This window comes from Cydia splendana, chromosome 21 (assembly GCF_910591565.1).
Source record: "Cydia splendana chromosome 21, ilCydSple1.2, whole genome shotgun sequence".
NCBI classification, from domain to species: domain Eukaryota; kingdom Metazoa; phylum Arthropoda; class Insecta; order Lepidoptera; family Tortricidae; genus Cydia; species Cydia splendana.
Genome location: NC_085980.1, coordinates 13387491 through 13964206, shown reverse-complemented (window position 1 = coordinate 13964206; position 576716 = coordinate 13387491). Strand labels below are relative to the sequence as shown.

The window sequence follows — 576716 nt, the reverse complement described above, 5'->3', positions numbered from 1 at the left end:
GGCGGGAAATGTAGGTAGCGAAAAAAAAAATCTAATCGATCCTAAACCTGCCGCGATGATGATCCTTATTAAAGTTCATTTTTATATGGAGTAGCTGCCAAATGTAACATTATCAATCAATCAATTAATCAATCATTTATTTCAGGCATAAAAGCCCATATAATTTGTTAGTAATACAATATAAATTAATCTTAATATGCTAATGTTAGTAAGTACAAAATAAAAAATAGAATAAATTAAAGTAGAAATAATAATACTAAAATATCTTATTTAATAAAGCAAAGACTGCCACATTCCAAACCACTTCCAAACACTACCGCTGTACGTGCATCAGCATCCAGTTGTGTTGGAACGGGCAGTCTAGCCTCTCGGCCAGCACACGTAGCAAGCTGTTGGAGCTACCGCGCAACCGCCGCATCAGTGAGGCAGTACCCTTCCGCATTATGGCGTGAAAGCAATCGGTTCGAGCCTCCGCGAACATACCTGATGCACTGCAGAAGCGCGGCAGACCCAACAGTATCCGGAAAGCATTATTATACTGTACTCTCAAGGTATTGAGAGTACTCTGCGTGTATCTTACCCACAGGCTGCACGTGTAGAAGCTCTGGCAGTAGGCCTTAAACAAACATGACTTCTTTTGTACACCGTGCAAACCTGCGGGCAAGCATATTACAACGCACAGCCATGGAGCGTCTCTCCCTTTCCATGTCCATGCCATCTGAGAGGTCCGCAGTCACCCAGTGGCCCAAGAATTTGAACTCTGACACGTGTTTGAGTTCACTGCCGTACAAGTAGACGGGCGGTACTGTCCCGACAGAACCACCACGCGGCTTAAAAACAAGGAGTTCACTCTTGTTTATGTTGTATTTGAGCCCATGTGCAACTGCGTACCTCTCACATATCCCAAGCAGCTTTCTAAGTGCACTAATCGATGGACTCAGCAACACCATGTCATCAGCATAACTGATGTTATTGACGCTTACGCCGTCGATTGAACATCCGACCTTGGCATTGCTGAGTTCACCGATCAATCCGTTCACATATAGGTTGAATAGCTTTGACGACGTTAACCCCCCCTGTCGAACACCGCAATTCAACCTATATGCGTCAGATAACTTGCCTACCCACCTAACATAGTTTGTTTGGTTGTCATACCAATACTTAAAAAGATGTATTATTTCAGACGGCAGATCTGTCTCACAATACAACTTGTTCCACAACACGTCATACGAGACCATATCGAAAGCCTTCGTTAAATCTAAGAAACACGCATAGACCGGCGTTTTTCTATCCGTGTAGTACCGAACGACACGCTTGAGGCACAACACCGCGGTTTCCGTCGATAGCCCAGGTTTGAAGCCGAACTGAGCATCGTGGAGCTTCAGGTGCTTAGTTAAAAAACCATCAAGCAAGCCGTCCAGTACTTTGGCAACAATGGTGGCTAACGATATAGGTCTGTAGTTACTTCTGTCAGACAGATCTCCCGTCTTATTCTTTATAAGTGGGACGACTATTGTGCGCATGAGGTCCCCAGGCAGATATGCATGTCTCAGGCAAATGTTGAACAGCAGCGCTAATACCCTTGGCAGATGGATCCCCGCATGTTGAAGGTGCTCGATGCTCAAGCCGTCATGCCCCGGTGATTTACCTCTGGTCATATTCTTAATCACTGTCGCAACATCTATTGCAGTGAAAAGGTGAAGGTGAAGACATTGACTACCAGGAGCGGCATGAGCATCGCGCACCCCCCCAGACGGCAGCACCGCTGGTTCGACCTTAAAGTGTTCAACAAACATTTCTGCTATTGCCTTCGACTCACTCACGCCACCGACGCTAATGGGAAGACTTGATTTGGGACTCAGCTTAGCCGTCTCCTTCCAAAAACCCTTGAAGTTTTTTGAATTATAATATAAGTAATAAAAATACGGTAAAAACGTATTTATTCAATTATTTCTTAAATAAATCCGTTGTGTTGTGTGCCGAGTTTAGTGCAAGGAAAAGTTGCGATATTTTTATAGCTTTTCTGTTTGAGTTTGTATTGTATTTTATTTTATTGTATTAATTGATAGCCAATAATGGTAACACTTTAAAATTTCGCATTTTGTACACATATAAAATGAAATTATATCGCGGTAGACCCGTTTGTTTAATAAAATATGACCCAGTAAAAGTGAAATCAATTTCGGGAATAACAGTGTTAGTTACAAAGACGTTTACTTTTCTTTACGAAAGCTAAAATATATAAAATCGATTGGTGATCGTGTCCGAGCATGCTCGGTCGTAATGCGGACAAATCGCGCTATCATTCACGTCAGAGAGGGTGATAAAGCGGCTCCATTGTCCACACGGAAATATCTGTCTTGTCTAGTCGTGTTGTCTACACATATTGTTTCTTGAAGAATTCGTGAGAAACTAATCAAATTATTTTATGAACATTTTTTATTGTATTTTTTGAAGCTCAGGGCTTGAATCGAACCAGCGCCCTCCGTATTCGCGGCAGGTGCCTCAACCACTCGGCCACACGAATCAAGGAGGCATGGGCCGAATTTTCTCGAGTATGTGCAATCTTTTAACGACCGGTCTGGCCTAGTGTGTAGTGACCCTGCCTGTGAAGCCGATGGTCCTGGGTTCGAATCCCAGTAAGGGCATTTATTTGTGTGATGACACAGATATTTGTTTCTGAGTCATGGTTGTTTTCTATGTATTTAAGTATTTACATATTATATATATCGTTGTCTGAGTACCCTCAACACAAGCCTTCTTGAGCTTACTGGGGGACTTGGTCAATCTGTGTAAGAATGTCCTATAATATTTATTTATTTATCTTAAGGGGCCCACAGGTTACCAGTTCGCCGGACGATATCAGCCTGTCAGTTGTTCGGAACTGTCACCTTATGCATTTAACTGACAAGCTGATGATATCGTCCGGCGAACTGGTAATCTGTGGGCCCCTTTAGAGGCTTATGTCTTCTCTTTTGCATACTTTAATTATTATCTTTAAGCGTAGATAAACGTTATTCTAGGTCAACGCTATCAAACTATAGTTAGTTTGCTTAAAAATGCCGTAAAATCATCATTGTCCGTCGGCCTAGCGATGCTTGCAACCAATCAAATCTCTCCTAAAGAAAGTATGCCTTTAACTGGATATTGTGGACTTTATTTTTTAATTAGCAACGATTTGATTGGTTACGGGCGTGGCTAGGTCGCCGAACAATGATGATTTTACTGCATTCTTAACGCGAACGAACTATAATTTGCATTCAAAATAAGCGCCAGAAAAATCTGTTGGTTTTGTCACAGAGAAAAATATTATTTTTACTAAAAATGAGTTCGATGTGTTCAGATAAATTGCATCATCATTCATGTCAACGAGCAGGAAATAAAGCGACTCTCGAATCTCTCGTTTATACTTCTTACAAAAATATATCTGTTTTCTTCAAATGACAGATGTTGGGAAAACTGAGGCGTTTCTTTTTGTCAACTGTCAATTTCAGAATCTCGCCAAAGAAATGCAATAGATGATGCTATATAAACTATGGAGGGAATAGTATGGCACGCTCATTTGTTTCTTGCGTATTAAATGTTTTAGTAGATTTAGTTGTCCGACTATTTAGCACAAAGTACGTAAGTTATCATTTAATGGAATACTTACTACCTAGGTACTTTAACATAGGTATTTATATTTATTTTATTACTCGTATCTTATTTAATAGGGTATCAAATCATGTTAGAAATTTCATGATGGTATATCTATGTTGTGATATTTGTGAGACATCTTTTTTCAAAAACATGTTCTGGAAAAAATTCCTTAACCTTAGTAATTATTAGAACAAAAGAAACAAAAGTTTCAGAGTAAAATAAAAGTATAATGTAGACTAGTTGAGCTCATTGAAATTATTCACGTTAAATTAAAAGTTTCACAATTATGAGACTTTTTCAAAAAGTATGGCATCTATCCGTGTTTTACCCTGGCCTACCCATTGTCAGTATATTTATACAGACGGAATCTCGGACAGTCTCGTAATATACTAGGAACTCTGTTCCAGTCCAATAAAGGTTTTAAAACTCCCATAAATGGACAGCTAACTGTCTAAATTGTTGGTCCAAAGTTCCGCAGGAAACTATGTTGTAGCTAACGGGCTGAAAACTGAGCTAGCTCACTGTTACGGAACTTTCAAATGGCGGTTTTGTGGACTATATTACGGAAATAGATAACAGTACTAACGTATGGAAACTTTAACTTCTAAAGGGGCCCACTGATTACCAGTCCGCCGGACATATCAGCCTGTCCGTTAATCGCAAAAGGCTACACACTAACAGTTCTTGTGTTTTGGCCTGACGGCTAACACGAACCGATAGTGTGTGGCCGCTTGACGATTCCGGTCAGCGGCGACAGATATCGGCCGGACAGTCCGTGGGCTGAATAAGAACTGTTAAATGAGTGGCCTGTTGCGATTCACTGAGAGACTGATATCGTCCAGCGGACTCACTTATGTGGGTGGACGTTATTGGCCTAGGACGGCAGGCCGCCCGATAAGGCCAGAGACTGCTGACATTAAATTAAATAGAGTCCTACGGGAAATTTTCAAGCCAAGTGGCTACGCCACCAAGTGACTATCGATAGTATATAGAGCCAAAACTGGCACTTTTCTGATAGCGCTTTGGGTACGATATCACGGATGTATCCTCACTTTTCCAGCTACTTTGAAGCTCAAAAGGCTTTTTTTATAGCTGACTTTGGTTTCCCACTGCTGCGCAAAAAGTAGAGAAAACGAGGGAAGGTCGTTTTCTCTACTTTTAAGGTTTTTTTGGTCTTCGTCGTTTGTGGGATTATGTTGTGCTAAAACTTTTCCTTACTACGCCTGTTTTTGCACACAACTTTTTCCCAAATTGGCAATCAGTAAAAAAACAATAAATGTAACGTAGACGTTCATTCCGAATCATCAATTGAGCTCAATAAAATTACTTTTGATTTGCGAATCAACGTGAATGATGACAGTTTTGGAGTTAATTAGGATTTTCAATAACTGTAAAACAAACAAATTGTTCTTTTGTTGTTTATTATTGTTCTGTTATAATCGGATTTTCCAATAACGAAATAACGAGGTATTCTGCTCGCGATTTTTATTCGCGCTCGATATTTAGGAAGATACAATAAAACCTATAGGTTTTATTGTATCTTCCTAAATATCATAGCATCATTGTTTGTATTAGTCCTTCAAAATAACTTAGTCCTAAAATGACTAAGTAAAAGTGATATTGTTTTCCTTCCTAAATAATGACTGAAATTTATTCATTTATCGCCCAAGTCCCAATATACCCAAATGTTAAAAAGTACCTATGTTTCTTCAAATACAGAATTTTCCATGGGACTTCTTTTTAAAATTTAAGAAGAATCTATTCATAATACCTATCAAGTTTATCTAAAATTTAAGTGCAATTTTATAACTTTTGTCGTATTTAAAATTAATTTTTAACAATCTCATCGAACTAAAGATGGTAATATAGGAAGGATATTTTTTTTTATTATTTATCGTATGGCGAATATTATTGCTTATTGATGTTACATGTGCCGATTCTTAAAAATATTTAAAACACGTACCTGTATTCATTTTTCAGGTAAGGATTTCGCATCATTTAACACAAAAGTAAAAAATAATGAATCAAAAGCAAATGTAGTGTTTCAATATAAGCTATAAACGTCAAAATGCCTTTGAAAGTGTTCAATTTAAATAACTATCCAACTATTTCCAAAACATCATTACTCATTTTATTTTTTTATTTAAAATTGAACCGTATGCTGTTAAGAATAAAGTTTGAATTTAAATATCCAAGAGGGTGCAAAATTTGTTACTGCGATCAATGAGGAGTATTTTTGTTAAATGAAAACTAATTTTATTGCATTATTTTTCCAGGAAATAAATGTAGGTTTTTTTATAGGTAAATAAAAATAAACCTAGAAGTGTAACATGCTTTCAGTACTTATACGCTGTATCTTTAGGTATTTAAATAAAAGTAATTATTTGTTTACTTACGTTAACGTTTTCGGGTAGTTAAAACAATTATTGGTTAACCAACCAAATTCAAAACCACCTGGATCTGTCACTGAACGACCTGACTCCCCGAAATATTATACAGGTTGATTCATGAGACGTGAGCAGGACTAATCCTGCACACTCAGTAACTGATAATTGATCGATCACCGTCGTATTTAGGTGAAACAACCACACTTTTTCCTATTTTTAACTTTTTGGTGAAGGCAAATTTAACTCTCTACAATCATGGTCACCCTACAAAACTTAATGAATAAACATAAAACCTCTTTAACCGTAATGAAATGAAATGAAATGAAATGAAATGAAATGAAATGAAATGAAATGAAATGAAATTGTTTTATTCCAGAAAACTTCCATAGAATTACAATAAAATTAAATTAAAATTAAACTATTCGACTGTACAATAAAATTAAAATATTCACGTCTATAAATAATACCTAAATACAAATTAAAACTTAATATTAACTAGCCCAAGGGGCGTATCGCCCCGACCCTATGGTGACCGGTTTGTGGTAGGTCCTCCAGCGCTCATGAAGCGGGCTACCGTCCCACTCCCTCACTGCGGACAGCAGCGTATTGGCGGATGCATTTATCGCCTTTCTGGCGGCGGCGCTCTTCGCTCTCAGCAGCGCGCCCCAGCCCGGCGCGCGCCCCTTCGCGAACATGGCGCTCGCGCTGCACCAGCGCGGCAGCCGGAACAACGCCCGCCATGCGTTATTATACTGTACGCGCATGTCTCCCACTGCTGCACAGGTGTAATCTGACCACAACTCCACTGTGTAGACACAAGTACAAAAACTTAGGAACAGCTGCCGTTTCACGTCGTCGCTGCATTTGGCGAATCTTCTGGCTAGCATGTTCGCTCGTACTGCAATAGCTCGTCTTTGCCTTTCAATGTCCCTGTGGTCTTTCAAACTAGACAGCAGGATGTGGCCTAGGTATTTAACCTCGTAGACTCTCCGCAGTTGAACTCCATCAAGTAATAGTGGCGGTACGCTCAAGGGCATATTTGCCGCTTCCATGACCATAAACTCTGACTTGTCCGGATTATACTTCATGTTGTGCTGGCTGGCGTATTTTCCGCATTCCGCAAGTAAGTCTCGCATAGCGGCTACTGATGGAGCAAGCAGGACCATATCATCGGCATACGCTAGGTGGTTGGCCATTATGCCGTTGATGGAGCAGCCGACCCCGGTTTTAGTCAAGGCCTGTGAGAGCCCATCCATGAAGACACTGAAGAGTGCTGGTGACATGCTGCCCCCCTGCCTCACCCCGCAGTTTAGCCCAGTGGCGGCGGACAGAGTTGACTTCCATCGTACCATGTTCTTTTGTTGGGAGTACCACTTTTCCAGTATCTTAATAACTGGTGGGAGCGTATTTCGCTCTTCTAATTTCTTCCAGAGGAGTTGGTGGTCAACTCTGTCAAATGCCTTACTCAGGTCAAGGAAGCAGGCGTAGACAGGGGTTTTCCTAGATTTGTAGTAGCCTACTATCTGCTTAAATGCGTAGATGGCCGAGGTTGTTGATACGCTACTCTTAAATCCAAACTGGTTATCGGCAGTGTCCAGATATGGGGCAGCGAGCTGGTGCAGCACTCTCTCCAACAGTCTCGCTATTATGTTTGCCAAAGCGATAGGGCGGTAATTATTAGCACTCGATACATTTTTTCTTTTGTCCTTACAAATAGGTACTATAACAGTATGACAGCATTTTGATTACGAATAAAATAAACTGTCAAACTTGAGTGAGATACGAGTTTTCAAAAGTAACCAGGCCCCAATTTCACCACGGTGACAGGTGCGACAATTGTAAAATCACTGTTGCTGACGTCACAGGCATCCATGGGCTACGGTTACCACTTACCATCGGGCGGGCCGTATTCCTGTTTGCCACCATCATTGTATTATTTAAAAAAACTATATTATATCGGAAAAAAACAGATATTTCTTTTGTGAAGTTTCTGACAATTGTCAAGATTTAGAAGAATTGTAGGTAATTCTTGAACTTAATGAGTTATATGTCGGAATTTCGTGACAATTGTAGTGTTTCTTGTGACAATTGTCATAAACTTAGCAAGAGAAATATCTGTTTTTTCCGATAGAATAAAGTTTTTTTTTAATAAAACAATGATGGTGGCAAACAGGAATACGGCCCGCCCGATGGTAAGCGGTAACCGTAGCCCATGGATGCCTGTGACGTCAGCAACAGTGATTTTACAATTGTCGCACCTGTCACCGTGGTGAAATTGGAGCCAGACCGTGATGACAGTGGTGACATTCAATTTGACACAGAATATTGGTAGTTTAGTATTATAATTTTAGGGTGACCATGCATGTCGTAAATAAATCAATAACTTTTTCTTCAACACGACTAGAAAAGAAAATTAACGTTTACCTCACTAATACTGATACGAAACAGTTGCTTATAATTTACGAAATGCGCAGTGTTAGTCCTGCTCACGTCTCCTGAATCACCCAGTATAGGTATATAAATAAAAATACAAGAGTTGACGTGATGGAAATATTTTTGCTCTTGACGGTTAAGTCTCAGTAAAGCTATTGGTAGAGTGGCAAGTTGATAATTATATTTTATTCCCGAAACCAGTTAATTTTTTCATGAACCGTCATGCATTAGCCAATTTCAGAAAAAAATGTGTGCAATTACTTGGCGTTGTAGCTATGAGTAGAATTTTTGTTAATCAAATGGGCAACAGCCAAAACCAATAGCCTCGTTGACTGGTCTACAGCCATGTTATGGGCGTTCAGGGAAAATTGTAAGTGTACCTAGTGGAATTAATCGGAAATTCCTTTGACGGAGTTGAAAGACTTTGTTTATATTTTAATGTTCGGAAATATTTTAATAATGAAGCCATTCTGGGGTAAAGGAAAGGCTTAAGGCGTATTTGTAAAAACTTGTGCCTGGAAAAGTACCTATAAACAGTCGGTTTTCAGCTTTTGTGCCATTTTTAACCGACTTCAAAAGTGGTTAGGAATTCGTCGGAATCTTAGTTATATTTAGTATGGAAAATTTAGGTTGTCCATCGCAGTCCAACGCTGCAACGCAGCGAGCGTGATGGGCACCTTTGCGTCAGGGGCAGCCCGGGACGGGCTTCAGTAGGCAATTTTTTTATACTTTTTTGTTGTTTTGTTTAAGTTTAGTTTTATGTTTAGTTTATGTATTATTTTAATTATGAAATAAATATGTTTTTAATTAGTATGGAACAACTAGTATGGAAGTTCGAATCTATTTTAAGATACGGTTTTTATATTGTATCACAATTCACAAGTGCATAAGTAAAATCTTTCACATAGAAGTGGAATGAATAGTTATTTATGTAGTCTGACTTTACTCCTTAATTTAGTGATTTGCTTAAGTATAAGTAGATAATTAATTTATGTAGGGTGATATTGCAGTAATAAACAACAAAAGTTTATCAGGACCAACAATTACTACTATTTCTAATTTGGTTTTTTAGGGTTCCCTACCTCAAAAGGAAAAAAACGGAACCCTTATAGGATCACTCGTGCGTCTGTCTGTCCGTCTGTCACGGCCTATTTTCACGGAAACTACTGGTTATTAGTGACCCAAAGACGGACATGTAATGTAAACAAATGAATTTTAGACATGGGGGCCACATTTGGGGGGGTAAGAAAGTTAAAAAATAAAGTTTTTCAAACTATATCGTGTTATATATCAAATGAAAGAGCTCATTTTGAGAATTTCAAATATATATGTGACGTCCCACGGTCAAAGGTACCTTATGGCGGGTATGGAGTTATGCATACCCCAGTAATCTACAATAAATAACCTATCGATAACACAAAAGATCAACCTTCTATGTTGCGTAGTTACAGAGATATGATTTTTTGAAAATAATGTTGTGAAATGAGCAACTTTACGATAGAGAAGTTTTAAGTTTAGCCGCCTAAAAAACTATGTTCCTGAAGTAAGTTACATAGTTGACTACAAATAATAATGCCTTATATATCTGAGATTAAAAAAATATTGCGACTTGTTCTGTAATGCAAATAGAAACTTTTGATATCGACTGATTTATGTGTATACTAACCAATCTCTTGAAAATAAAGTTTTATTTCATTTTCACGATTGATTGCAATGAGCTCTCAAGATTTAAATTTTATCTATTAGAAAACGACACTGACAGACAGTTTAAGCAAAAAACAATACCGATTTAGAGGTGAAAATGTATTTTCTGACTTTTTCATATAAAATCACAAAATTGAATATTTTTACTTTTAATGTGACACACAATCAATTTTTCTGAGCACATATGAAAGAAATTCTGTCATTCAAATGAAATAAATCCTAAAACCCCAACTAAATACTATATTTAACCCCTTATGCCACTTTAAAATTACATAACAATAACAGTATTTGCTCCATACATTTACGAAAAGGTACCTTATGGAAATAAATCTAATAATACATCACTACAAAATATCAATCATATTATAGTTTATCTTTTATGAATAGAAAATATTAATTTACATTAAACTGCCCCCAATTTAATTAGTTCTTCGTCATAATAATCTTAAAAAAGACCAATAATTTGTATGTAATGAAAAGGTACCTTGTGGTCAAGTTACATGATGAGGCATGATGATGATGGAACAGTTAGGATAAACTAATAATATTTTGGGGTTAAGATGGTATAAATCGTCTATTTCTTATCAATAATATATTTCGGTTGCTATTGAAGATAAGCGGCATTGAGGTTCAATGACCTCAGATATTCCATAAGGTAATGCGTCGGGTATTGGCATTTTTCAGCAAACCAATGGCTGATTTACTGCATGCGAGAGTAACTTTGGTATAATAGCAGTCTACTTGGATTTGTGATGTCGGTCTATGTACGGTTATAATATTTGCGAGGCGCCCCAACCAGAACTGAAATTATCAAATTAGTTTTGCAGAATGCTAATACAGTTCTCTACCAAACTTCTTTTCCCGTATTGACTAGTTTTTTTGGGAATTTTCAATCTTTTTTCCATAAGGTACCTTTTCTACTAAACTCTGAGACGACATTACTAGGCTTATAACTAACTTATAACAAAAATAAAAACAGGTAAACAAACGTTACGCATTAAGGTTTCAGATCACACAATAAAAAAAAATTGAGCATTTTTTCACCTCTTTACAAAACATTTAATATCTCCGAAACTAGAAACCCTCATAAGGTACCTTTTCCCGTGGAACGTCACATATATATATATATATATAATTTTAAAATAAATAGGTTAGAAGATATTTAAGGAATCAGCCAAAAAATTACTATACCCTCCCTTTATCTCTGATGCTACGGGGTCTAAAATTTTGAAAAAAATACACAAATCAGTTCTTTACCTATAGATGACAGGAAAATCTATTAGAAATGTTCAGTCAAGCGTGAGTCGCACTTGGCCGGTTTTTATGTGTTTACGCTCCATCTAAATAAAATTATTTTCCTAAAAAACAAACTTATTACTTTCTATTACTAATGCGTCCGCAAAAAAACTAACAAAAATAATTTCTAACTTTCAGAAAAAGCAACACAAAGCAAAAACATTGTAACAAAACGAAAAGTACAGTCGGCAAGGAAAGTTGGGAAAAGTTTTTCCGAGTTGTTAGACACTTTAGTGAGGTATGCATTCCAGATAACGGGGCTCAAGTTGACACGCACCAAAGGCATATAAATAATAAATATTATGGGACATTCTAACATAAGTCAATCTAGCCCCACATCAGTAAGCTCAATTAGGCGTGTGTTGTGGGTACTACTTAGAAGACGATATAATACATATAATAAAATTTACAGATGTAGATATTACAGTGGAACCTCGTTAGCACTAATCTCAAGGGAAACGCAAAAAAAATCGTGTTAACGAGTTTTCGTCTTACAGAGGGTATCGACATTGAGAGGTTCTTTAAGGGTTTTATACGTCGTAAAGAGGTTTCAAGTTACAGAGGTAAAATGAATGAAAAATTCGTAGTAGAGAGGTGGACTATTTTTATTGTTGTAGTTTTTTTTTCATTGTTGAAGTTTGAAGAACATTTGATTTTGTGTGAAATAAAATACGAAATCGAGTTAAGTTACGAAAATACAATGTTGTCTTAACTCAGAGGAAGATTTTGTAAGACACACTGTAAAATTGTGCTTAATATACTGTACAGAACTCTATGTACCTATCCACCAAATTGTATCTAATTCAGACGAAAAATAATTACAACAAAATAAATGTTGGCCCATTAATGAATTAAGCACCTCTTTGTTCAAACTCGGTTAAAATACGACTGTTGTTTAAGAACAATATAATACAAGATATACTCAGAAGCCTGTAACACACTCTGGAAACTTCGCAAACTCAAATAATCCAATTGAAATATAATATCTCCACAACACGAATAAAGTTGCAACTCACACTTGAGGCGGAAGTTGGTTTAAGTAAATAAGGAAGTATGGAACTTTTATGTTAAGTATAATATAAACAAGTACAAAAGATCACTAGAAGAATATTACTGTTATTTTATCATACAAGTACCCTATTGTGCTTATTGTGTCTTTTTTGTTCGTTGTTGTATGTTTTTTGCGAAAATAAATGACCTATTTTTTTAATATAAGAGGGGTCGTAATGCCAGGAAATTAGAAGGACGAAAAGATATGGCGCGCCGCGCGAAAGTTGCGATGGAAGATTTGGCGATCGCGCGGGTTTTATTTAACTTATTATCTCAATTTATCATTAAAAAAAAATAAGTACTTATGTTTTGCTCATCAGATCGCTAGCACACGGCTGTATCACTAGATGTTTTATACCTAAATATACCTCTGTGGTATGCAGGATAAAGACATACAACGGAAAATAAATGAAAGTACATAAGACACTTTTTCGTAATTTGAAAACACACTGCGACAAATATGAGTAAAATACGAGTATATAATATATATGTACAAGTAATATTACAGTGAAGCCCGAAAGCTTTAAAGTTAATTAAATGGTACATTTGTGGACGACTGTACTGCAAATATTGACGTTGGTACTTACTTGACTACTACGTGCACAAATACCTTACATACAAACCCGTTTCATAGAGAAACAATGAGAAAATTTCAGAGCATGAGAAATGAAAAATAAAACGTGGTATTCTCTCAAACAGTTTAATTCACATTCAAATTTTATAAGTTACGTTAACAGCTCAACCAATTTAAGTAAAATAATCTTATTTCACAACTTTCAACAAGTTGCAAAGTGAGATAAAACTTAAAATTGGGGAATTATCAAAAGCAATAATAAACTAGAAGTTCGATATTACCATACATAGACTATCTACTGTAGACTACGCAATATACAATGTGCCTTCCACTATAAGGTTAAATGCATGGTTCGATTCTACTAGCTAAACTGACCTTTTATTATGGGACCAACCCCGGAATCGCGAAAAAAATATTAACTGTTTCACACATTTTGGCTGATCGGGCATATTTTATAATAAAATACAAAATAAGGGTCAATTTAATATACGTCAGAGTAGATTTTATTTGGTAAAAACAAAGAAAGAAATAAACAAACATAATAAAACTTAAAAATCTAAAGATAAAAAATTTGGCCTAGATCGCCGTCAACGGGCAAGGTGCCCAGAAGGCTGGCTGTATTTCCTCGCTGTATGGCGATACTAATACGCTGGGCGAAATAGTGGCCAGCTCTCTGGTCACCAGAAGCCTCTATTAGGCGCGCCGACAAGTCTTTGTACAGTCGACGCGCACTTGGCCCCCACGGCCCCAATGTTTCGACACCAAACGCCGCAAATATGTAGCTGCTTCCCAGAGCGGCATATTTGCGGCGCTTGCGGCTCTCGGCTGAGGAAGCAGCAGCGCCAGCAGAATCTTTGGTGCTTGGAACATGGGACGGTGCCAGGGTATCAACGCAAGTAGCGTCCCAAACTAGCGGCCGACCCATGCTCCAAGGCACCAGTGTCAATCCGTCGGGCCTATTGCCATCATCCCTGGCCAGACCGCTGGGCTCGAGGACTGCAGGTACTTTGGCACTAACAAGAGCCCGACGGATGACATCATTTATACTGGCATGGCGGGGGATCCTGCCAGCGCTTCGAACACATGAGAGGCCATGGTGGCCAAGAATGTCCACCGTGGTGCCACATTGACAGCGATGAGGCTGATTGGTAGATGCCCCTACACGTAAGCTAGCTGCTAGGCGGAAGGTAGTGTTGTCTAGAAAAGTCCCAATGTTTGGAGAGGGTAGCGCCTGCAGCCACAGCCCTGACTCCCACTCTGCAGTCGCAAGGAGACGAGCTCGGTCTGTCGAACTAGGTGACGTATCTAAAAGGTTTTTCCGTACTAGTTGACAGATCGGCTCGTCCCACTGCCTCTGCGAGCAGGGATTTTCAGGCAGGTCTGTGTTGGGACAGGTTATAGACCAGACGTTCTTGGCCTCGGAGCAGTGTGCGGCCTCCATAGATCCAATATAAGGATCTAGTATTTTCCCTATAAGGCTTTGAGCACCATGCACCGAGGACAAGAACGCAGGTAAAGATACACAAGAAATTTTGCGGATGCCCAGGCCGCCAAACCTAATGGGCAGGCTAGCCTGGGTCCAAGACCTTTCGTCAAAAGAGATGTTAAAGATGGATGTGAGTGTTTCAACTACTAATGTGTCTAATTTTGAAACCAAATTGGGGTGTTTCCAAAGATGGGTTCCGCGAAGAATATACGTGAATTTTGGAACGAAAAGACAATGCTTAACGATCGAATAGGCTGAATGTAGATTAATTTTGGCCAGCTAATAAGTGATTTACATACAAAATCAATGTCGATGTTTTCTATGGGAGAGCCATTTTTGTGCGATTTGGGGTTTAGTGCCATTATAAAAGTAGCTCAGTTTTGCGAGTACAATTCGAACTCTCTATTTAAAGCCTGTATGTAAGAAAAGCGGCACGCTTTAAAAAATAAGAAGACTTGCACTTTATCACATTTATTTACACATAATATCTAGGAGTAAATCTGGTAAGTACTAGTTTTCGTTGCTGTAACTTGTATACCTAAGTACAAAGAAAATACAGCAAGCAGAAATTTTGTATGTAAAACTTCTACTCGCTCTAATTTCCTTGTATTACAATTTCTAGCAACGAAACACAAACCTTATTGAGCTTACTGTGTGACGATGTCGATCTGTGTAAAATTGTCCTACTTATACTCATCTTCCTCGCGTTGTCTCGGCACTTTGCCACGGCTCATGGGAGCCTGGGGTCCGCTTGACAACTAATCCTAAGAATTGACGTAGGCACTAATTTTTACGGACGCGACTGCCATCTGAGCTTCCAACCCAGAGAGGACACTAGACCTTATTGGGATTAGCCCGGTTTCCTCACGATGTTTTCCTTCACCAAAAAGCGACTGGTAATCAACTACCTACTTATACTGTAGTATTTATTTATTTCTTGTTTTCGATTTATATGCTAAGATTGGCAAGTGATCCGTGTCCCGATCAAATTGCATCACGTCCACACCCTTTGTGGATGTAAGGGGCGAATCGAAACTTTTCCTTTGATACTTAATCCAAGTCTCACAGAAAGAACTTTGGAAGTTATATTGATCACTTGAGTGTTGGGAAATGGAGCTCACACTTGGGTAATTTAGGGTCAAATTTAGGTGGTATCTAAAAAACATTAATGATTGCAAACAAACGTAACGTAACGTATCTGACAATAATAACCAGTATCCTGAGTGTCATTAGCTTGAAATCGAATATAAATATAATGCAGAGAAAAAAATACTCCAAACTAATTTTACGGTTTAAACTCACGTATTTTTAGTCACCCGCGCGACATGTTTCGGAGAGACTAGGTCTCCTTTCTCAAGCATTAACAGTGCGAGCAGCGTTCACGACGGCCGTGCAGAAAGTCATAAAAAAATTCCCAAGAATTTCTCCAGCGATCAGTCCAAAACCTTCCCGCAATCTTGACCTGGTGGTTGATTCTAAGTTAATGATTTGTAATGGTTTTGAACTGATTACGATTCGGCCTGGACGACAGTCTTGGTGATTGGCGCGCACGACTTAACTCATATCACATGCCCCAATCAGCGTGAGCGATTACCAAAGTCGTATCGAAATAAGATAAAAACCTTAACAAGTAATTAAATCTGAATCTTGACCAACGGCTCGATTCGGGAAATGAATTAGAGACTCACTAGATATGAAATAGTAAAGATATGTGACGTTCCAAGGAAAAAGGTACCTTATGGCGGCCGACGCTTACGTCGCATATCGCCGCAATAATATTGGAGCGGCGTTAATAATAGCGTAAGCGCCAACCGCCATAAGGTACCTTTACCCGTGGGACGTCACATATCTTTAATCGAATCGCTCCGCAAATCACAGATCTTCAGATACTCTGCACACTTACTTCGGTTCTTTTCACAACTCTATAACCTTTTTGTCCCAGCCGCCATCGGTTCTGAGATTATTGACCTAGGCTAACGTCCAGCGTCGCCTATTTTAAGTGTGAAATTAATGAACGTACAGTCCCTAACCTACCTGCAATAATATGTTACTCTTCGAAGGCCCCAAAAATATTTGACACACTCTTCATCATCATCATCAAAATTTAAGAGCATGGCTCTTGTCGGTGGAGTATGCGCCAGTTTTCGCGGTCCTCGGCCAGGTTTTTTAGGTCCCTGTAAGACACTACATTTGTTTTTGCTTTTAGTTTTTGTGTATAGCTTGCTCGTGGTTTTCCTCTTCCTCTCCTAGCTTCAATCTTGCCTTCTAATATAGTTTTAAAGAAAGTGTCGTGTCTTATCAAGTGACCTATCATTTTGCCTCGTCTATTCTCTATGGTCCTCAGTAGGGTTCTCTTCTCTCCAACAATTTGCAGCACTTCCTCGTTCGTTTTTTTCTCCGTCCAACTTATGACACACTCTTATGGCTCTACAAATAATAGAATAGAAAAAGTTTATTAGGTGTCAAAATAAGATCTTACGATCGCTAGTAACCTAAATAGTGTCGGATTTGCAGTGTTGGCCGCCCTAGGCCCCAGGCCCTGTAGCAACTACTAGCCGCCCCTTTCTCAGCACCCATTTGTAGACTGCCGCCCCTAAGATGTTGTCGCTCTAGGCCCGGGCCTACTGGGCCTTAGGGCTAATCCGCCACTGAACCTAAATAAGGTTACTGCCACACATTCGCAAAGTTGACTTTCCCCAAATATTCTCCACAAAATGTCACACATAGTATTCTTCCTGCAAGTAGGTAACATGCTGAACCTACATTCGCTACCTTATTCCTCAAAAGAATACTTATCATAAGCGGACCGCGCACAGAAGACACGGAGGGAATTTACATTTTTATTCCTTACGAATATATCTTGGTAACGTGGGATACTTTTCGACTCATTCCATACTGACTTGGCTTTTTAAAAGCTGATGTTAATGTTGTAAGGTTGTTTAATTATGTACTACATGTTGTTTTAATTATACCTATTGCAATAAAACAAATATAATTCACTGAGCACGTATAATTTGAAAACTATTTAATTAAAAAATCAATTCCCGGTAACACCCTGTATAAAAAAATATTATTCACAAAATTTACTAAAAACACAATTTTGATCGTTTTAAACTAATTGTCTGCGTCCCGCATAGTTGGTAAACATGAAAGGTAAAAAAAGGAATACGGCTGAGAATTTAGCTGGAAAGGAAGAAAATGTATTAATGTGGCGAATTTTATGGACGATGATGGTTGACAAGTTGGCGAATGATACCTAAATTTTGAACCGCTTGTTTATACCGCCCGTCCAACGAGGCTTTTTGAATTTTGACGATTTGTAAGAAGAAGAAGAAGAAGAAGTATGCGGATCACAGATATTAACAAATGGCGAAACAAAAATATGGCACAAAAATACAAAACAAATAATTAGGTGGTTATAAAAATTAGAATTGGAAAACTAACGCTAAAATTTTCAAGTATTTCGGTCTTGAAGTACAGGGGGAAAAAGGTAAATGAGGCAAATGTGGAGGCACACGCAAGGGTGCCGGCATCCGGTCGGAAATTTACTTGTACAGCACAGACGGCGCACAAGGTGGTGTCTTCAAGCAGGCCGACGAGGTAAGCCACTCGCTTCCTGGCGAGCGCGTATGGCAGCAGACCGGACGATAACGATGAGGCTTCTTCACTCCACCAGTGCTCAGTGCCGACCTACGCACGGCTTTGGTGGCCAGCAGTTTACGAGGAGCCACTCCTCTCCGGACGCCGACTCACGCACGGCTTAGGTGGCCAGCTGTCTACGAGGAGCCTTTCCTCTCGTCGCGCACTTTCGACACTTCGTATTAATTATCAAACTGGTTAAACGTTAACCGTTGAAAATCTAGTTTAAAAAACAGCCCGGATCACCAACGACTTTTTGACACGAAATCCACAAACCATCTGCCAAAAAACAAATCCAATCGTTTCTTTCTCGAACATTCTATCAAAATTTGAATTCAAAATAATCGCAAATATGCATTTTATTTTTTTACAAACGGCCAGTAGCGTTTCGCTACACTATATACTCCACAACAATACATCTGAAATCTCGTTAATTATTGCATAATTAATAATTACAAAGTTTGATTGTGCACTAGTTAATTCTATTTCCATTTCATTTTGGATAATAATGAAATATATTCCATTTCAAACTTATTATTCAAATTACCCATAATTAGCCCAACTTATTACTTGATATTGATATTGTGGTTGGCAAAAAAGGTTAGGTAAGCACCGGGATCACTCGGGCTGACATTAAATTAGTACTTACGTGCCAGCCGGCGTATTATGGAAGGCTTTATCCATCTTTATCCACGTGATAAAATAACTGTCACTTTTTAACACCGTGGGATAGAAAGTGACGGACACTGTTTTATCACGCTGTCACGTAGACAAGAACGACCATCATATCCGTACAGGAGAGGTATGGAAGTTAGGATGGACGTAAGTGGCTGACTTTATTCTTCAATAAGTTGTTGCATGAAGAAACCATTCCCGACGAATGGTGCGACATATGAATATGAATATGACGCCTGAGAGATGAGACTGTTATAACACAAAACCAGTTCGGGTTTATGCCGGGGAGAGGTACAACCACGGACCTAGAGAGTAAACCGGATAGTGTACATTAGCCAAAAAGTGTGTCCACATGAAAAGTCAAGGTGGGCCGTTGCATCTCTTTCTAATTAGGGTGACCATAAGTCATATGTATGTGGGATATTAGGATAACATTGAATATATAGTTTGGCCAGGATCTTTTCTTATTCGTGCATAGTTATATTAGTTATAAAGAATCATACTGTCTTTTCGGTGTACTAGTATTATGGCCTAAAAAGGGATGAATATAGTTTTTTTTTCTCTTCTGTACAACGCTTCACACAACCTTAGGTACTTAATTTAGTTGTTCTAAAAACTGTTATTAATAAGCGTAGTAGCTGGATCACGAACATGGTCGATCCTCAGGAAGGTGGTCCGCCGTAACGTCTGTCAAGAATACAGGTATGAGTGAGAGAGATAGAGAGACAGATATGCTAACAGAACCAGAGGCTCTACCGCGAACGCACTTTCGTACGTAAGTGTGACAGAGGGGCGACACGTCGAACGCGGCTCGGGGTAGGCTGTCAGAACACCCCCACTGTCCTGAGAGCTTTTTACAGTCTTTGCCGCGTTAAGTCCCAGGCCCTTCATAGCAAGCACTAGCCGCCCCTTTCTCAGCACCCATCATATAGACTGCCGCTTAAAATATCTGGCCGCCCTATGCCCGGGCCTACTCGGCTTTAGGGCAAATCCGCCACTGCCACAGGGTCGCGTGGGACCGCTACGCCCGTTTGCTATAGTTTTTAACTAGAACGCTTGTCACTGGAGCATAGACACCGAAGTTTGCATCGTTTGACGAGCATCTTTCTCTGTCTTTGTAATTACTCCTTTATAGGAGTAAAAGAGAAAGATCCCCGCAATTTGCGAACCTCGGTGTTCACGGTGGTAGGCCATCTGTGCGAAAAGAGAAGAGTCGTGAAATGTAAAGAAACTAGTGATGTGCCGTTCCCAGTAAATTTTCCAAAGAGGGTAAATTCCCAGTAACGTTTCTGGTATCGTCCCAAAAGTCAGTAAATTACCATCAAGTTCTATTTTTATTTTATTATCAATGTGTTTTTTTATTATTATAACAATGTATAAATGTGTCTGTAATGTTTAAGGACTTTGGATTTCAATTTTGACAATTATTTATTTTGTATTGGCTCTCATTTCACCAATTTAAACATGCCGAAATAAATACATACCTATTTATATAAACTTACTTTTAAGTACGTAATAAGAATTGTGTAACACTGATTCTCATCGTGCCTACATCATGGTCACCCTAATGAGTTTGACAATGTTGACTTGTAAATCGCAAAATGTAATAATTGTGGCTTTCTTGTGAAACAATATTCCACAATTAGAAATTCTTTCACTCCTACAACCTTTAACGCAACATTTATTCACCATTTTTAAGAAATTTTTCATTCACGTGTTTTGATAACATGTCATCACACGTTAGGGATATCAATTAATATTCAAAGTTATTACAATGTCTACCATATCAAAATTAATGTTTTTTTTTGTTGTGCACATGCTTGGTTAAATCAGTTAATAATATTGACATCATAATTATTTACAAATTTCTTAAAAGATATCAGAACCTTACTCTAAATATAGCACTTAAATAATATAAGAAGGTATTTAATTTCAGTAGTATATTGATATAAATACTACCACAATGGTATATTTTTAACATTGGCAACATGTGCGAGTGAGACACCGCGACCCACCTTTGCTATCTCAAGTGGACCGTTTTCTCTAGTCTGGTAAGAACGTCTTTCTGGCTCGGTGATAAGGTTAAATTTAGTATGGCAAAAAAAGTGACAGTTCACTCCATCTTATAACTTCATGGGTACAACAGACGCCATTTTTGCACTTCGCCATCTGTGCGAAAAATACCGACATGCCAAAAAGAACCTGCATGTTGCATGAACCTGAACCTGTTTGTTGACCTCGAAAAAGCACACGACCGAGTACCCGGAGAGGTTTTGTGGTGGGCTCTGAAAGAGGTATGGTCAATGTACAACCGATTTTGTACACGCGTCCGGTTAGCTGCTGGCACCACCGACAGGTTCAGTGTCACGGTAGGCTTGCACCAGGGATCGGCTTTAACTCCTTACCTCTTCCTGTTTGTGCCGGGGGGAGATGGACTGATACCTAACTGCTAACTAGTACCTAACTACGGCCCTTTTCAGACCGCATGACGGCGACAATATATTTTAAGGGACCGATTGGTGATTGGTGTCGACAAATAATAATGCAAAACAGTCATAAAACCAGCATGCCTTTCAATCTTCTTAATGGTAGTATTTTTTTTATTTTCCGCCGTCATGATTCGCATTTCAACACCAAAATCCGTAAAGACTGACGTCGCCAAAAGAGATCATTTAAATACATTCGCTAACGTGTTTTTTTGCATCGCACTTGAAAAACTAGTAATTATCGGGTTCTATGTGACAAGGGCCTAATGAAACCGCTCAAGACGTGTAACTTGGTTAGAGCTTCGACTGCGACGGACAGATCGATCGGCCCAGTACACGAAACTTAGTTAGGCTGTCATGTTACAGGCAGGTACAGTCGGCTAGTTAGGCCAGTCAAATTAGATTTTTTCCAGGTATTAATTCCCAGCAAGCTGGAAATCATCTTAATACCTTCATTTGGTTCTAAATTAGTGTAATCCGCGTTTGCTCCATTCCAGGAGTTGTGGAAAGTTTTTTTGCTCTTTTTCAGTTTTTTGGTTGTAGTCCAAAAACGATACGTCAGACGGAAAATTTGCTCTAATCATGATAAAAATTGTCATAATTCCTCAAAACGCTTTTTTTTTATTTAATTTGACTGGCGTATAGTGAAGTGGTCCGGAATTTGTTTCTTATAAATTCGTTATCTTTAAGTGGACTAACAGGCCATTGCGCTAGGCTAAGGAAAACGGGAGGTATAACAATGAATTCACCTCTTCTTTGCTGATTTTAAAAACATCAAAAGCGCAAAACTTAATTATTTTACATTATTTTTTCAACGCGTTTAAATTAAAGTTTTTTTCCTGTATTACACATAGTTACTTAAAACAATTTAACTGTTAAACTAAGAGCAACTAAATTGATTGTAGTAAATATTGGAGTAAAAAAAAAACAGTTTAGACGACAACGGTTTCACACACTTGAATTTTTAGTCGCTATTGGCGACATGTTTCGGGCCCTTCGGGCCCTTCGGGGGTCCTTCCTCAGGCTCGAGTGCTCGCGGCAACTGCAACTCTTGCACTGATCGCGCCGCCAGCCTCGTCGCTCGTTGCGCGCGCTTTATAGTATGAATTATCTCAGGTGATTTTTTCGGGCTCGGGCCCTAATCTGTTAAACAAAAGGTATTGTTTGCTTTTTGCAGTGGTTACACTGCTTACTGCTAATAGCCCCGACATAAGTAACGGGAACAAGCCCGTTTAAAAACCAAACTTACCATTCTAATTATATGGTTCAAATTCATGAAACAGCCCATTCGGAGATAGCACGTTTTGTTATCTCCAAAACCAAGACCACCCTGATTGTTCTCTGAATGAACTGTCACATGAACTTGAACCTTAATACTATCACGATAGATGCGTGGTTACTTCGGCACGTGCTGAAGACCGCTCTTGAGAGAAACAAAGGCTTTTGTTTAACGGATTAGGGCCTGAGCCCGAAAAAATCACCTGAGATAATTCATACTATACCGTTGTCGTCTAAACAGTTTAAGAGCGCTCTTACAAGAAAAGTCGAAATAATGCAAAATTGATGATACTAGTCGACGAAATTCAGGACTTTGCGCTCATTATTAGAAACAATGAGTACTTGTTCCAGTAAAAGCGTCTTCTTATCTTTATAAATATCGTTGTAAATATTAGAAAAAGGACTTATTAAATTAGTAATGATTTTTTTTCTGATGGTCGTTTCCGAAAAACCCCGTGAAGCACTGAATGGCGAGCTCTTATTTGGAAATGTTGAGAATTTTACTCTGCTAAACCTGACTATTTTGTATTACTAATACCCTGTACTTTAGGCATATCAAACTATATTTTTCCTACATACCTTTGAGAAAGAGAAAATCAAAGTAAAACGAACTCGATTTTCTCTCCGAAACAAGTGTCAATTCCTACGAAAATCTACTTAATATCGAAGTCATTTTCATACTCAAGCAATCTGCAACGTTTGCTTATACTGTTGGTATACATTAGTGTTTATGAAATTCTACTATAATTTTTTGGCAATTTTTTGAAAACTACTCTATATTACCGATGACGCGCGCTGCGCCAGCTCAGTGCCGCGGCAGAGTTTGTAGAGGCAGGACGTGTGTCGGTCGGCTCCGCACATTTTCAACGGCGACGACGAGGTTTTTTATCATTGTGTGCGGCGGGCGCCGTGTAAAACGCTATACTGTGTGCGTGTAAACCGCAACGAGAGACTTTGATCCTAGCACTGTTTTTATAGTATTATAATTTATAATGGTACAGTTTAATAAACTACCGGACAGGATTAAAAATATTTGAAACGACCTGACATTCTATATGTATTTATTTGACTCAAGATAGTACTCAGGGTCTGATGATGGAGCCGGAAGGTGGTCACCGGTACCAATCAACCATGCAACTAAACCACTTCGTGTTTAGGCTCGTTTTATTCACCTCAACAAGATCTTTGACACAAGATAGTACTCAGGGTCTGATGATGGAGCCGGAAGGTGGTCACCGGTACCAATCAACCATGCAACTAAACCACTTCGTGTTTGGGCTCGTTTGATTCGGCTCAACAAGATCTTTGACTTAAGATAGTACTCAGGGTCTGATGATGGAGCCGGAAGGTGGTCACCGGTACCAATCAACCATGCAACTAAACCACTTCGTGTTTGGGCTCGTTTGATTCGTCTCAACAAGATCTTTGGCACAAGATAATACTCAGGGTCTGATGATGGAGCCGGAAGGTGGTCACCGGTACCAATCAACCATGCAACTAAACCACTTCGTGTTTAGGCTCGTTTGATTCGTCTCAACAAGATCTTTGACACAAGATAGTACTCAGGGTCTGATGATGGAGCCGGCAGGTGGTCACCGGTACCAATCAACCATGCCACTAAACCACTTCGTGTTTAGGCTCGTTTTATTCGTTTCTATAAGATCTTTAAGATAAGATAAGATAAGATAAAGTTTATTAAGCTCAAAAGGTTACATTCATACATAATTTCATAAGTTGTGTTACATAGGTATATCTGTCTAAGATCTTTCGTTGGTACTTAAATTAGGTATAGACCTGTGCTATAAGTACCAGCTACCTTCCATTTGTCTCTATGTACTTTACATGTATATTGTACAGGCGAGTTTTATTGGCACTGGACTGTGGCCACGGGTACCAGTCTACCATGTAACTGAACCACTTCGTGTTTGGGCTCGTTTGATTTGTCGCAACAAGATCTTTGACACAAGGTAGTACTGAGGGTATGATGATGGATCCGGAAGGTGGTCACCCGTACCAATCAACCATGCAACTACACCACTTCGTGTTTGGCTTCGTTCGATTCGTCGCAACAAGATCTTTGACACAAGTTAGTACTCAGAGTCTGATGATGGAGCTGGACTGTGGCCACGGGTACCAGTCTACCATGTAACTGAACCACTTCGTGTTTGGGCTCGTTTGATTCGTCGCAATAAGATGTTTGACACAAGATACTACTCAGGGTCTGATGATGGAGCTGATAGACAGGTACCCGTCGCCACCTTCGCGCTCCATCATCAGACCCTGAGTACTACCTTGTGTCAGATCTTGAGATGAATAAAACGTGCCTAAACACGAAGTGGTTTAGTTGCATGGTTGATTGGTACCGGTGACCACCTTCCGGCTCCAACATCAGACCCTGAGTACTATCTTGTGTCAAAGATCTTGTTGAAACGAATAAAACGAGCCTAAACACGAAGTGGTTTAGTTGCATGGTTGATTGGTACCGGTGACCACCTTCCAGCTCCATCATCAGACTCTGAGTATCACCTAGTGTCAAAGATCTTGTTGAGACGAATCAAACGATCCTAAACACGATGTGGTTTAGTTGCATGGTTGATTGGTAATGGTACCTTCCAGCTCCATCATCAGACCCTGAGTACTGTCTTGTGTCAAAGATCTTGTTGAGACGAATCAAACGAGCCCAAACACGAAGTTGTTTAGTTACATGATAGACTGGTACCCGTGGCCACCTTCCAGCTCCATCATCAGACCCTGTGTATCTTCAGTGTCAAAGATCTTGTTGAGACGAATCAAACGAGCCTAATCATGTTACTACATGGTTGATTGGTATCCGTGACCACCTTAATCATCATCAGATCCTCAGTACCAGTTCGTTTTTAAACCCTCGTTGATACAAACTTTACAACCTATAGGTACCAAATGCAATGACGAAACATGTAAATAAGCGAGTAGGTACCTATAATTTCTTTCGAGTAATATACCGTCATAAGTACGAGTATGGGGCTATTCATAAATTACGTCGTTTCAAATGGGAGGAATGGGGGGGGGGGGTCTGGACATCGGATGATGGTAACATGACGTAGGAGGAAACAGATTCATCCGAAGCTTGATTTTTGGATGATTTGAGGGGTGGGGGGGGTCAAAAATCGTCAAAAATAGATGACGTAATTTATGAACAGCCCCTATGTACATTTGCACTGCATTTAGTATTTTCGTACTTACCAAATAACAGTTTTAGTACTTTAAAAGTTAAGTACAGTTAGTGTTGTTATGGTTGATTTCAATATGCTTCGCGAAGGATCAAGAATGTTTAATCCATCATTGTAGTGCGAGTGTGGTAGAAGGGATCGGCATACTGAGCTCGCACGGCCTGCCGCAGCGCGTAAAATACCTAAACTCGCTCAACGCCGAAATGTAATAGCGCTCTTAAAATATAGTTGGTCAAGCAGATCATGTCAGTAGAAAAAGGCGGCAAATTTGAAAAATGTAGGCGCGAAGGGATATCGTCTCATAGAAAATTTGAATTTCGCGCCTTTTTCTACTGACAAGATTTGCTTGACCATCTATACGTCTCACGAAAGTTTAATATCGAAAAAAGACAGTCTTGTTATTATAAGCTGTATAAAACAAAGCGTAGCACCAAAACAAAAATTCTAAACTAACAAAATAGGCTTAAACAAACCGCAGCTTTTTTCCGAAAATGCGTAGCCGAGGCTTAAAAACAAAATAAAGCTCACTTAGAAGCTTACCCAACTTCATCAAATGAAATGAATTTTTAAACATCCAAATTGAACACAACTTTGTACGGGCTTATGAGTTTCTTTTATTACTTAGGGGACAATGTACTTACTATGAATTTTGTATTTTAACCTTTTGAACGCCATTTTAACAACTTATCCAAATTTGGCAGACTATATGTGACGTTCCACGGCAAAAGGTACCTTATGGCGGCTGGCGCTTACGTCGCATAGCGCTGTAATAATATTGAAGCGGCGTTAATAATAGCGTAAGCGCCAACCGCTATAAGGTACCTTTTGCCGTGGGACGTCACATATAATAGTATAGGTACATAGATTTACCCCCTTATTCATAAAACTTTACGGGCCTGATTTAGTTAAATTATGTTTTATCCCTTTCTTACAAATACATAAGTCAAAAACACAGATAAAGACAAACGATTATTAGCTAATTGAGGTTTGTATCGCGTTTATGAATAAGGGGGTTAGTGTATATTATTGTATGAAAAGATGGAGCGCAAGGATTTTGTCTCATTTGTTTGAAATTTAAAGCAGGCCACTGACGAGCCTTCCAAATGGATGCCGTTACAATGGATTCATCCAAATGGACGGCATCCTAATATTAAACATTGTATGTTTTTGACATTCACGGACCGATTTTGGATTGCAGCCACGCTATTTGGACTGTTGGAAGGCTCGTCAGTGGCCACCTTTACTTTTAAAACAGACGCCGTAACCATGCAATCGCAGAGAGTTTTAGTCGAGATAGTCATTAGGTATTAAATAGATTTGAATACACGGAGTCGTTTTTATAATTCGAGGGACTTAAATTATTTAATAAAATGGTAAATAATTAGTCATTTGTAGACAACAAATTCTTCTTCTCTCAGTATATTTCTGTATTAGATAAAATTTGTTTAGAGAAAATTCTATGATCGCTGGGGAACAGGATGGTATTGAGCACCATCAACAACAGACGGGGAAAAATGATTGGACATTTGTTACGGCACGACAACTTCTTTAAAACCATCATAGAAGGCAAGATAAAAGGAAAGAGAGGCAGGGGCAGACCAAGACGTAGCTATGTAGACCAAATAAAAGAAAAAGCTGGTGTCGTGTCGTATCAAGAGGTCAAGGCTATGGCTTATGAGAGGGAGAAACGGAAAATACTCCACCAACAAGAGGATACCTCTTAAATTGAAGAAGAAAAAATCCATATAATGAAATCAGACTCGACAGATCGATCAAATGCATAAAGTAATTTACATCAAACTTAGACTAAACGCATTTGTTAACAAGAACATCTTCAAATAAGCATGTAGATTAGACTTTCAGTGACAGAGAGACACAAACAGTGTTAACAATTAGGTGATGCATCGTCAAGCAGTCTAAACTAAATATCAATTTGCCTTTCAGAAACAAATGCACCTAGGTTAGCTTAAAATAACTTTACTGAAGTAAACTGAGAGAACTTATTTACATTACATTTTCTCTTTGACTATGTGTAGGACTAAGAGAGAATTTAGATAAGGTCATGGTATAATAATATACTCCGCCTGGTACTCCATTCCCGTCTTTTCTAGGTCACCTAACTGACACGGGCCTACGTCATCATGCGACAGCGCTATATGATAATATGCGATAGCGCTATATATAGCGGCCATGTTGTTGTGACGTAGGCACGTGTCACTCTGGGAATGGAAGACCATGTTTTATTAGACTATGGATAAGGTAATTCGCCAGTAACCGGCCACCTTAAACTAAAAATGAATTCTATTCACCTATAAACAGAATTCATTTTAGTATAAGGTTTCAATAACTGCCCAGCCTTCCACCACTGTCCACTAAATACTTTATATAATAATTATATTTTCACTTAGTAACTAACTAACAATGTAATAGAACTAATGGTAACATTCCATTTCTAACCGCAGCTGCACTACCGGTACTGAACGCGTCGCTGTCATTGTCAATTTCCATTGTAAAATTGACAGTAATGCAGCTGCGGTTAGAAATGGAATGTTACCCTAACACTGCTGCAGGCGCTTTCCGTGTAAATTTCAAATCATTCGATAGCGTGACGTGGCATACGCGTATGCGTTAATTGTTTATTGTATGAGATTTTGAGTTTCCAACACGTTCCGCTTGGCGCGCTGTTCAAAATGCCGTACAAAAATAGACATATCGCAAACGCGACCGCTATCGAATGAAATTTACACTAGGGGTTCAGAGCGGCTACCGCGAAAACCGAAATTCACAAATTGCGGGGATCTTTCTCTTTTACTCCAATGAAGGCGAAATTAGAGTGACAGAGAAAAATGCCTGCAAATTGCGAACTTCGATTTTCGCGGTTATAGCCCTGAATCTAACCTTAACCGATCGACGAGGCACAAGCGAGCTATTAGGGTAAATTCACCATCATCGGACCGTCGCAGCCGTCTGTAGCAACCGATTAGGAATTGGCTATGGGAATAAATTATTGATTCCGGACATGCCTCGCCGGGTCTTTACCTTGATTGAGCTGTTCAGGGGATTTATTGAGATTGAGTACAGTTTGCAGTAATAGGTGAGGGCGATGTGGTCGAAATCATTTTTACACAGAGAGAGAAAGAGAGAGGTGGGGGGGAACGAGGGAGGGATGAGCATGTGCAGATCAAGATTCTTACAAAACAATACCACAATGCTTAGAAAAAACGAAAACGTGGAAAAACTCACCGTCTCCATCGAGACTTGAACTCGCGACTCTCGATCACTAGCCCATCGCTCTGCCGACTGAGCTACAGAGACTAAGGGTCTCCCCTGATATATCGACGCGCATTCGGCAAAAGCCGATAGGAAAAAGCTTTATGTCCACGCAATAAGAGCGAAAAAGCCGTCGACGCGTCGGCAGGCGCCGGCCGATGCGAGCCGAGCCGAACGACGACTTTTTCGCTCTTATTGCGTGGACATAAAGCTTTTTCCTATCGGCTTTTGCCGAATGCGCGTCGATATATCAGGGGAGACCCTTACCCGGTGACAATTCCACAATATCCTTCATAAGCGCCTTAGGGAGGCGCCTAGCGACATCTATCGTAAGAGCGTCTTCTTAAACTTGAGTTCCAATACAACTTGGTATAAAATAGCAAAATTATTTAATACTTACCTAGGTTATTACAAACCATGACTATTTTGCTGTTAATCCATTCCAGTTCATCTAAAATGAATCTACAGTTATTAAAATAGGTACATCATTACCTTGAAACAATGTCACAGTAATACATTTCAAACGGTACTGGAGATGGGACGGATAAAGATAAAATTTTAAGACTTTAAGATTCGAACTTTAAGACACGTCAAAAATTGCAAAAGATACGATATGGATCGGATATGTCAAAAGTGACGTTTTTGTTTGATGAAACGTCACTTTTGACACTGTCATATCCGATCCAGTATATATATGTCGTATACAGTATACCTACATCAAAATATTTCGAGTCGTACCTGACCTGAATTTGCACCCAATTAAAAGAAAATAAACTGACGAGTCTAAAGAAATGGCGAATAAACTAGACGTAGACGGAAAACGTGGCTTCCTCTAGCATTAAACTACAGCAAGTTACGGAGGAAAAACTTTCTTAGCAAGGATGAAAAATAAAGAATATTTTACTACTGGAATTTAAAAAAGAATCTCAGAACATAAGGTTGTATTAAAAATATGCATCGTAATACGTAGCTGGGCATTTTCACTTAAAAGTGTACCATTTACTTTTTTTCGAAATACCCTCAACTTTTGGGTTATTCCTACTCAGAATCACGAGGACTATCGAATTAAAAAGAAAAAAAAAATGTCCCAAAAAAATGACAGTTTTGTAACGCACTAAACTGACACCCAAAATTTGTATGAAATACTGGGGACACTTTTTTTCTTTGTATCATTCAATAGTACTCGTGATTCTGTGTCTAAATAACCCAAAAGTTGATGATTTTTCGAAAAATAGTAAATAGTACCATTTTTTTCTGAAAACCCCCAGCTGCCTCTTTATTTTTTTTAGAAATTATTTCCCCTATTTGGCAATTTTTGGTTTTCATTCGGTGAACTCGAAGCTCTTCTCTATCGAACCAAACGTATCTATTTATCAAGAAATTTTCAACTAAAAACATCAGTGACTCTTTTTAATATAGGGTGGAAAAAAATCAAGGGCCCTGGAGGGGAAGTGCTTAAAAACCTTTAGTTAGCTTATTTTACTTAAAGGATATTTTTTTTATTTTTACAAAGAAACATGCAATTATTGCATTCAAAGATTTTTTTTAAATTCGCTTAGTCTCGCCTGGGAATCGAACCGAGTAAAAAATAAAACAAAAACACTCGCTATTTTATTCCACTAGTCGATACAGCTCATGTTAATGTTAAATTTCTCCAAGAAATATTAGGTCGTACACTCGCCTATAGTACGAAATATCCATAAAATCTATTTTAAATCGGTCCTATTCCCGGGCGAGACAAGCTAATTTGAAAAAAAATCTTTGAATGCAGTTTTGTTTCTTAAAAAAATAAAAGAACGTTTCCTTTAAGTAAGTAAAATGCTAACTTAAGGTTTTAAGGTAGGCACCTACTTTCTCTCCAGAACCAAGTTTTTTTTCCACACTGTATGTACATATTTAATATGTCTGTGTCTCAAGGAACATCATAATTCATCAATAATTACGTAAATAGATATCGCAAGACAAAAAGAAGCGCTTCCCTCAAAAGTGTCCCGGTCCTAATAAGCTCCCGGCATTTAAATAATTCATAAGGGACCATTGCGGCTCCGTACATTCTCTATTTACATTTTTATTCCTCAAGTGGGTAGGCTGCATAATGTTATGTCGGTTGCGTTATGGCGACGTGTTTTCTAATAGGTACGCTTCCTTCTTGTAGCTGTATACCTATTTTTACAGTACATATGGTGCTCTATTACGATACCCGGTGCTATAATAAGTACATTACAGCTTGGCAAAAAAGAGTAGAAATTAAAAAGTGGCAACACTCTAGTGTCGTCCCTTTCAAACCAATTTATGTAAGAAAATGGGACGACACTACAGTGTTGCCACTTTTTAATTTCTACTCTTACGTCGAAAATTTAAAGGGCTATATTATGTCATAAATGTAGTGTCAAATGTTGTACGATACACGTGCGAATAAGTAATTGTATCGTAAATAACTATTATCTACCCTCTTTAATGCGTTTAAAAAGCTCAAATATAGGCAAGAATAAAGATAAACTGTTGTTGCAACAAATGTCTTATTGTCTGTGAAAATGTTATTATTACATGATACTCGTATGTGTGTAGGTAAATATTGTAAAACTACATTTGCAACTCTCTTTGTGAGTACATACTCATAAAAGCAATATTTTTGCATATACCCCATATACTCCAAACACCTGCACCTCCATTTATAAAACATGCAAGTTATTTATATCCACTCTCATCCACTTTTTGCTGCATATTGTTCCCGCAGATCTAAAACTTTATTCAGAATTTCTAGAAATAGGCCACCCGGGTACTTTTGAAATAGTCTGAAATAGGACAGCTGAAACAGACCTCGAGAAACTTTGAGATACTTTTAGCCGGGTGGGCTTATACGGGGTTATACCTATTTTTAACGCGGAATCAGTGAAGTTTCGTTTAAATCATTTAATATCTTTTAATATCATAATTTAAGTATTTTTTGTAGTATATAGTGGCTACTTACTTACTCCCAAGCCAGATAAATTATTCTCATTATTTATTCAGCATTTATTAACAAATCTGTTTACAATATTAATAACAAACTTAGAATAAAAAGTAACCTAAAATTAAAACTACCTACAAAACTAAAACTAATACCTAAAAAAATATAGAACTACCTACAAAACTAAAACTAAACCTAAAAAAAAAACCTAAAAATCTATATCTAGAGAGGGCCCCTGGGGCATAGTGCCAAGAATGCTGGCAGCATTTCCTCGCTGGATCGCAACGCTTATGCGTTGAGCGAGGAAGCTGCCAGCTCTTTTGTCCCCAGAGACCTCAACAAGCCGTTTCGACAAATCTGTAAAAAGACTCTGAGCTCCTTTATTTATTCTTACATAATTAATTATATTGCGTGCGGAGAAAGTATTACGAAGATAAATAAATAAATATTATAGGGACATTCTTACACATATTGCCTAAGTCCCACGGTAAGCTCAAGAAGGCTTTTGTTGTGGGTACTCAGACAACGATATATATAATATACAAATACTTAAATACATAGTATACATCAATGACTCAGGAACAAATATCTGTGCTCATCACATAAATAAATGCCCTTACCGAGATTCGAACCCAGGACCATCGGATTCACAGGCAGGGTCGCTACCCACTACGCCAGACCGGTCATCAAAAGAAGATATTATGATATTATATTAAGATATTATGTAAATACGTAGTTTACTGAAGAATCCATTATATTATAGCATCGATCATTGAAATTATTAACCGAGTAAAATCTGTTGGGAAGCCCCCACATTGTTAATTTAGGCCTGAAATAACGTTTCAGCTTAACGCTCCACTGACGTTGTAATTTCAAATTCCGTCTGAATTTTGCTCCTAAACGGAATAGTTTATAATTAGGCTATTATCTGCCGTGGTACTCATACTAGTTACTACTTACATGTTATTACTATTTTAATATTATTATAGGCCGGAAGCTTGAACATGTCATGCTCGCTTAAAAGTCTTTACTTACGGTGGCGTCGTTGATCGGGTCGCCACTTTCCCGAATGAAGGTTGAGGGAGGCGATGGCTGAGATACGCGTCATACTCGTGAACGGGTGCTGTTTGTGGAGACTGGTCTGTTTAAGCTAACACAAGCTATTATACTTAGTAACTTTATTTTTATTAACTAATTACAGTGAGACGCCTCATTCTGCTCTCGTATGTTTCTTTTCTCTTAATGAATGTATTAATTATACAGGATATTGACTCTTGGAGACCCTATACATCTCTAAGGATAACTTGATAAACTATATAATCTTATAGTTCTGACACCTAGAGACATTTACACCTCTAAATATTATAGATTTTTTTTTTGTGTTTTGTATCTGTATTTTTTATGTAATTCGACATTAAGAGACCATATACATCTCTTAGTAATTGTAATACGTTAGATTGAATTGTTAGTTTTATTTTATAAAATTGTTGATGTTATTATTTTTGCTTATATGTAAATTCAATGATGACGTGTAAAAGTGCCCTTGTGGCCTATTTGCTGAATAAATGTTGATGTTTGATGATGATGTTTGATGTTTACTGCTTTAAATTCTCTTTAATTTTACAAGGACAGCAAGTTTAATTAAACTATAACAAGAAAAAAATATACTTAATATAAATGAAGAGGGTTGATTAATGGTGGAGTTCTAGGCTAGGGCTGCGGTAGGGCAGCCCCGTCGTCAAACCCTAGGTATTTTGAAGTGAAAACTTCTTTAGCGGCGCTGTGCACTTTTTGAGGTGGGGAAAAAATGATAAACTCGAGACAGCGTAAGGCGTAACGCGTAAGGCGTCTCTCCTCTCTTTCTACCGCGCGGCGAAAATGTACCTATGTCTGAGCCTTCTGTTTCATTTAGGCGGCGCAGTGCGCTTGCGTGATGTGTCACGGACAATGTCATTGTTTTTTTATTTAACCCTTTACCGCATAGGAAGCCATATAAGGCGGATATGATATTCAACTCTATTGACAGCTCTTAAAGTTCATATTTAAACAAATATATTTTGTTACATGCAGTAAGGGTTTAAATGCCATCTAGTGAGATTCCCTCAAACTGGTATTAATATACCTAACTGTAGTACTAGTAGTACTTACAGTGATGTGCTTAGGGGTTTCAAGTAATGCGACGATACAACGCTAGATGGCGTTAACATCAATTACACATAGTGCTGCAGACATTTTGCACTATATGTTATTAATATTTTGAGTTACAATGTCGTTGAGTTTTCACTTCTGCCAGCACTCCCGGAGTGCAACCCGTTGTTTTGTTTTGTGGATTTAAATCTGTGCCGTATTCCGTGGATGCACATGCTTGTGGCTCTGATTATAGAAATTGTGATTTTTGATCTAAGACAGCCCATTACGACACTTAGGGTTCTGTTCCAGCGGTCAGCAATAGCTTCACCGAGGTGTTTAATGAAGGCGGACATTTGAGGAGCGAAGACTTAATTAGGTACATCAGTGGTGGGCAAAGTACGGCCCGCGGGCCATCTGCGGCCCGCGAATGGATTTCATCCGGCCCGCCGTCGGTCCTATGAAATAATTAGTATGTGGCATTGGCCTATGATTATCAATTTATCACAAATCAAAATAAATTTTGGATACAATTCTGGCCCTCCACTTAAATTTTCTTAACTTTCTGGCCCCCCACGAAGAAAGTTTGCCCACCACTGAGGTACAGTCAGCATCAAAATACATAACGGATCAGACTATACGTGTCAAAAGTATCTACCATATCAACCAATGGCTTAATAAGGAAATAAATTGTCATACAAAGTTTTCTGAAATCGGTCTTGTTTAATTTAAATTCTTGTTTAAATTTTATTTTGATATAATTTAATTTGATATAATTTAATTTGATTTCATTTACATTTTATATTATAGTCCTACTAACCTTAGTTATAAGTACAACATAAATTATGTAACTAACAATATAATGTGGATCATGGTTATCTGAATAAATAACTTTATTATTATTATTATTTGTATGTCTTTGCCATATCTCGGGACCATGGGGTCCCGGACCTTTGGGAGGCTTACGTGGGGCCAGAGCGCAGAGGCCCTTTAAGACACTTTAATCTAAAAGTAAGGGATACCCGTGGCGGATACCATCCCCGAACGCACAATGTGATACATCCGGAGATGGTCCCCGCCAGGTGCAAAGACTTTTGCAGTGCAGCACTTTTGTGCTGCGATGGGAACTAAGGTCATGGGCTATAGATTTGAAAGTTGGATGGACTGGATAATGGGCTATGGGAGAGACTAGCGGACACCTGCCGTGACAATCAGTCTCAAAATTGTATAAGACAGGTGGTGACTCGCCAACTCATTGAGTGGGCCCCGCAATGGCCGCACGCACAGTGCGACAACAGGGCAACACTTTGGAGTGGCTATGAGGTTGTCGAGAGGTGAGTCTGCGGTAGCCAGATCCCGGTAATCCGTTCAGCGGGCCGCCGGCGTTATGACATTTTACACTTCCAACCTGGAGCATAGGTCCCGCTCTTGCGACTCCACTCTGGCCGGCCAATCAAGGCAAGCACAGAGGCGAGGGCCAGATGAAAGTGCCCTCTGGAATAGGGGTCCGCGGTGTCGCCACTCACCGTCAGCTCGCCACAAGCTGCCCCCGCGGGGTTATTATTATTATTATTAATGGCTGTACACACTCGTCGTGACACCCCGAGACAGGCCGAGAACGAGTGTGTACATACTGCTCCCTTCTCGTCTCGCGGTTCTCCGATTGGATCGGAGCGATGCCGAGACTCTCGGGGAGAGGCTCTCGATGAGTGTGTACATACTGGTCCCTTCTAGTCTCGCGGTTCTCCGATTGGATCGCAGCGTCGAGCGGTGCCGAGACTCTCGGGGAGAGACTCTCGATGAGTATGTACAGGCCGCATTAGAGATAATGACAAATCTTTTGATTTGTTTCTGTAGCAACTCAGTGAAGAACCTTTGCAGCTACAACGCTGCCACCATGCTATGTGACTTGGTTTAGACATACCTACAGCCCAATTCGAACTTTAAGATATATTGACCAAACCTTAATTTATATTATTACTATCTGTACATATTATTGTTAATGTTATTTTCTGTTTGACAATGTATAATCATTACTGAATAAAGGAATATGAATATGAATATGAATATTGAATACCTACTTACGTCAAATATACGGATATGTCAGTATCAAAAGTGACGTTTCTTCAAACAAAAACTTCACTTTTCACACTGTCATATCTTATCCATATCGTTTCTAGACGCAATATTTGACGTATCCTAAAGTTCTAATCGGGCCGCTACTGACTGACATTAATCACCAAGGAGGAGTTTTGGCCGAAGGGTGTCAAGTTCCGGCGGTTCCGCGGCCGGCTCCCTGACACTGCGGGGTTGCGAACTGCATCGCAGCCATAATTGTGTTTTTAGTTTTAAGATATATTTTTCACCTCAGCAGCTCGAACAAGGGTACTTTGCTTCTTAAAAATAGTGAGCAAAATGCGATTTTGCTCACTGAGTGAGACAAAATTACATTCAAGTGACCTTTATAGTCAAATGTCATTTCAACATGCGGGGTCTAATACAAGTTCGATATACTTGGGTTCTATTATCTCTGTCCCTCTAGGTATGTTCTCACTGCTTAGGGTGAAAAATTTTGTGTACTACACGAGATCAAACTTATTTACATCTCGTGCGCTTTTGAATCCCTTACTACGCTCAAGATTCTAAATTAGATTCACTCGCTACGCTCGTGAATCTATTATAGAATCTTTCGCTTGCACGGGACTCAAAATAAGCACTCGAAGAAATATCAAACTTTGATCTCTTGTTGTACAAATAACTATTGTAATAATATGTATGCTAGTTTTAAGGTATTTATCTATGGGCCAATAGTTGCCTGAAAATAAATGTTTTCATTCATTCATTCATTCATTAAAGTTTCCTGAAAATTTGGTTTAGGTACTAACCTTAGAGCATTTAGTAACTGGAGATGTCATCGCTGTCATTTTCTTTACGAAACAGTCTACCGATTTTTGCGGGGGAGGGGACGTCAAATGTATTGCTATTTCTACACGATTTGTACGTAACGTATAAATAACCATGTCAGTCCATACAAAAGTTTGCACAATTGTGCAAGTTTTTCGGCAGAGGGGTAAGCTCTTAAAGGCAACTCCAGTTATTAAATGCTCTAAGGTACTAAGATTCTCCAGTCTACTGAACCATCCTTAAAGAGACTGCATTAATGCATTTCGTGCACCGCCTGCACCAGATCATATTTAATACATTTCGTATTGCATTTTCGTGCATATGTAGACTTTTCACTCTGACCTGAGGTGCGGAATATTCATCGCTGGATTTGAGCGCGGCAGAAGTGGATGGTTTGAATGAGAGTATACTCCACGTAAAAAGAAATGCGTACATAGTTTAGGAGTATTCCACAAAAAGGTTAATTTTGCGAGGAAGGGTGACGCGTATAGCAGCTACCTATCTAATTGCCTGCAGAAACATAGATGGATGGTAAAGTATCGTCAGATGAGATTATCTCACTAAAGGGGCCCACAGATTATCAGTTCGCCGGACGATATCAGCCTGTCAGTTTTTCGCAGCTGTCAAATATTGCGTTTGACTGACAGACTGATATCGTACGGCGAACTGGTAATCAGTGGGCCCCTTAATAAATACTGTCAGCGGGATTTGAAATAAAAATATAAATGTTACAATTAGGTCTCAAAACAGTTTTAGAGTCAGTATTGATTTCAGAATCGTCAAATTCGTAAGCATGTGTACTGATACAGGACAGAAATCCAACACCATGCATAACAACCATGAGTGACATTCGAAACCTTATTAAAGTTTACTATTTATAAATCGTACTCGGAACTGATTTACCAATATATTTTTCATGAAGCAGATACGCCTGCACGCCATACTACAAATTTTGAAATAGGAAAAATGGAAATATCGGCCCTATCGCTTTAAGCCAACTGAGATTGGGTAAAGCTTAAGCGTGAGTCTTTGCTGTTATGCGCGTTGGGACTGTAAATACAGTCAATCGAGAAAAAAAACATTTAACCCTTCAAAAGCCAAGAACACATAAAGGTGTCATAAGAAGGCATGCCTGTGGCGCCAAGAACGCTTAAGTGCTATGGCGTTCGTTGTCGAAGTATAAATAACCTTCAACGTTTTCAGTACGTTTTATATTTGCTAGCTAATGTCAGAGATATTGGCGTGTGCATGACGTTCTTGAGTTTGACAAATGGTGTTAACCTTTTAACCGCCGTAGTGTGATATATTAGATATATAATAAGACATCCAGCTCATTTCACCGCAGTCTGATAAATAAGACAAAACTCCGTGTAACTTCGTACCGGCGGCGAAACGAGCACGATAAGCAATACTAAGCGGTTAAAAGGTTTAAATAAATAAAATGAGAGAGGGTAGATCGGAACAGCTACTGTGCGGACGTCATTTTAAGTTGCTCCGCGATTTAATTAAAAACCTGTCGTAAAAAGTGAAGATTGTGTGTAGTAGTGATCATAACTAAAGAACGTATAGTTGCTACGTGAAGTGGTGTTAATTTACATCTGTAAAACTATGTATTTACCATAATAATCACATACATACTACTAGTGAACTTAACGGTAGACGTATTGTGTTTACAAACCGGTTAGCGCTGCAGCCGCTGCCTTTATTTTCTCGCTAGACGATAGTGTTATTGTGTACCGTCAGTGCAGCGCCTCCAGCGCTTAATTATCATGGAGAATTCTAGCAATATGGACATCGACGGCGCCGATAACTACGTGTGTGCAGGCTGTGAACTGGCTATAACGGACAATTTATATTTAAGTTGTAGCTCATGCCAACGTAAATATGACCTACACTGCCTCAACATGTCGGTGGAGCGCTTCCAGGCGTTGCAGCAATGCACCAAGGATAGCTGGACGTGCCCCGAGTGCCGAAGACTAGTGCCAAAAACGGACTATGATAACTCCCCTGCGCGGGCGATGTACCATGCATCTCATTCAAGCGACGCTTGCGAGACCAATAATGTTACGCATCGTAAAAAACCTAGCAGGCCGACCTCTTCGCAGGTCGTATTACCTACCCCGGAAGTTCACACAGTGGAAACTATTACAGACACCCCTTTAAATATAACACAGCAAATTCAAGAAGGTTTTAAGCTGACAATGGAGACCTATGTTATGTCGGCGCTAACTGATTTTTCTAATAAGTTTTTTATTCGGCTCGACAAACTCACAGCTACAATGGAATCAATCTCTTCGCGTTTGACTTCGTTCGATGAACGCATCACGTCCTTGGAAACGCGCTTCAGTGACAATATCGACACAAATCAAAACAATGAGTTAGTGATCGAAGTGGAAAAACTGAAGTGTCAAATAAATGAGCGCGATCAGGAGTTACTCATCAATGACCTTGAGATCACAGGGATTCCTGAGACAACAAATGAGAATAAACTACACCTGATAACACTTATAGGTCAAAAGGTCGGAGTGGCTGTATCGGAGCATGACGTGATGAGTGTAACCCGGGTCGGTGTTCGTCGTGCGGTCCCAGCTCAGACAATACAAAGTGGAGCGAACTCCCCAGACGAGTCCAGCAGCCTGTGCGAGGCGACCCCCCACGTGAGGGGCGCGCAGGTACCAGGAGCGGCAGCCCCCCCCCCTGAAAGCGGCAGTACTTCGAGCGTTACTATGACGTCGCGGCCTCTGGTCGTGCGGTTCGTGCGGCGTGATCAGCGGGACCAGCTGCTCCGAGCAGCTCGCGTCCGACGTGTCATCGATACGACGGGCCTCGGCTTCACCGGTAAACCGAGTCGAGTCTACATTAACGAGCGTCTCACAGCTGCAAACCGGCAACTGTTTTATAAAACTCGAATGGAAGCCCGGCGCCTGCAGTGGCGAGCCCCCTGGACGACTCGTGGTAACATCTTTGTTCGACGCGATGCTGAACATTCCGCGATAAAAATCAGGTCTGAAGCCGACATAGGTAGGGTTTTTAGGAACGAATAAGTTTGCACCTTATGTATTACTTAATGCTTTATTAATGCACTTCGTATTCTTTTGTATAGTTGTAATGCTCATGTGTGTAAATTATAATTTATTTGTTAGGCTTCTCAATGAGTTCATTAAAAAAAACACTGTTTCTAAGTTACTACTCATTGTAACGATGATAAACACATGTCAACAAGAATATTGTCAAATGTTACCTAAACGATCTGCCGCGATGTGTGTTTATATTGTTAACGCTCGTCAACTTGTTTTTAGTATTAATTTTCGACCTTGTGACTATGAATTAGTACGCACTAGGCTTGTAAACATGTCTACGTATAAAAAACCGATAATACTCCTATCTATACCTACTTACCTGCTTATATATAACGAAATAAATATATATTTGTATACACTGCATGCTATTTATTATTTTATACTTTTGAATAATTACCAAAATAATAACTTTCAGAGGCAAATTTCAGCCCGGCAACATTTTTTATCGCCCAATAGTTTATACTTCCCCAGATTAGCATCTATTGAACGCCGCCATATGACGATCCTCAAACAGCTGCTTATAAATAGTTTGTTTTGCCAGCTAGTGTTCTCGCATGTTATTAAATATGTCATTAAAAATAAAAACTTAAAATTGGGTTTATTGAATGCCGGCTCGCTAGGAACACGCCATAATGAGTTTTTAGTAGCCCTTAACCGTCACCCTGTGGACATCTTAGCTATAAATGAGACATGGTTACGTATTGGTGAGGAACTGCGTGCCCCGGCTCCGCCCGGTTTCCGTCTGCGTCACTCGCCGCGACCGGCCGGTCAGCGCTCACGCGGCGGTGGTGTTGGATTTTATATAAGTGAACATATACGCCCGCGCGTACTTACGACGCCGTCGTCGGCTCCCTGCGTTGAGCAAATGTGGCTTGGCCTTAATCTTAATGGCAGCAAGATTGCTATAGGGACCGCGTATCGGCCCCCATGGCAGAGTGTTGATGTTTTTCTTGATGCACTAACTGAGTCAATATGTTCACTATCAACATATGAACATGTCGTATTGCTAGGCGATTTCAACATTAATACCTTACGCGCTCATGATCCGAACACAATCAAGTTATCAGATTTCTTACGCACACTACAACTATCACAATTTGTTAATGGACCTACCCATTTTACTGATCACTCAGAAACGCAGATAGATCTAATATGTTCAAATACAAAAATAGGACATGTAGCGGTCAACTATATTCCTGACCTCAGTCACCATGCGTTTATCACCTGTGAGCTTAACATTAGAAAAAATAAGCCGGTTCCAAGGTGGTTAGTGTACAGACCGCTTAAGGATATTGATATGCAAAGGTTTAACGCTGACCTTGAATCTATAAACTGGGAATGCATGGTGTGTGACAACATCGGCGATACCCTTTTCCATTTCAATATGTCCATTTTACAGCTTTTTGAACTCCACGCGCCTTTTAAAAAAATTCTAATAAAAAAGAGACTTCAGCCTTGGATCACTCCTACAGTCAGGGAGATGATGTGGCTCCGTGATGTAGCGCACGCAAGATTTCGCCGTACTGGGCTTGACTCTCATAAAAAATACTACAAGGATTTAAAAAACATAGTTAACACAGCCATTTTTACCGAAAAATCAGCCTTTTATCAAACATATATTACAAGTAATCAAAATAATCCCAAAGTTCTGTGGCAAAATATCAAAAGTAACATCGCCGATTTTAAAAAACGTAATGAATTGCCTCCTAACTTTAATAATCCAGATCAGATTAACAGCCACTTTCTTAATTTACCTACGAGAAGAGGTGTCACCCTAACCAGTTTAATGTATTATGAGTTCCATAGATTTGGTTCTGCGAAGTTCATGTTAAAACCAGTAGATGAAAGCACCGTTTTGAGGATCATTAAATCCTTTACAAGCAATGCAGTAGGCACTGACAACATCACGCTGGATATGGTTGAACTTACCTTGCCTAGAACCCTATTTATCATCACAAGCATCATCAACCAATCCATCTGTACTGGTGTTTTCCCAGATGACTGGAAATCGGCGATAGTTAGGCCTATACCCAAAACACCTCAACCTACTAACTTAAAGGACCTCAGGCCTATTAGCATTCTGTGTTTCGTGTCGAAAATTCTAGAAAAAGTGGTATGTCGGCAATTAACAGATTTTTTAGAAGCAAATAACATATTACCAAATAAGCAGTCTGGATTTCGGAAAGGGCGCAGCACAGCCACGGCACTCCTGGACGTGATCGATGACATACTAACAGCGCAGGATAAAGGAGAGGCATCTATCCTAGTCCTCCTAGACTTTTCCCGTGCCTTCGACACTATAAATATTTCGCTATTGCTGTCTAAACTTGCTTACTATGGTTTCGACGTCGGAACCGTAAAATGGTTTGATAGCTATCTCTCTGGTCGTTCGCAGAAAATTGGGCTTCGTAATTATTCTGGACTAACAGACTACTCTTTAAATGAATCTGTAAACTGCGGAGTCCCTCAGGGGTCGATCCTGGGTCCCGTTTTGTTTATTTTGTACGTGGCAGACATTGCGAGTTGTATAAAGAACTGTCACTATCACATGTATGCAGATGACCTACAAATTTATAAAACGTTCCATCCCCGGGAGACACAAACTGCTGTGGAGCTGTTGAATCAGGATCTTGATCGTATCGACATTTGGTCTGGACAGTGTGACTTAGTCCTTAACCCCAACAAGTCAAAGTTTCTAGTGCTTGGCACTAAAGGCCAAGTTGACAAAGTCACCAGCTTTGATATTAATGTTATGCTCGGGAGGGAACGCCTCGAACGAGTCTCTGCAGCACGTAACCTTGGCCTACTCTTAGACGAGGGCTTGCGTTTTGAACAAAATGTACTCGATGTCGCTAAAAACTGCTACTATAGATTGAAAGTACTATACCAGGTTCGTCAATATCTCAGTGTCGACCTTAGAATAAAACTATGCGACACTTTAATATTATCCAAACTCAACTATGTCGATACTGTGATTAATGGTTGCTTACTGGCTCGTTCGAAGGCACTCCTTCAACGCATCCAGAATGCTTGTGCCCGTTTCTGTTTCCCCATCCCTCCACGTACTCATGTCACCCCTTATCTTAACAGTGGTAAGATTTTGAAAATGGAAGCACGTCGATCGTTGCATTTTGCGACCCTACTTTTCGGTGTAGTAAAATTTCAGCAGCCCCAATACCTTTTTAACAAGTTGTCGTTCTCCTCCCGCCCAATGAGAGATGCCATTCGACTTCTCTGTCCGAGGCACGGCGGTTGTGCAGCGTTTCGTGGCAGTTTTCGCTATTCTGCCACGAAATGCTGGAACAACATACCCCCTCCAATACGTAACTCAAAAACATTACACACTTTTAAACTTAAATTTAAACAATATCTTTTCAGCTTGCAACTGCCGTGTTCTTAGCGTTCCATGCATCTTAGTTAAATCATTTCATAGGTATATTTTACTTACTTCCGGCGTGATATTGTGCATAATGTATATTTTTTGTTGGTTAAAACCGTCGATCGTTGCCTTTTCTATAAACCGATTTACAACTACCAACTCACAAATTTTATATTATTTTAATTCTTTATTTATTCGAGTTCCCTTTTTTATGTATATATGATCCACTATATTTAATATTATACTAAATACATGCCTTGCCTGACTTCTTTTATATATATTTACATATTCCCAACCCACTCACTTCCATATCAAATTTCAATTTTTTTTTTCTTTTCCTTTTTCTTCATGTATAAGTTTCTAATTTGTGTTAAATATTAAGTACCGAATCACATTTTGACACTGCCTTTACTGTTCTGAGCTATCTTCTTGCCCTGGGCTCCACGGAAGACCAGCGCTATAGCATATATATTATGTTAGAGCATATGCTGAGTGGTGTCCATTTGTAGCCTCTATAGCAGCATCAATACTACGATTATTATTGCATGTTAGTTAAGCTAATAATAGTTTAAACTGTTTAGTGTATAAGATCCTCTTTTTTTTTTTTTAAATTTATATGTGTGGTGCTGTATGTAGATGGTTTTTGCAATAAACGTTTTTCTATTCTATTCTTCTATTCTATAAATTCAAAGTAGAGCAACCTATCCTATAGTGCGGTGTGAAAGCTATCACCTGAACACCGAAGGCGGAGCTCAGCGCTGTATGGATGTATAAATATAATATAATATATGTACGTGACTAAGTTAATGCAGATTCATATCTGAAGGCAGACTGTTTTTATTAATTGTACAGACCTTTATATTTTACGGCCAAGAGGCCTAGTCAATAGTGACCCTGGCCACGAACCAGGAGGTCTCGCCCAAGTAGCACAGATTAGCTGTATAGCAGCCGCATAATGAAGTACGAATACGCTTGAAGCTGGAATATAAAAGCTGCATAAGAGCTGTATAAGCGTCTTTTCAGCTTTTATAACTCTTAAATGGGCACAAATTAAGCAGCCTTAAGTTCACATAGCTACTTAAGAGCGTTGTAGCAGCAATTTAACGGAATTATAAGGGGTAACAGCAGTTATAAGAGGTGTATATTGACAGGGTAAGAGACCACCAGTTACCCTTTATTCAGCTAATATGTCACATGTGCGCCCTAATACCGGGAAAGATTGACGTTGGGCTGAATAAAAGATAATTTATAACATATTTTTACACCTCTGCCTTAAAAATCAGCTATTATATTTAGTATAGTGACGACGAACGCAGAGGTGAACATATTTATATTGAAGCAACAACGTTAAGCGCAACGACACCATAAGTCATTTTGTTGAAGTGTTTAGTTAAATGGTTGTACATGATCTTTTATATATTAATGCGAGAAAGATGTTTGGGAATGCAATTTTATTGACATTATATATATATGTCGCAGTCGGATCGTATAATCCGCCGTATTACATTACGGCTAGCCGTTTTCAAAAACAGGGGCGTTTTGAAATGCGGCGGTTTAACGATTAGCCGGATTGAATGCGGCTGAATTAGAATCCGCCGGAATGTATTCGGCGCCATACGTTCTTCAACACGGCTAGCCGTAATGTAATACAGCGAGTCATTAGCCGCCGCTTTGACAGTTTTTAGTTCCCATTTTTAACACCCGTGGCGCTGCCTGACAAACGCTGGGGTGTCCATCAAATCTGGAGTTCGTCGGACTGTTTCTTTTCAAAAAACATTTCTTTCGCAACTTAACTAGACGGAGCCCCGCTTCGCGGGGCTCCTATTTCTGAGCGGTTTGCCCTTCGGGCATCTGAAGCTACCTAACGAACCTAACCTACCTACCTATTGATTTAGTGAGACGTCCGTGAAAACATTACACTTTGGGGAAAAAAGCGTAGGTAGGTAAGTAGGTTAGATTCGTTAGGTAGCTTCAGATGCCCGAAGGGCAAACCGCCCAGAAATAGGAGCCCCGCTTGCGGGGCTCCGTCTATTTAAGTTGTGAAGGAAATGTTTTGGAAAAGAAACACATGTAGTGCGGTGGGACCATGGTAAAAATAAATTAAATTGCAAACATTGTCAAACTCCGGTTACGTAGGCGACCGAAAGAACTGGTCACTCTACAATCTAAAATAGTAGTACGATGCGGCTAAACGTTGGCCGCCTTATTGAAGAACGTATCGCAATGACAATCCGGCTAATCGTCGAACCGCCGCATTTCAAAACGCCCCTGTTTTTGATAACGGCTAGCCGTAATGTAATACGGCGGATTATACGATCTGACTACGACATATACATTATCTAAGAAAATTTCAGTGCGCCACGAAAATAATCAGTATTTATTTAAATTAATGATATAAATAAGCTATGTGTAAAAACTATTTCAGTGGTTTGGACAGAATTATGAGATAAAAAGTTAATAATACGTGATAGGAAGTACTAAATTAATGACTTAGGTTAAGAACTCAGGCACAAAACCTTATTGTTACCCTTAAAAGTTGGAAAAGCAATTTCAATTTTATAGGTTATATACAATAAAATGGCGGTCAATGTTAAAAAGCAACGTGAACCGTCAAAATTCTTATATGCAGCATACGACTGTTATATATCTGATAAAGATACTTAAGTGAACCACTATAAAGTCCAAGTCGTTATTTCGATACACTAGTGAACCTCTAAACAGTTATAAGGCATCTTGTGAACGTTTTAACAGCCGCTATGCAGACAGTCCCAATGGTAGTATAATAGGCTGCTTATCGGTAAACATGTTCAGCGCTCAGCCGTATTATGCGCCACATGTGTTCGATTATACGTCTATTGGTTTCATAATAGTTCACTCGTTCTCCCTTATAATAAGTCAGCGCAATAAAAGCTGCTTTAGCGGTAAACATGTTCAACGATAAGCTGTATTATGCGCCCCATGTGTTCCATTATACGTCTATTGGCTTCATAATAGTTCGTTCGTGCTCCTCAAAAAGTCAGAATAATAAAAGCTGCTTAGCGGTAAACATGTTCAGCGATAAGCTGTATTATGCGCCACGTGTGTTCCATTATACGTCTATTGGCTTCATAATAGTTCATTCGTGCTTCCTTAAAAAGTCAGCGTAATAAAAGCTGCTTAGCGGTAAACACGTTCAGCGATAAGCTGTATTATGCGCCACATGTGTTCCATTATACGTCTATTGGCTTCATATTAGTTCACTCGTGCTCCCTTAAAAGTCAGTGTAATAAAAGCTGCTTAGCGGTAAACATGTTAAGCGACAAGCTGTATTATGTGCCACATGTGTTCCATTATACGTCTATTAGCTTCATAATAGTTCACTTGTGCTCCCTTAATAAGTCAACGTAATAAAAGTCCACAATTACCTCCTTATACAGCACATGGCGTAATTTTATCCACTAAACAGACCTTATAACGGTTAAAGCATTTGATAACCCTTAAAGCTGTATAGGGTCGTAGCAAATATACCTTTATATCACTCTTTGCGTATTAATGGTAGTTTTCAGAGCCGTAATGCAGCTTTTAATCAGCCCTAAGCTATATAAATATCACTGAGATCTATTATACAGCTGTAGGACCACGAGTGTGCTCTTATAAGTGTCTTAATACGCACAGAGCGTTAGATAGAACTAAAAGTGAGTAGTTATAGAGCTATCTGTGCTACTTGGGCGGGTTCGAATCATGTTAAGGGCACTTGTTTATTTATCACAAATACTACAGCGACAAAGTTAAGGGTCTCTACACTCTCTACTACGGTAGATAAGTACTTTTTCTACCCTGATTTTCAAATTTTAACATTGATAAGGGGGTTTATTTATTACTAATCCCAATAATCCCAAACTAATCCCAATAAGGCCTAGTTTACCCTCTGGGTTGGAAGGTCAGATGGCCAGATCAGTCCAGGTCAGAGGGTCAGATGGTCGCTTTCATAAAAACTAGTGCCTACGCCAATTCTTGGGATTAGTTGCCAAGCGGACCCCAGTCTCCCATGAGCCGTGGCAAAATGCCGGGACAACGCGAGGAAGATGATGATGACGAAGGGGGTTTATTTATCGGATATAACACTTATAGTTGAATCATCGAGAGCGTGGAATTGCATATGTAGTAGTATTGTTTGTTTACAGGCATTCTATATTTGAATTTTCTATTTTCTTGTACTATCAGCATACAACCACTACAAATGCAATTCCATCTTCTCGATAATTCAACTATACTAGCGTAATCCACAGAATAAATAATAGTACTACCGTACAGAAAGGATACTTCCTACAGAACCGAAGTTTGACAGCGGTTCAGGATCGAATCATGCTGTCCCTTTCTAATGTATGGCACTATCCCTTTCAGCTATTTAGGGTTGTCAAAATTTAAGCCATTATCTTATCTGTGGTCGTGCACGCAAAGGGACGTCAAGATGTGTCAACCCTAATAATTGCTCGGAGCAATGCTGAGCCGAACGGAGCCGAGTTTGCCCGAAGGGAGGAGTTTCGCACCCCTGGTAAAACTTAAAGATGTACTGTAAACTTGTCACTAAGGCTAACCTAAAATTCAAGTAAACGGCCGCACTCGCCTTTACGAGGTTATAAATTAAGTAGATGCACTGTTAATACAAAGTGCTCTTAGCTCAAGTCACCTGTGCGCTGCTCATCTAGAACAACAGTTAAAGACCTATACAGAAGTTCCATTGGAACCATGTGTCTACTTTAAACAAGCATACAGCTTGCCATAAGGCCACCATACCATAAGGTAAGCGGTGGGGCAAGCATTGGCTATTGGCTTATCGGTGATACTTGGTAATTCGGTGACAATGCGTTGTCATCTTACGCTGAGCTTACAATGCTGAAATGTAAACAATTAAATCGCTGCCAACCCGATTGCAAGCATCAAAACTAACAGCTGCCAACGATTTTATAGCTCGCATTTCCTCATGGTGAGAACTGTGTAAGATTATAACGGAGTATCACCGAATTACCAAGTATCACCGATAAGCCAAGGTGTGCCCTATAGTTATATATAATACAGCGTGTAAATCCGAAACAGGCCATAAATTAAACCAGGGTATAGAATTTATCCGTGTAATCATTAATTAAGAAGTTTTTTCTTTCCTGAGGTTTGAACAGTTATTTGTAAGCTGTTGGTATCTAGAACAAAAGTATTACAGGCCGGGCGGCAGGTGTTTAAGAGGTAAAATGAAATAAATGTAGAAGAATTCTGCCAAAAGAAATTTTATTATCGTTTAAAGCGAGCTTTCTGTTTTTTGGAACTTTTTCAGTTTGAAAGTTTTACCTCTAAACGTGGAAATAAATGTTCAGTACCTACTGAGGTAATTTGGAACCGTTTTGTATTTTGGTTGCCAATGTGTGTAATAAATAGTCATAATTAAAAACTAAACTTAAATTAAAATAAGACTTAATAAATCTAAAATAAAACTAAAATCAATCTAAAAAAAGATCCCTGCGGCATAGTACCGAAAACGCTGGCAGCATTTCCTCGCTGGGTTGTTAAACTAATACACTGAGCGAGGAAGCTCTGCCAGCTTTGCGGTCTCCTGTGGCGTCTCTGAGTCTCTTCGACAGGTCTTTGAAGAGACTCAGAGCGTTAGGGCCCAAGAAACAAGGGTGTCGACGCCGAATGGAATATTCAATGAATGTATGTATAAATTATGACTAAATACATGAATGATCTTTAATAACAAAACATCCGTGAGACACAGACATATTAAATATATTAAGAACGGGTCACTCACGTATTTAAGTTGAAAAACGCTCGACATGTTTCAGTCCGTACCGAGGAGTGTCATCAGGAGCTTGCGTTTACGGCGACGTACCGGCGCAGACTCCGCGGCATAGTATAATAATATACTCCACCTGGTACTCTATTCCGAGATTCGCGTATGACCTAACTGACACGGGCCTACGTCATCATGCTGTTTACAGGTTCTCAAACTTTAAAATGTGGGAGAATTTTAACCAACGGTGAAAATTATTTTAACGGCATTAATTTTAAGTTATTCATGTAGAAACATAGTAAAATAAAACAAATCTAATGTATTAAATTAAACTTTATTTATCTATACAAGACAAACGTTTAAAAAACTAATTCACATTTACACATTAATTACCAAGCTTACGACGTGAAAAGTTTGGAAAACACTGCGACTGCTGACACTGAGCGAGAAGGAAATAACAATTAACACGCGTTCGACAAGGATGACGGTCAGGGCATGAAGTTATCTAGATCCGAATTGTCAAATGTGACAGCGCTATCCTGTGTTGCCAGTAATGTAAACAGAATTACCCGAACTTCTGAAATTTCTTTCGTGAATCGGAAGATATTGCTAACGAATAATTAAAAATGACGTGTTATTGTAAAATTTAAGATAAAATACATTATAAATGAAAATTATAAAATTATAAAGAAATATTTTAACTTATTAACCATAGCTATAATGTACCCATGTAACATGTTATGTTGAAATAAAGTGGCAATGTTATTGTGACGTAGGCCCGTGTCACTCTGGGAATAGAAGACCATGTTTTATTAGACCATGCTCCGCGGCACCCTGCTACCTCCTCCCGCCTCCTGCACGCTCCTCGCTCCGCGCTGCGCGGCCTCCTGATGACACTCCTCGGTACGGAGTGAAACATGTCGAGCGTTTTTCGACTTAAAATACGTGAGTGACCCGTTCTTAATATATTTAATACATGAATGATCTATTGAGATAATTATTTTCAATTGTTTCTTCATAATTATTTCAAATCTTCTTCTTCTTTCCCTGTTCCCTTTATTTGGGGTCGGGCCTCCTCACTCTTCTGCGCCAAGCTACTCTGTTTTGGGTTGTCTCTTTTGACATCTGTAATCGTGTAATCGTCTACCACCAGTTTTGACGTTGACATAACGCTCACGTCTACGTAATTTACTTTCGTTACATCTCGCTTGCACTAATATGCCAGTGCGAGCGAGATGCATAGAAAGTAAGTTACGTAGACGTGAGCGAAAGTGTCAATGTCAAAACTGGTGGTAGCCGTACTGGGATTGCTTGAGGTCTTTTTCTACGTTTGACCACCAGGTCAGCGGACGGTGGCCTGGGCCTCTCTTAAGTTCATCATCATTATTTTAAATTAAACATTGAATCTTCAAACCTGATAACAGAAACATCTGATATTAAATTTCAAAAGCCAGTGCCTGGTTTTATTTGACATTTCCAGCGTTTTCAGCCAATTTCGCCGACACACGTCGGGCGGCGACGTGAGAAACGTCACGATGTACGAGTATCGAAAATTCTGTGGTGGCAACGGGAAATAGATTTAAAAAGAATTGTTTGGTCTACATTCAGGGAATTTCGATTTTGAGGTTTTGTACCAGCAGTGTTATTGAGTAAAAAGCCGTGAGTTCAGGTCCTTCTCCGAACGCAGCTTGCTGAGGACGGCCGTGCGGATATCATTGTTTTTAAATTGTTATTTTTAGTTAGTTACCAAAAATTTTACCAATTAGTTCGATCTAAAATAAAACTATACCTACTCTCTTTTAAAAGCAATTTTCATAAAGTAGATTTTGTGCCATAATACTTACAAATTAATAGTGCTTTTAAGTCCTATGTTCCTTATTTTTTAAGTTGTTTAATCACGTTTGGAGTCGATGAAGTTAGTAGAAAAATGTGTCAAGATTGCTATTCATATTTTTTGGAAACTGTTATAATCTAACAAAGCGCTACGATTTTTCAAAAACTCTGCTGGCTGAACCCAGACTAACTTAAAGCTTAAATACCAAGCACGTGTCGGATTTTATTTGACATTTCCAGCGGACAAGCCCAGTCCACGACACACGTCGGGTAGCGACGTGGAAATTGCCACTATTTTAGTCCAAGAATATTATGCCGTTGTAAATATAGTCTAGTTTCCGAGTGAATGTTTTCATGACATTTGCCGTTGATAAAACGTATAAAACTTAAATAATTTTTTTTTGGATATTTTTACGCGAATTGACTAAGCCCCGCGGTAAGCTCATGAAGGCTTGTGTTGTGGGTACCTAGACAACGATATATATAATATATAAATACTTATATACATAGAAAACAACCATGACTCAGGAACAAATATCTGTGTCATCACACAAATAAATACCCTTACCGGGATGCGAACCCGGGACCATCGGCTTCATAGGCAGGGTCACTACCCACAAGGTTAGACCGGTCGTCAAATGAAAACTACAATTTTACGGTAGCTTTTGAAAATGCAACGCTGGATATTAAATTTTAAATACCAAGCCTGTGTCGGATTTTATTTGATATTATTTCCAGCGGTTAGATATTATCCCACTCCACGACACATGTCGGGTGGCGACGTAGAAATTGGCACTATTCAGTCCGAGCACGGAAAATTTGGAACTTCTGAGGCAGCTAGTTGTGTTACTGTCTTTATATTTTATCATAATTAATAATTAGGGTGCATCCATCAATACAGCAGTCAACTTTTGTGGCGCAACACGTCTGTGCAACATGGTAACATTACTGCAGACATCGTAAATTTTATAGCATTTTCGTGCAGCGGAGTGGTGTTAACGAAATTGGTATAAGCAATTTCAACCCTAATGATTAATTATCGTTAATTACGGTAATATTAAGCTTAATTTACCATTTCAGTTGGAGTTATCTATACCAATTCCGTTAACACCACTCCGCTGCACAAAAAATTTACGATGTCTCAACATTAGAGAACATACCTAGTTACTTAAATACTCTTGCACAGTTAAACGTACCTACTTGTTAGATACCTATACATTTCTGGAGCCCGATTCCGATTTAACTGCTTGTTATGGTTTTGATATTATTTTGATACAATCTGGAAGATCAAGCATGTCATTGTGCCAGACGGCAGACAACCACAGTTTCTGCAACATGACCTTGGTTAGAAAACAGTGGTTTAAAGCCATGTATCAAGTGGTTGAAACCAAAGTTTGCATGACCTTTAAACGCCCTTGGTAGACAGGCGTGCTCTGCCAACTATTAGTTTTGGGCTTGTTGTAAACCATGTAGACAGCCGCGCTTCTACGTCGCTTCTACCAAGGTCACGTTGCAGAAACTGTGGTTGTCTACCGTCTGGCACAGGCTTTAGTTTTGGGCTTGTTGTAAACCATGTAGACAGCCGCGCTTCTACCTCGCTTCTACCAAGGTCACGTTGCAGAAACTGTGGTTGTCTACCGTCTGGCACAGGCTTTAGTTTTGGGCTTGTTGTAAACCATGTAGACAGCCGCGATTCAACCTCGCTTCTACCAAGGTCATGTTGCAGAAACTGTGGTTGTCTGCCGTCTGGCATATGCTTCACTTACACTGATTCGTGTCAAAAATCTGAGATACGCGCCAATCACCAAGAGTCCAAGACGATCAATCAAGGTCGTATCAAAACCACAATATATTGTTAAACCTGAATCTAGCTATCACGTCCTCACCACAATGCATGTCCATACTCTAGGAACGCTAGGTCCTTTCTACTCGGCAGCGCATATTCTCCGTATTCAGGACAAACCACGGAATACCTGTCGCCTTTATTCGAAGCGTATTCCGCAGAATTCTGCTTCGAGTACAATTTGGTACAGCTGGTGGCACAAGGTTTGCAAATACTGACAACGTGCCGTCAAATTTCGAGGCATTTAAAGGTACCTAACGTTCCGATTTAAGATGACGTTACGATTCAGACTGCACCAGCATTACTGCTACTGTATTCCAGCGCGACATTACTGCCGCAAATGTCAAAATCGACGTTGCTTAGTGTTTTTAATAACGCTCATTTCGAGGCTTAAATACTCGAATCCTTAAGACTCTCGAGGCTAAACGCCTCAAAGGCGTCAAAGACGATTTCTTACATCCATATGCGTAAAATAAATAAACACAATTGTCAAATATAGTCGAGTGTTCAAGCTGTCTTAGGGCTCGAGTCTTTAAGCCTAAAAATAAGCGTTATTCACAACACTGACGTTGCTGCCTTGAATTTTAACATTTGCGGCAGCAATGCGGTCGGCAGTAATGTCGCGCTGCAATACTGCAGCAGTAATTCTGATGTATTCTAAATACGAACGATACCTAATACTATCTATTCCCTGCTGCTAAGACGGCTCAATATTTGAGGAACTCTTATAAAGTACGCGAGCGGTAAACTTTAGCAATGTTGGCACAGTATCTGCATACTTCATCAACTTTCTACTGCTATTCGCAAATTCCTACTTCTATATTGACCTACTTATATGTACTTGTGTTATTATATGATTGCGCATTTTATTTAGGTACCTACATACATATTGAGATATCTGGTTTAAAAGAACCGATGATATTGGTATACCTATATGACCGCAATCTAAATCTAGACTACTATAAAACGATTCTGAAAGATTTTTTTTAATTTAGTCAGAATTAGAAGACAGTTAATTTATGTTTTTTTTTTCGAGCAGCATTGTAACTATTTCGTACATCGTGACCACTTGTCACAGACATTTCTTGTCAGTAAATGCGACGTTTTGACTTTAAACAAAGTAACTACACATTGCTTTCCTGGAATATTTTATGAGGAAATACAAAAGTCGTAGATTTTTTATAAAACCTATGAAAGTGTGTATTCTAATAAAGTATAGTCTGACAAAAAAAGAGTAGAAATTAAAAAGTGGCAACACTTTAGTGTCGTCCCGTTTTCTTATATAAGAGTGGATTGCAAAAATTTTGTACATAGTTAAGCACCTGTAATTAGTCTAAAGTTAATTGATTCCATTGTGTTACCAAACAGTTAAGCCATTTCTATTTAAGTTAGATGCATAAAAGTGTGTGTTTAATCGAGAAGTTGAAACGAAATAAATTTTAAAGTGGACTGTATGGTTTTACATTAAATTAAGACGAAAATTTTCTTTTGCTATTAAATATTTAAGTAAATCGAATTCACGAGAAATAACAACTTAGAACAGTGCACAATCACATATGTACCTTATGTTAATGATGGTGAGGGTTCGTGCGGGTTCAGGCTCGCTCCCCGAGGATTCCACGGTGGCGGCGAAACGTGCGAGCTCGACTTATCGTTACCTTAACCCAGAATACCTCCCTGCAAGGCCTGTCACTCTCCACACGCACAATGTAATTGGCACTTCTCTAAATTACTTCGAAAGTACAAATTCTGACCGAAAGTTGGCTTTACAATAATTATTCCACAATTTTAACTCGGAGCAACGTACTTTTAGTAGACTGATTAGAAGGTTAATGGCTGCCGGAAACGGCTAGTGTTGTATGTAACTAACCCTACCGGAAGTTATAGGCTAATAGAGATGTCACCTAAAACCGATATTCAAACGAAAGTTGAACATTCCGCTCACCTAAATATGCAATATTTACGCTGTAAATAACATTAGAATCCGACAAAATACTTAAAACTAACATACTATGCTAAGTGGTGATACTAGTTTAGGTGATTAGTTTAAAAATGGTAGAGGGCACAGCTTCACGACTGGGCGTTTATATTGTCCAGTGGCTGTGCGGATGGTGGCGACACGGCAAATCCCGTCGTTACCGGGATGCAGTTGTACAATGCGGCCTAAGGCCCAATTGAGTGGACTACATTGCTCGTTAGCAATGACGACAAGAGCCCCTACTTTTACGTCAGGTTGTTTATTAAACCATTTATGACGTTGTTGTAAGGTGTGTAAGTATTCTAAGTGCCACTTACGCCAAAAATCCTGATGGATTTTTTGCAGTAATTTCCACCTTTGGAGCGGACCTATTTTAACATCAGTTAGATTGCTTTCTGGCAATATCGTGAGTGGCTCCAATGTGAGGAAATGACCAGGGGTCAACACCGATAGATCATTAGGGTCCGAACTGACTGGGGACAGAGGCCTCGAGTTCAGCATAGATTCAAGTTGAGTCAATACCGTGTAAAATTCCTCATATGTCAGACGTTGTAAGCCTATTACACGCGACAGATGAGTTTTCACCGATTTTACTCCAGCTTCGGCTAAGCCAGAAAAATGTGGGCTACCAGGCGGGTTGAACACAAATTCTATTTGTTCCCTTTGGGAAGCTTCATCCATTAAATCCTTAAGCAGGTTGCAGGCACCTATAAAATTTCTGCCTTGGTCCGATATAATTCTTGAGCAGCGACCGCGTCGCGAGATAAACCGGCGCAGAGCTGCCAAGTAAGCCTCTGATGTGAGCTCAGAGACGAGTTCAAAATGAACTGCCTTAGTGGCAGTACACACAAACACACAAATGTATGCCTTGTAAGATTTGCTGCCTCTTGCCCTACCTAACGAAATAGTGAAAGGTCCAGCATAATCTACTGCGGTAGACGAAAAGGGTTTCAACTGGCTTATACGAAATAACGGTAGATCTCCCATGAGAGGCGGTGGCGCCATTTGCGGGCGCACCCGAAAGCATCGGAGGCATGACAACAGAATGAATCGCGCGCTTGAGCGAAAGAATCCAAAAATCCTGAGCAATGAGGTTGTGCAGGGTTTGTAACCCCGGATGGGAAAACCTGCGATGATATTCCTCGATCACCAATGCCGTGAGCCGATGTTCACGAGGCAACAACATGGGGTGCTTCCTTTCATAGTCGAGCGTGTGGTTATGGGTTAACCGTCCGCCCACCCTCAACAAACCCTCTTCGTCAATGAACGGGTTCAGTTTCCGAAGAGGCTTGTGAAGTGAGTTAGTTGAACCCTTTTTGATGAGACGAATTTCAGTCGAAAAGACATGGTCCTGGACATGCCTTACGAGAAATCGTATCACCGAGTTGGTTTCACAAGTCGACAAGGTCTGTGTCGAGGCTCTCGCTGCGGGATTCTTCAAATTATGGAGATAACGAAAACAGTATGCTAATATATTAACGATACGACGAAATGATGAATATTTCAACAAAAGTTGTTCGACAAAATCCGAATTTATGGCACTAAACAGTGTCAAAACCTTTTCCTCTTCGAATGCGGCTCCGTCACTTTGAGTGAGGTGCCTTGGCCAATCCTTTTCAGGACGCGACAACCATGCAGGTCCCGCCCACCATGACTTACACTGCACTAAATCAGTGGGAAATAAACCACGGGATCCGTGATCCGCTGGGTTATCACCAGTGGAGACATGGTGCCAACAATCGGGAGCAATTTGCTCTTGAATCGCTGCAGTCCTGTTAGCAACAAATGTTTTCCAACGAGACGGACATGATCGAATCCATGTCAGGACCACAGTTGAGTCTGACCAGGCATATGTTTTTGCATCATAATGGAAGTCCTTCAACGCATGACGAACTGACGCTACGAGATCCGCCAACAACACTGCCGCCAACAGCTCCAATCGAGGAATGGACAGCCGACGGAGGGGGGAGACTTTACTTTTTGCACAACAGAGACGAACGATAATTTCTTCGTCATCATTAACCATGCGACAAAAAACTATTGCGCAATATCCTCGCTCCGAGGCATCACAAAAGCCATGAATTTGAATGTCATGGGACAAAACCATTCGACGAGGTATGGAGAGTGAACTCAAACACGACAACTGAGATTTTAATTTGAGCCACTCCTCAGCGATAGGTGCGGGAACATCCTCATCCCAGTGGAGCCCGGAAGACCACAAAAGCTGCATCAAATATTTCGCCAGGAAGACCACTGGCGAAAGGAATCCTAAAGGATCAAAGATCCGAGCGATCTCTGAAAGAATAGACCGTTTAGTGCAACGACACTCTACGTTAGAAGTTTTAAACGAAAATGTGTCAGATTTAGGTTGCCACAGCAACCCTAGAATCTTTAGGGATACGTCATGAACGTCCTCGAAATTTCGAAAATGTTCCGAGTATAAATCGGAATCCGACAAATCTGCAAGGAAACCCTGATCGTTGGACGTCCATTTCCTTAAATGCAAACGAGCAGAAGCCAAGATTTTCAATAGCTCGTCACGAATGAGTATCGCATTTTCTACCGAATCTGCGCCCGACACGATGTCATCGACATAAGTGTCCCTGTTGAGAACTGCAGCACCCAGAGGAGCGGTATCGATAAACTCTTGCGCCAGCTTCGAAATACACCACAATGCTTGGTAGGGCGCGCATGACACGCCGTAAGTGACTGTAAGCAGGCGAAAGTCCTTAACAGGCTCAGAGGGAGATGGCCGCCAAAGTATGCGTTGATAATCGCAATCGTGTTTATCAACCAGAAACTGGCGGTACATTTGTTTAATGTCCCCAGTGAAAACGACAGCGTGCCATCGAAACCGAATTAATAAATCGAAAATATTCTTTTGCAATTTTGGGCCTGGCAGAAGAGTGTCATTCAGAGACTTTCCGTGACTATCCTTGGCGCTTCCGTCGTACACAGTCCTCAAAGGGGTAGAAACCGAATCAGGGCGTAGAATTCCGTGGTGGGGTATGTAGTAAAAGGGGCCTTCACACGACAAAGGGGCCCTGACCTCCTCCATATGACCGCTATCCAAATAGTCATTCATAAAGTTGACATACGCTGTCCGAAAATCAGAGTTAATATTAAACTTCTTTTCCAAATGTAGAAGTCGCTTAAGTGCGATTTCCCGAGAATTAGAAAACCGGGGGCGATCCTGAAGGCTATCGAAAGTTAATGGGACCACCATTCTTCCTTCAGGACTCCGACAATATTTCGCACCCATAAGGTTTTCACACGATAAGTCATCTTTTGCCAAAGTACCAGAGTTCGGGCGAACGACATTTTCTATTTCCCAAAACTTCTTGATACTGTTGTCCAAAGACACCGACGAAACGAGAAGACACTCCTTGGAATTTCTCAAAGAGCTGTCATAAAAACGACACGATAAATTAATTTTAGGTGATACAGTATTAGGACTTACGACATTTTTTATGTCCCAAGACTGGTCCCTATTCTCCCGTATAGAGAGCGACGAAACGAGATAACAATCCTTGCCTATTTCAGAAGGATTATTGCGAGAACGACAACGAGAATGCTCCATATCAATACCACAGTCACCCATCACTAGCCAACCAAAGATAGAGTTGACCCCCGCAGGTTGACCCTCCTCACCCTTCACTAATCCAGGTAGAAGGGATGAGACCATCAGACCCACATTGATCAAAATATCAATAGGTCCTGGTTGATAATATTGAGGATCGGCTAGGTCCAGCTCCTTTAGATGAGGCCATGCCGAGGTATCCAGGTGATCATATGGCATATCGGAACAAATATTTGATAGCACGAAGGCTTCGAACGAAAACTTATTATTTCCTTTTGAAGGAAGTAATTCACACACAACAGACCCACGTGGTGCTGTTGATATGCTTTCAATTCCATTGACAGATCGGTTACACTTAGCTATCGATAACCCAAGTTGGTCTGCACAGCGCTTGGTTATGAAGTTACATGCCGAAGCACAATCAAAAAGAATCCGAACAGGCACCAACTGTCCCGTGCAATCCCTCATGCGAGCAACGGCAGTAGAAAAAACTACTGGAGTGTCATTAGTATACACCGATAATGTTGTCAACGGCGAAGTGGACTTTGACCCTTGACCACCTTCATTGACCTTTTCAAAGTGAAGCAACGAGTTGTGACGATTACTACATTTATCACAGCGAACCGTTGACTTACAATGCTTCATACTATGGGATGGCTTTAGGCACACAATACAAAGTTTATTCTCTTTCACCTTGGAAAATCTGTCATTTGGATTTAAATCTAAAAACCTGGGACATTTTTCCAGCTCATGGCCAGCAACCGCACACACTGGACAATTTAAAACAGGTGCTGAGGGTACAATAAGTGAAGATTTATTTTTACTTTTATTACCACTTGGCATTGCCCTAGCGTCCGCCACCTCCAAGGCACGGATCTGTTTATCGACAAATTCTTGCAAAATTTCAAATTGAGGGATCTCATTTGAGTTAAACTCAAGTAGGAAGGCTTCCCGTGTTGACTTATCTAATTTTCCCCATAATAAATGAAAGAGCATAAAGTTTTTGTCTGGTAAACCAAATCTGTCTAATACTTGCAATGTTTCTTTAAATACACGATTTACTTTTTCTAATTCAACTGCAGATTTTGATTTTACCTGATCACAATTTAACATTTTTTCATAGTAACCGAAAGCTATTTGTCGTTTCCTGTCATAAAAATCATTCAGCGCATTGTAAGCGTCAGTGTAACTTTCGTCCGAAATTGGGTAGTTCCTTATTAAATCGAATGCTTTACCTTGACATGATGTCAACAGGTAATGCAACTTTTCAATATTCGAAATGTTTCGTTTATGAATTAATGAATCAAACAATTCTTTAAATGATAACCAATTATGTAATTGACCGTCAAACGGTTTTATAACGATTTTAGGTAACTTGGCCGAATTGTTTTCACTTTTGAATAGTTTCTGATCACTTTCATAACATGTTTTTATGGCAGGGACAAGTTTCCGTAACCTACTTAAAACTGACTTTACCTTTTGTTCGAAATCGACAGTAACCGAAAACTCCGCATCCATGTCTTTCGTTTTAAGCATAATTGCCTTTTGAGCGCGATGAAAATCGTTAATTATAGGAGTTAAATCCCCTTCAACATAACCTTCCAAATTCACAGAATCACAGAGCAGTTCTAACCGCATGACCGCGTAACTGCGCTCCACCATGTCCATGTCCACATCTCTATTGTTTGTATCACTGTCCGAAACCATTTTTCACGCAATAACCACTGTTTTTATCGAAAATACACGAAACGAAAACTACGAAAAGCAAAAACAATATTATTGTCGCGAATGTTGACAGTTGACACAAGTGACAGTGACAGTTAACCGAATTGTTGCCACAGGCACGAAACATAGACTACGATATGACCGAATGGAATGAGCGGGATGATCTGTTACAATGTTGCCAACTAAAATCCACTAATTTCTACTACTAAAACCACACTTCCTGTCAGCCATTAACCGAACTGAGAAAATAAAAGTTTACCCACAAGTTTATTACGAAAATATTACGACACGACAAATATGATATTTTAATGCAAAAATAGGTAACCTTTCAATGAATCCGGCCGAAGGAACAATGTTTAATCGAGAAGTTGAAACGAAATAAATTTTAAAGTGGACTGTATGGTTTTACATTAAATTAAGACGAAAATTTTCTTTTGCTATTAAATATTTAAGTAAATCGAATTCACGAGAAATAACAACTTAGAACAGTGCACAATCACATACCTTATGTTAATGATGGTGAGGGTTCGTGCGGGTTCAGGCTCGCTCCCCGAGGATTCCACGGTGGCGGCGAAACGTGCGAGCTCGACTTATCGTTACCTTAACCCAGAATACCTCCCTGCAAGGCCTGTCACTCTCCACACGCACAATGTAATTGGCACTTCTCTAAATTACTTCGAAAGTACAAATTCTGACCGAAAGTTGGCTTTACAATAATTATTCCACAATTTTAACTCGGAGCAACGTACTTTTAGTAGACTGATTAGAAGGTTTAATGGCTGCCGGAAACGGCTAGTGTTGTATGTAACTAACCCTACCGGAAGTTATAGGCTAATAGAGATGTCACCTAAAACCGATATTTAAACGAAAGTTGAACAGTGTGTTAGCGTATGCTATAGACTTATATGTGTACGAATTAAGTACAATAAATACAATACAATACAATTTACATAATTAATTTTCGTAACACAAATGAGTCAATTAAGTTAAGACTAAACACAGCTTCTTAACTGCACTTAATTACGTACAATTTTTTTGCAATTCACTCATAATTTGATTTGAATGCGACGACACTGCACTACAGTATTGCCACTTTTTAATTTCTACTCTTTTTTGTCAGAATACCTTACTAAAATAAAACAACTAAACATTGCAACTATCACTCTACCCTACTGACTCGCCCAACTCCCAACCGTCCCATAGAGAGCCCCGAAAACAAAAGAAGGTCGTACATTAGTCGACCAAGAGGGTACTTCGAACGTACATTTAGATACCTAAATGACATCATTTAGTTATTATTTGTGCGTACATTTCGCTCGTAAGCCCGTACATAGGTATTAAGTAGAGATGCACCGGATATTCGGTTACTATCCGGCCGGATACCGGATAGAAACATTGCATGATTTTGGAGTAAACAAAATTGGAATAAGAAACAGTCACGGTCATAATCGTACTCGTTTATTATTTTAACACGATTTAAACATTCGAACGTTCACTACGAGACAGGTCAAAACCTGCACAATGCGCACCTGAAAAACCGAAATGTAGGTAGAGTTCCGCCGGCCGAATATTCGGCGGCCGGATACCGATTATTCGGCCAATGGTCAGGCCGAATATCTGGTACCTATCCGGTATCCGGCCAAACAACTATCCGTTGCATCTCTAGTATTAAGGCGAGCGAGACGCACGGGCGATTGATAATAAAATGACATCATTTTGATGTAAAAATGTGAGTTTGTATCGACCTCGAAGAATGTACCACATGATTTATGTGGTCAAGTGCTTGTCCGGACAATTCTGTTGGCACCAATTCTTTGCGCGAAATGGATGGCGGTGTTTTTACACGCTTTTACTTAGCTTGTTCGTATGTTTATTTATTATTTATTTGTTTATGTGTTTGACAAAGGGATAAGGCGGTTAAGTATTGTAGGTACTATTTGATAGATGGCGCTATAAAACGGATATTATGGGACTTGTTCTGAAATAAATATTATTCATTCATTCATTATGCGTGCATTCTAGTAATGATTAGAGTCAGATTGAATGCTGATTTTTTGCCGACACCATAACCGAAAGTTGGCGCTAGTGAGCACCTGATAAGATCGGCTCTGCGTTTATTATTTGTTTATAAATATTAAATACGTTTAGAACGACAAAAACATCAGTGAAATAGATAATACTAGTGACAATTCTGCTATAAACAATGGATGCAAGGCGAATACAAGTGAAATAGTGATTTAATCTTAAAATACAGAAGCGAACGGACATAAGATCAAAGTGAATAAACCAAAACATTAACGAACAAAGTGAAGCTTTTCATGGACTGGCAATTTTTTACCTCATTACGAGTGGCAAATTAAGTGAAATATAACATAATTATACAGAAAATATCGCCAAAATACAATTAAAGACGTAAAAACAAGATACCCCCAAACTCTTTTTCTAAATTGAGAACAGCGCCATCTAGCGCCGAGCAGCCAAACAGTCTAAAATAAAGCGAAGATTGCTACAAAATCTTGTTGGTCGCTACCCACCGCAAGAGGGCGCAAAACATAAAAAATGGAATCGAAGCTAGAACAGATCATGCTGTCTCTACAAAAAATCCAGACAGACTTAGATAACCAAAATGAAACTATTAAAAAAAGCGGCGACAATGTAACACAAAAAATACAACAGTCCCTGGACGAGAAGTTCAACCTCCTAGAAGAAAAACACGAAAACTTAAAAGATCGGGTAGAGTACAACGAGAAAAGGTTATATTTTCTAGAGAAGCACGCGAGACAGCGCAATCTAGTATTTTTCGGCATAACAGACACCGAAAAATCATACTTTGAATTGGAAAATACCTTTCTAACTTTCATCGAACTTGATTGTAGAGACATACAATGTCTCAAAAGGATAGGAAAAAAATCAGAAAAAGCCCGCCCTATTATTGCAACTTTCACGACACTCAGAAAAAAAAATTGAAATACTGAAACAAAAGAAAAAATTAGACAACTCAGGTTACTACATTCAAGAGGACTATCCTCCCCAAATATTAAAAATAAGAAAAGAGTTGCAAAAACAAGCAAAATGCGAACAGGAAAAGGGCAATAGAACAATTATTAAGTACGACAAACTAATAATATTGAATAAGGAATCCCCTACACCTTCCAACACCAAGAAAAAAAGGAACCTGTCGCTGTCGCCTCAAAACGAAGCCGGCCAGCGTAACGACTCCTCCTCACACATACAATCGAATAAGAAAAATAAGTTTTCAACCGAGCCGTTGCGAAGGGACCCAGGCAACAGAAACAGCAACACACCAAATGTAACAAATAAAGATAAAAACCCAACCCTATTGAACTTCGTCACTACTACAAATAGAACACCTTCAGGCAACAACACAACTCAAACTAAATAGCAATTAGCGCCTCCTCCTCGACGACAGCAATATAATACATGTGTAAAATATGATAGTAGTAAAAATCTCCCAATACGGGTGGTCGCCGAGGGAGAATCAGACCAAAACCCTCCAGCAATACAAAACTCTACACCAAACTCTACACCAAATATGAGAAATAAAAATAAAAAACCATATCTGAATATCTGCACACTTAATGTAAGATCTATAGTGTGCACCACGAGACAAACTCAACTATTACATGCATTAGAAAATATAAATTGTGATATCCTGGGCCTTTGCGAGACCAGATATAGAACCACTGAAATATTCGAAAAGGATGAACACATTTTTATGTACAGCGGAAGCGAAAGTGGCCACAGTGGCGTTGGTTTTATGCTGAAAAGTCATATGAAGCAATATATAGAAGAGTTTATACCAATTTCAGACCGAGTAGCCAGACTCGATATAAATATTCAAAACACAAAAATACACATTATTCAAGTCTACGCCCCGACAGAAAAATCGAAAGAGGATGCGACACAACTTTTCTACGACAACTTAAATACAGCTTTATTTAAAACAGGAGCCAATACGATCATCATGGGTGACTTTAACGCAAAGGTAGGCACGGCCAAAACCGAAGATAGATGTATAATGGGCAAGTGGGGCTACGACTCTAAAAGGAGCAAAAAAGGAGAAAGATTAATAATTTTTTGTATAGAAAAACGCTTCCACATTATGAACTCGTACTTTAAGAAAAAGAAAAAACAAAAAAATCGGGCAAGTGCGAGTCGGACTCGCGCACGAAGGGTTCCGTACCATATAAAAAAAAAAAAACAAAAAAAAAAAGCAAAAAAAAAAACGGTCACCCATCCAAGTACTGACCACTCCCGACGTTGCTTAACTTTGGTCAAAGATCAAGTTTGTTGTATGGGAGCCCCATTTAAATCTTTATTTTATTCTGTTTTTAGTATTTGTTGTTATAGCGGCAACAGAAATACATCATCTGTGAAAATTTCAACTGTCTAGCTATCACGGTTCGTGAGATACAGCCTGGTGACAGACGGACGGACGGACGGACGGACGGACGGACGGACGGACGGACGGACGGACGGACGGACATCGAAGTCTTAGTAATAGGGTCCCGTTTTACCCTTTGGGTACGGAATCCTAAAAATGGACATGGTGTTCACCTAATAACAAAACATATAATGAAATCGACTATTTTTTAACTAATAATAAAAACAGAGTAAGGGATATTAACGTCATAAGCACCTCCCACCCCACCGATCACCGCATGATACGCGCAAAGTACTTAATTGATACCCAAACTAAATCAAGGAAGTCGTTTAAGGGTAGAATAAGTACCTTGACTCCACTGGAAAAACAAAATCTCATTAATAAATTTACCGAAATATCTACATCTCTTATCATAACAAACGATGTCCAAAAATCATACTGCAATATAACAAACTCCATAAAAATGGCAGAGTCATTCATAAAGAAAGATTGCACGCAGCCTTTAAACAGAGTGAGTATTTGCCCCTATATTGCTGACCTCATGGAACGACGGACTTACTTAAGGGAAAAGAAAAATAAAACAAAAAATCAGAAAAAGGAACTGTCGAAGCTCTACAGAAAAATAAAGAGAAAGCTGAAAAAACAAGAATACAAGAATAAAATGAAAATCATTGAAGAAGAACTAGTGACACGTAGCTCTGTGAAGAAAGGACAAAAACGTTTAAGTGATGACCGAAAGTGGATTCCATCTTTAATCTCAAAAACAGGAGAAACTGTATCACAAAGGAATGACTTAGTAGAGACTGCTACAGTATTTTACGAAGACCTCTATCGACACAGAAATCACCACACCCCTGAGACTATCACAACAAGACGACCCGAATATGAGTCTTTAGATGTTCCATTATTAATTGAAAGCGAAATAAGTCAAGCCATAAAATCGCTCAAGGCTTCAAAGAGCCCAGGAAGCGATGAAATTACTAATGACATCCTAAAAAGTCTAATAGAGCCTCTAACTCCGATAATAACAAATCTTTTTAACCACATCATAATAAGCGAGTGCGAGAAAATACCATCAGAATGGGAAACTTCAATCATTACACTGTTGTATAAAAAAGGAAATCCCAAAGATATTGGAAACTACAGGCCGATTAGTTTACTACAGACAACATAATTATAAGTTATTTACACAAGTTTTCCAAAAAAGGATTATGCCTATGTTAAATGACAATCAACCGAAAGAACAAGCGGGTTTTCGCTCAGGATTTTCAACTACTGACCATATATTTACCGTAACACAGATCATAGAAAAGTTCCAGGAATACGGGAGAGAGCTTTATTTAGCTTTCGTGGACTATTCGAAAGCTTTTGACTCTATTTCACACGCAGCTCTTTGGAAAACTCTACAACAACAGGGAGTACCATCTAAATACATAAATATATTAGAAGAGATATATAGAAGAGGGCGAGCTAAAATAAAACTAGAGAGAGAAGGAAGGTCCTTCAAAATACAACGTGGAGTGAGACAAGGTGACCCGATATCCCCAAACTTATTTACCGCTCTCCTCGAAAATATATTTCGAAATTTAGATTGGGAAAAAATTGGCATAAATATCAACGGCGAACTGCTTAACCATTTGCGATTCGCCGATGATATCGTACTCGTTAGCGACAATCACAGTCATTTAGAATACATGCTAATAACGTTAGACAAAGAGAGTCGAAAATGCGGTTTACAAATGAATATGGACAAAACCTGCATAATTACAAATAGTCAGAAAATAGACACAAATATTATGGGGAAAAGGATAGAGTACGTCGAAGAGTATGTTTATTTGGGACGGAAAATAACGTTTAAAGAACAAACTAAAGGAGAAGTAGAGCGTCGAATTAAAATCGCATGGAAAAGATACTGGTCGCTAAAAGACATCTTCAAATCTAACCTACCCATTACCCTAAAGAAGAAAGCTTTCGACACGGTCGTCTCTCCCACACTTCTCTACGGCTGTCAAAGCTGGACTATAAATAAAGAAATAATACACAAATTACAAGTATTTCAACGGGCAGCAGAACGGAGTATGTTAGGACTAAAAATACGAGACAAGGTTAGAAATACAGAAATAAGAAAAAAGACCAAGCTGGTAGACGTAGCTGACTTAGCCTGCAGGCTAAAATGGCGCTGGGCAGGTCACGTCGCCCGCGCACACGATGGACGCTGGAGCGAGCGCGTACTACACTGGTGGTTCGTGACAAACGATTCACGCCGCAGAGCCCGCAAGGGCCACCCGCGCCGACGCTGGAGAGACGACATTGAAGAGTTCACCGGCGGCACCTGGACTAGACTCGCGCAAAATAGAAAATCGTGGTCATGCATGGAGGAGGCCTTTACCCAAAATTGGGTCCCCAAAAACTGTAATTAAATTTATTTTAGATTTTAATGGAATTTGTACTTAATTGTGATCATTTATTTTAATTACTTTATAATTTTATTGTTCTTGCCTAAATTTTATGTTTTTGTGGGAATAAATGGCTTTATTATTATTATTATTTGTATGTCTGTTCCATATCTCGGGACCATGGGGTCCCGGACCTTTGGGAGGCGTACGTGGGGCCGAAGCCAACAGCGCAGAGGCCCTTTAAGACACTTTAATCTAAAAGCAAGGGATACACGTGGCGGATACCATCCCCGAACGCACAATGTGATACATCCGGAGATGGTCCCCGCCAGGTGCAAAGACTATTGCAGTGCAGCACTTTTGTGCTGCGATGGAAACTAAGGTCATATTAAGATAATATTTACCTAATAACTATTCGTAAGTGCTTGTTCCTAGGCCTACATGAATAAAGTATTATTTTGACTTTTGACTTTGACTTTATTATGGTATATTATGGACTGGTTGAAAGCTTGGCAGCTCCTATACAAAATCAACACTATTATCTTATTATTATTATTATTATAACCGAAAGTTGGGCTTTGACTCAGTTTCAGCCAAAACTAAAATCCAAACTTATGAACGTGCTAAACTCGTTGAAAAAAAATTCGGCGGTGTTTTTGACGTGATAACGTCTTATAAATCGATGAACACCGGTGGCATGCACGAAAAAGTGTCACGTTGTGGACAGATCTCCATGGTAACGTTGTGGACAATTCTCCATGGTAACGTTACGTAATGTAATGGTAATGTTTTCTTATGACGTTATCACGCAAAATAATCGTCCTTAAACCAATTTTACAGACAACCATTTTTTTTGACATACATAATTTTAATTATGTATGTGGTATGAAAAACCAGCCAAGTTTTACATACCACATACATGTCTATTTCAATTAAGAAAACTAATAAGAAATTTTATAACATTTTATTATCTCTTAAAGTCCTAAAAATACTGCATAAGAAAAAAATGGGTAAGTACAGATGATGTTACGCACGGTGGCCATTTTTTTTTAACATAGGTAAGTAAATATCTGAAAAGGGTTAAACTAACTAAGCTTAATAAGCTACATAGGTATACTTATGTAAAAAATGTTTTAACAATAATCAATTTAATATGCAACTAAGTAAAAACATGTAACTTTAATATATTCCAATTTCCTAACGCGTTAGCAAATAGTAACTTAAGCAAATGTATGCAGAAAGTTTGAGCAGGATGGGACAAGTTTCATCAAGTTACCTGCGCATTTAATTACTTGATTAAACGCTGTCTAATAATAGACGAGCTTGCATCAGGCGAAACTTAAACAATTATTCTCTAAACGCCATAAAACACCAAAAGATAGTATTTAGTTTTACTCCACGATTAATACCAGCTGATAGCGTCTGTACGGAAAGAGAAGAGTCGTGAAATGTATTGGGCCCAATACATTTCACGACTCTTGTCCACAGACTCTAAAGTAAGGTACCTACACTTTAATTTTACAATCACTTGACACCTGCACTTTTCACCTGCACTTGCTACTTCGCAAAGTGTAAATAAGCCTTTTTAGGCACTAAGTTTGACCGCTTGTGTGTGTGCTGTGTTATAAGTCAAAGTCAAAAGTCAAAATAATACTTTATTCATGTAGGCCTAGGAACAAGCACTTACGAATAGTTATTAGGTACATATTATCTTAATCTAATTATCAGAGCAATTTATTGATGTTAATATTATTCCATAATAACATTGGATTATTATAAAGATCAAATTTAACACTAAGAATTTCACAAAATCATGGTGTAACATTAAAAAAAATGTATAAAAAATTCTAGTCTAGAAATTCTAGAATAAAATCTAAATTTAAAAAAAAACATAACAATAAAGTACATACATCGGAATATCCAACAATAACTTCTTACCAACCGCCCCAGTTATAGAACTAATATTGTTAAGTTATTTTATGGCCCCCACGCAAACCAATCTGCCTGAAACTCCCCATTTTAAAAACAGAACACTGCTTAAACATTTAAAACAAAGGAACGTCTAAGCCCCACCCTAATAAATGGTTCATTAAAAATATAAATGCGGATCAGGACACAGAACCCGACTTATCGTGCAATAAATCTGTCCGAAATCTTGAGACAATTCGCCGAGATCTCGGAGCAATATTTGGCCGAGATTTTCGGCTATTTTTAGGGTGTTGTGGTGGTCTCTTTCTGAAAGATATCGTGTTAATTAAAATTAAAATATCCCATAAATTATTTCGTAAACGGCTGTTTAGGAGGGCTTGAGGCGGGGTTAGTCTTGCAGACATGAGGATTGATGGATTATGTTATTTGTGACGTTCCACGGGAAAAGGTACCTTATGAGGGTTTCTAGTTTCGGAGATATTAAATGTTTTGTAAAGAGGTGAAAAAATGCTCAATTTTTTTTTATTTTGTGATCTGAAACCTTAATGCCTAACGTTTGTTTACCTGTTTTTATTTTCGTTATAAGTTAGTTATAAGCCTAGTAATGTCGTCTCAGAGTTTAGTAGAAAAGGTACCTTATGGAAAAAAGATTGAAAATTCCCAAAAAAACTAGTCAATACGGGAAAAGAAGTTTGGTAGAGAACTGTATTAGCATTCTGCAAAACTAATTTGATAATTTCAGTTCTGGTTGGGGCGCCTCGCAAATATTATAACCGTACATAGACCGACATCACAAATCCAAGTAGACTGCTATTATACCAAAGTTACTCTCGTCAAGTCTTTCTTAACTAGAATAATCTTCATTTGGTTTGGTCGCATGCAGTAAATCAGCCATTGGTTTGCTGAAAAATGCCAATACCCGACGCATTACCTTATGGAATATCTGAGGTCATTGAACCTCAATGCCGCTTATCTTCAATAGCAACCGAAATATATTATTGATAAGAAATAGACGATTTATACCATCTTAACCCCAAAATATTATTAGTTTATCCTAACTGTTCCATCATCATCATGCCTCATCATGTAACTTGACCACAAGGTACCTTTTCATTACATACAAATTATTGGTCTTTTTTAAGATTATTATGACGAAGAACTAATTAAATTGGGGGCAGTTTAATGTAAATTAATATTTTCTATTCATAAAAGATAAACTATAATATGATTGATATTTTGTAGTGATGTATTATTAGATTTATTTCCATAAGGTACCTTTTCGTAAATGTATGGAGCAAATACTGTTATTGTTATGTAAGTTTAAAGTGGCATAAGGGGTTAAATATAGTATTTAGTTGGGGTTTTAGGATTTATTTCATTTGAATGACAGAATTTCTTTCATATGTGCTCAGAAAAATTGATTGTGTGTCACATTAAAAGTAAAAATATTCAATTTTGTGATTTTATATGAAAAAGTCAGAAAATACATTTTCACCTCTAAATCGGTATTGTTTTTTGCTTAAACTGTCTGTCAGTGTCGTTTTCTAATAGATAAAATTTAAATCTTGAGAGCTCATTGCAATCAATCGTGAAAATGAAATAAAACTTTATTTTCAAGAGATTGGTTAGTATACACATAAATCAGTCGATATCAAAAGTTTCTATTTGCATTACAGAACAAGTCGCAATATTTTTTTAATCTCAGATATATAAGGCATTATTATTTGTAGTCAACTATGTAACTTACTTCAGGAACATAGTTTTTTAGGCGGCTAAACTTAAAACTTCTCTATCGTAAAGTTGCTCATTTCACAACATTATTTTCAAAAAATCATATCTCTGTAACTACGCAACCTAGAAGGTTGATCTTTTGTGTTATCGATAGCTTATTTATTGTAGATTACTGGGGTATGCATAACTCCATACCCGCCATAAGGTACCTTTGACCGTGGGACGTCACATTTTAGCTTCTTGTTATGTAGGTAATAAGGGTTCTGACCAAATTTTTAATCATCTTATTGCATTTACACCAGTACATATGGTGCTACTTTACCACACTAGTGCGATATTAGCACATTACGTGACCATGTCGAAAATTTAAAGGACCTTAAGTACTGTAAAACGTTGTACGATACATGTGCGAATAGGTAATTCGCAACAAGTGGCGATAAGTTAAAACACGACCAAAGGAGTTCCTATTTTAGTACTTGTATATATCATAATGTACTATTAATCATAAAATAATTCAGCCTGGCGTTAAATGGGGGATTTTCTATTATCTAATTTTGGATCGTTGTGGAATTTACCTTATGAAATGCAGAAAAAAATAAAATTGATTGTGACGGTAACGGAAGGATAACTTAGGCTGTGTTTTCACCAAAAATGTGGGAGGATGCGTAGCAAGGGATGTGTTTGTAAAGAACCAATAGAAAATTATACCACCCAATAGACTAGAGCTGCGCTGAGAGAGGATAGATAAATGATGACTGTGATCCTATTGGTTTTTGACAAACACATCGGACGCTACGCATTCTCGCATCTATCTGGTGTAAACGCAGCCTTAACCGGTGCATTCGCAAATGAGTTCGAAGAACATAGGTACCGGTACCACCCAAAGTACAAGCGAGTATTTCATCCTGTTGTCTCCTCTCCCACAACGCCCCCATCCCTAACCGTCTTCAGAATTAATTTTCTGTGTCGCCGCCTACCTTAATTGCTCGCTTTGCACTCGCGTCTCGCGGTTCTTTCACATGTGACGTCATCAGTTTACGTACGTTACGTATTAGTGTTGGTTAGGACTCGTGTCCTTTGAGTCCTCTGCTTCAAGACTCGACTCAGTTTTTAAGACTCTTAGAATCAATTCTAAACTCGAGTTCTTTTCAACTTGATAGAGACCCGAGTCTTTTGTGGAGACTTAAGTCCTTTTCAGAGAACTCTCGATCTTTTTTACAAACATTTTCGAAATGCATCTTCTTTATGTACAATTCGTGGATTAGGTACACAAATCATACCATAATACCTAATTTCTTTACTGTTATTTAGGTAAAAACCTATAAAATTGTTGACGGAGTCTTTATTTGAAGGCTCGAGCCCTTTTAAGTTCCTCTTATAAAAGACGACAAAGGACTCGACTCAGGACTTAAAAGACTCAGAAGTTTTTGAAGCGCAGAGTCTCGTAATAATGAGCTGAGTTCTTCAAATTCAGACTCAAGGGACTCGAGTTCCTACCAACACTATTATGTATAGAAACAGTCCGACGAACTCCAGATTTGATGGACACCCCAGCGTTTTTCATAGTTTGTTGTTGTTATGTCAGGCAGCGCCACGAGTGTTAAAAGTGGGAACTAAAAACTGTCAAAGCGGCGGCTAATGACTCGCTGTATTACATTACGGCTAGCCGTGTTGAAGAACGTATGGCGCCGAATACATTCCGGCGGATTCTCATTCAGCCGCATTCAATCCGGCTAATCGTTGAACCGCCGCATTTCAAAACGCCTCTGTTTTTGAAAACGGCTAGCCGTAATGTAATACGGCGGATTATACGATCCGACTGCGACATATACAGTTACACACTATGGGTGTAATCAGGCCATGAAGTTTCAGCTGACGCACATCTGTGACCACAGCTGGTGCAACCCAGCTGAAACGTAGGATTTAAGGTAAAAAAACCGGTCGAGTGCGAGTCGTGCTCGCATTCCAAGGGTTCCGTAATTATTAACTATGTATTGTTTTATGTGGAACGTGATTGAAATGTCTTTAAAAAACCCGTAGGGGTCGGATCAAAAACTAAGTAATTAAGTCCGACTCACGCTTGATTGCGATATTAGGATTCTTAGAAACCTCTAATATTAAGCAGATTAATGTTTTAATTAATATTTAAGGGCTTAGGAAAATGCGAAATGAAACCATCGGATGTAAGACATAGACAAGAAAAGATTTATTTTTAAATAGAGATGTGACACATACATGTCAAAACTGTGTTGCTATAGTTTGCGTTTAACTATCTATTCTAACATCCTCCCTTTAAGCGCAAACCCATGGCACTGGAACATTTTTGAATTTTCACTTGTGAAGTGGATTTGGTCAGGATATCAGCCACCATGTCCTCAGTTCCAAGATAGATGACTTCTATTTCCTTTTTAGCTACTTTCTCTCGGACAAAGTGGTACCTGATGTCTATATGTTTGCTGCGGGCACAATAGGATTCTGTACCTGCAAATTTAATGGCACTTTGATTATCACAATATATAACAGTCGATGATGTTCCGACATCATGATGTAATTCGGACTCCAAGTGTCGGAGCCACATTGCTTCTTGTATGGCAGCAGCAAGCGACATAAATTCTGCTTCCATGGTTGAAAGCGCAATGGTGTTTTGACGTTTAGAACGCCATGATATTGCTGCACCCTGAAACAAAAAAGTGTAGCCGGAGCAAGATCTTCGGCTGTTAATGTCTGAAGCCCAGTCAGAGTCACAGTAACCAGTTGTTCTTTTTTCTTCAGTATTTTGGCTATATATTAATTTCATTTCCTTAGTACCTTTAATGTATCGCAGCACTCTTTTCAAAGCTAGCCAGTGCTGCTGTTCGGGCTTGTTATTAAAGCTACTTAATTTGTTTACTATAAAACATATATCCGGCCTGGTCCCTTGGGATAAATACAACAGGCTTCCAATTGCTTCTTGGTAAGGTATGTTTGTAAGTATATTTTTTTCATCTTCTGTGCTGATCAATTTAATGCTAGGGTCACATGGTGAATGCACCGGATTACAATCTGTCATCTTGAATCTTTGCAGAATTTTCTCTATGTAAGCGGTCTGATCAATATAAATTTCACTTCTAGACGAGTTTTGTTCAATTCTCCAACCGACAAAATGATGTATGTAACCAAGTTCCTTCATATCAAATTTACTTTTTAATTGTTTTTTTATTTCATTTTTCATTTCATTGTTATAAAAAATCAATATGTCATCAACATAAATGAGTACAATTAAAATATTTCCTTCAATTGTTTTGTAAAATATACAAGGGTCCACTGATGAACTTTTCAGTCCCAATTCCTTTAACACAGATGTAAGCTTCAAGTTCCATTGTCGACTCGCCTGCTTCAGACCATAAATTGATTTATTCAACTTGCATACTTCTTCTCCATGTTCATAAGATGGTGGTTGATACATGTATATTTCTGTATCTATATCCCCTTGTAAGAAGGCCGTAACTGCATCCATTTGTTCAATGAATAAATTGTACTTGACTGCCAATGCTAATAAATATCTGATTGAAGTATGACGAACAACCGGAGCAAATATTTCATTATATTCCATTCCTTTTCTCTGAATGAAACCTTTAATGACCAGTCTTGCTTTGTATCGTACAATCTCACCCTTGGCATCAGTCTTTATTTTAAAGACCCATTTACACGGAATGGCTCTTTTGCCTTCTGGTAAGGGTACTAACGTCCATGTATTATTTTGCAGGAGTGACTCATATTCATTACTCATGGCATTTTTCCATTCTTTTGCATTTGGGCCTGAAAGAGCTTCCTTCAGTGTTTCTGGCTCTTTTGCAAAAAAAGCTACTGCTTGGTTTGAACCACTCGTGCTTTCTCGACATAAGTAGGTAACAGGCTTATTATTTCTTGGCCTTAGCATCATTTTACGAGATAATTCATCACTTAGTGTTTCATCTGGTATGTACTCCTCATCGGCATTATCAGTAAAGTAAGTATCCTCATCTTCAGATAATTCTTTTTTAAGGCTCCCATTTAGAGTTGTATCGGCTGAATTTTGAGGCTCAGATGTGTCAGAAGGTTCACTAGAAGTATCAGCTGTTTGAGACAAGTCTTCGGTCTCCTCTTCCTGCAGTTCTGATAATGGTACAATAACACTATTATTTTGAACTGTGTGCTCAAGAAAAACAGCATCCCTGCTTTTGTATATTCTTCTCTGCTTTAAATCATAAAATCTGTATCCCTTAGTGTATTCACAGTATCCGACGAATAACATTTTGACCGCCTTAGGGTCCCATTTTTGTCTTTTTTCTTTAGGCACATGAACCATGGCTTGACAACCAAATATTCTTAAATTATCAATATTAGGCTTCTTACCAGACCACATTTCATATGGTGTCTTGTAGTCCAGAGCTTTGGTTGGTGACCGATTAATTATGTAAGCAGCTGTAGATACTGCCTCGGCCCAAAATGCTTTTTCTAACCTGGAATTCAGAATCAAACATTTAGCTTTTTGCACCAGATTTTGGTGCATCCTTTCGGCCATCCCATTCTGTTCACTGCAGTAAGGATTAGTTGTTTGATGTTGTATGCCGAATTTATTCAAAAATAATTTAAATTCCTTATTAATGTATTCTGTTCCATTGTCAGAACGGATCATTTTTATTTTCTTTCCAGTCTCATTTTCCACTAGATTCTTAAAATCCTTAAAGCTCTGTAAAGTTTCAGACTTGTTTTTCATAAAATAAACATAAACTTTCCTACTATAATCATCAATAAAATTGACATAATATTTGGAACCCCCTATAGAGCTAGTTTCCATCGGTCCACAAACATCTGTGTGAATTAGTTGCAAAGGTTCGGTAGCCCTGGTTCCAATATTTTTAAATGGTTGTCGTTTCATTTTACCTGCCATACAGGTTGTACAGACTTGGCTGCCTTTTTTTGATAATTTAACACCCTCTGTACAATCAACTATTTTTTGTAAATCTGTGAAGTTCAGATGAGCCATTCGAAGATGCCAAATATTTATATCTTGTTCTTCAACGGTTGATAAAAATGCCGGTGCTACAGAAATTTCTTTTAAAAGATACATGTTATTGCACTTATAAGCTGTCATGATCAGTCTTTTATTTTGATAAACTATACAGGCATTTTTTTCAAAATGAAGCACACAGCCATTATTTGTCATCTCACTTACAGAAAGTAAGTTAGTAGCCAGAGTAGGTACATATAACACATTTCTAACCTGAATTGTCTGAGGTTTGCCTTCGGAGTCTTTTATTTGTAAGTTCACGTTGCCACATCCTTCCACTTTTAAAGTCTCCTTATCTGCCACCTTAATGCTACTTACTGTTGACGAAGTAACATTGTACATCCAGTTTCTGTCCCTACACATGTGGTAAGAACAGCCAGAATCGATATACCAGCGGTTCTCATCCAAATTGTCTGCAACAGAAAAAGCGGCAAAATAACCATTATTTTGGGTATTTGTTTTATTTTTCTTCTGGAAGTGACAGTTACTACTAAAATGGCCATATTTATTGCAATTATAGCATCTTGGCCCCTTCTTTTGTTGATTTCCATGTGAACTTTTCTGAGACTTAGGTATATTTTTAGTTTTATTATGGTTTACATATAACGCTGCAGAATCTGAAGTTTTCACCTCCTGGAGCAGCTTTGTTTTTACAAAATCAGCTGTAATGGACACACCTGAGCTCTCAATAGCCATGATCATCGGTTTGTAGACATCAGGAAGACCGGCGAGCAGCAAAGTACCAAGCCACTCATCTTCGACTACAAATTTAATATTTCTAAGCTTATGAGCTGTTGTCATTACTTTATTTACGTACTCTTCAATACCGGAGCTGTCCTCCAACTTGGCTGAAATCAGATCTCGTAATAAACCTACTTTTCTACTGAGCCCGGAGTCGTCAAACACTTGTCCTAATTTTGTCCATACCTGTTTCGCCGTGGTCGCCTCCTGTACATGGACGTAGTTAATAGGATCAATCAGAAGTATTATCTTCGACTTTGCTTTTGTATCCTTCTTGACGTTTGCCACATAACCGGCACTTGGTTCGATAGTCTCCCACAAGTCCTCATGTTCCAAGTAATTTTGGACCGCAAATTTCCATGTCGGGTAATTTTCTCTGCCAATTAACTTCTCAATTGTGCCCATTGATATTTGCGCAGACATGATTCAATGATAATTTAGGCTGAAATTGCTGAAAAGATAAAAACTTGCCACACAGCGCATGGGCACTTTGAGGTTAAGTTAACCTTTTTTGACAACTGAGCCGCGAAACTTATCGGTAAAACACTAATTTTAATTATTTGAGGTAAAAATAGCCCATAACCTCTTAGAAACCTCTAATATTAAGCAGATTAATGTTTTAATTAATATTTAAGGGCTTAGGAAAATGCGAAATGAAACCATCGGATGTAAGACATAGACAAGAAAAGATTTATTTTTAAATAGAGATGTGACACATACATGTCAAAACTGTGTTGCTATAGTTTGCGTTTAACTATCTATTCTAACAAGGATGTTCTGTCATCTTATAGGTATAGCACGTCTGGTCTCATAGGAAATATCTTAAGGGCTTTGCCCACAAACTGTGAGATCGCGGGCTTTGAGGACGCCAAAAATGCTTTTAAAATTGCTTGCCCAGGCAAACAATTTCCAGACAACCCAAATTCACAAAGGAGTTGGGATAATGTTTACTGTGATTTAACTTACAATACTCTCCTAAACAACTGTACAGGTCCAGACCGCGCGAGGCTTTTGGCGGTCGGAGCCCGGGAAGCCGGTTACTGGCTACATGCCCATCCTTCGCCTAATACTGGTACTTTCTTGGATCCGCCCTCCCTTAGACTGGCGACTGGTTTGCGACTCGGGGTTTCGGTGTGTACGCCACACATATGCTCTTGTGGCACGGACGTGGACCGACTGGGACACCACGGATTATCTTGTCAAAAAAGTGCAGGCCGTTTTTCGAGACATGCGTCGCTTAATGACATAGTCCGTCGGTCTCTTGCCACCATCAATGTGCCTGCTCTTCTTGAGCCGACTGGCATTATCAGAGATGATGGCAAGAGGCCCGATGGAGTGTCCTTAGTTCCTTGGAGCTTGGGACGGAAGTTGGTGTGGGATGCTACCTGCGTAGACACACTGGCACCGTCCCACCTCCAACGGACTACTGTAAAAGCGGGCGGAGCGGCGGAAAGTGCCGAAATTCTAAAACGTAACAAATATAAGAGCCTCGGTAGAGAGTACCATTTTGTACCATTTGGTGTTGAAACTCTAGGTCCATGGGGTCCCAGCGTGCATAAGTTGTTCGCAGAAATCGCGAAGCGTCTGGTTGACGTAACTGGTGACCGAAGAGCTGGCGGCTACCTCGCACAACGTATCAGCATTGCGATACAGCGAGGAAATGCCGCCAGCATCCTTGGTACAATGCCTCAAGGGCCTATTTTAGATTTAAGCTAGTTATTAATTTCGTTTAGTAGTACCACTGTATATATATTGTATGTAAATAAATGTTTTAAATCCATAGGTAAAGAACTATTTTGTGTATTTATTTTTTAATTTTAGACCCATTAGTTTCGGAGATAAAGGAGGGGAGGGGGGAATGGTCGGACAGACAGACGCACGAGTGATAATATAAGGGTTTCGTTTTTAGGGTTCCGTACCCAAAGGGTAAAACGGGACCCTATTACTAAGACTTCGCTGTCCGTCCGTCCGTCCGTCCGTCCGTCCGTCCGTCCGTCCGTCCGTCTGTCACCAGGCTGTATCTCACGAACCGTGATAGCTAGACAGTTGAAATTTTCACAGATGATGTATTTCTGTTGCCGCTATAACAACAAATACTAAAAACAGAATAAAATAAAGATTTAAATGGGGCTCCCATACAACAAACGTGATTTTTGACCAAAGTTAAGCAACGTCGGGAGTGGTCAGTACTTGGATGGGTGACCGTTTTTTTTGCTTTTTTTTTTGTTTATTTTTTTTTTTTTTTTTTTTTTTTTTTGCATTATGGTACGGAACCCTTCGTGCGCGAGTCAGACTCGCACTTGCCCGGTTTTTTTCCTTTTGAGGTACGAAACCCTAATTATGAAATTATATCGTGGTAGATCCACTGTTCGCACTGTTAGTGCTTGAAAAAGGAGGCCTAGGCTCTCCGAAACATATCGCGCGAGTGACTAAAAACAAGTGAGTCTAAACCGTATAATAATTATTCAATGCCATTCATAGTCTGTTTTATTTTTCTAAAATTAGTAGTTTTTATTGGTTTTAAAGACCTCCTTGTTTTAAGGGTTCCGTACCTCAAAAAGAAAAAACGGAACCCTTATAGGATCACTCGTGCGTCTGTCTGTCTGTCTGTCCGACCATTTCCCCCCTTTGTCTCCGAAACTACTTGGTCTAAAAATTATAAAAAATAAAAAAACAAAATAGTTCTTTACCTATAAATGTCAGGAAAACCTATTAGAAGTATGCAGTCAAGCGTGAGTTTGACTTCATTACTTCGTTTTTGATCCGACGCCTACGGGTTTTTTAAAGACATTTCATTCACGTTCCACATAAAAAAAATACACTGTTAAAAATTTGGTACCTAATGTACGGAATCCTTGGAACTCGAGTCCGATTCGCACTTGACCGGTTTTTTTTAATCAAAACTAAGCCACTCAAATAATAGTTATACCTAAACCAAGATATTTAACTTAGTTTTGGACCATGGGTTGGACGTTTTAGACTATAGTTGGGTAGTTTTAATGTACAGAGTTGGGCGAAAATTAGTTTGAAAATGGAAACGTTCTTAATCAAATCTACTTGATTGAGAATTCAATCATCATCTTTATCAATCTAGTTTCCGCATGATTTTCATGCCATTTGCCTTTGTAAAAATGTGTAACAATTCAATATTAAAACTACAATTTTGCGTTTAAATTGACTACCTATCAAATTCTCAGTACCGGTATCATCATCTTCCTCGCGTTGTCCCGGCATTTTGCCACGGCTCATGGGAGCCTGGGGTCCGCTTGCCAACTAATCTCGAGAATTGTCGTAGGCACTAGTTTTTTACGAAAGCGGTTGCCATCTGACCTTCCAACCCAGAGGGTAAACTAGGCCTTATTGGGATTAGTCCGGTTTTCCTCACGATGTTTTCCTTCACCGAAAAGCAACTGGTAAATATCACATGATATATTGGTCTATAAGTTCCGATAAACTCATTGGTTTGAGCCCGCGACCGGGGTTTGAACCCGCGACCTCCAGATTTAAAGTCGCACGCTTTTACCGCTAGGCCACCAGCGCTCTCAGTACCGGTATAACCATTATAAAACATTTTACACATAGCTTTAATAGGACGGACTAGTTTTTAGGGTTCCGTACCTGAAGGGTAAAAACGGGACCCTATTACTAACTGCGCTTTCCTTTAATTCCTTTAATAATTACTCCGTCGTCCGTCCGTCCGTCTGTCTGTCACCAGGCTGTAACTCATGAACCGTGATAGCTACTTAGACAGTTGAAATTTGAAGTATTTCTGTTGCCGCTATAACAACAACTAAAAACAAAATAAAATAAATATTTGAGTGTCTAATACAACAAACGTGATTTTTTTGCCGGTTTGTGCGTAATGGTACGGAATCCTTTGTGCGCGAGTCCGAACCGCACTTGGTCGGTTTTTCGATCCAATTAGGCAGGCGTGCGGTTTTTCAGTCGTTGGGTTAGTTATACCAGTTGGAAAACTAAGGGCCAATAGTTAGAGGTGAAGTTTCAGTCGAATAAGGTTGACCTAAATATTTTTGCTAAGGTTTGTAAAAAACATTTTTAACGGAGAGCATGAGCCCTTATGGGCGACGAATATAGTGAATTCAAATTTATAATTTATTTTATTTATGTATTTAAGAAACAAACAGTATTTTATAGTTATATATAACACTGGAACTTTTTCTTAAAACTAGACTTACAGTTTCCGTAATGAAAATATTTTAACATCATGCTTATTAAAGTTATAAATTCTACATAGTAAAACAGAGCTATTTGGGCGCGCAACAACAAAACACAAAAACCAAAAAAAATCATGAAAATAAAAATATAAACATAAACATAAACATGATTTATTCAAAAAACACGTTTTTCATGGTTACAACATATAAGAGTATTATAACAACCTTATGGTATTGTTACCAATTGTTTACAAACTGAAATCCTGAAAAGGTTTTGTTATTAATTAATAAATAATTTATAAAACACACTATCGTCTTTTGAGCGTCGGCGTCTAGTAGCGGATGGTGCTGGGCATAAAATACGGCGTTGCGTGAACAAGAGATTTCATTTGGCAGGATTGGTCCTTAGGACCCAAGGGTGGATTTAAGAAGTGGAGCCACCAAGATTTTAGATGTACATTTTTAGGGGGGGGGGCTCTCAACTTGATCTTGATATTTATATCATTTAAGCTACTTTGCCAAGCCAAGGCCAAGTTTGGTATCGTTCTCGTATAAATCGTGGATGCCGAATTCATTTCTGATATCATAATGACACCATTCCGAAGTAAAAACACATAAAATATGAAAAAAATACTTTTTCTTTAATTCCTCTTCACGCTTAAACCGCTAAACCAATTTAGTTAAAATTTGGTACAGACATAGTTGGAGTTCCAGGGAATAACATAGCCTACTTTAAATCTCAAAAGTAATCCTAAGGGAGGCAACAGGGAACCCTCGCGCAGGCAGCTTTCTCGCACAAAGGATTTCCATCGCTATACAGCGCGGGAATGCTGCCTGCGCGATGGGCACCTTGCCGAGGGGCCTAGGATTAGAAGGTAGGTTTTAGGGATTTTTATTTTTTGTTAGGTTTAGTTTTAGTTATTTTATCTTATAAGGTACTTAAGTATTAAGTTTATCATCAACATTTTGTAATTGTAAACCGATTACAACTATTGTACAATCAAAAAAAAATCCTTTAAGGGTGTGAAAAGGGAGGTGGAAATTTTGTATGGGGATTCAATAACCGCTGAACCGATTTAGATAAAATTTGGTATAGAGATATTTTGAGTCCCGGGGAAGAACATTGGATAGTTTGTATTAAAAAAAAAACTCTTAAAAGTGAAAAGGAAGGTGTAAAATTGTATGGGGAATCAATAACGGCTAAACCGATTTAGACGAAATCTATGTCTACATCATTGATTTACTTGAAAATGATACCGATTTAGACGAAATCTATGTCTACGAGTACATCATTGATTTACTTGAAAATGATACTAAACTTGACATAGAACCTAAACTTAAACAATTATTAACATCAGACGTCGCCGACGCTCCCCACCTGCATTAAAAATCTGGGTGGCTCCACTTCTTAAATCCATCCTTGGGTCCTAAAGACCAATCCTGCCAAAGGAAATCTCTTGTTCATGCAACGCCGTGGTTGCCCTTTTTATGCTCTGAGCACACTCAACTATTGTCAGCGCTATAGAAAATGGCGTTGCTGCGCAGTTGCGCCGACGGTGCGTCGAGCAGCCATAGAGTTGGCTAGACACCGACGCTCGGAAGACGCTAGTGTGGGCTCTAAGGGTAACATTCCATTTCTGACCGCAGCTCCACTACTAGTGCGAACGCGTCGGTGTTATTGTCAATTTCAATAGTAAAATGAATGATAGTGCTGCTGTCGTTGGAAATGGACTGCCACCTTAGGATGACTCACGCTAGACCGGGCCGGGGCCAGAGCTTCCGGGACTTCATATTCTATGGAAAGCACCACGTGATCACCGATCAGCCGTCATAGGAAATGACATGTCGGACGGGACGCCTCGGCCCGGGTCAGGCCCGTTCTAAAGTATATTAGTAGAGCATGAATAATAATGACGGTATTAAAAAACCTAAAGGGGCCGGGGCCCACTGATTAACAGTCCGCCGGACGGTATCGGCCTGTCAATTAGAACAACATTTTGACAGTTCCGAACAACTGACAGGCCGATACCGTCCGGCGGACTGTTAATCAGTGGGCTCCTAGTCCACCGGACGGTATCGGCCTGTCAGTTAGAACAAAATTTTGAGAGTTCCAAATGACTGACAGGCTGATACCGTCCGGCGGACTGTTAATAATCAGTGGGCCCTTTTAAACCCGAACTTGGCAAATCCACAGATTAGGGATTAATCTCAGCTAGCCTACCTTTTTCCGCTCCGGCGGGTGGAAAGTAATGAAACAGCAGAATTCTAATCTCCCACACATCCCAGGATAACGGAAATAAAGGATGGAATAAGATGTATGTTGCTGGTGAAACTGGGAATTTGGGATTTTGTTGATCTGACTAGTATGACAAAAATTACATAGTGGATAAAAATAATTACTTACACATATATTTTATTTGTTGCACGTTGGTGGCAAATGTGACCTCATATTAACTATTACGTTTACCTACAACCCTAGAGTTTATATATCATGAATGCACGTAGCCGATCCCTTAAAAGCGTACAGGAATATATATTTGTAAATAAATATTCCTACACAAAATGCCCAAACAACGATTCGAATCCTGGACCTCCTGCTTCGTAGGCAGAGTCACTATATACCGACTACAGTTCGTTCGCGTTAAGAATGCAGGAAAATCATCATTGTCCGCCGCCACCCAACGCCCGTAACCAAACAAATCGTTCCTGATTAGAAAGTCAAATTCACAGTGACCAGTTGAAGGCATACTTTCTAATAAGTAACGATTTGATTGGTTACGAGTATAGCTACGCTGGCAGACAATGATGATTTTACTTCATTTTACTGCATTTTTAACGCGAAGGAACTATGAGGCCGTCAAGAAATAGAAGTTAAGTACCTAAGCTTAGAAAAAGATTAACTAGCATTAGAAAAAAGGTGAGGTGTATTCGGGTAATTCCGAATGTCGAAAACTGTCGGATAATTCCGAAAAGAGACTTTTATTATGATGGAGCTTTGGGTGATTTTTATCTGAATTTCGGAATTATCCGAATTTCGGAATTACCCGAGTAAACCTGCTTAAACAATCTTGACGTGTCTTTTAATTGAAAAACGCTCTTTAAAAATCAGTAACCATTACTTATGAAAGCAAAAGAATGTAAATAATCGTATATGATTAATAATTGTTACTTATTTTTCAAAAGTGTCTTTCAATAAAAAGACACGTCAAGATTGTTTACCTTTTTTCTAATGCTAAAAAAACGAACTATTAAAATAGCAAATTTTCATGTTTATCAGTGACATTTTCTTACTCATACACCTACATAGTCTATCAAACCACCACATACTTACCAATACTGTCAATCAAACTTTACATCCTAGATAATAAAGTCGAATTTTACCCACTGCATACTTTCCTTTGATATTGGTTTATAGAATCGTTGGAAAAATGCCAATGTCAACCATTCATCATTCGGATTTGTTAATATAAGGGGCGGTATACCTACGCTCATAAATATGACGGTATACACTTCACCACCTTATATCAATAAAGTATAAATTTGCATAACATTTAATGATTTCAAAGTTCTATAGATAATGATCCTGTGATTCGATTTTTGGCATTTAATCTTTTGATATTTTACTTTTATGGTTGGCATGAGGAAATTGCAGGACGGTAATGATGTCTTTAGATCCTAATGGGTTCCATTTATTTTATTTCTGTGAAAGAGGAGCAAAGCTTTGATTTTTTTAAACGTAATGATTCAGAAAGAGTTTGAAATAAATTAAAAACTTTATGTAATTTTTTTAAATTAGTCAGTTTTAAAAGGTTCTTTTATTTATTCAGTTTCAGTTAGTTTGTTAGTTAAGTAGTTCAGTTATTTTGTTAATCTTATTGAATAGATAACACGTGTCTAAGGCAATTTTTTGAAATATATAAGATCATTAATGCAGCGAGTGCAGCGAGTGTCGGAGGTGCGCGATCTCGGAGTCCGCTTAGCTGCCGATTTGTCATTTCGTGATCACGTTATTGGTGTCTGCAAAAAAGCATTTCGTAACCTCGGTTTCTTGATGCGTCAAGCAAAGGACTTCACGAACAGCAGCGATACGAGCAGTATATGTGGCCCTCGTAAGGAGTCACCTCGAATGGAACGCGGTAATCTGGAGTCCACACGAAGCTAAATACAAAACCATGATGGAACGCATACAAAATAAATATGTTAGGCTCCTTTACTTAAAACTATATGGCGTATATCCTGGATATCCCTTGCTGTATCCCACACTCTTCGTGCTGGGTATGGTAGGGTATAACAAGCTAGAGGTGAGGCAGGAATTTGCCCTTGCTTCATATGTAGTGAGGGTGCTAAGAGGCGAGTTGTGTAACCCCGGGGTCCTGCACGCCCTGGCGCTGTACGTGCCCGACCGGCACGTGTGGTGCCGTCGCCGGCCGCCGCTGCTGGCCTCAGCTGCTGGCCGTACCCGTTGCTCGCACAAAACTGCTCAAGGAAGCTCCCCTAACGAGAGCTATTCGCAATGTCAATAAAGTTGCGTCGGGGTTAGACATATTTACGTGCTCCCTGAATGACTTCACAAAGGCCACTATGTTAATATTAAGTTAAGTTTACATTGGTATTGTCAATAACTCTGATTATTGGCTTGTCGCTTATCTATCGCATTAGGTAAAACCTGTAATGATCGATTTAATTACTAAAAAAAAACAACTATTGTTTTTTAGTCTAAATCAGCGGTCGGCAACCTTTTAGCAGCCAAGGGCCACATAGCAGTTAACGAAGTGGACGCGGGCCGCACTTTGTTAATATTTAGGACTTTATCAGACATTGTCATTTGTCAATATTACATACAAAATAGCCAGGGAGGCTCGCGGGGCGCAAGTGAGAGGTTCGCGGGCCGCTGGTTACCGACCGCTGGTCTAAATGATACGCAGCACATTCATTAGAAAGGTATAATATTTTATTAACATGTAATACATTGAAATATAAAAATTAACTTTAATCTGCTCGGGGCAAGAGAATCAGTATGAGTATTCTCTACAAGTGTTACTCTTGTCCCGGTGTTTCTCTTACCCCATCTACTCTCAAATACGATGAAATTCCGTTGGGATATAAAAGCTGTGTAATCTGTGGAAATTTTAAAACATTACATCAGGCAGCGGCACACAGCGGCACTTGACTTAGACAAGGCCCCGCAATCAGACATGCAAATTATTATTTTACATAATTGCTGACAGTTTCTTTAAAAAATGCTGTCAATTTTCATCTCTACGCTTTGTGTTTTAATATAGGGTTACTTTTTTCTAGAAAATTCTTCTAGGGGTTATACAGGCTGTCCCAAGACTATGGGACATCAAGGGAAAATACGTTAAATATCGTAGATAGGATATTTTAATGAAAGAAGACATTATTTTAATTTGAAAAACAATTTAAACTGCATTCATAGATTTTTAAATAATTACATGGTTGAACCGGAAATCGAACCCGCTACACGAGAAAAAAAAATACCCTGTAGCTTTATCATACCGATCGAAAGGCTGGATTATTTTTTTCTAAATAACATAGTGTCAGAAATAAAAGGAAGACCATGAATTTTAACATTTTTAAGTCAAAATTAATCAATTTAATTTATCAAATGCTCAAAATGAGTCCCATTCCGTTGAATACAAAGTCGCACTCTTAATTATTTCGCCAAATTTCACATCTAATGTTAAAATTCATGGTCTTCCTTTTATTTCTGACACTATGTTATTTAGCAAAAAATAATCCTTTTGATGAAGCCTCATGTAGCGGGTTCGATTCCCGGTTCACCCATGTAAATATTTAATAATCTATAAATGCAGTTAAAATTGTTTTAAATTAAAATTATGTTCTCTTTCAGCAAAATATACTATCTACGATATTTAAGGTACTTTCCCTTGATGTTCTTTAGTCTTGGGACGCCCTGTATATTATGTTTATTATTTTGTATATTAAAAATTCTGCTTTCTTAGGTGGTAATTTCATAATCATAACATTCTTTGTTTAATTTTCATTGTATGTATGTACTATCCATGTACCTAAAAACAGTATACATATATAACACTTTTACATTAAGTGAATGTGAATGTGTTGGTCAGTTGGTAGGGCGATGGACTTTTATCCCAAATCAGCAAGTTTGAATCTCGTCCGAGGCAGCACCTTTTTTTTATAAATTTCTCATTAGGTACATTAAAAAAAGAAACTATTTTCATAATATGATTCTAAGTTGTGTCACGTTCGCAAGCGTTTAGTTACATCAAAGGATAAATTAACGAAAATACACTTACAGGTAAATAAAGTTACCTTCAACGACATTACAGACTTAACTAACTTAAGGCACAAACAATCGTGAGTGGGGGACTAAGGCGGCTCGAACACGAGCGAATTTTAGTCGAGCCTAACCGCGTAGCCAACATGCCAATCGCTTACGTAGCGATCAAAACCACAGAATAAATAATAGTACTACCGTACAGAAAGGAAACTTCCTACAAAACCGAAGTTTGACAGCGGTTCAGGGTCGAATCATGCTGTCTCTTTCCAATATATGGCACTATCCCTTTCGGCTAGTTAGGGTTGTCAAAATTCAAGCCATTATCTTATCTGTGGTCGTGCACGCAAAGGGACGTCAAGTTGTGTCAACCCTAATAATTGCTCGGAGCAATGCTGAGCCGAGCGGAGCCGAGTTTGGCCGAAGTCAGGAGTTTCGCACCCCTGTCGAAACGCAACTGTCTCTGTCACTCTAATCCAGGGGGCGCCATAAGCCTTCAGTAAGAAATGAACTTGGAAATATTCCGCCGTGACCCCGGTGGCCGAATGGCTCAGGCTCCTGCCGCGATAGCAGAGGACGCTGGTTCGATTCCAGCCTGGAACACTGGGGCCTTAGTCATTTTATCTTAGTATATGACATTTATTTCAATTTATAATTTGTATAGTAGTATTTATACTTGAAATAAAAACAAATTAAAATATCTTCTGAAAATAATTTAATTTGTTCTAATACGTACAGTAATAAGACCACACATTAAACAACAACTAGCTTAGACAACATGAAAAACTTAAATATAACTAACTACATTTTTTAATACCTGATAAATGTAATTAAATAAATAAATATCTTGGGACATCTTACACTGATCAACCTAGCCCCAAACTAAGCAAAGCTTTGTACTACGGCTGCTAGTCGACGATATACGACATATTTATATAGATAAATACATACTTATATACACAGAAAACATCCATGACTCAGGAACAAATATTTGTGTTCATCACACATTAAATGCCCTTACCGGGATTCGAACCCAGGACCATCGGCTTCACAGGCAGGGTCACTATTAGTGTCACTACCCACTAGGCCAGACCAGACCGGGCCACTAGGTCGTCAATGATTTTATCTACGATTTTAATTTTTACCGTCAACGATTCAGTCGCTAAATCGTCCGTGTTCGCTAGCCCTAACCAAAGTTGCTTAGCAACCTCATTAAGTTAACTCGATCAAATAAGTTCGTTACGTTTACACTGCTTGATTGCAATTTGTTGCGAGATTAAAGACCCGTTTACACTGTGTTAGTTACACTTGCGTTTAATGAATTTACAGGTATTAATTTTAAGTAAATAAATTACCTACATTTAGCGTGAATTAAGTTGTATGTATTTGACTAACATATTAAATTCAGAAGCATGGCATTAAATATTATCTTGCTTGCAAATTAAGCGCGGTTGTTTTACATAAATATGCTTAGAGGATGTAACCAAACGGAGTAGGCATTAACAGGCGTTCCCCTCTGTCGTAAATAGGCGGCCAATCATACACATTGTATGGACTGACGGTTATCTGACATGGCTATTTTTACGTTACCTTCGTGTACATTTGACGTGCCCCTCCCCCGCAAAAATTGGCAGACTATGTTGTATCGAAAATTACAGACACGGCGTTTGTTTATATCCTCTAAGTAAATATGCGATAAACGCAGCGTTGAATACGTTGAACGGAATGTAGGAAAATTACATTTTACATTAGATAATCTATTGACCGGCGGTATTGATAAGCGGTGGTAGCCGAGTGGATATGACGTCCGACTTTCAATCCGGAGGTCGCGGGTTCAAATCCTGGCTCGTACCAATGAGTTTTTCGGAACTTATGTACGAAATATCATTTGATATTTACCACTAGCTTTTCGGTGAAGGAAAACATCGTGAGGAAACCTGCATACATCTGCGAAGAAATTCAAAGGTGTATGTGAAGTCCCCAATCCGCATTGGGCTAGCGTGGGGACTATAGCCCAAGCCCTCTCGCGCATGAGAGGAGGCCTGTGCCCAGCAGTGGGACGTATATAGGCTGAAATGATGATGATGAATCTATTGACCGTATATTGTTTTACGCGGTAAACGTCATTTTCCATACATTCAGTTGATGCATGCGCTCAACGCTGCGTTTGTCGCATACTCGTAAAACAACCGCGCGCGTTATTTTAACCCGACTGGATAGTACAGTACGATTACCATCAGTTTGTCACTGACATAAACGCCGTCGAGAACGTAATTTACTTTCTATACATCCCGTTTGCACTAATATGCGAGTGCGAGCGAGATGTATAGAAAGTAAATTACGTTCTCGACGGCGTTTATGTCAGTGACAAACTGATGGTAACCGTAGAGGTAGTCGACTTTAATGTTTACATTTTTCATCTTACCTATTACAAAGGAGTAATGCGCAAAAGTGTAAACATATCTTTATATATGCAGGGGGTCAGTTATCTCTGCTGACTTCGACCACTTTAAAAATAAGGGTTTAAAAAAATAAGGTTCAAGTTTGTTCAATCTCACAGTTTACTCATAACTTTTCTGCTTTATTCATAACATTAAACATATTTTTTTTAAATAAATAGACCTAGGTAATTTTAAGTCTCAAACGACTTTTTATCTTTTCAATTACGCCACCTGGTGTCGAAACTTGGATACCTTGAGAAGTTTATTTCAAATTTTGTAACTTTTCCTGTTACTAAGCTGTGACAGTGACTTGGGGCTAGGAGAATAGCGTACAATAATATATTTGTTATCACTCCTTCATATCTAAAAATTGCTGTGAGCATCAGTACCCGTACCATAAGTCACTGACAGTGTCACAACTGACATATACGCTAACGTCTACGTAATTTACTTTCCATACAGAATGTGTCGGGATGACAGATGTTACAAAAAGTCACATGGCTATTTTTATTCATTTATTTTCACGTCTCTCCCAGGCCCATCGGGCGACGCGAAACTCAGCCTTCGGCCTTCGCCATGGTATAATAATATGTATACTGGTACTCTCTTCCGACCCCGTGACTGACACAATCCTACGTCATCATGCGACAGCGCTATATAATAGTATGCAATAGCGCTATACAAAGTGGCAATGTTATTGTGACGTAGGCTTGTGTCACTCTGGGAAGAGAAGACCATGTTTTATTAGACTATGGCCTTCGCAATAGCTGTCCACACTAACGTTTCACGTTAGCCATGGAACTAAAAATCAGAACCAATAGTGTAAATTTCATTCTATAGCGTGACGTGACGTACGCGTTTGCGTTAAGTCTCTTTTGTATGGGATTTTGAACAGCGCGCTAAGCGGGACGTTTTGGAAACTCAAAATACCATACAAAATTAGATAGACTTAACGCAGACGCCGTACCAGAGAATAAGTAATAGTATTATCATACGGAACGGCCACGCACCGCCCCGCCCCGACTCGCATTACCTCGCCCCGCGACTGGCCGCGACATGAATCTGGCGGACTTCTGGCGTCCTCTCAGTAAAGCGACTTACCCACACATACACAATGACGCGTGTACGACGTGCCGCGCACACATATATACGCAAATGATTATTGATATATGGCGTGTCCGCCCTGTGGCCGTACGTCTAGTCACGTTATCGAATGAAATTTAGGTACACTAGGGATACAGACGTTTTTCCCTAGATAGGTACCAAAAATCTTTTCCGCTTTCCGCTCCTCTACTGGCCCCAAATCCTCAACAGGCTCGTCTCCTCGGCAGGTTCTATCTCGCGATTTACATTTTTATGAGTTCAGTACCTGTCCGTGGCGGAGGCGATACTTGTCACCGATACGGATATCAAGTAAGTACCGAGCGGTCGAATTAATGGGAGATTCCACATTTAAAATTTTCTATAAGCTGCAAAAGTAGATACCCACTTTAGGAATTAATTATAGTCGTGTACTAAAACGAGTAAATGTAGGTATACACCGTGGGCTGGTAAAACTAGACAGATTTTAAAGATATTCTTGACCGCATTTTGTAGCCTACTTTGGTGGCCCCCTGCTTGGCAAAGGCCTCCCCTCGTTTTTTCCACTCGACCCTATCATCGGCATTTTCCCACCATTTGGAGATGGAGTAGAATGCGTCCAAGTCGTCCCGCCATCTCCTTTTCGGGCTGCCTGAACCCCAGCCTGCACCGTCTAATTGTGTTCCGAGGGATGCATGCGGAAGACATGTCCAGCCCATTCTTGACCACATTTAGAGACTAAAATGTCATATAAAGTTTTCTGAAATCGGTCTTGTTTTAGAGATAATGACAATTCTTGTGAAAATTTGTTTCTGTAATAACTTTGTGATAACACCTTTTTGGCTGCGACGCTGCCACTATAATAATAATTTATTTATTTATTTAGATAACTAGGATCCATAATGGGTTAGGTACATAGTGACTTAAAATCTATTGTTAATATTTAAAAAACTAAATAAATAAAATTAAAATGTAAATGCACAATACATAAAATCAATTAAATTAAAATTCACAATAAATAAAATCAATTAAATTAAAATTCACAAAAATAAAATCAAATATTAAAATAAAATTTACACAGTTAACTATTATCCATGATCATTAACTTATTAATGTGTACGAGCATGGGAGAATCAGGCTTCTCTACAAACACCCTTAGGATGCCGTTGGAGCTGCTCCGCATCCTACTGACTAGGGAGGCAGTTCTTTTGCGTACGATGGCGTGAAACCCGTCTGTGCGTGCCTCCGCAAACATTTTAGAAGCGCTACAGAAGCGAGGCAGCTTCAACAACGCCCTAAAGCCGTTATTATATTGAACTCTCAGGGCACTGAGCGACTTCTGAGTGCAGTTGAACCACAGGCTGCTCGTATAGAAGCTCTGACAGAACGCTTTAAATAGCGTTATCTTGACTTGATCCGAGCAACGAGCAAACCTGCGGGCCAACATGTTACTCCTCACCGCCAGTGCCCTGCGTTCTCTTTCAATATCTAAATGATCTTTAAGGTCGTCGGTTAGATAATGTCCTAGATATTTGAAACTATAGACTCTATGCAATGGTGCACCGTTGAGAGTAATGACTGGCACATTAAGAGGCGGCATTTCCGGTCTTTTACCGGCGGCCTTAAAGATCATGTATTCACTTTTTTTTACGTTGTATTGTAATCCGTGCCTGCTCGCATAGGCCTCGCAAATATTTAGGAGCCTTCTCAGTGCCTTCACCGATGGGCTCAACAACACCATGTCGTCTGCGTAGCTGATGTTGTTTACACAGACACCGTCCACGTGACACCCCACATGCGTGTTGCTGAGCTCCGATATAAGCCCGTCCACATACAAGTTTAAGAGCTTTGGCGAAGACAACCCTCCCTGTCTTACGCCACACTCTAAACCGTACGAGTCTGAACGTGCACCAGCCCATCGTACACAATTGCGCTGATTAGCGTACCAATACTGAAATATGCTGGTCAATTCCGTGGGTATGTTCCTATCCCTCATCTTCTGCCATAAGACGTCGTAGGAAACTAAGTCAAAGGCTTTAGAGAGGTCCAGGAAACATGCGTAGACGGTAGTGCTACGTTCAGTGTAATACCGGATGGCATGCTTAAGGCTCAAAATGGCAGTTTCAGTCGAGAGGCCAGGTCTAAATCCAAATTGTCCGTCCTGAAATTGTAAGTATTGGTCAAGTTGAGCGTTGAGCATGCCATCCAATACTTTGGCGAGTACATTTGCGAGAGAGATTGGTCTATAGTTGGTTTTGTCAGCGATGTCTCCAGTCTTGTTTTTCACTATGGGTACAACAATGGTATTCATTAACTCATCTGGTATGAGACTTGGTTTACGTTTACTTAGAGTTTTAGACATACCTACTGACAGACATTAAAGTTTTAAAATAAAACTCGCAATTCTTGTAAATAAAATAATACTTTACTTATTAGTTGTAATGTTTCTTGTTTCGCCAAGAAGTACCTACCTAAATGGATATAGCATGTCGTGTGCAGATTACGCAATGTTTTTTAGGGAAAAAATATTATTTTTGCCAAATTTGACCAAAACTCATTATAACATTTATGACCTCAGGAATGCGTTGTTAAAATCTGTCGGGTTTTACCTGCCCTCGGTGTACCTATATAATATAATATACTAACACTCATGTAGTTAAATTAAGGTAAAGTGTTTTCACAAATAAATTATCTTAACTTACCTTATCTAATCTCGCATGACACGGCAGCCATAACGTCTTCCGTTAATTAACACGCCCTCGGCGACTCTTAAACCGGTAACATGAGTTTTAAGACGCTTTCTTGCTCCTTAAGGATACTTGGGGACATAATTGCTACCTGAGATATAATGTTTAATGTTTTGAGGGAAGTACGAGGAAAGGAAAACCGAGGAAAAGGTGGATGGACTATGTGAGAGATGATATGAAACGAACGCAAGTGAACGATGAGATGACGGGTGACAGAGAGGTGTGGAAGAGAAAGACATGCTGCGCCGACCCCAAGTGAATGGGAAAAGGGCAAGAGAATGATGATGAGTTTATTTAATTTGATGTGTCTGGTTTTTAAGAGGCACACGAAGTGTGTATGTACTCCTAACTATATCAAAACCGGCCAAGTGCGAGTCGGACTCGCCCATGAAGGGTTCCGTAGCAGCAAGTAACATAATAAAATTGCGGTTTACGATTTATGTCGTATTAAAAAAAAACTACTTACTAGATCTCGTTCAAACCAATTTTCGGTGGAAGTTTGCATGGTAATGTACTTACATCATTATATTTTTAGTTTTATCATTCTCTTATTTTAGAAGTTACAGGGAGGACACATATTTTACCACTTTGGAAGTGTCTCTAGCGCAAACTATTCAGTTTAGAAAAAAATGATATTAAAAACCTCAATATCATTTTTGAAAACCTATCCAGATACCCCACGCGTATGGGTTTGATGACAAAAAAATTTTTGAGTTTCAGTTCTAAGTATGGGGAACCCCCAAATATTTTTGTTTTTTTTTTCTATTTTTGTGTGAAAATCTTAATGCGGTTCACAGAATACATCTACTTACCAAGTTTCAATAGTATAGTTCTTATAGTTAGACGGACGGACGGACGGACGGACGGACTGACGGACGGACTGACGGACGGACTGACGGACTGACGGACTGACAGACAGACAGGCAGACAGACAGACAGACAGACAAACAGACAGACAGACAGACAGACAGACAGACAGACAGACAGACAGACAGACAGACAGACAGACAGACAGACAGACAGACAGACAGACAGACAGACAGACAGACAGACAGACAGACAGACAGACAGACAGACAGACAGACAGACAGACAGACAGACAGACAGACAGACAGACAGACAGACAGACAGACAGACAGACAGACAGACAGACAGACAGACAGACAGACAGACAGACAGACAGACAGACAGACAGACAGACAGACAGACAGACAGACAGACAGACAGACAGACAGACAGACAGACAGACAGACAGACAGACAGACAGACAGACAGACAGACAGACAGACAGACAGACAGACAGACAGACAGACAGACAGACAGACAGACAGACAGACAGACAGACAGACAGACAGACAGACAGACAGACAGACAGACAGACAGACAGACAGACAGACAGACAGACAGACAGACAGACAGACAGACAGACAGACAGACAGACAGACAGACAGACAGACAGACAGACAGACAGACATGACGAATCCATAAGGGTTCCGTTTTTTGCCATTTGGCTACGGAACCCTAAAAAGGGCGCTCCTATGAAAATAAACAACCAGTCACAAATAAAGCCAATAATCTAGGTACTTATGTTAAAAATAATATTCGAACCTTAAATACAAACTCGATAAGATTTTAGTTAGCTAGTTGTACGATCGGGTCAGTGACATCTAGCGTGAGATTTGGTAAACCTTTTTGTATACAGTTACTATACGGATGTGAACGAACTGTTCGTTAAACGCCGCTCCCATACAATCTAATTAGAATTAGGTACGCTCTCATTTAAAGCATAATTCTGAAATAACACGAAATTTGACATGCACAATCAAGATACATATATTATCTATGCCTCGTATTAGTTTTCGTATTTTAAATTGTACTAAATTGTTGTTTCACGTACAAAACTTACACTCGATCTATTTTCTTTGTGGTGTTTTTATGAAACTCGCTTCCAGCTCATGTCATAAACTCACACTCGTATTTTAATGACTAACATTATAGGTATAAACTACAATTCATGTAATCATTACGTATCAAAGACATATGTAACTTCGTATAAGATGAATAAAGTGTAAGGAAAAAACGTGCCTCGGAAATCAAGAAAAAGTCATTCTCGGATAGATGGCGCACACACCGTTAGCCTATGCTCGGCTAGATGGCGTGACGACACCGTTTCATATTTAACAATTTTAACACATACATATCAGTGAATGAACATGTGTCAAAATTATATAAAAATGATAATTTCATTTATCCATATAATGTACATTTTTTTGATAATTTTATACGTTTTCATTTAGAGTTTTAGTCGTGTGTCGATAGATGGCAGTAAATTTACTGTGACTACAAAATTTACTATGACAGGACCCCTCTATACTATCTATTCTCTTTGTTACGTATTAACTAGGAACCATCTTCGCACCAATTTATTCCACTTAAAAATATTTCAATAAATATACAGTACTACTAAGACTCAATAAGTAAATTAAGTTAAGTATTTTCACAAATAAATTATCTTACCATATCTTATTTCTGTATCTTATCTAATCTTTGGTTTTTTTAGTCTCGCGTAACACGACATAACGTCTTTTCTTATACCTACCCGCGGCGCGTCATATCTCTTGTCCCTTTCTAATATCCCGGCTTTATGCGTCCTCTAAGGGCAATATATTGCTAGTTGCAAACTCCTAGTTTACCGCACTAACAGAGTTATTTGCATAAATCGTCGAACTAACGCGGGTTCGGATTATAGTCTACGTACCTACTATAGTTACAGATTATATGAAACAGAGCAGATACACGACATACATAAATGCATTAGCAGGCAAATTCGAGTTTTAGTTATTCATTCATTCTTAAGCTTAGAATAAATTTAAAAGTGGAAAAATTACTATGAGACTTGAACTCACGGCCTCTGGATCGATACTCCAGCGCTCTGCCATCTGAGCCACCAAGACCTCATCCATAGCCAGCAAATCTTTCCACCATATTATGGGTCAAGGGGACCCTAGCGACATCTACCGTAAGAGTAACGTTATTCATTCTTTTTAGATTATGGCTTCAGTCAAGTGGGACTACTTCGCCAGTATCAAGGTATTGGGAGCTAAATACGACGACTAAAATTATACGGCTAGTACAAGACTGTACGGTGATTTTATTAGCTCTTGTAAAGCGATAGAGGGCTTTACAAGAAACACGTGGACTACCGGCCGTTGACTCCACAATGGTGGTTAAAGGCGTTTCAAGATTAATTATCCATTCACTGCACACTACCACATTAGTTTACTGTATAATAAGCTACCGATATCACGCTTTAAACAATATTAATGAGCAAATAACAAAGGAATTAATCACGACGCGTGACTATCAAGATGACGCTCAAACCAGAAGTATTTTACTCGTAGTGATTCGATCTGTTTCCAATATGATATACCTACTGAACTGTCAATGTCAAAAGTGACAAAACGAAAATGTCATTTAGATATTATTGTACCCCAATATTAGATAAGATTGGATTTCGGAAGATAAAATTAATAACCATTACTTTTGAGGTTAGAAAAATTCTAACCTTAAAAAAACGGGGTACAGGCCTGAACCCGGACCGTTCTAGCATGAGTCATCCTTTGTTCTGTGCTTCTTTCCGTGTAATTATAGACATTAGCGTTTAAGCCGGCCATACTCAACCTTTTTGAAGAGGGCCACAAGGACGGTTTTGCTTTGTAAGCATTGTAGGTGATCGGATGGCAAGAATCTACTACTTATAATATATATATCACCTAAAAGCTGCTATAATCGCTCTAATTCCTATAATCGACTAAACCGCAAGCATTAAATCTAGGGCCCCTAAAATTCTCCCTTAAGCTCCACAAAGTTACACGCACTTACCTAAATGGGGCACCAGTGATAATCCCAAGTTTTCCCGTGACACGGCCTGACGTTAGTTTGGTGATTTATATAATTACCATGCGTTATGTAGGCGACCCTAGTGTGCCGCTTGATTCTGAGGGTCTTAGGGCGGTTTTAGACTAGTGTTTTAGGCGAGCGAATGCGTACGCGCGTGTAAGGTCGACATAGACTAAGGTGGTGGTACTGGTGCTCGACGCGGTTCCAGTACATGTCATCTTGAAACTTAAGTCATTGTCAATAGAGGCGGGCGTGGCTCACTCCGCGGTTTCGTCGCTTTGCTACAGGTAGCTAAAAGTATCCGTTCCACACCAATTTTGGTGGCTAGCTATAAGCCGCGCGTGGCGCTGTCGCCACCAAGCGGCCATATCTGTCCTGATAGTAACAGACGCGTTTTATTAGAGAGTGAGTCTTCTGTACCTAGTACTATTATTTATTCTGTGATAGAGGTGACAGCAGGATGTCATCTATTGGGCATTAGCATGTCGAGCACTAGTACCACCGAATGTAAGGGAAAAGTACTTAACGCGCGCGTAAGTTCGTAAAAACCAAATGTAGGGAAATGTAACGCGCGTGTAAGCTGGTACGAAACGACCGTATACGCGCAGAAAAATACGCTAGTCTGAAACCGCACTTAAGCAGCAGCTAGCGCTAAAGACGTTCCACTGTTCCAGATAGGACAGTTCTTTTTAGAGTTTCATACCCAAAGGGTAAAAACGGGACCCTATTAATAAGACTCCACTGTCCATCTGTCTGTCTGTCTGTACCAGGCTGTATCTCACGAACCGTGATAGCTAGGCAGTTGAAATGTTCACAAATAATGTATTTACGTTGCCGCTATAACAAAAAATACTAAAAACGGAATAAAATAAATACTTAAGTGGAGCTCCAATACAACAACATGTTTTTTTACAAGCTTTTATTTACTTTCACCTGACCGTTGTCTGTCTGTTTGTCGGTCTGTCTGTAATCAAATCTTGCAAGTTAAATTTGATCCACTTCCCGGTTTCCGATTGAGCTGAAATTTTGCATACATACGTAAGTCGGGTGACAATGCAATATTATAGTGTCATCGAGCTGATCTGATGATGGAGACCAGAGGTGGCCATAGGAACTCTGTGATAAAACGACGAAACCTAATTGTGTTTGGGGTTTTTAGAATTGTCTCGATGATTATTCGTTGCCTGTGGAAAGAAAAGTACAGTCAGCGATAAAAGCTTGTACCAAAAATGAAATTTTTGTTAATAACTTATTTTATATTGGAAATGGGGCGTTAGGCACTGAAAGGGTTAAATTATCATTATTTAGTATTGGCCCTATGTCGTAGCAGCATTCTCCATTCCAACCTATTTTGTGCTTTCGCTTTCCCGTGACACGACCTGACTTGTATTGTATTGTATTTTATTGTATTATATTGTAGTTCGGGTGATTTTTCCTCACCTCGACGACTTGCGCTTATTTTGCGTGATAAGGGCCGGGCTAGTCCTGCCAGCCCAGCTCCTCGAGGAATCCTATCAAACCCGACCCGACTTTAGTTTGGTGATTTATATAATTACCGGGCGGCGTAATGTAGGGGATAGTGTGCCTTGATTCCGAGGGTCTTTAGGAGAAGCTAGCCCTAAATGCTCCTCTGTTCCAGAAAGTACAGTTCTTTTTTGGTTTTTATCTACCTACTAAAAAAGGAAGGGTTCCCATTTCAGTTGGGATTGTTTTTATCTCTTTAGCGATGACGCCTGTTGTTTACCTCTTTTTGATTTGCTGTTTTTCGTGTATTCTATTTGTATTGATGTGTGCAATAAACAGTGTTTGTATTGTATTGTATAGGTACCTTTATATTCAAGAAAAATAAGACCCACCATTTTCAGTCCATTATTACTACCAGGCGTATTCTACTTTTTAATTATAAGGATATGAATGTCAGTGTCAAAAGTGACGTTTTGGTTGAAGAAATGTCTCTTTTGACACTGACATATCCGATCCATGTCGTTCATTCATTCATTCTTTTAAAATTATGGCTTCAGCCCATTGGGGCTATTTCGCCAGTGTCAAGGTCGTAGTAGCAGGGTAAAACGATTGAAATTGTACGGTTAGTACAAGACAGTGTACGGTGATTTAGCTCTTGTAAAGCGATAGCGGACTTTACAAGAAACACGTGGACAACCAGCCGTAGACTCCAAAATGATGGTTAAACGTGCTTCAAGATAAATTCTCCATTCACTGCACACTACCACATTAGTTTACTGTATAATAGGCTATCGATATTACACTTTAAACAATATTAATGAGCAAAAAACGAATCAATTAATCTCGCCGCGTGCCATCAAGATGGCGCTCGAACCGGAAGTCGATCCATGTCGTATCTTTAGCAATTATTTGATGTCAAGTTCGAATTTGGCAGGTTTAAATAGTAGGTAGTAAAAGTTTACCCTTAAGTACTTAGAGCGTCACAGGGTAGAGTTGAGTAACTCTTGCTCTGTTTGATAATAATTTAAAACCTTAAACTTCTCTGAATAATTCTATTATAAAGTTTATCCGGGGCTATTGCGGCAGAAAAAAAGGCTTTTCTACAGATTTCTGTGAAAGGCCATGTGATATTTTAACGCGTATTTTTGTAAAACTTAATTGATACATACATTCGTAGAAAAATATTTGTAACTTAAAATAACTATTTTCTAGGAAAAGAAAATAGAAAAAATAAATTGCTTCAATAGCTTTATTTTACTAATTTAATACCTATTCAAGTTGATTCTGGACGAATCTCCGATTTCCATTTTTTATAGATTAAATTACTTGTACCTCGCGTAATTAAGTCTGGCCTTGAGTTACGAGTTTTAAAACAAACTTACTAAAAAATGTTTTTAGAAAGAAGTTTGTAATTATAAAATCTTTGGTCATTTAGTCACATTATGTTAAGTTTTTGTTTCTATAAAAAAATATCCACCAAGTTAATATCCTGCAGGTAGCAGGATATTAAAACGGGACTTAAGCAAAAACTACTAAATGCTTCTTAACGCTAAATAATAAAAATTAATTACCTATATTAAAGATATTCTTTAAGAAAGTATCTTCTTTATCAAGATATTTCTTTATTTTCTCCAGCTTGAAATTTATATCAAATCATTTCTAGAGAAAAATATTTTGTTTTTTTTCATAAAATATTGCAATGAATTTTATATCATTTTAAACTTTCGCGTTTGAAAACATAATAACTGAATCTATTCTGATTTATTTGTATTCATTGTTAATAGTGTGGCATTAAAGGCATTTTATTTTTGAGTGATTCTCAAAATAATGGCATCTTAACCTGTCATCGAGTTTTTGAATTGAATGTATCTTTATTTTCTCTTTTTCATATGAAACAAAAATGTATCTAGATAAACTAAAACAATGTTATAAAATTTTTTCATTAACATTTTTTTTTATGTCGATGCCACTTTCTTGAGAATCACTCTTTTATTTATGGGTAATTCTTATTCTTATGCATTTTTTGTATAACACGTAAGAATAGCATGTATTTTTGTGAAAATAAGTAAACTCTATATCAATATACTTAGCAATTTACCTCTAGTTTTAGGTCAACCTAAATGTATTGTCCTAAGAGTATTAGAAACATATAAAAAAATTATTACAAGTGCGAAATATCACGGACCGTGTAGTGTGACTTCCCCAGATTTTGTGATATTTGATTTTTTTTTGAAAAAATATGAAGTGATTTTGCAATAATTTATATCAAATATAAAACACTAATCCTTGTTCTACAACACTGTTTAAAAATTGTATGGATTTATAACGATTTTATATAATTTTAAACAACATACATTTTGTGATTAGTTTTCGCGTCACCACCGCGCGTGGTAATATAAACATGCGGTACTCGGTAGAAAATTATCTTTACTACAGGCAGCCTTATTAAAGTTTTTTTTGGACAGCAACACTGTGTTGTTGTTAGGTTTACAAATGGCTGAACGGAGAAGTTTTGTCGAAAATTATTTATTTGTGTTCATTTGAAAAAACGGTCAACCTTAACGCGTCAACGCCGTGTTAGGGTTTTAAAAGTTAGTTGCAGTTTCACGTTATTGTTTGTAACATAAGATATACCTTGCAGATTAAGCTAATTACTTAACATTTGCAAAATGGAAAGGAAATGTTTATGTAATATCGAACATGTTCCAAATTATCACGATCGTGGCCTCAAAAATCTGTCACTGCCACGGACTTTTGAGTCCACGTTCGTGACATATAGACACGTGGTCGTGGCATTCTTAATTCGTTTGATTAATTTAGAGGCACATGCACTTTTCAGAAATGCATTTTTATTAGCTACAGATCATTTGCTATTATTGCCCGACTGCCAAAGCAAAAAAAAATGTTTTCGCTTGTATGTATGTATGATGTGTATCGAATTCTTTGTCAAGCTCTACGTTTTATAGTTTGACGGATTTCAACGTCTGAGCTGTCATTAGGTTTGTCGTAGTCATAGGAGTGACTTAGGCTATGTTAAAATAACTATATAAATCAAAATAGCCGAGTTGGCCACCAAAATGCCGAAATGTCACGACTAAGGGATACTTTGTCACAACCGTCTTTATGTACTCATTTTATTTACCTTTCCTGACGGTATTAAGCTTGACCATATGAATCAAAAAATTGCTTTTTGTATGTACTTTTGATATATGTAATAATATGTGAAAAATAAAAACGTTTATGAAAAATAATTTTTTTTGGTCACAATTTTAGAATCACCCTTATGTGTTTCAAAACAGCAAAAACTAAATTGTAATTTACTTGAATTGAAGAATATTTATTTCTTCCCACCGTTGGAAAAACCACGCTTACATTTTTAATTAAACAAAATTATCCCTCCAACAACTGAGGTTAAGGGTCCTTTAAGTTCCCAATCGGGAGTCGAGGGCTATGGACCTACCGCAAAACACGAAAATCGAAATTTCGTTATATGCCTCTCTATCGCTCTAATACCCAAGAGTGATAGAGAGGCGGAAACCGAAATTTCGATTGTTGAGTTTCGCGGTAGGCCCTTTGAAATTACTCGTGTGTATAATTAATTATTATTAAAAACTGCCTTACCTTAAACTTTACTGGATAATTAATTACAAAGGGGGGAGGTACGTGTAATATGATGGGCTTAAATGGGAACATTGCTGTATACTTGTATAGGACAGGATAACGTTTTGCTAATTTAAATTACTGAACCGTGAAGATGTATTATTTTAAAAACCACATGTTGTTTATCTCCGCTTGTGTTTCTGTTTTCTTTTGTATTTTTTCTTTTATGTATTTGTATTGTATTATATTATAGTATAGTTTTAACTATACATTATTGAATTATAAAACTCCCGTGGGACTCAAACATACTGAACTAATCATAGACGGGTTACTCACTTTTATTTTAAAGTAGTAGGTAAGAATCAACGCTCGATATGTTTAATATAATTTCATTATAATGTTTTAATGTGACATTTGGATAAGTGCATTATTTTGGTTTTATTAATTTACTAGAGAAATGGAAGCATCTAAGGCCTTTCCCAGAACCAATAAGAGGTAGTAGTAACTAGCTCGCAACAGTGTGCGTTTGTTAGCTCGTAACTTGAACTAACAAACGCGCGCTATTGCGACCTAGTTTCTAGTTAATAGATTCCAAAAAATCGACGATGTCACAACTCTCCTCTGTCACAACTCAACTCGGTCTCCCTTAGAGATAATCGAAAAAATTAATAACTTATTAATTATTACACCACCAACAAGAATATCTTTGCATTACTTTATCGCAATAGGTCCCTCATATTGAAAATAAAAAAAAATGGTGTAAAATGGCACATCATAAAATATCTTTTCTTTTCTGGGGAAATTCAAATAAAAGGTTGCGACCCCTGCTTAAGGCGCTATTGTAAATAACGTGAAAACCGTCTTTATCAGCTCCAAACAATTGGTTTAAATCTAAAACTAGGGCATTTGATGATATCTGTATCCTGACAAACGACTCTAAAGCCTAAAGTAAGACATATCACCGCCTAAGGCCTATCTGTAGATTTATGCCTTAACTTTAAAGCGAGCAAAGTTCTAGACTTCAGTAAATCTTCAAAAAGCCAGGCGTTGTAGACATTTTGGCACTTGGTAAACTTTGCACAAAGACTGACATTCAGAAGTGAAATTTTGTTATTGTTTAAAAGGTAAATTAATTAGATGTTAATTAGGTTTATACGGCAATAAGATATACCTACATTTTAAGGGCTTTGTTTTAGTCAGGTACAATAGACAGGTACTTCATGAATTTCATGAACTTGTACTTCAAACCAAGTTACAGAATTAATATGGTCAGCTCCTGGGAATAATTCAGATTACCTATATTAATAGATTATAGGTACTGATGCTAGGATAAACCAATTAGGAGGGAATTAATTACTATTGTGGTCAAAACCGTAGGCACACGTAATTCGATTTACCACCGTAGATTATGACATGTTATCTTCATACATTTGTGTAGGTATTTACGTAATACCTACAAACCTAATAAATACCTAATAATAATTTAGTCGCACAATAATTACTAATTTAGGGAGTTAGTTTAGGTAAGTACTTAGATTTATTTTTTTAAAATGTATGATAAAACCACCTATCTGGACCAATCTGTAAGTGATATCAAAAAACTTACAAAAACTATTATTCCATATCGGTTGAAAAACGACGGTATTCTCATTTAAGCCCCTGCTACACGGCAGCCGACAAGCCCCCAAACCGCGTGGCCTTGGTCTGTCCCGGACCGTGTAGACAGTTGTTACCAACAAAATTTCGTTTGACCTCCGGACGCCCTTGGCATGCGAGCGCGCGCCAGCGACCGCGGTCTGAGCGGTCGGTCCGGAACCGTGTAGCCGCCCGACGCCGACCGCACTAGGACATTTCGCTTGAAGGACGCGCCGTGTGCGCTCGTGTGGTTAATAGCCATGCCATGGGTACTCAGTAGCATTTCTAATAATTCATCAAATACTTTCCTCTTCATTCTCAGAAAGTTATGTATGTCCCCGTAGCGTAGTCCAGCGAATTCATTAAGTTGAAATGACTCAACAAATGCCGTTTTTTGAGCCAGCGTTTCATTCATATACCCTTTTCTTTTTTTACAAACTTTTTATTAACTTGCAATATAAGTAATATAAGTATATAAGTAATAATAAGTAATCGTAAGTATGTAAATATGTTTGTACGGGTCAAATCTTGCAAGTTAAATTAGACCCACTTTCTAGTTTCCGATGGAGCTGAAAATTTGCATACATATATAAGTCGGGTGATAATGCATTATTATGGTACCATAGAGCTGATCTGATGATGGAGACAGGAGGTGGCCATAGGAACCCTGTGATAGAACAACGCGACCTAATTGTGTTTGGGGTTTTTAGAATTGTCTCGACGAGTATTAGTTGCCTCTGGAAATAAAAGTACAGTCAGCGATAAAAGCTTGTACCAAAAAATATTTTTTTGCCAAAAACTTATTTTTTTGTCATTGCACTAGTATGAGTAGGTAGGTTATGAAATTTGGCGCCGCGGCCAATAAGTTTTACCGCCCCAGAAGTGAAGGAAGAAAAACAAAATACAATCCGCCAGGGGTGGCATACGCCGCCCTTAGGGCCATACGCCACTGAGTAGGTACTAATGCCACGCCAACTTTCTGAAAGGTTAGGGGCCATTTTGTGCGCTTGCAATACGTGTTGTCCGTCCGCGAGTTCTGAACACACTGTGGTTTGCCACCGTCTAGCCAGACAACTCAGACGGACCCACACACCAAGGACAGACCAAGGTCAGACGGTTAGTAGGCTTGTCTGCTGCCATGTAGCAGGGGCTTTATCAAACATTCAAAAAATAAACTTACAACCGAATTGAGATCCTCTCTATATGCCCAAAGTTAGAGATTATACAACAACCCCTAATGTACATTTCATTCCATAGCGTGACGTGACGTACGCGTTAGCGTTAAGTAACGTTTTGTATGGGATTTTAAACAGCGCTTGGCGCGCTGTTTAAAATCCCATACAAAAATTGACATAACGCAAACGCGAACGCACGTCACGCTTTCGAATGAAATGTACAAGGGGTTCTGTAATGACGCCATTTGGAGTCTAGGGCGTAAAGCGGAAATAAAAATAGGTCGAGTATCGGAGGAATTGCATCCATTAAATCATCGGAGCGGCGCATCAGCATACAGGGTGCAAAAATTTCTAGAGATTGAGCTGAAAGGATATAGGTGCCTACTTAGTTTTATCTAAGTGATCAGCAATCGAGTTATTATAATCGTAAAGCTGGATTCAAAAGTAAAAGAAGAAGTAGGTATCATTAAAATGATTCCATTTTAATGATTTTTATATCAGTGACAACCCTACAAATTTATTTAGGTACATTTTAAGTTGACACAAATGTCATGTCATTCATCGGATCTATAAGCATAAAGCATAGAGATTTTTGCACTAACGTTTAACATTGCATAACATTTATTTCAGTACAAGTACTACGTAAGGTTAATGGTATAAGTAATCATACAAAAATAACTTATATCTAAAATTAATAAATAAATAGATGAATTTATGATGGACACTTTCAAAAATATGATTGACTTATGATTATTCTAAAATATAGTGACATTTCTAATAATAATATTGCATGCACTTGCACTAGGTAACTAAGATCATTGTACGTCGCAAGGCATATTACAGAGAACAAAATTGTTTATGACACCTGTTTCATTACCTGCAATTCTAAAAAAAACTACAAAGCTAAATAAAATATTTTAATCTTAAAGCCCTCGAGTTGTACCGGGTGCAAAGGTGCTCCCTAACGCTATTATATGTCCCACCTCCCTTATAAAAGCTATTGGGTCAGACCCCCAACACCCCGTTATCTCGAAGGCGAGTGGTAATATATAGTTCGTTTTTTTTTGGCATTAGAAAAAAGGTAAACAATCTTGACGTGTCTTTTTATTAAAAAATACTTTTGAAAAATAAGTCACGGCAAATACCGTGTGGTACTATACAGCATACAATCTATGTTTTAATTATTTTCTCATATTACAGGCCACACCCGGTATATAACAATTATGAATCATATACCATTATTTACATTCTTTTGCTTTCATAAGTAATAGTTACTGATTTTTAAAAAGCGTTTTTCAATTAACCCTTAAACAGGCCTGACGCATTTTTTACTTTTGATTACCTACTGATTCGGGTAGGTAATAGCTTAAAATGAAAAGTAATTTCTTGATTTTTTTTTATTACCCCTAATTCAATAAAAAAAAACCCGGTGGTTTTTATATGCCCACTGCTCGTGACCAATGGTACTACGTGGTCCTTATATGGCCACTGCCTTGTTAGCCATACAGAGTAGTTTTAAGGGCAAGTCATTTGCACATCACATTTACACTTGCGTCACAAATTGCACTAACTGCCAGCACTTTCTTGGCTCGCATGGATGTCGTGGCTCGTAAGATTGACCGTTGAATAAATATTTAATTTAAAAACCAAAGGAAAATATATTACTTGTGTACTATGAGGGTTCATTCATAGTAATGAATCTTACCCTTAAATATCATGTAAACTCCCTGCAGGGCAGAGGCCACTTATAAACCACTCGAACGTGCCCCAGACGGGCAGAGGTTTCATACGAACCACAAACTTTTAGATCGAATATTTTATCAGAAAACAATAACTAAGTTAAGTTATGACTTACTACACATACATTATCTAATAATCTACCATAAAAATACAAAACAAAATACTTACAGTACTTTTTTGGGCGTAGCGAACTTACACAGCGGGAGAAACGTACAAAAACTGCCATTTGTTGTCGATTTGAACTTGACAACTAAATTTTCAAAGAAATTTGTTTTGACACCTGTCATTTTTTTACGTTCCGATATCACCCACTTAATAGACTTTACGGCAATGACATTTTGCGGTCGTTGTATTTACTCAGCTCGCAAAAAAAATCATTTGCTATGTGGTACTTATAGATACACAACCTGTTTAAGGGTTAAAAAGCACACCAAGATAGCGTAGTCTTTTTGTAATGCTAAAAAAATAACGAACTATAGTACATAATAATAATTAACAAACTGTATCTCCAAAACGGTTAGAAATATTAACGTGATTAATAAGTGATAAATAAAGTACGTAGCCTAAGCCAGCGGTCGGCAACCTGCGGCCCGCGGGCCGCATGCGGCTCGCGAAACTGTCACTTGCGGCCCGAGAGGCGCCTTGGCTATTTTGTATGTAATAGTGACAAACGACAATGTCTCATAAAGTCATAAATATTAACAAAGTACGGCCCGCGTCACCTCCGTTTACTACTATTGGCGTTTGGCTGCTAAAAGGTTGCCAACCGCTGGCCTAAGCAATTCCCCGTTTGCATAAAAGTCCCTCATTCTGTTCCACCCGATACATACAGTGGCTAAAAAATTGCATTCCCGTTGCCAGGGAGGTTTTGGGATTATACGGAGCAACTTTTACTATGGAACCTCAAAATCGCGAAAAAAAACTTACCCTCCCATAGGAAATGGACCAGCCAAAATAATACCTAGCAGTCAAATTTTTTTTGGGACCAACGTCTCATAGTAAAAGTTGCTCAGTATAAAGCCAAAAGGCTACAAATATAATGACCACCAAAAAATACTTTGGTACCCTAAATAAAAAAAAACATGCGTACCAATAAAAATTACTGAACACCAATAAAATAAGGCCTAAAAATACAAAAGTACCACCATTTTAATTACGACTGCACTTCAAATTGTATTCAAATACCAAATATATTGAATGATCACCAAAAATCATTAATGATCACCAAATCTTGAAGACCAAATTAATGCGATATTTTCACCTAAATAAACCACTGTGATTACCAAAAAATGCATACATATTACCAAGAAAAGTAAGTCAAACTACTATCAGTTAAGTGGGTTAGGTTAGCACTGCGACCCTTACAGAAACGAAATGGTACTAGAAAAGTAGGTTAGGTTAGGTTTGAACTGCGACCTTTACAGAAACGAAATGCTACTATAAAAGTGGGTTAGGTTAGGTTAGAACTGCGATCCTCACAGAACCGAAATGCTACTAAAAAAGCTGGCTAGGTTAAGTTTCAACTGTTACCCATACAGATACGAAATGCTACTAGAAAAGTGGGTTAGGTTAGGTTTTAACTGCGACCCATACAGAAAAGAAATGCTACTAGAAAAGTGGGTTAGGTTAGGTTTGAACTGCGACCCTTACAGAAAAGAAATGCTACTATAAAAGTGGGTTAGGTTAGGTTTGAACTGCGACCCTTACATAAAAAAATGCTACCAGAAAAGTGGGTTAGGGTAGGTTTGAACTGCGACCCATACAGAAACGAAATGCTACTAGAAAAGTGGGTTAGGTTAGGTTTGAACTGCGAACCTTGCAGAAAAGAAATGCTACTAGAAAAGTGGGTTAGGTTAGGTTAGGTTTGAACTGCGACCCTTACAGAAACGAAATGCTACTAGAAAAGTGGGTTAGGTTAGGTTAGAACTGCGACTGTTACAGAAATAAAATGCTACTAGAAAAAGGTGACGAAGGTGATTAATTAATTTAATAGGATATCGATAATTATATTAAATATTTGCACATTTTAAATTAAGATGTGGTTACAATTTTGGTGGTCATTTACTATTTTTGGGTTTACAATGATTATTTTGGAGTCATTTGCTTTAATAGGATAGCAAGATGTAAAAATTTGGTTATCATTTCACATTAAAAAGGGGTTTGAAATTTGGTAATCATTTACTATTTTTGGGTTAATAATGATTAGTTTGGTGTCATTTCCTTTAAAAGGATAGTAAAATGTAATAAAATTGGTAATCATTTCACATTAAAATGGTGTTATAATTTTGGTGATCATTCATTATTTTAGGGTGGTAAAATATATTTTTTTGGTATTAAAGTTTACTAAATCTGGTGATCAGTTAAATAGCAGCCATCCCAAAATCTCCCTGGCAACGGGAATGCAGTTATTTTTTAGCCACCCTATATGTAAAAATGAAGTTTTTATATATATATATACACTTTTATTTACTTTGCTAGTTTTACCTGCAATCTCAATTTTTCGAATCACTGATGACTGATGCTGGATTGGACATATCAATCCATTTCCTGATTAAAACGCGCTAAGTAATTATTGGGCCTAAAATATTGGTTACATTTACATCCACCGAGTGGTTTTATGTGAAAATACTCATCATTGGCCTTCGAGTCTATTACAGACTATAGAAGCAGTGTCAGTGTCAGGTAGGGTTACAACGTTTTTCGTGGCTGTGTAAGCCAATATGGGAGCGGCAGACACGACCACAGGGCTGGCAGGTGTAATGTGCCCGTGGCGAACAGGTGTCGGGCCAATTTTGGGGTCCAACTCTTAGCCGTCTTAAAAAGGGGGGCATAAATATGTATTACTGGTAGGTAACGCTCCGTTTTCCTAGTAGTTTCTGGGCCCACTTAATATTCGCTCGCGACCCACAGAGGGGTCCCGACCCATATTTTGGGAAATGTTTTTTTTAATTAGCCCGTTATAGTGTCCCACTGCTGGGCAAAGGCCTCTCCCCTTGATGTCCACAACTCCCATTGTAGTGCTTTTTCCGGCCGGTTACTGATGAAGGCATCTAAGTCGTCCCGCCATCTCCGTCTGGGCCTGCCACGTCCGCGCTTCTTTTGCGGCATCCACTTGGTGGCTATACTAGCCCACCTGGATGCATGAGGCAAAATGCTGCTATAATATATTTATTTTTAGAATATGCAACCATTGTAGTAATATTAGGTCAAGGACCAGATAAATACGAGCAGTTATTCCTGCTGTAGCACATAACTCTCTTAATATAAATGTGGCTAATGGATTCTAATGGAGTTGGACAAACGCCAATCTCTTCTGATTAGCTTCGCTTTATAAACTAAAACAATAAAAATGGGTCATTTTGCATGCGAGTCAAATATAAAGTGATCTGTTTTGATTGTTTTTGAGTGTATGAAAACATTGATGAGTAAGACATATAAATAATCACTTGACGATTTTATTGGGTCCTTTATTTAGACATCAAACGTTAGAAGAGTGACTATGGCTGTGTTTTACAGGCGTGAATAATGTTGACCCTGTCCCATTTTAGAATTAGCTTTTAAGAGGATATATTAGTGGTCATTTTACCATACATTCTCGACATAATTCCTCTCTTTGGATAGATAAATATTTTTTATTTGAGTTCTATATTACCGGTGTCTGAACGTTTAGCTTTTTTGATATTCTGGTTTGGTGACTGTACACTTACTAGGGGTACTATCTATCTTACTTTGAGTATAATGTAACTGTAAAAAGTAAAAACCGGGCAAGTGCGAGTCGGACTCGCGCACGAAGGGTTCCGTACCATAATGCAAAAAAAAAAAAACAAAAAAAAAAGCAAAAAAAAAAAAACGGTCACCCATCCAAATACTGACCACTCCCGACGTTGCTTAACTTTGGTCAAAAATGACGTTTGTTGTATGGGAGCCCCATTTAAATCTTTATTTTATTCTGTTTTTAGTATTTGTTGTTATAGCGGCAACAGAAATACATCATCTGTGAAAATTTCAACTGTCTAGCTATCACGGTTCGTGAGATACAGCCTGGTGACAGACGGACGGACGGACGGACGGACGGACGGACGGACAGCGAAGTCTTAGTAATAGGCTCCCGTTTGACCCTTTGGGTACGGAACCCTAAAAACGTACTCTTTTGTTCAATACAGATATCAAATGACTCCACCAATGACCTCATGAACTCCAGACCATTAACCTTTCCCACATTCTATAAAATACCCTTTAAAAGTTCAAAAGACCCTTTAAAGTTCACGTAGGGTGACCAGGCGTCCCAAATTTATCGAGACGTCTCAACCTTCAGCTAAATTTGGCTAGTAAGTAATTTAGGATAACCGAAACGGGAGGTCTATACACCGTGGGCTCGAGTGACCAGACAGATTTTAAAGGTCTATTCTTAGCCTCATTTACAGACTGAAATGTCATACTAAGTTTTCTGAAATAGGTCTTTTTTTAGTAGGTAGGGATAGTAGCAATTGTTGTAATATTTCTGTAATAACTCCGTGAAAAACGCTTGTTTGGCTGCGACGTAGAAAAACTTAACTGCACGTTGATTTTTCCCAAACTTACAAAATTACCCAAAGGTTGTCTGGAAGAGATCGCTCTTCAGCGATAAGACCGACTGTTGTCTACCTTTATCCTCAAATTATTGTTTTCTGTAAGCTGTTTCTGTATTTTACTGAGGTGTACCAATAAAGAGTATTCTATACATTTAAGAGGCCAATAGGGAATATTACGCGAAACTCTGCGTAGGGGGCGCCACTACCACTATCCATCACAATCAGGGGGGGGGGGTCTACCGCGAAACAAGATAATCGAAATTTCGTTACCTAACCTAAGCGATAAAGGGGCAGATAACTAAATTTCGATTTTCGCGTTTACCGGTAGGCCCTTTGTTTACAAACCGCCTTGATGCATCAATGTCATATTTTATTGTGTGTGAAAACTTGTCAAAAAACAGTTTAAGGCACAGTATGTATAGGTTACTCTATGAATTTACTAGAGTCGGTAGTGCTGCACTCGGGCGGCAGAATATTGCAGTAATACTCCCTATTTGAACGTACATTTAGACTGATAACTAAATAACATGTAGATATCATTTTTATGTCAAAATGAAAGTTTGAATTCGCTTGGCCTCTTGATCTAATTGAAAAAGCGCTTCTAATCGACCAGGTGAAATCGAACCTTGACATACGGTAGAAAGATTTCAGGCCAATCCGAGTTTTAGTTATTCGATCTGATACTGATCTGTCAGTGATCGGTATCAGATCGAATAACTAAAACTCGAATTGGCCTATTGGTCCCAGTCCACAATTTTAAATGTGACAGTCCCGTAAAATAAAATGTGACCTGCTAACCCTACCCGCCCTTTCGAGGCTTCAGTGAAGATTAAAGGTACAGTCCGCATGCAAATCTCCTGATGTATGGCCCTCGTCTGCTACATAAAGAACCTATCCGGGTTGACAAGTGATAAATGGTCTATAGACCTAGTTTGGGCGGGCGGAGGGAGATGCGTGTAACTGAGCGTTTTCGGCCTGATTTGAACTCTGCCCGATTCGAACTTTAAGATACGTCAATTAATAGATCTAGAAACGATATGGATTAGATGTGTCAGTGTCAAAAGTGACGTTTTTGTTTGAAGAAACGTCACATTTGACACTGACATATCGAATCCATATCGTTTCTAGATCTATTAACTGGCGTATCTTAAAGTTCGAATCGGGCCTTGTCAAAAATTTGCTATAGATACGATATGGATAGGATATATGTCAGTGCCAAAAGTGTTTGTTAGATAAAAAAACATGATCTTACGTAATAAATAAAACAAAAATAATGAATTAGGTGTAAGTTAATAAAAAAAAACACAAAAGATAACACATATAATCTTCATTTAATGCATAGGTATCAGTTACATTGACAATTTCCAGAAACGAAAATTAAAAATACTTTCAAATTATTATCTCATATAATTGTATGTTAGGATATATTCATTTTATTATAACTAGCGACGATTAAATAATATTAAGTTCAATGTAAATATTACTTTTACAAATATTTTTTATCTATTTTATCTTATATTAGTGTAAATTAAATAATATAACTTTACTAAGTATACATAAAAATTGATGACATCCGTACGGCAAACAACACAATTCAGGGAAATAATGATGTCTGTAATACTGTTTATTTATTAAGTTAATTATAACAAAAAATACTAAACTATTATTTAATTAACATTTGCTCTAATTTTAGTATTAAATTATCCTGAAGCTATTTTTTTTTGTGTAAGTGTAACTATAAAAAAAATAAAAAAGTAGGTAATTAAAATGGACTTTATATTTTAGTTTATACATTTTAACAATAGCGTGTATATTTAATAAAAATATATTTTATTCAAAAGCGATATTGCTGCTTTTCCTAATCTAAAGCGTCATTTGTCCCCTTTTTTTTTAATAATATTAAGTTTCTTTTAATTATAACCTACACTTTTAAGAATATTACATTCTATACAATTATGCACTTAAAAACTTGTGCTATGTTTAAAATGACTGTTATTTTCGACAAAACTTCGACACAATTAAGCGCACGGAAAACAAACATTAATGAATATAACAAAATGCTTTCAGAAAGCAATCAAATATTGAAATACACATTCAAATTGAGTACGCATTAAAATATCGTGAAATGGATTTAAAATTATGAATTTTAAAATAAATAAGCTCGTTATTTCCTGTAATGTTAGAGCAAATACAAAGTACAGTCAGCTGCAGAGAGAGGTGTATAGAAATATGTTTGCAGGGGGGTCACCTCTCTCTGCAGCTGACTGTACATTAAAACCACCCAACTATACTCCAATGTTAATGTTAATTATACGATGTAATAATGTTTTGAAAAAATGTGTCCCGCCGAGTTTGTTGCCGGTCCCATATTGGGATACCCTCCTCCAATTGAGGGGGGATTTAAATCTTCTCGAGGTAGAGGTGTAGGGTTGGAGCCGGTATAGCTTTATTTGACGTTCATAAGCGCATTGTAATATGCCTAGGTACTTGAATAAACTATTTTTTATTTTATTTTTTATTTCAATATTACTGCAACAATGATCCGCAAGTTCAACACGTACCTAATTTTTTTTTTGTTTTATCGTACATATTTCTTCTATTTATATTCATATACCTAATAACTACACATCGGTAACTCGTGGCATTTAGGTAGCACTTAAAAGATTAGTGATGAGTACACATCGGTAACTCGTGGCATTAAGGTAGCAGGCACAGACTAGTGATGTGATAATGTTCTTCCTATACGAGTCGAGAAAAAGAAACCACTAAAAAAAGGAAATTAATTAAACTAATCTTTTAAGTACTACCTAAATGCCACGAGTTACCGATGTATAGTTCAATGATTCACGGTCAGTTTCACTAGACTTATATCGACCGGGATATGGACCGTGATTACCTTTTGTATTGTTATATAGGTACCTAATATATTGCCTTAGAACTAGGACATTAAAATAATAGTCAGAACTGAACTAAGATATTTCAGTTAATTATGGACCATAGTTGGGAGATTTTAGACCACGTGTGTGAGGTTAACGGTGCCTAAATAATATCACCTTTTAAAAATAATTTATTATTATTAATTAGTTTTTTCTTCTTTAAAATAAAAAAACACCTGTATGACCACCTAAATTAAGTACATATGCATGTCATTTATACGTAGTAATAAGTTTTTATTATAATATTTGTTTACATATAGGAAACTATAAGTCTATTACTAGAAGAATGTTACTCTATATACTTATCTGTTTTATAAGACTGTTTGTTTCTTAATAAATTAAAAAAAAAAAAAAAATTCATTTAATGATTTATTGATAATTTGATTATATTTATATTTATTCCGTATAACGATTAAAAGTGCTTTCTCAGAATTATATGTATACGAGCTTCAATTTTTTAGGTAATATTTATATATTAATAATAAAAAATACAATAATGTGTGTGTCCCTGTCTACCTTATAATACATATAAAGTGAGTGTTAAGAAAATTATTTACATATATTATTATTACTTATGATTTTGATTACGTTAAATAAGTTTTATTGTGCATAATATGTCATTTCAATCCTCTAGCATTTATTTGAAAATAGTATTTTCAATTATACTTAATATCAATGACTATTAATTATAATATACTCGTAGGTTTCATATATCTATGTATAAACCTAAATCGTTTTACAATAAGTGATCATAGTAAGTGCCTTTTTCGGTACGGTATAACGGGGTGACTTTCAAATGCAGGAGCGACTTTAAAATTCTAGTTTTTAAGCCATAATATATTTTTATGCGATTTTTTTACAGTAGGTGAATATATATAGTAGTATATATAGTAATCTAACTAGTTACAGGAACATTTTCAGTAAATAATGAATAATGGTAATTCTATGGCCGTTTTAAATATATCAAAGTAACCCCAAATTTTCCAAAGTCACCCCGTTCTACGGTAATTATGGTCTTTACCCATTGTTACTTAACTATGTACGAATTTACCTCCCTACTGAGAATTTAAACTACGTTAAAAACTCAGGAACCCAATTCTGATTTAACAATTTGTCACGGTTTTGATATAATTTTCGTACGACCTTGAAAAACTCTCACGCTTATTGGTACGCGTAATGATCGTATTTGAGATGCGCACCAATCACCAAACAATCTTCAACAGTTCCAAAATAACAACGACCTTCTGTGAAGCTGATACTTAAACAGTTTAAATACCTACCTAAATCTACTGTACGGCCTCACTGATTTTATTTTAAAGAAAAAAAAATCTTTTTTCTCAGTGTGCTTGAAATTCTGCTATTTCATTTCCAATTTCAAACGTCTGAATCTATTCTTCGTATAGAACTTGACATCCTCGTATGATTAGAGCCTTGTCGATCCAAACGCTCTTGAGCATCCAAATCCAACGCATCTTTCTTACAATAACTACAAAAAGCACAGGCCAAAGTATTCTTAAAAGCACTCCTAAACTCCTTATTAAAATACGCATAAATAAGAGGATTAAGCACCGAATTGAAATAACCCGTCCAGAACATTATAGGATTGATAACCTCCGGATATTTGCAAGTGTCGCATAAAGATGTTGAAACGTAGAATAGAAAAAATGGCAGCCAGCATATAATGAACGCTCCCATGATGATTCCTAAAGTCCTTGCTGCTTTGTATTCCCTCTTCATATTCAAGATATTTTTGTCTTTAATGTCTCTTGAATGTCTTTGCATTAGTCTTGTATGTCCAGCAATAGCTTTCTCCTGTCTGTTGGCTTCTCGAAAGATAGCAACATAAGTAAAGATCATGATGGTACAAGGGATCCAGAAGGAGACAGAGCTGGAGATGACAGCGTAAGGCTTGTTGACGACCCAGTCGCAGGTGTTGGTGTTGTTTTCTCTGGATTGGGCGTGTTCGGCGGTGGTGTAGTAGCCAGTGAAGATGGGGGCGTAGGAGATGGTGACCGGGCTGAGCCAGGTCGCTGCTAACATGATGAAAGCCATCTGGAAGTAATGGTTTTACTAGATGTAGACTAATGATAAAACTAAAAGGTACCGTAAAACTACCCCACTGTATAGTTCAAAAGCTTCCAGATATGGTTGAAAATTAATTGGAAATATCTTCGTTCAGAGGCGTAATTTTTATTTTAATGCTGCGACTTTCTAACAGTGACGGAGCGTCCATAGAACTCGATTCTCATCGGCTTGTCTGATATTCAGGCTCTTTGACCATTCTCTTTAAACTTATGAAGAAAAGGAAGGGCAACTTAGCTACGGCTTGCCTACGAACAATCTATACGCGCCGCCACTGCTTTCAAAGGCTATTTTTTTAAAGAAATAGAATAAAAAAAACTCAAAAAAGACCAAAAAGATGATTGGTATTGATGTATTGATCGTAATTAATTAATCATTGAACTTGAAGGCTATAGTTGTTGTATGTGATGGTTTTACGGTAGGTGAAGAGATTTTTATTATTATTCTATAATGAAGATGGTGGAATATGGGCGATTGTGCACTACAATGAATTTTACTGTCCGGCAGTCCGAGTTTTTACGGTCCGACATGGCACGCCATTAAATATATATAGTAGCTTGTGCACTACACGTAATTTTACCGTCCGACATTTTACTTTTCCCCATTCCGGACCGTTTTTTTCCGGTCCGAGATGATAGCTATGAAAAACGTGTTTATTCTTGTGCACTGCGTCTGGAATTAGTATTATTCATGACTTGGCCGGGCGGGGGCGGGCTAGGGGGGGTGTGTGTTTCATGCCACTGCGCCGCACCTGCAAGTAAAAAGACGGACAAGTGCACAAGCCAATCATCCGTTTTTTTCATGCCACTGCGCCGCACCTGCGAGTAAAAAGAAGGACAAGTGCACAAGCCAATCATCCGTTTTTTTCATGCCATATCGGACCATGAAAACTCAGACTGCCGGACAGTAAAATTCATTGTAGTGCACAATCGCCCTATGAATTGTATTAGGTACCTACTTAGATTGTCATTCCATTTTGACTTTTTCATAGGTACACCTGGTAACAATTTCACCACGGTGACAGGTGCGACAATTGTAAATCATCACGTTTGCTGACGTCACAGGCATCCATGGGCTACGGTTACCGCTTACCATCGGGCGGGCCGTATTCCTGTTTGCCACCATCATTGTTTTATTAAAAAAAACTTTATTATATCGGAAAAAAACAGATATTTCTCTTGCTAAGTTTATGACAATTGTCACAAGAAACACTACAATTGTCACGAAATTCCGACATATACCTCATTACCTGTCAATTCTTCTAAATCTTGACAATTGTCAGAAACTTCGCAAAAGAAATATCTGTTTTTTCCGATATAATAAAGCTTTTTTAAATAATACAATGATGGTGGCAAACAGGAATACGGCCCGCCCGATGGTAAGTGGTAACCGTAGCCCATGGATGCCTGTGACGTCAGCAACAGTGATTTTACAATTGTCGCACCTGTCACCGTGGTGAAATTGGGGCCTGGTAACAATTTTATGTATTTGCCGTCCATTATAGAGCTTCATTATTCGCTCACTGTTACATACCTTTCAGATGAATCATTTAGCGTAATACCAGAGCCCGATCCAAATTGTAACAGCTTGTTTAGTTTTTGAACTGGATAAGATCAAAAGCATGACAAGTTGTCAAATTTGAATGGGGCTCTTGGTTTATTGAACACCGGTTACCACACATTGGCATTTATTATGCATAATAACTTTTTGTTATTAATAAAATATATGTGTGTGTAAGAAAAATATATCATTTTTTTATTGAAAGTATCTTCAAGAAATACTATAAAAATTGTACTTAGTCATGTTTTTTTAATACACATGTACATATTATATTTTCCTCGTATTCAAAATGAAAATATGACTGTTTAACTCTAGTGAAAGGTACCATTTCATCCCTTGGTTAACAATCTACTATTACATAATGTAAAAAATCGCCTATGTGTGATAACTGTAACTCTACGTAGACTTTTCAGGATGATGACATTATGTAAATCAAACAACAACATATTATATACGAAAGAAATCGTCATTTATTTTGCAAAAAGCATTTGATTACACGCACGTTATTAGGTAACATACCTAATGGCTATACCACTCCTTTCATCTGTTTATTAAACAAGTGAAATAACATTGTTTTATTTCCCTCCAGCAATTACAAATACAATATTTAAAATCAATAATTTAACATCTGCAACTAAGGGAATATGTACAACTAATAAATATTTAAATTCATCTTTGGATGATTAATATTATAAATATTCATTAGAGAGTCAATACATTTCAAATATATGATAAATATTACTTTGTATGTGTTTGCTCCTAAGTAATAATACTATTACAAAACTGATAAACTATTTATCGACTTTTAACATTCTAGGCTATCACAGTCCAAAATAGGATGTAACAGAAATACTTAATGAATATATGAATAACCATTAAAACTAAATAAATAAAGCATCACGCTGCAGTCGTAACTTAAACACACAGTTATATTAAATTGGTTAGAAAAAGTACAGTTTAAATAAAAGGAAAACGTTTGAAAAAATCGCTTACTTCTCCAGTACTACATGCAGTTTACGCACAAGTTGCGAGGGTTTTCATACTGAGGGCGCCACGGAGTGCACTGAGTGTGGGGCCACAGATGTTAAGGCGTCCCTCGCAAGTTTCCTCGAATTTTGTGCGCGGACTACTTGTATATGTATCTATTAAAAGGAATATTGCAATACACAATGATAAAATGAATATATTTTTTACGAACTATCGATGTGAAACATTAATGTTTTATTTAATGTTGATACCCATATAATTTATGCTATTATTGTATTTAAATTTATAATATTGCTGTGTTGTTAACATTTATCTATATCGTTAACCAGGCTAAAGGATTCAACTAATTTGTATGAAAATCGTCTAATATTAAAAATGATAAGTAACTATGGTAATGCCATTTGACAGATATTTACACATTAATTTCACATTTATGCATTGACTACAAAATACTCCAAGCTAACACATATTATATAATCGTTTGAGTACATCAAGCTAGAAGACAAAGATAGAAATTATCAAGAAATATTGGACGGATATCAACCAAATTTTAATGTCAAACTAAATATTATTTGCAAGATGTTAAAACATTACTCATATAGTTATGAATATTATCGGAAACTTTAAGGTCATAAGTGTCATAACACAGCTTTAATAATAAATCAAAACGTCATTTAAAGTTACATGAAATATGAGAATGTTAAAATTTGTTAGTCATTTTGTAGAAAATAAATACCCAGTTCCGTAACAAAAATACGATTTCAGAGATATGATTTTTTGTTAGAACATAGTACATCTAAAGAAGTCACAACCATTTATTATTACTTTTTTTTACATTTACAGCCCATATGCGACATTTTTAATTTACTATAATGCGAGAACCAGTGACGGTTGGAAATTCTTAAAATGACATACCAAAAAGTTACAAGGTTTACTACTAAATAGTTCCTACCTACCTATTATTTTAGGAAATTTCCTATAAATATTTCCAATGATACTTCATTTTCTAAAATACACATTACGTTTGGGCGCAGCACTACAATTGATGCTAAAATTTTGGCTATTAATAAATTTATTAAAAATTCGTTATGTACCTAATTTTAATTTCAGAATTCTATATTAGTTATTTAATTATGTAAGTTTTGAGCCTTAATTACTTATTCAAAAGGAAGACACATTGAATTTACATTAGCGTTTTTTAAGAGGGCAAATAAATGCGTTAAGTTCGAATCAAACCAATGTCTGTTAATATTTTTTTGCAGAAAAGTGTTTCTTAACTGTATTATTAAAAATGTATTTAAAATTAGAAGAAAAGGCATTGTATAAAAAAAAGCAAGATTAAATAATTTGTTTTACAGACTTTGGTCATTTTTAATATTACAATAGATGTTTCACTAAAACTTTATTTTAATAATAACTCTCACCCAAACCTTTGTTTTTCTGCCTTTGACATTTTGTTTTGTAAATTATTTAAATATTCAAAAAGAAAATAAGATAAATTTTATTTAATGAAAATGAAGTTAAAAGGGAAGCCAAGATACAGAATATTTGCTATAAGTATAAGTAAGTTAGTCATTTTATTATTTAAAACCCTACTAACTTTAAAACAGATTTATTTCGACACAACACTGACACACCAAATCTAACGGATTTGTTAAAAAGTTAATTGTAGCACATCGATAATTATTTTAAAAATCGTTTTTTTTTCTATTGAAGCGTTATTTGTCCCCATATCTTTACCGTATCTTCCTATTAAAGTTAAAATAAAATAATTTTAAAAACTAACGACTGTGTAACTATATTATTAATACTAATATCTACACCATTACTCCTATATCCTAAAATCTTACTTCTATTATTCACATTTCTGTTTTTACTATTTAAAATACTTAATAGTATCTTTAGATTTAAAGAAAACATAAAAAAATTGATGCTTAAGCAATAAAATTTAACAAAAGAAATCGACACAATGTTTATTGCAAAAAAAAAAACCTTTAGTAAAAATTGATAAGTACAAAAACAGAACTATTCAACAATATAAACTCAACTGAATTATTCAGTAGTTTTAATTACTACCATATAGTCTACCTAATATTATACCTAATTAACACAAATCAAAACTGACTAGTTTGGTTTCTTAACACAAAATTTGGTTAACTTTCTAAAACTGTAATAAAGTGATAATTTTAAATTGTATCCAAAAATTATTCCCTTTGTTTTGACGTTCTTCAAATTCAATGCCATAATCTACGGTTTAAAATACTTCTTTCCTTTTACTTTTTTAATTTTTAGTTTTTTACTATTATATTTTTAAATATAATTTCAATTTGCTATTTTCTAAGTGTCATATTTATACAAAACTTTATATTCCTATAATTACATCGGTTCTAAATGTAACATTTAATTTAAATATTTATGTTGGTTTAATCTTAATTTATATTTACATGTTTACTTTGGCTTTCAATCAAATGAATTAGGCCCCTAAAATATATATCAGCCTATTTCAGCATCCACACTTTAAATATATTTGTTTACATAAATATTAAAGTTAAAAATAAGTTAAACTTGCTGTACAGATCAGGTCACACAGAGTCATGTCTCTTTTTATTGGTTATTACACAACTCGTTAATTAAGATGTCCACTTCAGAATGAACAATGACCATTAATTAATTACATTTAAGTTCCAGTCAGTAATTACGCGATCTGAAATTCCACTTCTGATATTGTTAGACCTGATTAATTTAAAGCATTGTTAGTTACAAATTAAATTAAACAATATAGAAAGGACAAGTAGAACCATAACATACATACAGTTTACAAAATATGCTACAATTTCTTTTACTATTTCCCTACTTATCCTTACTAAAACACTTTAAAGTTCTATACACATTTTCACTGAACTATTAGTCACGACTAATCTAAGTACACTGGCCATTCGTTGACTACTAGGGTTACACACTTGACTCGTTAGAGTTTCTGGGTTTTCAAAGTGATGCCAGGTCGGATGCCCGTCTTGAAGCGGCAGGGACCCTAAGGTTTGCAGAACCACGCCGGTCTAACCTCTCCATGGCATCCAGATCCGATGCGTTCCTTTTACAAAAACTGCAGAACGCACACGCTAAAGTATTCTTAAAAGCATTTCTAAAGTCTCTGTTGAAATACGCGTAAATGATTGGATTTAGCGCTGAATTAAAATAACCAGTCCAGAACATGATAACAGTCAGCACTTCTGGATATGTGCAGGTTGTACATAATGCTGTAGTTATGTAGAATAAGAAGAATGGGAGCCAGCAGAGAATGAATGCTCCCATTATGATCCCTAATGTTCTCGCTGCTTTATGCTCTCTCTTCATCTTTAGTATATTCCTATCTTTGGTTGGTGTGTTTGCATTTATGTGCAAAGCACCATTTTTATCTCCGACTTCTCTTGAATGTCTGTGCATAAGCATAGCGTTGCCAGCTCTTGCATGCAGCGCCTTCTCCTGTCTGTTCGCTTCTTTGAATATTGCTAGATACGTGAAGATCATGATCGTGCAAGGTATCCAGAAGGATATCGAACTAGAGATCACGGCGTATGGCTTATTGACTACCCAGTCACATTTATGGGCGTTCTGTGGAAGTTCTCGTTCGTCTAAGTGTTTTTTCGTTGTGTACCACCCCATAAAGATTGGGGCGTAGGATATTGTGACTGGACTTAGCCATGTAGCTGCTAACATGACGAATGCCATCTGAAAGCAAAAAGTGTTTTGAACTTTCTTGTTCTTTTTCTATACCCTTTACAGTATCCAGCTTCATTTTTCTTACTCCGCATGCATTACTTGATGATACCACAAATAAAATATTTCATGCACTATTTTTACCGCAAAGCAAACAAGTCATTTTTTTTTACCATGCACCATTATAAACACCCCGCATGCCTTCAATAAAGCAACTAACCGCAACCAAATCAAAGAAACAAAATATATATTAACGCCTATGAACATGTTCAATAGGTACCGATTTTAATATAATAACATAATATTTTGGTTCCAACAGAACTCATTTTACTTTATTTCGTTAAATTTTTATACGAAGATAAACTCAACCCAGAGGGATAGAGTCGAGAATATAATTTTCAACTAACACAGTTCTAGACCAAGTAAATCATATTAACTAAGATACAATTTGTGGCCAGAAAGCGGCGGAGCAAAGCACAAATCATTATTGCTGTCTAAGTAATGGCGTTGGAATTAGACCAGTAAATTTCGTACAAATTGGGTCAACGGCGTACTTGTCCTTTTGCCAAGTGCATTCGCTTTCAAATTACTTTGGTAAAGGATAGTACAGTGTGAAAATTCTCACTACTATTTTAAAACCTACAACTACAGTAATATCTTTCAACTTTAGCTCTAATCACCCAACTGTGGTTTTCATGTTCTCAAATATTACACTTTTAGCCTAGATTAAATTTACATTTAAGGCAAAATAATGTCCTAATATTCAAAAAAGTTGTTTAGAACTCAATGTGAAAGATTTTATCATGCAAATTCTATAAACAGATTAAATAATGATGATGAACGTTACTGCAAACCAAAACAACACTAACAAACTAATAATCAACCAAATAATTACCTTTTTAGTCATCTTGATTGGATATTTCAGAGGCTTTACAATGGCGTAGTATCTATCGACCGATATGCAACAGAGATGCAATATCGAGGTGGATGTGAAGTAGACGTCCGAAGAGTTCCATAAATCGCAGATGACGGAACCGAACCGCCATTCATCGTAGAATTGTACGCTGAAGTTGAATGGCATGACCACCATGGCTACGAGGATGTCAGCGAAGGCCAGTGACACTACGAAGTAGTTTGTGATGACGCGTAGTTTTCTGTAAAGAAAATAATTTCAGAAAATCTGCCTTCTTCAGTGACATAATTAAACAAACAAATATAATTTTAGTTAAAAATATAAGATTTTAAATTGAAGACTTTAATGAGAGATGAAGATAAATTACTAGGAGAGAACGCACGTGTTCTTTTTTAAATAATTACGGTGGTGAATTTAAAACTCGCAAGCATAAATAAAATGCATTTAAAACTAAAGATAATAGTAATGTTAGCGGTAACATTGGTGGTTATATAAATAGTCGTAGCGATAATAATGAAACAGAATGCTAGCAATAGTATAATTGATAATAAAAGTGACATTGGTAGTCACTTTTATTATCAAATTAAGGTGAAAAACTAATGATAGTAATCAGTGACACTCATTGAAATCATAATGATATTGTTAAAGATGACTCCAGTTTGAAAGATACCGTACCTATGTCTCATAACAGAGACGATGACAAGCATGTTGCCAAGCACCGCCATGATGACGATGAGCAACAGCACGCTGACGCGGAGCTTGAAGAACACGCCGGAATCGCCGCCGGCGTCGGTGACATTGTTGGCGCTAGCATTGGCGCTAACGTTTTGGAAGATTTCATTTGCCATCAGTCGTCTGAAAACGGTACTGTAGTTAGGAAGGGCGTTCGAAATTAAATAATTGTTATTGACTTGTTTTGTTGTTTGTTATTGACGGCGATTTTCCTCGCACTAATAAATAAGGAAGAGCAAATACTGACTTTTAAATCGTTTTAAATTTCGGCTACTTGCAGTTTAATTAATAAAATTGTAAGTAATGAATTAAGTTTCACTATGAATAAATGCATCAGGTAGATTTTCAATCTTGATTTAATCGTTCTTTTTTGTCAATTTTTACTTTGTGACGTTTTGAAATATTAATTGTCACTGAATATTTTTTTTTGCTTTTGGCTTTTACTTGAATTGTAAAATAATCGATATCAGATCATACCAAATACATCTGTAGCATGAGTAACATACATCCTCGATTGTCAATGAAACTTCGATTTGTCAAAATAAAGTTTTAAACTAACATGGGATGGGAACCCTTTTTATAGGCCTGTGGGCGGCTGGAGGTTATATTAATTATAGGTGATATTTATCCACCACTTAAATATTCTAGTATCTTTTATATCGCTTTTTAACATCCACACATCAGCTCCCTCTTACGAATAATACAATAAGAGAGCGCACCTTAACAATATCCCGGAGTCGAATACATGCCCCCATTATTTACGTTTATTACCCACCTTTTATATCGCTCGTTTTATTTTCGCTCCCAAAATTTCATCCAAAACTGCGTTGGAACTCCTTTTTTGCATCGTTACTTGCTCTTAAACAATCCTTTTCAATTCACGTACCATCTTCAGTTGCCTTTTTTTCTTCACTGTCTCACTTCTAATGTTCTCATAAAACTTCTTAACATACATGTTTACGTATTCCAGTTATATATTTCTGTTGAATCTTATTGAGTCGCAGCGCTTGGCTATGTTCCTCCATTTTCAAGGCATTTTCTGTAACAAGGAAAAATTCTAAATAAGGACAAAACGTCGTGATAAATATGCATTTGCAATTTTGGAAGTAATATACATACGGCACTGACTGCGGTAATAGCCTCAGTGGCAAATGGAAATGAGATTATTGTCGATTGACGAGAAAATGTTTCTAAAAAAACGTTTTCTTTCATAACGACGCGTCATTATGTAACTTTTAAGATTTTAAATCAAGGTCTTAATTGCTAAATTTTAAATTAAACTTACACAATAGCGAAGGCGGTTTAAGAATCACTAAAGCGTTTTTCATTGCTGTTGGATCTTAACCATTAGTACTAAATGTTTGTTTTTTGTTAGACTAAGTATAAGTAAACACTTTCTGTACCAGTGCACAAAAAAGCTACTTAAGTCTGCTTCCATCCAACTAAAGAACTTTACAAAAATACAAAGAAAAATTTATTTAAACTATCTTTTTCGTTTATTTAAGCATAACTACAGCTAAAAACAATATTTTGTCGACAAATTAATGAAGAATTATAATATATAATAATATTGAGGTTATATTTAATTACACAAACAGGTCTACCGCGATATACTAATACTAATTTCGCGATACTAATTTTGGGTAGTTTAGTGGTGTTTTATTAATATCTCCGTTGACATTTGCTGGAATGTCAGTCTTTCCGTGGCCATAGCTGGTGTAACTCAGCTGAAACGTCGGAATTTAAGGTAAAAACAATGAAATTATATCGCGGTAGACACGTTTGTATAATTAAATATGTGTACGAAACACGAGAGTTTAAAGTGTAATATTGACATTTTCGTGAGCTTTGTGGAGCTAATATCCAGGAGCCTGATTTGAATTAAACAATTTGTTACTGTTTTATTATATTTTGATATTATAAACTTAAAAAATGATGCATGTGAAATGAAGTAAAAGTCGTGCGTGAGATACGCGCCAGTTATCAAGACAATCGTCCAGTACCACTACCACCAGTTTTGTCATTGACATATTCACTCATATCTAAGTAACTTACTTTCTATGCATCTCGCTCGTACTCGCATATTAGTGCTAGCGAGATGTATAGAAAGTAATTTACGTAGACGCGAGCTAATATCTCAATGTCAAAGCTGGTGGTAGCCGTACAGGTCGTATCGAAATCCATTCAAAACCGTAAAAGTTTGTTAAATCCGAACTAGACTCAAGTTAATAGTAAGTACGTATAATTATAAAAAGCCGCACAATTTAAAACAATCAGCTTAATTGACAGCCGTTTGAATGAGAATGAAAAATACCAGAACTTAATAACGGTACAAATAAACTCGGTAATGAACATTCTGACGTAGAAACATTCCAATTAGGAGACATTTTGACGGCGCCATTTCAATTTCAGAATCGCGAAAAACGCAAAATGTCGAGTGTTCATTTGAATTTTTCTTTTGGCATCTGGATAAAATTACTATTCTAAAATTTTTATTAAGATTTTATTCTTGTAACGGAGCTCTGAATTGAGCCGTTTGTGCTTGAAATCGTAAATTTTCTTTTATTAATAACTTTCAAAGGTGTGTCTGATTAAAACAATTCACTTTTTAAATAAAGATTATCACAGTTTTTATTAAAGGAATAACAATACATTTGTGATATTAAAAACGAACTTACATATAAAATAAAACTAAATACTAAAACCCAAATAAAACTAAAATGAAAGACAGGCCTATTCGGATTTCGAGATAATCACAAGATCTTGAGACGATTTAGAGATCAACTAGATCTACATTAGATATCGACTAGATGTGACTTGGATATCTAAGTCATATCTTGTCGAAATCGTTCAAGAGGACCTCCAGAATCGCGGAAACGTCAAATTTGACATATCTATCTTACAAATATCTTTAAATTATCCGTATCGTAACTTGTTGAAGTCTAGTACAAATCTAATTCATTTTCCGAATCGAGCCGAGAGAGATCCTTTGGCATGGTGCAGATGATGCTGGCAGCATTTTCCCGCTGTAATGCTAATACGTTGCGCGAGAAAGCTGCCAGCTCTTCGGTCGCCAGTGAAGTCGACTAGTCTTTTGGATAGCTCTTTAAAAAGCTGTAGAGCATTGGGACCTCACGGGCCAAGGGTCCAACCCCAAAGGACATGAAAGTAGGCCAAGACCCCTGTATTTGTGAATCTTGAGCTTTTCGGCCGCTTTAGCCGAGATTATAAAGATTATAATTTTCTAATTTAAATTTTGAAATCGGATTTCCGTTTATGACTGTTGTAACTTTGCTACAAATAATTGTAAATTTTATCTTGAAAACTCAGAGAATTTTTTTTGACTATAATATGCACATAAAAAGATACCTACCTACCTACTTTATTGTTTACAATAAGAGTAGGTACCTAAATCTTTAAAACATTTATTTACATACAATATATATATAGTGGTACTACTAAACGAAATTAATAACTAGCTTAAATCTAAAATAGGCCCTTGAGGCATTGTACCAAGGATGCTGGCGGCATTTCCTCGCTGTATCGCAATGCTGATACGTTGTGCGAGGTAGCCGCCAGCTCTTCGGTCACCAGTTACGTCAACCAGACGCTTCGCGATTTCTGCGAACAACTTATGCGCGCTGGGACCCCATGGACCTAGAGTTTCAACACCAAATGGTACAAAATGGTACTCTCTACCGAGGCTCTTATATTTGTTACGTTTTAGAATTTCGGCGCTTTCCGCCGCTCCGCCCGCTTTTACAGTAGTCCGTTGGAGGTGGGACGGTGCCAGTGTGTCTACGCAGGTAGCATCCCACACCAACATCCGTCCCAAGCTCCAAGGAACTAAGGACACTCCATCGGGCCTCTTGCCATCATCTCTGATAATGCCAGTCGGCTCAAGAAGAGCAGGCACATTGATGGTGGCAAGAGACCGACGGACTATGTCATTAAGCGACGCATGTCTCGAAAAACGGCCTGCACTTTTTTGACAAGATAAACCGTGGTGTCCCAGTCGGTCCACGTCCGTGCCACAAGAGCATATGTGTGGCGTACACACCGAAACCCCGAGTCGCAAACCAGTCGCCAGTCTAAGGGAGGCCGGATCCAAGAAAGTACCAGTATTGGGCGAAGGATGGGCATGTAGCCAGTAACCGGCTTCCCGGGCTCCGACCGCCAAAAGCCTCGCGCGGTCTGGACCTGTACAGTTGTTTAGGAGAGTATTGTAAGTTTGTCTAAATTCATCTAAATCTTCGTGTCGTGTCTAGGTCTGTCTATAATTCTCCCATTATTAATTTATTTAAAAATCGACACTTTATATGTATGTATTTAGTTTAGTATAACTTAATGAAGTGATATTAATCAACGGCCCATTGACCGGAACTAGCGCACTTAATTAACGCAAATTGATTAGTATACAATCTGTTATAATTAATAATTACTAAGCAACTGAAATGAATTGTAATCCTTATCGTATAATTATTTTTGAACTTTTACATTAAATTATTTATTTAGGCGACAAAATAAAACTCTACTTAATTAAAAAATTTGAAATGTACTATAAATGTAATGTGTTGTTGTAGGTACTAAAAACTTCAAAAATTAAACACAATAGGTATTTATTTTTAAAGTTTTTTTAACTCTTTATCGTTTCGATAAAGTGCGTTAAAACATAATTAAACTTAGATTATAAACTTATAATAAAAAAATGTTTATTTGGGATTAGTTGTCAAGCGGACCCTATGCTCCCCCATGAGTTGTGGCAAAATGCCGGGATAACGCGACGAAGAAGAACAAGAAATAAAAAAATTGTCCAAAGTCATGATCGATTGGTAGCGTGCCCAAAAGGCTGGCCACATTGCCCCTCTGGATTCTGGATAGCAATACTGATCAGCTTAGCGGAACATTGGCCAGCCCTCTGATCCCCTGAAGACTCACATGTTTAAGTCCGAATTTACAAATCATTTAAATGACAAAACACGCCAAAAAATATATATGCGAATCATTTTATTACGAACTGGAAATAATCTGATACACAATGAAAGGATTGGTTAAAACATCCAGGCTTTGGAAATAAATATCTCGTTAGAGAAAGTAAATAAATTTGTTAACATGCTCAGCTTTTATTTCGTATATCAGGATATATAATGATCAAATGTAACAAGATACAAGGGCGTTAGAAACCCTTTATTCGCCGCTCGGGGTGGCCAAATGAAAGAAAGAAAAAATATTTATTAATCTAACACCATTTGTCAGGATTCTTTCTGAAATATTTCAAATATCTAATGGGCAGATTTTTATTTTATCAATTTGGAATAAATACGAAATCCCAATTTGTGACAAAAATATATGTAATTTTTCCTTGACTATGAAATTACCAGTTTTCGTAACTCAGTGAAAGATATTTTAGGGAATACGGCGTCAAAATTTCGACAAAACTTCTATCTAAAAAACTAATCGAAATTTTGACGAAATAAAATGGACTAGAAAAAAAACGGTACAAATACAAAAATTGAATTTTTTTCTTCTGTGGCTATACTTGTCATTTTAAGCTTTAATTTTTTTATAGTAATAATACCCTTTTTATAATCAAATACCGCGGTGACAGAAATGGATGGACGTGGATGGGACAGAAAGGTTCTCGAGTGGCGACCACGCACTGGAAGACGCAGCGTGGGAAGGCTCCAGCCTAGATGGACTGACGATCTGGTTAGAGTCGCGGGAAACCGTTGGTTGAGGGTAGCTAATGACCGTTCATTGTGGAGATCCTTGGGGGAGGCATGATGATGATGATGACCGTGGTGACAAAAATATCAGCGTGCTTAGAATAACACGGCTTTTGAAATACTCTCCTGGTAACCCTTTTCCCCCCTTGCGTGTGGAAATGAAATTTGCACGACGCTTGTTTTTACGCGACCGAAGGAACGAGATTTATTTCCATTATAAAAAGGGAGGCTGAATTTAAATTTGTGACCCCGTATTTTAAACATGCAACGTGTTGGACAAATTCAGGAAAGGTGTAAGGCATAAACACATTGTGTGAAGGTAATTTTGACACACGGCTCGATTCGGGAAATGAATTAGAGACTCACTAGATATGAAATAGTAAAGATATGTGACGTTCCACTGCAAAAGTTATCTTATGGTGGCTGGCGCCGCGATTCTGGCGCAGTCATTTTGTATTAGGTAAATTTGACTCATTTTTTTATTAATTACAATTAAAATTTGGAAATGTGCAAACAATTGAAAGTCCTTAAGAGAATTACAATGATGCTAGGGTGTTAAACTAGGCTTGTGTTTTTTCAGACCAATACAACCATCAAACATTCAAGAAAAGAGCTTTTGCCCTGCAAACCCTCTGATGTTGCAGCTGCCTCGCCCAGTGGCGTTTGCCTGCTATATATTATCATCAAGAAAAAACAAATATTACAATCATGCTACAAATACAAGAAGTAGACTTTTGCTTTGAACTTTATCTTCAAACATAAAATTATAAGTATTGCGAGAAACATAAAAGTAGCGTGCATTAACTCATAATTATATAAACGCGTGTAACTCGTGTTAAATTAATTAACCGTGTAAAAAAATGTGCTTGAAATTGTTAAAGCACACGCTTTATTTAGGGTGCTGTTAAACAATTTCGTGTTCCGGTAAAATTACGCTTTCAAGGTAAAGGTAAAAATAAAAGTATGCACTTCATAATTATTTTGTGTAAGATTTTTTTTTATCTTTGTGCTTCTATCGTCGGTTACAATCTATTAGATTTTGTGTTGAAGTGAACCTACAGATCTCATGTGCATCAAGTACCGGAAAGTTTCCAAACAGTTTGAAAGTTACAGGAAAACGGAAATTACAGGAAGATTATTTAGAAAGTAGAGAAAATCAACTTTTAGTTATTATTGAATTACTAGCTTTTGCCCGCGACTTCGTCTGCGTGGAATCAGTAACAGCAGCTAGTGTAAGCAAAGCGTCTGAAGAAAGTGTAATAGCACTCATTCAATTTGAGCATAAGTTTCAATCAGTGATCAGGCAATTCATTAACTCTCTCAATCCCCCCCCCCCTTTTCACTCTCTTTAGGGATGATTCCCGACATAAAAACTATCCTATGTCCTTCCCCGGGACTCAAGATATCTCTATGCCAAATTTCAACTAAATCGGATCAGCGGTTTAAGCGTGAAGAGGTAACAGACAGACAGACAGACAGACACACTTTCGCATTTATAATACATGGATATACAGAAGAATTTGAATAAGAAAACCTTATTTTGCCTTATATTGTAAACTGTAACAATACTTTAGAATAAAAGTGTTGGTACAGTTTACAATATAAGTATTATTATGTAGGTATAAGTATATATGGGTACCTACTCTTTTATTACCGTTCTACGGCAGGTGTCGATGCGATGTTGAATATCTCAGTGACGTCAATTTTAACACCTTGCTTTCGAAATTGAACCCTCGCTCGTATAAAATAAGATTGCATTTCATATTTTGCACCTTTGGTTAAAGCTAGTACTAGGATTGTCCAATATTATGCATCCATTTTCGCCGTATTACAGTGGAGTAAGGTTCAAAATTATAAATATATTGACGTTGGCTGTATCTTTTCTCTTGATAGTTGTAAAACACTAATCCATTAGTGTATAGCAGCTGATATTTTTGTGTAAACAAATGTGTCTGAATATTATGAAATATTGCAGCGTTTTCCCGGTATTAATGTAAAACAATAAAATACTTGAGGCCTTATTCTATGTTTGGATTGTTTCTTTTTGAATTATGAATTTCTGAATAAGGTCAATGTGGCTAATTCCGTGATAGGGACTATTCCGTCCACTAGCGTTTTTAATATATTTAATAGGAAGCAATTTAATAGAAACATGGATACAAACGATCTAACTCAGCACTAGTAAAGGAAATAACAAATGGTTTCCTATCATAGAACTAAAGTTAGGTAAAGTAATGCAAGAAGAGACTAGGTACCTAGTACATACTTGCCAAAAAACTGAGATAACAAATAATCAAAAAAGAAATTACATGTTATCAAATGTTAACTAATAACGAAAGAATTGGGCTTTGATGTCGATTCTTGTGTTTATATAAATGAACACTAGAAAATCTATATTGCTCTCGACCACACCTAAATTCACCGTGTATTGATTTTGTCAGTTCCAGTATCTAGATGTACATAATTAATCACTACACCTTATAGAACAAAGTCCTCCGCCGCGTCTGTCTGTTTGTATGTTTGTTCGCGATAAACTCAAAAACTACTGAACGGATTTTTATGTGGTTTTCACATATCAATAAAGTGATTTTTGAGGAAGGTGTATAATTTGTAACCTGTGCTAAGCCGGGGTGGGTCGCTAGTACAACATATTATTAAATATGTGTGTGTGTGTGTGTGTGTGTGTGTGTGTGTGTGTGTGTGTGTGTGTGTGTGTGTGTGTGTGTGTGTGTGTGTGTGTATTTTTATGTGTGCGCCATTTAGCCCACAAAGAGCTATGCTCAGCAATGAGCAACAGGGAGCGAAAAATTATGATAATGATTATAATAATACTTAGTCTTGTTCTGCTCTAAAGCTAGCATTTGAATCATTGTTTGATTTAATTATGTCTCTCTACATGTTCATATTTTAAACATACAAATACATTACTATTTTAGGTAGGTACTACTTTTATTTTTATTAGTAATAATCCTCGCACAACAATTTGTAGTCTTTTTATACATTAGCGTTTCCATCACCACCATACTAGCGTCAGATGAGATTGAGATGGCCACCTTATTGGATAGGATGGAACGCATAAGCGGGGAACTAGGGCTCTCTATAGATCCAAGACAAAGATAATGGTCGTAAATCACACAGGCAAGCTTGAGCTCACCGGAACACTAGACTTGGAGGTAGCTGACAACTTCACATACCTGGGCTCAAGCATTAGTAATAATGGCTCTTGCGAAGCTGAGGTGCGACGTCGAATCGGGATGACAGAAGGAGCTATGGCGCAGCTTCAAAAGATATGGAAGGACAGGAGCAAGACCAACCTTGTACGCACTTTGGTGTTCTCCATATTCTTATATGGCGCAGAGACGTGGACCTTAAAGAAAGCCGACCGTGACCGCATTGATGCTTTTGAGATGTGGTGCTGGCGCATAGGATGCTGGGGATTCCCTGGACAGCACATCGCACCAACGTATCGATTCTTCAGGAGCTCAAGATCCAGACGAGGCTTTCTACCACCCGCCTACGAAGGATTCTGGAGTACTTCGGACACATAGCCAGGAAAAGCAGCGATAATCTCGAAAAATTAGTCGTGTAAAATAATCCTTGAGGCAAGTAGACCTCAAGGATTATTTTACAAGCCTGGTCTAGGCTCCCTGACTAGGTTTCGAATTATGAGTATGCAAAAAAAATACTATGTCGCTTCCATCTGCTCTATTCAGAAACCTATCTACGTGCGCCGGACGTATTCTAATGCGCAATTTCCTCTTTATTTCGTCCAATCAGAACTTTTGAATGAAACCGAGGATAAATAGGGCGTAATAAGTGCATTGCGATTCAGTTCACTGTGAGTTTAAAAGTGTATTCGAAGTTGGGGAAGTTTTTTATTCGGTTTTCCTGTTAATTTAAAACTTCGTCGATCTTGGGCTTCAAGTAGTTGTTGAGGATGCATAAACAATAAAATTAGAGAAAACGAGAGTGAGAGAAAGATAGAAAGAGAAAAATAGACAAATTCTGTTGTTGATTTATATATTTTTTGGAATACGTAGGTATGTATGTATGACGATACAAAAGATATAACCAGTTTGATGAAGTAAATAAAGATAATGAAACCAAAAAGGTATTTTGATAAAAAAAATATTTACAATGGGTAAAAAATAACTATTCATTTACTTACTGATACTACGTCTATTCTTATACTATAGATTGAGTGTAAGATCATGACAAATATAAATTAAACTGAAAAAAATACGAAGAAAACCCTAAGATACTCACTACATCTACCACTCAGTAAGTATTACAATCCTATGTTCTCTGTCATTATACCAAATTTCTCTCATAAATAGATATTGAATTGATACTCGTACAATGAGATTAAGACATTAATAATCTTTCTAATTTATCCGTTCATTAACCCCAGTCAATTACCAACTCATAACAAAAAGGTCATATGATACGAGATATTCAAACCAAGATTATGACATTTTGTTTATATTAGCAGAACTAATATATAGCAAAAGAGTATTGTAATTGAGTTATGACGTTTTCTTCACTATAATCAATAGAACCAGCTAATAGAAGAACGGTAGTTATGATCTGGTTACTAATATGATAATCTCAAATTAAATTATCAAAGGCAAATGGCATGATAAAATTCACACCTTAAAAGGTGAAAATTGGTTTAATAAAAAAAAATATAATTATATGAAAACTTGTCTAATTTTCATTAATTTCATTTGAATATTCGTTGGTCTATTTGGAGAGTCTCAGCCGTATTCGAACAATGAGATACGTCAAATACTAGATTTCGAAACGATATGAATTGGATATGTCAGTGTCAAACAAGTGTCAAAATTGACGTTTCTTCAATCAAAAACGTCACTTTTGACACTTGTTTGTTTATATTAGCAGAACTAATATATAGCAAAAGAGTATTGTAATTGAGTTATGACGTTTTCTTCACTATAATCAATAGAACCAGCTAATAGTAGAACGGTAGTTATGATCTGGTTACTAATATGATAATCTCAAATTAAATTATCAAAGGCAAATGGCATGATAAAATTCACACCTTAAAAGGTGAAAATTGGTTTAATAAAAAAAATATAATTATATGAAAACTTGTCTAATTTTCATTAATTTCATTTGAATATTCGTTGGTCTATTTGGAGAGTCTCAGCCGTATTCGAACAATGAGATGCGTCAAATACTAGATATCGAAACGATATGGATTGGATATGTCAGTGTGAAACAAGTGTCAAAAGTGACGTTTTTGATTGAAGAAACATATCTCATTGTTCGAATACGGCTGTCTGTTGTGGAATGTATTGCGCCCCATACATTCCACGACTCTTCTCTTTCCGCACAGACTTTACCATAGTAGTATACTTTTACCATAGTAGTAATTAGCCGAGGCATCTGACAAGCAAAATTTTGAACAAAATAATATTATCAGATTAATTGAGTCCGAAGGTAAACTAAAAACCAAATCTTCCGTTTAGAGCAGTGCATCCTTCTAATTAGATAGAATTCATATTCTATCTAATTAGATTGATTAATCTGCCTAACTCTAATGAGTTAGGCATATTCTGCAGGAAATTTCTTGGATTTACTCCCCCTTTTAAGTATCATCTCACATTGTAACGATATTCAGTTATAACAATATCGTCTTTCGTTTCTCGTTACTCGTACATTACGAAGAACATCATTGTAACCTAATTCCTTGTACTCGCTAACAAGCGAAGTTCTCATTACTTGCGGTTTCCTGCATTAGCGACTGTCAAAGGTGCTCGATGAGCTTTTAGCTTGAAAGCCTTTTGAGAGCTTTTTGCATAGACATGGTGAAGATGAATTAAAACAGGTAATTGTGGGGATCATGCTAATGCATTTTATTGTGTAGATCATGGTTATTTAGAAAACTAGAATACTATTGTAATATATACGCCTTAAATACGTAGTATGTAAACATACTTTAGTTTTAGAATATAAATAAAAGGAGCTAAAAAGAAACCACTCAATTAGAACTATTGTATAACAAGGATTTCCCCAGGGAGACATATTAGGTCCATTAATATTTTTGTTCTATAATAATAGCTCAAATTACAATCCTTTAGTTCAAATAGGAATACGCCTGTTATTCACTGTTACATATCATATTCTACGTATCAAAATACGCCGCCGACTATTAATTAATGGAACATGTTGTACGGCAATAAGTCATAATTTAGCCAATTTGTTAGGCGTAACGCGATAGATGTACAAATTGGTCCACTAGTATATTATTGTGTAGTGTTTACTAAACACATTCTATATGTGTATATAAATAGTGCCTATTGATGCAATCAGGCATGATAATTAACCGAGCGTTAGCGAATGTTTCTGTTTTAGCTTGGGCAAAAATGCTTTTGTATGTCCGAATATTCTCCTCTGCAGGTCGCATTTTTCAATTTTGGGAGCAGGTTCGGTAGTTGGATATTTTATCTGTCTTTTCGTTTTTTGGAAGATGTTCAAAGTGGTGGAAATTTGAATAAAATACTTATATGCCAGTATGGCACTTAAGACCATAACCATTTTAGTAATACCACTGTATATATCTTAGTTTGTAAATAAATGATTTTGTTATCTAACTATTAAAAAAAAACCATAGTAAAAGTAGATAACTAAAGACTTATGGCGTCAATCATAAACGCATTACTGGCCTGAATTAGCTATGAATCGTTTGTCTTTATCTGTCTATGGACTTATGTATTTGTAAGAAAGGGATAAAACATAATTTAACTAATTCAGTACAGATATGATGGTCGTTCTTATCTACGTGACAGCGTGATAAAACGGTGTCCGCCACTTTCTATCCCGCGGTGTTAAAAAGTGACAGTTATTTTATCACGTGGATAAAACCATCCATAATACGCCGGCAGGTTTGTAAAGTTTTATTAATAAGGTGGTTACAATACTAAGGTCACGCTAGCTTGGTTTCCACATATTCCTGGTTTACCATGAACAATATCCCTAACAGCCAACATGTTTACAACCCCTTGGCTTCTCATATCCCATTTAACTATTTCTTTATGAGACTCAAGGGAATGGAGTGCGGTAAATACCTTCCACGAGATATCTTTATAGGCGTCCGTTGGCTCGTTGGGTGGATGACTATCGAAAAATCGCGAGCACTTCTGGATGAGACTAGCCGCCCGATTTGAACTTTAAGATACGTCAATGAATAGATCTAGAAACGATAATGGATTAGATGTGTCAGTGTCAAAAGTGACGTTTTTGTTTGAAGAAACATCACATTTGACACTGACATCTAATCCATATAATTTCTAGATCTATTAACTGACATAATATATCTTAAAGTTCGAATCGTCCAGTGGACCGGGATAAGTGGCGTACACGAAGAGAGGCCTATGCTCAGCAGTGGGCGACTGGAGGCTAAAATGATGATGATGATGATCTGTATAGTCATGGTTTTAAACGGACAATGTTTAAATTTTATTTTATATACTGTAATAAATGTCATATACTAAAAAAAGTGAACAAGCCATCCAATGGCGGTGGTTTGGTCACTGGAACGATTGGTTACTTTTTAATTAGTATATTATGACATCGAATTCAGTTTATAATTTAATTATATAGGTGTATGTAGTGGTGTGGTGTGACTACTTAAAAAACATAAACCAAAATATGTTTGATGCTTGGTTCTATATATTACTAGGTAGTTATATATCTCTGTGTAAGGGTGTTCATTTTTAAACTGTATTTAAGTGTGTACACCTTTATGTAGAAATACAAACATTTTATTACATAATGTATTAGGTGTACCTAATACACTATGTAATAAAATGTTTGTAAATCTATTCAACAATATTCCTTAATAAAAGCGACCATGGAATGGTTTTACCACCTCTTGTTGGGAAAATAGGTATCCCATTATCTATATTTATGTGACGCAAGGGAATGGAGTGTAGTAAATTTTAATATATTGTTTTCTGTGAGATTTTATCATCATGGTGTGGATAATAGTACTTTATGTGACCATTACATAATGAAATGCATTAAATTACGAGTGTGGATTTCAAAAACGGTTACATACACTGCTTTATCTACACACATGTTATAAGCTCCCTATGATGTGTTCAGGAGCCGCAAGTTACAACCGCCGTTACGGCATTTGAACATATTGTTTGCATGACATTTCATTTCTAATAAAATCTCATCTTTTTTAGTATTTTAGTATGGGATTTTGATCAGCGCGCCGAACGGGACGTTTTGGAAACTCAAAATCCCATACAAAATGACACTTAACGCAAACGCTATTGAATGAAATTAAATTTACACTAGGGTTTAAGTATTAATACCTACTAGAAATGAGTACACACTGTCTAAACCAGCGGTCGGCAACCTTTTTTTTCGTAGTTTTAGTAGCGTAGTTAACGATGAGTAAGGTGACGCGGGCCGCACTTTGTTAATATTTATGACTTTATCAGACATTGTCGTTTCTCAATATTACATAGCCAGAGAGGCTCGCAGGCCGCAAGTGACAGTTTCACGAGCCGCATGCGGCCCGCGGGCCGTAAGTTGCCGACCGCCGGTCTAAACTATCGATGGTAAAAGAAGTAGAGACGAAAGTTCAGTTGCACCAACCATAATTATTTAATTGACGGACTGTTTATCAGCAGTAAACTATTGAATGTCCTATAGGGACCGCTAATGCATGGCCACTACATAGTAATTGGCCTTTCCTATCAAATCAGAAAGAAACAAGCGAAAAGAATTCTTATTGTTAAGAGTGGCCAATTACTACGTAGTGGCCATTACCTAATAGCAATTATTAGTTACAGTACTTTTCATCTTTGTGTGTGTTTTCCAATTTTTTCATACTTAATATCAGAAATAAAGATAATATTCTATTATGTGTAATATAACTGATAAGTATGATTAGTACTGCAAATGAGAATATAGCCTACATTACATAATATACGCTTGTATGAAGTCACCGCCAGTAAATTTCGTGTCTCGCTGTCCATAATTAGATTCCATGCGATTGGTCCAGCTAGTGATGTGCAGTGGGAATGAAATATAGAAATGGGACCTACGACGGTATCATGGTCGCATTTTTATCACCTGTCATATCATGCACTTTCGCACTTACATAGTTGTTAGAACGTGACAGGCAAGACGAAAAATGATAAAAAACCGAACATATTAGCCCTGCTGTATTCTTTATGAGAGGGAACAGTTAAGATCTTTTCTTGAAATTATTCACCACTCTCCGTTTCTGCAGAAACTTTCTGCCTCATACAGCTAAACTGTAGAATGAACTGTCGAATTTCCGGACCGATGCAATAGGTACAACCTTCAAGTTGCACCCTTCAAGAAAAGCGTACTCTCATCTTGAAGGCCAGCAATGTACTTGCAACCCCTCTGGTGTTGCATGTGTCCATGGGCAACAGTAATTGCTTACCATCAGGTGGATTCGTCAGCTTGTTTATCACCTGTATACTAATGTCTGTGAGCTGTAGACCTCGCGATAACTTTAAAAACATAAAAAAAAATACTTATTTCGTTGAACCATTATCACAGCGAACTCACAATATATTTAATTGTCAACTCTTTGGTCCTTTAGCCCAATTTCCGTCATTTTGAACATTTTTCAAAAAACGAAACGATAGAAATTTTTTATCTAACTACCGAACCTGCTCACAAAATTTCACTAGAATCGGTTAACAAATAAGATATATACAGTGGTATTACTAAAATAAATTAATAACTGGCTTTAATCTAAAATAGACCCTTGAGGCATTGTTCCAAGGATGCTGGTGGCATTTCCTCGCTGTATCGCAATGCTGATACGTTGTGCGAGGTAGCCGCCAGCCCTTCGGTCACCAGTTCTTTACGTCAACCAGACGCTTCGCGATTTCCGCGAACAACTTACGCGCTGGAACCCCATGAACCTAGAGTTTCAACTCCAAATGGTACAAAATGCGACCTGCAGAGGAGAACATCTTGACATACGAAAGCATTTACTTACGCCCAAGCTGAAACGGAGACCTTCGGTAACGCCCGATCAATAAAAAAATATCGGGCAAGTGCGAGTCGGACTCGCGCACGAAGGGTTCCGTACCATATAAAAAAAAAAAAGCAAAAAAAAAAACGGTCACCCATCCAAGTACTGACCACTCCCGACGTTGCTTAACTTTGGTCAAAAATCACGTTTGTTGTATGGGAGCCCCATTTAAATCTTTATTTTATTCTGTTTTTAGTATTTGTTGTTATAGCGGCAACAGAAATACATCATCTGTGAAAATTTCAACTGTCTAGCTATCACGGTTCGTGAGATACAGCCTGGTGACAGACGGACGGACGGACGGACGGACGGACGGACGGACGGACGGACAGCGAAGTCTTAGTAATAGGGTCCCGTTTTACCCTTTGGGTACGGAACCCTAAAAAACTTTGTTATGGGAACTGTCTTGGCCGGGCGCATCCCTACCGTGGCACCTCGGTTTCTGGACGTGGCAATCTAGTCGCATTGTTAGCTATACGTAGTACGTAGTACGTAGCACGTGGCGCTTGATAACATTATATCACTGTGCATTGAATATTTGTATTGTATATTCAATGACTGGCTACAGCTCAAAAGGCTCCCTCTCGAGGCAGTCCATTAGCTCATAAAGTATCGTAAATTTGGCCCACATGAATAGCATCCGCACTTTTGTCAGTATATTCCATTTTTAACCGATTTCAATTTCATAAAAGGAGGAGAAATGTTACATTATAGGCTCCCAATAATATATAATTTTGAATATCGCAATAATAGCCACTAAAACCAGTAAAACATCCTCAATTGCAGCACCCCAAAAACAATAAATTACGCAATAAAATGTTATCCCTCGCAGAACTAACCAAATCCGGATCGTATAACAAACCCCCATCAAACCAAGTGCGACCTTAATAAAAATATTATATTCTATCCACGGTCCGTTTTGCTCGACCTTACTCTCAAGGACTGAGCTAGTGATGGGATATGTACGGGATTTTAGATTCAAGGGAATATTGAAATTGTTATTTTACATTATCAACATGCGCGCTGTACAGTTGTGTCGCTTGCGTCATTTTTGAGTGCTAGTCAAACTTCTGTAGTTATTCTAGTTTGTTGAGCCAACTGTATTGCCGAGTTACGCCCATTTTGGTTTCCCATTTCGATTTTGTCTGAATCGATATTTTCTATTTTGTTCAATATTAATAGGTACCTATACTTCTCGTAGTCAATAAAATGCGTATAATTTTAATATTGGTTGGAATAAGGTCAATGTGGTTAATTCTGTCATAAAGGCTATTCCGTCCACTAGCGTTTTTCTCGAACAACGAACATAATTTATAATTTCATCGACAAAGCAGCGATTGCTTTTAGTTTCAGCAATCAAAAGCAGATGGGTTTTTTTCCTGCGATTGAAAATCAACGAAATGTACGCTCATAGATGGAATTAGCTACATTGACCTTACCCAATTTTTGCCATTTCCAATAACCTAAGTATTCTACAGTTCTAATAATTTTCGGGATCACAAATATGAAAATAAACATCATAGAAATACCAAATTTAGCTTATTAGAAAGAGAATGCACTATTTTTACCTACCATTATATTTAAATGTAATTTTGGTTGAATGTTCACATCTGACGTTTTTCCCACCTAGATTGTAACATACAGTTGTAAAAATTCCCGGAATCACGGGACTACCCAGAATCCCGCGTTACGTCACTAGCCGGAATCTCAATGTGAGGGAAGCTCGGCAAACAATTTATGGGTTGATTTCTGCCCTACTCTTCCCATTCCTTTCTGAGTGGAGGCGAGTCTACGCTCGCCCTTGGTGCATAACTTCGTCTTAAGGTGCAGTTGGTAAATATATCGAATAACGTGAGGTTCCATTTCCAACCATAGCGTGCAGCGTCGGGACGTTACTGTCAATTGGGATTGTCATTCATTTTACTATGCAAATTGACAGTAACACCAACGAGTCGCCACGGCAGTGCAGCTGTCGTTGGAAACGGAACGTCACCTTTAAACTCGAATTGACCTGTACGATCTATTGTGATGAGATATACTTACGTTTAATTATTGGAGCAATAAAGAATATTTACTTACTAACTTACGCCGAGGCCACACTAACGGGGAGCGCCGCGATAATGGACACTTTTCATACCTACCGTCACACTGGGATTATTGCGTTTCCCGTTAATGTGGCCCAGGCATTACAATTACCACTTTTCACTGCTTTTGTTTGTAAATAGATTGTACATAGTTGGTAAGGATTAATTGTCGCAGGGATGATGACCGATGAGGCCAGCGAGTACTGTTCTGGAGACCTCGACTGGGAAGCCGGAGGGATGGAAAATCACGAGCCAGATGGTCGGACGACATTTAGAAAGACGGCAGGGCCGACCTGGCATAGAACCGCCGTATACAAAACAACATGGAAATCCATTAAATAATTTTTTTCAATAATTAATTGATTGCTTATAATGGTTTTTAAATTGTGTATTGCTTGACATTTGTATAGTTATAATCAATTGTTATTTTCCCACTTGACGATCATAATATAAATTCGTATAGATTAAGTGTAAAATAATTTATATTGTAATTTCATATTATGTAATAAATAAATCTAAATCTAAATCTGAATCTGAATCTAAATCTAAATCTAAATCATGAAAGAGGCATATTATGTTCAGCAGTGGACGCAAATATGCTGAGAAGCAGAAGAAAAAGAAGGATTTGGAGTTCTCGATACATTGGCACCAGTAAACTCGACTCGAACGCTCGACCAATGAGATTAAAGAATGCGCAGCCAATGGGAGTAGAGCTTTGCGAGAATGGTGATGAACCATTGTAACGGTCGCTTGTCACACCGATTCTAGTTTTATTATCGTTGTTTTTGCGTCATTGAATTGAATTGTTTATAATTTTTTGTGTGATTAAAAGGTTCAGAAATAGCTATCGGGTGCGGAGAGCGGCGGGCCGCAGTCTGCGCCAACGCAAGCTTCTGATGATACTTCTCGGTACAGGGTGAAATATGTCGAGCGTTTTTCGACTTAAAACACGTGAGTGACCCGTTTTAATATATATTTAAAATGTTTGTGTCTCACGGAAGTTTTGAAGAAGATGTTCTAACTTACAAATCTTGCCAAAAGCACTGGAAACCAACCTGCAAATAAGATAAAATAATGATACATTTTAGAAACAACAGCAACATTTATTCCAAAAGCTAAAATACAAATAGCAGAAAATACCATGCAATCAAAAGCGAACATGTTAGGTAATATCATGTTAGAACTTTTCATTTAATAATACGGTAAAACGGGGTGAGTAGGTTTCGCGGGGAGAGGTGGGTATGAATGGGGAGAGAAGGTTTGAGAGGGGGTCAGAAGGGATTTTAAGGCTACTGCTACAAAAATAATTACTGTATTCCAATTTAAAATGGAGCTATAGTAATACGCATAATAAAAAAAAATCGATCCAACAATCTTCCAAAATCACCTTTGTATGAAAACCCCTCTCACCCCAAATACGAGGCACTACGGGGTGAGGTGGGTTTTCCTCTTTATCGTCAAAGTTATTAAAATGGAACTACCCAAAATAAAATGAAAACTAAAATACAAACTTATTATATACACCATTCAGTTTTCATATGTAAAAATAAAATGTTATCGAGGTTTGAATTTCAGTTTTGACCCTACTCACCCCATTTTACGGTAATGCTTTGTGATTGCCATTCGATAAAGAATATAGAAGCATATATGCTTCCATGGAATGAGCGTCTGAGCGTATTACTTTCCCATTCCTTTTATGCTTGTGAGATAAGCTGTGGGAGTAAAGAAACGCAACAGAGTAACAACCCCATTTTTAAGGTATAGCAGGCAAACGAGCGGATTAAGTAATAGCAGGCGTGGCTCACTCCGCGATTTCGTCGCTTTGGTACTGGTAGCTAAAAGTACATCCGTTCGGCCCCAATTTTGGGATTTGCCATAAGCCGCGCGTGGCGCTGTCGCCACCTAGCGGCCATATCTGTGCTGATCGTAACAGACGCGTTTTGTTAGAGAGTGAGTCTTCTGTACCTAGTCACTATTATTTTATTCTGTGGTAATAGGTAGTAATTAGTAATTACTGTCCATGATATTGACTATAATTAAAAAAAAAAACTATAAGTAACTGGAAAATTTTGGTGACAGGTTAATTAGGTCATGTGTACCGTAAACTCGGGTTATTTTGACCTAATGGAGGGTAACTTTGACCCACATGAAAACCTCATTTATAGGTGAACCAGGATCTATTGAGGGTGCGCCATGTTACGGAAATTTGATGGTACTAATTTCTAGCAATGGCAACAATTTTAATAATAGACAACATCTACCCTCTATGATAGTTGTCAATATTGACAATGTAAACATTGCTTTGTCTAGTTTCGTGTGAATTATTATTAGACTGCAATAATCATGCCGAAAGTTTTAGATTTTACAGAGAAAAAGTTGTAAATAGTGTATATAGTTATTTATTGGAAAAATAACGTGCGGGAGAGAAATTTCTTCCATTAGAAAACATAACGAAATTACCACCTGAACAAATGTCATTATAGTCAGGTCGTCACGATTTGGTTGATGTCTTGTAATAATTTGATTTGTGTATTAGGTGTATCGCATGCATCGGTATCACGGATTGCTAGCGAAGGGCGTAAGGGCGGAATTAAACGACCAAACCTAAAAAAAAGAAAACAAAAAAAGAAAATAGATTTGGATGATTTTGATTTATGTGTCATAGTACGTCGTAAAATTCACGAATTTTATAGCGTAAAAACCGAAGAAATATCCAAACATCAAACTTCGCACTTATTAAAGTTGTCGGAATAAAACAAAAATCATCTGCCAATTTCCATTATCCCCACTATACAAATTGTTGCTATATAAAATTCAAAACGAGCGCCCTCTTGACAATACTCCCAAAGTTCTGGTTTACCTATAAAAGGGTATAATAAAAACATAAAAATGTCAAAGGTTAGCTAAAACCAACCTCATGGCATATTTCCATAATTATAGTACAATAATATAACCTGGACTGAGTAAATCTCAATGGCCAAAGTTACCTTCCAGGGCTAAAGTAACCCGACTTTACGGTAGGTACTTTTTTTTTAGTACCTAATGAATGTTTGATACCCTTTTGAAATATGTTACAGCACGGTTGTATGTAGAGATGGGTAACTACCCGGGTAAATACCCGAGAGCGGGTATTTACCCGGTAAATACCCGATATTTACCTACCCGCGGGTAAATACGCGGGTATTTTCGTTTTTCTTCTAAATTTGATGTGTTTAATGGTAATGTGAGTATAAATAAGATTAATTTAAGTATGTTTTTATAATGTTACATAAAATGTATGTTCAAACTAATTACGAAAAGGTTGCTATGAGGTGAAGTTCGATTTTAACATATCAGTCCAATTATAAAAATCGTGTAAAATCATTCCCTGGCTTCCAGAAATATTTTAAAATGCTTTTAATATACATTAGAAAGATGAAAATAAAGAATACTTATGAATGATAATAAAAAAAATTGTGCAGTATCCCAACTTGTGAAGCTAATAAGTCAAATACAGTTAGTTTTAGGACAAAAATGTATAACCTTTTTTGTAGAAAATTATGTCTACTTTAGTTTGTACATACAACACTTTTCGATATTAATGACAGATTCCAAGAAATATGAAAAAGTTCACTTTTGCCCCCCTCCCCCCAACCACACCCCCCGCCGACCGAAGTTGGAATGTGTATTATCAACGTATAAGTACGATAATTTACTCAAGTCTAAAAAACATACTCTTATGACGGCCTTTTTTAAATATTTATCAAAATTGTACTAAAAATTCCTTAGTTACAACTGCAACCGCAACTAAACCATTTCATTTTAAATGACACACAATAATTACAGCCATTAACTCGGTTTATATCTCCACTTTAACACAAATCGACATGTGCAACAAGAAATGAATCTACCCGTCCATTTGGGTAGATACGGGTAAATACCGGGTAGGTGGGTATTTACCGGGTATTTACCTGGGTGGGTAAATAGGGTAAATACCCGCGACCCATCTCTAGTTGTATGAAGCCATAGACTAGGACTAGACCGAGTTTAGAGCAATTATTTCATGCAACCGATGATGCCGAAAATGCGGGGGTGCGCGGGACGAGGTGAGCGAAATCCCGTGCCGTGATTGGTCCGTTCAAATACACGGACGTCACACAAAGACACTTTCGACTCGAACATGGAGTAAAATTACCGTATGCGTGGCAGAGGGGGTAGCGCGACTATGCTTAGTCTGGAGGATGTTTTGTCTGTGTATGAAGCATACTCTGTTACGTTTCTTTGCTCATGTGATAAAACCTAGAATTTTACTCACTATTTTATACGCTCCGGAATTTCCAGCTAGTATTAAAAAGGAAAAGTTTTATTTACGTGCTAGAATATACGGAAAACGTAATGCTTTCTACATTTTACCTATGCTTGTTTTTAGCCTTTTGGCGTATGATTTTGCAGCATAAATCTATAGTTATTTGTACAACAAGAGATCAAAGTTTGATATTTCTTCGAGTGCTTATTTTGATCCCGTGCAAGCGAAAGATTCTATAATAGATAATCGAATTTAGAATCTTGAGCGTAGTAAGGGATTCAAAAGCGCACGAGATGTAAATAACTTTGATCTCGTGTAGTACACAAAAATTTTCACCCTAAGCAGTGAGAACCTAGAGGGACAGAGATAATAGAACCCAAGTATATCGAACTTGTATTAGACCCCGCATGTTGAAATGACATTTGACTATAAAGGTCACTTGAATGTCATTTTGTCTCACTTAGTGAGCAAAATGCGATTTTGCTAACTGAGTGAGACAAAATGACTCAGTGAGCAAAGTCGCATTTTGCTCACTGTTTTTAAGAAGCAAAGTACCCTTGTTCGAGCTGCTGAGGTGAAAATACCTTTAAACGAGCAATTCTTGTTTATTTAAATATGTATATTATGGATCTCGGAAACGGCTCTAAGTATTTCGATGGAATTTGCTATATGGGGATTTTCGAGGGCAATAAATCGATCTAGCTAGGTCTTTGGTATAAGGGTAGTTTGAGTCCCGGGGAAGGACGTAGGATAATTTTTATCCCAGAACTCACCCTTTACGGGGATGAAAACGGGGGTGGAAATTTGTATGGCCAATCAATAACCGCTGAAACGATTGAAATGAAATTTGGTATGGTGATTGAGTTATGTGGAAGATATACAATAGTTTTTATCCCCGAAATCATCCCTTAACGGTGTAAAAACTGGGGTGGAATACGACACTTCTTTTTCTAAAGAAAGCATCACGTGATAACCGGTCACCTGTCATAGAAAAGGAAGAGTCGGTAGCCTCGGCCCGGACCCGGGCCAGTGGGGAGACACTCCTCCCTTCGGGCAAACTCGGCTCCTTTCGGCTCAGCATTGCTCCGAGCCATTTAAGGTTGGCACCACTTGACGAACTTTAATGTGCACGGCCACAGAAAAGATAATGACTCGAATTTTGACAACCCTAATAGCCGAAAGGGATAGTGCCGTACATTAGAATGGGACAGGATGATTCGACCCTGAATAGCTGTCAAACTTCGGTTTTGTAGGATTGTATTTGTATTTGTAGGTTGTCCTTTCTGTACGGTACCTATTACTATTATTTATTCTTTGCCCGGGCCATTCTATCGTGAGTCGGCCTTATTCAATTGAACTCGTTAAGCAACGAGAATATTTGGCCCACTGCGCTATTGTTATGAGAAAAACTCGCTCGATCGTCGCGGTTCTATTATACGGCAATCGCTTTGTTTTCGTGTCCCTCGGTAATAAATGGACTATCTCATAACGGAAGTTGGAGGATGTATGACCTTGGATCTTTATACCACAGAATAAATAATAGTACTACCGTACGTCAAAATTCAAGCAGTCATCTTATCTTTGGTCGTGCATGCAAAGGGACGTCAAGTTGTGTCAACCCTAATAATTGCTCGGAGCAATGCTGAGCCGAACGGAGCCGAGTTTGCCCGAAGGGAGGAGTTTCGCATCCCTGATAACACGGAGTTATGGATATCATGTGGATGCCCCTGTGAAATAAATTGGATACACATACTAGCTAAAGATCGTTAGATTCGTTAGCATTGCGACCAGGAAATCTGATGTCGCGAGAATATCAGCAGAGGGAAATAGTCTACTTTATTTTTATACAGAATGAGTTTGTAAAATCTGACCAAACTCTGAGAGGTCAATTATGTAAGTCATACTGAACAACTTTTACTATGAGGCCAACACTGAAATAGCGAGAAAAAAAAACAGCTGTGCTATAGAAAACATTGACTCTGATTTAGGTACCGAAATGTATGAAACAGCTGATTTTTTTCGCGATTTCGGGCTCCATACATAGTAAGAGTTGTTCAGTGTGACCTACATATTCACCCCTCAGAGTTTGGTCACAGATAACAAAATCACCCTGTATACTGTGTCCTTACTTTCTGCTCGTTACCTCCAAATCCTTATATTAATTAATCTATCCCATTTACAAAAGTAATTTTTGCCGAATTAAAAAAGTTTTAATACAGCAATTAATGAACTCCCCTTTCAACGCTTTGGTAATGGATTAAAAAGTTAAGAGAGGCCCAATTTGAAGGCCGCTCTGTGAGATTTCACGCAAATTGTCCTTCGGGGCCTTTTTACTTAACTTTTCAGTTACAAAAATTGGTTTTTTATATCCTTTTTTCTTCTGAATTATGAGGTCCTTGGAATTAAATGAGCGGAAAGAAATTGTATAGAGTTAGAGCTGTGCTTTGTGTAAATAATGACGTTTTTTGTTGAAAAATACAGGTAGCTACACCTTTTTTGAAATGTGTAATGAACTTAAAGACTTTCTCGAAAAAAAATAACATGAATTTATAGAAAGGCGGATGCAGATTTTTTGACATCCGCGGATGCGAATGCGGATGTCAAGATTAGGTACTTAAAAAAAACCTCAAATATTACAGTTTAGTAAGTTTTGTTTAAAAAAAACTAAAAGTTTAGTATTTGAGCAAAATATAGGTGCGTTATAAACTTATATTTAATAAACAGTAACTTTTGGCCGACTTTTCTGGATCGAGACGATTTCGTTATACTTATGTAGGTAATTATGAAATTACCTAGCAATTACGCCGCCGCTGAGACGTTCCTGTATCGACATGTTCGACATCCGCATCCGCATTAAGCTGCGTATCGATTTTATGCGGATGCAGATGCGGATTTTGAAAATAATGCGTAAGTTCCGCCGTTGCGGATGCGGATGCGGATATTCGCAACATCCCTGGTTTGGTGTACTATCGTATCTTTAGCAAATTTTTGACGTATCTTTAATTTCGAATCACGCGGTCTGTAGGTATGTGTTGGGAATTGGGAATAACATCCTATTAAGCGTGACATACGTGAGGGTGAAATGGATTTTTTGGAATAATTTCCTTATTAAATCGAACTCGTTTATTGCTTCCTATGCGGTAATGAAGTATTTTTGAAAGCTCGTGAAGGGTGAAATCGTTTCCTCATACATGTCCTTACATGTTCCTTCTTATTATGAAGGCTATTAATAAAATTAGGGTTCCGTGGCCAAATTGGCAAAAACGGAACCCCTATAGTGTCGTCATGTCCGGTTGTCTATCCGTATGTCACAGCGATTTTCTTATTTTAACATTACATCACCTACACTTTTTTTTTGTATTTTTTTAAAATTAGTCTACCCTGATTTTTTTTATAATCACGAGCTCTTTCGATCCTAATGGGAATAAACAGGTCTCAAATCTTTTTGTATGTAAACTTTTACGCTCTCTAATTTTTGTGTATTACCTACAATTTTTACCAACGAAACTTAGTACCAGACCACAGAATAAATAATAGTACTATGTAGGTACAGAAGGTTCACTCTCTAACAAAACGCGTCTATTACGAGAGATACAAGCTATTTTGATAGCCCACGCAAGCAAGTGTTATTTATACGTCATATTTTCATAGAAGTTTGACGTTTAAAATAACACTTGCATTGCGTGGGCCATCACAATCTCTGCTGGCTTTTCTAGGTCTAACTCTAGCGACGCGACGCGACGAATTCGCGGAGTGAGCCACTCCTGACCAGATAAGATAGGTAGGTATATGTTATTTGAATGTTTATGTCTTTCATCTTATTAAAAATGTCATTTTAAACTGAGAGCGTAATTTCGATTGTATGGCGGCGGCTGGATTCGTGTGACTAAGTAAAAGCTTTCCCTTAAAGTCTCCAAAATATCCGTTGATTGCACAATAGGTATCTCCAAATCAGATAGCTCTAAGGTACAAGAAACGGTCAAGTGCGACTCGGATTATATTCCTAAGGTTCCAACACCTTCCTGCCTCGCACGGGTATTGAACAAATCTATAAAAGAAACGCTACAAACAACAACATTAAACTTAGAGGTAATACAATCAACGGTCTAATCGCTAAAGAGCGATCCATTCGAGATAACCTTTGGGTAAATACCTATTAACGTTTCTTGATATTAATATGGAAAAAATCACATAATGTTTTTGAAAAACAGACCATAATTACAGGTAGACGGACTGACAGCGGAATCTTCGCAAAGGGTTTCAATCTTTCCAGGCGGGAACAGTGGCTCAACGCAAACAATGGCTCAGTCGCCCAAATATCGCTATACACTGTAGAACCCTTATGTGTTAGAGTAACCATTGCTCGACTTGCTCGTCCATTTGAATTTGTTCGATTACTGAATGTTTCTGTTGTATTAGCAGCAAAGCAAAATAGCCTCTCTCATGTCGGAATTATGTAGGTTGAGTGAGCCACTGTACCCGGCTATTTTTTTTCCGAGTCAATGTTCCCTTCTTGAGCTTACGGAACCCTAAAAACCTGCAGAATACCCCCTCAATTCTATATTCCGACTGTGTCGTGACTTTATCGATAATCAGGTCCAAGCCATCATGCTCAGTTGATTGTATAGGCCTCAATGCTTATTCTGGTAGAGAAATAGGTCGGGAGGAGCGTTTCAACCTTTGCACTAACTGTAGTGAGTAAAATCGTGAAAATGTGTCTTACCTTAACGTAGAATGTAAGGATTTTATATGTTCAAGTATATACTGTCAAGTATTTCTGGTCAAGTGTATTGGGATCGACTTTTTGTTTTATTTTCTGTTGGATTTGGATAAAATTCCCTCGTCATGGGCGGGATAAATACGAAATCAAAAATTGTTCTGAAAAACTGTATGTAATTCTCTGTTGAGTTACAAAAATACCATCCGGTTTTTAGCACATGAATTATCGAAATCTGATGGAAAAAACCGACAACCAAATAAAAATGAACCAACAGAACTGCGGACTATGTAGTTAAAATCAATTGACGCAAATCCATTTAAACCTTTGTTATCGACGTCAAAAAGAGAAGGTTCTCAAATTCATTGCGATATTTTTTAAACTACCTATGTGCCTCGATTCCTCAAAGTCCTCCGGACTGATTTATATAAATAAAATATTGATATTGATAAAGTCTTGGGTTATTTCGACTCATAAAGAGGACTATTGATTAAAACAAAGAAAAAAAGGGCCCTTAATTTTTCATACAAATTTTGGGTGTCAGTTTTATGATGGTCCATATGTATGGGAAAATTCGTAACAAAACGGACAATATTTTTTAACAATTTTTCAAATTAAAAAAGAAGTAAATGGTACATTGTTGTCTCTAAACGCCCTTATACAATTTTGCACACTGCTTCTGATTCTGAAATGTCAGATAAGATTACAAACAGCGATTCCCTCTGATTGTGAACATAATGTTCCAGCATGGCGGCCGGAAGCGGATGTTCCTTACGCTATCGCCATTTTGTCGTCACGTGCGAACGTGTGCATACGTGATGCTAATGGTTGAAGAGTATTTACATTATTTAATCGTGTCTGTTTGTTTCAAACTTGGATAGCAAGAAAATTACATTCTATTCTTAGTATTAGATTTGTGTAGTCTTAGCAACACAGCTAAAAAAAAATTCACAGATTTCGTGCCTCACACGACTATCGAGCACATTGGAAATGAATCTACGGAATTCGAAAAAATATTGTCGCTGAGCGACGAGAAAGTCTGGATAAGGAAAAAGTTACAAAATAAAACTACAACGTTGAATGATAATTATTTTATTCTTAGACTAACACAAGTATCCTGGACATAACGCATGTGAACAAACAAATTTCTCCCTCTCCCTCTCCCTCTCCCTCTCCCTCTCCCTCTCCCTCTCCCTCTCCCTCTCCCTCTCCCTCTCCCTCTCCCTCTCCCTCTCCCTCTCCCTCTCCCTCTCCCTCTCCCTCTCCCTCTCCCTCTCCCTCTCCCTCTCCCTCTCCCTCTCCCTCTCCCTCTCCCTCTCCCTCTCCCTCTCCCTCTCCCTCTCCCTCTCCCTCTCCCTCTCCCTCTCCCTCTCCCTCTCCCTCTCCCTCTCCCTCTCCCTCTCCCTCTCCCTCTCCCTCTCCCTCTCCCTCTCCCTCTCCCTCTCCCTCTCCCTCTCCCTCTCCCTCTCCCTCTCCCTCTCCCTCTCCCTCTCCCTCTCCCTCTCCCTCTCCCTCTCCCTCTCCCTCTCCCTCTCCCTCTCCCTCTCCCTCTCCCTCTCCCTCTCCCTCTCCCTCTCCCTCTCCCTCTCCCTCTCCCTCTCCCTCTCCCTCTCCCTCTCCCTCTCCCTCTCCCTCTCCCTCTCCCTCTCCCTCTCCCTCTCCCTCTCCCTCTCCCTCTCCCTCTCCCTCTCCCTCTCCCTCTCCCTCTCCCTCTCCCTCTCCCTCTCCCTCTCCCTCTCCCTCTCCCTCTCCCTCTCCCTCTCCCTCTCCCTCTCCCTCTCCCTCTCCCTCTCCCTCTCCCTCTCCCTCTCCCTCTCCCTCTCCCTCTCCCTCTCCCTCTCCCTCTCCCTCTCCCTCTCCCTCTCCCTCTCCCTCTCCCTCTCCCTCTCCCTCTCCCTCTCCCTCTCCCTCTACCTCTACCTCTATTTCTATTTCCACCACCACAAGAATGCATAGATTGTCGAATAGTGCGTTATCTACGCCCGTCTCAAACAGGATAGATAGAGTTAGACCAAAAAAAATCTGCAGCGATTTTGAAAACCCACGCAGTGCAAGTGTTATTCTGCCGTCATAATCCCGATAATTCACAACAAACACCGATAACGAACTCTGCGAAACATGAAGTCATAAATGTCCTGTGAAAAATGTCGTTCTGACTTTTTGACTATTTTAAGGTTAGGCTACAGGGCAAACCCTTAACCCGATCGTCTTTGTTTTAGGCTCAAATTGTAGCTGACTAAATTGTCCAGAGCCGTTTTTCTCATATTTTTGATATCATTCTTTGTTTCCAAATTATCGAGCACCAAAATCAAAAATTCGGAAAAAATTGAATTTTATTTTCACTATTTCGACCATAACTTTTTTTGTTTTTGACTTTCTCGAATAATTATTTTTGCACCTTACAGCTCTCGTGATTATGCGTCTTTTGAGCCTATTTTTTAATATCATATCTTCACAACTTTCCGAGATATAAGGGGATCGCACTTTTTCGTGAAATCGGACCGTATACTGGAGCGAACGAAAAGACATTTCCAATGTCAAAATTGCCTATGTGTGTCCCACGGCTGAGCAAAGGCCTCTCTCCCTCTCTAGTTTAAAATACTGGAAAATTTTTGGTTGTATTTTTTGAGAATGGATGTCTCCCGGTGACGGTCCCGGTGGACGGTAGAGGCAGGCGCGGATCCACCGTTGTGGGCACGGTGGGCATGCCCACAACCCTAATAGGGTGCCCTATTGATTCCCCGAGTAGAATTACGCCGATTTTTGTTTCGCAGACGCTTTGGCAGAGGAACATTTGGCTGAATTTCATTAGGTATAAGTTGATCGATACGCAGATTTACTTTTCGTAGAATGATAGTTTGGTGAACGTCAAAATTGCCCGAGTAAATTAACCATTGCACCATTGGCCGAAAGACGGTACCAAGGTACTTAGTTAAATAGCACTCCTGGCTCTCATAAGTATTTATATCAGCTGACAACTCAAATTATTAGTGATACAGAATATACAACAATTTTTTAAATTGTTACGTTATGGAGTCTTAAATTTAAACATTCAGAAATTTTTGTACAATTTCTTAAAATAATTCCAGCTTTTAATTGACTGTCATAGGAGTTTTAGAGCGCAGGTCTATATGGGTATGAAAAGGGCCAGGGCAAAGACCTTACAAAAAATCGCATGCCATTTTTGGTGAAATTCCGACTACTTTTTAAGTATAGGGGCAAGTGCTCTACATGTGGACATTTTCCAGATTTTGGCCTTTTGTTCATAAATCATAAACTATTGACAATGTCAAAAACTTATTTATTTCTTTTGAACAATAATTAAATAGTCTATAATTGCAGACTAGTTTTATCACGTTAGCTAAATAGGAACCAGAGATATAAAATAAATGTTAAAATTGATATTTGTGTCCATAGGTACGATACGACTACTGTTTGTACGGTCTGCCAAGAAAGTGGTCTACCACTTTTCGACTCTATCAATCAGATGCTATAGAGTCGAAAAGTGGTAAACCGCTTTCTTGGCTGACTGTACCTATGGACTGTATGATATTAGGCAGGTTTTGCACCTATGGACAATATTCTTGGTACAACTTTTCAGCAATTATTTTGGACTTGATATTGTCTCCAGGGTCTACAAAGACCTCGGAATCATTGATTGGTACGCAAAGCTTTAGACGAATAAAGCTTGATTTTTCGTTAGTCAGGGTTCTGCCTCCTTTTTATTAACCATACTATTTAGTTATCAATTAAACATCTGGCGAAATGCGAAAACTGTAGAAAACTGTTGAAGCTTATTTTGTGATTATTTACACACTTGTATCATTTACCGAATTCACAAAAAACATTTATATTACGAGGATAAAAATTTAGTTACCTATTAATAAAATAACACTTTTATTATATACAACTACAAGTTATTAACATATTTTTTTTTCAGAGCCAAAAAAATCTCCGTACATTTATAAATATGGTGTATAACTAATTGTTAGTAATATAAGAAAATGATTTTTTTTAAGTTCACGATGGTAATTGGTAGTCTATCGTTAGTAGTTCTTTAAATACCGGCAGTGTCCACAGGTAAAACCGTCCACACTACTTATACTTATATGTAGTGTCATCGAGTGGCACTTGACAAAAACTTTAATTTTTTTTATAAAACCTTACTCGACTGAAGGTTGCTTGATGAAAAGATTAATCTACCAAATGAAATTCTTCTAATAATTGGTCTGCTAATTTACACAGAAGCGAACTGAATGATATGTGAATCAAGAGTCTACCAAAAGTTAGTCGATCAAAAGTTACATTTACGAATAATTGACTCTGCGAAACCATTTTCGGCGAAACGTTGTAAGCGAATCGACAATCTGCTAAAAATTGGTTGGTGGCAATTAGGGTAGGTACCCCAGCTGAATACAGAGCCCTAATTATTTACTAACAGGGGCAATTATTTCTAGCTTAATGCCAGCTTTTAATTTACAGCCGAAGGAGTTTTTTAGCGTAGTTATCTATCTAAGTGTGTATAGACTGAAATAAATCGCTTGCGATCCCTCTGCGAATTTATTGGTCGGGGAATCATCAGGTCCCCTGAACCCCCACTTAACCGATTTTGGAGTGGCTGTGACCACAACCTTTTTTGAGGGCTGGATCCGCGCCTGGGTAGAGGGATGTGGACGCGGCAGGCCCGAACGGAGTCGGCAGGTTGACCTGGACAGCTTCCTGAACAACTTGCCGGATGAAATACCAAATCGGGAGTCGAGTAAAATTAAGGGGAGAGGCCTTTGGCCTGCAGTGGGACACTCAAATAGGCTAGAAAAAAAATTGTTGAGAGATTTTAATCCACTTGGATAATGTCTTTGTAGTTTAAATGTTGTCTTTAAGGAAATGTTGATGTTTGAACTATTGGTAGTCTCTGTCTTAAATAAGACATAATTTTTACAAGAGGTCTAAACTATACTACCTACTGTAAAAGTTAAAAGTTAAATTTTGAAGACATGCCGTATTCGAGTCAAGATAGCCTTAAAATTACCTTATTCGATCAAAGGGACCATCCATTCAATTCGAATGCGTGCAGTGATTCCCAAAGTTGAAGAATTCTAGTCGTTCTGACGTTCTGGCGCTGGCTTTATGTAATCAACGGAGCATTATTTGCGGAGCGTGAAGCATCAAAATGGGGAGAAGGGTGTTGTGTCAGTTGTGTGACGAACGGGAGCAGGCTGTCACACCGTCGGTACGGATTTGATAATAGTTTATGTGACTGCTACATAATGAAAGGCATTTCAATACGAGCGTGGTACAGCTGAATGAATCACTTTATGAGTTATAATCTAACGGCCAAAACGCTGCAACTAGGAAATAATTGTGGCAAAATGATGTAACTATGGAGTTACAGCGTTTTGCTAAGAACTTCTGTAGGTTATTCTTTGTTGGATCTTATTGGCAAAACACTTTATGGCTAATATTTAAATAGATACACTAATTTATAACATTTTCATTAGTCGGCTATATAAAATGCACTCTTAGGTATATACATATTGTGTAAATTTCAATCTTATAAGTTTATAACAAATAGGTGTTTCAAAGGCCGGAATGATTAAACCTTTAAATGCGTTTTTCTCAGAACTGCGTTTTTTGACTTGCAGCGTTCTACCATTTGACGGCAGCGCGATGAACAGGCACCGTTGGAGGCAGATCATAAAAACCAGGTGTGGAGCATCCACATCCACCGATGACCACGATCCTCAGTCATGAGAGAGGAATTAAACAAGGCTTTATAATTGAATAAAAAAAAACAAATACAGCTTCTGTCACACTGGAGCGCGGTTTGTGACCAATACGTTCAAAACTAACCTTCAACAGTAATTAACGTTGCACGCTGCGTTCAATGCGGTGAAATTGTAGCCAGCTATTGTAATGACATTTCCAACTAATTGTTGTATCTGTTCTCATATCAACACAGTTTGCGCGTTCAATTTATACTTCAGTTAATTGTTAATTGTTTGAAACTGTTAACGGCCACGCGTGTACTATGCTCATGTTTGCTTTATTTAGCGCTAACGCATTCGTGTGGGGGGCTGATTTCATACTTGATGTTTGTGAAGTTTATACAATTTTCATAAAGGTAGTTAGAGATGGGATTGGATTATATATCACTCTATTTACAATGGCTTCTGAGGATGTACCACCTTGTGGAATATTTTAAATTTGGAAGACTTCTTAAAGAACTGTAGGTAAGTTTTGCAATTGTTATCAACTGTTATCAAATCAAATGTTATCAAATGTTAGTCAACTGTGGATTGTGGAATTTTTCAACGTTTTCTAATAATTTGTTACACCAAGTATTGCAAAAGTTACAGTATGTTATATATTTATGATCTACTCACAACGCCCTTTCATTTGGTACCCCAAATAGTATGTTTAAAAGAAAATAAAAAAAAGTTTGTACTGCCGACTTTATGACGTCACAGCAACTACCCCCACCACTTTCGCGCTTGTCATCTCATATATTTGTGTTCAGGGAACACAAGGGAGGGAGGGAGGGAGGGGGTTTGTGTGAATGCATCGATACTATATTCAATTATTCACCCATATCCGAGACGACATGAGCGAAAATCGATTTCTAAAAGACTTTTCTTTCGCTACCGCTTTACTAATAAAAAGCCATCCAAATCTAATATATCTGTAAAACTCAATCAAGGGAAGATTGTTTTATTCTGGCACTACACCAAATAAAATACATACTTAGAACTTACGGACAGTCTGATATACCTACGTGACGAAACTTTTATCTAGTAGAAGATACCGAAAAAAACTGATACCAAATCTAGAATCTTAGTAATAGTTACAAACTAAATAAAATCACAAAGTAGACTTCGATACTTATTGTCCCATCGGTAAAAGTATTAACCAATAAACATCTGACGAGAAAACATTCCTAAACTTACCATCCGACATCCCATACCAAATTAATACCGGGCTAATAAACTTGCTTACGAGGAAAACTTCATCCAATAACATATAGGAAAATATATTATTAAGACACAAACAAATAGTAGGAAACAGTCACAGTATAAAGACGAAACAGTATAATACTTAGTTTCTGGATTCACAAAGTATTTAGATGCAAATACTATTCGTGGTGAAAATGTGGCCTTGGTGCCTGGCTAAAAGCATTCATGATTCATTCATTATTCGGCGTATAAACAATATTCGCGATAAATTTAAAAACTTCAAGTTTGTTTATGAATCCATATTAATTTCACATCACATTACTCGCACTGATAATAATGTGCAATCAATATAAGGTTAAGTTTATTGAAGTTCGAGTAGTTTTTTTGGTATTTGACATTAAAAGGACCGCCCTAAATTGATTTGGCGTCATTCCATGGAACAAGAAATATTTGTAATTGTATTCAATATGAGGTGGAAGGAGGTGACCCAGACTGCCCAGCACCGCCAGTCACTAGAAAAACGAAGGTCCTTTATTAAAATGATGATGTCACGAGTGAAATTCTGAAGATAGATTACTCTTTGCGTATCTACTCTGTTTTATTTCGGCCGGTTCTATAGACCATTGGCCCATAAAATAAGTTGTATCTCAGTAGTTTTGACTAGCCATACGTTTTATTGGCAATTTGATGTGTATAAATACTATGATAAACTTCCTGCGATAGCTTTTTGGTGCTGCCGAGTTTTGGTAAAAGCTAATAATATGATTTAATACAAATATATTCTTTAACCGAATCTGAAAAAATTTCAAAAATCTAAAAGTTTGAGGGCCGTATTGTACTCGTAGGGCATACGTTATAATTTTCGCACATTGAGGTAATCTGCTTCCCACTGAAAAATTCTGTTCCAATAGTTCTTATGAATGAAAACCATAATATCTATCTATCTAATGGTTTACCCTTGAATTGCCGACAGACATTTCATCGAATGTTATTTCGAAGACAACGTTTCAAGTATTTTCATTTCATCGACATGTCATTGCGTCGAAGAATTGATACTAGTAAATTTAAATCTGGGACTTTTAATTGGCACTCGAGTTATTTCGTATGTAGTTTATATCGTGGTATTTCTTTACGGGTTTTCTTATTTCATTTTGGATTGCATTTAATAAAATTTATTACGCATAAAATTATTTCAATTTGTAATATTTGACTTTGTTAGCCGTTCGTTTCTGTGTGGGGTCGCAGTTCTTACCTAACCTAAACCTACTTTGAAAGCCGTTCGTTTCTGTGTGGGGTCGCAGTTCTAACCTAACTTAAACTTACTTTGAAAGCCGTTCGTTTCTGTCTGGGGTCGCAGTTCTAACCTAACCTAAACCTACTTTGATAGCCGTTCGTTTCTGTGTGGGGTCGCAGTTCTAACCTAACCTAAACCTACTTTGAAAGCCGTTCGTTTTTGTGTGGGGTCGCAGTTCTAACCTAACCTAAATCTACTTTGAAAGCCATTCGTTTCTGTGTGGGGTCGCAGTTCTAACCTAACCTAAACCTACTTTGAAAGCCGTTCGTTTCAGTGTGGGGTCGCAGTTCTAACCTAACCTAAACCTACTTTGAAAGCCGTTCGTTTCTGTGTGGGGTCTCAGTTCTAACCTAACCTAAACCTACTTTGAAAGCCGTTCGTTTCTGTGTGGGGTCTCAGTTCTAACCTAACCTAAACCTACTTTGAAAGCCGTTCGTTTTTGTGTGGGGTCGCAGTTCTAACCTAACCTAAACCTACTTTGAAAGCCGTTCATTTCTGTGTGGGGTCGCAGTTCTAACCTAACCTAAACAGACTTTGATAGCCTTTCGTTTCTGTGTGGGGTCGCAGTTCTAACCTAACCGAAACCTAAAATTCTTACAACAGAAAAATGTATAAATGAGTAGTACGACATATAAAAATGTATTAAAGTAATACGTCGAACAAATGAATTGCAATGTTTAGTAGTTGTGCCAATTAAAATAATTTGAAACGAATCAGCGATCAAGTAATATTCGTTGAACAGTATTTCTACGCAGTAAGAAAAATTGAAATAAATAGTATATGAAACAAAATAACGCCAAACAATACTACTAGTACTAACGTTTCGATGAATCGTTGTCGATGAAATAATATTCGATGAAAAGTTTGTCGGCAAAACAAGGGTACACCCTATCTAATACCTTTAAACGAACAATTCTTGTTTATATATATATATATATATATATATATATATATATATATTTCGATATATATATATGCGATGTATGGAGTGAGCACTCTATTCTTACTATATGGACCGACCAAATCAAAGCCAGTGTCGGCCACAGTAAGCAAATGCTCACGGAACGCGCAGCTCTACGGGAGGAATGGCGACGTGTCGTTAAACGAGTCGCTCTAAAGTCTACATAATGGCCACGACCACTCTGTCAAGAGTGTAACGAAGAAGAAGCTAACTTACGCTGGTCTGTGCCACGCTTATACGCTAAACCTATTGGAATAACAGTAACCTACATTTTGTGATGAATTGCGGGTTGACGGGCCGAGATTGAGGTACCTACACTATATATGTTTCATTGATGAAAACGCCGAGATGCATGCCTGTCATCAAAAGAGCTCATATGAAGAATATCATATGATATGATATTAAAGAATGTCATGTTATATATTGAACTTAGATTTGTAACTTATATTAGTATCTAAAAATAGTTTAAATACCTAAATGAAGTAAAATAGCCTATAAACAGTATGTAAAAAGAGGAGCCTATTTCTGCCAACAAACTGTTATACAGTTTAGCGGAGGTTGTACCTATCATGTAAGAATATGCTGTTCCGTGAATAAATGGTTTTTTTTTTATATGTCATGTGATTTAGGCAACATCTGAATGCCAGTCGCCGTTCAGGGCACAAATGAGTTTCTCTGAACTTTTGAACTTTTTTTTAACACTTCAGGGCCAAGAACCCGACTGTCGGGTACTCTGTTCGTAGCGACTACGCGCTACATACGGCAAACACGTGGCGTGACGAGCGTAACCCGTAGCACTTAGTGGCAATGAATGTGTTAACGGCCTCTATAGCCTAGGCTGTAGTAACCCTCGGCCAAATTCGAACAATCCTTATAAGATGTCACACTGATACGATACCGATATGTCAGTGTCAAAAGTGACGTTTTTGGCTGAAGAAATGTCACTTTTGAGCTTTTGACACTGGTGTACCAGATCAGACCATGGTATCGGTGTGACATCTTAAAAGCATTGTTACGTCTTAATGAAGCAAAGGACCATGGGCAACTTTGTATGGAGCCTGGACCCAACACCAACAGGAATGAAAGTAAGGTCATTAGATAGGTATTTCTATGTACCTACTTCATTTTATTCTATGGGCACCAAGCGGAATTCCATTGCAGAACTGAGATATTGGTAATTTAGCCAAAACGTCGTCACCCTTATTACCTAGGCAATAGAGTCCAAGTAAGTAAATTAATTGCTGCAGGGTAGATGTTCGCGCACCGCCGGGCGAGTACACCGAATGATTTGCCGCGCTCGCCCGGCGGTGGACTCTATGGCCTAGGTAATAAGGGTGACAACATTTTGACTAAAATACCAATATCTCAGTTCTACAATGGAATTCCGATTGGTGCCCATAGAACGAAATGAAGTACAGAGAAATACCTACATATCTAATAACCTAACTCTCAACAGTCTCAACTATGTTGGTTTTGGGGCCATTTTGACGCATAGTCTTTCTGAAGTTTTGGAAAATTACAAGTGATGAAAGTACAAAAAAAAAACATTTCATAACTGTTTGCGAGTTCGGAACGAAGAGGCTTGATATTGATATTATAGGGAACATTACGCGAAACTGTGCGTAGGAGGCGCCACTACCACTATCCGTCACAATCTGGGGGTCTACCGCGAAACAAGAAAATCGAAATTTCGTTATCTAACCTCTCAATCACTCTTGCATATTCGAGCGATAAAGAGGCAGATAGCTAAATGTCGATTTTCGCGTTTCCCGGTCGGCCCTTGTTAACAAACCGCCTTGATGCATCAATGTCATATTTTATTGTCTGTGAAAACTTGTCAAAAAACAGTTTAAGGCACAGTATGTATAAGTTACTATATGGTTTACTAGAGGAGCTAGTGCTGCACCCTGGCGGCAGAACATTGCAGTAATACCCCCTATTGACTTGAAATTTGCCCCAGAGAACTCACAAGCAGTTATAAGTCCACTTTTCTACAATTTACTGGTACAATGGATATAAAGAAACTTGCCAAAGATTTAGTTGGCATCATGTTTTATAGCAGTGGGAGCATTTTTGCGATACCGGATAGAGATGAGATGTGAGAGAGTTGTTACTTATTCAAGCGTATGGCATAACATTGTGGGTAATATTATAACTAAAATATCTGGGAGAGGCTTTGCTCGGAAAACATATAAAAACTCAAAAATACGCATTTTCCCAGAGATAAAACCTAGCTAGATCGGTTTTTCGGCCCCAAAAATCCCCATATACCAAATTTAATTGAAATCGTTAGAGCCGTTTCCGAGATCCCCGAAATATATATATAAATAAATATACAAGAATTGCTCGTTTAAAAGTATTAGATGGAATAACTTTTTTATAATAATTAGTCATTGTTGTGTTGTAATTTAACGTAGAAATTTAATTTCATATGAATTCTATGAATAAATGACTTTTGGGGATATTGTGATATTTGTGATTGTGTGTGTGTGTGATTATATTGTCAAGCAACCTTTCAAATATCGATATTAAAATGTAGGTATTATAATATACCGCCCCGGCTTCGCACGGGTTACACAAAACCTGAACAAATTATACACCTAAACCTTCCTCAAGAATCCGTTCAGAAGGTTTCGAGTTTATCGCGAACATACATACACACAAACAGACAAACGCGGCGGGGGACTTTGTTTTATAAGGTGTAGTAATTATTATCATTGATGTCATCCATGTGAGGAAAGAAGGCTATATGAACTCTCTCAATTTATCTCGTCTTAAACTCACTGACTTTCCCTAGGATAAGTGTTAAAGTTAGATTTTCTCTGCTGTTTGCGTCGTAAAATATTTTCTTCGTGACATTTATATTTTCGGTATAGAAAATACCAAGTTGTTCGGCGTATAAACAATATTCGCGACAAGTTTGCCTGTGACGTCTGAAGGTGATGTAACATTAGTGAAATCTCTTTGTATTGTAAGTAAATAACTAAATATATCCTTTAAAGTAGGTAAGCACATATATCGTCTCCCTATAACGCATTTGATAACTAAGAATGATTTTGACAACAATACATATATTTATTTAATTCAATTTTAATATTTTAGAATAAATTTTAGTGTAATTTTCAAAGTTGAGAACGAGTGGCGAAGAAAGGTGTTTAAAAAATTGTTTTTACTTTTAAACTATTTTCACGCAAATAGTTTTATTGTCAATTTAATGAAAATCTATTTATTTTTCAAAGTTGGGCATCGAGTTAGGGTTCCCTACTGTAGATAAATTTGCCAACTTCGATTATTCAATGAATGAATCATAAAACATTAAGAGCTTGTTCATATATTTTTATGCCCTTAACTATACAAAAAATTATCACATGTGCAAACACTAATACCTAGCATTTTATCACGTCCCTAACCGTTTTATTATAGACCCCTACCCTAATAACCCGGCAAAGATAGCCACCCCTAAAATAAACCCCCGAATACCTGCCCCAGATATAAAGCGGCCGAAACTTTTTTAATTTGGACCTCTGCCAGTGTCCATCGATTGGGTGGCCTTGAGGCTTTTGAGGTTAATGTTTTGGAGCGGCGTTTATTACAATAGTTACGTTAGTTTTTTTTACTAGCCTAATTTAGGCTGCGTTTCCACTAAGGCGGAAGAGGAGACGCGCGGGAGTCATCCTTATAATCTAGCGGAGCAAAGAAGAGAACGGAGGAGCTTGATTACAACTATTATAATTGGCGGCCCTTTTCGAACTTTAAGATACGTCAGTTAATAGATTTAGAAACGATATGGATTAGATGTGTCAGTGTCAAAAGTGACGTTTTTGTTTGAAGAATATCTTTACGTCTATATCTGACGTATCTTTACGTTCGAATCGGGCAGTGGTTGTAATGAAGCAGAGCGGAGATTCAACCAGTACCATTGGTTGTAATCAAGCGGAGCGGAATGCTCATGGTTGATTCCCCAAATCTCCGCTCCGCTCCGCCTCAGTGGACAGGCAGCCTAATTGAGCCGTAACGACATTCTTATAATTTTATTGTTGTATTTTTCTTTGTATTAATGTATTTATGTGTGACATCCATATTGTATACCCATGTACTTAATAGTAACACTGACAATGTATGATTTGATTAAAACAAATAAATGAATATGAATATGAATATGCGCTATAAAGTTAACAGGACTATTCGTCCGTGATACCTTTCCCTAATTGCCGAGGCCTAAAGTTATCAAAAAGCCATTATTTTGTAGTTTTGGCACGAGAGATATAAACGGATGAAAGTTGCGAAAAACTCTTTTGTGGGCTACATTTCATAGTGTACACTGGTGGCCACTGAAATGTATACAACTTAAATGTTTAATTATTGTATTTTTTGGAAATGTTTAAATTATGTATTTATTAATTATTTAATTATACATATGTAATACAATTACCAAAAAAACTTAAATGTTAACAAACTACATTGTTTCATTTAAAATAACTTTCTTAAAATTCTTCTTAATATCATCTACTAAATAATTTATGCGATTTTCAGCGGCATAATTTTATTATACTCCATAATCTCATCACTCTGTCAAGACGATTAGGTAGGTTATTTAATAACTATCAAATAGAGATAATGTATAATTATTACTAAAGTTTAAACAGAGTTAAAATTTATGTTTAATCACTGAATCAAATGTACTCTTCTTCAATCAGTTAAACGCATTACGTTTGCAAAAAAATAACTTGACAAATGGCTTTAGGTATTTGATTTGTAAAAACGAACCATTAACGCAATGAACATAATATTTAACGTACGAGTATTTGTATGTTACTTTCTTACAAACAATTATTCAAAAATGCAAAACTTTACAACTTTGACGTAATACGATATTATAGAGTAATAGCAAAGACATATGTAACTTCGTATAAGACGAATAAAGTCTAAGGAAAAAACGTGCCTCGGAATTCAAGTGAAAGTCATTCTCGAATAGATGGCGCACACACCTTTAGCCTATCCTCGGCTAGATGGCGTGACGACACCGTTTCATATTTAACAATTTTAACACATAGATATCAGTGAATGAACATGTATCAAAATGATATAAAAATAATAAAATCATTTATCCATATATATACATTTTTTGATAACTTTATACGTTTTCATTTTGAGTTTTAGTCGTGTGTGTGTGTGTGTAGATGGCAGTAAATTTACAGTGACTACAAAATTTACAATGACAGGACCCCTCTATACTATCTATTCTTTTTGGTAATAGATACGTACTAGGCCATTCCGCAGACTGTGACTACCTAATGTTGCTAAACTACCATAATGATTTTACCCCCAATCATCAAAAATCATGATGTAGACGCTAAAAAAACCCAGTTAAAAAAACCAACTTAATAAAAAGCACACAATATTTTTGTAAACCCCACCCCTATCCTTGTCCAGTTTCTATCCCGTCGTAAAGCAAATTTCTATCGAAAAGTAAAAACTAATACCTAATGATAAGAAAATTAATAACTATCCGGGTAATTTGGTACTTAGTTTTTGAAGTTTTCAGACGAGGTAAGGTATGAACTAGTATAGAATAGATAATATTATTATTATATTTATTTGCCATCCACTGTACAAACATTATCTGCCTAGAGAAGGGTTTACAAAAGCCACTGCCATTTCAGTGGCATGATTGCTTGTGGCCGGTTTCCATTTTTAAACGACTTTTTAATGGGAAACCCAATTTAGGCAGGTCATTTTGGAATGAATAACTTTTATTAATATATAACACTGTTCAAGTATTCATAGATATTTAAATGTACCTATTTATTTTGCGCAGTTAGGCGTGCCGTTTCTAAACTGAAGGTCGATGGAATACAAACTCCATGTATCAAAAGTCTCCGTCAAAAAGCCTTAAATAGGTGGCGCCACAATACCTAGAATATTTGATAAAAAAATTCCAATCATTCACAGCGCACTTCACTCCGTCAATAACGCCTACGTGCTCAGAAACTCTAGCGCTACTCTGGAGAGATTTGGAACTATTATTTATATTAGATGACAGCTGGACACTTTTGCAACAGTTCTGCCATAAGAGATTGTCGTCCTTCCTCTACCGTCCATAGGCCCCGTGCATGAACTATAGGGGGCAGCATAGGAGCCGTCAGATTTTTAGCGCGAGGCGTAAATGTGTCGTTTACGCTTCCGATGTAGCCCACATGGCAGAACCTACTATGCACAAGGAAACGTACCGACGAGAACGGTAGATGGTTGCATTTTCTTTGGCAATGTACATGTGCACATACACCTATACATGACATATACCTACCAATGAGTTTAGTTGTGGAATTAAATATACCTCATGACTACCTACTGTAACTACAATCATAAAATCTCTCTTAGGAACTCAGTTTTTATGAAGCCAGCTTCTGCAGCTGACTGTACATAAATCCGTCGTGACCTCTGTTGACCTGCAGCGATCCGTCATCGAGATTATAACGACCCGTATCACGGAAAAAGTTCCAGTGATACGCTCAGAAAGATATATGGTGAGCCAGATGTATTTCATTGTTAAATGCTCAGCTGTTAGGAATGTTAGCATAGCTTTGGAAAATCGGTTAATGATTTTATTTCATAAATACTTATGATGAAGAAGTATAATATTGTAATAGCATTTTTTTTTAACTTTAGATTACATTCGGATGAAGCGCTGGTGGCCTAGCGGTAAGAGCGTGCGATTTGTAATCCGGTGGTCGCGGGTTCAAATCACCTGGCTCGTACCAAGTACCAATTAGTTTTTCGGAATTTATGTTGGAAATATCATTAAATTTGATGTTATATTTACCAGTCGCTTTTCGGTGAAGGAAAACATCGTAAGGAAGTCGGACTAATCCCAATAAGGCCTAGTTTACCTTATAGGTTGGAAGCTCAGATAGCAGTCGCTTTCGTAAAAACTAGGCCTATTCTTAATATTTATTGTAACAAATAAATTAGAGATACCATATTAGTTTAGTTGCCATTAGTTGCCAAGCGGACCCCAGGCTGCCATGAGTCGTGGCAAAATGCCGGGACAACGCGAGGAAGATAAGATGATGAGGTTACATTCGGATGACAATTGCAGTAGCATTAATAACAGTAAATGATAATTGTTAACTCACGATAGACCGGTCCGGGCCAGGGCCGAGGCGTCCGACATGTCATTTTCTAATGACGGCTAATCGGTGACCAGGTGCTTTCGATAGAAAACGAAGCGCCGGAAGCTCCGGCCCGGCCCCGGCTCGGTCTAGCGTGAGTCATCCTTTATGTAGCGCGACATTTTTGACAATTTGACATTTCTGTCAGTAATGCAGTCAGCAGGAAACTTGGGCTGCAATTCTGCAATTGTTACTGTCTTAATTTAATAATATTCTTCTTGGTCCTCGCCTTATCCCGTTACGCGGGATCAGCTTTCTTGATGTTGACGCGCCATCTATTCCGCTGTTTAGCATCGTCGACAGACAGGCCACTTTCTTTCAAGTCCTTCTGGACTTTGGTCATCCACGTAGTCTGGGGTCTGCCCCTCACCCCTCTCTCTTTTGTGTACTCATGGAAAGGCACTTTTTAACAATATTGTCATCGTGTCTACGCAGCATGTGCCCAAACCATCTCAATCTAGTCTTTATTTAATAATGAATTTATTTGTTAAATCAAGTATTTATTTAATCATTTTAACCGTGAAAAGCGGTGGTGGCCGAGTGGATATGACGTCCGACTTTCAATCCGGAGGTCGCGGGTTCAAATCCTGGCTCGTACCAATGAGTTTTTCGGAACTTATGTACGAAATATCATTTGATGTTTACCACTAACTTTTCGGTGAAGGAAAACATCGTGAGGAAACCTGCATACATCTGCGAAGAAATTCAAAGGTGTATGTGAAGTCCCCAATCCGCATTGGGCTAGCGTGGGGACTATAGCCCAAGCCCTCTCGCGCATGAGAGGAGGCCTGTGCCCAGCAGTGGGACGTATATATAGGCTGAAATGATGATGATGAATGATGAACCGTGAAAAAGGAGAGTACCTAACGTACCTAAATTATTAAATCAGTTTTAGGTTTTAAGAATAAGGGAAATACCTACGTATCTTACCTAGTGTTAAATCTAAAAGTCAACAACGCTGAACAATGCCAGACCACATTTACTTTACCATTGAGAAAACGCCAACTCAAATAATAAGATCCATTGCAATGTTACTTTTTAAAAATGTTTCCTCTGCAAAATCTCTTAGAACCAAATGACACAAATACACTTCCTATTACAAGCGATTATACTTCTTAAAGCTATACGCATATGTTACAGAATGGCGGTAACTTTATTGGGGACTTAGGACTTTTTAGGTTTAGCACAAAAGTATCAGGTCTGATATAAATTGCAACACCTCACGATAGCGGTGACACAGAAAACATGCTTCAGAGAACTTTGACGTTAGACTAAATAAAAATACCTACGTTCTGACCTACTGTAACTGTATTGTAAGAATAAATAATAGGAGAAGACCCTTATCGGGATAAGTTCGCATATGTACTTACCTAAATTATCAATGTACAGACGCCATCAGATATGTCGGAGCAGCCAAGGTGTTCACAAATATATGAGCACGCTTCTGTTGTCAAGGCGTTTAACGCGTTCAGATATTTTTGAGCACCTTGGCCGCTCCGATATAATTCATGGCGACTGTACCTACCTCTTGTGAATATGTTGCAATATTATGTTCTACAACAGCCCTTGAAGTAGGTAATACATAGTGTTCTGTAGTGAAAATTGATTAGTCCACGAATTTAGTCGCCGCCCAGTCGGAGTTACGCTCTGATTTTAAAACGACATGCTGAAATTATAATATATGAACATCAAGTAACTTGTCACAGAAATGGACAGATACAGCGGCGATATTAACGCGGTTGACTGATACGAACGAAGTAGTATGACAAATACGAACGTTTCCTAGAAAATACGATGGAAAACGAATGCACTACATTTTTAATACTAGTTATAAAAGACGAGTTTCTGCTCCTCTTGTTCTCTGCGACAGGACACGGTCTATAATTTAAAACGTGTCGCAATGTCCAGTGCGGCAATGCGGGATCGTTTTTGAGCACAATACCACAGTGTAAAAAGTAACAGTGGCCCGACGCCTTTGATGTTTGCGTAAATGGGCATTTTAACTTAACTGTGCACCTTTAACAGCCGGTTAGCAATCGGTACAACACTGACGGTCAATGTCAAATCCCATACATTTTGTCAGGAAAATGTAACGGTCAGACGTTACTGAAACACGACTTAAGTCGCGCTTTAAAGTACAAGTTAAATGAAAATGCCCAATAATACTATTTGGGATAAAATCTATGGAAACCATCATCTGCCTAATTATTAGAAACCTACTATTTCGTAATTTTAGTCACGGTAAGTAACTCTATTACTCAACATAAATTCTCTAGACAATCAAAATTCTCGACGAAACTTCAAATTTGCCATTCGAATACCCAGACGGCATAATAAATATTAACTAAACCCCCGCCTAAACAATTAATAATCCGTGTTGACAGGGAAACGTCCCCTTAGGGAAAACAGCGTTTTCGGACAACTCTATGTAATTTTAATAACCTCCTTTCTCCAAAACATGTCATTGAAAAATCGACTTTATTGTGTGTGTTTAAAATTGTAACTTGAATCGCTCAATATAAATAGGATATTGTCAGCTTAAAGCATTTGAAATTACGTCCGTAATTTCACATCTGAACATTATTAAATTTATTGTTTATGTAAAAATAATGGGCTTTAAAATGAAATTTCGTTTAAGAAATTCACGTTGACGTACTAACAGGGTATGTCATTTTAGAATAGAACCTTAAAAGCCCATCAACGTGCACACTAGCGCCACTGCTAAATAATCGTGATTAAATGATCGTGGTAAATTTAACGATAGGTATTTAAAAAAGGGGGCCGCTACGTACTGTATTTTGTATTTAAGTACCTTTTGAATACATCAAACTACTTAGTTTTTATGTTGCACGATTCGTCAATCTATGCGTCCAAAGTTAAAACGGACGTTTTTTGTTTTGAGTTCATACAAAGTCCAAAAAACTTTTCTTGTCAAAAGATTGTTTCTTGTATTTTTTCCTAATCAGAACACGATACCGAATATGTCGGATCCCCATACACTATTTTTAGGGTTCCGTACCCAAAGGGTAAAACGGGACCCTATTACTAAGACTCCGCTGTCTGTCCGTCCGTCCGTCCTTCCGTCCGTCTGTCACCAGGCTCCAATTTCACCACGGTGACAGGTGCGACAATTGTAAAACATCACTGTTGCTGACGTCACAGGCATCCATGGGCTACGGTTACCGCTTACCATCGGGCGGGCCGTATTCCTGTTTGCCACCATCATTGTTTTATTAAAAAAAACTTTATTATATCGGAAAAAACAGATACTTCTCTTGCTAAGTTTATGACAATTGTCACAAGAAACACTACAATTGTCACGAAATTCCGACATATAACTCATTACCTGTAAAGAATTACCTACAATTCTTCTAAATCTTGACAATTGTCAGAAACTTCGCAAAAGAAATATCTGTTTTTTTCCGCTATAATAAAGTTTTTTTAAATAATACAATGATGGTGGCAAACAGGAATACGGCCCGCCCGATGGTAAGTGGTAACCGTAGCCCATGGATGCCTGTGACGTCAGCAACAGTGATTTTACAATTGTCGCACCTGTCACCGTGGTGAAATTGGGGCCAGGCTGTATCTCACGAACCGTGATAGCTAATAGACAGTTGAAATTTTCACAGATGATGTGTTTCTGTTGCCGCTATAACAACAAATACTAAAAACAGAATAAAATAAAGATTTAAGTGGCGCTTCCATACAACAAACGTGATTTTCGACCGAAGTTAAGCAACGTCGGGCGGGGTCAGTACTTGGATGGGTGACCGTTTTTTTTTTTTTGCCGTTTTTTGCATTATGGTACGGACCCCTTCGTGCGCGAGTCCGACTCGCACTTGCCCGGTTTTTGTTACCCCTTGTGGGTAGGTATAAATAGAGTATAGAGCCCTTTATAGTGACCACCGAATTTCAAGTGTTTTGCATTATTGATGATAAAATGCGATTTTCCCCACTTTGTAAAGAATGAACAGATCTTTTCTGAGCTGGTGTGGTTGAAAAAATCTTGTATCTCCTCAAACAGAACTTATTATAAAAGTCACCTAGCCAGAGACACATAATTATACGCTCCATTTCTTGAACTAAATATGGCATATCGATTGACACACATGTGTGGAATCTCACGGGTTCTACGTCAGCATTTTTTCTTTTTGCATGAATGTCTTTTACTGCTCATTAACATTCAATGTCCTTTTAGTATTCATTAAGTAGGTAAGTTAGTAGGTATACTCGTACTTATGGCATAACGCCAGAGAATACATTTTCCCTCTAGAAAAGTTTTTTTTAGGGTTCCGTACCCAAAGGGTAATAACGGGACCCTATTACTAAGACTCCGCTGTCCGTCTGTCCGTCCGTCCGTCTGGCCGTCTGTCCGTCCGCCTGTCACCAGGCTGTAACTCATGAACCGTGATAGCTAGACAGTTGAAATTTTCACAGATGATGTATTTCTGTTGCCGCTATAAAAACAAAATAAAATTAATATTTAAGTGGAGCTCCCATACAACAAATTGATTTTTTGCCGTTTTTTGCGTAATGGTACGGAACCCTTCGTGCGCGAGTCCGACTCGCACTTGGCCGGTTTTCAGTTGATTCTAGTCTTATTTTGCTTTACCTACCTATATTTTTAAATAATAAATTTTTAAGATAGGTATCTTTACTTACGGACGTAGTCAAACAATGCTTTTAAGAGATTACTGCGGTACGATAACGATCTGTCAGTGTCAAAAGTGACATTTCTTCAACCAAAAACGTCACTTTTAACACTGACAGATCGTTATCCTACCGCAGTGATCTCTTAGAAGTATTGTTCGAATTGGGAATAATCTGACATAATTGGGTATTTTCATTTTTAACTTTTACCTACTTTAAAGCGCGACTTAAGTCGTGTTTCAGTAACGTCTCGTCACATTCCTGACAAAATGTATGGTGTTTGACATTGACCGTCAGTTTTGTGACGATTGCTAACCGGCCATTAATGGTACACACATAACAGGAGTGAAAATGACCATATAGGGTAATTCGCCAATAACTGGCCGCCCTAAACTAAAAATGTATTATATTCACCTTTAAATTGAATTCATTTTAGTATAAGGTGGCCAGTTATTGAAACCTTATACTAAAATTAATTCTGTTTATAGGTGAATAGAATTAATTTTTAGTTTAGGGCGGCCAGTTACTAAAACCTGGCCCAGTTTCTGGCGAATTACCCTATGTTAAAATGTATGAGCATGTTATATAATTTTGCGCGGTTCGTTGTGCACCATATTAATTAAATTATTACTGCAGTGAACCAAAAGCCATATTTTAATGGTTTCATGGAAAACAACGAGCTGCGGTATCTTTTAAAACGCTTAATTAACGTTAATCCGATGTTTAACGTAATTAAAATATGCACGGTCAGGATTCATTCTCCAATGTGCAGTCGGCGTATCAAAATGATGCTGAAAATAGTATTAAAAGTATTAAAATGGCTATTATAAAAAAAATTGTCTGTTTCATACATTTTGGCTGGTCCATTTTCTATGGGAAGGTATTTTTTTTGCGATTACAGAGTTGGTCCCATAGTAAAAGTTGCTCAGTATAATCTCAAAACCTCCCTGGCAACGTGAAGGCAGTTATTTTTTAGCCACCGTGTATATTCATATCTTAATAAGTACTATTGAATTTTCGTTTCCGAATGCAGCCGCAGAACGTTAGGGGTTAACACGATTTGAACTCGTGAATGGAAAAAGGACTTTTCAGCTCAGCAGCTCGAACAAGGGTACTTTGCTTCTTAAAAGCAGTGAGCAAAATGCGATTTTGCTCACTGAGTCATTTTGTCTCACTCAGTGAGCAAAATGCGATTTTGCTCACTGAGTGTGTCTCAGTCAGTGAGCAAAATGCGATTTTGCTCACTGAGTGAGACAAAATTACATTCAAGTTACCTTTATAGTCAAATGTCATTTCAACATGCGGGGTCTAATACAAGTTCGATATACTGGGGTTCTATTATCTCTGTCCCTCTAGGTATGTTCTCACTGCTTAGGGTGAAAAATTTTGTGTACTACACGAGATCAAAGTTATTTACATCTCGTGCGCTTTTGAATCCCTTACTACGCTCAATATTCTAAATTAGATTCACTCGCTACGCTCGTGAATCTATTATAGAATCTTTCGCTTGCACGGGACTCAAAATAAGCACTCGAAGAAATATCAAACTTTGATCTCTTGTTGTACAAATAACTATTTATTACTAATAGCGATGTGTGAAAATTGGGTTAATAAACTTCAAAACTGAGTTGCTAACACGTCATTGTTTTAAATCAATTTTGTGAACACATTTTTATAGGACAGATCGTAAATATTGTTTTTTCGATGAAATAAGACCTTCCACGTAATAATTGGAAATGTGACCTGTAGCTACAATATTATTGTCAAAAATATACCCGCGTATCTTTATTCATTTTGTTATCTAAATGTGACATTTTCAACCAAAAGGGTACTTATTGTCGGTTGTCAATAAGGGGCTATTTCCATATTAGCTTCAATTTGAAATCAACCTTATCGACAACCGACAATATGGTACCTTTTGGTTGAAAACGTCACAAGTGATCAAACCATATTCAAGGTAATGCAGTCAGCAGCAGAAGTTGCTAGGCGGGCGAGGTGTTCAAAATGATATTGACGGGACTTTATTGTTCAGAGAATAAGAGCTTGTCAAGGTAATTTTGAACATCTCGCCCGCTTAGCAACTTCTGCTGCTTACTGTACCGTGTACCGTAAATTAAATAAAATCGTGTAAAATATGCTTTGCTCGTAGGTAAATACGAATTCAATAACTACTTTCAAATAAAATTGCACTCAAACGTAAAATTTCAAATAAATGTAAATAATATTAAACCTTCTATAGAGGGTGGAAAAATAAGTCGGGCCCTGGAGGGAAACTACCTTAAATCCTTAAGTTGGCTCGTTTTACTTAAAGGAGACATTCCTTTATTTTTAAAAAGAAATAAAACTGCATTCAAAGATTATTCTTTTTTTCTTAAATTTTTCTTGTCTAAAAATATTCTTGAGTACTAAATATTCGATTTTATGGATATTTTGTACGACAGACGAGTGTAAGACCTAATGTTTCTTGGAGAATTGTTATCATTAACATTAACCGTAATGACTAGTAGAAAAAAATTGCGAGTGTGTATTTTTTGAAAGTTTTACTCGGTTCGATTCCCGGTCGAGACACGCGAATTAAAAAAAATCTTTGAATGCAGTTTTGTTTCTTTTTAAATATAAAGGAATGTCTCCTTTAAGTAAAATGAGCTAACTTAAGGATTTAAGGTAGTTTCCCTCCAGGGCCCGAAATATCTTTCCACGCTCTATACCTTACAGATGAATAATCAATTACAAGGCACTTTCATGACAAATTCAGTACGGTTACCATCAGTTTGTCACTGACATAAACGCCGTCGAGAACGTAATTTACTTTCTATACGTCCCGTTTGCACTAATATGCGAGTGCGAGCGAGATGTATAGAAAGTAAATTACGTTCTCGACGGCGTTTATGTCAGTGACAAACTGATGGTAACCGTACTTTTGTGTAAAAATGTTAACTTATATTTCGATACCGACTTTAAATATTCCCAGTAAAAGTAAAAATATTGTAACATCGTCGGAAAGTCTGCAAAAGACTTTGAAGTTACCAATTAATTTATCACAAATATTACTCTTTCCAGTGAGATTTTTATAAAAAAAATTACCTTTATTTTATAAAAGGAATGTTAACTTTTGCAGCGCGCTTTTTGAAACTTTTTCACTCGGTAGGTATTGGGCCGAGATGATTGAAAAATAAAGACAGTCTATCTACTAATAAATATAAATCCGTCCGGGAAATAGGCGTGATTGTATGTATGTATCTACTAAATAGGTACGGGCGCTTATCTTTGTTGTAAATCGCGTCGTATTTGTGCCTAGGAGAGGTTACGAGAACATTTTCTGTTCTCAAAACATACTATAAAAATGTATACTTAGTCATGTTTTTAAAAAAGACACATGCATTTTACTTTCTTACTAGTATTCGAAATGAAAAGTAAAGTGTTTAACTCGGGTGAAAGGCATCATTTCAGCCTCACACTATTGGCTAGCTCGGCAGATATGAGTGCCTTTCATCCCTTGGTTAACAATCTACTATAATCTATATGGGTGCCAAGTTCTAGTTCGCTTGGGATGTAATTAAAGTTCAGGATTTGATTTAACTTAAAATGGTTCGTGTAATATAACACACGGCCGCTGCGCCAGTTCTTTTCTTTTGAACTTTGGTTGACACGCTGCTGCGATTCACACGTCGACTTCACTGTTCATAAAGCGTTTTCGGGGATCTGATGGTTCGCAAATAACCTAACATAATAATAAGTAAGCTTAAAAAAATAGACTTCTGCGATTGCCAGTCTTTATAATATCCTTGTCTTTGCTATCGGGGAAGGCAGCGGCAGCGGTATAAAATCTGAATAAATTAGAGTAAAAAGAATCAATGTGTGGGGGCGCTGTTTTTGCGAAAGTTAGGAATCGTGAAGTAGGGCATTGGGGATCTAAAAAATTCTTCGTCGAATAGCTTTTAGAACAAACTTTGTTACTTGGCTATTTGTAGTTTTTCGCTGGTTAAGTTTTACCTACTTGTCTGGCGCGATGACCCAAAATGACTGCACAATGCGAACATTAAGACAGGTACTTACGTCAAAAAAAAAATCATTTATTCAGATGAAATAAACCCTATTATACAGATTTTTTTCTTCTGCCAAACTGCAGGGCAGTTTGTTGCCCTACAACAATATATATCGAAACGATATGGATTATGGTGTCAAAAGTGACGTTTTTGTTTGAAGAAACGTCACATTTGACACTGAAATATCTAGCTGGCCGGCTATTATGAATCTTTTGTACCATCCTCGATGTCATAAAGATATATTATATACAGGAGAAATGTCGCTAAAATTTGTATGGTAGTCTACAATGGACTCCCGGAGGACATAAAGGTGCTCGAGGGAAATATTTTTAAGCGTCGTCTGACGAACTGGCTTCTAGACCAGTGCTACTATAGCGTAAAGGAGGGGTCCCTTTGTTTCCCATAAAGTTTTAAGTCGTAATGTATTGTTTGTCATATAATCGTTAGTCATAAAACTGAAACCGTTACCTTTTCAGGATTTTCGTAAGGTTATTCTGTAGATAGGTTAGGGGTCATCCATTAATTACGTCACACGTTAGGGGGAGGGAGGGGGTCAAGAAAATGTGACATGTTGTGACATGGGGGAGGGGGGAGTCACAAACATTGTGATGTCACTTTAACTTCATCAGTAACCGAAAATTAATTTATATTTTTTTATTCGCTGTACAGTTAAATAATGAGATTTTGGATGTAACTTTCGTTGTGTTATAAATTTACTAATATTTATATTACAAAAATATTTTTTTATTAAAAAAATAATGCCGAGTTAATATTGTTGATTTCGTTGAAAACAAAATTGCCTAAAATGTGACGTCACACCAGGGAGGGAGGGGTTTGCAAAATGTGACCAAGTGTGACAAGGAGGGGGGGAGGGGTTAAAAAGCCTAGAAATTCGTGTGACGTAATTAATGGATGATCCCTTAGGTTAGGTTTGTTTTATGGCAATCCTGAAAAGTTACGCGTTTCTGAGAAAAACCAATTATGACTAACGAAAATTCGGACAACTAATACATTATGACTTAAAACTATTTGGGAAACAATAGAGACCCCGCGTAAAGGAGTATCTCGACCGCGGTTTAGTTTTAGGTTAATAATTGATTTAGAACTGAATGTATTGCTATTTATTGAGATATCTTGATATGTAGAAAAATGATATTTTAATTATTAATTTATGTTAAGAGTCGTTGTTATGTTATTTATTTTTATTACCGTAGACCGGGGTGACTTTGGAAAATTTGGGGTTACTTTGATAGATTTAAAACGGCCATAGAATTACCATTATTCATTATTTACTGAAAATGTTCCTGTAACTAGTTAGATTACTATATATTAATATTCACCTACTGTAAAAAATCTCGCATAAATATATATTATGGCTTAAAAACTAGAATTTTAAAGTCGCCCCTGCATTTGAAAGTCACCCCGGTCAATGGTATTAGATTTAAGACTGATTTGATTTGCACGCTGGCATGCAGGTAAGATACACAGTACACCTAAGAATAATATTATGTAACATCCCATTACTGTATCTAAGCAAATAAAAATAATTATGAATTAAAGTTCGAATCGGGCAGTGGACTAGCGCCCCCTACGCAGAGTTTCGCGCAATATTCCCTATTAGAAAAGAAAGTGTCAGCGTACCAACGCCCACACTGTTTACTGTACATCGGTGGACTTTATGCCTTTCGTAATAAGGTCCATTGATGAACAGTGAGGAGTGTTGCTGTTTGTACAAGTAAAGGCCAAAAGAAATGTGCTGAGAAAAGGGGAGGTACGGGTTAAATGGGCCGGAAAGGCAAAGGCGTAAAATGTAAAGGGGAGTGTGTGGTTTGCTTCAGGTGCGGGATTGTTTTTAGGGTTCGTTACCCAAAGGGTAGAAACGGGACCCTATTACTAAGACTCCACCGTCCATCTGTCTGTCACCAGGCCGTATCTCATGAACCGTCTTATGATAGACCGTTGAATTTTTTCCGAATTTTGAATTTGAACCTTATTCTATAAGTAAATTGGAACGAATTTCGTTTGTTTTAAAAAGCAATGAAACAAAATAAAATGTACTTTATTTGGTTCATGAAAGGTTCAAATTAGATTGCACGATTATGTTGGTAAGTACATTGAAATCTGTAGCACACCCTGTAGCCATTTATTCAATTCAATCTAGTGTAAGCCTAATTCAAACTCGCGCGTTCCAATCTAAAAACTCACTCGAACATGCAAAACTGAATCAACTGGATTGATCCCCGTGTTTAATTTAAAAACGTCGTATGTTCTTAACACATTCTACATTATATACACTTTTTTGATGGCTACAACCTGCACTGCATAACGTATTCAAATGACGTAAGTACTTTAAAAATGTTTAATGGTTAATACATTTTCGATCTAGATCTGTGAGCCATTACATATGCACTGAATGGATTTGTACAGGTATTGATCTGCGGCGCGATTCGGGTAATGAATTAGAGATTCACTAAATACCTATGAAATAGCAAAGATATGTGCCGTTCCATGGCAAAAGGTACTATTGCCCCGGCTGAATATTGGAGCGGCGTTAATAATAGCGTAAGCGCCAGCCGCCATAAGGTACCTTTTGTCGTGGAACGTCACATATCTTTACTATTTCATATCTAGTGAATCTCTAATTCATTTCCCGAATTGCGCCGCTGGTATGTGTAGCGCGTTAGAACGAGACTTTTGGATACTACCTGAGTAACCTTTTCTCCCATTTTCTAACTAATATTGATAGCTACGAAATGGAATAAAATACCTCTTATAAGCTGTTATTAATTAAATGATCGCGAATATACCCCGTACCTGTCGCATAAAAAATCTGCTGTTCCATAGAAAAAATTGACATAATTATGATTCATAGGAGATTTTCTTCTTGCGTTTTCGGGATTGGCTGTGAAAGTTGTTCAGTATGATTTACATATTAAATTTATCATCCGTTAGAGTATGATCAGACATAACACTAGATCAGACAAAGCGATGCAACATAAAACAGTCAGGAATAATTTTTAGCTTTGTAGGATTTTTATTATTGCATGTAGGTACCTATATTCGTTTTTAAGGTCTATTATAGGCCCATAGGTGGCTGCTAAAAAATATAATTTAATTTACTTTAATATAAAACGAAATCAGACCATTACAAAATCTGACACATGATATTTTAACAACAAAACTTCCGCGACACACATATTATTAAATATATTAAACCGGGTCACTCACATATTAAATACATATATTAAGAACGGGTCACTCACATATTTTAAGTCGTTATATATTTAATATGTCTGTGTCTCACAGAAGTTTTGTAAATAAAATTGCTAATAACTACGGGTCACTCACGTTTATAAAGTCGATGATTGGTCGACATGTTTCGCTCCACCAATCATCTGCAGTCTGGTGTTCTGAGTCGGACCACCAACGCGTGCGCTCTATGAAAATGTTCTTCGTTATGGAGATCGTCGAGACATGTCGACCAATCATCGACTTTATAAACGTGAGTGACCCGGTTTAATATATTTAACTCTTGATATTTGACTTCAGCCTTTTAGTAGCAGCAGAATGCTAGCTTACTTTTGCTCTTAAGCCTTTTCGCTTTTGCGACGTTGTAAAGGTGTCATGACGTGACGCAATGCAGTGATCTGAGCCACGCGATTCCATTTGATCCGCTTTATTAACTGTTGGTTTTGTCTTCTGTAAACTTACCTGGGTCTACCTAACAACGAAGTAAGTACCTACTTAAATAATAATCACACCTAAACGAAGATATTAGAGTCAATTTTGGACCTTAGTTTAGCTTTTGGACTACCTATAGTTGGATAGTTTTGGTTCTAAAACTAGTGCCTCTTTGAGCTGAAAAAACTTCCAAACCGCTACGACTCCGCCATTTTGTAAAAAATCCCAAAAGAGAATCGTCAAAAAATGTACTTTAGTAAATCATCATCATCATCATCATCCTCTCCTAGCCGTTTTCGGCTACAGCGACTGCTTTGCTACAGCTGAGAGCGTCGCTGGTGCGCTCTCAGGTGACTGACGTAGCCAATCTTTGCAGCAAATGTGCGATGTGTATGTACTTTAGTAAATAGCTCCTCCATAACCCGTTGATTAGGGAAACCCTACCCATTACGGAAAATACATTGAAAGTGAAACTTTGTTAGTCTATACAGAAGGTTCAAAATGCGAAAAAGGTAACCATAAACATGTGCGCTTCATAAGTTAAATAGATTCCAACCGGGAAGCCCTTATTTTATTCATTACCTTATTTTCCAAATATGTCGGCAATCTGAAACAAAAACAAATACATTATCATAAATCCCATAAAATCACCTTTATCACCAAACATTTAAGGTCCAAATTGCCCTACAATAATAATAAAATGGCTAAAGTTACCTTTAACCAAGCCGTTTTGCATGAAACCCACGTAAAAGCTATTTGCAGTGAATCTCGAATGGATTTTGCGCCATAAATGTGCTTACGGTTCTGATAGATAGTACGTCGTAAATACAGTTCTAAATTGAAATAGAATTTTGGGACTATAAGTCCAAAAGCTCCCAAATATGGTTCAAAAATTACTCAAACATCTTCGTTCGGGTGTGACTATTACCTACAAACAAGCTATTGTCACAGTTCCTACATAAGCGTTGCATGAAAATGTCAGCCCTATTTGCATTGGTTTTAACCCTTAAACAGGCCTGACGCATTTTTTACTTTTGATTACTGATTCGGGTAGGTAATAGCTTAAAATGAAAAGTAATTTCTTGATCTTTTTTTATTACCCCTAATTCAATAAAAAAAATCCGGTGGTTTTTATATGCCCACTGCTCGTGACCAATGGTGCTACGTGGTCCTTATATGGCCACCGCCTTGTTAGCCATACAGAGTAGTTTTAAGGGCAAGTCATGTGCACATCACATTTACACTTGCGTCACAAAATGCACTAACTGCCAGCACTTTCTTGGCTCGCATGGATGTCGTTGCTCGTAAGATTGACCGTTGAATAAATATTTAATTTAAAAACCAAAGGAAAATATATTACTTTTGTACTATGAGGGTTCATTCATAGTAATGAATCTTACCCTTAAATGTCATGTAACGTGCCCCAGACGGGCAGAGGGTTCATACGAACCACAAACTTTTAGATCGAATATTTTATCAGAAAACAATAACTAAGGTAAGTTATGACTTACTACACATACATTATCTAATAATCTACCATAAAAATACAAAAAAAAATACTTACAGTACTTTCTTACGGCGTAGCGAACGTATACAGCGGGAGAAACGTACAAAAACTGCCATTTGTTGTCGATTTGAACTTGACAACTAAATTTTCAAAGAAATTTGTTTTGACACCTGTAATTTTTTTACGTTCCGATATAACTCACTTAATAGACTTTACGGCAATGACAGTTTGCGGTCGTTGTATTTACTCAGCTCGCCAAAAAAAAATCTTTTGCTATGTGGTACTTATAGATACACAACCTGTTTAAGGGTTAAATGTAGGTAGTTAAAAAAAAAATGTTACTTATAAAACGGGTCAATCACGATTTTGTCGGAAATTGCTTCACGTGTAAATATAACGAGGAAATTTTACTTAAGCCATATGCGTTGGTTACCTGACACAGACTGTAGCAGCGAAGCAAAATATATCCATCTTAAAATATCGGGAGTGACCCGTGTAAAAAAAACGTATCAAATTATTGCATTTTTATACATTATGACATACCTATTAAGGTACTGTAAATAATAAAATATTCTATAAATAGTAGTCAGTAATTTACAAAGCGTATAATTATTTTTCCACACAATAAAAAGTTGTTTTATCCATGACAGCTTTTCTATCGCAATTTTAGTAAAGGCATTTAGATTGTAAAAACCTATCGAGTTTTGCATTTTCATTTTAAACTAACTGTATCCGATTCAATTTCAATCTACCAAGTTTTGAAACGTTTGGTAAAAAAACCGGACAAGTGCGAGTCGGAGTCGCCCACCGACGGTTCCGTACTTTTTCGTATTTGTTGTTATAGCGGCATCACATCATATCACGGTTCATGAGATACAGCCTGATGACAGAGAGACGGATAGACAGACGGACAGACAGACGGACAGACAGACGGACAGACAGACGGACAGACAGACGGACGGACAGACGGACAGACAGACGGACAGACAGACGGACAGACAGACGGACAGGCAGATGGACAGACAGACAGTGGAGTCTTAGTAATGGGGTCCCGTTTTTACCCTTTGGGTACGGAACCCTAAAAACGATACACGAAATTCCTAAATGTCCAATATATTTGAATGCAATCGGCGAAAACTATAAACAAACCTTACTAAATGGATGTAAAATAAAAGGATCACGCAAAACAATGAAAAAAAAGAAAGAATCACGCTCACAAAGCTGCTAAATTTTTTGCCGAATATTTTTTTCATCTGATTTCGATAAAAATCGCGAGATAGATATAGTTCTGTATTCTGTACAATATAAGAGCAATTTTATTGATAACACTTTAAAACTCTCGCGTTTTGCACACATAATTACCACCATTAACGGGTCTAACGCGATAAAATTAAATTATTTTAACTTTTATACGATGTTTCAGCCAGGCCGCACTTGAGTTAGACCAAGAAAAGTCTGCAGCGATTTTGATAACCCACTCAGTGCAAGTGTTATTTTAAACGTCAAGCTTCTATGAAATTATGACGTATAAAAAATAACACTTGCACCGCGTGGACTATCAAAATCGCTGCAGACTTTTCTTGGTATGACTCTAGCTGTGGTCACGGAAGACTGACGTCCCAGCAAAATGTCAATGGAGATATTTTATGGCAATTAATTGATTTAATTGATGATACAGGGGAAGAAGCTGCTGTGTCGAAGGTTCAGATTGCTATGATGATTGCCAAACTGCGACAGCAGACGGCACCAGAAGAAGAAGAAAAAATCTTCCCTTAAGTTACGAAAAAGTATGACATTTTCGTAACTCATGCACTGGAAAATCACACATAGGTAACTTTCTTTTTTTGAGGCAAGTTGTGATTTCGTTTTTATTCAGCTTAAAATGAAAAACTCTTTAAAACCAGTCAAATTAATCAAAATCTAAAACAAAATATCTTAGCTTACACCAACATTATTAGTACCGGAGAGTCTACCGCCAACATAGAAAAATCTAAAACCAGCATCTGCCTCTCTGTCGGCTAATGCAAGAGCGACAGAGAGGCAGATAATATTTTTTTTAGGGTTCCATACCCAAAGGGTAAAAACGGGACCCTACCCTATTACTAAGACTCCACTGTCCGTCTGCCCGTCTGTCACCAGGCTGTATCTCATGAACCGTGATAGCTAGACAGTTGAAATTTTCACAGTTGATGTATTTCTGTTGCCACTATAACAACAAATACTAAAAAGTGCGGAATCCTCGGTGTGCGAGTCCAACTCGCACTTGTCCGGTTTTTCGATATTAACGGTAGGCCCATGTACCACAATAATTCATATTTTAAAAGAACCAATCAATTTCGTGAAAGGTTTTTGTGTTAATTATTTATGAGCTTATACGTAGTACCTATAACCTCGTAACTCATAAAATATAATCATTAATCATGTATAGGTCATCACATCAATCAAAATTACAACACATAAATTACTTCACACTTTTTATATCTTCATAATAACTTGAAGTTCAATTCAGTTCAAATATACTTTATTCATATAGGCCTAGCAACAAACACTTATGAATAGTAAGTAAGTATTATGTAATACTATATAGCATATATGTATATATTAGCTAATTTTCAGAGCATTTTATTGATGTTAATATTATATTGGAGTAATATTGGATTATAATACAGATCAAATTTAATACTAAGAATTTCACAAATAGATCGTCAAACATAAATAATTGTATAAAAATACTAGTCTAGAATGTTTCTAGAATAAAATCTAAATGTAAAAAAAATATAACAAATGAAGTACATACATGGGAAATAAATAATTAATCCCACGTTGTTTTATCATTCATGTATAGTACCTAGACCAAGGCAAATCAGATCACAGGGCAAATTTGGATCAGAGTAAAAAATCTATTAATACTAATTTAAATTATTTTTAATATATAATTTATTACTGGCGTAGCAGGCCAAGAGAAGAGACGTAAGTGCAATTTTAGTGTGCTTATATCAATGCAATATTTAAGATAAGATTTATTTCATTGAAGAATATCCAAAAATTATCATAAAATAATCATACTACGCTTAAATAGTAGTAGTAGTTGAAATATTAACGGATTTTTCGACGTGATTCGATTCGCCCTGTGATCCGATTTACCTCGGTCTAATTAAAATCGTAAAATTTAAAATAACTTCTTGTGATTATTAAAATATGAAATATCCTAACAACATAGTACTAAATACGAAATGCTATTATTAACACATTTTAGATTTATACTATATTTAGTAATAGATAAGCAGACATCGTAAATTTTATGGCATTTTCGGTGCAGCGGAGTAGTGTTAACGGAATTGGTATAAACAATTTCAACCCTAATGATTAATTAGGGTTAATTACGTTAATATTAACCTTAATTTACCATTTCAGTTGGAATTATCTATACTTACCAATTCCGTTAACACCACTCTGCTGCACCAAAAATGCTATAAAATGTACGATGTCTGTAGATAAGATATTTATATTACACAAACAGTCCGAACACTTTCTATGTACATAATAAAACGTATACGTTTGTCAACATAATACTGAGTTTCCCACGCTATGTAAACAGAAATTACAATCAAAGAATAAAACAGTCTTTTAACTTCAATCTTCTTGTCAAATCAAATGCATCACTCGTTACAAAATTAATAAAAGTTGTATAATGTTAAATATTTACAGTTAACGTTCAGTTGTTTAAATTAATAATCAACTATATTAACGCATCTTGCAAATCTCAAGACAAAGGGGAAGCCGATGTGAAGAATTCTTAAGTAAGAATACCATTTGCAAAGCTACCTATAATAAAACAAATATTTTTAATTGTTTTATCTTCATATTAAAACACGGAACTAAATTTACAACAAAGAACACAATAGCATTATTCTGGTATTAGAATTTGAATGAGAGGCTTATCAATTTATATTTAGCATTTTATGACCCAATATTGCAACAGTTTTAGTAGATGTACGTATTCGTATAAATTTAAGCTATTATTTTATCGTCATTAATAAATATGATTTTGATTTATTTCATATGGTTTAGATTAAAAACTAGAAAGTTTTCCTTCTGAAATAATTCTAAAAGTAGTTTTACTAGGTTTTATTTATTTATTTAAACTTTATTGCACGATAAAAAATGTACAAATGGCGGACTTAATGCCTTCAGGCATTCTCTACCAGTCAACCATTGGGTCAAACAGAAAACTTGTACTTACTACAGGATTGTAGGCAACGAGGTAGGTTGCTCAGTCACAGTACTGGCAATGTTTACATTTATGTACTGTGAAGAATATCTGGTTTAGCTGGCACTACCAGTGTCGAAACTAGCGTGAGGACGGAAATTTAGGGCAATTATATGATGATAGATGAATTTGTGTAGATACCATAATGTAACGTCAATATAGGTATAACGTAAACTAAAAGGGCGCAAGTACAGCCGAGTGCACAAACAATTTTACAAGCCAACGTCCAAAAAATATACACCTGCTAGCGACCCGCCCCGGCTTCGCACGGGTTAACAAATTAATTAATTTAATGCCGGGTCACTCACATAATTAGAGTCGCCCGATGTGAGTGACCCGTTATTAAATATAAATAATAATGTTCGAGTCTTTCGAAAGTTTTATATCAAAAACAACTACCTGATGTTTTTTTTTATATTTGAAATATTTAAACTTTTCTCATTAATTACTTTATTGATAGGTGAAAACCGCATGAAAATCCGTTTCAGTCGTTTTTGAGTTTATCGCAGACAAACACACAAATAGTCGCGACGGGGGACTTTGTTTTATAAGGTGTAGTGATACATATTTACACGCCTCTAGACAATAAGGTCGTGTAAATATAGTTTTAGAACGTTGGCTTATAAAGGTGTTTATGAACTACAATACAATATTTGTCTAATAGGAAGGAATTGAATTTTAAATAATTAATAACTATGGTCGATGTCATTTTAATGAAAAATCAGACAAATTAAATAATTTAATGCCGGGTCACTCACATAATTTGAGTCGCCCGATGTGAGTGACTCGTTATTAAATAAAAATAATATGTTCGAGTCTCCACTTTATATCAAATTAAATCAAACAAGTAACTAATGTTGTTTGATTATGAAACTTTTATAAGGTGTCAATCTAAAATTAAATCATCGAAAATTACATTTAACATGTTTATTTCTATAAGATTTTTACAATTAAGTTATCGGAACATAACAGAAGAATGTTATTAGATAAAATTGAAGAATCACTTACTACTTTTTGTATTTGGAAAATAGTAAACTAAACCCGTTTAGGAAATCGGATCCAGTTTATATACCCGGGCTATAATAAATCGGATATTGTGTTAGATAATAAATACTTTCGTAACTATTATAATATAATGGCTCTTTAAGATTTAATCGAAACCGTATTTATGGTAACTTTTCAACTACAACATGGAGTGTATAAAAAAATGTTTGGATGTCAACTGCACCTGCATTACTGTCGTTTATGGAGGGTAGAGGAAGGACGACAATCTCTTATGGCAGAACTTGCAAAAGTGTCCAGCTGTCAGCTCTAAATAATAGTTCCAAATCTCTCTAGAGTAGCGCTAAAGTAGATAAAAACGTAGGCGTTATTGACGGAGTGAAGTGCGCTGTCAATGATTTGAATTTTTTTATCAAATATTCTAGTTATTAAGATTGAGGCGCCATCACCCATTTAAGGTTTTTTGACGGACACCTTTAGATATATGGAGATTGTATTACTCGCTGTTGCTGGCGCTGTATCTGTCTATTTCTTTGATAAAATGATTGACTGACATGATTATGACGTTCATATCGTCACTCATTTTATCAAGGAATCGCAAGATACCAGTGCAGCGGCGGCAACAACGACACCGCAAGAGTAATGCAGGCTGCAGTTGACATTCGAATGTTACCTTAAATACAACAGGCTCGCTGTCAATATGCCGTTACATTTAACACTAAACCAAAACCTTCCTCAAGAATCTATTGATAGGTGAAAACCGCATGAAAATCCATTCAGTAGTTTTAAGTTTATCACGAGCATACATACACACAAACAGACAGACGCGGCGGTGGACTTTGTTTTATAAGGTGTAGTGATGATCGTAATTTTTTGTATGTACTTCGATATAAATAAACAACACAAAACCACTGACTACCTGTTCCCGGTTAAAATAGATAGCTAAAATCGTACTCAATGTATGTCCGGCAAAGCCACGCATGAAACAAAAGCATTGCATTGTTTTTCCACTACCGATATTTTGGCTTGTCCGAGCGGTGCTGTAAAAACGTACATAATTGAATAAAAGTCGAACTCGATGCTTATATTGCCTACATGCCTCGACAACTATTATTTTTAACCGTAGGTTAAGCTGCAATTTTATCCTATCGAGACCCAGTTTTTTCATCATCATCATTCAATTTAAGAGCTGGCTCTTGTCGGTGCAGCGTGATGAAGTTATCTCCACCTTGGTCGGTCCGAAGCCAGCCCTTTAGTGTCCTGGCGGCTTAGCACGGTCGCGTTTTTATCCCTTGCCACCATGCCTGTCACGTTCTAACAAGTACGTAAGTGCGAAAGGGACGCGCATAGTGATAGACGATAAAAATGGAACCGTGCTGCGCCCACTGGTACGATACGGCCCCTACATGCTCCTTTACTTGGCTCATATAACTTTTCCTTGGTCTTCCTCTCCCTCCCTCCCATCCCATCCCATCGCATCCCATCCCATTTTTTAAAAGTATGCAATAATATATAGGCCAAATAGAACGTACAGTCACCATCAGATATATCGAAGCGGCCAAGGTGCTCAAAAATATCTGAACACGCACTCTAACGCCTTAACAACAGAGGCGTGTTCAGATATTTGTGAGTACATTGGCTGCTCCGATGTATCTGATGGCGACTGTATACTGACATCAGAATGATATTTAAATCATGTTATTTAGTTGTCGTGCGTCTCGCCCGCGTCAATACATGTACGGACGAGTACGAGCTAAATGCACCATAACTGTCATTCTGATATCGTGATATCAGTTACCTACATTCGAATTAGCTAATACTCTTTACCTTTTATAAAAAAAATTGCGCCACTCTTAACCTTAACCTTAAAAAAGCTCGCTAAAAAGGGTTACTTTTTAAACTTTTAAGTAAACGATAACTTCTCCACTCAAGTTAAGGTTTTATACTAGCAAATAGCTATTAACCTTAAAAAGTTCCCAAGTTTTAACAAGTTTTCAAGCAATTTAAGAATAATGAAATGTTTAAGAGCCTTGGACATCGGCTTAGCGGGGCTTTAATAATGTAAAGAAAGGGTTACATTTAAAGCGTGTTTATTTAACTTTGTTAACTACATACTAATATAAATATGTGTTAAGTTAATATAAATACGTAAGCTCCTTGGTTGGATGACATTCTAAAAAAAAACCGGGCAAGTGCGAGTCGGACTCGCGCACGAAGGGTTCCGTACCATAATGCAAAATAAAAAACAAAAAAAAAGCAAAAAAAAAACGGTCACCCATCCAAATACTGACCACTCCCGACGTTGCTTAACTTTGGTCAAAAATCACGTTTGTTGTATGGGAGCCCCATTTAAATCTTTATTTTATTCTGTTTTTAGTATTTGTTGTTATAGCGGCAACAGAAATACATCATCTGTGAACATTTCAACTGTCTAGCTATCACGGTTCGTGAGATACAGCCTGGTGACAGACGGACGGACGGACGGACGGACGGACGGACGGACGGACGGACAGCGAAGTCTTAGTAATAGGGTCCCGTTTTACCCTTTGGGTACGGAACCCTAAAAACGCGGGAAACTTTTATATGAGAATAGCCCAGGACCGGGAAAATAAGTAAGTAAAATAAGTCAGTAAAACACTGTTCGTAGCAAAAGACACAAAGCTCTTTATTTTTTATAACTAAAAGACTACTAAAAGAGAGCTGTAGTAACTAAGTAGACTTATTTTCCTTTCCGAGCATTTTTCTTTTCATTGTAGGAAAAAATAGATAGGATATATTCTGATTATATTACGGCTGGATGGACGGTTTGGTACTTCGAACTGCCGACATAATACAGATAAAATTGTTGTGTAGCATGTATTATGTCTAAGTACTTAGGATATTCTATTTTAAAATTTTAAATACTATTTACTCGAATACACAGCTCACAGCTGTTTATACACGCTAATAAGCGGATTTAATAAATAAATAAAAAGCGGATTTAATAAATAAAATAATTATATTAAAAACGGGTCACTCACGTTTTTTAAGGCAAAATTAGCTCGATATATTACTTGTACCTGCCGTGTATTTTGTTTCGCGCATGTGTTATATGTGAGTGTGTAAATCGACCTTATTTCGTAAGTTTTTAATAAGTTTAATATTTCTCACGGAAGTTTTATAATTAAAATTAATTTTTGGAAATAAATATACGAGTCACTGTAATATAACAGTAGGTATAACACTTTAAACTCTCGCGTTTTGTACACATACATATTTAATACACAAACGGGTCTACCACTCTACCGCGATATAGTTTCATTGTTTTTACCTTAACGTCGGAATTTAAGGTAAAAACAATGAAATTATATCGCGGTAGACCCGTTTATGTAATTAAATATACCTAACAGTAAGTAGGTATTTTGCAATACAAAACATAGCATGGAAGAAAAATGCTAGCGAACCGAGGACAAAACATGTTAACAACATGTCAGTTACCCCAAAAATCCGTACTTCTAGTTCCTTGTCAAAGCTAAAATGACAATGTGTTAGAATGCGCACTGACATGTAATGTGTCACGGTTTTAACGACCCTGTCCGACCGTCGTCGGGAAACAATCTCCGGCGGGTGAAAAATGTCAGCTCTGTGAACTGCCGAATATGTAAGAAGATTTCTTTGAGAATATATTATTATACATATATATTTTATCTCTTCAAGTGGCATTGAACATGAGTGGTCGATAATAGTATCGACCACTCAAATTTGAATTAAATATTCCGTATAAATAAAGACAGACAGAATATAAATAATAATTATAATTTAAGTAATTATAGAATATTTTTCTTTATAAAGACTCCGTCAAAATATACTTTTTTCCTCATAGATTCCCTTATTTTAAATCACCAAAAAAGAAATCCGACTCTTGACTTCGAGCATTGCGTACTAATATTATTGAAAACTCAAGAATTTTACATTATGATTACATTGATTACATTGACGACCGGTCTGGCCTAGTGGATAGTGACCCTGTCTGCTAAGCCGATGGTCCTGGGTTTGAATCCCAGTAAGGGCATTTATTTGTGTGATGAACACTAATATTTGTTCCTGAGTCATGGTTGTTTTCTATGTATATAAGTATGTATTTATCTATACAAGTATGTATATCGTCGCCTAGTACCCATAGTACAAGCTTTGCTTAGTTTGGGGCTAGGTTTGATCTGTGTAAGATGTCCCCTAATATTTATTTATTGATTATACAATCCCAAATTCATCTTAACCTATCCTATCCTTGATATCATGAATCTTCAGAATACTTTGTAACAATAAACATGCCAATCCCACTTATAAATAGGCATCAAACGGCATTGTTTTGACGGTTCCACTCATCCACTGTCAGAAAGGCACACAATTACCCAAATAGCTTCGATGATTGACAAATGATAGCCAATCCCGGAAAATGCGGGCAGCTACCCTTTTGTTTCGGAATTGTGAGGTTTCATTTATTTTTATTTACTCCATTTTTACAAGTACTTATCGGCGTACAAAGGAAGGTCCAATACAAAATGTAACCATTGTGTCTTGTCGACGAACTTTAATGAGCTTACTGGACAAAGGTGGAAAATTTTAAGTTGAAGCGAAATATAAAATAAATTATTGACAGAGCGCTAAATGAAATTTATGAAATTCATGGATGATATTATAATTTCTAGGCAGATGTGAACTCTAAAGTCTGTGGCGGCTAGTAGGTACTTACTGTAATGAGATACGATACAGTGTATTATATAAGAAACTGTAGTGAAACTTAAACATATTATTTAAATAAATTGAGTCACTCACATCGCCTTATAACTTGTGAGTGACCCGATTTAATATATTCAGATTAAGTTTTGCTTTGTTTTGGTTGCTGTAGAAATCTTTAATTAGTGAAACCATTTTGATAGTCATAACATAAGTACGTCATGTTGGGAAAATTGCAAACAAAAAAAATCTAGGTTTCTGTCTTGTGTCTTTTCGGGTCAAAAGAATAAATAAACTGGACATTCGAGGACACAATCAATTTTGTATTGACAGACGGCTTTCTTAATCAAATTTTCAATACTTTCAAAGGAATCTATTTTTTTAACACACTGCCTATATTCGAATTTAAATTCATGAAGCTTTTTCAAATTTCAAAACCATTTTCATATTAAATTTTCCTTAAGTATGATGTAAGACTGCACTGAAATAGAAGGAAGAGTGCACAAACTATAGCGAAAATCGATCTACCAACACGCAACATGCAATATCAACTGCCAAGCCATTTTGTACTCTATCAGGATTATATAAAGTCTAATTTGCAAGTGTAGTACATTCAGAGCACTTGTGTTTCAATGTCAAGAAATGGCGAAGTGAAATTATTCATTTGAGAAAATTATAGTATGTTGCCAAGTGTCATTTGAATAGGGCTGTTTTAAATAGATTTAGTTAGATTATTTCACAGTGGTCATAAACTCAAATTAACGGAAATGCACTGACAAACATGACCAAACATGGTTTTGTGCTCGCAATTGTTTTAATTCAACTTACAGGCCAATACAAACGTACACTGACATTAATGATATTTGAATCATGTTATTTAGCTATCGTGCTTTCCGACAAGTACAAGCGACATCAGCGTTAACTGAATGATATCAGTATGTCATTCTGATATCAGTGTACAATCACGAGCTTTAATTTGAGACCCACCTAAGGTTGAATATCGTGTAGCAAATTGACGCTATTTAGAGCTAATATTTTAACGCAGTGTCATAATTCATTGACATAATGTTTACCATCGACATTTACTTACGTTTAAGTTTATAGGGGCAACCACTCAATTACGTCAATTTGTGAAATAATATTTTTGAAAATTTCACTTTAAACTGATTATAAAACCGGAGTGATAACTTTTTGCAAAGAGGTTATCATTTCAAGGGTCAATTCGATATGACTTTTAAATGTCTTAATTTGACATTTCAACACTATCGAACTGAAGTTTCAACCTTATTGCGTTATGAATGTTTTAACAACATTTAATGGTAATGGGTCCCAAATTAAAGCTCGTGACTGTACGTTCGAATTGTCCTGAAAAAGCAATAAAAGAGACATATAGGCCAATTCGAATGCGCACTGACATCGAGACGTTATTAGAATAACATTGGAAAATTTGAATCATATCATAATACCGGTGCGGACAAGTTTGAGCGAAATGAACGCGCGAATGACAGACAACTGATATGATTCCAATATCATTATAATATCGGTTTGATGTCAGTGCACGTTTGAATTGGCCTGATATATTCATATTGACATCACAAACGAGATTCTCATTCGAACTAACAAAAGCCAGATTTTGACGTTTAACTGTAGTGATATTTCATGGAGTATAGAGCAAAAGGAGCAAAATCTCTTATGGTAGAACAGTTGTAAATGTGTCCAGCATTCAGCTGTAAATAATAGTTTCAAATCTCTCCAGAGTAGCGCTAGAGTAGCTAAGGACGTAGGCGTTATTGACGGAGTGAAGTGTGCTGCCAATGATTAGAAATTTATTATCAAATATTGTAGGTACTCGTAGCGCCACCCATTTAAGGTTTTTCGACGGACACTTTTTGATACATGGAGATTGGTTTCCTTACCTCCACCTTCCATATGATATTTAAATACCTGTATAGAACCGTGCATATCCAGGTTAAAAAGGGAGATTTGCAAACTCAAAATTGACTCCTTTAATTAACCAGTTCCTATCCTTATCTCTACCTACACATGTCATCATGTGTGACAGAGATGGGTGTTATCGAGTCGAGTTAAGAGCTCTCAAACGAGAGCTCTTCTGCAGAGATTGGTTCGGGATGAAGAGCGCTTCGGCAAAGGGTGTTCCCACTTAGGATGGTATTACTTACATACCTAGGTCTTATACGGCGGGATAGAATTGTGATTTAACTCACGTGAACTTATTTATTAAAACTTTATTGCACGAAGATGTAAAATTACGTATAAATGGCGGACTATCCATAAAGGTCAAGTAATTTAATTTCAGTACCATTGTCACAGTGACAATAGCATGAGGTCCCTAGCGACTTTTATATTGATTGTCATTATAACACAAGGTACGAAAAAGTACTTAAATTAAATTCTTTGACTGTACCTAAGACGTCCAGAACCTTGCCTTATCAAACATTACAGAAACTTTTGATTTTAGCGAACTCGGTGCAGTCGCTTTGACAGAAACGGCTTTGGACAAAGAAGCATGGCGGTCTTTGGTGTCGGAATCGTCGCGCCACATCAGTATATTATAAGTAATCATTTTAAGTAGTAGATCACTGAGCTTATTTCAGAAGTCACCCTGTATTTGATGAAGGATTTAGTGAGACGTCTGAGAAATATTACTACAGTCTGAAGGTCTCTTGATACCTACATTTGTTCTTTTTCAAAGTAAAGATGTCTCAAGAGGTGTGTTCTTACAAAGAAACGAATTAGATAACTGGCTGGATTGCGTTGTAGCTAGAAACTTCAGTGAGGTTAAGAAATACTTAATAAAATATTTTGTATTGGGTCACTCATGTCGTTATTTGCTCAACATGTTTCGATTCGTTACAAGAATATACGACAGGAAATATCCCGTTATAATTTTTATAGTGTAATGATCTACCTGCGTTTGATATTAATTTATTCTCTTAAATATATAAAAATCAGCGCCCGTATTGAGCGTTGAACTTTCTATGTTAGCGGATAAAACTTTTGCACGAAGACAAATTGCATTTCCCAGCTGTTTAAGTAGATGATAACTTATTTTTGTACTGAAACATAGTCTTAAATATAGTACTTAATAATAAATTTTATAGTTGCCCAATATTACACTAGATGTCGCTGTTTTATAAGGTCAATTTGGATTCCAAAATAAATGAGTATGAAGTTGTCAAGTGTTGTGTTTCAATACCAATAGTAGTAAGTGTAGTTCACTAGTGAGTAAACATAAGGTTCCTACAAAATACGTGTCAAAATTCTAACCACATCCACACGTCCCGCAGCATAACCATCTCTTGACACGAATTTCCCTCAAACCGTCCCATTTCGTTTTCGCCAAAACTCATTACATGTTACTCCGCGTCTTTAGCATTCCTCATGTGACGTCTGTGACTCATGAAAAGTCTTAACCGCCAAGATATTTCAATCAACTTATACCCTTTTTGCAATTGTTTTTAAAAAGGCATATGAGACGGTATTTTTCTATGGAGTTACGTGATTTTGAAGGGACTTCAAATGGAGGTGTGGTGTCAAATGCTTACCAAGCAAGAGCGAGTTACAGGCTTGGTTTAGTAGGTATACAAAGTGTTAAGCCTTCGAATTCTTATTTCAAATAATATTTACAAAGAAAGTATTTACAAATAAATCCATCAATAATGCACAAGTTCAAAACTCATAGACATAGACATATAGACATCACCAAATTCGAAATCATGACTATAGTTTGAGAAACAGAAATGATGACTAAATTCTTCTCTCGTTTCTAAAATACTTATTTCTAATATCGTAACGAGTCTTTCACTGAACTTAGATCCAATATTGTTACACATTTTTATCCTTTATAACATCGTTATCGTCAACTGAAGCAACAACAAAACGTAGTTTATTCTAACTCTAACCTATCACGTGAGTGACCCGACACAAACATTATCTATGCATGGGTGACCCGATAGAAAATATATCTATGCGTGAGTGACTCGTGTTAACAATTAAATATTTAAACGCAGGTCTTAACCATGCGTAGGTCACATTATAATGGTTTTCTCCTCTTTAGTCATTGAGAATACGTCGCTTGACGTGACAAATTATTCCCAGGACAGCATTTTATAATAAATTTAATGCCCGTAATGTTTTCGGTCAAATTATGCAAGCTTTATGTGTAATCATGGTAAAAGTTAAGTGATTTCAGTGGGGTTTCACATTAAACCTTTGTTTATGTTGGCTTTAAAAGTTTGGGAGTAGTTCGGCAGGGATTTTAGTTGGGTCGGTAATGTATTTATTTAGAAGCGCTGGTGGCCTAGCGGTAAGAGCGTGCGACTTTCAATCCGGAGGTCGCGGGTTCAAACCTCGGCTCGTATCCATGAGTTTTTCGGAACAATGTACGAAATATCATTTGATAATTCCCAGTTGCTTTTCGGTGAAAGAAAACATCGTGACGAAACCGGACTAATTCCAATAAAGCCTATTCCAATCTGGGTTGGAAGGTCAGATGGCAGTCGCATTCGTCAAAACTAGTGCCTACGTCAATTCTTGGGATTAGTTGTCAAGCGGACTCCAGGCTCCCATGTAGGGTTTGCAATCCGGATCCGAAATGTATGAAATTATCCGGATCTGGATCCGGATCCGCGGATATTCCCATACATTTCGGATCCGTCGTGCAAACTCTACTCCCATGGGCTGAGTCGAGCGTTTTTCGACAGAAAATACGTGAGTGACCCGTTCTTAATAATGAGACCTAAACTAGACTAGACTTATTTAATTATATGAGATCTAATTTTTTTTTCACAACCACACATCGTTAAAATGTAAATAGAATACGAAACACCAACAAAATGACAATATTATCCCCTGTGGTATAGATGTAGATTAAAATCCTTTGAAGATACCTACCTACACGGTTACTGAAGACGCGTAATAATGTTTGTAACAGATATAGACGAGTGTATAATAAGGATACCTGATCTCCAAACATTTAGTTCCAACTCAAGTAAGAGAGTGCTGTTTACCCAAAAGATTTATTTATTTCTTCATTTAATCTTTATTGCACAAAAGAAAATACAATCGTCCAAAAGGCGGACTTAATGCTATGAGGCATTCTCTACCAAAGCAGAGAATTTGTAGGCGGTGCAACATTAAAATAGCAATACATACAGTATGTACACTAACGAAAAACATTTACTCAAACCCATTAATGTGTAGGTCACACTGAGCAACTTTTACTATGGCACAGACCCCGAAATCACGAAAAAGAATTTGGTTGTTTCATACATTTTGCTGGTCTAGCATTGAAATTTATGGGAGAGTCAATTTTTTTTCGTTATTTCGGGGTTGGTGCCATAGTAAATGTGAGGGGGCAGGTAGAGGAGCCTCACAGGGATGATGGGAATGAAAAGGCAGGATCCAGGACGACGATGGGTATTTATTAATTTTAATAAAAAGGCACCTGTAACAATACAGGTTACGTGTTAACAGATAGGTATGTATAAAAACACTTTCGTAATTCAGAAGGTTAGAAATCAAATAACTTACAATATGTGCCTTGGTGATGATGTAGATATATATCTGGAAGGTGTGCAGGGCCACAAAACGAGCACTATATTGAACTGCACGCACTTATGAATTATTACGTTTACTAATAAAAATCACACTTAAACGGTCGTGTTTAGAAACTTGGGAAGTACAGTCTGTTAGATTAAATGATGTTTATCGATCAGAGTATGTGATCGAACTGAAAATAAAAATCATTGAATGGAATTTGGAATAGGATTTGAATTTCAAAAGGGAATTTAGAATTTGTATGGTGCCAGAAATAGTATGAAGGTCGATAGTGTAACGCTTCGTTACACGCACCGTTACACTACCGGGGTCGCCCTGGAAGGGAAAATCCTGGGGCTTATGGCCAAAGGATTTTTCCGTAATGTAAATATAATGTAATGAATATGGGTATGAGTGATAAATTTAGAAGGTGGGGATGTTATATACAATGTTTATCATACAAGAGAGGCGATTTAAACATGCATACCAAAGGTCATTCATACATCATCTTATAAAATTTTAGTTAATTGTTTAACCAAAATAAGTTTCAATAGAGTACTCCTTTAAGTAGAGGACGTACTCATTAAATCGCTCTCCATTGGTATTAAGGCTTATTAATCAGTAACCACCCGCTGAATATTAAAGAATCTAAATATAATATCTACAATAATGTGTACCTACAAAGAGTACGATTGTTGAAATTTATTCAACAAAATAATGCCGTATGGAATGTAGGATTACTACAAAATATCATAAGATAATTCCTTAATGGAATTAATAAATGTACTGTACGGTACGTATGTACCTAAGTACGTAAATATGAACGTTATGGAAAGGGAAGGAATATATAAATAAGTATTGTTCTAACTCTGGTAGAGTTAGCTTTGAATAACGTTATATGAACGTAATATAACGTTATATAAATTAAATAGTATAAATGAACGTATAAATTCGTACTAAGTAGGTATTTACGAAATGTAATGAGTCCGAAATGTATAATGGGGATGAGATATAATTATAAATGTATAACATTATATACAATATTTTACAAGTTAGGAGCTTAGGAGAAAAGTAGCTAAGTTTGAGCCAAATAAGAATCTAATTAAGGAAAAACAGTATATTGTTTATTTTAGAATTTTGGGGAGAGGTTTAAGGTCTCTAATATGCCATCGTCCGAGCATTTTGCCGGACATGTCTTGTAGGACATATACTAAGGGTGATATTTTTTTTAGGATAGAACATTTAATAAACTTGGGTGCAAGTTTAGCAGAATAGTGTTTAGGAGAATTACTAATTGCGTAATTTCGTTTCCAGACGATGTCATTTTCGTTGAATTCGAAATGTTGGTGATGTTTATTATACGATGAAGAATTGGTTTGGTGTGCTCTCCAAAGACGGGCTTGTACTTCGGAGAAGACAGGCTGGAGAAGACCAAGATTATCAGCGTATTCGTCTCTGGGCGCGAATATAATATCATCTGTGAGATCAGATTTATCGTATGCTGATCCACATGTGACTAATTCGCGACCAAATACAAGGAAAGAAGGAGTATAATTTGTTGTTTCATTTACGGAAGTATTAATAGCAAATTGTATCTTATGTAGGTTGATATCCCAATTCCTGTGGTCATCCTGTATGAATGAGGATATTGCTGTAAGGTTCAAAACGGCTGCGCCATGTTAAGGTACTTGGGACGCGACAATCAAACACCAGTTTCTGATCAAGACTCAAGTTCATTTATTGTACGCTTACCCACAACATGCATAAATATAAAGTACCTACAGTAACAACTTTATTATATCTCTCCACGGGATTTGGTTGGGCGCATTTAATTGCGCAATAGTGTATTTTTGGGATATGATAGGAGTGGAATAAATCCGTTGTCTCTTGACTAACGAATTGAGGACCATGGTCAAGAATTATGGTCTGTGGGATTCCGTACACTAGGAAAACTAGGTTTTCTAGAATATGAACGATTACTGATGAAGTAGCTCGTTTAATCGCAAAGAGGAGGCAATATTTTGAAAAACAGCAAGTAACGACAAAGATGAATCTGTTGTGTTTTAGTGTAGTAGGCAAGGGGCCGATCAAATCTATTGAAATGCATTGAAAGGGTCGAGAGCATTGCTTAGGTTTACCCATTAGGCCAAGTTTTAGTTGGGTTTGGTGTTTGCAAGCTAAGCAAGGCTCGCATTTGGCAATAAAATTTGAAATATCTTTGTACATTCCTGGCCAAAAATATTTCAATTTAACTTTATTGTATGTTTTAAATGTTCCGAAATGAGCGCAAGTTGGGGTGGAATGGTTTTCTGTGATAATGGGTATTCTGTACTCTAGTGGGATAACTTCTTTCCAATTATACTCAGATTGGAGTAACGAAGGGGTTTTTGAGTATCGGTATAATTTATTATTATGTATTATGTAATCTGGAGTGGTGTTGGGGTTAGAACTGCATTTAGCGTAGATATTATTATACCAGTCGTCATTGGTATTAGAACTATTGTAGTTAATAACGTCTACTGAAGGTAAGCGTGATAAAGCGTCAGGGATTAGATGATCTTTACCATGTTTATGTTTAATTTCGAAGTTAAATGTAGATAGACGAATACTCCAGCGGGCTAGACGTCCGGTTGGATTATCTAGGTGGAGAAACCATTGTAATGCGGAATGGTCTGTGTAGATTGTGAACTTTAAGCCGTTGTCAAGATAGCAACGCCAATGTTCTAGGGCTAGTAAGACACTTAAGAGTTCTCTTTCTGTAATTGAGTAATTTCTTTGGGGACCAGTTAGGGATTTGCTCATATAAGCAATGGGTTTCTCAACGCCATCAAATTCTTGGGTCAGCATGGCACCGATGCCGAAGCTGGATGCATCACAGTGGACTGCGAAGGGTTTTGAGAAGTCTGGGCAAGCAAGAACAGGGGTAGAGACTAGAGCTTCTTTAATGGATTTGAAGGCATTGTCTTCTAGTGATGTCCATTTAAATGGTGGTGCTTTTTTGGAAGTGGAGGTAAGTTTAGTTAGTGGTACAACCTTTGTGCTGAAATCGGGGATAAAGCGTCTATACCAACTTGCTGTACCTAGGAACTTTTTAACTTCTCGAGGAGTTGTGGGAGGTGGGATGTTAAGTATTGCCTTAACCTTGTCAGGATCTGTTTGAAAGCCGTGTTCATTAACTATGTAACCAAGATATTTAAGTTCTTTTTTGAAAAATGAACACTTGGGGAAGTTTATAGTAATGTTGGCTTGTACTAGCCTTTGGTAAACTTTATTAAGTAAAGTGATGTGTTCATCGAAAGTATTACTTATGATGATAATATCATCTAAGTAGGTAAATACTGAGTTATCAAGGTTTTCAGAAGGGAATAACGCATCCATAAAGCGTTGTTGGGTAGCAGGGGCATTAGTCAATCCAAAAGGCATTACGCGAAACATGTACATGCCTTTTGAGGGTACGTGGAAACTAGTTTTAGGTCTATCAGAGGGGCGTAGGGGTATTTCCCAAAATGCTTTTGCTATGTCTATCGATGATAGATATTTAGCATTTTTTAGATTGTCTAAAATGTCAGAAATGAGTGGGAGTTTGTAGGCATCTTTGCGCGTAATCGAATTTAGTTTACGGCTGTCGATGCAAAAACGCCACGTTCCATCTTTTTTAGGAGTTATTATGACAGGGTTTAGCCATGGGCTTTCACAGGGTTCGATAACATTAAGCTTTAGCATTTCATCAACTTCTTTGCATAAAGCTTTTTGTTTCTCTGGAGAAAGCCTATAGCATCGCTGTTTGATTGGTGGATGGTCACCGGTATCTATGTGATGTTCAATGAGGTGGGTTCGTCCTAAGGGTTTGGTTTCTGTTGAAATATTTTTAAATTTTTCAATAATAGTATCTGAAATTAACTGTTGAGTTTCAGAAAGGTTGTCATAATTAGTGATGTGTTGGTCACAGGTGGAAATAACTAGGGTATCTATATGTTTATCAGAATATGACGTTATGTCAGGTAATATGTGGGGAGCTATATTGAATTTTCTCCAAAAATTTGTGCCTAGAATCAAGGGTTGCTTTACAGTAGGGATGACATGAGCGGTAATAATAGCCACAATATTTTTGTACGAAATTGGTAGTTGAATTGTACCAATAGAGTATATAGGGTAGCCGTCGGCTACAGAGCCTACGACTTTATGGTCGTAATTTATGGTAAAATTGTGGGATAAGAGAATTTTATGGGAATTATTTCCGAAAATAGTTAAAGCACTGCCACTGTCTAAGAGGCCACATAAAGTTAAATTATTTGTCTGGATGTTGACATAAGGTCGTTCATCGTATGGATCTTGAGTGAAAAGTGCTGATGTAGTATTGTATGATGACATAAATAATTTAATGGTATCTAACCATTGGTTCCATTCTGTAGCAGTAGTTTTATTTAAGTTACTTTTCTCCTTTATGCGTTTTTTGGAAATTTATGGCAAACTATACATTTTGCAAAAGTGACATTTTGTTTGCCACAGCGGAAGCATACTATATTTTTACTTGTACAAATATCTAAAGAGTGATCGTTTGTTCTGCAACGCGGACAGGAGTAACGTAACGTAGAAGGTGGTGTTGTTACAGTATGGACCGGTTTATTAAATGGGAATGGTGGTATATACGGTTGGGAAGGGGGGGTATGGTTAGAATCTTGTTGAATGTTGGTATAGTTGCTAGAGCTATAAGTAGAGGTAGTATTACAGCTTTCGTACCATTTGCACGATTGGAATAATGTGTCTATAGACGTAACATCTGTAGGAACTAATCTGGAACTGTAATAAGGGCTCATGTTTCTACGGAGGATATCTATTTTTTGTTTTTCAGAAAGGGGTTCATGTAATTTGGAAAAGAGGGCTTCCATGGCTGAAAAATACATTATTATTCGTTCATGTTGTTTTTGTTTACGGGAATGTATATTTTGTAGTAAGTTGTGGTCATGGTCATGCAATTCGAAATCTTTTAAGAAGTGGGTTTTAAATGTTTTCCAATCTGTAAGGGTTGTTTTCTTTGACCTATACCAATCTAAAGGAGTGCCTGATAAAAAATCGTATATATATTTGTGTAAGCGTTTGTCGTCAATGTTACGCGCAATTGCAAACTCTTCGATGTTTCGAATAAAATCATAAGGGCAACTATCGCCTTTATAGTTGAATTTTTTAAAATCGCTTGGTTTTGCTTCAGAGAGGTTGGTTAATTTTCGAGCAAGTAGGTCTAAATTTGTGGAATCATCTATCAAAGAGGTTGCTGACGCGTAAGTTGACGTTGTTGTTGACGGTTGTGACATGTTAAATTTTGTTTGACATTTTGACAATAATTCGCATATTTTCGAATAGTTGTCAATAATTTCTGGAGATAATTCAGTGGTAATATAGAGACGTTCTATTCTGTTATATAAATGAAATAAGAAAACCGCTATTCTATCGTGCTTCGCTTGGTTGGTGGTCGCAAGCTGTAGCTGAGAAGAAACTATTGTGAGGCATCTGCTAATTTCGGTGATATCCTGTTCAAGATCATATGGGCTGGAGAGATTCGAACACGGGTCCGCGAATAAATTTGGAGTGAGGAGCTGTCTTAAATCATCAGCCTGCGCGGTGGCTGGGAACTGAACGTTCCTGAGTTTGAGCTCATAGATGAGTTCAGGTTTATTTAATAGTGCTGGATTCATTGTTTATTAAAGTGGATACCTATCACGAAGAGAATAATTGATGTTATCAATATAAATAAAATATGTAGTTATTAAATTTTATTTTTTATTGAATCGAAAGGAGAAGTTTATTGTGATATTAGGCTTAGTTGTGTATATTTATTTAATCGGGTGAAGGATAAGCTATCGGATTATCTCCAACAGTACTGCCGTAAGTCAGGATTGGCTCGCACTTCAGTGACTCCAAGGAGTTTTAAAAACACTTAGGATTGAAACCAATTTGTGAGATTTCAGTGGAAATCTTGGATTGTGTAATTGTATGTGATAGATGTTTTGTGTAATCACTATGTTAAGAGCGCTATTACATTTCGGCGTTGAGCGAGTTTAGGTATTTTACGCGCTGCGGCAGGCCGTGCGAGCTCTGTATTACGATCCCTTCTGCCACACTCGCACTACAATGATGGATTAAACATTCTTGATCCTTCGCGAAGCATATTGAAATCAACCATAACAACACTAACTGTACTTAACTTTTAAAGTCCTAAAACTGTTATTTGGTAGGTACGAAAATACTAAATGCAGTGCAAATGTACATAGGGGCTGTTCATAAATTACGTCATCTATTTTTGACGATTTTTGACCCCCCCACCCCTCAAATCATCCAAAAATCATGCTTCGGATGACTCTGTTTCCTCCTACGTCGTGCTACCATCATCCGATGTATCAACGAGGGTTTAAAAACGAACTGGTACTGAGGATCTGATGATAATGATGATGATTAAGGTGGTCACGGATACCAATCAACCATGTAGTAACATGATTAGGCTCGTTTGATTCGTCTCAACAAGATCTTTGACACTGAAGATACACAGGGTCTGATGATGGAGCTGGAAGGTGGCCACGGGTACCAGTGTATCATGTAACTAAACCACTTCGTGTTTGGGCTCGTTTGATTCTTCTCAACAAGATCTTTGACACTGGAGATACACAGGGTCTGATGATGGAGCTGGAAGGTGGCCACGGGTACCAGTCTATCATGTAACTAAACCACTTCGTGTTTGGGCTCGTTTGATTCGTCTCAACAAGATCTTTGACACAAGACAGTACTCAGGGTCTGATGATGGAGCTGGAAGGTGGTCACCATTACCAATCAACGATGCAACTAAACCACATCGTGTTTAGGCTCGTTTGATTAGTCTCAACAAGATCTTTGACACTAGGTGATACTCAGAGTTTGATGATGGAGCTGGAAGGTGGTCACCAGTACCAATCAACCATGCAACTAAACCACTTCGTGTTTAGGCTCGTTTGATTCGTCTCAACAAGATCTTTGACACTTGGTGATAAACCAAACACGAAGCCCAAACACGAAGCCCAAACACGAAGTGGTTCAGTTACGTGATAGACTGGTACCCGTCGCCACCTTCGAGCTCCATCATCAGACCCTGAGTAGTATCTTGTGTCAAAGATCTTGTCGCGACGAATCAAACGAGCCCAAACACGAAGTGGTTCAGTTACATGGTAGACTGGTACCCGTGGCCACCTTCCAGCTCCATCATCAGATCCTGAGTACTACCTTGTGTCCAAGGTCTTGTTGAGACGAATCAAACGAGCCCAAACATGAAGTGGTTCAGTTACATGATAGACAGGTACCCGTCGCCACCTTCGAGCTCCATCATCAGACCCTGAGTACTACCTTGTGTCAAAGATCTTGTTGAGATGAATAAAACGTGCCTAAACACGAAGTGGTTTAGTTGCATGGTTGATTGGTGCCGGTGACCACCTTCCGGCTCTATCTTCAGACCTTGAGTACTATCTTGTGTCAAAGATCTTGTTGAGACGAATCAAACGAGCCCAAACACGAAGTGGTTTAGTTGCATGGTTGATTGGTACCGGTGACCACCTTCCGGCTCCATCATCAGACCTTGAGTACTATCTTGTGTCAAAGATCTTGTTGAGACTAATCAAACGAGCCCAAACACGAAGTGGTTTAGTTGCATGGTTGATTGGTACCGGTGACCACCTTCCGGCTCCATCATCAGACCTTGAGTACTATCTTGTGTCAAAGATCTTGTTGAGACGAATCAAACGAGCCCAAACACGAAGTGGTTTAGTTGCATGGTTGATTGGTACCGGTGACCACCTTCCGGCTCCATCATCAGACCCTGAGTACTATCTTGTGTCAAAGATCTTGTTGAGACGAATCAAACGAGCCTAAACACGAAGTGGTTTAGTTGCATGGTTGATTGGTACTGGTGACCACCTTCCGGCTCCATCATCAGACCCTGAGTACTATCTTGAGTCAAATAAATACATAAAGAATGTCAGGTCGTTTCAAATATTTTTAATCCTGTCCGGTAGTTTATTAAACTGTACCATTATAAATTATAATACTATAAAAACAGTGCTAGGATCAAAGTTTCTCGTTGCGGTTTACACGCACACAGTATAGCGTTTTACACGGCGCCCGCCGCACACAATGATAAAAAACCTCGTCGTCGCCGTTGAAAATGTGCGGAGCCGACCGACACACGTCCTGCCTCTACAAGCTCTGCCGCGGCACTGAGCTGGCGCAGCGCGCGTCATCGGTAATATAGAGTAGTTTTCAAAAAATTGTCAAAAAATTATAGTAGAATTTCATAAACACTAATCTATACCAACAGTATAAGCAAACGTTGCAGATTGCTTGAGTATGAAAATGACTTCGATATTAAGTAGATTTTCGTAGGAATTGACACTTGTTTCGGAGAGAAAATTGAGTTCGTTTTACTTTGATTTTCTCTTTCTCAAAGGTATGTAGGAAAAATATCGTTTGATATGCCTAAAGTACAGGGTATTAGTAATACAAAATAGCCAGGTTTAGCAGAGTAAACTTCTCAACATTTCCAAATCAGAGCTCGCCATTCAGTGCTTCACAGGGTTTTTCGGAAACGACCATCAGAAAAAAAATCATTACTAATTTAATAAGTCCTTTTTCTAATATTTACAACGATATTTAAAAAGATAAGAAGACGCTTTTACTGGAACAAGTACTCATTGTTTCTAATAATGAGCACAAAGTCCTGAATTTCGTCGACTAGTATCATCAATTTTGCATTATTTCGACTTTTCTTGTAAGAGCGCTCTTAAGAGTTTTGTTACGTGGCGCGACAAAAAGCGTTGGACGCTGGCATAATAGGGATTAGAAAATAGATATAGATAAATTGGTATAAGATGATGAATGATGATAGATGCGTGATTATGTATATGTAATTGGTTATTTAAGGGGGGAATTTTGGTTAAACGGTTGAGGATTAGATAAAAGGTTGGTTGTAAAATAGAAAATTAAATAAAATGATGTTAGGCCGAGAGATATTGCGAAAATTTGAGTTGGGTCGACTATAACCTTTTAGAATTTTGAAAAGATCTTAAAGCTAGCAATTACAAACAATATAAAAAAAAAATTGGTAGAAAAAGGAAAAATGTAGAACTGGAACAGCTGGTTGCGGTTGTTGGGTAGGAGCAGGTGCTGGCACGGAGGAACTGGAACGGGCTGCTCAGCGTCGTAGGCGGGTGGGTGTCTTGTCAGGTCCGGGTTTGAGCACGTTGGTGGCGCCAGTGTGAGGGGGCAGGTAGAGGAGCCTCACAGGGATGATGGGAATGAAAAGGCAGGATCCAGGACGACGATGGGTATTTATTAATTTTAATAAAAAGGCACCTGTAACAATACAGGTTACGTGTTAACAGATAGGTATGTATAAAAACACTTTCGTAATTCAGAAGGTTAGAAATCAAATAACTTACAATATGTGCCTTGGTGATGATGTAGATATATATCTGGAAGGTGTGCAGGGCCACAAAACGAGCACTATATTGAACTGCACGCACTTATGAATTATTACGTTTACTAATAAAAATCACACTTAAACGGTCGTGTTTAGAAACTTGGGAAGTACAGTCTGTTAGATTAAATGATGTTTATCGATCAGAGTATGTGATCGAACTGAAAATAAAAATCATTGAATGGAATTTGGAATAGGATTTGAATTTCAAAAGGGAATTTAGAATTTGTATGGTGCCAGAAATAGTATGAAGGTCGATAGTGTAACGCTTCGTTACACGCACCGTTACAGTAAAAGTTGCTTAGTGTGACCCATTCATTAACGGGCTTGATTTAATGTTTTTCGTTAATTTACATAGTATATAAATAGTAAATAAGATTCGAGGATTCGGGGGCAAATAAAATCAAACGAAGAAGTATATCTGTGGTTAATACAGGTATATCAAATAGCGTATAAATATTCCTAGAATGTTAATATCCAGAGAGAAAACGTCACGTAAACGTCACCTTTCGTCATAAATCCAGCAAACATTCCTGGACCCTATTTAGTAAACTTATTCTTCGTCTCTTATTTCTCAGAAGCACGCATTTTTTCCAGTGCCTTATAAAATAAAATACCTAATTATAATAATTTCTACAAATTCTAGATTGCATGCGCACTAAGCTGTCGAGTCTGAACTAAAGTCATGTTCACTGTTTTTTTTATATTGAACACCAATTAATCATAAACAAATTTTCAGTTTTTGTTTTTATTACATATGTTACGGGTAACTTAATGTTAGAAGGTTGATTAAACTTAAGTCCGGGTATAACTAGTATTACTATTTGAATTTTCGGACTTTACCCAAAAGGCTTGGGTAATACAAGATATACCCGGGTAAATTTAAGTTTAATCAACTTTCTAACATTACCCGTAACATATACTCGATTCTTGAAAGGTCATACAGATTGTTAAAAATTGTACAATTTCTACATCATTTTCTTTAAATCGAATTTCAATTCAGGCAAGCCTATCAGAGGCATTCTTAATTATTAACTAGTCTCTGGCCAAAGGGAATGAAATTGCATAGACGATGGCTTTAAAAGCCAATTGAATTGAGAAGTCGCGTCGAGTGTAGATTGGTTTGAAATTGAAACTTGTTTACTTGTATGTCTAAGGATTGATTGCTTGAACATGTGACATGAATACATAAGGTGTATTCGGGTAATACCGAATGTCGGATAATTCCGAAATTCAGATGAAAATCACCCTTAATTCCATCATAATAAAAGTCTCTTTTCGGAATTATCCGACAGTTTTCGACATTCGGAATTACCCGAGTAAACCTTACATACAATTACATACATACATAACACATGTTGAAGACGAAAGATCAGAGGGATAGCGGTCGCCCACCAGAAAGATGGGTAAGACGAATGTGGATCCCATTTTCCTCTCTGGATATTAACATAATTGAAAATATTTTGATACAATTTGAAGTATTTTGACCATATTTAGCTATGCCCTTTGGTTGATTTTTTTCACGATTTTTTTATTATTATAAGAGTTATTATAGAACCAAAAAAAATATCATTTTTTTAAAATGCTAGTAGCATGATCTTTTCTAATAATTACAAATTCTAAAAAACTAAACTAAGGGGCATTGTCATGATTGATATACATCAAAATGTGTTAAAATATTATCAATGTACATAGCGCTGACTAGACGCCTTAGCTCAAAAAACGCTAGTGTGGGGTGGACCTTAATGTGACTACCTTCAAAACATTACACAGGAACATTACAGTCTGGCTGATCTTACGATCGGCCGCCGACAGATGTAAGAATAAAATTAAGAAGGCCCAGCCATACAAATGTAAAATCCAGAATTTGCTACTGAAATTTGAACCTTTAGTGCAAGGAATAGACTGCCGTATTCGAACTTCAAGATATTCACAAGAGATGACACGTACTAGACCCATTCTAGATACGTTATAGTTTAGATATCAACTAGTTCTCTTTTGCAGCGCAATTCGGGCAACCAATGTCACTTTTACGTTAGATAGCGTAAGATATCTATTAGATGTGAATTGGATCTCTAAGTCATATCCTGAGGAAATCGTCCAACAGTATTTCCAGAATCGCGCAAATGTCATATTTGACAGGTTAAATCTTAAACATATTGTTGTCGTATCTTGGTGATGTCTAAAAGATATCTAATAGATGTCTATTTCAAAATCCGAATCGGGCCCAGAGTTGATTTTGGTTTTGTTTGAAAATTGAACGAAACAAAACAAATGCGACTCTGTTCCAATTGAATATGATTTAAATTTCATCGACCTGAATAAGTGCTATAGGGTACCTTTATAAGTACCTTGGGCCATAGGAGGATAAATGCTTCACATCTCCCTACTTATCAAGTCTCCCAGTACCCTCTTTAATTAAACATAGAAACATTTAATTATACCTAAACAGTAACCGAAGGGAGCTAAAACAATGATAAACAAAAACCGTCCTTATAAACAACTAGTTACGGTTTAAAATTGAATGATAATTGGGCCAAGCTGATTGCTGTGAAACCACGATCATATGTTAGGTACTTGCAACTAATGGGCCATTGTTTTATGTTACATACATACAATTAGTATGTATTTACATGTGGCACATACTTGTTAGGTATTGCCATTGTTCAGCGCTGGTGGCCTAGCGGTAAGGGCGCGTGACTTTCAATCCGGGGGTCGCGGGTTCAAACCCCGGCTCGTACCAATGAGTTTTTCGGAACTAATGTACGAAACATCATTTGATATTTACCAGTCGCTTTTCGGTGAAGGAAAATATCGTGAGGAAACCGGACTGATCTCAATTAAGGCCTAGTTTACCCTCTGGGGTGGAAGATTCAGAGGGCAGTCGCTTTCGTGAAAACTAGTGCCTATTCTTGGGATTTGTTGTCAAGCGGACCCCAGGCTCCCATGAGCCGTGGCAAAATGCCGGGACAAAGCGAGGAAGATTATGATATTGCCATTGCTTATAATATTGTCGTTGGTTACTGAGATATAGTCACTAATGAAATACAACTATGCTAACGCAATATATCGTAAAAAAAAACCGGCCAAGTGCGAGTCGGACTCGCACACGAAGGGTCCCGTACCATTATCTATAAAAACGGTCACCCATCCAAGTACTGACCCCGCCCGACGTTGCTTAACTTCGGTCAAAAATCACGTTTGTTGTATGGGAGCCCCACTTAAATCTTTATTTTATTCTATTATTAGTATTTGTTATTATAGCTTATTATAGCGGCAACAGAAATACATCATCCATGAAAATTTCAACTGTCTAGCTATCACGGTTCGTGAGATACAGCCTGGTGACAGACGGACGGACGGAGTCTTAGTAATAGGGTCCCGTTTTACCCTTTGGGTACGGAACCCTAAAAACATATTAAAATAATTAAGAAGAACACAAATTAAGTCAAAATCAAAAATTTTTTGGGCGTATAGGGGCGGCGCTTAAGGGAAAGATGTTATGTTTGTTCCGGGTCATACTTGATGCAGAAGCGTGATAGGCACCTTTGCGTCTGGATATGCGCGGGCGAGTTGTTAGACTAGGATATTTTGTGACTTTATTCAGTAAAACTTGGCTTATTTTAATTTATTTTATCATTAGTATCATCTTTTAAAGTCAATTTGAAAGCCACACCTATCTACATTCTTAACGACTGTGTGTATCACTGCACCTACCTACATATGGTACGAGTCCCGCCCATATTTGGACAGAGATTAGACAAACAAATGGGGCACAGCTATTATGGCGCGGTTGCGTAATTAATGTGTGATTAGAGGTAAGATTATTTCATGGTAGATGGAACTGACGAGCTTGAGTTACCGCGCGTAGGCCCACTTGCACCCACTAAACTGGGGTTAATTGGTTAAACCTGGAGTTGCCATGGTTACCAGTACAATTTGACACTAGGTTAATGGTTTAACCGCTTAAACCCGGGTTAGTGGGATGGTGCAAGTAGGCCTTAAGAGGTAAGGGAGGGAGGGAGGTTAGAGGTTGTTTTGTATGGGGATAGATTCTCCATACAAACGTAGTCCTCATTTTCCTCTCTGGATCATGGCTATGACCGGCCGTTTGATTTTATCGAATTTTTATTTATTATAAAAGTTAGGAGCAATTAAAAAAAATTATGAAATCTTTTATCGCCCCTTATTTTTACAATAATGTGGAAACGCTGGTGGCCTAGCGGTAAGATCGTACGACTTTCAATCCGGAGGTCGCGGGTTCGCGGGCTCGTACCAATGAGTTTTTCAGAACTTATGTACGGAAATATCATTTGATAGGTATTTACTAGTCGCTTTTCGGTGAAGGAAAACATCGTAAGGAAACCGGACGAATCCCAACAATGCCTAGTTTCCCCTCTGGGTTGGAAGGTCAGATGGCAGTCGCTTTCGCAATAACTATAAGTTATTATAGTGCCTACGCCAATTCTTGGGATTAGTTGCCAAGCGGACCCCAGACTCCCATGAGCCGTGGCAAAATGCCGGGACAACGCGAGGAAGATGGATGAATGTTAATCATCTTCATTCTACAGAGACAAATTCTGTGGCAAAAGCCAGTTTATTATAATGACTGTATGATTTATACGATTGCTTTTAATTTCGGGCCTATTTACGTCTATTGTCAGAAATTAAAAGCTCTTCAGACGTTTCACAATTCTGGCGGCATCTTCATTTCGTTTGCCTCGGAATCCAAAGATGCCTCGGCGGAGATTATTAAATGTGCAGAGACGAGGCTTGAATAAAAATGGGGATCGGGAATGTATATTTATATGACGATATGTGTAGGGACGTATAAACGGGGACCTTAGAAAAATTCACGGTATCTTGGAGGGTAAGGAAAACACTATTTACAGTAAATCTGGTGCTACATTACGACACCAGGTGCTATAATAAGTACATTACGTAAATACGTCGGAAATTCAAAGGGATTATGTAAGTATGTAGGTACTTAATGTAAAATGTTGTACGATACACGTGCGAATACTAATAGGTAATTCGCAATTGGTGTCGATTCGGTCGTGTTTTAAAATTCGCCGCTCGTTGCTCCTATTTTTCGGCACTTGTATCGTAAATAAATACTAAATGCCTAGGTGTTAATAAGATGCTTAAGACGACAAAGCAACACCAGAAGAGTTAAGGCCAGGAGCATCTATTTGGACATTTACGGCAGTAATGTCACGCTGCAATATTGTCCAGTGATGAAATGTCAAATTTAATTGACTGAGCGTTAGCAAAGGTCTCCGTTTCAGCTTGGGCAAAATGCTTTCTTATATCCAGATGTTCTTTGCAGGTCGAATTTCTGAGCCGATTCTCTAGAAATGTTGTAAGCAGGTTTGATAGTTAGGTGGATATTTTTGTCCTTTTGTTTTTTGGAAAATGTTTCAAAATGGCGGAAATTGGCATTAAATAAGGACTTACCCCCTTATTCATAAATGCGCTACAAACCTCAATTAGCTAATAATCGTTTGTCCTTATCTATCATTTTGACTTATGTATTTGTAAGAAAGGAACAAAACATAATTTAACTAAATCAGTAAGGGGGTTAAGCGCCAGTACGGTTTATGGCGTCCACTTGCTTAATACTCTTACAAAACCTCTTAATATTATATCCTAACATAACCAGTACTGAAATACGACTTTTACTGAAATAATTTGTTACTTAAGTAGTTTCCAGCTGTCAATGCCAAATTGGACATGTTGCTAGGCAGAGTGATGGCAGGTGGACCAAAATGTTGACGGATTGGTTCGCTTTCGGATGAAAGAAGCGTCTGGCGTCCGCTGGCTTGTTGGGTGGATGACATTCGGAAAATCGCAGGGCACTTTTGGATGAGACTAGCCCAAGACTGGGATAAGTGGCGTACACGAAGAGAGGGCTATGCTCAGCAGTGGGCTGAAGGCTAGAATGATGATGATGAATGCCAAATTGCCATCTTTAATTAAATAAAACGACCCTCGAAGCATAAAGCAAAAACCCAAAGGGAATTTCTAAACGTCCAGTCCCTTTGCAAAGTTCTGGGTGAATGGCATACCTTCGGCCGAGACAAAAGGGCCCAAAATGGCGACCTGCCATTTGACAGATCGTTTTCCGGCGTAATTAAAACGTATGAAAAGGGGACATTCCACTTTTATGGCAGTGTTAGGGGAGTGCGGCTGCCCTAAGCAGAAAACAAGTAACTCGAAAATTTTCAAAAACGGTTTTTTTGGATTTTCGGAATCTACAATTTCAGGCGCATCTTTCACCAAAAAAATAATTGTAAAATAATGTGTAGTTTTCAAAATATTCATGTTTTTAAAATCCGAGTATCTTTTTTTGACCCTGAATTCTACGCTAAATTCAAGTATATGTCCCATTTCTACGCTAAAGACAAGTAACTAAACAGAGATACTTGTAATTCATATAGATGACCGAGATACTTGAGTTTAGCGTAGATGTTCGTAAGTGCGATTTAGTTTATTACAATGGTAAAACAAGTATCTCCCAACACAATCTGCGATTTAGCTTAGAAATTAGTTACATACTTATACAAAAGGTACCTTGTTTAAAAACATACATAGAAAACAAATTTTCTTAGCAATATTCCTGTCAAAGGTGAAAAGTCTGTGAAATTTAAGTTTAAAGAAAAAGTGTTGTTAAAACAATTAAAATTATCTGTATTGTCTACACTGTAGACTCTACAGTAATGAAAACAGAACACTAGAATACGCCAAAGAAAGAGAAAATCATAATTATGCCGTATCCGTGCCAAAGGTTTTGGAAAAAATTAGAAACAAACAACAACTGACTGTATTCAATTGACCAAAAGGGAAATATTTAATCCAGGCTAATGCCAAAATTTGAATTTTTATAAAGACACTTATTATGTGGTAAAGTGAATCATCTGAGGTCAATCTCGAGAAGTCTATTAGTAGAGTTCGACCAAGAAAAGTCTGCAGAGATGTTGAAAGCACACCAGTGCCAGTGTTATTTATATGTCATAATTTCATAGAAGTTTGACGTTTAAAATAACACCTGCACTGGTGTGCTCTCAACATCTACTCGTATGCAGACTTTTCTTGGTCTAACTCTACTAATAGACTTCTCGAGATTGAGCTTGTGCTGTCAAAATCTCTGCAGACTTTTCTTGGTTTAACTCTAGCCACTAAAGCGATCCACCAATTACATATACTTACCATATTAATACGTGTATATCAGCAAAATTTCAGATCGATATGGTTTTATAAGAAATAGGTAAAACTGACTTGAAGGATTTAATTCGATTTTTACTTTGTTACAAGTAAAGTTAAATAGTAAATAAAGTAACTATGTACCTAAGTATGTATTTATCTATACACGTATGTATATATCGTCGCCTAGTACTCATAGTACAAACTTTGCTTAATTTGGGGCTAGGTCAACCAGTGTAAGATTGTCCCCAAATATAGATTTTTATGAACTCACCAGCTCTCACCATTCCATGCACCTGCCTCATTCCTATCAAACACGTCTGTCAAATAGGACTATAAAAAAATGCAAGTCGGACTCGCCCACCGAGCGTTCCTTACAAATTTAGTTATTGATTTTATTTATTTTTTACAAATTTATAGTTTTCAGATTATTTCCTGTACTTATAATGTAATACAATATTACTTGCCAAATTTCATAGTTCTAGGGCAACGGGACTTCTCGTTGACCTAGCTACCTACTGCCCACCTACTTAGGTACCCTTTAAATTTTGAATCCCTTGAGAATGTCGAAATATACTTACGTATTTTGGCATAAACCACCGTATCTTTTTTTTTACGTTAATGTAGATGTTTGATTTTTTCTACATCTTTAAGGGAATGTAGACCTGAGTATATGGTTTTAATTTCAACTCGATACCTCCACGCGTTTCCGAGATAAAGGATCTTGACAGACAAATGGACGGAGGACGGACGGACAACAAAGTGATCCTATAAGGGTTCCGTTTTTTCCTTATGAGGTATGGAACCCTAAAAAAGAAAAGTTCGGAAGCAGGATCCTGTAGGTACCACCCATCCACGAAGACAGAGGGTTTGTTGAAGGAATGGGTCATCGTATCACAAAATAATCTTTGAAAATAAATAAAATCGATGAAATAAGTACCAATAACCATGTGTCAGAAGGTACGAGGATGGCATCATCAATCACTAATTAAAAATAAGTCTATTTTCCAATAGAAAAGAACTTTAAAATATATAAAAAAATATTTTTTTTTTTTCAAGCGTTTTATTATCAAACAGGGATTTTGAAGTCGATAAACCTGAAAGAAATAAAAATCAGTTTTCGGTAGCCTATGTCATTAGCTTTCATTTGGTACCATTTCCTTCAGAATTGCATGAAAATTGGAAAAGTTATTGAGCGGAGAGCCAAATATGTTTAATATTTAAGAAGCTAAAGTGCTTGCTATTTCCAAGCTAAACACGAGATACTTGAATTTGTGTAGAATGGTTCTGAGATTTTCGGGCAGTAAACTACACAGAAAACATTTTATGCCCGTACAAAGTTTAATATACAAGAATAACAAAAAATAAAGTCTGTATAAGCTTAATTTTATCGCCTTTAACATAATGGTATAAACAGATGTTACATTTTAGACCAAATACCTAACAAAACTGACAAATTACGTTTTTTTGCTCTCCTCAAAAATTTGTCAAAACTGGGTTACTTGTTTTCTGCTTAGGGCAGCCGAGTGTGACTTTTGTGAGGTGTTGGTGTATTAAAGTGTGAAGTCAAAAGTAAAGCATTAGAAAGTTACATGAACGCCTATGGTTAAAGCCAAGCTAAGTTTAGTAATAATTTCTTTTCACCACACCAGCTCGTAAAGGCTCTCTTGATACTTCAAAAACGGACGACAAAGTTGCATTTTATCCACAAAAATGGCAAAGTAATTAGATGCAATTTTCAGTTGTTTCCTCATTTTTACACGACTGCCCAAAAAAAAGAGTGTACCTATTGTTTTCAGGGTTCATGTTTGTATGTGAGTTTCTTTATTCCACCATAACTTCTGAATGACTTATAGCTTTTCAGTTCGCTTTCAAATTCAGCAGTCATGTTTTTAATTTTTTAATTAATTTATTTTATGGCTGGTGAAATTGACTTTTAAGCGATGATTTGGAAGGACAAATATATTTCAAGTTTTGATTTAATTTGTAATGTATTACAGTTATTCGTTTTTGCTTCGCGTTTTGGTGTGGTGCAATTTCTTGTATTTCACTCGGGTGCAAAGTTTGTTTAACCCTCGTGCCTTCCTTCGCAACGCTTAAGATTTCATTTTCTAATCACTCGCTACAAAAACGCACAGTAAAAGAAATAACTATTATCGAATGTTTGCAGCTGGCTGTTTCAGATCCCTTTCCTCTCACTCTGCATGTACAGATATTCGGCTATTTTATTCTCAACATCGATTGTTTTATCGAAATCGTTGCAAAATAATCCGAGATAATAAAAATAACAGTCCATTCATCGCCACCGAAAGCCGATACGTTAATCACATTAATAATAAAAGCGGTGTTAATAAATAACATGACATTTAACAGTGGACGAGGTTTTTCTCGTCTATTTGGGGGTTGGCGGTAAGCCAAGCGCGCGGTGTCGCGAATATGCAATACTTAAATATTATAATACAAACGTAAGTAGGTACATTATGTTTATAAATATATTAGTTAATTGACAATGAGGCAGAAATAACACACAGTGATGCTTACGCTTAAATATCCTAATGGTAGATTGTAGATTGATTGTAAATATCCTAATGGGATGATGTACTTAGTCCGCCAATAGTCCGAGGCTGAAATTATGAAATGACAGAAATTTGTAAATTCGTAAGAAAACATTCGGACCTATTTACAAAGTTAGTAGACCAGCCCCGACGCTTCGAAACAAGGTTTAAGCATGATTTAGCATTGCCGTCAACCTCTAAACTAAAACTTCATAGTACAAGTCCAAACGTCATGGCAGTTAAAATATATAATCACCTTAAAAACGACATCAAAGCTCAAACAAATTACAAAAAATTTAATAAAATGTTGAAAGACTTTCTAATAAATAAATGTTATTACGACCTAAAGGACTTCTTCGATGATAATGTTACAGACACCTTCTAAATAATTTATTATAATTAAAACAATGACATTTACAAATACTTACCTAAATTATAACTAAAATTAATTTTATGATATGCTATTGTACATTAATTAATTTATTTTAATACATTTATTACAGATCTGAACCTGATTTTGAGAAAATGTAATACATACAATACAATTTTGTTAAGTACATACAATACAATAAAATAAACATTTATTAAATATTGAACCATTAAACAAATAAATATAAATATTGTATAAAAACTTATAAACTAAAAGTATCTAACTATTCTAAATTAATAAAAATAAAACATCCTTAAACCTAAACTACAATCAAAAATCACCCCTCGGCAAGGTCCCGTAGACGCTGGCAGCATTACCACGCTGAATTGCAATGCTTATGCGCTGTGCGAGGAAGCTGCCAACCCTACGGTCCCCAGTCACATCCACCAGCCTCTTTGATATCGCTCCGAAAAATTTCAGGGCACTGGGACCCCATGGGCCGAGTGTTTCCACACCAAAAGGGGTAAAGCTATATTCTTGGCCGATGCGGCTGTACTTAGCCCTTTTTCTTCGCTCAGCCGCATCCGCAGCTGCACCCGGTGAGACGGAGGTGCCATGAAGATGGGACGGGGCCAGTGTATCGACGCATGTAGCGTCCCACACCAACACCCGCCCCATCTCCCATGGAATCAATGACATGCCGTACAATGACATACAATAAAATTATAATAGTTATAAGTAAGTTATGCTGTGCCCTTACAGGGTCCATGTGAGACATTGTACATATATTATATTATATTTGACATCTATACTGTACCATGGTTGCAATAAAGAATTATGAATTATGAATTATGCTTTTCACAAGAGTTATATAATCTACTTTTTATTTCGAATTCGCACCTTTGACATGCTTTAATGTAACATTATTTTTACACTAGAAACTTTGTATTTAAATCCCTCCGTGTTTTGATTTAAAACCTAAAGTGAACAGTACATACTAAAACCGACTTAGTTATACTCACACTATACTAATTGTCCAGCTCACAACAATTTGTCCATGTGTCATATCCAGTCCCAACAATAACCAGCATAACTGGACCTTCGTACCCAAACAAACTACAACTAACCAGAGTTCATACTACACTGGTTTGGTAGCTTAGTTCAGTTTATCTACCTACTATCGACTCCGGAAGTTCCAATTTATATCCCGTATCTCGTAACGTCATCGGCGTGACAGATTACTCGCTTATTTATATTTAGGTTTGGTTGCTTACGAGCTATTCGCAAATTATCTGATATTATTTGCAAATAAATTAAAAAAGAAGAACAATCTTGATATGACAAAAGGGCATGATTAATAAATATCAAATGGGGCATGGGGTCCCAGTGCGCACAAATTATTCGCAGAAATCGCGAAGCGTCTGGTTGACGTAACTGGGGACCGAAGAGCTGGTGGCTACCTCGCACAACGTACTCGTATCAGTATTGCGATACAGCGAGAAAATGCCTCCAGCATCCAAGAATTGTACCAAGGTCCAATGCCTCAGGGGCCTACGAGTATTTTAGATTTAAGCTAGTTATTATTACATACATGTAAATTAAAAAAAAAAAAAACAATTGATGGTGTAGATCGCTAGTAGCCTAGACGTGGTAACAGCGTGCAACTTTCAAAATTTCAGAACTTATGATGTACCCACGATATATCAATCGATATTTACCTGTAGCTTTTCGGTGATGGAACATCGTAAGGAGACTGAACTAATTCCAATAAGGCCTAGTTCCCCCCTGGGTTTGAAGCTCAGATGGCAGGTTCCGTAGAAACTATTGTAATTCTTGGAATAAGTTGCCAAGCGAACCCCAGGCCATGAGCCGTGGTAAAAAGCCGGGGCAACGGCAGGAAGATCAGAAACGACAAAGCATTCAAATGGGGTTGGCAACTGTCAAAGGTTTGCATAGATGGCGCCATCATAGCTTGCCCCTTTTTCTATGAGATTTGGCTTAAAGGGCTGGCATCCAGGGTATTAAAAAAACTAAAATTTGACACAATTCTAGGGATTGACAGGGCAAGCTATGATGGCGCCATCTGCTTAAAACTTCCACCGGCCAACCCCATTGCATTTAATTAACATAATTATTATTATACATCAACAAGCGCTGGTATTGGTACAAGCCTAGCGGTATTGAGCGTGAGCCTTTCAATCCGGAGGTCGCGGGTTCAAAGCCCGGCTCGTACGGTTACATATCAGAATACCGAAAATCGAGTTACCTAATGTTGAATCACCTATGCTCGTTTCACCTATTTTTTTAAATACCTAATGATCAATTAACCTAAACTCGTAACACCTAATGAACAAATGAACTAATGCACGTTTCACCTACAATTGGTTTACCTAAGCTCAGAATACCTATGGTCGATTTACCTAAAGTTGAAACACCTAATGCTCGAAATTACTAAAACCGATTTACCTAATACACGAAATACCTAAAGCTAATATACCTAATACACAAAACACCTAAAGCTGATATACCTATTGCACGAATTACCTAAAGTCGGTATACCTAATGATCTAATTACCTAAAGTTAATATACCTAATGGACGAAATACCTAAATTCCATACACCTAATGCACGAAATACCTGAAGTCGATGCACTTAATGAACGAAATACCTAAAATCAAAATCAGAAATATAATTATTGTTTAGTAGAATATTATTAGGACATACAACATTTGGTATACATTTTTTAGCCAAACCATTCAAATGGTTTACTACTTTTTACTATAATATAAGGTCTATTCATTTGACAGAGTCGAGATAGGTGCGACGACGAGCAAAGCGAGGAGGAGCGTGTTAGGTTAACTGCGACCAAATAGTGCCAAAACCGACTTTTATTTCATCGTCATCATGTTAACTTACAAAAATAATTATTCCTTTAAATAGGTATTCCGTGCATTAGGTATATCGACATTAGGTAATTCGTTCAGGAGGTATATCAACTTTAGGTATTTTGTTCGATAGGTTTAACAATTTTAGGTATTTCGTCCATTAGGTAAATCAACTTTAGGTACATCGTCCATTAGGTATATCAGCTATAGGTGCTTCGTGCATTAGGTATAATAAGCTTTAGGTGAAACGCGCATTAGGTAAAACATGCATTAGGTATATCGTGTACCTATTACACGATATACCTAATGCATGTTTTACCTATATGTTTCGTCCATTAGGTTATGTGAGCTTAGGTATTATAAACTTAGGTCACTCAATGTTTAGGTAAAATGATCGATAGGTAATTTAAAAATAGGTGAATCAAGCATAGGTGATTCAACATTAGGTAAATCAGTTTTCGGTATTCTGATATGTAACCGCTCGTACCAATGAGTTTTTCGGAACATAAATGTACGAAATATCATTTGATATTTACCAGTTGCTTTTCGGTGAAGGAAAACATCGTGAGGAAACCGGACTAATCCCAATAAGGCCTAGTTTTCCCTCTGTGTTGGAAGGTCAGATGGCAGTCGCTTTTGTAAAAACTAGTGCCTACATCAATTCTTGGGATTAGTTGTCAAGCGGACCCCAGGTTCCGGGCCGGAGCCGGAGCGGACCCAAATGCCGGGATAACGCGAGGAAGAAGATTATTATACGACAACATTATTGGCGAGAGCTCGCACAGGACCGAGAAAAGTGGCGCTGTCTTGAGTTGGAGGCCAAGTCTCATTTTGGATCGCTGAGCCAACGGCGTAAGTAATATATCGATAACTGATACATATATAACTAATACATGCCGACATACCTAATGGTTATCACATAACATTGATATTCATTAAGCTTCTCGTGGCATCACTAAAGCGTCTCGTGTATATCTTAATCGTATAATCATGGTAATGTACTGTATAATAATCACGAATGAATGAATACTTAAGGTTGCCGCGCACTTGTTAACCTTACATATTATTTTAAATAAGCGCGCGCACTTGTTAAATAAGTTTGAAACTAGTTGAATCCCACCATTTATTTTTGTTTTTTTTTATAATACCAAGATGTATTTTAAGTATATGAGTGAACATATAGTTAAGTATGTTTATATTCCTTCAATTGAATTAACAACGAGAAGCTTTTAGCACTCGACATCTCTATATCTTTTTGGTCATGAAACGTAATTAATGTCATAACTTAAACATACCACCGGCTTCATGGCCATCACTGTCAGTGAGGTATACTTACATAACTTCGGTGTCAACTGACAAAACAACTTTATTTTATAATAATAAAGTGACCACAATAAGTGCCACAGGAATGTCGACACAGTGCTTATAAGTATGCATTACAGTTTGAAGCATAAAATAAAAAACCGGGCAAGTGCGAGTCGGACTCGCGCACGAAGGGTTCCGTACCATAATGCAAAAAGCAAACGAAAAAAAAAAGCAAAAAAAAACGGTCACCCATCCAAGTACTGACCACTCCCGACGTTGCTTAACTTTGGTCAAAAATCACGTTTGTTGTATGGGAGCCCCATTTAAAGCTTTATTTTATTCTGTTTTTAGTATTTGTTGTTATAGCGGCAACAGAAAAACATCTTCTGTGAAAATTTCAACTGTCTAGCTATCACGGTTCGTGAGATACAGCCTGGTGACAGACAGACGGACGGACGGACGGACGGACGGACGGACAGCGAAGTCTTAGTAATAGGGTCCCGTTTTACCCTTTGGGTACGGAACCCTAAAAAACTGAATAACGCGTATAGTGAGACATAAAATAGTAGAAATTAAATAAATTGGAACTAAAAAAAATACTAAATTGTTGCAATGTTGGCATTTTAGGTCAAAAATTTGTCAATTACATAGGAAGTGGAACCCTCAATAATTTTCTACAATTTCTTGTCGCACTATAATGAGCCAACGATGATCGTGCTCGTGCTACGTGAGCGTTAACCTTTAAGAAACCATTAGAATACCATATCTCATTGTTTTATTAATTATGGATGGTCAGTTAGTGTCATCAATACTACTAACACGGATTAATTGTCAGACGCATTTTATTTATTGCAAAGCAATGTAAATATTGTTGGTTTTGATTTATGTATAAGTATTATTATATTAATTACAGCAGTAGGTATATCATGAATTGATATATTAATGAACAGGTATACAATCATTTTAATAAATAGGGCTTACTTACTCACTACTTACTCCTCTGGTTCAGTGACCCAAAATGAGACTTGGCCTCCGACACAAGACAGCTCGGCTCTTTTTATTTTTCTTTCTTTTTAATTAGGTATTATAAATTGTATCTTGAAAACGGGTCAGAAAAGACCTAAAGGTAATGTCAAAAATATTTGTGTACAGTTTAATGGTAAAGACACCATTACATATTAATCGTTAGAACAAAATTTTGACAGTTCCGAACAACTGACAGGCAGACTGTTAATCAGTGGGCCCCTTAAATAACACGCGGGCACACGAACGTCTTCAGCAGCGGAGTTAAGACAGTCCCCGTGGTCGAAATCGGCTGGGAGAGTATATACCTAAATAAAATAAAATTTAATTTTGACCCAATAATTGTAAAATTTTATTTCTAACGTAAAAATGTCGCTTGTATTAATGTTTTGCGTAGGTAGCCATTATCTCTGCCGGACATGACAAACTGTAATCGCGCTTGTAAAAATATGCGAGTAGTTATTTTCAGCCTAAATTTACTGTCAGATTATTGACCTACGTTTTCCTGCCACCGAAAATCATACATTTTTTGATAAACAGATCTGCCCTGCTAGGCCAAGTAGCGGCATCTCAAATAAAAAAATTATGCAAACATATACCTTACATTCTTTATCTGAAAATTCAATTTTCAATGTCATTTGTTTTTGAGTAGCCGCTATTCGGCTTAGGAGGGCAGAGATAACCATTATTAATTTTTATCTGATAGTTAAAAATAGTTGAATATGGGTACCATCGCGCACACTGTTAACTACCGTAGACCGGGGTGACTATGGAAAATTTGGGGTGACTTTGATAGATTTAAAACGGCCATAGAATTACCATTATTCATTATTTACTGAAAATGTTCCTGTAACTAGTTAGATTACTATATATTCATATTCACCTACCGTAAAAAATCTCGCATAAATATATATTATGGCTTAAAAACTAGAATTTTAAAGTCGCCCCTGCATTTGAAAGTCACCCCGGTCAATGGTATTCAAACGGCCAACGGTGGACGTTATTACAAAAGGCATAAGTTCCACCGATGGACAGTTAAGACTAAGGGCCCGATTCGGATTTTGAAATAGACATCGATTAGATATCTTTTAGACATCACCAAGATACGATAACGATATGTTTAAGATCTAACCTGTCAAATCTTACATTTGCGCGATTCTGGAGATACCATTGAACGATTTCCACAGGATATGCTGACTTAGAGATCCAATTCACATCTAATAGATATCTTACTTTATCTAACGTAAAAGTGACATTGGTTGCCCGAATTGCGCTGCAAAAGAGAACTAGTTGATATCTAAACTATAACGTATCTAGAATGGATCTAGTACGTGTCGTCTCTTGTGAATATCTTGAAGTTCGAATACGGCAGTAAGAGTGTTGCTGTTTGTACGTCGTTACGTGAATCCTCAACGTGACTAGATACTCCGGTGTCGTTAAGATAGAAAAATCTTACGGTAGATGTTGCTATGGGGCCCTAAGGCGTGTAAACAAAAGGAAAAAATTCGCACGCTTGCAGTAAGCTTTGGTATAGGCCACCAAACGAAGGAAAAAACATGGGAAATAATATGTGTATAAGCTTATTTTGGCATAGTTGTAGGGAATGGTGTATTAAACAACATACTAAAAGTACTGGAGGGTGGGGGAGAAGCTAATGGGTAGGGCGGGGCGTTTTCGTTTGGTGTACTAGTAGCTCAGTTACATAATTATGTCAACTTTGGTCGGCGATTATTTTTTCCAGAGTTATAATTTAAATTATTTGCCTTTGAATAATATATTCCAATCAAATAACTTTTTGTTCGTGAGTAACTGCCGTATTCGAACTTCAAGATTAGGGAATGCAAATCGGTTATTTTTTGTATGGAAATAACCGCGGTTTCGATTAATAACCGATAATTTCCATACAAAAAATAACCGAAAATAACCGATTTGCATTCCCTATTCAAGATATTCACAAGAGAGGACACGTACTAGATCCATTCTAGATACGTTACAGTTTAGATATCAACTAGTTCTCTTTTGCAGCGTAATTCGGGCAACCAATGTCACTTTTACGTTAGATAGAGTAAGATATCTATTAGATGTGAATTGGATCTCTAAGTCATATCCTGTGGAAATCGTTCAAGATTATCTCCGGAATCGCGCATATGTCAAATTTGACAGGTTAGATCTTAAACATATCGTTATCGTATCTTGGTGACGTCTAAAAGATATCTAATAGATGTCTATTTCAAAATCCGAATCGGGCCCTAAATCTCTAAAATGCAGGCATAGTAGCATCATTAGGGCATGAGAGCGTCACGCGAAGGGCGTCGGAAATTGCTCTGACCTTTGCGGCCAGGAATCATAAAGTAGACGGTATATATACTTAGGTATAAGTAGGTGTTTGTTTACTAACAGTAGTTACAATACATATTTTACACAATATTTAACCGATCATGGCCCCTGTGCGGAAAACTCCGAAATTATAGAAGTTATTAAAAATAATAAAAATATTTTCTAGGAAACACTAAACTTTATATTATTTTAGGATCGAAAGAACTTTTGATTGAGAGTTTAAAACGACATGAAATTGACCAAAAATTCTGATAAAAATATGCTTTAAAATTGCTGGTTAAATTGAACTGGAGTACACAGCCACTATGAGTTTTTTAATATCCCTAGTGGTCAAAAGGTAAATAAAAGCGTAAACCAATTTCGGATGTATTGTGATGTTTATTAAAAAACGTGTTTACACTTTGAGGTGAAAACTCCATTGTTCTACATATACCTACGTCCTCTCTCTACGTAATCATAAATAAACAATTTCACTCTGACGTTTTATGATAGGTTGACTCAAATCATCATTACCTACTCAATTATTTTTAACCGACTTCAATACCAAGAAGGAGGAGGTTGTGGCAATTTTTATATACCATCACGCTCCGCGATTGTTGAGCCTTTTAGGGTCCTAGGTAAACTGGTTGTTCGATACTTGCGCTATGGAATGTCCAATTTAGCTTGATTCCTAAATGGCATAACAATCGCGGAGTGTGACTGTATCTAGGGTCACCGATTATTTATTCCGAGCCTCATTGACCGATTTGAGTTATACTTTTTTTTGTACTCTGTAAAGCCGCCTGATTGCCTGAATTGAAGCAAATTTAAAAACGAGTTTCAAAGGTGCCACTCTTAAACACCGCTTACCAACTGGTTTACCGCTTTACCAACTACGCTATTGCAACTGTTGGTTGTAAAGTATTGTAATGATTAACAACTGTAATGTCTTGCATTTGTCTTGCAGCTAATGCAAGACATTACAGTTCGCATGGACACACAAGTTTTCTCCCCAGTGGTTAAAAACAGCTTGTGGGCATGTAGGTAGTGATTTTAATCATACACTTATTAATTATACAAAATAAAGGAGTACCCTTTCATGCGGATAAGGGTTAAAATAAGAAAATTAATCTTTATAGACCCTAATCTTTGGGTATGTCCACTGCAGGAAAGACCTGGCCCCAATTTCACCACGGCTACAATTGTCAGTGACATATGTCGAGCGACAATTGTCAAGCGACAGGTGACATATTACAATTTAATAAAATATTTTCTATAGAAATACTTACAAACATGACAGCCATTTTGCTACAATTGTATGTATTACAATTATGTTGTGAAACAAGAAATATTTTTTCTAGTCGACATATTTGTAGAATTGTCAGTGAATCTTGACAGGAAATGAGTTATATGTCGGAATTTCGTGACAATTGTGGTGTTTCTTGTGACAATTGTCATAAACTTAGCAAGAGAAATATCTGTTTTTTTCCGATATAATAAAGTTTTTTTTAATAATACAATGATGGTGGCAAACAGGAATACGGCCCGCCCAATGGTAAGCGGCAACCGTAGCCCATGGATGCCTGTGACGTCAGCAACAGTGATGTTTTACAATTGTCGCACCTGTCACCGTGGTGAAATTGGGGCCTGAAAATGGTTTTGAGTTTGACCCTACTATCTCGCGCAAGTATTTTCACAACGGTCAACGGGTAATGTGCGCCCGCATCCAACAGTTTATCTGTGATTGCGATCTTGAAAATTACTTGGCTGGCCTTCCCACGCTGTGCCTTCCGGCCTCCGGACCCAGCAGCTAATGATATCCAGTCCTTTTTACTATCACCTCTTTAAGTTTTTACCGCTAGAATAATAACTTTTTTTGACGTGATAACGTCTTATAAGTCGATGAACACCGGTAGCAAGCACGAAAAAGTGTCACGTTGTGGACAGATCTCCATGGTAACGTTACGTAATGTAATGGTACAATGTTTTCTTATGACGTTATCAAAAATTATCGTTCGTAAACCGAGTTCACAGACAACCATATTTTTTTAAATTCTGACTGCAGCGGTGGCAGCATGGTTTTATTTTTATCACCTGTCACTTTCGCCAGTGGGGAGACTTTCCTGACTTCGGGCAAACTCGGCTTCGTTCGGCTCAGCATTTGCTCCGAGCTACTAGCGTTGGCACCACTTGACGTCCTTTTGCGTGCACGACCACAGATAAGATACACTCGAATTTTGACAACCCTAAATAGCCGAAAGGGATAGTGCCATACATTAGAAAGGGATATTATGATTCGACCCTGAATCGCTGTCAAACTTCTGTTTTGTAGGAAGTGTCCTTTCTGTACGGTAGTATTATTATTTATTCTGTGCTTGTGCACGTGACTGGCATGGTGACAGCTGGTAAAAATGCGACCGTGCTAAGGCCGAGGTTTTTGTCGAGCGATCATTTCTTTCACGATTGGAATGGCTTCACTGATTAATAAAAACCACATACACTGTAAAGGTTAATGAATTCAGTAATGTAGCTTTAACAAAATGGAGGCTGAATATATGAATTAACAGTGTTTGATATTCAACTCATTTGATTTATGTTTTGATATTGATTTTGTTACATTTGAATGGTGTATATTTGTACGTTTCATTAAATTTGATTGATTATGTATAATGATAGTGCTCGTTTTTGTATATGTAATGTTTGTTGTAAATAAAGCGTTTGTATGTTTGCTTTATCTTTGGCAATCAGTATGAGTATAATTTTATTATCAATGTAAATGGTTGGTGTTGTCGTGTTTTCTTTAGGGGGGTATTGAGTCGTGTAAAATTATCGCCTTAGTTATTTAACTTATTTATTTGAAATGAATGAAATGAAATGAAATGAAATGAAATATTTATTTCTTTAATTCCTTAAAGAGTATGCAAATAAAGATCTCTATCTATCTTACAATGTCTTACTTTTTAGAACAATTTCGTATTACAATAATTATCGTATTAGTTTTTAAACATAACACTGCTATTTATTTATATATGTAAGTACATATTTCTATTATTGATTTCTAAAAAACATAGGTATAGTCACAGAATAAATACCTGTCTCTTTGTTAACTCGCTTGTCTGTAAATACTCTAATCATCATTAACTGAGGCAAAACAATTTACACAATCACGACCGAACAGAATTGCCCATTAAACGACTCAGTTGAACATACTATGTTTATTTTAGCGGCGGTTTTATAGAACTGGCAGCATTATTGTTGTCTATGAGGCGACTATGTAAACGAACCAGTATAAGTAACTTGATAATTTCTTTCACCGCCATCTCTCTCGCTACTACCTAGGCGAACAGCACGCGAACGCGAAGCGAAGCGATGCGGCGCGGGGTGAATCAATCCTTCGATACCTATAGAAGTGTCCTACGTGGGCGATCTACACTCGGGTGCAAAGAAATCGGACCACCCCAGCATTTTTAACATTTTTTCAATTTCTGTAAAAACTGTAAGGGCTACTGTGACATATTATATACCTAATGAAAGGTTGGCTTTTCCTCTATAAATTGATGTGCCATTGACAGGTTTGCTGCTAATATTTTCAGGCTTTCAGGGCTAAGAACTTAGTCACCCTAAAAATGCGTACTGGAGTGAAACTTATGCATAATGGGAAAACTGCAATTCTAAGGAAATCAAGGAGAACTTAAAACAATTTTCAGCATTTCAATACCGTGTATTGCTTCCTCTAGCCCTACGACATGCGGTTTTTCATTGATCTTATAATTTTTTTTACCGTGTCTTGAGGGATGCCCGCCCATTCTTCTTCGATCGCAGTCTTTAGCTCCAGTAAGGTTTCAGGGGCGGGATTTCTGGCCCGGATTCTTCTTTTCAACTCGTCCCAAATGTGCTCGATCGGGTTTAGGTCAGGACTGCGGGCTGGCCACTCCATGACTCTGATGCCGACCTTCTCCAGGTACTCCTTAGTGATCCGGGCTGCTGTATGCGGCCGAGCGTTATCTTGCATGAGGATGAACTCATCGCCGATATAACCCGCAAATGGGACCACATGATCAGCCAGGATTTCCTCCACGTACCGACGTGCAGTCAAACCGCCTGAATTCGGTCTGGTACCTGGCCCTGTGATGAACACAATGTCCGTCTTCGCTTCCAAAGAAATACCAGCCCAGACCATGATTGATCCCCCACCATAAGCAACACGTTCTGCTGAAGCTGAACGGCATTCAGTCGACGATTTCGTAGCGAGGTAATAACGATGAAACGGTCATCTCTCTCAGAAGTGATGCGAGTTCTGCCAGTTCCGGGTCTTTTGGAGAGCGTCTCATCTACGCGGAATCTCTGGAAGACACGTTGAACCGATGACTTCGATAGGTTGAGTTGTCGAGCCACTGCACGTTGACTAAGCCCCCCCTGCTATTGCAGGGCCCAGGTCCAGGGTTGCCCTATTGGGCAACTGCTTGGCCGGCTTCAGTCGGAGTAGTATCCATTTTTTTCCAGTTTTCAGTTCCATTTTTTCCAGGTTCAGGCGATGAGAGTAGTGTTCAGGAAGACGTACCAATCACGAATGATGCATAAACAATGATAATGACTGGTTTTATACCTAATGATAAGTGGTCAATTAGTGCATGCGCTAATGAGGCAGTTGGAGGGGGGTGATTTTCAGGCCCATATTTTGCACTATATTCATCCCCACCCCTGAATATTGATGTCATTTGATAGGGCAGAACATTATCTACCACGTGGTATTTAAATTATCACGATCGAGCTTACAGTTTTTAAACAAATTGAAAAAATGTTAAAAATGCTGGGGTGGTCCGATTTCTTTGCACCCGAATGTAGTTGCGAACGCGAACGCCTTGGGGCCGCCGCGGCGCACCGCGTCGCGTTCGCGAGTTGTTCGCTTACCTAAGACGCAGCGCTATTCCGTACGGGATTTGTACTCGTATAGGAGATGCAAGCACGGACTCGCCCTTAGAGTTGGTCAAAGACGCCCAGTCTATCAAAGATTACATATATACTGGAGAAATTGGGACGGGTACTGCTGTATTCGGGTAGCCTACGAACCAGGGCGTTAGTCGCGTAATCTAAAAACGCCGGTTCGAGTCCGGTGTCCACCACACACACATGGTGTAAGTTATACATATTAAATTGTACTTTTTACAGAATTGTCACTGTCTAACAAAATCGATGTTTTGGCAGTTATATGTAGATACTCAAACGATAGTATGATGTGTCAGCACAGTGCCAACAGTTAGATAAATAAAGCCGGTCAAACAAGTTTGTCAGTAGCAAAAGGCGCGAAATTCAAATTTTCTATGGGATGATAACCTTTCGCGCCTACATTTTTTGAATTTGCAGCTTTTATCTACTGACGGAAATTGCTTAACAGACTATATGTTCTCTACGGGAGTCTGATATAAACATGTTATGGTTTTATTTTGATACCTTGAAGAACGCTCGCTCTGATGGGTGCCATACGAAATGAAGTGAAAGTCGAGCGTGAGATGAGGAACAATCACCAAGATGATTGTGCAGTCGTATCAAAACCATTTGAAAAATAACAAATTCTTCAATCCGAATCTGGCTGGTCATATAGTAAGTAGGGCCCAGGACTGTCTCATTTCAAACATAGAATCATACTCAAGTCTATGTCTATGTCTTACGCTAGTACTAACACTCAAAAGAAGTATAGTTTTATTTGTTTTTATTGACCGACAAGTTGTGTTTGCCAGACTATACTGTATGTAAACTAACGAAAAACATTTACCTACTCACACTGAGCAACTTTTACTATGGCACCGACTCCGAAATCGCGAAAAAAAATTTGGTTGTTTCATACATTTTGCTGGTCTAGCATTGAAATTTTCTATGGGAGAGTCAATTTTTTTTTCGCGATTTCGGGGTTGGTGCCATAGTAAAAGTTGCTCAGTGTGACCCATTCATGAATGGGCTTGACTAAATGTTTTTCGTTAATTTACATACTGTATAATATTTGTTGTGAAAACGTACGACTCTTTTGCATTCACGCAGAAATGAGAATGCATGGCCTGATAATACTATTATTTTGGCATGGTTCCACGTCGCGTCGTATTGCGAGGGGACATACTATTTTTGGAACCTCGGCATCGCGAAGAGATATTGTGCAAGGCCGAAGATTCAAGGTTGGGATTCTGTGCTGTTTCTTACAGTTCAATATTCTCTTGAAAAATATTAAATATTACAGGAAATTTTAATATGTTAGTTTAGAAAAGGCTAGTTTCATATATAATATTGAATTGTTTCACATCAGTCATAAAGTATTTTTTACTGAAAAAAAAGGCGCACGAAGAGTTCCGTGCCATTACGCAAAAAACGGCAAAAAAATCACGTTTCTTGTATGGGAGCCTCACTTAAATATTTATTATATTCTGTGTATAGTATTTGTTGTCTTGGCGGCAACAGAAATACATCATCTGTGAAGATTTCAACTGCCTAGCTATCACGGTTCATGAGATACAGCCTGGTGACAGACAGGTAGAGAGACAGACGGACAGCGGAGTCTTAGTTATAGGGTCCAGTTTTTTTCCCTTTTGGGTTCGGAACCCTAAAAACAACATTAAATATGAGAGGACAGTAAATTAGACTTTATTACGATTGGTTCGGTTTTCTCGTGATGATTTCCTTCGTTTAAAAAGCGATTGGTAAAATATCAACTAAGTATGAACAACTAATAAAACCAGCACCAGACGGTGCTAATAAACTATCTTCAGAATTTACGAACTAAACTGGTTAATTCAAAGTAGTAGTCATAAATCAATCTGTTTACTAATAATGGGTTGAATGTAGATGTTTCTGGAAGCAGTTAAAGTCAGCGACTTTTGGCTGTACTGGAGAGCAATAAAAAACGGGCAGTTTGTGAAGAACCTCAATGTAAAGTGACCCGTTCTACCTAAGAGATAGTGATATGACCTCGGTCCTCAGTTTGGTTTGCGGCTAGCATTGGAAAATACAGCAATAAAATTATAATAATCTAATATCGTTACCTTTCGGAAACCATTGGACTGCTAATGGTCCAAAACATAGTACAGTCAGCAACAATATTATAACGTATAGAATAAAGTGCCAGGTTGTAATAAGTTTCAAATACGTTTGACACTTTGTTCTTAAGACTAAAAATCTAAATAGCGATGTAAATCTACACCGTAGATCTACATCGCTGATTCTACAGTTCGCTTTAATAGTACATTGTGCAACGTGGGGGGTAAGTGAAATATTGTACGCGACTCTATATATTCACGACAGCCAACAGCATCACACTTGCGATGACAAAACTAAATTTTAAGCGAAATCATTCTAAAATACGATGACATTTCAAACATTCGTCAGCTATATTGAGATTTTTTGGCAGTGTAGGCATCGATGGCACAGACATTCAGCCAGCAGCCTTAATAAAATTTCAAACGGCTATTAAATGAATCAAATTAAATATTTTTAAGCATATACAAAAAAATATAAACGTCAGTATTTTCAAAGTATAACTCATTTATACCTACTTGGTTCGTATAGCTTAGCTTTTTTAGTCATAACTCCCTCGGGAACTCACTTGCTTTTCAGTACACCTGCATAAAATAAGATCTATCTCGCTCCTCGCCCAATATATTATTGTAAAACACTCAAAGTAAAGTGTGTAAAGTATTTACGCACTACAGATACAGATCTTTATTGGTAAAATAAGTACATTTGCAAGTCATTCAGTTCTTATATTTAAAAATATTATTAACAATCATAAATTAAAATACCTATAATGTTACAAATCAATGATTATTTCGCATAGACTCTACGAATTCGTCAATTGAGTAGTAAGCTTTTTCTATGAGTAGTTCGGAATCTTCTTAAGCAAGCTTGACTGCTTAAGAAGATTCCGAATCGAAAACGCATCTTAAGCGGAAAAGTGTATTATGTAAACTGCAGAAACTTGTGTAAAATGGCATATTATATGTGAGAAATAGTATTAAACGTGATCGTATTAAGCGAGTTTTGAATGGGGTCGTTAATAGTAAAATAAATTGGTATTTTTGCCGCGTAGCGCATCGGCTACCTATGATGCTGACTGTACCCAATAGATAGTCAAACTAGACACATGATTCGCTCGAAATGTGTCAAGTTTAAATGGTAAGTTTAAGCAAATGGCTTCGTGGCGATACACAACAGATTATTATTAATAGTTATGGCGGAAAAACATCAGCTGATATCTTTGAATTGTATTTGGAGAATATCTTTTAACACACACGTATTTAAGTATCTACACGTAGGTATTTAAAGATAGTTTGTGATTAATAAATATATTTATTTCATATCCTCTTTATTGACAAAGTACCTACTTAAAAAATATAATTCACTTAATGTACCTATACGAATGGTGTTAGAAATATTTAGAATGAAACTTATACATTTACTTAGGATATTCACGGGGCAGAGCAATGTCGAGAAAAGGTCCTTCAAAGAAATTATCGCATTTTATGTTGAGTAGGTAATTAAAGTGTGTTCAACCTACCACATTTTAACTACGAAACAACATACCAAATACCAACACAATTACGAAAGAGAGACTGAAACGATTTAACTACACATATCTTCATGTTACGTGAAAATAATGTCCGTACTTTTTAAGTAACATTTGTAACATGTCACATGAACTGACATTCAAATTTAGAACAATTAAGAACATGCGAGAGCAACGTACCTACAACCCAAAGGACGGACACAAAGGGGAGAGCTTGTATAGTTCGTACTCTCTAAATAAGTTATCGCCATTGGACAATATGGCAGACAATTCTTTGCAATGTCCGAGTAAATAAGATAAAATTGTATGTCTTTGTCTTAAATTCATAAGGTGTTTTTACGAACCAATACGGGACTGACCAGCGAAGTCAAAATTTGCTATTTAAAGGTGACAATAATGTCGCTTTTAAAAATATTATTTCAGTTTTATACTTAGATACATTTAGGTTTAGTGATTACGTTTAGTTTTTAATTAGTTTTATGTCTAGTTTAATGTTAATTGTTATTTCCATTTTGTTTTTGTCGATTTATATTTTTTTTAATTTAAGTATCTCCTTCTCCTTTTCATTACTCTCATAATCGTATTCTGTTAAAAATATGGCATTTAACATTGTATGGATTAAAGGGCTTTATAACTAATTTTCTTATTTACAGCAATTTTGTTGGAAAATGTCTGACATGTACGAATTAGCCAAGTTCACCCTACAGCCATTATTCTCGCACACATGTAAGCATAATGCTTAAGCGCGAGCAAAATTAGCCCATTAAAATTCGCCTCATGTGTATAATGTCGGTAATATGTTAGTAAATAATGAGGACTACGTCATATGTATGTATACAGACTTCGCCTTATTGCAGAGAAAAAAGGTGTAAAGTTGTTTAAATATTTTTGATGTTGGCTATTTAGTAGGTAATAAAATCGTTTTTGTGAATACAAAGGTGGTAATTATAGCTATGAGTGTTTATGGAAAACAATAATGTATTGATTTTAAACAAAACTTATTTTGTTTTATATTCTTACAATATTAAATAATACAATCCAGTGGCAGCACTAGGGTCCGATTTTTTTAATCTCGAGCGCTCGATTTCGTCACTCAAAAGTCTGTGGAAAACGGCGAATTGATATTTTTGAAATACGAGCAATTGAAATTGGGAATCTAGAATTGACCTCTCGATTTCAATTCTATTAGTAGAATTTAAATGCCTGGTAGTGGAGATATATTGAAGAGAGCCACACGAAATCAAGCTCAAAAATTGGCCAATTTTCAAATTTCGTGCATTGAAAGGTTGGCCTTTTTTACGTCCAGGGTCACTTTGAAACTCCCTCTCAATTTTGTAAATGTAAAAAACAAAAGAAAAACTGAGGAAATGAAGGTTCTAAAAAAACAACGGGTTGCACTCCGGGAGTGCCGGCAGAAGTGAAAACTCAACGACATTGTAACTCAAAATATTAATAAGTGCCATATAGTGCAGAATAGTCGGACTTACCATAAATAAATCAAAAACGAACATAATGACAAACAGAGAAGAAAGGCCCATAGTAGTAGATAATGAAAATATTGAATATGTACAGAACAATACCTATCTAGGACAAATTATATCATTCAGAGACCAGACGACTTTAGAAATAGAAAGAAGAGTATCAAGTGCTTGGAAAAGATTCTGGTCGCTTAAGGAGATACTTAAAAGTAATCACTTTCCAATGTCAGCTAAGAAAAAAGTTTTCAACTTGTGTATCCTCCCATGTAAAACCTATGGCTGCCAAACTTGGGCACTGACTCAGAAACATCTCCAAAAGCTTAGAACCTGCCAAAGAGGAATAGAAAGAAGTATGATGAACATCACATTAAAAGATCGTAAAAGAGCAGATGAAATAAGAGCAAAAACGAAAGTAGAAGACGTAATCAAGAAAGTAAGAAAGTTAAAATGGCAATGGACAGGCCATATGACACGGGATAGTAAGGAAAAATGGACCAAAATAATTACAGACTGGCAACCACGAGACGGTAACAGAAAAAGAGGTAGACCAATTAAAAGATGGATGGATGACATCAAGTCGATAGGGGGCCTGGACCAGGAAAGCCAGTGATAGAAAGGAATGGAAGCAGCTGGGAGAGGCCTATGTGTCAGAAAACACGCTGAACACTAATCCGGTCAATATGATGTGTTAGTTTTTAAGTACATTTGTTTATATATATAATGTAACACTGTTTTAGTTTTGGCAATAAAGGCTATTATGATTATTATGATAGTGCAAAATGTCTGCAGCACTATGTATAATTGAGGTTAACGCCATCTAGCGTTGTATCGTCGCATTAGTTGAAACCCCTAAGCACACTGTGGGTACTACTGGTGCTACCGTTATATTAATACCAGTTTGAGGGAAACTCACTAGATGGCATTTAAATCAAAAAACAATGACATTGTCCGTCACACATAACATAAGTCACGCAAGCGCCCTGCGCCGCCTACATGAAACAGCAGGCTCAGGCATACATTTTCGCCGTGCGGTAGAAAGAGAGGAGAGACGCCTTACGCGTTACGCCTTACGCTGTCTCGAGTTTATCATTTTTTCCCCACCTCAAAAAGTGCACAACGCCGCGGCGCGCCGCTAAAGAAGTTTTCACTTCAAAAATCCAACGCAGCGTTTTGTATTATCGTATCGTACCTACCCTTTTACTTGGAATCTTGGAAGAATCTCAATACCTGAATAGAGATGGACAGTAGACTTTACCTGAAAAGAGACAAATTACGTGTTATTAAAATATATGTATCAATTAAAGATTTTAAAAAAATCAAACATAGGGGCATAGCTGTGGTTGATAATACAATAAACTGTGTCAACATTATATTTTAATAATGTTAATATCCAGAGAGGAAAATGAGGACTACGTTTGTATGAAAAGGTGATTTGTATGAAGAGGCGCGGTCGTAGTGTACCTGTTCTCTTAACCATGAATAAGAATAGGTAATCAACCTACTCAATGATGCTATTCTGAGCCCATTCAGTCATCGATTCATTGACACGTAGCCATTTATACCTACAGTACTGTAACTGCCGTTTACGATGCTATTAGACATGCGCACAAGATATTTATAGTGCAATTAGACTATAACAAGGACGCTAAGTATATTAAGAATGGGTCACTCACGTATTTTAAGTCGAAAAACGCTCGACATGTTTCACTCCGTACCGAGGAGTGTCAAAAGGAGCCGAAGGATAGGGAGCCTTTAAACAGTCCGGGCGTATATAATGATTCCTTGCTCCTGTGGGATGTCCTTAGTAATAGGGTCCCGTTTTTACACTTTGGGTACGGAAGCCAAAAAAATATCAATTCGGCGTTTACCACATATTTTCTGGTGACGAAATCGAGCGCTCGTAATTAAAAAATCGCCCCCCGAGCCGATTGTTCGTAAAAAAAAACTAATAAGGAACAAAGCTTTCCAACTTAACTGGTTCGTCAGTTCCATTTGTGACATTAAAAGGTCACCATGACACAAACAATTTATAAGCATAAACGCCAAATGTATTTTTAATCGACCGTACATAAAAGCAGTTGTTATGACACCATAATTATTGGTACTATTATCGGAATGGGCCGATCGAAACATTTGTTATAGAATCCCTCATATATCTTTTTGTATGGGCCATTAAAATTATTTATGTGGGGAATATCAGATGGTAGTTTGGAGATGGACTTTTATTTTAATGGTGTGCTAGACTGGGTGTTTGATAGTTTTTCTAAACATAAAGGGGCTCACTGATTAACGGTCCGCCGGACGGTATCGGCCTGTCAGTTGTTCGGAACTGTCAAAATTTTGTTCTAACTGACAGGCCGATACCGTCCGGCGGACTGTTAATCAGTGGGCCCCTTAAGACAGTCATAGGTGCCTAACTTAAAAAATTGGTTTACAATTAACGCTAAAATTATTGATAGGAATTCTGGCCATTCTGGGTCATACACATATATTATTGTATGCTCAACTCTTTGGAGTCTTTCCTGTAGACATCGCAAAGTTAAGAGAGTAAAAAGGCATTTTTGGATTGCACTTTACAGGTGGGATACATTTTTAGGGTTCCGTACCCAAAGGGGACCCTATTACTAATGAATGAATGAATGAATGAAATTAATTTATTCCAGAATGTGAATCCATATGTGATTAAAACATTTAAAACTAATTACATAATAAAATATTATGATTAAATTAAATTAAATTAAAGACTCAAAGACTAAGACTCAGCTGTCCGTTCTATCGTCCGTCTGTCTGTCTGTCACCAGGCTGTATATCACAGGTGATGTATTTCTGTTGCCGCTAAAACAACAAATACTAAAAACAGAATATAACAAATATTTAAGTGGGGGTCCCATACAACAAACGTGACTTTTTTTGCCGTTTATTGCGTAATGGTACGGAACCCTTCGTGCGCGAGTCGGACTCGCACTTGGCCGGTTTCCATAGGCTACGGTGACTGCTTACGAACAGGCGGGCCGAATGCTTGTTTGCCACCGACGTGGTTTCTTTATCACTATGTTGCTGTTACTTTGCAAACTCGGTACATTTTCCACGTGTATTTCCGCATCTACAATGTTCGTTCAGATAACATTGAGTCGCGGGACAGACCTCCATTGTTGTCAGAGATGAACTACTCTAGTTTATTAACTTGTGTGAATGTTGCCATAAATAGGGTATTTGACTACTAGTTAAATCAGTTCCTTCTTTCGAACTGTCAAAACGATTTTACTACTATGGAATTTATATGAAACACTAGCATGTGACGTCATAATCAAATTACCTACTCTTTATAGTTTTATACGGGTTTTAACATAGAAATTGTGTCTAAAAATGACTGCTGTCTACGTTTCTCTATTAATTATCTGATGCTTTATTTCATGCATGGTGTAAAATAATTTATTTTAATTATAGTCAAATATCCTATATATATAATATACTGATTTAATATTTACATTGTATTTTATTAGTAGCCTCCGCCTTCTTTTTCTGTCTTTTTCCAGGTCTATTTTTGGAATGGATCTGATCCACACGTTTTAAGGGTTCCTTAGCCAAAGGGTAAAAACGGGACCCTATTACTAAGAATCCACTGTCCGGTGTGTCACAAGAGCCTCTACCATCAGATTTAACATTGACATAACGCTCACGTCTACGTAATTTACTTTCTGTACATCTCGCTTCCACTATTGCTCGCATATGCGAGTACGAGCGAGATGCATAGAAAGTAAGTTACTTAAACGTGAGCGTTATGTCAATGTCAAAACTGGTGGTAGCCGTACAGGCTGTATCTCATGAACCGTGATAGAACCATAGACAGGTGAAGTTTTCACAGATGATGTATTTCTGTTGCAACTATAACAACAAATACTAAAAACAAAATAAAATAATTATTTAAGTGGGGCTCCCATACAACAAACGTAATTTTATTGCCGTTTTTTGCATAATGGTTCGTAACCCTTCGTGCGCAAGTCCGACTCGCACTGGCCGGTTTTTTATATAAACCAACAATAACATAAGAACCCCATATTTTTTTCAAATAATTTTTTTTTATGACGCTGGAGCCAAACTAGCAGACGTATCGGCTGATGGTAATTAAGTTACCTTTATCCTAGTACGTTACCGGCATTTAAGATAGAAGTACGCTCTTTTTTTGAAGAATAATGTACATTACAATGTACATATCCGTGCAACCTAATTTGACCCTTCCATAAACCAAAAAAAGTAGCATTTCTTTTATTTCATTTGTTTTATAGAATAAGGTTCAAATAAAAAAATAAAAAAAACTTTATAGGGTGGGTCTTAGGAGGTTAAAGGATCGGTCTGGAAATACGGCGCGGATGTATTTCTTGATGGAGTTACAAAACTCCTATCTTCCAGGGCTTACACCAATTGAACAAGCAATTGGACTCAATGAACACCGTACAAAAAACCTCCTCCTCCTCCCTCCTTCCTCCTTCCTCTTTCCTCCTTCCTTCTTTCCTTCATTTTCCTTTTGAAAAGACCCTCCTCAATTGTAGTCTGTCAATACCCTACGTCACCAAACTGTTTTATAAATAACCAAACTGTATTTAATTTTGGGTACGGTCCTAAATGTCGTATCCTTTAAAAACACTCTGTTATATTTAGAAAGCAGAAGCGACATTAGAACTTTTCCAATTGGTTTTAATTTAATCTAATTTTGATATATTTCGCAACGCAGCTCAACCTACATGTCATGAAGCTAGCGAGTGAAGTCAAAATGAGATCAAATGGAAATCAAATTTTAAATTTCGAATCCCTTTGTACGTCTCAAAAATAGCTTGTTGTTTTAGGCCCGTCGAACGTTTCTCAGCTCATTCCCACCGATAAAAGCCATTGAAGAAGTCATTTAAATATTTACCTTATTCCCGCGCAATAAATTCCAAATTCAAACTGATTTTCCGATGGTCATAACGGCGTTTTTTGAGTGAGGCAGAGCTGTCAATCTCTCTTAATGAGTTGTTTCATAGAAAACAAGCGTCTACAGAGCAACGCTTCCAAATTGAAGAGACGTGAATGTGAATGAATGTCATGTCATTCTTAATTTTTTTGGACTATTTACGTACATTTTTAGAAACGCTTTTATGCTGAAACGCTCATCAACACTAATTTAGAATTTTTCTATCAGTTTTTATATTATGGAAGAAACTATATCAACGGATTATATCGTCTATAATGAATTTAAAATACGAGTACATGCCGATGTTTTGAACCCTTAACAGTATTTCTATTATTCTTTCATCATCAGTCGTTCCCTCAATGTTGTGGATCGTGACACCATGTCCTAATGTTGCTGACCAGTCTCTTCCATAGGCTTCTGTCACCCGCCATATGTACGGCTTATTCTTATACATTAATTTCTACCAATACCTAAAAGTTATTTTTTCTCTGTAATCAAAAGCAAGTTTTTTTTTAAAGCGACTCTGGAATCTACCTTAGAAATTACACTTACCTAAAGAAATGCTAAAATAACAGAATTACCTACGCACATCCAAGAAAATACCAAGCTTTAATACTAGGAAACCTAGCTGCTTTTAAAACACTAGAGTCTAGGTATGCAAGATGTGGAAGCACTTAAATTAAATATTATAAGACCTACGAGTTATGGCTGGATGCTTAAACCATGTAGATTATATAACACGCAGATACAACACGTTTTTGTATTTACACTATTTACAGAACATTATAAGCATAAGTTTAATAACTAATAAGATATATACCCCCTTATTCATAAAACTTTACGGGCCTGATTTAGTTAAATTATGTTTTAGCCCTTTCTTACAAATACTTATGTCAAAATTCATGGCTAATTCAAGCCAGTAACGCGTTTATGAATAACGCCAATATTATAGAGACCATCATTTTCTTCATAATCTTCCTCGCGTATGTCCCGGCTTCTAAAATTACTTCTAAGCGACGAAGCTCGACCGTGCGATAAACTTGAGGAAATTTGGTGTATCTCCTGTATTATGTAATCTGCATGCAGGGTTATATTGCGAATATTTTTACATAGTACACGCTAACCGTCCATTCTGAGGCGAGTCACGCGCTAAACTACACCCCCGACCCATATTTTAGAGTTAACGGCCCTTGGGAGCTATAACAATTGCTTCCTGTACACAAGCGAACCGAAGAATAATTGTATATTTCATAGTTTTTAACAGAGATTGGATTTTAGGGGGCAAAATACGGGTAAATAAATGATGTTATTTCTACATCGATAAACCGCAAAAGACCTCAAAATTTCCACAAGATTTCGACCGCTTTTGACAGCTTTTGTTAGAAAGGGACTTCCACTTGTATTACAAGTTACAAGCTTTTGATATGCAAGGCACTGGGGCCCGTTTCTCAAAAGCTTGTAATTTGTAGTACAAGCGGATGTCACTTTTTGACAGCTTTTGTTAGAAAGGGACTTCCACTTGTATTACAAGTTACAAGCTTTTGATAAGCAGGGCACTGGGGCCCGTTTCTCAAAAGCTTGTAATTTGTAGTACAAGCGGATGTCACTTTTTGACAGCTTTTGTTAGAAAGGGACTTCCACTTGTACGAGTATTATCAGTTACAAGCTTTTAAGAAACGGGTCCCTGTCAGTAACTACAAGTGACGTATAGGTAAGTATATCTTGGATTTTTTGTACAAAATAGCTGGTCAACTGTACAAAATGTACACTAGGGGTTCTGTAAGCATGACGAATACAAAGCCCTTATGGGTCAAACAGATCACTGTGTTATGTCTTTCCTGTAGACATACACAAGAGTTAAGGGCTATAAAGGTTAATTTTCTTATTTAACCCTTATCCAGGTGAAAAGGTCCTCCTTTTATTTAGAGAACTATGATAAAATCATTGCTTACATGCCCACAAGCTGGTAACTATTGCCCACAGGAGAGAAAAATGTACTGTTCGCGATAACACACTAGTTTTCTCTCCTGTGGGCAATAGTTAACAGCTTGTGGGCATGTAAGCAATGATTTTATCATAGTTCTCTAAATAAAAGGAGGACCTTTTCACCTGGATAAGGGTTAAATAAGAAAATTAACCTTTATAGCCCTTAACTCTTGTGTATGTCTACAGGAAAGACATAACACAGTGATCTGTTTCACCCTTAAATGTTTGGAAGGGAAACACACTTAATAACAAGGCCTCAGCTAATCTTTGGGTAATTTGTTGTTTGTTATTAGAAGATTAACTTGAGAAGGAAAAACGTTTTCGTTGTTATTTCCTGCTCTTAATATTATTTTTTTATATTGACCCAAATTCGACATTATGCTTATTTTAGAATATTTTACGATATGCAGATAGCCGCAACATATCGGTACTCTGTATTTCTCTAAGATTTCCACTTTACACGCTGAGCCTAGTGTGGGAATCACTGTAACTACTGCCTCTCTTGGAATGCTTATTTCTTGAAATAAATATATTTTGATTTTTTTAAATATGGAGATATGTTGCGTCCAAGTCCCGGAAAAGAACAAGAGTTTTCCGTCACAAGTTTTCGTCACGACGCTTTCTTAACTTCGTTCCAACCAAGTGTTCTACGACACGCATCACACACACAAATCACAGAAATTATTATTCTGCGCAGACTAATTCACTGGTGGAAAGTAGGTATGTACTTATATTCTTCATTCATAATAATAAATATGTAAAATAATGTCAGGACACATCTGACGAAAGTTTAATTAAATCATGATAACTTTGCCCATCAGTGTGCAAAGTTATGTCCAGTTAGCGCTGCGCCCGAAAGCAATTCAATCACTCTCTTGATGATAACAGAATCGATACCAATTTCCGAGTTAAGCCACTATGGCTAATACGCGGCCAGCAAATATTTACCGAGCCACCGTTTCATACATTATGATATGGATACATTGTTTAGGGTTCCGTACCCAAAGGGTAAAAACGGGACCCTATTACTAAGAGTCCACTGTCCGTCTGTCCGTTTGTTTGTCACCTGGCTGTATCTCATGAACCGTGATAGCTAGACAGTTGATATTTTCACAGAAGATGTATTTCTGTTGCCGCTATAACAACAAATACTAAAAAGTACGGAACCCTCGTTGGGCGAGTCCGAATCACACTTGTCCGGTTTTTTATAATAATGGAAAAAATGGAAAAATTTACGCTTTGAGCAGGACTTGAACCCGCAACCTCTGCATCCGTGCCTTAACCAATTGAGTTACGGAAGTCTAGGTACCATTTCCATTTTCCATTAATTAAAAAAAAATGTAGTATCTGCTTGTTAAAAAATTGGTTTGAAATATGGATGTCTATCGGCATTGCAAACTACAGTCAAACCTGGGCAATAGACCTTAGCTAAGGGGCCTTAGACAATCGTACATCGTCAAACGCCAAACGAAAAGAAAAAAATTAAAAGACATTTATTTACAATACAAATACTAAAATAAATTAATAACTAGCTTAAACCTAAAATAGGCCCTTGAGGCATTGTCCCAAAAATGGCGGCATTTCCTCGTTGTATCGCAATGCTGATACGTTGTGCGAGGAAGCCGCCAGCTTTTCGGTCACTAGTTACGTCAAGCAGACGCTTCGCGATTTCTGTAAAAAAAATTGCGCGCTGGGACCCCATGGACCTAAAGTGCACTAGCCCGTAATTTAGCAGCGTAAAAATTAGCTTTAGATTAACTTAGCAATTAATGAATGTCTATAGGAAAACCATACGAGATGGACAGACCAGATCAAGTCCGCAACTAAGTGCTCGGTTTACGAATGTACCCGGAAAGCTGCAGTCCGCGACGAATGGCGCCGTATTAGCAAGATCATCACTCATCGAGATTCACAATGATGACCACGACCACTCTGGCAAGAGTGTATCGACTAAGAAGAAGAATAGGAAAACCACGAAACAATTAAGCATACTGTAAAATCTGTATGACCCAAATCGCCCATCACTGATCGCCGCCGCTCTGGCAAGCACTTAAATTCTGGCTGTCTCTATACCGAAAAATACCGTAATACTGCAAAATAAACAGCCCGTTGGCAAATAATGACAGCTATACTCTCTAGAGGAAAAGGTTTACTTTGTACGTAAAATGTCGGCTTGAAACTTTAAACGGCTTTGAAAGCGTATAAATTGTTGTTTTAGAAACAACTTACACTGGAGTTTCTATTTTACTGGCTTTCGGTACAATAAATAAAGAGTTCCGTGTGGACGCATTAGGCATAGTCTGAGGCGGGAGCGGATTAGTAGGTAATCTTGTACCGAGACTCAAGAGAAGGATCTCTTTACAAAAGACAAGTCTACCGTGAGCATTGATTAATCGAAAAACATTATTTGCCTCTCTGCAAGAGCGATAGAGGCAGGTAGTAATGATTTTTGATTTTTAGATGTTGACAAAAGGCCATCTGTTTGTAAAGGTTTAATTTTTAGCAGTATATTTATGTCATAGCATTTCAAACGATTCGACTTCCGTAAGTAAATCTGATCTAAGTTACCGCATACCTAACATTAATTGATGTTTTCTTGTAACAGGTAGGTAGCTAGTGAGTAATTTTATTATACAAAATTGAACCGTATTACTTTAAGATAAAGTTTAAAAGGTGGGAAATATGTTCCCTCTGCCTTCTAAAGGCAAGTCAAACCCTCGTGAGACTCGAAAGTATTATTATTAAGTCGAATAAACGTTCGACATGTTTCGATCCGTTTTGAGGATCGTCGACTGGGAGCACCAACTGCATCGTTAATACCAGGGACCGGAACCGGTTACCTTAACCGGGGTTTTTCATAGGGTTATTTTAGAAGTGGTTATAAAAACCCCTACCATAACGGTAACCGTCTGATAAGGTAACACTTTGATTCGGTAACCGTATCAGATCGAGTTAACCTCGGTTACCGGTAACCGAAATAAAAACCCAGTCGATTCAGTTACCTCATAATAAGGTTTTGAACCAGTTCAAACGATTGTAATCTTTACGCACACTTAAATTGAACTTATTATTGAATAACCGTGGTTGGCATGGGCGGTCTATTGAGTCTCCAGCACAAACATGTTTCTTTGTCGGTAACTTCGCTTATTGTCAATTCAAACAATATTGTACTTTGACTCCTTAAGCTAAAATTGAAAACATTATTGGGCGATTACAGTATTATTTTGGAGCGACAGCCGCAGCGCGGCCATTCCTTTGTTTATCTTTATACTTTTATACCTGTGTGTTCCTATTGTTTTTGTTCATTTCGGAGCAATTTTAGTTTGGAATTTTTAGAAAAGGGCTTCCTGCAAGTAAACACCATCCTATCCTAGCAATATCTGTTATTGTTTAGTAATATTTTTAATGCTACTTAGATATTATTTTTCTATTTTCGTGTTCAAACTTGGTATGTACCTACAGATTAAAGACTGATTTAAGGAAAAAATTTAACCTAACTAGTAATTTTACTGGTAGTTATAGTTTATCTTTAGATAGAGTGATTAAAAAAATCACGTTGTGATAAAGATACATGCGTTAGCGGATTGTGGTAGTGTGGTAGATATTTAACCATTGTTGACAAATGACATAATACCTAGTTATTATCAGCTTATTTTATAATAAGCAATTACTTTTAAACGTTTTCAGATGCGGTAAGTTGTGTCAGCTAAAAGTCGTAATTTACCTTGTTTTGCTTAATGCAGCGAGCAGAAAATATATATATTATCTATAGCAGTGATAACCTTATTTTAATACTTCAAATCTTTCATTAATACCAGAATTCATTATATTTATTAAGTATCTGTAACATTGGAAATTTAAGGTGAAATAATTTTGATTAAATTAAATAGATACGTACTTAGTAAGCAGTGTTGGGTATTCAAGAATAAAATCATTATTTGAATAAGAATTCCTAAGAATAAAATCATGTTGATTTATTCCCGTCAAAATTATTGAAATAAAAAATTTAATAAGAATAATCTCATTCTTAATCAAGTAAATGTAATCATGATTTTATATTCTTAATAATATTCCTGGATTAAAATGTAGTCTGGGTGCCGTATAGGTAGAAGTAAATAATAATAGTTGTCTAATTTATACCTAATTTTATTCAATAAAATCTTAAGAATATAATTTACTGCCGCATTGTCTTTGTATTGGTCGATACCCGTATTGATATTTAATCTGATAACTAAATCATCAGGTACAATTCAGCTGATCTGCTCGGATGGTGGATAGCGAAACACTTCAATGGCTCACTGTGCCTAATTTAATGTAAAAAAATAAAATACCGGCCAAGTGAGAGTTGGACTCGCGCAGGAAGGGTTCTGTACCATTACGCAAAAAACAGCAAATAAATCATGTTTGTTGTATGGGAGCCCAACTTATATATTTATAATATTCTGTTTTTAGTATTTGTTGTAATAGGGGCAACAGCAATACATAATCTGTGAAAATGTCAACTGCCTAGCTATCACGCTTCATGAGATACAGCTTAGTGACAGGCAGACGGACAGCCGAGTCTTAGTAATAGGATCCCGTTTTTACCCTTTGGGTAAGGAACCCTAAAAAATATGTTTTTAAAGGTATGATAAGGAATAGCTCGATATGGTGTATTCCTATTTCTCTCCGCCGGGCATAGATGGGAATAGGCACTTAATTTAAATCATTCCCATATGTCCCCACCTCATGTATCGCGGCGGTCACGTTGGGCAGGAACAAATGGGGAAAGTATTCATGATCTTTTGTTTTCGAATTATGTTTAGTATGTAGTTTCAGTGTCCGAGTTACTACCGAGACTCATTGTGTTTTTAAAAGTTCAGCTGATATTTAAAATTTGTACTCATTATTAGACGGAAATGAATAGGTATTATTATCGTTTGACACACCGCCTACCGCACGTGTTTAGCAAATGCTGACAAAAAATTCACCACGCTACGACTTAATCTTATTGTTATTGCCAATGAGTAATAAATGACGGTCTCAAGTGGAAACACAGCAAATAATACAATACAATTCATGCTGCGATCTGCGACATACTGCAAATCTAGTGATAAGCGTAGGACTATTTTCTTACCTGCTGTAATTTGCTATCTCATTCACTTTCCGTAGGTGTGAAAGAGATAGCATACGTAAGACCTCAAGGCTGATAAGAATAATAAACAAAATACATACTTAATTGGCAAAGGAATATACATTGAACCATCATAATTATAATTTCGCAGTTTACTTTATATGTAGTTTCATTATCAAATTATCATCGCCATTTCGAAGGCTCCAAAAAAATGTACATATCTATCACAATATAATCTTTTACGCTAAAAAAAATTCAAATCAATCCGACCGTTGAAAAGAGGGGTGAAATTCATTTTACTAACTTTATACATTGTACTACAAAAGTTAATTAATTGAGTATAACATTCTAATTTAATAAGACGTTATTTAGAATAATCCTACATTAGGAATAAATATTCCGTTTTTTATTTTTCATTTAAATAAAAGTGACATGATTTATTACCTTTCATTTTATTCTAAAATAACGAGTGCAAGAATTATTCTAATTCAAATCTATTGGATTAAGAATAAAATATCTGTGTTTATTCTTCTTCGTATTCAAGTAAATTTTAGCCCAACTTAGTATGCTTTCTACATTCCAACAAAACTTTCTTCTACAATTCACGGGATTTTTTTTAAACCCGAAAGAGTAAAAGGAAATAGGTAGTAGTAGGTAGTAATGTATGTAGTATTTTTTTAGACTCCGCTGTCCGTCTGTCTGTCACCAGGCTGTATCTCATGAACCGTGATAGCTAGGCAGTTGAAATTTTCATAGATTATGTATTTCTGTTGCTGCTGTTACAACAAATACTAAAAACAGAATATAATAAATATATTAAATAAAAAAAAATATATTAAAAAAATAAAATAAACAAAATAAATAAAATAAATAAAAGAAACAAAATAAACAAAATAAACAAAATAAGGGGTCATCCATTAATTACGTCACACGTTTAGGGGGAGGGAGGGGGTCAAGAAAATGTGACATGGGGGAGGGGGGAGACACAAACTTTGTGACGTCACTTTAACTTCATCAGTAACCAAATTTTTTTTTTAATTATTTTACGAGGGTCGCACTGAAATATTCGGGAATGGGACACTTAGAAATAACATAATAGAAACAGGCATATAATTTATAAAAATGTAACTCTTTATAAAACTTTTAAGGTATATTCCATTTGGTTGTCATTTGTATTTAAGAATTACTGGCAATTTGAAAATTGTATGTCGAACATTATTTGAATTTTTGGCCAAGTGATTTTTCGGATCATATTTTTAAACGGTTTTCAATATGCCCTCAGCGAACAAATAAAAGTTACAATGGGCTTCTGTTATTTTTTTATGAACTAGAGTTCATCGTACGCTCGTTTGCAGTTAAAATTAAATATGAAAGTCACTTTCATTTTATCCCATGGGTGATCTTAAAGAAGCATGTCATTCCAAAGCGACGTCAAAAATTAAAATCGCATTTGTGCTGTTAATTAAAAAGACTGCCAAAAAAGTTGCATATCGGCAGATTTCGACATTCCTAAATATTCATATGACAACAGTAAAAAAATCTTTTATATATATATATATATGTAAAAAAACTTCAATTCCGTTGGCTACTCCACGAATTTCATACAAAACCACTAAGGCCCCAAAATCGCCATACAAAAAGGACTTTGGGATTATGAGCCGTGTGCATTACAGAATGATTACTTTCAAAAGAAAATTTATATGCGTGGTCAGTTTGAGTTTAAGTATGTATTAAAATAAAGATTGACCGTCTAGATGCGACAGTTTTCTCTATTCCCGACATTTTCAGTGCAACCCTCGTATTCGCTGTAAGTACATTTAAATAACAAGTTTTTAAAACGATGATCGTTTTTATTCTTTTAATTTTCTTTCCTAAGCAGTTTTGGGTTATAAAATTACTAATATTTATATCGTCAAAAATATTTTGATAAAATATTAATAATACTTAGGTACTTACTTAATTCGATTTGGCGATTTCGTAGAACAAAATGAACAAAATGAACAAAATGAACAAAATGAACAAAATGAACAAGATGAACAAGATGAACAAGATGAACAAGATGAACAAGATGAACAAGATGAACAAAATGAACAAAATGAACAAAATGAACAAAATGAACAAAATGAACAAAATGAACAAAATGAACAAAATGAACAAAATGAACAAAATGAACAAAATGAACAAAATGAACAAAATGAACAAAATGAACAAAATGAACAAAATGAACAAAATGAACAAAATGAACAAAATGAACAAAATGAACAAAATGAACAAAATGAACAAAATGAACAAAATGAACAAAATGAACAAAATGAACAAAATGAACAAAATGAACAAAATGAACAAAATGAACAAAATGAACAAAATGAACAAAATGAACAAAATGAACAAAATGAACAAAATGAACAAAATGAACAAAATGAACAAAATGAACAAAATGAACAAAATGAACAAAATGAACAAAATGAACAAAATGAACAAAATGAACAAAATGAACAAAACGAACAAAACGAACAAAACGAACAAAACGAACAAAACGAACAAAACGAACAAAACGAACAAAACGAACAAAACGAACAAAACGAACAAAACGAACAAAACGAACAAAACGAACAAAACGAACAAAACGAACAAAACGAACAAAATGAACAAAATGAACAAAATGAACAAAATGAACAAAATGAACAAAATGAACAAAATGAACAAAATGAACAAAATGAACAAAATGAACAAAATGAACAAAATGAACAAAATGAACAAAATGAACAAAATATACAAAATATACAAAATATACAAAATATACAAAATAAACAAAATAAACAAAATAAACAAAAGAAACAAAATAAACAAAAGAAACAAAATAAACAAAAGAAACAAAATAAACAAAATAAACAAAATAAACAAAATAAACAATATAAACAAAATAAACAAAATAAACAAAATATACAAAATAAACAAAATAAACAAAATAAACAAAATAAACAAAATAAACAAAATAAACAAAATAAACAAAATAAACAAAATAAACAAAATAAACAAAATAAACAAAATAAACAAAATAAACAAAATAAACAAAATAAACAAAATAAACAAAATAAACAAAATAAACAAAATAAACAAAATAAACAAAATAAACAAAATAAACAAAATAAATAATGTAAATAACATTAATAAAATGAATATTATTAATCAAATAAACTACATTAATAAAATGAATATTATTGATAAAATAAATAACATTAATAAAATAAATAATATTAATAAAATAAATGAATTATAGTAAATAAATAAAAAAGTAAAAAAAAACTAAATTAAGAAAATTAACAAAGTTAACAATTAATAAATTAACTATTTTTTTTTTATTTTACTGACGGCACATCACTAAATACGGATGTAGCAAACCTATAAGCAACCGATAATAAAGGTTACCATAACTGAATAAAAACCTGTTAAAAACCCCTAACAAAAACCCTATCGCGATGGGGTTTTGAGATTAACTCGGTTAAAGGTTAGGGTTACCGTTTCAATAAGCTTACCATTACAATCAGGTAACAGCATGATAGGGTTACCGAATGATACGGTAACCGAATCGATTGGGTTACCGAATGGATAGGATTAAGCGTAAAGAGGGGTTTTCCGGTCCTTGGTTAATACTGATCGATCGCGCGACGTTTTTGGCATGGTATGGTACAAAAAATTCTATCAATATTCCGAGCTTAAGCTAATCGCAAACGCCTTTGGCTGATACCATCAAAAACATTTTGATTCAGTTTACGAACCCAAAGTTGTATCCACTCGTATGTATAAAGGTTTTGTTAACAATTATTATAATCAAGGTAAAAGGCCACCTATGCGATGGTCTGACCAAATCAAATCTGCCGTGGAAGGACCCCTGAACGCATTTGCCAGAATGACTTCCAACCGCGGAAAATGGCGATAAATCGTACGGTAAGCAACATATGTGCCTGATGTCAGCAGTTGACCACGACACTCTGCAAAGAGTATAACGAGAAAAGACGAAGAATGCCTTTGTTCAACTAAAATGTAGAAATATTAGCTCGCAGCCTGTACCAACTATAAATCCCAAAAAATATGAAGCATTAGGTACCATAAAGGGTCAAAATTATGTTCAAAGTATTTATTCTTTCTCAATCATCTTATTTTTCGCAATATTTCATTGTCTCAGCTTAAGTATACAAATTTAATTTATTTAATGTTTGTTTCATTCCTAGTAGAGTAAGTAGGTATAAACATATTTACCCAAAGTTTTCCTTAAGAATGATTACTTACTTGGCTTTTTAGGAAGACGGATTTGAGGCTTTGAGGCAGTGTTATCTTCTGGCATAGACTAATAACACATAGACGGCTCATCCCATTGACATGTGCGTAACCAAAATGCTGCTTATTTTTGTATTTGACATCTACCGTCAAGTAGCTGGTTTATCAGTACCGCTACTTGACACTAGATATCGCGAGTGTCGTGACAAACGAAAAGTCTAATCCTCAACAATTTTCAACTAATATTATAACCAGAACTTTATTTTCAACTCTTTGTGCTAATATTAGTTGTAAATTGTTAAGCAATACACTTTTCGTTTGTTACGACACTCGTGACATCGAGTGTCAAGTAGCGGTACTTATAAATCAGTTAACGCTAGATGTTGACTACGAAAATAAGCAGCATTTTGATTACGTACATGTCAACTAAGTGTCATGTCCTCGAAAGGGTGGGTGAAGATCGGGCAGCCAAAAGGACCTCAAAGGGTCGACCAACTGAAGGCCGTCCTGTTGGTCATCCTAAATATCGTTGGGCAGATAGAGTGGAGGCAGATCTCCATGAGCTCAGCCTTGGTGAAAGCTGGCGTGATACCGCTCTGGACCGAGCAAAGTGGCGTGCTCTTGTTAGTAGATGAGCCGTCTATGTATTAGTAGTCTATGCTTTTGGGGAAATTTGCGTATATTTTTCTTGGTTTCCACTCTAATGCCTCCTGTTCGCGATTTGCACAGAGTTTTAATGGTGAATAATGTTGTTATTAAACTTTTTCGTTTAACGTTCGAGACATTCAAGTGTTGACCACGTGCAACAGAGCGTAAGCTGAATAATGGATTAGATTAGACTATTGAAAGCTATAATATTCTTTTAAAAATGATGATTTTGCCTATGTCATAAGCGTGATTAGTGATAGCTGGACTTTACAAATAACCACGATGGATTGGGTGTTGACCAGCAAATAACGCGTTTCAAGACTAAGGGCTCATTTAGACGGTGCGAGAACTCGCATGCGAGTTTCATTACATTGCTTTATTTGATCGGTCGGCTAAGTTGTTGTAACCTCAATGGTCCAAAAATGTAACTAAAATCGCATGCTAATTCGCGCGCCGTCTAAATGAGCCCTAATGCTTCATTAGATGCTCACTTCCACGCTAGTTCTCTGCATAGATAATTAATTAGCTATCAATGTTACACTTGAAACATAGTTAGAGAATTTGAAATAGAGGCGGATTGTCAAAGCAAATTATGTAGCCACAGTAAATTTACAGCCATCTCTCGACAGAAGATTAAAACTGTTAGAACGTCATTTGACTTTGATCATTATTCTTTCACTGATATGTGTTAATTTGTTAAATATTAATATTAACGCCGTCTACTCGACACTAGGCCAAAGGTATGGTGCACTTTTCGAGCGATGGCCCCATAACCTTCAGCCTACTCTCGAGTAGATGGCGTTAATATAAATATTTAACAAATTAACACATATCAGTGAAAGAATAATGATCAAAGTCAAATTACGTTCTATCAGTTTTAATTTTCTGTCAGAAGATGGCGGTAAATGTACTGTGGCTACATAATTTACCATGACAGTACTGTAACTCTCTATAAGTACACTTTATTCTCTTTGACTTGAAACAACCATAATGAGCAAAAACAAAAAACATTCTCGAGATGACTTCTTGATTCTGAAGTATGTACAAGAAAAATTGTTGCAATAGTAATTGCAGTCAACAACAGAATGTCACATTTTATCAAAATAAAATACCCACCGAGCTTGCGTATTTTACTCCACAAGCTTCCAAACCTAACCAAGCGGCTTAGCACGGTCGCGTTTTTATCCCTTGTCACCATGCCTGTCCCGTTCTAACAAGTATGTAAGTGCGAAAGGGACGCGCATAGTGACAGTCGATAAAAATGGAACCGTGCTGAGCCCGCAGGATATCTACGATCCACTTTTACCCTATAAATTAACCTATTTCAGCGCCGGATACCGAAATGTGTCGCACAATATTTGTTTCTGGCCCGTATCTACTTTATTTCAATGTGTTAAGAGCTATTTTTGCTTGTGTTTATTTGGGAGAGTATTGAGTCATCCCCATAATTTAGTTTATTTATATGCGTGTTTACGTTTGTTTGTTTTTCTTTAAATAACGGAGATTCTTGTGTGTCGAGAATTTATTATGATTCTTTATGATTCTTTTGATTTCAGATAATTAGATAGGATAGGTACTAATTATATTTTTAAGTGGAATTAATTTGACTGCTTTACCCGACCCTGCCATTTGGTTCGCACTTATTTATTAGTGCATGTTAGATGCCTGGGGCCCATTTCTCGAACGGTATTAGTCTAATATTGTTAGTGTATTGTCATGGTAACCCTTACGATTTGACAATTCGTGGACTAATAATATTAGTCTAATATCGTTCGAGAAATGGGCCCCTGGTTACACAAATGACTCGACTCAAGACTATCTTATCTTTATGAATGCCTAGCCAAGCCTGCATTATTCAGATAAGTAGATACCATATTTTTGAGTAGGTATATGTATATTAATTTAAAAGGAATAATATTGGTAATAATTAAAAATCGCGTAGGTAGCTTTTGGGAAGGAGACAACCTTGTTTTGCTCCAAAAATATACATTTGGTTAAATATTTTTTTTTACATGAACAAGCAGACCTTAAAATGAAGTTTAGGTGTTTTGTTTTAACTAATACAACTATTAAATAGATATAAGATGGAAACCCTTTATCAAATTCTTGAAACTGAATTGGCCTCGTTACTTGGAGATTCCGCTATTCGCTGCAAACGTTCTGCAACAATTTTATTATTTATTTCATTGCCTCAAGCAATAGCAAGCGATTGCTAGTGATTTACTTGCAACTTAGTGACATGTAAAACGATTTTTTGATTAGGTAAGTGAAAACTTCGCATGTAACTCTAAAAATACAAGTTATACTTGGTCAAGCAGATCTTGTCAGTAGAAAAAGGCGGCAAATTTGAAAAATGTAGGCGCGAAGTGATAACGTCCCATAGAAAATTTGAATTTCGCGCCTTTTTTTACTGACAAGATTTGCTTGACCATCTATATGTTCCGAATTTCATTAAAATATACCTTACTAGCTTTTGCCCGCGACTTCGTCTGCGTGGAGTTAGTAATTTGGGTAGCTTATTTTTTATCCAATGTGCTTTTTATCGATTCCCCATACAAACTTCCACCCCCCTTTTCACCCCCTTAAAAAGTGATTTCTGTGATAAAAACTACCCTATGTCATTCCTCGGGACTCAAACTATCTCCATACCAAATTTCAATTAAATCGGTTCATCGGTTTAAGCGCGAAGAGGTAACAGACAGACAGGACAGACAGACAGACAGACAGACACACTTTCGCATTTATAATATTAGTATGGATAAGCACCTATATAGTTTTTGGATAATGAAACTATAAGGCTTCCGCTTTTGCCATTTTAGCTACGGAACCCTATAGGTAAAGCGATTATCATATCTGCGGAAAATTACAATTTAAACCTAAAACCCTATTCATAATCAATGCTAATTTGAAACGTAAGTTTATAATTAGAGATCTTTACGCGTTCACGGTTGGCCAATTAGCTAAGTAGGGGATTGAAGCCTATTATGCCATTAATAACTGAGTATGGGATTAAACTTCTGTCTTTAGGGATCCGTAAGCCTATTATCAAAAACGGAAACCATCGTATGTTTTGCTTGGAAGCCCAGAGGGCTTGCCGGAAAATCGAAGAACGAAATTTCTTTATCTGTGTATCACACTTGAGTATGCGAGCGATAGACGGCGCTGCACCGTGGACATGTATTGTGGCCGGGCCCTAAATACGGGCCAATTCGAGTTTAAGTTGTGCGATCTGATCCCGATACGATATTGATCTGTCAGTGTCATGAGTGACATTCCTTTAACCAAAAACATTGATCCAAAAATCTCGTAGCCAGGATTATTCCTAGTGCCAGGTTGGCACAAGATAATTTTTTGTTAAATTATTTATAAAAGGGTGGCGTAAAGATTTTTGTTTCTGTATCACAATGAAGGTATTTTTAATTAACGAGGCATGACATTCACGGTTGGCTCGCTGACTAAAGTAGGCAACGTAACCGCCTATTATAGCCTGTATAGCTGCGTGGGCGGTTGGATTCCAGCCTAATAACTGGAGGGTAGGTCATAGGTCGACTGAATGCCTAGCCAAGCCTGAATTATGCAGCTAAGTAGGTACCGTAGACCGGGGTGACTTTGGAAAATTTGGGGTTACTTTGATAGATTTAAAACGGCCATAGAATTACCATTATTCATTATTTACTGAAAATGTTCTTGTAACTAGTTAGATTACCATATATTCGTATTCACCTACTGTAAAAAATATCGCATAAATATATATTATGGCTTAAAAACTAGAATTTTAAAGTCGCCCCTGCATTTGAAAGTCACCCCGGTCAATGGTACCATATTTTTGAGTAGGTATATGCATACCTACAATTAGGTCTATTATTTCCCATAAAGTTTTAAGTCATAATCTATTGTTTGTCCGCATTTTAGTCATGATTTGGTTTTTCTCAGAAACGCGTAACATTTCAGGATTGCCATAAAACAAACCGAACCTAACCTAACCTATCTATAGTATAACCTTACGAAAACCCTGAAAGGTTAACGGTTTCAGAATTATGACTAATGATTATCTGACAATCATTACATTATGACTTTCAATAATTATGTCAAACAATGACATCCGGTATACAATTATACGATTTAAGGAATATTGCTAATAATTAATTACGTAGGTACCTACCTACTCGTAGCTTTTGGGAATGAGGCAACCTTGTTTTGCTCCAAAAATAATTGGTTAAGTACTTACCTATATATTTTTTTTACATGATCAAACAGACCTTAAAGTGGAGTTTAGGTATTTTGGTTCTTGTGTTTTAAGTAATAAAACTATTAAAAAGATATACGAGTAAAGTATCTGCACCAAAGAGGTATTCTAAAACTAGCCTGCTTTAGAAATTTATAAGTCATATAAGTGTGAATGGGTTCAAATTTTGCGTTCATGTTCAATATTAGGTGTAGACAAATCTGCAAGTACATATCAAATATTAAAAAAATAAATAACGATGAGCCTTATTTGGCGCAGATACCTTACATAAAGGTGTCTTAATCGAAAAATAATGTACAAATTGGCATAGGTCTCACTTTAACTCTCAAGTATTTTATTTAAATAGGTATTTCCAGGAAATTCTTTAGCAAATTCAACAATTACTTTGTACCTAAATTAAACAGGAAACAGCTAATTGTAGTCCCCTAACCTGGCTAAGTAGGAAGTAGCAATAAAGGTTTATTAGTTAAATAACGTTAAACCATTAACATTGTCAAGGTGATAATTCTATTGTTGAAAAATCAACGTCCAAATGTTTATTTACTGATCACGTTAATGTATCATTTACAAGGTTTTATTAATCTAGCAATGTTTGTATATATGTCGTAGTCAGATCGTATAATCCGCCGTATTACATTACGGCTAGCCCTTTTCAAAAACAGGGGCGTTTTGAAATGCGGCGGTTCGACGATTAGCCGGATTGTCATTGCGATACGTTCTTCAATAAGGCGGCCAACGTTTAGCCGCATCGTACTACTATTTTAGATTGTAGAGTGACCAGTTCTTTCGGTCGCCTACGTAACCGGAGTTTGACAATGTTTGCAATTTAATTTATTTTTACCATGGTCCCAGCGCACTACATGTGTTTCTTTTCCAAAACATTTCCTTCACAACTTAAATAGACGGATGGTAGGTTAGGTTCGTTAGGTCGCTTCAGATGCCCGCGAAGGGCAAACCGCTCAGAAATAGGAGCCCCGCGAAGCGGGGCTCCGTCTAGTTAAGTTGCGATGGAAATGTTTTTTGAAAAGAAACAGTCCGATGAACTCCAGATTAAATTTGATGGACACCCCAGCGTTTGTCAGGCAGCGCCACGGGTGTTAAAAATGGGAACTAAAAACTGTTAAAGCGGCGGCGAATGACTCGCTCTATTACATTACGGCTAGCTGTGTTGAAGAACGTATGGCGCCGAATACATCCGGCTAATCGTTAAACCGCCGCATTTCAAAACGACCCTGTTTTTGAAAACGGCTAGCCGTAATGTAATACGGCGGATTATACGATCCGACTGCGACATATACATCGTCGGATGAGAATACGTTTGTGCCATAGGTCATTTACATTGGTTTGCCGGAGATAAAAAAAAACCGGACAAGTGCGAGTCGGACTCGCCCACAGAGGGTCTCATACTTTTTAGTAAGTATTTGTTGTTATAGCGGCAACAGAAATACATCATCTGTGAAAATTTCAACTGTCTAGCTATCACGGTTCATGAGCTACATCCTGGTGGCAGATAGACGGACAGACAGATGGACAGTGGAGTCTAGATAGAGGTGTGCAAGATTTGTCTTTGACGTGTGTCATTGTCTATGTATTTGTGTCGTCATTACAGATTGGATTTTGTATGTAGTGAGTGAGAAGTGCGAATGTGTGCACGTTTCCCCCCGCTAAAAATAACAGATCGATTTGTAGGTACTGTGTTCGGTATTAAAACCTTCTTTGATTTAGTTAATGATTTCCTACATTTAAACAATGACATATAAAAATACTATGACTTTTCGATTTAGATTTGTACCAAAAACACGTATTTTATATAAAATAATAAAGAACCAGCTAGAAATATGTGTTTAGAGTCAGACCAAGAAAAGTCTGCAGCAATTTTGATAGCCCAAGCAGCGCAAGTGTTATTTATACGTCATAATTTCATAGAAGTTTGACGTTTAAAATGACACTTGCTCTGCGTGGGCTATCAAAATCACTGCAGACTTTTCTCGATCTGACTCTAATTAAATATTAAACTTAGAATAAATTTAAAAGTGGAAAAATTACTGTCTTGGGTGAGACTTGAACTCACGGCCTCTGGACGTTTCTGCTTGTTAAAAAAATAAAAAAAATCTAATTAAATATCTTACATAATCCACTTTATCTTTTGGTCCTTCGAACCGGATATAATAAAGATAGATAAAATATCGCGTGGGCTCCTCCCTTCCAACGTATCGGAAGCCGGTGTTGCTTGAAGCTGTGGATAGTTGGATAGGCAATATGACTATATATTTGGGTTCTTCTTGACCCTAAAAAGTACTCATAATAAACCGAACTATATTAAGTTGTGTAGTAATAATCTGACTCAATGAATGAGTACTAAAATTAAAATAAATACTAAACGCTTCTTTGGCACGGCACCAATAGCGTAAGTCTTGTCACTGTCAAACTGACATTTACGTGTGTGACAGTTGTGACTGCTGTTACCAAAATAACAAAAAAATATGTTGAGAAGGTCACGAAAATGTTTATACTTAAAAATAGTTTTTTTAGCATAAATATAGCTTGATGTCTAATAGCATATTTTCAGCCTGGACTTGTATATAATAATATATACCCTGGTGGCGGGTGCAGCCTCTGCTTGATATGCCACGTTCAAAAGTACTAGCGTGAATCATTCTCAAAGCCTCCTAAATGTCAAGATCACTGTCCCTACTACGAGTAAGACTCTCAAAAATGTCAACAAATAATTTTAATGGATCAACATTACGATATATGGATGGTAAGGAATACAATCTCCATGTCTCAAAAATTATCCATCACAAACCTTAAATAGGTGGCGCCCTGGCGCCACAATACTTAGAATATTTTATAAAAAATGACAAATCATAAACAGCGCACTTCACTCCGTCAATAACGCCTACATTCTTAGGTACTCTAGCGCTACTCTGGATAGATTTGGAACTATTATTTATGGACAATTTTGCAACAAATCTGTCATAGAAATTGTCATCTTTCCTATACCGTCGATAAATGAACATCAACAACAGCTAATTAGCATGACATTATATCCAAGATTTAATTAAATACATAAACGATCTCAACGGATCCAATTTCCTTGTTGTTTGACAGCCCTTTTAGTATTCATAGTTCTATTATTTCTGGCGCGAGTTGCTTGTTTGCCTCTAATTAGTGTTAAGGGGAAGTTGTTTCAATCGGTTTTGTTTAATAATTTAGTCAATCGATTATTTTTTTATTTTTCATAAAACAGTACCTAATGATAAAATCACACGTTTTACTGGTATTTATTTTATCCTTTATTTCACAAAAAAATACAATCGTACAAAAGGCGGATTTAAAGCTTATAAAATTATTTTTCTTATTTTCGCCGTATTATTAACAAGGCTCTCAGAGCTCCTGAGAACGCATTGGCGTATTCGTTCATCTGTTTTTTGTAGGTATAGGTAGGTACATACTTTGTTGTTTAATCCTCTTTTATGTTACAATTGTGTAGTTCTTTTTTGGAGTAGCCAGTTGCTTGCCTTATCGCTATTGCCTATTCAATCATGAATTTTCCTCTTAAAAGCTAACCCAATTTTATGAATAAATTGCACATATAGCTTGCAGTGTCAAAAGAGGACTTAATCAGATTACATTAATCAATTAACGAAATAGAGACACAGAGAGATGCGATAAGTATCCTATAATCATCGATAATACCAGGATCTCGACTTCCCCTTAAGCATATCGATCCCATTATTATTTAAGGCGGAGACATAGTATAACAAGCTAATTTGCCTCAGAAAATCGTTCAACCCCGCTTTAATCTTAAGGGTGTATTCTGAGTTTGCTTTTCGAAGGGACGCGAAACTATTTTGGTTTAGCCTAGTTTCGGTAGTTTATTAGTGTAAGGTAAAATAAAGGATGCTTGAGTAAAGTAGATGTAATTAGTGACTTGGGAAAATTAGTGAGATGAAGGTATACCTACTCGTGGTTTCTAGGAACATTGAGGGAAAAATCAAATGAAAGTTTTTATTTCGAACTCGTCGAAATTGTAAACATTATGGTTATTCTTATATTAAATAAAATATAATTATGTAATTTACATAAGTTGAGAGATTAATTACTTGAAATTTAGAAAAAAATTGTTTTACTTTTATGGATTTTCTTAAGTCTTTAGTTTACTTGTACTTGTAACAACTTTTAAAAATTATGAAGTAGTTAGACTCCCTATTTTTCATACAAAATAAATATTATCTTCAATGGACGCCATCGCCACGCCATATCATTGTGATTGACGTTGCTTGTCACGCCTTAAACATAACAAAATTCGCAATACGTCTTAGAATTAATAAACTTTAAAGTATTAAAAATCAAACCACAAGTTATTTTTGAGTGATTCTCAAGAAAGTGGCATCGACAGGTTAAAGTTAATGAACATTTTTGTTTTATATTTTTTTTACTTTTAAGAATGAAAAATATGTTTTAATACTTCAATTACCCCAAATTTTCAAAAGGAAACGGAAAATGAAGAAGTTATTTTCAAGACTTACAATAAACTATACATTGAACATAGGTTAAAGTTAAATAGGTTACAGTGAAAAATACATTCATTTTTATTTTTTCCCTTGAACGCATAATAATACGAATGTCTCACTTTTAGCATAGATGAATAAACTTTCATACAATATTAGTAGAAACTATTCCCCGATTCTGGCCCCACCTCTCAGTGGTCACCGATCCTAACCCCAGGGCCGATCCACCGCCCCCACTGAACCTAAAAAAAAAAAAAAAAAAAAAAAAAAAAAAAAAAAAAAAAAAAAAAAAAATAGCCCCCCATTTGAATTGATTGCGCTAGGTCTCAGCAGTGCCCGGCGCCTCCTTCAGGTACTTACGAAATACGCTAATTAAACAATACACCTTGCTCACCACGGTAACAATAGGCTTATCGACCCTTTTCTATTGTTCGATCTCGACTCGGGCGCGTTATTGTGTTACCGAGCATACTACCTGGATGGACCCTTCACCCACCGACGTCTTCATTCATGCCTTCTTTATGTGTGTATTATACTGTAGGTATTAGCGATAGGTATTTGCAATAGGTATTAGCGATAGGTATTTGCAATAGGTATTACCGATAGGTATTTGCAAAAGGTACTTATTTGCGATTCATTATCTTATTATCTTACAACCTCTTGGAGCTATTTCGATTTATAAGGAATACAGTTCTAACCTAACCTAACCTAATTAGAATTTACACAAGACGTCGGTAGCCTAAACTAACCTAAACCTTCTTTTACCAAACCTAACTTGACCAAACCTAACTAAAATCAACCTAACTTCTCATTTCAAACTAACCTGCTTTCACCTGCTTTCACCTAGTCTTCATTCAAGTTATGTTTTAACCTAAATACCTAAACTTCTTACCTATCCAAACTAAAGCATCCTACATATCGTATACATACTTACCTATATTGTGCATATTGTATTGTGTTATTTTATTTAGTTTTACCTATTTCTAACTCATTATTTTTGTCTGCGATAAATGCAATTCAACCTAATGTAGCCTTTTTTATTCTTAAACTATTCTATCTTCTTAAACTTAGTATAGTAGTAGAAAGTAAACTCGTAGCTACTTGTTTCTTTGTATTATTAAAATAATAACTAGGCGTGTGAGGCATTTCTTGTGCACTTGTTTTCATTGTTATAACAGCTTAATTGCTTTATTGATAGACGTCTATTATATTTTATGCTGACAATGGATTATTATGTGGATATAATTTGGGTTTGAGTACAGGGAGCGTCTGTTTAGATGAACTTGTTGAGACATGTTACTTTGTATGATTTTAAAAAAATAACGAGACGTGTCAACTGGTTTCAACATGATTTAGTCTAATACGTCGGCATTTCTTGTGTGTCGGTATTCATTGTTATAACAGCATAATTGCTTTATTGGTAGACATCTATTATATTTTATACTGACAATGGATTTATTGTTTCCTATTATGCTTTTGAATTTGGGTTTTAGTAAAGAGAGCGTCTGTATTAGATGAACCTGTTGAGACATGATTTGAACGATACTGTATCCTGCTCACTATCACAGTATAAAAGCCGAAGAGAAATGGCTTTGAGTAAGTATTACTGTCGTGGCAGTCCTCTGTATCAGAGCTCCTTGTATCTACTGCAGTATATAGAAATATAGTGTTAATTCAACAGTGAAGTGTTTAAGTGTTTATAGAAAGACCCAACAATGGATGTAAGTATGTCTTTTATTACCGTAACTTACTTTGTTTTGTTTTCACTTGTGTTCTTTGTGTTTTAATTATCAAGATTGTAGACAGTGTGTAAATTATTGTTTTATATTGTTTCAGTTCACTGAAAATACTTTCAAGAACTATTACTACCCGGATGATAATAAAGACGAATCAAGCGATGAAGAGGGTACGCTTGGTCTCAAAGTTAAACAAGCCATCGCAAAGAAACGTTCAGGAAACAATATCGATAGCTTCTTTGAACGACCTAAAAAGCAGTCTAAAGTTGTGAAACGGTCTTCAAATGTGAGCAAAAGTTCACCAGACGGTGTTGCAAACTTGTCATCCGGACAAGACGACGGGGCCTATGCATCACATTTGATTAAAATCGAGATATATGATATGCATAAAATCAAAAACGTCCCACCCATGGAACACTGGAAGCATGCGGACTTCAGATTGAAATATTTTGCGTTGGAAGACGATTTGGAGCTACAAAATACGCGAAATATTATTTATAACATAACAAAGCAATTAGCTTCTAAGGACAGTAGTGTGAAATATTTTATAGATAATAAGAAACAGTGATAGTTATAATTATTAATGATAGTAGTAGCTTAATGATTGTGTTAACGTATTTCTCATTTTTTACCTCTCCTTAAGTACATTTTCCATGTAACAGATTTCTTTGTGTCGTCTCGTTTTTTAAGTAACAAAGAATGTTAAGAAATATTTTGTAAATAATACAATTAAAAAAAAAATGTGTGGTTTAAAAGGTCTTTGTATTATATGAAAAAATAAAAAATCTTATTTAAGTACACGTATTATTTTATTTCACAAAAAATGTTTTAAACATATTCCTTAATATAAGGTCATTACATACAGAATTATCAGAAAACAAACTTAGCATATCTGTCATAGTTTTTCCATGATATTTAAAATACAAATAAACCAGACAATATTCACCACAAACTGAAGTAAAATGGTTTTGAAGAGGTTTATTGTTATAAAACCACTGTCTGGTGTTTCTTTTTAAAAATAAGTTATGGTAACCTGAAGGCTTCCGTCCGAAGGAATCAAAATATTCTCCTATACCAGTAACATCAATGTGTATGGCAACCCAGTGGGAGCCTGGTTTCGTGTCAGGGTCCAAATTACTAACAATAAAAACAGGTAGATCGACCCAAATAGGTATTTTGTTAGCAGCAAAAACATTTGATTCAAAAAGTGGGTTTAATTTCTTCATACAAAATTGAATCTCATTAGTATCCATAATTACTTAATTAATAACAATTTATGTCTTGATGATGATGCAAACAATGACTACAACAAAATAACGTAAACGAAAGAAAACATTGTATTTATATAATTATGTTTTTCAACTATTATAATCTACAGATACATCACGGTTTTTGTTTATTTCAATAATGTTGTCAAATTCTGCATACACGATACAATTAATGGTGCTAGTTAGAGCCGAATCAAAGCGTACTTCTATCCGAACACTTCCATGTCTAACAAGATTCCAGTGTGAAGTTGAACTAGCAGATAAATCAGGGGTTAAATCAAAACATAACAAACAATATCCTCCACCATAATCTGTTCTACTTATTCCATTACCTTCGTTGTGAAAATGAATACCAGTTCCAGAAAATAAGGTGTGATATGCCGCCGCTATTAAACCAGAACTAAATGACGGTTGTAATGTTTTAGAAGGAATTTCATGACCATCTACAAACAAGCTAAATGAATTCATATTATAATTTTGAAAATTAAATGGATTCAAAGCTAAATTTCCATTAAAACCTGAATTTGATACAAATCCAATAATACAGCGTTTAGGAATTTGTCCGAGAAATATATTATCCAATGTTTTACCCTGGACCCCTGTTGGTATTGTGAGAACCTTAACTTCTGCTCTCGTAATGGGGTACTTCGCAGTCGTTGTTGCCAATACTTTTTGATGGGCTAACAAAACGCTAGGATTGATTTTTGTTCTTCTAACAATGAGACTAGCATCTGTTATTTGTACTTTAAGTTTTTTATCTTGATGACAAATTAAATTAAATGATTCTTTTGATCGGACTAACTTAATACGCAATTCAACACCATTTATCAAGAATTTCTCTTGGTTAAATATATCGCCATGCAAATGTCCAATCATTTCCACTTCCTTACTCTCTTTGATAAATTCTAGTCTTTTCTGAAATCCTTTGTTGTTGGCGTCAACGGTATCCATAAAACCTGGGGTATCCTCATACCATGACCCACAAGTAAGATGGGTTTTTTTGGCTGCCGGTCCATAGTTGAGAAGATTTTCCATATAAGCACGGTAAGCATATGTATTGTTTGGGGGTGATATGAGTTTTTGATTTAAATATACATCAAGTTGGTTGAAAAGGGAATGTAGCCAGTTATTGGTGGGTCCAACTCCGGCATCTGCTTTTAATTTTGTCCCATCTTGATTCAATACTTTAGCAGTAATATGTAACATTGTGTGTGATAGATCAATGTAGTCATCTCCTGATCCAGGTACTTGAAATTCAATGGGGCCATCATCACTTAAAGATGAAATTGGTTTGTAATGAATCCAATGTCCGCTTTCAATACTTGTTTGAGTTGATGGAAGGGCAAATATATCTAATTCAGATTTTGCACATTCACATGAATGACTGTGTAGAAATGACATTATTTAACTTGAAAATATATCGTTATTTTTATTATTATTTCTACTTCCTCTTCGTCGCGATGCTTTTCGAGTAATGAGCGGTTCTCTTCTTTTATTCGACATTTTATACCCAGATCCTGACATGAGAGAATCAATTTTTTCATCAGCCTTTCTTTTTAGGTTAGCGCTCGCTTCCTTAAATCGTGATCGAATGGAACTATCCATAGGACGAGAATTTACCATATCAGTTAACAAACCAACCCCTGCCCCTAAGGTTTCTTTTCCAATGGTTTTTAAACCGCTAGATAACAAAGGGAGCACTGATCTAAATAGTCCACCCAAAAAACTGCCTATACCATGTCCTCGTTGATATGGAACTCCCTTATAGACAATACCTATCCCAGAGCCGGCTTGGTGTGAATAATAATGTTCGTAAGGACAAGAGACTGACGATCTGTTGTAAATCATTTTACTCGTTGAAAGTGTAGCTTCACGCAAGAAGATCCAAATTGAAATGGTACTCTGACACCAGTCGTTGTTCTTATATCTATTTCAATGGTATCGAACTCTCTTCGTAAAACTGGTACATAATGAGCGGGTGAGAAGATGTGAGTTTTATAAGCTCCATAAATGAACTTAGTTGGATCTAAAGGTATTATTCTGAGTAATGAAGTAATAACATCTCCGACTACTTGTGGGTGTATTATATCAGTATAAACAAATATTTGAGATGGTAAACCTAAATATAAATTTGCAGGGCTTTTTCCTAATGTATTTTGTTTTAAATTTGTTTTCGGTTTAAAACCCAATTGCAGACTTAGTATCGGAGTTGTAATGATAGATGTTATTTCTTTATTTGTTGTTGCTATTCCAACCAGTTTTGTTAATCCATCATATCGAAATTTTACGTTATTTTTTAACTGTGGGTTTTCATTAAACGCTTGAAGAAAATGATCTATATTATCATATGTAGTGGCTGGTATATGAGTTTTTATATCTACTATTTTTGTAGTTTTATCGGTGGGTGATAACACCTTTTTCTTTAAATAAATGATGTTTTCGTGCTCTTGAACATTATACATGGAACAAGGATATTGAAATTCCACCAACCCAACTACCCATTCTCCATCCAATTTAATGGTCTTTGGTAATTTAGTTAAGAAATGTGCAGTCGTGTTATCCGTGTAGTAATCTGATGAACTATTACTTAACAAAGTTAGATAAAAACTATTTTCACTCATATTTTCTTTAAGTTTGATTCAGGTATCCAAGAATTAAATTTATTAGGATAACCTTGCCACTTAACTAGTATTTCCTTTCTGCCAGCAACTCGACGCGAGCGTATTATTTTATCAATTTTATACTCGTTGGAGGGGAGGTAAGTTACCTTTTGTAATTCTTTAGAATAAAATGTACCAATGATGGGTTCACCTTCTAAATCCTTTATTGTATAAACAACTCGTGGCGATCTGTTAATAATCGAATCAATAATAAATATTTCATCACTCCAATTACTTTCATAACCTTTTTGAAACACATGCTTATATTTAGTGATTCTAACATGATCACCTACATTTAGTTTTTTAGTTTCTAATGAAATTTGCCTATCTTTTTTGCGATCATATAAATTACACCAAACAGTCATAATATTATTAGAGCTAACATCAACTGGGCGCATTTTAATGCTAGAATGATAGCTATGGTTGTAAGAATGTAGAAGATCTTGTAATATATTTGTGTAGTTATATGTATTCTTATGAGTGAAGTAACGCCACATTTTCATTTTAAGTGTTCTTTGAAACCTTTCTACTATACTTGCTTTAATGTCGGGGTTATTAGTGGTATAATAATTAATATTTTTGCTCTTAAAGTAATCTCTAACCGCCTTTGAAACAAATTCTGTACCTTTATCAGATTGGATGTGACGGGGAACAGAGTTGGCTTCAGTAAATATGCTTTCAAAACATTGTTTAACAGTTGCTGAATCCTTCTTCTTCATGGCTCTTGCAAAAGCATATTTACTGAACACATCAATAACACAAAGAATATATTTGTACCCATCATTATATTGACTATAAGTACTCATATCACTTAAATCAGCTTGCCAAAGTTCATTAAAGTTCGAGAGAATGTATTTATTTCTAGTAAATCGTCTATGAATAGGTTTATGCAGCGTGTGCGTATCTTGAGATTGTAACCATTTTTTCACTTCCTCTTTGTTCATTTGACCTTTCATTTCCTTTGATAAATTATTTAAACTGCTATAGCCAGCTGGATTAGAGACGTCATAATAGATTCTGTTAATATCTAATAAGGAGTCCATCTTTCCCACTCTATTTTCTTTCCGGATCGCTTTTGCTCCCGTGTAGCAAGAGGCGTAGAAGTGTTATTATCTTTATCTGTTGAGGCTCTCGTCTTCACAGATGTGGAGGGGGTAAAGGGTTCAATCAAAGGAGTACCATTAATAAATGCTAAATTTGTAGGATTACCTATGCATGACCTAGGAACTTCGATATCTTTTAAAAGTAAAGCAAACACTTCCCATCCAATTGGCTTAGGACGTTTAAGACATCTAACGGTGTCGCTTACCAAATCAGTAATATTACTATTTTGAATGGTTTGGTTATTTATAACAACTTCACCAGTCTGTTTCCACCAAATTTTCGGTTTACTTGAAACAATGTAATCTAACAACGTTCGAGCTTTTTTTTCATAAGATTTGGGTAATATGTTTATAATTTTTGACGGACTAATTGGCATTAGTTCTTGATTTATTTCGCCAGGTGGTGTATTAAACGATGACGGTGTGGCTGCTTCAGTTACATTATCTGTAACTGACTCATTATTTTCAATCTCCTCCTTTTTGTTCACTTTTGTTTTTATAATATCATTACTTTCGTTGATGACTTGATCTACCCCCTCCATCACGATGGGTATTCTAAACGGTTTTCGATCTGTTTCAATAAAATGTAGAAATCTTTGTAATGCTTGAGAATATAACGTCCACTTTTCGCGATCATTCATTTTACTTTTAAGGATTTTTTGCATCTCTCCATCTAGCCGAGATGAGGAATTTTCGGGTGGACTCTCATTCCGTTTCAGCCTTTCAATAAAATCTGATTCAACTAATAACATTTTTTTTGTGTTTTCCATTTTGTTTATGATAAAGAGTTCACTAAAGCACTTAAAACTGCACCTAAAATAATAGGTAGAAATGCACCTCCTTTTTGAACTATAACAGTTTTTCTTATTTTATGTTTCCCTTTCGAAACTAATTTTCTTAAAATATCTTTATATTTTTTTAGTTTCGTCTTTTCTTTTTTTTCTAATGGAATTTTCCCATTTAGGACGTTATAAATGCACTCACAAATAATGTTGATCTCTTCATCGTCACAAGATTTAAGTAATGCAGTACGATATTTGGGTTTAAGCAACTGCAATGCTTCAAGTAAATGTTTATATGTGTTTACTCTTGCATGCATCATGTAGAACTGACTAAAATATGGTGATTTTTATCATATTTAAACCCCTTTTTAGGTACATACACTGTGCAATGCCCATCAAACGGAAATATTTTTGTTTTAAAACGGCATATGTCATTTGTATTTTGTTTCAGGTCAATCATGAGGTAACCATGAGCCTCCTTTGTAGCATCTTTGTAGGCTTCGTCCACAAACTTTGAGTTTTCTGGGTAAACTTGTCGTGACAGGTAGCGTATTTGAGTTTTATCCCTGGGATTTTTAAAAAATACAATGTAGCTTGTATTCAATGAAATATCACGTTGACCTCTACCTTGATGAAATACGTTTTGTGTAATATAAAAAACACTTAAGTTTCTATGATGACTACCTTTCGTAAAAATGTCAACGATTCGTCCATCTGATTCTCTCATCAAATCATCTATAATAAGAAGTTTAGGTTTCTTCCCATCAAAAATTGAAAAATCTGGTATTCCTTGACTATAATTTACATTTTCCAGATTGTAGAGAGGTTGCATTTCATCATAACACCAAATAATTTCATCAAATTCAACATTACATATCTGTTTGGAGTTATTCAAAAAGTTTGTAACAAATTGCGTTTTACCACACCCACTAGGACCTGCGACAATGGTGGTGAAAGGATGATAAAAGTGAATCATTATTAAATATCGTAATCTATGTGTATGTGTGTATGTGTGTGGGTGAGTGTTGATATGTTAACGGATGGACTTTAAATGGTAATATTCAGAAAGATGATTACTATTTAAACAACTCAGATATAGTAGACAAAAAAACAAAACAAAATGATTACGTAAATTTTTTTTTATTATTTATGATCACACTTTTAACATTATTTTTTTTGTTTCATATTTACAAAAATACCTTAAAAAATACAATAAAATAAAATTCATACATTTTTTTACATGTTTACAAGTAATACCTTAAAAAATATACAATGTACAAACAATAATTTGGAATTCGAATGTTCTGTGTGATTATATTACAACTTTGAAACTTTTTCATTATTGCGGTATTTTATAATGACCCCACGCTAGAGTGTCAGAAGAGTTTTCTAATAAGTACCGTTTTGTATCTTCATGCGATAATGATATTTTATTTATTTTTTGAGTGAATATTATATGTTTTATAGACTTAAATCTTAGCATTTGAGCGCGTTGCAAATTTTTATTAAATAAACACGTTTTGTAATTGTCAAGAGTAAATTTTTTTGTAACACATTTATTGACTCCTTTGGCTTTTGATAAAACACCGTATTTTTCGGTTTTCTCATCATTCTCGTCATATTTTTCAACATCTAAGGTATACATTTTAGATCTCAGACCTACAAACTCTTTTAAAATTCTACCATTATTTTCATCTTTGAAAAACCCTAATCGCTTTTTATTTATTAACGGCAAATCATATTTATTGTTAGGAGGATAGTCAGATGTATCAAAATATAAATTAAGATCTGATTTTATATCTGCGTAATAATTTTCCGTGAAAATTTGATATACTAAGCTATCAGTATCTGTATAAAGAAGCTTAAGATTGTCTGGATATTTGGTTTTCATGTAGCTGTAGTGAAAGTCATACATCAAAGTTTTCGATATATCTAATACGCAAAATCCCAGATAAATCGGTTTATTATAAAATATTTTAGTTTTATTCAATTGAACGGCCACTAAATTCTCAGAGAATATGGATAAACTATGGAACTCAGGTTTCGCTATCAAAGATTGAACCCCCTGCGTTTTTCCTCGATTTTCCCAGTGATTTAATAATTTGACATTTACGCGTTTTGCAACATTTTCCATGGTTTTACCGAACACTGAATTATTCATTAGTTTAAAGAAATCTTTTTCAAAATCGGATGATGCCTGTGATCGCATGTGGGTGTTCAAATCTATGTAACTTTTTAACCACATAGACTGCTGAAATTTAAGAATGCGATGGATTTTACTCAATTTCAAACCATTCTTCAAACACTGTTTTAGATTTCTATAATGAATGACATAATTCGTTTTTTTATTTAAATTAGGAATTAATTTTTTTTCTTTGGAATTACCCAAACAAACGTTTTCAGGACAAAATGGCAAATCTGAATGAGAGTCATGCAACTCGTTAGGGTATTCGAGATCAACTTCTAAAATTAAACCATGATCAGCGTCATCAGATATATTAAAGTCAGTATCTGTATTTACCCATTCAAATTTACCGGTAGGAAGACATTGAGACATAGCCCACCCGTAAAGGTTATTTGCATCAAAGTACATAAGAAATGACGATGGGATATTTTGATTATAATCTTCCAAAAAAATATTATTAGCCTTCGCGTATCTATTACTACATTGTGATATGCCACCTCGAATATTTTTTGATATAAAAGCTATTTTATCGATATCAGTTAGGAGTTCTAGTTTTATTTTTGTAGTTCTTAACATTGCATCCCAACTTAATCCCGGAGCAGTATAATAATGAGCGGGGTCTAATCCATACGTCTTAAGACAAAGGTTTCTAAAATTTTCAAATATATCAGTTAGTAATAGAACATCAGTTTTTAAATATAAATCAGAATAATCACCCATATTTTTGCATTGAAAATGAGACCAAACATCTTTTGCGTGATTATAATCCTCTTCTGAGATGTGACTATCAGACAAGGAACTAAAGAAATCATCTTTAGAGGGAAGAGCTGTTAAGTTTAAAGAATCGTATGATGACATGTGTTCATAGGGATAGACACCCTTTCGTAATAAGCGTTTAAAATCCTCCTCGCATGAAAAATTCAATTTTAATTCATGAAATTGTTCAGGCAACAAGTTTTTTGCCAATTTGTCAAGACTACTGGACATAAATTTAAGTGAATCGACAAATCTCAATTTAATTGTGCGATTATTTATTTGTAAGCTCTTAGAAAATGAAATGTATTTCTCTTTGTTCTCTGGAATCAGTTCAATGTCGCCTTCTGCCAAACCAAGCCCATGCACTATAAAATGACTATCATAGTTACACAAATTATGGAAAAATACAGGTACAAAATTAGGTGCCCTGTATTTTTCAGAACAAAATGTATGTGCCACTCCTTCATAAAGACCAGTATGGTAATTATAGGAAATGACTGAATCCTCGTTTAATTTTTTATCACAAATATAACATGTACTACTCTGAGCAATATGCACATTATTTGCATTAGATAAAGGCAATGGAGTTTTTACAAAAGTATTTCTCCTACAAATGGCCTTTAAGTCTTGTTCCATATACTTCATAAATTCCTGGGTGCAATTTTTGCCTTTATATGTTCTGTACACTGACAATTTATCATTATAAGAACATTTAATGTAGTATCCAAAACTATATACCTCATGTTTTTGTACATTTGTTGTTGAGGATGTAGTAGGATTAATTGTACCTGTTTGAATCGGGTTTAGAAAGGCCTCGAAATCAGCATAAATAACAAAAGGTACCCTTAATTTACGTTCATAATTATCGAAAGTAAGTATATTGGAGGAAACGTTTTCATTGAACCAGTTTTTCTTTTTATCCTGTTCTGAAGGTAAATGTGTACAAACATGGAAACAATCGTTTCTTTGATGATTCATTAAATTGTTGCGAGTTGTAAAGTTCGACAAACAACCATCACAAATATGTGCAGCATGCTGTGTATTTGATAATTGTTTAGATACTAACCTAGATACATTTTTGATATAGCAATAATGCCCCTTACTGTCTTTGGATATGTACAATAAATTCAAGTGGGTAGCTTTTTTGCACTTTGTTAAGTGTAATGGGCCTACTACGTCATGTTTTTTACTTTTCGAATTGTATTCAAGACCAAAAACGTTTATACTTATATCATTCATTTTTTCAAATTTCTGAATATCTCCAACCTTAAGTGGGAAAGTTAAATTTCTAAAATTTAATTTATTTTTATGCGCTATATACGATTTCGCAGTGTTTGAACGATGACTTGTAGGTGGATACAAGCCTGACAATACAGCCCATCTAAAACATTCATGATCATTATTTTTTACATTAATAACTGCTTTTCTGTTCTGAATATCACGTGGTAATTCGATATAGGAAGAACCACGCAATGGATTAAATTTGTTTACATTGACATCTAGATAGTTAAATTTTACTAAACTCCATCCACTGTCTTTTTTCTCAAAGTTAAATAATTTTGTTAATATATCTTTAACAACTGACTCGAAAATATCATCTTTGTCGCTGCTAACATCAACTACATTGTTACATAATTGGAAATCAAATGTATTATTTACTTGTTTGCTCTCTTGACTAAAATCCGCATTCAAAATAAAGTTTACTTTTAAAGCATGGTGATCAGTGAGGGAACGATCCAATAATGCAAAGATTTTCTCTTTATTTCCTAGTAAAATGGATTCGGGAGTAAATGGTTGGTGAACATTTTCATTTAATAGTATTCTGTAAGTGGCCACCCTATTCTTAAAAGCATTTTCAATTAACTGAACATTAACCCATTCAATGTCAGCCCTTAAAACATTATTTTTGTGAAGATTACTATTTAAATGATTTTTAAAATATCTTTTAGAAACAAACTTATTACACACAGAACATTCAATTTCATGATTATTATTTGTACTCACAATGACATCGGGAACTGGTTCGGATGATGTTGATGCTACAGGTTCAGCAGCTGCTGAACGGTTTTTCTTCACCAAGAATTCTTCGGTCTCCAAAACTGCAGCTGTCCTTTTTACTCCCCGTCCTATTTGAGAAGATCTATAACAATACATAATAAACATAAATATCTTAATGTCAGATAAAATAAAAATAATTACTAAAACGGTTGGTTGTATATACTAACGTAAGTCTTTTCGACACTGCTGACAATAGGCCCGCATCATCAAAACTCCATCAATCACATCTGATGACTGAGTATTCCCCTTGGAATTTTTGATATGCCCATCACATGGTGTATAATACGGTATAATATCAGAATCTTCCAGTAACGAGTGAGGTAATTTGTTTGATATATACCACATTCTTATATTTCTATGAAAATATGCTAAAATAAATTCTTTACTTAATTCCTCAATCTTATCACGAGGCAAAGTGAGACCAATATGATAGTAAGTAAACACCATTATGGAAAAGGATATCACAGTACAAGCACGGCACCAAAACACTGAATGATATGAACTCGAGATACCCCGCTTATATAACCAGCACTCTCCCACCCCACGTTTATCCTAACAATAAGTTCTGGTCACAACAAGTTAGGAGGAACCCATCCTTTGTTAAACAGGTACTGGTTAAGAGTTATAAACATGTATGAACAGGAATACTTTTACTTACGCCTCTCGATGTAGTTGGCTCACAAGACGGGCAGCCTCGCATAGATCTTCATTTTCTTCTATTTCTTCACAGAGTCTGATAAGTTCAAGATCGTAGACATCACAACTCAAAGAGTCCATTATGAAATGAGAAATCATACAGTGCTTTCTTTCATTTAAATAGTTGACTACAGGTATAAGATTTCTAAGAGTGGGGACTGTAATCTTTACAAATGAGAAGTATTAAATTAAAACTTGTTGTAATGTGATACAATAAAAATAATCTGTTACATGGAAAATGTACTTAAGGAGAGGTAAAAAATGAGAAATACGTTAACACAATCATTAAGCTACTACTATCATTAATAATTATAACTATCACTGTTTCTTATTATCTATAAAATATTTCACACTACTGTCCTTAGAAGCTAATTGCTTTGTTATGTTATAAATAATATTTCGCGTATTTTGTAGCTCCAAATCGTCTTCCAACGCAAAATATTTCAATCTGAAGTCCGCATGCTTCCAGTGTTCCATGGGTGGGACGTTTTTGATTTTATGCATATCATATATCTCGATTTTAATCAAATGTGATGCATAGGCCCCGTCGTCTTGTCCGGATGACAAGTTTGCAACACCGTCTGGTGAACTTTTGCTCACATTTGAAGACCGTTTCACAACTTTAGACTGCTTTTTAGGTCGTTCAAAGAAGCTATCGATATTGTTTCCTGAACGTTTCTTTGCGATGGCTTGTTTAACTTTGAGACCAAGCGTACCCTCTTCATCGCTTGATTCGTCTTTATTATCATCCGGGTAGTAATAGTTCTTGAAAGTATTTTCAGTGAACTGAAACAATATAAAACAATAATTTACACACTGTCTACAATCTTGATAATTAAAACACAAAGAACACAAGTGAAAACAAAACAAAGTAAGTTACGGTAATAAAAGACATACTTACATCCATTGTTGGGTCTTTCTATAAACACTTAAACACTTCACTGTTGAATTAACACTATATTTCTATATACTGCAGTAGATACAAGGAGCTCTGATACAGAGGACTGCCACGACAGTAATACTTACTCAAAGCCATTTCTCTTCGGCTTTTATACTGTGATAGTGAGCAGGATACAGTATCGTTCAAATCATGTCTCAACAGGTTCATCTAATACAGACGCTCTCTTTACTAAAACCCAAATTCAAAAGCATAATAGGAAACAATAAATCCATTGTCAGTATAAAATATAATATATGTCTACCAATAAAGCAATTATGCTGTTATAACAATGAATACCGACACACAAGAAATGCCGACGTATTAGACTAAATCATGTTGAAACCAGTTGACACGTCTCGTTATTTTTTTAAAATCATACAAAGTAACATGTCTCAACAAGTTCATCTAAACAGACGCTCCCTGTACTCAAACCCAAATTATATCCACATAATAATCCATTGTCAGCATAAAATATAATAGACGTCTATCAATAAAGCAATTAAGCTGTTATAACAATGAAAACAAGTGCACAAGAAATGCCTCACACGCCTAGTTATTATTTTAATAATACAAAGAAACAAGTAGCTACGAGTTTACTTTCTACTACTATACTAAGTTTAAGAAGATAGAATAGTTTAAGAATAAAAAAGGCTACATTAGGTTGAATTGCATTTATCGCAGACAAAAATAATGAGTTAGAAATAGGTAAAACTAAATAAAATAACACAATACAATATGCACAATATAGGTAAGTATGTATACGATATGTAGGATGCTTTAGTTTGGATAGGTAAGAAGTTTAGGTATTTAGGTTAAAACATAACTTGAATGAAGACTAGGTGAAAGCAGGTGAAAGCAGGTTAGTTTGAAATGAGAAGTTAGGTTGATTTTAGTTAGGTTTGGTCAAGTTAGGTTTGGTAAAAGAAGGTTTAGGTTAGTTTAGGCTACCGACGTCTTGTGTAAATTCTAATTAGGTTAGGTTAGGTTAGAACTGTATTCCTTATAAATCGAAATAGCTCCAAGAGGTTGTAAGATAATAAGATAATGAATCGCAAATAAGTACCTTTTGCAAATACCTATCGGTAATACCTATTGCAAATACCTATCGCTAATACCTACAGTATAATACACACATAAAGAAGGCATGAATGAAGACGTCGGTGGGTGAAGGGTCCATCCAGGTAGTATGCTCGGTAACACAATAACGCGCCCGAGTCGAGATCGAACAATAGAAAAGGGTCGATAAGCCTATTGTTACCGTGGTGAGCAAGGTGTATTGTTTAATTAGCGTATTTCGTAAGTACCTGAAGGAGGCGCCGGGCACTGCTGAGACCTAGCGCAATCAATTCAAATGGGGGGCTATTTGTTTTTTTTTTTTTTTTTTAGGTTCAGCGGGGGCGGTGGATCGGCCCTGGGGTTAGGATCGGTGACCACTGAGAGGTGGGGCCAGAATCGGGGAATAGTTTCTACTAATATTAAAATGATATTATTACATTAGGCCAAATACCAAATTCTTAAAATAATCCAGACAAGTTAAAGTTAACATTCCGTTACAAAACCCCAGATGTCTGCCTTTAACCACTTGTCTCTACGAAACTACGACACATGGGTCATGATGGTACCCTACGGCGGTTAGCTTGATACTTACCTAATATTTTGCCATAGTTATGATCTAAATAAACTTTTTTGTGTATGAGTCAGATGCAATACCGCGCATGTACAGGTTGGTACAGGTTAACAGTGAAAATATCCTTGGACAAACTTCGTGCGTGAATATTGTTGTAAAAAAAAATAAATATATATATATATATATATATATATATAAGACCTGTGCAAAGTACATTTTAAAAGGTATTGTTTATGTTATTATATAGCATGATATTTTATTTACATATATTGATGCTTATAAAATCTAAAGAACTAAAACTGGAAGAGCGATGCTTTTGGACAAGACAGGTTATAGTGAAAAGTGCTACTCTTTATTTTTTATAAATATAAGTATAAAATTTAAATAAAAATAATGACTTGGCCTCGATAAACATTGTTTTAGTTTATCTAGATACATTTTTGTTTCATATGAAAAAGAGCAAATAAAGATACATTCATTCAAAAACTCGATGACAGGTTAAGATGCCACTATTTTGAGAATCACTCTTTTAAAAGTCGCTGAACAAATGTTGGTCAGTATGAGGAGTACAGCCTACAGTTTAATATTTTGCTCGTATTACAGGCCACACGCTGTAAACCACCTTCAAGAAAAAAACCTTTTCACATCACCTAATCGGAAAATGGATTTTTCTTCCCTGCTAGGAGGGATCAAAGTGGCACTTTTCTGTTCAACGACTTTTCATTGCCAGTATAAAATATTAATATAATTAACTATGAACATCGTATGTACAGCCTGGCAAAAAAGAGTAGAATTTAAAAAGTGGCAACACTGTAGTGTCAACACTAAGATTTATTTATTTTCCTCATAGTTGATGTGAAAAGCAGTATGTGTCACACGGTATCAAAATTATTTCGTCTTGGGCGTTAACACTTGAATCCCTCATTACGCTCTGGATTCTACTTTAGAATCCCTCACTACGTTCGGGATTCTATTGTAGAATCCATCGCTTCATTCAGGATTCAATGTACGCCCTTGACGGAAATATATCATTTTGATCCCTTGTAACACAAACTACTATATTACTGCCATCTTAAGGATCAGCAACCCACTCCACTTGCAACCCGTCTGGTGTTGCAGGGCAGGTGTCCTTGAGCGATGTTAATTGCCTAATACTATCGGGCGATCTGCTCCTTTGCCTCGTAGCTATATAAAAAAAAGGATAAGTGAGTACTCGGAAATCTTAATATGGTTTATTAAAGTTATAACTAACTTACTCAATTGACACTTAAAAAATTCACGGCAATATCGTAAGGCGGCCGAAACATCCCGAGGCGAACCCAATTATTCCTAATATTATAACGTCACCCCGAATTAATATCAATTTAACCCCCGCCCTCTAGCTAAATTAAAATAGGGCCCCTAAATTGGGAAATTCACCGAATTTCCCGAAATTAATATCAAGAAATAAGTCGATAAAATAAGAAGCGCGAAATTAATCTTTGCAAATTATTTTCTAAATCAAATATTTGTCTTGTAACGATTTTGCTGGATAGCTACGATAATGAAATTTTCCTCTAATCCATTTTCGAATTTCTATAATTAGTTTTTTTAGCATTAGAAAAAATTTAAACAATCTTGACATGTCTTTTTATTGAATAATACTTTTGAAAAATAAGTCACGGCAAATTTGTAACAATTATGAATCATATACGATTATTTACATTCTTTTGCTTTCATAAGTAATAGTTACTGATTTTTAAAAAGCGTTTTTTAATTAAAAGACACGTCAAGATCGCGTAGTCTTTTTCTAATGATAAAAAAAACGTACTAAGTATAAGAACTCACGGGAAAAGTAATATAAATGTATTTCGTTTGTCTACCCACGTCCTGTATAATACGGCTCGAAGAATATTTTGATAGTAAAATTCATGATTTCCCTCTAGAGCGGAAAATATCGCGGGTTTTTGATGACTGTCACATTTCTCATTGACAGGTGACAGTCAGCAATGTGAATTATTCAGAAAACGCGAGAAAATCGGCTCGATTCGGGAATATTTAATATCTAGTGAATCTCTAATTCATACAGATTCACTAGATATGAAATAGTAAAGATATGTGACCTTCCACGGCATAAGGTACCATTGCCCCGGCTGAATATTGGAGCGGCGTTAATAATAGCGTAAGCGCCAGCCGCCATAAGGTACCTTTTTCCGTGGAACGTCACATATCTTTACTATTTCATATCTAGTGAATCTCTAATTCATTTCCCGAATCGCGCCGTATGTGGCTTTCCATATGGATACGTCCTTATTGCACTTGAACCATAAGGACCCTTCTGTGATGGATAGCCACATACCTACTGACTTAACGGGAAGTAAGCAGCAGAAGTTGGTAAGCGGGCGAGGTGTTCAAAATGATCTTGACGCGACGTTATTGTTAAAAGAATAAGAGCGTGTCAAGGTCATTTTGAACATCTCGCCCGCTTAGCAACTTCTGCTGCTGACTGTACCTACATCCAATATTTTAATAACAAAACTTCCGTGAGATACTGAATATTAAATATATTATTATATCTACTAATATACTTATGATAAATAGCGACTTCCAATAGCTGCGTAGTTTTCGATAATAGCCCATAAATGCCAAGCCGATCTTCAAAAATTTATTATCTTAATCTGAAGAGTAAACAAACCAAGAGACGTATTATTATTCTAAAACAGGTTATGAATTTGAGAAATTTTTGTTCATTCATGTTTTTGCTGATGTCATTATGACTTGTTAAAGTCAAAAATGACGTCTGGTTAAACTGGTTAAAGGAATGTCACTTCTAGACTCTGATTTGTGTTGTCCATAATATTCGTTTGTTTTAGGTTCCCAGCCTATTCGTCCACAAAAATCAAAATTTAACCGAACATTTATCTTCTCACAAGTCAAAAGTCTACACCTCGACATTGGCAGAATTAACCTTGCTAAAATTAGCGAGGAGTAAAAGCCATGTAGGGGAAAAAATATCCACAACAAACAGATAAAATTCAATACCCTTAATTACAATCAGAATACGCTTTAAGCTAGTTTATATTTTTACAAACCGTCAGGTTATGAAAGGTCTTAATTTTATAGGCCATTATTATTCACATCGCATAACAATAGTTAATATCTACTAGACCAATTCCGTACACGGCGGGAAGATATTGATACCTAACTCGAGATATTTTATTGAAGAAATTTGAACTTAAAATAAAATTTCATAAAGTTCAAATTTCTTAAATTTTTTCTCGCCATTTATCAACTTCTTCCCGCCGTGTACGGAATTATATTTTGATCTTTTAAAGTAAATTGTTATAGTGGATCATAAGACTAAGCTAAATCAGGATTAAGCTGAAACAATGTTTTATATTAAAAAGCTAATATTATGTCGATTGAAGTTTATGATTGACCTATTTTAAAACATTTCTGGCTCATTTTTATATTCTAATGGATTTATTATAGATTGGGAAGCATCGATCGTTATAAAATAATTTATATTGTCAACTTTCGTCTCTATTTTCAAGCACTTTGAATTTAGATGGTAATTTGACCCTACGAATGTCAGTTTCGTAGGATCACTATTGGTAGACCTTCTAAGATAAAATAGGCACATGCTTATACCCACACGCTCATTATTCCACGCCGCAAGGATGACTCATGCTGGAACGGTCCAGGCCGGGGGTCGACACTTATGGTTTAAGACATTTATTCTCATAAGAATATTCTTATGAGAATAAATGTCCTTGTAATAAGTATATTCCTTTATTTTTTAAAAGAAACAAAACTGCATTTAAAGATTTTTCTTTTTTTCTTCAATTTGGCTGGTCTTAAAAAAAACTTGAGTACTAAATATTAGATTTATGGATATTTTATACGACAGACGAGTGTAATGTTCCTTGGAGAAATGTTATCATTAACATTAACTGTATCGACTAGTAGAATAAAATTGCGAGTGTTTATTTTTTGGAATTTTTAGTTGGTTCGAGTCCCGGGCGAGGCAAGCGAGTTTTAGAAAATCTTTGAAGGCAGTTTTGTTTCTTTTTAAAAATAAAGGAATGTCTCCTTTGAGTAAAATGAGCCAGCTTAAGGATTTAAGGTAGTTTCCCTCCAGACTTATCTTTCCACACTGTATACATTATTCACTTAAAATGAGAATATAAATAAATTCGCATAGTTTTATGGGATATAGGATTAAGGTTGCTATTCGTAAGCGCACCCGCGACACTTCGTTCTCTAAAATAAATGATCGGTTATTACGTAGTGCTTTCTATAGAAAACAAAATGCCGGACGACTGGGCCTGGACCGGATCATTTAAGCCCTATTTAGACTATGCGAGAACTCGCATGCGAGTTTCATTACATTGCGGTTTTTGATCGGTCGGTTGAATTGGACGTAACCAACAGTCTGCAATGAAACTAAAATCGCATGCGGGTTCGCTCGCCGTCTTAATCAGCCCTTTTACCCTCAGGATAGCTAAACTTCAGTAGGATTGGACGAAAAAATTACTCACAAAAACAACCAAACCTAAACTTAACTTAATACGGTACTTAGTTACCCGTTTTCACACTAACGTCTCTTCTCGCATTTCTCTTTAAACCTCATTCGAGGCCTCCGTCTTAAACACAATATTTACATGCGAGAAATATCTCAGTGGCGTTCAAACTGAGCCCTGGGGACCCTTCAGCGGCGGTACTATGATAACTCACTAAGGATATTTTAATTATTATCAGTATTATCACGCAAGATACCTATTTTAGTAACATCATAGAGAAATATAAGTAAGGAAAGACTGGTAACTCTATACATCAGTGTTCTTACCAAAACGCGAGTTATTTCATAGTCGTAGTGGATTTATCAGTTCCGCTACTTATCACCAGATATCACAAGTGTAGCTACTGACGAAAATTGTATGGTTAAAACAATTTACAACTAATATGACAAGCAGAAGGAGTTGAAAATAGAGTTCCGGTTAATCCGGTTATGATATTAGCTGAAAATTGTATGACTTTTCTTTCGTTGTAACATCTAGTGTCCACTAGTAGTACAGATTTCAAAAACATGCCAAAACAAATGTGGCACGTGCATCCGTGAGTCGAACGAAACACCCCCTACCTACAGAAAGCGCGCTCTCTGTGACGTCACAAGTGTCACAACACACACAGCTAGCAGGCCCCAATTTCACCACGGTGACAGGTGCGACAATTGTAAAATCACTGTTGCTGACGTCACAGGCATCCATGGGCTACGGTTACCACTTACCATCGGGCGGGCCGTATTCCTGTTTGCCACCATCATTGTATTATTTAAAAAAACTTTATTATATCGGAAAAAAACAGATATTTCTTTTGCGAAGTTTCTGACAATTGTCAAGATTTAGAAGAATTGTAGGTAATTCTTGACAGGTAATGAGGTATATGTCGGAATTTCGTGACAATTGTAGTGTTTCTTGTGACAATTGTCATAAACTTAGCAAGAGAAATATCTGTTTATTTCCGATATAATAAAGTTTTTTTTAATAAAACAATGATGGTGGCAAACAGGAATACGGCCCGCCCGATGCTAAGCGGTAACCGTAGCCCATGGATGCCTGTGACGTCAGCAACAGTGATGTTTTACAATTGTCGCACCTGTCACCGTGGTGAAATTGGAGCCAGATTGCAGCATTCGCCAAAAGGTATGTTTAAATAAATTTTTGGCAAACATTTCATTTTTGGTACAAGCTTTTATCTCTGACTGTACTTTTCTTTCGAAAGGCAACAAATACTCATCGAGACAATTCTAAAAACCCCAAATACAATTAGGTTGCATTGTTTTATCACAGAGTTCCTATGGCCACGTCCTGTCTCCATCATCAGATCAGCTCGATGGCACCATAATATTGCATTGTCACATTTAAGGAAATGGATAAAATTTAAATTGCAAGATTTGACCCGTACAAACATAGTTACAATATAGGTACCTACCTACAATGCAAGATAATAAAAAGCTTATAAAATAATTTTTTATTTGGTAATGATGATGAATGATGATGATGATTTAAAATGTCAAAAATCTGTAAGTAAAGAAATAACACAAACATACTCGTAAACGTAAACTCTTAGTAGTGCTATGCTACAGCTAGACCGGTGCATCTGACCTGGTTCTGGAGTGTTGGCCTTCCAGCCGCGGACACTTGAAAAAAAAACGTTGTAACGTATGAAGAGATGTTTCTTGTTTCTTTGTGAATTTAATGTTGCTTGTGTTGTGTGAAACTCATTTACAGCCCATCTTAGCTTCTTATCTTCAAGTTATGGCAATGTTAGAACTTTGCCATAACTTGAACACAAAAGTGTGGGATGCCATTTTAATTGTCAAATTGTGATAAGGGACTAGTGATTTGTAATTTTTTGCATTATTTTTAATTGTTTGTTTGTACCTGATTGTTATTTGCAGTGATCGTACATTTTCCAGCATTTTTGGTGCAGCAGAGTGGTGTTAACGGAATTGGTATAGATAATTTCAACTTCAATGGTAAATTAGGGTTAATATTAACGTAATTAACGCTAATTAATCATTAGGGTTGAAATTATTTATACCAATTCTTATTTGTAATAGTTTCATGGCGCATTGGATCTGTCTGTACGGTCGTGTAAAATAATTTCAAGTAGCGGAATGTATCAGTACTGCTAGTCGACAATAGATGTCGCAACGAACGTAAACTAATAATATTTTTTTTTATAGAACAATGTTTTGTTAAACTAATGTAGAAAACAAAAGTTGTTATGGTGGAGATTTCTGGGATGAATTTAAGTTCTTATTAGGGTTCCGTACCCAAAGGGTAAAAACGGGATCCTATTACTAAGACTCCTCTGTCCGTCTGTCTGTCACCAGGCTGTATCTCATGAACCGCGATAGCTAGACAGTTGAAATTTTCACAGATGATGTAGTATTACTGTTGCCGCTATTACAACAATTACTAAAAACAGAATAAAATAAGTATTTAAGTGGGGCTCCCATACAAGAAACGTGATTTTTTTGCCGTTTTTTTGCGTAATGGAACGGCAAAAAAACGAAACGGAACGTACGGAACCCTTCGTGGGCGAGTCCGATTCGCACTTGGCCGGTTTTTTAACATTTTATTTTACATAGAGATAACTATTAAGTGAGTATTAAGATTTTCTTTATCTTGTTAATCCCTCAATTCTGTTCTGTTCGTAAATTGAATGCATCATTGAGCAGCGATTGTACAGCGTATTGTGCATTCAGTACGTAAGTGTGCTTTATTCTTTGTGCATTGTTAGATTAGTTACCGTTGATGTAAAATTATATATTTACATAATAATTTTAATTAATTTAAACGCACACAATATAGGTCACATAGGCTGTATTAGGAGACAATTTCAAGTCAATATAAAATACGGGTTTTAAGGTTCTGAAAAAAAAATTAAAAAAACTCCTAGAAATTGACATTTAACACGGATCAAGCCAAGTATGAGCAGTTTATAATATTTATTTGTTTTACAAGGGGACAAAGTTGTTGTTTAAAACCGCTCGTGCTAATATTGATACCCGAGCAAGTGAAAGATTCACAAGAAGCAAAATTGAACCACGAGCGTAGCGAGTGGTTCGGAAAATGGAATCTTGAGCGTTGCGAGGGTTTCATAGCACGAGGCTTAAACAAAATTTGCCCCCGAGTGAAACACAAAAATTTTCACCACACCAACCCGAAGAAAATATTAACTGTTATCATTCAAAACCACCATTTAAAAGTCAATTCTACCAGCAAACATGAAAAAAACTCAAATTTTGCATTTGATTACACATGCTGTGAATAAAATGCAACTTTGCTATCAGTTTTTGAACAATCAAGAGCCTTTACCAGTTGGTGTGGTGAAAATAATATAATTATGATGTAGTTTTATTTCATAGTCTAAGTACGCTTTTAATTTTCGAGAGACCCTATTCAGGCATCTTTTCTAAGAAGATTTTAAATGGACCAAACATCTAAAGGAGTTCTGCATCTATTTTCTGTTCTTTCATTTCAAGATTCCATCCAATTATAGTCGAGTGCCGACTCTATCAAATTTATTGGCTCACTTAATAAGAGAAATGTACTAAGAACACTTATGAACAACAATGGACCTTAAAGTCATGGGCATAAGATTCATAACTAACCAGTTAACCTCGCGATGGCAGTTAGAGTTCATAAATAACTTTACAAGCTAACGTTTCAAAAATATGTTTACACGCCTCTAAAGGGGCCCACTGATTAACAGTCCGCCGGACGGTATCGGCCTGTCAGTTATTCGGAACTGTCAAATTTTGTTCTAACTGACAGGCCGATACCGTCCGGCGGACTGTTAATCAGTGGGCCACTTAAGACACTGACAATATGGTCGTGTTAATATATTTTTGGAACGTTGGCTTGTGGAGATGTTTGTGAAGTCCGTAACAGTCAGAGTTGCATAAGCACTTACGACCTATCTCTATTACTTCAATAGAGGGCCTACCGCGAACAACATTCGACCTGTTGCCTCCTTGTCACACTTACGTACGAATTTACAAGTGCGACAGAGAGGCAAGACTTCGAACGTGGTTCGCGGTCCTCAGTTCCTTTCATAGGAACGGGCTTTAAAATGAATAGACCGGGAGTCATTGATTTCCAAGTTGAGTGGGACAAAACCGGTCAAGTGCTAGTTGGATTCGCGCACGAAGGGTTCCGTACCATTACGCAAAAAAACGGCAAAAAATTTGTCTTCGACGTGTGTCATTTTCTATGTATGTCGTCATTATAGATTGCATTTTATATGTAGTGAGTGTGAAGTGCGACTGTGTGCACGTTTCGCCCCGCAAAAAATGGCAAAACGATTTCTACGGTAAGATATCGCTTGGGCCCTTCCGACGTGTCGGAAGCCGGTGTTGCTCGAAGCAAAATGTTTCATTACGGCGAGTATGTATATGGTATCTATTTATGTAGGTATACAGCACAGACCTGCAGGCAAAATGATGTGGTTTGCATCCAATTAAAATCGAACAGACAACCGTAATTGCTTTGAGGTCACTTTCGAATCGATTTCTTCGGTTTCATTTCATATGCGTAGCTCAGAACCCCTATATTAGGGCGCGTGTACATGGTGCCGCCTCCGCGGCGACACCGGAGGCGGGCTTTACGCGTCTCGTGTGTACATAGCACGGAGGTGCGGCGGCGGTGCGGTGTCGGCGCGGAGGCGGTACCGTGTACACGAGCCCGTGCGGCGGCAGTGCGGTCTCGGCGCGGAGGCGGCACCGTGATCACGCGCCCTTGTAGTGTAAATTTCGTTCCATAGCGTGACGAGCGTTCCCGTTTGCGTTGTCTATTTTTGTATGGGATTTTGACAGCGCCAACGACGTTTTGGAAACTCAAAATCCCATACATAATGACACTGAACGCAAACGCGTATGTAACCTCGCGCTATATAATGTAGGTACTGAAGTTGACGTTCGAATGTTAGCTGCAACTGTATTACTGTTGCGGCTGTCCAAAAGTGACGTATTTTCTAACAAAAACGTCACTTTTGACACTTACAGCTTCTTCCTCGCGTTATCCCGGCATTTTGCCACGGCTGGGAGCCTGGGGTCCGCTTGACAACTAATACCAAGAATTGACGTAGGCACTAGTTTTTACGAAAGCGACTGCCATCTGACCTTCGAACCCAGAGGGGAAACTAGGCCTTAATAGGATTAGTCCGGTTTCCTCACGATGTTTTCCTTCACCGAAAAGCGACTGGGAAATATCAAATGATATTTCGTACATAAGTTCCGAAAAACTCATTGGTACGAGCCGGGATTTGAACCCGCGACCTCCGGATTGAAAGTCACACGCTCTTACCGCTAGGCCTAGCGCTTTTTTGACACTTACATATCCGATCCTGATATCTTAATTTAGCAAATTTTTGATTTACCAGTTGGAATCAGGCCGTGTTTTCTAATTCCGAATTCGCATTACTACTGCAGCTTTTAAATACTCATGCATTCATGCTGTTTGTCATCTAAGTACTATCTAACAACCACATGCAATCCAGCAATTGGTACTAATCATTACCGTAACTACATTTAAAATCCCATTCGAATATATACCTTAACCTCTTACTACACGGTTCATAATCGAACGAGATTTTAAATGCAGATACGACTTATCGAAATCCGCTTATCGCTACAGAGCTGCCGTTCAGTCATTCTGACTGACGCTGCGAGTACAACCAATCTTCGTGATTCGATCTGCCAAATCGATTTTGAACCGTATTACTATTTGTCGAAGGTCGAATTTTGAATGGTCTGATATTTCCTATACCATGATAGATTTGCGATCATTTCGGGCCACAGGGCAGTTCAGTATCTATGCCCATAGTAATATGATCGATTTTCGCATGTTCTCATACCATGACATCCTATTGCGCTAATGGTCTGTAGGTACTTTATTTTCGATATTAGAAAGCAGTAAGTAATGAGAGAGACGAATGAGATAAGTCCTTTTGTGTGTGAGCAGGACAGAATAGGTCAAAAGCGTGCAGTGGGATGAATGCACAATCTGGATCTAGGTCGGATGACAAAAGAGACGGCAATATAGGATGTCCTAGTTGTTTGACGGGTTCGAATTAGTTTTTGAGTACTGGATATCACAGACTGTGCAATTGTCATTTTAATATCAAAATCGCTGCAGAGTTATCTTGGTCAAACTTTAACTTGTTTGAACTGGCTCAAATATCAGCTTGCTTGTCATTTACTCAAAGGTTAACTGGAAGAGATCCCTCGGTGGCCTATCGGTAAGAGATAAGTGACTGTACAGTCGACGTCAAAAATATGTTTACACTTTTGCACCTTATTCCTTTGTAATAAGGCGAAAAATATAAACATATCTTTGACGTCGACTGTACCAACATTAATTAAATACTTAAATACTAAAATTACTTAATACCCACATCACTGAAGTGGAAACATCAAAATATCTGTATTGAAAATTCAGTACATTCATAAACTGATTTTTAATTTAAATTCCAAACGATATAGGACGATCGTTAATTTAAAATAATGTGCAATTACATTGGCAGTAATGGACGTAAAGGAAGATAATTATATTTTCTATTAGTCCTTGTGCAGGGAAAACTAGGTAACAGAAAAAGGTGTATTTTTTAGAATAACACATTAGCTAAGGATATACTTGTAGTCAAAGACATATGTAACTTCGTATAAGATGAATAAAGTCTAAGGAAAAAACGTGCCTCGGAAATCAAGAAAAAGTCATTCTCGGATAGATGGCGCACACACCTTTGGCCTATGCTCGGCTAGATGGCGTGACACCGTTTCATATTTAACAATTTTAACACATATACACATCTATCAGTGAATGAACATGGGTCAAAATGATATAAAAATAATAGAATCATTTATCCATATATATACATTTTATTGATAATTGTATACGTTTTCATTTTGAGTTTTAGTCGTGTGTCGATAGATGGCAGTAAATTTACTGTGACTACAAAATTTACTATGACAGGACCCCTCTATACTATCTATTCTCTCTGCTTGTAGTGCAAGAAAAAGTCGAAGACACAAGGCGCGATAGGTCACCCATGCGTTGGTTAGACCTAGTCAAATATGCATTCAATGAACCACTCCATGAATTTACAAGAAGGGCTACAGTACGGGAAGCATGGCGACGGATTGTGAAGCTTGCCACCGGCCCTGATATGACGACCACGACCACTGTGACAAGAGTGTGACGACAAAGAAGAAGAAGGATATACGACGAACTCATCTAAAGGGGTCGTCTAAAGCCAAAATGACAATCATTGACTGAAAACTCTAATTGAAACTTAAATAATGTATGGAAATAGTGGCGTGTCTGCACATCTGTCATCATGAAGCATTGTTTCTTTTAGTTTGGCGTTTTTCGATGTACTTATTGTCATCTTGGCTAGACCTCCAGATAATCTGACGAAATCATCTGCCAAAGATGTTTATTGACAGATTTCTGATGACGGACGCATAATGTACTTTATTTATTTATTTATTTAAACTTTATTGCACAAAGTATATACAAAAATGTACAAATGGCGGACTTAATGCCAAATCTTTAATCCCTAGCTTGGCATTTTCATTTTAACTTGTACTTTAAACCGCGACCACAGAATAAATAATAGTACTAGGTACAGAAGACTCACTCTCTAACAAAACGCGTCTGTTACGATCAGCCCCCGTAGCACGGTCGCGTTTTTATCGCTTGTCACCATGCCTGTCATGTTCTAACAAGTATGTAAGTGCGAAAGGGACGCGCATAGTGATAGGCGATAAAAATGGAACCGTGCTGAGCCCGCAGGACAGATAATGGCCGCTAGGTGACGACAGCGCCACGCGCTGCCTGTAGCAAAGCGACGAAATCGCGGAGTGAGCCACGCCTGCCGCGACTTAATTCGTGTTTCATTAAAGTCTAACCGTCACATTCCTGACAAGATGTATAGGGTTGGACAATGACCGTCAGTTTTGTGACGATTGTCACGATTGCTAACCGGCCGTTAATGGTACACAGTTAAGTGAAAATGCCCAGCTATTAAAAAATTAAATCTTGTGTGTAATGTATTGTTTATATATTTGTTTTTTTTGTTTGTGTTGCGTGTTTGTATTGTATTTTAAAGTGCTCCGTACAATACATTGTTCCCTGAGCAGTTATTTCGTTGAATTTAAACTGGTTATTATTGTTTATTGTTACTTCTTTTTTTTCACAAAATCTTATTAAATTGTAAATCATTTAGCTATTATCAGGATACAGTTATTTTATAATACAACTTATAGTTTTGGTGGCCTAGCGGTAAGAGCCTGCGACTTTCAATCCGGAGGTCGCGGGTTCAATTCAAACCCCGGCTCGTACCAATGAGTTTTTCGGAACTTATGTACGAAATATCATTTGATATTTACCAGTCGCTTTTCGGTGAAGGAAAACATTGTGAGGAAACCGGACTAATCCCTATTAAGGCCTAGTTTCCCCTCTGGGTTGGAAGGTCAGATGGCAGTCGCTTTCGTAAAAACTAGTGCCTACGTCAAATCATGGGATTTAGTTGTCAAGCGGACCCCAGGCTCCCATGAGCCGTGGCAAAAATACCGGGATAACGCGAGGAAGAAGATACTTATGTAATATTTTAAACTTTCGCGTTTTAAACACATATTAACTCACATTTATAGACGGGTCTAAAGCGAATTTTATTCAATTATCTTGATTTACCGACGTTTCGACACAGGTTTCACTGGTCGTGGTCGCGGCTGACTGATGTCCCAGCAAAATCTCAAAACAGAGATTTGTGCAACTACCCGGCGAAAAGTGTATGGAAAAGTTTGGGGTACACATCACTTTTTCAAACCACCCACTACATATAATGTTTATTATTAAGATACTTATAGTTTTTCTTAGAACGTCTTTACTAGTTTTTTGTTTTTAATGAATTGCTGTGCACTGTCTGTTGCGTTCAATAATTGATTTCAATCTAGTTTTAATCGTGGTGCAATGTGGACGTGTATAAAAATGGATAAAGTAATAGTATTACTTTTGGTTCTGATTAACGGTAATTCTTTACTAACTAAAATTTTATTCTATAAAAAAATATGAGGAGCAAAGCCAATTAAATAGTAGTTTATACAATCGTGATATAATGTAGAGCTTTTCAATCGAGTACCGTGTTAAGGCGACGAAGCTTGATTAGTGGCCTTATTGGGTACGAGATTGAAAAGCTCGATTATATCACTATTATTGTATACAATACTTTTTCTACGAGTAAAAAAAATAGTAATTTAAACTATTTACGGACCGAACCTACTGTAAAACATTGTACGATGTCATACACGTGCGAATAGGTAATTCACAACTCGAATCGGTTTCATTTGCCACTCGCATTCGCCAAAATTCGCCACTTGTTGTGAATTTCCTATTTTCCGCACTTGTATCGTAAATTACTATAATAATGTCTGAGTATCGCAGAAACTTCGTAAGTAAAACCGAAATAAAATAATTGTATCTGTTGTTTCAGCCAATTCTACAGTGAGCAGAAATCTCTTAAGCAGGCGAAATGCAGATCCCACAAAACAGATAAATTCAGGAGAAAACGACCGGATGCGTAATATCACGGGGCTTCAGTTTGGTTCTGCTGTATGCAGTGTGGAAAAAATTAATGGGCCCTGGAGGGAAAGTACCTTAGAAATTTAAGTTAACTCATTTTACTTAAAGGAAATATTCATTGATTTTTAAATGAAAGAAAACTGCATACAAAGATTTTTTTAAATTCGTTTGTCGTGCCGACGAACCGACTAAAAATTCCAAAAAATAAACACTCGCTATTTTATTCTACTAGTCGATACAGTTAATGTTAATGATAACATTTCTCCAAAACAACATTAGGTCTTACACTAGTCTGTCGTACAAAATATCCATTTAATCGAATATTTAGTAGTCAAGAATATAAGCAAAATTGAAAAAAAAAAAAATGAAAAATGTTTGAATGCACTTTCGTTTATTTAAAAAAATAAAAGAATGTTTCCTTAAAGTAAAATGAGCCGACTTAAGGTTTTAAGGGTTCCCTCCAGAGCCGATAAATTTTTGCCACCCTGTATACTTGTTTGTTGGTATTCGCTTGCGCTGTAGAATCCATATTTATGCCAATTTCTGTATTAACTTTATTGTAATCCGGTAACGTTGCTAGATAACTATAAATACCGCAAACGAATGCCAACCAACAAGTATACCATACAATAGCAAAGAGAATATATTGTATAGAGAGTTACTGTCAAAGTAAATTATGTAGCCACGGCAAAGAGGATTTGAAGAAGAGAGTTACTGTCATGGTAAATTATGTAGCTACAGTTCATTTACTGCCATCTTTCGACAGAAGATTAAACCTGTTTGAACGCCATTTGACTTTGATCCTTATTCTTTAACTGATATGTCTTAACTTTTTAAATATTAATATTCACGCCATCTACTCGAGCATAGGCTGAAGGTTGTGGCGCCATCGCTCGAAAACATGGAACCATACCTTTGGCCTATAGTCGAGTAGATGGCGTGAATATTAATATTTAATACGTTAACACATATCACTTAAAGAATAAGGATCAAAGTCAAATGGCGTTCTAACAGTTTTATGTTCTGTCGAAAGATGGCAGTAAGTTTACAGTGGCTACATAATTTACTTTGACAATCCGTCTCTATAGACTTTATTCTCTTTGGCCACGGTAAATTTACTGCCCTCTCTCGACGGAAGATTAAAACTGTTAGAATGCCATTTGATTTTGATCTTTATTCTTTCACTGATAGTGTTAATTTGTTGAATATTAAAATTAGCGCCATCTACTCGATACTAGGCCAAATATGGTGCAATCTTTTCGAGCGATGGCGACATTACCCTTGGCCTACTGTCGAGTAAATGGCGTTAATTTCATTATTTAACAAAATAACACATATCAGTATTAAATTGCACAACGGGACTTAATCGCGTATTTAAGTTTTAAGATTTACCTCCGACGTTTCGAGGACGGCATTGTCTCCGTGGTCTCGGAGGAATCTTAAAATTTAAATACGTTGTGCAATTTAATAATGTTTAATGATCGTCAAAGTTTAAATCAGTGTTTAACATATATCAGTGAAAGAATAAGGATCAAAGTCATTGGCATCATTAAGGCATTCTAACAGTTTTAAACATCTGTCGAAAGATGTCAGTAAATATATTGTAGCTACATAATTTACCATGTAACTCTCTATACACTATATGTGACGTCCCACGGTCAAAGGTACCTTATGGCGGGTATGGAGTTATGCATACCCTAGTAATCTACAATAAATAACCTATCGATAACACAAAAGATCAACCTTCTAGGTTGCGTAGTTACAGAGATATGATTTTTTGAAAATAATGTTGTGAAATGAGCAACTTTACGATAGAGAAGTTTTAAGTTTAGCCGCCTAAAAAACTATGTTCCTGAAGTAAGTTACATAGTTGACTACAAATAATAATGCCTTATATATCTGAGATTAAAAAAATATTGCGACTTGTTCTGTAATGCAAATAGAAACTTTTGATATCGACTGATTTATGTGTATACTAACTAATCTCTTGAAAATAAAGTTTTATTTCATTTTCACGATTGATTGCAATGAGCTCTCAAGATTTAAATTTTATCTATTAGAAAACGACACTGACAGACAGTTTAAGCAAAAAACAATACCGATTTAGAGGTGAAAATGTATTTTCTGACTTTTTCATATAAAATCACAAAATTGAATATTTTTACTTTTAATGTGACACACAATCAATTTTTCTGAGCACATATGAAAGAAATTCTGTCATTCAAATGAAATAAATCCTAAAACCCCAAATAAATACTATATTTAACCCCTTATGCCACTTTAAACTTACATAACAATAACAGTATTTGCTCCATACATTTACGAAAAGGTACCTTATGGAAATAAATCTAATAATACATCACTACAAAATATCAATCATATTATGGTTTATCTTTTATGAATAGAAAATATTAATTTACATTAAACTGCCCCCAATTTAATTAGTTCTTCGTCATAATAATCTTAAAAAAGACCAATAATTTGTATGTAATGAAAAGGTACCTTGTGGTCAAGTTACATGATGAGGCATGATGATGATGGAACAGTTAGGATAAACTAATAATATTTTGGGGTTAAGATGGTATAAACCGTCTATTTCTTATCAATAATATATTTCGGTTGCTATTGAAGATAAGCGGCATTGAGGTTCAATGACCTCAGATATTCCATAAGGTAATGGCATGGCGTCGGGTATTGGCATTTTTCAGCAAACCAATGGCTGATTTACTGCATGCGACCAAACCAAATGAAGATTATTCTAGTTAAGAAAGACTTGACGAGAGTAACTTTGGTATAATAGCAGTCTACTTGGATTTGTGATGTCGGTCTATGTACGGTTATAATATTTGCGAGGCGCCCCAACCAGAACTGAAATTATCAAATTAGTTTTGCAGAATGCTAATACAGTTCTCTACCAAACTTCTTTTCCCGTATTGACTAGTTTTTTTGGGAATTTTCAATCTTTTTTCCATAAGGTACCTTTTCTACTAAACTCTGAGACGACATTACTAGGCTTATAACTAACTTATAACAAAAATAAAAACAGGTAAACAAACGTTACGCATTAAGGTTTCAGATCACACAATAAAAAAAAATTGAGCCTTATTTCACCTCTTTACAAAACATTTAATATCTCCGAAACTAGAAACCCTCATAAGGTACCTTTTCTCGTGGAACGTCACATATTCTCTTTGACGATAGTGTGGCTACCATCAGTTTGGCACTGACATAAACGATATGGAGAACGTAACTTAATTTCTATGCATCTCGCTCGTACTCACATATTAGTAAAAAAAAAAAGTGCAAGAGAGATGTTTAGAAAGTAATTTACGTAGACATTAACATATATGAGTGAATTGCAAAAAAATTGTACATAGTTAAGCACCTGTAATTAGTCTAAAGTTAATTGATTCCATTGTGTTACCACAGTTAAGCCATTTCTATTTAAGTTAGATGCATGAATGTGTGTTGGCTATGCTATAGACTTATATGTGTACGAATTAAGTACAATACAATTTACATAACATAGTTAATTTTCGTAACACAAATGAATCAATCAAGTTAAGACTGATCAACAGCTTCTTAACTGCGCTTAATTACGTACAATTTTTTTGCATTTCACACATATGTCAGTTTTGACACTGTCAGTGACTGGTACGGGTACTGAAGCAATGCAATCGAGTACGGATTCACTGCACGAGTTGCATACAAATATACCAAGTAATAGTAACACAGAGAAACAAGCATTGAGACAAACTGAAAACTATTTTGAAAAAAAGGCGACGACGTTTAGAACTACTATTGAGGTAATAAGGGCTTATACTCGGTATCTTTAGGTATTTAAATAAAAGTAAACAAAATCTACCCTCAAATGGCTCCTTAAGCCCGTTGCGGGTAGATGAAAACATTACATGATCAAATAATGTAGGTACACAGGTCGTTCAGTGACTGATCCAGGCGGTTTTGTACTTGGTCGGTTAACCCATGGTCTAATAAAACATGGTCTTCTATTCCCAGAGTGACACAGGCCTACGTCACAATAACATGGCCGCTATATATAGCGCTATCGCATATTATCATATAGCGCTGTCGCATGATGACGTAGGCTTGTGTCAGTTAGGTGACCTACACCGAAAAAAATAATTTTCTACAATACTACCAGAACGTATAGTAATTAAAAATATAGTTATACCTACTAAAATCCGGTAGTAATAACAAAAAATGTTGTATCGTGTAAAACTTGTTTTTTAAACATCACTGTTTAATTCTAGTTAAATGCAATTTAGTACTGCTTACAATTTCGTTGTATATGTAAAGATGCAAGTGTTGTAAATATTAAACGTTTGTCTCGTTTAATATATGCATCGTAACACTAACTATTGATATGTAAAAATAAAGATACGAGTGTACACGTTACAAGTTATTATGTTGTGGTTACTATAATGCATTGTAGTCTGAACGAATCAAACAGTTGTGCCAACACCACGGTGTATGCGCGGGTGGCGGGGGGCGGAGAAAGGAATTGCGCAAGTCACAGAACGGCAGCCATTACGCCAGCGTCTTACGTTCCGGCCGGTCGATGTTTTATTTACGTAGATCCTGTCCATAATTTTATTGTAAACTAGTACAAGTGTATAGTATAAGTGCGTGTTGTTTGCGTGTTGCTGACACAGTGAAATGTGCGGGCTCCGATTAAGGAAAAGTCCTATACGTGTCTCGCCTGCATTACTCCGCCGGGGCCGACGAGGTGGTGGAGTACGTCCGCCGGAAGACTGGCTACACGCTGAGGGTGCACCAGCTACAGTCGCGTCACTATGTGCACTGCAGTTCATTTGTAGTGCGCGTGCCGCGGCCTCTGCAGGACACCATCGCAAGCGCGGACTTCTGGCCGAAGGGTGTGGTGTTTCGGCGGTTCCGGGGCAACCTGCCGAATCCTACGCCGAGTCAGATGACGCTACGGAGCCACGCTGTTACGTCGTCGCCCAAATCCAATGTTTAATTTGTATGTCATTTTTGTGTCTATTGTTTTCTTTGTGGAGACAAAATGTTTTTTTCTTTTGTAGTGTCACAGTGCCTTGGTTTTACTGTAATGCTGTGTTACTTATTTGATCAATAAAATAAAAAAAATAAGTGTGCTTAAAAACTTGTCTGTATTTACTAGAAGAGCAGTGTACTGGTTATATATTGTTCACGTAACCAGAACCCACTGTGCTGAAGGGACTTCTAAACGGGCCATATGTTCACTGCAATATGTGGCCGGCAACTATTAGTGTCCCTCTCTAACATGTGAGTAAGAGGACACCAATAGTTGCCGGCCACATATTGCAGTGAACATATGGCTCGCTTAGAAGCCCCATTAGCACAGTGGGTTCTGGTAACGTGAACAATATAAAACCAGTACACCGCACAAATCGTTCAGTTACATATACTGAATACCTTGTTATAACAACAGGACAGGAACGTATATGTTACTGTATTATTTAGTAACCATTAACAGACCGGCTAGTTGGGTTTACTAAAAGTCTTATACCCACTACTATACACTTCATAGAATTAACAAATTTAATTTAACAAGAATGGTCTGGTTATGTTTACAAAGTGTCCTGTCGTCACATATACAACAAGACAATATAGTACAGCTAACCAGATTCTGGTTACCAGTACCAGGTTTTTTTTTCAGTGTAGAAAAGACGGGAATAGAGTACCAGGCGGAGTATATTATTATACCATGGGTTAACCAGTCTCTAACTAGTCTCCATAGGCTACGGTGGCCGAAATCGAGAAAACAACTGTCTATAAATTGAATTTAGCGCGGAGCAAGTACCAGGGCCTCATGAGTTACGAGGTGGTGTTGTTGACCAGCCCGCCGGGGCGCGTACCAGTATGAAGATATCGCGGCTGCTCGCATATCTTAGCATTTGGTTTGGTTTGTTTGTATGATTCTACTAGTTTAAAGTATTATTTTAGTTGACGCGTAGAAAAAATATTGTATACAATAGTGATATAATCAAGCTTTTCAATCTCATACCTTACCTAGGCAACTCAGCAAGCTTCGTTGTCTAAACACGGTACTCGACTGAAAAGCTCTCTATTATATCACGATTGTATAAAATACTATTAACTAGGTACCCGAAAATTTACAAATTGTTTGTTTACTTTTATTTAAATACCTAAAGATACAGACTATAGGTACAATCATCAACACTACATAAGGCATAAGGTCCACCTATGTACACTTAAAAGTGTGGGCGATTGTACATGGTGCTAAATATTATAGTACATTGTGCAACATGGGGCGTAACATAATATCATACCATGGGGCGTAAGTTAAAATTTGTAAACAAGAGTATAGTTAAATCGCGATGGCTTGGCGGAGCGATTTATAGACTCGAGTTTGCAATATTATTACGCCCGAGGTACACACAATGTTCTTCATCACACTTGCGATACAAAAAATAAGTATAAAGACGAAAAACTGTTAATTATGGCACTAGAAATTTCATAAATCCCTAGGGAAAACGCTTTTTCTATAACTCCCGCTGAACCTGCGTGCAATTCCACATTTACTGAGCGAGTGTGATGAAAATTATATTTTATCGACTCTTTCATTTACAATATAGATTATACATTAGTACATTACATGTAAGCGCTGGTGGCCTAGCGGTAAGAGCGTGCGACTTGCAAGTTCCGAAAAACTCATTGGTACGAGCCGGGGTTTGAACCCGCGACCTCTGGATTAAAAGTCGCACGCTCTTACCGCTAGGCTACCAGGGCTTTCAGGACTGCCAACAATCTAAGGCTGGTTTTAGTGTCACGCGGACCGTCCGTTCGGATCGCTCCGCACCGCCAAATTGTATGAGAAAGCTGTCCGCGCGGACGGTCGTCAGCTTTACTCTACATAATGTATAATACTCCCTGAACTTAATACATATTGGTCCGGTGCGGAGCGATCCGCACGGACGGTCCGCGTGACACTAAAACCAGCCTATATGGTGAAAATGGAAATGTTCCGACGACCGACCTGTCTGGCCTAGTGGGTAGTGACCCTGCCTGTGAAGCCGATGGTCCTGGGTTCGAATCCCGGTAAGGGCATTTATTTGTGTGATGAGCACAGATATTTGTCCCTAAGTTATGGATGTTTTCTATGTATTTAAGTATTTGTATATTATATTTATCGTTAATTACACAAACGGGTCTACCGCGATATAATTTCATTGTTTTTACCTTTAATTCCGACGTTTCAGCTGAGTTGCACCAGCTGTGGTCACGGAAAGACTGACGTCCCAACAAATGTCAACGGAGATATTTACTTATTTATTTATTTGTGTGTAATTAAATATGTGTACAAAACGCGAGAGTTTAAAGTGTTATATTTATCGTTGTCTGAGTACCCACAACACAAGCCTTCTTGAGCTTACCGTGGGACTTAGTCAATTTGTGTAAGAATGTCCTTATAATATTTATTTATTTTATTTATGTTGCCCCAATCTCCACTACAGCTGCTCTCATTTTACAGGACACTCTGAGAGGGCTTTTGAAAAAGCAACTTCCTTTTGCCCACCCCGCTCCAGACCAAATAGGCCAGCTGGACAGAGATATAATGCTGCCAGTAACCGAACCGTTGTGGAAATTTGAAGACTACGACGATGCGGAGTCTATAGATCCAAAAATCAAAGAGGATTCCAAAACTTGCGAAGCGCAGAAGATTAATTGCGACAGAGATACGTAAGTTCTTGCGCACGAAAGGTTCCGTACCATTACGCAAAAACGGCAAATAAACGTTTGTTGTATGGGAGCCCCACTTAAATATGTATTTTATTCTGGTTTTAGTATATCATGTTAAAGCGGCAACAGAAATACATCACCTGTGAAAATTTCTACTGTCTAGCTATCACGGTTCATGAGATACTGCCTGGTGACAGACAGACATACAGAGAGACAGACAGTAATAGGGTCCCGTTTTTATTACCCTTTGGGTACTGAACCCTAAAAAGTAAACTTACATTGGACGGCCGGTCTGGCCTGGTCGGTAGTTATCCTATGAAGTTGATGGTTCTGGGTTCGAATCCCACCCTAACTAAAAAAAAATCTATAAACTCTCGTTAACAATCTTGGCAATACCCTGATTGCATAATGTTTATATGAATATACTCTGTATCTTTAGGTATTTAAATAAAAGTAAACAAAATCTTCTACCCTCAAATGGCTCCTTAGGCCAGTTGAGCGTAGATGAAAACTTACACTATCAAATAATGTAGGTTAAAGTCAGGTCGTTCAGTGACTGATCCAGGCGGTTTTCTAATTGGTCGGTTAGCAAATAAATGTTATAACTACCCGAAAAATTACAAATTGTTTGTTTACTTTTATTTAAATACCTAAAGATATAGACTATACATACTTATAGAAGTTGCTCGTTAGTCTCGCCAAGGAAAGCAACAAATAATATATATATGCACGTGCACACCGAAAGAGAAAGAGACAAGCTCATGTTCAACAACGAAGAATGGTGTGAAAAATTAATCAATTAACACATTCGTAGGTACTGAAATAAATATGGAATTATTTTTTGTGCTCCTTATGTATAGATGCACAATGTTGCCACATTAAGAAATTGGTTTCCTACCCATACTTTCTTGGATAAAAAATTAAAGTATCGGTTACCTATTGGTTCCTATCATTCATACAGTTATATAATAGGTATAATTTTAAATTTCAGGGATTATAATCAGCCAATATGCGTAATAGACTTGACTATGCCTGAAAAAGAGGGCGCCTTCAGGCAAAAAGGCTTCCATAGTTTTTGTGAAGTGACATACAGGAATTGTCTAAAAAGATACGAGTCAACCGGCAAATATTATGCTGAGCATTATTCTGAAGGTAAAATCTAAAATCCCATCTTCTTGCCATCCAGTCCATCATGGATGACTAACGTTAGACCGGGCCGTGTCCGTGCCTGAGCTTCCGGCTCTTACTTAATTATGACATGACAGGCGATCACGTGATGCTTTCCATAGAAAACGATGCGCCGGAAGCTTAGGCCCGGACTCGGCCCGGTCTAACGTGAGTCATCCCTAAATCGAGTCGAGCCCCAATAGAGGGTTCTATTTGGGTGTGGGGTGTGGGTGGGTGTTGGGTGAGGCCTCTATTTGGGTACACACAACAGACCTACAGGGCTCGTACCATAATCTTCAACAGACTCTGGTCCTGGGCAGTTTAAGTAATCTTCTCCCAGTTGAACAAACACGTGTTTCTTCTTCTCTTCTCCATAAAATAAATAAATAAATATTGGGGACATTCTTACACAGATAGACCATCATCATTCAACAAACTCATGTTTCTTCTTCTTCAACCTAGCGTGTTCCCGGCCTAGTGCCAGGGCCCGCCTTCCTGCTCGATCTTCTCCACTTTGCCGGGTCTTCGGCATCCTTAGGCGTGAGATTGTTCTCTCCCATGTCCGTTATCACAACTTCCAGCCAGCGCTTCTTAGGCCTGCCGTGATCTAAGACCTTGGATCTAGGGATGTTGAGGCATCTATTTCTAATTGAAAAAAACAACAATACGCATGCAGGTTCTACCAGGAGTCAGGAGGAGACTGCATTGAACATTATTTGTTCCTATCTAACACTAATGTCAAAAAGAAGTACCTACTTAGTGCGGCAGGTATAGCAACCTTATGAGCTACAGAACCATGGCCCAAAGAATATGGAATTTCCTAGATTCAACGCGCATTAGTAATGAACTTAAAAGGGCTGCCCACACTAGATCACTGCTTGGTCGACGTGCCACTCAAAAAGGCCCACCCATCTCATCTTCCTTGCGTTGTCCCGGCATTTTACCACAGCTCATGGGAGCCTGAGGTCCGCTTGACAACTAATCCCAAGAATTGACGTAGATACTAGTTTTAACGAAAGCGACTGCCATCTGACTTTCCAACCCAGAAGGGGAAATTAGGCCTTATTGGGAATAGTCCGGTTTCCTCACGATGTTTTCGTTCACCGAAAAGCAACTGGTAAATATCAAATGATATTTCGTACATAAGTTCCGAAAAACTCATTGGTACGAGCCGGGGTTTGAACCCGCGACCACCGGATTGAATGTCGCACGCTCTTACCGCTAGGCCACCAGCGCTTTTTTTTTCTCAAAAAGGCCCACTAACTCAACAATAGAACCTCCTCTCTCCATCTCGTCCCCAATATACCCAACTCATGTTCCACGTAATGACGCCAAAGAAATGTAGGGCGACCATGTTTCCGTTTGCCGCGCACTTCCTGAGGCCACGTTGGATGGTTTAGGCGGAGTATGTCACTTTCTTAGGAGGTCATTTTCTTGTTAGGTCACGGTCTGAGGACGTCACTTTCTGAGGTCGTCACATTCGGAGTTCGTCACTTTCTGAGAACGCCACTTTCTGAGGACGTCACATTCGGTGTTCGTCACTTCGGAGTACTTCACTTTTTTAGCATGCACGTGCAACGTGCGCCTGCACGAACAATGGATACCAGCAATCAGATTAGCTGTACGGCATGAGGCCACTTTTATGTAGGTATGACATACAGGATGTTTTTTTCAGTGGCCATTGAGGGGAAATACGAATCTATAAACGATAACGGGAACCTGTCTTTGACGTCCGGATTCAGACTGCAAAAGCAATACTGCAAATGAACTCAGACTGACGTCCTCAGAACGTGACCTAACTCGAAAGTGACCTCCTAAGAAAGTGACATACTCCGCCTAAACCCTTTGGATGTGGGTGTCAGGTTTCTTGAGGATTTTCCCAATCCAATTCAATTCCCGCGTTCAAATCTCCTTATTATAAGGCGGAATCCCACCAATGTGCGGCGATGCTTGTGCCGCAACTATGCTGCACACTGGTGAAATCCCCATAGATACATGCCCGATAAGTGAGCTAATGTTTGTGATCCAGTTGAGTCAAAAGATACACATGCAATCTTAACTTAACCCTTCAAGTGGCGCCAGCGAAAACGCGAAAAGTAGTCTAGTGGCGCCGCGGATTTGCGCAAAAGCAGTCACGTGGCGGGGCCCCGATGGGTGGTCAGCGCAAATTAAGGGAATTTTACAAAATCTCGATTTAAGCTTTTTTGTGTTTGAAAGTATATTAAATCACAGTATATCGTTATAATCAGCGTTAAATACGCTTACGTTAAATTTCCTTGTTAAAAATGACAACCACCATAAAACAAATTGATGATTGGAGGTAATTGCTATATTATTAAAGTAAGACTTTAATTTTTAAGATTAAATCATTAAAAGGGACTTCGAGAAATAAATTGTATATTAAACTTAATATACAATTTATTTTACGAAACAATCTCTTAAAAATCACGACTGAACTCGGACAAGGCGGTCGCTCCCGAATGAATGGTCCTGACCAACAAATTCTATACCAACTATTTTTGTGTTTCTTATGGTATGCTATCCTTGTCTAAATCGCTATCTAATTTTGGGCGCTAGAAGAGCGTAACTATACTTAAATGCGTTCAATTTTACCTCTAAATACGGCGACTCCTCATTAGCCAGTCACTGGTGGCCGACAGTTTACTGGTTTTCGCATCGACCCGTGAGTGGTGGCCGCCAGTTTACTGCTTTTCGATCCGACCATTAACGGGTTGACCGCCACTTGAAGGGTTAATATACAAAAAAGGAGTTAATGCCACCTTCTATTTCATAAGTTGTTTTTTTTTCAGACTACTTGGAGTTTTATCACAATGGCTGGTGTCAACGATGTAAAACATTCCAGTTAGAAAAGTGCTAGGATCGGCCAAATAAATAATAAGAAGTAAATAATAATAATACATATCTGGGGACATCTTACACAAATCAACCTAGCCCCAAACTAAGCAAAGCTTGTACTATGGCTGTTAGGCGACGATATACGAGTACATACTTATATAGATAAATACATAATAATATACATAGAATCGTAGTCATGGCAAAATCGATGGAGGAACTCAGCATGCTGCTCGATGACCTCAACCGAGTTTCACAACGGGTGGGCTTGAAAATGAACATGGACAAGACGAAACTTATGTCAAATGCCAATGTTGTGCCCATCCCAGTCTCTGTTGGGAACTCGGTACTCGAAGTTGTTGACTCGTACATCTACCTAGGACAAGTAGTCCAATTAGGTAGGTCCAACTTCGAGAAAGAGGTCAACCGCCGAATCCAACTCGGTTGGGCAGCGTTCGGGAAACTACGTAATGTCTTTTCGTCCGACATACCTCAGTGCCTCAAGAAGAAAGTCTTTAATCAATGTGTGTTACCAGTGATGACTTACGGCTCCGAAACGTGGTCTTTCACTATCGGCCTCATCTCAAAACTCAAAGTCGCTCAACGAGCTATGGAGAGGGCTATGCTCGGAGTTTCTCTACGTGATCGAATCAGAAATGAGGAGATCCGTAGACGAACTAAAGTCACCGACATAGCCCACCGGATTAGCAAGCTGAAGTGGCAATGGGCAGGCCACATTGCACGCAGAGAAGATGGCCGATGGGGTCGAAAAGTGCTCGAGTGGAGACCACGGACTAGCAAGCCCAGCGTAGGCCGTCTACCCACAAGATGGACAGACGATCTTGTTAAGGTCGCCGGAAGACGCTGGATGCGGGTCGCTTCCAACCGGCACGTATGGAGGTCCAAGGGGGAGGCCTATGTTCAGCAGTGGACGTCTTATGGCTGAGATGATGATGCTGATGATACATAGAATTGGTTGCAATAAACCATTATGATTATAAAAACTTACTAACTTAGACTGTAACTTATACATATTACTAAACAAATTAGTGCTGCACTCAGGCGGCAGATACGCCTTAAACAGTTTTTTGAGAAGTTTTTACTTTGACATTGATGCATTAAGGCGGTTTGTTTACAGGTAGTCTACCGCGAAACGTGAAAATCGAAATTTCGTTACCTGCCTCTCTATCGATCGAATAAACAATAGTGATAGAGAGGCAGAAACTGAACTTTTGATTGTCGTGTTTCACGACAGGACTTGTGAATCTTGTGATTGAGTTAGTGATGCCCTGTACGCAGAGTTTTGCGTAATATTCCTTAACCCTTTACCAGGCTAAGGTATATATATTTCCTTCACTTCACTTCAAACATGCGTTCTATTTCCGATGAGTAAGACTATTGTCATTTCTGAAATGTCAGCCTGGTAAAGGGTTAATCTTAGACGAATCGACGACGACCCGTCTGGCCTAGTGGGTAGTGACCCTGCCTGTGAAGCCGACGGTCCTGGGTTCGAATCCCGGTAATGTTATTTATTTGTGTGATGAACACAAATATTTGTTCCTTAGTCATGGGTGTTTTCATAATCATAATCGTGCCGCCAGAGTGCAGCACTAGTTTGTTTAGTAAACCATAGACTGTAACTTATACATACTAGTAAGTACTATATATTATGTATACTAATTTGCAGCATTAATTTGTTTAGTAAACCATAGACTGTAATCATAATCGTACTGCCACTGTAACTTATACATACTAGTATGTACTATATATTATGTATACTAGTATGTATATGTTACAGTCTATGGTTTACTAAACAAATTAGTTAATAATAGTTATTTTGGGCGCTATATTGCATCTTAACGCAATAAGTGCTGCAAAACACAAATGCAATATATTTAATAAATAATTTAATTTGTTCCCAAAATTGTGGCGTATTTAAAACCATTAGTGCACATTGCAGTAATACTCCCTATAATAGGGAGTATTACTTCAATGTTCTGCCGCCAGAGTGCAGCACTTATTGCGTTAAGATGCAATATAGCGCCCAAAATAACTATTATGGGTTATTATTAATAAGCAATAAGCAGCTGCAATTTGCACTAATGGTTTTAAATACGACACCATTTTGGGAACAAATTAAATTATTTAGGTATTAAATATTTTGTATTTGTGTTTTTAAAAAGTAAGTCATAGTCACACTACGTTCCTACTATTATATAAATTATAAAATAAATAATTATAACCTCCCGCTGCTGGGCACAGGCCTCCTCTCAACGCGAGAGGGCTTGGGCAATAGTCCCCACGCTACCCCCATTGCGGATTGGGGACTTCACATACACCTTTGAATTTCTTCGCAGATGTATACAGGTTTCCTCACGATGTTTTCCTTCACCGATAAGCTAGTGGTAAATATCAAATGGTATTTCGTACATAAGTTCCAAAAAACTGATTGGTACGAGCCAGGATTTGAACCCGCGACCTCTGGATTAAAAATCGGACGTCATATCCACTCAGCCACCCGCTTACATACATAGATTACATATATTAAAGAAAAAGTGACGACACCCTCTAGTGGACGGCTTCGTCACTTTTTCTTATAGAGAGCTTCTGTTCGCACTCATAAGTATACATTAAAATACTGAATAAATGAAGAAACATAATAAAAACAAGTAACAATTTATTCAATACAACTAATCCTCATCATCATCCTCGCGTTATCCCGGCATTTTGCCACAGCTCATGGGAGCCTGGGGTCCGCTTGGCAACTGATCCCGAGAATTGGCGTAGGCACTAGTTTTTACGAAAGCGACTGCCATCTGACCTTTCAACCCAAAGGGTAAACTAGGCCATATTGGGATTAGTCCATGTTTTCCTTCACCGAAAAGCGACTAGTAAATATCAAATGATATTTCGTACATAAGTTCCGAAAAACTAATTGGTACGAGCCGGGGTTCGATCCCGCAACCTCCGGATTGAAAGTCGCACGCTCTTACCGCTAGGCCACCAGCGCTTCCAACAACTAATCCAACTACAACTAAACCAATACAACGAATCCTATTAGAAATTAAAACTTATACCTAAACATACTCAATCATTAAATTAATAAATTACATTCAAATTAACCTGAAACTAAACTAAATTTAAACGGCTGCTATTTAACTGATCACCAGATTTAGTAAAATTTAATACCAAAAAAATCTACTTTACCACCCTAAAATAATGAATGATCACCAAAATTATAACACCATTTTAATGTGAAATGATTACCAATTTTATTACATTTTACTATCCTATTAAAGGAAATGACACCAAACTAATCATTATTAACCCAAAAACTGTAAATGATTACCAAATTTCAAACCTCATTTTAATGTGAAATGATAACCAAATTTTTACATCTTGCTATCCTATTAAATAAAATGACACCAAAATAATCAAACAAACAAACAAAATTTACTTTATTCATGTAGGCCTAGCAACAAGCTCTTATGAATCGTAATTAATCTTAATCTAATTATCAGAGCAATTTATTGATGTTAATATTATCCCATAATAAAATTGGATTATTATACATATCAAATTTAACACTAAAAATTTCACAAAAGGATCGTCAAACATTAAAAAGATTGTATAAAAAAATACTAGTATAGAAATTCTAGAATAAAATCTAAATCTCAAAAAAAAGCATAAGTAACAAAAGAAGTAGACAGTATTACATCGGAATATCCATTTCCTCATCAATAATCAAATATACCTAATAAATAAATAATCATTTCGAATAACAATTAATCCCACGTTGTAATATCATTCATGTAGTCTTGTGTGGTATAATAAGCTTTAGAAATAAGTTTACGCTTTACATAATTCTTAAATTTATTAATAGATAATTCAGTAATATGGTTTGGAAGTTTATTATAAAATCTTACACAATTACCAATGAATGATTTTTTAATTTTTAATATGATTTTTTAATCATTGTAAACCCAAAAATAGTAAATGACCACCAAAATTAGAACTCCATTTTAATGTAAAATTATAACCAAATTCTTAAATCTTGCTATCCTATTAAAGCAAATGACTCCAAAATAATAATCAAACCCAAAAATAGTACCTAATGACCATCAAAATTTTAACCACATTTTAATTAAAAATGTGCAAATATTTAATATATCGTTATCCTATTAAATTAATTAATCCACTTCGTCACCTTTTTCTAACCTAACCTAACCCACTTTTCTAGTAGAATTTCGTTTCTGTATGGGTCGCAGTTCAAACCTAACCTAACCCACTTTTCTAGTAGCATTTCTTTTCTGTAAGGGTCGCAGTTCAAACCTAACCTAACCCACTTTTCTAGTAGCATTTCTTTTCTGTAAGGGTCGCAGTTCAAACCTAACCTAACCCACTTTTCTAGGAGCATTTCTTTTCTGTAAGGGTCGCAGTTCAAACCTAACCTAACCCACTTTTCTAGTAGCATTTCGTTTCTGTAAGGGTCGCAGTTCAAACCTAACCTAACCCACTTTTCTAGGAGCATTTCTTTTCTGTAAGGGTCGCAGTTCAAACCTAACCTAACCCACTTTTCTAGTAGCATTTCTTTTCTGTAAGGGTCGCAGTTCAAAACCTAACCCACTTTTCTAGGAGCATTTCTTTTCTGTAAGGGTCGCAGTTCAAACCTAACCTAACCCACTTTTCTAGTAGCATTTCGTTTCTGTAAGGGTCGCAGTGCTAACCTAGCCCACTTAACTGATAGGAGTTCAAACCTAGGTTAGGTAGGTATGCGGTGCGGGGTACGGGGGGTTGAGCGGGAGGGGCTAGTAATTTTGGCATCATTTTACTTTATTTGGTGATATGTATAATTTTTTTGGTAATCATAGTGGTTTATTTAGGTGAAAATATCGCATTAATTTGGTCTTCAAGATTTGGTGATCATTAATGATTTTTGGTGATCATTCAATATATTTGGTATTCGAATACAATTTGAAGTGCAGTCGTAATTAAAACGGTGCTACTTTTGTAATTTTAGGCCTTATTTTTTTGGTAAGCATGATTTTTTTATTTAGGGTACCAAAGTATTTTTTGGTGGTCATTATATTTGTAGCCAATTTAAACTAAGTTAAGCACGTCACAACTTAGAACTTAGTCAAACAACCCGTCCCGCGCCATTCTAGACGCAAAGGTGCCCCTCACGCCATTATAACAATATTTTTTTTGTAACAATATACATCAAGGGCAGCCGCGGCCTTCTGACTGTATGGACGCTACTGACAAAATAATAAAGATAATTTTCACCACACCAGCTCGGAAAGGCTTACTTTGCACTTTAAAAACTGATAGCAAAGTTGCATTTTATTCACATGTGAGACAAAGTAATCAAATGCAAATTTTGAGTTGGTTTCTTATGTTTGCTGGTAGAAATGACTTTTAAATGATGATTTTGGATGATACATTTTTAATTACATTCATTTGGATTTGATTTGGTTTGATTTTGTTTGATATTTTACATTTAATATTTGCTTCAGGTTGGTGTGGTGAAAAATTTTGTGTTTCACTCGGGGGCAAATTTTGTTTAACCCTCGTGCTTTGAAACCCTCGCAACGCTCAAGATTCCATTTTTCGAACCACTCGCTATGCTCGTGGTTCAATTTTGGAATCTTTCGCTTGCTCGGGTATCAATATTAGCACGAGCAGTTAAACAACAACTTTGCCCCCTTGTAAAACAAATAACTATTGTTCCACAACACAAGCCTTCTTGAGCTTACCGTGGGGCTTAGTCAATTTGTGTAAAAAATGTCCTATAATATAATATAATATAATATATAATTTGTCTGCAATTTTCACTTTTTGTTAATATGAAAATAAAACGAAAACGAAAATAACCGGCCAAGTGCGAGTCGGACTCGCGTTTCTAGGGTTCCGTACATAAGTCCGACTCACGCTTGACTGCACATTTCTAATAGGTTTTCCTGTCATCTATAGGTACCTTTACCTATAGACGACAGGTGGACTATTCTGTGTATTTTTTTCAAAATTTTAGACCTAGTAGTTTCGGGGATAAAGGGGGGGGGAATGGTCATTTTGTGGCTATTTTCTTAAATAACTTCGAACCTATTTATTTTAAAATTATAAAAAGACATCATTGGGTCACTAATTTACATATGTGTACCAAATTTCAACTTAATTGGTCCAGTAGTTTCCGATAAAATAGGCTGTGACAGACGGGCATACAGACAGACGCACGAGTGATCCTATAAGGGTTCCGTATTTTCCTTTTGAGGTACGGAACCCTAAAAAGTACCTACTATTTGTATGAACAGTAACAACACCCAAGTAAGAATGTAATTGACTTGCAAGAAAATCATTTCCTGTCTAAAAATTTATTAAGGGGCCCACTGATTAACAGTCCGCCCGACGGTATCGGCCTGTCAGTTGTTCGGAACTGTCAAAATTTTGTCTAACTGACAGGCCGGTACCGTCCGGCGGACTGTTGATCAGTGGGCCACTTTCCCGTTCAATCAAAACTTCATAGGCACCATTTGTTTCGGAACTGTCATAAATCTTCAGATGACACAGATTGAGAAACGCGGCTATCACACTGATGCAGATCCGCAGATGTGTGAACGTGACAGCGTCATATTTAAGGGGAGTTTCATCTATCGAAATTAAATTATGATTTGTTGCGTCAAAAAACTTTTTCTTCCCTTTTTTCTAATCATAATCCGATACCGAATATGCCCTTAACGGATCCCCACTATTAGGATTCCGTACCCAAAGGGTAAAAATACTAAAAATGTGACCATATTACTAAGACGCCGCTGTGCCGTCTCTCTGTCTATCTGTCACCAGGCTATAACTCATGAACCGAAATAGCATGTAATCATGAATTTTCACAGCTGATGTACAATTTCTGTTGCCGCTATAACAAGAAATACTAAAAAGTACGGAACCCTCAGTGGGCGAATCCATTCGCACTTGTCCTGTTTTTTACTATTGTAATAGAGCCATTTTACTAGGGTACTAGGGCTCCTTGAGCTCGGCTGGCGTGATACCGCTCTGGACCAAGCAAAGTGGCGTTCTCTTGTATTGGAGGCAAAGACTTACGGCGCGGGTTATTCGGGAAATGAATTAGAGATTAACTAGATACGATATAGTAAAGGTATCTTTACTATTTCATATCTAATGAGTCATTTTGGGTCATCGCGCCGGCCAAGTAAGTAAGTAAGAAAATCTTTAACAATTTTACACAATACCTTGCAATTGCTGTAGCTTTTCCTCCAGCTGTGTCCGCCCAACAACTGCAAAAGAAAGCATTTATGTTATTATTTACTGCCGGGGCGATATTGAAGCGCTTTAAAAGTTAACTTTATTTGAACACTCTGTAAAAGAACTTGGCTATTGAGGATGGAATTCTTTTTTTTTCTCATAAGCGCCATAGGATTTTCTATAAAATATAGAATACAATAAGGTAAACGTACTAGTGCTTGACATGCTAATGCCCAATAGATGACACCTTGCTGTCACCTCTATTGACAATTACTTAAGGGACCGCGTCGAGCACCAGTACGTTAACCTTATATTATTAAAAATCATCATCATCATCATCATCTCAGCCATAAGACGTCCACTGCTGAACATAGGCCTCCCCCTTGGACCTCCATACGTGCCGGTTGGAAGCGACCCGCATCCAGCGTCTTCCGGCGACCTTAACAAGATCGTCTGTCCATCTTATGGGTGGACGTCCTACGCTGCGCTTGCTAGTCCGTGGTCTCCACTCGAGCACATTTCGACCCCATCGGCCATCTTCTCTGCGTGCAATGTGGCCTGCCCGCATTAAAAATAAACATAGTTTATTTTGCAAGTATAATTAGGCATACTACAATGCGCTTACGAACGACGTTTTTGGTTAAAAACGTGTCACTTTTGACACTGCCAGATCACTAAAGTCTATTTTTTTATTCGGTAGACTGAAATTACATTTCACAGTATGAACATCGTCTGTCATTTCATACTATGAAATGTCATTTTAGTCTACCGAATAAAAAAATAGACTTTATCATATTGGAAACTCTAGGTCCTCATTAAAACGCTTCTATTTCATGACATATCCAAGAAACAAAAATGTATGAATGGAGCAAACGGTGCGGTGTCTGATATTCGTTAGATCATCGCATGGGGACAGATAATTAAAACAGTAGTAGATATGCCACACTGGGAAAAATTTACGCAATAGAAATATTGTTTATTTGTTATAAAATAATTGAGATAAAAAATATGTTTATTTGTATATCATGTTCTTTTTCATATTGGTGAGCAATAAAGAATATTTGTATTGTATTGTATTGTTTACTGACGGCGGAACACAATTATGTTTTTTGTATTTACATTTATGTACTTACCTTACTTTGGTTGTGTGTGTTTTAGTGTCATAGACAAAATAAATAAACCGATTCTATTTATAGGTATTGTTTCTTCATACTTTATTGTATACATTATGAAAAACAATTGTTATATGTAGATAAATTATCTGAAAAACCTTATTTAGGATTAAGTTCTCCTAACGGCCTGATACTAATTTTAATTCTTTTAAAATTATGGCTCCAATCCAGTGGGACTACTTTGCCAGTATCAAGGTGTTAGGAGCTAAATACGACGACCAAAATTGTACGGCTAGTACAAGACAGTGTACGGTGATTTTATTAGGTCTTGTAAAGCGATAGCTAGACTTTACAAGTAGCACGTGGACTACCGGCCGTTGACACCAAAATGGTGGTTAAACGCATTTCAAGATTAATTCTCCATTTACTGCTTACTACCATATTAGTTTACTGTATACTAAGCTTTACACTTTAAACAATATTAATGAGCAAAAAACAAAGGAGTTAATCACGACGCGTAACTATCAAGATGGCGCTCGAACCGGACGTCATCCTAATTTTAATAAACGTCAAGAATGTGGATCGGATCAGTCACTATCAAAAGTGACGTTTTTGTTTGACGAAACATCACTTTTGACATAAATTAGAATCAGACCGTAAGTCTATGTGTGACAAGTCTGCTATTCTATTTATTATGTAATCTGTATCGTCAGTCCTCCTTTGATTAGGCGGCACAAACGACCGCCTAATCCTATGGGAGCTTATTGGGATTAATTAAGTCTGACTGTACTTTCAACAACAAAACGTCCTAACTCCCAAGCAACTTCCTAAACGCTGCCATTCAACTTTAAACCTTACTCTATTGTATTAAAGTTCTAAGTATCTTGTGACTTTGGGTGACACGAAATCAGCTTAAGTGGCAAGGATTTGTAAGGTTCTGCCATTTAATATTGCACCTTATTGTGTTGGTATAAAGTAGAAATTCGTATATTGTGTTAGTTAAGTCGATTTTGTGATAGTAAGAGTTACATTACATGGTATATTGGATGTATTGTCTGTTAAGATTCAGCTAAAGCAGCGTAATTGCGAAAGATAACGAGGGCGTACCGCGAACAACCAAGTTCGCAAATTTCGGGCATCTTTCTCTTTTACTCCAGGCGTAATTAGAGTGACAGAGATAGTTGTTCGAAATTTACAAACTTCGATTTTCGCGGTTGCGGTCCGATTTCTTTTCTATTAGATGTATTCGAATATCATCATTATATAACATCAAAATGAAACCGTGCTGTCCAGGTGCTTACTAACCAATTCGGCAGCTTTCTAAAAAAACATTCGAGGTCACCGGGGATCGTACGGCTGGATCGTTCCTCACCCAACGGATCGGCATAGCCATCCAATCTGATCTGATTCTGATCCTGATCCTGATTCTGATCCTGATCCTGATCATGATCCTGATCCTGATCCTGATCCTGATCATGATCCTGATCCTGATCCTGATCCTGATCCTGATCCTGATCCTGATCCTGATCCTGATCCTGATCCTGATCCTGATCCTGATCCTGATCCTGGTCTTGATACTGATTCTTATAGGAATCCTTCCACAGGGATCGGACGTGGGTGACCTAGCCTAATATATACAAACAGCAACACTCTCCTGACGGACAGACAGACGGATAGTGGAGTCTTAGTAATAGGGTCCCGTTTTTACCCTTTGGGTACGGAACCCCTTAAAAGTAAAAATTGTTTTCTAAACTTCCCTTACGCTCAGTTAGCGTTGACAATAACAGCACTAGAACGTCAATGCATATCCAAAAGGGCATGAGCGCCTAGTCTAGTTAGAAATTAGTTTACAAATATGTACCTTACGGTATTCTAACAAAGGTCAATTTTGTATACATGTATGTGACGGCCATGGTACAAAGTTGAAGTGTTTACGTCGTTTTTATATTGACTTGAATATGTGGGGCATCCTATCTAACGGGTAACAATGTAGGGAGACTATTCTGAGATACATACATACATATATCTATAGAATGTTTAGAGCATAGTACCTACTTAGGTTGTGAAGAGCATTGGTGACCTAGGTCTAGGACTTTCAAACCTACGAGCATATTAGTACGTAATATCATTTGATGTTAGCAATCGCTTATCGGCAAAGAAAAATTTCGTGACGAATCTGAACTAATCCCAATAATACTTAGTTTCCCCACTGCGTTGGAAAATCAAATGGTAGTTTTGTAAAAACTAGTACCTGAGAAACATATTACAAGTGTAAAAATTACCTCAGATTGCAAGACCACTGGATCGCTAGCCCAGTGCTCTGCCATCTGAGCTACCAAGACCGTACCCAATACAGAGAATATTTTCTCCATATATAAGCCTCAGGAGAGGCTCTACTTGATGGGAATATTATACAATATTAGTTAAGTACTTTTAAATATTATTATGATACTATAGCTTTTAAACACGACTTTAATTGCTGCAACTAATTTCAAGCAGACGAAGTCGCGTGCAAAAGCTAGTATAATAATAGAGTAAGTATAGCGCCTGGATAAAATCTAATGGCAATAATTTTGAGCATTTTCATTGGCTACACCTAACAGGCTATTCATAAATTTTCTCATTTCCATCCCCTTTTCACCCTCTTTATGATGATTTCCGACACAAAAACGATACATGTCCTTCCCTGGGACTCAAAGTATCTCTATGCCAAATTTAAACTATATCAGTTCAGCGGCTTAAGCGTGAAGAGATAACAGACAGACAGACAAACACACTTTCGCATTTATAATATTAGTATCGATTAATATCTGTTCTCCTATATTTACTCACGTAGCTATAGTTATACACCATACTCAGGTACTTGAAAAAAACATTAGAACATTATCGTTCCGTACCACGCAGTCTGAGTCTCAGGGCCAAAGTCATTGCAGCGCGGAACAATGCATTACGAGTACTACACGTTTACATATAATACACGTGAATAGTATTGTACAAACAGCAACACTACTGCACATCAATGGACCTTATTGCAAAAGGCATAAGGTCCACAGATGTAGTTAACAGTGGACGATGGTACAATGTAGTTTTTCTACTCGTCGACTGTAATTCTTGAATTAAGATTTCTTATACCAAACTGCAATTGGGTATTTTTAATGTATGGGCTCCCAACTCAACTATAATATTCATATCGATACAGTTTAGTCAACTATAATGAAATTGACCAATCACAGCTCGCCGCGATCGAGGACGAAACAAAACCATAGCTCAAATTAATTATTTTAGGTTGTATAGTAGAAACAATTGGTTCATAAGTCAGAAACGCGCATGTGACACCCTTAATATAGCAACATCCATAGACTACGAAAACCACTTAGCGTTGCTTGTTAGTCCCATAGGCTACGGTGGCCGAAATCGAGAAAACAACTGTCTAAAAACTGAATTTAGCGCGAAGCAAGTACCAGGGCCTCATGAGTTACGAGAAGGTGTCGTTGACCAGCCCGCCGGGGTGCGTACCAGTATGAAGGTATCGCAGCTGTTCGCGTAAATCGCGTATCTTAGCTTTTGGTTTGGTTTGTTTGTATGATTCTACTAGTTTAAAGTATTATTTTTGTTGACGCGTAGAAAAAGTATTGTATACAATAGTGATATAAACTCAGCAAGCTTTGTTGTCTAAACACGGTACTCGACTGAAAAGCTCTCTATTATATCACGATTGTATAAAATACTATTTTTGTTAGCCTATTTTGGAGGTTGGTTTTGAGCACGGAAAGCGGACAGACATCCGGCAGGAAAATTTGTGTCAATTTCTCGCCATACATTGATGGATGTGTCCGCCGGACAAATCTTTCAGACAGATCTGACGGGAAAATCCGTGCGTTTATGGCTAGCTATTCGTCCTAACGTGTGTCACTTCGCATTTTACGCGGTATAGATACAATTGAGTGTTTCCATCTAAGGAGTCTGATTACAATTTAAAAACTTATTATTCGCGTACAGTAATTAGCGAGAGCGATATTCAAGGTCCGTCTCGGTACAAGATACCAATTTTTTTTATTAACAGCTATAACTTTAACAACAAGCAATCACTCCTGACGACACTCGTAAAATGCATGAAACTTTGTCAAGTAGTAAATTTACGAATACCCGCAAAGGGTCATTCTCGCATTTCGTGCAAATCGGTATTATTTGCAATTTACCAAAAATGTGATGGTGTTTTCGAATATCTGTTAATGCAAGGTTGTAACATAGGACCTAAAGTATATTGGCCCGCCATGAACAATTCTAAAAAGGTGGTTATTTTCTTTATATTTACAGTTAACCCCCACTATTTTCATTCCTCTCTGCATGTAACGCGTGAAGTTAAACTTTGACCTCCATTTGAACCTTAAGATACTAAAAATAGAAAACTTGTTGTTGGTTCAGTAAACAAGTAATTTAGTTATTTTTTATATCCTATAATATTATACGCTAAGAAATTAACAATAAAACTATACAGCTTTATAAGTGATGGTCCAAGCAATTTCTTCATTACCGACGCGAGAAATGGATTAGCTATATTTTGCTATATAGCAAGGGTATATAGCACTTCCCGCGGATACAACACATTGTTCGTCAATCAGTTGGCCGCGTGCTACCACAGCGGTCGTCCGTATGTTGCTTTTGACGAAAATACCTACGTTCTCTCGTGTCGGGAAGGAGTGTGGTTCAGATAAATCTTCATCGCCATCTAGTGATTTATACAGTAAGTACCAATTGTACATTATTAAAATTATACCTAATTGATGTGTTTTAGGGTTGCCTTTCGTGTGGCTTATTCTGCGAAATCAAAGTCTGATATCAACCGACCTAGGCGACGAAAACTTCCAAAACTTCATTCATATCTGTTTCATTCATTTCTTTTCCTTCCAATTTTGCCAGGGAAGGTAATGAACGAATTTAGAAGGTAATGATAATGTATATCAGGCAGTGCATTTAATGGAAAGAGGGTTAAGTTATTATAAATAGAATGTTGGTATAAGCATTTAAAACTATGTAATAATAGGGGAGCCCAACTGGTGATTTTTTGGATTTAACTAGAGCGCAGTAGATTAACATAATCTGCCGCTCTATGGCCGCTCTATATATAATACCAGACCGCACTCAAGGACTGTGCTGAGAAATTTGACACGTTACTAAGAGACTAAGTGAGTTGGAATCATCTGATACCTGTCGACGATAAGGTAGAGAACGGGGCAAATGTTTGGAATAAAGGGCAGAAACTACAGAAACATAAACACAGGCCGATAAGCAATAATAGTGCCTCCGCCGTCAAAAGCGACAATTCCCAATCCGTGCGTGATAAATCTCAGAAAACTGATACCAGCAGTAAAAAGCGGTGTAAAATCCCTCTCAAGGCGGTGGACCATCGCAAGTTCATCCATCTGTGGAATATAGCTTGAGGATCGGAGGACATACGGGCATATCTGCTGTTATTCATGGTGCACTGTCGATGAACTTAAACTCAAAGGGGACTCCAAGACTTTCAAAATAGGAGTACCCTCGACAATGTATGAATCCTGCTTATTTCCAACTATGTAGCCCGATAATCGTGGTCATTTCGTAAATCCAACGTCAATGGGAGTCAGACAAAAAGCAACCAGTAATACTTAGTTCGGAATCCTGATTTGAAACCTTCACTGGATCTAATTTACCAAAATGTAAGGGGTCTTAACACCAAAGTAAGTTTTTCGGGCTTCTATGCTGTTGGTCCAGACTACTTAGGTACCTGCATAAGGGGTCTTAACACCAAAGTAAGTTTTTCGGGCTTCTATACTGTTGGTCCAGACTACTTAGGTACCTGCATATATCTTAAAGGGGTGTTTAGAGCATTTGAATGGTCCAATACACTCCATGCTTAATCTGGTACCTACTCTCCACAAGTACATATCATCACCATTGGAAGATTTCACGGGTAAGACCGACCCAAAGTCAAGGTATTCTTTTCTTTCAGCTTTAGCAAAGCTGTTTGAGTCCATACTCCATGGCACGTTGTCGAAACAAGTGAAACCATTATTCCTGTGCAACACTCAGCATGGTTTCAGAGTGAAACGGTCTGTGAAAACTAACCTGACCTTGGTTGACAGTGACATCATCTCAGAGCATCTGGATATGGGTATCCTGATAGACGTCCTGTATTATGATTTCCGAAAAGCCTTCAATCGTGTGGGTAACGATGTATTCCTACACAAACTAGACGCTATTGGGTTCAATCCACATTTGCTTAACATTTTTGCCAGTTATCTGCGTGATAAACCGCAGCACGCAACGACCAGCATGGCCACTTCGTACCAGATCCGTACCATACTCGTTCTGGTGACAGCCAAGATTCAATCTTGGGGCCTTTCCTATTTGGAATAATGGTCAATGACCTGCCCTCGGTTATCCATAACGCTCGTTGTCTACTCTACGCCGACGATCTTAAATTGGTATATTGAGTTGAGAAGGAGGAGGATTGAAAGTTGCTGCAGGAGGATGTTTCATCATCTCTGTTCCAATGGAGTCAGGGTAACAAACTGACTTTCAATGCGGCTAAGTGTCAAGTGTGTAGTTTTTAATCAAGCCCTATTTCCTACACATGCTCAAGAGTCGTCTCAGTAAAGGATCTTGCGGTCATATTCGATACGCGGCTAGCATTTCACGACCATATCAAAGCACTTGGTACTGTAGCTTCAGTAGATTAGGCTTTGTCACTCGCATTGTCAGAGAATTCCATGACCCTTGCCCCATAAAAGTTTTTTACCATGTTCTGGTCAGAAGCAAGTTGGAGGCGTCAGCATTAGCCTGGAGCCCTTACGAGTCAACGTACATTCTACTATTGGAAAAGGTCCAAAAGAATTTCCTTAGGATGTATTACCTAAAAATATTTATTTTAGGAACCCTGGGCTTCATTTCTTTGGAGGTGAGGCACAACTTAAGCCTACTACTTTTAGCTTGTTGGGCTTTTCGTGGAGACTCTGGCTGCCTTGAACTAGTAGAGAGGCTTGTAAGACTTTTTGTACCGGACATTAGAAATATAACCCTTAGGCTTCTCCTGGTGCATCTCCTGTTAACTCATGAGTGCTTGAGATTTTGCGAGTTTATGGAGCTACGGTGGATGGATTGGCAGTCGAGTGTATTTGGATGTTAATTTTAAATTGAAGTATGTAGTTTCTCAGTGTGTTGGTGACAAGACTGATGTAGTGCTGTGTAATCATTAAATAAATAAACAATACGAAATACGTCTTCAATCACGTAAATTGTGCTTGACAATCGCTACAAGCTAGGTGGTAAATCATAAGTCACGATTGTCAAGCCGGAGTATTTGTTTAGTCGGCTTGATCGTCTGCACAGCGCTTAAGACACGTGATTTTAATGTTGTTCATTATATTAATGGTGTTAATTTTCATTAACTAAAGTTTTTTTATTGCGATTTCATAAGTTTGTTTCATTACCCTCCACTGATAAAATTACCATCCATGCCCATTTCATTACCAGCGCGTAGTTCATTACCACCAGTCTTATTAAATGAAAAGGAATAAGGTTACGAAGGTGCCTTTAGCATAAAAGTGTCAATAAATGAATCCACAATGCATGAAAACCCAAAAATTTACCATTTAAAAGAAAATTTACAAATCGAGAGAACATCACCGATTTGCACGAAATGAGAGAACGACCCCATTGAAACAAAGCAGAATAAAGCTGCATCTCCACTTGTGTTTCGTGCGATCACAAAAGCCATCCAGATCTGTTAGTCTAGATGTGTATTTCTATTGGTTGCAAGATAGAGTCGACTTTTAGACCACCAGTGTATCATGCTCCCTGCGATTTTAAAAACCGATTAGTGCCTTATAGTTATTATAGAAATCATTAAAAACGAAACGATTAGAAACGAGCGCACTAATTTCTTGGTTCGAAATGAGTGCGCGTGCAAGTGAGAGGAATGTTTAAATTGTTTTAAAATAATAAACGAGTATGATGATATTTATGATGTTTCTTAAGTCCTATATGTTTACTCCGAAACCACGTAAAGTGACTATCCGACCGTATAGTAGGTTACTATCCGGTATCCGGCCGGATATTAAAATAATGGCCGGATAGAACGGATACTGGATAGTAACCGAATATCCGGTGCATCTCTAATGATAATTCTATTACGCGTCCCAACCTTACACTGGTTTGGCCCATTCGACTGTATTCAATAGAAACGAAAACTATGCGGCCTAAAAACCACCTGAAAACACTCAACTTTTGTGGGGCGTGCGTGTGGACGTGACACTATTTTAAATTTACGGGCAAATTGTGCAAAGCAAAAATAGAGAAGACTGTTTGTATATATATAATTTAAGTGCAAAATGTTTAAAGGATGACTCATTCTAGACCGGGCCGAGCACGGGCCGAGGCGTCCGACATCACATTTTCTATGACGGCTGATCGGTGATCACGTGGTGCTTTCCATAGAAAACGGAACGCCGGAAGCTGCTGATTGGCCCAGGCCCGGTCTAGCGTGAGTCATCCTTTAAGCTTCTTTACTCAGGAGTATAAATAGTTTCTAACTATGATTTGGTACCTAACTAAAATTTAACACATAAATGTACTATCAACAACATGAAACATTAATAAATAAATAAATATTATAGGACAATTTTACCAGGATCGAACCCGGGACCTCCTGCTTCTTAGGCAGGGTCACTACTGACTAGGCTAGGAGGCCGTTGAAACACAACGTTAACATTAGGTAAGAGTAAGCAAAGTAGTCGGTGTATTGTATCACTGGTGAGCACTGCCTGACTAGCCCGTTATTATTTTGCAGATTAGCTAATTAATGTTTTTGTTATAATTACAAATGAATTTAAGTAGTTATCACAGAAATAACTCTATGCAGAAGAAGTAAGTAACGAGCAGCAGCGAGTTCTTCATATAATCAGCATAATCACCCATTCTCGCACACATTCACATCAATTTCGTCCCACATAACACAGGCGAGTAAAGACATACGAAACTTAATTAAGTTTTGTAAGCCTTCTAATCCTACCACTAGCCTCTGAGTTTTAAGCTCCTGAATTATGGAGACTATGACATAATAGGAGACCTTTTAAATTTAGTCGTATTTCATTTGGAATTATATTCTTTAGACTAGTTGGAAGGACAATGGAGATTACTCTTTAGGTATGCATTGAAACGAACTTTTTCGGGAATTGCGTAGAATAGAAAAAAAAATTGTAAGTACCTATTTTGTGCAAATATTAGGTATTCAGATAACGTTGTTAAGCTAAGTCAAATAGACGCGCAAAATGTTAAGGATGATTATGTCTCTATTAGTTTACATAGACAGAAATACAATTTACCGGAAATATAATACTGGGCCCGGCCCGGTCTAGCGCGAGTTATCCTTTGACCTGTCCTGTAATATTAATTACCATTGTCTTTGTATGAAAATACCGGGAAAGTGCGAGTCGGACTCGCGCACAAAGGGTTCCGTACCATAATGCAAAAAACCACCCAACCATCCAAGTAAGGTGGAGGATCTTCGCGAGGACCCCTTTAATATTGATTGGAGTGTGATCGCAGATGCTGGCTCCGTAGAAGACAAAGTTGCTCTTTTCAATTCTCTACTGATTCAACTCTACGATGTCCACGCTCCGATCCGTCCAATCAAATTAAGGCATCTTCCTGCTCCCTGGTTGACTGACGAGATTAGGGCGTTAATTGAAAAAAAGAATCGGGCGAAATGTAAATTTAAATTAAACGCTTCTGACAGGAACAAATCCAAATATTACGCGTTGAGAAATCATTGCAGCACTGTGTGTCGTGATGCTCAGCGACGCCACATTTATAAGTCGGTGGTAGAGGGTCAACCAGCTAAAATTTGGAAATGTCTAAAATCTTACGGAATTGGAAAGCCTGTAAATAATTCGTTACCCAACGACCTTAACATAAATGATCTTAACCTACATTTCTCTTCCTCCAATGTATTTAGTGGTCCGATTAAGGCTAAAACTCTCAACTATCTTTCTTCCTCGCCAACTCCTGATTTTTCTCCGTTTTCTTTCACCGAATTCTCTGACAGTGACGTCGAGAAGAGCGTTCTATCCATAACATCTAATGCTATTGGCGTCGACTGTGTGGGCCGGAACATGATACTCCCTCTACTTGACCTCCTTCTTCCCATTATCACCAATATCTTTAATAATTCAATTTCTTTATGCAGTTTCCCTAGCTCCTGGAAAGACGCTGACATTATTCCTCTTCCAAAAAAGTCTAACCCGTCCTCTTTCTCTGATTTTAGGCCTATATCCATTCTCCCATTCCTCTCAAAAGTTTTAGAGCGTCTTGTGCAGTTGCAATTAACTTCTTTTCTGAATAAAAACTCTCTCCTAAATCCTCTCCAGTCAGGGTTTCGTTCCGGTCACAGCACGGTCACCGCACTAGTAAAGATTTCCGACGATATCCGATCTGGCATGGATAACCGAATGCTAACGGTATTGACGTTGCTAGATTTTAGCAACGCTTTCAATACCGTTGATTTCGACATCTTGTTGGGGATATTGCGCTCTCTCAATGTTTCTCCGGCAGCAGTAGCGTGGTTTCACAGCTACTTGGATGGTCGTCGGCAACGGGTTAAAGCTTATAATTCTTTATTTTCATCTTGGTGCAGTTGCACGCTGGCGGGCGTTCCGCAGGGCGGCGTGCTGTCCCCTTTACTTTTTTCTATTTTCATGAATTCCATTACTTCAAATCTCCTTTCTTCTTATCATCTCTATGCCGACGACCTCCAAATCTACTCCCAAGGCCCTCTGGACGATTTACCCCATCTTATCAATTCCACTAACACCGACTTAGAATGCATATCTGAATGGAGCTCTTGCTATGGTTTAAAGGTTAATCCGTCCAAAACTCAAGCTATTATCATTGGCAGCCCGAGAAGCATAGCAAGGGTCGACTTCGAAAATTTACCTGGTGTTTTATTCGATGGGGTACTTATTCCTTTTTCTAACCAGGTTAAAAATCTGGGCGTGATCATAGATCGAACTCTTTCTTGGATTCCGCAGATCAGTGAGGTGAGCAGAAAGATCTTTGCTACGGTTCCCTACGTCGAATTCGGAACTTCTTGCCTCTCGCCACTAAAATTGCGCTTGCTCAGTCTCTCCTCCTGCCCATTTTAGACTATGCAGATATTTGTTATTTAGACATTACTGAAGAGCAATTGAACAAACTCGAGCGACTTCAAAATGTTTGCCTTAGGTTTATTTTTGGGTTGCGTAAATTCGATCACATATCAAGCTTTCGTTCGCAGCTTAAGTGGTTGCCTATCCGTTTCCGTCGCAACATACATATTCTTTCCCTCCTGTATGTCACGCTGTTTCATCCCAATACTCCTTTTTATCTCAAAAATCAATTTAAATTTCTTTGCTCCATTCGATGCTCTCAAAATCTGCTACTGGTTCCCCCGCCTTCTTCTTCAAAATTTTACATTAACTCTTTCAGTTTTCGCGCTGTCCGGTTGTGGAACGCTCTGCCTATTGATATCAAACGTGCTAAATCACTCCTTATTTTTAAAAGCCTATTAAAAAATCATTATTTGTCTCTATCATAAATTTTTCAAAATTTTTCTTGTAAGTCCTTGTTGTTTTATAGCCTCCTTTGTCATGTATATATTTATTTGTTATTTATATAATGTTTATATACTAATAAATGTAGTATATTTTTATTTCTTATATTTGTAGTAGGTATATGTATTTTATTTTTATTATTTGTTTTATTTTCGCACCACCCGTTAACCTGAATTTGTTTCGCCTTCTCACTATCTGAAGGTTGTCTGGAAGAGATCGCTGTTTAGCGATAAGTCCGCCTGTTGTTACCTACATATTTGTACCTGCTCATACTTTTGTACCATTTCTTTTGTAGTGTGCAATAAAGCATTTTATTATTATTATCTCTTTATTTATTTCTCATCTTAAGTTAGGTTATTTATAATATGAATATAAAAGTAAAATATAAAAACACTTACAAAACAGTAAAAAAATAATATAAACACATTATAAAAAACCTAACCTAGGGTGCCGCCAGCAGCGGGGCAAGGCCCAAGCTACCGGTGGTCAGGGCTGCAGAGAGAGGAACCGGCGGACTATCCGCGCCGTGTCCAAGATCACCGCCTTCTGCATCCGACCCTTGATCCAACCACCTAGCGAGAGTCTCTCAAGGTGTTGGTCGAGACTCTTCGCTATTAGACCGTTTACTGAAACGACTATCGGGACAATGATCGTCGAATCAACATCCCACATGGCGGTTATCTCGTGAGCCAAGTCTAGGTACTTACTGGACTTGTCCTTCTCGGCTTTCACGAGATTCCCATCATGGGGGATGGTGATGTCAACGAGCACGGCCCGACGTTGCTTGACTTCGGTCAAAAATCACGTTTCTTGTATGGGAGTAGGGAATGCAAATCGGTTATTTTTTGTATGGAAATAACCGCGGTTTCGGTTAATAACCGACTATTTCCATACAAAAAATAACCGAAAATAACCGATTTGCATTCCCTATATGGGAGCCCCACTTAAATCTTTATTTTATTCTGTTTTTAGTATTTGTTGTTATAGTGGCAACAGGAACACCTACATCATCTGTGAAAATTTCAACGGTTTCACGGTTCGTGAGATACAGCCTGGTGACAGACGGACGGATGGACGGACAGCGGAGTCTTAGTAATAGGGTCCCGTTTTACCCTTTGGGTACGGAACCCTAAAAACATGTTTGTTTATATCATAAGATACCTATAAAACACTTGGAATACGACCCCACCACTTTACGGGTCAAGTGTTGAGTCAATCAGAGTCAAGAGCATTTGAACCCTGCCGCATTTTGAACGCAGCCAATTTAAACAATTATGTGCATAACAGTACTTTTGTAAACAAGCCAATTTGGCTGTTGTGTGTGTGTGAGTGTGAGAGAACAAGGTGCGTGGTGGCGGAAATAAAAGAGATGATTAGGGGCCCGATTCGGATTTTGAAATAGACATCTATGAGATATCTTTTAGACATCACCAAGATACGATAACGATATGTTTAAGATCTAACCTGTCAAATTTGACATTTGCGCGATTCTGGAGATACACTTGAACGATTTCCACAGGATATGACTTAGAGATCCAATTCACATCTAATATATATCTTACTCTATCCCAGACAACTAATCCCAAGAATTGGCGTAGGAACTAGTTTTTACGAAAGCGACTGCCATATGACCTTCCAACCCAGAGGGTAAACTAGGCCTTATCGGGATTAGTCCGGTTTCCTCACGACGGTTTCCTTCACCGAAAGGTCCTTTCATTAGAGGTAGTAAAAATTACCTCAAATGAAATTTAAATCTTAATCAAATGGAACAGAGTTGCTTTAGAGTTTGTGCCGTGGACAATTATAGGCCCATTACTATTGCTTTAAGACAGTTGTCAAATCGCTCGCGCACTGGGCATCACACTCTCACTCAATTAAGACGAATTCACGTACATCTGGGAGCCTAGCCACGATGACAATCGTTGATAGAAACTTAAATAACGTATGGAAATAGTCACGTCAGTTTTCGTAGCATCTGTCATTCCGATACATTTTTTCATTTCCTGTCGAATGTACCATCAGCCGCAAAAGTGCATGGCGACTTTATCAATGAATTCATTCATTAATCCATGCAATTTCGCAGCTCACTGTCCATTTGTCATGTTGGCTAAGCTCCCGTGTTGTTAGGAAGAAGACAAACTATCAAACAAATGGAACTATGAATTCCCAACCTTTAGTCTGTATCTTTTTAGTTATTTAAATAAAAGTAAACAATCAATTTGTACATTTTCGGGTAGGTATAACATTTATTGGTTAACCAACCAAATACAAAACCGCCTGGTTCAGTCACTGAACGACTTGACTATTACGACCTACATTATTTGATCATGTACCTAATGTTTTCATCTACCCTCAATTGGCTTAAGGAGCCATTTGAGGTTTTGTTTAGTTTTATTTAAATACCTAAAGACACAGTGTATAGTCGTAAAAGGTACATGAAAATCCATTGAAAATCATCATGACTCCCATTACAATTGTCATTGTGACAGAGTTCAAAGTGACTCATAAATTTAATTTGTTTGACCGGACGGCAAATCGTCTAAAGGACGAGTCATGACTCCGTGCTCAAGAGACGTAACAGCCATTGAAAACTCAGTTTGAATTTGGACTTTGTTGCTTAAGAATACGGTATGTAATAGATTGAGATTACCAATAGTTGTTGGCAGGTATGCGTAGAGTCCGGACATCAATGAGCCAATACATAGTTGTCTAAAAATAAAGGTTTTAAAATTCCTGTTCATTTAGTATTGTATTTTCGCCACTCAAAATAAAATTGTATTGGCAAGTTTTGATTTTGATTTACTCTGTTAGTACTCTGCCAGAAGACTGACGGAGTATGATTTAGATTTATTAAATTACAATATAAATTATTTTACACTAATCTATACGAATTTATATTATGATCGTCAAGTAGGAAAATAACAATTGATTATAATTATACAACTATATAATTGATCATAATTATGTCAACATTCATGAATTCTCTCTACACACGATGTTACAAATTTCATCCTTAATATCCTCGTGATATGTAACACGCGTTTGTGACTCTGTGACGTGACCGTTCTCAAATCCTCGTGAAAGGCACTACTTATATTTATTTTCTTTAACATGTTCTTAAGGAGAAATCGTTTTAGTGTCCAAGGTAAAATGGAACTTGGAAACGTCAAATTGCAGAAATACTGAAAGGAAATGTCTTGCTTTTTATTTTCTATGGTTTTCTTTCGTAGATCACCAAAGCAATAGAGTCTGGCTAATGAAAGTTGAACCTGAAAAAACGCGGCAATTTAAAAATATCTGTAGCAGGCGGCTCTTTGATTACAAGGATTGCATAATATTTATACTTCTTATGATTTTCATCATAATAAGTATAAAAATTATGCAATCTTTGTAATCTAAGAGCCGCCTGCTACAGATTTTTTCAAACTGCCGCGTTTTTTCAGGTTCAATTTTCATTAGCCAGACTCAAAAATCATTGATAAGATTCTTCTTGGCAATATTTGACGTTTCATCTTAATTTTTCATACCACCCGCAGTGTATCTCGCTAGCATACCCGTTTTATCGTATTACTATTTATTGCAAAGCTTCTTATTTGTACAGTCAGCAGCAGAAGTTGCTAAGCGGGCGAGGTGTTCATAATTACCTTGACGCGCTCTTATTCTCTTAACAATAAAATCGCGTCACGATTATTTTGAACACCTCGCCCGCTTAGCAACTATTGCTACTATACCATAGCAACTATTGCTAATATATCCCTAGTGTAATTTTCATTCTATAGCGTGACGTGACGTACGCGTTTGCGTTAAGTGTCATTTTGTATGGAATTTTGAGTTTCCAAAACGCCCCGCTTGGCTTCAAAATCCCATGCAAAAATAGACAACGCAAACGCGAACGCGCGTCACGCTAGCGAATTAAATTTACACTAGAAGTTCAGCCGGCCTAGCCAAGGTTACAATCGCTGTCGCTTCGACAACGAAAAGCATTATGTCTCTCTATCACTCTTCCATATAAGCGCGACAGAGACAGTTGCGTTTCGATCGCTACGGAGCGAAAGCGACTGGCATCTTGGCTACGCGGCCTGGCTCTGTAGACAACATGCCAATCGCTAACGCTACGTAGCGAACGAAACGCAACTGTCACTGTCACACTAATTATAGGGAAGAGTGATAGAGACACAAAGCGATTCGATGGCGAAGCGCAAGCGATCGTCACCTTAGCTAGGCCACCTGACCGCGTAGCCAAGATACCAATCGCTTACGTTACGTAGCGAACGAAACGCAATTGTCACTGTCACACTAATTGGGAAGAGTGATAGAGAGACACAAATCGATTCGATGGCGAAGCGCAGGCGATCGTCACCTAGGCCGCCTGGCCGCGTAGCCAAGATGCCAATCGCTTACGTTCCGTAGCGAACGAAACGCAACTGTCACTGTCACACTAATAGGGAAGAGAGATAGAGACACAAAGCGATTCGATGGCGAAGCGCAAGTGATTGTTACCTTAGCTAGGCCACCTGGCCGCGTAGCTAAGATCGCTTACGGTCCGTAGCGAACGAAACGCAACTGTCACTGTCACACTAATTGGGAAGAGTGATAGAGACACAAATCGATTCGATGGCGAAGCACAAGCGATCATCACCTTAGCTAGGCCACCTGGCCGCGTAGCCAAGATGCCAATCGCTTACGTTCCGTAGCGATCGAAACACAACTGTCACTGTCACACTAATTGGGAAGAGTGATAGAGACACAAAGCGATTCGATGGCGAAGCGCAAGCGATCGTCACCTTAGCTAGGCCACCTGGCCGCGTAGCTAAGATCGCTTACGCTCCGTAGCGAACGAAACGCAACTGTCACTGTCACACTAATAGGGAAGAGTGATAGAGACACAAATCGATTCGATGGCGAAGCGCAAGCGATCGTCACCTTAGCTAGGCCACCTGGCCGCGTAGCCAAGATGCCAATCGCTTACGTTCCGTAGCGATCGAAACGCAACTGTCACTCTCACACTAATATGGAAGAGTGATAAAGAGATATAAAGCTTTTCGTTGTCGAAACGAAAGCGATTGTAAGCTAGGCTAGGCTAGCTTTAATAGATATTTGCCGTTTTCAAAATTACTCCGCTTTAGAAGTTACCCCAAATATCATTAAACTAACTTTACAGGCCTATTCGGATTTCGAGATAATCACAAGATCTTGAGACGATTTAGAGATCAATTAGATCTACATTAGATATCGACTAAATGTGACTTGGATATCTAAGTCATAACTTGTGGAAATCGTTCAAGAGGATCCTCTCCAGAATCGCGGAAACGTCAAATTTTACATATTTATCTTACAAATATCTTTAAATTATCCGTATCGTAACTTGTTGAAGTCTAGTAGAAATCTAATACATTTTCCGAATCGAGCCGTTAGTCGCTGTCATCGGGCAATAGGCATTGTCCGTACCTCCAAGACACCAGTGCTATCGACATTCGTTGACAGGGGTCAGGGAATATTAAAACAATACTGCCTGAGGTGCGAGTTGGAACCCGGCGACGTGTCACCCTGTCACGTCTGTGGGAACTCATGTCGCTGTACTGTACGTGAGTGCATTGCAAAAAAAATTGTAAGTAATTAAGCGTAGTTAAGATATGATTATTCTTAACTTAATTTATTCATTTGTGTTACAAAAATTAACTATGATTAGTCTTAACTTAATTTATTCATTTGTGTTACAAAAATTAACTATGTAAATTGTATTGTATTGTATTTAATGTACTTAATTCGTACACATATAAGTCTATAAGCATACGCTAACACACTTTCATGCATCTAACTTAAATAGAAATGGCTTAACTGTGGTAACACAATGGAATCAATTAACTTTAGACTAATTACAGGTGCTTAACTATGTACAATTTTTTTGCAATTCATTCTGTTAAATTTCGACCCCAACTGTAGATACTTGTCTATGGATAATATTCGAGTTTTCTCGCTCTTCTCGACCCTTTATTCTCGCGGGATTCTCTCTCTCTCTCTCAGTTTATTATAAAAATAATACTATTGTTAGTCAATTTTAAAACAGCAATTAAAATAACAACAATACTAAACCAGGAAGCTCCAGCAGATTAGCTTTAACTGGGGAAAAACTGGGAAACTAATTTCCCGTCGCGACTAGCTCTTTCAATCCAAGTCACAGAAGATTTGCCCGCTAGATGGAGCACGTTCTTCTTGACTGATGGTGTATCGTTGTTTCTGGAGCGTATCCTTCACATTTTACCACTAAAGTAAGGAAGTGAAACACAAAATTATTATAATTAAAAACCGGACAAGTGCGAGTCGGACTCGCCCACCGAAGGTTCCGTACTTTTTATTATTTGTTGTTATAGCGGCAACTGAAATACATCATCTGTGAAAATTTCAACTGCCTAGCTATCACGGTTCATGAGATACAGCGTGGTGACAGACGGACGGACGGACGGACAGCGGAGTCTTGGTAATAGGGTCCCGTTTTTACCCTTTGAGTACGGAACCATAAAATTTTAAAATGCGAATTTAGTTTTTTACCACTTTTACATAGAAACAATCAACGGTTTAAAAAAAACGCACCCGGGACGGAAATATGTAGTAAGCTAAAAAATTACAAATAATTCGTTGTACCCATCTGCGAGGATACTAAGGTTTGTTTTGCGGTTTTTTAGATTTTTTGTCCCTGCTCCATACATTTTTTTCGATAAAAATCATAATTCGACACTCTTTATGCCAAATCGTCCCAAATTATAAAGTGGCCATAATTATGCAGGGCAAAACCTATTTCAATCAAAAAATATTAAAAATAATAACTTTGGTTTCTATGTCAATGAGAGCTGAATTTTAGCCCACAGTGCAGCGAAATGGCTCATCTATGCTTAATAATATAAGAAAAAAATTCTATGCGGGGAATTGCAAACTGCAAGTTCTTAAGTTCTCTTTATAACACGAGTTTTCTTAAGATCTCTTCATGATACGGAGTCTATCGGAGATAGTCTATGATCCAAGTTTAATCCCTCCCGTAGCCCGCCCGCGGCCATTGCTTTCAAATAAAACTTTCAGCTGAATTGTTTTCGTTTTTATGTTTACAAGTAGAGTAAGTCGGGTAAATAATAACTCCTTCGTAATGCCGTCTCAAGGAGTATTAAGATTTACAGGAATAACTACAACGGTATCCTTTTGACGAGGTAAGTCACTTTTTTGAGACGTGTCGGACTTTCTAACGGTCCGATTCGAACTTTAAGATACGTCAGATAATGATCTAGAAACGATAACAATATGGATTAGATATGTCAGTGTCAAATGTGACGTTTCTTCAAACAAAAACGTCACTTTATCCATATCGTTTCTAGATCTATTAATTGACGCATCTTAAAATTCGAATCGGGCAGTTAGGATATTAATACGAGGGCTGATCCGAAAGATGTTAGTTGCTCCGGCTCTACTCATGCGATTGCAATATGATTTATACCATTGTGAGGGATATTTCAATGCTACTTATGTCCATGATTTTTTTTAAACTGATGCGGATTTATTTTTATATTTTTTACTGAAAGCTGTTTCGTATGGAGTTATAAATTACTAAGAAAAAAACGTCATTTTTTTCACAATTAAATGATTTTCGTATTGAAAACTTTAAAAATCATAATAGGATTTTAAACCAATAATGTTTACAATGTGTTCTTGAGTGGAGACCGCGACTTGGCAAACGTAGTGTAGGACGCCCTCCGACCAGGTGGGATGACGATCTGCGAAAGACTGCAGGCAGATGCTGGATGCGGCAAGCTGAGGACAGGGCGCTATGGCGCTCTTTAGGGGAGGGCTATGTCCAGCAGTGGACTACTATAGCCTGATGATGATGATGATGATGAATGTTTACAAAATGATACCACATAATGGAGTCTCAATTACTGATCATCCTGGCTGATGGTTAGTCTTCGGCACGTCGAAGTAAAAAAATAATAAAAAAAAACTATGCGTTTCCTAAAAATGAATTGACGTCACCTCTTTACGTATTGAAATATCCCTTACAATGGTATAAATCATATTGCAATCGCATGAGTAGAGCCGGAGCAACTAACATCTTTCGGATCAGCCTTCGTATTAGGTACCTAGGTCGGTTCATTGGGTAGTTATTTTCTTTTAGGAACGTCACGTTCAAGGTAGGTTGCATTAATTTTTGAGAAGCTTCATTACCTAGATTTTGAGAACGTAAAGTCGAATCTTGAGCGTTGCGAGAGTTTCAAGGCACAAGGGTTAAACAAACTATACTGCCCTTTCCTAAGATAGTGGCACACCTCGCCTACTACCCAACATATACCAAAGACAATAAATACTTAATTCTCTTTTATTGGTAGGTACATTCAGAGTAAATCTTAAAATCTACTTAACAATTTACATATACACTAAAATAAATGTCCTAACTTAAAATCTTAACACATTACTAATATACAATCCTACTTACACTATCAGCCCCATTCCGACCCCCACCCAGCCCAAAAGTGCCAAAGATACTAGCGGCATTAAGGGGCCCACTGATTAACAGTCCGCCGGACGATATCGGCCTGCCAGTTGTTCGGAACTGTCAAAATTTTGTTCTAACTGACAGGCCGATACCGTCCGGTGGACTGTTAATCAGTAGGCCCCTCGCGCTGGATGGCAAGCGATATCTGTTGGACTAGCTAGGAGCAATAGATATTGGCATTCTCTTTGCCAACATGCAACTTTTCTTCGAACTCAAACTTTATCGATTATACTGTCACTATGTCTAAGACAAATCAATACACATCGACCCTTTTCAAAGATAGTAATCGGGACATGTTTGAACATCCTTTACAAACATGAAGGCTATTGAAACTATTTGTAAGGCGATACACATATCATACATCATACCCGTCATAAATCATGATTATACTATTTGTAACTTGATATTTTACTTACGAAAACAGAATTCGAATAACTCGCCATTGAGATTGAAAGACAATAAAAATTTGTATTATTACTAATCGAAGTTCCACATACTATCTATGTTCCTTTCTGAATGGTAATTAGTAATCCCAATCATATTAAATACATTAAGAACGGGTCACTCACGTATTTTAAGTCAAAAAACATAATATATAATAATAATTAATATATCCGTGTGGCAATGTAGTCTTCTCGAGTCGGATTCTAAAAGCCACTTTTCGACACTATGTCAGTGGATTAAGTAGAAATCGAAAACTTTTATCAGATTCAAATAAACACGTGGGGCGTTACTGTCTGTGTGTGTCTGTGTCTATCACGGTTCATGAGATACAGCCTGGTGACAACGAGACAGAAGGACAGTGGTGTCTTAGTAATAGGGTCCCGTAAAACTCTGTGGGCACGGAACCCTAAAAACAATGCGTTACCGGCCTATAGATGAGATAACGTTCTTTCATCATATATTAAGTACCTGGATGTGTTAATTTTATTAACAAAAAAGAAAAAAAATGTTTAAGATGTCCTTTGAGAAATAATAATACATTTATGATTAATTTAATCATTAAAATAACTAGGTAACTCCATTGTCCTCAGTATTAAATTGTCTACCAAAATATCCAGTCCCTAGTAATAATAAGTGACGTTCTACGGAAAAAGGTACCTTATGGCGGCTGGCGCTTACGTCGCATAGCACCGCATTAGTATTGGAGCGGCGTTAATAATAGCCTAAGCGCCAACCGCCATAAGGTACCTTTACCCGTGGGATGTCATGGTATTTTTTTGTTATTAGTTTTGTCTGTATAAAATTAACCACGCTCACAAATTACATAATTGGCATTGAGCCAACGTCATTCGTTCGAAGACTGTCAAAAAATCACAATCGGATCCAGTAATTCATTTACTTAGCCGTCTTAAAGACAAAAATCACAAATAACTTCAGTGTGTGGTTTAAGTTACAGAAAGTAGGCTTGTATAATAATGGGTATTACTTAATATAGATAATCGGTAAATTACACAAGCGTCGGTAAGAGTTATGAATGATTCACAGTTACGGCACGATTCGGGAAATGAATTACGGCTCGATTCGGAAAATGAATTAGATTTCAACTAGACTAGATATCCAAGTCACATCTAGTCGATATCTAATGTAGATCTAGTTGATCTCTAAATCGTCTCAAGATCTTGTGATTATCTCGAAATCCGAATAGGCCTGTATGAGATAAACTAGATACGATATAGTAAAGATATGTGATGTCCCACGGGTAAAGGTACCTTATGGCGGCTGGCGCTTACGCTATTATTAATGCCACTCCGATATTATTGCGGCGCTATGCGGCGGAAGCGCCAGCCGCCATAAGGTACCTTTTGCCGTGGAACGTCACATATCTTTACTATTTCATATCTAGTGAATCTCTAATTCATTTCCCGAATCGCGGCGCCAGCCGCCATAAGGTACCTTTTGCCGTGGAACGTCACATATTTTTACCATATCGTATATAGTTAATCTCTAAGGGCCATTTGCACCATCCCACTAACCCGGGGTTAAGCGGTTTAACCGATAACCTAATGTCAAATTGTACTGGTAACCATGGTAACTCCAGGTTTAACCGCTTAATCCCGGGCTAGTGGAATGGTGCAAGTGGCGCTAATTCATTTCCCGAATTGAGCCGCTAGTTTCACTAGACTTATAGATATTGACCGGGATATGGACCGTGATTAACTTTTGTATTGTTTTCGAGCTCCCGATATTTCGACGCAGTTATATGCATCTTGTTCACGAGCATGGTATAATAATATACTCCGCCTGGTACTCCATTCCCGTCTTTTCTAGGTCACCTAACTGACACGGGCCTACGTCATCATGCGACAGCGCTATATATAGCGGCCATGTTGTTGTGACGTAGGCCCGTGTCACTCTGGGAATGGAAGACCATGTTTTATTAGACTATGGTTCACGAGTGAATGGTGATAGCGGGTGGGTGTCAGTGTCAAAGTTGTGTAGACGGCGCTCGGTTTACCCTCATTCGTTCGCGTCCGCTGCGTTCGCTTCAATATATTATAACATTATTTAAATAATTGACACAATATAATTTGACAATGTGATCAAGATTTGTAACAAAATTAAGACGATAAAATATTATGATACCTTTTCCGTGAGATTGCCACATCGTTACCCTACATTACGTCACAGAATAAATAATAGTACTAGGTACAGAAGACTCACTCTCTAACAAAACGCGTCTGTTACGATTAGCACAGATATGGCCGCTAGGTGGCGACAGCGCCACGCGCGGCTTATGGCTTTCCCCAAAATTGGGGCGGAACGGATGTACTTTTAGCTACCTGTAGCAAAGCGACGAAATCGCGGAGTGCGCCACGCCTGATTACATGGAAAATTAGGCCCTTTAGACCTTTTGTTTGCGCACTATGGTACTAATTACAACAAAATTTTCGCCGTAATTAGTACGATTGTGAACTAGGGTGACGACATATGAATAAATAATTTAATAATAATTTCAGCCTATATACTGCTGGGCACAGGCCTCCTCTCATGCGCGAGAGGGCTTGGGCTATAGTCCCCACGCTAGCCCAATGCGGATTGGGGACTTCACATACTTACACGTTTGAATTTCTTCGCACATGTATGAAGGTTTTCTCACGATGTTTTCCTTCACCGAAAAGCTAGTGGTAAATATCAAATGATATTTCGTACATAAGTTCCGAAAAACTCATTGGTACGAGCCAGGATTTGAACCCGCGACCTCCGGATCGAAAGTCGGACGTCATCCACTCGGCAACCCCCGCTTCCGACATATGAATAGTTGATTTATAATCGCAACAGTTTCTCACTCAAACCAACCACCACCAAATTATTTATCATCATGGTTGTCATCGTCAGACGGTGAGTCGACATTGTAAAGTGGACTTTTGTCTAAAATCATTGTGGTGGGGCCGCTGTCAACTTGTCGCTTGGAGGAAAAATGATGTGACCATGATTTCTGAAAATGACAAGGGACATTCTTTCAACAACGTGAATTTTTGTAAAATTGTTATGATGAAATGACAGGTTGAATAGTGTTTTAAAGAATATTTAGTGGCAGAATAATTAAATAATAGGTAACTCATATTACACTTTGTGACTTACCAAACCGTTCATTTTTGTACGTGATTTTGAACGAACGTCAATATTTTTTAGGTATCGCTTGTTGTTGGAAGCAGAATAACTAAATATACGTACAGTCACCTGCAATAATAATACACCTAATTATTAATTTCTTAATAGCACGTTGGTCGAAAAAAAAGGTATTTGGACCACCTGATGGTAAGCTACTATAGCCTATCCCCCTTATTCATACATCTTTACGGGCCTGATTTACTTAAATTATGTTTTATCCCTTTCTTACAAATACATAAGTCAAAATGGCAGATAAGGACTAAACGATTATTAGCTAATTGAGGTTTGTAGCGCGTTTATCATTAAGGGGGTATGGAGCTGTGTTTCCAGAGGTACCTACTATCTACTATCACATCGCGTTGCCCACTCTGACACATCCTAATAGTTAGGGAGGCGAGGTAGCTAAATGGCGTAATTCAACGGCGCCGTCGAGACCTATCAAAATCGAAAGATAAAATAATTTCGAAAAGAAAAGCTCGTATGGCAAAAACCATTTTAGCGGTGGGTTTGGCGTGTACGGTTTTTCAAAAATGTTAAAAAAAACAGTTACTTGGGCATTCTCGAGCGCGTCAGATATTCATACTACGTATGCCCCGAGTGCCTCTGATAACAACGGTATACTAATCTGCCGGTTTGCGTGGTGGGGGTAGGCATATAAAGTAGTCAAAAATGCAAAAAAAAAAAATTTACTCGAGCGCGTCAGATTTTCGGAAGGGGTGTTAAGTAGGCCCCAAGGAAGCTTCCTTTAAAAAAACTGACGATTTCGGCGTGACGATAAGTTACGATGAATTTTTGAAAATGCAAAAAAAAAAGTTTTTTTGAAATACTCGAGCGCGTCAGATTTTCATAGGGGAGGTTTATCTCGGTATCCTGAAAGCATATTTTTTTAATCTGACAAAAATGTTGGTGGGTTCTCTTAATCTGACCGAAAAAGGTTTTTTGGTTTCTTTTTTTTCCTTTCTTTCTCCTTGATAAAACGGGGAATTTAAGAATGACAATAAAATTACCTTTTTTGTTTATTTAAACTTTTTTTTTGTAAAATGTATCGTTCGCGACTTATATGCCGCAACGCGTTCTTAGGAAGACGAAATGGCTCCTCCACACTTCCGGTCATGCGGAAACCGGCAGATTTTGTATTTTTAGTAAGTTTTAGATTATATTCTTCAAAATAAAAAATAAAAAAATCGCGCTCGAGAATGCCGGATTAACGTTTTTTTTTTACAAGTTCGCGACCCTATAACTCGGCGGCGTCAAGGACTTATCGTCAGATTAGTTAAATTTAGTCTTTAAACACTAAAATCAACCCCCAATATCTTAATCTGAGGCGCTCGAGTATTTCAGACTATCCATTTTTTTTTACTAATCTGATCGTCTATCCTAGGCGCGCGTCACTACATATAGAGCTAAATACTTTACAAGGTTGTTCTATTAGGTCTAAGGTATCTCTCATATCTTAAACTGCCACGCTCGAGTATTGCCGAAAATTCCCCTATTCGCCTCCCTAACTATAACTATCCTAACTGCACACAGTCTTGTATTTTTAATAAAAATTGTTACTAAATTACAAAGTTTTAATAACTATTTTTGTCATATCATTAAAACAAAGCACTAGTTAATATTTAATTATGGTTTAAGACATTTTAAGACATAAATACTAATTAATGTCTTTAAATACTTTTAGATAGCTTTGTCTCCATTGCTCAAGACCGGTTGGTCGCACTAATTAATTCTTAGTAATTAAAAATACATAACAATACACAAAAGGTCTGGTGTGAATAGGAAATTAATTTGTTCCGCCTTTAGTGTTAGTTTTTTTGCTTTTGTTCTGTGTTTCGATATTTGTGGTGGGAAAACATTTGTAGGTTAATAATTTCTGTAATAAGTTCAATAAAATGTACATTTATATTTCTAGTGTGATTTTTTTTTACATACACTGGGCTCTGTAGGTACGGGTATGAAAATTGATTTATGTAGGTATAGATAATAATGATAATTATAAGATCTCTAGAACGACTTTAATATTAACGGTCACTGTGACAAGGTACGAAATACTACATACATATTTAGTTCTATGACGATATACTATTTAGTGTCGATATTTTAATTTGAAATATTGTTAAACAATCGGCACTGACACTTACACATGTGTTTAGCCCTCACTATTATAGACCCAAAATTCCACACCTCCAAGTTTCGTAAAATATTCACCAATGCCATTCTAATTGTATCACATACATTCGTAGTCCGAGCCTGCCATCCATCAATCTTATATTTAAAGTACTTCACCCGTGAACCCAGGGAAATAAATACCGACCCTGATAAATATAAATTCTACCTTTGGCCGTAAAAACCTATTTTGATATGCATTGGGCCGCTCCCACAGATATAAAAGTTTCACGATGCTATAAAAAAATTAGGCAGACTAGATATTCGCGATAAATTTAATTGTCCATTGCGGTTCAGAGAAAATGGCTTCTGTCCCCTATAAAACGTTGGAGTAGCAGTTAATTTACGTTTTAGGATAAGATCAGATCTGGATATAAAAGATGCAGACGACGTCGTTTTTCCTAAAGTGTAGAATAATGTTATTGTAGGAAACGTACAAGGTCTAGTGTTTAATTTAATTGGTAAATTGAGGAATAGCTAGTTAAAACATATGAGTTATGTAGAATCAGAAATTATGAAACTTAGTGAAAAGAAAAAAAAATTGAAGAATATAAAAAATCTAGTAGGATTTCGAACCTGGCGAATGCAGTAAAAACGGAAGTAGTTTCGTTTATAATTTCGTCATTTGTTTTCCCAAAGACAGGCCGCCAGTCGGAATATTATGTAAGTACATCTTTTAATTTTCAAAATCGGTTCCTAAGATTCCAATTTCTCTCATAATAGTTTTTTATTTAACATCGTGCTTTATTAGATTTTAAAACCTTGAATGTAAAGTGTATTGTAAAAATAATTGATGTGATTATGGTTGCTAAAATCGCAAATTAAATGTTACTTTTCGTTGGTGGCAAGGACTTGGGCACGGTACCGAAAGGGTAAAAATGGGACCCTATTACTAAGACTCCGCTGTCCGTCTGTCTGTCACCCTCACCAGGCTGTATCTGATGAACCGTGATAGCTAGACAGTTGAAATTTTCACAGATTCCGCGAAAAAGCTACACTTAGCATGGCCCGACATGCTCTTAGTCGTTTTTATAGTAGTTATTATGCAAATGACCAAATTAATAATATTCTGTCCCAACTAATTACCCAGCGTGGTCACCCTCGCCATCGATATGCAAATGCTGAAGCGCGTCGAAAGAGGCAGGCAACGGATTTCGGCCTCGAGACGGACAATGCTCGTTCGAATGCTAATTCTGCGCTGTGGCAGTTAACAGACTTAACTGAAAGTGGACTTTATGGTCTTTGGAATACGGTTGATGAATGATCAGTTAATTATGTCAACGATGGTACTAACAGCAATGATTTGAAGTGGACCTTATGATGTTCACGATAGGGTTTAAGTATGAATAGTAAGTTAAGTGCGGCTGGTACAGTGGTTAAAATGGACGTTACCAAATCTGTGAGAGTCGTGTGATTTTTGTTTGCGATTATACTGTAAATCTGGATGGTGACACAGGCTGAATTGTATAGAGTTAAATGAATAGAAAATAGCAAGCTACTTGAAAAATAAATACCTTATGTTTTGGATCTCTTAATTCCAATAAATAAACACGAACTAGCGCAATATTTACGATTTTTTTCACTACCCCAGATAAGGAAGCCTATTGAGTTTTCTACCTATAGGTACTACCTATAAAGTGTCATTCTATGGAACTTGCTAACTATGTAAACAAACCGCCATATTGAAATTGTCTCTGAATGATTAATTTACTAGTGACTTTTGTTTACATATATGTATTTAAATAATTATATACAATGATGTTGTAAAGAATTCCTGAAACAAATGCCGAAAATAAACAACAAAATCGATTATTAGTTCTTCATTCATTTAACTCGGAATATTAGCCTTCAACTTAATAATTAATTACATCGACATACGGCTCGTAACGGAGCCATAAAAACATATTTCCATTTTATTCAACCGAGAAACTCCAGCAAAATACGTTAACATCTAACCACTGCAAACAATTTTGTTTTTCACGTTTCGATTCGCTAGAGTAATATGATCTTCATAATTTACCACGTTGCATACAGATGAAATGCTGGAAAGATTTTCCAATTTAAAGTAATAACGAGCTGGAAACCGCATTTTGCTGCAGAGTTTTTCTGAATGCGATTTATGACCACGTATTTACGGTGGGAAATTCTTTTAAAAAAGTTTTTGCGTATGAGGGAAAATATGGAGAGGCCAGCAAAGTGGACATTGATGGTTATATAGAAGGTTCTTGAAATTAGAAATACGTTCAAAAACTACCGTTTATGGTGGGAAATGATGTTAATATTATATAATTATTACTCTAGGTATAGCTTTTAATTACGCCTTAGGTTTAGGTTAACTGGAAGAGTTCCCTCTCAGGGATAAGTTCGCCTTTGTACTACACATTTATGTTTTATCTGATGTAACCATTATTCCTTTTTTTTCGTACAATAAAGATGTTTGTATACTAGCTGTGCCCGCGGCTCCGCCCGCGTGTAATTCGGTCTGTGTCAGTAAGCGGCTAATTTCTAATCCTAATTTCTCTCCCTCTCCCCTGGAGGCGGAACTTGCAGTAAAGTTGACATATGGATATGCTAGAGGACTGAAGTCCAGATAAAATATTTTACAATTAGGTACCACTAAATAAAACTACACTCCAAAATCAATAGTTTTATTCGCCCTTATTCAAATTTTACTTCTTCAGACTCCTGAGGAAGACCACGTGCCCCTTGTAACCTCAATGCGTTGCGAAACTTTCGCGAATGATTCGATTTTTTCGGGAAGGCATGGTAATGCGTATAAAATGCGAGTCCCAAATCGTTTGACTCCGCAAACGACCAGTGCCGGATTAAGATATTTTGATGCCCTAAGTATTTCTAAACCATGGTACCCTAGGTCATCAAGATTACATTGAATTTTTTTGGTAATTGAGTGACGTTCATTGCTTCATTTCAGCTGAGAATGGAAGTCACATCATTTTATCACGAAAATTGACAGTGCCGCAGCAGCAACGTTGCAACAGAGTACCTAATGCTGCTGCAGTCGCCACCCAAATGTCACCTTTATCATAAACATCTTAGAACAGAACGTTATTGAAAACGCGAAAATTTTTCGATATAAAAACGCAATTTGATAGACAGTTGTACATTTTTACTTTTAGTGTGGAAATCAGTCACATCGTTTTATCACGAAAATTGTCAGTGCTGCAGCAGTAACGTTGCAGCAGAGTAATGCTGCTGCAGTCGCCAACCGAATGTCACATTTATCATATCTTAGAAAGTTATTGAAAACGCGAGCGAAGCGAACGCGTACATTTTTCGATAATTTTTGGTGCCCCCTAGACATGGTGCCCTTTTAAAAGGGTTAATCCGGCACTGCAAATGACAGAGGTCAATGTTTTTTTTTCAAAGTACCCACCTTCGTGGCCATTATTAAGTGCTTAAAGAGGCGATACGTATGAATATGGATTTGATATGGATGCGATATAATTACGATCTTAGGTATAATTCATGACGGAGAAAATAAATAATTTTATGCAATTATACGCGTGTTGATGTGTGTTTATTTTACCACTACGTAGCTATGTAAACTCATTTTTAGTTTTCTTGGTTACTTAATGTTTACTCAGCTTCCCAAAAGATGGCACTGTGCAATGAGGGGCAATTAATTTACTGTCGTTTAATTTTGTTGTATTATTAAATCAACACAATTATTCAATTAAATTTGTTGATATCCGTACGATTGATTGAAATTTTAGAAGAGGGGTCTTCTAAACTTAGAGTTTATTTGGCAAAATTCTTCCTCGGTGGCTTATATTTTATGTCACATCGTATTAAATGCAGCGCCATCTGTTAGTTTAGCAGGGTACTCTATAGTGTTAGCACATATTTTGAAAAAAGTTTGCCCCTCCTTCCTAAGTAGCGCCATACGATTCAGGGGCAAACTTAAGTCAATCGAGTGTTGTGGCTCCCCCCCCTTTTAAGGGTTGAATTTTTATAGCCTATAACCTGACCGGGGATTTTCTCGACAGATTAGTAAAGTTTTCATCAAAATCCGTTGAGCCGTTTTCACGTGATGCTCGTTCAAATAAACAGACAAACAGATAAACAGACAAACAGACAAAAATTCTAAAAACTGTTGGAACGTGTTCTGTTATCAATTCTAAGTATCCCCAGCCAACTATTTTTCAAATATCTTCCATGTACAGACTTTCGACCCTCTTCAGCTTTATTATATCTGATTATATGTATAGCAGATAGGTAAGTCAATACGGGTGAGGTATGGCATACGGTTAAGAGTGTTTGGCCTTCCCGTGGGGCGAGTAATATTTGCGACTAAATGCAAGTTGAAATTATTAAATATACCTGCATATACTCTCAATAAACACTAAGATTTGCTGTGAATGACTAACGGTCAGATGGTGAAATTGGCACTTTGAACCAGCAATCAAAAGTCTTGAGTTAGAATCCCACGTTGACCAGAGTTGATCAGTTAATTTTCAATTATGATAAATCTTCGTATGTACAATTTATAACCTAAATACTGTATGAGTGTATATACGAGTATGTACTTTAACCATTTAAATGGTAAGTTTAGATATTATAAGCAGAAAAGACCACCCTATACGATCATCGTTTTATATTTTTATGCACAATGTTTGGACCTTGCCAATGAGCCATGAGGCATGAATCGTGTATTGTTTTAATCTCGCCCGTAAAAGGGTTAAAACAATCCAACAAAGTACCAACAAAAACCCACTATAACCCAAACATGTTTACAGGCACTAAACCCTGATTCCATCACGTTTACGACATTTTTACATCAACTCATCTAGATTCTAGACTCATTGATTCCGTTCTGAACGCACTTGGGGTTTTATTAGTCGTAACTGAGTCTGGAATGAAGACATTGCATTTGTATGAGCACTGAAATAAATTATTTGAAGTAGTTTTTCTGGATGGATTTTGTGTGGTTACCATACAGTAAACTAGCCCTTGACGACCCCCGACCCCAAGGCAGACCAAAAAAGCGATGGCTTGATGTCGTGAAAGCAGATATGAGCGTGAACGGGCTCACACGAGATGATGCCCAGGATCGCGCAAAGTAGAGGAAAGCTAATAGGTAGGAAAACGGACCCTGGCAAAGGTCGGGATAACGCTAGGCAGAAGAAGACCATACAGTCTTTTAGTGGAATGAGTTTATATTTTAAACGTTTTAAAGGATCACAAACTATTTCAGAATGAGTTGGTTGGTTATAATCAAATAAGTGGTTAAATATTATTTTAATTTAGATTTGGCTGTCCATCGCAATTCAACGCGGTAACGCAGCGAGTGTGGAGCGCGGGAGGCCTTTTTCAGTAGTTTTTATATTCGTTGTTTTATTTTAGATGTATTTAGGCTTGTTAGTTTTAATTTAGTATTATTCAGATATGTTTAGTTCATAAGTTATTTATTTATCTTGTTACTGTCTTTTTCAATGAAATAAATTTGCCATTTAGATTTTAATTATTTAAAATTAAGACATTATATTAATTTCAAATTTACAATTCAATAATAACATTTTTTTTTTTAATGAAGACATGAATTAAACATTTTGATATCATAAAACAACGATATGAAATTATAAAACCTACCTAGAAATCATCCATCACGACACCTTATAAAACAAAGTCCCCCGCCGCATCTGTCTGTATGTATGTATGTTCGCGATAAACTCAAAAACGACTGAAAATTTTTTCATGCGGTTTTTGTCTATCACTAAGTAAGGGATTCTTAAGGAAGGTTCAGGTGTGTACTTTGTTAAGGTTTTGTGTAACCCGTGCGAAGTCGGGGCGGGTCGCTAGTATTTTATATTATATTCCAATACCAAGAATTCATAAACAAAAGTCAGTATCACAATAAAACAGTCCCTGAAGGCCGGGCCAATCAAATCCCCCACCTAATGGTCACTTAGGGAAGACTGATAGCTGGGACGGCCGCATTGGACGCCCTATTTAGTCTGACTCCTATTGAGACAGGTCAGAGCGGCTATAAGAAAACTTCATTTGGACTGGAGCAACTATAATTATAACAACTGTTAAAAAATGTTACCCACACATTTGCTCCAAAGTCCAAAGTCACTACCGTAAAATGGGGTGAGTAGGGCAGTTCGGTTATGAATGGGGTGGGGGAGGGGTGAGTTGGTTTTTACAGGCTACTGCTACCTAAATTATATATTCTAATAACAAATCAAGTGTTCATAATCCCAAAGTGTCGATTCAACAATTTTCAAAACTCACCTTAGTAGGAAATCCCTCCTCACCCCTACTATGGGGTAAGCTGGGATTTCCTACTATTTCGTATGTAATTTATCTTTAAAGTTATGAAATGGAACTACACAAAATCATAATAAAAACTAAAATTCAAACACCGGAACATTTATTATGTATAAAAATCAGTTTTCCACATGTAAAAATAATATTTTATCGAGGTTTGAATGTCAGTTTTGTCCCTACTCACCCCATTTTACGGTACTTCACCTATTGATGATACATGAACAAAACCCGAAACAACAAAATATGAACCTCATTTTTAAGAGCACTCGCGTTGACACGCGTCAGCGAAGCGTCGCGTCAGGATGACGCGGCCGTTCAACCTCACTGCTGTGCCGTCACAACTGTGCAGCTAGGCCACTTCTACTATATAGTTTGAATGTTCTACCAAAACATGTTATTTCGAATGAGCTGTTACATAGATTTGAACTTTAGTACTATCGCGATAAAGTTGCTTTTTAAACGGCATTGTTGCTTTGCCACGCGCCAAAGTTGGAAGCTTGGGCTCGTCATAAAAGAAACATATTAGGGTTTTAGTCTTAGCCTAAAAAAATATTTGAGAAAACTCGTACTATAATCATCCTCGCGTTTGTCCTGGCTTTTCGCCACGGCTCATGGGATCCTGTGGGCTCCGCTTGCAAACTAATACCAATAATTGGCGTAGGCACTAGATTTTTATGAAATTGCCATCTTCCAACCATTAACGTTTGTACAATAAGTGATTGACTACCTACTATTTACATTGCTGTAAATAAGATACCTATTTAAAAATACGTCGTGTAAGAGCGTAACGTGGTTTTAGTGTTAATATGGCTGATGATTTAAATTCGATTATTCCTATCTTCAGTTGTTCACTCAATGCCGAGGATCGTGACATCATGTCCTACTTTTGAAGATCAGGTTTCTCCATAGGCTTCTGTTCCTTGCCAAGCGCATTACCTCGTGCAAGTTTAATTGAATAGGTGCAGTAATTTGGGCACAAAAAATCTCTAGTACCTAAGGGGAGGGCCGGGCGCTGAGGTATGAGGTAAGGCTATTCCATCTTTTGCACATTAAAAATACGCATACTAAAATGTTCTCCCATAATTCCTATATTTTTATGACTCAAAACTTAGAGCGTATTCGTAGAGGACAACTCAACACTTTTCCTATCCGATATTAGTGAAAAGCAGCTGATAGAATATAGATGCTTTATAGCATTACGGTTTAAGGTTATCTTTTGAACGATAAACGTTAAAAAAATAAATAACTAAATATCAAAAGGGGCTTATTTTTTCCTCCTTTTGTGGTTGTATTCAATATCCGATATGTTTGCGCTACAATGTCACCCATATTGATATAGGCTTCACAGAATGATTGTGGTCAGGCTCAGTATGGACTTATGTTTACAGAACCAGACAGGATCGAAAACATGTTTTTGCGGTGGTTTATTTTTAGATTTGGAAGTTATTTCAATTGTAGAATTATTTTTAGACCACTCCGGTAGTAAACTGGCAGACAGCCCGCCTAATGGCATTCGCTAGATATGGACGCCACTTATGAGCTTAGATAGTCGAGTCTTTTGACTCTACATTTTAAGAATTGAACAGAGGACTCATGTCTCTACAAAAGACTCGAGACTTTAATTAAGTGGTAGTTGAAAAGAACTCGAGTTTTGACCTATAAGAGTCCAAAAACTGAGTCAAGTAACGCAGATGAGCAAGTCAAGCAGGCAAGACAGACAAACATGCAGTCAAGACTTAAATTTTATTCTAGGAAATGTGTAGACTAGTATTTTTTTATACAATTTTAGTGTTTGACGAGCCATCTCCATAAGAGTCAGAGGCACGAGACGACATATCAAAGCGTTCGAATGCGAAGACGGAACAGGAATCCTGTACTGAAAATTATACCGAAGATCCCTCAAGATATACACATATATCGCCTTTGTACCTTAATTTATTTCTGTAAATATTATGTAAACCTGTGTTGTGTACTTACAATAAAGTGATTACTACTACTACTACTACATAATTATATTATATTTTTTATAACTTTCACTGTCTCCGTGGACATTGGACATCAATTGCTTACGTCGAAATAAAATTATGTAGTGTTTGACGATCTTATTGAAATTATTTTTTTAAGTTTGAGAGCTCTATAATAATTCATTGTTTTTTAAGAACAATAATAATTGGATTAATAAATTGTTCTCAATTTGTAAAACTTGACGATTTAAAAGTGCTTGTTCCCTAGGCCTACTTGAACAAAATAAATAATATTTTGACTTTGAAAGGACTCTACCCTTAAAACCAAAACTACTGCAGGTTAATGATATGACACAATATAAATAATAATTATTATGTGATGAAAAGAGTGCCCTTTCTGTTATTATTTCATCTACAATGTCACTTGTGTTGATATAGGCTTCACGGAATGATTGTGGTCATTATCATCACTGCATGGGAAATGTCTGTTCACATGCAATTCAAATAGGGTCTAGCTCGACAGAATCGAAAGATATTTTACGAGTACATATGTGACGTCCCACGGTCAAAGGTACCTTATGGCGGGTATGGAGTTATGTATACCCCAGTAATCTACAATAAATAAGCTATCGATAACACAAAAGATCAACCTTCTAGGTTGCGTAGTTACAGAGATATGATTTTTTGAAAATAATGTTGTGAAATAAGCAACTTTACGATAGAGAAGTTTTAAGTTTAGCCGCCTAAAAAACTATGTTCCTGAAGTAAGTTACATAGTTGACTACAAATAATAATACCTTATATATCTGAGATTAAAAAAATATTGCGACTTGTTCTGTAATGCAAATAGAAACTATTGATATCGACTGATTTATGTGTATACTAACCAATCTCTTGAAAATAAAGATTTATTACATTTTCACGATTGATTCCAATGAGCTCTCAAGATTTAAATTTTATCTATTAGAAAACGATACTGACAGACAGTTTAAGCAAAAAACTATACCGATTTAGAGGTGAAAATGTATTTTCTGACTTTTTAATATAAAATCACAAAATTGATTATTTTTCCTTTTAATGTGACACACAATCAATTTTTCTGAGCACATATGAAAGAAATTCTGTCATTCAAATGAAATAAATCCTAAAACCCCAACTAAATACTATATTTAACCCCTTATGCCACTTTATACTTACATAACAATAACAGTATTTGCTCCATACATTTACGAAAAGGTACCTTATGGAAATAAATCTAATAACACATCACTACAAAATATCAATCATATTACAGTTTATCTTTTATGAATAGAAAATATTAATTTACATAAAACTGCCCCAAATTTAATTAGTTCTCCGTCATAATAATCTTAAAAAAGACCAATAATTTGTATGTAATGAAAAGGTACAAGTGATTAAGTTACATGATGAGGCATGATGATGATGATGATGGAACAGTTAGTATAAACTAATAATATTTTGGTAATGGTATAAATCGTCTATTTCTTATCAATAATATATTTCGGTTGCTATTGAAGATAAGCGGCATTGAGGTTCAATGACCTCAGATATTCCATAAGGTAATGCGTCGGGTATTGGCATTTTTCAGCAAACCAATGGCTGATTTACTGCATGCGACCAAACCAAATGAAGATTATTCTAGTTAAGAAAGACTTGACGAGATTAACTTTGGTATAATAGCAAGCTACTTGGATTTGTGATGTCGGTCTATGGGGTGCGTATCATAATGAATACGAACTTTTGGTATAATTTAAGTTTACAAACGTTCAACACGTATACTAATCTTATGTATAATGCACTAAATCTATATTTTCATTAAGTATGACATAAAAATAATATAACATACAATATACATACCGCTGTTTGGTATAACATACAAATAAACTAATTACATTTAATATAACATTCATTATGCATATAAATTAAAATACTTAATGAATAACATCTCATATAAGTATCTGAACAAAACACCAGTAAAATTATTTGGATAGCTCAGTATTTCATAGGTCATCGAAACTAATTACTGTCAGAAATGTAGGTTAGGTTAGAACTGTGACTCCCCAGGAAAAAAACTGCTACCAGAAAAGTAGGTTAGGTTAGGTTAGAACTGTGACTCCCCAGAAAAAGAAACTGCTACCTGAAAAGTAGGTTAGGTTAGGTTAGAACTGTTACCCCTCAGAGAAAGAAACTGCTACCAGAAAAGTAGGTTAGGTTAGATTAGAACTGTGACTCCCCAGAAAAAGAAACTGCTTCCAGAAAAGTAGGTTAGTTTAGTTTAGAACTGTGACCCCTCAGAGAAAGAAACTGGTACCAGAAAAGTAGGTTAGGTTAGGTTAGAACTGTGACCCCTCAGAGAAAGAAACTGCTACCAGAAAAGTAGGTTAGGTTAGGTTAGAACTGTGACCCCTCAGAGAAAGAAACTACTACCATAAAAATAGGTTAGGTTAGGTTAGAACTGTGACCCCCCATAGAAAAAACTGCTACCAGAAAAGTAGGTTAGGTTAGGTTAGAACTGTGACCCCTCAGAGAAAGAAACTGCTACCAGAAAAGTATTAGGTTTGGTTAGAACTGTTACCCCCCAGAAAAATTAAAGTTTAGGTTTATTGGTGGTATTTGTTTTGTATATTATATTATTTCAACGTTATACCTTTTTATACTTATCATAAACGATATTATATGTAAAGTTAATTATACATTATAAAATTATAGAATTAATTGTTATACGTATCGCACGTTATACTTATTACACGGTATGCCATTCAAAATTATACTTATTGAATTGATATATTTTGAGCAATATATTATAGGTTTGTATACGTTCTATTACTTACCCCTCTACCAAACTTCTTTTCCCGTATTGACTAGTTTTTTTGGGAATTTTCAATATTTTTTCCATAAGGTACCTTTTCTACTAAACTCTGAGACGACATTACTAGGCTTATAACTAACTTATAACAAAAATAAAAACAGGTAAACAAACGTTACGCATTAAGGTTTCAGATCACACAATAAAAAAGAATTGAGCATTTTTTCACCTCTTTACAAAACATTTCATATCTCCGAAACTAGAAACCCTCATAAGGTACCTTTTCCCGTGGAACGTCACATATATTTAAGACTCTTTTATTATTTATTTTTATTTACGAGTCTATACATAGTGTCCCATTGCTGGTCAAAATTCTATTTTCTACTCTTTTACGTATGTTATATTTATCGTGTGATTTTTTTGTGCAAGTAGGGTTGTTTCACATGTAAACAACATTTATAGTGACATCATAATTATAGTGACACGAAAAATACACAGCAACATTTTATAAACTTTAGCTTACGAGGGACTTGTATTCAATTGTCCCCGTTATCCTCTTTGCCCATCCAATGTCATACAGTACAGCTGAACGTTCTATACCAAAGAGCAATATAAACGGTCGTTTTTTTATTGGAAATTATTTATAAAATGACCTGTTTTCAATGTTTCAGTGTGTTAATGCTGTGTTGTTATGACGTGACGTAACGTTTCAAGTGGGGACGACCTTATTATCGTGCCAACTGTATATACTATTATTGATTATTTTGCATATCTCGCTAAACTTCATGGCGCTTACGCGTTTAGGTCGGGAGAATCACGCTCTGCTTCTATGGTTTGTCAAAAAAACATCAACTCATGCAGTGTTGGCCGAACGTTAATTGCAATTGCCGAATAACCATTACAAATCGAACCGTAAACGGTAATGGACAGTTACAGTTTGACGGTTCAATTTGTAGGTACCGGTTAATGATCAAGAATGGTCATTTGGTCAATTGCATTAACGTTTCGGCCAACACTGAACTCATGGCGCAAAATACTGGTTCTCTGTGCCAGTTCTATACGTTAGTAATAATAGTTCAATGTCTCGAACCACATATTTATAATAAATGAAACGTACTGCCACAAGTTTATAAAATCGACAGACAATATCACAAAGCCGGTCGCTGGAATGAAACAAAAGTTTTCAATCAATACGCCTCGGTTTGCACAGATGCGGCAGCAGCTGGTAATTTCATTCCACTTAGTTTTCCTATAGTCTGTAAACAGAGTAATGCAACGCTTAGCAATTTAAATATTATTTACAGTAGTATTGAGTGTCCGGAGGTAAAAGATCCGGCAGTAGTGCTGGGTTGAGTTCTAATGCTTATAGTTCGTTCACGTTAAGAATGCAGTAAAATCATTATCGTCCGCGCGCCTTCTAAGTTTTGAACCAAGCGTATAAAAAATGTCTTTTCATGTAAAGGGAACTAAATTTTTGTCTGCCAATGCTTTGCCACTTCTAGCCCTCGGGTTGCCCTCAGGAGATCTTCCTCAGTGCACATCGTTGAGCACAGAGAACACTGTCTCATGTGTATTTGGGGGAGACTCCACACTCGCATACAAAATGTGAAAAAATCAAGAAAATAAAGCTTGATAAATACTTTTGAATATGATCGGTTGATTCAAAAAAATATCTCCTTATTAAAAAGGCACTTACGTTGGGAAGATACGCCCTTCGACTGATATGGCTTTTTATATCGTTTGAAGGTACCGTACCTTACCTTCATACGTATCGGAACCCTCGATTAAGTATCCGTGGCCCGACACACACCCGTTTATTTATATTAAAGGCTATTAAAATAGGCATTATAAATCTGGCATTTAACAAGGTGCTTCTGGTCGCAGTCGAGTACTTTCAATTATGTCGAAACCACGCACAAAATAAGCTCATACTTAGCAGAATGATTTGGCTATGATAATAGTTGATCAAGTACTATTTGCCGTCATTCGATATTACGTTGAAGCCCTGAACATTTAAAACTACAGAAATTTGTGTGAATTTTGATAAAACATGTAGGTATTTTGTTCTACTCAGCGTTCATATAGGTAGGTCGATTCAGTTCGTTAGGTACCTATGTACCTACGTAGGTGTAAATACTAAATGCAACAAAACCCTAAATTGCGGTATTTGACGTTTGATTTGACCTAAATTACCTCAGTGACCCTTTATAAAAATACATTTAATTTTTACCAAAAAAAATAGAAGGCCGACGCCTGATCAGATAATTAGTGTCAATATAAAACAAAGTCCCCCACCACGTCTCCTTATATGTTCGCGATAAACTCAAAAACTACTAAATAGATTTTCATGGGGTTTTCACATATCAATAGAGTGATTTTTGAGGAATAAGTGTATGATTGGGGCATTATCTATGAAAAGCGCCATCGACAATAAGGTCCCTTTTCATAGATAACGTCACAATTTGTTAAGGTTTACCCGTGTGAAGCCGAGGCGGGTCGCTATAGTTCGTTTTTTTAGCATTAGAAATAAGGTAAACAATCTTGATGTGTCTTTTAATTGAAAAACACATTTTAAAAATAAGTTACGGCAAATATGTAACAATTATGAATCTAATACGAACATTTATATTCTTCTGCTTTCATAAGTAATAGTTACTGATTTTTATAAAGCGTTTTTCAAATAAAAAACATGTCAAGATCGCTTACCTTCTTTCAAGTTCTTTCTAATGCTAAACAAAACGAACTATATAGTTATGACATACGTGCGAGAGTTTCTCATTCATTAACGAGTTCGATGCCATTTGAATTGGTAATCTGAGCCGAGCCGATCAGTCAGAAATCTTTATTCATTGGCTCGTGAGGTGACATTGGGAGGTCACGTCTATCTCGGCTTTGCTCGGTCGGATCGGTATGCGGACTTACGCCCTGATTCTAATTTTAATAAACATCAAAAATTAGATCTCCATATCGTATCTACTCGTAGATCTAATTTTCTAATAATTTAATTTTTGACGTTCATTAAAATGAGAATCATGACGTTTAAGGTGCCGTGGGCCCCGTGAGTTCTACCAGCAGAGTTTTCAAAAATCGTAGCGCTTTTTAGGGTTCCGTACCCAAAGGGTAAAAACGGGACCCTATTACCAAGACCCCACTGTCCGTCTTTCCGTCTGTCTGTCACCAGGCTGTATCTGTATAGGCTCTAATTTCGCTGACAAATTTTGGGTTTTTTTTTGTGTGGCTGAATAGTACTTACATTCAATGAATTTGATCTATGTACTATTTGTACCTTGACATATAGTGACAATCAATCAATACTAGAAATCTCATACTATTGTCACTGTGATAATGTCAATCCGTAATCAAAATCATGTAAAGTAATTAAAGTAACAAAAGTTCCTTTGGTAAGCAAGGTTCCGGAAAATCGTTGATACAAACCATTCAAGTCAATATTCGGAGTCATTTCAAAGGATTCCCTGTTAAAAATTTCCTGGACCGTGTTAATTAGTCAGAAATCTTTATTCATTGGCTTGGCTCGACGTGATATTAGTGGGTCACTAGTTTAATCCTGGCTTTGGATGGAAGGTACTCGTTAGAGATGCGCAAAACACTTCACTGAGTTGAAAAGATTGATTCATATCTTTCGCTCGCGGTGATATATATCACTCATTTCGCTCACTTCGCTCAGTGGATCTGTAGACTATATTGTTCAAGAGTGTGTAGAGGGAAATGTCAATCAATCAGATACACACCGCCATAAGTGCGATTAAGATGGCGAATCACGCGATACGATCCCGCCATGTTTTCCCGATACGCTCCGAATTCTTCCGAACCGCTCCGAAACCTATTCGCATCGTCTCACTCGCTCGTCACTCTTTGCCGGCTCTTTGGAATCATGAGTGACAAAGAGCGCGCAACACTGAGATAGATGAGCGACTGAGCGAGTTAAATGATCAGTGAGTCGAAGAGTGAGTGAGTTAAATCAAAAGATATAGTTCATTTAAATCACTCACTCGTGAACGATACATACTCGTACTACTGCAGCTCTTAAGGGGCCCACTGATTAACAGTCCGCCGGACGGAATCGACATGTCAGTTAGAACAAAAAATGGACAGTTCCGTACAACTGAAAGGCAGATACCATCCGGCGGACTGTTAACCAGTGGGCCCCTTAATGGGCCATCGTATTTAGTGGATTTTTTCAGTACAATCTTTACAAAATGACACCATTCAAGTCATGAAAAAGAAAACCCCCAAAATCACTGTTTTTCATTACGATCTTTTGCCATGAGTACAAAGCATTGAATGAAGTATTTGGACCGGATTCTCTTTTAAATTTTGTGATGGTTCTCAAAGATATCTTTTAATCAAATCAGGGAGCGACTTCTAAAATAAAGGTGTATTCATGAAATGACGATAAAAAGACTTTTCATTTTTAAGGTTCTGTAATCAGAGCTGACAAAGAAAACCATATTACTAAACTGTATACTCCATAAACTAAACTATATAGTCTGATAAAGACCATAGGTACACGAGTTCGCAAAAAAGTTGACATTTCCACAGTGAGTGTATTCCTACGACAATAGACAAACTATATTATAGTATAGTTATGTAGTATATTTCCAGACATATGGGGCATTATCTATGAAAAGGGACCTTATTGTCGATGGCGCTTACGCTGCATTGTGTTTACATCGGAGCATCGTTAATAATGGCGTAAGCGCCATTGCCAATAAGGTCCCTTTTCATAGATAACGTCACATATAAGTTTTTGTGGCAAAAACGAGTATTTGAGAAAATAAAACATCGATAAATCTGTTATCGATAAGTCACAGACTAATATTTAAAAGATGTAACTTCTACTTGCTGTAGGTAAGTTACCGAGAAATTTTAAGAATGCAAATCGATTAACATTAACATAACAGTAAGCGGTACATAATTTATTTATTGCATATATTTAGAAAATTAACTTAATAATTAAAACGTAAACTGTATTATACAGTGCCAAAAGAGAAGAAGATATCGAACGTGTTGTGTATTTCGCGTTAACTGTGTTGTTGTAAAATGTAATAAATATCTATTACATCGATAACAGACATGTCGATATTTCATTTTATCAATCAATTTATTTTGCCACAAAAACTTCTATGTATGTATATTACACTAGTTGGTATAGTTAATTTATGGGCAATAAGGTCGTGTATACACATTTTTGGCACTTTGTCCGTATCGACATTTTTAGATGACTGCGGGGAAATACAAATTACATGCTATTGCAGCGCTACATTACTGCCGACTGTATTACTGCAGCAAATTTTCAAAATACAGTGCAGGAACGTCATGCCGGGTTGTTTGAATCCGAACTGCACCTTTATGCTAAATTTTAAAGCTAGATTTGGACTTACTCGTACCCAAAAAATCCACACTCAATTCAAAATGTAATTCAAGTCACATGGCAGTAGGTACATTAATCATCCAAACAGTTGGTAAATTTATTCAACTTGTTATAATCGTATTTTATCCTACAATAAATCAAACTTTTTAAACGACTTATTTCTAAATTTATGATGCCAAATGTAATCTGATAATACTGGGAACTTCTCGAGTTTAAAAGTAGAATACAATGATCTTTGAAATTATTTGTCACAATTTCCTAAGACTTTTTTTGTGGAGGAACAGAAAAGTGGCAGGAAAAAATAAAGACTTTAAGGTCTCTGCCCACTACACCGTATCATACCATGACCGTGCTATGAACGTATCAGGCACGGAATGTAACGCGATACGGACTACTATGCCCACTACACCGTGTCCACATTGTTTCATATCCGTACATAACGGGTTTAGTGCCCGTAGTAACCGCGCATCATCCCCATAGCATCCGCCTATAATCCCCGTAGCATCCGCGTTTCATCCCCTTAGTACCCGCGTTTTATCCGCGAGAGCATGACTCGTCAGAAAGAGCGAGGGAATAGTTATCAGACTGGTAAGAGCGAGCAAGAAATATAGCAACGCGTTTATAACGGGCTTAGAACGGTCACCATACGCGGTTATAACCCGTATGCCCACCGTTTCGCCGCCTGCACGCACCGTTCTGGCAACGTGGCGTGCCATGCACGGAGCGTTTCGGCACCGGCAAAATATCCTCGCCGACTATTTTTGACGATCCGTGCATGGCACGCGACGGGTATGGTCGGTGACGGAACGGGTTAGTGGGCATAGTCTCATACTTTTTAATAGAAAGAATATTTTTTTGCCTGACACGTTCATAGCACGGTCATGGTATGATACGGTGTAGTGGGCAGAGACCTTTATAAATATGTATGTAAGTAAATCGCATCTTACCTGATGCAAAAATGTCTTAAGGAGCCTTTCGACATTGTTTGGCAGCTTGTACAGTCACGTCTAAAAATATCGATACGGACAAAGTGCCAAAAATATGTAAACACGACCTTATTGCCCATATATTAACTATACCAGCTGGTGTAATATACAGACATAGAAGTTTTTGTGGCAACATAAAGTAATTGACAAGATGACTGAAACTAAGCTCTTAATATTCGTAGGAATCTCTATTTGTTTAGTTTTAAAAAGATCTAACCATATCCAGACAACATGTTTAAAAATAGCATTTAGCATACCGTTGATATTTTTTTTTTCGAAAATCGATTAACATTTGGGTTATTTCTACTCAGAATCACGGGGACTATCGATTTAAAAAGAAAAAAAAATGTCCCAAAACTTGACAGTTTTGTGACGCATTTTACATACATTTTGTACCGTGACAAAACTGACACCCAAAATTTGTATGAAAAACTGGGGGTACCTTCTTTTGTTCTCTGTCTCATTCAATAGTACTAGTGATTCTGAGTTTAAATAACCCAAAAGATGATGATTAAAAAAAATGTTACTAATTTTTCTGGAAACCCGCTGACACAGAATAGTTTGAAAGAATCGTCAATTTATCGGGCTCACAAAGGATTTTGGCAGGAAATCGTCAGATCAGCAATATTCTTTGAACGTTTTCCCGCTCCATTTACGAAGATAGGGTTATCCTAGCTTTATATTATTATAAGTACCTATATGTAAGGAAGAAATAAATGTGTTTACTCATCTGTGTTATGTATTTGGTCTCTGAAGATTGATTTTTTATTTTAAGTATTTTTCGTAAATGGGAGAAGAAGTGTTCATTTTAAGTCCTAGAATAAGTATCTATGTATATTGCTGTGCCCCAACGGGGTTTATGCTGGAACATGTAAATACTTTTAAAACTTGTAAAACTCATCATCATCATCATCATTATTCTTAAGAGCCTAGCTCTTGTCGGTGGAGTAATCGCCATTCCGTTCTTCTCTCTGCCACTGTTTTGAGCTCCTGATACGTCACTACGTTAATTTTCTCTTTGGCCTGGTCAATATATGCACGTCTCGGTCTTCCTCTGCCTCTCTGATTTTCTATTCTGCCTTCAATTATAGACTTTATGTAAGTATCGTGACGTATCAGGTGCCCCAACATGTTTCCCCTTCTGTTTCCAATTGTTCTTAGCAGAGATCTCTTCTCACCTACCAAATTTAATACTAAATAAATTATAAATGATGAATTCATTGGTACTTTTCTAGATAACACTACCTTCCGCCTGGCAAACAATTTGCTTAGGTACATTTAGGGGGATCAACTAACCACTTTACAGGTAACATTCAAATTCAGACTGCATCAGCATTATTTACTAATAATTAATTACTTTTTTTGTAATTTGTTATGTATATAAATGGAGTATTTGTCTGAAATAAACGTTTGTTACATTACATTACCGCAGCAGCATTACAGCGCGACATTACTACAGACTGTATTACTGTTAGAAATGTCAAAAATCCGGGCGGCAATATCGTTTTAGACATTTGCGGCAGTAAAGCAGGGGGGAGTAATGTCACGCTGCAATTGGGTACTTTCCTTTACTTAAAATAAACATATAAATTATTTCACAATGTGCACGAAATAAAACACCAGCTAATTATTAGAAAAACATAGATTACAGTTATTTTTAACCACAATTCCTATTTAATAAATCGGATTGAAAGAAAAGTAGGTGAGTTGACCGTAACGTCACTATACATGTTTTCATTTTTTTTATTTTATTAGCCTATAGGAGTGTCCCACTGCTGGGCAAAGGCCTCCCCTCTTTCCCGCCATTTGGTCCTATCCGATGCCCACTCCCACCACTCTTTACAAAATGTGTCAAGGTCGTTCCGCCATCTCCGTTTTCATAAATTCCATTAGCACATTGTTTTGACAGTTCTAAAGAAGAAGCTGATTTGACTAGTAGGAAAGTAGCCAATATTGCTACGGTAGCGCAATCCAGAATCCAAACGTCATATACTCAAACTTTTTGGCGTTTTCCTTGAAATACTGGTATAGTTCGTAGGTTTCTAATAGAGCCCGACGGCTAATCCTATTGTCTATTGTTAAGTACAACCGCACGTGCTACTTACCTGCAAAAAAGGGTCATAATTATTTTATTTGGCACCTGAGCGCGGGCTAGTCCAACGCTCAAAAAACCAGTGTAGATGCGCTCTCCGATAACGCGCCTTTGTTACGCATCTCTATGACACATTTTAGACTGGTTCTGTAGTGTTCGACTCGCCTGCACTCAGTAACCGAAGTTCTGTACTTTTTATGCAGGTGGTTGTGGCACGTGGCACGAGCGGTTTTACTTAACAATAGACAATAGGATTAGCTCGGGCTCTATTAGAAACCTACGAACTATAGTTGGTACTGATACATGGTACTGGTACCGTGTCAAACATGATACGTACTATACCAGTTTGTCATACAGGTACTTGGAGTGCATTCTAAACGATACGTTCATGCACTCAAGTATGATTCAACATGCTTTTATGTTGTTATCGCAAACTCAAGGATGTTTTATACTTTGCAGACATAGTAGATAATCGGTTTTTAGGGTTCCGTACCTCAAAAGGAAAAAACGGAACCCTTATAGGATCACTCGTGCGTCTGTCTGTCACAGCCTATTTTCTCGGAAACTACTGGACCAATTAACTTGAAATTTGGTACACATTATATTTATGTAAATTAAGTAGTGACCCAAAGATGGACATGTAAACCCCCCTCTTTCGGGGGGTAAATGAGAAAGTTAAAAAATAAAATTTTGAAAACTATATCGTGTTATACCTATATCAAATGAATGAGCTCATTTTGAGATTTTTTTTTTTAATAATTGTAAAATATGTACAAAGGTTAGAAAATATGTTCATTACCTATAGATGACAGGAAACTTATTAGAAATGTGCAATCAAGCGTGAGTCGGATTTAATGTACGGAACCCTTGGATCGCGATTCCGACTCGCACTTGGCCGGTTTTTTATGATATAAGAGGCAAATGAGAAGACAAATCGTCTGATTGTAAGCAATTACCTACACCTGGCTAGGCTACGGTGTCTTCCTTATCAGGCGGGCCGTACGCTTGTTTGCCACCAACGTGGTATAAAAAATATAATATATTCTACAAATAATGTGTATTTTGGTAGCGCACGTTTAACATTTATTAAAATAAATACCTAATCCATTAGTCATTCATGTGATAACTGCGTGGTTACGAAATATCCGAATATTAATCATTCATATTGCCGGTTACATTTACTAGTGAGAAAATATCAAAGTTCATCATATAATTATAATATTAATATTAATATTATAATATACCGTAAAGTCGGGTTACTATAGCCCTGGAGGGTAACTTTGGCCATTGGGATTTACTCGGTCCAGCTCATATTAATGCACTGTAATTATGGAAATATGACATGAGGTTGGTTTTAGCTAACTTTGACGTTTTAATGTTTTTTATTAGACTCTTTTAAATAAGGTTTTCGTCTTTAAAGTGTGGGTCAATGTTACCCTCCTTTGGGTCAAAGTAACCCGAGTTTACGGTACAGAATATTATTATGTTTACAAGCATAGGTATGTGTAATATGTGACTTCACGGTTAAATTTCTCGTTACAAATTATGAATTTCTCTTACATCATTGTATTTGTCTCTGACCCAATATGGTTGACTGGTAAGAAATGTCTTTTGGAATTAAGTCCACCATTGTAGGTACATACATTTTTCTTTAATTTAAATTTTATTTTAGTGATAAATTATTTAACTATTCTAGTCACGTTCTAAGGGCTTAATGACTGTTTTTATCTACACTCATATTAACACTCTGTGATGGGTTTAAAAATTAACGGGTAGCAAAAGATAAACTGTTTTGTTAGACCAAATTTCTTATCTGTAAAAATTTCATTATTGCGTAATTAATAATTCTAAAATCTCCAAAAAACAAAAGACTTTTAATTAGGATTACCCAACTACTTCCACATCACCGACATTAATTATTATATCGAGTAAATTAAGACACAGTCTAACAATTATTTTCTTGGCCTTGGGATTTCAAGGCGTTTTTAATTATGTTCGTATGATATTAGTGAAACCGGACGCCGAGATGACATTGAAAGACTAGACATATCGTATTAAACTCGAGAATAACTAAAAGTTAACGAGAATTTAATTCTTCTTCCTCGCGTCATCCCGGCATTTTTGCCACGGCTCATGGGAGCCTGGGTCCGCTTGACAACTTATCCCAAGAATTGACGTAGGCACTAGTTTTTACGAAAGCGCCTGCAATCTGACCTTCCAACCCAGAGGGGAAACTAGGCCTTATTGGGATTAGTCCGGTTTCCTCACGATATTTTCCTTCACCAAAAAGTGACTGGGAAATATTAAATGATATTTCGTACATAAGTTCCGAAAAACTCATTGGTACGAGCCGGGGTTTGAACCCGCGACCTCCAGATTGCAAGTCGCATGCTCTTACCGCTAGAACACCAGCGCTCGGCGCTTAACGAGAATTTAATTATAAGATCTTTTTAAAGGTACCGTTCGAATTTAGACTGCACCGTGACATTACTGCCGACGGCATTACGGCAAAAATTTGGGCAGCAACATAGATTTTCCCCCTTATTCATAAACGTTTACTAAAGTTGACAAGCCGATAATAATCGTTTGTCCCTTTCCATCATACCAATACGTCGGAAAGGGACAAACGATTATTATCGGCTTGTCAACTTCAGTAAACGTTTATGAATAAGGGGGTTTGACAATTGCGGCAGCAAAGTTGCCCCGCATTACTGCAGCAGAAAATTAGTGTATTCTGAATCGGAACGCAACCATAACTTTATTACAAACTTAGAGGATATAATATAACCAAACGGAGTAGCCATTAACAGGCGTTCCCCTCTGTCGAAATTAGGCGGCCAGTGGTCATAGGTACACATTGTATTTATAGACTGCCTAGTATAGACTGTATAGACAAGCCCTTGACTGGAATCCCCAAGGAAAGCGGAAACGTGGCCGCCCTAAGCAATCCTGGCGACGGACGATCATCGCAGAGGCGGCGACCATTGGCAAGACGTGGAGCGTGGAGCGTCTAGGAGACATAGGATATTAAGTCAGTTAAGTCATTGTATAGACTGACGTTTATCAGACATGGCTATTTTTACGTTACCTCTACGTATACATTTGACGTGCCCCTCCCCCGCAAAAATCGGCAAACTGTTTTGTACCGAAAATTACAGAGAAGGTCTCCGTTTGGTAATATCCTCTAAGATTACAACTGACTTTACGTAAAATGGCGGAGGTTCACATTTCGTCGGGACTTTGTTTTGTTTTTCATTTTCTCCAATAAAAATAAACAGATAAGGATCTGTCATCCCTTTTTTATTGAAAATACACTCAGTTGTTACAGATTTGAAGATCACACAATATTCCTACTTCCTAGTGCCTGTAGTGAATAAGCGAATAACAACGACTCTGTAGCGACTCAGTTGAAACTGTTGAAAGGGAGCCTCCTACTATTTAGGCCATACCGCGTCGCCATGTCACCTTATTAAAGTCATCATTCGTATTATTCTACCGTTTTACAAGTTACCAAAATCATACTTAACCTTTTTACCTAAACATAAAAAAAACCGGATAAGTGCGAGTCGCGCTCGCCCACCGAGGGTTCCTCACTTTTTAGTATTTGTTGTTATAGCAGCAACAGAAATACATAGGTAATCTATCTATGCTAGCCTATCGTGGATAAGCAAAGTAATATTTTGATATTAATTAATATGGATTTCCGCAAAGTAACGCCTGATTCTATTCATTATTTAACCGAGTGAGTTTTGTAAACCGGTGAAACAAGATCTTTGTCAAACGATGAACACACACATAGGCGACATAACTCTGTAGATCAATAGGTCTGTACAAACGCTCTGCAAGCGAATACTAGCGGGCCATCTGAAAAGCTCACTATCTAGGTCGCGCCGCTATGCTACCTTATTAAAGCAGCAGCAGCGCTGCAGGGAACCATCGAGTGCGTCGACTTCTGGCCGAAAGGTGTCGTGTTTCGGAGGTTCCGGGGCAAACTGCCGAATCCGACACAAGAGCAACCGATGCAACGGAGCCACGCCGTTTTGTCGACTAAATAGTGTTTAGTTTTAAGTTTATAAAATACATATGTATGTTAGTCTGTAAGGTATTTGTAATATGGGCCTTGTTGCCTGAATTAAATTTCTAAATAAAATAAATAAATAAAGTCAACACTTGCATTTAACTAGCTACCAAAACCATTACCAAACCTCGCTATCAATGCGCAATTTATTAAAAACCGGCCAAGTGCGAGTTGGAATCGCGCACGAAGGGTTCCGTACCATTACGCAAAAAACGGCAAAAAAATTACGAAATTAATTAATTAATTAAATCAAAAGTGGGCGTACGCACTTGATCCACCGACAAGAGTCATAAAGACTCTTAAATATAATATGATGATGATGATAATGTACAAAATGGGCAAAAAAAAGGCAACCACTGGCCGTGAACATCAAAAAAATAAATTTCGTTATCAGGTTTAAGTCTGTCTAATTCTTATTTATAACTCTATTAAATGATATAACTTTTATGTAATGAAATAAAATAAAGGTATCCTTCAAAGGGCTAAGAAACATTTATGTATTTTCTCTTTAATCTTCACAAATAAAATCTCTCCAATTTTCTTTAAGAACATCAAACACTACTTATACTTTTTGACCTCGTCAATAATGTTTATTCAACATTATGTCTGACTTTTATGATACTTAAGACAAATTGTAAGGATTCTTTCATTCTAATTTGCGTTAGTTAGAAAATATTATATTTCTATAAATATATTTCAAAGTGATTAAACTTGTGATAGAGTAATACTTGAGCAAATTTATCTTCGTGAATAAATTTAAATCGCCTGATGGTAAGTACTTACCGTAGCTAATGGACACCTGCTGTACATAGACATATTTGAATGTGGCCTATCCACTTATAAAACTAAAATCCGTAAAATTGTCTGACCTTAAACTACGAACGCACTTACTAATTTCCCAAAACGCTATGTTTAGCTTAGTTTAGTTATACTTATATATAGATTTAGTTTACTTATTAGCTAACACAACTCTGTTTGGATTATAAATCTTACAACTGTTAATTTCACCTTGTCCATAATCTAAGGCCGCAACTAAGTGCTCGGTTTACGAATGTACCCGGAAAGCTGCAGTCCGCGACGAATGGCGCCGTATTAGCAAGATCATCGCTCATCGAGATTCACAATGATGACCACGACCACTCTGGCAAGAGTGTACCGACTAAGAAGAAGATAATCTAAGTGTTGAAATGACACCTGGCTCCAATTTCACCACGGTGACAGGTGCGACAATTGTAAAACATCACTGTGGCTGACGTCACAGGCATCCATGGGCTACGGTTACCGCTTACCATCGGGCGGGCCGTATTCCTGTTTGCCACCATCATTGTTTTATTAAAAAAAACTTTATTATATCGGAAAAAAACAGATATTTCTCTTGCTAAGTTTATGACAATTGTCACGAAATTCCGACATAACTCATTACCTGTCAAGAATTACCTACAATTCTTCTAAATCTTGACAATGGTCAGAAACTTCGCAAAAGAAATATCTGTTTTTTTCCGATATAATAAAGTTTTTTTAAATAATACAATGATGGTGGCAAACAGGAATACGGCCCGCCCGATGGTAAGTGGTAACCGTAGCCCATGGATGCCTGTGACGTCAGCAACAGTGATTTTACAATTGTCGCACCTGTCACCGTGGTGAAATTGGGGCCTGATCTCTCTGGCGATAAGTTTTAATTTTAACTAAATGTTTTTATCTTTTTAACTACATGTTTAGAGTTATAGTCTAAATTTGAACTGTATGTTAACATTGTAATACCTGCAATTATTGTCAGTACCTACCTTGTTTTGTAAGCCAAATAAATAAAATAAAGTATATAATAGGTCTCTACCATACTATAAGCTGTTGCACTTGCACCGAGTAATTTTTCAATTGAGTTCAATCAGCTACCATCTGGTTTTGTACCCTACTTCTGTACCATTTGCATTCCTACTTAAATGTTTTTATTCTGGAAGAATTTTCACCCATATTTAAGTACCTATAGATTTTAATCTCTATTCATATTATAAATCCGAAAGTAGTGTTGTAGTGTTTTTTATCACCTTTTTTCGCGACTCGTCCCAGCTTCGCCCGGTTAAAAAAATTATACACCTAAAACTTCCCCGAGAACCACTAAAATGATAGGTGAAAACCGCATGAAAATCCGTTCAGTAGTTTATGAGTTTATCGCGAACAAACATGCAAACACACTAACAGACAGACGCGCCGGGGGACTCTTTTTTATAAGGTGTAGTCAATCATTATGATCATTCTACGTAGAGGAAGTTGCGGGCAGAAACTGGTATGTATGGCATTAGAATTCGAAATTAATGATTAACCTATATTTCTTTCAGTACCTAATAAAATATTTTTCACAAAATTAACAACTTAAGTAGGTATTTTTATTTTCATCAACATAAATTAGACCTAACTTTAACCCCTCATACTACTTAACATAATTTAAACTTTCAAAAAATCAGCCATTTTTTTTTCTATTTAAACATTAGCGATCGGATAAGTTTAATACCTATTTAATAGTTCATACTAAAACCTCTTTCGCTTTTTGCTAGAAAGACTTTGGTACTTGAACATCTGTATTAATAACACGAACACTCATTTTTCATGTTATTTCACGTTAATCGTTGAAAATTTTGAAATGAAAGTCATGCTACGGACCCCTAAAAACCCAAAGCAGCATGGACCACAATTTTGTGGGTAAAATTAAATTACTTCATTAGAGCAGACCGTAAAAAAACCTTTTTACTAAACAGAATTTTCATAGGCGAGGTGAAAAAAATAAATTAAATCACTCATTAACCGAAAAAAGGTGAGTTACTTTTTTACATCATAAAAATTGTAATTAGGTAATCAATTTACATAGAATAACTTCAGCGTTAAGATTAAATAGGAAATGTAATGTATTACTACTACAACATGAAACTATCTGAAATAAACCACGTAAAGATTCAAAGAGGTGCCATCAAATATCACCTTACCTCAAAAACTCCAAACAAATCCCACCAAAAATCGTTACACACACAATCACAGCACGACACAACACAGCACCGCACTGTCACACTGTCCGCTACAGAAATAGTAAACGACAAACGTCTCGAATTTTTTACGCTATAATTTGGCGGGCGTCGGGACGTGCGCTCCGCCGGACGACCAAATGCCAACTGGCTGGGCTGGGCGAAAAGCGCGGGAAACCCGGTTAAGAAAAGCCAAATTGTGACGCTAGTTTTTTTTAATTGTGAGTGAGGCAAGGATAATGAGGAATTGTGCTTGACTGGCTGGTATTTTGATGATTTTAGCAAGCTGCCAGTTTTTACTCTTAGTGTCTCTTTCAGACGTCACTGAAAAGCGACGCTTTTGTGCAGCTATCAAGTTGACACAGTTTTTCATCGAACTAAATCGGATAAAATACAAATGAAGTTGTAAACAGTGTTTTTTTTTAAATATTGTGTTGCCTTCGATTATGGTTGAAGTGAGAGTGTATTGATTATTTCGTTATAAGAAGAATACGTACAATTTTCTTTACACTGTACATATTTTCAAAAATGACTAAATTATCTTACTTTACGAATAAAATACTAGTAGATAGGCATTATTTCAGCCTATATTCAAATAATTAATTCAATTACACCAGAAGAACTGAATCAATAAAGGACCCCGGACCTAAAGTATGGAAAATGTGGTTTCAGTTAAATATCTTGAGATTTTGATATGTTATAGATTTCAGAGTCCTGAACAAAAGTCTCTAGGGGTGCTACCACTGTTTCCGAGTCCCTTTCAGTTTCGACTGATTTTGTATTAGATAACAAAGTATTAGTACTTTAACAAGATTCAATTCCCAACTATGTATTTATTTCAACAATTTTTTTTTTCACAATTAGTATATAAAATCATTTATTTACATACAATATATATACAGTGGTACTACTTAACGAAATTAATAACTAGCTTAAATCTAAAATAAGCCCTTGAGGCATTGTACCAAGGATGCTGGCGGCATTTCCTCACTGTATCGCAATGCTGATACGTTGTGCGAGGTAGCCGCCAGCTCTTCGGTCACCAGTTACGTCAACCAGACGCTTCGCGATTTCTGCGAACAACTTAGAATCTATATTGCGATAAGCTGGCCATTTAAAGAAAGATAACATGACTCCAATGTCAACTTCAAATGTATATGTATTCAACTTTAAAGTAAGTACTAATACTTAATAGCACCCCTAGAGACCCTTTAGTACCGTTTGGTAACCAAAATTTCGTAACCAGCTACAGAATGGGAATCAAGATTCCCAGTTTGTAGCCGGTTACCTATTGGGCCAGCGTGTTACCGTATGGTAACTAAATTTGGTAACTAGCTACAAAACAGGAATTTAAAATTTCCTTTATGTAGCCAGTTACGAATTGGGCCAGAGTGGTAACGTTTGGTAAATATGTTTTGTAACTGGCTACAAAATGGGAATCCAAAATTACCTGTTTGTAGCCGGTTACGTATTGGGCCAGAGTTACTGATCGGAGTTTATTCTACCAATTCGAGGCTAGAACGGTGTACATACGAAAGCACTTCAGACTTATTGTCATTGCATACGTTTATTTTAAGTTTTAATGATAATTTCTCGCTGTCTGTACATTTTATCAAAAATATGTGAATGCCAATTGTCAGCACTTAAAAAGTTAGATGGTCACTTCAAAAGTACCATTTTGTAACCAGTTACAACGCGGGATATTTTTTCCCGTTTGGAAGCTGGTTACCAACCGTGGCTACGAATCGGTCATTCAAAAGTCCCATTTTGTAACCAGTTACAACCCGGGATTTATTTTTCCCGTTTCGAAGCCGGTTACCAAACGTGGTTACAAATCGGTAATGGAAAAGTCCCAATTTGAAGCGAGTTACGAATTGGTATTTCTTTCCCGTTTCGAAGCTGGTTACCAATGTTTAGTTACCAAACGGTACTAAAGGCTAGAGACTTTTGTTCAGGACTCTGAAATCTATAACATATCAAAATCTCAAAATATTTAACTGAAACCACATTTTCCATAACTTTAGGTCCGGGGTTATTTAAGTGTTAAAAATATCCTATCGCCTTCGACAGCCTAGAATCAATTCTATGTGTACCTTTAGGCTTTCACGAAATCTCATTTCGTAAGTAGTTTTATTTAAATGAGGAATGTAAAGTAGTCAAACCAGAATTAATTTCACCCAAGAACCTTTCTTGGGTATTGATTCTTCTTCAGTCGCTCCCTCAATACTGAGGATCGTGACATCATGTCCTTCTGTAAAAAACCAGGTTCCACCATTCCTTCCACTATATTATAATTACCTAACTATTTATTATTATGAAATAGTTTTGCACTTTCTGTCCATTTACTTAAAACCCTTGTCTTGGAATTATTCTATAAGTAATAATACTGGTTCTTTTCACCTTTGGGTACACCTTCAAAATAGAACGGACTGGAAGCCCAGCCACGAAAAACGAAAATCGTTTTTTTTTATCTACCTCTCTACAGTTCGAATGTGCAAGAGCGATAGAGAGGCAAATAACGAATTTTCGATTTCCGTGTTTCGCGGTAGACCTTCAGATAATATCAAATTTTCCATCGCTCGATTTTCTATGAAGTGTCAATCAATATGGCAATCTAAGTCCTCTATATTATGAAGAAACTTAATAACGAAATATTGATCAGTATCATATTAAAATGTTTATCTTTATTAGACTCCGACCGATCATAAGAATATACATACTATCATGATATTATGATTACCAAGGTAATATAATTACAATAACGATCTGGGAAACAACGTGTTTATTTAACGTTAATAAAACAAACTTAATTGGTAATTGTAATTGATAGACAGTTGAAATTTTGACATAATAATTATGTAGGTATACGTATGTTTCGTTATGTTCAATGCGTATGTATAAATTACGTACTTATTCATAAAAACATACCTAAAATAATTAAAACCGGTCATATTAAAACTAGAGATTACAAATACAACTTAACACAGCATTTTTTTTTTGTTTTTGTATAAATAAATATCTAAATTACCTATGTAAGTATGTATTTTAGAATTAATAACTGCCTTTATTCTTTGTTTAATTTAACATTATTAATAAAGATAATACGTTTACATCAAGTCATGTTCTTGTACCTACTTTTTTTTCACCATTAAATAATATTTAAACAAACATCTATATTTTTCCTCTCTCAGAGTCCGCGAATGTTAAGTCAAAAACACTATTATTTACATACATTTAGAACATGTTTTCGCATTCTGTAGTCTCCATAATAAACAAGCAAATTGCTTTAGTTGATAAAGGGCCTATATCACAATGAAACTGTATTAAAAATGGACATTATTAAACTAAATGTTAATTGTTGACACTCGTATGCCATTGACGCGATGAAATCGTTAATCATTGTTAGAATAACATACCTTTTAACCTTTTTTTAAGTGTCAAAGATCACTTTTATTGTTTTAAAAAATAATGAAGTATTTGGTGTAGCTTTTATGAATTAAGTAAGCGTAAAATAAATATGTAAATAAGTATTAGACAACGGATGACGTTATACATAATGTACAATTATATTTTATACGTATTGGTAAATACTTTCATAACTAAAAAGAAAACGTTCTTCGCAAAGCAACGGGTTTAGTTTAGTTGCGGGTGTCCATGGGTGACGGTAATCGCTTATCATCAGGCTATTCGTCTGCTCATTTGCCTCATAGAAAAGGTACTCAAAGAAAAGGTAAAGGTTAGAGTCATATCACACTCGTATCCTTAACTACTTCGGTCACGTTACGCGTAGGGAAGACGACGCCATGGAGAGGCTTGTTGTTCAGGGCAGAGTGGATGGCACAAGACCCAGATTGCGGCCTTCAATGCGATGGACCGACCAAGTTAAAGCTCTTGTTGGCGACTGGCTGGCGCGCGACCTCTTTCGAACATATTATTTGTAAAACCTTTGATTTACCTTTTGATTTTTATTATGTCAATTTAGTCTGCCTGTCACCGTGTTACGAATAACATCCTTGTACTTAATATTGTTTATTAAAATTCTTAAGGGGGAGGCCTATGTTCAGCAGTGGACGTCTTATGGCTGAGATGATGATGATGATGATGATCGAAATTAAGTTGTCAAATTTTTTCACGTAAGTCATTGTAAATTTTCATTTCATTGTAAAACATTGTTTACATTAATTACGTACATTTTTCATCATGGTGGAAACACGTAGTAAGACAAAGGCAGACCCGACGGCTACGGAATCCGACCGGGTGCAGCGCGAACGGCGTGATCGTTCACCGCGCGGCGCCCCGCCGGGTTTAGCCACGAGTAACGAAGGTGCTTCGGCATTGCCTGGTAGTTCGAACATACTAACGACGGGCGACATTCCAACCAGCGCGGCACAACCTAAGCCCGCTGCTGAACGCCCAAATGCTCGAACTAGCTCGCTTACGCTCGCACAAGGCGATGTCAAGGCACCAACTGAAAGCGCTTCTAGTGTTCACAGTAAGCAATCGCATACCGTGCGCACACACTCAACGCGTTCTTCGGCGACCGTTCGCGCACAAAAGCTAGCTCTTGAAGCGGACCTAATGCGGCGTCAGGTGGAGCGCGAGCGCGAACTCGCTCAACAACAAGCGGACCACGATCGGGAGCAGGCGGAGCGCGAGTTTGAACTCGCGCGTCAGCAAGCCGTGCTCGCCCGTCAACAGGCCGAGGCGGAGCGCGAACTCGCTCGTCAACAAGAGGATCGCGAGCGCAAGCTCGCAAATCTCGAGTTCGAGGCGGAACAGACGGAGCTGCAAGCAAGAATCGCCGCTCTGGAAGCTTCAGATAAGTCTGCCAAATCTCGTAGTTCGTATTTTTCTGATCGCAACGCCGAAAGGCGCACTGCGACTTGGGTATCCGAACAGAATGCTAACATGACTACAGCAACTCATGGAAATATGCCTGGTGGGGCACCGATTGTCACCTCGAGTAACGCTCGAGGACCTAGTTTACAACCGGGAGCCACCGCCAACACGGTATCTTTCAACGTGCCTATTGTCAACCAAGCAACCCTCTCGAAACCCACTCAAGCGCCCTTAACATATAACTACGACACAGTGGCACCACGACTACCAGTATCATCTGAACGTTCCTCCTCAGACCCTATTACAAAACTTACCCAAGCTATAAATTCACTTTCGAACAGGCCAAAGAAGCCCGAGCTAATTACGTTCTCGGGTGAGACTTCACAATGGATGGCTTTTAAAAGTAGTTATGAACGAACAAAATGCAATTTTTCAGCTGCAGAAAACTTAGACCGTTTGAACCACGCAGTCCGCGGACAAGCGTACCAGTCCGTCGCGTCTCTCATGTGGACCTGCGGTTCGCCCGACGACATCGTGAAGGCCCTGGAGCAGACGTACGCCCGTCCGGAACTTCTGGTCGCCCGCGAGGTTGCCGAGCTCCGCAACAGTCCAAAGCTAAGTTCTCCTCAAGATTTAAATGGTTTAGCAAATAAATTGCGTAATTTTATTACAACGCTCACTTTGCTCAAACAAAATGAGTACTTATCATCCCCAGAGCTCCTTCGGTGCATTTTGGTAAAATTGAGTGAGCACACTAGATCTCGCTTTACAGACTACGCATCGGCTCACGCGCCAGAGCAACAAAATGTAACAAAACTTGAATTGTTGTCACAATTTCTCTTAACCGAAGCTGACAAACAGTTAAAATATAATTTTATTGCTGACAATACGATTAAGGCGCCAACGACACCAACGTATTCAAATGTACCACGCACTAATGCTCCGAAATTCCCGTCAAAAAAGGAAACAATACATGCTACGGTATCTAGCGGGAATACATCTGAGCATTGCGCATATTGTAAACAAGGATCTCATATGATAAAAACATGTAAGAGTTTTTTAAAGCTAACATTTGACGACAGATGGCGCTAGGTCCGAGAAACTAAAATATGTTACCGTTGTCTCAAGTCTAACCCACACACGTGGAACAATTGCCGCGCGAAACGTTGCGGTATCGATGGATGCCCTAGACGTCATAACGCGCTCCTCCATGGCACAGGGACAGCCGACGACAATCCCGACGCAGCTCCAAGCGGGCAGAACATCTGTCTTCAGACTTCCTCTGTCAACCCTACATGTCCTGTCAATATAAATACTACTCAACAACATAACGAAATCAAACCTTCCGACAAAATCGCGAATACTACTTATTGTTCAATTAATGCAACAGGATCCTGCCCATCGACTACACGCCCACATCCTCGAGGCCTGCTGAAAGTGGTCCCGGTCATAGTCGAGGGTCCTGACGGCACGTTCGAGACAACAGCAATGCTAGACGACGGCAGCGTCTCATCTCTAATTGACGCCGAAGTGGCAAAACGCATCGGCGCGAAGCCAACCCGCTCGGAGCGTCTTCGCATTGAAGGTGTTTGTAATATGACAGCGGAACTTGACGTAAGTTATGTTGATTTTTACGTACGTGGTCGCGACCGACCCGATCGTTACCTGATCGAACACGCGCGAGCCGTAGAACCCTTAGGGCTTCGCGCACGATACCCAGACACGATTAATATCATGGATTACGATCATCTGTCAGGTCTAGCAAACGAACTTTCACATGACATTGCTTATCCCACCGTCCTAATCGGCGCGCCTGACTGGTATATATCCATAAGTCGCGAAGTGCGGTGCGGAAAAAAGAACGACCCTGTTGCTTCCAAAACCTTGTTAGGCTGGGTACTCCATGGCGCACACTCTTTGTCGTCGAAGCCATTTGAATTTGTCAATCACGTCACGGAAGATCTGGATACACTTATAAAATGCCAATACGACATCGACGCCTTGGGTATCACAAAAAAGGTCCCACGTCAAAACAGCGAGGATCAACGGGCCCTAGACATTATATAATCATCCGCTCACCAACTTGACGACAGCCATTTTGAAGTTGGCCTGCCTTGGAAGGAGGAGCTACCGAAAATTATACCAGATAGCTACCCACAGGCACTCTCACGCTTCAAGGCCCTCGAGCGACAGATGTCAAAGGACCCAGCGTTTGCCGCATCCTTTCAACAATTCATAGACGACATAATCAGCAAGAACTATGCCGAAGAGTGTGATTCGAAGACTTACCACCATCGACCCGCACCAAATGCCTCTTGGGTCAACCCAGATGGCTCCATTCGCTGGTACCTGCCTATCTTTGGCGTCTATCATCCTCAGAAGAAGAAGCTGAGAGCAGTCCATGACGCGGCTGCCACAACAAAAGGCGTAAGCCTCAACAGTCTGCTTCTGCAGGGTCCTGACCTATTGTCGCCCCTACTTGACATCCTGTTCCGTTTCAGAGAAGGTGCGGTAGCCTTGAATGGCGATATCAAGGAGATGTTTCCCCAGATTAAGATTGCCGCAAGGGACAGGGATGCTCAACGTTTTCTCTGGCGTGACAAGAACGGCAACCTCAAGGAATACCGCATGTCGTCAATGATTTTCGGCGCAGTTTCGAGTCCTTACATCGCCCTCTATATAAAAAACAAAAACGCGAAGATGCACGAAGTTGACTATGCCGCTGCCTGCAAAGCAATCATTGACGACCACTATATGGACGACTACCTTGGGAGCCACACAAATGTTGCCGCCGCAGCTCAACTTGCCGCCGACGTTGTCACAGTGCACAAGAATTGTGGTTTCGAGATGCGAGCGTGGACGTCTAACCATCCAGAGGCACTCTCTCTTGTCCCGAAGGAACTTCGTAGCGATGCAACTTCTGACGTTTACCTGCCTCCCAGTAGTGACGTCGGCGTCTTGGGTGTTAAATGGAACCCACGTCAAGACTTCTTAGGGTTTCGTGCCGTACCCCAGATACCGACCAGCACTTTGACAAAACGCATTCTTTTATCGAACGTCATGAAAGTTTATGACCCTCTTGGTTTTTTGATGCCGGTCGTTATCTGGGGTCGCATTTTGATTCAAAGATTATGGCGGGCAGGCGTTGGCTGGGACACAGACTTACCTGAAATGTACGTAAGCGAATCCAAAGACTGGTTTGCACAGCTGCACATTGCAGCCAATATAAAAATTCCTCGCTGGTACATGGTCAGGTCAGACGTGTCGGACGTCCAGCTGCACGTAATCGCCGACGGTGGCGAACAAGCCTACGCCTGCGTCGCCTATTGGCGTTTCACTTACAGCGATGACTCTGTATCGACAGCCCTCATCGGTAGTAAGGCCCGAGTCTGTCCCCTGAAACCGGTTTCTATCCCAAGATTAGAATTACAAGCCGCGCTTATCGCGTCGCGTTTTGCGCAAACAATTCTGCAAGCTCACCGTTTTGAGCCCTCCGCAACTATTTTCTGGACTGACTCAACCACCGTCCTAAAGTGGATCCGGAGTGACGCTCGCGCGTTTAAACCTTTCGTGGCACACAGGTTGGGAGAGATATTGGAAACCACCAATCCATCCGACTGGAGGTGGATCCCTACCTCTCTCAACGTCGCTGACGATGCGACAAAACCAAAACGAACCGACTTTACCGCAACTCATCGGTGGTTCACCGGTCCACAGTTCCTTGTTGAACAGTCTTGTACTTGGCCGACCGAGCACGTCACCGACGAGGGAGAGATCTCATCAGACCCTGAGTTAAAATCGAATCTGATGGTTCTGCTCCTCGACACCCCACTCTCGAATTCGTTACTTAATCCAACGCGTTTTAGCTCCTGGCTACGTTTACTACGTGCCACCGCCCGTTTTCTCCAGGGCGCACGCCTATTCCGGCTTAAACTGTCTCGGCCAATAGATCCAAATTCCAAACTCTACATTGACAACACCACGTCTCCCCACCAGCTTCACGCGTCAGACATGATAGAAGCGGAGAAGATGTTGGTCCGTCAAGCACAAACAGAGTTTCCCTGAGGAATTATCGAACTTACGATCTTCGAAGCCAGTGCCCAAGAATAGTCGGATTAAGAAATTGGCGCCTACACTTGATGGAGAAGGCCTAATGCGACAAAACACGCGCATAAGTTCCGCACCGGGAGTGAACGACGAGATGAAATCACCCATGATTCTCGACGGCCGCCACTACATCTCACGACTCTTGATCCTCCACGAACATGTCAAAGCCGCGCACCAATTTAATGAGCTCGTTTTGAATGAACTTCGGCAAAGATATTCGATCTTAAGAGCCAGAGGAACCATCCGTAGCGTAGCAAGCGCCTGCTTGAAGTGTAAAAGATGGAACACGCAACCTATTCAACCTCAGACCGGTAACTTACCACCAGAACGTCTTGATCACCACAAAAGACCATTCACCCACGTAGGCCTTGATTACTTTGGCCCGATCCTAGTAACGCTATATCGACGGAGCGAGAAACGATACATCGCCTTATATACGTGCCTCACAACCAGAGCGCTTCACCTCGAAATCGTGAACTCACTCACTGCAGATAGTGCTATAATGAGCCTCAGACGCTTCATTGCTCGCCGAGGATCGCCCACCACCATATTTTCCGATAACGGGACTAACTTTGTTGGCTCTTCCCGCGAACTGCGCTCCCTACATGACAACTCGGTCGTAGAGTACGCCACTAATCACAAAATCGACTGGCGCTTCATCCCACCAGCATCCCCGTTCATGGGCGGCGCCTGGGAGCGGCTTGTGCGGACAGTGAAAGCAGCCCTCAGATCTTGCCTAGCAAATCAACCACTGAAGGAAGAAGTCTTGTCAACACTCCTACTCGAGGCTGAATCGATAGTGAATTCCAGGCCACTCACGTACGTCCCGTCTTCCCCAGATGCACCAGAGGCGCTAACACCATTCCATTTTATCCTCGGCTCCTCATCAGTCGTTCCATGGACCACGTCGCTGACAGACTCAGACCTATCCCGACGATGTGACTGGCGGAGAACCCTCCGCCTAGCAGATCAGTTCTGGGCACGATGGCTACGCGAGTACTTACCGACGCTTCGAACGAGGGGACCCAACAACAACGCGTTAAATCTTAGCGAGGGTGATGTGGTGTTGATCGCCGATCCTACCCTTCCTCGTGGTTTGTGGCCACTAGGAACGGTAGCAAAGGTCTACCTAGGACCCGACGGAGCGGTCCGCGTGGCAGACGTCCACACCAGAGGGGGCGTGCTGCGCAGACCGGCCCGGAAACTTATCCTGATGGAGGCCGCGCCCCAGCCAGTAGCCACCAGTGGTTAGTGTTCCACTGGGGGTCCGGTATGTTGGCGACTGGCTGGCGCGCGACCTCTTTCGAACATATTATTTGTAAAACCTTTGATTTACCTTTTGATTTTTATTATGTCAATTTAGTCTGCCTGTCACCGTGTTACGAATAACATCCTTGTACTTAATATTGTTTATTAAAATTCTTAATTATACGAGAATAACGCGTTTCCATCATCCCATTAGTCATAACATTTACAGTCCACTTCATTAGCTATCAGCTCTCACCGGGTCACCTTTAAATCTGTGCGTGCGGAATGCAATAAATAGAGAAGCGTGGCGGGAAACAACAAAAAAGGCCGTACGACGACCTCAATGACCACGACTGCTCTGACAAGAGTATCCGACTACGAAGAAGAAGAGAAGAGTCATATAAAATTAACATCAAACCAAGATCAGATTTTTAAGTCCGAATGCGCTCTCAATAATTGAACAATGAACAGTTGAACACATTAACCAGTCCACACGCTCTCGAATAATTGAATAATTTTGAAATATTGACGAAAAATTCCAGTTTGAATAAAGCGTGCTCCATACAGGATTACTCTGTGTGATATTGGAAGTATTTTAATAATATTTTACTGGAAACCTGTTTCACCTTTGTTTACTTAAATATGTAGCTGAAGTAAACATAAATGTATTTTCATTTGTATGCAGCGTTTAAAACAAAGTTTTACTTTTACAAAAATTGGAAATGGATGACCATTTAGTTTTAAGGTGACGTTCGGATGTCAAACTCAGCTGCATTACTGTTGCGACATTACTGCGGGAATGGACGGACCTTTTCGAAAATATTTAAGATTTTGAGTTATTTCTACTCAGAATTACGAACCATTAATTTCAAAGAAATAATTTCTAAATTTTTTGTCAATTTTGTGGCGCATTATCACTTATATATTGTATGTACTGTCACAAAATTCACACTACAGTTTTTGTATGAAAAACTGGGGACACTGTTTCTTTTTTAATATTGATTATAAAAAAATATCAGTGTCTCATAGTGGCTATGACTACAGTCATCTGCAATAATATGTTACACAACGAAGGCCGCCAAAATATCTGACACGATCTTATTTGTAGAGCCATAAGAACGTGTCACATATTTTTGAGGCCTTCGAAGAGTAACATATTATTGCTGGTGACTGTACAATTGACCCGTTATTGTCCACTTGACTATCGCAAGTAATAAAATTTTGAAAGCATCATGCACCGGTGACTTTATAACAGTTTTGTCCTTTCCTGGTCGTCTCTACTTAGGTAAATGAGAACACGTCACGCCATAGTGTGTGCACGTGGCTTTGTCTGAAGTCTATTGTCCGCAATTCGATCGAGTTAATTGAGAATGACTGCCCCAGGACTTAGACCGGGAGTTGGGTGGCGAAATTACACATTACAGCAAACAAAAAAAAATTTAGATTACTTAAAGATTTTTAAATAATATTGATTTAGATTTTTGATAGTTTTGAGCTATTTCTAGACAGATTTATGCGAACCATTGATTTCAAGGAAAAAAATTCTCAAATATTTGTGACGCATTATCACTTATAATATATTTTGTATGTACTCTCACAAAACTCACACAGTTTTGTATGGAAAACTGGGGCACAGTTTCTTTTTTTTTAATATTGATTATAAATAAAAAAGAATCAGTGTCTCATAGTGATCATGAGTACAACTTACGCATTGTTATACACTTCTTGACTATCGCATGTAATTTTGACAGCATTATGCACCAGCAGTTACTATATACGTATAGTGCTATATATAACCGTTTTGTCCTTTCCACTCTACTTAGGTAAATGAGAACACGTCACGCCATAGTGTGTGCACGTGGCTTTGTCTGAAGTCTATTGTCCGCAATTCGACCGAGCTAATTCAGAGCGACTGCCCCAGGACTTAGACCGGGAGTTGGGAGTGGAAACTACGCATCAATGTGAAGGGTTTTTTGAACAAAACGGATATCGTCAAGCGCAAAAACTGTGAGCACAGTTTTAAATTTTATAAATAATTTTGCTTGAGTACACCAAGCCGCAAAAGTGCATGGCCACTTTATAAATAAAGTCATTCGTAATGTGTCCTTGCTATTTCGCAGCTAGCTATAATATCGGCGTACCATTATGACAATGACAAGCACAGCCCAAAATATCGCCAGTAGGAATTGATTTTTACGACATAAGGCACAAACAAACATTACGCTCATTTATTGTTTACAGGAACTAAATGAAGAGACAATTTATGAATTTCTGAGCACGTATATTCGGGTAAACGCCGAACGAAACGCAGGTCACTTTTGTTAATTAACGTGTACCTATATGACGATAATAATCTAATAAATTAGTCAATGTTTCCCGCGACAGCTCCCGTGCTAACCAGCCATAATTACAAGGTACGGAGTGACCGCTCGTGATTGCTCCCGCTCATTACCTAATCCATTGAGCCTGCTGTTTCCTTTGTTCTGTGTCAATTGTGACATGAGCCGGTATGGCCAAAGTCAGTTATAGTTTATTTGCTTTCATACAGGTTATTTCTAGCAACTTAGCCTAATACAGACGAGACTACACGCCTAGATCATTTTTTTTTTAAGAGGGGAAATGCTTTACGCATACCACCCAGCGCGGGGACGGGCCGGGATGGTTATGTGGGAATCCCTGTTGTGGGCTAATGAGACCCCAGGTTTACCCACTAAAACCCCTCTGTTGCCGACTCGCTGCCATATGGCGAGGTCCCAGGAACGCCGAAGTACTCTTCCGCAACCTAGTCCTAGTCCTAGATCCTAAGACAACTCCCACTAGGAGTTCAGACAGTAATTTTAAGACGACAGTGTAATCAGAACTAAATACAGACATCCTTACTTAAATTAAAGTACATAAATACAGGCAAAAGTTTATCTAACAGTTTTGAATGATTCACGGTTAGTTTCACTTATAAATAAATAAATATTATAGGACATATTTACACAAATTGACTAAGCCCCACGGTAAGCTCAAGAAGGCTTGTGTTGTGGGTACTCTGACAACGATATATATAATATATAAATACTTAAATACATAGAAAACAACCATGACTCAGGAACAAATATCTGTATCATCATACAAATACATGCCCTTACTAGGATTCGAACCCGGGACCATCGGCTTCATAGGCAGGGTCACTACCCACTAGGCCAGACCGGTCGTCAAACTTGACTTATATCGACCGGATAAAAGTCTAGTAAAGTTTTATCTAGTTCCTAAATTACAATAAATAAATGATACAAAAGAAATGAAGTTTAACAATGTAGGAAATTAAAATTTATTTGAATAAATGTAATATTTTAATGATTAATATAAACTTGCAAATTAACTAAACCAAAGGATTATTCAGCTCGGCCTAAATTCCAGTAAATAAACGATAAAAAAAATATCAAACTATTTAACTAACTAACAAACAAACAATAGTCATACCGTGTGTGGCCTGTAACAACATGAGCAAAAAATTAAACTGCAGGCTGTACTCCTCATATTGACCAACATTTGTTCAGCGTCTTTTAAAAATAAATTGCGGTGTGATTTTAATACACTTTAAAGTTTATTCTAAGACGCAATGTATTGCGAATTTTGTTATGTTTAAGGCGTGACAACTTGACAAGCAACGTCTATCACAATGATATGGCGTGGCGATGGCGTCCATTGAAGATAATATTTATTTTGTATGAAAAATAGGGAGTCTAAATACTTCATAATTTTTAAAAGTTGTTGAACAAAAGTGTCACCGTTTGAGGAGTACAATCTATGTTTTAATTATTTGCTCGTATTACAGGCCACACCCGGTATACAAACCTTTTCCCGCGACAGCTCCCGTGCTAACCAGCCATAATTACAAGGTACGGAGTGACCGCTCGTGATTGCTCCCGCTCATTACCTAATCCAGTGAGCCTGCTGTTTCCTTTGTTCTGTGCCAATTGGACCTCCTAGCCTAGTTGGGTAGTGTCTCTACCAGGGTTCGAATCCTGGTAAGGGCATTGTATGTACTCCTAACTCGTTCAAAAAGGGGGGCGCCTCTTTACTTGAGAATGAAACAATCATTAACATTCACAAATAAAGCCATTATATTAAAAATAATTTTCACACCTTATATACGAACTCGATAAGAATTTCGTTAGCTAGTTGTGTGGTCGGGTCAGCGACATCTAGCGTGAGATTTGGTAAACCTTTTTGTATGTAGTTACCCTACTGACGCGAACAGGTATTTATTTAAGCCTTTCACATTAAGACAAAAGATGTAAATTATGATAATTCCTATACTTTGTATCTTTAGGTATTTAAATAAAAGTAAAAAAATTACCCTCAACTGGCTCAACGAGTAGATGAAAACATTACACGATGAAATAATGTCAGTTAAAGTCAGGTCGTTCAGCGACTGATACAGGCGGTTTTGTAATAGGGTGGGTCACTCGTGTATGGAGAAAAAAAAAGTATTAGTTAGCCAATATACAGTATTTCAAATTATTCTGTAATCGGAATTCATTTTCTGCCTCCGGATCCATTTCAAAGTTTTCGTATAAATATTATTATATTTTGTATGGTCTGCGGAGTATATTTATGTATCGTCTCTTTATTCAAACTTTAGCTAAAAAGTTATACCATTATTAGCTCGAAATAGCATGGTAAAGGTTCAGAGCCAATAAATAAATAAAAAAATACTCAAAAAGAAACATTTTTTTTCATAATGTCCATACATAACAAAAACTTTTGACTACAATCCGGAGGCAGTAAAATTAAAGCTAAAAATAAAATAAAAATACGTGCAATAATTAATTACCAAATGGCACCTTTTTTTAATTGTGCCCCCTATTAAATTAAAAAAAAGTAAAAATGACCCACCCTATTTTGTAATTGGTCGGTTAACCAATAAATGTTATAACTACCCGAAAATGTACAAATTGTTTGTTTAGTTATTTAAATACCTAATAAAGATACAGACTACAAGTCTCCTATTCGTTACCCTACTGCCATAAAGGGTGACTGACGCTAGACCGGTCCGAGGCGTCTGACATGTCATTTTCTATGTCGGCTGATGGGTGATCACGTGGTACTTTCCAATCTTTCCATAGAAAACGAAGCGCCGGAAGCTCCGCCCCGGCCCAGTCTAGCGTGAGTCAACCTTAACCCATTAGAGTCTAGTAATGCGAACATTCTTAACGTCTATTCTTAAAACAAACAATTCATTAATATGTATACAAATTTCTACCCTATCTCAATACGGTAAGGTTTACAAGTGTGTAGATGTTTATGGTGTATAATTATACGAGAATGTAAAGTACACTTGAGGAGAATGAAGACAGGAGAGTATCTTCTTCTTCTTCCTCGCGTTATACCGGCATGTTGCCACGGCTCATGGGAGCCTGGGGTCCGCTTGACAACTAATCCCAAGAATTGACGTAAGCACTAGTTTTTACGGAAGCGACTGCCATCTAACCTTCCAACCCAGAGGGGATACTAGGCCTTATTGGGATTAGTCCGGTTTCCTCACGATGTTTTCCTTCACCGAAAAGCGACTGGTAAATATCAACTGATATTTCGTACATAAGTTCCGAAAAACTCATTGGAAGGTACGAGCCGGGGTTTGAACCCGCGACCTCCGGATTGAAAGTCGCACGCTCTTACCGCTAGGCTACCAGCGCTATGTCGCTAGTCTATTCTTAAAACAAACAATTCATTAATATGTATCCAAGTTTCTACCCTATCTCAATACGGTAAGGTTTACAAGTGTGTAGATATTTATGGTGTATCTACGAGAATGTAAAGTACACTAGAGGAGAATGAAGCCAGGAGAGTATATTCGGAAGTATTATGTGGTCACACTACATAGAACTTAACATGGGTATAAGGTGGTTGGTGTAAGGCACAAGAATGAATTTGTCGCTTAAAATAATTTTTCGTTACATTTGCTCGTGTGTAAAGGATTATTCTAATTTAAGAATTTGTTATTATTTTGATACCTTGACGATCGTCTTAGTAATTTGCGCATCCCATGCATGATTTTCACTTCATTTCGCATGCTTTAAACAACGTGATCTCAACAATCTGATCGGCTCTTAGATTCTTTGGGCACATAATGCGATCGCCACACCACAGCCTCGAACGTGACATCATATTGGGGCAAGTTGAAGGCAAGCGCGCTAGAGGAAGAGCCCCTGCACGATGGTCGGATTCCATAAAACAAGCATGTGGTTCCATGCAGCCCACATAGCCCTTGATCGCGATCAATGGTTGTTGTCGGTCATCACAATATAGTTATTGGTCACGATCCTCAGTAATGAGGGAACGACAAAGAAGAAGAAACAACGTGAGCGAATTTCAAGGTCGTATCATATAAGTAATTTGGGTCCTGCATGTAACATGCCCTCTTACGGGAACAATTGTCATTCCATAAGTCTAGCTATAGTTCTATTATACACGAGTAGATATAAGGTTGGTTTTGTTTTAGTTTCAGACATTTAACTATCAAGTCACCTATCTTAAAATTGCACATTGGTAACCACACTCGCAGATCAGATGGCCAAGATACAGGCTCAGCCTAGTTTGGTCTCTGACGGATATACATAGTTATATTTTTGTATATTACCTAAATTTGTAAATAAACTTTTTTGTATTTTTTTTTGTATAAGTATAAGATATAAACCGTAACAAGTCGATAAATTTGAATCGAGCTCAAGTTAGAACAAGTTGTTTAAAATAAACTTTTCCCAGATTTGCTTGTACAGTCATCAGCAATAGTATCTTACACAACTAGGGCCGCAAAAATATGTGACACGTTCTTATTTGGAGCGCAATAAGAGCGCGTCATATATTTTTGCGGCCCTAGTTGTCTAAGATACTATTGCTGATGACTGTACCGTCATCGCTCACACTGTTAATTGTACGCCTGTAAACCCTATTAAATCTACAATCGAGCCTCCCCTCACCCCACCCATCCCGCCCCTAGATACAATGACGATACAACAGCGCCACGCAAGAAGTAGCGACTTAAATGAACTAACAGGACACTGATTTGTAAAACGTATTACTAAATACTGAAAAAAAGCATGCTGCATCTCATAGATGGCGTTAAAGTTAAATTGGAAAAATAAATGAAACAGTGCAAATTAAATATTCATTTTAATGAAGTCAACTCTTATTTAAATAATATTTAATTATGAGGGTGTAAATACAGTTTATATTTAAACAAATTAATGACTGCAAGTTTTCTATAATATCATTATTTATTAGGTATACTGTGCAGGTATATCATCGATATTTATTAAAAAAAAACCGGGCAAGTGCGAGTCGGACTCGCGCACGAAGGGTTCCGTACCATAATGCAAAAAAAAAAACAAAAAAAAAGCAAAAAAAAAAACGGTCACCCATCCAAATACTGACCACTCCCGACGTTGCTTAACTTTGGTCAAAAATCACGTTTGTTGTATGGGAGCCCCATTTAAATCTTTATTTTATTCTGTTTTTAGTATTTGTTGTTATAGCGGCAACAGAAATACATCATCTGTGAAAATTTCAACTGTCTAGCTATCACGGTTCGTGAGATACAGCCTGGTGACAGACGGACGAACGGACGGACGGACGGACGGACAGCGAAGTCTTAGTAATAGGGTCCCGTTTTACTCTTTGGGTACGGAACCCTAATTAGGGCATACCGGTACAAGTGCGAAAAATAGGTAATTCGCACATGTATCATACAACGTTTTACAGTACATAATATGGCCCTTTAAATTTTCGACATAGTTACGTAATGTGCTAATTATCGCACTAATGCGGTAAAGTAGCACCATATTGTAATAGTACTTACCTACATTACGTTTACAAGTGCGGCAAATAGGAAAATCGAAACGAGTGGCGATAAATTCGAACACGACCGAAGGGAGTGTTTTGAATCGACACGAGTTGCGAATTACCTATTGGCACATGTATCGTACAACGTTTTACAGTACCTACAGTCCTACATACTAGGGTTTGCTCCCGGGAAATACCGGTACCGAAAGTACCGGGAATTCCCGGGATTTAGAGCCAAGCAAAGAACCGGGATTTCAAAATTAAATTCCCGGTACTTTCGGGATTTTCGGGACTAATATTTCCGGTACAATATTTGACTGTTTTCTGTTACTTAGCATGAAATATCATGTTTTTTAAAGAAATACATTATATAAATCCATTGCTGACGCTAATACTTTTACGACTGACCATATATTAAAGCAAAACAAAAATAGTCAATGGGTTTGACAATGCCAACAAAATAAAATAGCTTATTTTGAAACTATACGAGTGTTTCTACGATAAATAATTTTATACGAATAATTAGTTAGTTGTATACTAAATACGAGCAAAAACTAGAGAGAATTGTGTTATTAATAAAATATTTCTTTTAATTCGAATACGGTATAAGAAACTCTTATTGATAATCTGAATGACATTTTAAAATGAATTAAAATATGATAGTGACATGTCCTCTCCTTGGTAAATTCTTAATTCTGGCTGCAACAACTTCTTGATCCTTCCTATTGATAATTTTATTACCATTTTTACCTACTCACATGCAATTTTGCACATTTATTCAAGCCCCTTATCTTGTCTAGAATACAAAATTTCGTAAACGTAGCTCTAACAGTTATTCATAAATTAACGTTTTAAAACCGGCATTTTTGTGACTGACTGACTAATAGATCAAAAACCTAACCCACTTCGAGCTGACCTAGAAACTTGAAATTTGGCACTAAGGAATGCAAATCGGTTATTTTTTGTATGGAAATAACCGCGGTTTCGGTTAATAACCGATTATTTCCATACAAAAAATAACTGATTTGCATTCCCTATTTGGCACCAAGGTAGACTATTACGAGTTTATAGAGGGAACAATCTAAAAAATGAAAATTATTGATAATTTGATGAAGAAAAACATATATACTTATCGATAATAGATGACTAATTTTCATTTATGGTATCAATCGATCAGGTTTGTCTTTAGGATCAAAAGTCTATATGGGATCCATTGCATTAAAGGAATACAAAAGTCAGAAATGATAGTCAAAGTCCGACAGTACTTCACTCGCGAAACGCCCCGAACAAAACGATATGTGACCGTGACGTCAAGGTCACAAAGAGTCCATCTTGAAGTATGAACAAAACAAGAAAATTGCGATTTTGTCGGTGAAATATTGCGTTTATGTATATAGTTTCCATACAATCTTTTATTGGATAAAATGCGAGGAATCGAATCGAATGGTAACTAACTGCGACAATTCTTCGACCGACGGTTTTGTCAGGAAGCTCTTCTTCCACATTGAACGATATTTGTAACTGAAAATAAAATATATTGTATGTGTTAGCATTTACAATTTGTCACATCATGTACAGTCGACGTCAAAGATATGTACCTATTGCAGCATACTCCTTTGTAATAAGGTAAAAAATGTATACATATATTTGACGTCGACTGTACATATAAAGCACCGGTGGTAAAGAACCAACGAGAGAAATAAAAGTAAGACCCTGTATAATGACTACGAATCGTGTGATAAATCAATTTGCGATGGAATTCTGGCACACGAAGTTGAAACAATGTTATTCTAGCTAGGTAGTTAGTACAAAAGGTAAAATTGTTCTCTGCTCTACAATCAATAAGCATAATTAGCATGAATCACCTACCTCATGGGTATCTTCTTCCTCTAATATACTAGGAACCCGATAAGTGTCATCCACCTGTGCAATGCGTGGGTTCAAAATGTTTGAGCCGGTCGCCTCACTGTCAAAACCAAAATTAAATAAATGTATGATGTTTTACAGCACATATGGACTTTACCGCACTAGTGCGATAATGCACACACACATTACGTAACTATGTCAAATATTTAAAGGGCTAGTAGTAGTAGTAAACTCTTTATTGTACAAAAAGACATATTAAAAATAACATACAATTAGCAAGAAGTACAAAGGCGAACTTATCCCTTTGAGGGATCTCTTCCAGTTAACCTATAGGGCTATATGTACTGTAAAACGTTGTACGATACATGTGAGAATAGGTAATACGCAACTCATGTCAACTATTTTTCGCACTATTTTTTATCATCAAGTGATGATGAACAATAACAGCCACATTTTGCCTCTCATTAAGCATCCGGACAAATCTGTCGGTCGAAGAATTGTAGCAGCCAGTCATTTCTTTACAACATCACTCAATTTATAAATTAGTCCATTACTATTTCATAAATTGATCATGGACCCGCAAAACGCAGCATTCCAGAAATGCAGTTATTTCGAAAAGTGAGACAGACTAATTTCAAAATTTTTATGTAGGTACCTATATTATAACAAGTGATGACAATGGAGAAAACTACTTGAAAGTAAATAAACCATTGTGCTGGTTACAGGTACAGTCGGCGTCAAATACTTTGTAGCAACAAAGTAGCCAAATAGTAACATCTAGCAAGTAACATAATAAAATTGCGGTTTATGACGTAAGTATTAAAAAAACTGCTTACTAGATCTCGTTCAAACCAATTTTCGGTGGAAGTTTGCATGGTAATGTACATCATATATATTTTTTTTTATTTTATCATTCTCTTATTTTATAAGTTAAAGGACACACATTTTACCACTTTGGAGGTGGTCTCTCGCGCAAACTATTGAGTTTAGAAAAAAATGATATCAAAAACCTCAATATATTTTTTGAAGACCTATCCATAAATACCCCACACGTATGGGATTGATGCAAAAAAAAATGTTGAGTTTCAGTTATAAGTATGGGGAACCCCCAAAATGTATTGTTTTTTTCTATTTTTGTTGGAAAATCCAAGTTTCAACAGTACCTATAGTTCTTATAGTTTCAGAAAAAAGTGGCTGTATATACGGACGGACAGACAGACAGACATGACGAATCCTTAAGGGTTCCGTTTTTTGCCATTTGGCTACAGAACCCTAAAAATGCTCTATCACAGGTAAATGAGAAATTGAAAATGGAAATAATTGCCCAAGATTATTAGTTTTATTAAAATAAAAAATCGGTCAACACGCTCAAGAAAAGGAAATCATTTACTATTGTGTAGGGTAGGTATAATATAAAATAACTACCAGTTCATTAAAAAATACGTAAAAGAATAACGAAAGTACGGACAATCGGTAAATCCCGGGATTTTAATTTCCGGGACTTACTCAGGCAACCCTATTACATTCTATCAGTGTACATTTTTAGGGTTCCGTACCCAAAGGGTAAAAACGGGACCCTATTACTAAGACTTCGCTGTCCGTCCGTCCGTCTGTCCGTCTGTCATCAGGCTGTATCTCATGAACCGTGGTAGCTAGACAGTTTAAAATTTCACAGATGATTGAATTTCTATCGCCGCTATAACAACAAATACTAAAAACAGAATAAAATAAATAGTTATGCAACAAACGTGATTTTTGCCGTTTTTTGCATAATGGTACGGAACCCTGCGTGTGCGAATCCAACTTGCACTTGGCCGGTTTTTTTAAATTAAGTACCTCTTGGAGAATATCAAATAACTGATGAGGGCAATGTATCTCGTACGATATTATTGATTGGCGACATTTTATTTAGTTTTCGGCGAACATTTGCTAAGTAGGTAGTACTAATACTACTAATAGCCATCTAGGAAAATAAGTACAAAATATGTCCAAATAATTGAGAATATCAATTCAATTCATAAAAAGATATAAGCATCTGCACTGATAGGAAAACAGTAGGTATCTAAATCTAACTAAGGTCTTTTCGTACGCCGCCGCTGTGAGTACTTGAGTAGGTAGGTATTTGTGACGTTATCTATGAAAAGGGACCTTATTGTCGATGGCGCTTCCGCCATTATTAACGATGCTCTGATATAAATACCACGCCGTGCGACGCAGTGCGTCGTAAGCGCCATAGACAATAAGGTCCCTTTTCATAGATAATGCCACAATTAGAATTAGAACTTACTCGTTACTTTGAATGTCAGTGGTTGATGAAATCGGAGATTCCATTTCCATATTTTGCAGTCTGTAAATAAAGATAAATTGTAGTAGTGTATTGTGTTACGTAGGTAGGGCTAAAAAGCACAAGTCAAATAATTATACTCACTCGATGTAGTCTAAAGATATAGTACCATGTTCGGCTGTGAAATTATCCAATTTTCTTCTTTTCCTAGAAAGACAAAAAAGTAAAAAGTTTAGACGCATGACAAATCACGAGCTGAGGTTCGAACCCTCGATAGGTGGATGGATTGCTAAAAGAACGCTTTATGCGTCTAATTGTGTGCGTTACATGTATCACTGTGTGCTCGTATTTATAGGAAGGCCCACTACACCGCAACCGCGTAACTACGACCAACTACGACTCACGGAGACGCACACATAGACGGCAATGTTTTCTGTCTTTGCCGTGCAAGGCAACGGCGCTAGTGCCGCGTGGTGTAAACTTCGTCGCGAATCGCGATATCCTTTTAAGCTATTTAGATGATGACAATGTTTACCGGTAGATGGAGCGATTATTAATTTTTAGAATGTTTCAAGTTATATGGATTACTAATTAGTACGATCAAGTATATATTAAATTAAGTAATAATTACGTATTTCACTGTGTAATAAATATACATTTTTACTTACGTTAGTTCCATTGTTTGTTGGAATCTTCCGAGTTGTCTTTTTCGAGATGTCTTCTTTTTATTCAATTGCTTGTTACCCATTATAACTTAAAGGTTTTGGTGCACACGGTATATCACTAGGACACACAACACAGCACAGTTTTTATAAGTAAATCTTATATTTGTTTTGGGGACACCTAGTACAGGTCCGTCTGGCACGAGCGCTCAGCCATCACTGTCTCATTTCGAAAGACGGACGGAGATAGAGCATGCAGGCCGGAGTCGATATTTTGTTACGATAGAATTAGTTGATGTTTATTTATTTTAAAAATATTGCCTCTAATTATCGTTTTTCTAAAGCTGTCAAATTACTGTTATACTTATGATTGATTTTTCTCCTTTTTTTGTTTCATAGTGTCACATAGTAAAGAAACGAGTAAAGTTGGAGTAAAAATTCGAATTGGAGGTTACTTTGGGAATAAATTGTATCGAGCGAAGTGTTATGAATCGTGTATCGAAAGCTGTGTTATTAAAGATAATATAATCAAGAATTATATTTATTTTTCCCACGTCTACAAATATCACCGTTTCTTAGAAAAATAGGATAATTATTGGGGTATTTTTACATTTCTGGCTCAGGGAACGGCCTTAAAGAAAGATAAAATGACTGCAATGTCAACTTCAAACCTATATTCAACCAACTTCAAATGTATATGTTATTCAACGTTAAAGTACTAATACTTAATAGCACCCCTAGAGACTTTTGTTCAGGACTCTGAAATCTATAACATATCAAAATCTCAAGATATTTAATTAAACCACATTTTCCATACTTTAGGTCCGGGGTCCTTTAAGTGCTAAAAATATCCTATCGCCTTCGACAGCCTAGAATCAATTCTATGTGTACCTTTAGGCTTTCACGAAATCTCATTTCGTAAGTAGTTTTATTTAAATGAGGAATGTAAAGTAGTCAAACCAGAATTAATTTCACCCAAGAACCTTTCTTGGGTATTGATTCTTCTTCAGTCGCTCCCTCAATACTGAGGATCGTGACATCATGTTCTTCTGTTGAAGACCAGGTTTCTTCATTATCTCCACTTCATTATTATTACCTATTCATTATATGTTTTTTTTTTGCACTTTCTGTCCATTTAGTTAAAACCCCTGTTTGGGAATTATTCTATAAGTAATAATACTGGTTTTTTTCACCTTTGGGTACACCTTCAAAATAGAACGGACTGGAAGCCCAGCCACGAAAAACGAAAATCGTTTTTTTTTATCTACCTCTCTACAGTTCGAATGTGCAAGAGCGATAGAGAGGCAAATAACGAATTTTCGATTTCCGTGTTACGCGGTAGACCTTCAGATAATATATCAAATTTTCCATCGCTCGATTTTCTATGAACTGTCAATCAATATGGCAATCTAAGTCCTCTATATTATGAAGAAACTTAATAAAGAAATATTGGTCAGTATCATATTAAAATGTTTATCTTTATTAGACTGTCCGACCGATCATAAGAATATAGATAATATCATGATATTATGATTACCAAGGTAATATAATTACAATCACGATCTGGGAAACAACGTGTTTATTTAACGTAAATAAAACAAACTTAATTGGTAATTGTAATTGATAGACAGTTGAAATTTTGACATAATAATTATGTAGGTATACGTATGTTTCCAAATCCGCATTGGGCCAGCGTGGGGACTATAGCCCAAGCCCTCTTGCGAGTGAGAGGAGGCCTGTGCCCAGCAGTGGGACGTATATGTATAGGCTGAATGATGATGATGACGTATGTTTCGTTATGTTCAATGCATATGTATAAATTACGTACTTATTCATAAAAACATACCTAAAATAATTATAACCGGTCATATTAAAACTAGAGATTATAAATACAACTTAACACAGCATTTTTTTTTGTATAAATAAATATCTAAATTACCTATGTAAGTATGTATTTTAGAATTAATAACTGCCTTTATTCTTTGTTTAATTTAACATTATTGTTAAAGATAATACTTTTACATCAAGTCATGTTCTTGTACCTACTTTTTTTTCACCATTAAATAATATTTAAACAAACATCTATATTTTTCCTCTCTCAGAGTCCGCGAATGTTAAGTCAAAAACACTATTATTTACATACATTTAAAACATGTTTTCGCATTCTCTAGACTCCATAATAAACAAGCAAATTGCTTTAGTTGATAAAGGGCCTATATCACAATGAAACTGTATTTAAAATGGATATTATTAAACTAAATGTTAATTGTTGACACTCGTATGCCATTGACGCGATGAAATCGTTAATCATTGTTAGAATAATATACCTTTTAACCTTTTTTTAAGTGTCAAAGATCACTTTTATTGTTTTAAAAAATAATGAAGTATTTGGTGTAGCTTTTATGAATTAAGTAAGCGTAAAATAAATATGTAAATAAGTATTAGACAACGGATGACGTTATACATAATGTACAATTATAATTTATACGTATTGGTAAATACTTTCATAACTAAAAAGAAAACGTTCTTGGCAAAGCAACGGGTTTAGTTTAGTTGCGGGTGTCCATGGGTGACGGTAATCGCTTACTATCAGGCAGTTCGTCTGCTCGTTTGCCTCATAAAAAGTTATTCAAAGAAAAGGTAAAGGTAAGAGCATTGACGTATAATAACTAAGGACTGGCCTTACGGGCAATAAGAATGTGGCATGAATGGGGCCAGAACAGCGGTATGCCACCACGATAACGCGATTGGTTCATTAGTTCGCATCACGCGCGCGATGGTCGCAACTAGTTGCGTTAGACTGCACGATTGGCTCGAATTCGTGTGTGAGGCCCTGAATTAGATATTATACGTCAACGGGTAAGAGTCATATAAAATCAACATCAAACCAGGCGTGGCTCACTCCACGATTTCGTCGCTTTGCTACAGGTAGCTAAAAGTACATCCGTTCCACACCAATTTTGGTGGTTAGCCATAAGCCGCGCGTGGCGCTGTCGCCAGCTAGCGGCCATATCTGTCCTGATCGTAACAGACGCGCTTTGTTAGAGAGTGAGTCTTCTGTACCTAGTACTATTATTTATTCTTTGATCAAACCAAGATCAGATTTTTAAGTCCGAATCCGCTCCCAGTAATTGAACAATGAACAGTTGAACACATTAACCAGTCCACACGCTCCCGAATAATTGAATAATTTTGAAATGTTGACGAAAAATTCCAGTTTGAATAAAACGTGCACTCCATACAGGATTACTCTGTGTGATATTGGAAGTATTTTAATAATATTTTACTGGAAACCTGTTTCACCTTTGTTTACTTAAATATGTAGCTGAAGTAAACATAAATGTATTTTCATTTGAATGCAGCGTTTAAAACAAAGTTTGACTTTTACAAAAATTGGAAATAGATGACCATTTAGTTTTATGGTGACGTTCGGATGTCAAACTCAGCTACATTACTGTTGCGACATTACTGCGGGAGTGGACGGACATTTTCGAAAATATATAAGTGTTGAGTTATTTCTACTCAGAATTACGAACCATTGATTTCAAAGGAAATAATTTCTCAACTTTTTGTCAATTTTGTGGCGCATTATCACTTATATTTTGTATGTACTGTCACAAAATTCACACTACAGTTTTTGTATGAAAAACTGAGGACACTGTTTCTTTTTTAATATTGATTATAAAAAAATATCAGTGTCTCATAGTGGCTATGACTACAGTCATCTGCAATAATATGTTACACAACGAAGGCCGCCAAAATATCTGACACGATCTTATTTGTAGAGCCATAAGAACGTGTCACATATTTTTGAGGCCTTCGAAGAGTAACATATTATTGCTGGTGACTGTACAATTGACCCGTTATTGTCCACTTGACTATCGCAAGTAATAAAATTTTGAAAGCATCATGCACCGGTGACTTTATAACAGTTTTGTCCTTTCCTGGTCGTCTCTACTTAGGTAAATGAGAACACGTCACGCCATAGTGTGTGCACGTGGCTTTGTCTGAAGTCTATTGTCCGCAATTCGATCGAGTTAATTGAGAATGACTGCCCCAGGACTTAGACCGGGAGTTGGGTGGCGAAATTACACATTACAGCAAACAGAAAAAAATTTAGATTACTTAAAGATTTTTAAATAATATTGATTTAGGTTTTTGATAGTTTTGAGCTATTTCTACACAGATTTATGCGAACCATTGATTTCAAGGAAAAAAATTCTCAAATATTTGTGACGCATTATCACTTATAATATATTTTGTATGTACTCTCACAAAACTCACACAGTTTTGTATGGAAAACTGGGGCACAGTTTCTTTTTTTTAAATATTGATTATAAATAAAAAAGAATCATTGTCTCATAGTGATCATGAGTACAACTTATTACGCATTGTTATACACTTCTTGACTATCGCATGTAATTTTGACAGCATTATGCACCAGCAGTCACTATATATAGTGCTATATATAACCGTTTTGTCCTTTCCACTCTACTTAGGTAAATGAGAACACGTCACGCCATAGTGTGTGCACGTGGCTTTGTCTGAAGTCTATTGTCCGCAATTCGACCGAGCTAATTCAGAATGACTGCCCCAGGACTTAGACCGGGAGTTGGGAGTGGAAACTACGCATCAATGTGAAATGGGTTTTTTGAACAAAACGGATATCGTTAAGCGCAAAAACTGTGAGCACAGTTTTAAATTTTATAAATAATTTTGCTTGAGTACACCAAGCCGCAAAAGTGCATGGCCACTTTATAAATAAAGTCATTTGTAATGTGTCCTTGCTATTTCGCAGCTAGCTATAATATCGGCGTACCATTATGACAATGACAAGCACAGCCCAAAATATCGCCAGTAGGAATTGATTTTTACGACATAAGGCACAAACAAACATTACGCTCATTTATTGTTTACAGGAACTAAATGAAGTCACAATTTATGAATTTCTGAGCATGTATATTCGGGTAAACGCCGAACGAAACGCAGGTCACTTTTGTTATTTAGCGTGTACCTATATGACGAAAATAATCTAATAAATTAGTCAATGTTTCCCGCGACAGCTCCCGTGCTAACCAGCCATAATTACAAGGTACGGAGTGACCGCTCGTGATTGCTCCCGCTCATTACCTAATCCAGTGAGCCTGCTGTTTCCTTTGTTCTGTGTTAATTGTGACATGAGCCGGTGTGGCCAAAGTCAGTTCTAGTTTATTTGCTTTCATACAGGTTATTTCTAGAAACTTAGCCTAATACAGACGAGACTACAAGCCTAGATCCTAAGACAACTCCCACTAGGAGTTCAGACAGTAATTTTAAGACGACAGTGTAATCAGAACTAAGTACAGACATCCTTACTTGAAGTAAAGTACATAAACACAGGCAAAAGTTTATCTAACAGTTTTGAATGATTCGCGGTTAGTTTCACTTATAAATAAATACATATTATAGGACATTTTTACACAAATTGACTAAGCCCCACGGTAAGCTCAAGAAGGCTTGTGTTGTGGGTACTCAGCCAACGATATATATAATATATAAATACTTAAATACATAGAAAACAATGACTTAGGAACAAATATCTGTATCATCATACAAATAAATGCCCTTACCCGGATTCGAACCCGGGACCATCGGCTTCATAGGCAGGGTCACTACCCACTAGGCCAGACCGGTCGTCAAACTTGACTTATATCGACCGGATAAAAGTCTAGTAAAGTTTTATCTAGTTCCTAAATTACAATAAATAAATGATAAAAAAGAAATGAAGTTACAATGTAGGAAATTAAAATTTATTTGAATAAATGTAATATTTTAATAATAAATATAAACTTGCAAATTAACTTAACCAAAGGATTATTCAGCTCGGTCTAAATTGCAGTAAATAAACGATAAAAAAATCTATTTAACTAACTAACTAACAAACAAACTATAGCCATAGCCAATACAAACCTTTTCCCGCCACAGCTCCCGTGCTAACCAGCCATAATTACAAGGTACGGAGTGACCGCTCGTGATTGCTCCCGCTCATTACCTAATCCAGTGAGCCTGCTGTTTCCTTTGTTCTGTGCCAATTGGACCTCCTAGCCTAGTTGGTAGTGACCCTACCTACAAAGCAGGAGGCAGCAGCAGGGTTCGAATCCTGGTAAGGGCATTGTATGTACTCCTAACTCATATTTAATTACACAAACGTGTCTACCGCGATATAATTTCATTGTTTTTACCTTTAATTCCGACGTTTCAGCTGAGTTTCACCAGCTGTGGTCACGGAAAGACTGACGTCCCAACAAATGTCAACGGAGATATTAATAAAACCACACCAAACTACCCGAAATTAGTTTATAAAAATGTTCGGGGTAGACAATTAAATTGCAGCTACCCGTTAAAGAAAAAAATGAAATTATATCGCGGTAGACCCGTTTGTGTAATTAAATATGTGTACAAAACGCGAGAGTTTAAAGTGTTATACTCCTAACTCGTTCAAAAAGGGGTGGGGGGGGGGCGTCTCTTTACTTGAGAATGAAACAATCATTAACATTCACAAATAAAGCCATTATATTAAAAATAATTTCGTTAGCTAGTTGTGTGGTCGGGTCAGCGACATCTAGCGTGAGATTGGGTAAACCTTTTTGTATGCAGTTACTCTACTGACGCGAACAGGTATTTATTTAAGCCTTTCACATTAAGACAAAAGATGCTGTCAATTAATGAAACTTCCTATACTCTGTATCTTTAGGTAATTAAATAAAAGTAAACAAAATCTACCCTCAAATGGCTCGTTAAGCCAGTCGAGGGTAGATGAAAACATTACACGATCAAATAATGTAGGTTAAAGTCAGGTCGTTTTAGTGACTGATCCAGGTGGTTTTGTAATTGGTCGGTTAACCAATAAATAATATAACTAAGTACCCGAATAACTATAAGTATCCTAGCGTGTCGCCATAAAGGATGACACGCTAGACCGGGCCGTGCCGGGCCGAGGCGTCCGACACGTAATTTTCTATGACGGCTGATCGGTGATCACGTGGTGCTTTCCACAGAAAACGAAGCGCCGAAGCTCCGGCCCGGCCCCGGCCCAGTCTAGCGTGAGTCAACCTTAACCCATTAAGTGTCTAGTAATGCGAACATTTTTAACGTCTATTCTTAAAAAAAACAACTCAGTAATATGTATACAAATTTCTACCCTATCTCAACACGGTAAAGTGTACAAGTGTGTAGATATTTATAGTGTATATCTACGAGAATGTAAAGTACAGAGGAGAATAAAGCCAGGAGAGTATATTCGGAAGTATTATGTGGTCACACTACATAGAACTTAACATGGGTATAAGGTGGATGGTGTAAGGCACAAGAATGAATTTGTCGCTTAAAATAATTTTTCGTTACATTTGCTCGTGTGTAAAGGATTATTCTAATTTAAGAATTTGTTATTATTTTGATACCTTGACGATCGTCTTAGTAATTTGCGCATCCCATGCATGATTTTCACTTCATTTCGCATGCTTTAAACAACGTGATCTCAACAATCTGATCGGCTCTTAGATTCTTTGGGCACATAATGCGATCGCCACACCACAGCAACGAACGTGACATCATATTGGGGCAAGTTGAAGGCAAGCGCGCTAGAGGAAGAGCCCCTGCACGATGGTCGGATTCCATAAAACAAGCATGTGGTTCCATGCAGCCCACATAGCCCTTGATCGCGATCAATGGTTGTTGTCGGTCATCACAATATAGTTATTGGTCACGATCCTCAGTAATGAGGGAACGACAAAGAAGAAGAAACAACGTGAGCGAACTTCAAGGTTGTATCATATGAGTTATTTAGGTCCTGCATGTAACATGCCCTCTTACGGGAACAATTGTCATTCCATAAGTCTAGCTATAGTTCTATTATACACGAGTAGATATAAAGTTGTTTTTGTTTTAGTTTCAGACATTTAACTATCAAGTCACCTATCTTAAAATTGCACATTGGTAACCACACTCGCAGATCAGATGGCCAAGATACAGGCTCAGCCTAGTTTGGTCTCTGACGGATATACATAGTTATATTTTTGTATATTACCTAAATTTGTAAATAAACTTTTTTGTATTTTTTTTTGTATAAGTATAAGATATAAACCGTAACAAGTCGATAAATTTGAATCGAGCTCAAGTTAGAACAAGTTGTTTAAATAAAACTTTTCCCAGATTTGCTTGTACAGGCATCAGCAATAGTATCTTACACAACTAGGGCCGCAAAAATATGTGACACGTTCTTATTTGGAGCGCAATAAGAGCGCGTCATATATTTTTGCGGCTCTAGTTGTCTAAGATACTATTGCTGATGACTGTACCGTCATCGCTCACACTGTTAATTGTACGCCTGTAAACCCTATTAAAAAACCGGGCAAGTGCGAGTCGGACTCGCGCACGAAGGGTTGCGTACCATAATGCAAAAAAAAAACCGAAAAAAAAAAAGCAAAAAAAAACGGTCACCCATCCAAGTACTGACCGACGTTGCTTAACTTTGGTCAAAAATCACGTTTGTTGTATGGGAGACCCATTTAAATCTTTATTTTATTCTGTTTTTAGTATTTGTTGTTATAGCGGCAACAGAAATACATCATCTGTGAAAATTTCAACTGTCTAGCTATCACGGTTCGTGAGATACAGCCTGGTGACAGACGGACGGACGGACGGACAGCGAAGTCTTAGTAATAGGGTCCCGTTTTACCCTTTGGGTACGGAACCCTAAAAAGGCATAAGGCCCACCAATGGACAGTTAAGGGTGTTGCTGTTTGTACAGTCAAATGTAAAAATATGGGTGCATACAACTTACCCTAAAATATGTCCCATATTATAGTTCTTAATTCGCAGACATAAGAGCTATGGGACATGTTTTTGAGTATGTTATTGCACCCATATTTTTACACTTGGCTGTACCTAAAGGTTGTATCAGTATGTAGGTATCCCTAGTTGGACTTATAGGCTGAAATATTAATTACAGTTAATAACAGTAATATGGAAAATCAAATTTTATCTCTCTCTTCATTTATTTGTTTTCCAGAAACCTTTAGCTGAACGGCGAATTTTGTATTCGCTTGTTGAACAATATTTGATTTAGAGCTCGTAAAATAATTACGCGAAACAAATGAAATGATACTGGTATCTTTGTCCAATTACAATTGAACGTGATAATTGAAGATGGTTTATTAAGAAACGAAATTGTTTAATCAAAATATTGTTCAATGCGTGATTTTTAGTAATTTTACTAAGAAATTAAATTGATTTTAATAGGTATATAACTTTGAAAACCAATCAAATTATTTTTATCAAATACTTTGATTTGTGTTGTTAACGCACTACTACTTATATAAATTACAAACTGAAATATTATTATATGTCACACACTAAAGAAAAAGTGACGAAGCCCTCCAGTGGTGAAGACCGGATTCGAACCGGCGTCTTTAGCTATCGCGGCTACGCCATGAACCCCTAGGCCACCTCGCCACAGCGGAACTGGGGACTATTTTTGAAATTCGACCGCTCGATTTCGTGTATTTCGTTAAATGATATCTCCACTACTAGGCGTTTAAATTCTACTAATAGAATTGAAATCGAGTGGTCAATACCACTAAATTCCCAATTTCGATTGCTCGTATTTTTAAAATTAGCGTTTCGCCGTTGTCCACCGATTTTCGAATGACGAAATCGAGCGATTGAAATTCAAAAATCGGCCCCCTGGTCCCAATAAATTGTTAAATCTGATGTCTCATCACTTAGCCCCAACGACGACGCAGTACACAATTTCAAAACTTCTCAGATGTTAAAGTGCCATAGTTGGCAAGGAGCTTTTGAGCGTTCATTAAAGTTGTAGGGGCTTCGTGTTTGTGATATAAGTTTAAGCGATGGGAGGCATTGATGTCATTTATGGGCTGTTCCGCTAAGTGGTATGATGTGCGTAAGGTAAAGAAGATACAAAATAAAATGTACTTTATGTCAGCGCCTAAGTGCTTTGGGAGCTTACGTATTATACCTATTTATAGTATGTATCTTAACGTATTTAAATAAAAGTAAATAAACAATTTGTACATTTTCGGGTAGTTATAACATTTAGGCTACAAATATAATGACCACCAAAAATACTTTGGTACCCTAAATAAAAAAATCATGCTTACCAAAAAAAATTACTGAACACCAAAAAAATAAGGCCTAAAAATACAAAAGTACCACCACTTTAATTACGACTGAACTTCAAATTGTATTCAAATACCAAATATATTGAATGATCACCAAAAATCATTAATGATCACCAAATCTTGAAGACCAAATTAATGCGATATTTTCACCTAAATAAACCACTATGATTACCAAAGAAATTATACATATTACCAAATAAAGTAAACTGATGCCAAAATTACTAGCCCCTCCCGCTCAACCCCCCGTAGCCCGCACCGCATACCTACCTAACCTAATCTACTTTTCTAGTAGCATTTCGTTATGCTACTAGAAAAGTAAGTTAAACTGCTATCAGTTAAGTGGGTTAGGTTAGGTTAGCACTGCGACCCTTACAGAAACGAAATGGTACTAGAAAAGTAGGTTAGGTTAAGTTTCAACTGCTACCCATATAGATACGAAACGCTACTAGAAAAGTGGGTTAGGTTAGGTTTGAACTGCGACCGTTACAGAAAAGAAATGCTACTAGAAAAGTGGGTTAGGTTAGGTTTGAACTGCGACCCATACAGAAACGAAATGCTACTAGAAAAGTGGGTTAGGTTAGGTTTGAACTGCGACCCTTGCAGAAAAGAAATGCTACTAGAAAAGTGGGTTAGGTTAGGTTTGAACTGCGACCCTTACAGAAACAAAATGCTACTAGAAAAGTGGGTTAGGTTAGGTTAGAACTGCGACTGTTACAGAAATAAAATGCTACTAGAAAAAGGTGACGAAGTGGATTAATTAATTTAATAGGATAACGATATATTAAATGATTGCACATTTTTAATTAAAATGTGGTTACAATTTTGTGATCATTTACTATTTTTGCGTTTACAATGATTATTTTGGAGCCATTTGCTTTAATAGGATAGCATGATTTAAAAATTTGGTTATCATTTTACATTAAAATGGAGTTCTAATTTTGGTGGTAATTTACTATTTTTGGGTTTACAATGATTATTTTGGTGTCATTTTCTTTAATAGGATAGCAAGATGTAAAAATTTGGTTATCATTTCACATTAAAATGGGGATTGAAATTTGGTAATCATTGACTATTTTTGGGTTAATAATGATTATTTTGGTGTCATTTCCTTTAAAAGGATAGTAAAATGTAATAAAATTGGTAATCATTTCACATTAAAATGGTGTTATAATTTTGGTGATCATTCATGATTTTAGGGTGGTAAAATAGATTTTTTTGGTATTAAATTTTACTAAATCTGGTGATCAGTTAAATAGCAGCCTAACATTTATTGCTTAACCGACCAATTACAAAACCGCCTGGATCAGTCACTGAACGACCTGACTTTAACCTACATTATTTGATCGTGTAATGTTTTCATCTACCCTCAACTGGCTTAACGAGCCATTTGAGGGTAGATTTTGTTTACTTTTATTTAAATACCTAAAGATACAGAGTATAGATGTTTCCTTCAACCTTTTATTTTACCAAAGCGGTGGTGAGTCGTGTTTAAAAACGCTGGTAACCTAGCGGTAAGAGCGTGCGACTTTCAATCCAGAGGTCGCTGGTTCAAACCCCGGCTTGTACCAATGAGTTTTTCGGAACTTATGTACGTAATATCATTTGATATTTCCATGTCTTTTCGGTGAAGGAAAACATAGTGAGGAAACCGGACTAATCCCAATAAGGTCTAAGGTCCTTTGGGTTGGAAGGTCAGATGCCAGTCGTTTTCGTAAAAACTAGTGCCTACGCCAATTCTCGGGATTAGTTGCCAAGCGGACCCGAGGCTCCCATGAGCCGTAGCAAAAATGCCGGGATAACGCGAAGAAGATGATGATGATGGTGGTGAGTCGTGTTTGATTCAGGATATTTCTCCTAGTTTTCCAATGCGTCCACAAAATGCTTTTCTAATACCCATCATCACACAAGCCCCTTACAGGGATTCGAACCCTGAACCTCCACCTCCGAAGGCAGGATAACTGCAAACTGTGCTACGAAGGCCAATTAAAGGGGCCGACTGATTAACAGTCCGCCGGACGGTATCGGCCTGTCAGTTAGAACAACATTTTGACAGTTCCGAACAACTGACAGGCCGATACCGTCCGGCGGACTGTTTCAGTTGGCCCCTTAAGCTATATACGGAAAATGAGCCAAAATCCGGATATTTTCCCTAATTTCCCACCGAGCGTCCACAAAATGCTTTTCTAATACCCAATCTCGCATGCCCACAAATGGGGCTCCAGACGTCCATCATTTGAGCGTTAGGGCATAGTCGCAACAAGAAAGTAGGTTATTCATAAAACACTTATTGCCGGTTAGTAATTGAGTAACAAATGTCTAGCTTTGCCACCACCTAAAAAGGAAAAGCCGAGGAGGTGGAAATATGTAAATATGGATATAATTTAGGGCTACTATCTATCCTCCAGAATTCCTCCTAAGGCCCATGGTCCTACTTATAGTAGGTACTTCTTCTAAATTTAAACTATAAGTATTCAATTGGAACAGCGTTGCATTTCGTTAAATATTCAAACAAATAAAAATCAACCCTATTACCTGCACTAAAGGTTCATTTTGGGTTTTGCGATCATTGGCAAATTTTGGGTTTTGCATTTCTATGGCTGGGCCTTAGGAGGCTATAGCAGGGGCATTAAATAAAAGTGTCTTGTACCTACGTGTCGTTGTTTTTTGTAAAATTTCTGGTAAAACTAAGAAGCCAATATTTGACGTGATAACGTTTGATAAATTAGCTCTTCAACGGTATACAAAAACAGATTTTTCTAGGTTATCAAATTAGCTGCCATAGTCATCACGTCCGACCAAGTAGAGCTTTTTGTGGAATGTCTCAGCAAGACTCCTGTGTGCTTAGCCAACGTGCCAATCGGTAAAGCTACGTAGCGTAGCGTAGTCATCTCTATCAGTGCGACTATGACAGTTGCGTTTTGTTTTCGCTACGGAGCGTTTACGATAGGCACGTTGACTATGCACTCTGTACTCCAAGTTTTAAAGTTACCTACGTCCTAATATGTATTTGTCTTTGAAGCGTCTACTTTTCTGTTTACACTATGTACTAGGGCGGTCCCTAGACGAGACTAATGGCCACGCTATTAGTTAAATTGTAGCAGACGAGGTGGATGGGCATGTAACCAGGTTAGTAGGCATTTTGCAGTGCTTTAGGCGCTAAGATGCTATAAGACGATAGGATGCTAATAGGCATTAAACAAACTCAAAGTTCAACTTAATTATTTTATTGCATTTCATGTTTGTTTGAGGATAGATGGCGCTCGCGTCACGTAAACAATAAGCTCCGTGTTTTATATGTGATAAAAATAGTTTATATGAACAAAAACGATAAAAACTAGACTTGACGTGTGACAAACAATAAGTGGCGACTATGGAATTATTATCTCAGTGCAGTATAACTATTAAGTGGTGAAAAAATACTACAACAATCCTTAGGACCGGTTAGATTGATTACACGTTATTTAACCAATAAGTGCTCAATGGACGAGGATCTGTACGTATTTAAATGTGATTATAAACCGAACTTAAGAAAAATCAAAACATACAAGTGATAAATAATACGTAAAAACTATAATAAAGTGACCGTTTCAATATTTAAAATGACATGAACTTTGAACCCTCGGTTAACTCCGTCAGAACGAGTACGCCACCGTATCATTCCTATTCCTACCGACCATTGCCGATCTACCACGAAAGCACAATACTGTCGGCTGATTAGCAATCCGAATTTCGCCTACTTCGTTCAAGTCGCCTTAGTGGTGTGAAATGTGTTAATCATAATCATAATAATAATCATAATAATTTATTGATAATAAAAATTACATGTCAATACTAGATTACAGTGTGTAACTACATAAAATGAGATTTCATCCCAAGAATAAAATTTTAAACCATAGGTTTAACTTACATTATTAATTAATTAAATAGCTCCTTGTGGTCGTAAAACGTCTGCTCGAGAAGCCATTTTTTAAGTTTTGATTTAAAAAGTGAAGCACTTTGTGCTGTTATAATTTCCCGCGGTAGATGATTGTACATCTTACGGCCCATGACGTGGGTGAGTTTTTTGGACTTAGCTAGTCTATGCGGCTCGAGTCGCAGCAGTCCCGCGCGCGCACTACGGGTCTCGTACCTTCGCGGGGGTTCGATGATGGGGTTCATGTCCACCTCATCACGCACATTTGTTGCCATATGCAGTATTAAGAGTGAGGGCAGTGTTAATATGCCTAGCGACTTGAAGAGTGGTTTCGCAGAGCTGGTTTGCGGAATGCGCGCTATCGCACGCACAGCTCGTTTCTGGAGGCGGAAAACCCTCTCCCAGTCGGCGGCCGCTGCCCACAGCTCGATCCCATACTGTAAACGTGAGTGCACTGAAGCGAAGTAACAGGCCCGGACCATTTCAGTTGGGAGTATTCGTGCCAATCGTTTTAAGGCAAAACATGCTGTAGCCAGTTTTCCACACGTTTTATCTATATGACCTCCCCAGGTGAGGCCGCTGTCTAACTCAAAACCAAGGAATGTTGAGTTCATAACTTGATTGATAGGACTTCCATTCGCTAGTACTGACAACTGCCTCATTTGACGTCCAGAGAGGTCAAAGCTGATGAAGTGTGTTTTGGTAGTGTTCAAAATAAGGCCGTTACTTCGAAACCAATTTGACACTGATGTGGCGGTCATGTTCAGCTTGCATTCAAGTTCATCATATGTAGGGGCGTGCACAACTACAGCCACATCGTCTGCATACATGAATGTCTCTCCACTGGTGACAGCTTCTGGCAAATCATTTAACAGTAGGGAGAACAGTATGTTCGAGACAGAGGAGCCCTGTGCGACGCCCATACATGTAGTCACGGTGTCAGACCGAACGCGACCCCCGTCAGCGACCACAACTTGAGTCCTATTTCGCAACAGGTTGCACATTAATGTAAGCGCTGAACCTTCAAACCCGTAGTGACGCAGTTTTTTTATCAGAACTTGGTGATCTGCAACGTCGAAAGCTTTTGACAAGTCGCAGCATAGAACTGCGACTTGGTTACTGCGCTCACGGGCCTCCAGTATCTGCCTGACCACAGCTCGGGCTAGCGAAGTCGTCGAACGGCCTTTCCTGTAGGCATATTGCATCTCAGATAGACAGTTCGTTAAGCTTAAAAATTCCGTCAGCCTGGAACTTAGGCCGTATTCAAATATTTTCGCCAGCACCGGAATTATGGCGACAGGTCTATAGGCGTCGATGTCATTTCTTTTTCCCTTGCCCTTGTATAATGGCGAGATGCGACTTTCTTTGAGCGTGTCGGGAAATGCACCTTCGCGCAGGCACCTGTTGTAGACGGTTGCGAGTACAGGAGACAGTTCTGCTGCGACCGAGTGGATTAGCATCACCGAGATGTCGAATATATCTTTTGTTGGCTTTTTGGCTACTCCGGCGGTAATGATGCGATGTATTTCATCCGGCGTGAAAGGCTTAAGTCTGATGCAACGATCGGCGGGCGGGCGGGCGACTTGCAGCGCAGCGAGTGCGCACGGCAAGTCGGCGGGCGCCGCGCCACAAGCGGCGGCCGCACCTGCAAACCGATTGTTTATGGCATTTGCTGCCGCTTTTTTGCTTTCAAATTTATTTCCGTCCGAATTTGTGATTATTTCTGTAAAATCTACTTCTTTTTGACTAGTTTTGCCCTTTTCCTGATTTGTTATGTCTGTTAAGCGGCGAAACCAGGTTCGAGCCCAGCCTGACTGTTGACTTTTTGTATTTTTTATTTTTTATTTCTACATTTTTAATTTTTTTGTTTTATAATATTATTAATTTGGTGATATTTTTAATAGACTATTTAATAAGATGGAATGTTTTAAATGCAAGAAAACAATAAAACCTAAGGACTGTTTCTTCAACTGCAAAAATTGTAAAAATTACTTTGACCTGACGTGTACAAACGTGACAAAAGCTCGTTTTAACTTGATGACAAATGATAATAAAAATAATTGGAAATGCTCATCTTGTGTACGACCAAAAAGCGCTTCCAGCGTCCCGCAGCCATCTAAATTAACCAGCACGCCAAAAATATTAGCGGAATCTGGCACCTCATCAGCAATGGCAGAGCAAAACAACACTACGCCAGAAAGAAACGAGCCGCATGTACTGACAATACCACTACACCACAAGATGAAGTATCCCAACAAATGTGCAAAATGCCTCTTAGATCTCCTTCCTGTGAAAATTTGTCAATAATTTCAAACGACAGCGAAGATAAGATAAACTCTACTTTGAAAGATAGTACGTTTCATAGTCCTAGTAGCCTTCCAAATATGTCTACTTTGGACAATTCTCGAATTGTAGCATTGAAAGTACAAGTAGAAGAATTGAGCACTGAGTTATCGTGTGCTCATGAGGAAGTTGCCAGGTTAAACATAGAGAATAGTGAACAACAACAACAAATTGATAAGCTTAATAAGAGAATTAGTGTATTAATGCTGCTAAACAAAGACCCTGTAAGGAATACCACACCGACAAAAAATACTAGTCATAGCCCAATAATACAAAATGTACACACCGAGGATAACATGCAAATTTATGAATTAAAAATCAAAAATCTAGAGAGTGAAATAGAAACATTAAATAACAAAATAAAAACGCTCCAAATTAAACTCAGCAAGGCTCTTACATAAAATACTGTTTATAAACGGAAATCAGACGCATTGGCAAACCGAGAAGTGACTCTTTCTCGTATCCAACACTCTACTAAGGCATTGCAAAAAACTTTAAGTCAATTAGAGCGGCATGTAAATATAACTGTAGCAGAAAAAAGTAGTTTAGACTTATCAGGAAAGCCTGCCTTACCCAGAGAAACTCATTCAACACAAGCGATACCAGAAAAGACAACGATGAACTGCAAAATTAACAATGCAAAAAATCCAAGTAAACCAAGATTATTGCTTTTATCGGACTTTCATGGAGCTGATCTTCTACTACCTTTGTCGAAAATTCGTAAGAACGATTATGACTTCACGGCTGACATCATTCAATACGGGACTACTAAGCGCGTATAGGTGAACCAGGATCTATTGAGGGTGCGCCATGTTACGGAAATTTGATGGTACTAATTTCTAGCAATGGCAACAATTTTAATAATAGACAACATCTACCCTCTATGATAGTTGTCAATATTGACAATGTAAACATTGCTTTGTCTAGTTTCGTGTGAATTATTATTAGACTGCAATAATCATGCCGAAAGTTTTAGATTTTACAGAGAAAAAGTTGTAAATAGTGTATATAGTTATTTATTGGAAAAATAACGTGCGGGAGAGAAATTTCTTCCATTAGAAAACATAACGAAATTACCACCTGAATTGACGGGTAAGTTTCAAACTTATGGACAAATGTCACTATAGTCAGGTCGTCACGATTTGGTTGATGTCTTGTAATAATTTGATTTCTATATTAGGTGTATCGCATGCATCGGTATCACGGATTGCTAGCGAAGGGCGTAAGGGCGGAATTAAACGACCAAACCTAAAAAAAAGAAAACAAAAAAAGAAAATAGATTTGGATGATTTTGATTTATGTGTCATACGTCGTAAAATTCACGAATTTTATAGCGTAAAAACCGAAGAAATATCCAAACATCAAACTTCGCACTTATTAAAGTTGTCGGAATAAAACAAAAATCATCTGCCAATTTCCATTGTCCCCACTATACAAATTGTTGCTATATAAAATTCAAAACGAGCGCCCTCTTGACAATACTCCCAAAGTTCTGGTTTACCTATACTACTAAACATAGAAGAGAAAATTAAGGACTTTAAGAAAAGCGATTGTTTGGTAATTATGTGTGGAGGGAGCGATTATAACATCACTCCGTTAAATAGAATTATAGATACATTAGAAACTACTATAAAAAAGTGTTCTCATACAAATATTGTTGTCTGTGATATAGTACATAGTTTAAATAATTATGCCGAGGACTATAATAATTTTGTTACTAGGTTCAATGTTATGTTACATAAACAATTAGCGAAATTCACCCATGTATGGCTCGAAACTCCTAATAGTGTATATTTTGGGGCAAGGGACTATGATGCAAAAGGATATAAACTAAATTATAGAGGGAAATATAAATTAGCTCAAAATATAAATAATGTTCTTATTAGTGTTAACAAAACATTCTATAATCAGTTAAATTTTTTATGTGCAGCAGACCATCCTCCCAACTATCAGTTAATAGACCAGCACAAATTTTAAAAAATAATCTTATTGTATACAACCATATTAATGTATTGCACCAAAACATCAATGGTATTTTAAATAAGTCTAATCTGTTAAGTGTGCACATAGAAGAGCTAAAGGATAAGGACACTCAGGTTGATGTTATATGTGTCACGGAACACAACATGCAACAAGGTGATGAAACTCATTTGGCTATTCCTAATTTTAAGCTTGCAGCGTTTTACTCGAGAAATAATAGAAACGGTGGATCCTGCATTCTAGTTAGAAATATTCATAAATACCAAATGTTAAATGAATTGAATAATATTTCAATACCAAACGTAATGGAGTGCGCGGGAGTAGAATTAATTGACCACAAATTAATTATCATTAGTATATATAGGGTTCCAAGAATCAATAGTCACACTTTCGACATATTTTTTAATAAATTGGACCTGATATTGAATAAAATGTGCTTTACAGGAAAGAAAATCGTACTATGTGGTGATTTTAATATTGATATCCTCAAAAGAACACCGCAATCCATAAAATTTAAAAACTTGTTGTCATCCTATAATTTAAGATTAGAAATATCTGTGCCTACTAGATTATCCAGCAATACTTGTATTGATAATATTATACACAATGTGCGAGGAAGTGCAGGTGAGGTGATTGACTTTGCCCTCTCGGACCATACAGCTCAACTGTTGAAATGCCCGGTTAAAAAAACATGTATTCTTGCTTATTGGTTTAAGAAGCAGCGTGATTTAAGTCAGGAAAACATTAATAAGTTTAGAAATCGTCTATTAGAGTTAAAATTTAATGATGTTTATTTGGCTACTAATCCAAATGAAGCATACAACTGTTTTGAAGATCAATTCAAATTACTTTACAATTTGTGCTTTCCTATTAAAAAAGTTAAAGTTACTTCAACGTCAAAACCTAAATGGATTACCAAAGGAATAAAGAGTTGTTGTAAGCGTAAACGCCAATTACTTTGGAAATATAGATTATCGAAAGATAAACTACACGATAAAATAACTTTTCAAAATTACTCAAAGCGCCTGAAAAAAATTATTAAACTTACCCAGAAAGCACAAAATAACTACTTTATTACACAATCGAATAATAAAACAAAGGCATCATGGAACGTTATAAATAAACACAAATCTAAACAACCGATGGAAAATATTCAACAGGTAATATTTAATGACAAAACTATAAGATCACCGGAAAAAATTGCGCAAGCGTTTAATCAGTACTTTATTGACCAAACTCTTAGTAAGTCAAAACAACAGAATCACATACAATCAACGCAAAAAAATAATATTGCGAGTGCTAAAAATGATAACTATAATTATATGAATACGATGACATGCAATTTACCTAATTCTATATTTATGAAGCCCACAAATTCCCATGACATTAAAATGATAATTAATTCTTTAAAAAACAGTAACAGTACGGGCTACGACGGAATTAGTACAAAAGTAGTAAAGGCAGTATCCTGTATAATTTCACCTTTGATCAGTCATATTACTAATTTATGTATAGAAAAGGGAGAATTCCCGGAAAGATTAAAAATAGGTATTGTTAAACCGCTTTTTAAAAAAGGCGATAAGGAAGATTTAGCCAGCTATAGACCAGTTGCACTGCTTTCCATTTTTTCAAAAATTATAGAAAAAGTAATTCATAACTCCATTTACGGATATTTTGAAAAGAATAACTTATTCACGCAAGAACAAATGGGATTTCGTAAAGGTAAGTCTATTAATTGGCTATTTTTGACCTTATGCGAGTAATAGTAACAAATGTTGACAAGAGAGTTCCGGTATCAGCACTTTACATGGATATGTCGAAAGCTTTCGATTTTGTAGATCATAGAATATTGCTAGATAAATTATATAAATATGGAGTTAGAGGTAATGTGCATAATTTGATTAAGTCTTACTTGGTTAATCGAAAGCAGTTAACTCAAATAAATAGACTATGCGTTGAAACGAAAACTGAGGTCACTTATTCATCGGAAGTTAGACAAATTCATTATGGCGTACCTCAGGGAAGCGTTTTAGGCCCTTTATTGTTTATTATTTATATAAATGATTTGCCAAAAGCCATCGAGTATCCAATGGTACTCTTTGCTGATGACAGCACCATAATGTTCACTTGTAAAGATCCAGAAACATATGAAACTGAAATATCCAAGACATTAGAGTCAGTAATAAACTGGTTAACTAGCAATAATTTAAAAATCAATTTAGAAAAAACTAAAATAATGACATTTAAACAAAGGCGAAATGATAAATGTAGTTTAAATATTTCATATAAGGGGCAACAAATTGAGAAAACGGATGTGACAAAATTTGTAGGAATAAGCTTAGATCATAAATTGACATGGAGAAATCAAATAGACATTATATGTAAGAAACTGCATCAATTTTCATATGTTTTATATAATTTAAGAAAGATTGTTAGTGAACCAGTTGTTTTGACGGCATATCAAGCCTATGTAACAACAACACTAAGGTATGGCATTATATTTTGGGCAAACTCAGTTGACAGAGAAGTAGCGTTTAAAGCGCAAAAAAGATGCATTAGATCATTGTGTGGAATTCAGCAACTGGGTTCATGTAAACCATATTTTAAAAAATTAGGACTATTAACTCTACCTTGTTTGTATATTTTCGAAATTGTAATTTTTGTTAAAAGTAATCCCCACTTATTTCAACAGTTTAAGAGTATACGTCTTAGGAACAGAATAAATTCAATGCCTTCCAAAACAGCATTATATAGGAAAAGTATATTTGGAATGGCCCCACAAATTTTTAATAAAATACCGAATGAATTAAGAAATTTAGAGGATTTGACAAGTTTTAAAAGTAAAGTTTTTAAATATTTAGTTGACAAAACATATTATAGTGTAAGCGAATTTTTGTTAGACTATAATTAATGGTAACTGTGCACAGCATGTAGTCACAGTCCATTAATGACAAAAAATTGTACGCCTTATGGCACAACATAGTGATACAACAGTAATACTATAAGATCTGTACTTATGTACTATTCATACCTATGTTGGACAAATAAACGATTTTGTATTTGTATTTTGTATTTGTATTTGTACAAAATTAGAACTTAATTAATGCTAAGTACTGTCTTAACTTTCACTTGGGCCACTTGCACTATCCCACTAGCCCGGGGTTAAGCGGTTTAACCTCTAACCCAGAGTCAAATTGTACCATGGTAACTAGGTTTAACCGGTTAACCCCGGGTTAGTGGGATGGCGCGTGGCGTCAGTGTCGCTTAGTGACTTAGACGCTATTAAGACGCTAGGATGATATATTATAGGCATTCATCATCCTCTTCAATTTCGTTATATCTATTTTATACTATGAAACCTCTGCGGCCGTAGAAGAAATAGTTAATTGTCTTGTCACTCATGTCAATGTCATTCGAGTAAAATAACGTAAACATTACATATGTTATTTATTACAATAGAATAATGAATACATAAAATATTTCAAACATTTTTGTGGCTGGATCGACTCGCCCAGATACTTATTGTGGCGCCGGATCGCAAACTGTCCAACACGTAATACTCCATATAACACTTTAAACTCTCGCGTTTTGTACACATATTTAATTACACAAACGGGTCTACCGCGATATAATTTCATTGTTTTTACCTGAGTTGCACCAGCTGTGGTCACGGAAAGACCACACCTGGTCCGACCACACCACCTGAACCGTCTTTCCGTGTCCACAGCTGGTGCAACTCAGCTGAAACGTCGGAATTAAAGGTAAAAACAATGAAATTATATCGCGGTAGACCCGTTTGTGTAATTAAATACGTAGTACTCCACACATGATTACCCCCTCAGAGCCTACCCTGGGAACCCAGAAGACGTGTTCTCCCTAACTTCTGACGCAGTTCTATGGCTGAAAACCTTGTATTAATTTGTGACATACCTGACACTTGAAACTCTCGCGTTTTGTATACATAGGTAATTAATGTCGTTAACGGGTCTAACGCGATAAAATTTCATTATTTTACCTTTTTTCCGACGTTTCAGCCAGGTTGCAATAGCTGTGGTCATGGAAAAAGGAAAAATAATGAAATTGAACCTCTCGTGTGTCGTGATTATTTTTTTCTAATATTTTCCTCGTACGCGGAATACGACGGCTTAATCGCGCTAGACCCGTTAATGACATTAATTTTGTGACATACCTGATGTAATTTCGATTTAAAATTTTAGCGATTTTTATAGGTACATATTACAATATTCTAATTATAGTTTACAAGAAATATAAAACACCTGGATTGCTTACCGTCAGGCGATTCGTCCCCCCGTTTGCTTCCTATATCAGAAAAAAGTTCTAGTGGATGGTGGATACTTTTGGCACTAAATACTAATTATACTAACTATTTAAATGGTACCCATACTAAACATATTAACGTTGTGAAATGCCTGCTTGATACAATAGTGGTGTCTTGTGAGCTAGCTAGTTGGTTCTGATATGCTTCACCTACAGCCGTAGAGACTGACAAGCATCCTACGAGCATTGAACTATTAATTACTACATAGAACCGGCTCAGAGAACCAGTACGTATTTTGCGCCTTGAGTTGTTAACGGCTGACGGCGTGAATCTCGCGGCCTAAACGCGTAAGCGCCATGAATTTCACACCGCTTACGACGTTTTGGTCGCGTGGTACAGGTTACGATTGCGACAATTTCATTGCTTGGTACGGCTTCTCTATTACTATAGAATGCGGCTGTCGTGCATCTAAAGACCTCGTTTGGAAAATTCCACTTACCCCCCTCGTTGCACAACCACTTGTACGAAATTTGAAGTTCTAGCTTAAAATAAAAAGTGTTTCATTTACAAATAAAAACCTTTTTTTTTTATTAACAACATTATCATAAAACTTTTTCTAAGCAGCAGTGTGTCTCAGTCTGTCGTATGTTACCTAAACCACGTCAGCGCTGTTTATTTGACAGCAAATGCGCGTAATTTGACAGTTTACCTAAATTAACTACGGGAACATGACGTATAAATTACAGCCGAGGGAAAGCTTTATGAAATGTATCTTAAAGGTTAATAGCGTTAATAATAGACGCATTACAAGCCTGAAATAGCTATGAGTATTTTGTCTTTATCTGTCATTTTTACTTATGTATTTGTGAGAAAGGGATATAACATAATTTAGTTCAGGCTCGTAAAGTTTTATGAATAAGGGGCAACTCTTTTGGGGATCTTGAGGTCATTTAGTCATGTGACGCTTGGTTTTACATATATGTGCGTGATAGTTTAGCGTGATTACAAATTATGAAAAATATATGAAATTGTGTTTATTATTGCAGCCAAAGACTTTAGGTAAATTACAGTCTACTCACTAAATTAAAGTAAATCAAAATGTAATAAATTAACGCTCGTCTTTTATTTCATTTATGATTCACAAAAAGCGGCGTTTAAAGATATTTTTAACATATCATTAAAAAAATATTACACAATAAAAACATTTCTCTATATAAGTATCTAAAACATTTAAAATGTTTATGTGTATGTTTTGCCCCGTTCAACAAAATTTTCTTGTCACAAAAAATGGCTTCTGAGAGACATCATATCTACATACTCAAAAAAACCGCGAGCAAAAAACTACATCTTAACAACTTCCAAATATCCCGAACAATTAACCGACGCATAACTCACTAACATCGTAAAATTAGTACCAAATCCAGTTAGTCAGGAGCAAACATAATAAATCACAATACACATGAACATAATATATTTATACATACAGTATAACAATGTCATAAGTGCCAAACAAATTAAAGGTACATATATCTTTCTCCCTAGAGTGCTATAAATTGGATACTCAATGTCCTAGCCTCATATCTCGATATTCTAATCATAGTAATTTGAGTTCTATGTTATATAGTCTTAAGTTGATTTTGGCATAGCTAAGCTATTGAGAGATAAGAGGTTGTGAGAATAATGAATCTGTAGCAATCCAAGTGTGGTGATCGAATAAGGGTGATATACAATTTTGGGAGTTAACGTATATTTATATGTACAAAGTTACAAAAAGACGTTGAGTTAGAACAATCTGCCCCATTCGAACTTTAAGATACGTCAATTAATAGATCTAGAAACGATATGGAGTAGATGTGTCAGTCTCAAAAGTGATATTTTTTTTGAAGTAACGTCACATTTGACACTGACATATCTAATCCATATCCTTTCTAAATCTATTAATTGACGTAGCTTAAAGTTCGAATTGGGCCGAATGGTTTACAATAAATACAAAGGTTTTGACGTAATTTTGTTCCCAGACTAATCTGTCTGGAAACTGTCTACGTCTGAGAACTAGATTTTTGTTTTGATGTAGAAGCAGACAAACCGCTGGATACGAGGGTTGCACTGAAAATGTCGGGAATAGAGAAAACTGTCGCATCTAGACAGTCAATCTTTATTTTAATGCATACTTAAACTCAAACTGACCACGCATATAAATTTTCTTTTGAAAGTAATCATTCTGTAATGCACACGGCTCATAATCCCAAAGTCCTTTTTGTATGGCGATTTTGGGGCCTTAGTGGTTTTGTATGAAATTCGTGGAGTAGCCAACGGAATTGAAGTTTTTTTACATATATATATGTATAAAAGATTTTTTTACTGTTGTCATATGAATCTTTAGGAATGTCGAAATCTGCCGATATGCAACTTTTTTGGCAGTCTTTTTAATTAACAGCACAAATGCGATTTTAATTTTTGACGTCGCTTTGGAATGACATGCTTCTTTAAGATCACCCATGGGATAAAATGAAAGTGACTTTCATATTTAATTTTAACTGCAACCGAGCGTACGATGAACTCTAGTTCATAAAAAAATAACAGAAGCCCATTGTAACTTTTATTTGTTCGCTGAGGGCATATTGAAAACCGTTTAAAAATATGATCCGAAAAATCACTTGGCCAAAAATTCAAATAATGTTCGACATACAATTTTCAAATTGCCAGTAATTCTTAAATACAAATGACAACCAAATGGAATATACCTTAAAAGTTTTATAAAGAGTTACATTTTTATAAATTATATGCCTGTTTCTATTATGTTATTTCTAAGTGTCCCATTCCCGAATCTTTCAGTGCGACCCTCGTAACAAGCAATTAATTACCGTCACCCATGATGGACACCTGTAGGCCAAGCACATGATCGGCGCGACAGTATCTCGCCGCGAGATAGACTACCTGTTTTTTTCTAAGTATGTTAACAAAAGAAGGACGGGTAGTCTATCTCGCCGCGAGATACTGTCGCGCCAATCATGTGCTAGCCCGGCTGCAACAACAGAGGGCGAGTACGTTGCCGGCCTTAAGATGGGAGTCTTTTCTCGAAGGTTTGAAGGTCGTATGTGTCCGGAAATACAATAGTTTCCCCTCTGGGTTGGAAGGTCAGATGGCAGTAGCTTTCGTAAAAAACTAGTGCCTGCGTCAATTTTTGGGATTACTTGTCAAGCGGACCCCAGGCTCCTGTGAGCCGTAGCAAAATGCCGGGATAAGGCGAGGAAGAAGATAGGAGATAAGGATCTTGTCATAAGAACAAAATAACAATTTATCACAACATTGCGATAAATTGTTATTTTGTTATTGTTATTGTGATATTGTTATTTGTTATTGTGATAAATTGTTATTTTGTTCTTTGACAATAGGATCAGCGAAGTTATTTTTTTTATTATTATCAAATATTTTGGAAATCATGGCACGTACATCTCAATAGAAAATAATGATCACGATGAACGAAAAACTACCTCATTCGGTATTTTAAAGCCAGTTAAATAAAAACCCTCAATTAGGTTAATTATAAATAAATAAATAAATATTGGGGACATCTTACACAGATCAACCTAGCCCCAAACTAAGCAAAGCTTGTACTATGGGTGCTAGGCGACGATATACATACTTATATAGATAAATACATACTTATATACATAGAAAACACCCATGACTCAGGAACAAATATTAGTGTTCATCACACAAATAAATGCCCTTACTGGGATTCGAACCCAGGACCATCGGCTTCGCAGGCAGGGTCACTACCCACTAGGCCAGACCGGTCGTCAAACCATACCAAATTATTCGTATTATGTAGTTCGCTCACTTAAAACGATCGAAGTTAGAGTGCCCTTCAATTATAAGGGACTCTAGGATTTCAAAGACTCCAAAAGACTGCTTATATAGCTAAGGGAGATTGGCGGTTTTGACCAATGAGCGGTAAGCTATTCAGCCCTAATGGACATTACACTTTATACAAGTATTGAATATACATGTTAAAGTATAGGTACAGTCAAAATTACAGATTTCTAGATACCTATGTATATCCTTTCTTCCTTACAGATTCTTAATTACTACCTATATAAGTAAACTAGCGAGCCGCCCCGGCTTCGCACTGGTTAACAAATTAAACACCTTAACCTTCCTCATGAATCACTCTAATGATAGGTGAAAACCGCATTAAAATCCGTTCAGTAGTTTTTGAGTTTATCGCGAACAAACATACAGAGAGACGCGGCGGGATCTTTATTTTATAAGGTGTAGTGATAAGGTTCAATTAGATATAGTAAACCATAAATTAATTAAGTAGAACTGCCACATTAGGTACAGGCAACATCAAAATGTTCAGCCTACGCGTCAAAAATAGGTACCCACTGATAATCTTTAGATTATCAAAACTGCTCAAAATTCAAAATTAAATTCTCTTAGCAGTACCTACTCAGTGAAATAAAACGTAGGTACAACAAAATCACCAATTATTTTCATTTTACTGACTACGTACATTTTGGCTCAAGATTTGTCTATTTTCTATCAAGATTTGTCTCAAATTGAGTCAAATATATATCCAAACGCAAAGACGCAATCCCGGAATTGGGTCCGACCCAATTGCCTGTGGTTTATGATGCTCAAATTGGTTTTGACCAACACCGGGGCCAATCAGACCTTCCGAATACAATTTCGAATACATTACCGTGTATAAATCAAGCGTCACCGGTAGATTCCGCATGAGTGCACGGGTTTCAGAGGTTTCCAGGTTGTGACTTGATTATTGCGAGTGCGGAGTCGAGTTGTCTAGTGACCAGTTTATTGTATCCATGATAGTATTTCTCGCTTATAGTGCGGACCTTGAAGAAGATGACGGCACGATCTTGACGTCTTTCGAAAAGATTGGCCTAATATTGCCATAGAACGAGATGCGTGGAAGAAAGAGAGGGAGGCCTTTGCCCAGCAGTGGGACACAACAGGCTAACAAATAAATAATAATAAAATAATGATAGTATTAGTTAATGGACCTGTTTGATGAGATCTTGATATTATCAACTATAGATGGTCAAGCAAATCTTGTCAGTAGAAAAAGGCGCGAAATTCAAATTTTCTATGGGACGATATCCTTTCGCGCCTACATTTTTCAAATTTGCCGCCTTTTTCTACTGACAAGATCTGCTTGACCCAGTATACATACTCGATTAAGTGTTTATTACCTTCGCTCTTTTTACAGCTTGGCAAAAAAGAGTAGAATATAAAAAGTGGCACCACTGTAGTGTCGTCCCTTTCAAACCAAATAATATAAGAAAACGGGACGACGTTACTGTTGCCACTTTTTAATTTCTACTCTTTTTTGCCAAGCTGTACGTTAGACCAAATTGCACATGAAAAACCGAATTCGAGTCGCGGAGTAGGAAGTGCAATCAATATTGGTTCACTCAAAAGCATTAGCAGTGATAACAGCTCCAAGATTATCAATTAGAGGAAAAGGTCGAGTTGTATATACATTATTATATAACCGAGTGTGAAAAGGGTATTGGGAGGTTAACGAAGGGGTTGGAGCAATATATCATAGCAATCATCACAAAAATGTAATGCAAATAGGTGTGTTTTCAATTCTTAGCCATACAGAGAGCCTACCACGAACCATGTTCGACGTGTTGCCTCTCTGTCGCATTTGTAAATTCGTACCTACGTACCTAAGTGTGACAGGCAGGCAACACGTCGAACATGGTTCGTGGTAGGCCCTCTGTATGGATATGTATTAATCTGCTCTTATTCTGCAAAGTGAATAATATGTAGATGGATGGATCAACTATAACAAAAACCGGCCAAGTGCGAGTCGGACTCGCGCACGAAGCGTTCCGTACCGTAACGCAAAAAACGGCAAAAAATGACGTTTGTTGAATGGGTGCCCCACTTAAATATTTATTATATTCTGTTTTTAGTTTGTTTTGTATTTGCTGTTATAGCGGCAACAGAAAAACATCATCTGTGAAAATTTCAACTGTCTAGCTATCACGGTTGATGAGTTACAGCCTGGTGACAGACAGACGGACAGCTCAGTCTTAGTAATAGGGTCCCGTTTTAACCCTTTGGGTACTGAACACTAAAAACACAATTACGAGTGGATTTCGATATGCTGTGATGGAAATAAAACCTTGCATAAACTATCCATGTAGGTTATGCCTATAACAGCAGTGTTATTTAATAAAATTATGTTTGCTGAAAATATTTGTGACGTTCCACGGAAAAATGTACCTTATGGCGGTCGGCGCTTACGTCACGTAGCACCGCATTAGTATTGGAGCGTCGTTAATGATAGCGTAAGTGACAACCTCCATAAGGTACCTTTACCGCGGAACGTCACATTTAATAAAGTCTAGATAACATTGCGGCTATCTAGCGAGATACTTGACCTGGGTTTATTCTAATTGGCCGTACGTATTGTAGTCACAATAATATTATATAGTCTGTATAAAAAATCTTGGGTATTTAAATAAAAGTAAACAAACAATTTTTACATTTTCGGGTACCTAGTTATATTTATTGACATAAGATTTATTGGTTAACCAACCAAATACAAAACCGCCTAGATCTGTCCCTGAACGACCTGACTTATTTGATCATGTAATGTTTTCATCTACCCTCAACTGGCTTAAGGAGCCATTTGAGGGTAGATTTTGTTTAGTTTTATTTAAATACCTAAAGATACAGAATAGGCATAGCCCTGGGGACCTAGCGGTAAAAGCGTGCGACTTTCAATCCGAAGGTCGCGGGTTCAAACCACGCCTCGTACAAATGAGTCGGAACTTATGTACGAAATATCATTTGATATTTACCATGCGCTTTTCGCTAAAGGAAAACATCGTGAGGAAACTGGACTAACCTCGATAAGGCCTAGTTTACACTCTGGGTTGGAAGGTCAGATGGCAGTCGCTTTCGTAAAAGCTAATGCGTAAGCCAATTCTTGGGAGTAGTTGTCAAGCGGACCCCAGGCTCCCATGAGCCGTGGTAAAATTGCCGGGATGACGCGAGGAAGCCGGAGCAAAATAACTTTAATTTAGAGTTTTTGTATGAGAACAGCATAATAATATCCTGTTGTAGGTATTTCGCAATCTGCTTTGAGCCACTCTGTTCATGGGTTCGATTCCCGGCGTTATTTGCTTGTTTCACACGCGGATAGTCTCTTATTACGTGTCGAATAATGCTATCGCTATTGCTAAGGCTGCCATACCACTGAGGAGAAGATGAGAGGAGACATGCAGGATCTCAGCTCATTTGCGCCTCACTGAAAAAGCGTACGTAAGTTTTCGTAAGTGTAAGTCCTCCGTAAGCGTTTTAAAAAGTAGTTTTTGCAAAGCTTACGTAATAGTTTTGATTTTATTTTTTGTTTAAACAATGTACAACGCAAGATCACATCGTTTTAATTTAAGTATTTAAGGTGTCTGCGTTGCCTGTTACCTTTGAAAATTTCTTCGGTTTCTACTGGATCAGTGCAGTAACAAAAATGTACCAGTACGGTTACCATCAGTTTGTCACTGACATAAACGCCGTCGAGAACGTAATTTACTTTCTATACATCCCGTTTGCACTAATATGCGAGTGCGAGCGAGATGTATAGAATAGTACATTTCGATGCTAGTGCGGAAGGTATGTCATTACTTCACGAGTACCGAGATATCTTGCCACGAGCCGCAGGCGAGTGGGAAGACTCGGGACGAGTGAAGAATGACATTTCCGCACGTGTATCGAACGACGTTTTTTAATACAGTTGCGAAAAAATAAGTAAAACATTGTTAATCGTACACTAAACAAAAGTGGTAACAGTGACAGCTCGCTTAGACGTCGTCTTTAAGTATATTATATCTATGGGCGTTTGGCAGCTATTCCGTTCCATTCAGACACCTTATTAAGAACGGAATTTTCAATATTCAATATTAAAAAATAAACGTGTTATAATGATGAAGAGGTAAGTATTAAAATATGAAATATGTATATTTTTCATATTCTTACATTAACAGTAGGTTTTTATGCTGATTACGACGTTTAAAGGAAACTAATATTAACACTCATCAATAAGTAGTCGTGAATTGGAACAAGTATAAATTTAAAAAAATTGGAAAAGTAAAAAGCACTAGTTCGACATAACCAACTTTCCGCACGCTAAACAGCTACGTAAAGTAGCACTTTGTGAGCAACTGTATTAAAAAGTAAATTACGTTCTCGACGGCGTTTATGTCAGTGACAAACTGATGGTAACCGTACTGTGGTTAGTGATCTATTAAATGTCAACTCAATTGTTATCGATATCGATAACAAGCAATTTTTTATCGTAGTAATAAATGCGACATGTCCTTGATGTAATTATTATTAATTAAGAGCGTAACGGCTAGATTCGGGAAATGAATTAGAGATTCACTAGATATGAAATAGTAAAGATATGTGACGTTCCACGGAAAAAGGTACCTTATGGCGGCGGGCGCTTACGTCGCATAGCGCCGCAATAATATTGGAGCGGCGTTAATAATAATGGCGCCAACCGCCATAAGGTACCTTTACCCCTGGGACGTCACATATCTTTACTATATCATATCTAGTTAATCTCTAATTCATTTCCCGAATCGCACCGTAAGTTCTTTCAATCGGCGCGATTCGGGAAATGATTTAGAGATTCACTAGATATGAAATAGTAACGATATCGGACGTTCCACGGCAAAAGGTACCATTGCCCCGGATGAATATTGGAGCGGCGTTAATAATAGCGTAAGCGCCAGCCGCCATAGGCTACCTTTTGCCGTGTAACGTCACTTATCTTTACTATTTCATATCTAGTTAATCTCTAAATCATTTCCCGAATCGCGCCGAATGTCCATTTGAAAGCCTCTTTGATTTATTCTTATTTCAACTGAAAATATCCATCATCTAACATTGACTCGAGTCATTCTGAAAATAACAACAACTACATCAACTAATCATTCTATTCATATTATATATTATGTAACATTTAAATATTACGTAACAATACTGTCTTACACCACAATTTTATCTACTTACATCGACAGCAAGTTTCACTTGTCTTCTCACTTTTAAACGTCAAACCAAATTGCACATCTCATTTTTAACTCCGCCGTTGCCGGTCCCAAGCCCGGATGCAAAAGGAGGAGGGTTGGTGGTAGAAGACAAAACCAACCGTAAAAGGTCAACGCCGAGCTATGGGCGGCGGTTAAATAACCCAGCTCCGGACCCAACCAGCGATCTCGGAGCGGTTCTCAGTGGCCTTGAGGGACTAAATCCCCTCTAAAAGACTGACATGGAAGGACGTGGGAACCCACCATGATTATATCCCAAGAAAATCATCTCAAAATGCACATCTCAAACCCTGGTATTCTGAATTTTATAATTTAATTATTTCATTATTTTTAAAAGAAAAAATAATCTCCCCAATCTGTCATGCCATATTCAGCTAATTGAGGTGTTAATAAAAAAACTCCCTACGAATTGAGATTCTTCATCAAAATTTTATTCTTGATTAAAAATAGACTTAATCCATCACAGTTTTCAATTTACTCTGTGGAAATCCATATTAATTAAAACCAAAATATTACTTTGCTAATCCGTGAAAAGAACATATCCATCTCCCTCTCTCATCTCTCTATCTTTCTCAACATCTTTTCGCGGATTAGCAAAGTAATATTTTGGTTTTAATTCCTCACTGTTTTGTAAAAATGTATCCAAAGCGACAGCGAAAAGAATGCAATTTACCTTACAACAACTCAACCAAAATGCGAACATTTTAGAGCGAATTCCACAACATGCAATACCTTTCTGGAAATGGATTTTTTTTCAGCCCTCGTGGAATTGAAAGAGCGGCCATCTTTTTTTTTTGCCAGCGTGTTGGGACAATTTTATGTGCGGAATCGGAAATATTTTATGAAATCCTCAAATATTTGTGTTGGATTGTTTTATGGAATTTAATTTCATGTGTGTAAGTGCTTAGTTTAATTTAGGCCTTAGTTAAATTTATGTTTGTTAGTCCTAATTTGTATTTAGGTGTAATTTTAGATTATTAATTAAATTAACATTACATATAAAATTTAATATAACAATGATCTGTGTAAGATGTCCCCAATATTTATTTATTTATTTTATTTATTATTTAATAATATTTACAATACGATTAATTTCGAGGCATATCTATTGAAAAAAAATAAGAGTTTTTTTTGATAAAAATGAGTAAGTACCTACTTTTAACGAGTTTTACGTAAAATTGGTTGTGAGCTATATTATAAGACAATCTTACACAGTTTGACATAGTAATAGTGTAAACTAGAATTATACGTACGTGCGTCAAATCTATCCGGCAGAGATGCATCCAGCCAACTTTGTCAATATAGCATTGGGAAGACCTGCGGCGGGATTATCATGGTCGCGCATTTTTATCACTTGTCATGTCATGCGTCACTTTCGCACTTACACTTACTTACTTTTGTTAGAACGTGTCAGACATGATGACAGATGATAAAGAAACTGACTATCTTAGCCCTACTGCAGCGGTATCATTGTCGCGTTTTATCACCTGTCATGTCATGCGTCACTTTCGCACTTCCATACTTGTTAGAACGTGACGCATGATGACAGATGATAAAAAACCAACCATCGACTTACTGGGCACAAAATGTGTCTGCGGACAGATCTCCGGCAGCTAAAGCGGGACAAAATAGCACTTAAAATTATTTTTAACACAATCTAAAGTAAATTGATAGACGGTTTTAAAATTACCGCTATCAAAACTAGGATTATCAAATCAGCTACGACACTGAAACTAAATAACTCAACATTACAAGCAGACGTTCAATTTCAATAGTACCTTTATTGAATTAGTCAACAAATTACCTACTAAGACTGATCGATTAAAATCCCTTTGAGACCTTCTAAATGACATAGTAGGGGTCCACTACATACTCCTAATATACAATGTATTAAGGGTATATCTATATCGCGAATTTATTTATTTACCTACCTTGAGGAACGGCAGTTAAAATTAGTTTTTGTTGGGGATATATTGTTTCTTTTTGATTTTTATTCAATCACAATATTACATTGTGTTTGAAATCTTAAATCTAGACACATGCATATAAAAAATATTACAAAACAAAACATCATAGCCTCAAATTAAAAATACCTAATTAATAATACTTCATCAAATAATAAGTCAACAAATTAAAGGTAGAAGTTTCCAAAATTAAATAAACTCATTCTCATTAACTTTACTCATAGCACATATTACTAGCACTAAAATAATATAAGTGCTAGCAAGTGTTTACATTTGACCTTGACCGTACAAATATACAAAATGTTCAGCTAAGTTCTGGTCATTTTCATTTCCACTCGAGTCCCGCGTAGATTGCTTTACTCGGGTAAGTAGATTAGGCGAATAAAGCGGGATTTCTGATGCGGACAAGCTACCAGGACTTGTCGATTCGGATGCGGCATTTTTAGGGTTCCGTACTGTTGGAACGAAACGCAAGGCTTCAGCGGGGACTGCGGCGAGACGGAGGCGACCTCTGTCTTAATTTTCGATCTAGCTAACGCTGTGACATTGCAATTTTGAACATGTAACAAGCAACTGATTTTTCTATTTTTTTTATATGTACTTGTGTGGCAGAATACAGTACATTTCTATTTTTAAACAATTTTTTATTCTGCCTGGTCCTTCTACAATCCTGAACATGGTCTTCGATGCCAGATAATTATTTGAATCAGCGAGCTACGAGATATTAAGGACTAAGGACCGCCATTACGGCTGAGACAAAGAAGAAACGCAACGTGTGGAATATTTCCTGCGCATCCAACATACCGGCTTTCCAGTGAGGAGTGCAGCTTGAAACATCCCGAGGCGGCTATATCTTCATCCATCAGCTACGAATTTATCAACTGTTCTACCGTTATTCCGGAATACTACAATCCGACGACGTCAATAAGGAGTGAACAGGTTAAGAGGAGCTAAAAGTGAGTCCGTTCCTTAATATCTTGCAATCATTTACGTAAGAAGCATTAATAGCTATTATTCAATAATATTCCTCTATTTGACACAATTTAGAAAGAAACTTATATTTAAAACCCTATATTAGGCCTTTAAATAATAACCGTAACCTATTTTAAAAACTACGATACAAATAAATCATACTTTAAAACTCAAATATATCTCAATTACATAATTGCATAATAAGTGCATCGGTCGAGCGCTGATAAACGTTTTTTTGCCATATCTAACGGTACGCCCGGCCGACATAGGTACTTATCGCCATAACTTAGCCGGCTTGCTTATAGTAAACAACATCGGAGTAATTAACATTAAATTCGTAAGAAAGTGTTTTAGTTTACGTTCTCTCGTGGTGCTGGTGTTGTTAGTGGAACAGAGTGTTGAAAGTGCTAAGAAGGTAAATACTAAGTGCAATTTAAAATGAATGAAGCCTTGATTAAAGAGTTAGTTAAGAAGAGGGGTCATATTAAGTCGCGATTAACTAAATTTTCAGGTTATATACGCGAGTTAGCCGAAAAAGCATTGTGTGCGGCTCAGGTGACGGAACTGCAACTTCGGATCGCTAAATTAGAATGTGTTTACAACACGTATGACGAGATTCAAACCAAGTTGGAGTATATGGTTGAGGATGACGAGGCCCAATTAGACGAGAGGTCTGACTTCGAGGATTTGTACTACTCGTCAGTCGCGGCGGCTAAGGAATTGGTAACCATGCATACCAAGGTCGCGCCTAGCGATGGGGGGTCCGATAATAATACACGCCGTCATCCACATGTAAAATGTAAGTTACCTACCATTTCTTTACCCAAATTTGGAGGCTCGTATGATACATGGCTTGAGTTTCGCGACACATTTGATAGTTTGATTAATAATGACGACTCCATCGATGATGTAAACAAGTTTCATTATTTGCGGGCTTCATTAGAAGGCAGTGCCGCAGTAATTGTACAATCATTAGCATTGTCTAGTAGTAACTATAAAATAGCTTGGCAATTATTATGCGACAGATACAATAATAAGCGGTTATTAGTAAATAATCATATTAGGGCCATATTTAATATAAACCCAATTACCAAGGAGTCATCGACAGCTATTCGGCATCTTATAGACACGATATGCAAAAATATACGTGCGTTAGCGACCCTTGATGAACCAACCACCCATTGGGATACATTATTAGTGTATATAATATGTCAAAAACTTGACAATGTTACTAGACGTGAGTGGGAGGAGTTTGTGCCTAGTTGCGAAACAATTACTTTCGATGCTATCATACATTTCCTCAGCGATCGTGCGGATCTATTGGAAACCATGGCGATGGAGGGCCCCGGACGTCGCGCGTCCTGGCCGCTCGCCGCCGGCGCCGGCGCTGTCCCTGCGGCGCACGCGCGCTCCGCCGTGCGACGGGTAAAGGAAAAATGTTTCGTAGGACTAGATGAACGTGAAACCGATACTGTGAGTAGCCCACTTTTTACATATGAATGTCCGTCATGTAAGCGTGGTCATTGGTTATTTGAGTGCCCCGACTTTCTCGCGTTATCTAATAAAGAACGTGCTGATAAGGTTCAAGGGATGAAAGTATGTTTGAATTGCTTAAAACCCGGGCACATAGCGAAGTATTGTAGGCGTGGTCCGTGCAAGTCGTGTTCATTACGTCATAGCTCGCTTATACATGTGGATAGGTTGCCGTCGAAGGCTCCAGTAGCAATGCCGGCGATACAAGTGACTCCCAGCAGTCCAAGCGAGCACGACGAGTCCGCATCTGAACCTGGCTGCAGTGCTAACCTAGACGTCTTGTTGCCGGCCCATCCTGCTTTACAGGGTCAAGTCATACTGTCTACTGCGCTAGTAGAAGTATATGATCGAGACGGTAAACCACATATGGCACGCGCATTTTTGGACAATGGATCATCACCTAATTTTATTAGAGCTGACTTTTGCAAAAAACTTAAGTTACCTATTAGGGAGGTAAATGCGTCTTTAATTGGCATTCAAAATATTAAGTCAAACGTACATAACTTATGTGACGCAAGGTTTTCATCGTTGTTTGACAAAAGTTTCAGCATGAAAAGGTCATTTTACGTAGTTCCACAAGCTACATGCGACTTACCTTTACAAAAGGTAAATGTATCAATGCTAGGCATACCTGAACATTTAGTCTTGGCTGATCCTCAGTTCCACTCGCCGGCACCTATCGATATTCTTCTTGGTGCCGAGGTCTTTATGGAATTATTAGGTAGCAATAAAATTAAATTGGGACGAAACAAGCCCATAGTTTATGAGACCAAGCTAGGTTGGGTAGTGTCTGGTCGTAATGCGCACAACCTTAACTCTAAAAGCATTTGTTGCAATTTCGTTCAAATTAATAATCAAGATGATGAATTGACGCGTTTTTGGAAGTTAGACGAAGCAACAATAAAACCCGCGACGGCGTATTATACCAACGATGAACGGGCTTGCGAGGAACACTTTGTTAAAAATACCTCTCGGTTACCGGACGGTAGGTTTATGGTTAGGTACCCTTTAAAGCAGCCTGTATCTTCGTTGGGCGATTCTTACGAGCGGGCAAAACAATGTTTCCTGTCGTTAGAGCGCAGACTAGAACGGCAGCCACAATTGAAGTCTATGTACAAAGATTTTATGAACGAATACGAGACTTTGGGAGACATGTCCAAGGTTACTTCCAATGAGATAGTAGGAAACTTCTTGCCTTTTCACGGCGTGTTACGGCTGTCTAGTCTCACGACAAAGCTCCGGGTCGTGTTCAATGCTAGTGCGCGCACGTCTACCGGAGTCACGCTGAACGACATTCAGTACGTAGGACCTACTATTCAGGACGATCTCATAGCTATCTTGTTACGGTTTAGGCAATACCGTTTTGTGTACACGGCTGACGTGGAAAAAATGTATAGGAGGATAGTCGTGCACCCTGACGATAGATATTTGCAACAAATCATTTGGCGCAATGATCCATCTGAACCTCTGTGCATATACAAATTAAATACGGTCACTTACGGTACGGCCAGCGCTCCGTTCTTAGCTGTTAGGTGCCTTAAACAGTTATCAATGGACTGCTCGGACCCTCGACTTACTGAAATCATTGCCCATGACTTTTACATGGATGACTTTTTGTCCGGGGCTGATACGGAGCAAGAAGCCGCCAGCATTATAACTCAGGTCAGTGCAGTACTTAAAAGTGCTGGTATGAATTTACGCAAGTGGCGTTCAAATGAACCTAGGCTCATAAATGAACATAGTGACGATTCTAGAAATCTAAATTTAGGCAACTTGGACGAAAGTAAGACGCTAGGGCTAGGTTGGAAAAGTGGAGCCGATCTCTTGTATTTTACTATCGACTTAAGAAAAAACCCGGAAAAATTAACAAAGCGGGTTATCCTCTCCACAATAGCAAAAATATTTGACCCTCTAGGTCTTTTATCGCCGGTTGTCATTCAGGGTAAAATATTGCTTCAGCTTCTATGGCTTTCACGAGTTTCTTGGGATGATGAAGTGCCTCAAGAGATTTCTCAAAAGTGGCATAGCATAACAATGTCTTTACCGGAATTAAACCATTTATGCATTCCGCGTAGTGTCGTAGGAATCCACGCGTCGCGAGTGGAATTCCACATTTTTACGGATGCGTCTCAATCTGCGTACGGAGCTTGCTTGTACGTACGTACTATCACTAACACAGGAGTAGTTACTCGGTTACTCATGGCAAAAAGTAGGGTAGCTCCACTTCGGCCGGTAACTATTCCCCGAATGGAATTATGCGGAGCTTTGATCGGAGCACAGCTTTACCAAAAAGCACTATCATCACTTCGCATGAAAGCAGACAGTTGTACATTTTGGACCGATTCCATGATCGTGTTAGGATGGCTTAGAATGCTACCAAACCAACTCAAGGTGTTCGTACGAAATCGCGTAGCTGATATACTCGAAATCACTGGCAGTTGGCCTTGGCGACACGTACCTACTAAGGACAATCCAGCGGATCTGGTCTCACGCGGACTTGATGCGGGTTCAATTGCTGCGGCTGATATTTGGTGGAATGGTCCAGCATTCCTACGTAATGACGAAGAGGACTGGCCCAAAAATCACCACGCGTGCAGGGATAGTGATGAAGTTAAGGCTGAGGTAATCACTGCTAATGTAGCGACCGACGCTACAATATCCCCTCTATCAGAATTGAATCTTACGAAGTTTTCCAATTTTACTAAACTCAAACGAGTCACCGCTTACGTTCTACGGTTTATCAATAACGCACGACCGGGTAGTGTCAGAAATTCGGGATTTCTTAACACTAAAGAACTTCATGCGGCTACGAATATTTTAGTAAAATTATCGCAGATAGAATCATTTTACTCATATGATGATGTTAAAAACAAAACCTTACTCAAGGCCAAAGACCCGCTTACAAAACTGAATCCTTTCGTGGATTCTGAAGGACTTATGCGTGTAGGCGGACGACTTAGAAACGGGCCTTTTAACTTTGATAAAAAGCATCCAGCTATCTTGCCGAAAGGGCATTTTATAACGGTGACATATTTCAATTCCGTTCACCTCATTTTGTTACACGCGGGACCTCAAGCCATGCTAGCATATGTAAAGTCTACCTATTGGCCAATCGGTGGTCGTACACAAGCTAGATCAACGTATTACAAATGCGTCTTGTGCACTCGTATGCGCGGGACAACTATAGCGCCACTTATGGGCAACTTACCCTCACCGCGAGTAACGCCAGGCTTTCCTTTCGAGGTTGTTGGCGTAGATTATGCCGGTCCTATACTGGCTGCGTCTCGAAAGGGTCGTGGTAGTCAAACCATAAAGGTATACATCGTGATCTTTGTGTGTTTTAAAACGAAGTGTGTACACCTTGAGCTATGTAGTGACTTGTCTGCAGAAAGTTACATGGCATCGTTGAAGCGATTCGTTAGTCGCCGCGGCTTACCTTCTGACATATACTCCGACAATGGAACCCAGTTTGTCGGGGCATACAATGAATTAAAGAGATTCCTTACCAGTCATGCAAGGACGTTATCTGAGTCTGCAGCCAATGACGGCATTAGGTTTCACTTTGTTCCACCATATTCACCACATTTTGGGGGTTTGTGGGAAGCCGGGGTGAAATCCACTAAACACCACTTAATTAGAGTCTTAGGTAACTGTCATCTAACCTTTGAAGAAATTTATTGCGCACTGTGTCAAATAGAGGCAATTTTAAATTCAAGGCCTCTTACTCCTTTAACCAGCGATCCTTCTGATCTGCTACCACTTACTCCAGGCCATTTTTTAATCGGACGGCCACTCACAGCTCTTCCGACTCCCTGTCTGACAGAGATTCCTCCTTTGAGACTTACACGGTACCAGAGGATCGAACAATTGAGGCAACACTACTGGGTTCGCTGGTATAAAGAATATGTTTCTGAACTTCAGGAGCGAACCAAATGGAGGCAAGCCAAGGGTCAACTTGCAACCGATACCATGGTCGTCGTCAAAGAAGACAACCTCCCTCCAATGAAATGGAAGCTCGGCAGAATCGTTAGCGTCATCCCTGGAATGAAATGAAATGAAATGAAATAATTTATTAATAACAATAGTTACATGTCAGATATTACCATGTTTGGTATTATACATAATTTATACATCAATACATGTTCGCAACACTTTGGCTTATATTAGAATAGGTAGGTTAAAGAATTCTTCATAACTATAAAATACGTGAGTCTCGAGCCACATTTTTAATTTATTCTTAAAGCCCGCGGTGGTAGCTGCTTTTCTTATACTATCAGGCAAGCGATTATACACGCTAGGTCCCACAATATGGATCAATTTCGCTGATTTGGCGAGTCGGTGTGTTTCGACTACCAGCCTATTTTTATGTATGTTACTGCGGAGGCTGTACCTGTCGTTAGTACCTTTACATTTAAACCTGGCAATATTTTCTCGCGTGAACACCGCAATCTGATGTATGAACAGACATGGGAGGGGAAGGATCTTAATGTCCCGAAAGAGGTCACGTGCGGGGGCATCCGCTGCCTTGCTGGCCATAGCGCGGACAGCTCTTTTTTGCATGGCGAACACGCGTTTCCAGTCAGCTGCGCGGCCCCACAGTTCCACGCCGTATGTCAGAAGCGAGTGCACTGTGGCAAAGTAGCACTCTCGTACCGCAGGTCTTCCGGCGGTGAGCGTAAGCCTCCGCAGCGCGAAGCACGCGCGCCCCAGCTTGCCGCACAGCTCGTCGATATGCGCTTCCCATGTTAAAGCGTTGTCCAGCTGAAACCCGAGGAGACGTGTGCAGGTCACCTGCTGTATAGGGGCACCGCCCGCACACACTCTCAGGGGTGAGCTGGCGTGGCCGTGGCCTGGATCTGATGGCATCAATCGTGTGGCCGACATCCGGACGTCGTCTGGGATCATCCGTCGTGCGTTCAGCAAAATATGTCCACTACCAGTCGAAAAGTAAATCTATGGTTGAAAGACCAACCTTTCAACGTGGGCGGGCATGTTGGAACGAAACGCAAGGCTTCAGCGGGGACTGCGGCGAGACGGAGGCGACCTCTGTCTTAATTTTCGATCTAGCTAACGCTGTGACATTGCAATTTTGAACATGTAACAAGCAACTGATTTTTCTATTTTTTTTATATGTACTTGTGTGGCAGAATACAGTACATTTCTATTTTTAAACAATTTTTTATTCTGCCTGGTCCTTCTACAATCCTGAACACGTACCTCAAAAGAAAAAACGGAACCCCTATAGGATCACTTTGTTGTCCGCACAAGTATACTTAAATATCAATTTTATTACGTGTGAACCCGCGGACCATAGTTTGTAGTGCTGCGATGTCAGCATGGTTCCATTTTTATCGCCTGTCACTATGCCCGTCACTTTCGCACTTGTTAGAACGTGACAGGCGATAAAAATGCTGGACCGCTGGACTAAGGTAAACGTACTGGTGCTCGACGCCGTCCCAGTACATGTCATCTTGAAAATTAAGTCATTGTCAATAGAGGTGACAGCAGGGTGTCATCTATAGGGCATTCGCATGTCGAGCACTAGTACGTTTACCTTATATTTGGGTGGTTCTACGGTACTTACACTTTTCCCCTATAAAACATGCCACATCTCACTTTCAAACATCACCAAATCAATCCCGTGGATTTCAAGGGTAGACACCCTTGTTATCTTCGCTGGGGCCCGTTCCAACCTACTGAAGTAGGTGACGTTTGATACGCTCCCATTTTATCCCGGTGACGAGGTTCTTTACTTGTTTTTGTAGGGTTCCAACATTGTCAGTGGATCTTTGCAGTGCTTTATATTTTATTGTCTGATTCACGATTTTTCACTTTAGTTCTGTTAATTTTTAGGGTTCCGTATCCAAAGGGTAAAAACGGGACCCTATTACTAAGACTCCACTGTCCGTCTGTCTGTCTGTCACCAGGCTGTATCTCATGAACCGTGATAGACAGTTGAAATTTTCAGAGATGATGCATTTATGTTGCCGCTATAACGACAAATACTAAAAACTACGGAACCCTCGGTGGGCGAGTCCGACTAACACTTGTCCGGTTTTTGTCCTGCTTAACTTTGAATTTCATATTTTCAATACAAAATTAAATATTTTTCGTTTCTCTTTTCTACGATTCAAGTGTTTTTCTAAATAATGAATTTGTCTTCTGGAGTTTGGAATTTTTAATTACGTGTTTATTTTAATATTTATGATAGTTATTAAGTGGAACCTAATTAAATCTAACTTAAAAAAAGGCGAAATCGTCACAGCAATTACCTACCCTTTCCTTCATAACTCCAGAACCTCTGTATTCTCCGTAACTCAAAGTATTTGATAGTAACGATTACGCACTAGCTAATTCAATACATTTTTCTAAAATTTTTAGCCAAATTTTTAGTCGAAAATTTTTAGCTTTAATTTTAGTTAAGGATTTTAATAATTTCTTATTTTTTATTTGTATAATATATCAGTATGACAAAACTTAGTCCTGTAACACAGGGTTTGCTAGCTCAGAAGGCCTAAGATGGCCGGTTCTTTATAATTTGTCACCATGCCTGTCACGTTCTAACAAGTAAGTGCGAAAGTGACGCATGACGTGACAGGTGATAAAAACGCGACCATGACACCGCTGCAGGACCAGGCGGCCGTATTCGAGCAATGAGATACGTCAAATACTAGATATTGAAACGATATGGATTGGATATGTCAGTGTAAAACAAGTATCAAAAGTGACGTTTTTGTTTGAAGAAACGTCAATTTTGACAGTTGTTTGACACTGACATATCCAATCCATATCGTTTCAATATCTAGTATTTGACGTATCTCATTGTTCGAATACGGCCGTAAGTTGTGATTTACTGTCGGCGCGATTCGGGTAATGGTTTAGAGATTCACTAGATATGAAATAGTAAAGATATGTGACGTCCCACGGGTAAAGGTACCAGTTGAAACCGGCCAGGACGGTATGAAGAAAGGTACCTTATGGCGGTTGGCACTTACGCTATTATTAACGCCACTCCAATATTATTGCGGCGCTATGCGACGTAAGCGCCAGCCGCCATAAGGTACCTTTTGCCGTGGAACGTCACATATCTTTACTATTTCATATCTAGTGAAGCTCTAAACCATTTCCCGAATCGCGCCGTGTATTCGTGTCGTGATTTAAATACAATAAACCTTTTTTAATTTTTTCTTATTCCATAGATACTTATGATTATTAAAAGTTACTGTCGGATTAATAAATTTACGTATTGTAAGGTAAACACCATGACACCTTGCTGTCACCTCTATTGACAATGACTTAAGTTTCAAGATGACATGTACTGGCACCGCGTCGAGCACCAGTTCGTTTACCTTATATCCATTTAGACTTGAATCATCAACCTTTGGTCAGGCGTGGCTCACTCCGCGATTTCGTCGCTTTGCAACAAGTAGATAAAAGTACATCCGTTCCACGCCAATTTTGGTGGCTAGCCATAAGCCGCGCGTGGCGCTGTCGCCACCTAGCGGCCATATCTGTCCTGATCGTAACAGACGCGTTTTGTTAGAGAGTGAGTCTTCTGTACCTATTACTATTATTTATTCTGTGCTTTGGTTGAAAACCTACTTTAAATATGTACAAAGCATAGAGTTATATATTTGACAGAGGGAATGTCACTGAAGACAAACTGTGACACTACAATGGCGGACGGTTAGAAAGTGTGCGTGTAGACGAGTGATACCATGTAACACAAATTCTCCCCGAATGGTCGAATAATTATTTAAGTATCGTCGTTGATTTTAAATTAAAAAAAATATGACAGTTTTGCGTTGGACAATAAATATCTATATGTATCTATAAATATGTATCATCTGATTTTATAGGTCTTGAAAATGCGTAGTGTTGCACAATTAGGTACTTTGTGCAAACATTATTTTCAATACTGATATTTATTATAGTTTGTCAAAGGGCTGTCTCATAAACTGAAATAAATCTGAAAATAATTACCGATACCGACGCATTCTGAAACAGTAAATTTATTTTTTATTTACTACTCAGGTATCAACGTTAATTTACATATAACGCAATTTAGAAAAACATTTAAAAAATAAATAATATAAAAAGAAACCTTTTGGAAAAAGTTACAGGTATTTGTCACATTTAAGTATTCTTCTTGACGATTCGAAGGCTCCAAAAACTGAAATAACCATTGAATTAAATAACTATGTGTATATTTAGGAAATACGTAAAAATGTAATTTTATCATGTTATTTATACCTTCTTTGGTATCGCATTGCTAACAAGATAAAGACGTCCACCTTTTGAGGTATAAAAATCATTTGCATCAAAATGCACACTACAAATCACGCTTGATTTGGAAGGAATCCAATCGGTTTCATGTCTGCATTTTCTTATAATATCTACAAGACGATTTGTCCAATCTTTATTTTCTTTATTAATCCTGCAATATGTAAAATAAATATATGGACTAAATTTATAAATATGTAAGTTTTGAATTACATGCACCGCGTGCAAACACTTTAAAACCATAATATTTAAAATCAGAAGAAATCAATAGTAAATAGACATTAGAAATATCTGGTTTTAAATATAAAAAAAAAAAAACATAACAAACAAACGTTAACTATCACACATTATTCATGTAAGCTTCTTTAATTTCCTTATTATCGGGAAATTACCATACAAACCTAGTTGGAAATGCACAATCAATAATTTAGCCATTTACCTATATGATCTCTTATATATACATAATGGTTTAATAAGAAGGGCATCAATTACCCTACTTTCGGGAAATTACCCTATTCAACTTACTGGTCACACTCCTGTTCGCTGTTTATATACAAAGAAATATCGTGATTTTACGTTCTATAATGTGATAATTGATAAACTTACCTATGAAAAGTTATCCCGTCCCGTTTTTTCTTGCGATCGGTATAATTTTTGCAGCATTTTATCACGCATGTCGGCATATTTTAATATTTTTCGTCGAGACGTTTACTTGAACGACGTTTCGATCCGCCTGACAGCAAATTGGTGGATGAGGGCATAGAGATAACTGTCAATGTGTGTGTGTCACGCGTAAATACTAGGAAACTGGTGGATGATGGAATCACAGTTTTTGTCTTAGCAAAACTACGTCCGTAGTATTCTAGGTCCATGGTACAAAGAATAGTTTTTTTTTTAGTTTTTATTCGTAAACACACAGACAATAGACATACATAGAAAAAACATAGTGAAAAATAAAGTGTCACGAAATGGTCCCATCTCAGCATGTTGCTGGCGACTTTCTGCTCTGATCTTCCGATGAGCGTATAATATATTTACCCTAACAACACAATAAAAACAATAATTATCATATTTCCCAAAGCTTATAAGTCAAGAGCCGCCATTGGCCACAACTTCCGGCCGCTCATTTCCGCCGGACACGGAAACCGGCTTCCGGCGACTTCTAAGATCTGGTTTAGAGAAATCTTGGCTTTGTGAAGATTTTCTTGTTCGTTTTTTCAGGTGGAGAAATATTTTAAAGGTTTTGCTTGGAAATGTTTTCTACATTTCTTATGAAAATTGCTCTTTTATATATGTTTTTTACCAGATGAAAATCTAGACCTAGAATAATTGACCGAAAGAAACCATTGAATTAACATTAACTCAAATTGTATGAATTGAATAAAATGAAACTAAAGGCGAAACACATTGGCAAAAACAGTTATGGTGAAATATTAAATAGTAGAAAATTATATCACTTTTATAAACGACAGTAATTAAAACGGCACTGGTTGCGAGAAAAAAAAAACGTAATCTGCCAAAATAATAAAAAGACAAAAAATAGTAGTAAAAACCATAAAACAAAATGTACGTAAAAAAGGTAAATTTATATAGAAAGGTTGTGCAATCTTGCACAATCACCATCATCTTCCTGGGAGCCTGGGATCCGCTTGGCAGGTAATCCCAAGAATTAGGCACTAGTTTGTACGAAAGCAGCTGCTAACTCAGAGGATCCGGTTTCTTCACGATGTTAACAGCTGCAGAAAATTAAACATTAGGTATTAAAATCTTTTTACATTAGTTGACATAAAAATTTAGAATAATTCCCCTTGACAATATTGTAAATAGGTACTAATCACTCACAGTGGGGATGCGGAAAAACTTACATGCACTGGTTCTGCGTTTTCCTCCTTATTCGAGTCTCCACTGATTCGGCGGCACTTTATTATTGTGGTATGAGTAATAGGGATCCCTTTGGTTTAATTTTCCTTTCAACACACAAAATTCGTTGCGTATTTTATTTTTACATGCATTGACATGATATGTCACATTTTCTTTTCATCGCCTTGCCGTTTAATTTTGAAATCCCGACAAGGAGGTCAGAATACATAGAAGAAGTTTAAGTATTTATATGTGGCGCAAACATTCCCCCGGCCTTGAAAGGAATAGCTTTCAAAAAGTTATTTAAAATAAATAATTTACTACATAATAGCATCCTTATTGCTCAGAGAAAACTAAATTAACATAAACATATGAAGCCTCCTTAACTTGAAAGAGATAACTAATTACTAATAGAAATATGAAATTATATTATTGAGAAGGCAAAGGACATAATTTGACCAATGGTCTTTTAAGTGTGCCTGATTTTGTTTTAACCAATGCAACTCTGGCAATACCGTCCTTGCCTGGAAAGAGTTGAGTTATAAGACCTAACGGCCAATGTAGAGGCATAACATTATCTTGAAGGATGACTACAACTGTCCCTTCCTTAACAGGCTGAGAAGGAGTATTCCATTTTTGTCTGGCTTGCAACGTGTGCAAATACTCATCGCGCCACCTCTTCCAAAAGGATTGCGTTAAACGATCTAATAGTTGATGTCTTTGCAAAAGATGATCAGATGTTACCTCCGCAATAGACGCAGTTGGAAGATATTTCAAAGGAGTAACGTTAAGAAAATGAGCTGGTGTCAATGCGGAAGGTTCAGCTGGATCAGAGCTTAACACGGATAGCGGCCTATAATTTAATAAAGCCTCAATTTCACATAGAACTGTCATTAATTCCTGAAATGACAAGATTTGTTTACCTATAGTACGATACAAATGTGATTTGACGCATTTGACGTTACTTTCCCAACATCCTCCAAAATGTGGAGCACTAGGGGGAATAAATTGCCAAATTATTTTATTGGCTGATAGTTCATTTTCCCAAGCGTCTCGATACACATTCGCAAGGAAATTATGAAGTTCTTGCAAGTATGTATTGGCTCCCTGGAAGTTGGTTCCGTTATCGCTATACATATATTTTACAGGACCACGTCTGGATAAAAACCGCTTAAATGCTGACATAAAACTTGCTGTACTTAAGTCAGTTGCAAGTTCTAAATGAATGGCACGCGTTGTGAGACATGTGAATAAGCACAAATAAACCTTTTGACTCTTCATGCCTCTTCTTCGAACAGGTGTACAATACAACGGACCAGCGTAATCACAACCAGTATGTATAAAGGCCTTCTCAACTTGATTTACCCTACATGCTGGTAGATCTGCCATCATTGGATAGTTAGCCTTTGGCTTGGTCCGGAAGCAGTAATTGCATAAATGAATGCGATGACGAATAATACATCGAGCTGCTATGATCCAGAATCGATGTCGCATAATAGATATAAGAGTTTCGGGTCCTGCATGTAAATGGTGTCGATGATAATAATCGACCAGTAGGTTAATGATGTGATCACGACGTGGCAATAACAAAGGATGTTTATAATCGTAATCTTCATTAGAATTACTGAGACGTCCTCCAACGCGAAGGATTCCATCTTCAATAAATGGCTTCAGGCTTGCAAAGGCCTTTGTAAACCCTTTCTTCAAGGTCATATCTAAAATATGTTGACTGAAATAAACTCTTTGTAGAGCTCGTACGATTTCTAATTCGGCTGCTGTTAAGTCATCAGCACTAATAGGGCCTTTAGGTAATCGTTTTATAAATTTCAAGGTATAGGCAACTGTGCGTACATATCTAATCCATGAAGAGAACCGTTTAGATAAATCATAAATTATGTTGTCGTTCGAATTGTCACAAGTCACCAAAGAAACCGTTTTTTCTTCAGGAACGTTGACTTCGTCTGGTATAAACGCCTGAATCGGCCATGCGCTTTTCGGGAGTTTCATCCATGGAGGGCCTGATAGCCATAAAGGATGGTTCACCAATTGAGCTGGAGTTAAACCTCTAGACAGGCAGTCGCTAGGATTCTCTGTTCCTTTAATATGGAAAAATGATCGCTTGACAAGTTCTCTTGGATCTTGGTAACACGATTGGCCACAAAAGTTTGCCATCGATGAGGCGACGAATGAATCCAACAGAGTGTCACTGTTGAATCAGAAAAGGCCATTACAGAATCAATTGGGTATCTGGTTGAGTAAGTATCAACCACCCTTTTTATCAGTTGTGACAGTAGCAATGCTGCGCATAATTCCAGTCTTGCTAGGCTGACAACCTTTACGGGCGCTATCTTAGATTTAGCGCAAATTAAATTAATGACACCTCGTTCATCATTAGGAAAGGTGACGTAGGCATAAACCACTCCACCATAAGCCTTTTCACTAGCATCCGAAAAACCAACTATAGTTAATGAACAGTTTTCAATAACACCTAGATGTCTGGGAATGCTAATGTTAGATAGTAGCGGTAGTTCACTTTGGAACTGTTGCCATTGGCGTACAATATGATCAGGCGGCAATTCATCCCAATCGATTTTCAAAAGCCACAATTCCTTTATCAGAAGCTTAGCGAACACGATTACAGGGGCAACCAGGCCCAGAACATCGAATAGTCGAGCTACCGATGAAAGAATGTTTCTTTTACTGCACGGTCGATCGTCGGGACTAACCTGGAACTTGAATACATCTTCACCAGGATACCAACGCAGACCTAAAATCTTCAAAGTTGTATCATCGTTGAAGGTGACACTTTGGGACAAATGTAGTTCTTTCGGTATTTCATTCAGAACAGCTGCAGAATTTGACGACCACTTTGCCAGTTGGAATCCACCTTTCAAGAACAAATCCAGGAGTTGTTTAGTCGCTTGTACAGCTTGGTCTTCGTTAATAACTGAACTAGCTACATCATCCATATAAATATCACGAGATGCAATTTCCTTTGCGAGTGGGTATTTATCACCTTCATCAGCTACTAACTGTTTGATAGTTCGCAGTGCCAGGAAAGGACTGCTGCGTAGACCGAAGGCTACCCTATTATATTGAAACACTCTTATAGTTTCCTCAGGACTAAACCTATAAAGTATACGCTGATAAGGACGATCCTCCCCCCGTACGTCAATACACAGATACATTTGACGTACATCAGACGTGATAGCAATACTAAACAATCTTAAGTTTAGAAGAATGCAGAACAAGTCAGCTTGAAGACTTGGTCCTGCGTGAAGTATATCATTTAACGATAAACCGCTTGTGGTCTGTGCACTAGCGTCCAGCACAATTCTAACCTTTGTGGTTATTCTGTCAATTTTGACAATTGCGTGGTGGGGTATGTGATAACCGTCATTTGACTTATCATTGGGAACCTCCGATAAATATTTTTTATCAATATGTTCACGGATAACTTCATCATAAGCTGGCTTTAATGCAGGTTGCTTGAGGAATTTTCTTTCAAGCGCTAAAAATCTGCATTCAGCAGTCTTGTAAGAATCGCCTAAATTGCTTGGGTCCAATTTAAACGGAAGTGCTGCTTCATAACGTCCGTCTTCCAAACGATTGATTGTATTTTTGAATATGTCTTCAGCTTGTTTCTCGTCTGGACTATGAATCACTCCTCCATCCAAATCTTCAATTTCCCAGAATTTTTGCATTAAATTTCCCACATCGACCGAAGTAAAATATCCCGCCGCTGAGTAGGAAGCGTTAACTGCGGGAGCATCGCCTAGTATGATGTACCCCAGTGTAGTTTCTAAAGAGTCAGGCAAACCAGGTTTGTTCTCAATTTTATCTGACATTAACAATTTGGTGAATAACTTAACACCAAGAAGTACGTCAATTTCACCTGGAATCGTCCAGGAGTCATCTGCTAGCTGTAAATTATCAAACAGATCAGTTGCAGATTGATCAATATGACAAGTCGGTAAATCAGGCGTGATCTCATCTAAAACAAGCGCTTCGATAGTATATTGATGTTTAGGATCATATCTTGACCTAAATGTTAAGTTGACAGTTCCTCGGATGGGTTGTGTTATTGCTGTTCCACCTAATCCATTTATTGACGTCACGGGGCTGCTGTGTACAGGAAGACCTAAATTCTTGCAGCACTTCAATGTAACGTAATGTTTCTGTGATCCCGGATCCAGCAGACATCTCAAAACCTTGTCCTTGCCGTTACGCCCACTAGAGAGTACCTTAGCAGTGGCGAGAATTTCCGTCAAGGGTGATTTAGTCTGTCCCGATGCTGAATGAGTACATATGGAGGCACCGTTGTCCGTTACGGCTGAACTTGTGCTAGCTTCACTACCATCCTTAGGTGAGGACTTGGACTCGTTGCTATTCATTGCAGGTTTCGAGTTATCAAAGTGTAACGTTGTATGATGTTTGCCTTTACATTTACGACAAGTTTTCTTTGAGGAACATTTCGAGGCAGTATGGTGCGTGTTTAGACAATTAGTGCACGCGTGAGTTTCCTTAACGAAATTAAATTTTTCGTTAGGCGTGAGTTTCATGAAATTATTGCAATTATAAAGTTGCGAGTGATCATTACTCTTGCACATAGCACATGGATTTCCGTTGTCATGCCCTTGCGTGCTAACATACGCTTGGGGCGTGCGAGGGAGAGGAGCTCGCACGCTGCTAGTGCTGCCAGCGGAGCCGCTTTCAGCCTTAGTTGGCGTTCGTTGCGATGTCCGATATAAAATCTTTACTTGTTCCCTAACGAAACAAATGAATTCGTCATATGTAGGCATTTTAGAAGAATTCCGAATAGACATCTCGAAATTCTTTGCGGTATCCGAGTCTAATAACTTAAGACCCAGGTGAATGAAAATAAAGTCACTTAAGTTTTCGAGCTTGAGTTGTCTGATTGCTGAAATAGTAGCAGCAAACAAATCAATTATTTTTTCTAAGTTAGATGCCGAAGGACCGTTGACGTTGACAGGTTTCATCGAAAACAGCTGGTTTAAATATGACGTAGCCAATGCGCGTTTATCATCATATTTCGCGATCAATGCTTCCCAAACTGTGTTGTAATTTTCTGCGGCAGGTATAACTCCCGCACAGATCGACTTTGCCTTTCCTGTCAAATGACTAAACAAGTAATGAACACGCTCAGAATCCGTAAGTTTCTTATTCTCATGTATGACACGCTTAAATGTTTCATAGAAGAATGGGAAGTTTTGAATATCTCCATCGAAAGAAGGAAGATCAATCCGTGGAATTTTGATGGAGTCGTCCTTACAGGAATGGCTCGAATCCCTGGATGTCGAGAGGCTCGGAGCAGGTGCATCAATTTTTGAAATTTGACATTTGATTACGCAGTAGAGATCTTCAAAGGCATTCATTGCGCTGTAGTTGACGATGTATTCCGGGTCCAACTCCAAGTTCAGAAGATTGACTTCATCCATCAACTCTATAAATTCTTTTCTCAGTTGATCGACCAATCGAGCTTGCGCGATGAACTGCGAGAAAACCTTCTTGTCACTGCTTAGCTTTGGAATCATGTCATAAATATTTTGTAAACGCATGAAACATTGAGCACGTTTTGCCTCCGCGAGCTTAAGTCTCGTTGCCATGGTTACCTAGTTGTTACTATGACAGCACGAAAAAATATGTGCTAAGATGCACAAATAATTATAAATTATATTCAACTTGGATAATACCTTAATGCAAGTCGAAGGAAAATTAAGTAAATACGAATGCTCCACTTGTATAATACCTTAATACAAGTGTAACCTTCGCAATAGGTTAATTACAGTTTATGAAAAAACTGAGGCTTTCAGGAATAATTTACCCGTAGCTTTCAGTTTAGTAAAATGTATTTTGTAACTTAAAATACACTGAAATTATATAACGAATATGGTGTGCAAAAATGTTCCGTGAAAATTATGACACAATATGACAGTTACAAAATACGAAATATATTTGTAACGCATTTAGTAATAAGGTAACGCGATGAGTAATCCCACACGCTACGCGTAAACAAAATATTAAAATAACAGACAATAACAATAAATTAGTATACTGACTGTACTTTGAAATAGAATTATGACGGAAACATTTTTTGAAAATTAAGAAACCGAAAGGAAATCCGAAATTGATTTTATTAGTGATTCAGTGAGCAACAAGGATATTATGTATTTTTTAAAGTTATGATTCCAAATTTTGCTATCCGGCTCGTTGGGCCAAAAATGGGGATGCGGAAAAACTTACATGCACTGGTTCTGCGTTTTCCTCCTTATTCGAGTCTCCACTGATTCGGCGGCACTTTATTATTGTGGTATGAGTAATAGGGATCCCTTTGGTTTAATTTTCCTTTCAACACACAAAATTCGTTGCGTATTTTATTTTTACATGCATTGACATGATATGTCACATTTTCTTTTCATCGCCTTGCCGTTTAATTTTGAAATCCCGACAAGGAGGTCAGAATACATAGAAGAAGTTTAAGTATTTATATGTGGCGCAAACACACAGTATATTTACTGCCGTTAAACGGGGTGAGTAGGTTTCGCGGGGAGAGGTGGGTTATGAATGGGGAGAGAAGGTTTGAGAGGGGGGTGAGAAGGGATTTTAAGGCTACTGCTACAATAATAATGTATTCCAATTTAAAATGGAGCTATTATAGTAATACGTATAATAAAAAAAAATCGATCCAACAATCTTTCAAAATCACCTTTGTATAAAAACCCCTCTCACCCCAAATACGAGGCACTACGGGGTGAGGTGGGTTTTCCTCTTTATCGTCAAAGTTATGAAATGGAACTACCCAAAATAAAATAAAAACTAAAATACAAACGTCCGGAACACTTATTATATACAGCATTCAGTTTTCATATGTAAAAATAAAATGTTATCGAGGTTTGAATGTCAGTTTTGCACCCACTCGCCCCATTTTACGGTAATAGCAGAAAATTTAATAATTTTACATTAGCGTTAAGTCCACATACATTTTAGCATGAATTTAATCCACTGGACAATATTGTAATAATCGCAATCACTCAAAGTATATTTATTATAATAAACAAACAATATCAAGATAAATGAAACTCAATATCACGAAAGGCAATCTAAAACAACAAATTGAATGCGAATATAATCCAGATTCAAAACCATTATTTAAGTACTTGGAAATTAAATCAAATTTGCCCACAGAATATGCATGGGTAGAAATCTTAAGAGGGGGTTTATGGTAATAGGACCCTTAACGAGACATATAATGTTTAAAATTATAGATATAGGTCTATAACAGGTAGGTGAGACGCCATGAATGGGTTGACATACTTACTTGAGATTTTGGTACTTTTTATAGTCTGAATCTTTAGGTTAAATAAAAGTAAACCAAATTTGATATAGATGAAAATATTACATGATCAAATAATACAGGTTAAAGTCAGGTCGTTCAGTGACAGATCCAAGCGCTTTTGTATTTGGTTGTAACCATGGTATAATAATACTCGTATACTCCGCCTGGTACTCCATTCCCGTCTTTTCTAGGTCACCTAACTGACACGGGCCTACGTCATCATGCGACAGCGCTATATGATAATATGCGATAGCGCTATATATAGCGGCCATGTTGTTGTGACGTAGGCCCGTGTCACTCTGGGAATGGAAGACCATGTTTTATTAGACTATGGTTGTAACCAATAAATGTTATAACTACCTACCGGAAAATTTACAAATAGTTGGTTTACTTTTATTTAAATACCCAAAGATACGGAGTATAATTTTAGAAAATTTCGTCTTATTTTCAAAACTCCTTTAAATAATACTAAAAATAAAAATTACCTATACATGAAAACTCATAGCGAACATTTTATCATTGTGAAAAAATACATCATTAACATTATTTAACACTATCGATGAGAATAATGATAGAAGTGGAATTTCAAACGCAACGCTTTCTGAGCAAACTTTTTTTAAAACAAACCAAAAGGTTGTCTGAATGAGATCGCTTTTAAGCAATAAGACCGCCCATTGTTACCTCTATTCAACTGTCTTTGACTATCGGCCTGATACGAAATTTAAGATACGTCAAAAATTTTTGATGACTAAATTATGTGAGGTGTGCACTGTGCAATAATAGTACATTACGATACAAGTGCAAAAAATGAGAAATTTGGCACGAGTGGCGATAAATTTAAATACGACCAAAAGGAGTATTACACGGCCCGATTCGAATTTTAAGATACGTCAGTTAATAGATCTATAAACGATATAGATTAGATATGACAGTGTCAAATGTGACGTTTCTTCAAACAAAAAAGTCACTTTTAACACTGACACATCTAATCCATTAATTGACGTATCTTAAAGAACATCCATAGAACGCCTAGTTGTGCAAGGAAGAGTGGGAGGTGACAGGGCTAGAGGAAGATCGCCAATGAGATGGACCGACCAAATCAAAGCCAGTGTGTCGGCCACAGTAAGCGAATGCTCACGGAAAGCAGCTCTACGGGAGAAATGGCGACTTGTCGTTAAACAAGTCGCTCAAAAGTCTACATAATAGCCACGACCACTCTGTCAAGAGTGTAACGAAGAAGAAGAAGAAGATCTTAAAGTTCGAATCGGGCAGTTAAATCGACACGAGTTGCGAATTAAGTACCTATTAACACATGTATCGTACCTACACCATTTTACAGTACCTATTTATATGTTTCGGGGATCTCTAACGATTTCGATGAAATTTGCTATATCGGAGTCGAAAAACTGATCTAGCTAGGTCTTATCTCTGGGAAAACGTGCATTTTTGAGTTTTTATATGTTTTCCGAGCGAAACTCGGTCTCCCAGATATTAAATAACTAAATGAAATCCGTCAAGAAATGTATATTGTCTTCATTCATTCAAATTACACATTAAAGATTGAGTAAAACAATTGAAGGGATGTTTACAAAAACAACATAACTGACTTCACTGGTTGACACCTGACACGATTAACAATGTTCTTAGAAAAGTGTCAACCGCTCTAAGCAGTTATGTTGTTTTTGTAAACCTCCCTTCAATTGCTTTTATTTAAAACGTTTGGTTCAAGTCGTGACTCAATTTGAAATGGAAATTCGTCCCTTTGAATTGGATGAATCCAGTTAAATAAATGGTTTACAAGGATTCTTTTAAAACACAAGATAACTTGGATCAAAGATTATACAGTCTAAGAATTTAATTTAATAAGGGTGTACCTTTGCAGCGCTTTGTACCTACTTACGACTTTTTAGTATTTTTAACCCTTTACCAGGCACACATATGGCACTTCAAACATGTGTTCTATTTTCGATCAGTAAGACTGACATTCGATTGTCATTTATGAACTGTCAGCCTGGTAAAGGGTTAAGATTTTTTGCAATAACTCAAAAACGACCGGATGGATCATGTTCGCTATAGTTTTCATTGAAAATATTTATTAAGCTTTTGTTTCACGATTTTTTCATATTTTTTGGACCCATGGTTCAAAAGTTAGAGGGGGGTGAGACACATATATTTTTTCTTTCGGAGCAATCATTTCCGAAAATATTAACTATATCACAAAATAGTTTTTGGAGACCCTTATTCGTTTTGAAAGACCTATCCAACGATACCCCACACTATTGGGACAAAGCAAAAAATAAATTTCAAATAAAAACATTTTATATGGAGGGGACCCCAAAAAAAAAAGTTTTTGTTTATAGTTTATATTTTACCGTTGTATCGCAATGCATGATTTATGTATCCATGCCAAATTGCAGCTTTCTAGCAATAACGATCTCAGAGCAAAGCCTCGGACAAACAGACAGACAGACATGGCGAAAATAGGTATAAGGGTTTCTAGGTGACCAGGAAACACTAATAACTATAAAACTCTAACTCTTCTTCTTCCTCGCGTTATCCCGGCATTTTGCCACGGCTCATGGGAGCCTAGGGTCCGCTTTACAACTAATCCCAAGAATTGACGTAGGCACTAGTTTTTACGAAAGCGACTTCTGACCTTCCAACCCAGAGGGGAAACTAGGCCTAATTGGGATTAGTCCGGTTTCCTCGAGATGTTTTCCTCTACCGAAAAGCGACTGGTAAATATCAAATGATATTTAGCACATAAGTTCCAAAAAACTCATTGGTACGAGCCGGGGTTTGAACCCACGACCTCCAGATTGAAAGTCGTACGCTCTAACCACTAGGCCACCAGCGCTTTAAAATAAGGCTTGTGTTGATGGGTACTCATACAACGATATATATAATATACCTATAAATACTTAAATACATAGAAAACAACCACGCTATATAATCCGTTTGCATAGTTTTATTTCAGTCATAAAACGTTTCCAATTGAAGTACAATGTCTTAATTAGGGATAAGCATTACGCAACCAGACATCAAAGCTAGCGGCCCCAGATTAAGGGAGCGGACCGCAATTTGACAGCCCTGCGATTGGGATAATCTAGTTATCTTTCAGCTGAGCTGGCTTACGGATAAGCCTTTTAATGCCTCGGGGTAATTAGATTTAAAAAAAATAGGACACCAATCTCAGTGTATCTTGCTCAAGTACAGTCGCCATCAGATATATCGGAGCGGCCAAGGTGTTCACAATATCTGAACACGCGCTCTAACGCCCTGACAATAGAGGCGTGTTCCGATATTTGTGAGCACCTTGGCCGCTCCGATATATCTGATGGCGACTGTACATATTAATCAGAAACATCGGAGCGGCCAAGGTGCTCAAACATATCTGAACATGCACTTTAACGGCTTGATAATAGAGGTATTGTTGATTTTTGTTAAAATATTTATAAAGCATATGCTTCTGAAAATGCTCAATTTTATTTTTGATCGAACTCACTTATTATCTATCTACTTTTTTGTTTAAAACCACAAAAAATAACATTTTAATAACAACGATATCCGCGTTCCTGGGCACACATAGCGAGCAGCGACCTGAACTCACAGTGCCTTAAGCCGCTCTATTGTTTACCTACAAGCACTTAACACTAGTACGTTGGCTTAAACCTACCTCACCTTAATAGTAAGTAATTACCAACAAACCTTTCCAGCCCACGAACCTAGATAATTCCTAAATTATCTGACCCTCTTAAATCGTCAGCTCCCAAACTAGACCTAAGAAAGTTTCTATCAAAAAGGACTTATTTTAAAAAGGCAGTAAAGGCCCTTACGTCTTTTTGTAGTATGTAGGAACTTGAATCTAGGGGCCCACTGATTACCAGTCCGCCTGCAGTCTCTGGCCTTATCGGGCGGCCTGCCGTCCTATACCAATAACGTCCACAAACATAAGCGATTATTGCCGGCCGGCAATGGTCTGCTGCCACCTCTGCGACTACAGACGAGTCGTCAGTTTCCCACCGTACGGCCGCCCGCCGGCAATAGTCTGATATAATTTTGACAGGTCCCTACAAATTGACAGTTCGCCGGACGATATCAGCCTGTCAGTTGATCGCAGAAGGCCACACATTAACAGTTCTACTTCAGATTTTGGACTGACGGCTATTCGAACTACGGCTCGTCGATTCCGGTCAGCGTCGACAGATATCTGCCGGACAGTCCGTGGCCTGCAGGCCAATTTACACACACATTATCAGATAGCCGGCCGGCGGCCTGTTGGCCGTCATCTGCTGTCAGTCGAGAGCCTTCAGTTTCATGTTTTTCAACTAAGTTTAATTTTTTCATCAAAATGGACAGTCGACGTCAAAGATAATGTTTACACTTTTGGACCTTATTCCTTTGTCATAAGGCAAAAAATGTAAACATATTTTTGACTACTATAGTGAAACCTGGTTAAAAGGGGATATTACTGCAATGTTCTGCCGCCTGAGTGCAGCACTACCGACTCAGTAAATTCATAGACTAACTTATACATACTGTGCCTTAAACTGTTATTTGACAAGTTTTCACAGACAATAAAATATGACATTGATGCATCAAGGCGGTTTGTTAACAAGGGCCTACCGGTAAACGCGAAAATCAAAATTTAGTTATCTGCCTCTTTATCGCTCGAATATGCAAGAGTGATAGAGAGATTAGATAACGAAATTTCGATTTTCTTGTTTCGCGGTAGGCCATGTGATTGACGTGACGTGTGATGTGTCAATGTGGTTTGTTTACTGTATGTGCCACAAAGGTGCCACCTACGCACTAGGTTGTTGTCGAATACAATGGCTCGCTTTTCGTATATACTTGCGAATGATTACATCGAGGATGAATGTGTCACTGAGTTTCATAGGATACTTTCCCAAAACACAAATTACCGTCCCCGCGACGTACTTTTGATGCAGGCTATGCATCTAATCGAGTCCGTTTCCGCCGAAGAAGAATTAATGATATATTAAATATGTAGTAAAAACTACAAGGGTTGCGAAACTATAAGGGTTCCTATAGGGTAGTTGAATACGGAATCCTAAAAACAGGCAAACAACCTCTGTAAAATATAACGATGCGAGCGGAACACTAAATGCCTCGAGCTATCTCGGGCTTGGCCAAATTATTTATTACAAGGTATCAAACAAAAAAATCACTCGGTTAACGGCCAAGTAGACCTAATATTATGTAGAAAAGGTTTAAAAGAGTAGAATGAATATAACAAAAACATAACAGTAAAGTATTTTCATTTCTTTCAATTTGGTATACATAGATATACTGGGTCAAGCAGATCTTGTCAGTAGAAAAAGGCGGCAAATTTGAAAAATGTAGGCGCGAAACGATATCGTCCCATAGAAAATTTGAATTTCGCGCCTTTTTCTACTGACAAGATCTGCTTGACCCAGTATAGTACCTAAATGTAAGTAAAAGTAAAGTATGTTGAATCCACCGCTTGCAGCTTGTGACTCCATATCCTTTTTTTGTAATAATTGTCACATATTACGAGAATTTCGGGTAAGTAATATCGCCACGTCACGCTCTGTAACTCCGAACACAGTTTGCTCCAGATATTCTCTTAACTTAAAACGGAATGAATTAATGATGTCATAATTCGGATCCCAGTTGTAGCTGAAGAATTTCAAGCGTAGGTCTTATCTCTTGTCTAAGCAGGTACCTCCATACTTGCGCTAGTGTTTCTACCACGTGTCTTTATAGCGGAATCAAATCGCACAATAGCTAGTCTTTTCATTGCTAGCTGCCGTGAACGCCATCGAAGATACCTCCCGGCGTTGTCTTGAGAACTATTAAAATTTTAACCAGTGTTGTTATATTGGGACGCTAATTTCCCTTTTGAATCTTTCAATGTTTGCTCCTTTTTTACTCGGTTACTTACTCTTCCAGCAATCAATAATCAAGTCTGTATTTTCAAATATATAAGCCATGCAAATACAATAATAACATGTCACATTTAAAATTAATAGAGAAAAAAATAAGGTTTATGTTATAATTCTCTCTATGACATTTATTTTTGACTGACAGTAAACAACAGTTGCGATGTAACAACATGATAAATAAAGAAAAGTCTTGACAAACTAGATACTATGCAACCTTCGCATTGTTGTATTCATGCCTTAAAATTAAAATGATGCCTATGAACCAACTATGAACTCTAACTACTAGAATTAAAGTTGAATTTTACTAACGTACATATCTGTTTTTTTTTACTGATTCTATTTCAATTTGACAGAAGCCCTACCGTATTTAAGGTTAATAAGGTCTACTGGCCTTAAAATTGTGTATGAAATTACAAGCAAATATCAGCGTCATAAATTAAGTATTGGATCCGTGATGTTCGAAGACAAAAAGTCGTATGCTTATTTTAGGGACTATGAACTCTTAAGTACTAGGAATATTGTAGAATTTACTAATGCTGTAACGTGTGTCGATCGCCGGCCGGCTACCTCATGATGTGTGTTAGACTGGACTCGAGGCCACGGACTGTCCGGCGGATATCTGTCGGCGCTGACTGGAATCGTCAGGCGGCCACACACTATCGGTTCGTGTAAGTCGTCAGGCCGAAAACTGACAGAGAACTGTTTAGTGTGTGGCCTTTTGCGGTCAACTGACAGGCTGATATCGTCCGGCGGACTGGTAATCAGTGGGCCCCTTTAGGATCAAACTGTAAGCTCTTTATATACTACATAGTATCTAAAGTTTGTTAATAAGGTGTATTCGGGTAATTCCGACTAATAACTCTTTAACAGTAAGACCACTTGTTCTGCCTCTATCTATGATCAATTGTTTTTCTTTTAGTTGTATCTTTTACTGAAGTGTTCCAGTAAAGAGAATTCTACTTCGGATTCTATCTATATCGGCTTATTCCGAAAATCACCCATAATTCTATTATATTAGAATCTATTTTTGGAATTAACCAATTAGACCAAACTTAATACGGCTGGGGCCTGAATTATACAAGAGGCATATATTTATTCAAAACAAATATTATATAAAAACATCTCAATATTTTTCAAATATGTAGTTAAATACTTTTAATAAATTTTCCCTTTGATCGATTTCCGTAAACAAAAAACACTTTTTGGACGAAGCTTTTAAATTTTTTGAAGCAATTTGTTTGTTCATAATAATATTATATTACAAATTACTATTGAGGTTTAAATTGAGATAAATATTAGCACAAACATCTTATACATAAGGTAAAATCAGCATTTCGTCAATATTGAAGTAATAAGTTAGCAAAAATTTATAATTTCAACAAGTCTTATTAAATCTGTATACTTGGGGTTCTTGCCGATCCCCACAAAGTGGAGACTATTTTTTAATCTTACCTGAAATCCGGCTGTGCTGTGCTCGTTAGACTGTACTGTATAGTGCTGATGTAAGAGAAACAGGACATACAGTAGGCTCTCAAAATATAATATTGTAAAAAATTTAGTAACTAGGTTTAAATGTGTGACAAAGGTCTGAAATGTGCAATATTTGGTCAAAAATCAAAAGCACGATCGAAATCGACTTCCGGTGCGAGCGCCATCTTGATAGTCACGCGTCGTGATTAATTCCTCTGTTTTTTGCTCATTAATATTGTTTAAAGTGTAATATCGATAGCTTATTATACAGTAAACTATATAATGTGGTAGTGTGCAACTGTGCAGTGAATGGAGAATTAATCAAGAAATGCGTTTAACCACCATTTTGGAGTCAACGGCCAGTAGTCCACGTGCTACTTGTTAAATCCAGCTATCGCTTTACAAGAGCTAATAAAATCACCGTACACTGTCTTGTACTAACCGTACAATTTTAGTCGTTGTATTTAGCTCCTAATACCTTGATACTGGCGAAATAGTCCCACGAACTGAAGCCATAATTTTAAAAGAATGAATGATCGAAATCGGAAAGATGTCAAGGGCTATTGGAAGAACCACCCCCCTAGAGTAAATGTCATTCGATAGCGTGACGTGACATACGCGTTTGCGTTAAGTGTCATCTTGTATGGGATTTTGAGTTTCCAAAACGTCCCGCTTGGCGCGCTGTTTAAAATCCCATACAAAATTAGACATAACGCAAACGCGAACGCTCGTCACTCTATGGAATGAAATTTACACTAGGAGTTCTGTTGATTGTGCAGGATTCGGTGGTTTTCATGGATCCATTCAATGAAGACGTTTATTAAAATTATAGAAAATTAATTTAGTGCGAAATGTGGCTTTATGCAGCTCAAAATTAAATGTAACGAGTAACGTGTATATCGTGTCGTATATCGAGGAGAATGGACGAGACAAGATGAGCGCGGACAGGGGCGGTATAGCAGTTGTCGTCGCAGCGCCGCTAGATGTCGCTAGTACCTGCGTGAACAAAGAGGCAGGCAGTAGGCAGGAGCCCGAAGTTACGAGTCAGAAAGTAAATTATACATTTATCTTTATTTTAACAACCAAATAGTTTTACCTACTGATATTCATTTATTCAACCAGCTACTTTGTCGCAAACGTCGGTCGGGACTAACGAAGGAAATGATTGCTCGCAGCCATAACAGCCTTTCAGATAAGCCTTCAGAAAAATCTTGTGCTCATTATAATAAAAATACGAATGAAAAATGGGTTCGAGATTAAAACACGGTCTGATGTTATTATAATAGTTATTTACGATGCAAGTGCGAAAATTGGGAAGATCGCCAAGAGTTGCGACTTACCTATTCGCACGTGTATCGAACTACGTTTTACTGTACATATGGCCCTTTAAATTTTCGACATAGGCACGTATTATGCTTTACCGCACTAGGGCGTATTATGCTAATTACCGCACCATGTACTGTAATAGTACATTGTGTATTAAGGGCGGGAAATAAGAAATTACGAACGAGTGTCAATTTTAAGCCCGACGCGAAGCGAGGGCTTAAAATGTTCACGAGTTCGGAATTTCTTTACCGCCCGTGGCACACACAATGTTTTTCATCACACTTGTAAGGAAAAAAAGGAGAATTAATAAAAACAAACTTCTGTATAAAACACTTTTCCGCCCTAGGGCGGAAAAAATCTTTTCCGCCCGCAAGCCCTACGTGTAAATAAGTGTTTTTCATCACACTTGCTCGGAAAAGATTTTTTCCGCCCTAGGGCGAAAAATTCAATTTCCCGCCCGCAAGCCCTACGTGTAAATACATCTTTTCCGAGCAAGTGTGATGAAAAATATATTATGTACGGAGCACTACAGTTCCAAAATTACATTCTGTCGAGTTTTCAAACCAGCTTCGTTTGAAACCCGGATTGTTTAAAAACTAAATGCATTAAAAAGTCGGTAATTTTCATTGATCATATCTCACAAGATAATGCGGTATCATGAGTTTGTCACAGTCAGTACATTATTGTCAAAGAGAAGAAGGCAATTGCTGGCTTATAATTTATTTTACAGGGACGACAATATTGGATTGTATTTCTGTTTTCTTTTGTATTGTCTTTTTTTATTAAGGTCTGCAATAAAGAGTATTTGTATTGTATTGTATTGTATTGTAATATTGGCCTTTCCAGTTAGAATCAAATTAAGTAACTTTTTGAAAAATGGTGACATAACAGTTTTGGATGATTCACGTACGTCAATAGTTTCACTAGACTTATATCGGGATTTCGAAAACAATACAAAAGGTAACCACTGTCCATATAAGTATGGTGAATTAAGCTATGAAATATACTTATTATAAAACTGAGAATACAGACTTGATAGATACATAATTGAAACAATTATTTATTTGGCTGTTAGTGAAATCTCCTCGCACCTTGTGCGGTTTGAGATGAATTTCCTACCGTAGATGCTCCGGCTGCGGAATGAGCTATCTGCCGAGGTTTATTCCAAGGACTAACATATTATGGGGCTCTATTGGTAAGTACACAAGTTTTTAAATGGTCAGCAACTTGCATTTAACACCCCTGGAGTCGAATGCGCACTAAGAAAAAAAGATCTTAGTGCTATTGTTTATCAGCGCGGAAATTTATAAAACAAAGTTCCCTGTCTGTCTGTATGCACGCGATAAACTCAAAAACTACTGAACGGGTGTTCATGCGGTTTTCACATATCAATAGAGTGATTCTTGAGGAAGATTAAGGTGTATTATTTGTTAAGGTATATATCAATGCTCTGTCTTGTGATATGCAATCTAGGGCAGTTTCTGAATAATGCTAGCTTACATTGGTTTTTGTACCAAACTTTTATGAACTTTCTAGAATCATTTTATTCAAGCGCTACATAAAGTTTTCGTCCAGTTTTTGTTATCTAATGAAATTGAGAATGATACCTACCTACCTAATTAACGCGGATTTTGAGGATGATACCTAATTTAATTTTTTTTACTTTCCTCTTTCCTACCTACTTACGAAAGAGCTTGAGGCCTTACGAATCCATTTTTTTATACCAACAAAAAAATGGTATACCTACTTAAAAGGAAAATTTTGCTGCCAAATGCTAAATTGTAGCATTTTCAACATTCTCATTTTAAAGAAACCACGGCATATTCTTTAACAAAAATAGTACAATTTATATTTGGAAAATCCTCAAGACTGTCAGATAGGATCAGAACGCCGTCGGCATCTTACTTAAGCCAAGTTATTACCGAAATAACTCATCAAAGTCGCTTTGATCTGCCTTAATCCAGTTATTCTTTTGTTTTTAGACAAATTATTTAATGTTGTAAACAATGTTGGAGGGTAAAGGGGCCCTGATTAAGTCCGCCGGACGGTATCGGCCTGTCAGTTGTTCGGAACTGTCAAAATTTTGTTCTAACTGACAGGCCGATACCGTCCGGCGCACTGTTAATCAGTGGGCCCCTTAAGGCATGACAGATACTTATTAAAACTTGTGGTTTACACGCGAACAAATAAGAAAAGTCTTTTTTATCGACCTCGTGAAAAAGGGGTCGTGTAGGTATAGTGTGTAGCTTTCAAATAGAGCTCGACGGCTAATCCTATTGTCTATTGTTAAGTAAAACCGCTCGTGCCACGTGACACAACCACCTGCATAAAAAATACGTACTTCGGTTACTGAGTGCCGGCGAGTCGAACGCTACAGAACCAGTCTAAAATGTGTCATCGAGATGCGTAACAAAGGCGCGTTATCGGAGAGCGCACCTACACTGGTTTTTTGAGCGTTGGCCTAGCCCGCGCTCAGGTGCCAAATAGAATAATTTAGACCCGTTTTTTCAGGTAAGTAGCACGTGCGGAGTTACTTAACAATAGACAATAGGATTAGCCGTCGAGCTCTATTTGAAAGCTACACACTATACAAACAGCAATACTCTTAACTGTGTGGACCTTATTACAAAAGGTTAGGTGGTGCAATCGCGACCCCAGGATCGATGTCCTCAAAATGCATAAGTACTGAGGATGATCTACAGGGGCCCGTTTCTCAAAAGCTTGTAACTTGTAATACAAGCGGATGTGACTTTTTGACAGCTTTTGTTAGAAAGGGACTTCAACTTGTATTACAAGTTACAAGGTTTTGAGAAACGGGCCCCAGGAGTCAGGGAGAAGCAAAAACGTACAGAAAGTTTTTTTTTAAGTGAAAACGTCTTTAGCGGCGCTGAGCACTTTTTGAGGTGGGGTAAAAATTATAAACTCGTAACGTAACGTAACGCTGACGTCATATGTCACGGACAATGTTATTCACCAAAGAACTTTAGTCATAACGTATCATAATCAGGTCAATTATTTAAAACTGGACTTTTATATTAAGCAATAAAGCTCAATGTTCTAATCTTGAACGGGTTGAAATACGAGGATCTCACAGTTAATTTCTAACTTTATATCATTCAAATATAATTCAATAAAGCTACATCTTGATGAAATCGCTAATAAAAGTGAACTCTAGTACTGGTGAATAAAACTCAAAATATCATGACCAAATTATTTAGATGCGAGGTCTGCAAGGTAACATTACAATTTCTATTCGAATTTTAAACAATTAATTTTCACTTCAAAAATAGTTGTCATTGTCAATAAAATTGATTGTAATGTCACCTGTCGATAATGTCAGTGTCACGTGTTTCTATAAATAATATCGTCTGGAATGGAAAATTCGTTTAGGGACATTCGAATGATCCACGGAACATGGCGGATCGTACTCCAGACATTTTTATTTATGCAATGGGTGCAGTTAATGAAGAATTATTCTGGAAATGCGAAGAACTAATTCTTTGGACATCATTCGGCGGTTCGTGGTCTCGGCCGCCATTATGCTTTGTACAGTCGCCATCAGATATATAGGAGCGGCCAAGGTGTTCACAATATCTGAACACGCGCTCTAACGCCCTGACAATAGAGGCGTGTTCCGATATTTGTGAGCACCTTGGCCGCTCCGATATATCTGATGGCGACTGTACTGCTGCTCCAGCTATCCTCCAGTGCATCGTGAAGGCCTCGACGGATGACTGAATATCGACGACTTGCTGTTATATAATCTCTAATATATGTACTTGACATTGGCAAAGTGCCCTGGTAGCAGATAAGCCATTATTACAAATAAAAAAAATCGTTTATTTTGAATCTCTAAATCATTAATTTCAAAATAACTACGCTATAAATTTGTGAAAGCTGATTCCAGAAATCTGCCTAAGTTATATAATATAACTTAGTTTTATTGGAGTATGTATCCATATAGCATCCAACTCCAACCATAACTTGCCTGAAATCAGGGGAACAAAAATACAAATGTAAGTTACCTACATCATATATATTTTAACTGATTCGATTTGTAAGAAGATTAGATTCATAAGATCGTTACAAGCGTCCTTTGCTAAAGGTAGCTTAGCACCCAGTGGGTACTTTCTACCCGCTTGTCACCATTGTTTGGATATTTTACTATACTACCCATACAACCATTTCCAGTCGCCGTTACGACGCGGTGTTGACACATCTTGTGTCGACACCGTCTGTTTCGGTCACAATTCCAGTCGCAGAGTCGTTGCCGTGTCGACACAGTTACCAGAAATGGGGAAGGGTCGACACATGACACAAAGTGACATAAAGTGTGGTCGCCGTGTGCACACATTGTTTCGGGTTTGCGACTACTTTATGCCAAAATCATTCGTTCATTCGTTCATTTTGTTCCTGTCAAATGGAAACTGTCAGATGGAAAAATACTTAAATAAAAATAAGTGACATTAATACGCCATCTCTAAAACGGATTACAAGACGTAATTATATATTGTTTGCATTTATATTACAATAGGACTTAAATTATTATGGGGAATTAAACTGCTCGAGTGATTTGATAAACTAAGTGTAATATAATCAACGCGCCACCACATTGTTTTAGTTTAGCCGGAAATGAAATTGTTTACTTCTCAGTGCCTGTGTTCATAACTATATTATTTGAAGCATTTTTAGTACTTCGATGCGTATACTATACTTAAATAACAGAAATAACGCTTTACATACTACGAAACTTGTTAATTATGATGTATAAATATGGTTTAAGGCTGAGAAATATTGCAGTCACAAAGTAGTTGCAATGTTTCGACTTTGTGTCGACTCTGTGTTGACACATGACACGCGCTGTCAAAAGTAATAACAAAGTTACTGGTATGTTACTGGATTTGCAAAATGGCTCCTTGTGTTGATTTGTTTTCAGATATTCTCAAAGTGTAAAAATGCCGTGGTCAGAGATGGGCAGTAATCAATTAACTGTTTATTCGACTAATTAATGGAATAAAAAAAGTTAATTCTCAAATTTTAATCGCGATTAGTTTAGTCGACCTAACATAGATTGAAATTGAATTAATCTGAATATTAATCGAATAAATTATCGATTAAATCTCGATTGAAAGTTGACAGGGGGCCATTTTTGTACGTAAAAATAATAGAAATGTCTTGCATGCAGATGGTAGCAAAACACTTTGTCATAAAAGTCGAGATGGGTGTCGATATATAGGTTTTAGGGAGTGCCGATTTCGAAAATAATGACCATTTTGGAATCCGAAATGGCGGCCATGCACTGTGTCATAAAAGTCGTCATGGATGTCGTTTTATACGTTTTAGGGGGCCCCGATTTAGAAAATGATGACCATTTTGAAATCCAAAATGGCGGCCATGCACTATGTCATAAAAGTCGTCATGGGTGTCATTTTATAGGTTTTGGGGGGCGCAGATTTAGAAAATGATAACCATTTTGGATTCCAAAATGGCGGCCATGCACTATGTCATAAAAGTCGTCATGGGTGTCGTTTTATAGGTTTTAGGGGGCGCAGATTTCGAAAATGATGACTATTTTGGATTCCACTTTTATGACAAAATACGTAGCCGCCATCTTGGATTATAAAATGATCATCGTTTTCGAATTCTGCACTCCCTAAAACCTATAAATCGACATCCGTGACGACGCAAGTTATCTTTATTTTCAGATCTAACAAATTGCTACAGAATACAAAGGACAAAAAAGAAGCGAGGAGGTAATGAAACAAGCAAAACTACAGATGATTCCTCGACGCAATTGGGTGATTCTTAAATTGTGTCCAGATTTTTTTTGTCATAAAAGTTTATATTTTTCACATATTACTCTCACAAGTTCCGTGACATTTCGACCTTGTAATTTTTTAAGTAAATGTTTTTGTTTATCTATGAGGATCTCACTAGAATAGTATAATCAAGGTATGTTTATATTTGATGAATGAAATAGTAACGCAAAAAAAATATATTTGTGTCTTATATTCCTGCCGAAGACTTTTATTTTACCTTTTCCTTCTACACAAGTTTGGCCAAGTAATAAGAATTTAGGGCTCTCAATTTTATTTTGACTTCTACAACAGTAAAGCTACGAGGCCATGTTTTGGTATCGTCTTCGTATAAATTCGCAGTACCAAATTTAGTTAAGGTATCACATTGACACTATTCCGAAGTAAAAACATATAAACTTATTAAAATACTTTCTTTTAAACTCCTCTTCACGCTTAAACTGCTGAACAGTTTTAATTTAAATTTGGTACACATATATTTTGAGTCCCGAGACAGGATATAATAAGTTATCTCAAAAATCATCCTTTAAAGGTGTGAAATGAGGTGTAGGGGGGAATTCAGAATTGACTTCTTGAAGTTAATACTGTTTAAGTTTAGGTTTGAAGTCATGTTTTTTCATCATTTTTAACTAAATCAAAGATGTAGACCATCCCAAATTTCATATAAATCGGTTCAGCGGTTATTGATTTCCCGTACAAATTTCCACGCCACATTTCACACCTTCAAAAGATGACTTTGGTTATAAGATCTATCCTATGTCCTGTTCCGGGACGCAAACTATTTCTATACCAAATTTCAACGAAATCGGTTCAGCGGTTAAGCGTCAAGAAGAGTTTAAAAAAAACCGGCCAAGTGCGAGTCGGACTCGCGCTTGACTGCACATATCTAATAGGTTTTCCTGTCATCTATAGGTAAAGAACTATTTTGTGTATTCAGACGGACATACATACAGACGCACGAGTGATCCTATAAGGGTTCCGTTTTTTCCTTTTGAGGTACGGAACCCTAAAAAGATTTATTTTTATTTTGTGGAATGGTGTCAATGTGATATCTTAAATGGATTCAGCACCCCAGATTTAGACGAAAACGATACCAAACACGGCCTAGCACCTTCACTGATATAGATATATCAAGATAAAATTTAGAGCCCTAAATAAACTTTCAAGAGCGGATATCTCAAAAACTATTCAACATATCGAAAAAATTGATGGAATAAACTTGTAACAAATTAAATTAACTTTCATTTTGTATAAGTGGCCATGTCGCTGAGATGCATAGTTTCCGAGATATAATCGAAAAACGGGAAAATGGGACCTTCAAAGCCCCCTCTCTCCCCCCCGCTCAAGGGCTACGGCCGGGGACTTTTGATATGTTCACCTCCTAACTTGTCAAACCGAGTTACGGAGTCAAAAATTGTGTTCCGAGCATTTCCCTCTACAACTTTTGGAGCATTCGTTGCCTGACCTAGGTAGCTTATAGAATTTCTTTAAAAACTTTTCTGTAAAAGGTTGACGGGCGTTGGGTGTTTATATGGTTTCGGTCGATTATTATCATTTGCATTGCCCATGATGACTTACTAGAATTACGAGCACACGAGACACTAATAGTAGTTTGACAAACCTTGGTTTTCAAGAGGTATTTTATATTGACATTTGCTGTCACAAATTTGCTGTCAGATTTAGTCGCAAACCGCACGCAAAGTGCACACAAATGTGTCGACACCTTGTTACGGAAAAGTGTAGACACGGCGATGACACTTTGTTTCGAAACAATTCTAGACACATTGTGTGGACTCTGTTACGACACATCTGACATTTAGTTACCACTTTGTGATTCTGCGACTGGAATGGTTATATGGGTACTATATTAGGAACATGCCAATTGTGCTAATTATATCCTATTATTTCAGGTCATCGAAATAGAGGAAATAAAACGACCTACGAAACCAGCTGTTGATAATAACACGACTAAGAAGGCGAAAGGTGAAGGAAAAGGGAAGGGAACAGGAAAAAACCACAAGAAGATATAATTTGTTCACAGTTCAATAATGAAAACAATTCTTACCTAAAACTTCGGAAAACTGGGTAGGGTGTCAGTAGTGTGGACGATGGGCCCACACAGCTTGTACTGAAGTCGACGACGAAGATATGGAGGATGTTTTGATATTATTTTTTCTATGAAGAGAATTAGTCCTGATCTTGCCCCATTTTTAGTATTCCGTCTTATTCCATATGTGGGGTAAGATGGTGTATTTTCCATTTTTGATAATTGTAATTTTCAAATTTTCATATGATTAATTGATTAGTTACCAAGTCTAAAGCTGTGCCAAATAAAACTATAATAAGTTATTTATATTTGATTAATAAATAACACTGACCCCATTTTAAATATCCGTTTTTTTACTACCTTAACCTTAACCTTAGCGTCCCCGTCTTATCCGCATCTCCCCTATGCATATATTTCCTGAATAATAAAAAAGTAGGTAAACAAAAACATGTTTTATTATTCACAACTCTTTATTAACTTTACTTCTTGTCCACCATGATATCAGCAGCTTGAACTGCAACATGTACCTGGAAATAAAAATTATATTTTTTTAAAGCGGTTTCAGGCTGAATTTTGAGTATGCCTATGTATTCTTGTATCTATATTATTTCTTTCTAGTAGGCACCATCTCTGTTTAACGGTTTGCCTTTAGATACTCTGGCTACATTACCACAGAAAATAAATAGGTACCACGACCCTACCAATAAAGTGAGCTTTTAAATAATTGTAGTAAAATAATATTAATTTTATACTTACATCGACGTGATCCTCACAGCAATACTGTGTGTCACACTTGAAGTAGGTAGGTATTCCAAGTTTAATTCACGGCACCATCTTTCACGCCGTAGGTCTTCGTGGATTTGAACTATTATTTTTGTGAATCATTCCCACACGTAGGAACAAGGTTTTTGATATATTATTAAGCAATGAAATCTACTGTTTAGGTATTAATTATAAATCAAATCGTAACCAACAAGCGCAGCGGTTTAACTGGAAAATTTAATTATGACAATCGATGACAATGATATATTTGACAATTACGTGAGTGACGGATTTATTTACTATGGTTCGATAACTTTTATTATGCGATGACTTTACATTCAGCCCAGGAGAAGGTCAAACTAAGGTCATAAGGATATTTGTTGAAATATCTTCAATCCTCAATTATTATATCGCAGCAAATGTCGGAAATCGTTTAAAAACCTTATATCTTGAAATGCTTTTCGAAATAGAACATTGAAATAAATGAACAATCCTAATTACCTATACATAGTGAAATAATATTATGCCATATGTGGTATTATCTATGAAAAGGGACATTATTGTCGATGGCGCTTACGACACTAACATCGATGAGCACAAAACGTAGTAGTTTAAAATTGGGGATTCTGGCCCAGTTTAGTTATTTTGATTTCCAATTTAGCAATTAAGTTTCTTTGATTACTGGAACATTCAATGTTGCTGTCTATCCAATGCGGAGGTCAATTTATGTTATGTGACGCTGATGAACTTATCAGTAATCGGGTTTAAAGGTCCCTTTGTAGTTTTTTATAAATAACTCGTAAACGGTGACCTGTAGCAAAAATGTTCTGATACATAAGTAATCTGCGTAAAATTGTCTACATTAAATATTCTATACAATTTTTCGCTAGGATCAGTATTTAAAAAAATATTTAAGGTAAAAAGTTAAATATGATCAATTGTTAATATTTTTTGTAAATAACTCGTAAACGGTGGCCTGTACCAAAAAATGTTCTGATACATAAGTAATCTACTTAAAATCTACTCACACCAGAGGATGCTGAAGATCGGACGCTTAGCTAAAACGCTAGGTTGAAGGAGAAGAAGATTGATCCTAGCGAAAAAGTGTATAGAATATTTAAGGCGCTCTTATACTCGAGTTTTACGTTTTCAAGGGGGTGAAGCAGACGAGTGGTAGAACGGGCAGGCGGGCGCCCCGCGCGGCGCACCGCACCATTCCCGCGCAGCACGTCTACGTCCTTATTCTGACGACATCGGTATTCTGAATCGTCAGTTCCGGGATTTTTAGTTCGGCAATTAATATTGAAAAAGATTTATTAGTAAATTCGAATTTTGATGAGTACTTAATGAAATTAAAAACCGGATAAGCGCGAGTCGGACTCGCCCACTGAGCCCACCGAGGGTTCCGTACTTTTTAGTATTTGTTGTTATAGCGGCAACAGAAATACATCATCTGTGAAAATTTCAACTGTCTAGCTATCACGGTTCGTGAGATACAGCCTGCTGACAGACGGACGGACGAACGGACGGACAGCGGAGTCTTACTAATAGGGTTCCGTTTTACCCTTTGGGTAGGGAACCCTAAAAATGGTAGGTAAGACGGTGAGGTCGGTGAGTGTACCTAAATAATTATTAATTATATGTATACAATATGAGTGTATACTTGACTGATCATGTTTTTGTAAAAATCGATTTCGACTGGCAAAACATATTAACCGGGCAACCGGGTTTTTTAACCTAATTAGACCCCGCTGAATCCGAAATTGCCGTTTGATTGATCGAATTAGTAAGTAAGTAAGTAAGTAATTTATTTATTGTAAACTGTGTAGGTACATAAAGGTGTTCAATAAGAAGGTATCAACAGTTGCTCGTTTCGAGCGTACAATTTAAAGCCTTAAAAATAATTAACAACTATATACATTATAAGTATTATAACATCTAATCTTATCATTAATACATATCACTCGCTGTTTCCATCGCTACGAAAAATTCTTTTAAACTATAAAATACATTTTCTGTAAGAAACCGTTTTAGCTGGAATTTAAATTTGTTATCATCTAACATTTTAATATAGTTAGGTAGGGAATTAAATACACGTATAGAAGTAAAGAAGGCGCTTTTGTAGTACAATGTGTTATTTGCCTTTGGACATATTAGGTTATACTTGTACTTTTCTCTTAGATTGTCTCTTAATGAAGACTTTTTAGCAAAATATTCAAAATTATTATTTACGGAAAGACATAGTTCAAGTACATAAATACCCGTAAGAGTGAGTATCCGTTTGTCTTTAAATACATTCCGAAGTGATTCCTCGGTATTCATACGGTATATAGTACGTACGCATCTCTTTTGTAAAAGAAAAGTACTTTGTACATCTACAGAATTTCCCCAAAAAATAATTCCGTATGTCAGCAGTGGAAAAACATTTCCATAGTAAGAATTTCTAACAATGATTTCGGAGCAAGTGCCCGATAAAATTGACAAAGCATAACATTGACTAGAAATTAAATTATTAATTCGAGCAATATGCTCTTTCCAGTTAAGAAAGGTATCAATAGTAATTCCTAGGAAACGTATATTACTAACTTCTTCTATTGTCGTTCCCCCTTCTGTAATATTTAATTCTATGGGAGTTGTTTTATAATTCCTAAACTGGATATATTTAGTTTTATTTAAGTTGACTTTGAGATTTAGTGAGAGAAGCCAATCTATTACTTTTTTAAGGGTTGAATTAATATTCTGTTCCATATGAGTTATGTTGTGTATATCCCCTGAAAAAAGTATAGTGGCATCATCCGCGAACAACACGCACAACTCGTCAACAATTTTAGGAAACTCGTTAACATACACTAAGAATAAAAGAGGCCCCAGAACACTACCTTGAGGTACCCCTAAATTAGTAGTTTCAAAAGCCGAAAGAGTATTAACTATAGTCTTGAGTTCTTTGCAATAATTGGTGACCATTGTAGCTTGTTGTCTGTTATTTAAATACGATTCAAATAATTTAAGAACATTACCTCTTACACCAATGTTGTCTAATTGTTTCAAAAGTATATCATGTACTACGCAGTCAAAAGCTTTAGACATGTCTAAAAGCAAAGATATACAAGGTTGCTTATCATTGACTCTATCCCATATGCCCTTAAACATTTTAAATATTGCCAGAGAAGTAGATTTTAGTTTTTGGAAACCAAATTGGTTAGGATTCAAAATTTTTTTAGAACTCAGATAATTATCTAGTCTCGTATAAATTACTTTTTCAAATATTTTAGAGAAGCTAGACAACAGGGCTATAGGTCTATAATTATTTATGTTATCCATAGCACCTTTTTTATGTATTGGTTTTATTAGTGCTACTTTTAGGGAATTTGGAAATATACCTGTACTTAGCATAAGATTAATAATATACACAAGGGGATCTACTATGTAGTCAATACATGATTTAATTATTTGCATGGGTATACCATCATATCCCGAGCTTTTTTTATTTTTTAAGGATCTTACTATTTTACATATTTCATACGCATCAACGGGCACTACATACATACTATAATACTTGACTGGAAGTGAGATAGTTGATATTAAAGGTCCCTTTTTTTTAGTTTTTCGTAAATAACTCTTAAACGGTGGCGCATAGCAAAAATTTTCTTAAACATAAGTAATCTGCATAAAATTGCCTACAAGAAAGATTCCGTACAATTGTTCGCTAGGATCAATATTCAAAGAGATATTAAGGCTAAATTATAATCAATTTTTGAAGGTCTCTTTTTTTAGTTTTTCGTAAATAACTCGTAAACGGTGGCCAATATAAAAAAAAATGTTAAACGTTAATAATCGACACAACATTTTCAATAAAAAAATATTGAGTACATTTTTAGCAGGGATCAATATTTAAAAAGATAATAAAGAGGGAAAGTTAATTATAATAAATTCTAAGGTTCCTTGTTTTTATTTTTTCGTTAATAATTTGAAAAGTATGACTCATAGCAAAAACAAATTTTACACAAATAATAAACATAAAATTTCCTACAAGAAACATAAGAATAAGAATAATAAGAATAATATTTATTTGAAATAACCTTGTTGACAATATATATATATATCCTGTGGCCCCACACTAGGCTATGCCTGTGACGTGGCAGCCGAGTTTTCAATTTGTAAGCAAAAGGTTAAGAAGAAACTAATCTAATAAACTAATAATTAAGGAAATTATGAAATTCAAAGAAAGAAAAAAAGGAATGAAAAAATGGTGCGTGTGTATGTGTGTGTGTGTTTGCGTGTATGTGTGCGAGTGTGTGTAAGGCGTAAGGCTACAGAGATGGTTATCATGTGAGGGATTAGGTGATGACCTTCAACAGCATCTCAGTTCGAATATAGTTAAGATCTTTCAACCAGTTCTTAATTATGAGTTTTGCTTCAAGAGGAGACTTTTCAGATATGTTGCATGCCTTTACTACTGAATTGTAAATATACGGATGCAGGAAGTTAGGAAAACGCCTCGCGAATGTGGTTTTTACGATGGGCGTAGGAATTCTAAAGACTCGATTACGGATTAGGGTAATATATTCTTCAGAGTTTATAGTTTTTTGATGCACGTGAGTTGCAACTCGTAGGATTAATAATTGCCTGACACTAAGAACATCCGCGTCTTTATAAAGGGAAACAGTCGGAAACAACCCGGGTTTCCCGAGCATGACCTTGAGCACAAACCTTTGGGTCCTTTCGAGAGGCAGTAGTGCAGAGCTAGTGGAGCCACCTCACACACCAATGCAGTATGATAGGATGGATTCACAAATCGAAGTGTATACAAGCTTAAGCAACTCCCTCGTAGCAGAATTTCGTAGCAGCTTCATAATGAATACAACCTTTCGGACTCTAGCAGACAACAATTCGATGTGCTTTTTTAAATTAAGATTTTCATCAAGCGTAATGCCCAGGTACTTTACGGTGGTACAATTACTAACCACATCGAAAACTCTACTCGAGTGAATAGCTGGGTCATCCTCTGCACTGCCACAAGAAAGCTTGAGATCTGGTCGCGAGCTGGGGGCAGAAGAGGCCGTTTTATGAAAACATAAGTATTTTGTTTTTGAAATATTAAGTGAAAGCAGGTTGTCAGCGAGCCACTTGGCAATCACAGTCAAACCTGTCTCTGCTACCGCGAAGCAACGAGCCCAGGAGACATCGTGAAACAGCAGAGCAGTGTCGTCTGCGTAGCAGATAATTTCTGCCTGACTGACGGGTAGAGAGATTAAGTCATTGAGGTAGATCAGAAATAGAGTGGGACCGAGGACGCTTCCCTGTGGCACACCGAAGGTTATCGGGGCTGAATCACTGACTAAAGTGCCGAGTCTTACACACTGCTTCCGGTTTGTAAGGTAGCTTTGGAACCAGTTCCATGCGATACCGCGAATGCCTAACAGTTCAAGCTTCCTTAGCAAAATCGGGATTGAGACAGTGTCAAACGCCTTGGCCAGATCTAGGAAGATTCCCACGCAGGATTCTCCTCTGTCAAGATAGGACGAGACAAGGTTAACCAGTAAGGTGGCGGCTTGTTCAGAAGATCTCTTTTTCCGAAAGCCATATTGTCTTTGAGAGAGTAGGTGTTCTGATTCAAGGAAGTTGATTAGTTGATTATTAATAATCTTTTCCAGTATTTTAGACAGACTGCTGAGAAGAGAAATAGGGCGATAATTCCCGGGGAGGCTCTTGTCACCTCCTTTATGAACGGGAACTACTGCAGCTACTTTCCAGCACTCCGGAAAAGAACCCGATGAAATGCTGAGGTTAAAAATATGTACAAGTGGTTTGACGATATAGTTTTTTAGGATTTTTAAAATACGAGTGTTTAGTTTATCAATGCCGGACGCGCAATCAGGGTTTAAGGACATGATTAATTTTTCTACTTCAGTATCGTCGGTAGGATTTAAGAACATTGATCGAAGAGGGGAGTTTGTTAAGGCTATTTCAGTCGCAAGTGTGGCCTCACTCTTGTTTTTTTCAGAGAGTATAACATTTGCTAGGTTTTTGCCCACTGAGGAGAAGAATTCATTGGTGTGATTTAGGGAGTCAGAAAAATTAGGCTTGATGGTGGCTAGTTCATGGGGTGTATGCCTATCCCGATTTAGGTGAGATATGTCTCTAATAATTCTCCAAAGTTTCCTCGGGTGTTTTTTATTATCCAAAAGTTGTTTCCGGTCATAATCATCCTTGGTTTTTCGTAAAATGCTTATATCAAAATTTCTATATCTAGTATAAGTTATTTTGGCTATTTCATTATGGGGGTGTTTCCTGTGATTGATATGTAGTTTGTCCTTAACTCTAGAGCATTTAATCAAGCCTGGAGTCATCCAGGGTTTTATAATAAATTTTGAATTACTAACTGATCTGCATGAAGAATGTTTTGAAATTAGGTTAGACAATATGGAGTAAAAGGCTTCTGCGGCTTCATTAGCTGATGTTTTACTAGTGACTGTGTGCCAGTTTTCTTCTTTAAGCGCCGCTCCGATGGCTTCAAAATCCTGGCTGATCACAGTTTTGGATGGCTTTGTAATATTAACCTTATTGGGGATTGAGATACCGATCATAACTAGGTCATGGTCTGTAATGTCAGAGACACAGACCACTGACGCAAAATTCCTCACTGACCTTACAAAGAAGTGATCCAAACAGCTATTGTTCCTCGTAGGTTTATCAATTGCAGGCATAAACCCCAGACTAGCCAAAACACATAAATACTCGGATGCATGGGTGTAGAACACTTTTCGCTAGGATCAATATTTAAAAAGACAAAGCATCCGGTAAGTCAATTATAATCAATTTTGAAGTCCCTTTTTAGTTTTTTGTAAATAACTCGTAAACGGTGTCCCATAGCATTTTTTGCAACTGCCCCCGTTGCAACCGTTTACGAGTTATTTACGAAAAAAAAAGCGACCTGTGAACTGAATGTGATTAACTTTCTTCCTTTAATATCGTTTTAAATATTGATCCTAGAGAAAAGTGTTCAGATGTTTTTTGCAGGAAATTTTATGTAGATTATTTATTCATAAAACCTATTTTGCTATGGGACACCGTTTACGAGTTATTTACAAAAAACTAAAAAGGGACTTTAAAATTGATTGTAATTAACTTACCGGCTGCTTTGTCTTTTTAAATATTGATCCTAGCGAAAAGTGTTCTACATGTTTCTTGTAGGAAATTTTATGTTTATTATTTATGTGTGATCAACAGGGTAAAGACCGGTAGTGATCACCGAATCGTAAGAGGCACACTGAATATCAATATTAAACTTGAAAGGTCCAGCCTGATGAAGTCTACGCTCCGACCTACTCGAGCCCATGTTCAAAACCCCGAAAGCTTTCAACTCGAGCTCTAACCGCTTTGCTTGTCTAGAGAACTTGGCTTCAGTGGACGAAATCAACGACGGGCTAGTGGAAACTGTCCACACAGTAGGGTCTAAGTTTTTTAGACCCCGCCGTAAAGATAGACCTCAGAAATTGACCGAGCAAACCTTAAACCTCATGGCTGAACGACGCTCGCTACAGTTGCAGTCTCCCGATGACGCGGAGTCATATAGGCAGCTCAATAGACGTATATCTAAGTCCTTGCGACATGATCTGCGTCTCTTTAATACTAACCGTATTAAAGAGACTATTGAGCGAAACCAAGGCTCCAAAGTGTTCGCAAAGGACAAAGCAACGCAAGCAAAGCAAGGGTCTATTGGGCAAAGCCAGCTGACAAAGCTGAAACGGGAAGATGGCAGCATAGCGTCGAACAAAGCGGAGGGTTTAGGTGAGATCGAGAGGTTCTATGGACAGTTATACACTTCGATCGCAAAGCCCGTTGACAGCTTGGTAGGAGATCCAAGAGCCAAGCTGTCCCGACATTATACCGAAGATATCCCGGACATCAGTCTGTACGAGATTAGGATGGCCCTGAAGCAGCTTAAGAACAACAAGGCGCCGGGCAAAGACGAAATCACTTCAGAGCTTCTGAGAGCGGGTGGAACACCGGTACTTAAACTCCTCCAGAAGCTCTTTAATTCCGCCTTGTCCGAGGGCATAACGCCTGAAACATGGAATAGAGGCGAGGTGGTGTTGTTCTTCAAAAAAGGTGATAACAACCTATTGAAGAACTACAGACCCATCACGATTCTGAGCCATGTCTATAAGCTGTTTTCAAGGGTCATCACGAACCGTCTCGAACACAGACTTGATGACTTCCAGCCTCCCGAACAAGCCGGTTTCTGAAAAGGCTATAGTACCATAGACCACATCCATACGCTGCGGCAAGTTATACAGAAGACCGAAGAGTATAACTTGCCATTATGCTTAGCGTTTGTGGACTATGAGAAAGCCTTCGATTCGGTGGAAACATGGGCGGTGCTTGAGTCTCTTCAGCGATGCCATATTGACTATCGGTACATCGAAGTGTTGAAGTGTTTGTATAATAACGCCACCATGTCGGTCCGAGTACAGGAGCAGAGCACGAGGGCGATTCCATTGCAAAGAGGCGTAAGGCAGGGAGACGTTATCTCTCCGAAACTGTTTACTGCCGTAATGGAAGACGCCTTCAAGCTCCTGGAATGGGAAGGACTTGGCATCAACATCAACGGCGAATACATCACTCACCTTCGGTTTGCCGACGATATCGTAGTCATGGCAAAGTCGATGGAGGAACTCAGCATGATGCTCGATGACCTCAACCGAGTTTCACAACGGGTGGGCTTGAAAATGAACATGGACAAGACGAAACTTATGTCAAATGCCAATGTTGTGCCCATCCCAGTCTCTGTTGGGAACTCGGTACTCGAAGTTGTTGACTCGTACATCTACCTAGGACAAGTAGTCCAATTAGGTAGGTCCAACTTCGAGAAAGAGGTCAACCGCCGAATCCAACTCGGTTGGGCAGTGTTCGGGAAACTACGTAATGTCTTTTCGTCCGACATACCTCAGTGCCTCAAGACGAAAGTCTTTAATCAATGTGTGTTACCAGTGATGACTTACGGCTCCGAAACGTGGTCTTTCACTACCGGCCTCATCTCAAAACTCAAAGTCGCTCAACGAGCTATGGAGAGGGCTATGCTCGGAGTTTCTCTACGTGATCGAATCAGAAATGAGGAGATCCGTAGACGAACTAAAGTCACCGACATAGCCCACCGGATTAGCAAGCTGAAGTGGCAATGGGCAGGCCACATTGCACGCAGAGAAGATGGCCGATGGGGTCGAAATGTGCTCGAGTAGAGACCACGGACTAGCAAGCGCAGCGTAGGACGTCCACCCACAAGATGGACAGACGATCTTGTTAAGGTCGCCGGAAGACGCTGGATGCGGGTCGCTTCCAACCGGCACGTATGGAGGTCCAAGGGGGAGGCCTATGTTCAGCAGTGGACGTCTTATGGCTGAGATAATGATGATGATGATGATTTATGTGTAAGATTTGTTTTTGCTATGAGTCATACTTTTCAAATTATTAACGAAAAAATAAAAACAAGGAACCTTAGAATTTATTATAATTAACTTTCCCTCTTTATTATCTTTTTAAATATTGATCCCTGCTAAAAATGTACTGAATCTTTTTTATTGAAATTTTTGTGTAGATTATTAGTTCATTTTTTTTATATTGGCCACCGTTTACGAGTTATTTACGAAAAACTAAAAAAAGGGACCTTTAATATCACATATCTCACTTCCAGTCAAGAATTCGATCAAGCAACCGGCAAATTCGGATTCAGCGGGGTCTAATAAGGTTAAAAAACCCGGTTGCCAAAAAGTAATATGTTTTGCCAGTAGAAATCGATTTTTACAAAAATGTGACCAGTCTAAATTATTCAATTTGATTAATTTTATAGCCTTTTAAAATATGTTTACACAATTTATCAATCGTGACTGAATTCCGGATTGGTTAGATGGGTGTGTGCCTTTGCTGCCCAACTTGTTATAAAATGACAATATGACGGACGAATGTCTGAAATGTCACCGTATTTAAGAATTATTTTGCTTTTCTTCGTAAGTAGGTATGTTGAAAAACATTGTGTGTATAACATATTTGCATATTTATACTGTGATTACCCATTTTATGAAACGTCCGCTAAACTAGCACAGGTCCGACGCTGACAGTGGTCACGGGCGTACTGGCGTGAGGAATAGGCGCAAGGTATTGCCGCGTAGGGTGTAATTTAGTAGGCAAAATGTTGAATTCATCAAATGATGAATGAAAAAATTAACGTATCGATAAAAGGACAAGCAATAATGAAGATTTACTTGAAAGCTATCGACTGAAGTAAGTTTCATATACATTTTCGTCCTAGTACTTCTAACATAAGGAAATAAAGACAGTGTTAGGCATGTTTTCAACTTAAGATTCTATCGAGAAAATAATGAACCGTCGTGTTTCTGACAAGCAATAACGTAGTTCAAGGACTTATACATACTAGAAAATAATGCATGAAATCCTTGTAAAAGTCTGTAAATATGGTGGTGGTAATCAAAGAAACTTAATTGCTAAATTGGAAATCAAAATAACTAAAATGGGCCAGAATCACCAATTTTAAACTACTACGTTTAGTGCTCATCGATGTTAGTGTCGTAAGCGCCATCGACAATAAGGTCCCTTTTCATAGATAATACCACATATTATGGTAAAATAAGGAATGAGACTGAAAACTTTGTATACAACCCACTGTACCCTTATTTATGCAAATAAATATTTTTGATTTTGATTTGAGTGCTGTAGACATTTTGGACTAGTCATTGAGTTTTCACTTCTGTCGGCACTCCCGGAGTGCAACCCGTTGTTTTTTTTTAATAAATAAATAACCGACATACGCACGTATTTATAGTGCTAGTTACAGCACTACGGTGGGGGTGGAGTGGTGTGATGACCTCCCCGAGCGGGAGACAGGGGGAAGTTTGGGTGGGCTCCGGCCTGCCCAAAGGTCCGTCTGTCACCCCCGGTCCATCCTGGGCAACGTCACTAGCGACTGGCATTCGTGGATTTCGCAAGGATGACGGGATCCTGGGGATTGAGCCATTGCCAACCCGCGTGGTAACACGTCTGCTTCGGCCCTAATTTCGGGCAAAACGGTAGCCCGGGCTACTAGCCACAGTCCGGGAAATGGTCAAGTGAGGAACCGTAGGTGGGCTCACGGCGAGAAGTGAGAGGGCCGCAGAGGCAGTTTCGGCTGCTGATGCGGTGGTGAAAGGCCATGCTGAGGAAGTGCGTTTAGGTGAATCGGGCGGAGGGCGTCTGACCTGGACGACCCTACGTCCCACCTTCACATATTTCCGATGTCGCGCAACTAGCCAACTTCTCACTTCTATACCCGAGTCGGTGTCCTAACGACTGAAAGCACCTTTTATATGTGTGAGTAAGCGTTCCCAAGGTGTGGGCCCTTGTAGGGTGGGAGCCGATGAGGATGAAGTTAATCGTTACGAACTATGGATACCAGGTCTAACGAAAAACCCCAAGCTGATCCAGCAGCGTCCATCGCTAATGGTGAAGCCACACAGGCGAGACAAGCTGTTCCAGTGACAGTGCGTCAGACCGAAACCCCGGCCTGTCCGCAACCCAGTTCATCTGGGGAGCAGACCGGCCCAAACCCCTTCCAGGACTGGCAGGTAGTGGACCGAAGGTCCAAGAAGCGACCCCCTGCTGGGAAGCCTCACCCTGCCAGACCTGTGAATTCTTCTTCCTCTAACCCACCCCCCCCTGTTAAATGTCAAGGTGGGGTGGCTAAGAAGAAGAAGAAAAACAAGAACCAGAGGCGTGCAGCTCGTCTAGCGCGAGAGCAGCAACTGGACAACACACCAACACCGACACACTCTGCAACCGGTGTGGGTGTGCAGGCTTCCCAGAAGCCGGCACCCAAACCGGCGCCGAACAAGCAGGTTGCTGCTGGCAGGCCTCCGCCGAAGGGAAAAGGTTCCACCCTACCCCCTAAGGCTGGAACGTCGGGCGACAGCCCTACGGGTTCGGCCGCAGATCCCTCCAAACGACGACCTGGTAAGCTCGCACGAGCCGCTGCTAAAAGGATGCGAGATGAGTCCTTCTCCCCGCAAGGAGACAACAAAAAGCAGCGACTAGTGAGCCCAAGCCAACCGTTGTCGTACGCACAAGCAGCGGCATCTGACCTGACGATCGTCATTACTGACGCGAAGTCGGGGAAGATCACCGCTGACCACTCCAACGCCATCCTCCGCGGGTTGCACCAAGCAATCGTGGAGGAGGCGAGGAGAAACCTCGTAGGAGCCAGGCCACCCAAATTCAAGGGCAAGCCCATCTTCGCTGAGGGGCAGCTGAGGGTCTTCGCAGAAGACGAATACTCGGCCGCCTGGTCTCAGCGATGTGTCCAGGCCCTAACCCTGCCAGACATCTCCCTTAAGGCGGTTCGCCAGTCGGAGATGGCAAGGAGAATTAAGTGCGGGCTCCTAATACCCAACATCAATAACTCGTCCTGGGAAGACGTCCGTCAGGCAGCTGACGGACTAAGGTACCAGAACGAATGGGCCAAGGTCGGGTCTTGGTCCATTATACAAATACTACGGCAAGACCAGGGGTGGTTTGTCGAGTTCACAATCCCCGAAGACCTCGTCCCCGCCTTCATGGAGAGGGGGAGATCCCTGAACTGTGGGGTGGGCAATGTCTACCTCAGGTTCAGGGGTCCCGGAGGCAAATACCTGGACCAGCCTCCCACCCTGCAAGGTTCCACCCTAAGGGTAACGGGAGTACAGGTCCCCAACGAACAGGCCGCGGGCACCTCCGAGCAGAGCAAGTCTGTCTCCGGGGAGAAAGTTGCCCCCCTGCCTCTACCCAAGCCGACGATACCCGAACTCTCGGAGGATGAGCTCCTTGGCACTGGTGAGGGACCAGCCGGGTCATCATCCGAGGGTGAGGACTTGTCGGCTTGGATAGTGTCGGGGTTGGCCGACATGTTCAAGGAGGGAGGGGAGATGCAAGATGCCGCCCCCACCACCGACAACATGGACACCAACTAGTGTCATCCAAGCAAACCTCCAGCACAGCGTGGCCGCTACGGCCCAACTCAGACGCTGTCTGGTAGGTTTGCCAACAGCCGTTGCCCTCCTACAAGAACCATGGGCGGGCAATGGATACATACGCGGGCTGTCCGACACGAAAGGTAAGCTCTACTACTCCACGGTACATGCCGTCCCTAGGGCATGTATCCTAACTACTAACAATATTATTGCACAACCGCTCACTGAATTCTGTTCCAGAGACCTGTGTGCGATTAAACTACAAGTTCCACTGCCAACAGGCTGTCGCGACCTAGTCCTCGCCTCGGCGTACATGCCCGGAGAGGACGAGCCACCGCCTGCCGAACTACAACGACTGGTCAGCCACTGCGAGAGATCAGGCCTCGCAATAATCATCGGGGCCGACTCCAACGCACACCACCCACTGTGGGGAATGGAGACCAGCAACAACAGAGGTAAGACACTTGTTGAATATCTTGTGACTACTAATCTAAACATTCTAAATATAGGCGCTGAACCAACATTTGTAAACAAACGATGCAGGACGATTATCGACCTGACTCTGGCTTCGGAGGAGGTCAGTGAACTAATTATGGGATGGCAAGTCTCCCAGGAGGCCTCCTGCTCAGACCATAGATGGATTCGCTTCAATCTACTAGCATCTAGAGACACACCAACCGCCCGGAGGAATCCCAGGAAAACGGACCGAGCCACTTTTAGGAAGGTCCTAGGGGAAAGCCTTGACCGGCTTCCACCGAGGGATGACCTTCGGGAACCGGCTCAGATAGAACAGCAGGTAAATATCTTAACTGATACCCTCGTAGACAGCTACCACAAGGCGTGCCCCTTAAAACCACCGGCAAAGACTGCCATAAAGGGTCACCAGTGGTGGGGCCCAGAACTGGAGAGACTCCGGGGGAAAACCAGAAGACTCTTCAACAGGGCCATGAACACAACGGCTGAGGTGGACTGGGATAACTACTACGAAGCCAAGGCCAGGTACAAAAAGAGATTGCGGTACTGGAGATCCCTGTCATGGAGGAACTTCTGCAGCAGCATTGAAACACTTGACCACGCCAACCGGGTAAGGAAAACCTTAGCGCACAAGCCCACATCACAATTGGGCTCACTGCGTAAACCCGATGGCACATACACATCTAGCCCTGCAGAGACCCAACGCCTTCTCCTGGTAACTCACTTTCCAGGATGCGTAAGTCTCGCCGATGCAGATCAGCAGGACGAGGAATACAGTACAACGGACAACAACTGGCAAATGGCGCACAGAGTCGTCACCGCTGAGAAACTCAGGTGGGCCATAGACAGCTTCCATCCCTTCAAGGCGGCTGGTCCGGATGGGATCTTCCCCGCTCTCCTACAGTGGGGTCTAGGACTCATCCAGGAAACCGTGACCGACATCATGGCAGCCTGCCTAGCCTGGGGGTACGTGCCCAGGAGATGGAGAGATGTGAATGTGGTATTCATACCTAAACCAGGTAAGAACGATTACACAGCTGCCAAATCCTTTAGGCCCATCAGTCTCACATCATTCCTGCTGAAAACCTTGGAAAAACTGTGCGACAGGGACCTGAGGGACCGAGCGCTAAAGAACATACCGATGCACAACAACCAGCACGCGTACAGCTCAGGTAAATCTACGGAGTCGGCTCTACACATGGTTGTAAGCCGCATTGAGAGGGCCATCCACGGCAAAGAAATGTGCCTCGGCACTTTCATTGACATAGAGGGCGCTTTTGACAAGACTCACTTTTCCAGTATAGGGAACGCCTTGGAAAGCCACGGCGCTGAACCCGGACTAGTAAAGTGGATCATGAACATGCTAAATCAAAGGACAATAAGGTATGTAGGTGAACCGCAGGCCGTAGCGGCGGTGCGAGGATGCCCTCAAGGGGGAGTTCTATCACCTCTGTTGTGGAACCTAGTAGTCAACAACCTCATAACCAAACTGAACGAGGAACACTTCTACACAATAGGCTACGCTGATGATCTGGCAATATTAATATCAGGTAAATTTGCCAGTACAGTATGCGACCTCACCCAGGCAGCTCTTCGGATCGTAGAACGCTGGTGTAGAGATTTTGACCTATCAGTTAACCCCACCAAAACAGAAATCCCAACCAACCACCAATAAAAGGGCACTTGGCAACTTTACCAGACCAACACTTTTCCAGACTGAGCTACAGCTGACCGATGAAGTTAAGTACTTAGGGCTAACGCTCGACAGTAAACTCAACTGGAACAATCACATCAACAAACGCATAGACAAGGCGGGAGTAGTCTTCTGGCAGTGCAGAAGGATGATTGGTAGGAGGTGGGGACTCAACCCGAAAATTACCCTTTGGCTCTATAAGACTATAATCCGCCCCCTACTCTGTTACGGTGCTCTGGTTTGGTGGCCAAGAACAAACCTAGGCAACGTACGAGACAAGCTACAAAGACTCCAGAGGCTCGCATGCGCGGCCACCACTGGCTGCACGAGGTCCACTCCGACTGCAGCCATGGAGGTCATGCTAAACCTTTCACCGCTGCACCTACACATACAACAAGAGGCCAGTCTCTCAGCGGTAAGGTTACGAACCCTCAATATATGGTCTAACACCACAGGAGCTCTTCACACGGCATGCCTGGAAAAAGTATACAGCGAATTTCCAGTGCTCATGGCGGGCACGGATCGAATTCACAAACAAGCCATCTTTGACAAAAGGTACAAAATACAATTATTTGAGGACGACAACTACGAAGGACTCAATCCCCGGGAGCTGAGAATCTTCACTGATGGGTCCAAAACAGACAGCGGATCAGGCTCTGGAACCTTTTCAGAAGACCTGAACATGTCAATCACCACTCCGCTAGGAGCCCATAACTCGGTATTCCAGGCTGAGTGCATGGGCATCATTAACGCGGCGGCTGCCATCACTGCAAGGAAGGTAGCAGGATCCTCCATCCGCATACTCTCCGACAGTAGAGCAGTCTTAATGGCCCTAAAAAGCCATATGGTCACATCCAAACTTATACTGTAACGTAGACATTTTCTTAAATTTTAAATTAATATTTTTGGGTTGAATTCCCTTTCTTATTTCGATGATTTTAACAATATCCCAAACTAACTCGATTGGTTGCACTTATTTGCATAATCTGTTGCATTCAGATGCACCTCTTTATGCTTATCTGTTGTCGGGGTTGTCATACGAGTAAAAATAATTAAAACTTGAGATATTTAGGTTGTCACTCCAGGAAATCTTTGTATGATTTAGATATGTTTTTTTAGGTAAGAGAGAATTTAGATGTTAAATAAAACATAGGAATTACAGACTCCAAAAAGGGGGCTCTGAAATGAAACTTTATTAGATTTATTGATAAAATATATTTCTTAGGCTCAGGAGTGAATTGTTAAATAAATCAGTCAGAATTTTCGTAGGATTTGTGTCTTCAAGGGATTGGCACCCTACTTTTGTTTTGGCCTTTTGTACTCAACATATGAGGAGGTCATTTTGAGATGACATGCACTTTTGATGTGTGGACCCCTCCGGGGACGCACGCTCGCATGAGTACTATTCGTGGTGAGACCACACATTCGCCATGTTGGTCGAAATGCTGGAAGCAGCTCGAGTCCTTCGGTGTGCTCCACTGAGTAAGTACAAATGAAATTTAGGTGTGATCAACTCCACAATGGCGCGAAACGTTGTGGGTTCGTCCTTAACCAGGTTTTTGGTTCTTTACAGAGTTGACTCCTGCTCGAGGGTTGGGAGTGCTCCGCCAGAGGTCCTAACAGCTTCCAGTGCGGTGAGCTAAATTTCTAATTGTTTCATATTTTCTTTAGCGGCCATTAAGGCGTCGGCTAATGTATCCATTTCTCGGTTTACAGGAGCCGGGAGCTTGTGAACTTTCTTTTGAAGAGCTTGTGAACTTTTTTTGAAGAGCTTGTGAATTTTTTTGGAAGAGCTTTCGATTTCTTTTGGAATTCATTTGAAGATGAAATCAAAATCAAAATCAAAAATATACTTTATTCATGTAGGCCTAGCAACAAGCTCTTATGAATCGTAATTAATCTTAATCTAATTATCAGAGCAATTTATTGATGTTAATATTATTCCATAATAAAATTGGATTATTATACATATCAAATTTAACACTAAGAATTTCACAAAAGAATCGTCAAACATTAAAAAGATTGTATAAAAAAATACTAGTCTAGAATTTCTAGAATAAAATCTAAATGTCAAAAAAAAGCATAAGTAACAAAAGAAGTAGATAGTATTACATCGGAATATCCATTTCCTCATCAATAATCAAATGTACCTAATAAATAAATAATCATTTCGAATAACAATTAATCCCACGTTGTAATATCATTCATGTAGTCTTGTGTGGTATAATAAGCTTTAGAAATAAGTTTACGCTTTACATAATTCTTAAATTTATTAATAGATAATTCAGTAATATGGTTTGGAAGTTTATTATAAAATCTTACACAATTACCCATGAATGATTTTTTAATTTTATGGAGCCGAGTGAAGGGCACTGCGAGCTTATGTTTATTTCTAGTATTAATATTATGAATTTCACAATTTTTCCTAAAATTTACAATATTTTTATGTACATACAGAATATTCTCATAAATGTATTGACAGTGCACTGTCATTATGTCAATTTCCTTAAATTTATCTCTAAGTGAGTCTCTATGGTTCATTTTGTATATTGCTCGAATAGCCCTCTTCTGCAGAACAAAAATGGTATTTATCTCTGAAGCACCGCCCCACAGTAAAATACCATATGCCATAATGCTATGGAAGTAACTAAAATATACTAATCGAGCTGTTTTCACGTCAGTTAACTGACGGATTTTGCTCACTGCAAAAGCTGCAGAGCTCAGTCTATTCGAAAGAGTAGCAATATGGGGACCCCACTGGAGTTTAGAATCTAAAGTTATACCAAGAAAAACTGTACTATCAACTAATTCCAATTCCTCATCCTTCACAATGACACTTGTTTGCACATGCCTTACGTTACTACTAGTGACAAACTTAATACATTTAGTCTTTTTCTCATTTAACAATAAATTATTAACATTGAACCAATTTACTACTTTTGAAATGGCATTGTTTACATCATTGTAAGCTTGTTGCTGTCGTTTGACTTTGAAAATAAGTGAGGTGTCGTCTGCAAACAATACTATATCATGGTGGGTCTTAACAAGGAATGGCAAGTCATTTATGTAGATAAGGAACAGGAAAGGCCCCAATATTGACCCCTGTGGTACACCCATAGAGACCAATGACCCAGGTGATCGCTGTCCATTCACATCGACCCTTTGTATTCTACCATTTAAGTAGGACTTAAGTAAATTCAGTGCCGATCCTCTAACTCCGTAATAATGAAGTTTCCTGATTAATGTTTCATGACAAACACAGTCGAAGGCCTTAGATAAATCACAGAAGACACCTAAAGCATCTCGTGACTCCTCCCAGGCATCGAAAATATGCTTAATTAGCTCAACACCGGCATCGGTTGTTGAGCGACCCCGTGTAAAACCAAACTGCTTATTATGCATCAAATTATTAACGTTAAAATGTCGTACTAATTGAGAAAGAACTAATTTTTCAAAAATCTTGCTAAATGTTGGTAGCACAGATATCGGTCTAAAGTTAGTGGGGTCAGAGCTGCTACCAGATTTAAATAAAGGAATTACTTTAGTATGTTTCATTAGATCAGGAAACTCGCCGCAATCAACACTGTTGTTAAATATAACTACCAAGTCAGGCGCTACAATTTCTACTAAGGATTTGACAGCATGGACAGAGACTCCCCAGAGGTCATTAGTTTTTTTGACATTAATTGATTTAAACGCCTTTATTACATCTGAGGTACAAACATGTTCAAAATGAAGGTCTCCACAACACTCTGGAGCGTTATGTTTTAATAATGTAACAGCAGATGAGGGTGATGAATTTAAATCCTTAGTTGTGGATACTGGTACCTCGGTGAAAAATTTTTCAAATTCTGTAGCTACTTCTAAATTGGAATCTATAATTTTGTTATCAATGTTTAGTTTAAGCTCTTTAATTGTGTGTTTAGAGCGACCAGTCTCCACATTTATAACTTTCCAGGTTGCTTTAACAATGTCGGAACTACTTTTTATTTTCTGACTTAGATAATTTCGCTTAGCTATATGACAATCTACTTTAAACTTCTTCGAATACTCCTTCACATGTTCTTTAAATTCATCACTCTGATTAAACCGCCGTTCCTCATATAAGGCATACAGTTCACGTCTTCTTTGATGTAAGTCCGCAGTAGCCCACTCACTAAAAACTGATGCACCACTAACTACGACCGATTTTGAGGTGAATATCGCATTATAATGATCCATAAAAGTGTGAAAGAATGAATTATACATACTATTAGGACTCATATCGGAAGACAAAAAGGGTAGCGCCTGAACTAAACTTAGCTTCATTCTTTCCACGCGGTCCGAGGTTACTGGTACAAAAGTTATTTGTTTTCTCATGGTATTTTTCCTTAATGCCTCAAATACCATTAATTGACCTAAGTGGTCTGATTCTAAATTGCTGATAACTTTTTTAGCAATAGGAAAAATATCTGTGAAAATATTATCTATACAGGTTGCACTAGTAGCAGTCACTCTAGTGGGCTCCATAAACATGTGGTTGAGATTACAAGATTTAAAAAGATTCAATAATCTACAAGACATTGTTGAATTTTCCATAATATTTACATTAAAGTCGCCGCATATAAGCAATTTCTTACTAGAAGATGATATTTTAAGTAGGGCAGATTCCATTATGTTTTCAAATAATTCAAAATTACTTAATGGCGGCCTATACACACAGACAACAATAAATTGCTCTAATTCTACTGCACTTAGTTCTATAGTCCGTTCAACAGACATGGATACAATGTCCTTACGTTCCTTAAATTTTAACTGACTATTTAATATAATTAATGACCCACCATGTATGGAACTAAGTCTGGTGAACGAACTTCCCGCCTGGTGATTATTAAATTGGGGCATTAATTCATTATTATTTAACCAATGTTCAGTAAGACATAAAACATCAATATTAAAATCATTCAAAAAAAGTTCTATCTGTAAATTTTTTCCTCTAATACATTGAATATTTTGATGCACCAGGTGGATATACTTTCCATGTTTGCAGTATTTTTCATTATATTTATTTAAAACTAAATTGCCAGAGACAGAATCTTTTGTCTTAACACCTAGTTTAAATCTATTAAATCATTGGTTATGACTGGAACCAATTCCATGTTCATACTGGGCTGCTCAATAGGAGCAGAATTGTCTGCCAAATTCTTGGCAGAAATGTCAAGTAAATATGATAGCGATAAAGCTATTTGTCTTTTGTAATAATTTGAAAGGCAACACTTGCCTTTAGTCAAAAACACCATAGGCATATGGTATTTACTAACAAAATTGTTAGTGTCAATTATGCTAAACTTACTACTATATGTACAAAGATTATATAGAGATATATTTAACTTATGTCTAGTGGTATTTTCTGCCTCTGACATTTGCTCACAGTTTTGAAGTTGTAATATGAGGCTGTGGGATCTGTACCACGCCATCTGCAGCGGCCGGCTCCAACCAGGTTAGCGGCCAGCTTCCCGGGGAAAGGCGAGAACGCTCCCCGCTGCTGCAGTTCCAGCAGCAGTTTTTGAGGTCGGTCTGTTGCATAACTTTTGAGTGGCATCCGCCACCAACTACAAATTTAAAATGGTTAATTATAATTTAATTTTATTCAGTTTGAAGTTTTGAAAGTTCTGGTGCATAAAACTTAGGTATTTCGAAATTTAGTTTTTAGTTTTTAATTAATGGGTGTAATCCCTTATAACTAGAACCTGTGAAGCGACCCAGCTTATCACTGAGCATTTAACTGTAAATGATTAGATTAATAAAGCTTGTTAGGTATAAATTTGTTTAATTGTTTCTCCTCCTAGCTTTCCTACAGCAAGACACCATTTAGTCTATTTAAATTAATTTTGATTTAATTTTATTTTGTTAACATGGCTGTTTCCATTTTCCACAAGCCGGAGCTTTTCATTTATTATTTTACCCCCTTTCAAAACAGCCGTGTTACAATACACGAATGCCACGAACGACTAATGGAGGTATGTCAGAACAATAAGATTACCTTACAATGGATCAAAGGACACAGTGGATCCCGAGGTAACGACGCCGCGGACGAGCTCGCCAGACAAGGATCGGGTGCGGGGGCGATTGGCCCGGAACCGATCCTCCCGATACCGTTTAGTAAGGTACGCTCAATGCTGCTGGCACGTACAGGGAAACTACACACAGAACACTGGCTAAACCAAACTGGATGCAGACAGGCCAAGAAAGCCATGCCGAGCATGAACGGTAAGCTCACAAGGGCGCTCCTTCAACTAGGAAAGGTTCGACTGAGTATGGTAACCAGTGTCATAACAGGTCATGGACTTTTTAACAAACATCTTTTTATAACAGGTGTCACAGACAGTCCCCTATGCCGTGGATGCATGGAGGAAGAAGAAACAGCCTCTCACGTGGTGTTGGAATGCAGCGGATTGGCCCCATACAGGGCAAAACATCTCGGATCCCCGAGTGACCTCCCCGAGGTCCTACTCAACATCAAAGGTCTGATAGGATTCCTCGAGGAGCTGGGCTGGCAAGACTAGTCCACCCCCTATCACGCAAAATAGGCGCAAGACGTCGAGTTGCGGAAAATCGCCCGAACTACAATACAATACAATACAGCACTACGGCTAGGGTTATAGTTATAGTTGTGTGATTACTAAAAAAACAACTCAAAACATTTGATAAAATACTTTGATTTGTTCCATAATTTGTGCAGATTCTAATACATTTCGATTACTCTGCACAGTTTAATGATTTTTGCCATAAAAAGTTCCAACATTTGAATACCTGTGAGTGTTCAATTTATGTTATCGTAATTATGTTTTTTAATTAAAAGTCGTAACTTGTAAGTAGATAAGCAAAAATATCCGACAGATATAAATCGGATAAATAAGTAACATTACAGATTAAATATTCAAAATTTAACATTAAAATGATGTGAGGTGAAGTTGAAGTTTCTTTTGTAAGATCAGTTATTAGTTAAAAAGACTAAAATCTGATGAGTAAATGAGGAATTCACTAATAATTTATATTACTTTCCTATGTAAGTACCTACTTATTTTCAAACCTGTAACCAAATAATGAATTTCGAAATATTAAGTACCTAACGTAAAACCATCCAACTAAGTATTTATACTTAATATACTTCTTCCAATTTTTTTCGACTATGTTCTAACTGAAATATATAATTAATTATTATTAAAGGTAAACCAAACTTAATACTAAAGTGTTATTCTATAGAACTTGCTAACTATGTAAGCAAACCGCCATATTGAAATTGTCTCTGAATGATGAATTTACTAGTGACTTTTGTTTACATAGTTAGCAAGTTCCATAGAATGACACTTTAAACTAAATTAATAATTTGCTTAAATCTATAATATGCCCTGAGGCATTGTAGGATTGATTAATCCTACCAAGGAATTTTGCGATGGCGGCATTTCCTCTTTGTATCGCAATGCTGATACGTTGTGCGAGGAAACAAAATCCGTCATACAAAACGATTAAATGAAGTAAATTTAAAAGTGGAAAAATTACTGTCTTGGGTGAGACGAACTCACGGCCTCTGGATCGATACTCCAGCGCTCTAAGAAGCCGTTTAAGAAGTGTAACACTCTTAAGGTAGATGTCGCTAGGGTCCCCTTGACCTGTAATATGGTGGAACGATTTGCTGGCTATGGATGAGGTTTTGGTGGCTCAGATGGCAGAGCGTAGAGTATCGATCCAGAGGCCGTGAGTTCAAGTCTCACCCAAGACAGTAATTTTTCCACTTTTAAATTTATTCTAAGCTTAGTAGCATCGTTAGCAGACGTTTCTGCTTGTTAAAAATTAAGATTAAACGAAGTGTTGTTATTAACTTGAAGTGTGTTTAACAGTATGGCGGGTACAGGGAGGCACCAAAAAAATATCGAAGCCTTGCGAGCTAGCCCAACCACACAAGAGACTAGCTAACACATCTGACTCTAAGGTACCTATATAAATAGAAAACCTCACCAACAGCACCTCAAATTGTTTGAGGAAAACCGCCTCAATACCTTAATGGCACTCGCCAACAACGTACAGTGGCGTTCAAAAGTGCATGGATAGGATATATGTCGACCGTAATGCCTTAATATTAAGGTTGAAACATCTCCATGCACTTTTGAACGCCAGTGTACCTAATGAAGGACCGAAGCCCTCTTACGCGTATACGTACAGTCAGTGTCATATAGTAGGTAGCATCCAAAGTATCCAAGTAGTTCGGTACGCCATACAAATTATATGTATGGTCTACCGAATTTCACTTTTCTTCTTGCGTTTATTTTTTTTATTTTGTAGTGTTTAGGCAAAATTTTTTATTAAATTTTCAGTCTCATGAATCGGAGCACCATTCATACCGAAGATTCCTCTATTCAGGATCACCTTTGATGTAAGTGGATCAAAAACGTTCAGGAATTCTGATGTCTTATCTGCAGAGCCCGGAATTCTCGTAGCATTTTTGAGCTCTCATAGGGACTTCTCGTTTATCGACTTCCGATTATACTATCACGATTCCTGAGATACAGCCTGGTGACAGACGGACGGACGGACGGAGGAGTCTTAGTAATAGGGTCCCGTTTTACCCTTTGGGTACGGAACCCTAAAAATAATGAATACCTATCGCGGTACCCGAAGACAACATTTTTTGTATAGGTCTAATGTAAGGAGAGAGTATCCATCTGCTATGAAATATGCTGAAAGACCAGACGAGGGGACAACCACGGTAACGACCACGACCAAATTATTTTTAAGCCACGATTGTGACTACACACGACATTATTGTTTCAAAGCATTCGAGTAAGTACTGAAAGATTACACCCTTAAAGGGGCCCACTGATTAACAGTCCGCCGGACGGTATCGGCCTGTCAGTTGTTCGGAACTGTCTTTTGTTCTAACTGACAGGCCGATACCGTCCGGCGGACTGTTAATCAGTGGGCCCCATAACGCTGCGCTGGTCGCCTAGCGGCAAGAACGTGCGACTTTCAATCCGGAGGTCGCGGGTTCAAACCCTGGTTCGTACCAATGAGTTTTTCGTAACTTATGTATGAAATATCATTTGATATTTACCAGTTCCTTTTCGGTGAAGGAAAACATCGTGAGGAATCCGGACTAATCCCAATAAGGCCTAGTTTCCCCTATGGGTTGGAAGGTCAGATGGCAATCGCGTTCGTAAAAATTAGTGCCTACGTCAAATCATGGGATTCGTTCTGTTGTCAAGCGGACCGGCAGCCGACCGAAGCGGAACGGGCCCCAGGCTCCCATGAGCCGTGGAAAAATGCCGGAATAATGCGAAGAAAAAGAAGACTGAAAGATTACACCCACAACATTTTTTTTTTGGATTTGGGCCTATTAATCCCGGTCTTTTGATAGACATGCGTGGGGATATAGATCGAACAAGTAGAGGTACTTTGGAGAGCTTATAATGTCATGTAGAACGCCTGCTAGAACCCGTTCACAGGCGCAACAATAGACGCCCATGAAACGGTATTAGCAGACATTGTAGACATCGGTTACACGCTAATTCTGGCGTCAGTTCAGTCCATCAGTCTGGTCAGAGAATTATCGTGTAACACGCGGACTGATGGACTGATGGTCTGACTGATTAAAATTTTTAGATAATATTCGTCATCCATTTAGAATGACAGAAAACTGATAGGAGACTGATCGTGTAACCTGTTCGTGTCATTCTCGCGTCAGTCACCATATTAGACAAGACTAAATGACTGTGTTGCGTTCTGTGTCCAAACGGCGACTGTGTCGTAATTTTATCAGTCTGTTGTCAGTCTGGACTGATCGTGTAACCGTGTCCATTTTCCATCATTCTGGCATCAGTCAAAACTCGAACGGACTGAACTGACGCCAAAATTAGCGTGTAACCGATGTCTATACCGGTCTACTTATGGATGAGAGTTGGGGTGGACAATGAAACTGGGCATCAATATTTTTTTTATTAGAAAAAGTATTAAGAGCCCATCAACATGCACACTAGCGCCACTGCAAAATAATCGTGATTATTTAAACTTAACGAAAGATATTTTAAAAAAGGGGGCCACTACGTACTGTATTTTGTATTTAAGTATCCAGCAAATAATCCAGCAAAATAAAAACTAGTTTGATGTATTCAAAAGGTACTTAAATACAAAATACAGTACGTAGCGGCCCCCTTTTTAAATATCATTCGTTAAATTTAATTAAATAGGTAATCATCACTTAGCAGTGGCGCTAGTGTGCACGTTGATGGGCTCTTAACGAAATAAGTTTTTTTGACAAATAATTCATTTTTGATACAAGCTTTTATCACTGACTGTTATTTCCAACAGGCAAATAATACTCATCGAGACAGTTCTAAAAATCCGTCATCTCATCGTTCACTTGCGTTCGTTTCATATCATCTCTCACACAGTCCATCCACCTTTTCCTCGGTTTTCCTCTCCCGTTACTTCCCTCCACATTCATTCGTAATACCTTTCTCGTCACATGACTTAGTAGAAAAAAAAAAAAACAACGGGTTGCACTCCGGGAGTGTCGGCAGAAGTGAAAACTCAATGACATTGTAACAGTTTTTCGATTAGGTCACGTGTCCGTCTTACGTCTAACGAATCTTACGGTCACGTGACCTGTCACGAGTTTAACATTTTTTCCCCATCACAAAAAGTGCACAGCGCCACTAAAGAAGTTTTCACTTCAATAACATAATATAAATATATAACAAACAAATTAAAAAAATATACTTAACGTACAATTTTAAGTAAAATGGCTCATAATTACAGCACCGGTAGACTATGTGGTAAGACCATTTACAACACGTACGAAACCTTCGACAATTACTGCGACATCGATTTTTTGAACTGCATGGAAAATTATGACCGTAAGTATTTTCTGTCATTTATATTCTGTAATTTTCATCCAATATTTATCCTATAGCGGCCCACCATAGGTACAGACGCCATCAGATATATCAAATACACAAATATCTGAACATGCCTCTATTTTAAATGCGTTAGAGTGCGTGTTCAGATATTTTTGAGCACCTTGGCCGCTCCGATAAATCTGATGGCGACTGCACAAGGTGCCAGTCAAATTTCAATCAATCATTAATACGTGAAAAACGCATGAAAATCCGTCCAGTACTTTTTGAGTTTATCGCGAACATACCTACAAACAAACACACAAACAGACGGACGCGGCGGGAGACTTTGTTTTATATGTAGTGATTGATGTAGCTGAATTTTGGGACTAATGCAATAATGAAATTTGAGAAAATTGGTCCTGGCACTTGTTTTCCGCAACAACAACGCCTGGTAACATATTTTTTAATCATCTCAGCCATAACACGTCCACTGCTGAACATAGGCCTCCCCCTTTATGGGGGGTGAATGCCATAATCGCCACGCTTGGCAGGCGGGTTGGCGATCGCAGTCGAGTACCTACACCGAATTTGAGGGACGCTGCTGCCCGTCCACTGGTGGTCTTGGGCGTAGTTTAAGGACATACCCGGGTCCATATTTTTTAATACAGTTGCTCAAAAAGTGCTACATACTTTTCGTAGCTGTTTAGCGTTGGTTGGTTTTCGCGAACTAGTGCTTTTTACTTTTCCATTTTTTTTAATTTATACTTGTTTTAATTCATGACTACTTAATTGATGAGTATTAATATTAGTTTTCTTTTAAATGTCGTGATCAACTTAAAAACCTACTGTTAATGTAATAGAAAAATAAGAACCGAAAAATATACATATTTCATATTTTATTATTTATTACTCACCTAGACATCATTATAACACGTTTATTTTTTAATATTGAATATTGAAAAACCGTTCATAACACTGATTTAAACTCTTTGAGTCTTCTCCGAGACCACGGGGACAACGCCGTCCTCGAAACGTCGGAGGTAAATCTTAAAACTTAAATATGCGATTAAGTCCCGTTGTGTAGTTTGATAACCGTTCTTAATAAGTTGTCTGGATGGAACGGAATGCCGAAACGCCTTTCTGCGCCTGTCATGCGCCTGTCAAAGAAGAGCGGTTTTTTGGATATTGTTTTTATAAATATACGATACACAAATAATCGTAAATAACGATACTTAGGTAATAATAGTACAATGTTTTATAATTAACATTGTTTATGTCTTATAGAACATGCATTGGAAAAAAAATCTTTCATTGAAGTGGGTTCAATAATAATAACAAAATTATAAACACTTCTTCATAATGTCGAAAATTTTACTTAAAGGAATCGCATCCAGGCCATAATTGTAAAAAAAAAATTCAAAAATATTTTCACTGCGAAAGATCGAACTTACGACTTTGTTTTCCAATCTTAAGTTCTCAAAAAGTTGCTTATAAAATGAGTGAATCACAGGCCTATTCGGATTTCGTGATAATCACAAGATCTTGAGACGATTTAGAGATCAACTAGATCTACATTAGATATCGACTAGATGTGACTTGGATATCTAAGTCATAACCTGTCAAAATCGTTCAAGAGGACCTCCAGAATCGCGGAAACGTCAAATTTGACATATCTATCTTACAAATATCTTTAAATTATCCGTATCGTAACTTGTTGAAGTCTAGTAGAAATCTAATTCATTTTCCGAATCGAGCCGTCAGAGTTTGAAATTGATTTCACACCGCCAGACATTTGTGAGAAGGCTGCAATTGCAAATGAGAGTGCTTTGCCAGAAAAATCTAAAAATCAGTAAGTTTCGAGTTCCTTACTTGTTGTTTTTCTTACTTTTTCGCAACTGTATTAAAAAACGTCGTTCGATACACGTGCGGAAATGTCATTCTTCACTCGTCCCGAGTCTTGCCTGTATCTCGGTACAGTCGGTACTGTGAAATAATGACATACTTTCCGCACTAGCATCGAAATGTACTATTTTTCTGATTAAATACATAATTAGTCTTAATACTACACCAAACTCAAAACTCTAAAACTTGCAACCGTCGTAGCCTTTATTGAAAATAAAAAATGATTTATTTAGATATAAAAAATGCAGCTTATTACATTTTTAGGAGTAAGTATTCTATTGTTAGACAGCCTAGGAATAGTGTCCTGAGCCCTGAACTAGGTAAACTTGTCTTATAGGGATCAGGGAATAAACCATCGCTAGTTCTAGCAATGCAGCAAAGTTTGGTTGTGAAGTACACACAAGTTAAAAAATTTATACCGATGGTCAGATTATTTGGTCATTTGTGTTGTCATTATTTGTTCTCCACCGATGAACATCTGCCAGATACCTGGATTCAGTAATGAGTATCGTTGCGTCGCTCTCAAATTCGTTGAGATTTTAAATACAGCAAAGTATTTCGTTTTTTTTTTAGTATTAGAAAAAAGGTAAACAATGTGGACGTGTCTTTTTATTTAAAATGATTGAAAAACACTTTTAAAAATGAGTTTATATTACTTACGAAAGCAAAAGAATGTAAATAATCGTATATGATTTATGATTGTTACATAGGTATTCAAAAAAAGCTGAAACTTATTAAAAAAAAGTGTATTTTAATAATACGTTTTAGTAACACGTCAAGATCGCTTACCGTCTTTCTAATGCTAAAAAAACGGACTATAATCTTAACTGAGACACAATCAAGTGTTTTGTATAACCAATTTTAAGTCAACCTGTATGCACTTACATATATGTTTTGCAGTATGGTCGATCGCTCACATGGGACAATGCTACGACGTATCGGCGTTCGACACCTTCGCATGTGAGTTTGCCTTACTAATTAGTTATAGACCGACCGCTTAAATGAGTCCTCGCCTGCGCGGTACGGGGGCGCCGGGGTACGACGACTAAGGGGACTGAGGAAGGTGCGGGCGGCGGGCAGGCGAGGACTCATTTAAGCGGTCGGTCTATAGCAGCAACGCAACAAGCGTCCTGGGGCCTATTGCATAACAAACTACAACTAATATTACAAGCGGAACTCCTTATTTAATAAGTGAAATTAGAAAAGGAGTTCCGCTTGTAATATTAGTTGCAGTTTTTTATGCAATAGGCCCCTGGGGACGATGCCCCAGGCAACTTTAGGTTTTTAAGTTTTTTGCTTGTCATCTTGTTAAATTAGTGTTTACACGAGGCTATTTACTGAGATTCTGTACCCCCAGTGCACATTTCATTGTCTCATTTTGTATGGGATTCTGAGTTTGCAAAACGTCCCGCTTGGCGCGCCGTTCAAAATCCCTCCTAGGAGATATTTTTTTACTTGGATTGCCAAACAACGCCTAAGCACACCTACTGGGATTGCGCAAACTCGGATTACACGCATTTAGGACCAAATGAATTAACGATTTTCAGCTTGCTGGGAATTTAATTTTTCGAAAAAATCTATTTTGATTGGCCTAGCGTAAACACCCCAATAATCGACATTTTAAGACCGTGTCGACACATTGGTGCGTAATTATGATTGAAAATGTCGATTATTGGAGCTGTGTCGGGCTCGTTACCTGTAATTGGATTTATAACTTTTTTTTTTTTTTCATTTTCAGATTATGCATATGCCATTTGGGATGATCAACAGTTGGAAGAACTATATGTTATGCCTGCAATAGGATAAACACGCACCCCCATCTGGAAATACGGTTTTTAATTATTAATGCACTTAAAATTCCGATTAAATAAAATAAACAACTAAATTATATGTCTGTTTTATTGTAAACAACTTGCTGGTTTGATTTTCAGGTAATTCATAAAATGTTTTGACAAGTAGAACCATGAAGTCTCGTGTACGTCATCTGTTGTCCCGTAAGTGGTTTGAGCTACCTCTCGAAACAGAGATGTAAATAATTGGTCAAAAAACCATTCGGGTTGAAATTTCGAACCCTTATTGTTTTGGAACAGCAAGCAACCTCAACTAATTTCAAATACAGGTTGAAATTTTAACCACCGTTCATACACTACGTGACTTTATAGTTCATACTGAACAACTTTTATTATGCGACCTATGTCGAAATCACGAAAAAAAATTGGCTGTGTCATACATTCTGGCCAAATTTTTATTCGTGATTTCGGCATTGGTCCCATAGTAAAAGTTGTTCTCTATGACCTATAAAGTCACTACGCAAAGTATGAGCGGTGGTTAATATTTCACCCTGTATAACCACTAAACCCGTGGAAAGAAAAGATAAAACTTTGCGACCAATCCGAGTCTTGCCGTAAGAAAACATAAAAGTATGAATCCCCACGTCGCCCGGGACCAGCGAGGATTTCTAGATCAACGTGTTACTATAAAAAGTCATTTCCCTGTATAACCAACAATAGAAAAAATACCCACCTATGAAAGGTCCCCCAAGTCTGTGCCCTGCGGAAGGGTGCCCATGAGGCTGGCTACATTACCCCGCTGAATGGCTATGCCTATTCGCCAGTCATGACCTATAATATTTATTTCTTATGTACATATTATACTCCTTCAGAAGCGATTTTTATACCCCAAAAGAGTTAGGCATTGCTACAGTTTTATGACTCTATATCCTAACAATTCGTCTGGCAAACTCCCGGCAGCGATAATGTCTATTTAATTGAGAGAAAGTTAAAATTCCAACGTGAAGGGCTAATCGTAATCTTGTGAAAATTTTCATTATAATTAAAATTGTGTGCATGTTGTATGTTGTCACAGCGCCATGTCCGTTTTTAAATACAATAATAATTTTGCCTTGATAGATTGTTGCAACGGATAAATGTGCCATGTATTTATCGTTTTTTAATTTACTGGTGCGAAACCAAACAAAACACAGGAAAATTATTAGGCACATGGTAGTGAATTGATTACAGTCAATATGATGTGCAGACAATGCAATTAATGGTCTACCTAATTGTAAGAATCTACTTTTCTTCGTCACAAAACTTAAGGGGCACACTGATTAACAGTCCACCGGACGGTATCGGCCTGTCAGTTGTTCGGAACTGTCAAATCTTTTTTCTAACTGACAGGCCGATACCGTCCGGCGGACTATTAATCAGTGGGCCCCTTTATTTTCGTAAGAGACTCCGAAACCAGAGTGTTTAACCAAATAGGAAGGTAACGTACCTTGGTCTATCAACAATATCTTAGCGTATAATGGAGTTATTCATAAACGCGTCACAGGCCTGAATTAGCTAAGAATCGTTTGACTCTATCGGTTATTTTGACTTATGTATGTAGTTGTAAGAAAGGGACAAAACATAATTGAACTAAATCAGGCTCATAAAGTTTTATGAATAAAGGTAAGTCAATATCCACACGAAAAGCAACTCACTTTAGACAGAACTAATTTATTGCATACAAAATTTTTGAGTCGCAATCGTAGTAGCACCGCAGACGTGGAGATGAAACCGTGACGCGAGGGGCCACTCTGTGTCCCAAACTGCGGTCCGTGACGAAGCGAGTCTGAAATATCCCGTCACAGGCAAAAAATTCTACATTTTATTTGGGATTAGACCAACGGTGTTGTGTTTATGTTGGCTATTGTGTTTGGTGTTTTAGCGGTGAGAACAGCCAACGATGCACTCCTTGCAAGTGGCGGGACCACTCCAGTGACGAAGATAGTTTTCGAGTAAGTACAATATTTTTCCGGTTGCAACCTTGAGGAGTCCCAAGGCGTCCGTTGGCTCGTTGAAAATCGCGGGGCATTTTTGGATGAGAATAGTCCAGGACCGGGATAAGTGGCGTACACGAAGAGAGGCCTATGCTCAGCAGTGGGCGACTGAAGGCTAGAATGATGATGATGATGACTCATCATCATTGATGAGGTAATTCCAAGATTTACCCAGAACGCAAAATGTGGAATTAGGTATTTCCTTTGCGTTATGACAAGAGGTTCTTCAAGAAGCTTCTCAATGGGCGGCAACGTATTAGTGGCTCTTTTGATGTTGCTGCGACAGTGGCTGCAACACGCGGCTGTGCTCATCAGCTGACTATTCCATAAAAAATAATTAATAAACCGACTGCTACTTAACCTTCCAATGTAATAGAGAAACTAAGTCCTCATTTGGACCAGTCCGGTTTTCTTTGACCGAAAAGCCAAGGTTTTCTTTGCGAAAGTAGTCATCAGCAATAGTATGTTACACAACTAGGGCCGCAAAAATATGTGACACGTTCTTATTTGGAGCGCAATAAGAGCGCGTTATATATTTTTGCGGCCCTAGTTGTGTAACATACTATTGCTGATGACTGTGCCTATAATCTACTATAGCGACCCGCCCCGACTTCGCTCGGATAAGCCTTAACAAATTATACACCTAAACCTTCCTCAAGAATCACTCTATTGATACGTAAAAACCGCATGAAAATCCGTTCAGTAGTTTTTGAGTTTATCGTGAACATACAAGCAGACAGACGCGGCGGAGGACTTTGTTTTATAAGGAGTAGTGATTAATATCTGATACTGCTTCATTGATAGTCACAACCGTTAGTATACTTACACCCAGAAGGTGTTTAGTAGCGGCACGCTTTCTAGACCACCAGCTTTCTGAAAGCGCTCATTCTTTTATGTAACGTTGAGCTAAATTTAAAACTCGCGACTCGCGCCCGCTCCATTTTGCACCTCGTGTTCTAAATTCAACAAAGGCCTTATTCTAGGCTTCCACGGCAATCTTTTACACTTGAGTTGGACCTCCTGAGACAGTTGGCAATTTTTCCTTAATATCGGCGAGACCTGAATGAAAAGTGTTGAGAAGGCTAGTCTGAAAGGTTTTTTGTTACCGTAAAATATGGTAACTGTAGTCCTTAAGTACAACTACGGTTCAGTTTTTAACGTTAATTCTTAACGAGCCTTTATGATTTGTACTCTTTACATTTATTTTGGAGCTTCTACACTAATGCTCTTTCCATGTATATTATATTATATATTCAACATAATTTGAAAAATACTTATACATATTTTAGTGGAACTTGAATTTGGACCATAGTTGTAACTTGTGGACTAAAGTTACCTGATTTTACGGTACTTGTTTAGTCAATTGTAATCAAACTTTATATGGCGGCCGGCAGGATATAAATAGCATTGCGATTGACAATGTTGTTTAAGTACCCTATTTTTGTACCCTAAGCTGAATATAAATCTAATTAAATATTTGATATAAAATGTGTTTAAGTTAACCCGAAAAACGATAGTGTTAGCGCCACTTGCACCATCCCAATAACCCGGGGTTAACCGGTTAAACCGTTAACCCAGTGTCAAATTGTACTGGTAACCATGGTAACTCCAGGTTTAACCGGTTAACCCTTGCTAAGTGGCCCTTAGTGATTCAATTTTGTAAGTCTGATGTAGGCCTGACCGATCTCTGGACACTTGAACACTAAATGTGTTCAAAGCTGATGTACTAATTGACTGACACCCACGGATATGGCTGTAGATTAGGAATTTGTTATTTTGAATACCTATAGGTACCCCGGATGAATCAAACATCATATTTTATGTAGTTAACTAAATACTACTGAGTCCCTTTCTCTCTCTTCAATCGGTCCCTCATTGCTGAGGATTGTGACTCCGTTTGATTCCGTCAACTAGTTGTCTCCATCGGTCCCGTTCTGCAGCTTGGTGGAGTGCGTTGCTGACAGGTATTTTTAGTTCCTCCGCTATTTGGTCCGACCATCTACGACTTTTTCCTTCGATTTTACCGGTCACCATAAGGCGTTCCAAATTACTGATATCCCTGCGTGCAACATGGCCAAAATACCGCAATATTCGTTGTACTTAGAAATCATTTATTTACATACAATATATATACAGTGGTACTACTAAACGAAATTAATAACTAGCTTAAATCTAAAATAGGCCCTTGAGGCATTGTACCAAGGATGCTGGCGGCATTTCCTCGCTGTATCGCAATGCTGATACGTTGTGCTTATTTATTTATTTATTCGTTGTAACTCCTAAGTCCCTTTAATAGCTTGTATTTGAACTGTCACGTATTTTCCCTTTATAGGATTACAGGCGTTTATTTTAACCCACACAGACACCCCATGAATGGCAAATTTATGGGTATTAAGCTAATCCTGTAGGTAGTAAGCTGTTTGAGCGATCGCTAAATACCCTTAATTCTGTTACCATACCATCGCCTGTCGCGCCACAAATTTATTCCTATGAGACCACCGTAACGAATATTATGTATAGGTATGTTAATGAACTTTAATTAAAAATATGTAATGGAACGACCGGTCCCTGCGATCTTAACCAGACTAAAATTAATTATGTATCAAGCAGAAACGTCTGCGAACGATGCTATTAAGCCAGGCGTGTCTCACTCCGCGATTTCGTCGCTTTGCTACAGGTAGCTAAAAGTACATCCGTTCGGCCCCAATTATGGGGTTTGCCATAAGCCGCGCGTGGCGCTGTCGCCACCTAGCGGCCATATCTGTGCTGATCGTAACAGACGCGTTTTGTTAGAGAGTGAGTCTTCTGTACTTAGTACTATTATTTATTCTGTGGTTAAGCTTAAAATGAATTTAAGTGGAAAATTTACTGTCTTGAGTGAGACTTGACGATCACTCACTCACATTCACGATCCAGCGCATCCTTTAAAAAGTCAAATTAAGATGAAATTGATATCAATTTTCAAGTTCAAGTCGGTCTTACTTCTAATTTATCGCGCGTGTCAAATGCCCTCCTGTTTCACTTTTGTTATAAGCCTAGCATCAGTGTGAGGCGCGCAAATACCACATGCAGATTAAAGTTTTAAACATTTTGCTTGTTTGGTTTCGTGTCAAGCCTAGTTTTGGCGTCACGAGCGCCAGCAAACAATCCACAAAAAAACTAACATTAGGTACCTACCTTGTTATTCAATCTGGCTTCATAGCCATGGCTTCAGTACATTCTGATCCTTGCCAAATCGGCTTTCTGTTGAACTCGTCGGTGTGACGCGCGCCCGCAGGTAGGGTTGAGCAAACAGGCTTATCGCGCGTCTGACAGGGTCGGATTTATGTGCCAACTTTATCTTTTCCGCCCGCGCCGGTGGCACCGAACTGCCGTTTGGACAACCCTTTGTTACGTCAGAGCTACATAAATAACTAGACCCACCCAGTGCTTTGAAGTAGTCTACAGTCTATCTACATTTGCATTTATAAAATCTGCTTCGAAATTGAGTTTGTAGTCTTTTGACAAAAATATCCAGTCATATTACGGAAATGAAATGACGTACTCGTAAAATTAATAGAGAGGCTGCAGGCTGCAGGTAAGTATGGCCTGACTACATTGAGACCTGGTTCTCTCTCTCTCTCTCTCTTCTCCTGACAGATTTCGGCCTCAGCGACTGAATTATATTACTATGCCTAGAAGCGGGAACTGAGCTGGTCCGCCCGCTCGTACGCCCTCATGTGACTGCAGTACAGTGGCGGCGCGTGGAATTTTTTGCTAGACAACTCGGAGCAAAAAAAAAACACCTATATGAAACACCTACATTATGTACTTATTTTTTCATGATAAGCGAAGGTAAAGTAAAGCGCTAGGTGTGTCCTTGAGTTCGTTCTTTTGCAGTTAGTGTATAACCACCTTTGCCATACTTGTCATCACTGACGTCACATAAACAGTGTATGTCGTGTATGACAAAAGCGAATTCCTACTCCTAAATTCCTAACAATCCTAACTAATAAGTTTAACTAAAATTTCATTTTTGGTACAAGCTTTTATCGCTGACTATACTTTTCTTACGACAGACAACTAATACTCATCGAGACAATTCTAAAAACCCCTAACACAATTAGGTTGCGTTGTTTCATCACAGAGTTCTTATGGCGACCTCCTGTCTCCATCATCAGATCAGTTCGACAGTATGATATTATTGTATTGTCAGCAGAACTACATACAGCTGCCAATTTTCACGACGCTACGATCCTTGGAAGATGTTTAAATTAGTTACCTTAGATTCCATTACATTAGTTACATACAGATCGACCTAATAAAAGCTTGTTAAAAACAAGGACTGACCTTGAAACACCTGCACGAACAATACGCAACACTAATAACACTCAAAAATTCACTGCTTTAGTCTTTATATATAAATATATGCACACAACTAAGTAAAATCTCATTAAAACCTATAAAACTCTAATAAAAACAACAATAACAACAAATCTTGGCAATAACCGGAACGGAAGTGTTGTCATAATATTATTCCATTTTCACCCACGACAATTTGGTACAATTTGGTATTAATGATAGCAAAATACAAAAAAAAATTACCCATTAATTCAATTCAATGTTTTGGTACGGCAACATTAACCACACGAGCGGCAAACGCGACTCGATTCAAAATTGTGAAACATTACACTCCAATATAAATCTTACCTATTTGTATTTAAGGTTTAAATTCAAATGAAGCAGACACCGTTGTGGTACTTGTGGTGCTGTACGCACTTACGCCACTCGCGGACTTTGACTGTGTGCGTGCATTTTTCCAATATAAACCTTATCATGTTACGTTTAAGGTTTTTATTTAAATGAATAACTCGATACAAAACCGTGTTATTTTGATGCGTAAATACGCGGACTTTCTTTAGCGAACTATATGAGCGTGTGCGTGAGTTTTCGTATGTGTGTGGTGGCTCATGAATGAATACTCAAGCTTAAACTTAGTCGCCCGCGCGCCCGCTATGATTAGTTGAAATTTAATCAATAGTGAAGCTTTAGTAAATCGTGTTATCGATTACAAGGTAATACGTAGTGTTTTCGTTATGGATATATATGTAGCAATAAATTTTAGGCAAGCCGGTGGGAATCGGGTTGTATGAAGCCGCCGCTACTGCTGCAGTATCCAATCTTCGTCTGCACCAGCAGTGCTCGTCCACACCGAGGGCATGTCAGGACTCCGTCATTTTTCCTGATACTTCTTCTTCCTCGCGTTATCCCGGCATTTTACCACGGCTCATGGGAGCCTGGGGTCCGCTTGACAACTAATCCCATGATTTGACGTAGGCACTAGTTTTTACGAAAGCGACTGCCATCTGACCTTCCAACCTAGAGGGGAAACTAGGCCTTATTGGGATTAGTCCGGTTTCCTCACGATGTTTTCCTTCACCGAAAAGTAACTTGTGAATATCTTGAAGTTCGAATACGGCAGTGTCACTGTCGCATTAATATGGAACAGACACATAGCGTTTCGGTGTCGTAGCGATTGTCACCTTGGCTAGGCCGCCAGTCAACAAATTGATAGTCTGTGCAGAAAGAGAAGAGTCGAGAGAAGTAGAAGAGAGAAGAGAGAGAAGAGTAAATTGTATGAGATCCAATACATTCTACGACTCTTCTCTTTCCGCACAAACTCTACCTTGTGAAAATACGACATATTGTACAAATGTATCATCATCATCATCTATTTAAGAGTTAGACTCTTGTCGGTGGAGCGATTTCCATACATGTCGGTCCTCTGCCTTCTCCTTGACAGCCTGATACGACACGACGTTGAGCTTTTCCTTTACTTGATCTATGTACGTTCTCCTTGGTCTTTTCCTCCGCCAAATACAAATACAAATGCGTACAAATGTATACCTCGTCTTTATTATATATAGGTATGTTGTATAAAGTAACTGAACATTTCCCAAACCATTGTTTCCAACTCCTTCGCCTGTATATCTGGCCCAAGAATTTATACAAAGTATTTGTAAATTTCCGTATCGCAAATGCAACGGGCGATATCTTTTGACGGGCGATAAATTCAGTCTAGGGTAGCTGGGTATCCCTGTGTCTTTGCGAATACTGCTTAAAGCTTAAAGTTAGACCAAGATAAGTCTGCAACGATTTTGATTGCATACGTAGTGCAAGTGTTATGTGAACGTCAAACTTTTATGATATGACGTAAATTATGACGGGACAGGGCGGGGGCGGAGGGCGAGGGCCAATACAAGTGGGTGTAACCGTTGTGATCTAATAGTAATTTGTGTTACAAGGAATCAAAATGATATATTTCCGTCAAGGGCGTACATTGAATCCTGAATGAAGCGATGGATTCTAACCTTCAAACCTTCAAGAAAAGAGCGTACTCCTATCTTAAAGGCCGGCAACGCGCTTGCAACCCCTCTGGTGTTGCGGGTATCCATGGGCGGCGGTAATCGCTTACCATCAGGTGATCCATCTGCTCGTTTGCCTCCTATATCATTAAAAAAAAATCAACGCTCAGGATTTTTTTTACCGCCGCCCATGGATACCCGCAACACCAGAGGGGTTGCAAGACGAAATAATTTTGATACTGTGTGACACATACTGCTTTTCACGTCAACTATGAGGAAATTGTTATGTTCTAAAATATGTACCTACCTATTATTTGACCAAAAATAAATTAGTACCTTACCTATGCAAGAAAGAAAAAATCGTGTCCTGGAACAGAAAAGTACAACTTTGATCCATCCTAGCAGGGAAGAAAAGTGCCACTTTGATCCCTCCTAGCGGGGAACAAAAAGCCTTTTTTCGAATAGGTGATGTGAAATAGTTATTTGTTTTACGAAGGGGCAAAGTTGTTGTTCAAACAAAATTTGCCCCCGAGTGAAACACAACATTTTTCACCACACCAACCAGAAGCAGATATTAAATGTAAAATATCAAACAATCAAATCCAAATGAATGTTATTAAACATTTATCATCCAAAATCATCATTTAAAAGTCAATTCTACCAGCAAACATAAGAAAACAACTCAAAATTTGCATTTGATTACTTTGCCTCACATGTGAATAAAATGCAACTATGCTATCAGTTTTTGAAGTGCAAAGTAAACCTTTCCGAGCTGGTGTGGTGAAAATAATTTAAAATATGTCTCACGAAAGTTTAATTTTGAGCTGTGCTTTGTTATGTTATGCTAACGGCTAAGGTGTAGAACACACTCCCTGCTAATCTATTCCCACTATTCCCAGCCTTCTATTACTTGTTTTTTTTTTTTCAAATCGAGAGTGAATAGACATGTAAGCATGCTCCATCTTAGACCACATCGGCACTTACCATCAGGTGAGATTTGGGTTTATTTTTTTTATCTAATAAAAAAAGCATCGCCACTGTATCGCAACTTTTTAGGAACTGCATCGCTACTGAATCTACGACCTCCCTAATATATTAAAGGACACTGTCATGTCACCATTGCAGTAAACGCAGCAGTGACATCACTAATCTAGACATGCGCGCAACTAAATGCGCCATCCATTACTGGCGAAGCGGGTTCCTGAATCGCTCACAATAAATCTCTTATGACGGGGGTTACTATCAACTCTCGAACATAATAATTATTGTCTTCGGTTACCGCGATAGTTACTCATGAAATAAAACTATTGAAACGGATTATATCGCGTATATTGAATTCAGACTACATCCCGACGTTTCGAACCCTTTAAGAGGCCCGCTGCACGCTGATTAACAGTCCACCGGACGGTATCAGCCTGTCAGTTAGAACAAAATTTTGACAGTTCTGAACAACTGACAGGCCGATACCGTCCGGCGGACTGTTAATCAGTGGGCCCCTTTAGAGCGTTCGTGGTCAACGGGTGACTGAGGAAAAACTACCCACTTACAAAATAATGAACCATCATAAACTATAAATTTTAAACGTCGGGATGTAGTATGAATTCAATATACGCGATATAATCCGTTTCAATAGTCTTATTTCAACTCTCGAACAGTGAGTCAAACGATGAAAAGCTATAGTCTAAATTAACGGCCCGATTCGAACTTTAAGATACGTCAAATATTACGTCTAGATACGATATGGATTAGATACCTATGTCAGTTTTTCTTCAGACAAAAACGTCACTTTTGACACTGACATAATTATCTAATCCATATCGTACTCATACGAGTAATCATCGAGTAATTCGAACTTTTCGATATGTGAAATATTACATCTAGATACTAGATGTAATATTTCACATATCGAAAAGTTCGAATTGGGCCGCAAATTTGGTATCAAGAGCAACCCACAATCCCTTACTTTTAATATTTTTCAAATTGCTTCTGAATATTAATCCCTACTAGGAATCCTACTTTTAAGATGGCCATCATCATCAGCTTTGTATAGAAAATGAACCGTCAGAAGCTCGGCCCTGACCTAGACCTTTCTATATACCGACCGCTTAAATGAGTCCTCGCCAGCGCGGTACGGGGGCGACGGGGAAGGACGACTAACCGTACCCGCCGTACGCCTGCCGCCCGCACCTTCCCCGCCGCCCTTAGTCGTCCTTCCCTGTCGCCCCCGTACCGCGCTGGCGAGGACTCATTTAAGCGGTCGGTCTATAGCGTTTCATGTGGTAAAAGATAATTTTATGATCACGATCCCGAGTAATATGAGAAATCTTAGTAGCACAGTTCAATGTTACAAACGGAAGACATTTAGGATTATGTACTATCTAGGTACGTTCCAGGTCCTAGTTTCTGTGACACACATTGCACTAAATTAATGTGTCTCCGCGTACACGGAATTAGGTGCTCAAGATTTAAAATGACATTAAGTAGGTAACTTGTATACCTATTTTTAATACGCACTCAAAATGTAGTTAAGGTGCAGTTGGTTCAGAACACGGAGTTTTTAAAAAGTCGTAGCGCGTTTTTGGATCAAAATACGGCTGCCATAAACCTAATTAGCAATCTTGATGAGGCTTTTCTCGTGGGACTGTGAGGGGATTCGAATCCTGAGTTTTTGACTTTTGCTCGAAAAAAATCACGAACATAGGTCTAATATGCAGTTTAAATTTTTTTAACAAATTGGTCAAACAGATCACTGTGTTATGTCTTTCCTGTAGACATACACAAGAGTTAAGGGCTATAAAGGTTAATTTTCTTATTTAACCCTTATCCACGTGAAAAGAACTATGATGAAATCATTACTTACATGCCCACAAGCTGTTAACTATTGCCCACAGGAGAGAAAACTAGTGTGTTATCGCGAACAGTACATTTTTCTCTCCTGTGGGCAATAGTTAACAGCTTGTGGGCATGTAAGCAATGATTTTATCATAGTTCTCCACTGTCCGTCTGTCCGTCTGTCCGTCTGTCCGTCTGTCCGTCTGTCCGTCTGTCCGTCTGTCCGTCTGTCCGTCTGTCCGTCTGTCCGTCTGTCCGTCTGTCCGTCTGTCCGTCTGTCCGTCTGTCCGTCTGTCCGTCTGTCCGTCTGTCCGTCTGTCCGTCTGTCCGTCTGTCCGTCTGTCCGTCTGTCCGTCTGTCCGTCTGTCCGTCTGTCCGTCTGTCCGTCTGTCCGTCTGTCCGTCTGTCCGTCTGTCCGTCTGTCCGTCTGTCCGTCTGTCCGTCTGTCCGTCTGTCCGTCTGTCCGTCTGTCCGTCTGTCCGTCTGTCCGTCTGTCCGTCTGTCCGTCTGTCCGTCTGTCCGTCTGTCCGTCTGTCCGTCTGTCCGTCTGTCCGTCTGTCCGTCTGTCCGTCTGTCCGTCTGTCCGTCTGTCCGTCTGTCCGTCTGTCCGTCTGTCCGTCTGTCCGTCTGTCCGTCTGTCCGTCTGTCCGTCTGTCCGTCTGTCCGTCTGTCCGTCTGTCCGTCTGTCCGTCTGTCCGTCTGTCCGTCTGTCCGTCTGTCCGTCTGTCCGTCTGTCCGTCTGTCCGACTGTCCGTCTGTCCGTCTGTCCGTCTGTCCGTCTGTCCGTCTGTCCGTCTGTCCGTCTGTCCGTCTGTCCGTCTGTCCGTCTGTCCGTCTGTCCGTCTGTCCGTCTGTCCGTCTGTCCGTCTGTCCGTCTGTCCGTCTGTCCGTCTGTCCGTCTGTCCGTCTGTCCGTCTGTCCGTCTGTCCGTCTGTCCGTCTGTCCGTCTGTCCGTCTGTCCGTCTGTCTGTCTGTGACCAACTGTAAATTATGAACCGTGATATAGCGGCTATAACAACAAATACTAAAAACAGGTTAAATTAAATATTTAAGTAGGGCTCCCATACAACAAACGTGATTTTTTGCCGTTATTTGCGTAATGGTATCGAACCATTCATGCGCGAGTCCGACTAGCACTAGGCCGGATTTTTTAATTTAAACGTAGGTACCTACATTAAAACATGATATCTGCGCTCCCATTATGAGTCTCAGTACAAAAAAGTACTGAGGTTGACTGAAGTAGCATGACAAAAACGAATGTTTCCGAGAAAACACGATGGAAAACAATTATGCACTACATCTGTTATGTATACAAGGCTGTAATGTAAGAATTAAAATTATCAAATCGTAAAGACTCAACTAAATACGTCATCACTTTCATAAACGCCACTTCAATTTTAATACTTTAATCTTCTTACCCATAAAAAATTCATTGAAATGAAATGACCCGAAGAATTATCTCTATAATAACAGGGAAATCGTCTTCACTCATCACTGTCCCGACAATTGGGGGAAAACGCGTAAAATTCAAAGTAAAAATACAAAATGAACCGTATTGTGAATGGCATAAAGTGAGAAATAGAACAGACGGTTCGTATCTCTTTGAGAGGCCATTGTTTTTAAAGGACCCTTGAGTATTTAATGAAAGATTTAAGGTTTCAAGTAGACATTTGTTGCAGGCGATATTGCCTATTTAGTAATTATTTTAATTTTGATATAGATAGGAGGAATTTAATTAAGAAATTTGAGAGTTGCTTCTATAATATGCGGAAGTATTTGAGCTTTATTAATATTTTGATTAAAACGTACCTATTTAATTTATTTGTAATACATACCTACTACATAATTTCTGGTGCAGTTATCTATGTTATCTAAACATAAAACATCAATAATTAGATAGTTTGTTCGCTTTATAAACCCATACCCATATTTTAATGCCTTTAATTATGTAGTAGTTTATGCGAATTTTAATATTAAAACGAATAAAGATCGCTGCTCCTAAATTTAGTCAATAAATCTCCTTTTTTTAAATCATTTAATACATCTGTGCCAAAATATGCGTATACACGAGTTATTTACCCCGATTGGGAATTAAAAACAAACACACACACACCGTCTCCGCACTGTCGTATAACAAAAAAAAATCCTACTACACTTTACATCCACTGGCTCTAGAATGACCCGCTCCGCTCTGCATTCAATTAACCACCACCGTAAATACATCATTTCGCTCGAGCTCACAAAGAGCGTTATCAGCGACGAGAGCAGTGGCCATCAATGAAATCCCTCGGAAGAATATAATGACGCAGTGATCTCGGGTTGTGTTGGATAGATAATGACGTCCAGGGCTTGGAACAAGTCATGGGTGAAAACTGATGTGTTGCCACTCTCTCGCACTTTTAAATTACGTAAGTGTGACAGGGAGGCAACACGTCGAACGTGGTAGGCCCTCTGAGTGGACGAACGAGCGGCGCCGACCAGCGTACATGTTTTATATTTTATTTTATGGTTCTCTACCTTGTCATATCCTCATGACTAAGAGACGTGACGACTGTGGACATTCTTCACCAGTGCGTCGGTCTAGCGTGAGGCATCTTTAAATCAACTTTGCTCAGGTGTCCGGATGGTAGGAACTAAATTTTGAGCTGTACCTCATCATTGGCCACATCATCTGTTGTAGGTACTTGTTGGGGAGCTTGTGGGTTTATGGGGTCCCGAATCGCCGTTGATGGCTATAAAGTCCTATAACAGCGCGGCATTTCTTGCCACATCGATCGCACACATAACGCGAAGACTTTTCCGCTTAAAGCTCCCCAGCCAGTCATCGTCATGCTTTGAAGTTCCGACTTTAATGTCATGAAGCCACTCCGGTCTCATTTCGGCGCGTTTCTCCCAACCCTCGGTCCAAATGCCAAAAATGTCCATGTCACGCTTACAGGAGTCCTTAAGCCGTAGAGTTGGGCGCCCAACACGAGAATCCCAATATACGAAAATCCTCCTCTTCTTCAACCTAGCGTTTTCCTGGCCTAGCGCCAGGGTCCGCTTTCCTGCTCAGTCTTCTCCACTTTGCCCGGTCTTCGGCATCCTTAGGTGTGAGATTGTTCTCTTGCATGTCTGCTGTCACGACGTCCAGCCTGCGCTTCTTAGGCCTACCGCGGCCGCGTGACCTTGGACAGTGAGATTGAGGCATCTATTTCCGACGTAGTCTCCCGGTCTGCGGCGTATATGGCCATACCATCGGAGGCGACTTTCCTGCAGCTTATCCGCTACGTCACGGATTCCAAGGCTGCCACGGATGTCTTCGTTACGTATACGATCTAGTCGCGTAACGCCACACATCCATCGCAACATCTATCATCATCCCAATATACGAGAATGATTCCAAAAAATATTCACTACAAAATATTCGTCTGTCTGTACATTGGACCACCGTCAGCTCCCAGCCGTCCCATTTACTCGCAAACCATGGATAATATAATTCGCTGATTATATCTTTTTCTTATTTTGTCAACACTACACTGCTTCCACGGTTCAGTGAAATGACGGACTCAATTCAAGACCCTCATTTCATGTAATCTTCTTTCGGGATTTCCACATTTTGTTTTATGGTATTTGGTCACCACTCAAAGAGGTCTTTAGGACTGGTAATTTTATGAAACATGTAAGATTATTACCTACTTTTGTCCACCTCTTCAGTTTTTATTTAGGATCTTTAAAATCAGAATATTTGCGTATCTGCATGTGTCCTGGAGGTGCCTACAAGTCAAGAGGTCACTTAACTATGTCTTTTATTGAAACGGTCAGGAGAAAAAGATAATATACCTTGTTTTATAGCTGAAGAAAAGTATAATTTGCTTATAAAATTCATCAACGTTGTTATTAGTTACACCTGCAAATTCAAAATGTATGTTACACGTGCTTTGACTTATACTACTCTTTGGCTTAGACTTTTCAATTCACCCACTCAAATTAGATATTTTTATGGTGCGTCCACACTACAGTTAACTTTTAACACTACTGTGTTGCACAGTGTGACTACAGTGTTGCTACAATGTTACTACATTAAGTAAGTTACTTTACTTTATGTTAAGTTACTTTATTTTACCGTGTAGCACATTGTTGCTTTACAAAATATAAGACACTTAGCTATAAATTTTGTAAGTTTCTATTATTACTGCAAAAAACCTACATAATATTTATAATATGTGTTGGACGTGTACCTTCATAAATCTGCAATCAATTAATTTCGTTCAAGCAGTATCCCGGAACATAATTTGTTCTCGGTCTATGTTTCTTGGGCGTAATCCTAAATTTCCCGCCGTCGTTTTTACGAGCCCTCGAAGTAAGGATAGTTTACTTGCGTCAGTTGGTGTACAATGCAAGTATGTATTAAAAAGTAGTTAGGGTTTTTGCACAGACCACCTTAAGAGCCCATCAACGTGCGTAGCGCCACTGCTAAATAATCGTGATTATTTAAGTTTAACGAAAGATATTTAAACAAGGGGGCCGCTACGTACTGTATTTTGTATTTAAGTACCTTTTGAATACATCAAACTACTTTTTATGTTGCTGGATTCGTCGATCTATGAACTCAAAACAGAAACGGCCGTTTTAACTTTGGAAGCATAGATTGACGAATCCAGCTACCTGCCAGTACACCACCTGAAAGAATGACTAAATCCGTCGTTGGGGGCACTTCTTGTTCGCTTAGCCTACTAGACCCTTTTCATATAGGTGCGCGCACGCTTACTTCATTTACGCCCATAGTTACGGGCCCGTTTCTCAAAAGCTTGTAACTTGTAATACAAGCGTATAAGGTATAAGTAAGCGTTCAGTATAAGGAGTTACAAATAAACTTTACGTATATATAAAACTACTTATAATAAAATTAAAACCTAACTCAAAATACATCTAAATAAGGCCCCCGCGGCATTGTGCCAGAGATGCTGGCAGCATTCCCTTGCTGATTAGTAATACTTATGCGCTGCGAGAGAAAGCTGCCAGCTCTCTGTTCACCCGTAGTATCGCTGAGCTTTTTGCTTAGTTCCTTAAAAAATAGTTAGTAAATATTATTTAATAGCAACTAAATATTAATATTTACAAGCTAAATAAAAGCTTGAAACAATTATAGTATTTTAATTTATACAGTACGCAGTGTACTCGCATTTAAGGGAGCAACCTAAGGTCCAATTTTTATTACCAGAGAAAAATAGTCTACGGCTACTGCGGCCTTTGAATTATCGGCCTAATGATCTGGCCTGCCGACGATAAAGTACTTTGTTAATAAACACATAAAATGTTATGTGCTTATTAACGTTAGATGTTTCTTTTTTATTGATTGAACTTGATTTTTATTCATTATATACAAAGACTTGTAAGTATTACCTCACTATGTATACTAGCCGTAACATTTAATGTGACGTTCGGATTGCGACTGCAGCTGCACTACTGCCGCAGTATTTCTGAGCGACATTACTGCCGTAAATATCAAAAACCGGGCAAGTGCGAGTCGGACTCGCGCACGAAGGGTTCCGTACCATAATACAAAAAAAAATCGAAAAAAAAAGCAAAAAAAAAAACGGTCACCCATCCAAGTACTGACCACTCCCGACGTTGCTTAACTTTGGTCAAAAATCACGTTTGTTGTATGGGAGCCCCATTTAAATCTTTATTTTAATCTGTTTTTAGTATTTGTTGTTATAGCGGCAACAGAAATACATCATCTGTGACAATTTCAACTGTCTAGCTATCACGGTTCGTGAGATACAGCCTGGTGACAGACAGACGGACGGACGGACGGACGGACGGACGGACGGACGGACGGACGGACGGACGGACGGACGGACGGACGGACGGACAGCGAAGTCTTAGTAATAGGGTCCCGTTTTACCCTTTGGGTACGGAACCCTAAAAACGATATTTCTGTTCGAATTTTTGACATTCGCGGCAATAATGCGGCAGTATTGTCGCACTGCAGTCGACTGCAGCAGTATTGCAACGCATTACTGTAGGAAACGTCAAGTTTCATATAAAGTTACGATAAATTGCCATTTTGACATTTCCTGCAGTAATGCAGTCAACTGCAGTAATATTACCGCTGCTAGCAATACTACATAACGAGATTAAATAATAAAAGACCATTAAAAAATAAATAACATGTAAGGGTCACTGAACCATTTGCTACAGTCAAGTGTAAATATATGGGTTCTATATATGTATATATGTTCTATATATGTTTTTTTTGTATTATGGTACGGAACCCTTCGTGCGCGAGTCCGACTCGCACTTGCCCGGTTTTTGATATTTACGGCAGTAATGTCGCTCAGAAATACTGCGGCAGTAGTGCAGCTGCAGTCGGAATCCGAAAGTCACATTAAATGTTACGGCTAGTATACATAGTGAGGTAATACTTACAAGTCTTTGTCATGAATAAAAACTGACATTTTTTTGGGACACATTTTTTTTTATTTTTAAATAAGTAGAAGTAACCCAAAAGTTGATGGATTTTCAAAAATAAATGGTACACTTTTAAGTGAAAATGCTCATTTAGGTATCTATCGTGCCTCTCGCCGCGCCAATGCTAGTACGAGCGAAATGAACGATAACTAAATAACATGATTCAAATATCATTAGGTATGATGTCAGTTTACGTCCGAATGGGCCTTAAAGTAAAGCAAGATAGATATCGGAGCGCGCATGAAGAGTCGATACGACACTGACTGCCGTATTCGAACTTCAAGATATTCACAAGAGACGACACGTACTAGATCTATTCTAGATATGTTATAGCTTAGATATCAACTAGTTCTCTTTTGCAGCGCAATTCGGACAACCAATGTCACTTTTACGTTAGATAGAGTAAGATATCTATTAGATGTGAATTGGATCTCTAAGTCATATCCTGCGGAAATCGTTCAAAAGTATCTCCAGAATCGCGCAATGTAAAATTTGACAGGTTAGATCTTAAACATATCGTTATCGTATCTTGGTGATGTCTAAAAGATGTCTAATATATGTCTATTTCAAAATCCGAATCGGGCCCTGAGCCAAGGATTATCGCAAAATCAATCCGAAAAGGTCCAACGAATAACTAGTTCCAGTTCTGTTTCATTTCCCTCGAGATTTGAATTCTCTGGATCCCTTTTGGAGTTTTCTTGATCGTTCAGTTTTTGCTGTGTTAGGGGTAGGGTTAAAGTGGTTTTGTACAAATCTGAATAAGATGTTGAAATGTTTTCTTTCAGATCGTTAAGTCGTTTTTTCAACAAATATGGTACCCTCGTCCTCAGTTAGTTGACAATTTATATATCTTATACCTTTAAAAGTTTAAACGAGCAATTCTTTGTTTATTTATATATTTCGGGGATCTCGGACACGGTTCTAACGATTTCGATGAAATTTGCTATATCGGGGTTTTCGGGGGCGAAAAATCGATCCAGCTAGGTCTTATCCCTGGGAAAACGCGCATTTTTGAGTTTTTATTTCCGAGCAAAACTCGGTCGCCCAGATATTATATTATAAAGTCCACTGATAGCGTCTAGGGGGTAACTGGGTACAGAACGGATAACATAAACAATGTTTTTTTACTATGAACTAATCTAATTAGTGGAAAAAGACTTGTAAATCCTGATTCAAAGATTGTTAAAAGTAAATACACTGTTGTCAGCCATGTTAATATAATTGGGGAATATTTCTTTTGACTTATCTTAACCCACCTGTCGCTAGTTATCCCATTTGACGCTAGAGTTGCTTTTATAATCTATTTTCAAGATTATGTATCTAATAATGCACTTTATCCCCCAATAAGCTACCAAGAAAGCAGAACTTATCCAAAATGGCCTCATATTCTTGCAATTTCCAGCACATCGCCTGTTTCATTGGCCGGGAGCGAACAGCTGCTGAGTAAACTTCAAAGAAATGGCTTCTTAACTTGAAGTTAAATACTGAACCGAAAGGTCATAATTCCATGAAAATATTGCGGCACTTACGACTTTCTAGATACCATACAAAGTAGAATTTCAGAACTAAAACGTCGGAACTATGTAACGTTACTATGGCTTTTAGGATTTTCTTCTATTGGTGACACAGAACGTTTATTACACAGTTTGACGTTGATTAAATTATAACAGTTTCAAAGTAATAGGGAACCTTATTAGTTTTTCTCGGGAACTACGGTACTCATGCTAGAGTGAAGGAAATGTATACAGACGTTTTATAATATATTAAGAATATAACAGAATAAAATTAAATAGAACGTACATATAAAATATGATACGACATGCGACATAGATTCATGAAATCTAGCGTGGATTTTCTACAAAAAATATCGCACAAATCTCGTGAATTTTATTATTCTGGACATAATTAATGTTGTGGACCTCTACTAAACTTTTTTTTATATTCAAGTCTTAAGGGGTTAAACATTTTTTTAACTTATGGTTTCTACACGGAACAAGTTTAGTAAATACTAGTCGGATTTGAAATGTTAAGATAATCGTGCGATTTTGTCCGACAAAAGTCGACACTACAAAAATGTCAAGATGAATTTCGTCCCAGACTAATTTCGACGCTTTGTATCATCGCCCACACTGCTAATTGTACATCGGTGGACCTTATGCCTTTTGTAATAAGGTCCACCGATGTAGGTAGTGTAGGTGCAGTTAGGAGTGTTGCTGTTTGTACGAGCCAGGATGTTTTTGGCTTTGTGTTAGTCCTAACAGATTAACTTCTGTATTGATCTGACGGCTCGATAACTGGATCTAAAATAATCAGAGCCCACAGCCCGCAGATTCCTTTTTGAGCGATCGGTTATATTACAGAAATGACGGGTAGGTACATAAAATTTGCAATCTTAGTGGAATTTGAGTGAGAAATCTCACATCATATGGGTAAGAATTAGAGAGAGAGAGTGAAGGAGAGAGAGATAGAGAGAGAGAGAGAGATAAAGAATAAGGATCTCAGCACACGGCGTCGTTACGTAAGAGACGCGTAAGCGTATCATAAAAACGTTACGAGTAGAGATGAGGCGCGTAGAGTTCTGCCTCATAATTTTATAAGTGAAATATCATTAGTTGAACTCATGGCGTTTGTTCTCTTTTATTCAATATTTGCTAGTTTTAAAATTACCTCGCTTTTACCCCAATCATCATCTCAGCCATAAGACGTCCACTGCTGAACATAGGCCTCCCCCTTGGACCTCCATACGTTTACCCCAATGCACATTGGGAAATGTTATTTTTGCGTATACTCTTTAATGTATACCTGACGACCGGTTTGGCCTAGTGGGTAGTGACCCCGCCTGTGAACCGACGGTCCTGGGTTCGAATCCCGGTAAGTCATGAGTCAGTTTTTTCCTGAGTCATGGGTGTTTTCTATCTATATAAGTAAGTATATCGTCGCCGGGTAGCCATATTACAAGCTTTGCTTAGTTTGGGGCTAGGTTGTTCTGTATAAGATGTCCCCAGATATTTATTTATTTATTTTATTTACCTAACAGTATTTTTAATACCTTGTATAGTTGTATACCTAATCTTATTCCATGAAATTGGATACTAGGTATTCGTTCACTCATCCAATAAAATAGTTCCAAGTAAATTATTGTGACTCCTCGAGATTAAAAGTACGGACTTACCCACATCGCATCAACGTCTTCAACCTCTGCTTTGCGGGGACCAGAGACAGGTAATTAAATAAAGTCGTCATAACTCGTCGAACGGTATTCAGATAAATTAAAAGGATTTCCGGTTGAGTTTCAAAATGGCGATGGCGTCTCGATGATATTTTTTTGGTTGCTCGTTAATGTTGCTTAAAGTGTAATATTGGTGGCTTATTATGCAGTAGGTAAGCTAATGTCTACAGTTAATGAACAATTAATCTTGAAACGCGTTTAATCATTCTTTAGTAAACACCCGGCAATAAGTACATCGTGGCTATTTGTAAAGTATAGCTATCGCTTTACTAAAGAGGCCCACAGATTACCAGTTTGCCGGACGATATCAGCCAGTCAGTTATTCGGAACTGTAAAATTTTGCGTTTAACTGACTGGCCGATATCGTCCGGCAAACTGGTAATCAGTGGGCCCCTTGAGCAATCATTGTCCAACATACAACGCCATCCTCTAGTCTACGACCACATTTTTGATATTGTTGAAATAGACGTACGTAAATTAAAAAAATCATAATAAAATATGTATAAGTGCCACAGTAACAGATGCCATTATTCTTTAAACAAGTGATCTGAACTAAACTATTCATATTATTTTTTCGACGATTATTGTCATTGCTGCCGATCTAGCTGTCAATTTCCTTAGACACCTTATGTAAAGGTCCCGTTGAAGTTTATTTTTTTGTATAACAGCAACAAGGACACACGTTTAACAGTCTTCATCGTTACATTATCTCTGACTATACCAATTTCCCCTTTAATCCTTTAACTAGAAAAGAAGCTAAATAAAATTGAGATATTTTCCAAGTCGCACCATTTTTACACACACATTTCTAAACTAAGTCATGTTTTGTTAAGGTCCAAAATGCATTGGAATCTGTGATTATGTGAGTCTTATTGGGAAATGCAAGTATTATATGATCTGTGGTTTCGTTGTGGTTTCGTGTAGGGAAGTCATTAAAGGAATGCAATGGACGAACTCTTTTGTCGGTCTGTTCTCAAAGGAAAACCTTTGGAGAATTATAAAGACGAAATATTTTATACTTAAAGGCTTGGTTTTGTAGTGTTTTAAATGCAGGATTGTTCTATCAAAATGCATTGGAATCTGCACTGAAAAAATGCCTTGGTTGATTTTACGAAATTTTTATTGGTTGATTTCAGTTTTGTAAAATTTAGTAGAATTATAGTTAATATCACAAAACCTGCAAGATTGAAGTTACGAAACATACTTGGGTTGCCGTCTTAAACAAGTACTTTTGTAAATTTCAGCTACACGATATCTAAAACTTACCAAACTATAGGAGTACACTCTACAAAACTTCTAGTTTAGTAAATAATACAAAATCTGTTTGTACATTTTGCACACAAAATACGTAATACTTACCGAACTAATTACGTAATATTTACAAAACTGTAAGTTTAGTAAATAATACTAAATTTCTTTGTAGATATTAGCAAACACAAATGTTAAACTTACCAAACTGTATAAGTAAAACTTACAAACTATTACTTTAGTAAATAATACTAAATCTCTTTGAGAATTTTAGCTAACCAGTTTGGTAAACTTACCAAACTGTATAAGTAAAACTTACAAAACTATTATTTTAGTAAAAAATACCAAATCTCCTTGAGAATTTTAGCAAACCAGTTTGGTAAACTTACCAAACTGTATAAGTGAAACTTACAAAACTATTACTTTAGTAAAAAATACCAAATCTCCTTGAGAATTTTAGCAAACCAGTTTGGTAAACTTACCAAACTGTATAAGTGAAAATTACAAAACTATTACTTTAGTAAAAAATACCAAATCTCTTTGAGAATTTTAGGAAAACAGTTTGGTAAACTTACCAAACTGTATAAGTAAACCTTACAAAACTATTACTTTAGTAAATAATACTAAATCTCCTTGAGAATTTTAGCAAACCAGTTTGGTAAACTTACCAAACTGTATAAGTAAAACTTACAAAACTATTACTTTAGTAAAAAATACCAAATCTCTTTGAGAATTTTAGCAAAACAGTTTGGTAAACTTACCAAACTGTATAAGTAAACCTTACAAAACTATTACTTTAGTAAATAATACTAAATCTCCTTGAGAATTTTAGCAAATCAGTTAGGTAAACTTACCAAACTGTATAAGTAAAACTTACAAAACTATTACTTTAGTAAATAATACTAAATCCCCTTGGCAATTTTAGCAAACCAGTTTGGTAAACTTACCAAACTGTATAAGTAAAACTTACAAAACTATTACTTTAGTAAATAATACTAAATCCCCTTGACAATTTTAGCAAACCAGTTTGGTAAACTTACCAAACTGTATAAGTAAAACTTACAAAACTATTACTTTAGTAAATAATACTAAATCCCCTTGACAATTTTAGCAAACCAGTTTGGTAAACTTACCAAACTGTATAAGTAAAACTTACTAAACTATTACTTTAGTAAATAACCAGATTTATAATTAACTTTCCCGCGTTAATATCTCTTTAAATATTGTTCCTAGCGAAAAATTTAACGGAATCTTTCTTGTAGGCAATTTTATGCAGATTACTTATCTAATAGAACATTTTTGGCTATGAGCCACCGTTTACGAAAAACTAAAAACAGGGACCTTTAAAGTCAAATATCTCACTTCCGGTCAAGAATTCGATCAAACAACTGGCAAATTCGGATTCAGCGGGGTCTAATTAGGTTAAAAAAAACAACGGGTTGCACTCCGGGAGTGCCGACAGAAGTGAAAACTCAATAACTAGTCCAAAATGTTTGCAGCACTACCTATGTATAATTGACCCATCCTCCTTTCTATTGAAAAACTTTAGTTCCGAAATTGCTGGCCAGTGAACTTAAATTTGTAGCGTTAATTGTTTAAAATTCGAATAGAAATTGTAAAGTTACCTTGCAGACCTCGCATCTAAATATATTTGGTCATGATATTTTGAGTTTTATTCACCAATACTAGAGTTCCCTTTTATTAGCGATTTCATCAAGATGAGACTTTATTGAATTATTGAATTATATTGGAGTGATATAAAGTTGAATGTAACTGTGAGATTTTCGTATTTCAGCCCGTACAAGATTAGAAAATTGAGCTTTATTGCTTAATATAAAAGTCCAGTTTTAAATAATTGACCTGATTATGATACGTTATGACTAAAGTTCTTTGGTGAATAACATTGTCCGTCACACATGACATAAGTCACGCAAGCGCCCTGCGCCGCCTACATGAAACAGCAGGCTCAGGCATACATTTTCGCCGTGCGGTAGAAAGAGACTAGACGCCTTACGCGTTACGCGTTACGCTGTCCCGAGTTTATCATTTTTTCCCCACCTCAAAAAGTGCTTAGCGCCGCTAAAGAAGTTTTCACTTCAAAAACCCGGTTGCCAAAAAGTAACCACTCAACCGTCCGGCCCGCGAGACTGTTTTCCTGTCAACCGTCCGGGTTTTTTTAGCGACGCACGCCCCGCGCAGCGCATTCACAACTTTCTACAAAAATTATGACTACACTGCCATCTACATTTTTTTAGAGCTAACTACTTTATTAGGCTACGTTGTCCCATCAAGAGAATTAGGAAATAATGCCGAAATATTCCGTTAGATGGCTCTGAAATCAATTCTTTCTTCCACCCCTTATATATTATATAGGATAGTAAGGTTCCCGCGGACGGTTAAGAGCATATTTTTAGGGTTCCGTACCCAAAGGGTAAAACGGGACCCTATTACTAAGACTTCGCTGTCCGTTCGTCTGTCACCAGGCTGTATCTCACAAACCGTGATAGCCGATAACCTATATCTGTCCCTGCTCATTGGAAAACGAATAAAACAGTTTTAGAGCTGCGTTTTGCTTTGCGATAGTTGCGTCCGTTATGCGCGAATATGTTATCGTATGTCGCCCCCTCTTTGTCATCGTTTTTAGGGTTCCGTTCCCAAAGGGTAAAACGGGACCCTATTACTAAGACTCCGCTGTCCGTCCGTCCGTCCGTCTGTCACCAGGCTGTATCTCACGAACCGTGATAGCTAGACAGTTGAAATTTTCACAGATGATGTATTTCTGTTGCCGCTATAACAACAAATACTAAAAACAGAATAAAATAAAGATTTAAATGGGGCTCCCATACAACAAACGTGATTTTTGACCAAAGTTAAGCAACGTCGGGAGTGGTCAGTACTTGGATGGGTGACCGTTTTTTTTTGCTTTTTTTTTGTTTTTTTTTTTATATGGTACGGAACCCTTCGTGCGCGAGTCCGACTCGCACTTGCCCGATTTTTTTTCGGATACTATGCTATCGTCGGACGGTCAAGTTGATTAGCCAGTCGAAGTCGAATTTTACAAAAATAAGACCAGTCTATATGGGAGCCCCACTGAAATCTTTATTTTATTCTGTTTTTAGTATTTGTTGTTATAGCGGCAACAGAAATACATCATCTGTGAAAATTTCAACTATCACGGTTCGTGAGATACAGCCTGGTGACAGACGGACGGACGGACGGACAGCGGAGTCTTAGTAATAGGGTCCCGTTTTACCCTTTGGGAACGGAACCCTAAAAACGATGACAAAGAGGGGGCGACATACGATAACATAGTCGCGCATAACGGACGCAACTATCGCAAAGCAAAACGCAGCTCTAAAACTGTTTTATTCGTTTTCCAATGAGCAGGGACAGATATAGGTTATCGGCTAACGAAAGAGCGAGATAGAGATAAAAACGAAACGAAACGGATTGAGCTTTGTTCAGGTAAACGCTAGCGCGCGCTTTTTACCAGGCATATTCAAAAACTTCAATGTTCGTTAGACAAATAAGTGCTTTATTTTATAAGCATTAGAGTTTAAATTAAGGAATCTTTTAATGCGTAAAATTAAAGGAAGTAGCGTCAGTTGAATAACGTTAAAAATGATTCACGGCGCTTAACGAACACTCGCTAGCATCACGAATTGAGGGCCATTTTATGTGTGACCTATCGATTTATCTTTATAAAGTACTGAAGTTAGGGGTCAAGTTATATTAGACATTTGTGAGACGATGCAGATTAGGTTTTTATGAAATGTGAATTGCGTGTTGTACGTTTTATTTGTTAGTTCAATGCGATTTCGTTTCGTTTCGTTCGACACACACAGGGAATCCAGTTATTTTAGAAACTGTTTTTGAAAACCCATCAGTTTGTCACTGACATAAACGCCGTCGAGAACGTAATTTACTTTCTAATCTTTCTATACATCTCACTCGCACTCGCATATTTGTGCAAACGGGATGTATAGAAAGTAAATTACGTTCTCGACGGCGTTTATGTCAGTGACAAACTGATGGTAACCCTACAGTTACGTGATTAAAAAAACGGTTACGTTTCGTTTCACGGAAAAACTCGAAACGACCCAGCTCTAAAGCATACATAGGGACAGACAGACAGAGGGAAGCGACTTCGTTTTATACTATGTAGTGATAAACCATAGACTTGTAAATTTGTCTATACCTTAACCCTTTTCTTGGCAACGTAACACCCGTGATACGTGAGGTAAAAAAATCTAACAACTTCATTTTACTACTTAATAAGTTATTCCATATGTTAATCTACCCTCCTATATTTAAACAAAAAATAATGTCAGTGTCAATTATGTAATTAGGAATCGTCAACATGGCGCCACCGAAACAATACATGTCGTTACGTCCCGTATGTGTACCACTTATTTCTTAGATTTCATTTCAATATATTTTCGCATATTTTGCGTTTAATGTCATTTATTATCTATCATTGTGTAAAGATTTAAAAGTTAATTTTAAAACTTAGAACACATAAAAATTTCACGTCCAACGTTGTCGTCAAAATAGATTTACATAAATAAGTTTTTGGCAAAAATTTCATTTTTGGTAAAAGCTTTTATCGCTGACTATACTTTTTTTACGACAGACAACTAATACTCATCGAGACAATTCTAAAAACCCCTAACACAATTAGGTTGCGTTGTTTCATCACAGAGTTCCTATGGCCACCTCCTGTCTCCATCATCAGATCAGCTCGTTGGTACCATAATATTGCATTGTCATCCGATTTATACATGCATGCAAAATTTCAGCTCAATCGGAAACCGGAAAGTGGATCAAATTTAACTTGCAAGATTTGATTACAGACCGACAGACAGACAGACAACGGTCAGGTGAAACTAAATAAAAGCTTTTAATTATTTTTATTTTTGATTGTTTTTACATTTTAAAGGTTTGGCGAAAACGTGTAGTAATAAAATATTTAACCTTTATATTTTTATTAGTTATTTCGATCTTTGAAGCTATTTAAGTATTGTTTTATCATTATATGCCTATCAGGCCTACGCTGCTACGCCGCAGACCGTTCCGCGGAAAAAAATGTTTATGGCGAAATATGCCCTTCTACAATCGTTTTGTCTTTCAAAATATTTATTAGTTTAGCTTTACATTTGCACGTAAGGACTTTTTGTTATGTTTGTTGGAGTTTCACGATGTGAAAATTTTAATGCCTGGTGATTAGGCAATAGACGATTTTCGTGTATTTTGAAGATTTAATGGCCACCTGGTACCTTAAATTGCCTTATACTCGTAGTAGTGATAAACGATGATTTCTGTTAACTAAGATGTAGTATTATTTATATCGAAAACCACATTTGTTTTCTACAAAATACATAACTACTTCATCGAGGACATTGCATTGTATCAAATATGATACATACGTTTTTAAGAAACTGAAAAGCTATGGATTTTTTTCCGTATTTTTTAGTTGCTGAGTAAGCCTAAAAGGTGACAAAAAACTAAGAAAAAAACAGCATTGAAGATATTTTGTCCTTGCCAAGAAAAGGGTTAAGTAATATAGTTGAAAATGGCCAAAACCGACACAGTGGCCACAACCGGGGCATCCTGCCCTACCCTCTTTCCTTGGTAGCTCTAATATTAAGCGCTTAAATTTGTAACGGGCCCTCTTATTAAATTTCCATTAGTTGTACGAAATTTTGGCATGAAGGTGAAGATAAATTGTTACCGAATTACGGCCGAGTCTTTATTATTAATATTAGAAAGCTTGAATGATGGTCTAGACTAGACAAAAAGCTTAAAATAGAATAAGCATACCTACCCAGCTGGCCGTGTAAATTGCTTTTCGGTGAAGAAAAACATCGTAAGGAAACCGGACCTAATACCGATAAGGCCTAGTTTCCCCTGTGAGTTGGAAGGTCAGATAGCAGTCGCTTTCGTAATAAGTATTTATTTATTTATACCTAATATATACCTAATAGACAAACTCGAAGAAGCTATTAAAAGAGCATTTGGAATATTTGGATTCTATATATGTGTAGGTATTTACTGGAAATTGTAACTGTATAATGTGTATTGCGCAATTAGGTACCTACTTACCAAAGTAGACTATTAAAATTAACCCAAAATGTTTTGTAAATTATACAAATTTGACTTTAGTAATGCGTTGGCCGCGAGTGAATGAGTGAAATGGCGAGATATGTTAACAAGCGTGCGCACACGGGACAATACTCACGCTCATTCCCGATTCCCGCCCCGCCCAGCAGTGTTGCCAGTGCTAGGTATCTACACCGCTTATTATTATCCCGCAATACTGCAGATAAAGTAGTGTAAAGTGAAAATATTAACTACTACTAGAGTCAGGCCTATTAATTAATTAATTAATTATGGTTAAATAAATTTAATTCCAACAATAAATGTCACTAATAATATGTATACTTACATCTACTAATGTTGATAAATAATATTGGGAGAATGTGACATTTGGCATGTGACATGTGACTCGCCAAATGTGTACAATCGCTTGCTCGATAGTATTAGAAAAGCAGCTACCACCGCGGGCTTTAAGAATAAATTAAAAATGTTATATATTATAGTATATTATAGTTAGGAAGAGTTCTTTAACCTACCTATTCTAATATAAGTCAAAGTGATGCGAACATGTATTTAATAAATTTATGTATAAATTATGTATAATACCAAAAATGGTAAATAGGTACAGAGGGCCTACCGCAAACGCCGAAGTTGGCAAATTGCGGGCATCTTTCTCTTTTAATCCCATTAAGGCGTAATTATATTGATAGAGAAATTGCCCGCAATTTGCGAACTTCGATTTTCGGAAAAACGAAATAAACCATTAAAACAATAAACATACATTCAAAATAAATTTAAGCTTTAACTAGTAGGTACCCATGCCGTAAGCATACGCATGGAGATTATGGGTTCGAGCTCGAAACACAGCTCGTACCAATGAGTTTCTCGAAATGTTAGAGGAAGTTCATAAGATAAGTATGCCTACACCTATTAGGTGTGTTCAATTTGCTGTGAAACCTTAATCTAACTAAACCAATATTATATTATCTACATATGGTGCAAGTATTAAGATGTTTCATTCCACTTACCCGTCATCAACTACAAATTTTGTAAACATTGTCGTTTTTGAGCTTGAATCGCTGCGTGCTGATTTTTTACTAGTGTAAAATTATTCCTCATGCGGGAAAATAACTCCTGCACGCCGGTTTTGTAAGGTTTCACCATGTTTTTCCCGTTCATCACAAAACACAACGAATATTTAAACGATTTTGCAAAGCTCATTTGGTCTGACCCTAAAGTGATTTTTTTCGGGTGAAGTCGTGCAATTTGGGGCTACCCTGGCAACATTGGCGGCGCTGGCGCAGACGCGCAGACGCCAGTCAGCGACAAGTCGACAACGGCCATTTTGCATCCGCGTTGGTACGAGTTCTGTCGTATTACTGTCCGTATTTTGTCTGTAATAATCTTTTAAAGTAAAAGAGGAGTGTTTTACTGTGCGTGAAAATGGCATCTGAAGAAGATGAAGACAGCCTAAGTTTAGGACTCCAGTATTTGGAAGAATGGGGTTTATCGAAAAGCACCATCAATAATTTTGCTGGTAAGTCTTGCATATATTATATTGCATCATTATACCGTATTTACCTAATTATTTATTAAGAGTGATCAATGTATTGTAGGTACCTATTTCAATTCTCTTTTTTATAATGCAGGGTCCTTTTTTGAGTTTAATTTTACTTGATTTTACTTAGTCTCAAATGTACAAATTCTGGATTAAACTTGTCATGCCCGAGATGTCATGACTTCATGACGATCATGTTTCTTCACTGCATAAAGCTTATTTTCCTATAGTATTATAATTTTGTATAGCGGAATCATAAGAGTTTTGTCCACAAGAATTTGCCATGCAAAAAGTGATTTGTCACACCAACCGCCAACCGCTAGTCTATTTGGCCGCCATTTTGTGCGTCTTTTGGGGTTTACAAAACAGGAAATTTAATTCTACGAAACTCAACTTAAGAAAGTCCTACACTATTTATCTAAGTAAGTACCTAACTAAAATGGCTTCGCTTGTTTTATCTTTCAGATAATGGCATAAGTTTTAAACTTATGGAAAAAATTCAGGATCCCGAGCTGAAAGAGTTGATTCCAAATATAAAGGAGAGAATATTATTCAAGACTGGGCTCGAGAAACTACATCAAATAATCCATGTAAGTAAAGTAAACCTACTCGAGTGTTATTTTGCCGTGTTGAAATGATCTGCATAGAGGCATTCTATAAAGAGGCCTGTGTGTTATAAAAAAACCTGCTAAGGACGAGTCCGACTCGCGCATTGGGGGTTCCAAGTCAATGAAATATACTTGTATTATCAGGTTCATATGTATAAGTACGATCCCAAAGGTTCAAAAACCTCTGAGCAACCTTATGCAACTACTTTATTAAGGCGTGTTGACATATTTTTGGGCACTTTGTCCGTGCATGTATTTCTAACGACTGTACTGTATGTATGTCAGGCCGCATAGTTACAGATAAGGCACCATGTGAGAAGCTGTGTTTTCATATATCTGACACTGACACCTGGCACACTGTGTCACTTTGTATGGATGGAAACACAGGTTCGCATATCTCTGGTGGATGCTCACCCTTACTCGGATTTTTGATCTTATAAGTTTAACAGTCATGTATTTTTGTGTATCTCGCTGTGGCATCATAGCACCCAAGCGAGTGAACAGATTTGTCTGATTTTTTAAATTGAATGTACCTACCGGAGACGGTTGTCAGCTATGTTTAGTGGAAGTAAGAGCAGTCATCTCCATGATATTCAGCGTTCATTGAAACTAGTGACAGGATTTTAGTCAGTATTGAAGCTAAGAATTTCAAATTTTGGTTTCTATTCGTTTTAGTATCATCAAAGAGAATAGATAGTATAGAGGGGTCCTGTCATAGTAAATTTTGTAGTCACAGTAAATTTACTGCCATCTATCAACACCCGACTAAAACTCAAAATGAAAATGTATAAAATTATCAAAAAGATTTATATTTATGTATATGGAGAAATGATTTTATTATTTTTATATCATTTTGACCCATGTTCATTCACTGATATCTATGTGTTAAAATTGTTAAATATGGAACGGTGTCGTCACGCCATCTAGCCGAGCATAGGCTAAAGGTGTGTGCGCCATCTATCCGAGAAGGACTTTTTCTTGATTTCCGAGGCACGTTTTTTTCTTAGACTTTATTCATCTTATACGAAGTTACATATGTCGTTGGTATCATTTTCTCACCACAGAATAAATAATAGTACTAAGTACAGAAGAATCACTCTCTAACATAACGCGTCTGTTATGATCAGCACAGATATGGCCGCTAGGTAGCGACAGCGCCACGCGCGGCTTATGGCAAACCCCAAAATTGGGGCCGAACGGATGTACTTTTAGCTACCTGTAGCAAAGCGACGAAATCGCGGAGTGAGACACGCCTGACACCACTCACTACTTAAATGAGGGTCTCATGATGACCAGCTACTTGTGTTGAGGATGGGAATGGTCATAGAGAAGCTGAAAACGTACACTCGTCTATTCTTAGGGTTCCGTACCAAAAAGGTACAAAAAGAACTCTTATGCCTCAGAGTGTAGTACCTGGCGCAGTATATTATTAGGTCTAACTCGTACTTGCCCATTTGTTTTTGCAGGACACTGCATCTGAAGATACAGATTCAATTAATGGTGATTTGATGGTGCCAAGCTTGTCATCAAGTTCAAGTACCTCTGGAGTAAGCGACCGTTGCGTAGAGAAATCTCCTGTAAGTTTTTATGCTTTTTAATTTAAGTCTACTATATGTTTATCTCTTCTTCCTTTTTAATCTTTTTTTTTATTTCAATATTAGGTACAAATTGATTTGAAACAAATCCTAACAACAACTAATTGTGGTGAACTGTGTCTTGCATCTGCATCTGCAAACAAGCCCCTAGATAATGCATTAAGGAACCAACTATAGATGGTCAAGCAAATCTTGTCAGTAGAAAAAGGCGCGAAATTCAAATTTTCTATGAGACCATATCCCTTCGCGCCTACATTTTTCAAATTTGCCGCCTTTTTCTACTGACAAGATCTGCTTGACCAAGTATAGTTCGAACCGTAGTAGAATATTACATCAAACGTTACAATAAAATGACCAGTCAAGACTTTGATGTATTGTCCGATCAAATAGTAATGCTGTTTCCCTCGGAATGCAAGGTTTTTAGTTTTTTTTGTTGGTAGAAGTACAGTAGATTACTATTAGTAGTACGTAGCAAACTAAAAGTAAAATTTTGTGACACACTCTGGGAATGGAGAGGGCGCTTAACCACGTCCGGTCGACCACAATCAACCGGCTATGGAGGATTTGATGCTATAGGTATACTGTAGACTTTGAAACTCTTTGCAATAATGTTTATATTTCGGGCAAATTCTTTAGGTGAAAGGCCAATTTTTCTTTGACACTGGTATTAGGGTGTCCCTTATATTGCGATTTTGAGAAATTAATAACGCATACCCCCAAAATGTATTTTTATTTATTTAATCGTATGGCATGATTTTACATAATAGACATTGATTTTATTTTATGGTACAAAGTAGGTAAGTCAAGTCAAATATCAACATTTAGACAGTTAGACAGTAGACTTTCAGTAGCATAGCATATATATTATATTTTTTACCCAAAAATACTCAACAAAAATATCAGGCCATTCGTGTAACTCTAACAGTTAGAGTTGGTTTTTAGGTTTGCAACGAGATTTTTTTTTATAATAGTGGGGTAGTGACCCTGCCTATGAAGCCGATGCATGGCCCCAGGTTCAAATCCTGGTAAGGGCATTTATTCGTGTGATGAGCACAGATATTTGTTCCTGAGTCATGGGTGTTTTCTATGTATTAAAGTATTTATAAATATTTATACAGGGTGACCTTAGCCATTGGACAAACCCTGAAATCCCACGTAGGGTTACTTCTCAGAAATGCTCTAATGGTAATATTTTTTTAATTAGAACAAAAGTTAAAAATATAAATTATCAAACAAAAGTTATTTCCAATAATCGACAACAAAAAGAAACATACTGTATTAATCATTGGCAGTGCTTTTGACAACTTGTTTGAAAATGTGCGGCAATGATGACATTTGTCAAACGTCAGAATCTTATTAATGTCATAAATAAAAAAGATAATCAAAACGATCGAAGAAGGTTTCATACTATTTATTACCTCAGGAGCTACTAACACATACAGGTTGCTCCAAAGTAAAAAAATCGTAATTTGTTAATTTTTTCGTAACAGCTACACCGATTGTTATGATACTTTGTATACTGGTTCTAAATACCCTAATGCATATGTACATTTTGGCTTTGTCCAATGGCTAGGGACACCCTGTATATTATATACAGTGTGGAAAGATAAGTCGGGCCCTGGAGGGAAACTACCTTAAATTCTTAAGCTGGCTCATTTTACTTAAAGGAGACATTCCTTTATTTTTATAAAGAAACAAAACTGCATTCAAAGATTTTCTTATTTTCTTCAATTTGGCTTGTCTAAAAAAATCTTGAGTACTAAATATTAGATTTTATGGATATTTTGTATGACAGACGAGTGTAAGACCTAATATTTCTTAGAGAAATGTTATCATTAACAGTAACTGTATCGATTAGTAGAATACAATTGCGAGTATTTATTTTTTGGATATTTTAGTCGGTTCGAGTCCCGGGCGAGGCAAGCGAGTTTTAGAAAATCTTTGAATGCAGTTTTGTTTCTTTTTAAAAATAAAGGAATGTCTCCTTTAAGTAAAATGAGCCAGCTTAAGGATTTAAGGTCGGTTCCCTCCAGGGCCCGACTTATCTTTCCACACTGTATATCGTTGTCTAAGTACCCATCCAAGCTCAATAAGGCTTATATTGTACAAGCCTTATTGAGCTTACCATGGGTCTTAGTCAATTTGTGTAGTAATGTCCCTATTTATTTATTTGTATGGGAAAATCGGGTAAAAGTCAGCACGGGTTACAGTTACAGGAATGGCCTGAAACTTTTTTCTAGAGTGTTTTGGGGTACCTAAACAAAATATGTTTAGGGGGTATGCGTTGTTAATTTCTCATAATCACAATATAAGGGACATCCTATATATAGGCGCTAGTGAGCACGGCGGTGGTCTCTTAAAACGCGTCATATAGCTTTTTCAATAAGTAGTAGTAGTAGTAGTAGTTGTAGTCGTAATAGTAGTAATCATTTTTTTTAGTACGACGGTGGCAAAGAAAAGCACACGGCCTGCCTTATGGTCAGCAGAAACCGTAGCTCTTGCGACTCCAGAAGAATCACGAGCGCTCTGCCTGCTTTTATTGATTTGAGGATTCTTTGTGTTGAGAGCTAGAGACAAATACAGGTCCCTCACTCTTAACACAACGCATCCTCTGGACCTCTGGCGACCGTACTTACCACCAGGAACACAGCACCACATACCTGCAGAGCAAGCTTTATTTGTTGCACCAAAAACTACCTAGGTAACAACAGGCGGTCTTATCTCTAAAAAGTGAATCTCTTATCAGTGAAAATACTGATACAATTTTTTTTTTCAATGTACTTAGGTAACTCCATTTTAAATTCTGCATAGCTTTGTCAGCATAACTGATTTATAGTGCGTCAAGCAAATCTTGTCAATAGCAATGTAAAGCAAACTAAAGTAGGACATCCACATTCCACAGATAAAACACAGATGACACGCGATTTTCGAATTATTCGAACACAGTGTTGCTAACCCGCGATTTTCAAATTTGCCGCCGTTTGCTACTGACAAGATTTGCTTGGCCCAGTATTAATCCAGTAACTTTGTCGAATTTTGTAACCTGGCTCTTTTGCGTCAAATCCGGTAGTTCTGATTTTTTGCAGACTTGTTTATGATGTTGGCCCAATGAATAATCCAAGTTTGTGACTTCGAGCGCCGAACGCAACTTTGTCAAAAATCGAATAAACCGCAATTTTTTTTAGATTTGGGCGATTATAATCCTAAAGTACTAGTTTTTGGTAGTAACTTCCTAGGGCGTTTTTAAAGTAGACTAAATTTGCTACAATAAGACACTAGATTTGTCTCTGTACATATACAGGTACAATTATAAACTTTTGAAAGGCTTTATCTCGGAAAATATTAGATGTACAGAGACAATTTTAGTGTCTTATTGTAGCAAATTTAGTCTACTTTAAAAACGCCCTAGGAAGTTACTATCAAAAACTAGTACTACAGGGTTATAATCGCCCAAACCTAAAAAAAAATGCGGTTAATTAGATTTTTGACAAAGTTGCGTTCGGCGCTCGAGGTCACAAACTTGGATTATTCATTGGGCCAACATCATAAACAAGCCTGCAAAAAATCAGAACTACCGGATTTGCCGCAAACGCAAAATGTATAATTTTACTGTATTATATATATAAACTTATTTAATTTAGACATTGTAACAATCGACGTAACGTAAACTGTTAAAATTACAGGAGACATATTACATCCCCAGTCGGAAAGTTGGAGAAAAAACTTATATTCCCGCACAAGCGAAACTACCTACTCGCTACCGTAATCAGCTAAGAGTATTAAGGAAAAGTGGAGTAGTAACACGACTACCCACCAGTTCCGATAATAACGAAGATACCATTCCAGGTAGGCGTGACGTGTGTATTCATAGAGGTTCGATGTCATGGGCATACGAGTCGACGTTAAAGATATGTTTACACTTTTGCACCTTATTACAAAGGATTAAGGAGGAGCTAATCTTTGACGTCGACTGTACATGAATAAAATTACATTCTTCTATCACCTTATTTGTTGTGTATTGTATCATTTGTTGATCATGTGGGTAATGTGTATATTTGTTTATAATCAGGATCCAGTACTGATATTTCACCAGAAGAGGCAGAAGAACACAAGTTATGGTTGAAATTTAACAAAGAACCATGGGTAGACATTTTGGATAAATGGAACCAGACCAGAAGCAAAAGGTAGCAAATGTCGACCACACCTATCCGCTATTTTAGCAAACGGTGCACCAAACATCCCGTATAATACGAGTATTTGTGTTTGTTACAGAACCAGAGTGAAATCAAAAATAAACTGGAGCAATGCCAGAAAATGCATCTATCCAGAGGAACCACCTTCCAACCGCTGGTGATTGCCGTCGGACCAACGAGCAAGGACTTGAAGGATTTTTACGTAGCGGTTGAGTCAGTTCTCTACAAGGTAGATCAACTGCTAAAAGCTGTCGACGTGTGTTTCAAAGTAATTCACGTAACCAACGTTCAATACCCGCTAGAATGTTTAAGTATGACCATACGTCATTTATTCAAAAATATTTTTATAACTTGCACACCAAAAATGACAAGAAAATTTCTTCCGTCTATTGCTTTATATCAGATCTGACTGACTAATTGAGCATCTTTCAAGGACTTAAGAATTTTTGTGTTTTGACTATAGGGATAATAGTCTAGTAACAATGTAAATTTGCTTCATGTGTTCGATACTTAGATTTTTGTAATATAAATTCACCCACAACCTTTTTAGATGTTACCATAATTCTACCATCTCATTAATATAACATATAATTTTAATCTATTTTTTTTATCTATTACTTGTACTAGACGATAGGTTCTAGGTTCGCTTACGAGTAGACTACAGCATGTGAATTTTCGTTAGTGTAATTTGTTATTTATGGAAAAAACAAGATCAATATATAAAAATCCTCAGTACCAGTCCGCAGTAGGCTCAACTGAACCCGGTTCCCCATACAAACATAGTTTGGTTCTCTTTTTAAACGGTCTAGGTCGGAATATACTTCTAGCTAGAAATTATAAGAGAAAAAATAGAACGAGCATAAAGTTTTTCATAAAAGACCTTAAACTCAAAAAATTGCTCTATTTTTTTTAATTATAATTTCAAGCAACAGAAGCTAATTTACGACCTAGATGTGGCAGATCCCATTGTGTTTACAAAGTTGCCGTTTTCAAATGAGGACCAAACTACGTTTGTATGGGGAACCTGGTTCAGTCGAGCATACACTCTAGTACCAGTACTAGGCTCACGCGCTGTAGTCTCCCTGTATACAAACCCATTATTGATATGAATAGCCCAATTTTTTGTTCTTGAGTGTTATGTTACGTACATTGTACATATGTTTGTAGTGTTTCGTCTTAATTAGAAGAGATTAATAATTTAAGCCAAATTATTATTATCATGATTATGCGTATATACTACATGTAATACGTTTAAATATCAAACCCAAATTTTTGTAATGCCACGAGAGTAAAATACATATTTTTTTAAAATTCTCAATATTTTGTTGTTTATTTTCTCCTTCACCCTGTTATTTCAGATGTGATAGACCTTGTCATATGTCGTTGTGTAGGTATATGCAACTGTGCATAATTTTATGAAACGAGCCGAAGGCCGAATGCCTATTTTAAGGTTACACGATGTTTCAAAGCCAAGTTATGCACAGTTACACGAGTTACAAAGTAAATTACTTTTTGCTATACATCTAGGACCTAGATACATAGATTCTAGTTATACATGTAATATTGTTATTGTGTGCCAATTTACTCTGTATACTTTTATAAATCTAACTAAGTGGCTTTTGTTATTTTTTTGGTATATTGTACATTGTGGTGAATTGGATTAAGTAGCTTTTTTATTCGCTTTGATACCATTTTAAGTGTTTACATTTTAATGATAAGTTTTGTTTCTATTTATGCAATTGCTTCATAATTATTGGTTTTAAAACGATTGTGATCATAATTATTTTATGCCAATATTAATTTAGTAAGAAATATTAAATTATATTAGTATTATATACAAATTAAAATGCATTACAGATCCAATAACCGTCCCATTACATGACCCCATGCCATAAAACCACTATATATTATGGCATGGAGTCATGTAACGGTTATTGGATCTGTAATGCATTCTAATTTGTATATTGTACTAATATAATTTAGTATTTCTTACTAAATTAATATTGGCATAATATACGAAATATAGTAGTTTTATGTAACAAAATCATGTTTCGTAATTTGTACGCAAGTAAACTATTAAAATCCACAAAAGCCGTTTAGTAGAATTTATTAGAGATATTTTGTAAATTGCACCTAAGTAAAATAGTAAAAATTACAAAGTTAGTTTAGTAAATCGTACAAAATCAGTTGCAGTAAACTATGCGAAAGCGCTTTAGTAGAATTTACTCAGATAAACCAGGTAAAATATACAAAGGTAAGTAGTATATTTTACTAGAGTTGTTTAGTAGAATTAACCTAAGTAAGTTTCGTAAACTATACATTCCTTAATTTAGTGATATCTACGAAACTTCAGTGCGTCATACATACGAAAGAAACTTAGTAATTATTACAAAAGTATATTACTTGATTCCACTAAAGAAGTTTAGTGATATCTACGAAACTTCAGTGCGTCATACATACGAAAGAAACTTAGTAATTATTACAAAAGTATATTACTTGATTCCACTAAAGAAGTTTAGTGATATCTACGAAACTTCAGTGCGTCATACATACGAAAGAAACTTAGTAATTATTACAATAGTATATTACTTGATTCCACTAAAGAAGTTTAGTGATATCTACGAAACTTCAGTGCGTCATACATACGAAAGAAACTTAGTAATTATTACAAAAGTATATTACTTGATTCCACTAAAGAAGTTTAGTGATATCTACGAAACTTCAGTGCGTCATACATACGAAAGAAACTTAGTAATTATTACAATAGTATATTACTTGATTCCACTAAAGAAGTTTAGTGATATCTACGAAAGTTCAGTACGCCATACATAATAAAGAAATTTAGTAACTATTACATAAGTGTATTACTTAATTCCACTAAAGCAGTTTAGTGATATCTATCAAAGTTTAGGGGTCATACATACTACAGAAATTAGTAATAATTACGAAAGCAAATTAATTGATTCCACGCAAGACGTTTAGTGGTATCTATCAAAGTTATGTACGTCATACATATTAAAGAAATGTATTAATTATTACGAAAGTAAATTCGTACACGCTACGACAGTAATTTAGTGAAGCATACAAAAACTTTTGGAGAATTACGAAATCAATTTCGTTAAAAGTACAATACTAAGTCCGTAAAATTTACGAAATATATTTTGTCAAACGTACTAAATTACTAAACTAGTTTTGTAAAAAGTTCTTTACTAAAGTAGTTTTGTAAAAAGTTCTTTACTAAAGTAGTTTTGTTAATTCAATTTACTAAAGTAGTTTTGTAAAAAGTCAACCAAAGTATGTTTGGTAAATTCAACAATATTTGTGTGTAGGTCCCAATTCAACCCATAAATTTCGTAAAAATTTCGTAAAATCAACGAAACTATTTTTTCAGTGTGTGATTATGTGAGTCTTATTGGGAAATGCAAGTATTATATGATCTGTGGTTTCGTTGTGGTTTCGTGTAGGGAAGTCATTGAAGGAATGCAATGGACGAACTCTTTTGTCGGTCTGTTCTCAAAGGAAAACCTTTGGAGAATTATAAAGACGAAATATTTTATACTTAAAGGCTTGGTTTTGTAGTGTTTTAAATGCAGGATTGTTCTATTAAAATCTTGATTTTATAGGTATAAAGTATGCTACCTATATAATACTAGACGGGCCCGCAGCTCCGCTCGCGTAAATGAAATAAAGAGTGTGTCAACGCTGCCAGGGTTCATAACGGTGATAGGGATTTCTTATTTGTACCCGTTATTTGGATAAATTAATACGCAAAATATCTGAAAAAAATTATGTGATTTGATAAAAGGCAAAATTATACTTTTTCATCTACGTAGTTATTTATTTAAAACTCGTTTCAACATAAAATTATTATTTATTTTTATAAGCCTAATTGCAAAAACGTTCATTAGATTAATTTCCGCCTTAAGACGAATATGGACGACCACCGCCCATAAATCGCCTTTTGGTACAAACGTACGTACTCCCCATTTCCCTTTCTGAATACTAACATTACTTACTACGGTTATGTGAATCCTGGCCTCCGAGAAAAGACAAAACAAAACACACCTCTCGGTCTTGTGATAGATCTCGCCAGTCCCCATGGCCGAGAATAAGCAGATCTCGAGCAACTACGTCGTTCCAGCGGTAGGTACCTATGATGTCCAATTGGGCGTCTCCCATTTCGTTGTCCCAAGTACGCTCTCGTCACGGCACGATCCTCTCCCATTCTCTCTAAATGTCCGAGCCAATGTAAGCTTAGCCACTTTTGTCTCTCAGTATTCCGCCAGTATATCGGAACACATCCTTATTTCTATAGCAACAGAGTTATATTACGATATTTGGCCGACTGCTGACTGTACGTTTGCTTATTTTTCCAGGTCGTTTCGCTCAAAAATATCTGAACATGCACTTAAATTTTATCTACCTACATTATAACTTGCTATCAACTTTGTATTTTTGGCCCATCTCGGCAGCCCGGTCCCCGGACGAATATGTTTGCCGAAGCTGTGAAAGTAAATCTGAATAACATAACTCAAAAAGAAATTTAAAACAACAAAATACAAATTACTATTGATATTGATAAGTCATTATCAGTCATTATATGGCATGTCACTCGTATGGGCATAAACTAAGGTAAAAGGTTGAGGTTGACAGCACTTTTTATTTTACTTCGAGTAAAAAAGGCCGAAATCACTGCATACCAACATAAAAAACATAATTTTGGTTATTTGAAGTTCGAAACGAAACCAACCGAGAGTTTCCGAAAATAGGCGATAGTCGTAAAATGAAGAATGTTATGAAAATTTCTTTTGCTTATTGTAAATTAAATACGCATCGAAAGCGATAGTTTTTATGCTCTAGTTATATTCTCTTACTTAGATAATAGATTAGAACAGTTTTTTGTTATCATACGTGCGTCGTATTTGAGAAACGTGTCAAAACTTTTTTAGAAATTTCTAAGGCGCCATCTCGCTTCTTCCCTCGTTTTTTATCCCGTTCTGGTTTTTCAATTATATATATATGATTATATATCTACATTTCTAGTGGTACATTCGATATGTTTTACTCATTATAGAGCAAAATATTTAGGGCAGTATTTGATTTAAAATACGTACGAGTGATGATGATGATCCTTCCGGCCGACTTTGACCAAGGCGTCCACTTCGACTCCTAGTGAGCTCGGCGCGAGTAAGTAACTCATTTGTTATTTCATTTATTTATTGTAAAGTCGTAACATTTCGTCGTAACGTCGGATGACTCACGTTAGACCGGGCCTTGTCCGGGCCGGAGCTTCCGGGGCTTACTTTTCTATGATATAGCTCCGGCCTGGACACGGCTCGGTCTATCGTGAGTCATCCTTTATTGTAAACATCTGCTCACAAAATTTTTATGAGAATTTTTTGAGAATTGCGACCTGCAGAGAACATCCGGACATTCGAAAGCTTTTTTGCCCAAGATGGAACGTAGATCTTCGCTAACGCTCGGTCAATTAACGAAATAATAGATTTCAATATTCATCTATATCTGCAACTATTAATTTGCCTAATATGTACAAATTAGTACAAAGTAACGACAAGAACTCAAATCCTCACGTTTCCACAACACGATTTCCTTTTAAGGTCCGTGCGGATAGAGAAGAGTCGTAGAATGTATGGGCTCCCCTACATTTCACGACTCTTCTCTTTCCGCACAGACTCTAAATAAGTATTTTCTTTAGCACTCATAACTGTCTGATAAATCCCAACTTTCTTCACTCCAACACTTACCAGTGCAGTTTTATGTGGCTCTGTGAGGATAAGAACGAGCTAAGACTCGTTGCCGGCCGGGTGTAGGTGAATAAATAAAATTCTTGTGTAGTTGTTTGTGGACACATGGGCGTGGAGTTCGGAAAACTGTTTGGGTAGTAGGTTTTCACCACAGACAAGACATCTACTCTCTACCCCCTCTGCCACAATATACGGTAGTTTTACTCCATTTTCGAGTCGAAAGTGTCTTTGTGTGACGTCCGTGTCTTTGAACGGACCAATCACGGCACCGGACCTCGCTCACCTCGTCCCTCGCACCCAGTGTTGGGCATTCAAGAATAAAATCATTATTTGAATAAGAATTCGTAGGAATAAAATCATCTCGATTTTATTCCCGTCAAAAATATTCAAATAATTTTGGTGGGGAATAATTCCTATGAGAAAAAATTGAATGAGAATAACTTATTCTTAATCAAATAAATATAATCATAATTTTTAATTGAAATAATATTCCACGAATAAAAATGTAGTTCGGGTACCGTATAGGTACTAATTACGTATAGTTAGGTAGATGTAATAGTAGTTAGTCTCTTGTCTAATTTATACCTATTTTATGGAATAAAATCTTACAAATTGACTGTCGCATAACGCATAGTTTCAGTAACCGTATTATTTTTAATTTACTAATCAAATCATTAGGTTCAATTTAACTAGTCTAGGGGCCTAGCCAAGATGCCAATCGTTTGCGCTCCGACAACGAAGCGCTTTGTCTCTATCACTCTTACATATTAGTGCGATAGAGAGATGGAGGTAGCGTTTCGTTGAAGTAGCGCAACCCATTGGCATGTTGGCTACGCACTCAAGGTGCCTAGCCAAGATGCCAATTTTTGTTTTTAATTTAATAATCAAATCATCAGGTAAATTTAACCGTTCTGGGGGCCTAGTCAACATGCCAATCGCTTGCGCTCCAACAACAAAGCGCTTTCTGTTTCTATCACTCTTACATATTAGTGCGATAGAGAGACAGAGATAGAGTTTTGTTGTCGTAGCGCAAACGTTTGGCATATTGGCTACGAACCCAAGGAACCTAGCCAAGATGACAATTTTTGTTTTTAATTGAATAACCAAATCATTAGGTAAATTTAGCTGTTCTGGAGACCTAGCCAACATGCCAATCGCTTGCGCTCAAACAACGAAGCGCTTTCTGTCTCTATCACTCTTACATATTAGTGCGATAGAGCGACAAAGATAGCATTTGTTGTCGTAGCGCAAACGTTTGGCATGTTGGCTACGCTCCCAATGTGCCTAGCCAAGATGCCAATTTTAAGTTTTTATTTGCTTTGCTCAACGCCGTTTCTTAGTTTGATAGAGACGGGAAGAGTCATTTTGGAGTGTGAGCGAGATAAGAAATCAAATTTCCACGTAATTTAAGAGCAAGGTCATGATATTGACTCAATCTTTTTACTTTAATTTAGGACCAGTTTTCTCATTAGATTTTTCGCAAACAGTCTTTATCGTTACATTATCTCTGACTATACCAATTTCCCCTTTAATCCTTTAACTAGAAAAGAAGCTAAATAAAATGGAGATATTTTCCAAGTCCCACCATTTTTACACACACCTTTCTAAACTAAGTCTTATTCTGTTTTGTTAAGGTCCAAAATGCATTGGAATCTGTAATTATGTGAGTCTTATTGGAAAATGCATGGTTTCGTTGTGGTTTCGTGTAAGGAAGTCATTGAAGGAATGCAATGGACGATCTCTTTTGCTGCCTCTGTTCTCAAAGGAAAACCTTTGACGAATTATAGACGATATATGTATACTATAAAGGCTTGGTTTTGTAGTATTTTAAATGCAGAATTGTTCTATTAAAGTAAACTCGTCTACGCTGTAGCACGCCTGTGCATGTAGTAGTAACGCCTTTTGCCTAATATATACAAAATAACGAAGAGAACTCAAATCCTCACGTTCCCACAACACGATTTCCTTTTAAGGTCCATGCGGAAAGAGAAGAGTCGTAGAATGCATGGGCTCCCCTACATTTCACGACTCTTCTCTTTCCGCACAGACTCTAAATAAGTATTTTCTTTAGCACTCATAACTGTCTGATAAATCCCAACTTTCTTCACTCCAACACTTACCAGTACAGTTTTATGTGGCTCTGTGAGGATAAGAACGAGCTAAGACTCGTTGCCGGCCGGGTGTAGGTGAATAAATAAAATTCTTGTGTAGTTGTTTGTGGACACATGGGCGTGGAGTTCGGAAAACTGTTTGGGTAGTAGGTTTTCACCACAGACAAGACATCTACTCTCTACCCCCTCTGCCACAATATACGGTAGTTTTACTCCATTTTCGAGTCGAAAGTGTCTTTGTGTGACGTCCGTGTCTTTGAACGGACCAATCACGGCACCGGACCTCGCTCACCTCGTCCCCCGCACCCCAGTATTTTTGGCAGCATCGGTTCCATGAAATAATTGCTCTAAACTCCGTCTAGAGGATCCCTAATCTATGGTTTTCACCTTTCAATAGAGTGATTCTTGAGGAAAGTTTAGGTGTATAATTTGTTAACCCGTGCGAAGCCGGGGCGGGTCGCTAGTATTTAGTTTATAACAAAGTATTCCTTCTGTCGACTGCGACTATCCTCTAAGGTGCTGGTACTCCTGGTACTGGTGCTCGACATGCTAATGCCCAATAGATGACACCCTGCTGTCACCTCTATTGACAATGACTTAAGTTTCAAGATGACATGTTCTGGGACCGCGTCGAGCACCAGTACCACCAGTGCCCTATCCCATAAAACTTTACAAGTGTACAATTCGACAAAATTGTTAAATTGTAAACAAAAAAATGTACCACAAAAATTACAAATATGTATTCGTTACAAGTCTGCAGTATACAAATACATATGTCATTTTTGTGAAAGCGTATCACAAAGAATAAAGGTATGTCACGACAGCTACATAATAGGCCTGATGACAAATTTTGAAAACCCTTTTAATATCGTCGGTACACTTGTATTAGTTCCGAAAAACACTATAGTTCAGTTATACTCATAAGATTTAACATAGAAAATTGCATTTTATTATAGCTAGTTTAAACTTCGCGCGAAAACGCCTCGCATGCCATTTGTGACGTCATCATTTAGTTGGTGGTAGGGTGGTAGATATTGTTTACATACTTACAGTTACGAATTTCCCTTGAATCCGAATGATATTGTTAATTCAGCACCATATATTACGATTAGGGATGATGAATACATTACAAAAATGTATCACAATAACTCATTTTACACAAAAACTCTCACACGGTTGCAGTTTAAGATTAATTATTTAGATACATGTAAATTTTGAGTAAAAATCACCGAACGCCGGGTTTACTTTTTAATTTTTCATTTTTTCTAGTTACGACAGCCAACATGGCAATGATAGTTCCATTCAGCCAAATAATTAAAAAAGTTTGTTGTTGATATATCGTATTATTTAGCATTTTATTTAAATAATAACAAATAGATATCTACTTTATATCGTGTAATAATATTTTTTGGACGTAATAAATGTTTAGTGGCGAAATAACATTTTTTTTGCACCTTATGAACTCTTTGGTGCCCACGTATAGATTTCGGTCAATGAGGTTGTCTATGTTGCTCTAAGAAATATGTTATGGATTGATGACGTCACTGTTTGGAACGTTTCTGATTGGCGTTTCAGTAAAAATGGCCGATTAGAGAATTTTGCACTTTTATTTTATTGAATATATTAATAATCCTTCAGTTTATACTGAGATTGGGCCATTTTTTAGAATCATATTAACATATATGTTTCGTTGAAACCATTATTTCCATGATTCTTTGTTACTTGCAACAGGCCTATTGTAGAATTGTGGATTTATAAATATACAAGCGCAAAATTGTAATGTTACAACTACAAGTAATAATTTATTTTGCTTTTTTAATGTTGAAGGTAGTTTCACTTCATACGCAATACGCAAGAATTACATTAATTATATTTATATAGTGATCTATCTACGAGCATTTACATACCAACTGACATCAAAATGGATTTGCAAGCTAAAATGACCATATTAAACCTCATAAATGATAACAAAAACATTCTCTTTGGTAAATTTAGTGATAAATTGACGCACACTGCGAAAATAAACAAATGGAAGGAGATAACGCAAAATTTAAATGATTTAGGAATAATGGAGAAAGATTGTAAATACTTAAGGGACACTATGTGGCAAAATTGGAAAAGGCGTACGATGGTAAGCTCAATTTGAGTACCTATATGCATTTTTTTCTTATCCAGTACCTATGAGTATTTCGTAAATTAAATTAAAGCTAAGTTTTATTTATATGAAATTCATGACACTTAGGATCTCATTAGGGTTCCGTAGGTAAAATGCCAAAAACGGAGCCCTTTTAGTTTCGCCATGTCCGTCTGTCTGTCTGTTCATATGTCACAAGCATCAAACTATCAAACGAATATTGATGAAATTTTTATTTTTTTATACAATTTTTAACCACTTTTTCAAACTGTATCCACTGTCTCCTAATATTACGGCATTGGGGAAAGGTCTCCATCCGTCATCCCATTGCTGACATAACGATGAGCACCTTAAAACCCGCGAATCATGTACGGAGCCAGGCCATCGTGCATTCACATAAAAAAATTCTAAATTCGGTCCACAAACTACCATAACATTTATAGAATGATCTCCGTGTCGATCAACAAAACCAGCTTCATTTTGACGTGGAGCATCTATCGGTATTAACGACCCATCTACAATACCTGCAACTCTGGGAAGATTTACATGTGATGCTGCAATAAAATCTTCAGAAATTGAGTTTCCATTTGTTGGCCATCTTACTTCAGTTCCCAGTAATTTGTCCACTATTTGTGCACATACGGCGTGAATCGAACGACACATTGTCATTTTTGATACACCATGAGCATCGCCAGTAACGTGATATTGGGATCCTGAGCCCAACCACCTTAAAACAGTCAGTAACTGTTGTTTAGGATCAAGAGCATGATTTCTTCGTGTCGGATGTCGTAAGGTTTCCACCAATAGTCTGTAGTAGATATTCGACGGTAGATTTACTCACTGTGAACCGCTGATTAAATGTAAAATCCGTTATGGTCAACGTTAAATTTATACGTGTTCTATACGTCCTAGGACGTCTTACAATTAATTCTTCTTCACTATCACTGCTACTTGAACTAAACATTTCGTGGTAGGTATACAAAGGGTTGGAATCGCTAAAATATGCTGCAATTACTAGTATTCGTATAGTAACAACTGTAGCAAGAGGGTGCGACACACGTTTAGAGAATTGTTAACTTGTAGGTACAATTCTACATATATGTATAATTATTACTACAATTTAATGTAGCACAAAACAATTGTCAGCTACAAATTTGTACGTTTTCCGGAAAATGTATGTAGAGTATGTAAAGTTTTGTGATACAATAAATTGTAGACTTGTCGATACAATTTACATATTTGTAAGAATTTTCCACTACAAATTTGTTACTTGTATATTTTGTGGTACGCACATTTGAATTATGACAAACTTGTAACTTGACACTTGTAAAATTGTAATTGTAAGTTTTGTGGGATAGGCCACAGACCACCACCTTATTATATAATGTTAAAAAAATATGTTTTAAATTGTATTAAAAAATGACTGATACAGTTTAATAAACATAATATACAAATTGAAACTAAACTAAACGTATCTTAATATATGGGGTCTATTTTATAGCTACAAATATCTACTATTCCGCTGGCAGTTGGTAGTGTGCCCACAAGACTGGCCGCGTTTCCTCGCTGGATGGCAATGCAAATGCCAGTACCAGTGGAACGGATTAGGAGATATTTTTGTTTTTGAAAAACTTTGAGTCGTTTTGTTTATTATATTGTCACTATGACATTTTTTTTGTCATTTTAAAGTTTATTGGAAAGCTACAGTTAACATCAGGGCTCGGAACCGGTTTTTTTTAAACCCGAAATAGGCCAATATTTTTAATTATTTTATGCTCTGTACGTAGGACTGAATCATGTATTTAGGTAACAACTTCGTATTATTAAATTGTTCCATTAAAAATTTAAAAATTAACCAAAGATCGAAAAAGAACGTACTAATATCGGTATTTTTTGTATGAAGAAAAAAACGGTTTCGTGCCTTGGTTAACATACTAATTTCTTGAAAAAAATAAACTCTTTATTATTTTTATCAAATTGTTGGCTAACAGTAAACGCCGTATGAAACACGTTCTTTCCGATTTTATAGTTCACGCCGGCTGGTCTTACTTTGTACTTGGCGCCGTTAAGTTTCCCATCTCGGAGAAAATAGCATACCTTCCTACTTACGGTTACAGGGTAAGGATACGTGAGTATCTTTGTATACTGTGTATCTTTAGGTATTTAAATAAAAGTAAACAAATTGTACATTTTCGGGTAGTTATAACATTTATTGGTTAACCAACCAAATACAAAACCGTTTGGATCTGTCACTGAATGACCTGATTTTAACCTATATTATTTGATCGTGTAATGTTTTCATCTACCTTCAACTGGCTTAAGGAGCCATTTGAGGGTAGATTTTGTTTACTTTTATTTAAATACCTAAAGATGCAGACTATAGGTAACGAAAATCAGTTTTTTTAACTTTTCGTAAACTTATTTTACTGGCTCAGAGACCCACAAAGGATCTTGGCCTCTGACACAAGAGAGCTCCACTCTGCCCTATTCTGCGCCACTTCAAGCCAGCTGTGTATTCCGAGGGCGGACAGTACCACTACCACCAGTTTTGACGTTGACATAATCAATCACGTCTATTAAGAGATAGAAAGTAATTTACGTAGACGCGAGCTAATATGTCAATGTCAAAACTGGTGGTAGCCGTACAGTTTCATTATTTTTTCGGAAAATGATTTTACTGGCTCGGTGACCCAAAAAGGATCTTGGGCTCTGACACAAGAGAGCGCCACTCTGCCCTATTCTGCGCCACTTTACGCCAGTTGGGTATTCCGAGGGCGGACAGGTTTTTTAGAGCTTCGTCACTCCAGCGGTAGCTGGGACGCCGCTGGGATTTTCAAAAATAATTATAGATATTTTATTTTAACACTGGCCGTCATTTTTTCCCTGAAAAATTATGATATCTATAATATAAAATTTCTTCGTGTTCCCCGGAACTCTTATTAATTATCTTCATACAAAATTTAATAGAACATCGTTCAGCGTTTTAAGCTTAACGCATTCACTGCCAGGGGGCGTGGCCTAGGAACAAACTTGTATGACGGTGAACGCACATGTGCGTCGGGGGCAGTGAATTTGATAAAAAGGTACTTAAAAGAAATAAAGAGACATAGTTATTTTCGTATTAAATATAATATAATAACCTATTCGTGGGGATTGTCTTTTTAGGGTTCCGTACCTCAAAAGGAAAAAACGGAACCCTTATAGGATCACTCGTGCGTCTGTCTGTCTGTCCGTCTGTCACAGCCTATTTTCTCGGAAACTACTGGACCAATTAAGTTGAAATTTGGTACACATATGTAAATTAGTGACCCAAAGATGAACATAGTTTTTTTTATAATTTTGAAATGCATAGGTTCGAAGTTATTTAAGAAAATAGCCAAAAAATGACCACCCCCCCCCCCCCTTTATCTCCGAAACTACGGGGTCTAAAATTTAGAAAAAAATACACAAAATAGTTCTTTACCTATAGATGACAGGAATTAGAAATGTGCAGTCAAGCGTGAGTCGGACTTATGTACGGAACCCTAGAATCGCGGGTCCGACTCGCGCTTGGCCGGTTTTTCTACAATAAAGGAAACATATCAAAGTTAGAGTCATACTTTCGAAACACATAGAATAGAATAATATGAAAAAAGAATAATTTAAGAAAGTAAAAAGAATATGGTTTTCAGTTACCTATAGGTACATAAATTATTATAATTTAAGGTACACATAAGACAGACGGTATTTAAAAAAAAAAAAACGGCTGCATTTTTGTCTAAAATTTTATTCTCTTTGACAAAAGTTCTGATACTGATGTGAATTATATACAAGAAGTTATTTTCAAATCCAAACTATAAGTTAAGAAGCCTGATCCTTAACTGTGTTGGGTTAAGTTTGCTCCCAAGCGGGGATTGGAAAGTAGTCCGAGAGACGAGCGTAAATTTATAATTCTTATTTAATAGAGCTTAAAATTACAATATCCCTTTAAAGAGCAAAAAATAGCCGACGTATGGCTCAAGTCTCCTTTGCACCCGATTGCCTTAATGATTCTAGTTAGGAAAAAATACAAAAAGAGTGTCAAAAGTTATGTTATGTATAACCTAGATAGACGTTAAGACATCCTATCTATTGTAGTATGCACATACAGCGGGCTGCAAAATTGGATAGACACATTTTGAATGAATTCATTTAAATAACTTGGACATGCAATTTTGTGGGTAGGTATACATAATGAAGGTTGTTACATCTAAAACACATCGGAAAGCCGTCAGCAATATTCCAGTGTGCTCTTGCACTATACAACCCCCGATCTTGTAAGATAGAATTACCCGCAAACTGCTAACTCAGTTACAAGTTTAACGAGAAGGAAAAAAACAGGAAAATCAAACCGTTCGCAAACACTCTTCATTATTTAGAATACTTTCGAGTCAGGCACATCCCTATATTTTATGCAAATTTACGAGTAGGCACGTAGAATTTTTTAACATGATGTATATTTATGTAATCTGAATTAATAACCTCTGCATTTAAGAATATACTCAAATTGTAAGTATTAAAAGTGATTGCGAGAAAACGTTAACTATGTAGGTATGTCTTTCCCATCACGGAACAATGGTGTTCCGGCCCTTTGGGAGGCGTGCGCGGAGCCGAAGCCAACACGTAGAGGCCCTTTTGACACTTTAATGAAATGTAAGGGGTACACCGAGCGGAGGCTGCCCTTGCCCGTGTCATGGGACGCACGCAGAGGCAGCACCCGCCAGGGTGTAAGGACTATTGAGAGTTGATGGAATCTAAAATGAACTAGGTTATTGGGTGAAAGCGATGGACTAAGAACTGAGCTATGGGGTAAAATACCGGACGCCTGCCTAATAAAACGGTATGCAATTTTATTTCCGGCAGACGGTGACTCGCCCTCACAAGATGGGCCCCCACAAAAAGCGACATCTAGGATGGGTCAAGGGCAACACCGGTGTGAGCGGCTCAGGGGTGTCGAGAGGTGTGCGCCGCTTTCTACCCAGTGGCTGTTAACAGCCACTGTGCCAACTCGCGTCTTATGCATATTTCACTTCCACCCCTGGAGCTTATAGCTCTAACGACTCCACTCTGGCCGGCCGGCTAAGGCAAGCCAGAGGCAGAGAATCCTGTCCCACCCACCCTCCTTGCGGGTAACAGAACTCTCCAGGAGCACTCGGGTACGTGAGGTCGCTAATCCCCAACAGCTCGCCACAAGCTGCCCTGCGTTGACTGATTGCACTGGTAAAACCAGCGGGCGATGGGGTCGTCACATCCCTACGTCAAATCGTAGGTATTATTATTATGTTGATTTTTGAGACAGACGTAAACGACATTCAATAATTTTCAAAAAATCCTCCTCCATAATGTCTTATCTTAGTCAAATCAGTTTCTCTTTTCGAACTGTCAAAACGATTTTTCTACTATAGAATTTATATGAAACACTAGCATGTGCCGTCACGATCAATTTACCTACTCTTTAGAGTTTTATATGGGTTTTAAAATATAAATAGTCTCTAAAAACAACTGCTGTCTACGTTTCTCTATTAATCTTCTGGTGCTTTATTTCTTATATGGTATAAATAATTTATTTTAAATACAGTCAAATACCCTATATAAAATCTGTAAAAAAACGAAGTCTTCTTGAGGGAGTAGATAAAATTAGCTAAAGGAAAATTTGTATCATTGGATGAAAACATTTCTATTCAGAAAAATTGTAGTCTTTTTTCTCAAAACAAAACATTAATGAGGCTTCCTGATGGTGGTCTAAAGTCTACATCAAGTGGGTATGTAGCTTTTAAAGATACGTATGCAATCATACTGGCAAGTGCACGTAAAGTTAGCGTGATTGTACGGCTACCACCAGTTTTGACATTGACAGTTCCCAGTACGGCTACCACCAGTTTTGACATTGACAGTTCCCAGTACGGCTAGCACCAGTTTTGACATTGACAGTTCCCAGTACGGCTACCACCAGTTTTGACATTGACAGATACGCTCGCGTCTACGTAAATTACTTTCTATACATCTCGCTTGCACTAATATGCGAGTACGAGCGAGATGCATAGAAAGTAAGTTACTTAGACGCGAGCGTATGTGTCAATGTCAAATCTGGTGGTAGTGCTTCTGAGTCGAGGAGTCTAAGTGAAAGTAAAGTGTAGTTTACGGAAATTATCACGAAACTTGTTGTTTGCATCTGTCCTTATTTTTTCCTTTTCTTTTGGAAAAAAATGGAAAAAAGGGCTGGCCCCTGGTTTCTAAGTTCATGCGAACGAATAAAGCTATCTCATAGTTTCTGATTCTCTCTCCACCCTAATGAATTTACCGCAAACTTCAAAATCCTATACTCGTGTATTTCCATCTCTATTCCAATACCAAGTGTGATAAAGATAGTAATAGACAATCTCAGAATTTGATGTTGCGGTAGCTACTTAGTAAGCAAGATTATACGGGTCGCTTCACAAAGGTTTGAATGTTGTAACGAAATATTAATTAGAAAAGTTTTGAGATTGCCTGCGAATTGATGGCTAGTCGGTTGAAGCGGTATTTATCAAGAAAATTCATTTGATACCGGTCCCACGTTGGGCGCCATTATAACCAGTACTCACTACACCTTATAAAACAAAGTCCCCGCCGCGTTTGTCTGTTTATTTTCGCGATAAACTTAAAAACTTCTGAACGGATTTTCATGCGGTCTTCACCTATCGATAGAGTGATTCTTGAGGAAGGTTTAAGTGTATAATTTATTAACCCGTGCGAAGCCGAGGTGGGTCGCTATTAGTGATAAATAAAACTAGGTTCTCAAAATGATGTTAAAATACAGTATATAATAATATATACTATTCAAATATTCCAATTCAAATATTCCGTAATCCATTTATTGCCAGGTAATAAATGTACCTATTTTGATTTAAATTATGATAATTGATGAAACTGACATTCAAATAATTCAATATAAATCAATTGTTTGAAGAGTGATTTGGCATTGCATTGTTGTATCAATTATCAACTCGACAGAAATCAATCACGTCGGAATCAAATGAGTTGATATCAGGTAAGTAGAATAGGGTTGGCACAAATCTCGCTGTTCTCGAATCATGATTGAACTATAAAATAGTTTTTATAGTACGTGGCAACTAGCGTTGACAGTTACTTTTAAAAGCTCGTAACTTGTGAGTTGCTTTACATTGCGGCATTGAAATATTTTATACTATAACACGAAATTTTTAGACTCATTGCGACATAGGTACTTGTTTTGAACTTTGTTTTTGGTTATTTTTGTATTTTACGAGTACAATGCAAATTTTGAGTTGTTTTCTCACGTCGGCCGATGGAATTGTCTTTTAAAAGTCAAATGGTTAATATTTACATTGTATTTCTAAGCAAAATTAATTTCAATGTACTTAGGTACTTCTTAGACTCTAAGTTGAATTTACACGCTGTATAATTTTAATTAATTTGTAAATTATAAATTTTCTTATACTATGTGACTAATAGTTGTGTAGTTTGCTACATTATTCGGGTTTGTGATGAAATTCCTTGTAATGTTCAAAGTAATTTCAATTTTAATTAGTGGATTGATTGTTCGATGAACTGAAACTATCGAGATTGATTAGCGTGCGGTAATTTCGAAGTTTGATTCTGGAATTCAGTATTACTGGTATCGAAAATAGTGACCCTTCAATTTGAAAATGAATAGACGAAGATAATTCAATAAAATTTCAGGGAGGGGGAAGGGAAAGGGGAAAAAGGGTAGGGGGAGGGAGAAGGGAAGAGGGAGAGGGAAGGGGATCGCGTAAAACTAGGTTTTAGACTCACGCGCCTAGAAGATGTTGATTAAAAATTTATTGATTAGATGGCGATTAAGTCCCGTCGTTGTGAAAATTAAAAGTTTAAATCATGTAATCGTTAACTTAAGAAGTAAGTTAAACTTAATTATGACCCCGTAATTAATTTTTGAAAATTTACCGAGCATAAATGTACCGCAAACATTACAACATGACATGACATTACGAGATACGAGCTTTTTATAGTAGGTATACCTCTGCCAACACGCGTAGACAGTTATTTTAAAAAGCCCGTACCTCGTTACTTGTGTGTTGCTTTACATTGCGTGTCGAATTATTTTGTATTGTCAATTATTTTCATTGTATTTCTAAGCAAAATTTATCTCATTGTACTTCTTAGGTCCTATGCTAACCACCGTTTAACTAGCCCGTATTGAATTTACTCACTGTAATAGCAGGTAGGTAAGGTACATACTGAACTTGCCGGCTGGTAACAGGCAAATCTGACACCCCGACATCCCCAGTAATCCTGTAAAGCTGATGTTTAAACATTAGCAAGGATTACCTTGCTATTGAAGTATCATAGCCAGATAGAACAGCCTGTTTTGAATGACTTACTCCGTTGGCTCTACGACCCAAAATGAGACTTGACCTCCGACACAAGAATGAAATCAAGGATGAATGAATGATTCAAGGTTAGTTCCCCGCTAACTTCAGCCGCTAACTTCAGTTACCTACCCATGAACAAGATGCATGTAACTGCGTCGAAATATCGGGGGCTCGAAAACAATACAAAAGGTAATCACGGTTCATATTCCGGTCGATATAAGTCTAGTAGAACAGCCTGGTCTTCGAGTAATTAAACGCATCGTTTTAAGATGGCTAAAGTACCTACGTGCGCGCCTATTGGTCTCAATGGAGGGATTCCGATAATAGTGCGAAGTGGAGGAAAAAAATGGAAACCGGATTTTGGGTTTTCAAGGCGAGAATGAGAATTTTTTTAAGAAAAAGTTTAGACTATAATTACATTAATAATCAGGGTTCCACGTGACATTAAAGTTCTCCAAAGGGCTTCTACGTGTTGGATCCCCTCCGGACGTTCTGTCAACCAAGTTTCGCAACCAGTTGTTGAAAAAGAAGTAATAATCCTGTTACGCAACTAGTTGCCAAAGAAGAAAATCTATTCCTGAACCAAAAGTTGCGTAGATGACAGTGGAGTTTCGCAACCAGTTGACGAAAAGGAAATAATTGTCTTTGTTTACAACTGGTTACCAAATAAGACTCTCATTTCAATTGCGAAATTTCTAACAACATTTGTCTTACGTTTAGCTGACCTTAGCTTAAAGAGTCTAACGTAAGAAACTTTCTTTTCAAAAACATTTCCTTTACAACTTAACTAGACGGAGCCCCGCTTCGCGGGGCTCCTATATCTGGGCGGTTTGCCCTTCGGGCATCTGAAGCTACCTAACGAACCTAACCTACCTATACCTACCTATAGCTTTTTCCCCCAAAGTGTACTATTTTCACGGACGTCACACTAAACTAAATCAATAGGTAGGTAGGTTAGGTTCGTTAGGTAGCTTCAGATGCCCGAAGGGTAAACCGCCCAGAAATAGGAGCCCCGCGTAGCTGGGCTCCGTCAACTCTGGGTAAGTAGGAAATGTTCGGCGGGATTCGGGAAATGAATTAGAGATTCACTAGATATTAAATAGTAAAGATATGTGACGTCCCACGGTTAAAGGTACCTTATGGCGGTTGGCGATTATTAACGCCGCTCCAATATTATGCGCTATGCGACGTAAGCGCCAGCCGCTATAAGGGACCTTTTGCCGTGGAACGTCACATATCTTTACTATTTCATATCTAGTGAATCTCTAATTCATTTTCCGAATCGCGCCGGTTCTCGGAAATATTGATTTAAAATATTATAATATATATTTTTTATATACAAACTAGTCACATTGCGTTCTAAGTGTCTGAGAGCTATTCTTCATTGGCAACTGGATGTAAAACAGGAATATAATTTCTTTTGGGCAACTAGTTGCGGAACAGGATGATTTAATCTTTTTAAACCATTGGTTGCGAAACTTGGTTGCCAAAACGGCCGGACGGGTTGAATGTATATACCACGCAAGCTTATCATAAGACCGGGATTTATGGGCCCGTGAAATCCAAAATGGAGAAACAAAATTAATAATAAAATGGGACGTAGGTTATCGTGTATTAAAATCCGATACTCAGAATTAGTCATGTTGAGAGTCATGTCACACCATAACTTATGAAATTTAATCTTCTGTTTACTCTAAAACTGACCGTTTTATCTATAACTACTAGAGCTGAAATCTTTGCTCAGGCTTACGTTCAGCAGACATCGACATTTACCTAAGTCACCCAGTTTAGCATAAGCTGGGCACTAATTCGGTGTAATGGATATGAATACTAATTAACTACGGCGACGGCGTGTACAGGCTGTCAAATCTAAATAGGCAGACGACTTATACAGGATGTTAGGTTTAAATAGGACACTGATGGTAAATCAGCGGGTTCAAACCCCGGCTCGCACAAATTAGTTTTTCGGAACTTATGTACGAAATATCGTTTGATATTTACCAGTCGCTTTTCGGTGAAGGAAAACATCGTGAGGAAACCGGACTAATCCTATTAAGGCCTAGTATCCACTTTGGGTTGGAAGGTCAGACGGCAGTCGCTTTCGTAAGAAAGAGAGGTAAATCAGGGTAAGGGATAGCTAAATTTGTGTTTAAGAAATACGTGGAAATTGAATTGCTGTATAATCGGTGTTGCGAGTGTCCATTTGCAACGTAATCGCTTACTATCAGGCAAATGGTCTGATCGTTTGCCTCCTATATCATAAAAAATAATCTTTAATGTTTAATTATTGGTCCAATAAAGAATATTTACTTACATAGGTACTTACTTTAAGGTGGCATTCGGATCATGACTGATGCAGCATTACCGATGCAGCGTTGCTATGCATCATTGCTGTGTGTGTGTAGATTTAGTGAATTTTCCATTTACTTATATAAAAAAATACTTTGCTAATCCGCAAAATAATAGCGTGCTAGTTAATCAATACTAACCCGTTATACTGACTTGCGTATTTTTTGCATGCTATTAATGTTTATGTTTATATTTTTAAGTGGAAGTAATTTATTCAATAACAAAACTTATACAAACTATTATTAAAATTATGTATAAACTAAATAAATTAAAACTAATAAAATAAATAAATAAAACTTACCCACCTACCTTAGGTCCCCCAGATCTGTCCCCTGCGGAAGGGTGCCCATAAGGCTGGCTACATTCCCACGCTGAATAGCTATGCCTATTCTTTGGCCTAGGAATGAGCCAGCCCTAGGGTCACCCGTGGTTTCCAATAGTCTTTTTTTTAGGCCCTTAAAAAGATTGTGAGCGTCACGACACCACGGCCCCAGGGTCTCTACCGCGAACGCCTCAAATATGTGGTTGTTTGTAAGACCAGCATATTTGCGGCGTTTTAGGGTTTCAGCCGCTGCCGCCGCGTCGCCAGCTCTCTGAGACGTGGCGACTAGATGGGACGGCGCTAGGGCGTCTACACATGTGGCATCCCAGATGAGCGGCCGTCCCATCTGCCAGGGGATGAGGGTTATTCCATCGGGCCTCTTGCCATCGTCGCGCGCCAGACCGGCTGGTTCCAACGCGGCCGGCACGCCCACGCTGACAAAGGTCCGACGTTAAAATTTGGTAAAATTTTGTTTATGTTAATTAATGTTGCCACCCTCCCACCGCAAAAATAAATACACAAATAAATAAAACACACGACCACCAAAAGAACAAAACTGAAATGCTCTTTTCCTTCAACTAATCACTGAGTGCGTTATATTCACCACATAATTAGTATCTATTCAGATTTATAATATTATTTCAAACAATAACTTATTACACATTAGAGTGAATTGCAAAAAATTAGTACATAGTTAAGGACCTGTAATTGTTGGAAGTGTAACGCTGGCCATCAATTATTTTAATTTGAAAATATGTCAAGGCCTGTGGCGTTCTGTTTTTCTTCCTGTCACTCGACAATAATTTTTCCGTATGATGTCACGTAATTTGAAATAATATTGTATTTTTTGAAATATTTGTGCACAAACCTAAATTAATTGAATAGCAGGTTATGTGCTGAAGCCCGCGAAGTGTGAATATTTTGTGGAAAATATTATTATTTCACTATGGACGAGTATACTTGTAATCCGAAAGTTGCGTTGGAAAAGCTGAAAGGAACAATCAACTATCGAGATTGGGCGTTTCAGATGCAAAACATACTCGTATTCGAGGATTTGTGGCAATGTATTACTGAAAAATCCGAAACCTCAGGTGAGAACGCTAACAAATTAGCTCGTAAAGAGGAGAGGGCTCGAGCGAGGCTATGTTTGAGTGTTGAAAAATCGTGCTATCCTCACATTGCGCAGGCGAAAACTGCGAAGGATGTATGGGATGCCTTGCAGAAGGCGTACGATGACACCGGGTTGAACAGGAGATTGTCGTGTCTGCGAACTTTATGCTCGATTAAGCTGGAAAAGTTTGATAGCATGGAGATTTATGTCAACGAGATCTTGTCACTTGCTGAACAATTGAGTAGCATGAAGAAACCTCTTGATGATGAATTTCTGGCTGCTATTATGCTCCAAGGGTTGCCCAAAGATTATGAGCCCATGATAATGGCTCTGGAGCATTCGAGTATAGCCATAACTACAGATATGGTAAAAACAAAACTTCTTCAAGATAAGAGATGGAAAGGGAGCGCCGCTGGTGGTAGCGACGATGGCTGCTTATTTACACGGAATCGTAATGAAAAGGCTAGCTCCCGAGGCCAGAAGAAAAATGCCTCAAGTACATCAAAACACGCTAGTACCTCGTCAAGTACGAACAAGTTGTGGTGTTGGAAATGTCGTTCTAAAGGACATGCCAAGAAGGATTGTCCTCAATTGGACCGCAATGGAGCGACGTCGACTTCTATGGTGTTGTCTGCACTTAACACTGACAGTTCGTGGATTATTGATTCTGGAGCGACAGATAATATGTCAGGACGCCAAGAATGGTTTCAAGCTCTCGATGAGTCGTCGACTAAGGAGGTGTGTGTTGCCAACGGCAAGAAGTTAGAGGTGAATGGGAAAGGTGACGTACATTTTACGGTTAACTCTCGTGGACATACGATAGATACTACTTTAAAAGATGTAATGCTTATACCCGACCTTACTGTTAATTTAATATCTGTGTCTACTCTTGCTGAAAAGGGATTTAAATTTATTTTTGATAATAATGGATGTGACATACTTAAAGCTGGTAAAGTAGTTTTACATGCTAGGAAAGTTGGGAGAGTTTACAGGCTTCATTCTGTGGGTAAAGTCAATCTGACAACGTCATCTACGTCTAAGGATATGATGTTATGGCATCAAAGATTAGGTCATATTAATTTTGATAGCTTGGCATCACTTAGGAAGGTTGCTAATGACATTGACTTTCAGGTTACTACTCAGAAGAAAGTTTGTGATGTGTGTCTTAAGGGTAAGCAATCCCGCGCTCCCTTTGTGACTAATCATAACAAACAGGTGGCCGAGGCGCGGCTGGCGCTCATTCACAGTGACGTCATGGGGCCGATGCCGACTACTTCTCTCGGAGGCAAGCGCTATGTTCTCACGTTCCTAGACGACTACTCCAGGAAGGTGTTCGTCTATCCCATTGCAAAGAAGAGTGAAGTGTGTAAGTACACTAAAGATTTTATTCGAATGGTAGAGAATCAGTGTAGTGCTAAAGTCAAGGTACTGAGAACAGATAATGGCTCTGAGTACGTAAATGCTGAGCTGACGGACTTTCTTAAAAAGAAAGGCATAGTACATCAGCTGACGGTACCTTATTCTAGTCAGCAGAATGGATCCGCGGAGCGCCTGAATCGTTCTTTACTTGACAAGGTCAGATGTCTACTGTATAACGCAAATCTCGATGACAAGATGTGGGCAGAGGCTGTAAGTACAGCGGCGTTTCTGATCAACAGATCGCCAAGCTCGAGACTTTCTGGTAGGTTACCTGAAGAGGTATGGAGTGGTAAGAAAGTGAGCCTTAAAAATCTGCGTGTCTTTGGTTGCGAGGCATTTGCTCATGTAGATGACTGTAAACGTAAAAAGTTAGACCCTAAAAGTAAAAGGCTAATCTTTTTAGGTTACTGTGATAACGTCAAAGGATATCGTTTGTTCAATCCTGATGACTATAAGATCGTTATATCACGTGATGTGGTGTTCAACGAATCTTTGTTTCCAGGGAGACATACTAAAATAGGGCCAAAACGTATGTTTGAAACTATTTATCTTACAGGAGGTGATGATGAGAGGGAGACGCTGAAGACTACGCCGGTTGAGGCGGAGCCAGAGTACCTGTTGGCAGAGTCGTCAGATCATCCACTTGAGGCGGAGCCAGAGTACCTGTTGGCTGAGTCGTCAGATCATACACTTGAAGCGGATACAGATACTGTTCCTGCAGAATCACCAAATCATCCTGTTGAGTTGGAATGTGAACGCGAGGCTAGTGAAGATTCGGTAACGTTACCTGAATTGGCACCAGAGTCTACTACTGGTCAACGATATAACCTACGTCCACGTATGCCTAAGACAACCTGTAACATAACTAACGTGTGTAATGTGACAGGGCCCATAGAGCCACGTACTGTCAAAGAAGCTTTAAGTTGTGAAGATAAAGAGTTATGGCAGAAGGCCATGAAAGAAGAAATCGATTCTTTTGTCTTACACGGAGCTTGGGAGCTTACTGATAAGCCAGTTGACAAGAACGTCGTTAAAAATAAGTGGATTTTTACCCTTAAGCGAGACTCTGATGGGAACATTACACGTTATAAGGCAAGGTTGGTAGCGAAAGGCTTTACCCAAAGATATGGTGAAGATTTCCAAGAAACTTTTTCACCGGTCGTTCGTCATTGCTCTATAAGATTGTTGCTATCTCTGGCTGTGGAAATGAACCTTAAGATTGATCATTTAGACGTGCAGACAGCATTCCTGAATGGAGATTTGCAGGAGGAGATCTTTATGCAACAACCGGAAGGTTTCATATGCCCTGGGAGTGAGAACAAAGTCTATAGATTACGAAAGGCTGTTTATGGGTTGAAACAAGCATCGCGATCCTGGTACCAAAAGGTAAAACATGTATTACTCTCTTTGGGATACAGACAGTGTAAACAAGAGGACTGCATCTTCACTAAGAGATCAGGTGAGTCAATTGTTTTTATCGCTCTGTATGTTGACGATTTTTTCGTGTTCTATAATGACAAACGTCTGGCTGAGACGTTAAAAAGTTCTTTGTTAAAGGTTTTTAAACTCAAAGACTTAGGTCCGGTACGAAACATGTTAGGTATAAAGGTAGAACGTGATGCAACTTCCATTCAACTTAGTCAGGAAAAGCGGATTGACAATATGTTAGATCGTTTTGGCATGACAGACTGTAAGCCTGTAAAGTCTCCCATGATAACTAATATTAGTTCCGTCATTGAGAGTTCTAATAATGCTACGAATAACATTGTAACGAAGTTTCCGTATCAAGAGTTGATTGGTAGTCTTATGTATTTATGTGTAACTACACGACCTGACATTTCGTTTGCCGTGTCATTTTTAAGTAAATTTAACAGTTGTTATACGGAATTCCATTGGAATCAAGCCAAGCGTATACTGCGATATCTTAAAGGTACTAAGCAAAAGGCTTTAGTATTTAAAAAGTCGAATTTAGATCCTGTTCTTGAGGGTTATTCTGACGCAGATTGGGCGGCTGATCCTGATCGAAAGTCGTACACGGGGTATGTGTTTAAATACGGCGGTAATTCGGTATCTTGGGGTAGCTACAAACAGTCGTGCATATCGCTTTCGTCCACCGAGGCGGAGTATTGCAGCTTGAGCGAAGCGAGTAGAGAAGCGGTGTTCCTACAAGCTTTAATTAAGGAATTGTTAATGACGACTAGTTGTAAAATTGTAATGTATTGTGACAATCAATCTGCTATACAGCTTGCTACCAATCACACTCATCACAGACGGAGCAAGCATATAGAAATAAGATTTCATTACGTTAGAGATATGATAGATAGGTTTAACGTTGAAATTGTATACATCCCTACGGATGAAATGTTAGCAGATGTGTTCACTAAGTCCCTGGGCTGTGTCAAGCACGAGATGTTCACTCGTCAGCTTGGTGTGGCTTGAAGCCATGATGATGCCCACGTTATGGGGGGGTGTTGGAAGTGTAACGCTGGCCATCAATTATTTTAATTTGAAAATATGTCAAGGCCTGTGGCGTTCTGTTTTTCTTCCTGTCACTCGACAATAATTTTCCTTGTGATATGTTATAGTGTAATTTTATAATAATATACCTATTAAATGTTTTCACTTCTCACTGCGTGTATCACTCTAGCTACATACAAAAATAGCAGTAATTAGTCAAGTTAATTGATTCCATTGTGTTAAGACAATTAAGCCATTTCTATTTAAGTTATATGCATGAAAGTGTGTTAATTAGCATATGCTATAGACTTATATGTGTATGAATTAAGTACAATAAATCAATACAATACAATTTATATAATTTACATGGTTAATTCTCGTAACACAAATGAATCAATTAACTTAAGCCTAATCACTGCTTCTTAACTACGCTTAATTATGAACATTTTTTTTGCCATTCCCTCATTATTTCCATAAGACACTCATTAAATCACAATACAGCATTATCTTACTTAACCGTGACATAAAATAAGTAGGTACTTAACTTCATTTATGTCAGTACCGCAGTAGGCACGTGCCAAAGTCGCGATTATGCCAATTACCAAATCACAGTGACACGCCTAGTCGCGTTTGTTTGACTATACGGCCGTTCCGACCATCCGATAGAATTTTCAAACGTAATTATAATAGGTATATGTTTCTCAAATAAATATTGAAATATTGATACCTACCTATGATGAATAATATTAGGCTGGGAAGTATCACGTTTCGGGCGCGGCTAGACGAGATGTCTTTAATGAAATTTCATTCAAAATTGCAGGCGTAGGCCGGGAAGTTTCTATATTTGTGACAGAGCATCATGGCATTCAGTCATTAAAAACAACTAGGGGCAGTATTTGTTTTTGGTTCGTTATTTTACGAGCGTTGTAGTGTAAAAAGAATCAATTTTTATTCTTCTCTAACCTGCGTGGGCATTGAATAACCTAAGATCACATTAGGACATGAAACAATGTTATTTTTTTTTATTTCATTGCAAGTTTGAGAAAAGCACTAAGTATAAGGCGTGGCATAACTACCGGCCTCATAATTCGACCGTCTTAATGTACTCAGCTGGCAACCCCTTACTTCCCGGCCTCAGTATAGTAAAAATACATGACATGTAAAAATATTTTTTATCAATAAATGATCGTATCGTATCGTATCGTAATGTACCTACTAAATGAGTATCAGCCTCCATCATCAAAACATATACGGTTCGGTTTATCTAATCGACAGTATGTCTCGTATTTTGCTCGCACAGCATTTATACTAACGAGTAAGGTAAGGTACATTCGAATTTCCAATTTCAATTTAGGTAATAATGTGATCCGGTAACGTAACATTTTACAGTACATATGGGCCCTTTAAATTTTTGACATAATCACGTAATTGTCCTTAATCGCGCACTAGGGCGGTAAAGTAGCACCATATGTACTATAATAGTTCATCACGATACAAGTGCGAAAAGTAAGAAATTTGCAACGAGTGGCGATAAATTGAAACACGACAGAAGGCAGTGTTTTAAATCGACACGAGTTGCGAATTACCTTTTCGCACGTGTACCTAGTATTGTACGTTTTACAGTACATATACTCGTATATGACCCTTTAAATTTTCGACATAGGAACGAGTTGTGCTAATTACCGTACTAGGGCGCAATTTATCTTACATCCTACATAGATTTTGTACATTTTATATACCTATTTTGTTTAATTGTATTTTAACCTGTTTTATGTAGGTAGGTACAATAAAGTGTTTACATACATATGATACATACATATATATTTTACTTATTATTCGTATCTTTCAAGCCCGGTCATTTAAAACGCGTGCGTATTTATAGATTCAACATGAAATGGCCGTTTGGAGAGCTTTGATGTCTTGTAGAATACCTTCTGGCGCATATTACCTACTTACAGGCGTGGCTCACTTCGCGATTTCGTCGCGTTGCTACAAGTACATGCGGCCCACACCAATTTTGGTGTCTAGCAGTAGTAGTATATAGTTGCCTGCTCGCGCTTGCGCTTGTATCTCTCGTAATAGACGCGTTTTGTTAGAGAGTGAACCTTCTGTACCTATTACTATTATTTATTCTGTGCTTGAATTAACTTGTAATATTAATACAAATGAAACATAATCTTCAAACAATGCGAAATTTAATATTCTAATACAAATCTTAATCCAAAAATTACAATGAGAATCACGTTTTGATTTAAAAGATCTCTCCTAAGATATTGAAATGGAGATTACAATCTGTAGGCGAAGGGTCTGAACGGTAAATATTTGATACTTGATTGATGAATAAGTATTATTTAAATTTAAGAAGGTTCTGTTTTACTAAGTATCAATGGAATCCAAAATTCTGTAGGCGATTATGGATATGTACCTACTGAATAGACAGACCAAGATCAATTTAAACATAGACATGATAGACATATAGATATTTAGATATCATTAGTTGGTAAAAAGGTATTACAGGTCACAATTTTTATACTTATTTCTACACATCGTACATATATTATTTATATAAATTCGATATTAGGTACCTACACTATTCTTTATAACCAATAAATACTACAAAACTATAAATATATAATATAATATATATGTCGCAGTCGGATCGTATAATCCGCCGTATTACATTACGGCTAGCCGTTTTCAAAAACAGGGGCGTTTTGAAATGCGGCGGTTTAACGATTAGCCGGATTGAATGCGGCTGAATGAAAATCCGCCGGAAGGTATTCGGCGCCATACGTTCTTCAACACAGCTAGCCGTAATGTAATACAGCGAGTCATTAGCCACCGCTTTGACAGTTTTTAGTTCCCATTTTTAACACCCGTGGCGCTGCCTGACAAACGCTGGGGTGTCCATCAAAAATGGAGTTCGTCGGACTGTTTCTTTTCAAAAAACATTTCTTTCGCAACTTAACTAGACGGAGCCCCGCTTCGCGGGGCTCCTATTTCTGAGCGGTTTGCCCTTCGGGCATCTGAAGCTACCTAACGAACCTAACCTACCTACCTATTGATTTAGTGAGACGTCCGTGAAAACATTACACTTTGGGGAAAAAAGCGTAGGTAGGAAAGTAGGTTAGGTTCGTTAGGTAGCTTCAGATGCCCGAAGGGCAAACCGCCCAGAAATAGGAGCCCCGCTTGCGGGGCTCCGTCTATTTAAGTTGTGAAGGAAATGTTTTGGAAAAGAAACACATGTAGTGCGGTGGGACCATGGTAAAAATAAATTAAATTGCAAACATTGTCAAACTCCGGTTACGTGGGCGACCGAAAGAACTGGTCACTCTACAATCTAAAATAGTAGTACGATGCGGCTAAACGTTGGCCGCCTTATTGAAGAACGTATCACAATGACAATCCGGCTAATCGTCGAACCGCCGCATTTCAAAACGCCCCTGTTTTTGATAACGGCTAGCCGTAATGTAATACGGCGGATTATACGATCTGACTACGACATATATAATAGCTTTGCTTGACTAGCCAATTTTTTAGCCTTGTTTTAAAGGAGCTAAGCGTTACCGCTTCTGTGATAGAGACTGGCAGCTTGTTGTATACATACTACCGGACCAGCAACATACCGTAAAATGGGGTGAGTAGGTGAAAAACTGACATTCAAACCTCGATAACATTTTATTTTTACATATGCAAACTGAATGGTGTATATAATAAGTGTTCCGGACGTTTGTATTTTAGTTTTTATTTTATTTTGGGTAGTTCCATTTCATAACTTTGACGATAAACAGGAAATCCCACCTCACCCCGTAGTCCCTCGTATTTGGGGTGAGTTGGGTTTTCATACAAAGGTGATTTTGGAAGATTGTTGGATCGTTTTTTTTTTATTATGAGTATTACTATAGCTCCATTTTAAATTGGAATACATTATTTTTGTAGCAGTAGCCTTAAAATCCCATCTCACCCCCCTTTCATCCCTTCTCTCCCCATTCATAACCCAACTCTCCCCACGAACCCTACTCACCTCATTTTACGGTACATAGTCTTTCCGGTTTTTTTTATACAAATACAAATACAAATGCGTTTATTTCATTACTTTTTACATAAGTTCTTAGGTATAGTATAAGGGTTAGGGTAATATTTTATGGGGAATTGTTTTTAACAATTGCGCGATTTGCGCGTTTCGGGTGACCCAGGCAGATCCATCGCCTCGCCTACCGAATTGCGACATGTTTTCCCTAGCAAACACAGCTATTTGAAAAATGTATAGACGGTAGTGTTAGGATCCCGAGTGCTATACAATGTAGTTTAGCGCTGTCGTCGTATCTAGCGCGGGCTAGTTTCTTGTAGTTTTATTTTAGAATAGTTTGTATTTAATTGTAATTTTAAGTTGTTATTATTTCTTGTTTTTGACATGTTTTTGTACCTTATATATGAATAAAACAGTTTAAAGATATTATACCGTATTAGTTGTATTAGGTCGATACGGGTAGGTAAGTGTGACTTGAGGGTAAATAAGTTATGTTCCGGGGCTTCTTTACATTTGCCACTAAATGCAAAAAGCTAGTAACAAACTAATAGACCGGGAGATAGTGACACATTTTACTGGGTCATTTGTACCAGTATGGCGGTTCGTCAGGGGTCTAAGCATGTAATGAAGGAAAGAAAATGCTATGACCATAGCGCTGGTACCGGCGGCCCAATCGCGTGGGCGTTAGTCGAACGTGTCGGATAAAATACGAGTGTCGAACGATTTGTACCACAAAAATCCTCGTATTATTCGATAGTCCATAAAAAAGAAGTAGGCGGTAGCGTAATGCCATACTTCTCCGGTGTGACTTACAGCCCGCCATACTGAGGCGAACACGTTAATTAAAAAAAAACAATTCAACCATTTGTACCAAGCTAATTTTTGCACAGGTGATCATCGTCGAGCAGCCATTCATGGACATCACCATGCCATACTTTTCGGATGGTTCCAAATGCCCGCCATACCGCCGCAAGGAAGTTAATTTTTTTTTTTTTGCTAAACGATTTGTACCAGTATTGCATTTAAATTTTTGGAGAGTATTTGATAAAATGTGACCGTTATTATAATTGCCATACTTATAGTAGGGGGAAAAAGTGCTGCCATACTTGAAAAACTTATTTAATCGACACGTTTCAAAAATACGACTATACAATACGTAAAATAATTTTTTACAGCATGGCATCATCATATTCTGTTTGATTGGATACAATTATACCTAAAAATAAATTATTCCGGATTATAACTACGGGGCGGACGACTGTGAGACTTAAGCCAAGACTTAAAAAATAAAAAAAAATTTGACGATTTGTACCAGTATGGCATTTGGATTTTTGGAAATTATATGATGCAATGTGACCATTATTATATTTGCCATACTTCTAATAGGGGGAGAAAGGGGCACCATACTTGAAATAAAAAAAAAATATTGTACACATTTGCCACCTCCTACAGGTATGGCATTATGAGATTTCCATTTATGATCACACAGAAAGTCTTGAAAAAAAATGACAAGGTGGTACAAATCGTTTAGCAATAAAAAAAAAATTAACTCCTTTGCGGCGGTATGGCGGCCATTTGGAACCATCCGAAAAGTATGGCATGGTGATGTCCATGAATGGCTGCTCGACGATGATCACCTGTGCAAAAATTAGCTTGGTACAAATGGTTGAATTGTTTTTTTTTAATTAACGTGTTCGCCTCAGTATGGCGGGCTGTAAGTCACACCGGAGAAGTATGGCATTACGCTACCGCCTACTTCTTTTTTATGGACTATCGAATAATACGAGGATTTTTGTGGTACAAATCGTTCGACACTCGTATTTTATCCGACACGTTCGACTAACGCCCACGCGATTGGGCCGCCGGTACCAGCGCTATGGTCATAGCATTTTCTTTCCTTCATTACATGCTTAGACCCCTGACGAACCGCCATACTGGTACAAATGACCCAGTAAAATGTGTCACTATCTCCCGGTCTATAATGAAGTCACAATAAACACTAACCAATGTGTAAACCGGTCTCAATGTGAAAGCCTGCCACATTAACCCCGCACACACATAGTTTTGTGGTAACGCAATTGTCAAATGTAAAATTTTGACAGCAAGAGTTTGTATATTACATCAGCTGTCAAATTCGAAGCACGAATTTATCTTAGACTTTAGACTTTAGAGTCGGACCAAGAAATGTTTGCAGCGGATTTGATAGCCCACGCAGTGCAAGTGTCATTTATATGTCATAATTTCATAGAAGATTGACGTTTAACATAACACGTGCACTGCGTGGGCTATCAAATCCGCTGCAGACTTTTCATGGACTGCCTCTATACATTTAGAATTATCAATGAATCTTTGGATAAACTAAAACGAGGTAAAACGAGTCAGATTGTGAAGTTTTAAAGAAAAAAAACATATTCGAAAAGTGAATATTAGAAAGAGTCTAGAAAAAAATTAAATAAAATATTTTCAAGTAGAGTATATACCTATGTACGTATAAATTAGTAAATACTCTAAAACACTTCTTAATGTTATTTGATATATTAATTTTGTACTTAAGTTAATTTTCACTCGGCAAAATTAAACTCAAACGTATTACGCAAGACTTATATTATAAACCTTCTTAAGCTGAAATGAAGTAAACTTCCAATCGCAGAGATGAAAGCTACTTAAGAACTTAAATAATATAATTCTGTAAACAATAATTACGTCTTTCAGTCACGTTTCTTTTTAAGTCTAGTACACAAATGTTAATAATTTTATTTATTTGAACTTGTCAAATAGAAAAAATGTTGTTAGGTATACAGTTTATTTTGCAATAAAAAATAAAACCAGCCAAGTGCGAGTCGGACTCGCACACGAAGGGTTCCGTACCATTATCTATAAAAACGGTCACCCATCCAAGTACTGACCCCTCCCGACGTTGCTTAACTTCGGTCAAAGATCACGTTTGTTGTATGATAAAATAAAGATTTAAGTGGGACTCCCAAGCCCCACTTAAATCTTTATTTTATTCTGTTTTTAGTATTTGTTGTTATAGCGGCAACAGAAATACATCATCTGTGAAAATTTCAGCTGTCTAGCTATTACAGATGACGAGATACAGCCTGGTGACAGACGGACGGACGGACGGACGGACGGACAGCGGAGTCTTAGTAATAGGGTCCCGTTTTACCCTTTGGGTACGGAACCTTAAAAAATCGATTTGTAGTTAGCATATTTTTCATTACGGAAAAACTAGTCTGATGTTTTCAAAACGTACTTCAAAGTCAAATGGGTTGGTCATACTTTCCGACGCCCAGCCTGTTAAAAGAGGTGTGCCCCAAGGTTCGATCCTTGGCCCTTTGTTATTTATACTATACTCGGCTGATATTACACACAGCATCAAAAATAGCAAATTCCATCTATATGCTGACGACTTGCAGTTGATGGTCCCTTTTCATAAACACGACGTCGAGGGAGCAATACACCGTATGAATGAGGATCTCTCTAACATAGCTCAGTGGTCTGCGAAAAACTCCCTCGTCTTAAATCCTGCTAAGTCTAAATTCCTCGTGCTTGGGAGTAAAAACAGATTTCTGGGTTTACGCAGTGCGACGATAAAGTACAAATTGCTGGTTTTCCTATTGAGCGAGTATACGAAGCGCGAAATCTTGGCATTGTAATGGATTGTCACCTACGTTTCGAGGCACATGTCATTAACACGGTCCGTAACTGTTTTTATAGACTGAAAGTGCTTTACGGGATACGTTATTTTATTTCGGTAGACATGAGAATAAAACTCTGCGAAGCTCTCGTACTGTCAAAATTTAACTACTGTGACACAGTTATCGGCCCGTGTTTGTACAAAAAAACTCAAAAGCTGATCCAAAGAGTACAAAACGCTTGTGCCCGTTATTGTTTTAATATTCCCCCGCGGGCATCGGTTTCACCTTACCTATGCAATGCAAGGCTACTTAAAATGAAACATAGGCAGCACCTCCACTTAGCTTCTCTATTGTTCGGTGTAATTAAATACGGCAAGCCGTCTTATCTTCTGGAAAAACTTATTTGGCGACAACAAAGGCGGTCAGAACGGACTATAGCTAACTTGAAGCCGCTCATTGCCCCAAAATATAAATGTGCTGCATGTCGTGGCAGCTTCCGGTTCCAGGCTACCAAGTGCTGGAACGATTTGCCGCCTCCGATTAGAAACTGCGGTTCCAAATTAAGTTTTAAACGGCAACTGCGTCAAAGACTTTTGGACACCCAAATTGAATCCGCTCCACTTAAGTAATTTTTTCTTTTTTTTTTTTTTTCTTTTTGTAAGTGTAGCATATTTGTCCTAATATTTTTCAGTATTGTATCAAACAATAATATTTTTTATGCCGACTTAAACGCTGTAACACAACACACCAAACAAAAAAAAACACGCAATATTTCATCCACAGAGTTGTTAACGTCCAATAAAAATAAAATTAATTATATGTGGGTAGGACGAATATTTACTATTTATTTATTGCACTTTACTTATCGTTTATTTTATTGTTTTTTTTTTTCATTACGTGTAGTTTATAATAAGTCACTCCCTCAGGCCTTGGCAGAATAAACAGCGTTGCAATTTTGCCTCGCTTGCAAATTGCGACAATATGCTGAGTCAAAGCCTTTTCCTTACTGCACACATTGCTGGACTCAAGTGTAATTTATTTTTCAGTCTGTGTGTATATAATTTCTGTCTGCTGTCATTGCATTGTTGTTGTTATCCTATTCTTTTTCATTGTTTTTCATATTTTTGTCCTGTGTATGTGTGCTTTATCGAATAAATTACTTTCTATTCTATTCTATTCTATTCTACTTAAATACAAAATACAAGTACGTAGCGGCTCTCTTTTTTAAATATATTTCGTTAAATTTAAATAATCACGATTATTTAGCAATGGCGCTAGTGTGCACGTTGATGGGCTCTTAAAATAATTACTTACATAAACCCAGACCAAAGACATCCCATACTAATGTATTTCAATCACCTCCAGACAAATATTTCATGGACCAGCAGTGAAAGGGTTAAATCAACCCACACATGAACCGTTCCTGTAACTACTTTGTGTCTAGGCATTAATTAAAATATAACTTATTATTAGAGAGAATAATTTATTATTGTGTACAGTCAGCAGCAGAAGTTGCTAAGCGGGCGAGGTGTCCAAAATGACCTTGAACAAAGTAAAATAGAATATACCAAGTACTCGAAACTATTGAAGAAATGTATTAGATTAGCTCAAAAAAACACAAATAGTAAATATATACAAAATAGCAAAAATGTATGTAGAGCATCTTGGAAAATTGTAAAAAACGAAGTAATGACTTCTCAGGATAATGGGTGTATAAACAAACTTATGATAAATGGAAAAAGTGTTACCCAGGCTTCTCACCTTGCGGAGGAACTAAACAACCACTTTATAAATTCTACAAATATGTTAAGAGACAAATTTTCAAAGACGTTAGAAATTGATGCTAATATAATTGCAAACAGTCTATTCCTGATGCCTTTTAGTGAACAAGAAATCTTAAATATTATGACAGCATTGAACAATACTAATGCTGAGGGCTATGATAATATCGCAACAAATATAATCAAACAATGTAAATACGAACTAGTACACATTTTGACATACTTAATAAACTTGTCTCTAGAAACTGGGAAATTTCCAGATAAATTAAAATTTTCAATTGTGAAGCCAGTTTATAAAAAAGGAGACAAAACTAACATTGAAAATTATCGACCTATTGCTTTAGTACCAATACTCTCAAAAATCTTTGAGAAAGCAATGCACTTACGACTGAATGATTATTTCCTTAAATTCAACATAATCGCAAACGAACAAAATGGATTCCAGCGAAATAAATCAACCACGTTAGCAAAGTTTAATCTCATACACGAGATTGGGTCAAAGTGTGATGATAGGAATTTTACAACTGCTGTTTTCTTTGACATGTCAAAGGCCTTTGACTTCGTAGTGCATGATAAACTGCTAAGTAAGCTTGAATCCTATGGTGTCAGAGGACTAGCGTTACAGTGGATTGATTCATATCTGAAGAATAGATCACAGTGTGTGGAAGTAAAAAGTATTAGTAGCAAGAATGAAAGCATATGTCATAGATCTATGTTTAGAAACAATAAATTTGGGGTACCACAAGGAAGTATCCTTGGACCACTTCTTTTCTTAGTATACATCAATGATCTTGTAGATAAAATTAATTACAAATGCGTCTTATTCGCTGATGACATATCCATTGTAGTTACAAATGATTTTTCGATGGGCATCAACCACCACGAGTCACAGGTGAATGAGACGGTAAATATTGTAGTTGAGTGGCTTGAACGTAACAACTTAAAGACTAACTTAGATAAAACCAATTTCATTAATTTTAATAACACTAATCAGCATTTAGACATACTTTATAATGGACATAAATTAAAAGAAAATGACATTACAACATTTTTAGGATTAATTGTTGACAGTAATTTAAATTGGAATGACCAGATAAATAATGTGTGTAATAAAATAAATAGATTTGTATATGTCCTTCGTAGATTAAGAAAAACTACAGATCACAAAACAGTTATGGCCGCCTACTATGGATATGTTGAATCTGTATTAAGATATGGCTTGATTCTTTGGGGCAATAGTGGTGACATCCAGAGAGCTTTTGTTGCCCAAAAAAGATGTATTCGTGCTATGTGTAGAGTTAGCCCATTGGAAACTTGTAAACCTTTATTCTTTAAATTGGGTATACTACCTCTTGCATGTTTATATATTGAAGAAGTGTCTAAATTTGTAAGAAAGCACAGAACACTTTTTAAAACTGCTAGTGATTTATATCCACGGAACACAAGAAACGGTAGCCGACTTGTGGTGGACAAACAACAAAAAACAAGCCGATTTAGGAAGAATTGTACGGTGATGTGTGTAAACATTTACAATAAAATACCACAACAGCTCAAAGAAGTGCCCGATGGCCAATTTAATAAAAAAATGCGTGAGTGGCTTTTAGAACGCAGATTTTATAAATTAAATGATTTCTTGCAAAATTAATGTAAATTATAATTATTTGAATGTAATGTTAGAAAAATATTATTTGGGTAAATAATGTTATTTAATATTTAGTAAAGTTTCAATTGAAATTGTACATATGTAAATAATTGTGAATATTTTGCATGCTATAGATTATGGCTAATTAAGGAATGTGCATAAAAATATTGTAATAACACCTGTAAACCAACCCTTATTATAGCAAAATAAATTGATTGATTGATTGATTGATTGACACGCTCTTATTCTATACAATAAAGTCGCGTCAAGATAATTGTGAACACCTGGCCCGCTTAGCAACTTCTGCTGCTGACTGTACCCCAGCAAGTGTGCTCTGTGCTAACGCATACCGGTATCGGATTGGAAGGGTATTCTTCAAAATATGCGCGCAAATATACCGAGCATGAGAACGCCGCAGCAAACTTATGCACAGTAGGTGCGGTGGAAGTGAGTCTGAGTCCCCTAATCATACGTGTGACGAAATCCCGCATCGGTACAGCGAAATTAAAAAAATAATTGACAGAAAGTTTAAATTCCAACAATTCAAATGATGTTTACCTACCCATATAATGAAGAAACAGTCACGTACTCGAGAGAAGGGGAAACATTCTAACATACCTTATCTTATCTTATCTTATTGGTTTCGGGGGCCCTTGCGGATACACTTCGACCCATAGAGATCTTTTGTGCAATTACCCCCTAGAGAAGATTCGTCAACTACTCAAGAGCTTTTCCCACCGTATCCATGTGTCGGATGATGGAGCTCATGAGTAGCGTTTTAAAGTCCTTTGGTTCCAGATATCCTGTTCCAAAGTCCTTCATTCTTTGTCTGGCGAGGGCGTGACATTCACACATTAAGTGTTTCACTGTCTCTTCCTCTTCGCCACACATACGACAATCGGTGTTGTCAGAGTGTCCCATCTTGGCCAGAATAACGCATGCTAACTTTGATGCTATTACTATTTTTAAAGTTATTAGGGTACTGCGTCTGCTTTCACTGTGAGACGGAATACCAGACAAGTACCAGTATTGACGTATTGATCCAACAGCAAGCGATGTGCGCTATACTTACTGCGCTTTTATATGGAGCCAACTAAAGTGTTAGTTACCTACGGACTTTTGATATACCGGGTGTGGCCTGTAATATGAGCAAAAAATTAAACTGTCGGCTGTACTCCTCATACTCACCAACATTTGTTCAGCGACTTTTAAAAATAACTTGTGGTTTGTGAAGTGCCATAATGTTTATACTTTCATAGATAACAACCAATGTTATTGATTCCCTTATATCTCCTCTCATCTCTGTTTGTCCGCTCATCTATGCTCAGTGGAAAGGCAGCCTAAAATCCAAATGGAGCGATGTCAAAAAACCTGAAACAATAAAAGATAAGTAACTTAATATTCTCGTAGGAACGACAAAATTATTCACTTAGAACTTATTATACTTACATTCGTACTAAAAACGGCAATGTACACAAAACATCTAAGATATTTTCTAAGTAGAATTGAAGATTATAATAACCTGAGATGAGTTCCAAATACGTCACAAACTAAAAGCAATCTTATCGAAACAATTTAAGATCCAAAATTGCACGATAAATACTTTTTATTTACCTAATAAACATTACAATTAAAATGTTTAAATTATACATAAAAATAAAAAAACCCTAAAAATAATTAAAATAAAACTTAACCTACACTAAGCTTAAAATAACCCACCCTGCATCGTACCTGGCTCAAAGGTCCCCATAATGCCTGCAGCATTCCCCCGCTGAACTGCTATGGAGACCTGTTGAACCAAGTACGACCCAGAGCGAGGATCCCCACCTCTCTCCCGCAAACGCCGGCCTATATCCCCAAAAAGTCGGCGAGCTTCCACTCCCCACGGCCCCGCTGTCTCCAGTGCTACCGGCACAAAATCGTAAGCAGATGCCAGTGCGGAGTATTTAACGTGCTTTTGCTTGGCAGCAGTCTCCGCTGCCGAACCAGCACAACGCATGGTCTGCCCCAAATGGGATGCAGCAAACGTGCTCACGCAAGTTGCATCCCACAAGAGACAGCGTCCTCTCCGCCACGGAACCAACGTAAGGCCGTCCGGCCTCTTCCCATCCGTGCGACTGAGACCCGGCGGCTCCAACACACAGGGAATGTTTGCCGAAACCATGGCCCTCCGCACAATCTCATTTATAGAGTGGTGTCTCGGAAAACGGCCAGCGCATCGTCGGCAACTCAGGCCATGATGCCCGTTCTCCGCCACCCATGCTCCGCAGCCACAGCGGTGAGGCTCACACACTTTTGCCCCCAATCTGAGTGCCACAGCTACTCTCAGCGAGTCATTGTCTAGCATGGTACCCAGTTGAGGTGAGGGCAATGCATGGAGCCACGCCCCTGATTCTGGCTCCGCGATGGCCTTGAGACGCGCCAGATCTGCTCCCGAGGCACCAGACACCAATGAGCTGTATACGTGTTTGCTCCACACGTCGTCCCATTCCCGCTGAACGGCAGGGTTTTGAGGCCGCAAATCGCCCGGGACTGTGACAGACCATCTTGCCAGCGCTTCAGCAACGAATGGGACCGGGGAATTGCCACCATTCAAAGAAAAAATGCGAGTGACAAGACCCTCAGCTCCAAACGAAGACGCAAGAAACGCCACTAGTCCCACATCCTCCACGCGACGAATCCCCAAACCACCGTACCGAACAGGGAGTGCCGCCTGAACCCATTGTGCTTCACTGAGCTCCACGTTCAGAACCAGCTCCAAGGTCAACTTCAGCTGTCCATCTAGCTCCCTCGCGTCGTCGACAAAAAGCCACGACGGCGACGTCCGTAAAATATAAGTCATCCGCGGAGTGGCAAAACAATTTCGCAACAATGTTAAAGCAACATGGGACGACAGATTTCCTAAGTGACCCCGCACTGCTTCAAGAGCCTCTTTTTTAGTCTGCAGAGCCGCACTGACCCCATCAGGAAATATTGGCGCCCCCAGCAAAGAAAGAGAAGCTTTATTGACCTTCTTAATACCTGGTAGCAACTCTTCCAGAGATCTTGACGAGGCAACCGGTACGAGACCACAAGCGTAGAACTCACATTTTGTTGGGTTTACATCCAACCCAATCTCCTTCAAAGCTGGTATAAGCTTCTTTAGGTCCTCGATTACCGCTTCAGGCGATCCACCAATGGTACCATCGTCGAGGTACCATACATTAAGAGGCGAGTTTAATGTGACAATGGCCTTTTGTATCGCCAAGCAAAAAATCAAAGGACCCAAAGGATCGCCCTGTTGAGCCCCAACTTGCGACAAGATTAAGCTGTCCTTGAGATACAAGTTGCTAGCACCCGAGTAGCATTGATACGCAAAAGGGTAAAGAGACGGCGCCAAATCTAAAACCTCCTTCAGAATAATGTCCCGTTCAACACAATTGAACGCGTTTTTTAAATCAATCTTTACAAGGACACTATTAGAGTTATCGTTATTTAAAACAAACGATCTAGTCGCATGTATAGCCGCCTCGCACCCCCTCGTTGTACCAAAACCAACCTGCTGTGGCTGCAACTGCTCAGACATGCTATCTCGAACGGCACGACAGCCCAACTTCGCAGTGAGACGCCTAATCACGCTACCTACAGCAATCGGCCGTATGCCGCCATCCTTTTTTGAAAGTGCACATAACGAAGCGCCGTACAGGTAAGGCCTCACCTCCAAATTTAGCATACCCTTTAACAGGAAGTTGCACAGATCAGTAAGGGAATCCAATAAACGTCGACCATTATCACCCGCAGAAGAAGAAGTGAGCTCTTTAAGATGTTGTGGACGCAAACCGTCCAGTCCAGATGCAGAACCATTATAAAATGAACCCAGTGCCTTAGCAACCTCATGGGACGTTACTGATAAAAAGGTGCTATTTCTATTTGGTTCCGGAGGACAACACATCGGCCTAGATGGAGATGGATGCTTCTCTCGTAAAGAGTTCAAAGTATCCTGATCCACTGGTGCCAGAGAAGAATCAGACAGAAGCAACCGTACTGCACCCCTCAAATCACCGTCGTAAACCTTAGCCTCTATAGCGCGATATTTAGAGCCCGATACACGAGTTTCATGGTCATCAGGAAAACATAAACTCGCACTTTCAATGTTTTCCTTGACTTTCGTGGTCAAAGATCGACTATCCGACTTGCTTTCTGGTACTCTCAGAGCTGAGAAAGAAAAAGTTAGGAAGGTGAACCAGTCACGATAAATTAAGTGAATATATTTAAATTGACGCGCGATTGAATTTCAACTTTATCGCCATGAAAATAAAACTGATATTGAAAGTAAACTCTTCGCTATTAGAACCTTCCCGTTTTTATATAAAAGTGTGTAGTATAAACGTAAATATCGTGCGTGTTAAAGCGACATAGTGCCAAGTTGTTTCTTCTCGTGTTTACAATTCATTCTGTATTCAAGTAATCCTTTTTGTCTTTAAAAGAAAGGCTGTGCTAGTGCCGATTCAATTGTAACAATTTGATAAGGTTTTCATCTGGTTTTGATACGACCGGATTTTGACTCTTGGAGACCCTATACATCTCTAAGGATAATTTGATAAACTATATAACCTTACTTTTCAATGTAACAATGGACTACCTCACGAAAAGTTGCCAAAAACCCGTACCTTGGAACATCCTTTACGCGGACGATGTCGCACTCATCTCAGAGGATATAGACGACCTCCAACACACATTTAACACCTGGATAGATGCACTTGAAAAAAATGGGCTCAAGATTAGTAGAAAGAAAACTGAGCATATGTCGTGTGTGTTTGATGGCACTTCCGACGCCAGCAACTTTGAGATCTACATCGGCGCAACAAGAATTCCTACTGTGTGCCAGTTCAAATACTTAGGATCCATTATCAGCAACGATGGCATGATCGATAAAGATGTCACACATAGAACCACAGTAGGTTGGCAAAAATGGAGAGAACTGACTGGCGTAATATGCGATAAGAAAATGCCAATAAAAGTAAAAGGGAAAATCTATAAAAGTGCAATAAGACCCGCTCTCTTATACGGCTCGGAATGCTGGGCAACATGTAAACAACAAATAAATAAAATGCATGTTACAGAAATGCGCATGTTGCGTTGGTCGGGAGGAGTCACACTGTTGGATAAAATCCGTAACGACTTTATTAGAGGGAGTTTCAAAGTCGTACCAATATCTGATAAACTTAAAGAAAATCGTCTCCGGTGGTACGGGCATATTCTACGTCGCCCAGAAGATCATATGGTTAAGGTAGCCTTAAATATGCCGACACAAAAACGAGGAAAAGGAAGACCACCTGCCACCTGGCTGACGACAGTCGAAAAAGACATGAAAGGTGTAAATACAGACGCTGAAATAGCCAAAAATCGTGGATTATGGAGGAAAAGGACAAGAAAGGCCGACCCCAAGTAAATGGGAAAAGGTCAAGGAGGAAGAAGAAGAAGAAGATATAACCTTATAGTTCTAGAGACATTTACACCTCTAAATATTTTAGTTTTTTTTTGTGATTTTGTATCTGTATTTTTTTACATTAAGAGACCATATACATCTCTAAGTAATTGTAATACGTTAGTTGGAATTGGTAATTGCATTTAGTTGTATTTTATAAAATTGTTGATGTATTGTTATTATTTTTGCTTATACGTAAATTCAATGTTGACGTGTAAAAGTGCCTTTGTGGCCTATTTGCTGAATAATTGTTGAAGTTGAAAGAAGTTGACCTTGTGCGCTGCACCAACCAGCGTAAACCGCTGATGCTAATTGGTCCTCACGAAATCTGGAATTGTCTCGGCCATCTCGTTCGCACTTATTGGCGCGCGTGAGATGCCTGATGACCTTACCCCGGAGTGCCCCGGACGTAAGTCGTACGACTTAGAAATTGCTTGCTATCGATATTAACAACACTTAAGGTACGACGACATCAAAAGGACTGCAGGGTAGAAGTGACTCCAGGTTGCACAGAACCGTGACGAATGGCGTAAAATGAAGGAGGCCTACACCTTTAGGGTAGAAAAGGGCTAAAGAGAGAGAGAGAAGGTACGATTTGCCACCGAAAAACAAACAATGCCGGCTCCTACATGACTCAAGGTCGTATTCGTATAACATCAAAACCTTATCAAATTGTTACCGTGGAATTGGCTTCCTCGAATATTTTGTGAGCATTCGATATTGTATAAAACTGACAGCGTGTTTTGCTAAGGCGTTCTATAATGGATATTGTTATAAAATTGAATGAGTTTGGATAAGGCGTCTGTATTAAGCATTTGTTTAACCGTTTTACTTGACTCTGTAAAAGAGGTAATTTGAATTGTTTCTCAAATAGAATATAAAATATAAGAGCCTCGGTAGAGAGTACCATTTTGTACCATTTGGAGTTGAAACTCTAGGTCCATGGGGTCCCAGCGCGCATAAGTTGTTCGCAGAAATCGCGAAGCGTCTGGTTGACGTAACTGGTGACCGAAGAGCTGGCGACTACCTCGCACAACGTATCAACATTGCGATACAGCGAGGAAATGCCGCCAGCATCCTTGGTACAATGCCTCAAGGGCCTATTTTAGATTTAATCTAGTTATTAATTTCGTTTAGTAGTACCACTGTATATATATTGTATGTAAATAAATGATTAGAAAAAAATATAAAAACCGGCCAAGTGCGTGTCGCACCACGTAGAGTATGTGCGGAAAGAGAAGAGTCGTGGAATGTAAGGGAGCCCATACATTTCAGGACTCTTCTCTTTCCGCACAGACTCTATAATGAAAAGTTCTATACATTCATACAATAATCCAGTAAACATTGTCGAATTTTGTAACCTGGCTCTTTTGCGTCAAATCCGGTAGGGCGGTAGTTCTGATTTTTTGCAGACTTGTTTATGATGTTGGCCCAATTAATAATCCAAGTTTGTGACTTCGAGCGCCGAACGCAACTTTGTCAAACCCTGTTTTTGTTTTGGGGGGGGGGGGGGGGGGGGGGGTACGAACTTGTGGCTACCGGGCCAAATCAGCTTTGAAGGACTAGAAACAATTGTGCCAACCGGCATCGCCTGAGACAAAAGTGTATACTCACTGCACTTACTTAGCCTACAAATACAAGTTCGAAAAAGAAACTCAAAATTATTTAAATCATTTATTTATATACAAGATAGTGGTATATAATAGTAGTACTACTAAACGAAATTAATAACTAGCTTAAATCTAAAATAGGCCCTTGAAGCATTGTACCAAGGATGCTGGCGGCATTTCTTCGGTAGGTAAAAAATATATATTATTATTATAATAGATAATCCATATCCAAACACAAATTTATCGAGTATCGTTATTTTCGTAATTAGCGCAAATATTCAAAAGCTCAACGCAATTCGTGTGCAAAAAAATGGAAAATAAAGCCAATATTTTGGTGCCCACGTGAGAAAAGCATTCGAATTCTCATTCGTAGTTTCCAAATGCTTGCACATTTCTCATAAACTAGCACCCGAACTTGTTTGGAAATAGAGCAATAAAGAAAATCGACAAACAGCGCCACAATGTAAGCGGGAGTGGAAATGCTTCCTGCACGGAACACTTACCTATAAGATGAGACATCAGGTCTTTAACATCTTGACAGATGATTTAAACTTTCACGATTATTAAACTTTATCAAACTACACAACGGGACTTAATCGCGTATTTAAGTTTTAAGATTTACCTCCGACGTTTCGAGGACGGCGTTGTCCCCGTGGTCTCGGAGAAGACTGGCTCAAGTTGACATCAACATCTTCTAGCCGCGCGAGTTTTTCGAACTACCCGCACTTGGTCTTGTTTATCAGTTTGAACGTTTTGCGCACTAGGGATGTTACTCTGTCGACATACAACACTAACGATATTCGATTTATCGACTGTCGATATTCGTTTCCGCTTACATTTACTAATGACTGGATTCCATGTGGATGAGATCTTAAAACCCTCGTCCCGATTAAAATTGCAATGTTTTTTTATTTCAATGGCTTTTTGACGGGGACAACGCCGTCCTCGAAACGTCGGAGGTAAATCTTAAAACTTAAATACGCGATTAAGTCCCGTTGTGTAGTTTGATAATCTTGACAGATGATTTATGCAGCGTCTGTAAGCGCGAAACAACGTCTCTCGTGGCTGTATAAGCCAAGATGAGACAATCACTGAAAAAAATATAAAGATGAAAATATAATAGGAACCGCTGGTGGCCTAGAGGTAAGAGCGTACGGTAAGAGGTCGCGGGTTCAAACCGAAACATCGGTACGAGATCAACGAGTTCTTCGGAACTTATGTACCAAATATCATTTGATGTTTACCAGGCGCTTTTCGGTGAAGGAAAACATAGTGAGGAAACCGGACTAATCCCAATAAGCCCTAGTTTACTATCCTCTGGGTTGGAAGGTCAGATGTCAGTCGCTTTCGTAAAAACTAGTACCTACGCCAATTCTTGGGATTAGTTCCCAAGCAAATCCCAGGCTCCCACGAGCCATGGCAAAATATCGGGACAATGCGAGGAAGATGATGATGACACTGAAAAAAATATATGTTGCACTCAGTAATGCGATAAATAACTGAGTTTAAATAATAGAGAAACAAATTTTGATAATTATTCTTTATGGCCTCTGTCATCATAAATTATCTGTCACGTTTTAAAAACAAAGTGCAAAAGTGACGCATCACAGCTCATTCGGCTAGACCGGTACACATTAGTCATCTTCTTCTTCCTCGCCTTGTCCCGGCATTTTGCCACGGCTCCGCTTGGCAACTAATCCCAAGAATTGGCGTAGGCACTAGTTTTTACGAAAGTGACTGCCATCTGACCTTCCAACCCAGAGGGTAAACTAGGCCTTAATATTGGGATTAGTCCGGTTTCCTCACGATGTTTTCCTTCACCGAAAAGCGACTGGTAAATATCAAATGATATTTCGTACATAAGTTCCGAAAAACTCATTGGTACGAGCCGGGGTTTGAACCCGCGACCACCGGATTGAAAGTCGCACGCTCTTACCCCTAGGCTATCAGTACTTACACACACAGTGGTCCACATTAGTCATTATGAAAAGTTAAAACAATTTTTACTAGGCAGTTGGTAAAAGACGTGTCGTGTATCACGTGATACGACATTAAAGTGAATGAAAAGAAGTTCTTTTGCATTAGTTGTTTTTGTTGTCTTAATATCATTGACGAGGCCCCTATCAAATATCAAAACCAAGTATCAAGTAATTTCAAATATCAAAACCGACACTGTGCGGTTCTCGGCTTAGACATTTTCAAGCAAATGAGCGGCTATGTACAGTCAGTAATATTATTAGCTTTGCCGACTCGATCTCTCTCTCTCTGTCTCTCTCAAAAGTGCATGACGACTTTATCAATTTATTCATTCATAATTTCTCCATGCAATTTCGCAACTCACTATACGTTGACTCCAAGTCTACGTAAATGCTTCATAATGCGTAGTCTATGCGACTTGGTCCGTGATTTCCTGCAGTCGCGAGAGTGAAGCCAACACTCCTGCAAAAGAGTTGCAGTTTAGACCGGGAGCTAATGTCAGTTCAATATAGTAATTATCATCACACTCGCTCAGTAAATGTGGAATTGCACGCAGGTTTAGCGGGAGTTATAGAAAAATCGTTCTCCGTAAGGAGTTATGAAGTTTCTAGTGCCATAATTAATAGTTTTTTGTCTTTATACTTAATTTTTGTATCGCAAGTGTGATGAAAAACATTGTGTGTAACTCGGGGCTAATAATATTGCAAACTCGAGTCTATAAATCGCTCCGGCAAGCCGTCGCGATTTAACTTACTCTCGTTTGCAATATTCAACTTACGCCCCATGTTGCACAATGTACTATTACAGTACATCTGGTGCTCCATTACGACACCCTGTGCTATAGTAAGCACATTACATAACTACGTCGACGTGCAAATAGGTAATTCGTACTTGTATCGTAAATAACTATATTAAATATAATAAAGATCATTATACTGCCGTATTCGAACTTCAAGATATTCACAAGAGACGACACGTACTAGATCCATTCTAGATACGTTAAGTTTAGATATATATCAACTTGTTCTCTTTTGCAGCGCAATTCGGGCAACCAATGTCACTTTTACGTTAGATAGAGTAAGATATCTATTAGATGTGAATTGGATCTCTAAGTCATATCCTGTGGAAATCGTTCAACAGTATCTCCAGAATCGCGCAAATGTCAAATTTGACAGATTACTTATATCTTAAATATATCGTTATCGTATCTTGGTGATGACATGTCTAAAATATGGGATCCCTTTGTTTCCCATAAACTTATTGTTTCGAATTTCGATAGTCAGAAATTGATATCCATATAATTTATGGACATAAACATCAATAGTCATAATTTTTGTTAAGTATAACGTTTCATAGTTCTAATGTTAAACATCTATAATAGTAAACGCTATAATCACAAAAGTTATAAAATTGTTGAGTATAACATTCAAAGGTATATCAATAATTATTCAGAAATATTTTAAGGCATATATTTTATCGGACTAATGGTCGTTAATCATATCGTTTTAATGTCGTCTCTTTGTTTCCCATAAACTTACTGTTTCGAATTTCGATAGTCATAAAATGATATCCTCTAATATTCTAATATTTAGGATATAATATTAAACATTATGACTTTCAATAATTATGTCAAACAAAGGGCCGTTTTTAATGACATCCTTCATATAAAGAAAAATGAAATCTGTTTCCTCAGGTAGGTTCGTTAGTTACCTTGTGTCCCTCAGAGCGGAAATAGGAGCCCGCGAAGCGGGGCTCCGTCGACTCGTTGGCGGGACGAAATGGCTTAATAAACTACATGAAAAATAAGAAATGGAGGGGAAATCAGTAAGCCAAATAAAAAAAAATCCCCAGGTAGGTAGACAAGCATGCCATTTGTTTTGTTTAATTTTATAACTATTGACAATATGACTAATAAAAATTGTGATGGAAAACGTTATGGTCCAAAAAAAATCGGAACTTAAAATTTACAGAAGGCAATAGAGCCCCTACTTATCATTATAACCTGCAATAAAAGACCTTACAACGATTAATGTAAGCAAGTTTATTGCCTTCAATATTATGTAATGGTATACCTTCTGGACTTTGAATATTATGAGTAACAAATTTTATGACTAACAATAATCGGAATCTGCAAAAATCGGAACTGCAATTTATATTGTTAAAATTTATGACTATTGACAATATGACCAATAAAAATTATGATGGAAAACGATTGGTATGATGGAAAAATTATGATGGGAAACGACGAAACTAAACGATTCAAAATCCGAATCGGGCCCATAATAGGTAACTATTAATGAATTATAGGTATTACAAAGAGAAACAAGATTCGTGTTTATAGTAGAGATGCAACGGATAGCTGTTTGACCGGATACCGGATACCGGATATTCGGTCTGACCATCGGCCGAATATTCGGCCGGCGGGACTATACCTACATTTCCTGTACGGTTACCATCAGTTTGTCACTGACATAAACGCCGTCGAGAACGTAATTTACTTTCTATACATCTCGCTCGCACTCGCATATTAGTGCAAACGGGATGTATAGAAAGTAAATTACGTTCTCGACGGCGTTTACGTCAGTGACAAACTGATGGTAACCGTACTGTTTCGTAGAGATTCGCGGACTCATTTCTGGGTTCGAAATAAGTGCGCGTGGAAGTGAGTGGAATGTTTAAATTGTTTTCAAATAATAAACGGGTACAATTATGACCGTGACTGTTTCTTAGATCCAATTTGTTTACTCCGAAATCAAGCAATGTTACTATCCGGTATCCGGCCGGATACTAAGTCACAAGCCGGTATCCGGCCGGTTATTAAAATGGCCGGATAGGCCGGATACCGGATAGTAACCGAATATCCGGTGAATCTCTAGTTTATAGTCTCCTAATGGCTTTGCAAAAACTAAAACTCTATAAATATGTATATTTAGGAAAGCATTGAAGATAGCTTTTCATTGTGTAGACAGTGATAGTTTGCTGGATGTATGTAAACGCTTTATGTACTTACTTACATAAGTTGTTTTTGAAGTAAAAATTTCTTTAGCGGCGCTGTGCTTCAACTTCAAAAAAATAATTTATTCAAGTAGGCTTAATAATAAATTAATAAGCACTTTTGACATGTCATACAAAGTATACGTAAATATTACAATCATTGTTTAAAACACAAATAATAATAATAAAAAACAATACAATTGGTAACAATTAACAATAAATAAAAAGAAATGTCAAACACAAAAAAAAAAATATAAAAAAAATATAAAAGTCAGCGGACTTTTTGTGATGGGAATAAATGTTAAACTCGCGACAGCGTAAGACGTAAGACGCTTCGTAAGACGGACACGTGACCTGATCAAAAAACTGTTACAATGTCATTGAGTTTTCACTTCTGCCGGCACTCCCGGAGTGCAACCCGTTGTTTTTTATATTATAAACTTATCAGCGATTGGACCTAGTCACACCTGAAGGAAAGTGAAGACAGGGCCTAAATAGGTTAAAAACAAAATGTATACAAAGACAAACTTATCTTTATAAGGGATCTCTTTCAATCAACCTTAAGTTACTGTGAATTGAATAATTTGCCTTTTTATTCGTTACTAGCGACCCGCCCCGGCTTTGTACGAGTTAAAAAATTATACACCTAAACCTTCCTCAAGAATCACTCTATTGATAAGTGGAAACCGCATGAAAATCCGTTCAGTAGTTTTGAGTTTATCGCGAAAATACAAACACACAGACAGACACGGCGGGGGACTTTGTTTTATAAGATGTTGTGGTGTGTGAATGAAAAATTAATAAACTATCTTTCTATCACTTCGCTCCCGTTTCATCTTGGACTGAACCAAAGAGTTTCAATTAACTTAATTTGAGGTTGGATTGTTTAGCAAACAGTTTGCAGGACAAGGCCAATTATTTATTTATGTTTTCCACCAACTAAGTACTGCATTCACGGATCCACAGTGAAAGTTAGGTATTCAGTATGATCTACATTCACCCCTCAGAGTACGGTCAGTAATTTGAATTGTGAATCTACATCGCACCTTAAGACAAAAGTGGAGAACCCGCGCGAAATAGCCTTTTCATACAAACGTAGTACAGTAACATAGAGGAAAATGGGAACACGTTTAGCGGCCGTCCCCTTTCCTCATAACAGCCCAAAGACACCTACTTTACTACCCATGTTGCGTAATGAGGCGGGTGAAAAATCTCCCCCCTCCCCCTTTCCTCCCCTTCATCCCTCGTGGATAAGCTGTAATTTAATTAACGGTGTCAAGTTCATTAACTCGCTGTGTTAACAGTATTTTTATAATTAACATCCTTTAGAAAATGCTTTGTCTTTATTAACATAATACAAGCAAATATAAAGTAAAAGCAAATATAGAGTAGAAAAATACTAAAATAGTTTAATAAAGTAGGTTCTGTACTAATGCACTTATCATCACATTATTAAAATTATCTTTTTTACAACAAGTTAATTAAAAGTACCTAGTAATGAAATTATGCTCTCAAAGAGTAATTTTTGTTTATAAAGGCAAATTTTTTGTACGGCTTTTATGTGGATATTATGTTGCACACGTGGCCACATATATACATTAATTGAAAGCTCGGTTAAGGCTTACGCCTTTATGGGGTAGAGGTAACATATTTCCCACCTGATTTTGAACTTTATTTCAAAGTCATAGGATTAAATTTGCATCGATGCCTTATAAAGGGTTAAATCACGACACTAAAATCGTAATACTAATACGTCAACTATTTCGGATACCGAGACATCGAGATTGATATCCAGTTGTCTTTTCTCTGCTCGTCAAAAAAACACATTTTCTATGTGGTAGCTATTAGATCACAACCTGGTTGAGGGTTCATTATGGATAAATAAAATACAAACAATCAATTATTCAATCAATTATACAAATATATCAATTATTCTCTAACAATCGAAAAATATAAAAATACACACAATATATGTGATTACAATTACATATGCAAACCGCGACAAACTTAGCGATGCTGTTAAGAATCTCCTCCCTTACATATTATTCATAGATATATATATTTGTCACCCGAAAAGTTACTGTGGTAACATCGGTATTCATGTCAGGGCAGGGCGAGGTGGCAAGATCAAGCATATTGAGTTACAGTATGTAACTTGCTCGTATGAAAGAATGTACGAGCTAACTAACAAAATATAAAAATGAAAATAACTTATAAAGCACAGCTAAATCAACAAACTCATGAAAAGAGGTTTTGAAAAAGTGACGTTACCTATTATTTTGAGGTATGATTACATTTTCAACAACAAACGCAGTGCATCTCGCTTGTTTATCTTGCCACGAGTGATGCGATGAGAAGATGTCAAAATAAAATCGAAATACTTACCATGAACATTATAGTTATCGATAAACAACATATTTTAATCGACTGCAACCAGCAAACACTGTCTTGTCTACACTATCTGTACGGGGTTCTCATAAGCGAATTCCAAAGAAACTTTAAGTGCAGGATTTTCTAGAAAAGGAATATAGTGAATAGAATCAGGAAACCAAAATATTACTCTGCTAATCCGCGAAAAGCAAATCCGCAGATTTAGTAATATTTTGGTTTTAATTTTAAGGAATATAGCTCCAAGGCCATGATTTATTTTATAAGTAAAGTCGATAAAATGCCATATATAAAATTATTTGGAAGCACTCCTATATGTCCACCTATTACAACAAGTAGGGTCAGTTGTTCTACATTGAAACAATCGGACACAGTGTAACTTTGCGATATCTCGGAAACTAGGTGTTACCAGCTAGTGCCGTCTGTTAAGCAAGGGCAGGCTCAGGGACCCCCAGCACCTCCCCAAAACGCGAGCGCGCCTCGGAGAAGGAGCACATTGCTACGAGCGTTATTGTGAAAACGTGCAACAAAAGTAAATTTTTTCATTTAAGTTTCGCAATTTTTTACCAAGATATAGACTCAAGTTTGGCGTTTTTTAAGTTTTTGTTATGTTCTATGTGTATTAAAGTTTATTTTGAGGTAAATATTTTTAAATTTCTTTCACTCTTTGGTGCAGTTTTATTTAATTGATTCAAAAAACACCCCCCAGTCTCACAATGAAACATTTTTATGTAATATACAATGAAACATGATGTTCACTGAACACCAGTACCAGCACACAATGAAACAAACTCATTTTTTTTTTTAATAATTAAAGACTATGTGCAAAATTTGTGAAACTAAAATACCATGAAAATTGGTAATAATTTGTCTATCATATGACAAAATATAAGATACTTAACTTTAGGAATGGCTGAGATAGGATGGTTTATATGTTGAATGTTTCATTGATGGCAAGGTATAGGTCACATGTCTAACATTGAAACAGTCGTTTATAAACACTATGTTGCAAGAAAGTGTATGAAATCAAGCATGGAGATGCTCAAAACCCTCCCGCGTCTATCTAGTTGGCAATCATGCTCCGTGGACATAAAAGGCGCCGTTTTCGCAGTATGCCGTACCTGCCGACCAGATTTTCGATTCACAATGAAACTCAGGTGTTGTATAATGAAACAAGTATTTCGCTTTTAGATATTTCAGCAATCTTATAATGATTCCATATGTCGGAAACCTTTTAAATAACCAATTTCAGCCTACCACTATTCTCTCCTTTCCTTTCTCATGAATTGAGTGAAAGCATATATGTATTAATGTCACTTATTTAATACACCGGTTCAATGTTTATTAACGATGTTTCATGGTAGACTATAATTATTACATTTGTTTCACTGTAAAAATTAGAGTGTTTCATTGAAAACATGCACAAGTACACAATGAAACAAAACTCATTTTTCAAAAAAAGGCTTATAACACAGGAACTGTTACAGATAAGTAGAAACCAAGAATACCATACGATAGCCAATGAAATTGTTTATCTTCATACGAAATGTCACACTCATAACTTTAAAAACACCAGAGATAGAAAGGCTTGAACTTTTAGTGTTTCATTGATCAACAAGTTACCCTACGTACTTACATAAAATAAAAGAGAACACCACTAAGTCAAGATAATAATCGTTGATATAAAACGCCGATCGAAAGTAAAATAAAGTATGGAAATGATCACATGACTTTTCGTAGCATCCGTCATCCCGATATATTTTTCTTTACCATCGGCATTTATCTTCGTTCCCTGATTGATGCATCTGTGACAATCTGTGACATCTTCATCATTAGACAACAACGCTTTGTATCTGTATGCAGGGCGCAACAAAAGAACTCGCGCTTAGTTAGGCCTCGCTAAATAAAATCAGGGTGCGTTTGCGCGTAACTTTACATAGTGAGGGGATACTGTATAATATTATACAAATATATTGCCGCAGTAATACAGCCAGCAGTATTGCAGCGCGACATTACTGCCGAAGAACTCACGCTTAGTTAGGCCTCGCTAAATACAATCAGGGTGCGTTTGCGCGTAACTTTACATAGTGAAGGGGTACCTACAGTATAACTAGTGGCTCTGTGAGCTGTAGACCTCGCGAGTAGAGCTTTAAATTACATGGTGCTAAGAGCTTTAAATATAGTAAATAAAATAAAAAAATACGAAATTTAAGTGTAAAAAAATAAAATAAAGTTATATCCCAGCATACAAATACTAGGGATCGAACCCAGACTCTCTGTGCACTTATGATATCGATACGACTATTTATTTAGGCGCGAGGTATCACGACTCCGCCATTTTTAAAAATTTCCAAAAGCTGGATTGACATAAAAAAAATATTTAATCATAGAATCTGGTCACAAAATTTCACGAGAATCGGTTGAGAATTGTGACCTGTAGAGGAGAACATCCGGACGGACATACGAAAGCAAAATGCCCGAGTCAAAACGTAGACCTTCGCTACGCTTCTGTCAATAAAAAAAAACAGCCTACATACGTCCCACTGCTGGACACAGGCCTCCTCTCATGCGCGAGAGGGCTTGGGGTATAGTCCCCACGCTAGCCCAATGCGGATTGGGGACTTCACATGTACACCTTTGAATTCCTTCGCAGTTGAATGCAGGTTTCCTCACGATGTTTTCCTTCACCGAAAAGCTAGTGGTAAATATCAAATGATATAGTATATAATAATTAAAATAATAATTCAGACT

The 576716-nt window shown here is 37.6% G+C and overlaps 7 protein-coding genes across 8 annotated transcripts; 4 read left to right on the top strand and 3 right to left on the bottom strand.

The window, feature by feature from the left end:
- Window positions 1-115627: 115627 nt before the first annotated feature.
- On the bottom strand, window positions 115628-362670 carry LOC134801036 (octopamine receptor beta-2R-like). 2 transcript variants are annotated; one of them, XM_063773549.1, is made up of 7 exons: window positions 362469-362670; window positions 308786-308830; window positions 180467-180491; window positions 125034-125297; window positions 124202-124381; window positions 123509-123767; window positions 115628-116319 (listed from the first exon to the last, which is right to left on the bottom strand). In XM_063773549.1, exons 5-7 carry the CDS (start codon window positions 124372-124374, stop codon window positions 115642-115644), a joined length of 1110 nt encoding a protein of 369 aa, XP_063629619.1. In that variant the 5' UTR covers window positions 124375-124381; window positions 125034-125297; window positions 180467-180491; window positions 308786-308830; window positions 362469-362670; the 3' UTR covers window positions 115628-115641. The 2 variants fall into 2 exon arrangements, with proteins under 2 accessions (XP_063629619.1, XP_063629618.1); XM_063773548.1 differs by lacking the exon at window positions 115628-116319 and adding an exon at window positions 121208-122625 and having other exon boundaries at window positions 362469-362669.
- On the top strand, window positions 289183-519299 carry LOC134801050 (uncharacterized). Its single transcript, XM_063773577.1, has 7 exons — window positions 289183-289245; window positions 289708-289794; window positions 293445-293602; window positions 297313-297521; window positions 298513-298673; window positions 301499-303048; window positions 519198-519299. The coding sequence occupies exons 1-6, from the start codon at window positions 289188-289190 to the stop codon at window positions 301564-301566; spliced, it is 741 nt and encodes a 246-aa protein (XP_063629647.1). The 5' UTR covers window positions 289183-289187; the 3' UTR covers window positions 301567-303048; window positions 519198-519299.
- On the top strand, window positions 371497-372702 carry LOC134801371 (uncharacterized). The gene has a single exon (XM_063773911.1). The coding sequence runs from the start codon at window positions 371497-371499 to the stop codon at window positions 372700-372702; it is 1206 nt and encodes a 401-aa protein (XP_063629981.1).
- On the bottom strand, window positions 429854-430718 carry LOC134801370 (uncharacterized). The gene is made up of 2 exons (XM_063773910.1): window positions 430496-430718; window positions 429854-430043 (listed from the first exon to the last, which is right to left on the bottom strand). The coding sequence occupies exons 1-2, from the start codon at window positions 430570-430572 to the stop codon at window positions 429854-429856; spliced, it is 267 nt and encodes an 88-aa protein (XP_063629980.1). The 5' UTR covers window positions 430573-430718.
- LOC134801257 (uncharacterized) lies at window positions 478461-486283 on the top strand. Its single transcript, XM_063773788.1, has 7 exons — window positions 478461-478667; window positions 479500-479591; window positions 479974-480032; window positions 480296-480439; window positions 482414-482511; window positions 485296-485355; window positions 486134-486283. Exons 1-7 carry the CDS (start codon window positions 478631-478633, stop codon window positions 486199-486201), a joined length of 558 nt encoding a protein of 185 aa, XP_063629858.1. The 5' UTR covers window positions 478461-478630; the 3' UTR covers window positions 486202-486283.
- Window positions 519300-561234: 41935 nt separating the features above from the next.
- Window positions 561235-563094, bottom strand: LOC134801369 (uncharacterized). The gene has a single exon (XM_063773909.1). The coding sequence runs from the start codon at window positions 563092-563094 to the stop codon at window positions 561235-561237; it is 1860 nt and encodes a 619-aa protein (XP_063629979.1).
- Window positions 563095-564141: 1047 nt separating this feature from the next.
- Window positions 564142-564960, top strand: LOC134801368 (uncharacterized). Its single transcript, XM_063773908.1, has one exon. It carries the CDS (start codon window positions 564142-564144, stop codon window positions 564958-564960), a length of 819 nt encoding a protein of 272 aa, XP_063629978.1.
- The last annotated feature ends 11756 nt before the right edge of the window (window positions 564961-576716 follow it).

Bases quoted from the DNA above. Each gene is read 5' to 3' on its own strand.
- LOC134801036 (XM_063773548.1), bottom strand. From the start codon at position 124,374: ATGGCAAATGAAATCTTCCAAAACGTTAGCGCCAATGCTAGCGCCAAC. The intron at 123,768-124,201 runs GTACGGTATCTT...TTTTCTTTACAG, and splicing joins GTCTCTGTTATGAGACATAG to AAAACTACGCGTCATCACAA. The intron at 122,626-123,508 runs GTAATTATTTGG...TTTTGCTTTCAG, and splicing joins CAATCAAGATGACTAAAAAG to ATGGCATTCGTCATGTTAGC.
- LOC134801050 (XM_063773577.1), top strand. From the start codon at position 289,188: ATGTGGACGTGTATAAAAATGGATAAAGTAATAGTATTACTTTTGGTT. The intron at 289,795-293,444 runs GTAATATCACGG...TGACACTGTCAG, and splicing joins AGGAGAAAACGACCGGATGC to TGACTGGTACGGGTACTGAA. The intron at 298,674-301,498 runs GTAAAATCTAAA...TTTTTTTTTCAG, and splicing joins TGCTGAGCATTATTCTGAAG to ACTACTTGGAGTTTTATCAC.
- LOC134801371 (XM_063773911.1), top strand. From the start codon at position 371,497: ATGCGACAAAACACGCGCATAAGTTCCGCACCGGGAGTGAACGACGAG.
- LOC134801370 (XM_063773910.1), bottom strand. From the start codon at position 430,572: ATGCCGACATGCGTGATAAAATGCTGCAAAAATTATACCGATCGCAAG. The intron at 430,044-430,495 runs GTAAGTTTATCA...TACATATTGCAG, and splicing joins GACGGGATAACTTTTCATAG to GATTAATAAAGAAAATAAAG.
- LOC134801257 (XM_063773788.1), top strand. From the start codon at position 478,631: ATGAGGAATTCACTAATAATTTATATTACTTTCCTAT. The intron at 480,033-480,295 runs GTAAGTGGATCA...TTTTTTGTATAG, and splicing joins TATTCAGGATCACCTTTGAT to GTCTAATGTAAGGAGAGAGT. The intron at 485,356-486,133 runs GTGAGTTTGCCT...TTTCATTTTCAG, and splicing joins GGCGTTCGACACCTTCGCAT to ATTATGCATATGCCATTTGG.
- LOC134801369 (XM_063773909.1), bottom strand. From the start codon at position 563,094: ATGTCTGAGCAGTTGCAGCCACAGCAGGTTGGTTTTGGTACAACGAGG.
- LOC134801368 (XM_063773908.1), top strand. From the start codon at position 564,142: ATGGACTACCTCACGAAAAGTTGCCAAAAACCCGTACCTTGGAACATC.